The sequence below is a fragment of the Hetaerina americana genome, unplaced genomic scaffold, assembly GCF_022747635.1.
Source record: "Hetaerina americana unplaced genomic scaffold, ioHetAmer1.1.p SCAF_7, whole genome shotgun sequence".
NCBI classification, from domain to species: Eukaryota; Metazoa; Arthropoda; class Insecta; order Odonata; family Calopterygidae; genus Hetaerina; species Hetaerina americana.
The window spans coordinates 1,214,209-1,790,924 of record NW_027287316.1 but is presented as its reverse complement, the minus strand read 5'-3'; the positions used below and the strand labels follow the sequence as shown (position 1 = coordinate 1,790,924).

Here is a 576,716-nt window from a genome sequence, read left to right as displayed (position 1 = left end):
GTGGGTGAAAACCTTTATCGACGAAATTTGAAAAATAATAAGAAAACTGTTTACACAACAATGGCGTCAAAGGCTATGCCTCGCCAAGATGCAAATTATTAGGATTGATATTTCTTGCAGGATAAGGGATGAGATCTAATATGGCTATAACATATCTAGGGTGAATGTCAAGAAAGAATTTCGGAAGGCATTGAGCAAATACAAAAGAAAAGGATTAGGAGCGAATTTGAAAGAGAATCCGAAATCATTTTGGTCGTGCGTCAGAGAGGTTCAGTGAAATCAGTCAAAAGTTGATTCACTCAAGAGTGATAAAGGCAAATGAGAGACCAGGAGTTTGGAAAAATGTATGATATTCCTTCTCTCCTAAAGTCTCTCTCACCTGTGTCCCACCGAATGTCTCCGTTGGCGCACCCAATGCCCAATTCACCAACGGATGCCAAAAATTGTAATCCAATCCAATGGAATGAAACCTTTGCTAAAAATATTAAGCCTAATAAATCCCCCGGGATCGATCAAATTCCCGATGGTATTCAAGCATATTTAATATTTTTAAGACATTAAATATCTAAGGAACTATCGTCGGACATTGCACCGTACCTAAAAATAATATTTAATAAGTCGCTGGTAGATCACAAAGTTCCTAGAGATTGGAAAACGGCTCATGCAACACCAATATTCAAAAACGGAGACAAGGAGGAACCGAGTAATTGCAGACCTATTTCCCTCAAATCCATTTCATGCAATTTTATGCAACATATATTTGCTAGTTCAACCGTGACATACCTCGTCAAACGGGAGATATTAATGAAAAATCAGCACAATCTCCGAAAGGGTAGATCCTGCGAGAAACAACTTGCGCTTTTTGTTCATGATATTCTTACTTCGGGAGAGAGCAATGTTGCGGTGGACGCGATTTTTCTAAACTTTAAGAAAGCCTTCGACAAAATACCTCATATTAAACTACTCGCAAAGCTAGATGCATATGGCATAGATAAAAATATCCGGGGTTGGATTGAAGACTTTTTGAATGCTTGGGTACAAAGGGTAGTGATAGATGGAGTTCGCTCAAACGAAGGAGAAGTTACTTCAGGTGTTTCCCAGGGAAGAGTTATGGAGCCTTTTATTCCTACTTAACGTTAACAACATTGATTTGGTAGTCACTATTAAAATACGTTTGCTTACAAACAATGCAGTGGTTTACAGAGGAATCCGTGAACCTGAGGACACAGCAGTTTTATTAAATGACCTTAATACTACACAACGCTGGCGCGACTGTTTTCAGTTAGAATTCAACTTGATAAAGTGCGTAGTGATGATTTTTAGGAAAAAGAGCAATTTCCTTCCGAATGCCTAATTCATCGGGAACACCGAAATGGAATGTGAAGACTCGATTGAATTCTTTGGCATTAACCTCACTCACGACCTCTCCTGGGTGAAACATATATGGGGAATATGTGGACAAGCTAAATCAAGCCAATAAAGCAAAAATATCAGGATTTATTAGAAGAGCACTGGGTAGATGTGATGGAAAGGTCATAGAGAAACGTTTTCTTTCGCTGGTTGCGACTCATTTAGGATATGCTGCAGGTATATAGGATCCTCACGAAGTTGGATTGATTGCCGAATCGGATCGCGTGCTGCGTAGAGGGAATAGATGTAAAACGTTGTTGTGATAAACTTAGTAGCGAATAAAATATTAGAGCAGCTAGGTTGAGATTCACTCACGGAGCGAATGTTAAATTGCAGATTGAAGCTCTTGCATTAACAAGGAGGTCTCTTTAGGAGTGATGTTGATTACACCCATCGTACTATGGTACGAGAGATCATGTTAATTAAATTAGATAGATTAGCTGTAGAACAGATAGATATAAGATGTCAATTTTTCCACTCACGATAAGGGATCAGAATAAAGCGTTTGTTCGACATAGTCTGGTGTGTAATCACCTCCTGCCGCGCACCCTAGCGTTGGCTTAGAGGTTCCTACAAAACTTAACTAAGTCACGAGGCTCTTTGTGCTATATATCACTTTTCTCCCATGTATCGAATAATGTTTGATATAAATTTATTAATATGAGAGTGTATCCCATTCAAGATAATAAGATCTATCTTCAAGATAAAAACTGAAACAAATACCATCGACAGAAAGTCAGTGTGTTGGCACAACATTTATTTATTTGTATTTCATTGGTTCAAAAGCTAAGAGTATCATGTCCTTGTGACGAAATGAACTCGGCATAAGAATGAAATTCTAATTGAACGGAGAGATATGAGTGGAATATTCCTTTCGCTGAGAACTTCTCCATTATACGTCGCAGCCATCTAAAATGAGCTTGGGTTCCTGAAATAACTGAAAATGTTACTTGTGGGATTGCATTTTTTCTTAATCACTCCATGTACCACTCTTCCCCTTTCTTTCTTCCCTTCCTTACCGTGAGTTGATTGTTTTCATAGCCGGGAGACGCGCGCTTACGCAACCGCGGTGGATTAAATTAATTAAGGCCGATTAATTAATCCGCATCCATGGATCCACGAGCGGATCCGCTTCCCCTTCGACTATATTCCCGGATCCCTCATTGCTGCCTTATTCATGCCATTTGGTTTCCATTCCGGCGTGTGTTTTTAAATATTCCCTTTTTTCTTACTTCCCACATCGGCAAGGATCGAGGCCGACTGCAGCAAACGACGCCTCTCTGCTTCATTAAAAATTGCGGGGGCTCTAATCACACCCACAAAAACCTCCTCGGTCTGGATGCGGGAACTGTGGCGACCTCCTCATTCGATGGAATCCCTCCCGCCCTTCCTTCTTCCCTCCCTCCCTCCCCCCTCCAACCCTCCCCCTGCCCTCGCCGCGACCTGTCAGCAGTAATCCACATGCGCCCCCACCCTCCGCCATCCTCTCGTCTTTTGTTCTCAAGCCTAGAGGACCGCTGCCGTTTAGACATGATGGCGTCCTGCGCTATCGAGCATTTTTCTCCCTCCGGTTCGAAAAACCGTCCCGGCTTGTCTGTGTGCTGCCTCTCTTCGCTTGGGCATGCCTGGCCTATTGCCCAGGAAATGACGACCTTGGTTTCAATGAAATGACACATTAAAATATACGTTGCGATTTTGAAAGCAAGAAGGGCAATATTTTTCTCGAGGGGATGTATATTTTCTACTTGTTTCCGACCCTGCCATTTGATGGCAGGATTGGATGGTAATCAAACGGAACTTCAGCTTTTTATATTGATAGTTGCAGACGATTTTAAAGACGCTCCGTCCCATATCTCAAAATCAGGATATTAATTTCTATAATTTATTTATAGGTATGTCCAAAAATCCCATTAATGTATTTCTAAATCAGGGTTTTCTATGAATTTCACCGTAGTTATTAATGTTCACGGACTGAGAGGGCGAATCATGATTCAGCGATATCGGTCGATACGTTCTGCACCGACGGAATTTGAATGGCTGTGTCGTTCAATCAGGCAAAAATAAATGTTCCTTCAGCCATGTGACCCATTTACATGGTACTCATTCGCGCAGGGTTAAAAAAATTACGTCAATTTTTGGCTACATGCTCGATGCTTATCGCCAATCTAATAAACGTAGCCCTGTAGCATAAGGTACGATCTGTTTCAATACTCACCGGCCATTTTAATGCTTATGAGTGATCTTAAACAGTCAGCATCATTTTACTTTGGGGCAGTTCTAGTGCTTGTTAGTTATGATTGCTATTTTTGCTATCACGAATCTTCTTTCACTTATTGCTGTGGTCTCTCCAACCAATGAAACGTGGGGCCAGAATACTTCCCATGTGCCAACAATAAATCCTCGCGAATTGTGTTTACCCAGTGGAAAACCCAAGATTTCCAATAGCTGTGCGAAGTTTTACATTCGCGCGTGATCATATTTAAATAAAACGGCAAGCTTCTCTCTCGATCTCGCTAAATTCGGAAAATCATTGGCAATGTGCATGGCCCCAAGGGATTTCAAGGTGGAATCTCGTCTGTGCATGACAGGGGATCTCTTTCCCAAATTGAGCATGACTACGCACGTTTTTGGACTTAACTGGAGACTTCATTGGTGAACTCATGCGGATGAGATTGTAGAAAGAAAGGCGGAGAAAGTTTTCCCGCATATCTTTTCCGACGATAAAGGACCCTCTCCATGATCGCACACATCCCATTATGGCCGCTATTGAACCAGGAAATTTCCAGCGAACAAAAGAAAAGGGTTTATAGTTCTTAACGGAAATCGGATGGCGTTGACGTAGTAAAAAAAGTGTGCCTTCACAAGAAGATTAAGAAGTGGAAAAGTACAAGCCAGGAGCTTGAACTTTGTGGTTTTAGTTGTTCGTCAGAAAACAATTCGAAAATCTTAAGAGTTGAATTCGCTTGGACACTGATGGAGAATAAGTATTGGAGGGATGCTCAGGGGCGGTGGCCACGAAGGCAACACGCGCCGAAAGCGGGGAGCAACCCTGATTGTATCCGAATTGTTTCACTGCTTTGTGACGCGAGATTCCATCTCAGTCGGTGGCTCCGGTATTGTATGTCCGGCCACTCGCGGGGAGCTTCGCAAATTCATGGAACACCGACTCAGCGAGGTGGGCTGGCCATTCGGTTTTGCTCGGACCGAAAAGTACGTATCACACATTGCGCCCGGGCGGGCAACTGGAACCAAGTGTGAGAACTGCGGGGAGAAGAGTCACCCAGAAGGAAGAGATTGAGTCACGTCTTAGATGCCGAGGCAGTGGACCACGTTATGCATCCAAACGGTTTTCACAGGGTTGTCTTCAAAATAATCCATCCAAATGGGGAACTCAAAACCATTTCTTATCACATTAAGTAATTAAATCCTTCCGTGAAATGTCGCTATTATTGCAGAGCAAGTGATATGTGATGCCAGTTCGGTTTACTTATTCTGGCTGGGTGGTTCGCCAACGTGGCTCCTCGTTCTAATGCTGCTCCAGATCTTGGTTGAACGGCTGCCCTTCCGACAACTCGTCCTGTGATTTATTTTATCATGTTCGATTCTGCAGGCTTTAGTGCGTTGATTTGTAAATACACAAGTACAATTTTGTCTTTCCTAGGTTACCAATTTTATACTTGTTTCAATAAGGGCCGACGCCGGATTTCATTTCGGACACTTCATCCTTTCCAATCCTTCCCTAATGGCGCAAATGAACTCAGCTGTCGGTCGCCTTTCCATAACACTACTACTACTTAAAGAACTGTTTCATACTTTATACGAAAATGACGCGACCTCATCCTTACTACCCCAATACACCTCTCTCACATACAGACGATCCACCAATCTCAAAAACCTTCTGACATCCACCGACACTTGGCACCCCCCCCCCCCCCGACAATTTCCTCATATCTCCCCGACTTTCAACCGCACCAGATGTAAAAGACGTCCACTTATCAGATCTGCTCCCATCTCTCCACATCCCCTGATTGCCCCCTCACCTCGTTCCCACGCTAATAGCCTCTCAAAAAACATTTATCTTTTGTCATGCAAACATTGCACTTCCTTTTACATAGGCGAATGCATTACCCCCTTATCCATCCGAATGAATAATCACCGGTATTCCTGCAATTCTGCCTCACTCTCTTCTCTTCCTATCCCTTCACACGCCAATTCCCACAACCTTTCATTCGACCAGTGTTTTGCTCTTAGCATCCTAGAATCCCTACCCGATTCAGCCACCAATATAGAGGTGAGAACTCGAGAATCCGCGTACATATTAGCTTTCCGATATTTCAAAATTCCCACCCTTAACCGCCATCTTTAATTCCCCTCCCAGCATTCTCTGCACCTTCCTAATCCCCCGCACCAGACTTCTAACTTCTCTTACCACCAGTCTTACTTGAAGAAGGCCTCAGAGAAGGCCGAAAGCTCAAACAATCTACAATGTCAGTGTCCTTTTAAGTGTTATCTATTTCATTGGATTTTACTAAGCCGTCCAAATTTGAAATGGCTCTTGGGAGTGCTTCAAGATTATTAATGTATATAATTGTATATATAGATATTATTAAGTAATCTACCGGTTAAGGATCCACCGGTTGCATGGATACAACTACCAAATATATATTTTTGTTGACACCTAACAAAACTCAATTCAGCAACCTATTCTACATCAAGTCCTTCTCGATCTCTGTACACTTCCTTCCTACCTTCATCCCCTCCAATATCCCTGTCCTGTTTCTGCCCTTTCCTCGCTTACCTAACTTTCTCCTTTCGATTACAGTCTTTAAAATCCCACTGCCGATCAATATGCCCTTCATCCATAGTTACTGCCTCCTAGATATTTCACCCAACGAACCCCCCTCTTCGCCCACCATACCAAATACTTCCTCATTTGTTTTCTTCTCTGTCCATTTCACCTTCTCCATTCTTCTCCACACCCACATTTCAAAAGCCTCCAATCTACGTCTATCCTCCTGCTTCAATGACCACGTTTCCGCACCGTACATAGCTACGCTCCATATCACAATTTTTACAAACCTTTGCTTGAAATCCTTACTCAACGCCCCTGTCATCAACTTACTCATCCTTGTGAAAGCCTCTTAGCGTAGCGCAAGTCTTCTCCTTACGTCCCCACCACCATTTGGATTTAAAGCACTTCCAAGATAGGCAAAATATTCCACTTGATCTAGTTTTTTCCCTTCTTCTTTAATGCTTGGTTTAGCTTCTCTCTTCATGGAAAGCCGCAAAACCGTTATTTTAAATATATTGATTCTCATCCCATACATGTCGCACTGAATTTCCAATCCACTCAGCAATTCTTGAAACCCCTTGATTGCCTGACAAATTAGAGTTAGGTCCTCAGAAAACGTAACTGATTTCACGAATTCCCCGCCCACTTACATTCCTACCTCAAGTTCTTCCCATGCCTCTTTAATCATTTCCTCTGCATACGGGTTGAACAGAAACGGTGACAATGGGCAACCCTGCCTTACACCTCTTCCTAACACTGCCCAACCGGACTCCCCGTTCCCCACTCGCACCTGAACCGTCTTAGACATGTACAGGTTGCGGATTAGCCTCCTTTCCCTCCAATCTATTCCTATTTTCTGCAATATACTCGGTTTTCCCAATTCACTCTATCAAACGCTTTTTCGCGATCTACGAAACAGGCAAATACCTCCTGGTTGTGTTCTATATTCCTCTCGATTAATAATCTCATTACTGCAATGGCATCACGCTTACCTCTCCCCTTCCTAAACCCAAACTGATCATCCCCTAAGTGATCATTTTCGCTGCTCTCTATTCTTTTGTTTATGATCCTGAGAACAACTTTGGCTGCGTTGGATATCAAACTATTTGTCCTGTAGTCCTCACATGATGTAGCCTTTACCTTTTTCGGATTAGGAACTAACACTGATCTCACAAAGTCTTCCGGCCAGATTCCTTCCTCATAGATGCTACTAATCAGTCCATATACCCTTTCCCTCCCACATTTTCCTAAACCTTTTAGGAATTCCGTTGTTGTCCACCCCCACGGCCTAATTTTATTTCATCTCCCTTAAAGTTTTCTGTCTTATCATCGTGTTCGCCTGGACCTCAGCTATCTTCATCTATGTCATGTTTTCCTTCTATATCTAAGCTTGTTGGCCTACGTTATTTACCGTAAATTTCTGCTATATATTTCTCTCCTATACTTTGCTTAATTTGTTGCCCGCCTCAACTTATTATTTACCTTTATGTACTTCCTTCTGCCTAGCTCTAAATTCTACTTCACATTCTCTACTAGCTCTATCTATATATTCTTCCATTTTCTTCTATCATCTCTCTTTGTAATCATCTCATCCATGATCGATGGTTTCCTAGTCCTTTTCCCATTAAGGGTTCCAATAGTGTCTTTTGCGGCTTTAGACAACCCTTCCTTGATACATTCCAATTTTTCTTCAATAGTACTCAGCTCCTAACTGTTATCTATGACTTTCTCTATAGCCTGCTGATACTTCTTCCTTGTCAATCCATTCAAGGCTTCTACATTCCATTTTCTAACCCGCCGCCTATACCTTATCTTTTTGAAACGGACGTTACACTTCATAACAACCAAATTATGGTCGGAGTCCGCATCCGCTCTCGGGAATTGTGCAAATATATCACACTGCTCCTAAACCTGTTTCTAACCAAAATATAATCTAGCTGATACCTGATAAGATGTCTCGCCAGTTTTCAAGTCAACAAAACCAGCTGCGCATACCCCCGTCTCTCCCCGGCCCCTATCCGCACCATGCAACCGCCCACGCAGCAAATGCCGACATCTTTTAAGACCCTCCCCCTCACTTAGTACCAATTTCCAACTGGTTGCCACCTGCACCCCAGAAAACATTATATATTGCCTCTCCTGTAACGTCTGCTCTGCCTTCTACGTGGGCGAATGCACGACCACACTTCCCTTCCGCATGAATAACCACCGTTATTCCACCAAATCTCCCACCTTCCTTAATTATCCCATCCCTACTCACACTGCTTCCCGCAACCAATCTTTTGATGACTGCTTCTCCGTGTCGGTGATTGAAATCCTTCCCAAATATGATAGTATAATAGAGGTGAGAACTCGCGAGATGGCGCATATCTGGGTGGCCCAGTCATTTAAACCCCCCGGACTGAACCAAGCCCACTGAATGCATCATATGGCTGCCTACACATCCCCTCCCACCCCCTTGTTCATGTCTATCGGTACCTTACGTATCCTTCTCTCACCTCTCCCCCGCACAAGTCCTCTCCGCTCTTCTCCGAGAACGCCATTCTGATAACGACGGCCGTACCGTCGAAACGTCAGAACAACATGTGTGAGTGTCCTTTCTTTGTGTTTCTATGGTTTAAAAATCTACATCTGTGTTCACACACACATTTAAACACGAAATACCGCCATATAGCGGACAAATATTTATTCACATGAAAATGGATATTAGGAAAAAGGATAGGAACACATATGAAGGATGAATACAGGTAAGGTGAGGAAGGCGGAATTGAGCAAATCACATGGGCAAAAATATTTCCTTGACCGGGACTTGAACACCGAATCTTTCCGCTTACCGGGCGGATGCTCTACCCTCGTGATCTGTTCCATTTCGCCTTACCCACCTCTCCTGTGTTTTTCCTTTAAATGAGTTCTATTTCCATGTGAGTATATGTATATGAATATGGTATATAAATATAGATAGTGAACACACACATACACGATGTGTGTATATATATATATATATATATATATATATATATATATATATATATATATATATATATATATATATATATATATATATACAGGGTCGCACAAAGTGGTAGGACTGATTTTTTTACAAGAATTTTATTGACGATATACCTACATCGACTTAATAATCTTAAAAGTATGCTCCTTGAGCTGCTACACACTTAGTATAACGTTGCTCCCATTCCCCGTACGCCCGCTGGAAATTTTCTTTGGGGATGCCGTTGATGGCCCTCGTCGAAGCCTCTTGAACGGCCTTTATCGAGTCAAAACGTCGTCCCTTGAGCTGTCTTTTCATCAGGGGGAAGAAGAAGAAGTCCGGTGGTGCCAGATCGGGAGAATAGGGCGGGTGCGGCAACGTGGCAACGCCGTATTTGGCCAGGAGCTGTCGGTCGACGAGCGCGCCATGGCAGAATTTTCGGCACCATCTTTGCGCACACCTTGCGCATGGCCAAATCCTTTGAAATAATGCGTTGGACGTTGGATGCAGACAGACCCAACTGGTCTGCAATTTATTCACTGGTTAAGCGTCGGTCTGTGTTCAGCATTGTCCTCACTCTGTCCACATTCGTGTCGGTTCTTGCCGTCGACGGCCGTCCGGAGCGATGGTCGTCTTCAACGAGCTCCCTACCCTCTTTAACCAACTTGTGCCACTCAAATACTGTGGAACGGCTTAAGGCAGTGTCCCCATAAGCCTGCTTGATCATATCGAGGGTCTCAGTTGCCGTCTTCCCGAGTTTCGCACAAAACTTCTCGGAATAACGTTGCTCTAAATTCAGATTCATTTTGTTTTTCGACGCGGACAAAAAACTTGCGCGGACAAAAATTTATTTCATAAACGTTGCACTACAAAGTTTCCTAACTAAGTAACGAAATTGTTCTGAAACCATACTGATTTGTCAACTTTTTTAGTTCGTTACATGTTTTCAAGCTGCCTTTTAACCGTTCTTTTCATAGGTAAGTTTCTGTTGCTATTTTCAAAAATATTAAGAACAATCGTAAAGTGGTGTATGAATAAAAACAAAAAACGCAAAAAGTTCCGAAAAAGATAAATAAGTAATATAGAATGGAGCGAAAAATTTGTCAGTAAGATTTTTTCACCTCATCACCAAAGCTCAAAATATGTCAGCTGTCAAGAAATTCTTGATGCGAAAATTGATGAAGTGTTCATATCAATTAGATGTGATTGGAATCAAGTCTGCCGTCGCTCGGAATACACGTTGGTGAGTTTCACGGTAACGCTTGTCGGTCGAAAGACCACAAACCACATTTCAAGCAGCTCGTAACGGCTAGATTTGTCAGGCTCTCCTCTGTCTCTGCTAAATAAAATAAAGCAAGAGAAAAATATCGAATTTATAAAAGAGAAAAGCCCGCATGAATGACCCAAAAGAGGAGGACTTTCTCCTCCTCCATAAGATCGGTGTTATGTAACGCACGCATTCCGAAAACGAAGAAGCTAAAGAAAGTAGATGGAGAAGGAATTATGAAGCACTCACGTAGAACACAAGGCAAATAACTACTTTACTGAATGTGCCTTAGTCACCACTAGCGCTAGGACTGGCCACCATTAAGTTCGAGTCTAAACTTTCTACTTTGGTATTCCTCAAGTAGTTGGTGTTCGGGAAGAAACGACTCTGCCCCAAAAAAGTCATCGCTATATACTTTTTAAAGATAATTTTCATTTCCAAGTATCGCACCAAACTTTAACAGATACTTTAAATAATGTCATTTAATAAGCAACTTTATCCTCAGGACTACGGATATCTCTGTTAACCATTGCGTTGTCGGCGAATAAACGTATCTTATTATTAATCATGGAGTTCATTTCGTTCACGTAAAGAAGAGAAAAGTCACGTAAAGAAGTCCAATTATACTTCCCTGGAAAACACCCGAAGTAACTACTACTGCATTTGAACCAACACCATCTACTTATACTACCCTTTGTGCCCGACGATTGAAAAAGGCTTGAATCCAACCAACGATATTTTATCTATGCCATACGCTTCTAGGTTTGTGGGCAGTGGACCATGGTGGCCATAACTAAGGTGGCCTTTTCCAAACTGCTGGTGACTTTTTCGTTTCTACCGTTTTTTAGTGAATGTACTGCAGACTTTTTTCACCGAACCTCTCTCATATACGGCGGAAAGTCTTTTGGATTCTCATTTAAATATTCTGCAAATCTCTTCCTTTTGAAATCGGTAATAGCTTTCCGAAATTCATTCTTGGCTTTCGTCGTGGATATTTTGTAATCATAAAAGACCTCATTTCATGGGAACTAGAGATATCGTTTCTTATATTTTCTATATTGGCATAACATGACTTTAGAATTCTCAACGTTTTTGTAACTTCCGCATTGAATCTTCTAGGTTCCGCGCCACCTTCTATAAATTTACTTGGAATGAACCCGTTGAAGTCTGAGAGCGTTACGCTAAGGAAGTGATTTCACTTGCCCTCAGGTTTCCGGTGTAAACTGTCCCTCTTAAAATTTGCAAATAAACTCTGTATCATGCATTCAAAATCTTTTTAGTCCCCGTTTTTAAACAGGAATATTTTTCTACTGAGCTTTTTATTTCTAACCCGATATAGGGAAAACTTAGCAATTACTGCTCGTTGGTACCTTATTCCATTCTTTTAGGATAACGCAACTAACCGAGAATTGGATATCTGAGTCGCACATGTCAAAGTCAAGCATGTTAAATAACCGTTCATTTCACATATTTTAACATCTGCTCGAATCTAAAACAATACTGAATCACACGAGCCGCGGTAAAGGGATAGAGATGGATTTCTCACCTTTTTGAAGAAATAGTTAAAAATTTAAACTATACCCAAATTACTATATCATTTAATACACTCTGTTTAACATTATATTCCTCTTGGCCATGAATTTTTTTAACTTTTAGTAGTAGTAGTAGTTTAAGGGGAAAGGAGCGACTGGCAGCTGAGGTCATTTGCGCCATTAGGGATGAATTAGAAAGGATGAAGGGTGGAGAGAAACCCGGCGTCGGCATTAGCTCACTCTAATAACGTAAAACGCCAAGGGGTCCGCAGCTTAACGTCCCATCCGACGGGCGGCGTACTCACTCAAAGTACTCTCCACAAAGCACCTCAAGTAGGGATCCGGATATCACTGAAAAATATCTGGCATCTCCAGGATTCGAACCTGAGCTATCTGAGCGGGAAGCCAGTACGATAGCCACCGTATTAAATGTACCATAAAATTCTTCGAAATTCATAAAATAAAAGTGTGCACAGGAAAGATGAGTAGCTCTACGCATTTATCCAGTTGGTTTCAACCTCAAAATACCGTTTGTTCCAAAGTTGCTTAAAAATTTTCCGTTTATCATTTTCCCAATCCCACGCATAACTTGGACGTACGCCTCTTTACCGATGACCTTGAAAATGTATTATTAGCCCCATCGTACTACAGTAGGAGAGGTCATGTCAATAAGATTAGAGAGATTAATTGTAGAACAGATAAATTTAAGATGTCTTTTCTTGCACGAACGATAAGGGATCAGAATTACGCCGGCCAAACGGGGTCAGGGTGTTGGGGAAGAGGGTTAATTTGGGTCAAAGAAGGAATGATGTGCATGGCCCCCTGCCATACACCGAAGCGGTGGCTTGAGGGGTACTTCGTGATTTAAATTAAATGTAAACTGCATTATAGGCCAGGCATCATGTTCAGCGAAGAGCATAAATTAGTTTCAAAACATCGCAACGAAGGCCGAAAACAGTCAAAGAGAGGCTTCAGACGTGAATATTATAATTACACCAACTTCCCAAACTCAGAGACTGCTTTGCTGTCATGTTTTACTTGCACACTCGACTGTAAATAAAGAACACGCCATGGATAATTCCCCGAGGCCATGTCAAGCGAAAAAGGAGCATTTCGTAGCATAAGGTTGGATGATGCACCAAGAAAATGAAACGCGCGAAATCCTAAATGTCTCGCTTAAATGAATGCGAAGTGTGACCTCTCTCTCTGTCTCTCTACCTCCTCCATGGAGTCTTTTTCCCAATGGGAAGGTTAACCTACCTGTGAAGCGCTCTTCGACATCATAAGCGTACCTAATAGAACTGAACATGACTCAACCTTCAATGACTGCTCGTAATGCTTCACTCAAATTAAAAATACGAGATAAATCTTAGTTGAACAACCCTCGTACATATTATATTTCCACAGCCGACAATTTATAATGAAAATTTTCCTACAAATTTGATAAAATCTAAGCTTCTTAATTAAAATTAAATTCTTATGATAAATACATAAAACAATTTGATACTGAGTTTATCCTTCTTAATATTTAATTATAATGTCATATTATGATGGGACATGAGGAACAGATATTACGAGATAGTACGAGATACTACGAGATATACCTCGTAGATAAGGTTATGTAATTGAAGCTAATACATTGCTGGAAGGCTTCCTCAAAACATTTGGTGGTTAGAGCTAGTTTTCATAGGGTTGCTAAATTTGGAGTGAATTGAACACTTTCGCAAACGAAATCCATCTCAGAAATCATTCCGAAACTGGTTTAATTGAAACGGAGAGAGTTTGGTGACGAACATCCGGCGGAAAGGCTCCCACGAAGGTTCTTTCAAAAGAATATTGGTACTCACAGTATGTCTAGAGATTAGCGTGTCAACATTTACGGTAAATATTAAGAGAAAAGATTTCATTTTGCTCCTTTGAACCCTTTTCAAATTAAGACAGCATTTATTTCCGGGATTGAATCCGCAAACAATATTCACGACAACACGAGTTTTGCCAGCGCCGCCTCAATTGTCAAGTGAATGTGAAAATTATAATTATTTATTGCCCTGTGGTCTGCCGTTTAATGTAAGTTTTGAATAGAAACAAACAGAACACGACTAAATTTCTCAGCCTGGCCAAACAGGACTCAACCTGACACAAAACATAGCAATAAACGATTCCTCAACTCCGCATACTCCCTTCCTCCTATCCTTTCGTATAACATGCCAATCCTTTTCATTCCCCACCCTTGGACTACCCAACGTTCTCCCCGACAGCACCATTGCCCTCCTTGTTTGTAGGCCTAAATATATTCATATACATAATATTTACATTGCATAGCACCTCGCTAGCCGCAGCCATAGTGTGTGGCAATGGATAATGCATTTCACCTTCCAAGGTTGATATTGAATTATATGAATATTGAAGTCCCTATTGAATTGAGTGCGTCATTTTGTGCTGCAAATTCGATCGACGATTCCTGAATTCCAACTGCCTCTGGTGGTCTCCATGGTAGCAAGAGAGCGGGGAGACCGGCTCGCAAAAGGCCGAGAGTAGATGAGGAAGGTAAGCCAGCCACTGGCGAACCAGCACTGGCACAGTAGACGGAGAGGACCGACCCATGTCGTCCATGGACATACTTAAAGAGGGGCTGTGAAAGGATGGGCTGTGAAAGGATGGGCTGGCTCTTGGACGACTTCGTCCTCAACATTTCACCTTTGCCAGTTCAAGAGCCTCCTTAAGCCACCATTCGACGCAGCCGTTATATATATATATATATATATATATATATATATATATATATATATATATATATATATATATATATATATATATGCTTTCGTAGACGTAACACGGAAGTGCCGAATAGTACAATACACAGTAACACACGATATAGAAACACAAAAAAAGAACACACACGTATTTTCTTGATACTTCGACGGAAACAATCCGTCTTCCTCTGAAGATATAGAAGTAATGATTACTTCTATATCTTCAGAGGAAGACGGATTGTTTCCGTCGAAGTATCAAGAAAATACGTGTGAGTGTTCTTGTTTTGTGTTTCTATATTGTGTGTTACTGTGTATTGTACTATATATATATATATATATATATATTTACATGGTACCCTGAGGGCCACCGATGGAGTGTGAGGCTGGGAGTGATGCAACTCCATTTATGTATCAAAACTTGCTTTATATTGATTTCTATTGGTCACCATTATTTCGTGAAATAATCCTAACATTGTAAATCATGATTACTTCAAACACAGAAACTACTTTGTCTCAGCGGAATATACTTCTCTAAGCATTCGAGAGGAGTTGTTAATAACAAAACGGCAATTTTTAATGAAAGATCAGAAAAAGTCAGGAACAAGCCTGCTGAGAATGAAAAAAGAAATATATTTTTCACCCTCGAGCGGGGTCGGAGTTCTCCATATGGTCCTCTCCTCTTCTCCTCTTCTATACACTTCCTCGTACCTCACTTTGTCTGTCCATTTCATCTTCAGCATTCTCCTCCAGCACCATGTTTCGAAGGCTGCTATTTTCATTCGTCCATTTTTCCAATATTCCAAGTCTCGGAACCATAGAGCGCCATGCTCCACACGAAAGTCTTGACGAATTGCTTCCTTGTTTCCAGCCTTAGGTTCTTTGAACACAGCAATTGCCTCTTCTTAATTAATGCATTCTTAGCTCGGGCTATTATTCGCTTGATGTCGGTCGAACTTCTTTCATCCCATGTTATGCCGCTGCCCAGTTAGATGAAGGATTCCACTTGCTCTAGTTTCACCCCTCGAATGGGGATATCTGCATTCAGCTTCTCTCTTCCGCACACAAGGATTTCAGTTTTCTTCTTGTTGATGTTCATTCTGTATTCCCCCAGCACTTGGTCCATAGCACTTAAGAGTTGCTTGCGGGTCCTCTCGCGTTTCCGCCACTACTGCGATGTCATCTGCCAACCGGAGCAAGTTGATTTCTTCTCCATTTACCTTGACTCTTTTGATACCGAATTCTTGTGTTTCTTTTATTGCCTCTTCCAGGTATACATTGAATATTGCTAGCGAGAGGTTGCATCCTTGTCTTATTCCTTTATTTATTTTGGCTTCTATTTTTCTTCCATTTTTCGTTTGAATTGTTGTAACCTGATTCTTGTAGAGTATGAATAATTCTTCTGTCGTTGTAGTCCATTCCAAATGCTTCTAGTATATTCAACGATGTCGAAGGCCTTCTCAAAGTCCACGAATGGCACATATAATGGCTTATTTACGTGTATGATTTCTTTCGGCCAGAACTCTCAAGATAAGAACCTCCTCTCTTGCCCCTCGGTTTTTTTCTAAATCCGAATTGGTTTTCTGAGAAGTTTCCTTCTATCTTTCCTTCTATTCTCAGGCAAATTATCCGAGTAAGGACTTCCATAAACCATATTTAAAGTAATCAACCCGAAGGTCGGTTTGGTAGGTGATGGTAGAGTTCACCAAGTACTTAAGCCCCATACGTTTTGTGGAATTCACACAGCAGGGAAGGGGGGCCAGTTCCATTCCCTGTGCCGGTTATGGTTTCCTAGTAAGACTTGGTATCCAAAAAATCACATTGCTTGGGTGGAGCTGCAAGAGCCGAGAGTGCCTTGCCCGGGAATCGAACCCGGGCCCCTCCGGTCAGTAATATAACAAATAATAGTAGTTTTTAGGGGAGGGAGGCGACCGACAGATAAGGTAATTTGCATCATTAGGGATGGAAAGGAAAGGATAAAGGGTGGATAAAAAACCGGCTTCGGCATCAGCCTACTCTTAACAAAGGGCGGCCAGGGGTCCGCAGCTTAACGTCCCAACCGAGGGGCCGGGTACTCACTCAAAGTGACCTCCACAAAACAACTAGTGTAGGAATTAGGATACCTGAACAATGTTGTCCAGCCACCGAGATTCGAACCTGGGCCCTCTAGCTGGGAGGAAAGTACATACACCATCGCATCATCCCGATCCAAATAAAATATATACATATTATATATATATAATCAAATAAAGCAAAAGAAGCATGGTGGAAGACGCAGTGCGAGGATATGGAAATTCTGCAGAAGAAGGGTGAAATCGGTGCGCTGTACAGCAAAGTTAAATCGTTATCGGGAAGTAAGAAAGGGAGATCTATGCTAACAGTTAGAGATAAGGCGGGTAAGATAATAGTTGACACAGGAAAGATCCAGGAGAGATGGAAGGAATACATAGAAGAACTGTATAGTAAAGAACTTAGACCAACAAAGATAGACATGGAAAAGAGATATTACGTGCTAAGATCGTGCGTTTTGCAGGAAAGACCAACAAAGTTAGACACAGAAAAGGAACATGACGTAGAGGAAGATAGCTTAGGTCCAGGCATTCTAGACGATGAAATAGAAAGGGCATTAAGGGATATGAAACTAAATAAGGCCGTGGGGGTGGATAACATACCCTTGGAACTATTGAAATGTGTAGGAAAATGTGGGAGGAAGAGGCTATATGGGCTGATTCGCAGTATCTATGAGGAAGGAATCTGGCCGGAAGACTTGATGAGATCAGTTTTAGTTCCTATTCCGAAAAAGGTAAAGGCTACATAATGTGAGGACTACAAGACGATAGGTTTTATATCCAAAGGCGTTTATCGCAAATCCAGCCACACTGATCTCTATCTCAACGGTAACAGCCACCACCATCCTGCTCAGCACGATGCCGTCCCGTCTTCGCTGATCCACAGGGCTGAGGCGGTAGCCAACAAGGAGAGATTACCGGCCGAAATCAAACATCTAAAGAAGACGTTCCTTCAGAACGGATACGGTGAGCGGCCAATCCTCCTGGTCCTCAGAAGGGCCGAGGAGGAAGGCAGAAGACGAGGAGAGGGGACGGACGAGAAACCGGTCGCCAAAGCCTGCCTGCTATATGTCTCCACCGTCTCTGGAAAAATATCCAGAATACTCAGGAGATTCAACATCGCCACTATTCACGTACCACCAGCCAAAATAAGGCACCAGCTGGTCAACCTGAAGGACCCGATTGGTCTTAAGACTCCCGGGGTTCACCAAATTCCGTGTTAGTGCGGCTAGGTCTATGTTGAAGAAACAGGCCTCAGGATTGAAACCCGCATGAAGGAACATAAAAGACAACTGAGACTGGAACAGCTGGAAAAATCGGCCATCGCCGAACACAGCGTCGGCCGAGACCACGCCATCAACTAGGACGAGGCGAAGTTACTTTGCCGCGCGCGTGGCTACTGGGATCGGCTGGTAAAGGAGGCCATCGAAATCCGCCTTCAAAAGAAAAATGTCAATGGGGATTCAGGTTTTCATCTGAGCAACACCTGGAAACCTATTCTGAAATGCATCAGGGAAACTAGACAGAACGCTCGGCCAATCACGAGGAGCCCTAATGATGGTGGGTCTGGGGACCAATCAGATGACACCTGAGACGGGGAGGCGGGTATATTTATGGGACATTTTTTGGCGAAACGGCAATCAGAAGCCCTGATGACGATGACCGAGTCGGGAATCGAAACGTCGGCAGCTATGGAGACATTGACCCGGTGGAAGGCCCGAGAAGAATTCACCCAACTCATACGCCAGGAAGCACCAGATCTTTCATTTGGTGGTTCTGCTTATATCTCTACTAGTAGTATTCCATCCGTTACCTTTTCTATGTTGGCTACGCGTTTTCCTACCCCTTCATCCCCTCATTGACTCTCGTCTCCGCCGCTCCATATTATTCTATAATTATCACTCCAATAATCCCCGCTATCCTTCCATCTCACCTCGCATAGATCTAAAATATCTATGTTATCTATTTTTCCCTTTTCTTTTTCTCGCTTAATATTCTCGAGTTTCCCTTTCCTCATCATTGTCCTAACATTCCACGTTCCTAATTTAACTATTGTGGCCTTCTTCTTCTGCGTCTTCTGTCCAACTGCTACCGGTTTTCCCTTGCGCAGGTTTCGTGGGATGACAACCGCGGAAGCCTTATCTTCCCCGCTGCCGGGCACGACACACCGCCGATTGGGCTGAGCCCCTTATTTGCCAGGAATCAAAATCTCTGTAGTAACTATCATATTTATCTTGGGAATGACAATTGAGGTGGTTTCCCGTTGCCTTCCTCCTGTGTTTTTAACGTGACACCATTACTTACTGGCAGCCCCACTGTGGTCAGACGCCATTGCAGCCGCCTCACTGAGGAACAGACGCTGCGTGGACTACCTTTCATCCGACTCCTAACGTTCGACCTATCTGGTACGGGCGTCAGCAAAGCTCTAGGGGTCATCGGAAAGCACCAGGCCTTCCACCACGTCAAGGTTGGTGTGCGGGAAGGGATATATATATATATATATATATATATATATATATATATATATATATATATATATAAGCCATAAACACAGTAATCTACCCGAAGGTCGGTTTGTTAGGTGATTGTAGAGTTCACCCAGTACTAAGCTCGACGGCGTGTGAAATTCACAGATCAGGGTAGGGCCCCAGTTCCTTTATATATATATATATATATATATATATATATATATATATATATATATTGCCAGGACTCAAAATATCTCTATTGTCCATCACATTGTTCTTGGGAATGATAATTGAGGTGGTTTCCCGTTGCCTTCCTCAATAGTGTTTTTAACGTGACACCATCACTTACCGGCCGCCCCACTGGGGTCAGATGCCATTGCAGCCGCCTCACTGAGGAACAGACGCTGCGTGGACTACCTTTCGTCTGGCTCCTAACCTTCGACCTATCTGGCATGGGTGACCCTACCAGGAGCAATTTTTATTACTCCCGCCAGCACAGCTCTAGGGGTCATTGGAACGCACATGCCCTTCCACCACGTCAAGGTTGTAGTCCGGATGGGCTGATCAGTAGTATTTATGAGGAGGGAACCTGGCCGGAAGACTTTGTGAGATCAGTTTTAGTTCCTATTCCGAAAAAGGTAAAGGCCACGTCATGTGAGGACTATAGGACAATTAGTTTGATATCCCACGCAGCTAAAGTTGTTCTCAGGATCATAAACAAAAGGATAGAGAGTACGGCAAATTATTACTTAGGGGATGATCAGTTTGGGTTTAGGAAGGGGAGAGGTACTCGTGATGCCATTGCAGTAATGAGATTATTAATCGAGAGGAATATAGAACACAACCAGGAGGTATTTGCCTGTTTCGTAGATTTCGAAAAAGCGTTTGATAGAGTGAATTGGGAAAAACTGATGAGTATATTGCAGAAAATAGCAATAGATTGGAGGGAAAGGAGGCTAATCCGCAACCTGTACATGTCTCAGACTGCTCAGGTGCGGGTGGGAAACGGGGAGTCAGGATGGGCAGTGTTAGGAAGGGGTGTAAGGCAGGGTTGCCCATTATCACCGTTTCTGTTCAACCTTTATTCAGAGGAAATGATCAAAGAGGCATGGGAAGAACTCGAGGTAGGAATGAAAGTGGGCGGGGAATTCGTAAAATCAGTTAGGTTTGCTGATGACCAAGCTTTAGTTTGTCAGTCAGCCAAGGGGCTGCAAGCATTGCTGAGTGAATTGGAAATTCAGTGCGACAGGTATGGGATGAGAATCAACATTAATAAAACAAAGGCTATGCGATTTTCTAGAAAGAAAAAGGCCAAGCTAAACATTAAAATAGGAGGGCAAAAACTAGAGCAGGTAGAACAGTTTACGTATCTCGGTAGTTTTTTGGACCAACACGGTCAAAGTAGTAGGGACGTAAGGAGAAGAATTGCGCTAGGCAAAGAGGCTTTCACAAGGAGGAGGGAGTTGATGAGAGGGGCGTTAAGGATATTAAGAAAAGACTCGTAAGAACTTTGATATGGAGCGTAGCTATGTACGGTGTGGAAACGTGGTCATTGAAGGAGGAGGATAGACGTAGATTGGAGGCTTTTGAAATGTGGGTGTGGAGAAGAATGGAGAAGGTGAATGGACAGAGAAGAAAACAAATGAGGAAGTACTTGGTATGGTGGGCGAAGAGAGGGGTTTGTTGGGAGCAATCCTATGGAGGCAGGAAAAGTGGATGAAGGGGGTGTTGACCGGCAGTGGGATCTTGAAGACTGTGATAGAGGGTAGAATGTTGGGCAAAAGAGGAAAGGGAAGGAACAGGATAGGGATGTTGGACGGGATGAAGGGAAGAAGAAAGTACTCAGAGATGAAGAGGGACCTGATATAGAGTAGGATGATGGATTTTGTGTTTCGTTAGGAGTAATAAAATATTTGTTTGGTAGTTGTGTTCATTCATATATATATATATATATATATATACACACACACGAGGGTCATCCGGAAAGTAGTACCCGTTCGTGCCGCATGAAGTGCTGACGACGCGAGTAGCCGCTGGACGAGGTCAGATAGCTTCAGTGGCTTGTCTGCCTTCTCTGAGCCAAGTTGCGTGACGCTAGCATTGCCTGTGTTGTTTCTGTGATTGTTTACAATGTTTAAAAAAATTGAGAACGCCGCCAGTTGTGAAGTGAGGGCAGTGATTAAATTCCTCAATGCAAGAAACGTTCGCCCATGTGATATTCATCGCCAATTAAAGGAGGTGTATGGAGACAATGTAATGGACGAGTCGTCTGTTCGGCGGTGGTGTCGCAACTTCAACATGGGGAGGGGGAACACACACGACGATGAGCGTTCGGGGAGACCGTCTGTCATTACAGACCAACTGGTGAGCTCAGTTGACGAATTCGTGAGGAACGATCGGCGCGTCACAATTGATGACATCTGTGAGCATTTTCCCAATGTTTCTCGAACAATTGTTCATGAAATTGTTAAACACCATCTGCATTATGCAAAAATTTGTGCAAGATGGGTCCCTCGCGTATCTCAATGAGCTGGCGGCGAAGGACTATGCAGCAGGAATACAGAAACTTGTCACACGTTATGACAAATGCCTTAATTTGCTTGGAGATTATGTTGAGAAGTAGTTTAAAGTATCCTCTTTCAAATAAAATTTTTTATGTTTGTTAATATTTACTTTTGTGTCTTTATTTCACGAACGGGTACTACTTTCCGGATGACCCTCGTGTATATATATATATATATATATGAACACACATAAAGGACGAACACAATAGAGGTGGGGAAGGCGGAATCGAACGGATCACAAGAGTAAAAATATTTCCTTGACCGGGGTTCGAACACCGGATCTTTCCACTTGCCGGGCAGATGCTCTTAACCCCCCAAACAGCCCCCTGACGCCATCTCTTTGCTAAAGAATCGGGGCGCTTGGCGACATATTAGACCCACGGATCTCAGGGTAATTTACGTTTCCTCGATAGCTCAAGTGGTTAAGAGCATCCGCCCGGCAAGTGGAAAGATCCGGTGTTCGAGCCCCGGTCAAGGAAATATTTTTACTCTTGTGATCCATTCGATTCCGCCATCCCCACCTCTATTGTGTTCGTCCTTTATGTGTGTTCCTATCCCTTTTCCTTATATCTGTTTCTGTATATATGAGTATTTATTCGCCGTTTGGCGGGATTACGTGTTTGAATGTGTATATATATATATATACATATACACACACATATAAACCCTGATGTAGATTTTTAATAGATAGAAACACAAAAAAAGGCAGTCATAGATGTAGTTTTCACGTTTCGATGGCAGGGCCGACATCATCAGAATGACCTTCTCGTGGAAAGAGCATAAGAGTGTTCCCGTGGAAGGATATCTGTGGGGGAAGGGTTAGGAGGGGAGGAGAGGTAAGGGACCAATAGGAAACAGACAAGGGGGTGGGAGGGTATGCGTAGGCGGCTATTGGATGCATTCAGTGGGCTTGATTCATTCCGGGAGGTATCAATGACTGGAGCACCCAGTTATACGCCATCTCGCGGGTTCTCACCTCTATACTACTTGCAGATTTTGAAAGGGTTTCAATCGCCGAAACAGAGAAGCAGTCATCTCTTCTCCACCCCTGTCCACTGCTATAGCTATTTTTGCAATGGAAAAAATGAACTCTGATGCCACCAATGAAATATTCAAATAGAAATAAAAAATACCGCTAAAGCATTTCGGAAGAATTTTTAATGAGTTATAAAAAATTCTGGAATCTAAAAGTTAATGTCATTAGCTGCAGTCATTTCTGGCACGGTAAACTTTCCACTCCATAATTTCTTATCTCAACCTTGAGATTAATGTTTCCGTTAACTCTTAGGTGGGTACAAGAAATTGGAATGTGCATGGTAAAAATTCGTCGATGGGTGAGAATGCTTGAAAAAGTAGGTACTTTTAACAATTTGGAAACAATTCTAATGAAAGTTTGCCATTACCTCCCTCCCTGTCTCTCTCTCTCTCTCTCTCTCTCTCTCGCCCAACTCGGCCTCCTTTAAATAGAGGCGAGGCCAGCGCGGAATCCTTGACCTCCTTCCACAAAGGATTCCGAAACTTCTCCAATATTTAGGGAATTCGACGCTCTACGTATGACCAAAGAGACGGGTATCCCGAAAAGGTAGACGTCTATTGAAGAGGCAAGGCCAGCAAGAATGCGGCGAAAGGAGCGGTCATATCGAGGTTTTCCTTAAGCTATCGCATACACCTCATTTAGCTCATATATTAAGTGAACATTTAAATTTAAAGGGTCCCAGTGAAGCAGATAATACAAACATCACTATAGAGTAACAATTAATCCGAGCAGGTGAAACAATCACTTAAACTCTAAATAGAGTTGACCAATAATTGAGTTGACTGGAATAATTGGCGTCATTTGCCGAAGATGAAATTAGACGAGCTGACGATATAACATTTATTATAACTTAAAATGGGTTTTTATTCTGTAAAATATTTATCACCCATTAACGCCTCGGATATTTATTAATTAAAACATATAAATAAAATTGTTGATTGTCGTTTGTTCAAAATCTTAAATCTCCGAAAGTTCTTCACAGATTGCTTTGACATTTTGGCACAACGTTGCATTCCATAACGCACGCTTTTATTATACACCTTCTATATATTACATAAACGTCAAATCTGTGCCAGGCAGCGCCATCTGTTGGCGCGTGAAGGCAACACATGCTACACTATATATAGGAAGAGATACCGTGTCAGCAAATGGTGGCCTCGGTAGCGAAGGATACCATGGAAGAGGAAGACATACAGCTAAGACGGATAGTGAAGACGTAAAGAAGTCGATGATATGAGTTTTTAAATTTTTTTCTTAATTTTCAATGCAAATGGCTGTTAAATTGAACTTTGACTATTGATCTGCGTTGAATTGAAATTTTTAGTTAGTTTTTATATTCTTTTTACTATTTCTGCGTTTATTAGCTCTCTTTCTTCTTTTTAACGCTATAAGTCGTAAAGATAATGCCCCGCAGAAGATCAAATAGGTGGACGTACTGGCGGAACGGAATCAGTCATTCCAAATGAAACCGAGGAAGAGCGGGCAGCAGCAAACGAGCGAAACAAAGAAAGACTAAAATGCGTGCCGAGCAGAGCGACTGCGCGGTGGCGAGCGCACGGCGATCGCTTGATGCAGCATCCGATCTCCTTCGTTCTCAACGGAATGGACGCGACAGGCTGAAAGACCAAGTCAGCGAGAAACAACAGAGGAGCTTCCATCCACTCGATCCACCAGAGATGCCCTCGCACGTGATGCATTTGAACAGCTGCCTGCCAATTATCATGCGGCGAAACATCAACCTGCCAAAGCTTAGCAACGGCAGGCGGAGTCCAGTAAGAAATTGATGTTCAGCGTCATAGAAGAAACAATCTGGACAGGATCTTTCACAAGCGAAGATGTCCTATTCCTCGCAATCTTATGATTTCAACGAACATGCCATTTTTCAATTTAAGAGATCGCAATTCCCAAATCGGTGGGCGTTTGCAATCGCCACCTACAAAGCTCAGGGCCAGTCTTTAGAATAGTGTGGTTTAGATGTCGACACAGATTGCTCCTCAATATGCCGCGTGTTCTAGAGTGGGCCGACCATTAAATCTTTACATCTTCACAGACAATCGAGCAAAAAAATATTGTGTACCCACAAACACTGTGAAATCAAACATATTAGAAGCGTGCGCTTTCACTTTTATTTATTTTCCATTTGAGCAGATAAGCCACATCAACGCGTGTCCGGCTACAGCTGGCATCAGATGAAACTCGAGGAAGAGTCGTGGAGGGAGGGACTATATGCAAACGCGTAGGAGTGAGAAGGCTAAAACATCTTCAACACGTGGAGCGGAAGAGCAAAGGAAATAATTGGGAAAGCGTAAAGGATTGTTAATGTGTAGGAAAGAGGAAAAAGGGAAAGCCTAAATGAAGGTGGAAGGGAGAGAGAGATGGAAGAGGATCTGCGGGAGGAGGAGAAGAGAAGAAATCCAAGAGAAGAGAAATAGAAGGAAAGATGAACGACGATGGGATCGCCGATCGCGTGGACTTGGGATTTAGTCGGAGAGTACATGAAAATGCGAGATATATTAACTTTATTGCATTTAATCCATTAATCAGGATATATACCCCACCCTATATATACTGCTACATATATTTTTATCGGCCAACCATTCAAATACGAATAATTAGTTTATAAACTATACATTACAATTGTGAGAGATGCGAGGGCGCGAGCGGTTTTGACAGATTTCGAACCCTGCATGCCGCAGACACGTCCACTGCATTCAGCATTCCTTTTCTCAAAAAATTACATTTCATTGGCCTCCAGTTTATTTTCTTCCCCTCGCAATGACCAAGGGACAGATGCCCCATGTCCAGCCTGCAGTGTTCCTCTCTGCCCAACCTACCATCGCCATTCTTCCCCACGTCCAGTGCCCTCAAAGTCCCCCATCTATCATCGCCCGGCACACTCTCCCGAAGGCCATTTGGGCGCTCGTCCTCGGCTGAGTGAAAGCCGCTCAATGATACGCAGGAGTACTCAAAGGTGCCCGCTGGACACCGTCATCAATTATCCGTCAAATAACCTGAAGGAAAAGGACAGAGGAAAGTGACAGAGAGGACTTTCGAAAGATTCACGTGACTACAGGTTTGTTCACTGCTACTTAGATGACAGCAGTGACGTGATTTGGCGGCCAATAAGAAGTTAGCCCATTATTTTTCCTAAGAATTGAAGATGGGTTCTATTATAAGGGATGCACGCGTTTGGAGACTATTCTCCTGAAGGGTATCGGAAAGCGCGTCAACGAGGAGCAAGTTGCCATGGCCATGATGCCAGTGTTGACACAATGGGACAGCGGTCCGTGGTGCCGACGGGTTACGGAGATGAAGAAGCAGCAGGTAGCGGTGAAACTGATCTGTCAGTGGAAGTGATGAAACTGTTTGAGGTAAAACTCATCGACGCGGAAGGCCATTGACGGAGAATATTAGGACGGATAAACGATCGCGAAAAAGAAGCGAAAAAGGAGAAAGACAAATAGAATTCCCTTATCAATAACAATTAGTGACTAAAATATTTTTCGCTAGTCTAAAGTCCAAGTTATGCTTCGCATTAACTCGGATTCAGCACCCCGACACTGCATAAAAAGATGACCTGATACTATGCAATGCAATAAAACCTTCCTCGTTTCCAGGAAGAAATAATTGAGAGTAAGTTTTTATTATCGGTTGCATTTCGAAATATTCCTTTTGAAATTATCCTCTGAGGAAGAGATGATGGAAAAAGTCAAGGAACAGAGGAAGAATTTGTGTTCTTATGAAGCAGTTACGTCTAGAAAAGAAATTACATGCACTCCCTGGGCAAAGATAACAGGACAAGGTGATGACCATGTGCTAATTAAAATTTAATGACTGAGGAAAACAATGAAATACTAAACATATGTTGAAATGAAATGAAATTATTGGCTTTGTAATTCCACACACTATATTAGGAACCAGACCCAGGAACACGATCAGGTCTCATGATGGCGTTCAACGTCGAAACCTGCGTCGTGTTTCTAAATAAAGTTTGCGGAATTACGAAATCATTTCATTTCAATATGCTTTGTAATTTTCCATCAAGCTAAGCCGGAGACGACAAATTTTAAATGCTACATAGTTTGCGCAAACAAGGTATTTTGAATTTACTACGCGAAGAGGTTCGAAACACATAATTTGAAGAATGGCTAAATATAGTAAATCTAAAGATAGAGGGGTATCATGTAAAGATGGGTGCAAGTAATTTTCAACAACGGAGGTAGTTGTAACTACCCCAGAGTGATATTTCTTAATTGACATGAGGTATTTATAAAACAGGTTGTCATGGGGATACCTGCCAAACGCTCACCTCTCTTTTGAGTTTTTAAGTTAGCTAGACACACTGTGCATTTACAAGAACAATCATTTCAGGATGCTCAGTAAACAAGTCTTCGAGCGTAATCGAGGGTATCCTTCTTGGTCGAATATAAAGAGCAGGACGAAGAATGCTCTGGTGTATCGAAAACATCTGTCGCTTGCGCATCACCATCGTCATCACTTCGATTCGAAGATCGGTCCACTGCAGCCCTCCAGCAAAGCAACGGCATGGGTGGCCTGTCACGATGTCCCACGACCGCGCGCTACAAATGTCGCCGTTGACTATCTCAAGAAAATCGCTGTTAAGTACGTGCTCCTCATTCTTCCCATGGTCCAGACTCGTCCTTTGGGGCTTTTCCTGCCTCTCAGTCTGAAAAAATACCATCAGGGAAAGTGTTTTTCACCACCAGCAAGTGAAGTTCATTGCTAAACATGTTTCAAATTGCGACTACTGCTGCAAACACAATACAGTCGAGTTGAATCTATGAAAATTAAACCTCACACACACAAAATGCAGCGTGCAATTTTATGTATCATAATAAATTATGCGAATAAAATATACGTCCGTCGGATGGCACGTTAAGCTGCTTCGGCGCCCTTGGCGCCTTTCGTAAAGAGTAGGCTAATGCCGACGCCGGGTTTCTCTCTGCCCTCCATCCTTTCCTGTCTGGCGCAAATGACCTCAGCTATCGGTCGCCCCCCCCCCTCAAAACTACAACTACTTGAACACGCCTCGCACTTCCTTGGTCTAACATTTATCCATCTAATGTTTGCCATTCACCTCCAGCGCCGTTTCAAAAGCTTTTTGCTTCTATTTTCGAATCTCCGGTGCCTTAGAGTGAATTTTACTAAAATTTTCACATTATTATATAAAACGTAACCTGGGAAAATAAGAATCAAAAACCCAACCTATCGATTTCCAACACATCCAAAAGTAAAGATCTTTCAGACCATTTCAAGCACCAGTCGCGGCTCAGAATGGGTATGCCCCTCAAAATGATTGTTCTGCAAAGCAGAGAAAGCTCTTCACGAGGATCCGATTGGGTTTAGGAAAAGGAGAATCACTCAGGAAGCTGATTTTTCCTTTAGACTAACTATTGAAACCATAATATAAAAAGGATATAGAGATATCTGCTACTGCGGATTAGTTTGACTGATGTCTACAGACATAAACGGTTTTTTGTTCTACGAGACTTTAGAAAGTCTCACCGTGAAAAAAAGGCGATCCACGGCCACCACAAACATAGCTGGCTGTAAAAGTCTAGCCTCTCAGTAGCGAAGAGGTATGTTTAAATGAGTAAATGACAATATAAACACTCTCACTCGTCACCAGCAACCTTCAAATAGAGAAGGAAGTGAAATGAAATTATAGGGTGTACGAAGTGTTGGACGACTGAAATCCATAAATAAATAAATAAATACAAAAATATTATGGTATATGGCGACAGAGCAGGAGAAAAATAAGAAGAAAGTTTGGGAAATCTTTAGGTGGCAGAATTTAAATAGTTTATTTCTTTTGGAAATGAAAGCAGTAGATTAGAGAATACGTATACGAAGGGGATGTGAGGTGGGGGGTCACCTAGCAGCGCCATCCTGGGAGTAGCCATTCGAATAAACTTGCATAAAATATACTTTTCTGATACAGTCAGAAATAGACAAGCACCAGAGCAGATATGTAAGTTAAAAAGGTTCCTGCATGAATGAATACGTCTCTATGGGTATAGGTTTGAATAAATGTATTGATTTTGCATGTGGTTTTGTCATCTCTTACGGGTGGTGACCTAACACCACCCGCCACACGCCCTCGCGGCGGCTTTCGCGGTATATTTGTAGATCAGATGAACACTAGAAGCATGGAGTCAGAAGAATGAGCCAAATATGAAACGGTTGAATAAAAAATCCACTTGGATTTAGAGTGTATGAAAGCGGAGAAGAAAGAAATTTCAAGAAAACTCTGAAATGAAGAAGCGACAACTCGAAAATATTTGGTGACATAAAGTAATTAGTACATTTGCGGTAGAATGGAGTGGCATTAGAAATGACAACTGTAAAAGAACAGAAACCTACGAATGTGAGGAGTGTAAGCGATGGGGAATTGAGTGGATGTCTGCTATGGTGGATGGCGTAACTAGGCGGGCCTCCTCCATGATGCGCGGGAAACACTCTGCTTTTCCACAAAATATAACTTTTCTGCAGTAGGGTTGTAATTTGTGGAATAGCAGAGTGCCTTCTTTTCCCGCGCGCATTGAGAGGAGATCTAGCAAATTTAAGGAGTTTCGACTCAAGATGGAAGGGATGTGACCGTGACTCCTCGATCGACGAATGCCTTCGGTTGACCCCAGGCCCCTGGATTGGGTGGGGCCTGGAGAAGCCTTTGTTTAACATTCTCGAACACACACGAACTGTATCAGTTCCCCGTCAAATTTCACTCTTGCCTTCTTCATCATTACACCAATACAGTGGAGCTCCTCAAGTAAGATTACTTGAACTACTCCCGCGTAAAATTAGGCCGGGCACCAATTATTACCGATAAAAATGACAAATGGCAGCCTTACCCCATGAGCCTCGGTTGTAAGCTTTCAGGGTGAAAATGTATTTAATCGTGAATTAATTGAACTGTCAACGTCGATACCGTACACATCCGTCTTCTGCCCCTGCATACCACTGTGCAGACACCCCCCATCTGCACCCCACACCTTACTCGTCCAATTCAGACAGTTTTGTCGTCCATTCTTCGAGTTCATTCCAATAACCGGCAATAAATGTTGAATGATCAAAGTGTCAAAATCATTCGCCTCGACCGAGGTTCCAGTCCAGGCGAATGATGATTGTCACACTTCGGAATTTCAGCATTTTAATGCATATTAGTGGATGATTCCGTTAAAAGTTACCGTCGCGGAATCTCCAACATGTCTTTGAACCGTCAATTAAGGCATTACCTTGGCCCATCCTGACCTTATTACGAATTCCGCGAAGGCTTCCCTTTTAAGCTTGGCATTTCTCCCGAATGTCGCCCTCAGTACAGTGACGGGATCATGTATGTGTTTCCTTATCTCTTCTAAGTCTCGAGTTATCTTCGCCTTGGCGAGGCCTTTTGCAGTTTTGCTTCTTTCAAAATTATGAGCAATTAGGGCGGCTTCACCCATATCCTTTTTAAGAAATTCTTCATTGAAATTAAAGTGCCTTTACTATTTTTTTCTGACTGCACTGCTTCCTTTTATGCTTCCCGTGAGTGAAGATGCATTCAACTATCTTGTCAATATTTGTTTCCCACTGCGCCATATCTAAAGTTTTAGTCTGGCAAGGGAAGTCCCCAAAGCACCCTCATCCACGTCTCACAGCTTTCTTATATTTTACCTAATTGCCTTTTATTTTTTAGAATATATTCTTCGGCGGATCTTTTCACCACTCCTGAACTTTCGTTAAATACATTATATACCATTTTTCATAATGACCCTACAATAACCAACGTCTTCTGAGTGTTTTAATGGCTACAGTTCATAATTTTTTATCTAAAAGTTGTTTGTCATTCCATGTTTAAAACTTTTCGCAAATTTTTTAAGTTTCACATAATCATTACCTAAGGCTATATTAATTGCTCATTTTCATAATCTCCATTTCATTCATATATTCGGAGACATTTTATGTGCATTAAGTCAAATAATAATGTTTGATTATTCGACACAAAAATATCGATTCCATTATTTGACACAAAAATATCCATACATATCTCCTCAACTTTATAGCTGTGGTCATCCATATTTCAGACGACATTTTTAAATTAATGGGCACCGAACGTTAGATTTACATAATCACCACATCCACTTGTCATACGAACTACGTATCGTAACTACGAGGTATGAAATAATACTATACAATAGCAATATCATAAGACCCCAAGCCAGTCATAATGCTATTAAGGAATGATTATCTCAACTATCGTGTTTTTCCATCCAAAAGTGAGAAATACCAATGGTTATAAAGGAATGATTCTTCTTATCATTCTTCTTCTTCTAATAATTCTGGAAAACTCTTCATTGTAGGGAAATATAATATTTCCATTGTCCCTTCATGCATATACCTTCCTATTCAAGGCAAAAAATATATATAGCTCCCCTCTTTGCGTTATGTTTATTCTACTAGCTTCTTGCAATTATGAAAAGCAGGAAGGAGAGTGAGCGTGTTGTGTGTTTCTGGTTCGGAGTAGGGCCCAGCGGTTAAATCGTTTTCAAAGCTAAATCTCTTGACTAGAATAAATTTACTCCCCGGCAACTGTGGTGAATCCAAATTCCCCAGGCTGTTGGGCCTTAGTCTCCAATTCTCAGTAAAGTTGGAGTCGTCCTGAGCAAGATGGTCGAGCAGTTCTTCTGATCTCTTGGCGAGAGGGACTCACGAAAAGTGAAAAAATCTACAAGCGCGGGGGAGGGAAGGGAGGGTGAGAGGGTTGCTGGTAAAGTAATACCGGAGAGAAAAAATAGCATCCCTAACTTTAATCCGCAGTACTATGAAGAGAAAGTGACCTTAAAAATGCTTATGCGTGTTTACAGGGTGGGTTCCGAAAGCAATGCAATTTATTTTTCTAGTAATTTATAGAACAGATTTGCACAAACTCTTGAAATTCTTCAAAACACTGTCCTTTGGCCTCTACACATTTTTTCCAGCGACTCTACCGTGACCGGTACGTTCCCTGTAAGGCGTCTTCTGGGACCTCTCGCAAGGTCTTCGCTGCTGATTCTGCGCGCTGCGACACAGCTGATTGGATCTCTTCTATGGACAAAAAACGGGTTACTTTCAGGGCTGCCTTAATCCGAGGGGACAAAAGAAATCTGCTGCTGGGACATCAGTACTATGGGAAGGGTTGGGCATGGTTAGCCGATAGTGTTTGGCCAGAAACTCGCGGACTCGTTGTGCGTAGTGGCCATAAGCGTTGTCGTGATGGAGTTTCCAGGTAGCGGAGATGTCTTTTCTCTTCCTGAAGGACCTTTTTCGGCGTCTTTCCAGCAAATTCACATAGTAGGCAGCGTTAAATGTCTGTCCTTGATGAACAAACTCCTTATGGACCACTCCTTCACTTTCAAAGAAGACAATGAGTAATATTTTCACTTTTGATTTGGTCATTCTTGCCTTTTTGGGTTGGGGGCACTTGCCGGTCTAGCTTTGGCGTTTTTTTTCTGGGTCGCATTAAAAACCCATATTTCATCACCAGTAATTATGTTGTTCAAATAATCAGATTGGTTTTCAATGTTGCAAAAGTTCAACTGAAATTTCCGCTCGCTTGGTATTCTGATCGTCTGACATCACCTTGGGCAAGAGCTTGGCGCACACTTTCCTCATCGCTAAATCTTTAGCAACAATACGAAACTCAACTGTAGACGACAAGTTCAGTTCATTGGCAACCATTTTGATACTCAATCGACGGTCAGAGTCCAACAATTGTCAATCACGAGCCACATTGTTGTTGGTTTGGCTGGTTGACGGCCGCCCGGAGCGTTGTTCGTCGTGAACCTCTTCCCGGTCCTCCTTAAAGGACTTTAACCACCTCAAAAGTTGTGAGTATTACAGAGCAGAGTCCCCGTCCCCGAATCATTTTGTTGGTATCCTCAAGAATTTGTTTTCAGTTTAACACAAAACCTTATCCCGTAACATAGGTCGATCGTCGATTCCACTTTTACGAGATACGGTCGGCACGCAGAGGTTTACCATAACTGACATCCTGTCGCTTTCACAGCTTGGAGAGCACTGAGCCCTGTTTCGTGGAAAAGTTTAGCCCCCCCACCTACTTCAAGTAAATTGATTTCACTCAAATCAACAGGAGCAGGGCGGATAATTTAATTGCAGTACTTTCGAAATGCACCCTGCAGATGCGTACTCGTGTGGGGGTGGTAAAATTTATGACTATTTTCTTACGAATACACAAAATACGTTAAGTCCAGTCATACAATTTTGAGATATGCTATGAGCAGTGCTGTGAGAGATACAACAGCGGACACTTATTAGTGCTCCCCTATTTGTTGTTTATTATGCACTCCATGCTTCAGAGCACCCAGTGCTAGATGGAAAAAATGGATGCGGATGAATTATTTAAAACCAGGTTTAAATGTGGTACCCATATATTCATGAACATTAAAAATCAATCGTAAGAATTCCATTATCCCACATTCAAGGCGATCTCTCAGAAGTTGAGCTAGCCGTATCCAAATGAAAACCATTTCCATTAATTTCCATTTGCAGAGTTTTTTAACTTCAAAAGCATTGCATTGTCCATTTCTACAGTTTAAGGAAAGATAAAAATATTTGAAAGCATGCATCGATTCTTGGCTGATGAAGGGATCGCGTGGTAAAAGAATCCGTTGAAATCCGACTGGACACCAACACTTATAACAGAGAAAAAGGCTTCCACATCAGTAACACTTGGAAGCTAGTGCTAAAGAAAATAAAAAATGCACAGGAACGTACCCGATTGGCTATAGCGGAGCACACCAACGCTTCCGACCGATCAGGGCACACCTGAGCCTCGGCAGAGTATAAATACCAGGCCTTTTTTTATGATCTACTTGCTGCGGAACAGCGGCTCGCCTCGCGGACTACAACGTGGAGCTGCTCACAATCATCATGGGCAACATGGGAGGTCTGCTGCGTCGCCGGCCCGTAATAAAGCTGCAGTCGCCGGCACGGGACATCCACCCCATCTGCCCGAGATATTACCCTGAGGTCACCCTACCCGCCTACCGAGTCCGAACAGAGCTAGCTGCCCGCCCCCACGTGTCTGCTCCCGGAACCCGACCTGCCGCTCTTCCGTCCCCCCCCGCCGAAGAACGAAGACACAACGCAACGAAAGTGAAAGTGAAGTGCAGGGAAAATAAATCTGTGATTTTTCCAGTGAACTTTTAACAAGAACTATCTTTATTGTTACTACTTTTTTGCATTACTTCCATTGCCTATATATTCTAAAATACTGTTGGTGTCCCTGTTATCCTTCTACCCTTTAATTTTCAATCTCTCTTCTCCGGTGGTCTGGCGGAGGTTTTACGGGTTTCCCTCCGCCCTTGGGTGAATGCCGGGCCAATACCGCTCCCGCTGAAAAGAAATGAAAGGTTTATTCCGCAAACGCTACCATATTTGTAGCCTTTCCATGTTTAATTTTTCCACCCCGAAGAGGATTCTATCCTAAAACGGGGTTTCCGTATTGTTTTATTATGTTTCCACCATGTATTTTATATATTTCTTGTGCGTTGTTCTTACGGAAATAAAAAGCTATAAAACTGAAACTATGATCTACTTGGCTAACGGCCATGGCGTCTCCGAGGGATGCGCTGTTCTCCTATACAAAACCTTTGTCAGGCCTGTCATGGAGTATGCCGCGCTCGCGGTTTCACCCTTACATAAAAACATGGAGCGCCACGCATCATTTGAGCGCCGGGTTTTGAGACGGTCGCTTCTCCTACCTGCCTATGCCCCGAGGGAGTACGTCTATGACCGGGCTAATATTGAGCCAATCCTTCACAGGTTGTGCCGTGCCCGCAGCAGGACAGCAGCACGATGGGCTGACTACAACGAGGACCTTCTTACCACCGTACTAGGACATATGGGCAGCCTGCTACGCCCTCGCCCCGTTGTGAAATTACAGTCACCAGCACGAGTCATTACCACCCTCTTCTCTTCCTACTACCCCGGAGTGGACCTGCCACCCCACCGAGTCCGCACTATTCTGCCACTCCCACCATGTCTACAGCCAGATCCAGACCTGCCGCTATCTCGCACGCCCCGCAGAAGAAAAGGGCGCACCGAACCACAGTGACTAGTGACTTAACACATACAGTGAAGTGACTAAAGTGAAGTGCCTTTAAAAGCATTTATTATGCATCTTTATCCTTATGTTGTTACCATATATAGTTTCTTTTATTGCTGTTATCATTTGTATCATTGTTATTATTGTATCATTGTTGCTACTGTTATCACCGTTACACTTACGTTTGTTTCACTATCCATTGTTATAGCTGTTACCTGTAAATTTGTTATTCTTGTGAACCTCTTCTTCGGTGGATTTGCGGAGGTTTTACGGGTTTCCCTCCGCCCATGGGTGAATGCCGGGCTGATACCGCTCCCGTAGAAAAGATATCACAGGTTTTTCCGCAGCCGCTACCATCTTGTAGCCTTTCCATATTTAATTTTTCCACTCCGAAGAGGAGTTTATCCTAAAACGGGGTTTCCGTATTGTTTTGTTATGTTTCCACCATGTATTTTATATATTTCTTGTACGCTGTTCTTACGGAAATAAAAACCTATAAAACTGAACTGAACTATGACCGACCAAGGCGTCACTCTTGACAAGCGCCTTAACATGCTGCAGCATGCCAAGAGAACTTCGGGTATTGCAGGAAACCAACGTCATCTCCTAGCACCTATTCTTGGGAACCAAAACCTTCCCCTCCGCAGACGACTACATCTTTTCTCCGCCGTCCTCCGCCCGATCATCGCATACACGGCTCCCGCATGGTGCGGCTTGATGGGTGCAGCAGCGAGATGTCTTCTGAACGCCACCGTCAGGAAGAACCTGCGTACAGTTTTGACACTAGGATGGACTCCAGGGAACGCAGTTCTTTGGGAGATCGCGAACATTCCGCCGCTCGATGACGTTCTTCGGGAGAGGACCATCCGATTCCGAAGATGTGCCGCATCCTCATCCCACGACGAAATCCGCGGCATCACCGATGTCGTGGTTTTCCCGTGGGACAAGCACCCCCGCCCTCGCGCAGATACAGGAGACGAAGACGACCAACAGCCGCTGAAGCGTCGGAGAGGAGTCGGCCTTTTCGGAGCCATGTGCTTCGAAATGGTGCGACAGCGACGGGGGCCCTCGGGAAACTCGTCTGATCGCCGAGCGAGGATCATATGTCTCCCGAAGACGTCGAGGACGGAGGTGGGACCCGGAGACTTCCGGCCCATTTCTCTACTCGACGGATTCGGGAAGATGTACGAGAGACTTCTGCTGGAGCCGATAGTAGGTTTCGTCCGAGAGGCTGACATCCTCCCGGATGAGCAGTTCGGCTTCCGCGAGCGGCATTCCACGGTCCATCAGCTGGTGAGAACCACGGACTTCATCACGGACGCCTTCAACAGGAAGATGTCGGTGGCAGGCGCATTTTTCGACGTCAGCAAGGCGTTTGACCGCGTCTGGCACCAGGCACTGCTGTTGAAGATGCGGAGACTCCACTTCCCGACGTGGATCATCGAGGTGATCCGCTCCTACCTAAGAGACAGGACCTTCGTCGTTTCCTGGTCTGACTCGTTCTCTGGGGTGCACCGGATCTCCGCTGGTGTCCCCCAGGGTTCGGTTCTCGGGCCAGTATTATTCAACATCTTCTCCCATGACATTCCCAGGAGTCATGGGAGGCACGAGGTCCTGTCACTATACGCGGACGACGCGGCGCTCCTGTGCAGCTCCCGGCGAATATCTTTCGCCGTGGAGAGGCTGCAGATCGTCGTCGACGAGCTACTTTCGTGGTATCGTCGCTGGCGGTTTGCAGTCAATGCCGGGAAAACGAAGGCAATCGTCTTCCATACCAGCAGAGGAGCGCCGACAGAAGAGGAGCTGTCGGTGAATGGAGTCACCCTTCCGTGGGAATCCGAGGTTCTCTACCTCGGAGTGCTGATGGACCGGAAACTCCTTTGGAACGCCCAAGCGCGACGTGTCCGAGGGAAGGCCTTCGCGGCGCTTAACCGGCTTCGGCCGATTATTCGTCCGGGGGTCCTGAGCTCGGAAACGAAGCGTCGACTGTACCGAGCGTGCGTGTTGCCTGTCATCACGTACGCAGCGCCGGTATGGTCAGGAGTGCCGAAGTCTACCCTCGCTCTCATCCAAGTGGTGCAGAACTCTGCGCTACGGTGCATCTTGGGATGCGGGCGCTACGCCCGCGTGGAAGAGATGCACCAGGACGGGAACATGGAACCTCTGAACGTCCTTCTTCCGGAGCTGTCTCGAAGATTCTTCGAGAGGGCTGCGGATTCAGACGTCGCCACCATCCGACGCCTCGGAGAGATCCAGGTTTCAACGTGGGACCGCTATAAGCGCCCCATTGCGAGCATGGATCGCCAAGATGCCCTCCCAGCGAAGAAGAGGCCCAGGCTTCAGTAGCAGGGATCGCCAGAACGCCGTGACAACGCAGAAGACGACGCCCTGCCTTAGAAGCCTAGGCGGCTGGAAAGGCAACACAGTGGAGCCCCGACCGGAGTAACGGGGGTCCGTCCACGAGAATTGATCGCCGAACCAGCTTGGAGACGTCCTTGACACTGCAATCTCACGAGGTGTCCGGACGTCTCTCAGCATGCACTCGTGTGTTGAACTGTCTTCGGATAATAACCCGACCATCCTGTTGCTGGAGACCAGAGTGCCAGTGATTCCAGCCAGATCTCAACTTGACCTTCATGTCAGGGCTCATCGCCGGTAAACTGCCGAAGGAACCGACTCCACCATCATCGGAGGAGATGGCAGACCAAATGGTCGGTCATCTCACTGCTACCGTCACCGCTGCCATTGAGGCTACGATTCCGCGGAGTGAGAGGCGCTCGTACTAATTGCGTGTGCCGCTTCCTCCCCCGGTTCGCGGACTCATCACGCGCCGGAATAACATCCACAGGCGCTGGCAGTGGTACAGGACCGATGACCTTCGGCAGCAGCTACATACGCTTGACCGGGAAGTCCGCTGCGCCCTGCAGGAAGTCCGCTCGGACCATTGGGAGACGCACCTACGGGAAGATATCCTACGGGAGGATGGCGCGGAGGACATGGAAGAGATCTGGAAGATTTGCAGGAAGCTGCAAGGAAGCCAGCGACTGGACCCCATCGTCGTCTGCGGTGATGAGGTGGCGACATCTCCCGGGGCGAAGGCAGAAATGCTTGCGACTTATCTCGAGGGAACCTTCAGTCCTAACCCCGGGAACGCGTATTCGGCGGCCATCGAAGAGGAGATCGCGGTGTCGGAGGAAGCTGTGAATGCCGCTCCTGAAGATGACGAGGCTGCTCCCCAGTTCCGGAAGGAGGACGTTCAGGGTACGATACGCTGCCTACGCAAGAGGAAAGCCCCGGGAAATGACGATAGACCCAATATCGTCATCCGGGAACTTCCAAATGCAGTGGTGGCGCACCTGACCAGCATCTACAACGGCTGCGTCAGGATTTCCTATTTCCCGACCACTTGGAAGAGAGCGAGGACCGTATGTCTCCCGAAAACGTCGAGGATGGAAGTGGGACCCGGAGACTTCCGGCCCATTTCTTTACTTGACGGATTTGGGAAGATGTACGAGAGACTTCTGCAGGAGCCGATAGTAGGTTTCGTCCGAGAGGCTGACATCCTCCCGGATGAGCAGTTCGGCTTCCGAGAGCGGCATTCCACGGTCCATCAGCTGGTGAGAACCACGGACTTCATCACGGACGCCTTCAACAGGAAGATGTCGGTGGCAGGCGCATTTTTCGACGTCAGTAAGGCGTTCGATTGCGTCTGGCACCAGGCACTGCTGTTGAAGATGCGGAGACTCCACTTCCCGACGTGGATCATCGAGATGATCCGCTCCAACCTAAGAGACAGGACCTCCGTCGTTTCCTGGTCTGACTCGTTCTCTGGGGTGCACCGGATCTCCGCTGGTGTCCCCCAGGGTTCGGTTCCCGGGCCAGTATTATTCAACATCTTCTCCCATGACATTCCCGGGAGTCATGGGAGGCACGAGGTCCTGTCACTATACGCGGACGACGCGGCGCTCCTGTGCAGCTCCCAGCGAAAACCCTTCGCTGTGGAGAGGCTGCAGATCGTCGTCGACGAACTACTTTCCTGGTATCGTCGCTGGCGGTTTGCATTCAATGCCGGGAAAACGAAGGCAATCGTCTTCCATACCGGCAGAGGAGCGCCGACAGAAGAGGAGCTGTCGGTGAATGGAGTCACCCTTCCGTGGGAATCCGAGGTTCTCTACCTCGGGGTGCTGATGGACCGGAAACTCCTTTGGAACGCCCAAGCGCGACGTGTCCGTGGGAAGGCCTTCGCGGCGCTTCACCGGCTTCGGCTGATTATTCGTCCGGAGGTCCTGAGCTCGGAAACGAAGCGTCGACTGTACCGAGCGTGCGTGTTGCCTGTCATCACGTACGCAGCGCCGGTATGGTCAGGAGTGCCGAAGCCTACCCTCGCTCTCATCCAAATGGTGCAGAACTCTGCGCTACGGTGCATCTTGGGATGCAGGCGCTACGCCCGCGAGGAAGAGATGCACCAGGACGGGAGCATGGAACCTCTAAACGTCCTTCTTCCGGAGCTGTCTCGAAGATTCTTCGAGAGGGCTGCGGAATCAGACGTCGCCACCATCCAACGCCTCGGATAGATCCAGGTTTCAACGTGGGACCGCTATAAGCGCCCCATTGCGAGCCTGGATCGCCAAGATGCCCTCCCAGCGAAGAAGAGGCCTAGGCTTCAGTAGCAGGGATGGCCAGAACGCCGTGACAACGCAGAAGACGACGCCCTGCCTTAGAAGCCTAGGCGGCTTGGAAGGCAACACAGTCGAGCCCCGACCGGAGTAACGGGGGTCCGTCTACGAGACTGATCGCCGAAAAGAGAGCAACGTCCTCGTTGCCACCTACGCTGATGACTCAGCTATCCTGGCGCGATCGTCGCGACAGGATTTAGCAGCTCGCTACCTTCAGAGGGCAGTAGACTCCCTAATTGATTTGTTTTCCCGTTGGCGTTTCGGCGTGAACGAGAAGAAGACCCAGGCCATCGTCTTTTCCAAGGCACCTAAGGAGCCCGGCGAGATCCTTGTCGGAGTCACCGAAATCCCTTGGAAAAACTCGGTTCTGTACTTAGGCGTTGTCCTAGAAAAGCGCCTATCGATGCACCTCCACGTCCGACGTGCTTCTGGCATCACGACTACGAGGAGAAACCTCCTGGCATCCATACTAGGCAACTCTTGTCTCCCGCTGAAGAAATGCCTTCGCCAGTTCTCGGCGGTACTCAGACCATCGCTGCTCTACGCAGCACCAGCATGGAGCGGAGTCATGGGAGGCGCAGAAAGAAGGGCTCTCTACGTCGAGCACCGGAAAAACCTCAGAGCAACGTTACCACTGGGATGGACTCCTGGAAACGAGGTGCTCTGGGAAATAGCGGACACTCCTCCCCTAGAAGACGTTCTCCGAGATCGCTCTATTTCATTCCTGGATAGAGCTGCACCATCCATCCACGAAGACATACAAGGATTAAACTCCGTGGTGATCTGTCCATGGGACAAACATCCTCGTACACGCGCAGGGACCGGCCTCGCTGAAGACCAGCCGCCCGCCGGAACTCGACCGTCGGCGTCTTCTTTGACGTCAGCAAGGCGTTCGATCGGGTGTGGCACAAGGGATTGCTGTGGAAGCTGGATTGCTTTGGATTTCCTCGATGGTGGACGGAGTTGGCGGCATCCTGGTTGCGAGGGCAATCATTCCGGGTCAGCTGGGGATATGCTGTATCAGAGAAGCGGCGAATTAGAGCGGGCGTTCCTCAAGAAAGTTTGCTCTCCCCGCTTCTTTTTAACATCTACTCTGTAGATATCCCGGCAGACTTCGGAAGCAACGCCCTCGTAGCAACGTATGCGGACGACATGGCAATCCTGGCGAGATCAGCGAGGCAACACCAGGTGGCGCAATACTTGCAGAGGGCGGTCGACGAACTCATCTCATGGTTATCCCGCTGGAGATTCGGAGTCAATGAGGACAAAACCCAGGCGATCGTCTTCTCCAAGGGACCGAAGGAGCCCGGCGAAATCCTCGTCGGTGCGACGGAGGTCCACTGGGCGGAGACGGTGCTGTACTTGGCGTCGTGCTCGACAAGCGTCTCTCCATGCGGCACCATGTGATGAGGGCATCAGGCATCGCGGCATCCCGGCGGCAACAACACGCCCTGATCCTCTTCAATCCTTGCCTTTCGCTGCAGAGGAGACTCCATCTGTTCGCGGGGGTGCTACGCCCAACCCTTGCGTACGCCGCACCCGCGCGGTGCGGTATCATGTGCGATGGCGCAAAGAATAAGCTGCACGTTGCGGACAGGAGAAACCTCCGAGCGGCACTCCAGCTTGGTTGGACTCCAGGGAACGAGGCGCTTCGGTCGTTGTCCGGCGTGGAAACTCTGGAAAGCGCGCTTCGGGAGCGGTCACGAAACTTCCGAAGGAAAGCGACATCCTTCTCCCACGGGGAACTCCGCGACATCACCGACGTCGTGGTCTTCCCGTGGGACAAGCATCCACGCCCGTGTGCAGCGACGGGGGACAGAGAACATCAGCTGCCGGCGAAGCGGCGGAAGTGTAACGGCCATTTCGGGGCCATTTACGGGTGAGGTCTTCACCACCCTGTAAGGGAGAGAAAACCTCTTCCAGGTGGGCTGCCATCCCTTCGGCTCTCTCCTCCGGTGTTCGCAGATCTCCTGACGGCAAGCGCAGCGTGGCTTCCTCCAGCGACTCTCCGCGAATTTGCCTTGCCAGTTTCCACGGCTCCCTGTGGAAACACCTGGTGGCTCCCTGTGTGGGTGGTGAAGACCTCCAGGATCCCCTGACCTCGCCTGTTCCATCGCCGAGACCTCCACGCTTCACGCGAGTTCGTGACGAATCGCCTCCGACCATCGGTGAAAAGGACCTTAGAGAGGCCATAAAGCGTTTGAAGCCTTGCAAGGCCCCGGGACCAGATAGCATCACAAACGCTCTCCCAGATTCCGGTCGCCTTCGCCACGATTCTGCTTTGCATTCTAAATGCGTGCCTCTCGTTAGGGTACTTCCCTATGCGATGGAAAGAGGCACGCGTGATTTGCATCCCCAAAGCGGGGAAGTAACCGGGACAGGCGAACTACCGACCCATCTCGTTACTCGACGGCTTGGGGAAGCTCTTTGAGCGCAATCTCCTCGGGCAGCTTGTCTCCATCACGGGAGAGCTCAAGATCATCCCGGACCACAAATTCGGCTTCCGTAGTGAACATTCTACCATGCACCAGATCGCACGCTTGCTGAATTTCGTCACCGAGGGATTAAACCGTGGCCACTCCACCGTCGGCGCCTTTTTCGATATCAGCAAGGCGTTCGATCGCGTCTGGTATGAGGGCCTGCTGTGGAAGCTGAATTGATTCGGTTTCCCCGATTGGTGGAACTGGATCATGGAATCCTGACTTTTTGACCGGACCTTCCGTGTTATCTGGGGCCGATCAACATCTGCAAGGCGAAGCATTCGAGCTGGCGTTCCGCAAGGAAGTCTGCTCTTTCCTCTCCTTTTTACCATCTACACGACGGACTTACCCGGGGACTTCGGGAGCAACGTCATAATTGCCACCTATGCTGACGACTCAGCTATTCTAGCGAGATCGTCGCGTCAACAGCTAGCGGCTCGTTACCTGCAGAGGGCAGTGGGCTCCGTGACTGAGTGGTTTTCCCGTTTGCGTTTCGGCGTAAACGAAAAGAAGACCCAGGCCATCGTCTTTTCAAGGGACCGAAGGAGCCCGGCGAGATTCTTGTCGGTGCCACTAAAATCCCTTGGAAAAAATCGATTCTGAACCTAGGCGTTGTCCTAGACAAACGCCTTACAATGAACGCCCATTTCCGCCGATCTGCTGGCATAACCTCTACAAGGAGAAACCTTCGGGGCCATATGCTCCGAAATGGTACGATAGCGGCGGGCTGCCTCCAGCACTCAGCGCTACTCGCCAAAGGCAAATGTTCTCAATTTTTTTTCAATTTTCTGGCTGTGCGCTTATCCAGCCTTTCGTCGATCCTGATTCGCGAGTCATCGTTAATTGTTGACAATTGTTGTCAATTGTTTTAATTGATTAAAGTATTAACCATCTCCTGTACGCTCCTTCAAGTACATCTGAAGTGGACCGAAACCCGACCCTTCCTACCTGGCCCTGCGCCATGGCGGCTGTCCCATCGCCTGGTGTCTCCCGTCCTGGATCCCCGGTTGACCAAGATGGATTTATAACGCCCAAGAGGACCGTTAAAATTCTGGCAACATTGTTTAAGGAGACGACGGCAAGATCCTCTCGGTCCGGCGTGCGCCGGCCTTTTACGCCATTAAGCGACGCGACTATGAAACGAGCGCGTACCTCGTCTGATTCATTCATGCCGATTAAAACGAGTAATTCCTTCTCCGTGCTCGCTCCTGCGAGTGAAAATCTTGCAGCAAACCAAAACCAAATGGATACGGAAGCCGATTCCGAACAGAATCCAAGCGATGCGTCACAACCTACGCAAACCAGTCGTGGACCGCGTCCTCCTCCCCTGGTCATCTATGACGCCGAAGACGTCCGTTGTCTTAGAGATTTGATCAGAACAACGGTCAAAGACCAATCTTTCACCGTGGCATACGACGATACATCGGCCCGAGTGCAGACGTGCACAATGGATGACTTCAAGTCCCTGCGAACAGCGCTCTCCAAGACAGATGCTCAAATGTCCACTTGGGGTGTCGGCGAAGAAAAGACAACGTCCTTCACCTTTCGAGGTTTGTCGTCGCGACATCAACTGGACGATTTGCTTGATGACCTGAAAGCACTAGGAATTGATGCCCGCAGAGGTCGACAACTCACTGCAGACGGGAAGCCAATCGGCGTCTTCTTGGTTGCCATTGCTCCTTCTGAATCCTGGCCGATCTCCGCTGAGAAGGCTCTCCGCAGCGTCGGAAATTGCGTGGTTTCGGTGCGACTGTATGTCTACCGAAATCCCTAGCCGTGCCATCGCTGCTCCCGTTTCGGGCACGGCAGTTTTTTCTGTTCAGCCTCTCCCAGATGTCCCTTCTGCTCTGGAGGCCATTGCCTTCAAGATTGCCCCCGTTCAGGCGCCGAGAAGTGTCCTAACTGTGACGGCAATCATGCAGCATACTCTTCCTCATGCGAAAAATGGCGTGCTGAGAAGGAACGCCGTGATGAAAAACCATTAAAGAAACGCCGTGGACGCCGCGTAAAAGGCTCACAAGCTTCTGCCTTTCCATATACAGTAGCCCAAAACAACCAAACCAAGCCATCACCATCAACCAATACCACAGCAAAGCAGCCTGCTATGCTCAGCTCAAGAAACGCCTGGCGAGGAAGCGACGCATCCCAAGGCCCTGCTTTACAACGCCCTACGCCGCGACAACGACTTGGAATTAATTTCCCAGCGCTTCCTCATCCAGCTGTCTTCCGATGAAACAGTTGCATCCATTCTCGTCCCCTTGCGGGAACGACGTCGTCTCCGGAGAGCGCCGACGCATCAGCCGACGGCCCTTTTAAGGACCACATCCGAATCGACCGCCGACAGCCCGGTCAAAGACGCCGGAAGTGAAGCACTCCTGAGCGTACTTGGTACGCTGGTTACCATCGCAACAACCCTTCAGTCGCAACTTCAAGTGCTTTCTGCAACGCTTCAGCGGCTGCCGACTCTTCTGTCCACCCATCATGGCTAAGCCTTCTCCAAGACGCCGCAACATCGTGATCGTGTCTTGGAATGCTGGTGGCGCGGTGGCGAGAAAAAAACCAGAGCTTCTTAAATTCCTAGCACGTCAAAGGTGCGAATTGGCTCTGATTCAGGAAACACACCTCAAACAGAAGGATCGATGGACTTTTCCGGGATTCCAAGTTTTTCGGGATGACAGGACAAGTCGAGGAGGAGGAACGGCAATCCTGGTGGAGAAATATCTTCGAGCACAGCGTCTCCCGTTACCGGCCTTCACTACCACTGAAACAACGGCAGTGGAGCTAGAATGCGACAAGGGCTTCCTTCGCCTCGCCTCTATCTACATCGCTCCCCAGGAGGCACTTCGCACGACAGAGCTGGCGGCAATCTTTGAAGGGAACATCCCTACGATTGTGGCAGGCGATCTGAACGCGAAACACTCTTCTTGGCACTCCCTGGTCTTCGCCTTCGACAGTGGATTTCCCAAAGCCGTCTCAATGTCATTGGTCCTCGTACGCCGTCTCATTTCGCTCCATGTGGAAAGAGCGACGTATTTGACATTGCAATCCACGCGGCATTGCCATCGTCGCTCTCGGCAAGAGCAATCCATGCCCTGGACAGCGACCATCTGCCTGTCCTTCTCCAAATTGCCGATCGCCCGCTGGAGAATCCACCGAAGACGGTGCGGAAATACGACGACGCGGATTGGACTCTCTCCCGTCACCAAATCACGGATCGAATCGCCGCCTTGCCGCTACCTCCGGCCGTCGGCTCTACTGAAGAGATCGACATCCAGGTCGATTTCCTGACGGAAACCGTGCAGTCGGCGGTAGCAGCCTCCATTCCCGAACGTCCGGACCGAGAATGGAATCACCTGGTTCTTATCAAATCTATCAGGGACCAGATCAAGGAGAAAAACAGGATCAGAAGGCGTTTCCAGCGCTTCCGCTGTCCATCGGACAAGAATCTGCTGGGCAGCGAAAAGGCCGACCGTATTAAGCGGTCCGGCTATTACCATGATAGTCGCCGAAGGTAACATCGCTGAAGAGCAGCTATGCTGGGCAGCGATTTAGCCGGCGAATGTCGCCGGTCGTACAGATAGGCTGCCAAATGTGCCATCGCTGAGGAGCAGAGGATGCTGGGCAGCGAAAAGGCCGACGAGGAGCCCGTCGCTCACCAAGAAGCCACCGTAGGAAACATCGCCGAAGAGCAGCAATGCTGGGCAACGAAATAGCCGGCGATGGTCAGCCGTACGTACAGATAGATCGCCGAAAAGATCATCGCTGAAGAGCCAAGCGCTGGGCAGCGAAAAGGCCGACCGTATAAAGCGGTCCGGCTGTCCCCAAGATGGTCTGAACTTCACCCTGAAGACGATGGCAGAGTCAGCCATCGAAACGTCGGTGTACTTCTCCTGGGTATTTTTACTGAGCTCCAAACACTTTTTATACAGTTATCAGGAAATAACTCATCTCTACTGACGCTAGAGTTTTAACCGCGTTTAACCGTTTAACCGCGATAAACACTCCTCCTCCGGCTCTATTCTGCCTGTTGTTTCTATCTACTGTGAAGGAGTAGGGAAATATTTCACTGTCTGCGATATCATCCGTTTCACAACTTTCAGTTCCTATAATTATATCTGATTCTGTGCTATGAATGAGGTGGTGAAATTCCGGTATCTTATTTTTTAAACTTCGGAAGTTAACTACTACTATGGAAATTATTTCTTCGTCTAGAACCTCCCTAGCAATAAGATTCCCCCCTCACAGCAGGACTACCCCTAGGGATGAAGGACGTCGAGGATCGGGGTGCACTCTCGGCCGCGAAAACAGGCGTCTCGACGCCGTCCTCGGACAGCGCCGCGAAGCCGTTGCTGACAGGGATGGGGGCGAAAAGGAAATTTTTCCCTTCCTTCGCGAGCGAGTTGGGCGAGGGCCTTTTAAAACCGGCTTTTCATCACCGGGCACCCGACTCGTCGCGCTCTTTGTCTCTTTCACTTCTTTCCATTTCGTTCCAAAGCTCAGATTTTATTTTCGGAAACTGTAATGATCCTTCCGTAGGTTCACCAACGGAAAACTTGTTACGCCTTTTACTTCCTATAAATGATCAAGTTTGGTCATCTCTCGAGCAGCATCGGCGCCGCCGGTGAAGAGGCGGTGAGCACCGCGCACCAGTCCGAAGGGCTCACTAAATCAATCCATCGGTAGTAGCGACTTGCATGTTGCCAGGTTACCATGCGGAAAATCAAAGTTTTAACATGGTAAATCAGAACTTCCTCAAAGGGTGCAGAAATAAGATATGAAAATCATTTTGATCAATTCATTCACATATGCGCCCTCTGCCCAGTTCAACGGTGATGGTCATTTTTCCAGCATTAATAAAAGAGATTGAGGATGATTTAAGGGGTAGCATTCGGAATAGGAGCCTTGAAGTAATTACTAAAATGAACAATAACAAAGAAAAAGGAGTCCCTAAATCTCCAAGACTTAGTACACTACTATATTGTTTTAATATCATGGTATCCGAAAAATGAATACAGATTTGATTATAAATCATTGTTTGAACTTAGAATATAAGCCCAGCCCAACATTTTTCAATCATTTCAATGTCTAATCAAATCTTTCGCTATATCCTCATGATTCTCAAAGAAAGTATACAAGATTCTTGGTGCCGCTCAACCATGCACTCGTATTAAAACAGTTCACGGATCGAACGGCCCCGCTGTCTTCGAGTTTATAAATGAATCTTTTTTCGACTGAATCAGAAGCACTGGATTCCTTTAATCACTTTGAATGAGAACCATTACCTAGAGAGTTGATACTCTTTAGCAAAAACTAACTTTTACCATCAATTCACCTCGAACAACATCACGGAATAGCTCCACGCAAAATTCTATCTCAGCTAAGAAACCATATTTTAAGATGAGACCAAATCAACTGATAGCAAACGTAATTTAGCTTGGGGAAAGGAAAGATATTGTCACGGTAGACGTTCGTTAAGTTACAGCCTGCGGACAGTTATCTCAATAAAGCAATGGAATCGATACTTTGCAGCTACGTGTTAATATCACGCAAATAATACGCTGCAGTCTTTTTTTGATAATCCTGACCGCGAATCGAAGGCCGATATGCTTTTTTAATCGCGTCCATAACGCTCAGCGCCGATACAAATTGAAGAACTAAGTAAGTTTCAAAATTGTCTCAAAGCCATGGCACTCACTCGGCGGAAGGATAACATGAAAGAGGCAAAAGGCCGAAGCTCTGCCACAGTAATTATCCCCCATTCAGCTTATGCGGGACATCGATGAAACGGGCACATCGCGGCGTTGTGTGTCAGCGGATCGCCCCGCTGTTTAAGAGCGTCTAGCGCAACCCCCTCCCCCTAGAGCGCATCGATCAACCGCCCCCTGGCGCTGGAGAACGGCCGGGAGGGCGGATTCGTTACCTCCAGAGGCGAGTCACGGTTAAGCGGGAAGAGGAGGCGGTTCGACGGGGAGAGGGAATTAAGGGAGGGGCACAATACTTTTTAACTGTGCGGGCAAACGGGAGGCCGACATATTTCCGCATTTTTAGTACCTTGCAAGCCACCGCTAGGGTGTGTGCAGGTTGAGAGGGCGTGCCGCCTTCGGTGGGGAGGGGGGAGTCCGCCGAAAAGCATTTAATTCCCGAAACAAGCTGGAGTGACGCGAGTCGCTCAAGCGGGCGAGGGCATGGTCGCTGGAATTTGGGAGGGATAGCCTATTGGAGGGATCCATCACTAGGAGGGTGCGCGGCTGAAAGTCAACGCTGCAAAAGGAATTGAATTAATCTAGAAACAATTGGTGAAAAAAATAGAAAGGAACCGTCGTGCGAAATAGGTTCGGGTTCATGATTCCGTGATGGCGCTGAGATTCAAAGTCCGTCGGCTCTATGAACTTGGTTCGGAGCCCACTGCCGCGGTGAGGGAAAGGCTGCCTCTGGACCAGGATCGAGCGGCGCTAGGAGTGGTTTACAATCGATCGGATGAATGCCACGTGAGGGAAGAGGCGTTTCAGCACGTGCGATTACTAAAGGAAAATGCTCTCACATATTGCACAAATGAGCGCGGCATATCATCGTGAACAAAGGCTGCGTTCGCATCCTAGCCTAATGATAATCCACTTCAATGATATGGTTTCAATTTGGAAAATCTAAAGATCTGTAAATTTGGGAAGTAGTGTTTGAAATTTGAGCCAAAAGTGTTGAGGCGTCACAGCGCTTTCGCCGTGTGTATATCGTTCCATGGCGCCAGTCTATGGGTCGGCGCGTAGTTTTGGTGGTCGTAGACTGCAGTTGATACCGCGCCGCAGCGCCGCTAAAAATAAATAAACAATGGCGATGAACCGCTGCAAGGAAGCTCCGTTGCACGACTACTAAGGCATACGCGGGTTTTTGGTGAGAGCTCCTTGAATCGAAGGGAATGACATTTTTGCCATTCCGTGCCGTGTTTTCTTTGTTTCCTTTGATTGGAAGCGATATTACGGTGTTAGTTAGCTTTCAACCACTTTTTCAGCCAACGTCTATTCATAGGATAATTTCATTCCCAAAACTGAAGAAACTAGGCTGAAGGCAATCTTCGCGTGCATCTTGAAACAGTAGATTAAGAGTTCATTTCTGACGTTGATTAATTGCACCACGGAATCAGCAATACTTAGAGGCGTGTGCCAAATAAAAAGCTTTTCTTTTATACTTAAAAAAGCACATATTCGCGAGGCACTGCTGGTCAAAGTTTCTGAATTTCCAAGGGCCCCTCATTTTCTTCTAAACAAGCAGAACAAGAAAGATGGGCGAGGCAGTATTCGCAGGCAGCCAATACTTCCGTCCAAAATTAATCCCAAACGATTTCTAAAAAAGAATGTTAGACACATCCCATGCCTCGCATCTTTCAGTGTTCAAAACACAAACGGGTCCGTTTTCTGACGAGCGGAATCAAAGTCGGCACTGGTCCAACGGTGGCGCCCAAGAGAGTCGAAGAAAGTGAAAGAAAAGAGAAACGTGAAGGGAGAGCGGAGAAGAGCAAATGGATCGAATGACTAAAGAAGAGGCTTTGGTGGAAGTCGGGGAAAGTCTGGTGGCAGCTCTGAAAACAAGAAGGGAATCGGATTCTTTATTATGGGGGCCGCTGGCCGAGGGAAAGTGGAGGGGAATGATTGCAGAAAGACTTTGGAAGAGGTTCACGGAGCAAATAAAGTCAAAATGAAGAGAGACACGGCACAGTCGGAGACGTGGGACGAGAGCTCCCGTCGCAGGTGGCGATGATTAAGAGATTGTTCCTCACCCGAGTACTTATGGTGAACTCATTTTGAAACGGAAGGACCGAAGGCCGCTCCGCACATTGAGCCGCCAATCCAGGCCCCGCCCACAAGTCACCGGAACCGTCCGCAGGCCGGAGTGCGCCTTAAACACGCACCAGGATCATATTATAGCCGTGAGAGAACGTAAAACAGAAAACATGAAAGGCTGGTTTTTCTAAGTTTTACTTTGTAGAAATCTCAATCCTGCACTTGGTAAAGACGCGATGCTCTAGTGTTGGGCTCGGTATTTATAATCACACACCAAGTCTCTTAATCTACTGAAGTAAATACCTAGGATTATTGAATATGGATGAAGGCTATGATAGTCTACTTGAAAAGAACACGTGGGTTTCTATTGTTCCCGTTTGGCTGGATAGCGGCTAGATAGGCATGGAAAAGTATCACAAGCCATGAAATCCCTAAAACGTAATTATATGAAAAGAAAATCTCGGGTCGATGATGCAAACGCTGGCGAAAGATCTGCGCTGAGAATAAATACATTCCAGGTCGGGCAAGGATTAGTGACGCGAATTCGATTACGTTTGTTGATAAGCAATAAAATGTGTTAAAAGATTTTTATTACACGTACATGATTATATGTGCCATTCACGTAATCTCAATACTTATGAGCTTCCAGAAGAACGTAGCAATCAGTAGAAAATATTTATGGATGAATGTATAGACGTCGTAACCTGAAACCTGAAAGCCTTTGCGCCAAAGAACGGCTTAGGGTTGAATGGAGCCTAAAACGGTTAAATTTGAAGATACATTAATGTAGATTAGTTTGTAAATGAATAAGAAGGCTCAGAAGAATTAATTCTGACCCACCTGCACGATACCACCACAAACATTATACATAATCTCGTGGCAGGTCTACAAGGAGGCAGAGAGAGGAGGAGATGGGAATGGAGCTCCCGGGAACTGCGTAGAAGGTTGTGAAAAGGTGCCACACCAAGAAAATCAAAGTAGGAATACGAGATGCCGTATCGTCTCGTGTACACACCTAGCGGCAAAGGAAGTTGAGAGCAAAGGAAGATGTGTAAATGGGCCAGCAAATTCTGGAGAAAGGAATAGCTTCGACATGGATGCAAGGATTCAGTCGCGAGTCATCAGAGAAGGGAGTCATAAATGGAGATCAGGGCAGCGAAAGCCGAAAACGCATGCCGCATCAATTACAGGAATCCACAAACAGCAAAATACCAAACACTCGAAATTAAAATTAATACTTATGGAGCGGAATTCTCAAGGAGCATATGGGGTGTATCAATGAAGGTCACGGGCGGTAGCTGATAAAAGTAAACAGAAGTATATATTAGACCATTGAAAAGGAAAGGATAATCATAATATTATTATAATTATGATGTAATCTACCGGTTAAGGTAGGTGTTTTGGATGGACGTAATTACTAATTCAATAATTTGTGGGCCCTAGCAAAACACAAACTCCTACTCTACATCAGGTCCCTTTTCAGCTCTGAGTACTTTCTTTCCCCCTTCATCCCATCCAACATCCCTATCCTATTCCTTCCCTTTCCTCGCTTGCCTAACATTCTACCCTCTATTACAGTCTTCAACAACCCGCTGCCAGTCAATACCCCCTTCATCCATTTTCCCTGCCTCCATAGGATTTCTCCCAACAAACCCCTCTCTTCGCAAACCTTACCAAGTACTTCCTAGTTTGTTTTCTTCTCTGTCCATTTCGCCTTCTTCATTCTTCTCCACACCAGCGTTTCAAAATCCTCCAGTCTATGTCTATCTTCCTGCTTCAATGACCACGTTTCCGCGCCATGCACAGCTACGCTCCATATCAAAGTTTTCACGAGTCTTTTCTTAATTTCCTTACTCAATGTCCCTGTCATCAACTCCCTCCTCCTTGTGAAAGCCTCTTTGCCTACCGCATTTCTTCTCCTTACGTCCCTACTACTTTGACTGTGTTGGTCCAAAACACTACCGAGATATGTAAACTGTTCTACCTGCTCTAGTTTTTGCCCTCCTATTTTAATGTTTAGCTAAGTCTTTTTCTTTCTAGAAAATCGTATAACCTTTGTTTTATTAATATTGATTCTCATCCCATACCTGTGGCACTGAATTTCCATTCAACTAAGCAATGCTTACCACTCCTTGGCTGACTGACAAACTAAAGCTTGGTCATCAGCAAACCTAACTGATTTTACGAATTCCCCGCCCACTTTCATTCCTACCTCCAGTTCTTCCCATGCCTCTTTAATCATTTCCTCTGCACGCAGGTTGAACAGCAACGGTGATAATGGGCAACCCTGCCTTACACCTCTTCCTAACACTGCCCATCCGAACTCCCCGTTCCCCACTCGCATCTGTGCAGTCTGAGACATGTACAGGTTGCGGATTAGCCTCCTGTCCCTCCAATCTATTCCTATTTTCTGCAATATACTCATTAGTTTTTCCCAATTCACTCTATCAAACGCTTTTTCGAAATCTACGAAACAGGCAAATACCTCCTGGTTGTGTTCTATATTCCTATCGATTAATACTCTCATTACTGCAATGGCATCACGGGTACTTCTCCCCTTCCTAAACCGAAACTGATCAACCTCTAAGTAATCATTTGCCCTACTCTCTATCCCTTTGTTTATTATCCTAAGAACAACTTCAGCTGCGTGGGATATCAAACATATTGTCCTGTAGTCCTCACACGATGTAGCCTTTACCTTTTTCGGAATAGAAACTAAAACTTATCTCACAAAGTCTTCCGGCCAGATTCTTTCCTCATAAATACTAAGAATCAGCCCATATAGCCTCTCCCTCCCACATTTTCCTAAACATTTCAATAGCTCCGCGGGAATGTTATCCACCCCCAGGGCCTTATTTAGCTTCATCTCCCTTAATGTCCTTTCTATCTCATCGTCTAGTAGGCCTGGACCTTAGCTATCTTCCTCTACGTCATATTCTTTTTCAATGTCTAACTTTGTGGGTCGAAGTTCTTTACTATACATTTCTTATGTATATTCCTTCCATCTCTCTTGGATATTTCCTGTGTCAACTATTATGTTACCCGCCTTATCTCTACCTGTTAGCATAGATGTCCCTTTCCTACTTTCCGATAAAGATTTAACTTTGCTGTACAGCGCACCGATTTCACACTTCCTCTGCAGACTTTCCATATCCTCGCACTGCGTCTTCCACCAAGCTTCTTTTGCTTTATTTGTTGCCCACCTCAATTTATTGTTTAATTCTTTGTACTTTATTTTGCCTTACTCTGTACTTACATTCTTCCATTTTCTCCGCTCATCCATCTTTGTAATCATCTCATCCGAGATCCATGGTTTCCTAGTCCTTTTAGCGCTAACGGTTCCAATAGTGTCTTTTGCGACTTTAGACAACCCTTTCTTGATGCTTTCCCATTTTTCTTCGAGAGTACTTAGCTCTTTACCATCCTTCATGATTTCCTCTACCACCTGTTTGTATTCCTTCCTTTTCAAACCATTTAATGTTTCTACATTCCATTTTCTAACTCGCCGCCCCTGCCTTATCTTTTTGAAACGGACGCTAAATTTCATAAAAACTAAATTGTGGTCAGAGACCGCATCCGCCCACGGGAATCTGTGCGAATTTGTCACACTGTTCCTAAATCTGTGTCTAACCAGAATATAATCTAGCTGATACCTTTCTGAGTCACCTGGCAATTTCCATATATACCTGCATCTTTTGTGGTGTCTAAACCAAGTGTTGGTGATGACTAACCCCTGTCTCCTGCAGAACTCAATTGCTTTCTCCCTGCGGTCATTCCTCGTGCCTAAACCGTAGTCCCCGACCTCATCACCATCTCACCCTTCGCCTACCGTCACATTCCCATCCCCCATCACTATCAAATGTTCCCTGCAGGAACACACGCTATTATGTCCTCTAACTGGTCGTATATCCTAAAGACATCTTCTTCCTTATGGTTGCTCAGTGGCATGTATCCTTGAATAATAACCAAGTTCGTCGGTTCTGCTTTTATCTCTACTAGTAATAATCTATCCAATACCTGCTCTATGTTGACTACGCTTCTTCCTACCTCTTCATTTAATAATATTGCAACCCCTCGTTGGCTCTCATCCCCGCCACTGTAAATTATTCTATAATTATCACTCCAGTAATCCCCGCTATCCTTCCATCTCACCTCGCATAGACCTAAAATAGCTATGTTTCCCCTTTCCATTTCTCGCTTAATATTCTCCAGTTTCCCTGTCCTCATCATTGTCCTAACATCCCACGTTCCTATTATATCTAATATGGTCTTGTTCTCCTGCGTCTTCTGTCCTGCTGCTGCCGGTTTTCCCTTGCAAGGGTTTCGTGGGATGACGACCGCGGAAGCCTTGCCTCACTCACGGCCGATTAGGCCCATCCCCATAGTTGCCAGGACTCAAATCTCTGTATTGTCCATCATTTAAATGTTGGGAATGGTAATTGAGGTGGTTTCCCGTTGCCTTCCTCAATAGTGTTTTTAAGGTGACACCATCACTTACTGGCCGCCCCTCTGGGGTCAGACGCCATTGCAGCCGCCTCACTGAAGAAAAGACGCTGCGGGGACTACCTTTCATCTGGCTCCTAAACTTCGACCTATCTGGCATGGGTGACCCTACCAGGAGCAATTATTATTGTTCCCGCCAGCATAGCTCTAGGGGTCATCGGAACGCACAAGCCCTTCCACCACGTCAAGGTTGTAGTCCGGGGAGGGAATAATAATAGCTATGATCAAAACTCCAACGAAGAGAAGGTCTTTCTCTTATCATGGGAGACAGTTCTAAGAAGAAAACCAAGATTTATGAGACGCACAGTCATACATCCAGAGTCATATTGGCTTGCTCACGACAGTTACAGGAGGGGAAATGACTGAAGAAAATTAAGGGGGACATGTGACATTAATTTGATGGAGGGATTTCAACGGATGAAAGAAATTTTAAGAACAATGGCAGATCTGAAAGTGAATGACAATATACTAGCAATGAGCAGGTAGGTAGGCCGATGGGAGAAACGAGAGGAAATGAACAGGAAAGAAGATCAGCGGGAATGGGGGAAGGCAATGGGAGGGGTGGATGGAGGAAATAGGGAGGGGAGGGAGAGGTGTAGGAATTGGTGAGAAAGAGAGGAAGTCGTCGCTGCCCCGTGATAATTAAGTGATGGAGAGGAAGAAAAGAGGCGTTCAAGTCACATTAAAAAAGCACAACCCCAAATCTGCATGTGGGGGTGAAATATCATTTGTTGTCGGGGAAAAGGTACTTTGTGCTACGGGTTTTCTAGACACCTGGATGTATTTTAAAGCGCTGAAATACTTTTATTCCAAGGCAGTTTGCAGTGTACAACTTTCACTGATTTTTCATGCATTGGAATGACAAAAATAATGATAATGCTACTGCCATTCACACTTTCATTTTTTAATCTAAAGGGTTTTGATGACGTCTTAGGGTTTTCATTTTGAAAATTATTCTGGATATTGAGAACTTCGCCGATTATTCTTCTTTCGCCTCAGATTTTCTGATGGCTGAAAACGACATCTTTTCCACTTGATTCTTAATAACATATTCGTTCGTAAAATAGTCCAATGCTATCTGCCGTTGGCATCCACAATTTCCAATTCCTTTTACCAACCGTTTCAACGTAAATGTAATCAATTAGAAAAATTGGCTAAAAAGGAGTTTTATATTTTAATGTGTATCCCTAAAGTCTTGCATTTATAAATTAACAATTAAATATGCTCAATTAATTTATCACCTCCATAAATTGTTGAGCTATCATCATTTTTCGAACCGAGTTTTTATTCGACTCAAAACATGCATGTGGCATATGAAAGAAAGGAATAATCCCATAACTTCTCTTCATTCAAGAAAAAGGCACAATCTATTGATCTTTATTCTATGGGCTTAACGTTACCGACTTTACACTTCTCGCAGATTGCTCTGCACGGACGCTCATTCTAGTAGAGTTAAAGTTCTGCAGATTAAGAGAAAACAAGAATTATATTTTGGGCATTCCATGAGTATGAACAGTGAGTAGGCCATTTCGTTGGATAAAATGTCCACAATTAACGTAAAATTGGCAGTTCCCAATCACGTCGATAAATCACGTCCTGTTATCGTTCGACAATAAGGTATCTCAACTTAATCAGTGTGAACGACTGAAGTTAGTGCTCATTACGATCAATACAAAACGTTATTTAAAATTTGTATTTCATCATCGAATGGTATATGTTGGAATTTCAGAGAATTCAATACGTATACTGAAACATTATAATTAATAATGAAATAAAGGACAGAAAAATCTTTCGAGTCGTTGCTTTAATTTTTTGTCAATGTTTTACCCTCTCATTCACGCATTTTTCTCTAATCACGGTAAAAATTTCTGCACACTTTACTCTAATGATTGTTTACGTATTTCATGCATGTAAATGACGAGGATTTGGCGGAAGAAAGGACCATCTAGTCGCAATACCGCCCAAATAAATACGCTTTATTATAAGTTTTAATATGGCATACTATACTGTGCAATATGTATAATGTAGAATTTTACGCAAGAACCGGCATTTGGAGAATTTGCAGCTAGGTTGACTAAGCTAGTGTTATTTCAGAAGTCAGAGTAGCAAGACGGAGGGAGTTTATTCATTTGCTGCAACTGGATGTTTAAAAGTGATGACTGGGATGCACCTGGGGGGGGGCTGCTGACTGGGCAACGCAAGGTAAGAGGCACAGTTTCCTTCCCGCATGCTGAGCCGCCGTTCGCTCGCACTTTCCCCCCTCCTGCTCGGCCAAACCCCGTCTTCTTGCGCCCTCCGCGCCCCAACCCCTCGCCCCATCCAGAAGTTCCGCTCGCTCCGCGGCCCCTTGACCCCTCGACTCCCGACTGCGCTGTTCTTGGGTGATACCGCAATAGCTTTGTGTCTGAGTCATTTATTCAAAGTAACTTTAAATGATGAAGACTTGCCAAACGATAAAAAAAGCAAACATTACTCTCGTTTTCAAGAAAGCGGATAAAACAATTGCCATCAATTGCTTTGGAGAAACAATTCCGTGTAACCGTCATTACAAATATTTAGACGTTAACATATCTAGGGATCTTGGGTGGGAAGTCCAAATACATAACGTGACACGGTAGGCATTTAAGTACAAGTACTTCATTGGGTAACGAGAAATTTAAAAGGAAGTATCGCAGCCACAAAAGAAAAAGCACATAAGTTACTGGTTATCCCTATGCTGAAATACTCGTCCTTAGTATGGGATCCAAATGAGGTGGAACATATTAAAAAGATGGAAAACGTTCAAAGAAAGGCAGCAAGATATGTACTCGGAAGGTACAAAAGAACAGATAGTATCACGGAAATGTTGGATGTACTAAAATGGGAGAGTTTGAAAAATAAAAGAAAAAGGAGTAGGTTAGGCGCGATTCATAGAATTGTTAAAAAGGACGAAGCGTGGGAAAATTTATGGCAAGGGATAGAAAAGTCTAACTTTAAGGGAAAAAACGACCATAGTTTCAAAATAAAAATAAGAACGCAAAAAACAAATAAGAAAAACTACCCTTTTTTTAATCGGAGCTACTGTTGAATGGAACCAACTACCTGGAGGTTTGTTAGAGCCCCTTCCATCCAATTTTAGAAGTTTTAAAAATAAGTGTAAAGCACAATTGCCAGCCAGGACAATCGCCCAATTGCGGTAAGATTTATGTAATAATAATAAGGTACTTTCTTGCTAATCCCCAGGCCAAATATTCGCATTCCCCCTTGGACTTGGATATTTAATAACAATATAGAGATAAATTTGCATTAAATTAGATTAAATTAAATAATTTTCCCTTTCAAGGTTTCCATGCAAAAACGTGCATACTGATTGAATTTAACAAATACAAATGTTATCAGGAGATATTTTCACATAAAACTTCAACCCTATCATCATGCAGAACTGAAATTACTCTGGCATGTCAGCACTTATATTCCGAGAACCGGTGAGCCAAGTTTCGTCCTATCTGGCCCGTTGTTAAGTCCCTTGGCGAATGCTAGGATACCAGGGCCCACGGATTACAATGAGCGTAATTGATTAAAATAAATCAACCGCCCGACAAATGAGTACTCTATTAAATTATTCCAGCAGCGAAAGCATTAAAGTAATGGAAAATGAAGGAATCCCCAAAGATTAATTCAACCGAGATCGATCGTCGATTCAAAGCCAGGACTAACTGAGCAGTGATGCGGCTACTTCATCTGTTAAAATAACTCTGATGCCATGGAGCACTCAGATTTAAAATGCTCCATTTGCTCGTCTAATCACACGCCATTGATTAGGAAAACATTTGTGGAAAAGAAGTGAGATCCTTGTAAATATAATACTTCATTTGCAATCAATCACCTAATCTCCCTGAAATAGTTAAATCATGGTGCATTAATATATTTTTAATCAATCCGGAATTTGCATTTTCCATTCATTGAATATTAATTTGTTCAACACAAAAATACAAGGTCAGCAAACCTTGTCTTGGTTGTGAAATATAAAACAGTCAATTTACTGCCATTTATACTGCATTTCAACTTATGGCACGCCAATTAGGTTGTGAAACATTAATAAATTAGTTCCGACTCAAGGTCAGCAAGTTATCAGGTAGAAATTCAAACTGACAGAAAATAAATTATGATTTCATCTCTGCAATCATTTCACCGGAACACATTTTAATGTCAGGCGAATATTTTCTCAGAATAACTCCTTTGTCATACATGTGTCATGAAAACATGTTTTTGCATCGATTATACGATTATCCCTCGGGGATCCCCAAATTACGCAAACAAGCCATACCTATTCGGCCTGTCATCTCAGCTGTGTCCGCTCCTTCACACCTTCTGGCACGAAAATTAAACGTATGGTTCCGAGATCTCATAGGTTTTAAACCTAAATACGGAGTTAAAAACTCAATAGAGCTATCCCGAAAATTGAAAGATATTAATGTCCCGGAAAAAGCGAGACTAGTCTTCTTTGACATTAGCAATTTATTTACTTGCGTACCAATATCGGAAACCTTGCTTAGGGTGGAAGAACTACTCAAGGATTCCACCATTGCCCAAAATATCTCAGACGAATTGGTCTCCCTCATGAAAATGACAGTTAACCAGAATTATTTTAGTTTCAACCACACTCTTTACACGGATGGGTTAGCTATTGGTTCCCACTGTCCCCCTTCCTAGCCGAAGTCTTCCACAATTCTGTAGAAGAACATCTTTTTAAAGCTGACAATCAGCATAACAAAAACGTGGGCTATTGGTTTCGTTACGTGGACGATATACTATACCTATGGACCGGAACCAACCGACAGTTAGACTCCTTCCTTAATTTCCTAAACTCACTTCATCAGAACATCTCCTTCTCCATAGAAAAATACGTTAATGGCACCATCAACTTCCTCGACTTGACAATCACAATTAGGGATAATAGACACGAATTTGCAATTTATAGGAAACCCACTTACACAGACCACACAATTTCTAATGATTCCGCACGCCACTTTTCTCACAAACACGCAGCCGCCCACTCCATGATCCACCGCCTCCGACACATAAACCCCTTTCCCTCAAAAATTTCAAAATTGAACTCCTGACTATCACTAATGTAGCTACCAACAATGGCTACAACTCTAAACTAGTTGACACATTACTACGGAAAAAACAAAAAGCAATGGCCATAAAAAGTATTTTCGTATCACAGCCCGCAGTATCTAAAGATTTTAAGTGGTGCTCGATCCCATTTCTGGGAGATATTACATATAGGATTTCCAACTCCCTACCCACCTCACTCAAAGCAGCCTTCTACCCACCCGTAACCCTCTCCAAACTTCTAGCCAATGGAAAAGACACCCAGGATAGCCTTCTCAAATCAGGCATTTATAAACTGAAATGCGAGGATTGCAACAGCGTTTATGTCGGTCAGACCGGCAGGAATATCAAGTTACGAGTCAAGGAACACGCTAGGTGTCACAAAAATCGGAATAACAACTCTCTCTTTGCCAAGCATTTACTAGAATTCGACCACAGGAGTGACTTTGTCCCAGAGATATTACACACACTGCCAAAAGGATTAAAAATGGACGCTCTCGAGCAATTAGAGATTAGAAGGCACTTGGCGAACCCCAACACGACACTTTGTAATGAGCAATTGTTCCCATACCCCTCCCCACTCCTCTCCGAGAAATTAGCCTGGAAATGGTCAAAACAACCCATCAACGCACCCGAGAGCCCCCACCCCTCTCAGGCCCTTCCATACCTCCCCGCCCCCACTATGTCCTGAGGGTGTATACTGTATTCTTGCTCTGTCTGTTTTGCAAATTTGTACCTGATGATGCCGCAAGTCGGTGAAACGCGTTGTACCGTATAATAAAATCTGTGGAAAAGTACGAGTCTTTCTTTTTACTATGGATATTAAATACTTCCACGAAGTGAAGCCTGAAACGATAGAATATATCCCTCGGGGATTTGTTTCACTGGATCACTCCTCAAATTAAAAATAAACACGACATAAAGGTTTTCTTTTTTCTCACACAACACTGTTTCAATGGATAATTCCTAGCTCATCTCAATGCATAGGCTGTCTATTGACTCGGAGATATAAATTACAATTCAATGCAGAAACAAAAGAAGAAATGAACCGTGATTTAAAAGAGTCCTAAGTTCGAGGGTTTTTTGGAAAAGGACCTGATGTGCTGATTTGAAGGCTCTGCTTGAGTCAGCATTACAATGCAACAATGTCAGAGAGTATGACTCATCAAATTCGCCTTGACCGGAGTCCCTGTTAAAGCGAATTTGATGATTTTGAAGCTGCTGGAATGCAATGCACGCTTACGGTATGATTCCGTTGAAAGTTACTATGGCGGCATCTCCCGCAGGTTCTTTTACTCTACTTGAGGTTGTTACAACCCTTCGACGGGTCAAGCAAATATCAAAAACAAAATCAGTCGAAAAGAGCTAACTATTGAAATATGGCGAACGTCATTTTCATGAATTTTCAGGGAATGAGCAAGCAAACCGAATTGCTACGCTCCATAACGACTGAACAACTCATTGGATCTGAATAGGTTATGGTCAATAGGATAGGTACATGATATAGAGTCGATGGAAAAAACTACCAGAGGGGCCCCTACTCTTCACTCGGAAAAGACACAGAAGAGGGAGAGAGATATTTGTTGCTCGAAGATGGCCTACCACTTAGTAGATAAATAGAGGAAAGCTGTGGCAGGTCTTGAAAACACGAGTATAAACATGGTTTTTTACCTCGTATGTAGTGAGTCATTACGCGTCATACGTAAAAGCGATCTATGAATATAATATGGTAATTGTAATTGTAGGAAGAACCTTGAGGAATTGTTTTGTTATAATGATCAATCATGATATAAAATAAAGATGCGTGACGTCAGGGCTGTTTTTCAATTTTTTTAATGGATATACATATGTGCGGGGGATATGTACACGGGTGTTCATTTCCTCGCATGTACATAGAGGTAGGAGATGGAAGCGACCCAAAGGATCATGGGTCATGTTTGATGGCTGTGAACTCACAAGAACTCCAGGGTCCACTGGATACCTTGGAAAAGATGAAAGAGAGGAGGACTTTGAGGGCAAATGTGTCGAAATCGATATCTGTTGAGTTTGGTCGGAAGGCTGAGAAGTACGGATGAATGGAGACGACGCCGAACGATCGGACGATACCTTGACGGAATCTATCAAGTACAATAGAGCAGGTGAAGAGATTAATAGCTGGAATTGTTGGCAGTACGTGGAGTTAATACCAATAATTAAATTCATGCAATTTGCAGAAAAACTGGCAGAGTATTCTAGTGCACCCCTATTCACAATTTTATGCGAGAGTGCGCCAGGATTAGTGTAAATGTTCGCTAAATTACTTGAGGTCTGTTTGTGGCAAAAATAGGAGAGAGAGGCGCGAATCACGCTGCCTCTCCGTCGTCATGTTCATGCGCAGTGCGGATGAAGCGGAGTGCAAATGGGCAACAGGGAAGCGAGCGTGAGGGACCGAGGGAAAAGCAATGCCAGCGACTAAATCAGCCACCGGGAGCAATCGTCGAAGAATTAATAGAGATTAATTAGTTTTTTCGGGTATTCGCACACTACGAAAGGTTACGACGCGTGGAATCCTACGACCTATGACCTAAACGACATTTTATGGAGCCAAACATTTTCCATTTGGAATCTATAAAAGTGACCGATACGAAAATATATAACATTTTTTCATTTAATGACTTTTAAACGATATTAGAACATTTCATCGTTAAAATTTGATTATTCTCTCCCCGACGGCCTTCACAAGCAAGAAGAGTGACTTCAACTGAGTAGTTCACGGCTATAAAATAGTAAAATCTCTCGCAGGGCATGCTAAACACTGCAAAAATGCGACTGTCTGCGATCTGTTAAAAGGAAGTAAAGTAATCATTCAAATTGCAAATTGAAAAATCAAAAAACAAACTTCAAAAGATTTCACATGAAATTTTTACTCCATGTACATCCATTGATTTGGGAAAGAGATTCCTCCACGGTATGAAGAATGTGTAACAGAAAGGTCGAAGAAGGTAAATAGGGAAGAGGAAAATTGCGAATAGGTTTGGGAGGAGGGAGGGGTCCATCCAGGAGCAAGAGAGGCCAGGCAATCATAACTGGACGGAATGGGAGAGGCGGAAGGATACGCCCCCGCAGGAAGAGCAGGGAGGAGCGGGAGGGGCGTGGAATTCATACGTACCTGGAGAAGGCTCTGGAGTGCGGACAGCGGGTGGGTTGGGAAAGTGACCGCGCGGTGGAGAGGCTGGGTCAAGAGATCCCACTGTCAACGAACATCCCTTCAGGATTCCCCTCCGGGCCCATAATTGATGGAACTTCTTCGGTTACACATAATTTCTAAATTAGTTAAATTCGATCGGACGAAATATAATTTTTTCTCTTCAACAATAATACAAATTATTTGTAGGTGTCAAATGTTAGGTTGTTCCATTTATTATTGTATTACTCTAAATTATAAGATACTAGCGACTATTCCCAGCATCGCCGTAATAATTATCCACAATACTGTAGCTGGAACGAATTCGCATAATGCGTCTTCCCATGAGCGTGGACAGTTTCTTTGTGGCGGTGTAGTCTGTGACCACACGATTTTGCAAATGCTTTCAAAAACGGCGATTTGATTGCGGCTGAATCAATCCTTCCTGCCTACTTAGGATTTCTCCTCCCCCACCATAATATTAGCCCTTCCTCGTTTGTTTTCCTTCATATCCGCTTCGCCTTCTCCGTCCTTCTCTACACCCGCATTCCAAAACCCTCCCATCTGCGTCTGCCATCCTCATTCAACCACCATGCTCCGTTCAAAACAAAACTAGAAATTCTACAGGCATATAATATGACTAAATATTAATATGAACTCAACATTTGATGTCGCCTGCTTCGTGCGCAATCACTCCTGCCACTAACCCCAGCGGTGGTGGGCAGGGTGCTCAGTGGCGTCCCCTGGAATCAAACTCAAGCCCCCTGATCAGCAGCTCGGGGGTCTGCCTATCCAAGGGATTGCTTTTTAAGGTATTTAGTAATTACTTCAAAAGATATTATCGCTTATATAGTCTTACCAGCACCGAAGTTGATATAGCACTTATCCAGCAGTTATCTCTCCAGGAAATGGAATCTCAGTCACCAACATTATAAATTTGAACTCATTAGATCGATGATGTTAACAAATTACGAATTATAAATTTAAAAAACATTCAAACATAAGCAAAAGATTTTATAGTCGAAAAAACTTAAAAGTTTCAAACAAGAAGAGTTTTTCACTAATGGTTTCATTGTATTTTAAGTTTTGGAAAATCATGGAACCATTCAGACAATCTTAATCTTTTAAATGTGCCTTCTTTTAATTTGCGTTAACCTGACTTCAATTTAAACTTAAGAGGTTCCTCTTCGATTGAGGATATCATTAGATTGTTAATAATAAAACAAATTCGTTTGGGAGAGTAGGTAAAAGAAGTGCAAATTAGCAGGTTAAGTGACACAACCCCATCTGAATGCAGTGCAACCTTGGCACGGTAAAAGGGCTTGCGCGTCCCCATGACTCCTTAAGCTATAACTTTGACAGTGTTGTGAATTTTACCTCGAGTTACCATGATCTACATTATTTGAATTATTACTTTTAACCTATATTGTATCTAAAATTTAAGAAAATCTTAATATTTGATGTTTCATGCCTGGTGTCTAATCATCTCCTGCCACACACCTTTGCGATTACTTGCAGATACAAGGTAGACGGATCACTTTGCCAGAGATAGTGAACAGGGAATTCAAATAAAAGAAATTACGCACATTAAAAGTTATCTCTTAGTGAAATTATTTCAAGACATCCAAGTCCAATCCAGCGCTCTACCCCTGGATAATTGTAATGTGAACCCTTGGCATCAGCAACTATCGTGACCTTTACCCCCCCCCCCCCGATCAACGGGACAGTTTACGAGAACCAGGTGACATGGAAGTGGTTGCGGTCTTTGAATACCCGTGTCCCCAGTCCTCGCAGCAGTTAGTTACGCATCTGAGCCCCTCCCCCGCCTTCCTCCGCTCCCCCGCCTTCTCTAGGAGAGGGGGTCGCTGTTTCCCTTGCCTCGTCTGATGATGAGGCCCATCGTTCGGGCGACTTTGCTAATGCATTTTGTATATGTTTTCCATCAATCAATTAATTGCGATCCATTGCCACAAAATTCCAAGAAGCGACTTTCAATTATGCCCTAAGTAATCATCTACCCTCCCATGCGCCCACTTATCGAAGATCCTGAGAACTACTTCAGCTGCGTGCTTAATTTAAACGCGTTGCTCTTCCGTCCTCTCGCACGGCCACCTTCCACTTTTTTGAGATGGGAACTAAAACAGGACTGAACAAATATTCCGGCCTTATTCCTCCCACGGAAATGCAACGAATTAGTCCACGAAAACTCATCCCCCATCGATTTCACACACGTATACGTAGTTCAGGGAGAATATTTTCCACCACCGAGGTCTTAACTGAATTCAATCCCCTTTATGTCCTTTTTATCAAGGGATCAATTATTTGAGAAATTATCGATGAAAAACCGACACGCTTCCCGAGAGCATAAATCCTGCGAACTCAGGTTGCGCCATTTGTTCATCATATCTTTGGTTCGGGAGATTATTAGCTGTGTTCCTGTGGAAGCGGCTGTTCCAGATTTTAAAGAAGCTTTTGATAAGTTACCGCGTAGTGAACTTCCGACGTAGATAGATATGCCTATTGCATAGTTAAAAATATCCTAGGTTTGATGAAAGACTTCTTGAATAGTCGCGTACAAAGGGTAGACGTGGGTGGTGTTAGCTCTAATACGGTAAAGGTCACTTCAGGCGTTTCCTAGGTAAGTACTATCGGGTCACTTGAATGCCTTCTCTCATTTTATATCATTTAAAACCTAAGATACTTTTATTTGCCGACGACAAAGCGGTTTACAGATATATGCGTAGTCCTGAGGATAAAGTATATTTAGCATATGACCCAAATACGGTAGTATAACTTTGTTGCGACACTTTGCATATTGGAATTAAACTAAAAAACGTGTGCAGTGATGAATTTTTGTAAAAAGAGAATTTCCTCCCGGACGCCTCCGATGCATCAGGAACACCGAAACAGAAGATGTACGCTCAGATTTTAAAAAGCCGCGTGAGACCGTCCGGCAGTGACTCAGAACAGAGCCATCGGCCCATGAGCACTTCAATGTGACGATTTCAACGTGATGTGAAAATCATTCCCCTCACCGGGATTCCGGTCAGAGCCAATGGTTATTAAACCTTGAAATTGTTGCATTGTAGATTCGATTAAATACTTGGGCGTTACCCTCACTCACGACCTCCCCTGGGTGAAAAGCATAAAGGGAATATGTGGATAAGCTAACAAAAATTAGAATTTATTAAAAGAGTACTGGGTAAATGTGATGACAGGTCAAAGAGGGATATGTTATCTTTCGCTGGAAAGGCCTGATTTGGAATATGCTGCAAGTATATGGGATCCTCATGAAGTTGGATTGATTGCCGAATTGGATCGCGTGCAGCGCAGAGGAGCTAGATTTGTAAAACGTTGTCATGACAAACTTATCAGCGTATCAAAATCATTAGCGGATCTAGGCTGGAATCATTTAATGGAGCGAAGGTTAAATTTAAACAGTTTGAAGCTCTTGAATAAATTGGAAGGGCGTCACTTTCACAGTGAAGTTGAAAATGTATTATTATCGCCATCGCACTGCGGTAAGGGATATTATGAAAATGTAATCTAGAGACTCCGTGTAAAACAGACAGAGTTCAGATTTACTTTTCCCACGAACTATCAGGGATCAGAATAACTTTATCCGACCGCGCCAGGGGGGAGCATTTTGTGCCAGTACTATGATGCGTAAACACCCCCTGCTAGACACCCTAGCGGTGACTTTTAGGGTAACATGTACGAGTAAGCAAGTACCCTTCCTATGGACTACAATCTTGACGTGGTTGGAGGGCTTGTGCGTTCAGATGACCCCTGGAGCTGTGCTGGTCCGAGCAAAGAAAGTTGCTCCTACTATAATCCCTCATGCCAGCCAGATAGGGCAAAAGGCAGGAGCCAGACGAAAGGTAGTCTTCCTCAGTGAGGCGACTACTAAGGCATTCAACCCCAGAAAGGCAAGACATTTCAGTGAAGGTTTCATTTATCTCAGCACCTTGCAATCCGCCGCTAGAGTGTGTGGCAGGGGGTTAGTTAATACACATCAGACTAATGTTGAACCGAATATGACCCTACCGCGGTCGGGCAATATTATTCTGATCCTTTGTCGTTCGTAGAAAAAAATAACCCAATAAATCTATCTATTCTAAACTTAATCTCTCTAATTTTGCTAACGTGATCTCTGCTACCGCAGTGACGCATTTACAACAACACTGATAAAGAGACGTCCTTCCAATTTATGCAAGAGCTTCAATCTGTAATTTAACCTTCGCTCTATTGAGTGAATCCCAGCCTAGCTGCTCTAATATTTTGGATGCGCAACTAAGTTTATCATAGCAACGTTTTACAAATCTAGCTCTTCTACGCTGCACGCGATCCAATTCGGCAATTAATCCTACTTCCATTTATACTCGGAGCATATTCTATAAATGAGGCCTAACAACCTAAAGATAACGTTTTCTATGACCGTGTCATCACATTTACCAAGTACTCTTCTAATAAATCCTAATTTTTTGTTAGCTTGTCCATATATACCCCGTATGTGTTTCACCCAGGAGAGGTCGTGAGTGAGGGTAACGCCCAAGTATTCAATCGAGTCTACACATTCCATTTCGGTGTTTCCGATGCAGTAAGCGTTCGGTTGGGAGCTACTTTTTTTTCCAAAAATTCATCACAACGCACTTTTTTAAGTTTTATTCCAATATGCCAAGAGTCGAACGTGCGTTGCATAGCATTAAGTTAGAAACGATGGCGTTAGAAACACTACTGACGAAGGCATTGGCAAAGCACCTGAGTTATTTAATGAATGCCTCGTCTTCTCTCTTACCAATCCTCGCAACCGTCTCCGTGCACTCGTACGTCTATCGCCGAAGACACGCAGTCCCCTCTTACTCCCCCTCCGCGCATGAGTGGGCGCACATGATTTAAAATTCGGAATTCCAAGCGCGATATGAAGTGAGCCCCACGAGGCATGCGTCTTCCCTCCGGAGGGAACACACGAGGCAAACTCACACGGGGTCAATCAAAAGTCGAGCTCACGCCTCAGCACACAAGCTCAGGGGAAAATTCTTAGGGCGATGTCATCGATAAAAACTCTTTCTTTCCGGGACTCCCGAGACGACTTAATCTCTCCCTCCTTCGGTGCGAAGTGCACCCAATTGCAAGCAGGCAGTTCATTCGGATCCCCAGCTCGCCCCATTTTCGATCCCCGCGCCTTATACTCGTGACGGATTCAGGATTCTCCCAAAGCAAGCTGTGTCCTTCACTAAAAGCAGGCTACATAAAAAATTCAATTGTTGCGCCGTGTCTACGAGCGGGTTGTCTTCCGAAGAGATTCAGAAACAGTTGACTGTGCCAAAGGCAATACGCGTCGGGCGACATGAGAGTTATGTGCAAGCATATTGAATGAATTTCTACACATTTAGGCCCACTCGATTCCCAAATGCTTCCACGTGAACAAATCTCTCGAAGCTAAGAGATAAAAAGGCCATTTTTCGCAGAATTGAAAGAAAAAGTTGGGAGATATTTGTACCAATACACGCCATATCACTTTAAAGGACATATGAATGCAACGCGTTCTCTCCCCACACATTTTTAATGGTTTGTTTTTAGTAAAAGGCTAATGAATTGGATGTTGGTTTTTCGCATGAATATAAATCAATTCTTGATCCGATCAATAGGTTCTACCTTGGAAACATGGCAGCTTACGTCTGATAAAGGTAAACATTTAACAGTCAAGTAGTCACTCAATGTCGAGGAAGGATCCAAAATTTGGCTTGCGAGGGTCGGAGGGGAGAGACAAGACGACGGCCCTCGTTTCAATACTCGATGAACTAATTCTGTTCTTACCAATCAAGTATTGCGGAAAGGCTCATTCTCAAAGAAATCGCAATTTCATGGCATTTGATACGAAACTTTTCTTTAAGATCAAGTATTACTCTCGGAAAGGACATTCCTGAGCCTCACCGTGCTAAGCCCCGCCTCATCCAAGCCGTCGCCAATCTTGATAGGCATTTTTCCTGATGGTTTTTTATATAAGTAGGAATAAAACTTGAAGGATTTAAGAAACATGTCTGCTACAAATGCAAATGCGAACCTGAGGCGGACAGTAAGCAACTGCCGACGTCACTTCTTCACGGTTGGAAAATCTTTGACCACTGAGCCATTTTTTCAAGTTTGCGAACAGAAAATAATCAGAGGGGGCCTAAAATCTGGCAAATTGGGTGCACGAGGTAGCAATTCAAACTTTCATTCATGAATTTTGGCCATTGCAATAACGGATTTGTGAGCTGGTACCTTGTCTTGATGAAACGATATTTTATTCTCAGCCAAATGCGGCCGCTTTTGCTTGATTTCTTCGATCAAACGTTGCAATAAATTCGCATAATACTCGCCGTTGATAGTCTTTCCTTTTTCAAGATAGTCAATGAAAATTATCCCACACGCATCCCAAAAACTGACGCCTCGCCATCCAGAATCATTTTGTGGATTTTCTTCACCGATTCTGGAGTCATCACCTCATTTGGTCGCCCAATGCGATGCTCGTCTTGGCAGCTCGTACGGCCTCGTTTAAACTCTGCTAACCAATATTTTACTGTTGTAAACAAAAGAGCAGACTCACCCAGAGTAGAATCAACTTCAGCTTGTATATTGGTTGGGCTGAAGCCTTTCAAATAAAAGTGTTGCATCACATAACGATTACCAATTTTCTCCATTTTCACAATTTCACTGAAAAAGCTCACAAATAATGGTTGCCAAACAAATACTAACGAACGAGGCATCTTCAAACTTGAAATATATGCTTTATAGATTATCTACTTCCTAATACAGTGATATTATCCAAACAACTACTGCCATCTCTAGGCCAGACCGGGTACTTCTGTCTTCCGGATACTCGATCCGTCTTGGTCTTAGACTTGAGGAAGAAAATTTGAATTAATATCAGTTAAATTATCTGGCAACATCATAAACTATATTCGTACCTACTTTTTAACACTACGCAGAATAAACAGTTATTATCAAAGAATACTGCGAGAAATGCGCACACGAATGAAACAATGTTTTGCTCATCGCTGAGTTACGTAACGCCTTCCCCCTTCGCCCTCGGCTGCGCCCCACTTCCCCAATGCTGCCACGCGCCCTCCTCTCCACCATCAGGCACGGCTTCCAGCACACACATGTCCACATTGCCGCTTCCATTCCAACTTAGCCTCGGCACGATCGCGACGATTCTTCAACGTGCATGAAGTTCTACGTAATTCAAAGAACAGTGCATCTTCTCTGAGCGCGACATTTCGCAGCTAATGCAATAAAGATGCCAGGTTTTCTTCAGCGATGAGTCGACGCCCGTCGGCTGGCCCTCCCTCCCTCTTTCCCCCCCCCCTCCTCCCTCCCTCCCCCCACTTCGCTCCGGTCATTTCGGCTGGGCTTCCCTCAAGGGCCGCCACTGCGGTCACGCGCCTCGGAGCGGGCGAGGGCGAGAGTGGGGGGGGGGGGGGGCACGAAGGAATACGAAAATGAAAGGGAATTTCGCGCGAGGGTTTTCTATTCCCAATGAAGCTTATGCAATCCGCCGAGGTCGATTCCGAAACACTTCATATATCAATTCTCTCGAACGACCTGACTAATGATTCGTCTTCCTGAGGTGGAAGTAATGGAAGTAATATTATTGGTATCTTTCAAGGGCATAGCATGTCAGCTAGGCAAACGAGCGATTTCCGGGCATCCGATGCTCCCAAGTTGTGGCCGCGAGGACGATATTGATGGCACTGAGAACGGAACTGCGCAAAGGGCCCAGCCAAAGAGCAGTTGGTGTAAAAAGAGTGTGAAGGAAAACGAAAACTTTCTTTAAAAAACTCCATATTTTCAGCTATGAGACTTCATTGGTGCCGTATAGCGTGCCCAGCCCTCAAAATAAAAATAATAGAAATCATTTCGCCCGTCAAAAAATCAGGTGAGAGACTATTTCATCATTGCCATCTCATATTTATTTTTCAAATTTGCCATATATCATTTGACGGGTGCTTGATAAATATCAAATACTATTGTACTGGACTCTACCCAAATTGTGTTCATTATTAAAATCTACATAGGAAATTAAAGTCAAGTTTCGGACAAATCTACTCAGATTAAATCCCCAACTTCTCCAACTCCGCGGAAATAAACACTGGCCCGATGGAAAACCCGAGAGAAATTAACTCGGCAAATACGCCCTCAAAGCGCCAGACTTTTCAACTATTTTTTTACGTCACGTCCTACCCTGTAAGGATGTGTGGCCGGGAGTGAATACCTAACGGACTACTCCTCATGTAATTCAAACCCCCCCCCTCCCATCGTCGGTCAGCGTTATTTTGATCCCTTATCGTTCGTGGGAAAATGGCATATTTACAAAACTTCTCTCCACCGAGCCGTGGTGACGTCCTTTCAGCACGGTTTTGAAGGGGGGGAAGGGGAAGAAATCTGGCGGGCTTTTAGGTGGCCGAGGCATGGTCGAGAAGTTCTTGGCAGATCCGCGTGCGAGTCTCCTATTGTTCGTCCGAGAGCACTCGCGGTGCCTACTTCACGCACACCTTCCTCTTGCCAATTTTTTCAGTCACAAATCACTTTAGGAATGCCAAGTTCATCAAAAATCATGCCAATACTTAATCTACGATTCCTGTATAAGAAAGTCTTCCCTCTTGCAAGATTATCGTATTCGTTTGAGGTCGAAGGGCTTCCTGAACGTTCGGCGTCTTCAACATCTCCTCTAGCCTTCCGACACAACTTTTGCCACTCGAAAACACCCGAGCCACCAATGGCGTTATCACCGTAAGCTGCCTCGAGCATGTCACGATTCTCTTTCCCGATTTTTCTCAATTTCACTCATAGTTCGATGGCGTGGCGCCATTCCCATAACCGGATCATGACGGAGCGCAAGAAAGTCAAGTTATAGAGATTTCGCAAACGAGCGATCCGCGCTCCGCAAAGGCTGGGAGCCGTCTAGCACCGGCCTCCATTCTTTAATGGGACTCCCCTCCCTCGAACTCAGCCAGAGAAACCGCCGTCCGTCGATTCGGGGTAAAATACTTCATGTTACTCTTGAGACAGACCTTGAGCATTAGCCATCCCTGACCATGTACACGAATCAAGGGCGTCCAATCTGGCAGTTAATCCACCCGCGCGTCACAGCGGCCCTGAAAAATGGAGCGGTCGCGTTGATTCTCAGCGACGAGTGCAAATCTAGGTGGCACATAGATTTATAGGTGGGCGATGCTCGCAGTGGGCGTCTAAGTAGGGCCGGGATGACTAGGAGAGAGGTCCACCCATCCCATCCCATCCCACCCCATCCCATCCCACCCCCATTGTTGGCACGCGGCAATGGAGGGGGAGCGCGCGCACTCTCGGGAAGGCCACCGCGTGTGCATCCCGTCGAAGGTCGAGAAAGTTGGGGTCCTTCTTCATCGTGGCCCAGTTCGCGATCCCTCCTTCCATGTGAGCTCTGGACCCGAAAAGGGAAAATAGCACGCAGGGATACAGCGAAGAGGGAGAGAGAATTTGCAAAAATATGGAGTAAGATGACCAGACACCGTATTATGGAGATTTCTGAAGGGGGATTGAACTTTTACCAAGTCTCCACGAGTTATTGCGTGCAATACAACGACAAGATAACGCTTCGACAAAATAATTCCTCCTCTGAATTCCGTAAGCCGAAGGAGGAGGGACCTTTGGGCGCGAGGGAAACATTTTTCTTGCGGCAGCGGCTCTACTATTCACTCCCCTCAGAAAATTTGATCAGCTCTAACAGAGGAGGCACACGCGGATAAAGGTACGTGGCATATTAGGTACCGTGCGTCATCGTTGAAATGCAATGCATACAGAAGTAATGACGGTAAAATTCTTTCGATTCGAATTTTAAGTATGTTAGAAATCAACTCATTGCAATATTTCTGAAGCAATTACCGTGAGATATGACCAATTAGCTGGAAATACATCCGATTGAAAAACGTTGAATAATTTTATATGAGCACGAAGGAATCATATACTTTCGCATCGCAAAGGCTGGAGGCAAATAAAGCCTTCATTCGCTGGTTTTCCACCGGTGCCAGAAGCAAAAAAACCTTCATATCAAATCAGATCATCACCAAAGGATTTGACAAATGTCGAGTTCACATCGAGTCGACTCGCGTATTTGTGGTTCCCCCAAAACTTCCTCCGAGTTCTTCGAAACCACTCCCGACGCATATTACATCCCTTGGTTCCGAAACCAATCTGATACCACTCATTGCGGGAAATACCCTTGAGAAGAGTCATCTCGCATTGTTCAATCATCACGAAACCAAAAAGAATATCCACACGCACATCTAGTGAACACCCAGCTAAATGTTTACAAAAGGGTGCGCACTTCATTCAATGGCTCATAATTTGCCAGAGCACAATTTGAATTTTTCAAGGTCTTATGCCCTATTATTCTTCGTAATCTGTGCTAAATAGTTTCCGGTCCAACTTGGGTTGATGAATATTCATTTAGAGGTTATTTCACCGTCGGAATCCTGATTATACTTTATTAAAATGATTATTACCCTGTATTTACGAATACCTCCTCGCCCCTCACACCTTACCCACATGCAAATTAATACACATATGGAAGTGGACAGAAAAATGTGTAATTAATGAAAATTATTATTAATGTAAAATTTATTCTGGTCTAATTACGTAGTGTTTACGAAAACGTAAGCGGCCATGAAATCAATACGACAACTCTTATTTGTTTATTGGATGGATGGGCTCCTCCTGCTTCCGCAATCGCAGCTGAGGTAATTGTCACGCTCATGCGATGGTTGCGTAATGCTCGCCGAACTGAGTTAAACGAATTCATTGGCCGAAATCTTGTTACTCTGCTCATTCTGAATACTTATTTTATGCTGCATTAAAATAATTTAAATTGTACGCGAATAATTCCCTGCCTTAAAATTACTAGTACTTTCTTACTTGAATATTTGTTACTTCATCATTTCGAATTTAAATTCCCAAGATTTGCTACCACTGTATTAAGAAACTGAAGCCCAAAACTCAACCCACGTTATCTTCTCTGCGGTCTGTTACGTAAGATCGCCAACGGAATCAACGGGTAAAAAATCATTCGGGGAAATGTCGCCCTCACCTTTTGCGTCCCATCCGCCGTCTGCGACGTGCGGCCGGCGAGAAGCAGCGCAGTTTTCCACAGCGGTGACGCTGCCCCCGTTTCTTCCCTCGCGAGAGGGACGCGGGACTGCGCCACTTGAAATGCTTCTCGAGAGGCTCCGAGAGTGCGGGAAGGAGTCGCCGGTGCCAGAGAGAGCAGCAGCCAACCGACCGACCGAGTGAGACGAGGGCCGTCCGTCCCGAGCGAGTGAGGCGACGAGGGTATCAACTGCGAAAATGCCGCCGCCCGCTTCCACGGCGCGACACGAACTGAGTTTCCGTTGGACGTGGAGGGAGCTTAGATGGCGGGACGGCCGCCTCCCCCTCCACACTTGCGCAATCGCCGCCGCCCCCTCCCCTTAACCGAAACCCTAGTCTCCCCCCTCTCTCTCCCCACGAGGCTCATGCTAAGCACCCACGTCCCTCACCGACGTGCGCCAATTCCGCGCCTCCTCCGCGACCCCTCCTCCATCCTCCGGTGCCTTCTTCGGCGTTCCGAACCGATGAGAGCGGCCAGGGCCAGTCGCAGAAACCTCCCAGCCGCAGAAGTGCGAGAGTTTTTTATTTGAACGGGAACGGCAAAAAAAAGGACTTTTCTGAGACATAATCCTGCCATTAAGGGAGAGGGACGTATTAATTATGAGGGAGGAGTTTGGCCGTAATGTTTCCTCAGATGAAATGCTTGAGTTTCCCTATCGGGAAAAGGAATAGCAGCTCTGCGCGAGGATAACAGGACACAAATTTGATTTTACAATCAGCAAAAGCGGTACTTCGAATCACCAAGAGCGCGGAGGGCTAGTGATTACTCGGGGCCATTAGTGGGGGTGGGGGGTTCAAGAAGAGAAAAGAGCGAGAATCATGATGGACCATGCAATGAAGAGTGAGATAGGGCGGCTATTTATACCCATGCTTTTCCACGTACATGATTTGCATGAGTAGTAGCTTGAAAATGTAGTCGGGAAAAGTTTCGGAAAAATAGATTAATTTCAGATATTGCTATGATGGCTCAATATTCTTCAACGCCTTTCTTCACTTGCGCGTCGACACACTTTTGCCAGTAGTTTTTCTACGACTCGAAGGCTCCCGTGTAGGCGGATACCGGAAGGTCCTGAAGGGTACGCGCGCAAGCTTCTTTGACGGCACTTAGGGTTCCATGTTGGTACCCTTTGATGAACGGGAAACAGTTTGGCAATAGTAAATAGACTGCTGGTACCAAGTCGGGAATGTAAGGGGGTTGGGGAATCATCGCGATGTCGCTTGCAGGAGGTCTTCACAAGCAGGCACTCGACTCTGCTCTTGGTTGTCCGCCAACACCTTCGGGAAAAGTTTAGCGGAGGTTTTTGTATCGCCAAATTTTCAGTGATAATGGTGTGCGTTATTACTATTTCTACATCAATGATAAAGTTCGCTAGTTTGGTGAGTCCAATGATTTTTTTGGCGGAAGGTATTATTCATATTTAACCCAAAATTAATCGTTGGCTCTCGAGAATAAAGATCAAGTAGGAAAGTTATTAGAAAATTGATGAATAGAATGGTTTGAGGCGTCACTTTGTGGATGCGATTCATATCGAAAAAGAAAATACTTTGTTCTTCCACATATATTTTATTATACACAACCTAGGTTTCGACTTACGAAGTCGATGATGACTCTATGCTACAATGCCATAGTACTGCAGAATGATGGGAATTAAATGGATGAGTACCGAATGAAAAAGTACCATGAGAAGTGGGTGAAGAGAGAAACCTATGCAGGAAACTTAACAAGACGAATAAGTAAATTAACTGAGCAAGCCGAGGTACAATAGCCCACTGAGGAGAGCTCATTGAAGGAAACATGTAGGGTACAAATCACTGAGAAAAAATGCCAAGGTTATATCAACAAAATTAATCGGCGAAAGACGCCATCGTAACTTATTCTTCGACTGATACCCGAGGCGATTATCCCCGGGGCTCTTGTCCTCGGGTTTCCTTCTTAATTAGCGTCGATTCCTCCGAATGATTCCCACGCCTCCCCCAACATGCACCCTCGCTTGTTTTCCTCTCCATCCATTTCATATTTCAAATCCTCCTCCACACCAACATTTCAAAAGCTTCCAATATACACCGTTCATCTTGTATCAATCCCCTTGTTTCAGCGCCCTACAAAACCTCACTTCATATCAACGTTTTTACGAGTCTTATTTTAACATCCTAACGGTACTCTCTTGTTGATTCCCTCCTCCTTGTGAAAGCTGCTTTGCCCTACGCAATCCCTCCACTTGTGCCCCTACTACTTTGACCATTATTGTCCAAAACAATTCGAGATTGGTAAACATTCCTACCTGCCCTATTTATGAACTCCTATTTTAATATTTAACTTAGCTTTCCTCTTTCCTGGAAACATCACAACCTTTGCTTGGCTTGCATTGGTTCTCACACCATACCTTTCTCCGGCTCTTTCCATGCCTCTTTCACCATTTCTTCCACACATTCGTTGAACAACACGGGTGCTGATGTACACCCGTCTCGATCCTCTTCTGAACACTGCCCACCCGGACTCTCCATCCTTACCTTAGCAGTCTGAGAAGTTCCTATCCATCCTATCTATTCAAATTTTCTGCAACACATTCATTATTTTTCGCTATTTAACTCTAAAAAAACGCCTTCTTGAAATCTACGAAACTGACGAATAAAACCTGATTGTATTGTACACTCCTATCGTATTGGTGACCTCATGACTGCTATGACATCACTTCTGGCTCTCATCTACCTGATGACCAAAGCTGATCATCCCCTAAGTAATCATTTGCCGTGCTCCCCATCCTCTTATCGATGATCTTTAGAGTCACTTCAACTGCGTGCAAAATCAAACTCATTGCTCTGTAGTCGTCGCATATCCCTGCATTTCCCTTTTTTCGGAATGGGAACCAACACTTACCTGACGGATTCTCCCGGCCGGATTCCTTCCTTCTAAAGGCTACGAATCAATTCATAAAAACTCTTCCTCTCACTTGTTCGTGAACAATTAAGTAGTGCCGAAGAGACATTATCTACCCCTCTGCCTCATATGATTTCTACTTCCTTAATGCCATTTCTGTCTCGCAATCAAGTATGTCCAAACCTAAGCTGTTCTCATCTATATCATATTCTCTTTCTACTTTCAAAATTTGTGGCCGAACGTCTTTATCGTATAGTTCCCGAATATACTCCTCCCATCTCTCATGAATCTCTCCCGGGTTTAATTGATAATTGTCCTCACATCTTCTTGATAGCGTGCACGGATTTTCCCTTCTTACTTCTCGGCCACTCCATCAACTGTCCTGCACCGTTAGCACATTCATTCCATCCTTCCACGGTCAACTTTCCACATCCGAGCGCCGTGCCCCCCCCCCCCCCACCCGCCACGCTTAGACCCCAATGCGCTCGCAAAGTTCCCTTCCAATGCCATCCGTGCCATCATTCGGAACCAGAAACCGTGGTCGATGCAATCGAAGGCACCCCTCTGCTCCGTTCAGAAAACAGCAACGCTGCCCATGGTACTCCTCTTTGGCGCACAGCGTCCCTCATAGTTGCCATAGGCATACTAGTTGCCAGAACTGGCACTTTTTGCGCTGCGATGCCCTTGGTGAAGACTTAATAGTACACCGTGGTTATGGATAGGGGTCGTCGGTTTCTCAGGAGGCCCGTGCTGTCGCCTTTCTTATGCAAGAGGGTAAGGGCTCAGTCCGAAGTGGATGCCGATCCCTTGCCTGATCATCGCGCTCGGGAAGCGTGCGCGCAAGCGACGCCCTCGCCCGCCGGCAGCGATTCTCCCCCACGAGCCTTCTTATTTCGAATCGCATTGAGTGCCACATCGATACCTTCGACCACCGAAGGACTCACCGAAAATCTAAGAGCCTTCCCTTGGTGGGGTACTTATGGTCCACTCGACGTGACCCTTCCCTCCCATTTCCCACTCGTTTCTCCGGAACAAGCTTCGGGAGTATTTGCCACGCGTCAGTCATTTCAATTGCCCCGTCCAAAATACCCACGTCTTAGGTTCCGATAATGCTCACAGGCTCAGGGATCATGTCGTGCCATTCCCTTTCAGGAGGTTGGATCCTGACTGCACGAGTCAAACGAGTCACCTTAATTCGCGTATTTGTGACGAGCTATGAAAAATAATGTAGCACCCATTTATGCGTGCATCGCAAACGGATCAGATGAGAATGTACCATTTTTACGCAATTCGAGGATTTTATTCGTTTTTGAGATTCGCTCTAAAACTCATCTTGGACCTGAATATCTTAGGCTTCAATTTTTTTAACTATGCGATTTCGACTTTTTCCACACGAATAAACTGACATCGTTTCATCGAAGGCGAATGGGAGCTGTTCTTTGAACGCCATTGTAATCACTTGCAAGGGCGTTCTTCCATACAAGCACGCATCGCATAATGGCGCAAGTGACATCAGTTTTTCGCAGGAACGACATTTTTCTTCACCAACAATCAACGATTCTTCAAGTGCTAGTATAAAAAGTGGAAAATCTTGGATTTTCGAAATCGACACCTGCGAAAACCAACACGGAAAGAACATTTTCCATTAACTTCATTTGATGGAGTTCACTAGGACAAAAAGTGCCGAAAATGTGGTTGAAGTTACACGTGACGCCTCGATGCCCCAAGACGTCGGTGCCTGAGTCGGACGGCGAGGAACGCTTCACTCCTCCGGTGGTCCTCCGGGGATATTTCGTCCGCCGTCGCGACAGGAAACGCTCCCACGGTCCGTTCTTTTCTCTATTTAATCCGTCCCCGCACATTCTCCCCTCCAAGGCCAGTGTTTCCGAAGGAGGTTTGTTTGCTGACACGCAATATCCAGCTCTCAAGCCTCGACGGCGAAATATTTCTTACTTTAAGCTGGCGTGGCGAAGATTCAAGTCATCCACCGGATTGCGGGCGATCCTCGAAATGTGTACATAGAAGTCGTCTGCGAAACAATCGAGTCTCCCGGACGATAGGCGTCGCTTTTCGGTGGGCGCACAGGTTTTCAATGCCTAGAAGTCCCAGTGAAGTGTGGCACGGCTCCACCGGTCGAAATATGCGCGTCGACCACCCCCAGGCAGCGTGGAGGGAATGGGCTCTCAAATACGAAGGTGGTCTGAAAAGTTACCAACCTCAGAAAATTTAAAAAAATTCAAAAAATTTCAGAAAATTTCTTGTATCTTCGTTAGGTCGGAAACATTTCAGACCACCCTCGTACAATCCATGTTGGAAACCAACGTGATCAGCGTAAAAATGGTAATCATAGTTCAATGTGGGAAAAATAATTTGATTGCTGATATAAATGCGATGTGGAAACCAAAACATTACCAACAAACTTCTTAATTTTTTCTCTATTGGATTTTTGAGAGGATGGCCTCATCAATGGTCGAGGCGTTTACAGTAATTATCCGGGATGAACTAAAGAAATTAAGATGAAAGTAACTGAATGTGCGAGTGACGATTACCTAATTCTGATTTAGAATTGAAGAGAGCAATAAAATCTACTAATTCACTCAACTTTCAAACACCGAAAAGAGAAAAAACGGTGAAGACTAACCGAAATAACTTGGTTCAAAAAGAAGCAACCTCTGAAAACAAATGCCGAACGACGGAGTACCCATGAGAGCGTTGCTCATGGTTACGCAGAATCCGCTTCATCGAGGATACTATAACTGAGCGATTGAACCGTTAAGAGGATTAACTTCGAAGAATTTGTGGTGCTTCTCACATTAATATAAAATTAAAGTGCACAAATATACAATGATGTTAAAGTCTTCAAAAGAGTCAGTAAGGAGATGTCTATTAAAGATATTTACCAGAATAGAAAGAAAATAAATTCTACTCATCACTTACCATTTTCAATGCATTTAAATAGAGAGAGATAATAACTGCATCATGCATGTTATATTTGGCAAAATATTTATGAATATCGCTCATAATTTGCATAGTTTCTCGGGAGCAGATGCGGATTTGGATCAGAATCTAGTTCTCATTGAGTCCGAGGAGATTAAAGTGAAGAGCTCTAAGGTAGTGGAAAGCAGAGAATTTTATTGGAACGGAAAGGGCAGAGTACAATGAGAAGATTAATAAAATTCTAAGCTAGTGTTAGAGGAAAGGCAGGCTAGTATAAAAGATAAGTGAATTTCTTGAATAAGGGACTAAGAAAACCGCAAATGAAGCTGGGAATGGTGAATACGGAAAAGTAGTAATGGATTACCGAAAGTATGTTTAGAAAGACGAATGAGAGAAGTAAATGGTGGGAGGTAAACAAAGAACAATGGATAAATGAGTCAAAAGACGAGCTAGGCAATAAATAAATCGGGCGAAAGAGGTCTTTGGATTAGGGACAGTGGAAGATCTCGGGAGTAATCTTGGTCGAAAAGGCGAGGACGCCGTGCCGGTTGCCCCGGCAAAAGTGAACGCTTCATTATTTTACATAATGGTGGAGTTTCACAAATTAGAACCAGCCGCTATTGTAAGCAGGGGAAGGAGGGAAGCGATCATGGACACTCACTACTACCTTTCGATATTTCTCGACGCACTTCCTCTGCCTTTTTCGAATTCCCAAATAGTAACTTCGTCCCTTCACTCGCCAGATTTAAAACGTCAGCCCACTTTGATTTCCCCACTTTACAATCACAAACGGCAGCGAAAAACCCGCCAAGTAGCAATCATGGCAGAGCGAATAATAAAATAGTTTTGATAAATATAAGTCGATAATAAATTGAAAATTAATCAAAGGTAAAGGAGTTTTCCAGAATTAGAAATGCTAAGTTAAACATTAAAATAGGATGGCAAAAAGTAGAGCAGATGGAAAAATTTACGTATCTCGAAACTATTATCGACCGAAATGGTAAAATTAGTACGGATGTGAGTATAAGAATAGGCAAAGAAGCTTTCAAAAGGAGGAGAGAATTGATGGCAGAGATGTTGAGTAAGGACGTTAAGAAAAGGCTCGTGAAAACTTTGATATGGAGCGTGGTTAAGTGCGGCGCAGAAACGTGGCCACTGAAGCAGGATGATAGATGTAGATTGGACGCTCTCGAAATGTGGGTGTGAAGAAGAATGGAGAAGTTGAAGTGGACCAAAAGGAAAGCAAATGAGGAAGTGCTATGTATGGCGGGCGAGGAGAGGGGTTTGTTGGGAGAAATCCGAGGGAGACAGAAAAAATGGATAAAGGGCGTATTGATCTGCAGTGGGATGTTGGAGATAGTGATAGAGGGGGAAATGTTAGACAACCGAGAAAAGGGGAGGAAATGAATAGGTCGATTGAATTTATTGAAGGGAGATGGAATAAATGCGGAATTGAGGAACCGTTCATTGTTTTGTAAGGTGTTTAACTTTTTCCTGTTCGGCGATGCTAAGGCATATGAGAGTGTATAGTTTGTGTCCACCAATTTAAGACGGCAGGTTACCAAATGAAAAATAGCACAAAGGCATCCCAATCATCTTATTCGTTGTTCCTTTCCACTATTTTCTCATTGCTGCAATGGAGTCACGCGTTCCCTTTCCCATTTCCCAACCAAACTTTTCTTCGCCCGTGCAGTTCTCTGCCCTATTCTGTAACCTCCCACCGATGATTCTCAGAACCACCATTGCTGCGTGTGAAATGAACGTTATCGCCCACACTGTGTCAATTACTCTTTCACGGGATGAGGAACAAAACTAACCCAAAGAATCCTCCTGGCCAAATTCGTCCTCCAAATCCTTGCTTGCATTTTTCCGAAATATTATTTAATGATTCTGCAGGGACTGCTACTACCCCGTTTGATTGGGCGCTCTCCCCAGTTCACCATCTGCTATTCCTGGACCCTATTTATCCTCGTCAAGGTCAAACCCCCTCGGTAGGAATCTCCGACCGAGGTTGTTACTTTGACTCGTACACCAAGTGGTGGCCTGGTATTAGTAAAAACAATTTTCAGAGTACCGAAGAATGGAAAATCAGTGATACATTACACGGGGTTGATAAATGAAACTTGATTCTCACGGTGATCGTAATCAATTTTCAAAATAAGTTTTGGCGATATCAATAAAAATCGATCCGAAATTCGTACGATTGCGGAACATCGCACGCACCAATAACATCATGATCAATAATCTATACTGTTATCATGTACATAAACATTAGTAAAAATAACGAAACTTAGAATGTATGCGGCTATCAGTAACGTAACCCAAGCCTCAAACTGAAGTACAAAGATCAAGAGTGTCATAATAATTACACTTGTATCAGCAAATATTGATGTAATTACTTGGTGGGAAAAATCTTTTTAATAAGCGACCATCACAGAACGGGAAAATCTCCAAATTTGCTCAGAAGGTCGCTTCCTCTCTCAACGTACCAATCCGATTGTAGAAACGACATTACAACTTCAACTTGGCATTTTACTGTTTTTTTTTGTTTCATGAAACTTCTTTTTTCCAGTTGATCAAGTCAAAACTTTTGCTACAATTTTGTAGTATTCCAGTTAATCCTGTTTTTTCAGGAAAAAAGACGCATTTACTTTTTTAATACCATTGGTTTGAAGAATATGAATTTTCAAACCTTTATGAAATCATACCATTTTTCTGTTGGAAAACAGTTGGTAGAGTCGAATCAGAGGCGCGCCATAATAGCACACCTCCTGACTGCTTCACACCGGAAATCAACACGAAGCATATCGAGTGAGTACACCGCCCTGATTTCTGTCATAATTGCCGATTATTGAACCTACCCAAAGAGAAAAGTATCCAGGAAAATTTTCTGGAAATATCCTGGAAAATTTCAAGTGTACCTTTCCAGGTATCCCGGAAAATGAAAACAGTTTTCTGAAATGAAAAGTGATGCAGTGCTGAAATGGCTCTCCTGAAGAAGGAATCCGATTATGTTGGGAGTAATACCATTTTGGTCGCACCCAAAGCATAACAATCCAGTCGATCGACAGGAAGTCATGGAATCACTCAAGACGAATGAATGAGCCAGCACTTGACAAAGAGTGGGTCAGGGGGCAAAAGTAAGAATTTCCTGTGAGTGACAAATATCACAAATACGTACAAAAAGGTAGGTGTGACAGCAAAAATTAACACAATGCAACTCCTAAGAACACAAAAAGAGTATTAATTCAACAAAACGTTTAGGCCTGCGTCGAGAGAGTATGTTTAACGCGTGCCGTCAATTATTTACTCCTTGTACGCCTTCTTCATTTATTTAACGTACGAACTGTTGTCTCAGTCACTCAAAGCAAAACCCCGAGTTCTTCTTGCATGATTGAGGTGAGGGTCGCTCCCTTCGGCAAACTCGCGGTGGGAGAGTGAGCGATTGATATTTAGCTCCAATCTCTCTCTTTTTCGCATCCCCGCCCGCTATATATTACCGCCCAGAACATTTAGACGGCTCGTTCCTTCCCAGCCGTACGATTCGCATTTCATGCTCCTTCACTTGTCGTAGAAGGCCACCACGGCATCCGCCAAATTTCCCGAGTTTTACATACATTCCCGGATCTCCAGATGAGCTGATACTCACAATGCAATTTTCCCCTGATGATAAGATCAGCAACATTCTCCTTTGCGTACCATAATGCGGAAGTACAATCAAGGACCTTGCTCTCGCGAGCAGCACACTACAAATACATTAAGATAAAACAAATGGAAAATTCTTTCAATTAATGTTTTTGAACTTCAAGTCGAAAAAATCATATATTTCCTATCCCCAGGGAGGGTACCTAAGTGCTTCTTTCACCGAGAACTCGACTTTGAATATCATTTGTAAGGAACATTTCGCCAGCGTATTCAGATATTATCTTCGGACCTGCGATTGCTTCGAGGAAACTCCTGCTGCCGGGAGGGACGTTGGACACGAAGGCGCGGCAAGCTCCCACCCACTCTCCCCACCCTCCCGAGGCTCACGATGCGGCCTAATTTGACCGCCCACTCTCGGTAATGCACATCACCTCCACCATCCATTGCCTTCGCTCATTAGTGCCAATTGTGACGATTAATCAAATAATTACTCAATCTTCAACTAATTACCCTAATGAGCAACTCACTCTCAACGTCACTCCGAAGGAATAGGGGAAGAGATTAACGTTGTTTAGAAAATTAAATAAACACCTGTTTAGTCTAATCAAAAAACTGTTCACCGATATTTGGCCACAAAAATATTTATAAAAGATACATTGTTCGCTAACTCATTGCTCGTTATGAGCTCTAATAAGGAACTGTAAAGAGCCAGAGAAGAAATGGATACACTGATGATATTTTCCCCAAACCTGTTTAGACAGGACGGTAGGTAGATGGATAGACTGTCATCTTTATTTTGGGGCGAAATTGAGACTATGGAGTCTCTTCTGCCACCTAACCCCTCGTCACACATTTAGAAGATTGAACTTAAAGATGAATATCACAAATTATACATAATTAGCCATAAATTCAATTCAGCAACACAATACATTAATTGCCTAATTTCATTAATAACTATAACACAATGTATTAAACATACACACATACCATACATACTCACATACAATACATACACAAATACAATACATACTCACATACAATACATACACACATACAATACATACACATACCAATACATGCAAGCAATACTTGTTAAACAATATTCCTGGTCATATTTACAAACGCCAATACAAAGTATGATGCTCCAGCGAAAGAAAAAGGAAGGATCTCGAAGTAAGTTTACAGTTGGACTTTCACCGATGGATTTGCTGTGAAATTAGTGATTTATGGTGGGAGAGATGGTGCATTAGTTATATCGGATAATAGCTCATTTCACCAAAGACATGCTGTGACTACAAATGACTGGTTGTATGTAATTTTGGTGTGATTGGGGATATCGAGTTTATGATTACCTCTAGCATTTAGTATATGTATTCTATCAAGGCTATTGAAGTCAATGGTAAAATACTGAGGGGTTTTATTGTTTAGTATTTGATAGAGTAAGGATAGCACGCGGAATTTCCTGTGAGATTCCAGAAATAGGTAGTTTAGTTAGTTAAATTATTCTGTAATGCGATCGGCATTTTTTAAATTTTAAATGAAGCGTACGCAAGAATTAAATGCCCCTTGTAGTTTTACCGACAGCTCGTTTGAAAGGCCTTGTAACCCATAATCAAAGTGAGGAATAATGAGAAAAGAAACTATTTGCTTTTTCAATGTGATGGGCATATTTCCTTAGGGAGTGGAAGGACTGGAGAATCGTCCTCGGGGCAGATGAGTGAGTCCTCGTCTGCCCCGAGGAGGATGCTCGAGTCGAGCGTCGAAACGTCGGCCAACGTGGAACCCCTGACCCCGTGGAAGACCCGAGGAAAACTTCATCAGGCTGAATATCAGGTATTTTAAACTAAGGCATCAGGCATTAAAAAATGAAGAGCAAATTTATATAAATCTGAGTTTTTCCATGTCGCCAATTGAGCAATTCCATAGTTGCGATTTGCAGCACTTTACCCTTTCGGGATCATACGCTCACGCTAACTATCATAGAAATATCCCCTCTCTTCAGGAGAACATTCCCGTGCACAAATGTTTGTACCCTGTGCATCAAAAATTCAACTAGCCTCGCAGATTGAAAACCAAAGCAGGTACTAGAAAAAGGCGGTATAAAAACGTTACTTATTTATTTTCCCGTTGCCGATGAGGCAAAAGACGTCTTTCTTCGACTGATATTTAACTAACTGCGGCGGTTCAAGTAGTAGCACTCCGGGACATGCCGACGCCCTTATGCGCGCCACAACCGAGGTAGGCTACAAATACGAGAGTTAGAGAATCGAATTTGGTAGCGACTAAAGTCTCCCGACAGCCTCTTGAGAGGAAACAGACTAAATGTTGATTAATATATTCTACCGAAGGGAAATATTTCAGCTATTAATTAATATCCTTTACTCTCTCCAAAAGGAAAAATTTCAGAAAACATACACAAGTAGAGGAAATTCAAGAAAATAGTGCCTCTCCCCTAATGAGCGAATTCTACTCAATTGAACTCGCTGGCAATGAATTCACTAAAGTGATACAACATTTGACTTCACTAAGTATTGAGGGTGGGTTAGGCCATTTTCCCAATTCTACTTCAAACCTCTCGTAAATCGAAACAGAGAGCGTAGAAATCACGAGGCTCGTATAACCCCCACTTGTGCTTATCCCCAATTCATTCATTTAACATCTCAGCGACATCTGATGAGGATTTTACCTCTTTATGACTTTCGTGATGCTGGTAGGCTTCACATAGTAAAAAGGAAAATTTAGAACAAGGAGGAAACGAAGTATCAGAATCATTATAAGACTGAATTACATGAATTCCTTTGAAGCAAAACTTTTTTTAATATCATTTTATCCTTTCAAAAATCATTTGAGTCCCTCATCATATGAGTCCCAAGACGCTTTGAGCAATATGAGAGAAAAAAATGTAGTTCCATCTTATTTTTTGCGCCACTGGCTTCTTTATTTCCAGATAACCCCGCCCTCCTTAACCCAACCTACTCTAGTCGATCGGTTTCTTTCAATTACTCATTCCCCACAAACTTTTTCCTCCGGCCACTTCCTCAAGCGCACACTCGACTCCTTCCACCACATTCTTCGTGGTTTCCTTATTCCACCCGCAGCCATGTTTCGCTCCCTGTCACATCATCAAATTTCTCATTTGGACTTTTTCCTCGCCCCATTCAGTTTTTTGAGACTTTTCCGATCTTTCTCCAGTGAAAAATGAAACAAATCAAATCACTAGAAACATCCACGCCCTCGCCGTTCTGATCTCTCCCACTAGCGACTCGCCAAAATCAACACTTGAAATACCTCATGAGAAATATTCCGCGCCATCCTAAACAAATGAGAGTCTATTTCCACGCAACACTATGGGGTGTTGCTATCACTCCATAATTCCACTTCCATTGGCTACAACTTCGACTTAACGTGCGTATAATCTGTTTTTTTATAGTGTGAGCCGTTTTGAAGAAGCAAATGCATACTGGAAGCCTGCGTGCGTGCGTGTGTGCGTGTGTGTGCGTGTGTGTGCGCGGGTTTTTTTAAGAGGGTAGGGAATATGCTCTTTACGCACGCACTTACACCACACACAAATATAAGTACGACATTGGGCTCGGTCTGGTCTCGAAGTCACCCGAGGGTGAATAACCACGGGTTCCTGGATGTATCGGAACGCGGCAGGAGGCATACCCGTCGACCGATACCAAGTAAAAAAAATATAACCGGACAACAACCTAGACGTGGTGGAAGGGCTTGTGCGTTCCGGTGACCCCTAGAGCTGTGCTGGCGGGAGTAATAATAATAAATAACAGTGTGTTAAATTCCCACAGCTTCCCGGGAGCGGATGCGGACTCTGACCAAAATTTACTTGTTATGAAATGTAGCGTCCGTTTTTAAAAGATAAGTCAGGGGGCGGCGGGATAGAAAATGGAATGTAGAGGTATGAAATATCTTGAAAAGGAAGGAGTACCAACAGACTGTAGAAAAACTCATGGAGGATGGTAAAGAGGAAATGATATCGAAGAAAAATGGCTAAGTATCAAGGAAGGGTTGTCTAAAGCCGCAAAAGACACTATTGGAACCGTTAACGCTAAAAGGACTAGGAAACCATGGATCACGGATGAGATGATTACAAAGATGGATGAGAGGAGCAAATTGAAGAATGTAAATACAGAGTTAGGCAAAATGAAGTACAAAGAGTTAAACAATAAATTGAGGTGGGCAACAAATAAAGCAAAAGAAGCATGGTGGAAGACGCAGTGCGAGGATATGGAAAGTCTGCAGAGGAAGGGTGAAATCGGTGCGCTGTACAGCAAAGTTAAATCTTTATCGGGAAGTAAGAAACGGAGATCAACGATAGCAGTTAGAGATAAGGCGGGTAAGGTAATAGTTGACGCAGGAAAGATCCAAGAGAGATGGAAGGAATGTATAAAAGAACTGTATAGTAAAGAGCTTAGACCAACAAAGTTAGACATTGAAAAGGAACATGACGTAGAGGAAGAGAGCTTAGGTCCAGGCATAATAGACAATGAGATAGAAAGGGCATTAAGGGAGATGAATCTAAATAAGACCGTGGGGGTGGATAACATTCCTGCGGAACTATTGAAATGTTTAGGAAAATGTGGGAGGGAGAGGCTATATGGGCTGATTCGTAGGATTTATGAGCAAAGAATCTGGCCGGAAGACTGTGAGATCAGTTTTAGTTCCTATTCCGAAAACGGTAAAGGCTACTTCATGTGAGGACTACAGGACAATATGTTTGATACCCAACGCAGCTAAAGTGGTTCTCAGGATAACAAACAAAAGGATAGAGAGTAGGGCAAATGATTACTTAGGGGATGATCAGTTTGGGTTTAGGAAGGGGAGAGGTACGTGTGATGCCATAGCAGTAATGAGATTATTAATCGAGAGGAATATAGAACACAACCAGGAGGTATTTGCCTGTTTCGTAGATTTCGAAAAAGCGTTGGATAGAGTGCATTGGGGAAAACTAATGAGTATATTGCAGAAAATAGGCATAGATTGGAGGGAAAGGAGGCTAATCCGCAACCTGTACATGTCTCAGATTGCTCAGGTGCGGGTGGGAAAGGGGAGTCCGGATGGGAAGTGTTAGGAAGAGGTGTAAGGAAGGGTTGCCCATTATCACCGTTGCTGTTTAACCTGTATGCAGAGCAAATGATCAAAGACGCATTGGAAGAACTGGAGGTAGGAATGAAAGTGGGTGGGGAATTCGTAAAATCAGTTAGGTTTGCTGATGACCAAGCTTTAATTTGTCAGTCAGCCAAGGGGTGGCAAGCATTGCTTAGTTGATTGGAAATTCAGTGCCACAGGTATGGGATGAGAATAAATATTAATAAAACAAAGTTTATGCGATTTTCTAGAAAGAAAAAGACAGCTAAAAATGAAAAGAGGAGGGCAGGTAGAACAGTTTACATATCTCGGAAGTGTTTTGGACCAACGCAGTCAAAGTAGTAGGGACGTAAGGAGAATAATTGCGGTAGGCAAAGAGGCTTTCACAAGGAGGAGGGAGTTGATGAGAGGGGCGTTAAGGATATTAAGAAAAGACTCGTAAAAACTTTGATATGGAGCGTAGCTATGTACGGCGCGGAAACGTGGTCACTGAAGCAGGAGGATAGACGTAGACTGGAGGCTTTTGAAATGTGGGTGTGGAGAAGAATGGAACAGGTGAAATGGACAGAGAAGAAAACAAATGAGGAAGAACTTGGTATGGTGGGCAAAGAGAGGGGTTTGTTGGGAGAAATCCTATGCAGGCAGGAAAAGTGGATGAAGGAGGTATTGACCGGCAGTGGGATGTTGAACACTGTATTTGAGGGGAGAATGTTAGGCAAATGAGGAAAGGGAAGGAGCAGGATAGGGATGTTGGACGGGATGAAGTGAGGAAGTAAGTACTCAGAGATGAAGAGGGACCTGATATAGAGTAGGATGCTGGATTTCGTGTTTTGTTAGGAGTCACAAAATGTTTTTTTTATTAGCTCTGTCCATCCAAAAACCTACCTTAACTGGTAGATTACCTTATTATATAAATATATTACATACATATATATATATATATATATATGCTTTCATAGACGTAACACGGAAGTGCCGAATAGTACAATACACAGTAACACATAATATAGAAACACAAAAAAAGAGAACACTCACACGTATTTTCTTGATATTTCGACGGAAACAATCCGTCTTCCTCTGAAGATATAGAAGTAATCATTACTTCTATATCTTCAGAGGAAGACGGATTGTTTCCGTCGAAATATCAAGAAAATACGTGTGAGTGTTCTCTTTTTATTTATATATATATATATATATATATATATATATATATATATATATATATATATATATATATATTACATATATATATATTTATATATGGCCTGGATATAGAATTCTAAATAAAAACTAAAAGAGAAAACGAGGCGAAAATTTCTAAATGGAAGGGAAGAAAGGCGACCTTTCTAGGGTGGAGTGGCAAACCAATTATTGCAAGTGTTCCAGAATGCCAAGCCACAGTTTCGCTCACCTAGCACAGCAATAAATTTTAGTAAAGCTGCCCTTAGTTCCGATTTCATCATTTAATACATCAAGCATGACATGGTTTCAATCAAAAAAAATAAAGCTAAATAATTTCAATCACATCCATAAATTTTCACATGCATTAATATTTAGTACGTTTGCGCCACGGCATTAATTATTGGAAAATATTTCAAGACTATAAATAATTCAATTCACAACTCAATTGTGCGACACTCGTATTTCTTCAACTCAACAATAATATATCAACTATTAAAACTAGTAATCTTTTATTTATCATCATATTTCTGGAACAATGGGATTTTTATTACTAATTCAGTTAAACTTTCAACTTTAAATATGCAACATTCTGAAATTAAGGTGGCCGCCATTAATACCAAACTAAAAGATAAAAATCAGAGTTGAAATTTATTTTGCCCTGACCGCCTCCCAGATTGTCATCTCACCCGTACGCGACACGACGGCCACTCTTGAAACTCGATAGGAGACCGAGGCAAAGACAAAAAAAGCAAGACATCCGTTTTAGACAGTCGAGACGGCCAACTACGCGTCTCTCTCGCCATGATGAAGCCGTGTGGGTAACGGAAAAAATTGCTCGCCGAAGGGCGGGAGAGGCAGGCCTCGTCACTTCGGAGACTACCCATCGCAGCCCATATGACATACCCAACCGAGGCAGCCCCTTGAACGTATCGAACAGCATCGCGCCTCACTCCAATCATCATCGCCTCGGCGAGACATCAACCAGCTGCCAAGAACTTTCAAATCCACTCATCTCCCAAAGGAAATCACTTGGGTGTTCTCCACTTGCCGCGGAATCCAGGAATAGCTTTCTAATAAGAACTGTGGCAAATCCTTAAGTTAGGACTGATAGTTTATTTCACGTAGGTCCACCAATAGTACGAATAACTAACTGCGGATGAATTGGTTAAAACCAAGAGCCCCAGAAAGATCGAGTAAGGTGGTCCCATCCTGCGCTTCCGCCGTCATGCTCAATTGCGAGTGGTGAAGAGGGAATTTTAACGCAAAGCATTTGAAGACTGACAGCGCGCCGACTGGCTCTTCCACACACCTACCAAGTTTTAAGGGTTCGTCGTAAGTAGATTTCATGCAAGTTTTATCGGGCTTTACATAGAAAAGACTTGTTGTTTTAATTGTTTCAAGTTTTTTAACCCGAATTCTATAATTTCAACTGATGAGTACAACTTAGATTAATGTCCTCAGTAACTTCATTGTTGATATCAACATTTCTCTCGGCAATCTTTTCAAGATTTGCTTTCGATTTGATGGGGACTATCATAACTCCCTCTGCAGTTCATTCTGCCTCCCATTCATGACCTTGATGATTTGTGTGATTCCTGGACGGCGGTTTTTCTTTTTCGCCTATTTATTGGCGCATTTCAGCTCATCAGAATAAACGTGACAGGAATTAATTCCATCTCTTGATTTTATAAGAAATATTTCCTACCATTAAAGTAGTCATCACTCAAGAACTGCCACCAGGCCAATAAAAAATACGAAAACCAGGAGAATTGTGGGAAATTTGCATCAGACCATTTTGAAATGGATGAAGGATTTCGAATCTTTTTTGTATAAATGTACTCAATGAATTAATACAACCAGGATACCGTACTTTTTGGTGAGACTCTGTAGGCATAGATATCATTATTTCATCCTCGAGGGCAGAGGTCAATTTGTTAAGAGAACAATGAAAACAAACACGACTCGGAGCCCGACATACCGATGCCCGCCGGCTGCCTTCGCCGATTCACCCAGAAAGCGAGTAGCATTCAATTATCGAGCGAAGTGAATCCTAGGTGCCTTCCCATTACACGCGCGTTCAGTTAACTCACTCCGGTACCGAGTCAGGATATTAGCCCACGTCTATCTGGAATGATCGCAAATTCTCTTCCGACGTTCCCGTGGCTTAAATAGGATCTGATACAGATGAAACGTCGTAGATAGTAATAGTATACGAAAAGGCATGTAGCAGACCTTAACGACATATGTAAATAATATGGAGCGCTAATAAGCAAGAAAGAGACGAAAGGTGAGATGATAGGAGATAAGGTTGAAAGGATCAGCATATCAAATTGGAAGGTGAAGTGATCGAAAAAGTGGAGAACTTTATGTATTTGGGAAGTGTCATCGCTGAATACATGTCCTTCCCCAAGGAAATCAAGTCAAGAATAGCTGTGGAAAAAGAGAGATTAAATAAGAATAAGGAACTACTGTGCAGACCTTAGAAAGAGGCACTGTGAAAGAGATTGATAAGATATCACAAATGGAGTGTGATTGAGGTACGGAGCAGATACATGGAATTTGCGGAAAGATGAAGTAAGAAGCAAAGAGGCCTTCGAAGTGTGGACCTGGAGGAGGATGGTGGGAATTTGAGGGCGGGAGGAAACGAGTGAAGAATGAATGGGGAGGTGCTACGAAGGAGTGAAATGGAGAGAAGAGAGAATTAATAACGCCCAAAGATGCTACGCTGTCACGAAACCTAGGTCGTAATAAAAATATTCTAAGTGGAAAAGCAGAGTCTTCTTTCATCGAGAGAGAATCGGTCATGATAATGGAGGGAGGAAAGGTTAATTGATTAGGGCATCATAATAATATATGAGTGGCTGTTGAAGAGAGAGTGTTGGTGGGACTAATGATAGAGGGGGAGAAAGGGCGAGGGAGGAAGAGATATGTAGTACGCATGTGGTGTTGGACATGATTAGGATTGGGAGAGCGTGTCTCAGGACAGGAAGAAAGAGAAGACATTGGTCAGCCATGGGTGAACCTGCCACGAGGCAGGACGATCTAATACGATATGATCCATACGAAAACGTTTGAGACATATTTTCAAATGCGGTGAAGTGTTCGCGGGGTTTTCCAGCTGGTCAGAGATTCATTTGCGGATGTCTAGATGGAGTTGGCCACTGAAGTGTCCGCAGCTGGCCTTGGTCCGCAGGGCACCCTGACTTGGTGGGAAATTCCTCGACGACTTCTTTGCAATCATGCGCCGGAAAAAAAACCAAATCTTACAAATTTGCAGGTAAATATTTATAGATCGCGGTCACAGCACGGGTTATTAACGACTCACAGCACCACCATAACTACACCACAACTTGGCCTCTCGTTTTCATAACGCATCATCATTTTATTACTTAGAGTAACATAATTCAATTCTGGGATTGACAAATATTTTCGTAGTTCCTTACAATACACTGTTACTCGATGCTACTGCTATTTATATTTCAGCCTCATAATGAAAATACAGCAATTTATTGTTGAAAATCGCTTTATTGTTTGTCGAAGTATTCTCCATGATAATCAATACACTTTTGCATGCGGTCGAACCAATTTTCTTAACACGTTTTTCCACTCCGATTGAGGTACCTCCAAAACATGGTTTTTGAATGCATCAACGGCATCTTCAGGCGCCGAAAAACGTAGGCCACACAATTTTCTCTTGATTAACGGGATTAAAAAAGAAGTCATTTGGTGCCAAATCAGGGCTTTGCGGAGGATGACCCATTAATTCGACGTTTTGGCCTGTCAAATAGGTAGTTGTTTCAGCCGATCAGTGAGAGCTTGTATTATCACGATTAAGAATGATCCTTCGTTGCCGCTTCTTTTTTCATACTTCACCAAGCACTTCTGGCAAACAAATTCTCGTGTAAAATTCATAATTCACGGTTTTAAGTTGCTCTGACGGTACGGTTGCCACATGTCCAGTAATTTCGAAGAAATAGGCGATCATTTGCTTCGATGTGCTCCTTGCACGAATCACTTTTGTCGGATATGACTCGTCTTGGAAGACCCATACAGTGGATTACTGTTTTGTTTCGGGTTCATACGAATAGGCCCAAGATTCGTCACCTGTGAAGATGTTATACAAAACTTTTAACGCACCGCGATTGTATTTATTGAGCATTCCTTTGCACCAATTGACACGAGCATCTTTTAGAGCTTTTTTCAAATCATGTGGGATCCAACGCGAACAAATTTGTTTCACAGCTAAATGATTATGCAATATATTATTGATGCTCGTCATACTAATCTCCAAGGATGTCTTAATCTCACGATAAGTCACATGATGATCTTCCTCCACTAGTGCTTGCACAGCCTCAATGTTTTCTGGCACAGAAACGTGTTTTGAACGACCTTCACGACTTTCGTCACTGAGCGAACAGTGGCCATGATGAAATCCGTTATACCAGCGTTTTACATTGGACTAGGATGGGGCTTCTTCGCCAAAAGTGGAAGTAAGTTGATCGACGCACTCTTATATTGATAATCCTCGTCGAAAGTCGTAAATAATCATCGCAAGAAAGTGTTCACGAGTTGGACTCTATTTTTTCGCTGAGACAAAATTTTTGAGTCACTGTAAACAACATGAGTTATGATCAAACGACAAAATGTCCTGAAAAATGTTGCGTTAAAAGGGTAAAACTTTCAGATGAAAACGTCAGATGACGCCTATAGAACTTAGTGTTCTCCAGGCTCAAAATATAAATAGCAACCAACACTCGTACTTAGATCCTTTCTAAGTGTTTAGACATTTGGGCTGCCTTTTTCGCGAAAAAATTAGGATTACACTTCCTTCCTAGAGGCGTTAGCGATAATGAACATATTGTACAATACAACATATTGTAAAATACAAAATATTTATCAAAGGCTTATTAATATAGTTTAATTCTTAGGATATTAACATGCAGATTTTATATTGATTACAGCAGCAATAACAATAGTTTTAAGTCAAAGAAAGTGATTCTCAGGAACATCAAAAAGAGGATGGGGAGCAGGGAAAATGTATACTTAGGAAATGATCACTCAGGGCTCAGAAAGATAAGAGGCGTGTGCGATGCCATCGCATTAAAGAGGCCCCTGATGGGGAGGAGTATGGAAATAAAATGAGGAGGTGTTTGCCTTCTCCGTAGATTTCGACTGTGCATTCGAAACAATAAGAAGTGATTACTTGATCAAAGTTTAGGTGAAAATGTTTATCAATTTAAGCATATGTTATCGATTGAATGTCACACCGCATAGTGAACTAGCAAGAAAGAGTTAATATTATGAAGTGCGCGTAATTCCAGGTAAATCATTGGCTGGTTTCATGGTTGTACTTTAACGCCAATGAAAAAAGGAAAAGCCTTTTACGGGTGATATGGTTTCGAGAGTAAAAACTCAGCGTAGCAACTTATCATCAAAGACTTCATTTGCCAATAATTCAAAGAAACTTACATCTAGTTTCATTTTACTTTTTTAATTCATTAAAATTCTTCATAAATAGGTTTATTTATTAGGATTAGGTTCCAAATAACCGTGCTCCTATTTGAAAGAAAGATTAATGAAGGAGTTCTCATTTTGAAAGGCAATAAAAGCAAGTATAGTAACGCAATAGCTTACTTCGACAATAAAAATGTATGATATTAATTACGAAATCAGATACTACTTAACTCATTTATAAATTAATGCATAAATTTCATTTTCAAAATTTATTACCGTTCAATGTAATAAAGCTACAGGCGAATGTACGACTTTCCACGATGTGTGTGTGCCTCCTGAAGAAGAGACAATCTTACTAATATATATAACCAACAACCATTATCAGTTCACTCAAAAGCTTATTGAGGTAATTTCGTAGACCAGCAGTACATGACCAATTATGTACTTTTCATGCGTCTACACATTCATAGAGGAATTAGACTTTGATATTGGCATGGAGTGCAGAGGAGAAAACATAAAATCCACCTAAAATGTACTAATGCCAAGGTGAGTTGCAACTTTTTTCATATCAACTATCTAAATGCATTCCCAAGCCAGGATAAGAATGTAAGATGGCGATGAATCACAACCTCGATGAAAATACAGGATTCCGTTGGTCCGGATGATAGCACCCTGGGAGGGAAAGCCGAAGCCACTGCCTTTTAGTTAGACGCTGGAGCATCAAAGGTAGCGAAAGGCAGCCTTAGATTTACTAATTAACGGCATGGTCATAAATCGATGAAAATGGCAGCCCCATCGCCTGACTTACCCAGCTGTATGGTGGGATTCCCCATTGAGTGCATATCAATTACACATAGTATACACGAATAAATAAGCCGGAAAACTGATAGAATACAACTTATTATGGAAAAGGACGCACGATTTGAAATTACGAACTAAAAAAATTCAACCAGATTCAGTTCTTGAGGTTTAAAAAAGAAAGGGCCAGGCCCTGTAGATAAATAAGACCAGAAGAGCTAATACGGCTGTTATAGCAAAATCTCGAAAGAAACTGAATCAAACCCAAAATGATGTCAAACAGGGACGAGAACAAAAGAGCTACGAGCCGCGTAACATTATTATTTATTCCCTACAAACGGATATCAATGGTAGCAGTTCCAAATGCAGGAAGGAGAGAGCTATGACAGGTTCGAACTTGCTGGAGGTCTTCTAACAAAAATCCTAATCCTCGGATAGGTAACATAATGAAGCAAATACTATGGGACAAAGTGAATAATCAAAAATAATACCGCGTACAGTTTTGATACATTTTGCTACCAACAGTAACATGAAAATAAATGATTTTTAGAACAAAAGATATTCACAATTACTTGGTTCAAGGAGGGAACAATGACAACACGAGCACTATATACTTACTACCAACCAAATGTGAAAGTAGATACAACATTATTATAATTCTTAGGTAATCTACCGGTTAAGGCAGGTTTTTGGATGGACAAAATTACTAATTCAACAATTTATGTCCCCCAGCAAAACACATCCCCCCTACATCAGGTCCCTCTTCAGGTCTGAGTACTTTCTTCCTCCCGTCATCCGGTCCAACATCCCTATCCTGTTCCTTCCCTTTCCTCACTTGCCTAACATTCTCCCCTCAATCACGGTCTTCAACATCCCATGCCGGTCAATACCCCCTTCATCCACTTTTCCAGCCTCCATAGGATTTCTCCCAACAAACCCCTCTCTTCGCCCACCATACGAGTTCTTTCTCATTTGTTTTCTTCTCTGTCCATTTCACCTTCTCCTTTCTTCTCCGCTCCCACATTTCAAAAGCATCCAGTGTACGTCTATCCTCCTGCTTCAATGACCACGTTTCCGCGCCCTACATAGCTACGCTCCATATCAAAGTTCTTACGAGTCTTTTCTTAATTTCCTCACTCAACGTCCCTCTCATCAACTCCCTCCTCCTTGTAAAAGCCTCCTTGCCTAGCGCAATTCTTTTCCTTACGTCCCTACTACTTTGACAGTGTAGGTCCAAAACACTTCCGAGATTCGTAAACTGTTCTACCTGCTCTAGTTTTTGCCCTTTTATTGTAATGTTTAGCTTAACCTTTTTCTTTTTAGAAAATCGCATGACCTTTGTTTTATTAATATTGATTCTCATCCCATACCTGTCGCACTGAATTTCCAATCAACTAAGCAATGCTTCTAACCCCTTGGCTGACTGACAAACTAAAGCTTGGTCATCAGCAACCCTAACTGATTTTACGAATTCCCCAACCACTTTCATTCCTACCTCCAGTTCTTCCAATGCCTCTTTGACCATTTCCTCTGCATACAGGTTGAACAGCATCGGTGATAATGGGTAACCCTGCCTTACACCTTTTCCTAACACTGCCCAACCGGACTCCCCGTTCCCCACTCGCACCTGAGCAGTCTGAGACATGTACAGGTTGCGGATTAGCCTCCTTTCCCTCCAATCTATTGCTATATTCTGCAATATACCCATTAGTTTTCCCCAATTCACTCCATCAAACGCTTTTTCGAAATCTACGAAACAGGCAAATACCTCCTGGTGTGTTCTATATTCATTTTGATTAATAATCTCATTACTGCAATGGCATCACGCGTACCTCTCCCCTTCCTAAACCCAAACTGATCATCCCCTAAGTAATCATTTGCCCTACTCTCTATCCTTTTGTTTATGATCCTGAGAACAACTTTAGCTGCGTGGGATTTCAAACTATTTGTCCTGTAGTCCTCAAATGACGTGGCCTTCACCTTTTTCGGAATAGGAACTAAAACTGATCTAAAAAAGTCTTCCGGCCAGATTCCCTCCACATAAATACTACCGATCAGCCCATATAGTCTCTTCCTCCCACATTTTACTAAGCCTTTTAAAAGTTCCACGGGAATGTTATCCACCCCCACGGCCTTATTTAGTTTCATCTACCTTAATGCCCTTTCTATCTCATTGTCTAGTATGCCTGGACCTAAGCTATCTTCCTCTACGTCATGTTCCTTTTCAATGTCTAACTTTGTTGGTCTAAGCTCTTTACTATACAGTTCTTTTATACATTCCTTCCATCTCTCTTGGATCTTTCCTGCGTCAACTATTACCTTACCCGCCTTATCTCTAACTGCTATCGTTGATCTCCGTTTCTTACTTCCCGATAAAGATTTAACTTTGCTGTACAGCGCACCGATTTCACCCTTCCTCTGCAGACTTTCCATATCCTCGCACTGCGTCTTCCACCATGCTTCTTTTGCTTTATTTGTTGTCCGCCTCAATTTATTGTTTAATTCTTAGTACTTCATTTTGCCTCATTCTGTATTTACATTCTTCCATTTTCGCCGCTCATCCATCTTTGTAATCATTTCGTCCGTGATCCATGGTTTCCTAGTCCTTTTAGCGTTAACGGTTCCAATAGTGTCTTTTGCGGCTTTAGACAACCCTCTCTTAATACATTCCCATTTTTCTTCGATAGTACTTAGCTCTTCACCATCCTCCATGATTTCCTCTACCGCCTGTTTGTATTCCTTCCTTTTCAAACCATTTAATGCTTCTACATTCCATTTTCTAACTCGCCGCCCCTGCCTTATCTTTTTGAAACGGACGCTACATTTCATAACAACTAAATTGTGGTCTGAGTCCACATCCGCTCCCGGGAAGCTGTGCGAATTTATCACACCGTTCCTAAACCTGTGTCTAACCAGGATATAATCTAGCTGATACCTTTCTGAGTCACCTGGCATTTTCCATGCATACCTGCATCTTTTGTGGTGTCTAAACCAAGTGTTGGTGATGACTAACCCCTGTCTCCTACAGAATTCAACGGCTTTCTCCCTGCGGTCATTCCTCGTGCCTAAACCGTAGTCCCCCACCTCATCACTATCTCTTCCTTCGCCTACCGACGCATTCCAATGCCCCATCACTATCTAATGTTTCCCTGCAGGAACAAACGCGATAATGTCTTCAAACTGATCGTATATCCTATCCTAGTTACCTGTTCTATGTTGACTACGCTTCCTCCTACCTCTTCATTTAATACTATGGCAAACCCCTCGTTGGCTCTCGTCCCCGCCGCTGTATATTATTCTATACTTATCACTCCAGTAATCCCCGCTATCTTTCTATCTCACCTCGCATAGACCTAAAATATCTATATTTCCCCTTTCCATCTCTCGCTTAACATTCTCCAATTTCCCTGTCCTCATCATTGTCCTAACATTCCACGTTCCTATTCTACGTAACTAATGTGGTCTTCTTCTCCTGCATCTTGAGTCCTGCTGCTGCTGGTTTTCCCTTGCAAGGGTTTCGTGGGATGACGACCGCGGAAGCCTTACCTCCTCCGCTGCCGGGCACGACACACGGCCGATTGGGCCGAGCCCCGTAGTTGCCAGGACTCAAAATCTCTCTATTGTCCATCATTTTAATCTTGGGAATGATAATTGAGGTGGTTTCCCGTTGCCTTCCTCAATAGTGTTTTTAACGTGACACCATTACTTACTGGCCGCCCCACTGGGGTCAGACGCCATTGCAGCCGCCTCACTGAGGAACAGACGCTGCGTGGACTACCTTTCGTCTGGCTCCTAACCTTCGACCTATCTGGCATGGGTGACCCTACCAGGAGCAATTTTTATTACTCCCGCCAGCACAGCTCTAGGGGTCATCGGAACGCACAAGCCGTTGCACCACGTCAAGGTTGTAGTCCGGGGAGGGAGATACAACATATGTAAGTACAAATGAACAGTGAATCTATTCAGACCGCTACCTTGGGAGAGCAAAAATAAATTTCCTCGTAGGATGAAAAAATTTAAAATGAGGCATGACGAATGAAAAAGTTAATTAAGTATTTCCGCTGCATGATGAAGCAAAATACGAAAATTACACCACGGAGGGCTGCACATAATTCATATCTAATGTGAGGAGAAATATGTGGGAACTTCATGGGAAATTGTACTTTCTACGGAAAAAGAACACACCTAACCTGTCCTCTTATCTTGGACGTTTAACCTGCGATCCACATAATGTTAATTGTATTTATTGTTACAACTTTTTAAAGAACATAGCATAAAAGTAATTCACAATGCATCTATTAAATGTCCCAAGGGATATCCACAATATACACACACCACATACCCAATCCACGAGCGTACACTCCATGGATAAAGATAAATTGTACTCCCATGATGGATATCCACCAACACTACACCACCTACGCAATGTTAAATATCCACATTAATGGATATCTACATAGTGTAAAGACATATGACCTTTGATAATAAAACTACAAAATACATATTTTAATATACACATGTATAAGGTCTGTCCCAAAAGTAGTCAGACTTATTTTTACCCAATTAAATGGATGGAACGGTGGCAGTTTCTCTGGCTGGGTTCTAGACAGGGGAGTTTCAGGAAAGGCTGGAGGCCGGTGGAATGTGGCTCCCAGCATTTGAAGTGTGGATCATTCTTTAGCGAAACCTCTATAACGTGACCTAATTACATCCTGTCATGAACCAGTTATTGGAAAAGCGCTACACCATCAAATTTGGCGTGAAACTGGGCAAAACCGGCCCAGTTTCACGCTACTCTCATGACATGCTCGGGGCAGCTTACAGTGACAGCGCTATGGGTTAAGCGGGTGTTATTGGGTGGCACAAGTTGTTTTGGGAGGGTAGAGAAGATGTTGAAGGAGGTGCCAAAACTTTAGCACGCCTTCCGACCTCAGAAGACGAAAATCTTTCCAAGGTGAAGGCTTATTTGGGCAGGGATTACAGATTAAGTGTTCGCATGGTTCTCAAGAACTTGATATCCCTATAAGTGATGCGTCACCTTAGGGGAGCTTAGCAGCATTCCGGACGCCGCCATGCAGGAGGCGCGCAAAACCCTCTAACAACGTTGGGTTGATGAGCAAGGGTGCTACACTTCGAAGACTTTCGAGTGAATGTATCAATTCTGGCATTGAATTTTTTTAATCAACTCAGTCCTACGATTTTTGGGACAAACCTTGTATTATAGGCTAAATCCTAATTATTTTGCCTTTATTAAATGACTATAGACACTGGTTAATAAGCCTCAAACCATTCCGCTAACAGATGAAATGTGTAATTTTTAGAACACAATATTAAATGAACCGTAGCATCTGCAGGAAAACATGTTGGGGAACTGTGAATGTTGAGGGGCCTACAAGACATAGAGGAGGGCACAAAGATTCCCCAGACTTGTTTCAAGCGACAATTGGGGCCCATCTCTCCAACCTCCATACAACCTCGTAGACCTAAGAGATCTGCCGATGGAAATAAATTGTGAAGTACAAGACATTACAAATTGGGAAGAAATTTTAGTTTTATTTAAAATTCAAGCCCTCCCCATGGACTACAACCTTGAGATGGTTGAAGGGCTTCTGCATTCCGATGACCCCTAGAGCTGTGCTGGCGGGAGAAATGATAATTGCTTCTGGTAGGGTCACCCATGCCAGATAGGTCGAAGGTTAGGAGCCAGACGAAAGGTAGTCCATGCAGCGTCTGTCCCTCACCGAGGTGACTGCAAAGGAGTCTAACCCCAGTAGGGCAGCCATTGAGTGACAGTGTCACAATGAAAACACTATTGAGGAAGGTAACGGGAAACCCACTCAATCATTAATCCCAAGACTTTAAGGATGGACACCATTATGCAATTGAGTCAGGGCAACTACAGGACTCGGCCCAATTGACCGAGTGCTGTGCCCAACAGCAGGGGAGGCAAGGCTGCTGTAGTCATCATCTCACGAAACCCTTGCAAAGCAGAAGTAACAGCACAGAACACACTGAAGAGCAGCGAAATGGATAAGGCCTTGGAATGTTAAGATAATGCAGAGGACAAGAAAATTAGAGAATATAAAACAAGAGATGGAGAGGAAATATGGTTGTTTTAGGTCTATGTAAAAAGGGATGGAAGGATACTGGAAATTATTAAAGTAATAGTTATAGAGTGATACACATGGTCTGTTCAAAAAAAGATGAGACTTTAAAAAAATACTTGATTTTATTATTTACCCTTTAATCATGCAAATCACCTTCAAAATACAGCCCTTGCCTACTTCTTAGCAATCTGCTAGATGTCCTTGTATGTGATGGACCTGGCTTGGTGGACTAATGTGTTCAGCACTTCTCGCCCCTCAGTGGTGGCTGGCCCGTGTGCATTGGCTTTCAATGCACCCCATACACGAGTGCGCCATACTCTTTTGCTGGATTAAGATGTTTTAGAAAGGGATTTTCCATCGATTTCCAATTCCATTGAGAAGGAAAAGTGCGGAAGTTGGCCATTCATCTGCAGTAGGAATTGGTTGAGTGTATTCCTTCCATGTGACCAAACCAGAAAGGTGTCATCTACATTCTAGGGGAAATGCTTTGGGTGGCTTGGGGCCAAGTTGAGCACCTTTCCTCAAAATCTTCCATTAAGAAGTTGGCAATGGCAGGGGTCAGTGGAGATCCTATGGCCACTCCATCAGCAGCCAACATCAGGAGAAGCCAATATCCAGGGCATGTTTGCTGTATGTATCCCCTGTATCGAGGAAAATATCCAGGATATTGGCGACGCACAAAATCAAGGCCATCTACAAATCACCAGAAAAAATCAGAGATTTCCTCGTCAGAGCCAAGGATTCAATTGGCTTGAAGACTCCAGGCATACACGAGGTCCCTTGTGTATGCCGAGATGCCTATACAGGCAGACCATTGAGAGCAGAGTGTAGGAACACCAATGACGCCTACTGCTGGGGCAGATGGAGAAATCAGCCATCACTGAACATGGCATAAGTATGGACCACCTCATTAAATTTGACGAAACAAAGTTACTTGCCTGCTCTGTTGGTTACTCGGACTAAGTAATCAAAGAAGTTACTGAAATGCAGATGAGTCAGAATTTCCATACAGACTCTGACTCTCTTCCCTCAGCAAGACGTGGAAACCAGGGCTGTGGAATGTTAAAGAAGGAAGGAAAAGCACACAGCACCACAGTGACCAAAGAGGCTTCCACCACTTCTCCTCTACCACAGAACAATCATGAGTCACCTGACCCTTACCAATATACGGTAATGATGGCCAAAACGCAGAGCTTCCACTCATCTGTCCGGAGGACGATGCTCGAGTTGAGCATCAAAATGTTGGCCAAGATAAAACCCCTGACCCGGTGGAAGACCCGAGAAAACTTCATAAAGCTGATATGCAGGTGAAGCACCAGATCATACTTCAACCGTTTTATAAATATATTACCTTTTGCCAAGACACTTCATTTTAAGTAGAATTAATTTACATTGCTTAAAACTAGAATATAATTAATAGATAGAATGCAATTATTATGCAATCCCCATAAAATAGTGTGGCTATAATTGTATTTGATATTATTACTGGTATCCCACCATTGAAATACATTTCATTTCTTCTTTGCACTGCCCGTCCAAACTCTCCATCTCCAACTCACTCACACCTAAGCAGTCTGAGAAGTGTACAGGTTGCAGATAAAGTAATCTCTGATCCCTCCAATCTATTCCTAATTTCTGCAGTACAATCATTAATGCAACCCATTCCACATGATCAAATGCCTCCTTGATATCAATGAAACTGGGTGTATATGCATACTTAAGGTTTTATAATGGCAAAAGGACATTGATTCACAGCTCCACAGGAGTTGGAGGAAAGGTTTTCATTTTTTAGAGCAAGCGCACACTTTGGAGATGAGGCGGACTACATGATGGTTTTGGGACCATGTCTATGCATGCACTAACTAATTAGAGTTAAAGCGTGAAAAATAACAGCACCCACATTATGACAGAAAAATATAATGACTCTGAAGTCCATTTTGAACTTAATTAAAAACTCCCATGTCAAACCGCTCGTCAGGTAAAAAGTTGAAACTTGGAATGACTGTCTGACAGAGAGCAGGTGTCAAAGGAACTGCTGAATTGCTCATAGAGATTATCTCTTTTTCATGTTTATCCACTTCGTTAAAGCTGGCAGGAAGGAAAAAAGATTTTACCTTAATTATCCAGACCTATTCTCAACTAAAAACTTCCTGAGCTTCCACGGCGACTTGGCCCTCAAATGGGTGAAAATACAAGTGTTAAATACATTTGGTAAGGTAAATAACATATCCGTGAATGGAGTTACTCTTGCCAATATAGTTGACTACCATGAAACAAACAACAGAAGCCTCAAATAGAGGGTGCATATCAAACAGCATCAACCGACTACTTCAAAGAACATCATATCTTCTTCACAACATGTCACTTCACCTTCACTTCATTTAAGAGCTCATTACCAATTCATTAAAGCTCAAAGGATAAGGGCGTTTGAGATCCAATAATTGTGGTGAAGGAACTCAAAGAAACAGTTGTTGACATTGTGCGAAAGCTACTAATAGGAAAGAAATTGCTATGAAATAGGAACATTCTATTTTACAAACATTATTCACAGGCCTCTTTATGTCAGGCATTCTGCTGCAAATGATTTCAGACAGAATATTTTTATTCTGGCACAATGAATCAGGTGATGAAGTTAACAAGGTACTGCAGACATGTCTCAAAAGGGTATTGTAGAGGCTATTTAACATCAAAAAACCTGGAACAAGCTATCAGTTCATTTGGCTATACCCAGTTGACGCACCAGAAGTACTTTGAGCTTTTACAGATTTTTGTATCATAGTATAAGAAAAGTCCTCCAGCAGGAATGTCAGCGTAAAGCAATCCTAAAGCATTATTTCATGGATAAAGTTGATACTACAATTAGCCTGCGTGGTACACATGCAAATAATCAACGACTTCCACACGTGCATCAAAGACCAGGTTTATGTCCTTCCTCCACTAACTTAAAAGGTTTAAAGTTTTTAAGACAAACTGGCTCTTGCAAAAGAATAGAGTTGATATGTCATTTTATCCACAATATTACATGTGCTGACTGATGACAAAAATGATAATTTCTGAAGATTCCATTGCAAATAAATGATTTAATAGTTTGGCGGAATAGAATGGAATAGGTAACACACAACTCTTTCTCAATTATTCTGCCTACGCCTTCACCTTTACCTGTGAAATGATCCACTCCCAGTAGTACTCTAATTTCTTATATTTTATTTATGTGTTAAGCTAGAAAATTACTGTAACAGTTAACATTTCAGCTTAACAAACCCCTAATACATAATCATTTCAGCCTGATACACAATTTATTTTAATGGGCATTTGAATAATCAAATGCTAAATGATAGTTAACTTAGCATGGAAATATACCAGAAATATATTTCAACACTTTTGGCACTTCAAAGAACCAATTAATATAGATAACATTCTAGTTACAGGTGAAGTTTGTATGCATTGACCAAATGATAAAACAAATGCATACAAAATAGCTACCGTTTTATCCTGATTAATATGCAGTTTTTTCTCCAATATATACCTTTGAAAGTTACATTCATGCTATATTCATATACTTGTAGCTCTAAAACTATGTGTGCATTGCACATCTAGGCATGCATTTTAGAAAATTATTTATAATTAAAATCTTGTAACTGAATTGGGTATTCACGTTACAATGCTATATTGTACAAATATACTGGTAAAACATATTGAGGAGAAAACTGAAAATAGATACACACTAGATCGTAGCAACTTAAATGCATTGTCTTGCTGGAATTGTCTTTTACATACATGATGTCTTGCATTCCCAGGAGCTCTTATGCCACTGTTTCTGTATTTATAACTCATAAACATTTACCCTTCATTACTTTTACTATGGATAGAGAAAAAACTATTGATAATGCTGAGAAAAAGGCTTCTTCTTCCAAATCCCAAGTAAACAAAGGAATCCAATTAAGTTATGATGTCCACTCTAAAATACTCATGGCTCAAGGGGCAGGAAAAACTAACAATGTTCTAGCTTCAAAGAAGTATTGTGTTCCAGAATCAACTATAAATTTACGGCAAGGGCATTTCATTCTGCTAATTCCACCATGAAGGCATTTGGAGGCCCTTCCAAGAGAAGATTTGAAGACCTTGAAAATGTAGTTCATGATTTGGAGATGGAAAAATGAACTGAAGGCTTTCTCGTCCAGCTAGAAGGTAAAATGATGAAATCTTGGTAACTGCCAAGGGAATTTTTGATTACAGCTAATTACTTCAAGGCAGCAAATAGTTGGTGCAGAAGGATGATGCCAAGAGAAGACCTCTCTCGCCAACACCACATTTCCCAAGCTCAACGCCTTCCCAGTGATTATGCATGGATCTAATTGGATACCCAAGTTATTCACATACATAGAATGGATGGAATTGTACATATGTAAAAAGCATTGCTAGCTACATGGACAGCGGGGAAAGCTGACCAAACTTCAGATTATTTTAACATGCCTTCAAATGCCACAGTTAATACTAAAAAAAACTGACTCCTAACATAATTCTAAGTCATTAAACAATACCATAACAAAAGGTAGCATCAAGAGTTACTTGTAAATGCGCAGTATAAGGGATGAATGAAGAACTTGTTAGATTCATTGAATGTCATCTGGAGTAAGTGCGGTACTACGACAGAGAAGAATTCTTTCATGTGATATATTCGACGGATACCTGACAGAAAACATGAAGAAGATGATGGCTGAAATGCACGCAGACAAACTTAGTTATTATTCACAGAGGATTGGCATCTCAATGGCAGGTGTTAGATGCTGCAATTATTAAGTCTTTCAAAGATTTCTTGAGCAAGGAAGGTATTGAGTGGCTACTGGCCGGAAACCATTGATTGACTCCGTTAAAAAAAATAAAGAAACTTGGTCATCATACGAGGAAAATGGATCAAAACATCATGGGACAAAATCACCAACGGGTCCATTTTGCAGGGATTGAAGAAATGTCCTCTACCCAGCTGAACAGATGGTGGTGGTGTTTCGTGGGATCAAGAGAGAGACAGGGACCGTTTTCAGAACCATGAAAATACTTTGAATATTTAGTGCCTGCATTAATCACAAGTTTACAGAAAATTACAATTTAAAAAAGAGAAAATTAAATGAGTTTTTCCTCTTCCTGAGTTTCCCTTTGAAATACTTGGGATTCCACTATATTCATGGAGGTATTATATTTAGGTAAAATGGTAAATCTCTTCAGTTCTTGCGTGCAAAGAAATTTGCTGTGGCCAAAAGAAATGATTGCAGCAACAATATATTCTAATATTCCTGTCACTATATAAGAAAAAAAACTAATAGCATATGCTGAGCTTTCAATTACAACCATTATACCGTAAAAAAACCTTTCATTTCAATTTGGAAATAATTTATACGCCTAAAAATTCCTGTCGCTAGCTCTGTAATAGCAGCACAGGCATATCACTCATCTGCCTGGAGTGTCAAAGTAGAAAAACTAAATTAAACATTTTATATAGAGTTAATGATTTCTTACAGCCTGCAATGGCACCATTCAGTCACACATATTTCAATGGATGTTATTTATGACTATAAATATCAAAACAAAATTCCCTTAGATTGCATAGATGCAGTGGTTAAACTAGTAGTTGAATTGTATGAAGAGTAATCATGCAACCGACTATCATTTCTCTAAAATAGAATAATTTGGCCAAAACATATCATGAGGTTCATATAAGCCAGGGCTAGGCTTGGGGTATTTCAGCCTGAGCTGCTGCATGGGGCTCCCTCCAAATGTAAGGGGTCTCAATCTTTTGCATCCAAGGCAGCATAAAAATTGCTCAGCACCTCATCATATTCAAGATTACAAAAAAACAATTATTAATTTTTAATGTCAGGGTAATACATATTTGAGTAGAAAAGAAATATAAAAATCACAAAGGTTTGGTCAAAAACATGTTTCAACTAAAATGAGTTATTTAAAATAATAATTTTATGTTTAATGAAATTTTTTGCAATTTTTAGGAAATGGAAAATTCAACGAGGAGAAACAAAATTCAATGTTCTCAGGGGCTCCCAGGCCCCCTACAAAGAAAGCCAGCCCTGTAAAAATTGCAGTCATTGCAAGTCTTGCATGCATCATTCCATGTTAACAAATTCTCAGACAGCACTCTCCCACAGTTTGGCCAATAAATGTCCGTCCAAAGCCGAGTCCTGCCACATAGGGTGCAGCAACAGAGCTTCCCTTTTTGAAAGCACTTTGCGCTTGATAAAAGGATGTTATGCTGCCACACCCTGTACTTTTCTTAACAAGCAATTTTTGCCCATTTTATGATCAATTGAAAAGTTAGTCAATATAACTAAAAGTGCCCAATATATCAGCTCATATTTGTACCTCCATCATTTTGTATCTTAAATAATGAAAAATCTATCACAAACAGAAATGCCAAGTACATTACAAAAATAAAGTCAATAAAATTTACATTTGTGTACATGTTTAAACATTAATAAAAATTTTCAAATATATTTTCTCAAATACTCACAACTGACTTGTTCTCTAAAATTTTCAAATGGTACACCAAAGACTCATCTTTGACCTGTTGAAATTTTGGAGGAGTGCTTTTAAGTAAATTTCAAAATTCCTGCCATCTTTGAGTCTTCATGCTCAACACTCATTGTTGGGCAGGCTGACTCGTCCATCTTGCTAAGAAAGCTCAACACTCATTGTTGGGCAGGCTGACTCGTCCATCTTGCTAAGAAAGCTCAACACTCATTGTTGGGCAGGCTGACTCGTCCATCTTGCTAAGAAAGCTCAACACTCATTGTTGGGCAGGCTGACTCGTCCATCTTGCTAAGAAAGCTCAACACTCATTGTTGGGCAGGCTGACTCGTCCATCTTGCTAAGAAAGCTCAACACTCATTGTTGGGCAGGCTGACTCGTCCATCTTGCTAAGAAAGCTCAACACTCATTGTTGGGCAGGCTGACTCGTCCATCTTGCTAAGAAAGCTCAACACTCATTGTTGGGCAGGCTGACTCGTCCATCTTGCTAAGAAAGCTCAACACTCATTGTTGGGCAGGCTGACTCGTCCATCTTGCTAAGAAAGCTCAACACTCATTGTTGGGCAGGCTGACTCGTCCATCTTGCTAAGAAAGCTCAACACTCATTGTTGGGCAGGCTGACTCGTCCATCTTGCTAGGAAAGCTCAACACTCATTGTTGGGCAGGCTGACTCGTCCATCTTGCTAAGAAAGCTCAACACTCATTGTTGGGCAGGCTGACTCGTCCATCTTGCTAAGAAAGCTCAACACTCATTGTTGGGCAGGCTGACTCGTCCATCTTGCTAGGAAAGCTCAACACTCATTGTTGGGCAGGCTGACTCGTCCATCTTGCTAGGAAAGCTCAACACTCATTGTTGGGCAGGCTGACTCGTCCATCTTGCTAAGAAAGCTGGGGGTACTCAACACTATTTCCATGATTACCGAATACTTTAACAAGATGCTTGATCAACGATTTCTTATCAGATTAAATGCAATTTTTTTTTGTTGTTGACAATTGCATTTCTTATTGAGCATTCCAGCATGGGCAAAAGTATTTGGAGTCAATACTGAATTTGTTTACAAATCACTTACAATGTGATGATTATGAAACACTTTCTCATTTAGGGCCAATACTTCCATTGTGTATTGATTGAGGAATGTGTGGCATGTCGGCGAGTGCCTTCATTTTCAACAGACGATCCACTGCCCTTGCATTACAATATTCGGTTGGGGTCAGGTCGTACGACCTAGCTTTGCTCCAAGGAGGAGTGGATTTATTTTAGGGCTATTCATGCAAACAGCACTGATTCCTCAAAAATCCTTGCTATTCCAAATTAAGCTAAAATTGGTAATTACAGAAAAGGATAAAACAGCCATCAAGTCCATGACCACGAATTCATCCCCATCCTGCCACAGAAGTTCTTCCACCAAAGAAAAGGTGTTTTGATTATTTTACTGTACCCAACACATTTCCCTTCAAGTAAGTTTCAATCAACATATTTTTGTGTATAATGCCCCTCTATCAGTTGTAAATAGGGTTTTCATTAATTTTATCGCATATAATAAAGGAGAAATATTGATGAACTTTTCAAACATTCATTAAACGTGCAAAAATTGATTATTAACAAAACTAATTTGGAAGGCTGAGTTTTGGATAGGTATCAATTGGTATAATAAGTTAGAACAAAATCTGAGAGAGTGCTGTCAGAAATGGCACTATTAATTGTTGAATTGACGTGGAATAAAAGGTAGAAGAGCCGGCAAATAAAGGGAAAACATCATGTTGAGCATACAGGTGACCTCTAACTCTCCTCCTTCACCTGCCGACCCAAAGACTACCCATTAGATTGCAGAGCAGGTACTTCAATGCACTAGATATAAAGCCAAAGAGAGAAAATTCTATACCATCAGAGAAAAATAATTCCATTAATCCCTACAAAAGAATGGTGCACAATTGGGAAATGCAATTTCAAGAATTAAACTATATGCACTTAACATTAGCATGCACTTAACATTAAATGTGAGGCTGCAAGCCAATGAGAGAGGTGAACTTCAAATTACCATGGAAACTAATGTGCAAAATAAACTTACATTCACAACACTCATATCCTGTGAACATAATAATTGAATCGATCAATATCTCAGGCCAAAATTAATGAAATCACAATAAATAAAAAATAATGACCTTCATTGAGTAAATATCACAAACATATCTTTCAGCATAGTACCATGCCTTTTACGACCTTGAACATTTAATTTTGCAGAAAATAAAGTTTCAGACATCACAAGAAGAAAGACTTGTATACAGTCACAATAACAAAATACCATTTTTCCAAAGGCTGGTCTTGCTATTGCATCTAAAAGACGCTTTTTAATTGCACTGAATTTATCACAGAATTGGGCTGCGGAGCCACACTTAAATTACACTATATTTAACATCGAATAAACTCAAAGCTAACACAGAGAGGACACTAATGGCATAGCGAACCCATTACAATGGTTTAAGGTGACACAACTTTCGTAGAAAGACATAAGTATAGAGTTTGAAGGATGGAATTTTTGAAAAGGCCACAAAAATGTTTGGCCCATCCTTCAGGTGCCAATATTGATGGATAGATAGCAAAAATTATGTGTGTTAAACATCAAACAGAACAATAACTTTCTAAGATACCATTGCCAAGGCGCTAAACACAACCAAGGAAAATGATTCAGAAGTCTACTTGTTACATTTCATTACTACTTAATCTCGATAAATGAAGTAAACAGTTACAGAGTATCAGTGATTTTCAATCAGGAATATTCAATTCATAACTCAACCAGAGGAACACTTAACAAAGAGAAACTTGTAAACCTTTTAAAATATTCACATCTGATGTTACTACACAGACCTATACTTTCCTTACTTTATACATAAAGGCTTCGTACAAAGGAGAAACAATGTCATTAATGAAATCTAGTCAAATCAGCAAAATATTTCATATTTTGTGAGCATGACTGTAAATACAATCCCGAATTAATTGGGCAAATGCCAATTGTCTTTGCCCAGCGTGATTATTGAAAACCTAGCATGGCAATTGACACGTCATGGCACACAATGAGTGGCAGCGACTTGGCCCATTGGTGAGGTCGATAGAGAGGCAAACGTGCATACAGATGAGAACATAATTTTGTATGCTTCGGTGGATTTCCCAAACTGGTGATAGTGAAATAATAATAAATATTTACAAATAAAGATAGATGGCTCATTTGAAACCAGTTATTGATAGATATAGTTGTACTTCTCCATTCACGGAACTTGTTTTTTGATATAATACATGTAAGAACACTGCACTTAGGCACCAGTAGTTTCACATTATTAGATTTCAGCTGTTAAAAAAATGTGTTCACTTAATAAATACTCAATGATTGAAGAAGGAATCCACCTTGGACTTTGGAATTAGAATGTACTCATCAAGAAATACACCTAACTCTCACCGTAAATGGAAGTGGTCTCCATTAACGACCAATCTTGAACATTAAATTAGCTATTGAGCATGAGAACTGATCAAATAAATTCCATTCACGAAGAAGGTATCAAGGGGAAATGAAAGAAACAACTGTCATTAAGTTACATTGGTACACCAATATTAAATCAAACAACTATCAAAGAGTTAGTGAATACTCACTTGCTTCATTTCTAACCCACCAGAATATCGCCTTACTAGCTGCAACGATATCCACTAAAGGAAGTTGAACCATTAATTAATGACCACATTTTACTGGATCCGCTAATATTAGTAGATTTCATAGTGTACACATATCTCAAGAGAATATTTCTGTGGACTTTCACCCATTGGATACCCTTGATCGTTTAGTACTCAGTTCATTACTGCCTCCATATTTACTTCTTGAGCAACAATAAAATAAAAAATTTAATTTCACATTAACATAGAACCTTAAGTAGAAATTTGACTGGCCTAATCAAAAGGGAACCTCCCAATTCTGCCAGTCTCGTCACAGCAATGCCATCTGTTATCCATGGCTCCAAGTGGCTCAACTTAAGTTTTATGGTCTACATAGTAACAAAATTACAAAAGAACAAAAGCAAATAATAAAAGTAATAAAAATAATTAGTTCAGAAGTAATGGTGTAAGGATTTAAGGAACTACGCAAAAAAGAACCCCAATTCATATATTAGCTAGGTATAATGATTCAGATCTCTATTTAAGTAATTTGACCATCACTTATTTACTTTCAGATTTACAGTTAAACACTTGTTCACAAACAGTTTACTTCCAAGTTCTTAGAGCTTACATTCTTTTCGTTAAATATGAAACATTGCGATTTTCAACACTTTTCTGGTTACGTTAGTGAGTACACTATTTGCTCGACTCTTCTTCGCCAGTTAGTCGGAATTACCTCAAATGATCACAATATGGCTACGACGGATAAAAACTGCATAGTCAAACCTGTCACTTCAAGCCACTTGCGGACTTTTGATGGCCATTTAGTCCTCCTTCTTGGACAAATTCTCTCGCTTCCAACTCACTAGAAGAAGACCGAAGAGTACCATGAATGTCCCACTCCACCACAAGAATGACGTGGTTTCGCCAAATACCAGGGCACCAAATACTGCCTGAAAACAAAATGTTAAATGAGATATACTGTCGCAATTTCTTACATTGCCATATTAAATTTTCAAACTAATTTTCTTCCTTTTCGAAGAATGTACTCTCAATTAAGATTTCTGTAACTTAAAAGCGCGACAACAAAATGAGAAATAGGATTTGTTTACGAAATTAGCCGGTCGATGAAGAAACTATTATAAAAATAATCGGTTTCGTAGTTCGTTACTAGTCAAATTCCAAAAAGAATAACAACCGGTTATAGTAAAATAAACGCATTACACGGCCAATTCTTAAGTCAGCGGGTGTGCGCAGTAAAAAGTCATTCATTGAGGTATACAATCTAAACTGTTACATTATTTACATGTTTTAATTTTCAATAAGACTAAGCTTATTACTGAAACGCAATCAACAATTGCTCGTTAATGTGAAGAGACAAAAGCAAAAAAAATATGAAGTCGCCTCACCGCTAATATGAAACTTGTGGCAGTACTAATCAGAGTTGCAGGTAATGACGACTTCGAGGCCTGCAAAGCCTTCACAAAAAAAGTCCACACAGCCGTATTGCTCAAAATCATACACGCCACCAACACAGCCTTCACCAGCCAAAACTCCTGAAATATTGACAACATATTTAGACATAAGAGCTACTTAGACTGTTTTTATTGCCACTTTAAAAATAGATGCATACAATATCCCCCACGCATATCTTAGCCCTTTCCTCGATATGGTCTAAGAGTCTACACTTCAGCGAATGAAGTGCACCACAAACATAATCAATATGCTCGCGGGTGCCAGCAAGTTTCCCAAACAAGCTCCCAGCAAATGCACACAATCCTGCGACCGCAGCATATGAAATACGGTAGTTCAAATTAGTTGCATTTCTCATGGTCTACCCCTTCACCAGAAATTACAAATAATCACGCAGTAATTGAATAATGTCAATAATCTGACGTTCAGCCGTATCTCGCAACAGTACTGACGCTTCCGCTTCTTCTCTGTCATCCGAAAGTGCTACGATCTATTTTTGCGACCGGAGTCGTTACCGCTACCTTCAAACCTGCGCTTTAAGTCCGTTTGTGCGGATCGCAAACAAGTTTTCCGTACATTAACGTGGTTCTGCTAAACCTCGTGCGGAACTACGATTATATAAGGAACAATCATAATAGTATCAGAAACACCTTTTGCTATGTATCACCCTTTGTTTCAAGCATATAAAATATTTGAAAGGTTTGGTATAATAATATTATTTTATCAAGGTACAGTTCAAACAACACCTATGATATAGGTAAATAATCGATTCGCTGCTCACTTTTCAAAATAGTACAACCCTACCTTTTGCATCAAACCTTCATCGCCAGATTTACCCTAATAATCTCCTTTAACATCTTGACGAAGTGAATTAGTGTTTAAACTTATGCAGCTGTGCGCGTGTATATATGAGAGCAAGAAAGGTTAGAGCAAAAATTTGTCTCGTGATCATGCCACACTGCTTGACTCATGTAGTCTAAGGATTAAAAAAGGTTTTAAAAAACGTCTAAGGAAGCTTGGGATAGCCTTAAAGCAGCTTATGAGGACTAGGGGCTGACTGGATGGCTTGGCCCGCTGTTGAGACTGCTCAGGGTGAAATTGGGTCAGTATGATAGCTTGGAATCCTATGTAATGGTGATAAGGTCACTATCACAACAGTTGGCTGATATTAGTGCTCCCATAGATGATGAATTCGTTGGGGTAATCATGCTGAGTGTACTACTATCAGATTATGACTTGATGGTAATGGCTTTGGAGAGTTGCGGGGCACAGTTAAGCAGTGACTTCGTGAAATGGAAATTATACCAGGAGGGCGTCAAGCGGTCGTCATCCGAGGATAAACAACTCTCCGGAGATGCAGTATTCTTGTCTAGTACTAAAGGCAAGAAAGCACCTGGCACAATCAGTTCAAGAAGAGCCAATAAAAGTGTCGTTTTAAGTGTGGTGAGGTTGGTCAGAAGGCTGAGGACTCTCCAAGGAAACAGTCTAAAACTAATTCCAACGGAAAAGGTGGGCCGTTGTTTACAGCATTGTCAGCTAATGTGAACACTGGTAGTTGATATTTGGACTCTGGTGCGACCAATCACATGACCAATTGCATGGGTTGTCTGGAGAACTATGACTGCATGAGCAAAGAAATTTTGTGCACAAACGGTGAAAACCTGCATAGTAATGATGTTGGTAATGTTAAGATTAGCGTAAATCATAAGGATGTTGAAAGGCTGATTAAGAATGTTGTTCATGTCCACAATTTATCAATAAACTTGTTATGTGTAAGTGTTGTGGTCATAAAGAGGATGGTTTTTTTTAACGCATCGGGTTGTCAGATTTATCACAACAGTGACTGTACACTTCAGGGTAATGTAAAAGTAACGGCAACAGAGGTCGGAGGCATTTGGAGGCTTGATGTCATGACGAAGACAGCCAGCATGGCATTTATGAAGGAGAGCTAGGAATCATGGCACAGAAGGTTGGGTCGCTTAAGCAGATATTACATGAGGTTGTTGCAAAATAGTATGGCTGCATGTATTTCTGTTGTTGGGAGATGAAAAATCTTGTATTTCTTGTGTAAAAAGAATGCATACAAGGCACCTCTAGTAAAATGAAGGCTAAGCGAGTACAAGAAAAAATAGGGCTTGTCCAGTCTGATTTGTGTGGGCCCATGAGTGAAACTTTATGGATTGGTGCTTGGTATCTCTTGACCTTCATTGATGATTAGACAAGAAAGACTACTTGGCTTGAATCGAAAAGTGAGGTTGTGTTCAAGTTTAAGGAATTCAAGATAATGGTTAAGAAAGAAACTGATGTGAAAATTAAAATCTTGCATTCTCACAAGAGGAAAGAATATGTAAATGGTGGTATTCAAGATATTCTCAGGGTACAAGGCATCTGGCATCAGCTAATTGTTGAATACACTCCGAAACAAAATAGGGTGGCTGAATGAGCAAATAGGACCATCATAGAGAAGGCAAGAACTATACTTCAAGAAGCTGGATTAAGTAAAAGGTACTGGGCTGAAGCATTGAATACAGCTATCTATTTGGAGGACTGTTTGCCAACTAATGCTGCAGTGGATATTACTCCCAAGGAAGCCTGGGCAGGTGAGGGGACTTAAGTCTTTTGCTGCAAGGCCCTTATGCATTTACCTAAAGAATGTTGAAGAATATTGGATTCAAAGAGCAAATGATATTTGTGGATATTGTGAAAATACCAAGGGATGCAGGCTCATTGATCCTAAAATTCCCACAAGAATTCGTAAAGCCAGAGATGTTGTGTTCTTTGAGGACAAAAATGAAGGAGAAGAAAATTGAGAAGTAGGCTGTCCACAAGATGATGAGGTAGTTTCTTAAAGGCAGGTAGTGGTTCACAAACAAGTAGGCTACCCTCTAGTGTTGACCGTTGAAATCCGGAAGGAAGCCGAGGTGCAGCTAGAGATGGTATCCTCATCAGAGGGAATGAATGAGGAAACAGACCAGGAAGCATCCGAAGACCAGTCGTGTGTGGTTGATCACAGATACCCCCTGAGAGAGAGGCCCAGGAAAGGAGGCCCAAGAATTTCCCAGATAAGGTTACCTTTCTCACAGTAAGTGCTAACATACTGGAACCAAATAGTATGAAGGATGCACTTTCTTGTGATGATGGGGTAAACTGGAGACAAGCCATGGAAGAAGAATATTGTTCTTTCCTGGAAAACAAGGCATGGGTATTGGTTGAACATCCTAGGGATTGAAAAGTTGACAAGAACAAGTGGGTTTTGAAAACTAAGCGTGTGGCTAGGGGCAAGGTGTCTCATTTTAAGGCTCGACTTGTTGCCAAAGGTTTCAGCCCAGAGTAGGGAATTGACTGTGATGAAACCTTTTCCCCTGTTGTAAGGCATTCAACATTCACATCACTGTTAGCTTCGTTAGCTGAATTAAATCTTGACCTTGACCATATATAGTAGATGTAAAGGCTGCCTTTTTGAATGGATCTGGAAGACATCTATATGGAGCAACCCGAAGGCTTTGTGAAATGGATAGATAAAGTGTATTTGCTTAAGAAAGCAATTTATGGACCCAAGCAGACATCCAGAGTTTGGAACAAGAAATTGCATGATGCACCGATTGAGATTGGCTATGATAAATCAAACTATGAACCCTGGGCCTGTATGAAAGTTAGTCAGGGTAGCTTAATTGTGATATGTGTATGAAGATGATATTTTAATCTTTTCCAACGATAAATTGGAGAAAGATAGACTTAAGGTTGAACTTATGACTAAGTTTAAGTGTAGAGACTTCGGTAAAGTAAAGCATTGTCTAGGACTATGAATTTCATAAGGTAAAGGGAAGGGAGAGATTTATGTTGAACAATTGTTCTCCAAATTTGGAATAAGTGAGGGCAAACCTGAGAGTACTCCATGGATGTGAGTTGCATGCAAATGATCTGAATCATGATTACGTTAGTTAATTTTCTCATTTGCCATGTTATTATTATTAAAACTTGCAAGTCCAGATAGGCAATGTCAGGTGACGCACAAGTGCCAAGTATTGTAATTAAACTTGCCTTGGGAAAAATAACAGCATCTCATGATATTAATCCCAGCCTTGACACATCCCAGCCTCGTGGAAAAATCTAAGTCTGTCACGCTTGCAATGAACAAGTGGTGTACAGACAACCTTCTAGACTTAAATGTAAATAAAAGTAAAATAGCACACTTCACACGCAATAAGAACGTGCCAGATGATCTGCGGGTAAAAATCAATGACCAATCAATTGAGCATACGACAGAATGCAAATTTCTAGGTATTTCTCTATGCGCAAATATTTCTTGGGATACTCATGTAAAAGCCCTTCAACACAAGCTCAGTTCAACTTGCTACTTATTAAGACACCTGTATGAAAATACATATAAAACTGTACTACTCAATTTGTACTATGGGGAAATTTATTCAAATATAACCTACAGTATAATATTACGGGGATCAGCTGCTATTTCTCAAACCATCTTTAAAATGCAAAAGAAAGCTATTAGAAGCATCACCAGGAAACCTCACAATGCTCCATCAAGGCCTATTTTCCGTGAATTAAATTTGCTACCACTCCCGAGCATCTAAACTGTTTTTAATTCTATATATAAAAAATAACATTGGCAACTATTCTCTTAACTCTGCCTATCATCATGATTACACCAGAGGCAGGAATGACATCCATTATGGGAATATAAGAACTAAAGCATTGAAATTCGGACCCAATGAAATGGGCATCAGATTATATAACAAACCACCCAAAGGTATCAAGGATACAAAGGGAACTGCTGCATTCAGACATAAATTAAAAAGATATCTGCAGCGTAATATGTTCTACTCGGTTGACTAATATCTCAACAACATTCCCGACCAGTAAGTTCATACTTTTAGTTTCTAGCACTGGTCACAGTCTGATTCATGTTAATGATCGATGATTTTTCTGAATTTGATATTGCATGTGTATGTTACAGCCAATGTTCATGGGTTTCTGCCAAACATTTATGTAACTATGAGCATCAATTCCTTATATGTATCTTAATTGAGCCTGTGTCTTTGCTCCTCTTTGACGTGCCTTGTATCATGTTCATACACACCCACCTGGTTTTTTGTATTGTGATCTATGGTCAAATAAAAAGTAATAATAATAATAATAATCAATATTACAAAAGATAATAAATAAAATTGGTCAGTAAAAAAAATACACTTAAAGGAAGGGTATCAGTGTCTAGTGGGCTCATTAATGTACTTAGCTCCGGGGGGTAGGCCTGACATATCACATGCTGTCAGTGTGGTAGGTAAGTTCAATTCCAACTACAGTGAGCATCACTGGTAAAGTGCCAAAAGGGAACTAAGATACCTAAAGGGTGTTGTTGATCACTCTTATATTTCAAAGGAGTGGTATGGAAAGGTGCAGGGTTTTGTTGACAATGACTGGGGAAATTACATGAAAGACAAGAGGTTGGTCATATACTGGATTTGTTTTCAAGTTAGCAGGTTCTGCTGTACCATGGGAGTCCAAGGAGCAGAGAACTGTGGCTATGTAGAGCACAGAGGCTGAGTACATAGCAATGGAAGAGGTGGCAAAGGAGGCCGTTCATATCCAAGGCTTCCTGTCAGAGTTGTTCACAATGGAAAAACCTAATGTTCCGTACAACGACAATCAGGGTATTCAGAAGCTAGCATGTAACCCTGTCTATCATGGTTGGTCTAAGCACATAGACATTCACCATTTCAGCCACCATTTTATCGGGGACCTTGGGGAATATAATCAGATAAAGCTTTTGTATCAACCTACAGATTCCACGCCTGCCGATATACTAACTGAGGGACTCGGTGTGTCAAAGCACAACATGTGTGTGAGAGGTTTGGGGATGGAGCCAAATCATTCAGGGAAAGTGCTGTTTATTATTAATTCTAAAGCTCCATGAGCAAGCGGGATCTGACGACCAGATGTTTTTTTGCGTTGTGGTAAATGTGGCACCACCTGTTCGCCGGCACTTCCTGAGGCCTTACTGAAAAAAAGTTGTTATTATCAGATCCAAGCATTATCCTTCTCATCCTCCATAAATAATAATTAACAACACATTTCAGCCCATATGTACTGAGCAAGCTCAGTAATTCGAATTGCTGAGGAGAGTTGGACTAAAAATCACTGTTAGAATTACCTATTCACAATAGCATGTAGTTTTTACTATAAGATGCACAAGTTTATTAAAGAAGAGTTCTACTTTACAGGAATATTCAGGAATCCCCAGTGGGCAAGTGACACGAAGCAATGAGAAGTACTGATTCCACAGGAAATTTATAGAAGTGGGTTGAACATTAAAAAAAATTTCTGTAGTAGTTTATTTATGGGACTTAATACTGTGTAGTCTAGCCTGTGCAAAAATACTCACACTCCCATATTTTAGTTATCATGGCAAAATGATGAAATCAATACCTAATTAGAAAGAGGTGTAATGTTCATTAGAAATCAGATAATGCTTACGCATACATGCAAAATACCACATTTAAAATCACAAATAGACACTTCCAATGGACCAACCTTAAGCATCAACTTGGATAACCAAAGATGATTTATTATTCATATCAATCCATCAAGTAATCAGCTCAAGTTCACCATGGAATTTTGTACTCCAGTTTTTGCCAAAATGCTTCAAATGTGCCCTGTGTAATCTCCAAATGGGTGTAAGCCATGGAGGAATCGTTTGAAGCAGCAACCATAGCCACCAATTTGGTAACTATTATTATTATTATTAAAATTTACATGGGCAGATGGATAGTGTCAGGTGGCACACAAGTTCCAAGTCATTAAAAAAAAGTACACTTAAAGGGAACTTTCAAACACAAATCTCTTTCACAAAACAAGAAAATCCCCATCTCATTGACATCAATCAATCAGCAAGAAAAAAAAGATAAAATAAAAAGTGAAGCTGTTGCATATAATTATACACCACACATCAATCAAATTATTACATAAATTCCTTACATCTTTTCTTAAAAGTATACACTCTGTTAGGAAAGGGCTCGATTAGTTTTGCAAGTAAGGTGTCCCAATCAACAATCGTTTTATTTAGAAAAGAAAATTTTTTTTGTTTTTTCAGAATTATTTTCATTGGTTTATTTCATTCCACAAAGTTGCATATTTTTCTTCTACTTTGTAAAAGTTCCCAGCCCAGCGTTTTTAACATATCAGACACACTCTCCATCCTCCTATGCTTCCCCAGTACATATCGGGCAGCCTTTATTTGTACCTTTTCTTGTTTTAAGATATGTCCTTCTTCATGAGGGTCCCATATGAGTGATGATACTCTAAAACTGGTCTTACCAGGGCCTTATATGCATTTTCCTCAGTTGCTCTAATGCTCCCTTTGAGGTTTCTCATCACCCAATGCAGAGTTTTGAAAGTTTTCTCAACAATTTATTCCAAGTTTAGCCCCCACCCTAAATCCTTGGTTAAATATACGACGTACACCTCGTAACATCCAAAATCGTACACCCAAGTATTAACAGCTATCACTTCTAGGAATGACATTTTCTGAGAATTTATAGTCCCTATTGTTTCCATTTACCTTTTTACCAACAGTGATGGATTTGCATTTGCTAACATTAATATCCATCCCATTATTTGTCACCCAATCCCCCATTTTATTAACGCCCCTTTGCGGTATATCACAGTCGCTGTCATTTTCGCCTTTCCTGTAGATGATGCAGTCGTCTTCAAAAAGTCTTATCTGAGAATTAATATTTACTGGGAGATCATTTATATAGATTAAAAACAAGAGCGGGCCAAGAATGCTTCCTTGTGGGACTCCCAATGTTACCCTCATTTTTTCATAATACACTTCTAATTTGACCCTTAGTGTTCAACATTCCATAAAATTTTTGACCCAAGAGATTACTCTTCCATCTGTTTGTAGTGGCAATCGGCCCATCTGAAGCATCAAGCAATCATGGTCAACTTTGTCTAAGACAGGTCGACTATTACAGGTCAACTTCTATTCCCGCATCCATAGAGTCGAACATTACATGACAGAACTAAAAAAGCTGAGTTTCACAAGAGTGCCCTTTTCTGAAACCATTTTGGCAACTGTACAACCAATTGTCACTATCCTACAAATCCCAGGGATAATCAGCAATTATCTTTACTAATAGCTTGCATACAACTGACGTCAAGCTTACCGGTCTATCATTATTAACTAGTGCCTTTTCTCCTCCTTTGAAAATTGGTGTAACATACGCCTCCTTCCAAGCATTTGGGAGGGCATTATTGTTTAAGGTAGCATTGTATAAATGATTTATATAATTTGAAACTACATTACCACCCAATTTAAGCAAGTCAATCGGAATACCATCTGGCCCTTTTGATTCATTTACCCTCATTATCATATTTTTTTAAATACATTTCTGTGCTCGTCATTTCAATACTTTTGGTATATAATATTTTTCACCTCCTTGTCACCTCAGAGATGTATCTACAGAATCCATTTTGTTTACCATCCCCTTTACTACACTTGCTTACCAGTTATTGAATGCATTAGCCTTTTCCTTATCGTCCACGATTAGTGTTCCATTCTCTTTTTTTAAAGATTTTATATTTTCCCTGTTGTCTTTCCTTCTCCAGAGGTACTTATAAAATTTATTTCCATTATCTTTCCCAATCATGTTCTTTAAGAAAGTTTCTTTGGCTATTTTCTTTTCTCTATTTAATTCACAAACTAATATTTTGTAAATTATGAGCCATTCCGAGCTCTCATTCCATTTTTTATGAATCACTCATAGTTTTTTCTTCAAGGATCTGATTTTGCTGTTGTAGAACTCTGGGTCAGTATTTTCTTTAAGAATTTTTTTCGGGACAAAGTTATTTAATCCCTCTTCCATTATCCCCTCAAATTGTTTCCATATTTCTTCAACATTCTGCCCACCACTTACCCATTCCAAATACTTTTCTCTTAAAAAGGTCTGAGGCCCTTCCCTAACACCACGTTTATATTGCCACTGTATTGCCGTTTATACTGTCTTTTTGTTTGCTAGCCCCTTATACTGAGCCCTCGCCCAGTTTAGATACATATGCTCAGCTGAATGGTCACTTATCCCGGAAGGACCTGGACTTTCCCCACCCACTTTTTTGGTCTCATAAGAATGACGTCGAGGATGTTTCCCCCACGCATCGGTTATTCCACCACAAGACCACTTCCTCCTTGTTTCAGTGAAACTATTGTAGACTTCATTGACATTAAATTCTTTCACATCACTATATTTAGGGGTAAGAGTAAAACTGAGGAAAACCACTGGTCAAGCAATTACAGAGCTCAAGCGGCATCAATGTCAATTATCAACATCATGTTCCTGAGAAAGGAAATCCTTAGCAATTATCTATTTCATGGAGTCAACAAAAGTGACAAATTTAGCAGACTTTTGAGCATTAGGTTGAGAATATGAGGACTGATGTGGGTTGATATACAATGGAGTATCATAAAATTTAATTCTCACTGAAAATAATTTGGATAGAAACTTAATTTTTATTTGTTATTCTTAAGATTTCTCTACAATTCTTCTAGAGTTTTACATTCATTCCAACGTTTGTTGACCTTTCGAAGGCTGTCATTGTCAAACTCAGCAGATAGCATCAAAAACCATTAATCCACCTCTTCAATGACATACTTTTACAATTTGTGATGTCACATCTCTGGCCTGGCAATGGTTTTTTGAGTTCCTGGAATAAGCAAAAGTCACTTGGGTGAAATTGGGTTAACAGGATGGATTTGGAAAAATTTCAAAGCCCCATCAGTTTGATTCCTCAACCACACCTCAAGGTAAGTGAGCAAGAGCATTGTCCTCAAGATGACGATGTCTTTGGTGATCATACTGTAACATTTCTTTTCCAGAGTATCATGCAATTCATTCAGCAGTGTGTAGTATTAGGCACCAGTGATATTTGGGTCCTTCTCCTGGTAGTTTGTTAAGATGAATCCACAAAAATCCTATGGGGAATGAGAGGGTGCCCTGGCTAGTGTACCGGCTTCGCGCCCAGAGGGTTCGAATCCCGGAGACTGCAGTTATTTTTCAGTGGTATCATGATCCCTACTAGAGGTGCATTGTGGTATTCGGATCCTTCTCAAGGTAGTCTGTTAAGCCGATACCATGACAGCCTCAAAAACTGACAACATGAACTTCTCTGCACCTTAGCCTTCTTGGGGGCACGTGAGTTGCTGTGCTTTCACTCCTTGCTCATCTCTTGGGTCTCTGAACCATATCAGTTGATTGTCAATTCACCTATTGTTACCAGGTGAACAAAAACATCCTTTTTGTCAAGCTGCAAAAGATTCCACAACTCCCTGACTGGTCGCACCATATTTGCTTATGAAAAGGAGTCAGTAGTCATGGAGCCCAGTGAGCTGACACCTTTGACATGTCTAGTTCTTCGTGAATAATGTTCCACACACTGTTGTACCAAGTAAGATCAGTCTCATTCATGATCATGTGGAAGGTTGCTCTTTGGTCAAATAGGGTAACGTCCCCATGCATGCATATGCATGTACACATGCGCATGCACACATACACACACATGTACATGAATGTGTATAACTTGATGCTTGATTTGTTTAACAATTCAGCAATGAGGGAAATTAAACATATGGCATATTGAAGAAAGCTGGCATTTATAAGGAATGGGCTATTTTTTAAACTACCTGACTTGTGGTCTTGGTTCAATCATGGTACAAATGCTGGTACAAGGAAAGAAATCTAGTTCCATAAAAGGTATGGACCTTGCTGTTAAAGAGTTCAAAATGTTGCGGTAATGCTGTTATTCTATGATGATCAGTCAGAACAAAAGATTGCCAGTGACTTTATGTATCTAAAAAAATCATACAGATTCCTGTTATGCATCATATGGTTCAAGAAAAGTTACACTGCATGAAAACTGATGCCTAATATGTGTGAATGAAATACAAGGTCTAAGTCTATTCACAAAAGGTTCATGTAAAATATATGAATAATATGTTTTCGGAAGTACAAATTTCCATTGTGAATACTTACAATACTTATGCAAGAAAGTAATAAGATTTAGGAAGTATGTTGGAAGTGTAATTAAATATTTTCATAATGCTCACTGATCTTATCTTAGTTTTTTGTCTATACATTTCTAATTTTTTCCCTGCCATAGATTATATGAATTAAGTGGCAAACTGGATAATTAACTTCCCACTTAATTTGCTTCAATTGTCATTTTCCAGTGCCCTTATAATATATGATAGCCACTTGGACAGAAATGAATAGGGTAAATAAATAAAGCATTGTGAGACAAAGTGATATGTTCATAACTTGAGCACATTCATTTATTTATTATAAAAAGAATCACAGAACTAGGGTAAGAGATATTAGTAAGAACAATTTGATTTGTTCCAATAATATTCCAGACTAATATGCTCAATAAAGTTGGAGCCCCATCCATTCAAAAATTGACACATTTCTTCAAAAGCAGTGCAAAAAATATAACTGGAGCAGCATTTACTCTCATTGATATCTTGACCTTAAAGAGCAGAGATAATTAAACTTCAAGGATATTCATTCACAAACTTATTCATAATAAAATATTATAAACATTGATAGAACCAATGATTATTGGTACCAAAAATATTAGTAATAATTGATTCACAGTATTTGAATTCCTTGATTTTGTGTAATATTAACTTAAACACATACAATTATGCATATCACTCTTAATGTATATCAATTAATTCAATTCTAATTTATAAATTTAATGCTCTATTGGATATCATTACAATTCATTTTGCTGAAGTATAGTTCAAGGCACACAATTTGTTAAATAAGACATTTGTACAATACACTGAAAAGTAATCAATGATTGGTAAAGCAACACTTACACCTCGAAAAGGGTTTTTTCAAATGCTTAAGGATGTAAAAACAGTATAAACCACTGCCAATGAAAACAATCCTAATCCTATGCTAAAAATTCTTGTCACTACCTCTGATTTCTATAGGAGTTAACATGTTATTCAACTGCAATGTCTGTAATTTTACATTCATAATAACCCATAATTAGAAAGGCCTCTTTGGATAGAGAACAAGACTTCATTGGTCAAGGAATGATGCCTTTTTTAATAATATGCTTGAAATTCTGAGTAAATTTAATAGCTTTGAAGCCATGTTTTAAAATACAATAAAATATTTCGATTATAGAAAATTTTGGATGCTATTAGGTATGTGAACATGTTAAAGTATTTATTGCTCAGCATTGTTTTATTATGTGACCCTATTCTGGAATCTTAATTACCATGAAAAATTATAGGGCAAAAAAGAATTTTTGGGATTTTTTGTAGTTAAATGGCTCCTTTGACAGCCTAGTTAACTTAAAAATATTTTTAATTTATCAATGACTTTCAACAACATTATTAAGAAACAGCTCCACCAATAACAATAATGCAGTAACAAGTGGGATAAAATTTACATCACATGAAGGATGGAGAGGGTGACCCTTGGGAAAAGTTTCCAATGACTGGACACTTCCCATTTTTAAAACATCTTGGCCTGAGATTTGTATTCATAGACCTTGTCACATTTCAAGACTTTTTACAGTTATAATAATAAAAAATAATTAAAAATTATTTTAGAAATTTATCATTGATAAAATAATTGCACAGCTCATTAGTATTGCTGATAGAGATTAGAGCCTTCTGGCACAGCACCTTCCATGGTGATGTTAAGGGTGGGTCGGTCAACATCAAGTGGGATTCCTGGAAATAAGTTTTCCTAAATGGATTATAAGCCTAGAGGCATTTTTGTTTCTCTCATTCTAATCTGCATCTTGATTAAAATTGTGTGCAATAATCAATGATGATAGCATACTACAGGTTGAGAAGGGAAGCTAATTTCATTTCAGAACAACTGAGGAACAGGACTATCTATTAATGGCACCAATATTCTTTGATGTGTTAATCTATTTTTGCACAAAATTAACTTTTCATAGCCCTTCATGCACCTTTTATGATAATGAATAGGTTTTTATATCACTTTAATGCAGATAAATTGGCTTTATTTAATAGGTACCCTTATGCTCCTGGCTCATCCCATGACCACGGAGCATATGTAGCTTTCCATTAGAGCTAATACTCCAATCTGGGGTGTAAAATCACTACCACTTACCAACTTGTGCTGCTATATCACAGACTGCTTTTAAGGTGACCATCATCACTTTAAAGTAGAAAATTAAAACATAAGTAGCATAAATGGTCTATTTGGATTGTCTTTCAGCTCAATCAACCATAGTTCATGTCTATCATTTTCGTATGGTATCGCTGGTCACAAATCGTCCCATTTCATCAATGTGCAAAATAGTAAGTACATTTTATAATAGTAACATGTATGTAGTTGATAGAAAACAGCCAAAACATGTGCTGATATCATTTCCATTAACAAGATAATTCAATAACATACACTCACACACACATCCACTCACACCTGTGTGTGTGTATCCTTATGTGTGTAGGTCGGTTTAATAGGTGATGATAGAGATCACCTAGTACTAAGCCCTATACAGCGTGTGAAAATTCACACATTAGGGTAGAGGGGCCTGTTCCTTTCCCTGTGCCGGTTATGGTTTCCCAGGAAGACCTGGTAGCCAAAAAATGACTTTAGCTTGGGTGGAGCTGAAGGTGCCCAGAGTGCCTTGCCCAGGATTCGACGCCAGGACCCTCTGGTCAGCAGTCAGTTCTACCCACTGGACTACCGCGACCCTTTTATATATATATATATATATATATATATATATATATATATATATATATATATATATATATATATATATATAATATATACACACATACATACACACACATATATAGACACACACACAGCCTCTCCTTTGTAGCAGAACTGTAACTTTTGTATAGTGGATGGCAGCAGTAGCAGCCAAGATCTAGAGTACCCGTAGTTATTTTATGATAAAATGAGAAACTATTATTCCAAATGAGTTAGTTTTTGTAGTTGTAAAGAATCTTATACCACAATGACTGAAGGATTTATCTACAATTAAATTCATTATGCCCAGTCTAAGTTCACGGCACAAGATTTTTTCTTACATTTACAAAAGTAACTTTAAATATTCCAAAAGCAATAACAGTGCAATAAACTAATTGTATGATAAGACAAAAAACAAATGGAGGAAATGGTTCATTTGATAATTTTTACTGAGAAAGTGCATATTTATAATTTCATTAACTGCCAAATTCAGCAGAAAAATTCTTTTTAATTCTTATTTTACGAGAAAAAAAATGCTCATTCCAATAACACATGCTAATTAATTGAATTAATTTTTTTTAGGAAAAAATATTGTAGTTTGAGTTTTCATTCTGTAGATACGAATTTTTACAGCATCTTTTGACTGCTCCTTTATAATAATTAAATATTGCTCATTCCTCTGGCATGTGAATGAAAGGATGGCAAAATTATAAACAGTATGTGTGCGCATAATTATTTGAAATATATTCTCTCAATATTTAATCAGTCTTGATTAAAGTTCTTGCCTCTTAATTTGATTGCTTCAATCCTTAGCAGTTGAAAAATATAAGCATCCTTGAAATCCTGTTTCAGACTGTAGTAGTCACATCAAAATCATTGATTTTGCATTGAACAAGTTTAAGGATGATAATGAATGGAAGTCAGAGGTGTGTTTATTGCAAATTTAAAACCTTATAGGGGTTTACAGAGCTAAAAGCTCTCATTTATGGGTACTCAAGCCTTAAGCCATAAGCAACCTATGCCACCTGCTAAGCCTTCCAAGAGAATCGTGTGAAAATGATTTAACTCCAGCTTGCTTCTCATACAATACTAGGAGGAAGAATTCGGAATCACTGCCAGAGAGAGAAATATGTCATTTTGTACCCTCCCACAAATTTCAAATAGCAACAATATTTTATCTATTTATATTTGGTGCAGTGGTAACACTAAGAGTAGCAGAACTTGGCAGAGTTGTGGGGAGATTCGTGTGTTTTTGCCTGAATGGAGATGTCCGGCAGATGGACTTCTCTCCTTCATCTTCCGAGGATGAGCTGACATGCATTTGGTGAAGGAGTGGTTCCAGAACTGGTGCAGTGGACTTGCTCCCAATCCGACCAGCACGGTCATAAGACCTCCGCTGTCTTCGAAGAGAAGAGCGATATCTGCCTTCTTTCAGGTTTCTTGCTTGTGTCATCGGGAGAAGAGGAACTTTAGTGGCCTCAGATGATGACTGAGATGAATCTTCCTTTCTGTCACAGTCATCTTCTTCATCCATTCTTTGTGGTCCATCATCACTATCAGATGGGCTTGCCTGAGAGAAAATAGTATAAAATTATTTGTGTATCTAAGGGACAGGAAGTATATATACCTAAATAGGAAACATATAGGTGTGTAATTCTACCAAAAAGATGGAAGAAAAAGTGAAAGTTTTAAGGACAGAATTGCAAAAGCATAGGGAATGAGGGAACACAGCTGTTATTCTTCAATCAATTATCACTGATTAATTACTCATTACTCCATGTAAAACTATTTTCTTTAAACAATTAAGTCTTTAGAAATTATGTATTCTTTTTATTGATTTTCCTTGGATACATTGTAAACTTGGATAGTTAATATTATCCAAACTATGGTATTCCCCATTAAGTCATATTTGGTGAGACAAATGCTATGAAATAATCTATACGTAGTACCAATTTGATATGCTCTTGGTTGATGGCATGCTCAGGTATTGATTGATTTCATGCTTAGATCTTCTGGTGAAGAGAAAATTCTCGTTTGCTTATGAAGTATTCTATCTCACTTCATGTGGTGATCAAGAGGAATTAAGAAGACTAAATAATCACTAGACTAAGCAGCTTGTGACATTTCCCATAGGAGAATATTTGAGGGGTAAATGGAAGCTGTACACATTGAGTCACAATCAAGTCACAGTCAAAATTGAGGAGTGTTATAGCCTTTTGAAGTGAAAATAGATACCATGATACAGACATTGAAAGCAGTGTTAGATGTCACATTAATAGTTGTCCAGTAACTGGGGAGCAATGAAGAATAAAGTTATTCAGTTTTCTCCTTGTATTTTACTTTCAATTAAGGAATTGTTTTCAACTTTTAAATGTATTAGTATCTTTCAGATTTTATACCTATTAGAAACTACCTACAACTCAAACTCTATCACGATGCCCTGTATATTTAATATGCAAGGGTTCATTCCCCATGGATATCCTTCAGTAATAATATCAGGCAAGGGCTAATTTAAATGTAGCAATAGCAAAGAAAGTTTAAAAAAATAAAATACATAAATGTGGAGCATCACCAAAAAATTCACTCATAATTTTAGCCAATGGAAAAAACTTTCATATGAATATTTCCATCAATACTCTTGTTGTGTATATTTTGACCATCAATGCCTAACTGTATACAACCAACCACAGTAATCGCTGAATATGTTAATATGATATGTGAGGGCAGATCTCAAATCAGATGAAGTATTACAGCTTGTGAAAGTCACACACCAGGATCAAGGCATCAGTAATTTTTCCTTTGTCCCTTGCAGTTACCGAGACAGACCTGCTATACAAACAATTATACAGCTTGGTTGAAGCCGATGAGATTCGAAATTCTCTGTATTTGAACCTGATGATACTTATAGCTGACTATGGGTTTCTATAGATGAACACTACTTACCGGGCTACCACTATTCCACCCATAATAATATCTTAGTCTGAAGTACTAAAAATGATCTAATGAAGATCATTATTAAAAATGCTCATGCATTACTCATATTTGCACGAGAACCAACTTACTAGCCAAAAAAAATTATGATTCATTTAGCTTATGTCAGTTTCTTGTTTCATAACAATTTAAAATGGATTCTGTTTAGATTTTGTAAAACTTTTATTTAAAAACAAGATAGCATAAATGAATAGCCTGTAAATGGTTATACTGAACTAGCAAGGTAGTTTTACATCGATCTTCAGAAGCTGATTTACAGACTATTCTGAAAGCTATCTTTTGTAAAAGAAGGGTGGACACCAGAATCAAAGCTGCTGTAAACATGAGCTTGCAGCAGCTTAGTTTAGAGTCAACGATTAAGCTTGTAGTTTAACAGGTTGGCTTTTTGCGACTATTTTGTTGAAAATCATGCATATACAGTGTATAGAATTAAAAAAGTATCTGTAATTTTAAAACTTTTTCATGCACATACGAATTATGATTAAAATAGAGAAATCATTTAGAAATACCAGGTGTGTCCCTAAAGTATCCAACCTGTATTCATAACTCTGTGCCATAATATTCAAGCAATCTCTATAGGGTACGAGCGTAACCAGTGACCCCTCATGCACTTGCAGGCTACATCAGTTGCCAACAAGGCATTTTAATTCCTGTTTATTTTGCTTGTATTTGTTTACAGTGCCTTTTTTGTATTTTTTGGATTTTTCAATAATGGCAATGGTGGGAGAGATGTGACCAATGATTTTGCATCAAGTTTTGCTTTCAAATTGAAAAGATTTGTGCAGAAACCACTTAAATGATACTGGAGGCCTTTGGGATGAGAGTATGCGCAAATTACAGATAAGTGAGAGGCACAAGGGGTTTAAAGATAGCCACACATTTGTTGATAGTGACCTGCATTCTGGCCTTGAACACAATAACACCAGAAAATAAGAAGCAATTGAAACTTGTAATTGAAAAAGATTATCATTTGACTGCACACAAATTAGAAAGGGATCTTGGAATCCCGAAAACTTGTGTTTCAAGAATTATAATTGAGAATTTGGGAATTACTCGTAGGCGAGCATTGACTGGCTTCTTCACCACCATAATGTGCCAGCACATTGATTGAACCTTGTGCCACAGTTTTTGACAAAACACAAGATTACACAGCTTTGCCAGCCTCTGTATTGTCCCACCTTAGATCCCTGCGATGTTTACCTCTTCCCAAGATTGAAAATTCTACTCAAAGGACACCAGTTCAATGACATAGAGACGATTCAAATGAATGTGACGTGTGCACTGAAGGCAGAAGTGCTTCTTCATGATGTGGCAGCACCGATGGGAGCGTGTTGTTCAGTTGAATGGGGATTTCTTCCAAGGATGTCGAAGAATAATATCAGCATGGAGTTATGAATGCAGAGCACATACTTTTGGAGCACACCTCATGTATGCATCCATATACTTCCTTCTATTATTTACTTAAACTATCAAGAGCCCAAAGAATGACTTACCAATCGTTCTCTCTTTTTCAATGTTAGCTCCAATCTCCGTAAAAACCTGCAAAGATGAAAATTTATATTAATCAGGTGTAATTGAAAAAATATATATAATGCTACTAAAGATCAATTCATTATCCTAAAGATGTATCTATTCTATTTGTATGAATGGAAAAAGAATTTCTCCTTAAAATCATCTTAAAGAACACAACTTAAGTACAACTACATTATATGCAAAAGGAAGCTAATACTTGTATTGCATACACAAAAGGCATAATGTTTGTCAATGAATATTTTCTCCCATACAACAAGAATATGACTTCAACCAAATTGGACAAATTTATCAGGTTGCTAATTGCACTAAAATTGGACATAAATTTTTGGTAATTGGAATGAATGAATGGGGTTGTAATGTCACTCGAAATGCATAAATTATTATCTAGATACATATGGTTTAGTATGTGACATTAAATGTTAAAGCATTGAACTCTTGGCTTTCCAGTATTCAAGTATTGCATTATTCAGACCTTTTCAAATTCCTGAAATCTGGCTTAATTTTATCCAAACCATTTGTGAAACAAATTATTAATTTTAAATATGAGAATCAGCAATGCATTAATGAGTCTAACTTTAAATGATGTTCAGACACATAAAAATACGGACCAATTAAGAATATTGAAAACAATTATTAGCAAATTAGAAATGTTGGCATGAATAGAAACTTTATTAATATATTTGTTTAGCAGATAGTCAAAACAGTTTGGTAAAATATTCAAACAGTTTCTATTTATGTTCCAGCAATAAGTGAAAGGAAAAAAATTGATTTAAATTTTAGTATAGATCAATAATCTAGATGGAAAATAAACCCACCAACAATCTGGCATGAAAACTTCTTAGAATGCTGTTAACTCTTGAAGAAAGGACAATGCAATGTGTTATGGTGATTGCAAAAGTTTCAGTCCTTTTAGTGTAACTAACATACATATTTGATCAGCATTTTTCAACTGTGTCTATTAATAATTCTGAGATTGTTAAGCATCATCTATTTAATTGATCAAGAGAATTTTTTTTCAAAGTGTAACTGGATATCATGTACCAATGTCAATGTCTTTCCTGTCTGAGAAGTTTATAGCACCGTCAGGTGTTCCACAAGGTTCCAATATAAGACCCTTGTAGCTCATAATATTCGCTTATTGCACAGTTTTCAACTATGTGACTTTCTACAGTTTGCTGATAATATTAAAACTTATGAATGTATTTTTGATTACATGATTAGCAATGAATTGCAATGTAGTACAGATGAACTGCAAACCTATTTTTCTTTGAATAAAATTTTCATTAATACTAAAAAAGTATCCTTTATTAATTTTAAATTGGAAAGACACTTTGTACTGTAAAATATACAATCAATGGTGAAGTGGTTCCAATGCCTGAAACTGTCAGCAACCTAAGGGTAGACTCTCGACTCACTTTGCCTTCCCATATCACTAATAAGCCCCTACAAATGTTAGACTTAATTAATTGAAACAAAAAAAATCAGCAACATTTGGGTATATATTTATATTTTTCTATGGCGAATTAATGAGGTGTCATTTGAATTTTTTCTCAAGTCATACGTTCTCCCATCAATAATATTGAAGTCTATGGTTTCACAACTATTCAGATTTCCTTCAACTTAAGGGAATGATAATGCTAAAACTACTCTTATTTGGTAACACACTGTAATTTAGTGCTTTCACAGTGTGATTTCTCAAATTTACTAAGTACGATTGACCTCCATGTTCTCCCATTCTTCTCTCAGAACAATACATATGCTTTTTTGTTAATTATTGTAGGACTAATTTTAGCCTTTACTCAACTGTGGATAAAGTCAAGCACACAGGCAACAAGTAAAGAGATGAGAATATTTTTAACATGGAAATTTATGATATTAAAATTTCCTCATTTTAGAATAAACATGTAATTACGGACTTGTATATAAATCCAAATTTATATTCTTTATTACTCATATAACACTCAATTTTATTGGTTTTTTTAACAAATCTAATAATAATTTTTAAATTTATTTCTTAAATAACTTAAGTCTGCATTCATCATACACATGTTTGAATTCTAATTTTATGAAAATTTTAAAGTATATTATTGTAATATTCTGTAATTTGGTTCAGAAGTTCCCATCTTTACTTGAATAGGGAAATAAATAAAACAATGGAAATCGTAATTTTGGCCTTACCTTATCTGATGACCAATAGTTTTCATTCGGCATATTTTCCTTGTCTGTGGCAATGATTCTTGGCCATCAAGAGGTAACAAATATGCTTCACGCAGGCCTATCTTCTCAGGCCCATAAATCCATTTAGACTCCTTTCCAATTATCTTAAAAAAAAGATAGGGATATTGTCGCAAATCATGTAAACGTTGTCAAAATCTAACTTGTACCATATATGCATTAACAGTTATTTGAACAAATGTCTGTGGACACATGTTTCTTTTCCTGAACTAGCATTATATGAATGTCCAAGAAATGAGTAACACTGGCTCTAAAAATTAGATATAATATATATATTATAATTATTTCCATTTATTTTTTAATCATTGTAATAATAATAATACTTTATTCATTTTGAAAAATGGTACAATCATATTTAATGTCGTCAATATAAATATTACTCAATAAATAAACATAATTTCTTAAATGCGATGAAAATTGTCACCAAAGAATTCATCCAATGAGTAAAGTGGGTAAGCAAGTAACCAGGTATATACCCTATTCGTGAAACTCTGGATACCGTCAGATTTCAAATGAGTAGTCAGATAGTTATACAGTTGTATATTCATAGTATGAAATGTGTTGTAAGTTGATGACAATACAATCTACAATAAGTAGTATTTAGATTTGATTTACCTCTTGTGGAGTAGTTATGGATATTAGATCTTAATTGGGAAGTTTCTATATTGACTTTCATATGAATAAGAGCCTTAAAGATATATAAACTAAATACAGTCATGATACCGTAACTAATAAAAAAAGGTTTGCAGGAATCATGTGGTGGTATATTAGCAAGAGAGCGAATAGCTCTCTTTTTTAGTAGTAAAATTTGTTTAACATGTGGGGAATGACCCCATCACTCAATACCATAATTCAAATGACATTGAAAGAAGGCATGGTAAAGTGTTAAACGATACTCATTGGAAATGAGAAAGTTGAACTTTCTTAACATGTAAACAGCTTTACTCAGTTTATTACAGGTCTGACTGATGTGAGTTAAGTTTTATATCAATATAAATTCCTAATATTTTAACAGTTTCAACATCAGTTTTTTTTTATTTAAGACTGCACACAATATGCTGAGTTTTGCTGGTACTTAAATGTAAATGATTAACATCAAACGATTCCTTGGCCTGTCTTTGCGTAGCGCTAAATTGTACCTTTGCATCTTCTAGATGTTGACATTTTTCCACAAAAGTAGTGTCATCAGCATATAAAACAGATGTAGGTTTCATGTAACAGGGCAAATCATTAATCATGATAATGAAAAGTATTGGGCCAAGCACAGAGCCCTGTGGTACACCACATTTTACTTTAAGAGCTGTAGATCGACAGCCATCAAGTTCAACCAATTGGCAATGATCATCCAAATATGGCCTCATTAGTTTCAGTGCAATTCCCTTAATACCATAATATTCTAGCTTTGTTAGTAATATTGAATGATTAACAAAGTCGAAAGCCTTACTAAGATCACATAGTGTTACAGAGACTGACTCCTCTTAAAATGTATTAATGATATAATTAACTATGGGCTCTACTGCCAAAATTGTAGATTTCCCAGATCGAAAGCCATACTGTGATTTGGAAAAGAAATTATTTGACTCAAAAAAATTACAAATTTGATCTTTCATAATAGCTTCAAAAATTTTACCAAAAACTGGGACTATTGAAATAAGGTGATAGTTCGCTAAATCATCTTTATCACCTTTCTTATAAGCAGGTTCTGTTATGGAATATTTTTGAGGCTATTGGAAAATCTCCTGTCTCAAAACATAAGTTGACTAACATACCTAATGGTTCTGCAGTGAACACAATAATGCCCTTTGTTAGGGAATTAGAAAGACCATAAATATCCTTAAAGTTAGATTTTTTAAATTTTTTAACAGTTGATATAATATCAAATGGAGTAACAAAATTCCATTTAAAATTTAAATTATTCGAAGGAAGATTTTGCAGCAAACTGCCAATATTGGCAGCATCAACGTTTCCATAGAACAAATTGTTTTCAACACTTTTAAGAAAAAATTATTTATAGCATCTGGAGTGAAAGGATGATTTTCTTTTCCATTACCATGACCAACTTCTTCATTGATTACTCTCCATGCTGCCTTTTGTTTATTTTTTGCATTCAATATAAAATCCTTATTAGCTTTACGTTTTGCACATCTAACTGAATTATAATATTTTCTTTTGTATTTCATATTTTGAATTAAATCTATCTTACTGCACTTCATCTCTTAAATTTCCCACCTTATCTCTGCCTGTTAGCATAGATCTCCCTTTCTTACTTCCCGATAACAATTTAACTTTGCTGTAGAGCGCACCAATTTCACCTTTCCTCTGCAGACTTTCCATATCCTCGCACTGCACTTTCCACCATGCTTCTTTTGCTTTATTTGTTGTCCACCTCAATTTATTGTTTAATTCTTTGTACTTCATTTTTCCTAATTCTGTATTTACATTCTTCCATTTTCTCCGTCATTCATCTTTGTAATCAATCATCTCATCCGTGATCCTTGGTTTCCTAGTCCTATTAGCATTAACAGTTCCAATAGTGTCTTTTGCGGCTTTAGACAACACTTTCTTGAAACTTTCCCATTTTTCTTCAATAGTACTTAGCTCTTTACCATCCTCCATGATTTCCTCTACCACCTGTTTGTATTCCTTCCTTTTCAAACCATTTAATGCTTCTACATTCCATTTTCTAACTCGCCACCCCTGCCTTATCTTTTTGAAACGGACGCTACATTTCATAACAACTAAATTGTGATCTGAGTCCGCATCCGCTCCTAGGAAGCTGTGCGAATTTATCACACTGATCCTAAACCTGTGTCTAACCAGGATATAATCTAGCTGATACCTTTCTGAGTCACCTGGCATTTTCCATGCATACCTGCATCTTTTGTGATGTCTAAACCAAGTGTTGGTGATGACTAACCCCTGTTTCCTGCAGAACACAACTGTTTTCTCCCCACGGTCATTCCTCGTGTCTAAACCGTAGTCTCCCACCTCATCACCATCTCTTCCTTCACCTACCGTCGCATTCCAATCCCCCATCACTATCAAATGTTTCCCTGCAGGAACACATGCGATAATGTCCTCTAACTGATCGTATATCCTATCGACCTTTTCTTCCATATGGTTGCTCGGTGGCATGTATACCTGAATAATAATCAACTGATTGTATATCATATCCTAGTTACCTGTTCTATGTCGACTACGCTTCTTCCTACCTCTTCATTTAATACTATGGCAAAACCTTGTTGGCTCTCGTCCCCGCCACTGTATTCAATACTGATCACTCCAGTAATCCCCGCTATCCTTCCATCTCACCTCGCATAGACCTAAAATATCTATATTTCCCCTTTCCATCTCTCGCTTAACATTCTCCAATTTCCATGTCCTCATCATTGTCCTAACATTCCACGTTCCTATTCTAACTAATGTGGTCTTCGTCTCCTGCGTCTTCTCTCCTGCTGCTGCTGGTTTTCCCTTGCAAGGGTTTTGTGGGATTACTACCGTGGAAGCCTTGCCTCTCCCGCTGCCAGGCATGACACGTGGCGTAATGGGCCGAGCCCCGTAGTTGCCAGGACTCAAAATCTCTGTATAGTCCATCATTTAAATCTTGGTAGTTATAATTGAGGTGGTTTCCCGTTGCCTTCCTCAATAGTGTTTTTAAAGTGACACCATCACTTACTGACCGCCCCGCTGGGGTCAGACGCCATTGCAGCCGCCTCACTGAGGAACAGACGCTGCGTGGACTACCTTTCGTCTGGCTCCTAACCTTCGACCTATCTGGCATGGGTGACCCTACTACGAGCAATTATTATTACTCCCACCAGCACAGCTCTAGGGGTCATTGGAACGCACAAGCCCTTCCACCACGTCAAGGTTGTAGTCCGGGGAGGGATATATATATATATATATGTGTATATATATAAACCATAAACACAGTAATCAACCCGAAGGTCGGTTTAGTAGGTGATGGTAACGATCACCCAGTACTAAGCCCTATAGGACGTGTGAAAATTCACACATCAGGGTAGGGGTGCCAGTTCCTTTCCCTGTGCCGGTTATGGTTTCCCAGGAAGACCTGGTACCGAAAAAATCACACAGCTTGGGTGGAGCTCCAGGTGCCCAGAGTGCCTTACCTGGGAATCGAACCCGAGACCCCCCGGTCAGCAGTCCAACGCTCTACCCCCTGGACTACCCCGACCCATATATATATATATATATATATATATATATATATATATATATATACTACCTTGATCAAAAAGTTCCCGGAATAACCACCGTGTGGCGCTCCCATCGTTCCGATTTGAGTTCTGTTTTTTTTGTTAAATTGGTACATCTGTTGTTGATATTCCCTTTAAATCTTAGTGTCATAACTTGACATTTGCAAAAGTTACGTAGCCAAGAGTACATCTATCTCTGTGTGTGTTGGCGGTTTTTTACAATTGCAGAAATGGATTTAAATTTGCAACAACGAACTTGTATTAAATTTTGCGTAAAAAACGGATTTAGTGGCGCACGGACGTTGGAAATGTTGGAAAAGTGTTTCGGCAACGATTCTCTAAAAAAAACGGTCGTTTACCAGTGGCACGAGCGGTTCAGAAGTGGTCGTGAGTCAATCGAAGATGATGAACGCAGTGGCAGACCATCGACATCGAAAGTCGGTGAAAAAATTGATAAAGTAAAAGAAATGTTGGTCAATAACCGCAAATTAACCATCAGAGAAATAGCGGAGGACTTGAACATTGCCTATGGATCCGCCCAAGACCTTGTGGTTAATGATTTGGGTTTCCGTCGTGTAGCAGCAAAGTTGGTTCCAAAAGACCTCAATTTCATGCAAAAAAGAGACCGTGTTGACGTCGCAAAAGACATGATTTGCGAGGCTGAATCCGATCCCACATTCATCAAAAGGATCATTACTGGAGACGAGACGTGGGTTTATGAGTACGACACGCAATCCAGACATCAGGCAAGTGAATGGCGTTCACCAAATGAACCGAGACCAAAAAAACCACGTCGTTTTCAGTCAAAAAAGAAGGCAATGCTGACGGTTTTCATGGATTACAACGGTGTAGTGCATCATGAATTTTTGCCAGAAGGCCAGACAGTAAACAAAGAGTATTATTTGGGCGTTATGAGACGTTTGCGTGAAGCAATTCGCCGAAAGAGACCAGAAATGTGGGCAGAAAACTCGTGGATTTTGCACCATGATAACGCACCGTCGCACAGTGCTATCATTATTCGTAATTTTTTGACGAAAAATGCAACAAATACCATCCAACAGCCACCGAATTCACCTGATTTGGCTCCCTGTGACTTCTTTCTGTTCAATCGAGTTAAAAAACCATTACGGGGAACGCGTTTTAGCAGCCGAGAGGAAGTAATGGAAAAATCGCAGGAAGCACTGATGGACATACCGAAAACCGAATATAAAAAATGTTTCGAGGATTGGATCAAGCGCTGGCATAAGTGTGTTGCAGTCGATGGGGATTACTTTGAAGGGGACAATATAGATTTAGATGAATAAACTTGTATTTTTAATTTTCTGAATAAATTCCGGGAAATTTTTGATCAAGGTAGTATATATATATATATATATATATATATATATATATATATATATATATATATATATATATATATATATATATACACACACGCACACACACACACACAATCATCATTGTTAAGTGCAACATTCAATACTGAAGTAACAATGAAAGCTATTATCCTTGCAGTACCAGGACCTCAAAAAACCTACCTTAACCAAACATTTGTGTGAACTAGAAATGCTGCACTTAGGACTAAATATATGAGCCACATTCTTTTTAATAAATTACTTGGCAATTGGAGAAATCTCAACGAGATGTCCTGATTTAAGAACAAACTTTGTGGATATCTAAAATGCACATTTTACTCTGCTAATGAATATTTTCCACTCTAAGTTTCAACTGTATTATATTTTGATATGCCATATGTTTGTATGTGTATACAAATCCTTGAGACAAAATAAATTATTGATATTTTGATCATTGCACAATGCTTAGAAGTTTAGAAAAATTGATAAAAACCATAGACAATATATTGGCTACATTTATTCAGAGGGTGTTTTGATTTTTTAATCTAATGCAAATTTTTACATTAATCATGTAGATTATTGCTACAGACTTGAATAAATATTTTCAGCAACACTTTTATATGACCTAAGTACCTGCATCTAGCAACAGTTTTAATTTCCTTTTCAAAGTCTACATTCAAATTGAAATATGCCCAGAGATGAGTATTCTCAAGCAATAACTACCTAAACACGTGCATGAATTCAGCCACCACATGATTAATAACGTAAATTAACTATTTTCCACCCTCTAACTATAAATTAGATACCATATACTGATATTTGGGCACCATGTTGATTTCTAAATGCCCAAATACTAATGGTACCCTTTTAATTGGCAAAAACATGATATTTCAGAAATATTGTCTTTATACCAAGCAACAACAACCTCAAAATGGATATCTATATCATTATTATTTCTTTTAAATGTTAGTCAAAATGTCATTATTAAATAGGTACCTATGTATTTTGCACTTTTCCACCATAGGACATAATTAAATTTATTACACATGAGTACACAAGCACCTTATACACATATAAAGACCTCAAAACTGTACCAAAAACATTTATAAGCATTTTTTATCACTATACATGCATTCTAGCACATCATTTTCAGCTTCAGAATTTACCAGGAAATGCTCTTGGCATTAAAATTTTTCTAATATTAAATAAAGCATGTACTAAGGAACAGGGTGAATGCATTTACATATATATTAATGAATATAGGTATTCTTCACTTCAACCAAGTCATTCCTAACAATAAACAATGTTTTACTTACAATGAAGGGAAGAGGTGTGTCTCATAGAATAATTAATTTCAATATATATTAATACTAATAGTCATTGGTAAATTAATAACAAGAAATTATTGCAAATATTTATTGTATTTTAAAGTGCCAACAACCTACTGTTGCACATCTGATAAAATCATTAGAAAAAAAGGCTGTTTTTAAATACATTTCCTAAACAAATTACTGGAAATACACTGTGAGTAAACATGGCTATTACAAAAAATATTGGTGCATACTTAGATTTAAACTAGCACGAAACAACTAGTGCCTAATGATTAGCAACATGAACTACAAAACTGTGACTTTTCTGGTCTAGCATGGGAGATACTGCTGGCAAAATAATGCAGAAGTTCTAAGTATGTTCAACTGAATTCTCTGCAAATAGCATTAAAATTAGTGTACTTGATTAAGGCAACTTGGACTATTGGTAACAATAATAATCTGATGAAATCTATGGAAAGAGAAGCAAGATAATTAATCACTACTGGGTGTCTCCTGTAAGTAAAGCAAACTAACAGTCAATGAAGTAATTCCTTACTCGATCAGAACTCCTTGAATCAAGCAACTTTTCATTCTTCAGGAATCTTATCCCCACACGAGAACTGGTATCTATAACCAAAAAATCCTCTTTCTCTTAATAGATTAATAATATTATTGAAGAAAACATTATAACACATTAAATCATAATCAACATAATTGAATCCGATTAAGTACCTGTAATGATTAAGCATAATAAATATCTTCTGGAAAAAATAGCAATTACTGCTCTTATAATTCAATTCTCTACATACTATAATGCTCTTGTAAATGCTTAGTAGAATTTCAAACTTTTAATGCTTTTACAGTCCCAGGTCATATAATTTTCAAGATAAATTTTCTCTCATGTAGGAAATGTACATTATCTTTCTTTTTCTAAAATTCTTCTTCCAAGACTGTGCTGTAAATTTTTGAGGAAAAAATACTATGTTGAAGTGCCCTGAGGGACTACCATGGCAACCAAAGTAAGTATTGGTAAATTTTTGCCTCATCGGTGCCTGCGGAGGTCCACACTCAGTTTCACTCTACTTTTTTGTGTTGACTTCCATTCAATAGAACTTTCAATGAACACTTTTTTTGATTATCTTTTTATTCTGACCCTCTCATCTTTATGCATTAATTCAAAAGTTATTCTTCCCCTCTCCCACCCACTTCTCTCCCCTTCCAGCAACAAACCCTCATTCAGGTCCCTTCACTGCGCTGTTACTTTCCCCTTGTCATAATTCACTTCAATGCCACAACTTTACTATGCAGTCAAAATATAAGCATATAAGTAACATCATTTCTATCAATTATTAGCTTTGCAGGAGATTTCAGTATTATTTTGAATGAACTGTGGGGACTGCTTCTTCAAAGTAACAGCAGTCAGAGGCTCTTATTGCATTTATTTCAGCTTCACTTTAATTTGGTCAATGTTTTCTCAGTGAACAAATACTTGGATTAGAAATTATCTGCACTCTTTTAGCATATCGCATAAGGATATAGTCAATTGTGTTGATTTTCACTGCTATGGGAAAGCAGGCAAGAAGATTTCCAGAACTAATCAAGAAAGCTTACCAGGGCTTTGGAAGTACAGGAGATTTTGTAGTTGTTTTGCATTTGACAGATGGAGATATAAATTTAAAATTTGAATCCGTACTGCTCTATTTTTATGAATGCATTATCTTCTGTCTTTAGGCACAGTTTTTAGAATGTGCCAAATAACCCTGCTACAAATGACAATTCTCTTCAAGACCCAAATTTAAAAAACTCCAATCAAGAAGGAAGCGAAGATGAGATTGAATTTTCTGCTCCCAAATCTAAGAGTTCTGAATTTGAAACTTCAATGGGAAACCCTCCTACAACACCAAGTGAGGGAATTCTGGACCAGTCGCAAAAACCATAAAGGTCAAAATGATTCTCCTGATGATGCCGAAGGCAGTAGTATTGAATGGAGTGCTCTTACAAGTAACCAACAAACTATATAATTTTCAAAGCATAAAAATCATTCATCTTGACTGGAATATGAACACAGATCCCTGACTGAGTCAGTTCAGCTACTGAGACAATAATTTACAACTTTGGAAATTTGGCATTTTAAAAGTTACTGAGACAGCATCGGTCACAATTCTTTGAAATTATCAACAAAGCATTTAAATTTGAGGGAGGACATAGGATTCCCTCATAAATAGCTGCAAATTTGGTTGATAGATCTTGATTTTTCCAGAATTTTTAGGAGGAAAATGGTAGTGCAAACACACCTTTTTGTATTGCAAGTTTTAATTTGGACAGAAGATGGCCACAACAATCAAGATTACACTTGTGGAAGTCTTGTGCAAAATAAAACAAATGAAAAGAGTTATTGGGATAAAGGAGATAACTTCAGGCGTCACTTTGTGGAAACTATACATATTGCAAAAGACCCACTTGGTTTTTCCACATAAAATATTTATTCACGACCTAGGTTTCGACGCTCAGCGTCATCTTCAGGTGAAGATGACGCTGAGCGTCGAAACCTAGGTCGTGAATAAATATTTTATGTGGAAAAACCAAGTGTTTCTTTTGCAAGTTATTGGGATGATTGGCTAAATGGGAATTATTCAAATGCCAACAACTTGGCACAATTGGTGCAAATGGACTTTTGAGTGTCAGCATCCTTTCAAAAACAATGAGTCACAATAGATTTAAATGATTGTTAAGAATGTGACACTTGGGTAGTAATGAATAGATCTGGATGGGGAGAAAGGGTTAAAAATAGAGCTTCTATAGATGATATAACCAGAAAATGGCAGCAATACCTCACTCCTGGAACAACATTGTATGTTGATAATGCATTAGTACCTTTCAGGGATCATCTAATAACCATGCAATCTGTTTCTCAGAAGACCCATAAATACAGAATTAAAATATTCAAGTTGTGTTCAGAAAAAGGATACACATGAAACACAAATGTGTACTCTGAGGAAAGATCAAAAAGAGCTATGCTTGGAGGCCTGAGTGCTGGCATCCAGCACTGCAAGCTGTCCCTCAAATCCCATGGGAGGAGAGGAGGGCAGCCATGCAATTGAGTCCTTGGACTCAACCCTTATCATGGCATCTAAGTCTGGTTCTCCCTCTAAAGGGGGAGCATCAGAGTCCAATGCCTCCCACTCCACTCCCGGGCAGTTGCACCACGGATGCAGGCTCCCACCTCAAAGGTAATCGGGGGCTGCCAGGAAGAGGGAGGCATGGAGGCTGAATGTAAGAGTGCGCCTCAACCCATAGCATATGGGAAAACACAAGGAATTGTAGCTGCCTGAAACCTCCAGGGTTGGAGAGGCAAGGGCCAGTCAATCATTTGCTGGGACAGCCAAGGGGTTGAAGGGTGTAGCCATCATCTCAATTGCTACCCCGATGCCACAATGAATCCAGCGTGGCATGCCATGGTGCAACTCAAAGCAGAGAAACTATTAAATACGACCAGGAACTGCCCTCCTTCAAGGGGAAAATTTATTAATGGGGTCCAGGAGGTTGTTTGTGGGGATGACTCTTCAGTATTCTGGATCACTGATATAGCAGGACCCATTTTAGGAACCAAGGGTCAGGCTGTAGATGACCAGCCTTTGATCAAAAGGTTTCTACCAACTTGGTTCAAGGCCAAGTCTCATTGAGATATTACCAAGTCACATCCTAGGCAAAGCCAGGATTGGAACACAAGCCAAGGGGACCTCTCCAGAAATTGGGGAATCAGGGGCATGTACAAATGAAAGGAAACCATAGTCTAGGAAGAGATTCTACTCTTCCAAACCAACCTGCAATGCAGTCATGCAGCTCTGTAGTTCTTTAGAAGATTCTGACAGAAGGTTGAATCAAGAGCCCTGATTCAGGAACCCTGGTGTAATTGGTTGAGTCAGGGGATTAGGCATGACAGGAAGTAAACTTATCTACAGTATTACTGTCAAAAGACCTAGGACTGTGAATATTTGTGAATGGAATAGCAGCCATGCATTTACCTTGGTTAACCTCCAGGGACTTGATAGCAGCTTGTGACTACCCTTCAAGGACTTTGAGAAAAGGAAGAGGGTGACTGTCTGCTCATCCAACCTGCCCTATGATGCTCCAGACCCCCCACCTAACGCTCAAATGGAATATCTGGCAAGTGACTGTTAAACTAAGAAATGGGACCTCCTATTTGTTAGGGATATGATATCCATTGTTTACCTTTGTGTGGGAGAGTTTGATATCAACTCAAGAGGTTAGGCTCTCTTAAAATATTTAATGGCTATCAAATGGCACCCACTCAATAAAGGCTCCCAACCTTCCCTCAGGAATAATACAAGGGAAGAGGTGACTAGTACAACACTTGGCACTGGCAGCCTAGTACACAAGATTATAGGATGGAGAGTTTCTGGGCAGATATTTTTATCAAATCACCAACTATTGTTTACCTTGCAAGGATCTGCAAAGATTAAGAAAATGCATAAGAATCCTAGATCTTCTGAAAGGAAACTATACCAGCAAGAATTGGAGTTGGCTGCAGGAAAAGCTCCTCTGAATAAATTTGAAATTGAGGAAAATCATCTGCATTTTAACATAATCTCAACCTTTGAGATGAGCCGCCATAGAAAAACCACTGTGGAGGCCAGAGCTTGAGAGACTTTGAAGAAGAAAACTCCACGGGGAGGCCAAAAGGACAGGAATAACAAAGCAGCCAGATGTAGTTATAAAACAGCAATTAAAGCTTTAAAAGGGAGTTCTGGAGGAACCACTGCAACAGCGTCGAGAGACTTCCAGAGAGAGTAAGACTCCATGAAACATTATCTGAGGGACCAGATGCAGAAGGGGGGAGGGGGGCTCCTTTTGCTTCCTTTGGGACACTAAACGTCTTCCAATGAAGCAGAGACACACTTTCCGGGTTGCACTGGAAAGATCAGATACAACAGATGAGGTCTCCCCTCTTTCCTCCAGGAATGGAATGGCAATAGTCCTCCAGCATTCAAAATTGCACAATGGGCAACCAATAGTGCGAGCCCATCCAAACCTGATGGAGGTGGGATGTTTCAAGCACTCCTTAGGGGGAGACAATTGCGACTGTCTTTGGTGAGAGTATTTCTTGCTCTTGTCTAGCATTCAGGTAGGTATACTTCCAATGCCTAGTGGATTATGAAGATGGTATTCATACCTAAACCAGGGAAGACAGACTAAACTAGAGCCACCTCATTGGGAGGAATTAGTTTGATGCCATTTCAGATAAAGACCCTTGGAAACGGTGCATGTGATAGACATCCCCATGAAAGAACATTCCTTACATTTAAATCATTATGCGTACCTGATAGAAAAGAGGGTGGAAACAGCCCCCCACTACCTGGTCAGCAGAGTGGAAGGAGTGCTGGACCAAGGACTGAGCAGGCGAGAGCATTCTTGATATTGAGGGCGCCTTTATCATCACAACCTTGGATCAAATATGCTTTACAGCACAGAGGCATTTGTAAAATGGGTGAGAGGTCTGTTAGAACACTAATGGCCAATCTGGGGAATGATACAATGAAGGTTTTGCTGTGATAGAGGTTGTCTACAAGAGGATTGCTATTGCCACACCTTTGGAACTTGGTCAATGATTTGAATTCTAGACTAAAGAAGACTGGTGCATATGCACAAGGGTAATTAGATGTCATTGCAATACCTGCCACCAGCAGCTACCAATGCACTGTTCCCTTGTATATTATGGTCAAAGTGCAGTGCATTTCAATACCACAAAGAAATGTAGTGATGCAGTCTTATGTCCATCTAACTTAACTGGCAGAATACCAATAATAATAATAATAGTAGTATTGTCACTTTAAATTATGCAAAAACAACTGCTCTTACTAGAAATACAAAGCATATTTTAGGGGTGATCTGAAACCTTTCCGATCTCAAAATGAGCATTATTTATTACCATATTTACATTGAAGCACACTTACAAAGAGTTTCATATGACATAGTCAAGAAAAGTTACGTATTTTCAGCTACTTTATAATAATTTTGAAAAGAAAATTTGGAATATTTTACAAACTTCATTTGCAAATTGCAAGACCCTCTCTTTGCTTCTATATCATTGATCATGGGTCAGGCCAAATTGACTAATGGGATGTCAGCTGGCAGAAGAGTTTCTGAGAGTTGGAAAGTTTTGTTTGTTTGAGTGCATCATGAATGTGCTCATATGGGTGTTTCTGGTTTCTGTGTGTACCTAAATATACATGGATGAGGTGGGTTTCCATTGACAGAAGAATGAAGTACCTATATCAGTTCTTCAAGAGCATTGTTGTCATCAATCTACTAAGGGAGGTCAATGATATTGAAATTTGCTATTGTTATTTATTCTAAATATTCAAGGCAAAATTTTAATTTTTAAGCATTTTTAATAATGCAGGAATTTAACAGATTAAAAATCATTCACCTTGATTTATCAATGTCTGGGGCATCTGGGTTTGAGTAATGATCAAGGCGAGTGATTTTAACAGCCTTTGAAATTCCTGCATTTCAGTGCACATCAGCAAATGACTCCGTTAAAGCAATTATTGCAGTACCTCCTGCTGTTCTTTGAAGAACTTATGCTAACCTGGCTATTTTAATGAGAAATTCAGAAGTTATGAAAAATATCTGTGAAAAATATACGTTACAATAATATGCTGAAAATTTTAAAGTTATAGAACATATTATTATTTTGTAAGCATTGTGTTTTGAAGCATTTAAACAAAATAACTCATTATTGTAAAACTACTTTGCTGCTCTAAAGCAGAGAGAGAGAGACTAACTTTTGTTGTGTTTAAAGTCCACCAGGGGTATACCCAGAGAGCATACCCAAGCAGCACTCAGCATTTCCTTAGTAAACAATTTCCCAATTATTCTGAAAGTTTGACTCATTGTCAGAGGATATCAGGGGCTTATCTCTCCAAATGAGGAGGTCAAGTATTTCAAGGACACTCCATGATTCAGTTGATCAGAACATGAGACCTAAGATGCAAAACATTGAATTTCAGGAGTTAACAAGTTCCCTAATGGGAAAGACTGACTCATTGTATGATGATACAAGGTTCCCACTCAATATTATACCATGATAGGTTTCTGTCTCCCCTAATGTTTACCTCATTTTTAAGGTCATTAATATCAGTGCCTATTAGATAAGTGTGCATAGTGCCCAACTTTCTAAAGAATGCCTTTCCAACTTGCACATGTTGGAATTCAGTTCCCACATACACATCTACATGCTTAACAGGACTAAAGAAGCTAAGTTTAAAAATGAACTCAATTTAAGTATAGCTCCCATATTAAATTGTTTGACTAGCTCAACTCACTCTTCAAAGGATGAGATGTTGGGCCCAGTAAAAAGTTTTAGAGTGGTTCAAATTCCAATGAACTTAAGTAGCTATATGTTATCTTTGACATAATTTTGGTAAAATACAAATTACAAGATATTTGTGTTCAAGAAAATTTTAAAAATGTAACTATCAAAGCATAATTGAGATTATTTCAGTGGTAATAACTTGCCTATTTTAAACAAAATGAACACAAAAATGTTCACTTAAAAAGAAATGTTAAGTCGCATGGCTAGGCCATTAGTCTTAGCTAGGCCACTAAAGTAACAAACCTGGAGGGTGTGTATGTTTATGAGAATATTCTCAGATGAGTTGACTCAGCACCACTGCTCATATATTGTTTGACAGAATCTGGTTTAATTGCGCACCTTTTAGGTTGACCTGGGTAAACATTCAGCAAAGTAATGTCTACTTAGCATTCATTAACCCTCCTAGTGCGGTGGGGATTCCAGGGGTACGAGTGAGAAGTGCGAAGGGTAATTTAAGAAAATGTATCACCTTAGGAAAAAAAACATTATGAAGTTACGAGGGCCATCCGGAAAGTAGTACCCGTTCGTGCTGCATGAAGTGCTGACGACGCGAGTAGCCGCTGGACGAGGTCAGATAGCTTCAGTGGCTTGTCTGCCTTCTCTGAGCCAAGTTGCGTGACGCTAGCATTGCCTGTGTTGTTTCTGTGATTGTTTACAATGTTTAAAAAAATTGAGAACGCCGCCAGTTGTTAAGTGAGGGCAGTGATTAAATTCCTCAATGCAAGAAACGTTCGCCCATGTGATATTCATCGCCAATTAAAGGAGGTGTATGGAGACAATGTAATGGACGAGTCGTCTGTTCGGCGGTGGTGTCGCAACTTCAACATGGGGAGGGGGAACACACACGACGATGAGCGTTCGGGGAGATCGTCTGTCATTACAGACCAACTGGTGAGCTCAGTTGACGAATTCGTGAGGAACGATCGGCGCGTCACAATTGATGACATCTGTGAGCATTTTCCCAATGTTTCTCGAACAATTGTTCATGAAATTGTTAAACACCATCTGCATTATGCAAAAATTTGTGCAAGATGGGTCCCTCGCGTATCTCAATGAGCTGGCGGCGAAGGACTATGCAGCAGGAATACAGAAACTTGTCACACGTTATGACAAATGCCTTAATTTGCTTGGAGATTATGTTGAGAAGTAGTTTAAAGTATCCTCTTTCAAATAAAATTTTTTATGTTTGTTAATATTTACTTTTGTGTCTTTATTTCACGAACGGGTACTACTTTCCGGATGACCCTCGTATTTGTTTAGATATCCATATGAAGTTTTTTATTTTAAAATAAAACATTGTAGTTAATAATGATGTTTCACATTTACATCATCTGAAAAATAAATGTAATTATTACAGTATTATAAATTTGAAGAATATTTTTTTAGCAATAATATTTCGATTTTTAGACACAATACTAATATTATTTTAAAACATTTTTCAATAAAACTACCACATTTAAATATAAGAAAGAATCAAAAAGAAATGTAGAAAAAATTATAAAAAAATAAAGAAAAACCAGTCAATTGCAAATTTTTTTGTCAGCCTCTGCATAGTTCGATTTTGTTGAAAAGGCTGATCTCACTGAGTCAAATTGGGACTTTTCCCCTTTTCTTGAGACTGCGGCAATGCGCTTACAATCTAAAGGCAGAAAAAAATGAAATTCTAACTCACAGAGAACTGCTGACAATGTAATCCAATATACAGGGCGCAGATGATTAGATAGGATGGATGGCAAGAGAAACCAAAATGATTACAAAGCAGGGCTCTCATTTCCATCGTATCAACAAAGTCTGAATAAGCAGTTATATATCAACACCACTACACCATAACACATTCAAGAGATTATAGATGAAAACAGATTAGTAGCCTTTCAGTGGCTTTTCATAGTGGAAAGACCACTCAGAAAAAAAAACTAGCAGACAATTAGGCTGAGCTTCCCGACATGTACAAAACTGAACGTAAAATTATAGTAAGAATTATACTTTTTGAAAAGCATTTAAAATTGCTAATAAAAAATTAAAAAATGTGTTATATATTTGTATGGAATTCACCCTATCGATAGCACAAAAACCATAAATTATTAAAGAAAAAACCATAAGTTACAGCGATTTAAACAATAGCCTACGCAAGAGCCGATTTATCGGCCCGCCGCACTTTTCGCCAGGGATACAAAAGCCGATATATCAGCCCGCCGCACTAAGAGGGTTAAATATTCCAACTGAGCATTTTGAATAATCAATTCAAATATGCAGGGATAATAAATTTTTAAAGTTTTACAAAGATATTCAACAATGATCAATTGGAACAATTAAATGTATTATGCTACATAAATTTATTTTAAACTTTCAGGGCTGGAGAATAGAATCCTCCCATCTCCCAATTTCTATCAATACATGTAACATTACAAATTATATGAGTACTTTGAATTTATGTATAAAGTTTATAATCCTAGAGGGTAAACATTTAGTTATTATAAATAATTGATAATTTATAAACAAAGTTATAAATGTTAGGCCATATGAAATTCAAGGCATGCCATCTGTTACACTAATTGTTGTACCCTTCCCACTCTCCTCTGCCTACACTTAGCCTGCCATGCTCCCCTTCCCCCTTGCCAGGCTAAGTACAGGGTCAGGATAAGCCATATCTTATCTCTTAACCTCCCCCTCTCCTTCCCTGCCCTCACCACCCACACACATCTCATTGCCCACTGCCTCGTAACTCTGCCTTCCCTCTTCACACTCTTTCCCAAGAAGTCACAAGTACACACAGAGCTTACAACCAATGGATATGTTCACCTGATGACGCTGCCTTGTGGTAAAACCATGGCCATGGAGAAGAAATTATGACTGAAGTGGATGTTGTGAATATGCTATTTGCATCTGATGAAATTTCTGTGGATAATATTTTTATGTATCTTCAGGAGCAAGGGTTAGTGACAAAAGTAATTCTGATGAAGTGAGCCCCTAAGTTACTACCTTGCCTTCCAGTACTTGGTCAAATGGCTAGATATTCACTCTACATGTTTTCTTGGCATCCATTTGGACTCAAACTTGATATGGAAGATCCATATAAACTGCCTTTCAGGGAAATTAAGTGTGGTATGTTTCTACCAAAATACTTTGAAGAAAAGAGTGAGCCAAGATTTGCTACTAATACTTCACTAATCTACTCCCATATTACATATGGTATCATTCTTTGGGGCTCATCTCATCTCCTCTGAGTCATGTTTTAACTGCAGAGGAAGACAATTTGTAGCATTGCATCTTAGCCTCCAATTTTATCTATCTCTCCAGTATTCCAAGAAATTGGGTTCCTACCATTTCCATACATTGTTTTCCTAGTTACATAAGGATGTGAAACAAAATACATGAGATTTCCATGCAAATTCTCACTACCACCCTCACCATACCAGATCCCAGTTAACACTGTTTATTCTGTACAGGGTGCCGCAACATAACTTTATTTTTTTATAGGGATTTTGCCATATGAGACAGGAAGTTATGTTGCCTCACCCTGTACAATCAAACCAAAGCTGCAAGCCTAGGACCAAATTCAATGGGAATAAACCTATACAATACATTTACACAGAAATAAAAAGTCACAAGAGACATTACTTGGCTTAAAAGACAAATATAAACATTTCTACCTGAGAAAAATAATCAGTGTGTGTCTGAATTTATTTATGATAACATGAGAGTAGCTTGAAAGGTTCTCAGAATCACCAACAGATGTCAGTGCTAGTGCAATGAGTTTCCCACATAGTAATAGGTAATCCTTTATGAGTAAACACGTAACATGTCATTGCTCTGGGAAGAGATCTGTGGTGAGAATGTTTCTCAGTCGTTGCTCCCATGTAGCGATTTGTGAAGATGGAAAATATTGAGATTCCAGTAATGATTGCATACTTCATAAAGATAGGTATGAAAGCCAAGGAAATTCATGACGACTTTCAGAACAATCTGGGGGACTCTACTTCTTCATATTCAACTGTTGCCAAGTGGACAAACGGGTTTAAGTTTGGTTGGGTCAGCTTACATGATGATGGTGTACAGGGAGACTACATTGAAAAATTTCAGGACTATATAAAAATTTTCACTAAGGTAAGTCCTTTATTTCTGTTCCCTTCGAAGAACTTTTCAAATTTATGATCGTACATGACATGTACGTTCAAAATACAACCTATCTAAATATGATCGATATGTATGCAAATATGATAAAAATGTGCATTTTTTCCCCATGCACGAACACTTCTCTGAATTTCTATTTTTTATGATATGGTTTTATTACTATTACACACCAATTCCTTGTGCAAATAAAATTATTACTATTATTTTCCACTTTGACTTATCCACCTCTGGTATGCAGGGCAACAGTGGTATTATCAAGAATTGTTATGAAAGTTACTACTTTGAACTATAATTTCATGGATACTTCATGGATTACATTTTGATAGAAACCTATAATTGCCACATTTGTACTGTCAATGCATCTCTTATATAATCAAAATTCAAAGATATGGTAAGCAAATATTACCATACTTTGAAATTTTATTAAAATTTATGTTTTTCTGAAATGAATCAATGAAACTTTTCTGAAAGTTGAAATAGTAAATATAGAATAATTTATCCCTATTTATGTCCATTTGAAATCAGACAAGGTAAAGACTATGGAAACAACATACCCTCACTTATTACCATATTTGATGACCACTTTTACAAGTAAGCCACAGCCAAATGGTTGAACTGCAAACGGTTTATTATAAAATTAGAATTGGATGTGTAGTGAGTCAAACACAAGCTGTGAAATGATCTCTATTGCTGTTGCATCAAAATAAATAAATAAAATAAAAGGGAAGCGTATTACAGTTTAAATTGTTCACATAATCTCTTTTAGGTAGGAGTGAAAGTCACTGCCTAAGTACTGGGATGTGGAAGGCAATGGGAAACCAACACGTTAATTTCCCTAGAAGATACAGGCTAGAATAAAAATCTGACATGATGGCATCCTGAAGTAAAATAGTCCCTTGACTGAATTTCCTGGCAAGGACTACAGGGAGGGGAACATTAGTCCACTTAGACCAATGGAGGATAGGGATATAAAATAGCAGGTCATTAGAAGTGAGAAGGAAGCTGGAAGAGGCAGAGATGGCGGCAGTGAGGATAGACATCCCTGGAGTAAGTGAGATTGAGCAGTGAATTGGGGGCAAACAACTTCGGGAGCAATGGATGCAGGATGGCATAACCAGTAAATGATAAGAAGACAATTGAACAATAAACCATTGCCTCTACAATAATCAGGTAGCAGCCAAGCAAAAGAAAAACTGAAGGAAAATTGAAGAAGTTAGAAAAGGATGCAGCCTCTCTCTGGGACTATTCAACGTATCTGTCTGGAAGAGGCAATAAAAGAAGCATAAGAACGGGGCATTGGAGGAGTCAAGGTGAATGTTGGAGAAATTATGATGCTCCGATTCACACATGACATGACAGTATTGGCAGAAACATGAGAGGACCTGCGAGCAACTCTGAAGAAGCATTTCAGGGATATAATATTAGCATCAGCAAGAAGAAAACTTTTACAAGTATTTATCATTGTGTGCAGAAGAGAGGACCTGAGGGAAGATATCACAATTCAAAATTTGGAACCAAAGGAAGTGGAATCCTTCTTCTTCCTGTGCAGTGGTATAACTTGGGATGGAAGACATTTGACTGACATTAGGCGAAGAATAGCTTGTGCTAACAAGGAATTCATGAAGAAGGTTACTACTGCATACAAAAAACCTGAGGTCACAATGAAGGATGCAGTCCTTTAAAACAATTTGCAAAGAGAATGGCACTCCATGGATCAGATACATGGAGTATTGGAAAAGTTAACCAGCAAAGAATGGCAGCCTTTGAAACAGGGTGTTGAAAAGGAGAATGCTGAAGATAAAATGGACCAATACAGTGAGAAAAAAGGAAGTATATAGAATAGTAGAAGAGGAAAAGACAATATTTGGAAATTGAAGGGAAGATCCTAGGAGGAAGACCAAGAGGCCAGTACTCAGGACTGATAAAGAAGAACATAAAACAGAGAAACTTTGGAGGAAGAATTGGGAGCTGCAAAAACCAAGTTTGAAAATTGATGATGATCTCTTTTCAATGTTTGTTAATGTGGTTTTACTTAAAAACAATGAATCATACCAAAGAGGACAGAGAGCATCATTATTAGTATTTCATTCCTTAGTAGATAGTAAGAATACACAAAAAAAGTGCCAAATATATATTTTGTAGGGCATAGTTATTAATATTATCCTCTACTTCTTTCCTCTTGTCAGGGCCATGGCATACTCTACCTGGTTAAGTGTATGACAAGACCTTAATTACTTTGCTTCTTTTCTCATTTGAAATATTTAGGAAATAAATCAGGTAAGAATTATAGAGCAAATAATATTAATATTCTCACCTCAGGAGCAGTATCAGCAGTCACACCCACATCATCGTTTGGCAGAGGTGTGGTGGCTGTTGATGAGGATGATGGATTGGAGGAATGGGGAACACTGGAGAGTCCATGGGATGAAAGGGTGACTTCAAAGCACTTCTTTTGATCCATAGCCTCCATAGCTCCAGGAGATATCCACCCTCGCAGATGCTTGTATTTTCTTGGCTGATAGTGATGCAGTTTGTGGGGTGACTGCAGGTTAGCCGAGTAAGGGACTTCAATGCTCTTGCTTGCCGTTCTATCAGAAGATGATGAACATTTACTTGATTGCTGAACATATGAGGTGGATGTACTATGTCTATAAGAAATGTGCAAACAAAAAAAATTACATTTTTTCCACTTAATTAAATTGTTGTGAAATGAAATGGAACCACCAAATTTTATAAAACAAACATTATCCCAAACATTATAAAAGTATGAATACAAATTATTTCCAAATAACTATAAAGTTATAAACTCCCCAATAGGATATTGAAATGTAATGAAATAATTGACTTAGTAATTCCACACACTTTATTTAAAAACACACGACCCAGGTTTCGACGTTGAACGTCATCATCAGGTGTGCCATAACTGCGTTACTGGCGCACTTAATAAATCCCCAATAGGATGTTACATAACAACTATAGAGATATTATATTTCATTTTAGGGCCCCATTACATATGCATGGTATGTAACTGTGCTATTGCACAATATGCAGAATTCAACTTTTACTTGACATTGAGTACCAAACCTTAGTTTGCTCTATAATTAACTCAATTTCTGTCAAAAACACCATCATTGACCATTGCCAAATACATTATTGTGATAAAATTGTATCCTGAAATGTAATTTTCATGGCACAATGCCAAGTGGAACCAGGTGATCTTACGAATATAACCCATTCTAAATAAGCCATTATAACACCCATGGTGCCGGCAGAGGCTGGACAATGCAACTGTATTTTAATGGTCTTAAATATTTATTGCTGAAGCCAGGGAAAACTTTCCAACACATTGTTCATAGGATCAGAAAAAAGCTAGCTCCAGCAAGATTAAGAGAAGAAAATATCATGCTACCAAGAGCATTTTGCCTTGCATACATTAAATGGAAGGCAATATATAAAGTTACAAAGTCCAGGACTGATGCTTTTTGGTTACATATTCAGGGACAGTTGGTACCATAAAAAATATGTAGTTATGCTGCGACAACTCTGAGCAACTTCAGCTTCAGGGTGATTTGTTTGGGTACCTTCCTGGAAAGCCAAATCTGGCACAAAGAAAGAAACTGGCCTTTGAAGGAATAATGCAGATTTTATAAACTATAATCCATAGTAGTTAATACTTGTTTACAATATGCTGTCTTCCCTAAAGCCATGAAATACTCTCGAGTTGTTCCCATCTACCAAAGGGTGAAAATGTAACCCTCAGAGCAATCCCTATCTCTACCACACCTAATTTTGGTAAAATTTTAAAAATTATGATGCCACAGTTATACAATTCCCTAGAAAGTAGTCAACTGTTCAGGTTTTACATGAGGAAAATACAACTCAGGCTTTACATCATGTTACCAGTGCCATACTTAATGCTTTTGATGAGCTGGTCAACCTTTCATTAACACTATGTTACTTAATTAAGACTTTTAATAGTGTTTACCATCCTGTTCTTTTAGACAAACTGAAGTACTATGAAATTAATAGAGCAGAACTTGCCTTATTTCAATCTTACCTGTTAGGACACTCACACCGTGTTGAACTGAATGGTATGAAGTCTTCTATGTTCCCTATTCAATATTGTGCCTCTCAGTGCTCAGTTCTTAGTCCTATTCTATTTTTGCTAATGATTAATGACCATCCTTCTCATATTGCAACCACTTCTACCCTGTATGCAGATGATGCAACCCTTATACATGAATATCTCGATCAATAGGAACTAACATATGAATATATTCTATTGTTTCAGGCTTCACTTCGTGGAAGTAATTGATATCCATTATTGAAACAGAAAGAAAGACTCGTACTTTTCCACAGATTTTATTATACGGCACGACGCGTTTCACCGACTTGCGGCATCATCAGGTACAAATTTGCAAAACAGACAGAGCAAGCATATATACCCTCAGGACAGAGTGGGGGCGGGGAGGGTTGGAAGGATTTGAGGGGGGTGGGGGCTCGTTAAGTGGTGCTCGATCCCGTTTCTGGGAGATCTTTCATATAGGATTTCCAACTGCCTACCCACCTCACTCAAAGCAGCCTTCTACCCACCCATAACCCTCTCCAAACTTCTAGCCAATGGAAAAGACACCCAGGATAGCCTTCTCAAATCAGGCATTTATAAACTGAAATGCCAGGATTGCAACAGCGTTTATATCGGTCAGACCGGCAGGAATATCAAGTTACGAGTCAAGGAACACGCTAGGTGTCACAAAAATCGGAATAACAACTCTCTCTTTGCCAAGCATTTACTAGAATTCGACCACAGCAGTGACTTTGTCCCAGAGATATTACACACACTGCCAAAAGGATTAAAAATGGACGCTCTCGAGCAATTAGAGATTAGAAGGCACTTGGCGAACCCCAACACGACACTTTGTAATGAGCAATTGTTCCCATACCCCTCCCCACTCCTCTCCGAGAAATTAGCCTGGAAATGGTCAAAACAATCCATCAACGCACCTGCGAGCCCCCACCCCCCTCAAATCCTTCCAACCCTCCCCGCCCCCACTCTGTCCTGAGGGTATATATGCTTGCTCTGTCTGTTTTGCAAATTTGTACCTGATAATGCCGCAAGTCGGTGAAACGCGTCGTGCCGTATAATAAAATCTGTGGAAAAATACGAGTCTTTCTTTCTATTTCAATAATGGACTAACATATGAAGTTTATACCTCCACAATTTCTGGCACTGAGTAATTTAAAGTAAACGGTGTCACATTGCATTTAGAGAAAATGCAAACTATAACCATAAAAAAATCCCTAAAAAAGAGAGACAGGTAAATACTACCTTAGTATTCAATCTTGACTATAAGCTATGCTGGAGTTTACATATTAATGTTATTAGCAGAAAATTATCAAAGGTAATTAGATATCTACTGAGAAAAGTGAGTATGTTGATCCCTGCACGTCACCTAGCGGCAAGATAACTGTGATGTATGAACCTATTTTATCTTGTCTCCACACAGCAGTGATTCTTGCCCATGCTTGCTGTACAAAATCTCGTGTTGGTGAGAATAAAGGTGCTAGAGAAGCAGCGCGTGTGCATTTAATGGTTTGACCTTGGGAAAAGTACGGCTGAACGTTATGCAATTATTCAAGAGACATATGGAAATGAATCTGTGAATGGGGCCAGTGTTTTTGTTGGTACAACCACTTACCATCTGGAGAATCCTTGACTGTTAAAGAACCGAGAAGTAGATGACCATCAAAATCTACAAACTATGCCCACATCAACAGTGTAAATGATTTATTGGATGCAAAGCATAAGTTAACTGTCATGGAGATTGCCAATGAAGTTGATATTAAAGTTTGATTGTGTTTCACCATTATTACAAAAATTTTGGGTATTCAGCAGATTGTGTCCAAATTTGTGCCATGATTATTAATGGTTAAAAAGAGGCAAAAAACCTCTGGACATCAGTCAGGAACTGCTCAATCATTCCAATGATGACCAAAACTTCTTAAAAACAATCATCACAGGTAACAAACCTTGGGTTTTCGGTTATGATATAGAAACCAGAGCCCAGTCTTCACAGTGGAAGGAGCCATCTTCCCCATGACACATGTGGCGGCTCAACACTTGAATCATCATTGAGCGCCATTGCGAACGCGCCTTCGCCGGCAAGTGTTTTGGCTTCCGGCGTTCGCCACCAGGGTCCGCCGCCAGGGCGCAACCACGCCGCCAGACCCACTCTCACTCTCTCTCTGACTGGCTCTGGACCGTCACGCGCGCCGCCATCGTGGTCAACCCAAGGACGCTGCTTCCTGGTGAAGGATTCTCTCCTGGCTTCGCCACCGCACGGCCGAATATTTACTGAATAATTACTGTTCAATCGCCTCATCAAGGTTTTAATTTTCCGAGCACAATAAACTTTGTTAATTGTTAGGAGGTGTCATTATTTCCACCACGATACCTCCTTCAATAGTGGTGACCCCGACGTGATTCATTTCGCCCTACGTGCTTAGCCATGCCCTGACCACGCCGTTTTGGTCGAGCCCGAATATCTGTACATCTGCCTCGCTATGTGATTAGGCGACTCCTTGAGCGAGAAGAGATGGGCGACAGGAAGCCATCCCAAGTTCTCCGCCATCTTAAGGACTTGGCAGGCTCGTCGATGCCTGACGAGTTCATGCGGTCGCTGTGGCTCACCCGGCTACCCACGCCTCTCCACGCCATCTTAGCAGCTCAAGATGGCGTCGACCTAGACGCCGTGGCTTCCCTCGCCGACAGAATTAGTGAGGTGATACCCCGGGAACGAGTGCCCGCTCCTACCCACGCTCAGGTAAGCGAGGTGAGTTCCGACCCGCCATCTTGTTCCGGTGGATGCTCGGGCATGTTGGCCTCCCTCCTGAACCGAATGGACGACCTCACCCGGCAAGTTGCGGCTCTTTCGGTGGCGCGGCACCCTCGAGAGGAACGCTCCCGTTTCCGAGGCAATTCCCGTTCCCGCAGCCAATCTCGCGGCTCTGAAGACGGACCATCAGGACGCCGTACGACGCCACAACTCTGCTGGTATCACCGGAAGTTTGGTGCCGACGCGCGGCACTGCACCCAGCCGTGCTCATTCCAGGTGCCGGAAAACACCGCGGGCGCTCGGTAGACGCGGCCGCCGACCTTAGCCCTACAGCAAGCCGCCTCTTCGTTACGGACACGACCACAAAGGTACAGTTTCTTGTTGACACTGGTGCTGACCTTTCTGTGTTTCCCCTATCGCTCGTCAAAAGTCCTAGACAGCGGACCGACTACCAACTTTTTGCTGCCAACAATTCCGTAATAAATACGTACGGTTGGGAAGTATTAAACCTAAATTTCGGTCTGCGCCGCGACTTCACGTGGAGGTTTGTTGTGGCAGACGTTGCACAGCCTATTATCGGAGTGGACTTTTTAACACATTTCAGTCTTTTGGTGGACGTTAAGAATTCTCGTCTTACAGACAGTTCGACGACAATTTCCGTCGCCGGAAATATTGTACGCCTCCCGGCAACGCAGATAAAGGCGGTAGTCGGAGAAACCCGTTTTCAGGTTCTTCTCTCGCGCTTTCCCGAAATTACGCGTCCAGCAGGGACACCCGGTCATGCGTCCCACTCCACAGTGCATTTCATTCGCACGACCGCAGGTCAGCCGGTGTCATGTAAACCACGCAGGCTTGCTCCCGACAAACTTGCCGCAGCCAAACGGGAATTTGAATTAATGGTGCGATTAGGGACAGCCCGCCGCTCGGATAGCTGTTGGTCCTCCGCCCTCCACCTTGTGCCCAAGAAGGGAGACGAGTGGCGCCCCTGCGGAGATTATCGCGCGTTAAACACTAGGACCATCCCCGATCGCTATCCTGTCCCCCATATCGAGGATTTCGCTGCATCCCTCAATGGTGCTCGTGTTTTCTCCACCATTGACCTCGTGAGGGCATATAACCAAATACCTGTGAACCCGGAAGACATACCGAAGACTGCAATCACGACCCCCTTTGGGTTGTTTGAATTCCCCTTTATGTCATATGGACTGCGAAACGCCGCACAGACTTTCCAACGTTTCCTCGACGAGGCACTCAGAGGTCTCTCCTTCTGCTACGTCTAATTAGACGATATTTTGGTCGCCTCCCAAAATGAGGACGAAGATGAGCATCATCTGCGTGAGCTTTTTGGCAGATTAAAATCATACGGTGTGCTCATTAATCCTGCAAAGTGTGTTTTTGGTGTTCCCAATGTCAAGTTTTTAGGATATAGTGTAAGTGCCGAGGGTACAACGCCTTTAAGTGACAAAGTGAGTGCTATCGCCGACTTCCCACTCCCTGTGACGGTGAAACAGCTCCGCCAATTCTTGGGGATGCTGAATTTTTATAGAAGATTCCTTCCCCATGCCGCCGACTTACAGGCCCCCCTCAGTGAAGTGCTACGCGGTGGTGTACACGGCCGCGACAAAGTGGATTGGACGCCCGAACTGCGCCTTTCTTTTCAGCGGTGTAAAGACGCTCTTTCGAACTTTGTGCTTCTCGCCCATCCGGCCCCCTCCCTTCCCCTCGGCCTGTTTACCGACGCCTCAGACTTCACCCTGGGAGCTGTGCTCCAGCAGCGCACTGAAGCGGGTTGGCAACCGCTTGGTTTCTTCTCCAAAAAACTAAGCTCGGCCGAGAGAAACTACAGCCCTTACGACAGGGAGCTCCTGGCGATTTATCGGGCGGTCCGGTATTTTCGCCACATGGTGGAGGGTCGGAATTTTACAATTTTTACAGACCACAAGCCGATAGTGTACGCGTTCCGGCAAAAACCTGACAGATGTTCGCCCCGTCAATTCCGCTACCTCGACCTGATCGGCCAATACTCGACAGACATTCGTCACGTAGCCGGCGCGGATAATGTCGTGGCGGACGCTTTATCGCGCATCGATTCCTTGTCCTCCGCGGTGAATTTTGAGGAGTTAGGCCGTGCACAGGAGGCAGACGCTGAACTTGCTGCGCTCCTTAAGAACGAAGAGTCTTCCCTCAAGCTCAGAAGACTTCCTGTTCCCGGTTGTGCTGTGCACTTGTTTTGTGACACATCCACCCCTTGTGCTCGCCCATACGTCACTCCCACATTCCGGCGTCAGGCGTTTGATTCGCTTCATAACCTGGCGCATCCCGGAGCGAAAGCGACGATAAAACTCGTGACATCGCGTTTCGTGTGGCCCTCTATTAGGAAAGACTGCCGCGAATGGGCACGCGCGTGCATCCCGTGCGAACAGGCAAAAGTGACTCGTCATGTTGCCTCCCCTGTGCGCAATTTCCCGTCTCCCGGGCGGAGATTCGAGCACGTCCACATTGATTTGGTCGGACCTCTCCCAAGTTCACGTGGATTTCGATATTGCCTTACGTGCGTGGACCGTTTCACCCGATGGCCCGAGGCAATACCGATTGGTGACATTTCGGCCGAGACAGTGGCATTCGCTTTCTTTAGCGGATGGATGTCGCGTTTCGGCTCACCCCAACGCATCACTACCGACCAAGGACGGCAGTTTGAAAGCAACCTCTTCCGCCAGCTCTCCCTCATGGCCGGCGCGGAGCATTTCAGGACGACAGCATACCATCCTGAGGCGAACGGGATGGTAGAACGGTTCCATCGACAGCTGAAGGCCGCCATCCGTTGCCACGGGACCACTCAGTGGGTGGACGTACTTCCTGCCATCCTCCTGGGATTCCGCGCCTCCTGGAAGGAAGACCTAGATGCCTCCACTGCAGAGCTAGTGTATGGGGAGCCTCTCCGCCTTCCCGGAGAATTCCTCTCACCAACCTCTCCATCGCAGCCAGCTGACACCACCTTCATGTCCCAGTTGCGCGAGCATTTCCGGGAGTTGAGCCCTCGCCCCGCTGCCCGCCACGGTTCCCGTCAGGTCTTCATCTTCAAAGACTTGCCGACGGCGTCCCACGTCTTCGTCCGGCACGGCCCCCCGCGGGGTTCCCTTCAGCTGCCGTATGACGGGCCGTTTAAAGTTTTAGAACGGAATGATAAGGCGTACAAAGTCCGCTTACCAAACCGTGATGTGTTCATTTCTCTCGACAGACTCAAACCTGCCTTTACGGTATCCAACCTACCAATTTATAACCACCAGGCAGCCGTACCACTTCACCACACCGCGCCACAGCTGGAGGCAGCAGAATCGGACGAAAGATGGCCTGCCGCCTTTACATCGCGCCCAGCTACGCTTCCTGCACCGCCAGACCCTCAGCCCCCAGGTGCTGCACCGCGCACACAGCGCGGCGAACGGACAACCCGATCTGGGAGACGCGTGCGCTTTCCGTCGCATCTTGAAGAATTTCAACTATAATTTTCTCTTTTTTTCTCTTTTTCTTTTGTTGTCTTCACTTCATTACCTAACCTGTCATGCTTCCACCACCCCTACACCCTCCTTCCTTGCCCGCTCACCCGTTATCACCTCCTGTTTCCACAATTTTTCCAATGTCTACTAACCACCAGGGACTATAAAACAACCAAGGGGGTGGTGTGGCGGCTCAACACTTGAATCATCATTGAGCGCCATTGCGAACGCGCCTTCGCCGGCAAGTGTTTTGGCTTCCGGCGTTTGCCACCAGGGTCCGCCGCCAGGGCGCAACCACGCCGCCAGACCCACTCTCACTCTCTCTCTGACTGGCTCTGGACCGTCACGCGCGCCGCCATCGTGGTCAACCCAAGGACGCTGCTTCCTGGTGAAGGATTCTCTCCTGGCTTCGCCACCGCACGGCCGAATATTTACTGAATAATTACTGTTCAATCGCCTCATCAAGGTTTTAATTTTCCGAGCACAATAAACTTTGTTAATTGTTAGGAGGTGTCATTATTTCCACCACGATACCTCCTTCAACACAAAAAAGCTCAGATATCGTGATCAAGGTGATGTTGATCGTTTTCTCATTTAGATTTCTCCCTTCAACATTCTCTCCTCCCCCACTATGCCAAGCACTTCAAAGTTGGTTTTCCTTTCTCTCCACTTCACGTTTTCCACTCTTATCCACATATACATTACAAGAGCCTCAAATCTATGACTATCGTCCTTTTTTAATGATCATGTTTCTACACTGTACAATACCATGCTCAACATTAAGGTTTTTTCAAACTTTTTCTTAGAATTCTCACTCAAACTTCCAATCATTAACTCCATCTTTCTTGTAAAGCTACTTAGCCTAATGCAATTCTTCTTCTTTTACCATTTCAATCCAAAACACTTCTGAGACAAGTAAACTGTTTTAACTACTCTAGTTTTTGCCCTCCTCGCCTAACACTTAGCTTAACCGTTTTTGTTCTGGAAATTCGTATAGCATTTGTTTTATTTACATATATTCTCACCTAATACCTAGAGCAGAGCAGTGAAATTCGAATGCATTCACCATTTCTTGCAACTCCTTGGCTGACTGACAAGCTGAAGCTTCATCATCAGGAAACCTAACTGATTTTATGATTTGTCCACCAGCTGTCATTCCTATCACCAGCACATCCCATGCCTCTTTAATCATTTCCTCCACATACATTATGCGTTGAACAGCACCGGTGACAATGGACAATCCTGCCTTACACCTCTTCCTAACACTGGCCATCCGGACTCTCCGTTCCCCACCTGCACCTGAGCAGTCTGATGTACAGGTTAAGGATTAGCCTCCTTTCCTTCCAATCTATTCCTATTTGTTGCAAAACATTCACTAGTTTTTACCAATTCACTCAAACAAATGACTTTTCAAAATCTAAAAACCGGGCAAATATATCCTGATTGTTTTTTTTGCTCCTCTGTATTACTGATCTCATTACTGCGATGGCATCACGAATGCCTCTCCCCTTCCTAAACCCAAACTGATCATCCCCTAAGTAATCATTTACCCTGCTCTCCATCCACTTATTGATGATCCAGAGAACCACTTTGACTCCCTGCAAAATCAAACTCAAACAACACTGATCTGAAGAAGTCTTCTGGCCAGATTCCTTGATCATTATTGCTATGAATTAGTCCATGAAAACTCTTCCTCTTACCTTCTCCCACACCTTTAAGTGGTTCTGTGGGAATATTGTCCACCCCCATGGCCTTATTTGATTTCAATTCCTTCACTGCCCTTTCATCGCCGAGTATGCTGGGGCCTAAGCTATCTTCATCTATGCCATATTCTCTTTCTATGTCTAATCTAGTTTGCCAAAGTTCAATTATGTTCTTTCTCCTATTCATTAAGTTAGTTGGGTAAAAGTTTCCTTAAGCACACAATTTAGCCAAAATTGAGCCTTTTTAATGTCAACCCCAAACGGGAACAGCTAAAAGTGTATGTATTCATGTAAGCATTACAGATAATTTTACTAGAGTAATGGAATAGTTCCAAAATGAACAAAGGCAAGTTTCTTGAATGGCAAAATGTTTTCTAATAAACCTGAAACCAATTGGAATTAGTAACGGAATGAGAAAAGGAAAGTTACTCGGGTTTGGTAAATGCAATAAAACTTCTGAGCATATAAATTACCTTTTTGAATGAATTCCCTCAAGAGAGGATGAAGATGAAGATGATGAGCAAACAGGTATGGGTGCTCTAACTCTTCTTTTTGGGCTGACCTTTCGCTGCATCCCACCTTGTCGGTGTGGTACTTCCAACAAATTTGAAGCCTTGCTGGTGCTTGTTATTGAGTGAGTTGACTGAAGACCAATGCCAAAAGATAAATCTTTTGAATGTGTTGCATGGCCTCCTGTTGATGAATCATCTCCTCCAAGAACCTGCAAAATGGTCATTTTTTATTTACCTTGTTTGCCGTCCATTTGGCAAATTTTTTGCTTCAAAAACATGCCCTAAGATCAGCCTATCTCATCTGCTGAGGGTGTACAAGTATAATTTTGTCCAAAAGACGCATGCTGATTTGCCAGGAAAAATACTTTTATAATTAAGTATTTTTTTAGCAACAGGCACAGAGAAGGTTTTTAATGAGCCAGTAGTAAGAAATAGAGCATTATTATTTCCTTGACAGAACTTCCTGAAAAAGTTCCAAAATAAATCACATATGTAGACAATGCAGCACAGTAAGTTTTATCTTACAAGTACTGCTACTGTAAAACATATGTGCACTGGACTGATGGGGATTTTGGGAAAATGTATAGCTCTGTGGATGCATTAAAAATATATTGTTTGTCTGTGTAAAATTTCTTTTGGTTGAGGTGCTTTTATAGGCAAGGTTGCTTATAATCACCCTTGGTATTTAATATGATATTGAGACGGCAATTACTGAGTTTAAGGAAAAAAATAGGTGAATGCACAAAGAAAAGCATATATTCTGAGAAATATGATAAATATAGCTGTACTTTCGTAAAAGATAGAAAAGCTGTTCAGAGTTTTAGCGACCATGGAGAAGGAGATGAAAGAGTAATATTACTTAAAGATAAGTGAGGTAAAGGTTGGCAGTTGGCAGAAGTATAGAAAGTGATCTCCAAGTAAGATTTAGGAAAAAAGCATGCTGAAACAGTGGAAAAATTTTGCTATTTTGACAGCAGGATCACTATTGATGGAAGAAACAAAGAGGGAGTAAGCAGTATAGTAATGGAAAAAACAGCTTTCTTAAAAAAGAATCAAACACTATCGGCAAATAATACTAGAATAGACATATGGAAGTGATTCATTGGGAGATATATATACGAGGGTCATCCGGAAAGTAGTACCCGTTCGTGCCGCATGAAGTGCTGACGACGCGAGTAGCCGCTGGACGAGGTCAGATAGCTTCAGTGGCTTGTCTGCCTTCTCTGAGCCAAGTTGCGTGACGCTAGCATTGCCTGTGTTGTTTCTGTGATTGTTTACAATGTTTAAAAAATTGAGAACGCCGCCAGTTGTGAAGTGAGGGCAGTGATTAAATTCCTCAATGCAAGAAACGTTCGCCCATGTGATATTCATCGCCAATTAAAGGAGGTGTATGGAGACAATGTAATGGACGAGTCGTCTGTTCGGCGGTGGTGTCGCAACTTCAACATGGGGAGGGGGAACACACACGACGATGAGCGTTCGGGGAGACCGTCTGTCATTACAGACCAACTGGTGAGCTCAGTTGACGAATTCGTGAGGAACGATCGGCGCGTCACAATTGATGACATCTGTGAGCATTTTCCCAATGTTTCTCGAACAATTGTTCATGAAATTGTTAAACACCATCTGCATTATGCAAAAATTTGTGCAAGATGGGTCCCTCGCGTATCTCAATGAGCTGGCGGCGAAGGACTATGCAGCAGGAATACAGAAACTTGTCACACGTTATGACAAATGCCTTAATTTGCTTGGAGATTATGTTGAGAAGTAGTTTAAAGTATCCTCTTTCAAATAAAATTTTTTATGTTTGTTAATATTTACTTTTGTGTCTTTATTTCACGAACGGGTACTACTTTCCGGATGACCCTCGTATGTAGTATCCTTTTCTAAGGATGTGAGATGTGGTACTAGATGAGAAAATCATAGCAAAAAAGATGGGAGATGATGGAAGTGTGATGTCATGAAATAACACTGAAAATAAAATTGATAAAGTAGCAAATGAAGAGGTACTCTGATGAGTGCATGCAGAGAGAGAAGGTTGTGAAGGACAGTTATAGGAAGAAGAGGAAGGTTTGATATATTTTGTGGTATGGCAGCTTTCTCAAGTTCATGACTGAAGGAAAAATGGAGGGGAAAATTAGAGAGGAGGACTTGAAATGAACTATGAGAAGCTGTTCTGGAAAATGCCAGTGCAAGGAGCTGCAAGGGAACGAAAAGATTGTCAGATTGGAATAGAACATAAATTGGAGAGATGCTACAAACCAATCCTCAGATTGACAACCTATGATGATGTCAAGTAAACAAGTCTAGCAAGATTAAATCACTTACCTCAGAGCTTGGGCAATCATAGAGGGCATCAGAATCTGTGAGTGGCAACGGTGGCCCTTTCCCAAAGAATAGGGCTGAGAAGGGTCTGGGGGAGGAGTTGTGTCCGAATGGAGATGAAGAGGGGAGTGAAACTCGATCACTTAGAGGGCTTTCACTCCTTGAGCTCACAGGGCTGAGTTTGGATGCTGGCCCAGGTTCAGCCTCAACTGGTGGTGGTGACGCACCTCTGACTGCAACTACAATGGATGGAAGCTGAAGAGTCTTCTGCATTGTGGAAGTGGATTTTCCAGTCTCTCCTTCAGTGCCTTGAATTGAATGAAGAATATTTGATGGGATAACTTTGAGCTAATAAAATAAAAATCACCTCAAGAGAGCACTATTATTAAGAGGAAGCAAAAATTTCAAGCCGAATAAAAACTGAACCTTACTATTCTCCTTTTCCCTGAGCTTCAATTTGGTACTGTGAATTATGATAGGGAAATTGAAATCCATTCATGCACTTATCCTTCATTTGAAATCCACTTATGCATAGCAGTTTTGTAGCACACATGCACATCTTGCTAGTGTGCAAATGCAATGTGGGTCAATGGAACACAACTATGCTTTGTATTTCAAACGAGAGGGATTGATTTGATCACTACTCACGTGTTCTTCCTGAATAGAGATTTTGGTTTTGGGTGTAGCAGAGAAGTAGACATGGATTGTCCACTATATGCACGTGAATCCTATGTCTATTTGGTACTTCTTAGTAAATTAGATTTAAGTTATTTTTAAAATAATGTATCAATATGTTGAGCTAGTTTTAAATGTTGATGTATTTTGAAAAATTTTATCATTCGCTGATTTGAATACTATTTCACCTTTATGAATAATAATGAACCACATCTAAGCAATGTTACCATACCTCTGAGTTACAGAAAATAAAATTTATATTCTTTTATGTTAACCTCCACAAATACATTCAATGCATATTGTATTTATCCTAATGATATCATCAAAGAATTTTGGCATTTCAGAAAAGAGTTTAATAGCTCCTTCTTATGAGTTGAAAGGAATTCGACTATTGTGAGATTAGGAATAATTAGAATTAAAAAACATCAATGACATAATAAAGCCTTAAGTCTTTAAATATTCAGTATGTATCACACAAAATGTTCAGTATACATATTCCAAAAAAGGTAAAGGCTACATCATGTGTGGACTACAGAATAATAAGTTTGATTTCCCAAGCAGCTAAAGTGGTTTTCAGGATCATCAACAAAAGGAGTAGGTCAAATGATTACTTAGGGGATGATCAGTTCGAATTTAGGAAGGGGAGAGGTATGCTTGATGCCATTGCAGTAATGAGATCACTGATAGAGAGGAATATAGAATACAATCAGGACATATTTGTTTTGTAGATTTGGTTTGTAAATTTGCTTTGTAGATTTCAAAAAGGTGTTTGATAAAGTGAATTGAGGATAACTAATGGGTATATTGCAAAAAATAGGAATAGATTGGAGGGAAAGGAGGCTAATCTGCAACCTGTACATGTCTCAGACTGCACAGGTGCGAGTGGGGAACGGGGGAGGGGAGTCCGGATGGGCAGTGTTAGGAAGGGGTGTAAGGCAGGGTTGCCCATTATCACCATTGCTGTTCAACCTGTATGCAGATGAAATGGTTAAGGAGGCATGGGAAGAACTGGAGGTAGGAATGAAAGTGGGCGGGGAATTCATAAAATCAGTTAGGTTTGCTGATGAACAAGTTCTAGTTTTTAATCAGCAAAGGGGTTGCAAGTATTGCTGAGTAAACTGGAAACTCAGTGCGATAGATATAAGATGAGAATCAATATTAATTAAACAAAGGTTATGCAATTTTCCTGAAAGAAAAAGGCCAATGTTAACATTAAAATAGGAGGGCAACAACTAGAGCAGGTGCTACAGTTTACGGAGTTGTTGGAGCATGGTGGAGGTGTTTTGAAGCAAAATGGTCAAAGTAGTAGGGACATAGGGAAAGAATTGCACTTGGCAAAGAGGCTTTCACAAGTAGGTGGCAATTGATGACAAGGATGATGAGTAAGAACATTAAGGAAAGGTAATTTAATACTTTTTATGGAGCATGGCTATGTACGATGCAGAAAATGGTCGCTGAAGTAGGTTGATAATCGTAGATTGGAGGCTTTTGAAATGTGGGTGTGGAGAAGGATGGAGATGGTGAAATGGACCAAAAGGAAAGCAAATGAGGAAGTGGAATTTATGTTTGGGGAGGATGAGGGATTCCTGGAAGTAATCATAAGGAGGCAGGAAAAATGGATGAAGGGCGTGTTGATCAGCAGTAGGATGTTGACGACTGTTATAGAGGGGAGAATGTTGGGCAAACGAGGAAAGGTCAAGGATAACATAGGGATATTGGACAGAATGAAGAGAGGGAAGAAGTGTGTAGAGATGAAGAGACGATTATTGTAGAGTAGGACTTAGGGTTGTGTTTTGTTAGGAGAAACAAGGTATTTATTAATTCGGTAGTTGTGCCCATCCAAAACATACCCCAACTGGTAAATTACCAATAATTATTATAATGTGACAAATGATGAAACATGGATTATCTAAAATCAATATAATGGATGGAGGCTTGTCCTTCAGCTTTGAAAAAGGTCAAGACAGTGGGAAAGGTCATCAGAACAATAAACCTGCCCACTTGGTGATTGGTCTTGGTGATGGGAAAATTGAGGGATTTGCATAATTAAGTGCACTATGAACATCCACAGTATTCCCAGGATTTAATTCCTTTGGACTTGCACTTCTTCCAAAATTCAAAAGCTTCCTTGCTGGATAATGTTTTTTGTCCAATCAAGAAGCAATTGAGGCTGCAGACAAGTACTTTGAAGTACCTCTGGAAGAACAACACTGAGTCAGGATAATGGCACTGGAGTACTGCTGGATGAAATGTATGAATACCAAAGGTGATTACGTTGAAAAATAAAACTTTTTGAAAATAAATTGTCATTTTCATCGTATGGCTGAGGACTTGTCAGATCGCCGTGTTCCTTCATATCCAAGTATTACTCGTCTGTTCATTTGTATATTAAGTGCCCTTTAAAAGCATATGAAATGCCATATCTCATTATATACCACTAACAGTAGCATTCACAATCATTATACGAGGACCTGCAGTCATCTACATGTGAACTTCATCAGAACTTGCAAGTCTACTTTTCCCCCCATAACATGGGACTCTTATTATATAATAACCTTCCTCTGGTTATCAAGAGCATAGAAAAAATGTCCACCTTTAAATTCAAAGTGAGGGACTTTTTCATGCTACACTTATTCTACACTATTGATGAGTTTCTGAATATGTAACAATGTATTGTATTTTATGTTAAGATCTTTGACGTGCCGTATATCTTGGAACATGAATGTACCCAGATCCTCATGCAAATAAATAAATAACACTAGTCAAACTGTTAAAAGGCATACCTTTCATATTTGGTGTTTTACCAACCTAGTTTTACCATTTTTTTGAGTATTTAATTACTCATTACATTGGCTCTGTACTGTTCTCGGTAATGATTACAATCCGTTGTGTGACTAGCTAACAGAAGATATATCATCTGCAAATCCAACTGACCTCATCAGGTCCCTGCCTACTTTCATTTCTGCATCTAGCTTCCTCTCTCCCCGTCTTCTTCTATATTCAGGTATGCCAAAGAGAAAATGTGATGCATTCTACCTATTCCAATTACTTAATCTTTGGATTAAGGCTTCAAAAAGCAATAATGATCACTGGACCTATCTTACTAATGATTATTTGTAAAACTGCAATTGTACAGTAATCAGGTAAATACCTTGTACTTAAAATAAATTTTTTACATAGTTTTAAAACAATTTAATGTTTTTTCCAATTTATTTTATAAACAACCTGAAACCAAATGCCTCAGAAGATGCAAATGTCAATGTTAACATTAGATCAAATGTTCTATTTTCAGCCACTAATATTAAAGATAAGGTGATATGCATGTTCAAGATACATATAATTATGTATCTCAATGGATCATCATTAACAATTGCAAGAGCTATTTGTTAACACAAAGGTATTAATATGTATTATAGTTACGATATAGTCGAAAATAAGCATATCAATAACAGAAAAAGAGATTTAGTGCAAAAAATTAAAGTGTGGTGGGTAAAATTATTAAAATATTTAAATAGTTTATTTCATTGATTTTCTTCTTTCTATGCAGGAGAAACATCGTTAACAGCCATAAACTTTAGTGCCTCATCCACTATCTGAAACTTGGGCCAGAGTCATCCTAATATGAATATGAATTGAACCTAATCATTGAAACATAAAACAATACACTAGAATCTTTTGTTTCAGAAACGTAACCTAAACCATCAAGTTTTATGTGGAAAAATGTGGAAATAAATATTTTGTGACGCAATAATGGAAGAGCTCATGAGTTGACTGAATGTATCTGATTAGAGGGCAGTAATAAATAATATAAATAATCAGTGGCTTTCATAAATAAATAATCCTTGGCTAACTGAAGAACTTTAAAATGAAAGTTGTACACTTTCAATGCCTGATGCGTGGACATTACCCCATTAAGCATTCAGCACAAGCAGGCATCAACATGTGGAAGGCATCCCGTTCAAATCTCTCGTACTTACCGATTCCTTCATCATTGGAATCTGGTGTCGTGCTAGAGTTGTGTCTTTCCACTCTTCTTCTTCCCCAAGCCCTCCCCTCCTCTCCACCCCCTTTTACGCCTTCTTCCTCCCCCCCAGAACTCCTTCCGAACTCCTCTACCGCCTCACAACTAGACCCTCCCGAGTTCTGTGGCTTCCTCAAGGACACTGATAGGGACTTCGGCAATGGGGGACTCCCAGGGGGCCTCTCCACCACTCCTGCATCCTCCACATTTGGAGCCTGCAGCAGTGGTGACGGGCGACGCGTCCACGAGTGACAGGACGGCACTGGAAGGTGAGGCATACCTGAGCCATCGTGGTCTGAACACGTTGGTGAACTCTGACCATTCCCTCCCACTCCACTCAGGGGAAGGTTCAAGTAATGCTGATGGTGGCTCTGAATGGATGGGTGCGGTGGAATGGCGCCAGTGCTGCCTGCTCCAGCATTGACATGAGGGTGGAGGAAGTGTCCCGTCCTGTGATGTGGGAGGAGGAGGTGGGGGCCATGGTGCGGGTGATTGCCACTGGGGTGCTGGTGTGGATCCTCTGCATCCGTTGCATCTGACGGGCAGAGGGGGTTATTGGACCCTGCCCTCGAGGGCCCGGGGCTAGCCATGGATGAATATCCCGAAGAGCTTAAATTAGACTCGGAAGCTGTTCTTTCACCTCTGGAGCACATTGAAAAGGGGGACAGGTAGGTCATTCCACTTTGGCCAGAACACTTTGTGCCGTCATCACCTAGCCTTCTTCCACTTGGTCCTAGAGTATTGGTTCCAGATGATCGATAGGAAGAAGTATTACACCTTCCACCATTGTTATCGACGCAACCATCGTCCATCTCATCGGATTCACTCATGGTGGCAGTAATTGTTATTACTGGGGGGCAAATTGGCAGGTCTAAGGAGGTGGGCTTATCGGGGCCATGAAGGAGCAGTCTTTTGTTGCCTGGCTGCGAAACTTGGGGAGAGAGAGGGGGCTGAAAAAATATTGGAGGGGGGTAAGAGTGATGCTCTGAAAGTCTTCTCCGTGGAGGAGGAGAACCAATCGGCAGCATCATTAGGGGGCGGTTGGCCATTGTTGTCCGTGTGGGGGAGGGCTGTTGAACCGTTATGGTTGGTATAACTAAAGGAGGCGTGGGAGAGAGGGACGACTGCGGCTTGGCACTCTTGGGCAATGAGCAGTTCCCCGATGAGTGAGTCTCCTCAGACATGGTGTCCACGCCCTCAGGGGAGTCTTCCTCGAGACCTTCATCTCCTACGTCATCGTCTGTGGCCTCTAGGCATGCAGCATCGATGGAGAGTGCCCTCTGCTCCTCTCCTGCCTTTCCTCCTCCCTCCTCCTCCTCACGGTCGCCCTCCTCCGTCTCCCCCTCCTCCGTCTCGTCCCCATCGTCCCCCTCGTCCCCCTCTTCCCCCTCCTCCTCTTCCCCCCCCTCCTCCTGCCCCTCCCCACCCTCCCCGCCCCCGCCGTCCCCTCCCTCCTCCTCGGGACTCTGACTCGCAATGCACACCCTCGCCGGCTCCTCCTCCTCTTCCTCCTCCTCCTCCTCACCCTCCTCATCCCCCTCCCTCCCCCCATGCGCTTGCCCTCCAGTTCCAGTGGTGGGCACGCTGGAAGAGCCCTTGCCCAATGGCAGTAGGCCACGCTTTGTGGGGGAGGGGGAGGGTATCTCATGGATTGGCGACAGAGGAGGGTGGTCCGCGGTGCCCATGCTCGACGATGGTGGCTCTAAAAATATGGATGGGCCTCTGGTGGAGGATATCCCTTCCTTGTTGCCCAAAAGGGCATCAACCACAGTCACTTGGATTTTGCTTCGGCTAGACTTCTTTGCGGCAGCTGGGGCGGCACCTGTGGTGGATGCTTGAAGCGATGAGGACGAAGGCGAGGACGACACTGAGGATGACTCATCAGAGGCTGGACTTGAAGGATGTTGAGGGCACGGGGAGTCTTGGATGGGCGGCACTGTTTCCGGTACCGGTTTTGATGCTGGAGTTGCTTCACTGCCACTGCCTGAAGCAGATGATGACCCCATTTCGGCAGAGACACGGCTGAGAAGACGGGCAAAAGTAACCTGGGTGGAAGGAATATTAATATTGAACCAAGAGGAATAAATGTTTAGCTTTTATACTTATAGATGTAATCATTCTGAGGGTGTACTTTTAAGTTTAGACATACCAAAATATTGGTAAAATGGCATGCAAAATTTGAAATAAAGAACACATTGGTCACCATGGAATCACGGCCACATTCCTCACAGCGGAATTGTTTCACTGTGCATTATGGCCATGGAAGTAGCATATTAAATCTTAAGCCATTGCAATGCCTTGGCATAGAGTGATTAGCCATAAGATGTCGGCGTGTTTGCAAAGCAATTATAGTAGGGATAAAAAATATGCATTGATATATATTCTGCTGCCTGAAAGGAAGAATCTATTTCCTCTCAGTCATGAGGCAACAAGTAATGCCATCATCTCTGATACATAGTACTCATCTCATAAACTACCTTTGAATTTGCAGACATTAACATAATATTGAATTAATAATTTGATTTTTATTACCAATGCTTGAAAAACTATCAGCTTAACCTTACTTTGGAGAAAAAAGTTCAAAAGAAATAAAAGCACAAATTTTTATAATAAAGTTTCAGCTAGCCATTTACTTCAACAAAAATGTTATTAATCTTGCCTCACTTGAAATCAAAGTCTGCTTTTTCACTCGAAAACAAGATATTACATATTATTATGATCCATGTTCCAAACCTTCTTATCCAGCCGGCTGGCAGTAGGAGGAACTGGTGGCATTAATGGTGGTCCAGGCAAGGGCTCATCCAATACAATGTCATCTCCCAAGCATGCTTCTCCCCCTCTCTCCCCCATGAACTTTGTCTCTGATGTGTTGGCAAGGTTTGCTTGAGAATTCGGTGGGCACTCCCCAAGTGACAGTGATTCTGAAGGAGGCAGTGAGATGGACAGCCGTGCTCCAGTTGCCACTGGTGCTTTGGGGGCGGATGAAACTAGGCTCTGGAGAATCTTCTTCTTCTCTGCCTCTGCCATGGCTGCGGCCGCTGCTGCAGCTGCACCCAATGGAGTTGCGGAATGCTTTCTCGTTGGACTTGAGTTGTTCCTTTTTTTTCGGCTCGATGGTGAACCTGAAATTGAAATACATTAAGACATTTGGTGGGGAACATCTGGACAGTCACCACATTCAAAATTAAATGTTGACTATTTACACTATGAATTCCCATTTAGTTTTAATGTTTCCTGACATATATACCAGTAATAAATGTTTTATATACTTTAATATTTCACCATATAGCAGGTAGCTACCATACAAATATGTACTATCATGGTCACATTTGTATGCTCTTCAAATATTTCAGTAGTTGTAGAGAAGTAAATATGAGTAAGATTACAATAAAAAGTTTTTATTATTTGATCTTGTAATGAGATTATTAATTTAATGATTTATGCTAAGCAAGAGTCGAATTCCATGGGTGAATGTTTGTAGTTTCCATTAAAAAGTAAATGGAATTACAAAGTAATAATCTCAAGAAAATTTAAGGCCAACCATCTACCCTAGAGGTTATAGCAGATTTCACAAAAACTGCTATTAAAAACCAGCAAATGTTGATCACACATATTAGTCCAAAATATCAAAAATAAAACATTAATATAGTATTTTTACAAAGAACTTAGGAACTCGTACAATTTTGTACTCACAGCATAAATGCTATTATGGAATGATTTTGGAAATTTACTGAAAGAGTTTAAGTACTCTTTTAAAACATTTAGTTTGAAAAATCCTGACATACATTGAGAGAAATCAAACACACATAAATGTGTTGGCAAACACAATCAGGATTTTTTTTCATTTTATCATTCATGCTAGTTAAATTTTGCATAGGTGTATATACATTTTTTAACTAACCAATATACTCTAGCACTATAAATGGAGTCACTAAGGAAGCATCTAGCAGCATCTTTCTGCTGGGTTAGTATTTACATCAAGAATTTTAGTGACTAATAATTTACGCTGTATTCAACACCATTTATTGGCTACCAAAGTAAGTAATATATTTCACACCAAAACTACATCTATGATTCTCAGATTGGATGCCATTACTTAATTTTTCTATATTACACCAACTACCATGAATGATTACATTACTGCAAAAGCTAGTGGAAATGAAGAGAGAGTAACAGTTAACTCAGCTGAAGACGGTGCAAATGCAACGTATAACCAAAGAACAGCGTGCAACCAGCCTTGAAGCCACTAAAGCTGGGACAGAGGTGAGAGAGATAGAGAGAAGAGTAGAGAGAGCAGGGTGGACATGTGTTTTGGGTGACGGACAAAGCCTTACGTCTGGGTGGCAGCTTAAGCAAATCATCCAGACTGGATGTTCTGGCGGCGGAGGAAGAGGAAGAGGATTGCTGTTGGGAGCCAGCTCCCCCTAGGAGCTGGGATGAGGAGGCCTGGCGATGGGGAATCATTGGGGCATTGGGTTTTCGGTCTGGAATGGCAGGCGTGTTAGGGCAGGGTGGGGACTGAGCCGGCTGCGCGAGCTGAGGCCGTTGCATCTGCGCCGAGGTCCCGCTGCCTCCTGTCAGGCTCAGGAGAGATGGTTTTCGGATACCCAGGCGTCCAAAGAGAGACCGCGGAGGCTGCTGGCCACCAGGGTGTGCTTGGTGGTGGTGGGACCCTTCCACTGCGATGCCATACCCCTGGGCTCCCCCTAGGGACTGCAGGTTGTCCCGTGCAGAAGAGGATGCCGTGACTCCTGTGGAGAGAGATAAAGCGGGAGCTCTGCAAGGGATGCTGCCACTGGTATGAAGACGTGTACTTTGTGAGTTTACCAGGAGCTACTATACTCAAACCTTAGAAAAGATGAAGGCACCACATATAAAGGACTTCATCAGTCAGTAGAGATATACAGATGACCTAAGATGAAGAGGCATTGCTTACTACCTTCAATAATGGCAAAAGTTTCAAGGACTAAATATTGTAGAATTGACTCATAAACCATTGATAGGACAACAGCTGCAACAGAAAAAAATCAACTTCATTCATAAATACATTACGGCTACATCTAGCTTCATTAAGCTATTACATCTCCACCACCCTAAGGTAAAGAAAATATTTTTAGTCATCATTTGGGTTGGGTATTGTATTCAATGTAAATTTGGAATGATCCAAAGAAATAAAAAAAACACTTTTTTTCATGAGGAAACAATATAATTTACATATTTCAATTCACCTGGCAGACTAAGGTTATCATTTGCTGTTTTTATACATACCAAGTAGAAGTTTGAACTATTCCCTCACTAGAGGAAATTTCCAAGCTGCCAATATTTTGAGCTTTGGTGATAGTTGTTTTCAACAAAATATAGAACAACCACCACATACCCTGATGGTGGACATCTCTCATAATTTTCAAATCTTTCCCTGTTTATAGAATGTATTTCCCTTCCAGCTGATGAAGATTTAATTGCATGAGGAAGGATTGTTTCCTATTTAAAGTTTAAACTGGTAAGAATCCACTTCTCATTTAGACACAGGGAAACTTGTATTGCCTGAAACTCACCTTGTTAAGTCACTAACAAGATATTCGTATGAAGCATACATTCATGGATATCATCTCCATACATGTAATAGTTGCTTTTAGCTTTGCGTAAAGTTATTAGAAAAACAGGGCTATAGAATCCAGTCAAACCATTATGATTTCAGGTGAAGCATGACCTCCAATTCCCCTCCATTACACACTTGGCCAATCAAGAGCTTATTGCAAGGAATGCAAATCTTTTAGCAATTGAGTCCTAACGTTTATATACATAATAAGAGTATACTCTTTACTTGCATTGACCCCTTGAGTGACTACCTTGGGATCGCCCGCAGCACCCTACCAGCTGTGCGTAAAACTTTGGGCACACATGCCTAGGGTTTGCCACCCCAGGCCTAGTATGTCCCCATAGCTTCCAACAAATGTGGTCCCATTCCACTACATAAATGTTAAATCCAAGAACTTCAAGCAACCAGTTTGACATCCTTAATAGTACTATAAGTTGTGTTATATGATGTCCTCATAGATGAGCAAATTATACCAATGAGCAAAGACTGTTCCAGAATTGATATATTGAAAAATTATTTATGAGAACGTCATAAGGAGTTAAGAATTTTTTTTCACATTGCATTCATTTTTATTTTTAACAACTACCTAACTGTTTTTATTTCTTAATGTCTGTTGTAATAGAAGCTTGCGTGTATATAATTTTTTGGTAGCCTATCTTACTCCAGAAAAACAATTATTTAACTCAAACACTCAGCTCATTAAATATGTAAACTATTGGCTTAGGTATGTGGATGGTATTCTTTGCTTTTGGAGTGGAACCAACCCACAGTTAAATTCCCTCCTTAAACTTCTAAATAGCTTGCACCCAAGCATTTCTTTTCTATGGAGAAAGATCAACAATCCACTGTTTACTTTTTAAATTTAAGAATCTCATTAATTAAACAAAAACATTTATTTGGTATTTTTAGAAAATCTACCCACACTGATCATATAATCCTGAATGACTCCTCTTACCGCTTTTGCCATCAATACACCACCCTCCTGTCATTGTTCCATCATTTTCTAAAAGTTCCACTCATCCCAAATAATTGCATCATTGAACTAGAAATCATAAAAGCCACAGCTTCAAATAAAGGCTATGAACACAGTTTGGTTGGTAATTTATTAAAGAAAAATTTATAAAAAGTATAATATAAATCAAAGTGTAACCACTGTACATAGCACAATATACTTGTGTACTCATTTAGACAGATAGAAACATCCAAAAATGGACTCAGGAGCATTTTGGTGCATTTAAATATTCTGGCTCAACCTCCCTCTTGGCCAAGAACTTAAAAGAACAGAATCACAATGGCGACTTTGTTCCAGAAGTGTCAAATAATGTGCCCAAAGGTCTTCAGTTGGATGCCCTCAAATAGATGGAAATTGGAAGAGCTTCACTTAACTCAACAGTAATTAGGACCCAATGAAATGGGCATCAGATTATTTAACAAACTACCCAAAAGTATCAAGGATACACAGGGAACTGCCGTATTCAGGCATAAACTAAAAAGATATCTACAACGCAATTTGTTTTACTCGGTTGATGAATATCTCAACAATATTCCCGACCAGTAAGTTCATACTTTTAGTTTCTAGCAATGGTAATGGTCTGATTCATATTTGTGATCAATGATTTTTCTGAATTTGATATTGTATGTGCATGTTACAGCCGATGTTCATGGGTTTGTACCAAACACTTATGTAACTATGAGCATCTATTCTTTTATGTATCTTAACTGAGCCTGTGTCTTTGCTCCTCATTGACGTGCCTTATATCATGTACATACTTCACCCACCTGGTATTTTTGTATTGTGATCTCTGGGCAAATAAAAAGTAATAATAATAATAAAACACTCTGTAATGAACAAATTTTTCTCGACCCCTTCTCATTAAAAATAACAGTTTCAGGTTTAACTTTGTGGAATTCCTTCCTGAAAACTTTGCACTTCCAAATAAAGATGTGGAAGTGCAAAGTTTCTTTTTTTACCCTCACCCTTCCCATTATCCTCTACACATTTGAATCTACTACCCCTACCCACCCATTACCCCTCCTGTGCAAACCTCTCATTATCCCACCACTCCCTGCCCTACATCCTTTACCATCCTGCTGATTTCTTATCGTTCTGCTGATTGCTCACCCCTCGCTCAGAAATACTAAAATTTTACTCCCAATTGATCCCTGGTTCCCTAGAAATAACCAATGCCATTTAAGTTCCAACTCACTCCCACCCATTGCACTTGGTGTATCTTTATTTCCCACTTATGCATTTATTTACAATATTGTACCTGATGAAGCTTTATCACAGTGAAATGTATTGCGCCAAACTAAATAAATTCTGTGGGAAAAATGAATTCTCTCTTTCATTTGAGGGATTCCATGAATGCATTGAAAAGCAGGGTAGAATCTGATATTTTTTAATACTACTGTGATTTATTTTGTAAATGAAAATTTTATTTATTTTTATTACCTAGTTTTTCCTTGAGTCAGGTTTTTAGTGATATTGTACGTCAACAAATACCCTTAAATTTATTTTTAAATGTCTAATGCCTGAAATGTAAAGCAATGCCTAATTTACTCGCAATTAGAATGTTAATTTTCATATGAGAGTTGGCTTAGGTTAGTACTCACCATGCCGTGTCCTATCAGCCTCTTCAGCAAGAAGTTTTTCCAGTTTCTCAGGAAAGTGCCGCTTTGCACACCATATGAGTCCAATTATTCCCAGAACCACAGTAACGGTAATTAGGCCCAACCAAAATGGCTCGTGTAACATCCTCTCAGATAATGGCTTATATGGAATTCGTAACATACGTCTCTCACATTTTTGGCCTGGTAAAAGACAGTATTATCAATGGGCAACACTGCTATATCATCACCTTATCCCATAAATTATGACTGATTTTTTATTGAAAAAGACAAGGATATCTTCAACCATAAGTTTATTAAGCCATTGCTCATTTTTATTCAACTTGACACAGACATGTAGCAGCCATCGCTGCACACATCAGTTTAAAGAAGAATCATGTTGGCCGTGGGTCATGAACAGATTTGGGTTATATTTAGTTTGATAGAGTAAAATGAGGATGTGATGTTCAATGACTAGTGGGAAAGAGAAATAAAAAGGAAATTACTTATAAAAAAATGCAAGCAAGGTTTTCATAGCTGAGGACTGACTTTTATCCAATAAGTTAAAATTTTTATTTTACTAATATTACCCAATTTCATTTTCAATATTGATAATGAGGCCAGTTATTGAAGTAAATTTTATTTTAAATATTTCTGAATTCAGGAGCGGATTCAAATTTGAAATAATTTTTCATTGTACGATCAATGCTCATCATCAGAAATAGATTCAGTGAAAATATGGGAAAGGAAAAGAAATTGAAAGAGTGTAAAATAGGTGTGGAAATTTCCCCAGGTTCAAGTAGAGTGATAGCCTGGTCAAAGAATAAAGTGAGTGAGGGCTTATAATTAGGTCTTACTAATAGGGTATATAAATTGAAAATTGTGTCTATTGATGAAAATTTAAATTTCACCAAACATTTCACAGTTATAAAAAATTCCTGATTTTTCCTATCAAATGAGACTCGGAAGAATAGTTGAACAAATTACTCGATTGATTGTTGAGGGAATGATAGATTTAGACAAAAGAGGGCAGCAAAATAGTTTTTGATGGATGAGTACAATGAAGTATAAGGATCCCTTTCTATTTACCTTCCCACCATGCATGGCAGCGGCAAACAAAAGAATGAGGCCCTTTCTCTAAGCAGTCTCCTCTCCCTTCACAAGGGTTATCAGCACAGGGCCTTGGTCTTTCATCGCACGTGACCCCTGTATATCCAGGATAGCAGCTGCAAGTGAATCCGGGCCCCCCTGTCTCTGCGTCACCACTCAGAACACAGAGCCCAAACACACACGGCTCAAGATCACAAACAGTAAGGGCACAGAAGAGACCTGAAACATGGATGATTGTCATATATTAGATATTTTATTTGTCATGGAAATAAGCCGTATAGAGACTCATCAAGCGAATTGAATGTTATTAAATTTGAATTTTCCATGTGTGAGTGTGTGTATCTATTAAAGATTCCCAAGTGTGTTCACACCCATACACCACACATGCCTGAGCCAGGAATGAGCCCAACAGGTATGTGGCCATGCTCACATGGCATGAGAAACAAGATGAGTGCTTTACGGTGGTATCTGCCTGAGCGTACACATCTCACTGCCTTTTTGTAGTCAATGACATCTCTTGCACAATGCCCCTCGTGGGCAAAGGGGCAGATGCTTGTGTTTTTCTTGTGTCATGCCATCAGGAGTGGCAAACAAAAACTGATATCTAGCTTTTCATAGCCAACAATTTTCCCATTGCCACATATGGGTGCATCACCTTATCCCTTTCCTTGGGTCTCACGCACGAGTTTTCTGGAAACCTGCAGTTGCCTACATGGCCTGTCCCAAAAGTAGTAGGATTGAGTGGATTAAAAAAATGTATTGCCAGAATTGATACATTCAGTCAAATTATCTGGGAAGTAGCACTCTTGTGCATCCAACAAGTTTTCCACGCCTTCTGTAAGGCGGTGCCCTTAATGCTGCTAAGCTCCCTCATCATGGCCTGTTGTAATACTTTCACTGAGCTGTGGTGAAATCCTTTCGGCATGGATTTGAGGAGGGGGAAGAGGAAGAAGTCTGGTGGGGCAGCATCAGGGCTGAAGGGTGGCTGAGGCAGGGTTGCCATATTGTGCTGGGGCATATACAGAGTAGCACCCAAAAGTGGTAGGACTGATTTTTTTAAAGGAATTTTATTGACGATATACTTACATCGACTTAATAATCTTCAAATAATGCTCCTTGAGCTGCTACACACTTAGTATAACGTTGCTCCCATTCCCCGTACGCCCGCTGGAAATTTTCTTTGGGGATGCCGTTGATGACCCTCATCGAAGCCTCTTGAACGGCCTTTATCGAGTCAAAACGTAGTCCCTTGAGCTGTCTTTTCATCAGGGGAAGAAGAAGAAGTCCGGTGGTGCCAGATCGGGAGAATAGGGCGGGTGCAGCAACGTGGCAATGCCGTATTTGGCCAGGAGCTGTCTGACGACGAGCGTGCCATGGCACGATTTTCAGCACCATCTTTGCGCACACCTTGGGCATGGCCAAATCCTGTGAAATAATGCGTTGGACGTTGGATGTAGACAGACCCAGCTGGTCTGCAATTTCTTCGCTGGTTAAGCGTCGGTCTGTGTTCAGCAGTGTCCTCACTCTGTCCACATTCGTGTCGGTTCTTGCCGTCGACGGCCATCCGGAGCGATGGTCTTCTTCAACGAGCTCCCTACCCTCTTTAAACAACTTGTGCCACTCAAATACTGTGGAACGGCTTAAGGCAGTGTCCCCATAAGCCTGCTTGATCATATCGAGGGTCTCAGTTGCCGTCTTCCCGAGTTTCGCACAAAACTTCACGGAATAACGTTGCTCTAAATTCAGATTCATTTTGTTTTTCGACGCGGACAAAAAACTTGCTTCACTAAAAATGGTGTCCTCACTCAACAACAGCCCGCAGGCAACTGAAGTTGGTGTCGGTCTGTTGCTAAGAGCCCCCTCCACCATACCCTGCCAGGCAGACCCCCGTCCACCTCTCCGTTCGCGCCAGAGAAAATCAGTCCTACCACTTTTGGGTGCAACCCTGTAGTCCATTACTCAGAGGGCACTTGCAGAACCAACTTCACACACACCTTTCTCATGCCTTGCATGTGCCTCAGGCAATAATTAGTGCAGAGTTTCTCCACCATTAACATTTTTAGAGACATAGAGGGTGAATGGCTAGTAGATAGTGCTAAAATGCTTTCCATTTTTGGGACTATAACCTATCATGCCCACAGCCAAGTATGATTAATTAGGGATTCCTCCCTATATCATTGACTCCTGTTGGAATTTCCTAAGATAATCAACCCATCATGAACTCCTCAGCAAATGAAACACACAATGGATCATTATTTATGTAGCATTCTTGGCCTACCAGTATCATTCATATCATACTATCTTGGTGGTGATTCACTCTCCATTCCCAGTGGATTTTAGGGAGATAACCGACAGCTGAGGTCATTTCCAACCTCTCCATTCCTAAACAGGAGTACAAGCTGATGGGAAAGATGGGAACTGCACAGTTGCAGGTCATTTTCCCTTCACTTAGTCCCAGGAGGGGTACAGAGTGGTGCCTGTATGGTGACTATCCAACTCTGAATACCAGAACTGTGCCCAACCTTTTACACTCGATTGAAAACCCAAGGCATGGATTGTCTTGGAAAACTGACTTCAAAAATAGAGTTGGCTTGCAATTTCCACCAAATCAGTGTCCACCCTACCCATATACCCAAACGTCATAATTCATTTGAATTGTTTGATTTTCCAATTATGACATTTGGCCTCCAAAACATGATGCCAACCTTTCTAAAAGATTAATATATGATGTGCTTATAGGTCTTTTGTTTACATAGGCCTACATTACAAAGAGGAAAACATTAATCATTTAAGAGAGCTTATGGCCACCTGAAGGAGTACTTGACTGTCAAAAATTGAGTCAAGTATGGTTTTGGTGTTGAGGAAGTTCAATGGCAGCTTCAAAGGAGAATGACAGAGAGTTGGGGATCAACAGAAATTCTTTCTCAACCTTAAAAAACACTGCATTTCCAGAGTGGCTGTAGCGGCGGTGATTTGATTTGCCCACCTTGATTGCCCAGCCATATGAGACAGAGCCTTTCCAGAAATAAGTGCTGACTTCCATACACAATCTGTCAAACCCTAGGATCCAGCAAAGAGCCTCCTAGGTGTCAGCGCACATTGTTGGGCCATCCATGAGGAAGAACTGCCACAAGTGGTCCTGCTCCAGCATCCAGTGCATGAGATATAAGGTGACCCAACATGTATATATCATCACCTGCTGGAAATTAACCTTGGAATGATGACAAATTTAGCCCTATCCACTCTGCTCTTGTTGAACCACTACCTAGCAGCCACAGTAATCGCTATATATTGATCTAAGTACATAATATTCACTATTCGCTAGGTTTTTTCTTGCTTTTACAAATTCAGTTGCCTTACTGTTTAATGAATATTTTTGCAACAGTTGCTAAATATCTTTTTTATTTAATTTTACAAGATGCCGTGACTATTTTAAGAGATATTTAGGAAGTATTTGTGATTCTTTTGTGTGTTTTTATTTATTCTTGTAATATACCAACGGTACTTTTGCCTATACATTAGTGCACTTCAATATTTAGTTTGTATGCACTTGGCCGTTTTTTGATTCAAGGCACTTTATGCTTCAGCCATGAGGGTGATGTAGCAGTCATCAGATTTTAATTACTTTGTGCATTCCTACTAGCCTTCATATGTTGCAGATGGCCATGCCGCAATGAGGCCAGCGGTAGCTGGTAACAGAGACCAGCACTCACCTCTCACATCTTTTGTGTAATAATGCAATTGGTGAATAAATGCATGCTATTTGTAAATTACAATCTTTCTCTGGTGAGCCAACCCAAGGTATGATACTGGAATGGAAGAAGCTATGGGACACTGCTTCAATAAGTTTCTGGAAAGATCTTGCCTTAGTGGACTCCGTCATATGAAAGGGTGGAGAGAGAAGGATCAAAGTGAGTAAAAGATTTCTTATACCCACTTTTCAACTCAACTGATTGAACTCTGGGAGAAACAGTAGCAAACCAACACAGGCCATTAAAACATTTACCAGTGTAGTATCCTTTGCATTGACAAGTTCTTCTTCCATGCATCCCTGGCCCTCCTACGCACTTCCCTCCATGGAGACATGGGTTTGGGTGACATGACTCCACGCTAGGTATTTTGCGCTCTCCCAAAGCCGATGAAGACAATTCATTTTCATCCCCATTTTCCTTTGATTTTGGTCCATACTTTGAGCAATGCAAAAGCTTCATTTTGTAATTTGGATCTGGAGAGTAAAATGTTATAGTTAGCATTCAATATTTACAATCAAATAAAACAATAATAATATTGACAGATCTTACTCGTGCTCATCTTATTAAAGAAGTTGAATGACGCACAAACCATGTTTTTGTTCCTGAAAGGTGAACTTTTACCATTGTCATTTCTATTATCTACAGTGGAAGGCTCCTTCATTCCTGACTTAGGGTAACCCAAAAGGCATACAATATGAAGTGTATGCAACCCTCATTAAAAAGAAATAATTCATGAATACTTCCTCATATAATGTGTTTAAATGTTATGGTAAATGCTTTGGAAACGTATTTATTTGGTATTTTTTATTGTTTTCCTGCCTCAGGATACAGAATTATTAGGGTTATACAAAAATTTGATATGAAGCAATTGCTAGTAGTGAAGAAAATGCTTATTTGATCATCAAGCATAAAAACTGTATGGTTTACTCTCTTAAAGTCATTTATGTAAGTAAATACAAATAAACTAAAATTTAACTCTTTGCAGAGAATGACCCAATATCTTTTAGATTAAAGCTGACATCCCTGGAAATTTTCTTGGAGCAAAAAGTATATTTCAAATAATATCTTCACAAATTCCAGAATTGTGAAAAAATACATCATTAAAAATTAGTGGAAAAATAATTTACTTTTGAATGATACCAATTACGTTGTTGAACCATCAATAATGCATGAAAAATGTCTAATAAATAAAGATTAATCCTGATTGGGCTAGGGCGTAAACGTTGCAAGAATCCTCTTCAATCCAGCATGGTAATACCCCTCGAACGCCCCTCTAATCAACTATTCTCCCAATGCCTAGCTTCCTCACACTCCTTACACCACCTCTGTCCTTCCCTAATTCCTTCAAAGTAAATAAAATGCCCTCTGATTGCAAGGGAATTAGGAATGGAGCATTTGGTATGGCGGGAATGGCAACTACTAGTACCCCACCTCATCACCATCTCTTCATTTACCTACCACCGCATTCCGATTCCCCATCACTATCAAATGTTTCCCTGCAGGAACACACGCGATTATGTCCTCTAACTGATCGTATATCCTATCAACCTCTTCTTCCATATGGTTGCTCGGTGGCATGTATACCTGAATAATAACCAAGTTCATCGGTTCTGCTTTTATCTCTATTAGTAATAATCCATCCCCTACCTGCTCTATGTTGACTAAGCTTCTTCCCACCACTTTATTCAATATTATGGTAATCCCTCCTTGGCTCTCGCCCCTGCTGCTGTATATTATTCTATAATTATCAATCCAGTAATCCCCGCAGTCCTTCCATCTCACCTTGTACAAACCTAAAATATCTAAATTTCCTCTATCCATCTCTTGCTTAATAATCAGTGATTTTCCTGTCGTCAACATTGTCCTAATATTCCAAGTTTATATTCAAACTGAATTGGTCTTTTTTGCGTCTTCTGTCCTGCTGCTGTTGGTTTTCCCTTGTAGGGGTTTCGTGGGACGACGACCGCGGAAGCCTTGCCTCCCCCGCTGCCGGGCACGACATATGGCCGATTGGGCCGAGCCCCGTAGTTGCCAGGACTCAAAATTTCCTTATAGTCCATCATGTAAATCTTGGGAATGATAATTGAGGTGGTTTCCCGTTGTATTCCTCAATAGTGTTTTTAACATGACACCATTACTTACTGGCCGCCCCACTGGGGTCAGACGCCATTGCTCCGCCTCACTGAGGAACAGACTCTGTGTGGAATACCTTTCGTCTTGCTCCTAACCTTCGACCTATCTGGCATGGGTGACCCTACCAGGAGCAATTATTATTACTCCCGCCAGCACAGCTCTAGGGGTCATCGGAACGCTCAAGCCCTTCCACCACGTCAAGGTTGTAGTCCGGGGACGGGAGATATATATATATATATATATATAAATATATATATATATATATATATATATATATATATATTTATTTATTTATTTATTTATTTATACCCCACCCGTCGCAGTCACGGGACAAACGACACATGTTGTCACTGACCAGCCTCCACTCTCACGATGGCGTTCAGCCGCAGCGTGGCCCCGACCTCTGCCCTCTGCACCACCGTGATGGAGTTGAGGTAGGAGGTGAGCGAGAGCACGGAGCCGGGCGAGGGGCAGAGCACCCACGTGGAACCGCCGCCACGGCCCGAGTATCGGTCGCGCACCTCGAGGTGGGGGGGCTGGCGGCACGACCCCTCCACGGCCAGCGGCGGGGCGCTGGCGTTCGCCGCCACGGCCCCGTCCTCCGACGAAGCGACGGCCACGTCCACGAGGCGAATGCGGACGACGTGGCCGTGAGGGGCCAGGAGGCGCTGGGCGAAGCGCACGCCGGCGGGGGGCTCGTCCGGGTAGTTCAGGTGCAGCAGAGGCCCCCGGGTGTTGTTGCCCAGGACTATAACGTGCTCATCCGAGTTCCCGCCGTCCACTGTGGAAACGCAACGAGCGACAGCAAGAAAATACACGCCATGGAGGAGAGTCACAGCGATAAAAAAACATCTTCATGCACGAGTACCGACATATTGAAATGAAATAAGTAACTCCTACTCACACTCTATTTGTAACACGACTTATGTTTCGAAGTTGGTCTTCATCATCGGGTGCTCCCCACAGAAGACAACTTTGAAAACTATATAGCTTCAGAGCAGGGAAGGGGGTGTTGTTCATAGTGCGCGGTTTGGAGGGGTTAAGAGAAGTTTAAAATGTAGATGGGAGGGAAAGGGAAGTACAACTTTCGGTGTCAATCGTTGGCTGCAATGGGGGTTTGTTTGGAAGAGTTTTAGATCTAGAAAGGGCGAGTTTAATTAGAAAGTTGATCCTTGAAACGGCAACATTTTAAAATTTCTAATTGATCTAATGCCTCGAGTAAATGCAATATGACCTTTATTGTCACTTTCCAGTCACTTTTTTGTCACATTCGATAGGGCGCTTTGCAAGTAGGGATGCCCCTTCATTCTTTCTCTGAATTCCCGTCCCGTTTGCCAAGTGGAACATAAAATTACGCCGGAGACAACAGATTTCACGAGTGGCAGGTTGTATCCTACAGCTGCACACGCGGTAGTGCCAGGGATGCAATTGGTGAGACTATTTCAAAGGTAAATCGCTGTAAAAGCAGTAAATCTTGTTTTGTTCATGATCGCTAATTGTTAGAGAGAAATCGAGTAATTGAGGTTTTAGACAATTCGATACCTACTGTATACGTCTCTAATTATTCGGATGCATTGAGTGTCGTCGGATTAATAAAAATACCTGGGCCAAAAGTGAACTCAAGTACCACTTACCTCGCCAAAGGGTTTAGCTTAACCGATGGAAATCGAGACCGTTCCCTTCTAGACTCACAACTTAGACATTCAAGTGAGATATGAATGGAGAAGCAATACACACGCTATATAATGCTAAATCGGAAAAATTAAATTTAAGATGTATAGAAGAAAGAGCAAAGAACTGAATATGGCAAGGATTTGCACTTTACGCGAACATTACACAATATTTTGTATTATTGAGTACCCTGAAAGCTCCCGTTATGGTGTGTGGCCGGGGGGGGGGGGTGTGAATAGACACCGGACTAATTTTGACCTAAATATGACCCTACCGATACCGACAATGATATTCTGATCCCTTGTCTTTCGTGGAAAAAACGAAATCTTAAACCTATCAGTTCTGCACCTGATCTCTCTAATGGTATTGACATGATCTCTCATGCCGTAGTACGATGGGTGTAATAATAAATTTTCCACACCATCACTGCTAAAGACGCCCTTCCAATGTATGCCAAAGACTTAATCTGCAATTCAACCTTCTCTCCGTGAGTAATTCCCAGCCTAGCTGGTCCGATATTTTGAGTGGAAGGATTCGACGTTCGAAGGAGTCTCATTCGAATAAATATCAGGAAGAGTAAATAGACTCCTCAACAGCATTGGTTTGGCACCAAGTGGCATGTTAATATGGCAATTGAATAAAATACCTTTCAGATATATTATTTTTATCATTTGATCCAAATCTTTACAATATCATCAACTCGCCGTTACTATACTAATCGATTACGGAGTCTCTCAAAGCGAAACGGTCCTTCTGAAGTTGAATGCTCTGCTCAACCTGTCAAAAGAGATCCATTTTACCCTCGCCGCTATGCAGATTCCAAATTCTATTAATATGGGACTATACACTCCCAGGAAATCAATGCTGCAAAAATTTACATGCATATAGGAATATTTAATTATGCTCCTTAACTTTGTATTCAACACACATATATTACACTTACATACACAGCATAGAATTGTATCTAAAGCAGGAAGATAAAATTACGAAAACATAAGTTTCGGAGACGCAAAAAGGTGCTCATACCATACAGCACGAAATACATCTCATTTGAAAAGTTACAATAATTGGCTCGATAGCAATATTTTAAGCAGCAAAAACACGATAATCATATGAGAAAGAGTGCCGATGCATTTGCTCCATCATGATTACAATGAAGGGACGCCGGTCAAACTATCAGTTATCAATTGAAGTAATTTACCGCCCGTTTCATAGTTTTAGGCACGCATGCCGTGCGACTGTCGACGCGAGTAAGAGGCGAGATGTGGAGGCACACTGACCTGCCCTGAAAGTGGCCTTGAATCCTTTTCCCCGGGGCTTATCCCCGGTCCACAGCCTGACCATGAGCCGGTCGCCATCAGAAAGGAAGACACCGCCGCCGAGGTGGCGTAGAGTGAGGGGCGGCGGCTGGTTGAGGGCCCAGGCGGGCTCGGCGGGACCCTCCTCCTGCCCCCCTTGGTCCCCGGCCGTGGGGGTGGCGAAGGGCCGAAAGGGCCGCCGCCCCGCGGCCCCCAGCCACAGTTCCACTCCGCCCCCTTCCAGCACCTCGCCCTCCGAGAACTCCAGCCAGACGTGTCTGCCGGCTGCGGAGGACAAATGGAAGCGTAGGTTCAATGGTGCCGTTGACCCGCATATACTATGTACTACTAGCATGTATTTCATGTCAATTAAAGAACGCCTCGGTCGATTATCCCGATTCAAATCTCACCGCAGCAACAGCCAACAAGTGTGGCTATCATTGATTTATCTTTTTTATACGACTATCAACGGTTCATAAAAAAGTATTTCGACTAAAGAGAAGCGCATTGTTTTCATAAACCTTTGAGGAGAGTACTCCTTACCAGTTCTCCCCGCCTTAGGGCCATTCTCATCCACTCACCGGGTGCCAGGAGTGTCGTGGTGCAGTCGAGGCGTGGGATGAGAGCCATCGGGTGATTGGGACTGGTGAGCACACCGTTCGCCTCCCCGGCGGTGCCCTGGCTCGCCGTGAGCGTCTGCGATGGACAGCCGGACACGTCCACGGCATGCCAGACAGCAGAGAAGCCGGCGCCGGAGACGGAGTAATCGGACCGGAAGAACACCTCGGCGGAGTTGGTGTCGGAGACGAAATCAAACCTGGAACATTAGAGGCGCACTTTGTGTAGGGATGCCATCGCGAGGTTGCTGCTACGCACGAGGGACACACCGCTGAAGGTGAACGCCTACATTGTGATAAAAAAGGTTCGTTCGACCGAGCGACCGTTTTAGTGCTAACATCCGCCAGCGGGACAAGTGAAAAATGCGTGGGGTAATGAAGTTAAATGTATCCCCTTAGGAAAAATAACACTATGAAGTTATTGTTTTACATATAAATATGTGGTTCTTTTAAATCGTATTTAAATTGAATTATTTATATAAATGCTATTTATTTACATCATCTGAAAAATATATGAATTTATTTCCAAACTATACAAACAATTCCACGTTAATATTACAGTAATATTCATAATTTATGCAAAATAATAAATTAGAAAATAAAAATTTAAAATACATCATACAAAGTAGAGATTTCATATATTTTTAAGAGGAACAATACAATACACACAACATTTTTAAAATAAATTATATCGTTTCAAAAAATATCCTATGTTTAAGCCGACATATTGGCCCGCCACACTTTTCGCCCGGGAGGTAAAAGCCGATGTACATTATCCCGCCGCCTCACTAAAGGGGAATAAAATAAACACTAGAAATAAAAAAATAATAAGCCTTATGTTTTGAATTAGACTGCCACCCTCCAATGCAAGGTTTGTGAATGTATCGCCAACCACTTTTCTCTGACGTGTGCTTGAAGTGCTGAATTCCGACCGTCGGTTAGTGTACGCCTGATCGCGGGTCGCATTAATATATTTTAGTTTATTTATTTGCTTCAGTACCCTACAACCTACCGCTAGGGTGTGTGGCAAGAGATGAATCATGAAACACATCAGACTAATTTTAGCCCGAATATGACCCTACCGCGGTCGGACAATGCTATTCTGATCCTTTATATTTCGTGGAATAAATGACATCTTAAATCAATCTGTTCTACATTTGATCACTCTAATTTTATTGACTTGTTCTCTCATGCCGTAGTACAATGGGTGTAATAATAAATTTTCAACATCACTGCTCAAGAGACGTCCTTCCAATTCATGCAAGAGCTTCAATCTGTAATTTAACCTTCGCTGCGCTCCATATTGGCATTGATTAGATTGAAACAGTGCACACCATTACTAATGAAAATTAGGCGATGCGGAAGATGTACGCTCTACTCGTACCGAAGGTCTTGACGGGCCACCAAAGGCAGAACCAATTGTCTGCTTGCAAAAACCTCCGGCAACGGCATCGCGACGATTACCCAACCCCCTTGCAGTCCCGATTCGACACCAGCCAACTATTTCATATTCCCATTAGTGAAATCATCCATCCACCATGGGACCTTAAGTGTCGTCAAAGGAGTCTGCACACGTACCCTCATGGACCTTCCGGAAACCGACTAGCAGGGAGCATTCGAGTCGTGGAATGGCCGCTGGCAAAAGTGTACCGACGCTCATTAGGGATGTACTTCGAGGAACTTTGAGGTATTGTAACAATATCTGAAACACATCTATTTTTGCGAAACTCTTTCCGATACTAATTAAACAAAAAATGCACAAATGTAGGCTCATCCAGCGTCAAGTACATATAATCTGCACGCCATTGATTGCCATGAAAAATATCATATACGTTGAGAGTGGAATGATATTAGCTGCTTCAGGGTTTTCGAGCGATCAATGATTAAATACCCGAAGTGAGAAAAACAAGAAGGGAACATGAAATACGAAGAGATACATAACTTGCATATGCATCTACATAATCCCCTACAGTTATTTTTATCTATGCCACATATTTCTAGCTTTGCGAGTAGTTTATTATGAGGTACTTTGTCGATAGTTGTCTTAATATCTAGAAAAATCGCGTCCACTGGAAAATTACTCTCTCCAGAAATAAGAATATCATGAACAAAAAGCGAAAGTTGTGTTTCGCAGGATCTACCTTTTCGGAAACCGTACTGATTTTTCATTAATAACTCCTGACTATCGAGGTGTCTTATAATCGAACTAGCGACTAATTGTTCCATAACCATGCACGAAATGGATTTGAGGGGAATAGGTCTGCAATTACTCGGTTCCTCCTTGTCTCCGTTTTTAAATATTGGTGTTACGTTAGCCGTTTTCCAATCTCTGGGAACCTTGTGGTCTACCAGCGACTTCTTAAATATGATTTATAGATACGTCGCGATTTCCAAAGCTAGATCCTTAAATGTACGAGCGGGTATTTCATCGGGTCCGGAGGATTTATTAGGATGGACATTTTTCAGCAAACGTCCTTTTCCATTTCATGAGATTACAATTTTGGGCATCGGTTGGCCGGCTCGATTTGGTAAGCGATCGGAGTTATTCGGTGAGATATTGCTGAAAACGCTTTGAAAGAAGAACTTTAACAAGTCAGCCTTTTCTATAATGTTGATATCTCTTTCGCTTTTATCATTTTTGAGTGAATTAACAGTTGACGTATTTTCCTGAATCTCTCTGACGTACGACCAAAATATTTCCTGATTCCCTTTCAAATTTTCCACTAATCTTTTCATTTTGAATTCGCGTAACGATTTCCGAAAAATATTCTGGGCATATCCCTGGATATCTTATAATCATCAGCGATCTCATTATTTTTGTAACGAGAGATATCAACCCAAATAGTTTTTATTACGGCGTGACATTGCCTTCGACGTCGCAATGCCTGTCTAACATCCGCGTTTTACCATCTGGGTTCAATGTTATCTTCTATAAATTTACTGGGAATTAACTTGTTGACTGTTGAGTGCGTGATGTCAAGGAAGTGATTCCGCGTATTCTTAGTATTGCGGTGATTACTGTTTATCTAAAAACTTGCAAATTGATTCTGTAGCACACACTTTTGGCCAGTAAATTTTCCTTTTAGGCTCCATATTTCGGACCCCATCTAGCGGAATCTTAGCATTTATTGCCCTGAGGTCACCACTTTTCTTTTATATTTTCTATAGCTAAGACTTTTTCGGGAATATTTTTTGCTGATAAATCAAGATTATCATCGCCCCTATTTGATGAAGTGACACGTTGATGCAAGTTCAACGTCAAAGAATTCAATGGCGATTCGCAGATATATTCGTCTTTACCGCCCGTTTTAAAACTACATGTGCTCCAGCCAATAGATGGGACATTGAAATCTCCACCGATTATAACGCCGTGATCGTCGTGTTGGGATTAGAAACCTTTGATTGTCTGATCTAATTCTAGCAATGAATTGTCTCTGCCAACTAGCGGTCTATAAAATGCGCATGCATATATTCTTTTATTTGATGACTTTTAATTGAGCTCTAAACGCTTTCCAAACAATTACCTGGAATTACCTCGGTCCTGCTGACGCAAGAATTTTTAACAACAATGAAGACATCGCCCCCGATTACATTTACCCGGTCGTTTCCGCGACCGGAAAAGGATTTTGGGAAAATTTCACCATCGGCAATATCAGAGGAAGACCAGCTTTCTGTCCCAATAATTATATATACACCTGTGCTATGATATACGAATAAGGCGATGAGTTTCTGCGGCTTTGTCATTTAAACTTCGGCAATTAGAAATGAATAAATCTACATCTACAAAATGCTCCGTACTCCTTAAGGGCGTGTGGCGTGGGGCGTTAGTTCACCATCCGGAAAAGAGAACAAAACCACATGCAAAACCAGCACGTCCATGCAAACCCATACCCACAGTGGCGCATACATCAATACAAAAATCCATTCAACTTACGTGCATGAAAATACATATACTATTAACTTACAAATAATTGCACCTTAGGATGCAGTTAAAAATTTATCCAGTAAAGTGCAAGCAGATAATGTGTATTTGAAAATAATAACATAGAAAGTGCACCTTACTGCGATCTAATGAACCCAACATCAACTTATGTTCTTCCTATATACTTCCAGACTCAGATTTTACAACATTTCTTGCCATCGATGAACAAATATACAAATTTACACGCAAAAATAATAACAGAGTCAAAATAATTGGCGGTGACTTTAACTTGTTTGGTAATCGGTTGGGACAGCAATAGCGTTAAATCTCGGATCAGCGATCGCGAATCTTGTAATTTTCTAATTAAAATTGATTCAAAGAAACCCCCTCCGCCAAGCAGTACGCATGCCCTCTTGTGGAGAGAACGCATTTGACTTATTATTAGGGGCAATAAGTGCTCTTGGCTGCAGGTCGTGGCCCATGTTGGCACCAACAACGTCCCGGACCGTGGATCTGAGGAGGTCCTCCGTTCCCTCAGGGAACTGAGCTCCGAGGTGAAGTGCGTCCAGGGTTTTCGGCTGCGACTAACGGTCTGCAGCATCGTTCCGAGGGAGGATCGCGGGTCTCTGGTTTGGAGCCGAGTGGAAGGCATAAACCAGAGACTATCGAGATTCTGCTCGGACATAGGAGCCTCCTTCGTCGACCTGAGACCAACCCTCCGATCTTGCAGGACTCCCCTTAACCGATCTGGGGTCCATTACACGGCGGAAGCGGCGAGTAAGGTAGCGGATAGGATACTCGACCACTGTAGGCCTTTTTCAAAAAAAACTTCGGGCAAATAATGAAGCAACATAAAAAGAGATGGGGATGGGGTATTCCTCCGATTTGAGCATTCAGCAACTGACCAGGTGGCCTGGGTTCGATTCTAGTGGATTTCTCCGAGCACTCTCAGCTTCCCCCAACCTGCAAGACTTTTCGGTTACCAGGGCTTTCTGAGAAGTACAAGGAAAGGGAAGTCTGCCAATTCTATTGATGAGTGGATTTCACACACCGTGCTGCGTTTAGTGCCAGCTGAACTTTACCCTCCAGTCTGCCTTAGGATTGATTGATGGCACAACTGAAGAAACTTGGAACATAATGGATGAACCTCATTGGATGGATCAACACAATATTCTAAAAAACGTTTGGCAGATAATGTCAGGTTTTAAGATATTGTAAATGTGCATACATGCCAGGGTGGAAATTGTGAATGTACCCTGGCATGAAGAGGACTATAATGACAGTTTAGAAGGGTCAGGGAGAAAGAAAGGGAATAAGGGAAGGTAATAAGGGAGCATATGTATTCATCTATTTAGCTATTGTACTTTAATTTCCACATAACTGGGTATAGTTGCAAGTGACACAATCCAGGGGCCCAAGTCTGTAACTTGTTTCTGCTGAGAAATGTGCTTCTAAAACCCTCAAAACGGGAGTTAGCCAGAAAGATTAGACATGCAAACAGAATATACGTAAATGGAAATAGCTTAGGTCCAGGGATATATGATTGCGAAAATAGAAAAGGCATTAAAGGATTTGAAATCTAATGAGTCTGTAGGAATAGATAACTTTCTAGTGGAACTATTCAAAGGTCAAGGAAATGGTCTGAGGCATCCATTTGATAGCACTATAGAACTATAATTGTGATTTGGGACGCAGCTAGAGTGGTTCTCAGGAACATCAACAAAAGGATGGAGAGTAGGGCAAATGATTACTTAGGGGATGATAAGTGTGGGTTTAGGAAGGGGAGAGGTACGCGTGATGCCATTGCAGCAAAGAGTTCACTAATTGAGAGGAATATTGAATACCATGAGAACACATTTGCCTGTTTCATAGATAGGGAAAATGTATTTGATAGAGTAGATTGAGAAAAACTAATCGATATATTGTCGAAAATAGGAGTAGATTGGAGGAATAGGAGGCTAATTCGCAAACTGTATATGTCTCACACTACCCAGGTGCGAGTTGGGGATCTATTATAGTCTGAATGGGCAGTGTTAGGGAAGAGGGATCTCATTTTCACTGGTGACTTTTAATGTGTCTGTCGAGGAAATAGTAAACGCGGCAGAGGAAGAACTAAATATAGAAATGAAAGTTTTTGGGGTCGGTTAGGTTTACTGACGATCGAGCCTTATTTTGCCAGTAAGCAAGCATTGCTGAGTGAATTAGAAATTCTGTGCAATAGGTAGGGGATGGGAACCAATATAAATAAAACAAAGGTTATATGGTTTTTGAGAAAGATGAAATGTAAGTTGTATATGAAAATAGGTGCTCATATACTTGAGCAAGTGAAACAGTTCGAGCACCTTGGAAATACATTGGGCCAAGATGATCCAAGTAGTTGTTAAAAGAAGGACTGTATTCGAAAAAGAAGCATTAATGTGGAGGAGAGAATTAATGACAGGGACTTCGAGTAAGGATATTAAGAAGATGCTGGTTACAACTTTGATCAGGAGCGTAGTTTTGTACGTTGCAGAAACATGGTAATTGAAGCAGGATGATTGGAGGCTTTTGAAATGTGGGTGTGGAGAAGGATGGAGACGGTGAAGTGAACCGAGAAGAAAACAAATGATTCTTCAAAGTTCTAGCATGGTATTGGGCGAGGAGAGGGGTTTGTTGGGAGAAATCCTAAGGAGGCAGGAAAAAAGGATGAAGGGCGTATTGATCGGCAGTGTGATGTGAAAGGCTGTAATAGAGGGGGAGAATGTAAGGCAAACGAGGAAGGGCAGGAATAAAATAAAGATGTTTGACAGAATGAAAGGAGGAAGGAAGTAAATGCAGGGTATTCATATGTGTGTGTGTGCTAGGGACCAATGTAAAATCCAAAACCCCACCATTAATTTGTCAATATCGTGCATTTTCCCATTATCCCAAATGGCTTTCAAGACATTCCTCCAAAAACTTACATAACTTCGATACAAGTGCTGAGCAATAACTCTGAGTATCTTGTTGTTGCCCCGAGATTAGCCTCTGCCATGCATCATAATTGATGTCTCATGGAGCTCATAGAATTCATTTATGAAGACTTAATACCTCTCCAGATCCGTTGTGTGCGAGCCACACCACCGCTCGGCACGTCCCGGTCCCGCCGACTTGGTCACCTCCCTGACCTCCACGTAGTCGTACAGACAGTCCGGCTGGTCCTCCAGGTCCAGCGTCGTGAAGCGAATAAATAGGCGGTTCTTGAGGGGGCACACGATGATGATCCTCGCCCTCACTTCCGGGGGATAGCGTTCAGGATACCCGGGCGAGGTGACCACGCCCGAATCGCCCTCCAGGACGAGGTCCTTCATGACCAGGGGCGGCGACCAAGACTCCTGGTCACCGCCCCTGGAGGTGGGCACGAGGGCGGGAGGAAAAGAGGCAGGGTAGGCATTGGCCTTGAGGTCGATCATCTCTGTGCTGCGACCCGCTCCACCTATGGCGGAATTCAGAGAGGAGATATTAGGAAAACAGGTGGCAGGTCATTCCACAAGAATTTGGAACCATTTGGCTTATCAGTAAGTACATCGACAGTTGATTCGCACCCAAATGGACCCAGTTACAATGCACAGTTGATGCACGCAACTTAAAATCGTCCGAGCACACTCAAACTCGCAGCCTTTTCATCAGCTGACGATCGAAGTCCTACTACCACCGTGCAGGGGCGTAGCGAAAGAGATAAACATTCATGGCGATTTACCGGATCCCAGTTATTTTCACTCCTCCAAGTACATAAATCGTTTTCATGCTGATTCCTCTTTAGAATTTTCAGAGACAACAAATATCTGGCTTTTGTTTAGCCGAGGAAGCGTACTCTCTTTGATTTATTCGTTCCGTGCCGTACATTACTCGCACACTTCTATTGACCCCGCTCCTTTGGTGTCAAACATGCTACTCTGTCTCAGAGGCGACTGATTTTATCCCTGGCCAGGATTATCTCTTCAACCAGATTCATTCACGACTTCCTCGCCCACTGATTTATTTCAAACCATTCACCCTCTTTTTCTCGTTTATTACATTCATGATTTTCACTCTTATTCATTTTCTCTCCCTCTGTCAAGATAACAAAACCAGCGATTAGCACTTGTCTTTTGTACTTGCCTGTCGAGAGCTGAATTCATTCCACATTAATTCATTACCCCCATATCACCCCCCTCCTCTCTCTCTCACCCTCCTCTGTTTACTGCTCGAACACTCCTCAAATACCTCCAAATACATCAAACACATTCCCACAGTATTTAGTTGGCATTTATGCTTACCCTGAAATACCCGAGTTTCATTTTCATGCAATAATGTGGAAATTTCACTTTTAAATTTTGTCATTTTGCTTCCTTATACCAATATTGATGTTTAACACATTCCACATACTACCAGTTACCATTCTGCTGGCTGTCACACGTCATTATTTTTATTTACAAATGCTTGGCATTAAAAATCTTCAAGGACTCGCCAAATCATGAAATTATTCATCGTTTAATCACCGCTTTATCGTCTACTTAGTCATTTCCACTCAATCTCTCCCCATTCTCATACTTATCAAGCACTACTAATTTCGCCTCGAGGGGATTCACTATAGATGTAATTCTCTCTATCACCCGAAACGAAGTCCTCAGGGTTCTGTCACGGATCTTAATCTACATCCACATCATATCCTGAAAGCCGTCCCGGAGGCATGTGGCAGGGGGTGTCGACAGACTTCAGTAGTTAAGTGGGCAAGTGTACGAGGTTAGTGTTATTCATCAGCCAGAGTGTCATCCTTTTTTGGATGTATACACGTAGTGATCATAAAATCCAAGAGAAAGGAATGAGTCCCTGAATCTGAATTGGTGCTGCAGCCCGTGTCTATCTCCCTCATCTTATCCGAATGGTCCAATGCTGGAATAGAGAAGGATTATTTATTTAGAGCCGCGAGTCAAATCGAGAGTCCCCCTGCACCTTTCTAAGGCCTTCTCCTCACCTTCTCAATTTCTGATTGGCTTGCTCCTTGCCTTCCAGCCGAATTTTTGTACTGACTGCGTTGCAATCACCCAAAGGTCGCGGGTTCGATTCCCGCCAAGGTGGATTTCCCTCCACCTAGGGCTTGGTTGTATGTGATTGTCTTCAATATAATGTCTGTAATGTAGGGTTAGGTGGAAGAAGGGACTATTAGTCTCAACGTCGCCCAATTAAGTCGATAAATAAATACGAGACATTTTTCGCAAACCTGGTGGCCTCTTGTGGCACCTTGCCCATCTCCTAAATGCCTATAGTTTTCCAACTCCCTCTCTGACGGGTTCCATACAATCGCCGCACTTAAGCCTTTCGCTCCCTTCAGAGAATGTACACCGTATCACCTCCCCTGAATCTCTTTAATGTAGGACCGAAATTAATTTCGGTTTTCATCCAAATATCTGCCTAAATATTTAATGGAGGATATTATGTACGTTGGGCTTCGTGCATCATCTTCCTTTTCAGCCTAAAATTTCTCAGAGTTTGTCCCTAGAAATATTCTGCTGGTCAGGGCCTCCGATTTTCATACTATTTCTAAATTTAGAATACAATATTTTTTGCTAACTTTTACTACCCATTTCATCTTCCGTTGTGCCATCTCGGCATTTGAATATGGTTTGTGGCCTCTCTTCCAGCGACGCTGTATCCCCACACATCCACCCGCATCGCTTTAATCCTGCTCATTCACAGCGCAACTGTTAAAAAGCATTAAGAGCTTCCCTCAATTTACACCGCCTTCTGCAAATCGACAAATGAATAATGTACTTCCCTATGCAACATCAATGTAGAAAAGGGGCAATAGAACAAACCTTAAAAGTAGAGAGGAAGGGAATCGAATGATGTGCAAAGTGCAATGAGTGTGATATTAGACTTCAAAAGAGCATATAAAACTGTAAATGGTGGCGTTTTGGCGAAAAACAACATTAATATGGATTACGAGGCATTTTCAGAGAATGGTTTAGAGATTACATTCATGAAAAAGTTCACGTAATAAGTACTAAATAAAAGTAAATTACAAAAGTTAAGAAACAATATAGATGTCCATCAAGGAATAGTAGTTTCAGAACTTTTATTTATAATATGCTAAAGAATGAAATGAGGTAAGCAAATCATCCCAGAGAAAGAAATTGACACTGTATGCTTTTAAGTCTGTGACTAATATGGGAATATAAGCTTTTCATCTCATTCTAAGAAGCATCTGATCAATGTTAAATTAGCAGTAAATTTATAAGTGCATTGCGGTGCCATTATTTGTACCATATACAATGCTCCCACTCACATATCAAATGACTGCGAGTTACAGACTATTTCATCCCAACGGTAGGTTCAAAACTCCGGGACGAGGGCATGGGAATGATAGCTCTCTCGCTGACCTCTCCGGTAACGCGCTCGTGTACCTGTGCTTCCGGGGCCCCCGCCCTGGGCCCTGGTGGGCGCTTCCTCGGCGTCGACGCCGCTCCAGCCCTTCCGCCGCTTGCACACGTAACCGCCGACGGAGGAGCACGCCTCGGGGCTCCAGTGGAGGCCGCTGGGGTGGAGGCGCGGAGACGGGGACTGCCTCCAGCGGACTCCGAGGCAGAGGGGGGCGCGGCGACCCTCGGACCCCCGGCCGTCGGGCAGCCACGCTGCGGGAGGAGAGAGTGCGTGTGTCAAGGGAGGACGCCGTCACTCAGGAGGTCACGAAAAGCAATCACGAGTCATCAATCTCTAGACCTCCACTCGGCCATTGAGTAAAATATTCCAGAAAAGCAATCGTACCGGGCGCACCCGGTAAATACCTGCTTGCAAATGGTATGGAACCTCAATGAAACGCACAAGACAAATAGGTAAGCGGTGAACATGCGCGAGGCCAATGGCAGATGACGACTCTCAATGTGTATACTATATGCTACGGTCATTCATTCCACGGACTGCTCGTCATATCTTTCTGGTTGGCCGCCGGACGAACTTATCGGGTCCTAGAGGTGGTTAGGGTTTTTCAAATGGGGAAAGGTGATGGAACCTACAAAAAAAATTCATATATCTATACGAGGGCGATTCGAATAGTAAGGTCTCCTATTTTTTTCATGAAAAATCAAATGTATCCTCAACTTTGTGTGCATTGTAGGAAAGGCTGAGCGTTAAGCTATTTTTATATGTAGTCGCCTTGACGATCAATCACTTTTTACATCCTTGTAACCAGCTTTTTAATACCGGCGTCGTACCTTTCTCCCGCCGCGTCACGAATCCAACTGACGACAGCTTCTTGCACTTCCTCGTCTGACTAGAATTTCTGTCCTCCGAGGTGTGTTTTAGAGCGGGAAACAAGTGGTAGTTGCTGGGAACAGTGTTCGGGCTGTAAGGAGGGTGGTCGATGATATCCCAGCCGAATTCGTTGAATAGGGTGGTCGTTTGATGTGACACATGTGGACGTGCATTTTCATGATGCAAACGCACTCCTTTGGTCAGGCACCTTGTTGTAACCGAGGACCTCCGAAACAATAACCTGCACGGAGAAGAGGCCACTCTCTCCATTAAGGCCTTCCTCTATCTCATGAAGGGTAATTCTCCGGTTATTGCGCACCATCTCGTCCATTGGAGCCACCGTTGAGTCCGGCAAACTCGCCCGCCCCGACCACTGCTCATCGTGGACATTTACCCGGCCATCAAAAAATTCCCTGCACCACTTCCGCACGTTTTTCATGTCCATACAATTCTCACCGTACACATCCACTAAATAGCAATGAATTAATATCGGAGAAGCAGTCGTCAGTTGGCTTCACGACGCGGCAAGAGAAAGGTACGACGCCGGTATTAAAAAGCTGCTTACAAAGATGCAAAAAGTGATATATATATATATGTATATATATGTATAAATATGTATATATATATATATATATATATATATATAGTACAATACACTGTAACACACAATATAGAAACACAAAAAAAGAAGAACACTCACACGTATTTCTTGATATTTCGACGGAAACAATCCGTCTTCATCTGAAGATATAGAAGTAATGACTGCTGGAATTGTAGAGGTGAGGGGTGCGAGAGAAAGGGAAGGGGGCCAGGGGAAGGGGAGAACGGGAGGCGAAGGAGTGGTGAGAGGAATGGTTGGGGAGAGGAAAGGGAGAGGCTGGGCTAGAGGGGAGCGGAGATAGGCAAGGAGGGAGAGGGAGGAGGTGGAATTGACACAAAATCGGAAAATAGAACAACATGCTCACCACAACTATTGCAACATACGAGACCCAGGTTTCAACCTACAAAGTATTGATCAAGACTTCGCAAGTCGAAACAAAGGCCACGTACACCAAAACTCATGCGGAAAAACACAGTGTCCACCCTCCGATATGCATCGCTTCCACAAAGTAACAATTCTAGGCCACTCCCATCAGTGAACGACATTGAGGCCCGGATGCTGATAGGCCATACAGATGTAAATGAATGCCATTTCAAGAGTTTTTAATGCTATAGGGTTATCGGATGTGGGAAAGGACGCTAGGACGGAAACATTGTAACAATGGTTGAAAGGGGTACTATGATGGGAAGCATGTTTAGGGATGGGGAGACCCGCGGACGGGGAGGAGGGATTGCACGAGGCGCGGTGGTTATTAATGCTAATGTTAAGTGGTGTGGAACATTGGCCTATGTAAAAGGACGGGCAGAGTTTACAGGTTAGAAGATAAACAACATACTTGGAAGTGCGAGAGGAATAGGGGAAGGGCGGGAGAGAGTTAAATGGTGGGATGGAGTGGGGTGGAGTGGTGAAAATAGGGCAGGTTTTGCATCTTGCTCGATGACATGGAGTGGGTATGGCTCTGGGGGTGTGAGGGGATTTTGAGAGCGGCCTGGTGGATTTGAGGATATCTGCTAGGTTGGCGGGACGTTTGAAGGTGACAGAGGGGCATTTGGGAAGAAGGTTGGAGGAAGTGTTGTGATTTTTGAGGATGGGGAATAGGTCTTTGAGGATGAATTTGAGAGACTGAATGCCTGGGAAGTAGGTAGTACAGATTGAGAGAGGCTGGGAGTCTGTGGTTGAGGCAGGCTTGGGGATGTAGAAATGTTTAAGTATTTTTTTATAGAGGAGAGAATCAGGGTATCCTCTTAGGAGGAGGGAGTGGTGAAGGTTGTTAAGGTATTTGTTAAGGGATTCGGGATGGTTGCAAATGTGGTGACCGCGGATAGAGAGGGAGTAAGGGAGGGAGCGCTTGGTATGGAAGGGGTGATAACTGCTGTAATGAAGGTATTGCTGCTTATTAGTAGGTTTAGTGTGAACAGAGGTAAGGAATTTGTTGTTACTGAGGGATATATTAACATCGAGGAAGGTAATCTGAGAGGATGAAATGGTCGAGGTGAAAGACAGAGATGAGGAATCATTGAGTTGGGAGATGAAGGAATGAAGGGAATCTATGCTGTGTGGCCATAGTAGAAAGATGTCGTCAATGTATAGGAGGCACAGGAGGGGTTGCAGAGGATAATTGGAAAGGGTATTCTCTTCCAGGAAACCATGGATCACGGATGAGATGATCACAAAGATGGGTGACCGGCGAAAATGGAAGAATGTAAATACAGACTTAGGTAAAATGAAGTACAAAGAATTAAACAATAAATTGAGGCGGGCAACAAATAAAGCAGAAGAAGCATGGTGGAAGACGCAGTGCGAGGATATGGAAAGTTTGCAGAGGAAGGGGGAAATTGGTGCGCTGTACAGGAAAGTTAAATCTTTATCGGGAAGAAAGAAAGGAAGATCTATGCTAAGAGTTAGAGATAAGGCGGGTAAAATAGTAGTTGACGAAGGAAATATCCAAGAGAGATGGAAGGAATAAACATAAGAAATGTATAGTAAAGAACTTAGACCAACAAAGTTAGACATAGAAAAGGAACATGACGTAGAGCAAGATAGCTTAGGTCCAGACATACTCGACGATTAGATAGAAAGGGCATTAAGGGAGATGAAGCTAAATAAGGCCGTGGGGGTGGATGACATTCCCGCGGAACTAGTGAAATGCATAGGAAAATGTGGGAGGAAGAGGCTAAATGGGCTGATTCGTAGTATTTATGAGGAATGAATCTGGTCGGAAGACTTTGGGAGATCAATTTTAGTTCCTATTCCGAAAAAGGTAAAGGCTACGTCATGTGAGGACTACAGGACAAATAGTTTGATATCCCACGCAGCTAAAGTTGTTCTCAGGATCATAAAAAAGGATAAAGAGTAGGGCAAATGATTACCTATGGGATGATCGGTTTGGGTTTAGGAAGGGGAGAGGTACGCGTGATGCCATTGCAGTAATGAGATTATTAATCGAGAGGAATAGAGAATACAAGCAGGAGGTATTTGCCTGTTTCGTACATTACGAAAAAGCGTTTGATAGAGTGAATTGGGGAAATCTAATTAGTATACTGAAGAAAATAGGAATAGATTGGAGGGAAAGGAGGCTAATCCGCAACCTGTACATATCTCAGACTGCTCAGATGCGAGTGGGGAACGGGGAGTCCGGATGGGAAGTGTTAGGAAGAGGTGTAAGGCAGGGTTGCCCATTATCACCGTCGCTGTTCAACCTGTATGTAGAGGAAATGATTAAAGAGGCGTGGGAAAAACTGAAGTTAGGAATGAAAGTGGGCGGGGAATTCGTAAAATCAGTTAGGTTTGCTGATGACGAAGCTTTAGTTTGTCAATCAGCCAAGGGGATGCAAGCATTGCTGAGTGAATTGGAAATTCAGTGCGACAGGTATGGGATGAAAATAAATGTTATTAAAACAAAGATTATGCGATTCTATAGAAAGAAAAAGACTGAGCTAAACATTAAAATAGGAGGGCAAAAACCAGAGCAGGTAGAACAGTTCACGTATCTCGGTAGTGTTTTGGACCAACACCGTCAAAGTAGTAGGGACGTAAGGAGAAGAATTCGCTGGGCAAAGAGGCTTTCACAAGGAGGAGGGATTTGATGAGAGGGACGTTGAGTAAGGATGTTAAGAAAGACTCTAAACTAAAAAGACTAAAAACTGAGATACGATATGTAGCTATGTGCGGCGCGGAAACGTGGTCATTGAAGCAGGAGGATAGACGTAGACTGGAGGCTTTTGAAATGTTGGTGTAGAGAAGAATGGAAAAGGTGAAATGGATCGAAAGGAAAACAAATGAGGAAGTACTTGGTATGGTGGGCGAAGAGAGGGGTTTGTTGGGAGAAATCCTATGGAGGCAGGAAAAATGGATGAAGGGCGTATTGATCGGTAAAAGGATGTGTAAGACTGTGATAGAGGGTAGGATGTTAGGCAAACGAGGAAAGGGAAGGAACAGGATAGGGATGTTGGACGGGATGAAGGGAGGAAGGAAGTACGTGCTCTTACTCAGAAATGAAGAGGGACCTGATGTAGAGTAGGTCGGCGGGATTTAGGGTTTTGTTAGGAGTAATAAAATATTTATTTGGAGTTATGTCCATCCAAAAACCTACCTTAACCGGTATATTACCTTAAAATATATGTCCAATATATATCTTGTATAAGTATCCAAAATATTATAGTAGCTTGGCTGGGAATCACTCAAGTAGCGAAGGTTAAATTATAGATTGAAGCTTAGATATTCGGAGGACAAATCGAACACATCGGCCTGCTTTACGCCGCTTCTAAGAGTAATTCGAAGATGCTCATCGGCGCCAAGATTAGTAACCGATCGTCACACGAGATTGGCCATCGAATCAGCGGGCCACAAACACACAACGAGGCATAAACCGAAGCTTTCATTACACTCACCTTGAAAGTCCATCGGAGAGCCGTCGACCCATTGCCACCCGGGGTCTGGAGCTTCCTCCCCCGCCCCCTCAGCCGCACCAGCCTCGACCCCCACCACCTCCTCCTTGACCACTCCACCATCCGCTGACCGCTGGTCGCTCATCCTCCCTCCCAGCCAGTAGATGGCACTGTTGCTGTATTGGTCAGATCCCCGGATGCTCGACGTCACGAATCGGTACTCCGAAGCAGACAAAACACTGGCGAGCTCCGCCTGAAAAGAATTTCTGATTAATATGATCGATAAACGGTGTCTTGATGGATTTAAATAAATCTCACACCTTGGTGAGCTTCAAACGCGAGTTGATTTCGCCGTTTTTATTTTAACTATATTTCACCGAATGAAGTGATTATGTAATCTAAGTCATTGCTCCAAAATGCAGGGAACGGGGATACCTCAGGGAAGTGTAGTCGGGCCGTTGCTTTTCTTGATTTTTGCGAACGACTAGGACAGCGGAGAGAAAAGTAAGATTAAGTTGTTTGCGGATGACCCGGTGATTCATCGGGAGATATCTGGGGATGAGGATCGTTTTATTCTAGCACAGGATCTAGACTTTATTACTACATGGTGTTCAAAATGGGGATTATCATTAAACCAAAATAAATGTTCGGCGGCAAATTTCTTTAAAAGATCAACGGTATTTGTTTACAAATTAGCTACAGTTGACCTAAAAGTAGTTGATACGGTAAAATACAGGTACCTGTACCTATGGTTACATTCACTAAAACTTAACTTGGGGGACCCACGTGCGTTAAGTCTGCGGGCAAGCATGTAAAAAATTGGTAATTATTAGACGCATTGTCGGCAGAAATGACTCCAAGGTCAAGGTACGTCGTTACCACGCTCTTGTAAGACCTCATTTAGAATATGAATGTAGCGTATGGGATTCGACTGAAAAAGGCCTCATTCGGGAAATTGAGAAGGTTCAACGCCGAGCAGGCCGTTTCGTTAAAAACTCTTACGATAAAACGAAAAGCGTCCCCGAAATGCTCATGGATTTGGGGTGGGAATCATTGGAAGAGAGACGATTCAATGCAAGATTGAAATTATTAAATAAATTCAGATCCGCGTGCTTCAGCATCGAGGTCTCGCAAATTATTCGCACTCCTACATACACATTGGTCGCTTGGATCATGCATATAAAATTCGGGAAATAGAAGCCAGAACTAGCAGATCCAAGGACTCCTTCCCACGGACAATACGAAATAGAAACTGTAGTGTTAGAGATAGCAAAAATTCCACTTGCCACCCTCAGCGTCCAGGGAATAATTAGGCCTACTCAATTGCATGCACTGTACTCAATTGCATGTACTTTCACTAACCTCGTGTGTTCAGCTGCCAAAACCCTTTCTTTCCGCCGCATTAGAATGCCATTGAATAATGTAGAACTCTATACAGTATTGCTTGCTCTGCCTTTTTTGTTCTTAACCTTCCCCTTCCATCCCTCGCCCCTCTCCGTGGCGGGACCCTCCCGCTACCTGCAGCGTTGGGTCACATTCCCTTCCCGTGTTCTTGAGGGAGGAGACCGTTGTATTTTGCATGTTCATGTGGTAGTGGAATTTCGTATTTGCATGCGTGTAAGTTGAAAGGATTTTTGCATGAATGAATGCGCCACTCTGGGTACAGGTGTATGTATGTGTTGATTTTGCATGTGGTTTTTTTCCTTTTTACAGGTGGTGACCTAACACCCCACGCCATACGTCCTTGCGGCGGCTTGCGGGTTATTATGCAGATGTAGAAGGGAATAGCGGTACAGCTCGATGCCTAAGATTATCATTGAATCAAAAACTCAATTTTTAATACTTTTGAATCCATAAATTCCCCAATTATGTTGAATTTAAACAGTCTTATGTCCAAGGTCTCGTGTTCTATGCTACAGGAGGCTTGCTAACGGTTTATTTTCTCCATAGCAGGGTTAAAAGATACTTGAAATGTTTGAGGAAGGGAAGCAATCGATGACGCGGAGCTCCAGTCACCGATCGCACGGAAGTAAGAGCGGCGTATGTAAGTAAGGGTTGGGAAGAGGGTCAGATGCATGATGGGAATTTATGATTCGGGGGAAGAGCTAGAGAGAGTGTGTACGTAAGACCGAAGACGGAGACATTAGACCTTATGGGTTGGAAAGAAAATGTCGTTGCGACGGGTTCCAGTTCAAATCAATAACTGTAGCCAGCGGTTCTCGGCGATACTCAGATGGTCGGACTAAACATGAGGTTGGCCCCTCCCCCTCCCTTGCCAACTGCTTCATTGTTTATACTTTATCACTATTTTTTTACCCTTTGCTCATTTAATTTCCCTGTTCATAATATCGACCGTCATTCATGTCACTATTCGAATAGTTAAGGTCCTCGTCTGAATATTAACCAATGAGATTGACTCGGTTGTGCAATGAATTCGTCCCATGACAATCTCAGGAATATTTCTCTCTCGATTGCCGGACGCCACACCCGTCCGTGAAAAGTCACACTTTCTCTCACGTGTCTTCACTGCTTTCATCATTTTACCAAATGGAGATAACCAAGGAGGAAGTTTCCCGTTGCGATAGCTGATAGTGGTCCTTACGCAGGATCATTTCTTTTCGTGGACCCTTCAATTGAGTACAAATGTCTTTCCAGGAGCCTCTCTCTTCTGGAGATGCAAAGACATTCCGTCTTTCTTTCCTTCTTAAACCCATCTCCCTGGAATCGATTAACCTACTGGGGGCACTCATCAGTGCTCCCATTAGTGCAGTTCTGCACGTCACGTGGTTGATGCCGTAAGACCACGTCAAAGTGTTGGCCTACAGGGAAGGAATTATGCACAATCATTTATTTAAACAAACATTACGGAAGCTCACTAAAAATGCTAAGCAGTTAACAGTGCATATTTTATTTTTCGATATTTTAGTACCCTGCAAGCCACCGCCAGGGTGCGTGGCAGGGGATGAATACACACCGGAATAATTTCGACCCGAATATGACCCTACGGCGGTCAAAAAATGTTATTCTTATCCCTTATCGTTCGTGGAAAAAAGGCATCTTAAACCTATATTTTCTACACTATATTTTTCTAATTTTATTGACATGATCTCTCCCACCGTACTACGATGAGAGTGATAATATGCTTCCAACATCACTGGAAAAGAGATGTCCTTCTAATTTACGCAAGAGATATACCTTTAGTACTTTAACCTTCGCTCCATGAGAGATTCCCACCCTAGCTGCTCTAATATTTTGGATACGATACTCTGTTTATCATAACAACGTTTTGCAAATCTAGCTCCTCTACGCTGCACGCGATCCAATTCGGTAATTAATCCAACTTTATGTGAGGATCCCATGTATATACTAGAAGCATATTCTAAATAAGGCCAAACCAGTAAAAGATACGATTTCTCTTTTAATAATTCATGACATTTATCAACCATTTCCCTAATTGCCAAGTGTCGCACCAGCGTTGTATAGCATTAATGTTAACTAATAAAGCTGCTGCGTCCTCATGAGTCCCAAACCTTGGTTCATCCACTTGAGATTTCTTAATGAAAACTTCGTTGCAATTTTCCACAGTTAAAACTTTATTGCCGACCATGGTTTCGATACACTGTATCATCTTCACCTGAAGATGATACAGTGTATCGAAACCATGGTCGGCAATAAAGTTTTAACTGTGGAAAATTGCAACGAAGTTTTCATTATGTCTCGATTCCACAATACCACGCCTGACTCTTCACTTTTCGTGAGATTTCTTCTTGCTCGACACCCGCGAAAAATATCCTGTTTGACCAAATTGATAAAATTCCATCAAGAAAATCATTCGTCTTGAACGGAATTCGAACCCGGATTCCTCTTTCGTATCTCCAAACTTGTGCTTTCAAAAATCAAGCTCCGGAGGCGTCCTCAAAAACGAAGGGGGTCCAGGTTCGAATCCCGGTCAAGGCGAATGATTTCTACGCTGCGTGAAGTGCCCGCATTTTTAATGCACATCGGCGGGCGACTCCGTCAGTGAATGAATGATTCACGTGCATCTGCCGCAGTTCATTCAATTTTTCTATTGCGCAATCGAGGTCACCCCTCTTCCGATTGAAACATTCATTCTTACTTTTAGCTTGCAATCATAAGCTTAATCAAAGATCATAGTGGTCAAGTAATTGAATTTTTAAGCATTTCATTCCTTTCAGTAACATACAGAAAGTTTTCAATTCCTGCAAACAACCAAGTCCTAGGTTCATTGTTATAACGATAATAGAGCTTATTGATATATATATATATATATATATTTCTTGGGAATGAAGGCTCACATTCCACGTTAATGCAGCAAGGCATTTTGCCAGGTCTTAGGATTCGACCAGAGAATCGGTATACATTCCCTTGAAAACTCCCGGAGGCAATTAAGTCATAAATAAATGACTTTTTTCCCGTCGGAAAGAAGGCAGCCTCGCCTTTACCTGAGACTCTGGCCAAAAAGGATATTGCCGAGCGTGTGTCGAGCGAGGAGAAGTTCCCCGGGAGAAAACCCAATGCAAATTCCCCCGGGAGAAAGTGTCGGCCGGGCCGAGAGCATCCCCCTCCTTTCATCCCCCCTCCCGCGGGCGCTGCAATGTTTGCACGCTTCTCTCCTGCTTCCTTCGCGTCTCGACGCCGAGGGAAAACACTCCAGAACAGAATTAAACGACCTCTGGGAGCATTCCCACTCGTCGCAGGCTCTTTTGATCACAGCGTCGTGACGAGCTCCCCTGATAACACTCAAAGCCATCAAACCCTTCCTCTTTCGCCCGCATATCTTTTCCCGACTTGTGCATATTTTACGAACGGGCTTCTTGAAGAACGACGGTGCATCGCAGAGCGTGGATTTCCAAGGTCGCGGCTGGAATCCCTCCACCCCAGGGAAGCGCAGGGGAGATGTTGCAGGAGGGCCGGGGGCAAGAAAGCAAGGGATGGGGAGAGGGTTCGCATGAAGAGGGGAGCCCACCCACCCCAAAGGGAGGCGGCTGCATCATGTGTGCCCTCTGCTGCTACCCGCAGGGCGGTGAGGGGCAAGTCATGCGTCCTCGGGGTCGCCTCTCCTCATTGCTCGATGGCTCCTTGCGTCCTTCGTAAGTTAGAGCAAGGGCTTCCACAATCAGCCGGGGGCGCATCCGGCATCTCGGTTGATACCACACTCTTCAGATCGTATGCCCGCGGAGATCTCGGGGGGAGTGGCGGCTAGCGTAGAGGGATCCCATTCTGAGGGACCAGGTTCGAATCCTGTGGATTCGAACCTGGTCCCTCAGAATTCCTTTTTCAGCGGTATCCCGAACCCTACGATGAGGGTACTTTGTGGAGAGCACTTTGAGTAAGTATACCGTCCGTCGGATGACCCCTCGGCACCTCTCGTTATTAGATTACGCTAATTCCGACGCCGGTTTCTCTCCACCCTCCCTCCTTTCCTGTCCATCCCTAATGGCGCAAATGACCTCAGCTGTCGGTCGCCACCCCTAATAATAACTACCACTATCATCCGCGTGTCCGTTTCCACGACGCATGCTGCTCAACTTAGACCAGAATGAGAGAGCACACGAGTTGCTGGAGGCTCAGCCACGGCCGCGTGGCTCACTTCGACATGACAACTCCCGTGTCGCGCCAACGAATACTGGGATAGAATGATCAAGGAGGCAATTGAAATACATCTGGATTGGAATAGTATCAAACGGGATCCCCTTGGACATCTAGGAAGCCTAACTCTAACTGACCTAAGCCAAACTCTAACTTACGAAGAACGCGGAGGGAAGTTTGCTATCGACCGATCACGAGGAGGCCGTCCCCGAACGCGAGGATACGCGAACGCGACCATTCTTGACCCACGGAAACGTCGACAACGAAAAACATTTGTTGCCTGGTGGAGAACCCGGGAAGAATTTACTTAGAATAATTTTAAAATTGAAGCCAATTAGGAAATTGAAGCATAAGTATACCCATGTACACTTTAGATCCATTTGAATGACGGAGGAGAAGAGGAGGAGGCAGACGAGTGGAATGAGAGGGAGGTAAATGGGAACGGCGAGGGAGATTGGAAACGCGAGTGGCGTTGGAGCGAACGCCCCTTCAGGCCCGCCCTCTCAGGGTGGCGCTCACTTCAGCGCGCCTGCATCACGCTGCGGAGGATGTGAACTGCGCTGTATGAATAAGGAAAGCCTCCACATGGTGCGCTCGCCTCCTTTCAAGGGAAAGACAAACACCTTTCCTTCGTAAGAGGGAAGTCGGAGATGCCCCGGATCCATTTCCCACGGAGGATTCAGGAAGGGGGGGGGGTGCAGCTGTGCGCACTCGAGCAGGGGCGCGGGGAAGAATAGAGGTACGTTTCCCCGCATCCGCTTTTGCGGCAGAGGGCGCGACCAGTCAGGGCGACGATTGGCAGCGAACGCCCGTCCCTCAAGTGGTGCGGCGACGGTGAAGGGTCCCCCAATTAGGCAGGGCCTCTCCGAGAGAGTGCACCAGCAGAGCACGTCAATCCACTCGTGATGCCGAACTTGGATTGTGTGGGGGGGACTCCTGGCATGTGGGGGGAGGTCAGAGACTGTAAAGGTGTCGATGGGTAGAATGGGGTTCGACTTCTTCGGCGTAACTGAAGTGGAATGCCCAGAGAGGGGAGAGTGTTGGACAAGCAGCTTCGAGACCACGACTGCAATGCCGGAGTGAGCATCACATAATACGCAAAAGTGCTCCAAAGAGAGTTGAGAGCTTCTGAGATACATCCATTGAAATTATCACTATGGTGATCGTGATAAGGAGACCCACAGATGTGACAGTGGTGTATATGAATGGCAAAAACGAGACTAGAATGGTGATGAAGTGGAGGTGGCATACGAAGATGATAGATGGATAGATAGAGGTCTTTATTTGGGCGAAATTAAGACCAAATGGTCCTTTATTCCATTTAACCCATCGTCGTTTACATATTATATTAGGCATTAAACTTATAGTTACATTCATATGTACACATAAATACATATAGACAGACATCAAGTCATTTAGCACAGATTTGCACATCGAAAAGAAAAAAGTATATATATGTATATATATACATATATATACATATGTATATGCATACATATACATATATATATATATATATATATATATATATATACACACACACATATACACACTCACACACACTGAAGCAATGATGATGACACTGAAGCAATGATAAATGCAAAGGGAGAGGACATATTGGCTGGTGTCGATCTTCTGCAGCCATGCGGTCCTTGTAGTGGTGCTGAATCTCGCGATGGCCCCATTTCCGACCCTTTCGACCGATTGACCGATTGCTGGCTCCAACCGACCCCACGCCTCGGGACCAAAGAGAATTCGACCATTTGCAGAGAACTTCAAACTTGAGAAACCACATCAACGATTCGTCTTCGCCGTCCTGTCCCAGATCCACAGCTGATTACGAGCGCCTTTAGAACGACCATCTTCGAGGAAAAATCATCTTTCATTCGATAAATGTCGCTGCGGAGGCGTGCCAGCACAGCAGTTCAAAGAGTCGCATTTGTCCGTGCCGAGGGGAGGGTGTAAGTAAGACAGTGACGCAGTGTGATAGGTATGAAGGTAGAGTCTGCAACCAAAAAATCTTCCAGTCACTCAGGCGTACATATCAACGGGCAACAACATATTGACGAGGAAGTAGAGAAAGCGTATGGGAGAAAACGAGATGGGACGAAGGATGATGCGACATCGTAGTGGGTGAGTGGAATGCGAGTGTGGGGGGGGGACGGAGTGGTGAGAGGAGTGAATGGGCAGCATGGGCGTTGGAGAAAGGCGATAAACTAGTAGAATTCAGCGGAGGATATACATGAATAGCTAGAAATGCTGCGTTTTTAAAACTGAAGAGAATATTGTGCACCTGAAAAGCACCGGGTGATAGGTGTGGAAATCAGAGAGAGTTTACATTGGTAGAAAATAGATACAGAAAGGAGTGAAGCGAGTTTGTGATCTCCCTGGTGCGGCGACCATATACGTACTTCTTAGTGCCGAAATCGAGATGAGAGTGAAATGGATAAAAAGAGCTGCGGTAGCCGATACTGGGATCTAGATAAACGAAAGGAACAGGATAAAGAGGTCATCGGTGTAAAGATGTTTGAGGAGAGGAAAATAATGGATTAAACAACTGAGGAGATAGTAGAGGATGAGTGGGAGAGAATAAAGAAAGTATCGAAGAGATCAAGCAAAGATTTGGTGGGCCACAGGAAATTTAAGGGGACAAAGAAGCCATGGGTGATGATTAATAAAATGGAGGAGAGAAGAAAGTACAGGAGTCGAAAGGGAAGTGGAGAGAAAAGAGTAGAATAGAAAACGGAATGGTGAAATAAGAAGAGAGACAGATGGAGCAAGGGAAGAAAGGCTAAACAAAGAATGTGCAGGCATAGAAGAGCGGGAACACGTGGGAAGGCATGAATTGGTGTGATGCAAAGTGAAGGGTATTACGTGGGATGGCACCAGGACATCGGGGGCACGTGCAGCAGGCATGGAGGTAGAGAGAGCAGGGAAGGAACTACTATAATAAAGGAAGGAAAAGAAGGCGCGGGAAATGACATCCCGGTGCAGCAGAGCTTACTGCAGTGCACAGTCGCCGCTGGAAGTGATGAGAACAGACATGGTGCCAATATCGAAGAAGAAAGGAACGATGCAATAGGAGTATTGCGGACCATTGGAGAGCACTGTATGGAGAAAGGGAAAGGATTTAGTGGATGCTTTGTTGATTTGATGAAGGCTGAGTGCGATGACAAAGGCTAATGAAAAAGAGAAAGGTGTGAATTGGAGAGAGAGATCAGGCTCATAGGAAAATCGCACTTAAAGGAGGAGGTGTGTATTAGAAATGATGAGAAGAGGAAGGGTTGGTTCGCTAATGGGAGGTGGTGGGTGAGGCAGGGGTGCAGAGAATCTCCCTCTCCACGTGGAAGGCGTGGTCAGGACGTGCTGCAGGGGAGATGCAGGAGTGTCAGCTGGAGGGAGAAGGATGGCGCACATGGGATTTGCTCATGACATGATCATTTTTGCCGAGGAAGAGGAACAATGGAATGGAATGTTGTAACACCTAAATGGCATGAAGGAGGGGTATGGCTCGATTATGGTTAAATAAGAGCTAGACCAAAGCAATGAATGCTGGTAGAGAAATAGACAACGAGATGGAAGGAGAACGGCTGAAACAAGTGGAGAAGTGCAAATATCTCATATATGGAGGTGTGCAAAGTATATTAAAATAAAGATAGCAATGGTCAAGGAAGCATTCAGCAGGGAAATGGTTATGTAGGCGTAGAAAGAGACCGGGTGAGTGTTATCGTCTCTGGATGTGAACCATGGACTGCATTAAAAAGGCCGGAGGTGTTCGAGGTGTGAGTGTGGAGAAGAAAGCTGGCCGGACGGCCCGGGTGAGGAATGAGAAGGCGGAGAGGAGGGGAGGGGGAGAAGAGGAGGAGACTCCTGGATTCAATCGAAAAAAGAGAAGGAAATCCGCTCGTAGGCGTGCTGAGAAGGGAGTGCCAATGGAAGGCAGGGGGGGCCGGCAAGAGGGGGCCAAATGACGGCCACGGTGGAAGAGGAGGGTGATGGGCAAGAGGAAGTTGAGAGGATGAAAGGACAACGAGGCGGGGAAGAGGTCTCTGTGGACCTGCCAACCACGGCAGATGACCCATGATGATGAATGGATGCTGGAAGATGAAAATTTTGAATGCCTCTTCCCAGAAAGAAAGCAAGTTTCATCGCATATATTGGGAATGTGAGCCTAATTTTGGTGCGTTAGCTTCCTGCGCTGTTTGGTTCTCCCCTCTCTGAGCATCGCCACCCGCTTCGCAGGACGAGCTTCTGTTCACCGGACGGTCTCCGTAAAAAGGGATCATCATTTCAAGGATTTACAAGTTTGTCTGAATCACTTTCACGGCGAATTCCATCTCAACTCGCTTCTCTTCAAAATATCGGCAGATTTCCATCGGCAAAGCAGCGTGAACCAAAACTGAAATACACTCAAAATGACATTCCGAGAGACCTTAAAAAATGGCGTGACTGGCGAAAGCGCCAGCGATTGTTGCTGTCACGCTCTGTGTGCTGCTGTCACGCTCACTCGCTACATGAATCCTCAAATCTCATTGCCATAAGGCAAGGTTTCTCATTAAGGCCATCGAGGTTTAATGCGTGTATATTGAGCGTGAAATAGAGATGGTTATGAATTCCATAAGAGAGCAGACAGGCAACATAGAAATACAAAATAAAAGTAACGGCATTCTGCTTTGATTTTCGGTGCATTCGCAGTCGCCTTTTACAGGAGGAAGATTAAAAATTTTCCTGCCATGGGTAGGTAGCTGTTGAGTCACGAAAACCTCAAACCTATTGTGACTGTTACTCCTTCACTTCTTTGCTGCGCAAGAATAGTGCTCAGAAGAGCTATGAAGACGTGGAACACACTAAACATGAAAAGGCAGCCGGGGTCGAACGGTTCCGGCGACGGCCTTCGCCGAAAGGAGGATGGTTTCATTTGTTCAGCTATGTTTAAAAATGATATAAACCGGTGCATTCATTTGTGAAATAGACGTCACACCACTGAGTAAACATTCATGCGACTCAATTTCCGTCACCGAAATTTCACCTTCTCCAATTTGACCATCAGTAGTCTCCCCAGTAAGTCCCCACTCTTCCCTCACTCTCTCTGCTGATTTTCCCAGAGGGAAGTCCACTCACCTTCATTTCGCGACATATTTGCTGCGCCGTCGTCCAAGTCACTTCTGGGTAGCCCACGAAGAGATAGCACGAATTGTTGAATGGTTGCAGCCTTTGGTCGACGCACTCGATGGAAGCGGCTGTTTGGAGAGAGAGTGGAAATGGGCTTAGCTCAGAAGAGAACGGCAGGTGGTCGAAATCTAGAAGGCAATACTCCAGAGCAAATTAGTCAGCTAACAATAGAAAAGGATTACACGTTACACTACCATTACAAATATAAATTAAGAGCAATAAAGCAGGTGAAAAGCATTAACCCAACGCTGGATTTTCAGGGTATTTCATGCCACGATTTACCTGTAAATTCTAGAGTTACCATTTCTTTTCCATATATTATATATATATATATATATATATATATATATATATATATATATATATATATGCATATACATATATATATGTATAAATATATATATATATATATATATATATATACACATTCAAACACGAAATCCCGCCAAACGGCGAATAAATACTCATATATACAGAAACAGATATAAGGAAAAGGGATAGGAACACATATAAAGGACGAACACAATAGAGGTGGGGAAGGCGGAATCGAACGGATCACAAGAGTAAAATATATATATATATATATATATATATATATATATATATATATATATATATATATATATATATATATATATATATATATCCCTCCCTGGACTATAAGCTTGACGTGGTGGAAGGGCTTGTGCGTTCCGATGACCCCTAGAGCTGTGCTGGCGGAAGTAAAAAAAATTGCTCCTGTTAGGGTCACCCATGCCAGATAGGTTGAAGGTTAGGAGCCAGACGAAAGGTAGTCCACGCAGCGTCTGTTCCTCAGTGAGGCGGCTGCAATGGCGTCTGACCCCAGTGGGGCGGCCAGTAAGTAATGGTGTCACGTTAAAAACACTATTGAGGAAGGCAACGGGAAACCACCTCAAATATCATTCCAAAGAAAAATATGATGGACTATAGAGATATTTTGAGTCCTGGCAACCACGGGGCTCGGCCCAATCGGCCGTGTGTCGTTTTAACTTTGCTGTAGAGCGCACCAATTTCACCTTTCCTCTGCAAACTTTCTATATCCTCGCACTGCGCTTTCCACCATGCTTCTTTTGCTTTATTTGTTGTCCGCCTCAATTTATTGTTTAATTCTTTGTACTTCATTTTTCCTAATTCTGTATTTACATTCTTCCATTTTCGCCGCTCATTCACCTTTGTAATCATCTCATCTGTGATCCATGGTTTCCTAGTCCTTTTAGCGTTAACGGTTCCAATAGCGTCTTTTGCGGCTTTAGACAACATTTTCTTGATACTTTCCCATTTATCTTCGATAGTACTGGGCCCTTTACCATCCTCCATGATTTCCTCTACCACCTGTTTGTATTCATTCCTTTTCAAACCATTTAATGCTTCTACATTCAATTTTCTAACTCGCTGCCCCTGCCTTATCTTTTTGAAACGTACACTACATTTCATAACAACTAAATTGTGGTCTGAGTCCGCATCCGCTCCCAGGAAGCTGAGCGAATTTATCACACTGATCCTAAACCTGTGTCTAACCAGAATATAATCTAGCTGATACCTTTCTGAGTCACCTGGCATTTTCCATGCATACCTGAATCTTTTGTGGTGTCTAAACCATGTGTTGGTGATGACTAACCCCTGTCTCCTGCAGAACACAACTGTTTTCTCCCCGCGGTCATTCCTCGTGTCTAAACCGTAGTCTCCCACCTCATCAGCATCTTTTCCTTCACCTACCGTCGCATTCAAATCCCCCATCGCTATCCAATGTTTCCCTGCAGGAACACACGCGATGTCTTCTAACTGATCGTATATCCTATGCTAGTTACCTGTTCTATGTTGACTACGCTGCTTCCTACCTCTTCATTTAATACTATGGCCAAACCTCGTTGGCTCTCGTCCCGGAAGCTGTATATTATTCTATAATTATCACTCCAGTAATCCCCGCTATCCTTCCATCTCACCCCGCATAGACCTAAAATATCTATTTTTCCCCTTTTCATCTCTCGTTTAATATTCTCCAATTTCCCTGTCCTCATCATTGTCCTAACATTCCACGTTCCTATTCTAACTAATGTGGTCTTCTTCTCCTGCATCTTGAGTCCTGCTGCTGCTGGTTTTTCCTTGCAAGGGTTTCTGGGGATGACGACCGCGGAAGCCTTGCCTCCCCCGCTGCCGGGCACGACACACGGCCGATTGGGCCGAGCTTCGTAGTTGCCAGGACTCAAAATCTCTGTATAGTTTATCATGTTAATCTTGATAATAATAATTGAGGTGGTTTCCCGTTGCCTTCCTCAATAGTGTTTTTAACGTGACACTATCAATTATTGGCCGCCCCACTGGGATCAGACGCCATTGCAGCCGCCTCACTGGGGAACAGACTCTGCGTGGACTACCTTTCGTCTGGCTCCTAACCTTCGACCTATCTGGCATGGGTGACCCTACCAGGAGCAATTATTATTACTCCCCCCAGCACAGCTCTAGGGGTCATCGGAACGCGCAAGCCCTTCCACCAAGTCAAGGTTGTAGTCCGAGGAGGGATATATATATATAAATATATAAATAAATAAATAAATATATATATATATATATATATATATATATATACATAGCTGGCTGATTTTATCAACTGCAATTTTCTTCTGTTAAGTTTATTTAAAAACACTGAACCAAAAACAGGGATGCGAAAAATATTGGCAAGTCACCTTGCCTTATATGTTAATGACTTAAATTAACTGAAGAGTCTGTAAGTACCACAGTTAAATAATCTGCAGTAGCAAAGGATTGGCTATTAAAAGTTGAAATTTAATACTTGATAACTGTAAAAAGATCAAAAGTTTTTTGCACTGCCATTAGTTTTCTGTTTGTGTAAGATTGAAATTCGGAAAATTAAATTAGAGTCTCTTTTTAACGAAATTATAATTAAATATTCGCACCATTCATATGTTTTCTTTTGTTGCCGAGTTTATGTACCTAAAGCTATTAAAGGAATGGGGAAGAGAGAGCGAAAGAGAGAGAGCTGTAGGATTTGGGAGAGAAGGTGAGCCACGAAGCAAGCAAGCACACGCTCGAGGCTGAGAGGTGAAGAGGCGGGAAGCTAAGTAAGGAAACGAGAGGAAAAAATAAAGCTTCATTCTTACATGCTGGAATTTTTAATTGAAAAAGAGAGAACACTATATGCACACGTATTTCAGAAACGCAAGTAATGTTTCGCTGTTTTGTACTTGGTGCGTAGACATAGCGGGCAAATCAGCCAGAAGAGCCAAATTTGGCCAGCTATTATTAGGAAAGGACGTGCGACGGACACTATAAAAATACAAATATTAAGTAAGGCGAGCAAGAAGAGGTATGCGATCGCATCAGAGATGCATTTAGAAGAATAGAAGGAGGTGGGAAGAGAGGGTCAAAGTGGGTAAGAGTCGGAGGATCCGAAAGACGGAGTGGGGCGGAGTGTGGAGTACGCGAGCGAGGAAATTATTCCGATCTTTAGAGCTAAACTCATCAGAAAGTCATGAAGGGAGAGATAATTACGCCCGACGCCACTCCACTTAAACTTTCTTTTCAGGTATAAATCCCATCATTATAATATAAAGAGCTTATTTTAAACTTAAAAAAATATGCGTGGCGGTTCACGGGAATTAAATGATTGCTTAGGGGATGATCAGTTTGGGTTTAGGAAGGGGAGAGGTACGCGTGATGCCATTGCAGTAATGAGATCACTAATCGAGAGTATTATAGAATACAACACGGACGTATTTGCCTGTTTCGTAGATTTCGAAAAGGCGTTTGATAGAGTGAATTGGGAAATACTAATGAGTATATTGCAGAAAATAGGAATAGATTGGAGGGATAGGAGGCTAATCCGCAACCTGTACATGTCTCAGACTGCTCAGGTGCAGGTGGAGAACGGGGAGTCCGGATGGGCAGTATTAGGAAAAGGTGTAAGGCAGGGTTGCCCATTATCACTGTTGCTGTTCAACCTGTATGCAGAGGAAATGATTAAAGAGGCATGGGAAGAACTGGAGGTAGGAATGAAAGTGGGCGGGGAATTCGTAAAATCAGTTAGGTTTGCTGATGACCAAGCTTTAGTTTGTCAGTCAGCCAAGGGGCTGCAAGCTTTGCTGAGTGAATTGGAGATTCAGTGCGACAGGTATGGGATGAAAATCAATATTAATAAAACAAAGGTTATGCGATTTTCTAGAAAAGAAAAAGGCTAAGCTTAACGTTAACATGGGAGGATGAAAACTATAGCTAATGGAACTGTTTACATATCTAGGAACTGTTTTGGACCAACTCGCTCAAAGTAGTAGGAACGTAAGGACAATTGCGCTAGGCAAAGAGGCTTTCACAAGGAGGAGGGAGTTGATGATGGGGACGTTGAGTAAGGATGTTAAGAAAAGAATTCGTCAAAACTTTTGATATAGAGCGTAGCTATGTACGGCGCGGAAACGTGGTCATTGAAGCAGGATGATTGGCGTAGATCGAAGGCTTTTGAAATGTGGGTGTGGAGAAGAATGGAGAAAGTGAAATGGACAGAGAAGAAAACAAACGAAGGTGTGCTGGGTATGGTGGGGAAGGAGAGTGGATTACTTGCTGTAGGATGGCTTGCATTAGAGAAGGATTATAGGCGTAGATCGCAGGGATAGTGGTTGCTATTCTGTTGGGAGAGAGAATTACTCGAGCAAAATGTGTAAATTTTGAATGGTATTGAAATATTTTGTTGTTCAATTCCTTTTTTAAAGCAGCTTCTGAAATTCTTAGCCATATGATTAATGATTAATCAGTAATCGCTTTTCTTTCTGCATTTAGAAATATATTTTTGCTATAAGGAAATTATCTCTCTGTAATCTTTCACATGTAATTTTCAACTAAAGCAGTGCAAAGTTGTCAAAGATTTTTAAATTCAAACTGTCTTACGGAAATTATAAGCAAAATCAACACACACACCTCGAGAACAACGTCTTTCAACCTCGTAAGTGACATCATTGTAAAATCCTATAAATTAGCGTGCGGTAAAATCTTCCTGGATGCCATTGGCCTCCCTATTGCCTTGACCATTGTTTTCTTATACAGTTTTTTCCCTCTGTTTTAGTCACAGGCGAACTAATTAGTCTCAATGTGCACAAAGGTCAAATAAATACCATAAATGCACTTTGCACTGCTGCAAAAGGGAGAAAATTTCCACGCGGGCACACTTTCTCATTTATGTCATTTTTTGAAAGGCCCCTTCTTACATTCCGTCTCTCCTTCTCATCTTATGTAAGGGCAACAAAGGTCGCTGTTCTCTTCCTTCGTTAGCATTTGCATTTTCACACGCTCTTCGCTTCTTTCATCTATATGACTGTATTTCATTAAGCGATGAGTAAATGTTATTTCTCTCATTAATCTTAATTTTAAAAATAGTCTTGCCGTGAAATAGGGTTTCCGATGGGACCCGGCTCTGAGGACTGCTACATTTATTGGCCCACCCTACAAGGCACCGGCCGAAAGCCTGCATGGCAATAGAGGTCGTCTACAAGCCACCGCAAGGGCACGTGGCAGAAGATGATTCTACCCCGGCCACGCTACATCAAATCTTAAGTTTTTCTTTATCGTGAGTTACCAATAAATATGTAAAATATTTCAGATAATCAAGACGTATGATACATGGCAGGTGCATACAGTGTGGTATTCGCGGTCGAAACACATTGGCCCACATATTCATGTTTTTGCACCAAGAAAAACAATGAAATAAAGATCCGATTAAATTATGACCGAGCGAGGTTATTTAGAAGTTTCGCAGGAACATCCACTTTCTTTTTTCATTTCTCTGTCATTTCTTTGGCTGCCTTCATACTGTCTACAAAGCGTCCTCCCTTCCAGTTCTCCGGTAACCCTTCTATCACGACCTGCGGCCCACACCACCTTCAAATATTTCTCTCACTTTCTCTGCTTTTACTTCGGTTTTCTCCCCGTAACATCCTCTCTTCGCCCCCACTTTTAAAACCTCGGTGCTCGACTTCATCTCGGCCCAGCATATTCCCTCCGTCACACCCACATCTCAAGGGGCCTCTCTTCTAGTCCCCTCGCCCCCAAGACCAGTTCTATCGTCGAGGAAGCACTTCGCTCCACATTCAAGTCCGTACTCAATATTTCTTCACATATTCACTCAGCATTAGCGTCATCAGTTCTCACCTCTTTCAAATTCCTTTTCCGCCAACGCGATTCTTCTCCTAATATCCCCATTACTGCTGCTAAGTGGATCCATCCGCTCTGGTTTATTCAATACAACTTAAACATTTAACTTAGTTGTCCTAGTCACCGAAAATCTCATTACTTTTATTTTATTGTGGTTCATCCTCGACCCGTGCTTCTCGCATCACTCCTGCAAATGCACTCAGCGAAGCACTCAATAATAATTGCAATCCCTTGACTCTCTGAATTAATTACGTAATTACGCTGAGATATTATCCGTTCTTAGTGCCTGGCTCGACCTCCTCTCCACTATCCACCCTTTTCCTAACGTATTTCTGGGCCCCCTCGTCTACGAAAAAATCCCTTTCCATTTCTAAAACAATCTTTAGTTACCATGCAGCTCTTTTACGTATTCCAACCACCATCCACGAATCATTTCAGTCCCTGTTGATAACTTCTATGTCTCGTCTTTTATGGTGTGTACATTCAAATATGCTCCCTTCTCATTTAATGCGTCTAACTTCCCTCGATACTGAAATTCCTCCACATCCTCGCACTAATCTTTCCTCCTCTTTTCCTTGGCCCTGTTGGTTTCTCTCTTAAGTTTTTTGTTTAGGTCCTTGCACTACATTCCGCTCCTCATATCCGTTTTTACGTTCTCACATTTCCTTCTTCTCTCATCCATCCCCTGAAGCTCCTCTCCCATGGCTCGCTCTTCTCAAAGGTCTCCTTCTCTGTCTATCTCTTTGTTTCCTCTCTCTCTCTAACCCGCTCACTACGGGTTCTCCCCCTTCCAATTCAGAGGTCGTGGGTTCACGACAAGATGGTCTCTTAACTTCGGCAACGGATGTTTGTCATCGCCTTCGAGGTTCAAAACATTTTGGGGTCAGGCGGAAGAGGGGATTATAACCATCTCAATTTCGCCTCAATGAAGACGTTGAAGAGATAAATTCTTATACTCCACCCGCCTTCCCCAAACGTTTTTATTCCTTCGTACATTTCTTATTCATGCTTATTGCGTTAGTCTTCATATCCTTTTATATTCGCTTCGATCAAACTTTCAAGATTCCACTTCGATTCTCTCCTTCCCTTCTAATCATTCTGAACTTTAAATTATATTTCAATATGACTATATTTTGGTCTGAGTATGCATCCGGGAAGCTGTGTGAATTTATGGCCTTGTTTCTAAATCTATGTCAAACCACAATCTAACTGTAATCGTCCTATTTCTCCGGGCATCTTCCATGTGCACCCGAGTGGCCGTCCATCACCTCCACCGTGGCGATGTTTCAATCAGGTCTTATTTATTGCGCGGGCCGTTTAATGAGTCCTTAAGGAAGCATAGAAAAACAAATAATTTCGGTGGAATTATTTAATTTTCCAAAATGATATCTTTTCAGTTTGATACACTTTTCCCAAGGGGGGGGGGTCGCAGAGGGAGGAGGGCGTGGAAGGGGGGAGTTGGCATTCGCCTCGCTTCCCCGTTGTCAGCTCTGCGCGGCCCACCCGGTGGGCGGCCCGCGCGCGGCCGGGGGAGGGAGTGAGTCCTGGGCGGAGGGGGAGGGGCTGCCCTTGGCACGCTCCCAGGGAATAAGAAATCCACAAGGCTTGAACTTCACGCGCTGATTTAGATGATGCAACTACACTGCGTAAGAATCGGAAAGGGCATGTGGCGGGGGATGACAAGGCACCAGCCCTGCAGGCACAACTATTAATTTGAATATATATTTGCTTACATAAAGACTCCCTCGAGTACGCACTTATGCATTCATTTTTGAAGAATCGATTGAATTATTAAATGCTTGTCTTTTAGTAAAGATATTCGGCTTCATGGGCACGATATTGCAATGACGGACGTATCGTGCGACGTAAGAACGAGTAATTTAATCTGTGGATAACGGAATCCATCTCTATTATTTCATCTCGTTGGTGGATTTGGTTTAGATTTAGTAGAATAATAGTGAGTACATGATAAAAGTGTCGCAAGACAATTCAGGCGCTCCGTATTTCTGTAGTCAAAGTATTTTCTGGTCTCTTCGTCATTCAAGAAGCTCCGAACTTAGTTCTTTCGACATTCCCGCCACGAATTCTCTCTTTTTCAAGCACTTCTCAACATCTCTGGATCATTCATTATCCCTGAACCTTTTCCAAACCCTTCATTGACGTTTTTCTTCAATGAACCCAAAATATCTGCCACGTATTGACAAGGTTGGCTAAATAAATTGAAATAACACCACTCTCTTACTTTTTCATTACATTTTCCCACAACCTGGCCAATGACGCCTTAATTCTTCGATGTTAATATTCTTTTACTGCGTGTATCCCTTGAAATATTTGATGCCAGCCTAATACTCAAGTAAGTATTTTCCCATTTCTAAAATGCTTGACACGATTCCATCTATTTCATATTATATGTATTATTTCACTTTCCTTTGATTCCAAAATTTTGGTGGTTTGCTTTTACGGATTTGATAATGCTACGTAACATCCGATCCTTACAGCACGGCGATGTAATCGCCAGTGAGCTGGCCGTAATCTGATTGGAATCCTTATTTAGCTGTAAATCACTGTGTCGAGTTCAAATGATGTAAAGTTGCTTATAATATGGAAATTTAGGTCGTTGATGTGTATCAAGAAAGGTAGGGGCCCTGTAATACTGCAGCGTGGCAAGTTACGTATTCCTCCATTGAACTCAGCCCATCGGCGACTAATTTTGTTTTTGGCCTAATAAAAATTGCGTAATCCATTTTGTCCTTTCTCATTTATGCAATAATATTAAGCTGGTTCGTTTATTTCTCGTGAGGATCCTTGTCGAAGGCTTCCTTGAAATCTATGACGACAGCATCTACTTATAAATCTCTTTCGCTCGGATTCAAGTGATTAAATTATTCAAGAATTCGAGATATCTTTTCTCTCTCCCCGTATTCACACGGGAAGAGAGAAGTACGTATGAGCGAACACACTAATTGTTTCGCGTCAAACTACAGTTTTTGTAAATTATTAAAAATTAGCGGGTAATCACATAAAAGCATAGACCCTCGGATATACAGAGCATAGAGTAGACGATGGATTGCATATGAATCTCTTTGTGCTCGACAGAGAGATAGAGAGGGGGCAGTCAGACACAGGAGTACACTAATTTCCAATTGGATCTACACCAATCTCAAAATGAGAGAGTAACAAACATAAAATATCATTAAATACGCGGATGGAAATCAATGAGGTGAGATAGAACTCAATTTTCAAATTTTAAGATTGACCTGCACTCTCTGATTTTATGGATTTAGTTTTTCAATAGTCGTGTCACCTCACCGAGTCATTCGGCGAATTGAAATTTCAGATAAATACTGAATGCCAAAATATGAAATTGCAACAAGATTCAATATTTACTTTACGAAAATAATAATAATGATGCTAGCTACTTTCCTACCCATGATACCATTAATATTCCAGAGTTTGACTAATTTGGAGACACAACTTACTCGGACAATGGTTAAAGAGGATACACGCCGAGTTAAAAATTATATCGCATTTTGATTTGTCTACATTCCTCCTCGTCTACATTTCCTAATTTGTCATAATTCAATAAGTATTCTAAAGGAAATTGAACGAGAGAGTGGGAGTACCAGGTAACTAGTTTGCCTTCGAGAAAGAGGAGCATTGATGGGCGGTCTTTCAACTATAGGAAAGAGTTGGATGTGATGTTGATGGTTAAGGAAGGCGAACAAGTGAGCGACAGGCTAAGAACGAGGAAACTTCTCTGTGAAAGTCCGAAAGAAGTGCGGAAATTGGATTGAGAGGATAGACGAGGATGGTATAAAAAGTATCGGCAACAATTTTTCCCTGACTTGTGCGTTAAGTGCTTAATTCAGACCGTGTTGCTAAAGTGTGCGCATGATCGCAGATCGTATTTAAATTGATTGAGATGGCATTCCACACCATTATCACTGAAAATTTGACGATACGAAAGATCTGCGCTAAACTCGTCCCGATTGTCTTTGGACGGACGACCAAAAGAGTCGAGTGTCTGCTTGCGATGACCTTCTGCAACGACATCGCGACGATTCCCCAACTTTTTGGGGAATCAACCCCACACCCCATCTCTCATTCTTTACATCTTTGTATCTTTTAAGTATAACCTAACTAAACCAAAGGCAAAATATGGAAATATTTGCACTCTAGTAACAATCATTTTTCCATCGAAGTATTAGAGATTACAGCGAAATGAAGATCAAATACCATAAATATTTAATGAATAAACATTCATCTTCTTCCGTTTCATTTAGGGTCGGGTGGAAGAAGGGACCATGAAGTCTCGATCTCGCCCCTATAAAGTCATTGAATAAATTAATAAATTTACGAGGCTTCGGAATCGCCAAAGCCAACAAGACAAGAGCCACACCCTCTGCCACTGCTCGCACGGGGGGTGACGGAAGTGGAGACGTTCCAATGTCCACGCTATGTAGTCTTTAAGGAGCAAAAGACGGACATTAATCTAAAAACGCGGCATCGTGTTTTCCTGCGATTTCAATTTCTGAAACGCCTTCCGAATCCCATTTTCAGATTTCTGGTTCTCGCTGCTCCCAAGGCCAGTGCTTGAGCGAGGCCATCAAGAATGAAGGCCGTCGAGATGAGCAGCGGAGATATTTCCCGGCGCGTAAGTGAAAGAATAAATGCACCGGCCGGCGTCAAGTGGCGCGAGCGGGGACGACGAGTGTGGGGGGTGCAACGGGGGCAGTTCACGGCGAGCCGAAAGAGTTTGCCCTCGGGTGCTGGGAGTTGGGAAAATGAAAGAGAAGAGAGGGGGTGGGGTGGAGCGGGAAAGAGAGGGGCGTGGCGAATAGATTGCGGGAAGGTGGAGTGGGTTCGGGGAGGGGTGGGGAAAGTTTCAGGGGATGGGTGGAAGAGACCCAGGGTGGAGGTCACGCCACTCAAGCGGAGAGAACGAAACGAAGGGAATCGGGCATCATGCCATCGGCCATCGTGGGTCGCACTCAGCCCCAGTGAGGAGAAGAAGAGCTGGGCAAAAAGGTGCGCCAAAGGGAGGAACCGGGGCCGCAAAGGGCCCCTCCGGGCATTTGGTACGTCTGAAACGTACATAGTACGAGTTTTGAGGGAAGGCGACTGACAGCTAAGGTCATTTGCGCCATAGGGGATGGACAGGAAAGGATGAAGGGTGGAGAGAAACCCGGCGTCAGCATTAGCCTACTCTTAACGAAAGGCGCCAAGAGGTCCGCAGCTAAACGTCCCATCCGACGGACGGCGTGCTCACTCAAAGTGCCCTCCACAAACCACCTCAGGTAGGGATCGAGATACCTCTGAAAAATATTCAACACCGCCGGGATTTGAACCCGCGCCCTAAGGGTGGGACGCCAGTACGTTAGCCCCCGCACCATCTCGATCCCCTCAAACGCACATGTACGACTGTTGCTAGATGGAGAAACATAAACGAGGAACGTGATATACAAGAGAAATGTGTGATAGGACGGACAAATAACCAAGGTTTATTAAATCTCATTTGATGCAAACAGAGGCATAGCGAAAAGAGCATTCTGAAGGTTGGAAAAATATATGCTGGAAGATAGATAACTGAGAAAACAGTGTTTCACTAGTAGAAACATTAAAATTACGCCGGCAAGGAGACATGAAATTACGATTTCTGGCAAGATAAGAGATAGATGTTTAATCGGGCGAGATTGAGAGCGAATAGTTCCCAACAGGCACGTTAATTCATGTAAATGGCATCATGTGCGATTCAGGAGAAAATGGTGACTTGGATTTGCACTTTTCATTTTGAACGTGGAGAAAAATAAATAATTGATGGAATAAGCTCTAATGTCGTGAGGATGCCTCTGGTATACCGCAGGGAAACATGCTCCGTTCCTCCCATTTTCTCCTTTGCCCCAATGCACTGAATTTGCTCATATCAATTGAAAAGTAAGGCTTTCTAACAGCTGCTAACACTTATTAAATATGAGATTCTTGCTTACAACTTGGTGCTGGTTTCCGTGATAGAATCATATTAGGACCTACTATTTTATAATCTAGCTTGCCTCTTCTTGCTCTCGAAAACCGCATTACATTTGATTCGTTTATATCTATTCTCATCCCATATCCATCGCACTGTCCTTCCCAAGCGCTCAGCAATGCTTGCAACTCCTTGGATGCATGACAAATTTAAGATTGATCGTGTGCAAATTTATGATTTTATGACTTCCCCACTGCATTTCATACATTTTCCCATCTCTTTCCATATCTCTTTCGCCATTTCATCCACAAATACGTTGAAAATCACAGGTCATAATGGACACCTCTGCATTGCCCCCCTTCTTAGCACTGTCCATTCAATCTCTCCATCAGCAGCCGTCTGAGACATGCGAAGATTGCTGATAAGCCTTTTATCCCTCCACTCTACTCCTATTTTCTACAAAACATAGATTAATTCTACCCGATTTACTCTATTAAACGCTTCCTCGAAATCTACAAAACATGCAAACTAACACATGAATGTATTCGACGATGTTCCCTTATATCCTACCGGCATATATTAGTGACCTCATAACTGCTATGGCATCACGCATGTCTCTTTCCCCATTCCTGATCCAAAATTCATCAGCCACAAAGTAATCATTTGCTGTGCTTTCCTCCGTCTTATTGATAATCATTAGACCACTTCAGCTGCGAGCGATACCACACTTATTTTTCAATAGTCCTCACACGACTGCCTTTTCCTTTGATTGGAATAGTAATTAACACTCGTCTGACGAAGTCTTCCAGCCAAATTCATCCCTCATTAATTCTTAAACTAATTAGTCCGCAAAAACTTTTCCTATTATCTTTTCCCAAAACTTTAAGTGATTCCTCTAGTGTGTTGTCCACTCTCACGGTCTCAATTGATTTCATTTCCTTCAATGCCCTCAATAAGAGTAGGCCTGGACCTAAGCTATTTTCATCTTCGTCATATTCTCTTTCTATGTCTAAGATTGCTGGTCTAATCTCTTTACCATACAATTCTTCTATATACTCCATCTATCTCTCTTGCATCTTCTCTTGTTCAACTAATATTTTTCCGGACTTATCATTGATTGTCACCACAGATTTTTCTTGCTTACTTCCTCGCTAACTTCCTGTACGTGGGAATATCGTTTTAAATAATGATTATTAAGAAATTACTTGAATACCCGAAAAAAGTTTATTTTGAATATTTATTGATCCTAATGAACATGATGCTTTAACAAATTCCAAAGAAACTGCGGGAGATGCCGCAACATTAACTTTTAACGGAGTCATCCGCTAATGTGCATTTTAATGCAACAATTTCAGAGTGTAAAAATCATTCGCCTTGACTGGGATTCGACCCCAGATCCCTCAATATCCGGTCGAGTGCTTTAGCCACTTAAGCTACCGAGGCGTCCTCTTAAACTCTGAAATTTTGGGGCTTTTAAAGGAACAAGATGTTGTGACGAAATACCGTGTGTTCGGTATTTCGTCACAACATCTTGTTCCTTAAAAGCCCCAAAATTTCAGAGTTTAAGAGGACGCCTCGGTAGCTTAAGTGGCTAAAGCACTCGACCGGATATTGAGGGATCTGGGGTCGAATCCCAGTCAAGGCGAATGATTTTAACACTCTGAAATTGTTGCATTATGATGCTTTAAATTACAGATATTAATTTTTATTTGTTTTGCTCCTGAAAGCTGTAGATTGGAGTAACTGGCCGAATAGGGAAGATAGAGGCTCGCAGTGTGATTAAGTTTCTTCACTTGAAAGATTACGTTAGCCGGAAAATCCACAGTGAAATGACGGCTTTTTATGGAAATGGTAGCCCGGTGTTATGGACACAATTGTGAGGTGGTATAGGATTTTTCAAACTGTCCCTTACACACCGTCCAAGAAGTGGAAGATGCTCCAACACTGAAAAAAGTGGAGGACTCTATCCTATTAGAACGAAGAGCAGCCATCGAAATGATCACGAATGTGATCGTAGTTAGTACGGCAGTGTGTGGAAAATGATTCACAAAGATCTGCACACGTCGAAGGAATCAGCAGACTGGATTCCACAAATACCGACTCCTTTTCAGAAGTAAACAGCTGCTATTGGGGCCACGGCGCGATGAGACGTGAATCAATGCGAAGTGCCTTTGAAATTTTGCCACATCAGCCATATTCTCTCGATCTCGCCCCAAGCGACGTTGTCTTAACTCTAGAACCCATTGTGGGGTCGGAGATTTGGGAGCACAAATGACCTCATGCAAGAGGTGGAACAAAGGTTTTCGACGCAATCTGCTGAGTTCTTCAATGACGGCCTTCGAAAGGTCAAGAAACACTGGAAGAAATTTCGTACAGCTCTTGATGGCCACTATGCAGAGTAGTCTTAGGAATAACAAATAAAAATTAAGCTTCTGTCTCGATTATTTATTAGTAATAATTAAAAGTTTACGGCCCCCCCACGTAGAGCGAACCAATTTCACCCTTCCTCCGCGAACCTTCCATATCGTCGCACTGCGTCTTCCACCATGCTTCTTTTGCTTTATTTGTTGCCCACCTCAATTTTTTATTTGACTCTTCCTACTTACTTCCACCTATATTTTACTAACTATTTACATTACTTTTCAATTCCTTTTCTCATCTATATCTATAATAATCTCGTCCCTAATCCATTATTTCCTTGTACTTTTCCTAGCTGCTGTTCATATCGTTTCGCTTGCGACTTTCGATTTCCCTTGTTTTGATGTAGTCATGTTCAAAGTCATGTCATGTAGTCATGTTCTACAAAGTTCTCAGCTCTCTGTCCTCACTCATCATCTTCTCCATGGCCTACTCATACTCCTTTCTAGCCGTTCCTGTCAATGGCTCCAAATTTTATTTTCGAAACCGTCTTCACTGTCTTTGAATTCCCATGATTTTGAATCTGACGCTACATTTCATGATCACTAAACTGTGATCAGAGTCCGCATCCGCTCCCTGGAAACTGCGCGAATTAATCACGATATTGTTAAATCTGTGCCTAGCCATAATATATTTTAACTGATATCTTCCTTAATACCCCGCCATTTTTCATGCATCCCAACATCTTTTGTGGTGTCTAAACCAAGAGTTCGCTTTGATTAACCCAAGTCTTCTGCAGAACTATACGTATTGCTTTCTCCCCACGGTCATTTCTTGTGCCTAAACCGTAGTCCCTCAACTCAATACCACCTCTTCCTCTACCTGCCGTCGTATTCCAATTACCATTCCAGGAACATTCATGCAAATACCCTATTACTGATACCAATCGACTTCTGCCTCATATACTATCACTCTTGCTTGCGTTGACTACACTTCTTCTTGCCTCTTTATTCAATTTGATCGCAACCCCTCGTTGCCTCTCCGCTCTCTGTTTATCTATATCTATAACTATCACTCCAGTTATCCCCGCTTTCCAACTCACCTCGCATAGACCTAAAATACCTATCTTTCCTATTTCCATTTCATGCTCGTACATGTATGTATATTGGGTTGCGGTAGTCCAGGGGGTAGAACGTTGGACTACTGACCGGAGGGTTCCGTGTTCGATTCCCGGGAAAACCTCTCTGGGCACCTGCAGCTCCACCAAAGCTACGTGATTTTTCGGGTACAAGGTCTTCCTGGGAAACCATAATCGGCACAGGGAAAGGAGCTGCCCCCCATACCCTGATGGGTGAATTTGACACGCCGTCGGGCTTAGAACGGGGTGAACTCTACCATCACCTACTAATCTGATCTTAGGGTTGATTACTGTGTTTATTGTGCGTATGTGTGTGTGTATATATATATATATATATATATATATATATACATGTATGTTTAAAAAATATTTCTTTTATTGCGTCAAGTGGCGCAAGGAAGAAAAGAGATTTAATCGCTGACACGAAGAAGTTCGTCTCTTACGCCACACTCCACTTGGAGCGCCGAACATCTGTTCAAATGCCATTGAAGGCGGACACATAATACGAAACAGAAGTTGTTCTTCTGAATCGTCTGAAAGAGGGAAAAATGAGCTCTCTAATTGGACCTCGCCGAGAAGTGAATTAATTACCTGCCTAAACCCCTCTAAGGTACGCATCAGGAGACGGGGGAGCGTAGGAACCCGTGCCCCTCATCGCCTCCGTTGACCCCGCGCCACTCCGCGAACCACTTCACTCACACTCGGGGTGGGAGCCCTCCCCTCCCCGCCCCTCCCTCCTGCTCGGAACGGGAGCGCGTCCCTCCGCCCGCCTCGCCCCACTGCTTTTATTCCTCACGAGGGTGCAAGTGGTGCCTCCCCCCTTCCACTTCTCCCACCGCGGCCAATTCATCGCAGATTGGATGGGCGTGCGAGGCAACGCGAGACTGAAACAGGACGCGGCAGAAAATAACGTCGACCGAAAGAGAAACGGCTACTCTTTCATCAAGTGAACACAAAAACTATTCAGTTGGGTGCTAATAACTGTTAGTTGCGTTCTCTTCCAATGAGATCCGGGAGAAAATGTGAATGTGCCAATGTGGCTGGGGTCATTGGGTGTGCTTCACTGAAATGCACGTTTAGGTCAAGTGCACGTTGTGTGCTTACTTGCCATGATGCAAGACCTGGTCACGTGCATTAGATCTTAATAGCCTCATTCAACAGATTCAATGGCGGTCTAATTAACTGGCTGCATGGCGAAAATGGAACGACTGACTGATTCCACCCGTACGAAGCGGGTCAACATTCTCGGGCATCCAGTGCGAAAAACTCATTCAACCTGCGCAGTATGTACGTACAAGTGCCACTCGAGTGCGCCCTGTGACAGGACTCTGTTTCCCCTGACCCTTTGTTTCCCTTTCCTGAAGCTCTTCACGTTCTTCAGTCTGATCTTCCCAAATTCAACATTCCCGGAGTCCTCGCGCAGGAATTCAGCCAAACGTAGCAAGGGCGTGTTCGCCTTACTGCTTCATATTCAACGTCTTCAAACGCTTTCAATGGGGGCCGAGTGTGGCCGTTGGACCTCTCTTGTCTCAACTCATCTCGTCAAGAATGGCTTTGATGGGAACGAGTCAAATCGCTTCGAACGATGATTGGAAATACGTGGGTGGAACAGAATGGACTTACTAGTTTATGACAATCATTGAAGAAGGCACAAATAAAGTAGAGGCGTGAAAGTAGCGACATTAGCTGGAAAAATAACGCCATTGCTATTAATTACCATGCAGTGGTCCGGTGAGCATCGATGCTTTGTCGTAGAAATGTTCTTCAAGAACAATGACGGTGTGGTGGCGACGCAGAGGGCGCCGTGGTCTAGCGATGAAACGCATTTTCACCTCTCCGGCTCGGATAAACAAGCAAAGGTTTCGTGACTGCCAACCCTCGCGAACTTCATCAAAGACCTCTTCAGAGTCCTAAAGGGACAGTTTAGTGCGATGTGTCCTCCACAGGCATTATTGGGCCTTACTTTCTTGAATTTCGAGGTTAAACTGTTACTGTGAACTCTGTACGCTATTGTGAGATGCTGGAGAACTTTTTACCCCCCAAAATGGAAGAGCATGGTGAAGAATATGAAAACAGAAGCCTTTTGGTTTCAACAGGATGGTCCCACGGCTTATACCGCCCATCGTTCACGCCAAATCCTGCAAGAACAATTTCACGGCCGCCTGATCTCCTCACGAGGGGATGTTCCATGGCCCCCTCGCTCGTTCCCCGGATATGAGCCAATGTGATTTTTTTCTTACGGGATATCTCAAAGCTAAGATTTACAAAGTTCGACCAAGGACGTTGGAAGGACCGCTTAAGGAGACAATTAAAGATGGCATCGCATCGGGATGACGCATGATGTGCTGAGAACAGTTGTCGAAAACGTTTTTGAACGACTCAACATGTGCATCGCTCTCCAAGGTCGTCACTTGGATGGAATAATTTTTAAAACCTAAAAAATGGCATTAAATGTAGTTTTCAGGAACAAAATCCTTTGTTAATTATCTCGGTTGAGTTTTTTTTACAATTTACACGTCAAATCAGGGAGCTCATTCTGCTTCGCCCTGTATTTCCAGTGTTGACCGCTACGCAGACGATATTTTCTTTCTATGTACGGGAACAGAAAGACAATTTTATACATTTTTGAGGTCGCTGAAATCCCAAAATTCTGTTACTCTTACAAAGCGGTATGAGTATGTCACTAAATTATTTATATGTGGTCCAATTTTCATTGCGGAAAATTTTTTTCTTTTAAAAGCAGAAGTTTTGAATCCATATCCAGGAAGCCGACATTCACCGACCATGTCATTCGCAACTTTTCGCGGTATCCTATCTCTCAAAAACCGCAAATTTGGCACTGGATCTGCAAATTTGGCACTGGATTTAACCGACTCCCAGGCATTCCTATTCGTAACAAGTGGATGGCCAAGTTCATGGATGATCGTTTTCCCTTACAAGTGGCACTTAAATCGTCCTTAACTTCTTAAACCCAACGCTCCAACGATGGGCAGGCGCCCTTTCCTCTTCTGCTCCATGACCTCTAACCTGTAGCATCATCATGTTGGCTGAGAAGATTAAGTATAACTACAATGTTTGTGCACGGCACAAACGCACATGTGCACAGATATGGTGTCTCCCGAATAGAGAGATAGAGATAGATAGATAGATAGAGAGAGAGAGCGTTTGCAGAAAGAATTATGCTCTCCTATGACTTCTCCTTTCCTCCGTAAACATTCCGAATCGTACTCGCCATGGATTCGTTCACCATTGCTTGTTTCACCGCGACAGTCTCCCACTGCAGTTACTTGTTTTTCTCTTTGAACGTGCTTTCTCCTTCCTCATTCCATGTTTACTTCTTCCATTTTCTTTAATATATCTCCTTCATTAATATTTCATTTCTTTTTGTTCAATACTGTAGCCATCCCTTGCTCTTTGTCTTTTCTCCAAGTAAATGACTTTATAGTCGTCACTCCGATGACCTCCGCTATCCTTAATCCCACCCCGCACGGTCCTCATACATCGTATATCACCTTCCTCCATCGCCCGCCCAAAATGTTCTTATTTCCCTGTCCTTAATATCGTCCCATCACTTCAAATCCTTTTTTCCACTGGTTCGACACTCTTCCGTTAACTCTTCGCTGCTGATATCGATTCCGCTCCGTTAGAATTTCGGGAGATGACCGCGTGTGCCGTTCGAGGCTCAGCGGGACGAGTTCTTCGGTCGCACTCGGACTCACTCGTATTTTTGCCCATCGTAAGCTGGCGGGGTAAATTATTGAAGCAGCTTCCTTCCTCGATGTGCGCACTAACGTGAACATCTTTTCAAGGATTTTAAGTGAATGTTTCTTTCTTTTTCCGAACCTTCTAAACAAAAGTTTCTCTCCCTTACCCTTTCCACCAGGTGCTGTCTCTCCTGCCACACACCTTTTTTGCGAATCGCGGGGGATTAATGTAGATGTAGAATTGAGTTTCAATGCTGTAAACGCATGTACTATGGTGAGGGATCCATTCCTAATCATCTATTATGATTATTATGTACAATAATTTAAAGACATGAATTTAAGCTTATTTTCCCGTACGCCTTCAGATTTATTCAATTCAAATAGGAAATGAAGTCTTGACCGAAATAATTATAAAATGGTTACACCTATAAAATTGAAAACTGGAGAATTTCAAAGAAATAAACACGTTTTGTCTGAATATATTTCTATAGTCGACTACTAATAGGCTCCCGATTAATGAATATATCATTCATGAAATTAATTCTTTGGCGGCGTCATCAAAATGAATCGTCTTACAATTTGAAACGGCTTTGAAAAGTGAAAGACGTCCGTATTTCTCTTCAGAAGATACGCACTCATCAGTAATTAAACATAACTGAAACTATTCGGTCATCTTGATCGTAAAACAGAAGAAGATATCGGAAAAATGTGCATATGTCCATACTCAATAATACTCTCTCTCTCTCTGCAAGGCAGAATCGCGCCGACAATATAATATAATACTTAAAGATGGCACAAATATGCATTGCCTCCTCACCCGGCCCTGACACGACTATTGGAACTGGATTTCGGCAATATCATCTCAGGGAATGGCTTTGTATCCCATTCACCATTTTCTAAACTGGATTATGTATAGGTCATACTGTGCTCCATCTCTTAACTGTCACAATCAGCTCACGATTCTTATGCGATAGACCTCCTAGTTACAGGGCAGAGTTCTCTGCAAACATGGGAAACTATAGAAAAAGAATATAAATTTCAGAGTAACGCTACGTATCATTCTAACAATATTTTGATGCACATCTTGAGAGATTATATGAGGACAAGGACCCGCAATATTAATTGCGTATCCCTCGCAAAAATTCAAGTATCAGTCCAACAAAACTTTATTATATGAACATAATACCAAATCTTCACTAAAACACGCATTACAAACATTTGTCCAATTTTACACACTTAAAGCAACTAAAATTTATTTTCCTTCTCATACTTTGGGCACCTGGCGCTGCCCATTTCCTAAAAACTCCCTCAAACTCACCATCCGTCATTTTCTGCTCGGTATTTCCCTCTTCTCACCCTTTCAATGAAATTCCCTATGGTATCTTATCCAGTGAAAACCACTTCTCTTCCACTACTGCCAAATCTTTCCATCCATTCGTTGGAGTCTTGCAAAAATTACTCTTTGCGTCAAGTCACTCCACCTTTGGATGTTTTAAATAGGAGTGACATCGTTCTCCGTTGAACTATGCATCAGCCTCTTCGTTCATCAATGTCATGAAACCAATGGTGGATAATTATTCCCGCGAAAATTTATAAGAGCGAGGTTATTAAAACTAATATTGCAAAATGTATCCGATGGAAGACATTACACAATATTTTTGACCCTATTCGAGGCTAGGGAGATGTAGTATTACGAATACAGCTGACGAAAATTGATTATTCACAATGTCTGACAGTGGAACAATGTTTGTCTTGTGTAAAAAAACTCAATTTTCTTTCTAGAAATATAGAGATTTAAAAGTATTTAAATATCAGCCTCGCAATTGGATCAAACGCGAAACAAAATTAACGCGTCCGATTTAGGCGAAATTATACTTTAAACGTTTGTCAATAGTCACATTCAGTAGGATTCTGCATTATCGGGTTTCACCGCGTCGTTGTTTGATGCTAACAACAGTTTCGCCGAAGTTGCATTCGGCGTCTTCAGGTCGAAGATGAGGGACTCCAGCATACTTGACTGCAAGGCTTTTGTGTGGTCCTTGCTCTGCGCCTTTCCAGCCGTCAAGGCTACTAAGGCGACGGGAATTCAACTGCGTTGTCAGGCGTTTGTTTTTTCCCCTTCCCGCTTAAAAGAGCCTTGGCTTCTTCTTCACAGGAAGGCTGTCCACCGTATTTAGGGAGGCTATGGGACGCTTAAAGCGGTCCCATGGACTGACCTTAATTTCATTGACCCTATGAATAAGGTTTGCTTCTGCCGCTTTCTCATAGAATTTTCCCGAGATTCTAGGCAGAAGGACGTCTAGGGGTTCCAGCTTTCCGTCCTCGTTCATTTCGGTGACGCTGGCGTAACGACCGCGTCCCAATATGTCACGAAGAGCAGAGTTCTGCACCACTTGGATTTGAGCGAGACTCGTTCGCGACACTCCTGACCATACCGCTGCAGCGTAGGTGATGACTGGCAGCACGCACGCTTGATATAGTCTTCGCTTCGTGGCCATACTCAGGACAAGCGGGCGAATAATCGGCCGTAGTCGATTAAGCGCCGCGTATGCCTTTTTACGAACCCGAAGCGCTTGGGCGTTCCAAAGGAGTTTCCGGTCCATCACCACTCCGAGGTAAGTAACTTTAGATTCCCACGGTAGGACGACTCCGTTCACCGATATGTTCAATCCTGGTGGCCCACAATTTCCAGGTTGGAAGATGATCGCCTCCGTCTTTTGTGCGTTAATCACAAACGCCATCGGCAGTACCATTCAAGGAGCTCTGCCACTGCGTTCTGCAGCCTTTGCACCGCAGTCACCTTCTGCCAGGAACGGCATAGGAGGGCCACATCGTCAGCATAAAGAGACAGGATTTCAAGATTCCCTCCACGAGTTGGAATATCGTGGGAGTAAATATTATAGAGCAGTGGCCCAAGGACGGAGCCTTGAGGCACGCCGGCGGAGATCCGACGCACCCCCAAACCCGACCCTAGCCACTGTACTGTGAATGTCCTGTCTCTCAAGTAGGAGTGAACCATCCTGATTGCCCAAGGTGGGAAATGGAGTCGCCTCATCTTCAACAGGAGAGCCGGATACCAGACGCGATCGAACGCCTTACTGACGTCGAAAAAGGCTCCGGCTACCACCGTATCCCTGTTGAAGCTGTCGGTGATGAAATCTGTCGTTCTCACCAGCTGATGGACTGTGGAATGCTGCGCACGGAAGCCAAACTGCTCCTCCGGAAGGATATCATTCTCCCGGACGAAGTCAGTCAGCGGCCATTGCAGCAGTCGCTCGAATATCTTGCCGAAGCCGTCGAGCAAGTAGATAGGCCGGAATTCTCCAGAATCCACCTCCAACTTTTGTGACTTCGGCAGACAGACGATTTTCGCTCTTCTCCAAGTGGTCGGAAAGTAGGAAATCCTGACACAGCCATTGAAGATCGCTGTCAGGCACCTCACTGCTGCCTTCGGAAGCCTTCGGATGACAACATTTGGAATGTTGTCACGTCCAGGGGACTTCCTCACGCGGAGGCGACGTATTGCCCCTATTACGTCTTCAGCTCCCTCTGACGCCTCTATTTGCCTCTCTATTTCGGCAGAGGCGGAGTTCCCAGGATTGGGTGAAAAGCTCCTGGCTAGGTAGTCAGCGATCATTTCCGCCTTTTCTTTGGGGGTTCGTGCCACGCTGTCTCCGTCTATGATTAATGGGTCTGCCCTTTGGGGTGCCCGCAGCTTCCTGCACATCTCCAACACCGCCCCGATGTCGTCATTGCCGTCTTCTGAAAGGAGTTCGTCTCGCAGGTGTGCCTCCCACTAGTCTGATCGGACTTTCTGGAGGGCGTCCCGCACCGCAACGTTAAGCTCAGAGAGCTGCGTCCGCACATCTGCTGTGCGGTATTTCTGCCATTGGCGCCGCACGCTGTTCCGTCGCGCGATGAGGCCGCGAACCGCCGCTGGAAGCGGAACCCGAAGATACGAGTTCCGATGCTCTTTAAGCGGTATCGATGCTTCCATCGCGCCATCTACTGTGCGATTAAGGTAACTGACCAAACGGTCGGCCATCTCTGGTGAGGTCGGTTCCAATGGCTCTCGTGGCAGCTCCCCAGCGATGACGTTGCGGGAACACTTCCAATCAGCCGACGACAAGTCTAGTCGGCGAGTCGAAGGGAACACAGGAATACGTTTCCCCACTGCGAGGATGGTGGGGTTATGGTTCGAGGACAGTTCAACGCATGCGCACATGCTAAGAGACGTCCTTACATTTCGAGTCGCAATGTCGAGAACGTCCCCTCTTTCGTGCGTTGGTGTCGCTGGGCCTATGACCGTCAGGCCTTCGTCATTTGCTAGCCTACGCAGGTTTTCTCCCCTCGGGTTGAAGGATCGTGAATTCCAAGATGCATGCTTTGCAGTCAGGTCCCCCAGGATGATCGATGGGCCGCTGTTTCTCGTGCAGGTTTCTCGGGTGTCTCCTTCCCTACTGCTTGTCTGGGAGCTTTCGAATTTTGCCGCCTCTCCGCCTCTTGGAAGGCGGGACATCGACGTGAGACAGCCGCATGTTGTCCCCCACAATTGGCGCAGATTGCCTCATCACCCCTTCCTCTGGAGCATTCTTCGGCCGCGTGTGCCCCCGCACAGCGCATGCAGCGTTTCGCACACCAGCAAGCAATGCCTATGTGGCCGAACCGCATGCAGTTGCTGCACTGAAGAGGGCCCCTATCTCCTCGGAATCGCTCTACCTTTACAAAGCAGTGGCAGAGGTGGCGGATGTCACCCGGGGCGATGGCGGACGGCGTTTTCATGACGTTCGCCATATGACGGTCTATGGGGACCGGTTTCCCATCCTTCATGATTGTCAGACGACGGACGCTCCGTATTTCGTATCCTAGGGGCCTAAGTCCTTCGGATACCTTGTCTACTGAAATCCAACGGGATATGCCCTTGATAAAAAGCTTCATCCCGGGCACTCGGTCGATGGGTTGCGAGGGATGCTGAATGTTCCTGCTTTTCAGCAAGCAGAGGGTTTTTTCATGTCCTTCCCTGGTGGTTGTTATAATGCGTATGGAAGCCCTTCGGACTTCGAGTCCGAAGTCATCTCCCAAGGCATCAGACAGTTGGTCAATTAGACCCGGCACGTCCGTCACTCCATAGATTACTATGAGTGGCGGTCGAGACATCTGTGTCACCGTCACCGGTTGGGTTTTTTTCCGGTACGGGTGCGTATGCGTTAGGTGATTTCCTCTTCTTCTTTTTAGAAGAAACCAATGTAAATCCCTCGTCGTCTCCCTCCTCTTCCTCAGCACTCAGTGCTCGCTCCGCCCCTTCGTTGTCTCTAACCTGCTGCATTGGTGACTGCGCCTCCAATACTCCAGATGGCAGTGGCTTCCTGCCAGGTGCCATCTTCCGCTTCACTCCGCAAGCAGTCTCCTTCATCACCACTTGGCCCTCTAAAGGGCCGAGATCCGCCACTTCGGAAGGATACTGGCCTATGGCCTCCGTCACCCCCGAGCCCTTTAAAGGGCTGAGTGTAAAGACTTTTTCTCCCAATGATCCCTTCGCCGCAGGCTTAGAGCCTCCCGGCAAGATTGCCGGTGAATCCTTGCCTTTTTGATGAAGGTTCCCTCGCTGAATTATTTCCTTTGTCGACACGAAGTCTCCACGGGAATTTACTCGTCGGTGCGTTTTCCTCGTCACCTGGACCTCCGGAAAAGCAGAGTTACTTGTAGACATCCGGAGATAGTCCCGTTCGCTCCTCAATCAATAATGATGAGGGACTCCAGCATACTGGACTGCAAGGCTTTTGTGTGGTCCATGCTCTGCGCCTTTCCAGCCATCAAGGCTACTAAGGCGACGGGAATTCAACTGCGTCGTCAGGCGTTTGTTTTTTCCCTTCCCGCTTAAAAAAAAGCCTTGGCTTCTTCTTCACAGGAAGTCTGTCCTCCGTGTTAAGGGAAGCTATGGGGCGTTTAAAGCGGTCCCATGACCTTACCTTAATTTCACCGACCCTACAAATAAGGTTAGCATCTGCTGCTGCCGCTTTCTCAAAGAATTTCCCTGAGATTCTAGGCAGAAGGACGTCTAGGGGTTCCAGCTTTCCGTCCTCGTGCATTTAGCGGCAGTACCATTGAAGGAGCTCTGCCACTGCGTTCTGCAGCCTTTGCACCGCAGTCACCTTCCGCCAAGGGACTGAGACTTTTGAGGGACTCAGATTTTTGCCACCCTTATATAGGTGGTCCCGTCTAGAGGCTGCTTGCTGATTGGTCCGTTTCCGGAGAACTCTTTTCCACGCGTTGTGGAGATGGTCGCCTTCATCTCTGTTAATGTTCTCCGGGTTTTTTGCGATCTCAATTGCTTCTCTAATTAATCGTGGGTAGCATCTACTCTCCTTTGCTATTATGTTTGCTTTTCGGAATAAGATCTCGTGACCGGATTCACTCCATTGGTGTTCTGAAATGGCCGATAGGTGAAACTGCTTATTTGTTGTTGCCCGAAGGTGTTCCTTCATCCGAACTTTCATTGATCGGCATGATTCCACGATGAAGGCTTTCCCACATGAGCAGGGTACTTGGTAGACCCCTTCGTATAGGTCTAACGGAATTTTGTCCTTCGGTCCAGGGAGAGGGTCCGCTATTTTCTTGGTGCAGATAAATCTTGTCACCACGTCATGCTTTTTCAGGACTCTGGCGACCTCATACGCAGCCATATGGTCACATTCAGTAATCTAAAGGATAATTTTTGGATTTCATTTGAGACAATTTATTATTAGGTAATCTACCGGTTCAGGTAGGTTTTTGGATGGACATAATTACTAATTCAACAATTTGTGACCCCCAGCAAAACACAACATCCCACTCTACATCAGGTCCCTCTTCATCTCTGAGTACTTTCTTCCTCCCTTCATCCCGTCCAACATCCCTATTCTGTTCCTTCCCTTTACTCGTTTGCCTTACATTCTCCCCTCAAACGCAGTATTCAATATCTCACTGCCGGTCAATACCCCCTTCATCCAATTTTCCTGCCTCCATAGAATTGCTCCCAACAAACCCCTCTCTTCGCCCACCATACCAAGTACTTCCTCATTTGTTTTCTTCTCTGTCCATTTCACCTTCTCCCTTCGTCTCAACACCCACATTTCAAAAGCCTCCAGTCTACGTCTATCCTCCTGCTTCAATGACCACATTTCCGCGCCGTACATAGCTACGCTCCATATAACAGTTTTTATGAGTCTTCTCTTAACATCCTTACTCAACGTCCCTCTCATCAACTCCCTCCTCCTTGTGAAAGCCTCTTTGCCTAGCGCAATTCTTCTCCTTACGCCCCAACTACTTTGACCGTGTTAGTCCAAAACACTGCCGAGATACGTAAACTGTTCTACCTGCTCTAGTTTTTGCCCTCCTATTTTAATATTTAGCTTAGCCTTTTTATTTATAGAAAATCGCATGACCTTTGTTTTATTAATATAGATTTTCATCCCATGCCTGTCGCACTGAATTTCCAATTCACTCAGCAAAGCTTGCAACCCCTTGGCTGACTGACAAACTAAAGCTTGGTCATCAGCAAACCTAACTGATTTTACGAATTCCCCCCCAGTTTCATTCCTACCTCCAGTTCTTCCCATGTCTCTTTAATCATTTCCTCTGCATACAGGTTGAACAGTAACGGTGATAATGGGCAACTCTGCCTTACACCTCTTCCTAATACTGCCCATCCGGACCCCCCGTTTCCCACCCGCACCTGAGCAATCTGAGACATGTACAGGTTGCGGATAAGCCTCCTTTCCCTCCAATCTATTCCTATTTTCTGCAATATACTTATTAGTTTTTCCCAATTCACTCTATCAAAGGCTTTTTCGAAATCTACGAAACAGGCAAATACCTGCTGGTTGTGTTCTATATTCCTCTCGATTAATAATCTCATTACTGCCATGGCATCACGCAATAAACTGCTAATAATTGTATACATAAGACTCTCTTTAGAAATCTTTTAGAAATGGAATGAGGGTATTCCGAAAATGCAGTTTCTTTTCCGAAATGACATTTTAAAGGATGTGATATAAAATGCCTCAGTCTTAAAATATGACTCCTATTAATTTTTATTTTAATAAAATACGCACGAAGAAAATGAATAAGATTCAAGGAAAAGATTATGCAACCAATCGAGACGACGGCTTCCAAAGTAAAACTGGAGAAGAAGAAAAGAAATGGACGGACAATTCAAACATTTCCCTGCAATGGAAGGCATTGAAATGGCAATCGGAACGACAACTATCGATTACAATGCGTAACTTATTGAGTGTACCTCACCGCTGAAGCCTTCTCGACGACTGAATATCCGCAAACGAAAAAATTCATCATTCGCTATAATCTCGACTTGAATTTGGCGAAAATGCTTGCTCGCTTGACCTCCCTCGTGGAATTCAAACTCCTCCGGTTCCTCCGACTGATTCACCCGCTCGTGCTCGTCAGCAAAATGTAGGACTTCCACCGCATAAAACTCGATCCCGGTCAAAAGGGGAATGATTTTTGCGCTGCGAAACGGCCGCATTTTTTCCCCATGGATTTTCAAGGCAGTAGCTCAAGGCTCTCTCGGATCCGCTCCGGCGCGTCTTAATCGAGAATACTCAAGGAGATGAGAGGATTGATAGGGGGCTTCAGATTTTAAAGAATCTCTTTAAAGGAAAGGGGGCGTTGAGAGCGATGCGGAGGGCAGAGAGCCATCCATTATAGCGGATGGCGGCGAGGCGAATCGCCTCCTCCTCCTCGCGAATAACCGGAGTGTGCAAGGGGGGCGTGGGGGAGGGGCGGAGGGGGAGTGGGGAGGGGAGGCAACAAGAAGAGCACTGTCGACACTCCTTTTGACCAATGGTTTACATGTTTACAATTCCAGGGGAGGAATTCAAAGGAGGCGAGGGGAACCATCTTCTAGGTGGCTCTCGGTTTGGAGGGAAGGGCCTCGGGTCAAGGGGGCGGGGAGCGGGTGCGGGCGCTCCAAGAGGTGGGGCGAGGGCAGAGAGAGTGCGAGAGTCTGAAGCATCAGGGTCAGGGGAAACCTGATTCTCTTGCACACCATTCACCCGATATTTGCCGGCTGATTTCCGTGTTATTCGACTCTCAGTCAGATTTCAGTACTTATGCTATTAGAACTATATCATATTATCGATCTGGGTGGTGTTAGGTGAAATCTCCTGTCAACGAACAAATGAACCCGGCATTGCTACAACACTCGTCAACTTCCTGCACGGCAACCAAGGGGAATCCGAGAGAAAATGTTAGCTTAAGAAATGAATAACGTTTTTTCATAAATTTATTGCAGAGGAAAATTATAGAGGTCAGGTTTCCACCGCTGTTAGAACTACTTTATGATCGAAATGAATAAAAATTGATCGCATATGGCTGTGAAAGTGGTACGACATGAGCTTTAGACGTTTCGATTTATTTTTTAAGGTAACGACATAGGTAAAAATGAAGAATATCTGGCAAATTAAAGTCTCGGGTGAACTCGATTGAGGGAGGCGGTGACGAGGGGCGAGGGTCACGTGACAAGGAACACGCACGCGCGCACGTTTGTGACCAGAGGGGTGATGAGGAGGTGTTCGGGATGGTCAATCACGTCGCGTGGCCGAAGTCCAAGAATAATGGCGATATCTCGGGAATTTTCCTGTCCACTGTTCGGATTGTCTTCCTCACTCATCCTTATGCAATATCTATGAGCGCAAAATATTTGCTCTACATAATGGACGAAAGCAAGTTCACGCATGCGTAAAGATGCAAATGAAAGGGACTTAAAATGAGATAACTGCCTACTCAAAGAATATTCACCGCAGCGACAAAGCTCTCCTCCATTGGACGAATAAAAGTGGCGAGGTGTACATTTCTGAGGGCTCGTCTGTGCCGGGCGATTAGATGACAGGCATTTGCCACAGTCGACTCCACTTCCAATTAAAGTGAGTAGATTACTTTATTTCGAAGACTTTAATCTTTTGCGAACAGTATTTCAATCAACCAGCTATATAAACCAAAAAAGCATGCAATATTCATCCATCCCATTCTTGACAGAATGGTTAATAATGTTGACATGAAATTCGTCCTCGAAAGTTTCGCTTTAAAAAAACATTTACAACTACGTTTCTGAGCACATCGAATACTCATTCCCTTCCCTATCGCGACTGAAATTTCAATTTGGAGCACATAATATAATAAAATTGTATTAAATAAATATTGGATATATTATTTCGCGGTAAATGAAAGTACTCTGAAGAATGTTTAATTATATAAGGAATTATAGAAAAGACAATTGTAATGGCAAGCATTCAACTCTACGGTAAAGTCTACTGTGAATGCATATTCCAATGTGCATTAAAGCTAATTAAAAATTGGAATAAAAAGAATTTTAACGAGGCTTAATATTAATTTTGTTTACGCTAGGCTTAGGTTATAACTGGCATTTGACAAAACACACTTCTCTACACGTAGCCATGACTACGTAACTGGACACTAAATAAACTGAAACTCCATATTAGATATGAAATCAACTGAATACATACAATCCTTTCATAGTCTCTACCTCATTTTGTTGGTATATTGGCCAGAATATCATAGAAAGCATAAATAGAACCATGGGAACTACCGGTGGCACAGGGACAAGATCTGCCTCCCCACTTCATCCGGATGCGTGAATTTTACATTCCGTTGGGCTTAGCATTGGGTGAGATTTGCCTTCACCTATCAAACCGGCCTTCGGGTTGTTGACTGTGGTTACCTATCATTCCTGTAATGGTGTCACGCCAAAAATGTATTGGAGAAGGCAACGGGAAACCACGTTCATTATTTTTTTATACATTCATTATCTCTTTGGATGATAAAACTGCGGCTAAGAGCCATGGCAGCAACAAAATTCAACTTTCTGAACCTTGTGTCGTGCCCAGCAACGGGAGATTCAAGGCTTTCGCGATATTTTATACTATATACGCGATATATTTATATCCCGCGGTATATATATCTTACACGATATATTTATATTACGCGGTATTTGCATAAAATCCTTGCAAAGCGAAATCGACAGTAGCAGCACAGAAGAGAAAGGACCAGAAGAGTTATAATAGTACTTAGAATGTTACATCCAGTGCAAGTTTCCTGTTGGAGACAGGTAAATTAGAAAATATAAAGCGAGTTATGGAGAGAGTTCATAAACACATTGATTATAGCGCTGTGTGGAGTAGGGTGGAAGGATAGCGGGGAATATTGGAGCGATAATTATAGGTTATAACCGGATGAACAGGTAGGTAGCACATCAACTTCTCGGGGGGTCCACATCTAATGATTCCTGGAAGTCAAAATTCACAGCATCCGCTTGCATATTCCCATATCTCGATTTCAGGATGTCGTGAATGAGAAGACCAATTGAGTTTCACGTGTTCCCCGTTTCCTCAACACGTACTGTTTTGAGATATTTAATATTTGAATACCCTGCAAGGCACCGCCTGGATGTGTGGCAGGGGGAAGGGGTTGTTGAGGCAGGATATGTTCCTCTTCGCGAGAAAGCCATTTTACAGCTGAAAATGATATTCACTGCGATTTCGTATGAAATCAATGTATAAATAATCAGTCCCTAAATCGCTTGTGTCCTCTCTATCGCAGTCTCTCCCTAGCTTTTCCCACAAACCTCATTCTTTGCTTGGACTTTCCTCATTTTATTGTTCTCTACCTTCACTGTCATTTAATTTGAGTATGTGTAGGTGTATTCTTAATTAATATATGTATGTATGTAAGGGTGTATATGTGCGTAATTATGTATGTATTTATGTATGTGTATGCATGCTTGTACGTATGTTCATGCGTGTATGTGTGTATGTATGTGTGTGTGGATATGTTTGTATATGTGTAGGTATGTGTATGCATATATGTATGTATGTGTGTATGTGTGTGTATATATATATATATATATATATATATATATATATATATATACATATATACTTTTTTCTTTTCGATGTGCAAATCTGTGCTAAATGAATTGATGTCTGTCTATATGTATTTATGTGTACATATGAATGTAACTATAAGTTTAATGCCTAATGTAATATGTATACGACGATGGGTTAAATGGAAGAAGGGATCATTTGGTCTCAATTTCGCTCAAATAAAGACCTCTATCTCTCTATCTATAAAGGAATATAATTTGTGCTAGCTTCCAGTGGCAAGGTATTGAACGTTCTATTGACTTTCAAGAGGCTTCTTTTTAAATTTCTAGGTGCGATATTAACAACATTACATTTAACTATTGCATCAGGGTTTACTTTCTGACGTGGAATTTTGGCGATTTCTTTTCTTCACTGGGTCTATAATATGTCGCTCTTGACATGTACGTGGGACTTCGTTCATTTCATAAATATTTTATTGTAAATGTTCAGAAAGAAATTGCTTAACGTATTGGTGATTTTTCGCTGCCTGCAACAACATCAAATCTTGCGTCCGTGCTTGTACGAGATGAACTTTTCCATCCATCCAACCGTGCATAATATGTTGCCAAAAACATTTCCCAAGTCGGTTCTTTGTTTTTGCGGCGAGGTTCTAATATGAATTAGTGCAGCTCGTATTTTAATATCACCCGAAGCCAATTGATGTCACTTTTATTGAATAGACATGTATACTTTACGATTTTCGCTAATCACTATCACGAATGTAGTTTTCATTTCGCCATATAAAGTTTTATGTGACCGCTAGGACCCTAGCCCTAGTCCATTGCCCATTTTTTTCAAAATATTGTGTTGTGTTTCTACGAACAAATGCGAGGAATACTAATCAAGTACAGAGAGACTTATACATTTTCCACCTGAATATTATTTTTTGCCAAATGATAAAAAGCGACAAATGTTTGCTGCACAAGATCGGCGTTCGAGTTCAGTCAAGGAATAAGTACACTCTGATGTAGGAGTCAATGCAAATTACGCCCCTTTGGATCAAAAGTATTGAAACAACGTTAATTTGGTGATGTTCACATGTGCGTAGGTATACAGGGACACAATTTCTGAAATCCAAATATGTTTCGTATGCTGAATGAAGATGGTATGATATTCTACAAATTTGAAATTTAATACATAATCAAAAGAAAATATGACATATCCTTATCGTTGTTGGTGGTCATTCTTAGGATTATGAAACAGTAACTCCTCAATCGGCTATCCTATTTGTAAGTACTTGAATCTCCTATACTTCTTCAACTCCAAGCATTCCATTACCGGGTTGAAGCTTCTCACTCGGGTCTCCGTCCGAGTTCTTCCCGTCGGCATCTCCCAGCCGGCCCTGTCGAGCGTCCGCCCACATGCACTCCGCTCGCCTCTCTTCCACCCAGCACGCCTTCGACTTTCCCTCATCGGCTCGACCCCAGCCTCCCGGCAATTGCGCCACTTCCAATCCTGGCTTCTCTGCTATCGTGGCAGTCATCTGTTGGGGAGGACACTGAGTTCCTCAATCTCTGCGATAACTTTTTTTACAAAACAATGCTTAAAGGACATCTCTCTATGCTGACGCTAGGAGAATCACCGTAAATTAAAATGGTCTTACACCAAGGAATGTCAAGGACAACGTAGAAGTTTACATTCTCTAAAGGCAGATAGTGGCAGAGCTCTTACAGAAAGCCCAAGGCAATGTCTCTCTCCGAGCATATTCAAAAAGAGATATCTCAAGCACCGGAAGAGATAATGGCTGACACACAAATGTCCCGGGCAGGTATGGGAAAGCAGCCTGGAAATATGAAAACCAAGTAAAAACCCAGATCCGGAACAATATCCTCGCCAGGATGCTGATGGAGCTTGAAGGAATGAAGAAAGAAAGAAGGGTTCTTATTTTAAAAACTGTCTTGACATTAGATCGAAAGAAGTTCAGCCAGCAGATGTCGGGCCACCTTGTTGCAATTTAGACCTTGACATTGAGGCGATGTAAGAAATGGAGATTGAAATTGAATTGCAGGAAAAGTTGAACCAATAAAATGTTACATTAATATAAAAGAGCAAAAGATATAAATCATAAAGCCGAACGGATTGGATTGATCATCTCCGAGCAGGGCGAAAATTCGCTGTTTCACCAAAAACAAACCTTTGGCACCTCAGCGGAATATGTATATATATGTCGGTCTCGAAGATGTTATATGGCATAAGACGGCAACAGTTTCATCGCTGCTTCACATTAACAAATGCAAAGACTTCATCAATGCCAAATTCGTAGTGCTCCTAAGGACCCGGACACCAAAATCAGATCCAAATCTATTCCTTCATGCGAGGCCTTGATACCACAACCCCGGGAAGCCCTCGTCGCCAGTGAAAATGCATCCCAAGTCGCAACAATGGGTCGGCCTTCCGAAAATCCATAAAAGTGTGATTCCCATAGGCTGCATTGTTTCCAGTGGGTCCCCAAATTCCACAGATAAGAGTGACAGCCATTCCAAAATGATATTTATTGACGACCTTGGTTTCACCAACGTCTGTGGCATTATCAAGTGAGCATCGGGCATCAAGAAATATCAGGAGTGGAATTGCAGTGTTTCTGCTATCTGCACAGCGAAGAAAGTCCACCGATTACGTAACGGTTAAATCAGTATCGTATTTCAGGGAAATGCAATGAAAAGGCAGAGCAGAGCGAGGCGTTATTCATGGTTAGTTAGGCCACAATTGGAACACATGGCACATATTTAGAAAATGAAGCGGGTGAAGAGGTTAATTGAGAAACTGAAAACGTTTCAGCGGAAGTCCGTATCAGTTGATCAAAGTGGCAGCTAAGGAGGAGCAAGCGGGAGTGGTTAGTCGGAGAAATAGGTTGGCACCCCTGGATCCGGGAAGAGAGCGAACTAGGCGTACATAAAGGCGGAGGCGCCCTCCCTTTGCTCGTGCCACCCAAGGTAATTATAATGGATCGATTATATTATTAGAGTCGACCACCGCGATGAAATAATGGAGGCTCCGTCGTCGACTGGTTCACGTGTTCGTTCTACTCTCGCAAGATATGTAATCGTTCATGAATAGAAGATATATAGAATGTACTCAAAGAAAAAATTAATTAATTTTTAAAATCCCATTATTTGAAAATATACACCGGTGGCATTTGTAACCGAGCGTTTTCCAGCATTAGGCAATGTTATATTTAATTATATGTAAGTGATAATAGTTATGCATGAATGGCTGGCATCCTAATAATCCCCGCCATGCACCTTTGCGGTGATACGTCTCTCCTTTCTGCATCCATTTCGATTGCTGGTTGCAAGGTTGCGAGAGTCGAGAAACAACATTCCTTTGCAGACATTTATACTTTCTAGGATATTACAGGAGAGAGATGTTAAGAAATTGGTTGGTAACTGCTGGGGTCTTTTTCATTTCCACGTTTAAAGATAGGTGAAGCGTCGGCTATTTTCTAGTCGAGCCGGTCTATTTCCACTTTATCTATTTTCCACATAATATTGAACAGGTTTGCCTAATCTTTATTGCCTTTTTCTTATCTTGATCTTAATTCGTTTTAATTGATAACATGGTTAAAACCTCGGTAAATATCAATTCATATTACGGCGCCCAGTTAAATTCATGTACATTTGGAACCTTTGATGGCATTCTTATAGAATCGCGGTACTACTTTTGAGTTTTAAAATACTAAATTGCCAGGACATGTAGTTTACATGTAGTCTTGTAGTTTAATCCTCGCGAAACTCCAATGCTGAACAATTCTCCAATAAATAAGGATGTCACTCCTAAATGGAACATTTATGATCGGAGTAATCAGTTATTTTCCATTTTGAGGGTTACATTCCAGAAGGATGTAACCATAGCGCTGTAACTATTGTTTTAATTCTAGTGCCAGAAGTCTCGCTTCTCATTCTGATTTTAACGTTTATTTAGACTTGAATCCCACATAATTTGTTATTCCCGAATGATCGTCGCTTGATTTTAGTGTGCCATTTCCACCGCCGGCCATGGCGACGCACTCCTCCGCCATCTTCTCTCCTCCTCCTCCTTCCCATGGGCCCCCCTCCTTCCCATGGGCCCTCCTCCACCCCATGGGCCCTCCTCCACCCAATGGGCCCTCCTCCTTCCCATGGGCCCTCCTCCTTCCCATGGGCCCTCCTCCTTCCCATGGGCCCTCCTCCTTCCCATGGGCCCTCCTCCTCACACCTGGCAATGCTTCCACTGCACTGCACCGCTCCCCTCGAGGCAGCTCCATTCCCTCCGCGCTCCATCCTCACCGCGCCTCCTGCTTCTCGCTTGCTCTCCCTTCCTCTGATTCGCTGTTTCGCAGTGAGAGTGTCCTCGTCATCCCTCCATTGCGACCCGGACCCTTCGAAGCCTTTGCCGGTATTCGAGGTCGCACCCACGGCTCACCGCCATCTTCCCTCTAAGTGACGTGCGTCCATGTTGACGTTAAATATTAATTTGGAGAGTAATCATTTGTGCCATCGCAAAGATGTTTCCATAATTTTCACATTTAACGCTTTACTGTAAAAAAAATTCCATTAAAGTGCAATGATGACCATAAAATTTGCTGAGAAAGGACGAGAGAGAGAGAGCGAGACGTCTAATAGTCAACAACTACATCCAATGGGACATATTTTTAAACGATGGCTCAGTAGAAATGCATTATCAAAGGCAGCTATCATTTTCGCAAACAACGCATTACAGTCCGCATTGAGGTCGATCGTGGTTTAATGAACACCAGTGAGGAGGGACGAAAGAGGAAAGGTCTGGAGAAGGGTAGGATGGGTGAGGGAGAGAGAGAGGGGAGTGTGGAAGTTTCTGAAGGGAAAACGCAGCGAGAGTGGGAACAACAGGTCCCTAACGAGCTGTCAAGCTCGGAGCGCACTTGTCGGACGAAAAAAAAACAAATGATGAGTTTGGTATGCGCCCAGAGATGACGGACGTGGGGAGCAGTCGAGGGGTGGGTTGATGGGTGGGAGGGAGGGGGAGGGTTAGAAAGGGGAACAACGCTAACACTTCTTCTCGCCTGAAATTCGTCTGATATTGCCGAGCGAATGCGGGAACATCTCCAGCATAGGAAAGGAAAAGTTGGAAACAACAAAAGCCATGCATCCTGAGTCACAGGAATAAGCCCGAGAAGTGACGGGCTCAACGGATGAGCCAAGATATTGCAGAGTCATGCTCATAGAAGTAGAGACATAATTCTGCAGTTTTATCGGCGCAGTATGTAAATTTCATTTTTAAGTGAATATTCACTTTTTTATTATATATGTTATATTAATCAACTGTTGGATTAGCAGTATTATAGACAAGGAAATTAAGTTAACACAAATGGCGTCGACGTTGGGGTAGCAAGAAAGGAAAAGCGATTTGTGGGCCTCAAAATGGCGACGAAAGTAATAGAGCTGCGTCCAGACTCATTCGGCATTTGGGCGGGCGTGCATGCATTCTTCAAGGTGGGCGCCTAGATGTAAGCAAGGCGCCCGATGAAGAAAGAGGCAGCTTGAGTTTGGACACTCTACCCAGTAGTACTGCCATCTGCTAAAAGTTAGGAATAATAAGATGATGTCTGAAAGTAAATATTTTGATATTTGAAATAGATTGTGCAAACATTTCTGTGCGGTTGCAAAACCGCGTAATGGCTTTTGCGTAATTCAGAGTTCACTTTACAAATTAATGTCCCAGTCTTTTTTTTCCAAGTTTTTCATTTCTTTCTTTAAATTTAGTACCTTGATTGGTTTTGGCACTGATTTCGTATTCATTTCCTCTTTTCGGACTATATTTAGTTAGACGAACTCTATAAAAAGTTTTCTATCTTTGGCTTTAATTACTAGGCCAGATAATATTGCATTTCAATAAATGTAAACTTTTTAACGTTACGTAGTATTTTACTCCAGGGTAATTTTTCGGTCAAAAATCCTCGTCAGTAATTGTTTTAAGATGTGTTTTGTGTCGTGATTAGTTCATTCATATTTATACGGTGACTCCTTCTGCAAAGGTTTGACCAAGGAATTATGATTACCCAGTTGCACGGATATACTAGATATTATATTCTTAATAGGGCATTTCTAAATACTTACACCCTCCAAACAACATTACGATTGAAGATTATTTTCCGTAATGTTCACACAGCAAAATAAGATTTAACAAACACACAAACGAGGCATGGATACAAAGACGATGCTCTTAGTCATTATATGAATCACCAAACAAATAAATACGTTGTTACCTCTTCATTTCAAATATCTGAATCCAATAACTTGATAAAATTAAGTTATTACAAAAATTGAACTACATTCATGGGGAAGACGCCAAATTTCTCTTGCCTTTGGAAAGCTCCACCTTTTCCCACCTCGCGTACATAAAGCCTTCATTTTTTCAGCCAGTGAATGAGTGCCCTCTTAAAGAAATAACCAATGTTATTTTGACAAACATAGATGAAGCACTCCCACAAATGCGATTACTCTTATGCTAGTTGTCTCGCTTATAGCAGCATTTGGCATGATGAAGTTGCAATATTCCGTGTTTAGGATACAGTTCCTGTGTCCTACATGCGGAAGCCGAAATAGGCGCCTAAATTTGCACCCCCTCGCTGTCCAACGAGTTTGGACACCCTTTCTAATGACGCCCACACTAAATTGAGAGATTTAGGCGCCAAAATGGTGAGTCCGGACGCAGCTTTAGAATATTCACATTCATACGGCGCCAACACAAGCATCTCCATGCGAAATAAAATAATAGGGATATTGGACCTACATTACTTACAGGGTTTATAGCTTTAAAATCCATGACGGAAGCTGATTAAAGTACGCAGAATTTGAAAGAAATATTGATCAAACACATTTTTTAATTAATATCTAAAAAATCAAAACAGATTCTATTCAAATTATGTAAACTCTGATTTTTCGAAACATTCCGAGGGTAATTACTTATTGCTAAAGGACACTATGTCAGCAGTAAAAGCTTCATAAACCGCTACATCTAACTAAAAGGAAACCTCTATTGAGGTTGTAAGATCTAAGCTATTTTAATGACTACGTAAAACTGCATCAAATTCGAAGCCTACTAATTTAAAAACAAAATGGTAATTTGAAGCGTTCATTGGATTAGAAAAGAATAAACTATTTCTGAGTCATACTTACCTCTGTGTCTATTGCGAGCTAGACAAAAAGACGAATGCAGAGTAAGAAAGGGAAAAAAAGGAAACCTATTCTTTTCATTTGGAAACATAAGAGGCTGTAATGACAAGGAATTAGTCGAAAGATTCGGTAAACTGTTTACGGACGCCAATTAAATACTTTATCTGTCAAAAATTGATAAAATTTAATGGAGTACAGAGATGAAACAAGAACACTCTGCAAGATATTAAATGGCAGTGATGGAGAAACACCAGACAGCTAAAGCCATGCGAAAAGAGACACCGAATAAATAGTTTATCTAAAAATATAAACTTACAGACAAATTACATTTTTATGATAAACATACCTAACATCAATTAAATGCAAATATCAAGATTGAAAACACACATGTTTGTACGAGGGCGGTTCAATATGTATCCGTGTTTGACGACAAAGGGCGTTCCTGAGGGAAGTTTATGTTATTATCGTGTGCTGCCATCGATCAAACGACGGTGAAACAAATTTCAGAGTGATTTAATGGTTAGTTTGGATTTGGTGGCCATTCGAGAAAGACGTGTTTCGTGATTTTCGCTAAGATGTCAAAAGAGCAGTATCGTTCGCTAATTCGCTTTTTGTTTTTGTTTGGAAGAAATGCGAGGAGAGAAAAGCAAAGTTGGACGCTGTTTATGGGGACACTTCACGCCATCTATGACCACAGTTAGATATTGTTTCAACGAATTTAAACGCGGGCGAACATCTGTTTTTGATGATGAGCGACCAGGACGCCCGGCAGACGTGGTTACCGAGGAAATCATTCAAAACAGTCCACGCCACGATTCTCGCTGATCGACGAACGAAAGTGCGCGAAGTAGCAGAGGCCGTGGGTGTGTCGACCGGAACGGCAATTAGTATTTTACATGATAAGTTGGCGATGAAAAAATTGTCGGCCCGATGGGTGCCGCGATTGCTCACGGTGGACGACAACCTGATCCGGCTGCCAACTTCGAACCGGCCGGCAAACTGCACGAACCACGTTATGAATTGCTGCCGCGTCCCCCGTATTCGCCCAATCTAGCTCCCTGCGACTTTTTCTTATTGCCTCACATTAAGAAAGGGCTCGCGGGAAAAAAGTAGCTCAAACGAGGAAGTTATCGCCGAGACAGAGGCATATTTAGGAGAGTTCGAAAAATCCTATTTTTTGGATGGGTTTAAAAACATGGCCGGAACGTTGGGGGAAGTGTATCTGTCTAAACTATGTTGAAAAAAATGTTTTTGAAAAAATGGTTTCTTCATTTCTAACACGGGTACTTATTGAACCGCCCTCATGCACACATATTTCGTCGGGATCAGTGCAAAACATCGAATGTTACATGAAAAATAAATACGGCCACTCAATTAAAAGGAGCGGAATACCCAAAGAAATATCACACACATAAAAAATGGGCGCTCTTTGAATTTTTTGGAATTTGAAATCATCAGAGTCGCCAAAGATGTAACCAACAATTGGTACAGGCTGATTAAAAAGGATGCTGAGGAGGTTGTGCATTTAAAACAACAGAAGTATGCAATAGGAGCCGTTGAGTAAAGTTATGAAGTTCTACATTTAGATTGATACTATACACACATGCACTAATAAATAGAAATACTCTAAAAGACAAATGAATAACAATAAACGTAGGAGATTATAATCACATAGAATATCTGAAAGTGTTGGAATGAGAACTGTTACTCGGGAAAACTGACCGAGGAGTTATCCTCTTGCCGAAATAGACAAAGACGAAAACAATATCGCGTGTAGCAAGGAAACTAGATGCCTCATCGTGACGCTATTTACTTTTTCAGGATGTCTGTACGTAACAAAACACCACCGTCTTAAGCAATTTTTCAAATAATTATGCCCATGTATTAAATATGTAGTACTCATTATTTTCAAAGGTATTACTACAAAGTTATTGCCAGCAGTCGTTATGAGAGTTAATTCCCTTTTGAGATCAGAAATCCTTCCAGAGAGTAAGTAAATCGTTCGCCCAGAATACAGCTAATCTGCAATACATCACATTAGAGATAAATGCAGCACGATAGAGCACAAACGAATTGACTTTGACGGAGGCCGGCAAACTCACTCGGTGATAGCATAGCATCGCGAAAGCAGCGCCGACTCACAATGCCTCGCGGTCGGTTGGTGGGGCGGCAATCCCCCCTTCCCCCGCCCCGCTCCACCCCCACCTCCTCTCCCTCCCGATGACATCCGATCCCTTCTCGGCTCCACACTGGCTTCTTCATCTTCCCGCTTCCCTCTCTTCAAGTTGCCTTCATCATGGTGTGAATGCCATTCATTTGCTCTATCAGTATAAGGATATCGCCTTGTGTTCCAGCTATTGCTTCTTCAATGAATCATTCTCAATCAAGTTGATGGTCATCAATTGATTGTGTCAGTGCAGCCATACTAATTGCTCAAAACGAGTCTTAGCACACGCATTAGACTCTGTTCATTACAGATTTAAGCCAATAACCGCACTTCCTACTGACAGCGCATTACTGACTTTGAATTTCGATTTTTTTATCGCTTGTTTTGTCAAGTGTAAACAACCATCATAATGCAACAATTTCAGAGTGTAAAAATGATTCGCCTTGACCGGGATTCGAACCAGGATCCCTCAATATCCGGGCGAGTACTTTAACCAGTTGAGATATCGAGGCGTCCTCTTAAACTCTAAAATTTTGGGGCTTTTAAAGGAATAAGATGTTGTGACGAAATACCGTACATGCAATGTCACCGGCATTCGATGTCGTGCGCGACGCGCCACTCTCCACGAGGTTAAAGCCAACTTTTAAACTCTTCTGTTGCTGTTTACACCTTGACAAATTCCAAAGAAACTTCGGGAGATGCCGCAACCGTAACTTTTAACGAAGTCATCTGCTAATGTGCATTTCAATGCAACAATTTCAGAGTGTAAAAATCATTCGCCTTGCCCGGGATTCGAAACCGGATCCCTCGGCGGCGAGCTGGTACGGCATGGAAGTACAAAAAGTATTCGAGAGATAACGAAAATACATTGATCGGGATATCAATTGTAAACGGCATTAGACAAAAAATGTTTAATCTTTAAAGTGATGCATGAAATATTGGAGAAAACATTTTGATTTCTAAAGATAGGAGATTTTAACTGTGGAACTACCCTCGTTACATGCGCTTGAAAAATGAAAATTTAAATCTCTGATTGATATATTGATTATTCAATAATTTGAGGAAAGCCCTGAATAATATTTTAGAAATTGCTTCCAAAAGTTTTAAGGCAAGTCTAAAGAACATTGAAAATATTCAAAGAGACGCCTGGAGAAGAAGCACCAGGTGCGGAATTTGAAACTTCAACCATAGATGGAAACGTTATTACCTGCAGTCAATAATGGTAAATGGATTCAATTCGTTGTGTCATTAATGTTTGTGCATCAACTAAATCTATGGCAAAATGTACGTAAATGCGAAACTAGTAAATTCGTGTCCTTGCAAAAGTAGATATGAATTACTTTCTTTGTAGCTATTCTACCTCAAGTAATAATAACATTGGTAGAATTCCATAGTGGTCTCCTATCAGAGGCATAGAAATACATTACAGGTTGCCGTTGAAGGCATGGCACCTCCATTGACGCAGTCTAAGTACCAATGCTGGTGATTTCCCGACAATACTGAGAAAGGCCATCGCTATGATACTGAATTGATAAAGAGGGTTATTGTGGTCTGACTGAGATCTATCGACCCTTTTCCTTTTGGCCATTATTATGCAAAGTCCAAGAAATCTCTATTTACTAATGACCAATTTTCTTCCTCAAACTCGTTGGTTTTTATTATTTTCAACCATTATGGGTTTCGATGCAGGAGAGGAACAGAACATGCTTTAACTCATTTCGGGTCTAAAATATACAATGGATTAAATGTTAATAATGTACGAGTGGCTTATTCATTGATGCCAAAAAGACATTTGATACCTTGGCACCCGACAGTTTACTTGAGAAAGTGCGAAATACCGGGATAAGAGGAGTGCCCTGATTTGGTTCCAAGGTTCGCTCAGAAGCAATACCTTCCCGACACGTCGGGGGGGGGGGGGGGGGGGTTGCAATCGTGCGAAGTGCATTTCAACCAGTTGGGACTGGAGTACCTCAGGTTTTGCTTCAGGGGAAATGCCATTTCTCATCTATATTAATTAAATGTGTCCCTTAATATGCATGCCACAGTCTCGTAACAGTCCATTCAGGTGATGTGACCGTAAGCCTCAGTGGATCGCGCCTAAAACGTGTATCATATGAAATTCAAAGAGAGATTTGTCCTGCGCAAGCGGTTTGATACCGTTGAGTTAAGTGACAAAAGAAGTTAATACATGCTTCTCCTAGTAATTCTTAATCATCACAACACTGCAGCCTGTCCGATGCATACAAAGCTTCGAGTGCCCAGTATTTTAGCGGGTCGGATATAAGAAAAAATTATGAGTGACACTTGATGAATAATTTAATTGGAAACATCTACTGAATAATGTAGCAGAAGTTTTCAAATAATGTACTTCAAATTTGTACTTTATTCGTAATAAGTGTCCCGTCTCCTTACAAAAAATTCCATATAATGCATTAGTAGACTATTGTCTAGATTATGGTAATATGTGCTGGGTGGAAACACACAAAAATCCTTATTAGAGATCAATTTGAAATATTTAGCACGTGAAAATTTATCTTTTAAAAAAAAAATAAACATGAGATATTATTGAGGATAGAAATCAAGGGATTATAATTAGGTTCCATATTTTAATCGGCGATAAGAAATTTCTGGACAAAACGACGGCTGTTCAATTTAATTCTATCATTGCACCTTGATACGCACCCCGCTGAAATTACTCAAACCACTCGATAACATCCTGCTTTCACTTTGTTCATTGCAATGAAAGCATTAAAATTCATATTTAACTAATTTCAGTCTTCGTGTAATTTTATTTTGCATATATTTACAAAATCCGTGGCGGTGTATTTTTTCAGTGTTTCTTCCAAAGCATCGGAGTTAGTGCTGCGGTCCCGAACTTTCATTTTGAGGTGCTTCTCAGCCGAATGCCGAACTCATCCAGCATTTCCGATTGGGTCTTCGCTCTTTACTCCCAGGGGCTCCCACCTTTTCGTATCTCTTTATCATATCCTAATGAGGGCTAATAAAGGTAATAAGGCTTGGTTTCGCATGAAGTTGGTTCGAGTACTTATGACCGGGTAGGAATGGTCACATCGCTTCCACAATGCCTAGCCCTGCAATGCGTTTGAGGAGAGGTGACTCTGAAGGCCGCTCCACCGCGCCTCGGCCGATGCATCTGTCGTGTTTCCGAAGCAACGAAGAAGAAGCTGATTTCCCCTTCAATCCTTCAGTGTCAATGCATCAAGGGTAAATGGCCTAAGAGCCATCGAAGATATGTAGACAATGGGTTACTATCACAGAGATAATAAATTTTGAATCAGCGGCATGTACCTAAATTTTTATTTATTGATGATATTATTTATGGGAAGTTATTGAAAAAGAAAAATACCATCCCGAAATTTGCGAGTACCTGTACATGATATATTCATAACGAATTTCTACGCGAGGCAAACGAAACAGCCCCTTAACCGACCTGCCATGAAGGCTGGCGTCTTCTTTGAAAGCCTAGACACAAAGATTTACGCTTCAATTATTTTGATATTTAGCGTCAAAATTAGAATCACAAATCTTTCAATAGCAATTTCATTCAGTGAAGCGAAATATTATCAATCTATTTAAGCTGGCCAAAACCTTCTCATGCAATTCTAAAACCTTCCCTTCTTACTTGACCATAAATATGCAGAATACTTTAAGTGCTTGATTGCAATGGGTTCTAAATGTATCTAAATGTATCTTCTGTCTCTTGGGGACGCACGTTGAAACAAATTCTGGCCAAACTGGGAAATAGTTGTCCGTTGGCTACCGTGATAATTCATTTTCAAAATATCTCTGGATTTACCAATTGCATAATTTTTCAAAATCTCTTTCTTTTCCGAAGGAGCAATCGCTGGAAAGCTGTTTGCGGTAAGGCGGCGGTATTTTTGTATTCCCACCCTCCGACTGGGTATTGGGGAGAGGGGGTGTTAATTTCCTCTCCATCATTATTAAAAAAATAAACAAATGTCACATTTTTTAGCGAAAAGAAGTCAAAAATGGGTAATCATGTTATTTTCAGTGCCTGCCAGCGTCACCCGAGAGCGGTGCTTCTCCCGAGAGCAGATGCCGCCCCATGAAATGCAGGCGAACACGTCGCGAAGCAATTCCGGGTAGAAAGCGTGTGCATGTGTGCGCCCTGAGAGAGGCCGCCAAGAGGCAAAAGTCGAAAGAGGAAGAAGGCGAGTGAGAGGGAGGAGCGTTGGAAAAGGGCCGAGGGGAGGTGATGGGAGCCCTTACCCCCCCGCTCCCCCCAAATCACACGCCCCCGCCCCCACTCACCTGAGAGCGTCGAGACCCTGGCCCGGAACCCTCCGAAGCGGTGCGAGTAGTCCGACACGAAGCGGAGCGTCAGGGAGCTCCCGGAAGTCACGTGACGGAGGAGTTTGAGCCTGGAACTCCAGTCGCCGCAGAGGCGTCGTCCAGGCCGCACGCCGCCCCCCTGCTCCTCCGCCTCCCCCGCCGGGGGCCCCCCTTCGCCCGGGTGCAAGGGCCCCCCGCCCTCCTTCCCCTTCGGCCCGTCTGATATCTCCAGGTAGTCGTAACTGCACCTGCAATCGAGAATTACAGGAACTCAACTTCCATCGACATCTGGAACGGTTGGCTATTCACGCATCCGCATGGCCATGTTGAAGTGCCGGCCTAATGGCATGCTGACTTGAGTTGAGCCTGGTCCATCCAAGTGGCCGAAAATAAAAACATATTAAAATACGACGTACCAATCTTAATTTTGAATATGCGTTAGTACAAAATATAATGTACAATAAAAAAGAAAATATTTTCAAAATTGAAACACTTGACTTTGGGGCATCTTGTGCCGAGCGATTTAAACGCGGACTTCACCCCATATTTATTTTGGTATTTTTTCGCTTACTCTGTACTATTTTTCACAAAAAATTACTAACTTACGCGATTAAATTTTTGAGACTATAAGCTGAAAATTATCTTAGTAGATTCAGGAGTAACTTCGTGGAAGTAATGTGAACTCAAAGCACTAAAATACATGAGACTTCTCCAAACTGTTAATTTAAATAAATAAATTGGGAAAGTGCAATGCATGTTATTACTTTGACTATAATTTGAACAATTTTCCCATTAATCAAGAAATTAATAAGGGAACAAAACCGGAGAACAAAAGGTATTACTCGCGTTGCGTATAACGGGCATTGCAGCAGGTCCAAAAACCCAACTAATTGGGTAGAATACTTTGAATGGATCGAATTATATTTTTCTTTTATAGAATGCCCATTTTGTTGATTTTAAAATTATACGCGAAAGTAAGGGAACTTATTTATATTTAAATTAGAATCCATATTCATATCAAAAGAAGCCTAAGAAGCCAAAAGAGATATAAGAATGCTGCATTAATTTATTTCGTATCTTTAAATTAGTTTTAGACGGAACGAGGCGTGATTTTTGCCAGCGGTTGTTTTCAAACTTTTTGTTTATTTTTTACGGTTTCAGAGTAACTATTGTTTATATATTTTTTTAATAGTAGCCCCACGTATCCTTTACGTGTTGTTGGTTATTTCATATTGGTGTTGCATATTGGCGGCATCATCCATGCACATGCTCGCATAAATCACTTCGTGAGGCATATCAGTAATCGGTTAAATACCACATTCGTCGAGTACCAACGCTCTCTCATAGAAAAAAATGTTTTCGTGACTTGTAAGTATTGTATTCCATTGTTACGGTCTATTCCGTCGGTACCTCACTTTTGATAGGACTTGGAATTCTGGGGTGTCAATATGGCGTCGGTTTTGGGATACACTCCGTGCACCCTGAATCCAGCAGCCGATTTCGGTGCTCCACTGGTGGATGCCCTCTCGCTTCCCAACGAGTTTGGAATTCGCTCAAGTTGGGGCCCACCCTTAATTTTAAGGATTAGGGTAACGGACGAGTTTGAACGACGCCCATGGTGATTATTCTTTCATAAGTTATGATATTACGTAAATAATTTTCGCTGTGTTAATTATTTTAGCATTGGTACGCTGTGATATTAAATATTGTTAACATAACGAAAAATTGTTCACAGTATTATTATTATTATTGGTGGTAGTAATAGTATTTAGGGGAAGGAGGCGACCGACAGCTGAGGTCATTTGCGCCATAGGGGATGGACAGGAAAGGATGAAGGGTGGAGAGAAACCCGGCGTCGGCATTAGCCTACTCTTTACGAAAGGCGCCAAGGGGTCCGCAGCTTAACGTCCCATCCGACGGACGGCGTACTCACTCAAAGTGCCCTCCACAAAGCACCTCAAGTAGGGATCGAGATACCTCTGAAAAATATTCAACACCGCCGGGATTTGAACACGCGCCCTAAGGGTGGGACGCCAGTACGTTAGCCCCCGCACCATCTCAATCCCCGTATTATTATTATTATTAATCAAATATAAAGCAATTTCATTGTCTTCACGCTTTCACCTAATAGTTATTCTAGTGTGTCTATAAATTAGGACGGAGACATGGCGTAGGAATCGTGCGACGAATACACCGACAACTTTCCTCGCACTGGACTCCATTTGTAAGTTACATGACGGAGCACTTTATGCAGGGCACCGTTTATACAGGCTTGGTAGTCATACAGTTCCTGGTTCATTTATTTTAAATAGACTCGTAGCATGCTTTGTCAGTTATCGCCTTTTACCCCCTAAGTTCTCCTAAAGTTCGACGCATTTTCAAAAAGTAATTACCGCTTAATTATATTTGAATATTGGCGAGCCAAAACATACTTATACGTATGTAGTGCCATCTCTCGAACATTTTCAAAGTCAATGAACTTTTTGTTTTGCTTAAGTAGTCGTTTGTCTGTCGGTGAATGCAAGTAACAGTGTCCGTGAAAACTGTTGCTCCCAACCACTTACGAAGTACGTACTGTCATTAGATATTTGTGAGCAAAGGAGCAATGAAGCTACCCAAATGCATTGGAAGTTGTGCCTGGTTCAAGGGCTTACAGTAGAAATGAGTGTAGGTAGTAAGGTTGGGCAATGGTGTCGAGACTTCACAAATGGCCGCATAAACGTGCATGATGAAGGGCGGAGTGACAGGCCAACCAGCATCCAGACAAATGAAATCGTAGTTCAACAAGTGGACCAAGAATTGCAATCTGATCGAAAATTGAAGCTTAGTGGTCTGGCTGATGAATTTCCTCTTTTTGGAAACACCACTCTGTGTACAAAAAATTACAGAAACCACAAATTGTGGGCGACAGAGTGTGTACCGAGAATGCTTACCGATCAACAAAAAGAGCAAAGACTGTCGAGTGGACGAGCGTTTAGAGACCCAACCCCACAGTGCCAACCCTGAACCTAGCGACCGTTTTTACTTCAAGCCCTTGAAGCAGCAACTTGGTGGACAACTGTTTGAAGACCGCCGTCGTCAACTGGTTCTATTCCCAAGCGGCGAACTTCTATGCTGAGCGGGATCGAAGAAGCTGGAGTAGTGGTGGGAAAAGTGTTTAGAAATGAACGGCGATTTTGTAGAAAATTGATGTACGTAGGTAGGTTTGAACGTGATTTGGTAGGCAAACAAAAGCGTCAATAAAAAATTTTCTAACAAATAGGTTCTTTAAAACCAAACGCACCTAACTTAACTCTCGAACGACATAATCATCACATTTCCCTGAATTACACAAATTACTACGGAAATGACGCATATCTTAAATTCCCCGCTAATGCTGATTAAGATTTGGATGTCAGATGAGAGTGTTGGGTATTTAAAGAGCATGAGGCTCCTAGAAGGAGGTGGGTCTATATTTTCTAAATCTTGATCCCCATATATCGCAGTTACATGAAACTGGAGATGACAATGGTGACAAATGATTCTCGTGTTACACTCGTGGTAATCGTGTGATCACAAGCGTGGTGGGAAGGCGGTACTTTATTTTCAAATCTTAGCAATTTTACTTTCTGTTTCTCTCAATAATAAGATGCAATGATTAAATCATAGAAATCAACGCAATTGATTGAAAAGTTGATTTGTCTGGTTCGTCAATCACGATCACCGAAGTGTGAGACGTGTGAAGACGTGAGAAGTGTGGCCAGGACATCGCCAAGAGCTATCAGGACAAAACAAAATGACGGTTAAAATACATTTCCGCCAAAATAAATCTCTATTTTCATAATAAATAATTTATGACGCATTCATCTTGAACATGACCACCACCGCGTTTGCCTCCACCCACGAACACGCTCGAAGCGTCCACGCAATAATGAAACGCCTTTTTCGACTCCACCCACTGCAAGTAGGTGCGGCACGAAGACAAATTTTTCCAGATATCACTAACATCGGAAGCGGTTCAAAAGAAATTATTAATTTGAAATCCCACGAAGCAATCGACAAAACTTTGCTTCGGAGACTATAAAAGAAGTTGAAAATTGCGTTCATGGCGATGGATGCCGGTGATAGAGGCAATTCTGCGAGAAAGGAGGACTTTTTCGTTCGGGATATTCTGCGTCTCTTGGAAGAGGCGAGGTGTCCGGGTGAAGTGGCGAGGAGGTGGGCTTGATTTGAGGGGAGGGATTGAGTGGAGCGGTCGGGCGGGGAGGGGGAGAAAGTGCGGCGGGCGATGGGGAAGGAGGGGGAAGTGCTGCGGCGGGAAATCGATTGGCTCCCTCCGCCAACCCTCTCGCCCTTCGAGTCGCTAAATGCCACTCGAGAGGTCATTTTCGGCCGTTAAAAGAAGAAAGTCAAAATTCAGGTCATTCCATCCGGCATCAAGACACAGATGACAAACAAAGTACAGTGAAGTGAGAGGATCTTCTTAAGATCCATCAGTACCCTCTAAAATAGACGCCTTCAATAATGGATGGCATGGCCCTGATTTCCAATCGTCCTGGTTCTTTTCTTTTGTTGGATTTGAAAGCGAGCATTGGGCAGAAGATGGCTTCTATTCATAAACACTTTTATACATTATCGTGAACAATAACTATAACCTGATGACAACATACCGACTTTTTGAGATTTGAATGAGCTCCAGAATGAACACAGAGCATTTTTTCTTAATGTGTCATTTGAAATTATTTATCAGATGCTACCTTTTACTATAGTGATTTTATCGACGCGTATTGAGCAGATCTTCTAACTGAGTCTCGTTAAGGACGACCTCTTTCTTAGCTGCCCTAAGGGATGATGATGGGCCTCAGCCACGAGTCAGCGCAAGTGATTTTCCTCGTAAAATCCACCGCGGAAACGAGCGAGGTGAGGAAGGAAGTTCGCGGTGGGTGTGAGAGTTTTATTTCAAACTGGCGTTTGCACTTCCAAAATATAGTATAAATAGGGATGACATGAAATCATTCGCACCTAAGTCATCAACGAGCATTGACAGAAGTGACAATTTAATTGTAATAAAAAATTAAAACGAAAATTAAATAGTCAGTAAAACTGTTCACATTTTTCGCCTGAGAGAAATTGCTCAAATAAATAAGATTTTGTAGCACAAACAAATTAGCAGGCATTGCATAAGCAACATGGAATGAAAATGAAAATGTCTGCAATGATCGTGCCGAAACTGCTAACTTTGGGTCAAATGAAAATCAAATGCATTTTTGGGCCGGCAATCTCATAAAAATCGAATTTTCAAACTGATTGGACGATTCAGTCACATGCGATGCTTCTGAAATCCGCGGTGATTGGTGAGGAGGGGGGCGCGGGGAGGGAGCGAGTCCAGGCAATCATTCCGTTCCTGTCGAAGGCCGACCGCACCCGCCATCGGTGGATTCTCTTTCACTCCCCGTAATCAAATCGAGTCGACGCTAAAAGAGATCCCTTTCAAGCAGCTTTAGAGCCATGCAACCCGCACACATTTTGAACAAATGAAAATTCAGTGGAATTGGTAGAAGGGATTATGCATTCCATGGTGCAGTAAATGTATTCCATGAGATGAAGAAAATTGAATTCGGAAGTAACTTTCGGTAACATAGATAAACATGAGTGAGATGAGTCCATAGTAAAATATATTACTCATCAAATACGGTTCGCAGTGCTTTTGGCCACTCTAATACAATTTACAAATATTTGAAGTCGGAGGATAGGAGAGACTTGGATCGCAGTTTTTTAATAACTTTGCCGGTACGGAAATGAGAGAGCGATTTTAGAAATGTAGTCACGGGTCCTTCCTCGAGGGATGAAGTGCGAGGCCGCGGTAAACCACGGATTGTGGCGCGAGAATATTGCAGGACATGCAGTCATCGAAGAAGGTAAATGATGCTGGATATGCACCATGAGTGGAGTGAAGGGCCAATTGAGAGAGTGAAATCCCTCTCACCCTGCGCGTGAATATCTGGAGGAAGCTCAAATATTGGAGCACCGCACACTCAGAAAGAAGCACATCAGACTCGGTGAAGTGCTTCCATTGACCACTCGCTGTCAACACAACTGATACGGAATTTTCCCGCAGTGGCCGAAGATTTTTCTCTCAATGAAAAGAGTCTTTTACGTTCCAACATGATGTTCCCCATGCATAACGGCGTTTCTCTTACTTTATAAAGGGCATACTATGGAGTCAATCAAAGACGAGGAAACTGCATATTTTTATTGCGAAATTAAATCAATACGCGGAAAAGGCCTGAAGCGAATTGTAGAATGATATGCTCAGCAAACGCATGAAGCAACTTCAACTAAATGCCGAATTTATTACATGGACACAAGGACTCCCAAGGGTGTTTAGCGAGAGTATGCACACAAGCGGATATGCCCAGCATCGCTGGACCAATGTATCCGCACAGCTGTAACTTGATTTAATTCGTACCATAGGCCTTATAATATGTACTTGAGCAGTCTCTTTGCCACGGTGTCATCCATGAGCACGCGGTTTTGCAGATGATTTGGACAAATGCGATTTCATTGCGAAGACCTCTCTCTCCTGCCTCCTTTGGGTTTCTTCCAACTCTCATCTCTCTCCTTCCCCACCACGTCCAGGGCTTCCTCGTTTGTTTTCCATGCAACATCTAACATAACATTTTTCCAACCTTTTAGCAATAATATAGTTTTGACAAATGATTTAAATAATGCAGATCAAGTTAACTAGAGGCGCATTCACTACACTATTTAAGTTAGATCTCAAGGATTCATGAGAACACACAAGCCGTTTTACCGTGCCAGTGTTGCACTCTATTCAGATGGGGTTGCGTCATTTAACTTGCTAATTTGTACTTCTGTTGCATACTCTCCCTGATAAATTTATTTTATTATCAATAATCTCAACGGATTAGAATATTAAAAGAAGGCAGATAAAAAAGATCAAGATTGTCTGAATGGCTCTAAGAATTTCCAAAACTTCATATAAAATTGGCGTAAAATGCTTCCCGGATGGAGTTTTCTTTTGATTTTTTAGGTTTAAAGAGTATCAAGATTCTGCCCTATGTTCGCATTGGGTTTTAATTTATATGTTATTAGCATCATCAAAGAGTTCAAATGTTTAAAGTTTGTGACTAAGATTCAATGTTCTGGAGAGATAATTGCTGGATAACATTTTCTGTCCTGATAAGACTGTATAAGCAATAATTTCTAAATTCCAGAAAGCAGTATCCCCATAGATATACCTCTGAGTCACTACCAGGGGCCCTGGGTTCGGTTCCAGGTGATACCTCTTGGCACCCTAATCTCCTATCTATCCACATTGTAACTACCCACCACCGCTAGGGTGTGTGGCTTGGTTGATCATACAATAAGAATTCGACATCAAAAATTAAGCCTTTCTTAATTTATAGTTCCACCATATTCCCGTAGAGTTTCTGGTTATGTTTTTCCGACGCGGAATCACTGAAGTGAGATTAAAGGCGTAGATTGGGGTCTTCTGAAATGTGGGAGTGGAGAAGGATGGAGAAGGCGAAGTGGACAGAAAGGACAGCAACCGAGGAAGTGCATGGTGGGGGGGAGGAGAGGGGGTTGCCAAGAGAAATCCAAAGGAGACATGGATTCCATAGACGTGAGGCAATGGAGCAGAAACGCCCTTGAAGTACCATCGGCCCTTCGACCCTCAACTCTTCAATGGACATCGAGAAGACAAGTGTCGAAGAATGGACGTTTTGGAGCAACTTTAAATAAGAAAAACTGAGTCAATGTACTCTTGGTGGGTTTATTTACATTCCCTTATTCATTATGTCCATTACACCCAGTAATTCCAAAATGACCACCCCCCCTTCCCATCATTCCCTGATGTATTTTATTGGAAAAAATGTAATCTTAAATCTATCTGTTCTACACAATTATTGTAACTGTCAGCACTCAAATATGCATAAAGAGACATGATGCATGTAAAAGTGTTATATATCCATAAAAGAATTAGAAATCTAAATGGTCAATTAGAACATGCTTAATGCCGTTATATTTGCGCTACTCACAATCGGATTTCTCTTTTCACATACACTGTATGAGCACTCCAGTGGCCGGCCCACCGAACTCAATAATTAGCCTGAAAGTCATTCATTACGTTAGAATTCTAACCTGACTTTGATTTTTGCGGCAAATAAATATTAGTATTTGAGGACTCCACGTTCTAAATACAGCTTCATACTAGCTTCCAGGTCCTGTACGTGAGCATCAGAAGTGTAACCGAAACACGCAAATGTGAGCTACTCCAGGAGGAAATAAAGTCTCTACTCTCAGGCCATTAATCATACCCGACAGTGACACCTCTGATACTTCACATATAACACTCCACCGGCGCATGATGCTAAATTAGGATACACAAAATTTTCGCTGATAAACTTCACTCATGTCGTCGCCAGCGAACTTAAGTGGTAGCATCGCGACCATATTGCGGTAAAGGTGACTGCGAGCGGAGCTAAACTCTTTCGGCGTTTGGTGAGCGACTTTGTATTCGCGTAAAATATATTGCAACCAGAAGCGGCCAAAGAGGAGAGAACGGGCGAAAGGGTGGCAAAGGCAAAGGGGGGTGGCGAGAGCCAATAGGCACTTGGGAAATGGACGGGTTGGAGTTATGACAATGGAGGCGAGGGGATGGGAGAGGAGGAGGTGGAACCGTTTGGTGTTGGCGAAGGAGTGGGCGCGGGGGGGGGGGGGAAGCAGGGGGGGGAGTAGCAGGGGGGGGGGGAGAAGGGGTGTGTTTGGGAGGCGGTGAAGAAAGCAGCGAGGCGGAAGTTGGGGCGAGGCCGAAATTATAGTTTGCCGGGGTTAACTGAGAGCCCTCTTGAAACTTTTCGTATCCTCCTAGCCACGCATGCAAAGGATCCCGCGATCCGAATTCCTCTGGGGGCTCGATCAAGCCCCCCCCCCCCCCCCGAAGCGAGCCGCCTCCCAACTGTCCCTCAATCACACGATGCTATTTGGTTAATTGCCAATGGACGTGAGAGATGGACTCTGGAATGGATCCACGGGGATTATTCAAATTCAGGCGCCCTCTTCGGTCGGAGGCGGGCGACAAAATTTGCAGATACCGGAGTCGCAATGGCGGGAGAAGGCAGTTGACGAAAGGCTCGCTTATTTCAATCATTTTCATAACTCGATTACAAGATTCTGTATGCATTATTCATTCTTATTATACCAATTTATTTGGTATGATAATCGCAAGAATCCGATTCGCCGCTTAGAAGATCAGCCGTAGAAATTATTTGGCTTCAGCTCGCTGCCTCTCAGGGAAGCCTTAAAATCCGGAAGCGATGTCATTTATCGCGAATGAACTAATGTATTCCCACCCACCGTTCGAATGGAGAAAAGATTACCTCATTTGGATGATGGAGAATGGTTGAGTCACACTGCATTTCACCCCTTTTAATGCAAATGCGGTCGGCAGTAACATTGCTCTCGTTTTTAGAACACAGAATGTAATAAATCTGGAATGGTTTAAAATACTCTGAATGCCTTACTCCCCTACTTTAGTTTTATTCGCTTTCCTCCCTACGCAATAATAGAGGGTGAATTTTTGGCTTTCGTGACGCTATAGGCTGGATGAAACATTTTTGTCTCAGGCGTAACTTCATGGAATTTGCATAATATATTGAAATGAAATGAAAATATTGCTTTGTAATTCCACACACTTTACTTAAAAAACACGACCAAGGTTTCGACGATGAACGTAGAAACCTGGGTCGTGTTTATTTAAGTAAGGTGTGGGGAATTACAACGTCAATCATTTCATTTCATTTCAAAATGGATGGAACGTGTTAGGAAAATCACATTTATACCATGCAGCTGAGCGATGCGCATAGTACCTGCAGCCTATGATCTTATTTAAAAACGCAGATAGAAAAGGTTTAAAATTTGTTGAGAATAGTCTATAGATTGCGCTACAATACATCTTACAAACCATGTGTAGCCATCTCTACCGTTCTGTTGATGCAGGATCATCCAGCATGCGAAGAGGTTGGTCGACGCATCAATTGTATTTTAAGGCTGCAATCCGAAATAGAGAACTGTGAATTACGTTTCAATGCTAAAACAATCAGCATTTCGCAATAGGTACTGATTGCGATAATGCTCTTAAGCGCATTTAAGAACATTTAAAAGTTTTCCTCCACTGCTGCCGAAAGAAAAGTTTAAACTATTCAGGAAATAGACTGGTCGATTCTTATCTACCGATTGAAATGTGTTGTGTATCGAAATATAGTATAATCGGCACAGGATGCCGAGGCACGTGAGCCAACATTTACGCTCTTGTTCTCAGACCCTTTCTCCCTCGAATATATCATTTCTTCGCCTCTCCCTATTCCCCCGCTGATAACCACATGAATAATTTTATTTTCAAGGATTGGGAAGAATGGATGGTACACCAATCAATTCAAAAAAATTATAAATGCACCCTTTCAAACCAACGTAATGAAGCCTCAACAAAAAAATCACTTGAAAATTAGCAAACTTTGAATTCCAAAGAAACTGCGGGAGATGCCGCAACAGTAACTTTAAACGGAGTCATCCGCTAATGTGCAATTCAATGCAACAATTTCAGAGTGTAAAAAACATTCGCCTTGACCGGGATTCAAACCCGTATCCCTCAATGTCCGGTCGAGTGCTTTAGCCGGTTAATCTATCGAGTCGTCAGCTATCGAGGCGTAAGCTATCGAGATTTCAGATTTTCAACCTTTTAAACGTCCTCCGAAATTTCAGAGTTTAAGAGGATGCCTCGATAGCCCTGCTCCTTCTCCAACGCCCCGGGTACGAATCCCGGTCAAGGCGAATGATTTTTACCCTCTGAAATTGTTGCGTTGAAACTTTGAATGTTTCAACTTATTTATCTATGCGCGTCTTTCTTTCGCATTATTTCGGCACGCTTTAGAAATCTTTTTCGTCATGTGTGGGTTCCTTGCATCAGATCCATCGGAATATTTGCCGTTGCTAGATCTCAAAGGAGAGACTAACGCTAAATCCCCTCTTCCCAGGGTGAACTCATGGGCTTGAAAGATAAGTCGCGGACTGGTTACGTTCCCTGACACAACCAACATTGGCACCTTGTTGTGAATTGACATCAGAAGCGTGGGAGGAGTATCGGGAATTCATGGCATGGTAACTAACATTAGGGTGCCCTCCGAATAATTTGCCTGGTAACCACACCACGAAATAGTGCCTCTCTCCAACAGCCCTCCCTACATTCCGCCTCCAAACTCCCAGTTTCGAAGGATACGATAAGGAACCAGACACTTTTAACTTACGTATTAAACTCTGGTTACATGTGACTGAAGAAACTCAATATCCCGTGATCCCATTTATACCTATCGTTTGCATTCAGAATTCCACCGTGTGCTTATTGTGATTCGAGTTTTCCCAAGCCTCCAGATGGCGCGACCGCGAGAATGACGGAAACTTGAGAGCTGCGGGAGTGCCCGACTCGGAAAGCTCAAAACGTGCCGGACTGTGGCCGAAGGTACCAAATACTCATGGCACACATGGCTCAGTATCAATTTTACTCATGAGTAATGGTATCCTCCGAACACTTTGGTAATGGTAACTATTAACAATGAAACCATAAATGGACGATATGCAGAGTGAGTAGAGTCTGATGAGAGGAGCGCATTAAATTTAATTATCCATCCGCGAGTCACGGCCTCGGCCACGAAGGGTGCGCACCACATCAATACCGCTGATCTGCACGCACATCGAACCGTGCCGAGGAATTCACACCAACTCTCGCTTGAACTGTGCAAACTATGCGATCGACGTGTTTTGAGCATTGCGTCTTTTTGTGTGACGGGCGTGGGCAGGGCGGGAAACCGACTTTTGTGGTGAGGGGATGTGGAGAGAGGTCCCATGCACCAGGACCACAATAAACGGCGGGGGGGGGCAAATGGGAGGGAAGACCCCCGGCGGAAGAAAGGGAGATGCGGTGGTGACCAGCGTCTCAGAGGCGGAGGGATGATGGATTGTATTATCAGGGGGAGGGGGGATGAGAGTGGAGGCGGGGGGGGGGGGCAGCATCCTATCGCGGCGGCCAAATGGTATAATTTATCACTGCTCAGGTTTTTTCCCATGAAACAGGCCGTGGTGCCACCCGAAACACCTCCCTCGCAGCACACGACGGTGACATCGCCGCCCCTCGGGCTTTTTCTTATTCCGGCCGCACATTCGCGGGGTACGCCCTCCACGGCAAGACGGACGGAGTCTCCTCGAGAGTCACCTGCTTTTCTCTCCCCGTCTCTGGGGTGGATATTCAAGGGCTCGCAGCCAAATCAAGGGGAATGTCGTAAATGGTAAATTTAGAGCGTCGTCATCCTTAAGCAAAGAAATGCGCGCTCAAATCTCGTGGCGAACCGTTGGGGAAAACATCCATGCATATCACGCATTCACGAGCGCATTCACGCGCGAGGCCGCTCGTGACTTTTTTGTCTGGATCAGAGGATATTCGAAGATCATTCATAAAAAAGCTGGATCTCATGCACGCGGGCGCTTTTCGAAAAAAAATGCATTTACCCTGATACTCAATTTGAATAATGCGAAACGGAGCCGGACATGATCTGGAATTTCAATGAGTATATTATCAATAGTTGAGACTATTACGTAAGAGTGGTTCATTATTATGAAATATTATCCCATTAATAACCCAAATAAAAGTTTGATATCCCACTCTGCTAAAATTGTTCTCAGGATCATAAACAAAAGGATAGAGAGTAGGGCAAATGCTACTTAGGGGATGATCAGTTTGAGTTTAGAAAGGGGAGAGGTACGCGTGATGCCATTGCAGTAATGAGATTATTAATCGAGAGGAATATAGAATACCACCAGCAGGTATTTGCCTGTTTCGTAGATTTCGAAAAAGCCTTTGATAGAGTGAATTGGGGAAAAATAATGCGTATATTGCAGTAAATAGGAATGGATTGGAGGGACAGGAGACTAATCCGCAACCTGTACATGTCTCAGACTGCTCAGGTGCGAGTGGGGAACGGGGAGTGCGGATGGACAGTGTTAGGAAGAGGTGTAAGGCAGGGTTGCCCATTATCGCCGCTGCTGTTCAACCTGTATGCAGAGGAAATGATCAAAGAGGCATGGGAAGAACTGGAGGTAGGAATGAAAGTGGGCTGGGAATTCGTAAAATCAGTTGGGTTTGCTGATGACCAAGCTTTAGTTTGTCAGTCAGCCAAGGGGTTTGTTAGGATTGTTGAGTGAATTGGAAATTCAATTCGACAGGTATGGGATGAGAATAAATATTAATAAAACAAAGGTTATGCGATTTTCTAGAAAGAAAAAGGCCAAGCTTAACATTAAAATAGGAGGGCGAAAACCAGAGCAGGTAGAACAGTTCATGTATCTCGAAAGTGTTTTGGACCAACACGGTCAAAGTAGTAGGGCCGTAAGGAGAAGAATTGCGCTAAGCAAAGAGGCTTTCCAAAGGAGGAGGGAGTTGATGAGAGGGAAGTTGAGTAAGGATATTAAGAAAAAAATCGTAAAAACTTTGATATTAGGCGCAGTTCTGTACGGCGCGGAAATGTGCTCATTGAAGTAGGAGGATAGACGTAGATTGGAGGCTTTTGAAATGTGGGTGTGGAGGAGAATGGAGAAGGTGAAATGGACAGAGAAGAAAACAAATGAGGAAGTACTTGGTATGGTGGGCGAAGAGAGGGGTTTGTTGGGAGAAATCCTATGGAGGCAGGAAAAGTGGATGAAAGGTGTATTGACCGGCAGTGGGACGTTATTTTATTTTATTTATTTATTTTATTTTTATTTATTTATTCAGTATAAGTCCGAAAACAGCACATTTAGGCCTTTACATCGAACTATTAACAACGATAACAATGTCACATTTACAAACACCCAAGCCCTAGATGGAGGGAAACTCACCCAGGCGGGAATCGAACCCGCGACCCTTGGAATGGCAGACGAGGACGTTACCCCGCCGCCACCGGGGCCGGCCAAGACTGAAGTTGAAGACTGTAATAGAGGGGAGAATGATAGACAAATGAGGAAAGGGAAGGAACGGGATAGGCATATTGGACGGGATGAGGGGAGGAAGGAAGTACTCAGATATGAAGAGGGACCTGATGTAGAGTAGAATGCGGGATGTTGCGTTTTGTTAGGAGTAATAAAATATTTATTTGATAGTTGTGTCCATCCAAAAACCTACCTCAGCCGGTAGATTATCTTAAAAAAATCCAAATAAATCAGTTCTTAGTAGAATGAAATGCAGTGTCATGAGAGGTAGACATTGGCCTTTAATAGAGCATTTTCAAAATTATTCGAACTTGTCGGGCACCAATTCTACGGAGAAAGTAATTTGAAGTGCAGTAATTTAGAACATAAAAGTCGTAGAGGTTGGTCTCTGATTTTACATCCATGAAATGCACCAAATGGAAACGCTTCGCTGCTACTACATCAATTATACTTCCCATAATTAAGCACTAGCATTTTATGCTTTCTTAGGTCAACAGAGCCTCATGTGAAAGCTAAGAAGAGCTGTAAATAATATGATTAACCATTTGAGGGAATTTTGTCACAAAAATTAAATAATAATTGATGGTGATATCCAAAAGCATAAGTGCACCGCATGAGGAGGAATCATGTCCCACGAAATGCGTGCAAAAAAAACCCTTTGCCGAAATGCTTATAATATCTAGGACCACCTAGAGTTGTGACATTCCATTATTTGAGAGTATTGAAACCCGAGCAAAGCGTAAGTGTGAAGGTGGGTAAAATATTCTTATGAGCAACGAGGGTATTCCGTCTGAGGGGCTGGAGGAATTAAGACGGTATGCAAATGAATCAACTGGGAAATTGAAAGTTCAGAGTGCCCATTTTTCACTGACACCGACAGCCAATGAACATTTGACACAAATAATCCATGCTGACGACGATGTGATTCATAAATATGATATCACCTTGAACGTTATTGTTGGTGCTCATAAAGGGGTGTGGCAGCCGCCAATAATTAGCCCCGACGATGTGATTAATGTATTTAAGAAGGAGCAGGCAAATTTACACAAAAGACTATACCTTCCTTTTCCCCCCAGTGGTGTGTTTACACCAATTCCACGGCGAAATTGTTCAAATTAGATGTGTTTTTATCGAAGGAATTGTTGGGGTATATGCTACATGTGCAACTTCGTAATTGCATTAGATTTAATGTGTATCATGCTCTCCCCTTACCCACTCTTGTGGGAAGAACTCAAAATATGTTCATTTTCATTCAGCCTAGTCAACCCTATGTGTTTGTAGATAGAATGGAAAGATATGTTTAGAAGCCATCCCAGGTATAATGTAATGATTGTAAAGAGGTAGCTAACAACAGAAGAATTTGTAAACAATCATACCCATTGTAGATCTATTGCAGATCCACAAGGATTGCGAAGCTGGCATGTTACAGCCAATTAATGCAGTCCCTTCATCTTGCGAACGTAAATTGTTGAATTAAACCAAATCGTGTGGGTACCTACTGGTTCAAGTGAATGGTAATACGTATGTTGCGCCCAAGCCCGAAAGTATAAATCTTCCACGTATAAATCCGAAAAAATCCCTCTGATATTGTTGTGCGTGGGACGGGAAAGTTAACCTTTTTAACTTGATGCAAGGGGTACGGTCTAGGAATGGTCTCTCAAGGTGAAATGGTTGCGATGTCTAATTACACGAATAAGGATTTCATTCCTCCTTCAGCTTGAATTGTATTGCAGAGGGACAGGGGCCTACCTGGGTGCAACGACCAATGAGAACTCTGGGCCGATACGCGGCGGATTTCCATGCGGCAGGTGTAAAAGTAAATGATATTGAAAAGGCATAAAGCAGGAGAACACACATTTTAAGTACTCATTCGCATTTATCTGCGCTGGGTCATCTATGTTTTTGCCCAGGTATCTGATTTCTTTTGTATTTTTATTTATGTGAATGTCGTTATATAGGGGCTGCAAACGTAAAAGGAACGGGAGTGGGAACGACTGCAGGGAAATATGCCTCATTTTCAAGGCTAAGGTTATAAGCCAACTTCATGTTTCCAAAGAACAATTACTTTATTTCGGCAGTACGACCGAAGCAGGGTCAAATGCCGATGTCGTGGAACTATCCTCCCCCACTCATCCCACCTGAAATACACAACCACGATTACCTCCAGCCGACTCTGGTAATGCCAGCAGTAGAAGTTAACTAACTGGAAGGCCTGTGCCCTCTATATTGTGATTCTAAGGCTATGATGTTTTATGTATGCATTTCAATGTTGGCATGCAATTGCATGTAATTGTATCTAGATGACATTTTGAGCGGGATTGGTATCCACCAGAGGCTAGTGGTGCACCATTGATGCTGAGAGAAACTATCTTTCCCCCATGTTTCTCTCCAGTGGTGGAAGAAGAGTTGCGCACGATGGAGTGAGTCCCTTGACTGAGGCCGCTGTGGCCGCCGCGGACCATTGACTGACCGAGTCAGTGATTGAGTCACTTTCCACATCACCGCGCATCAAGATGTCGTCACGTGACGGTGCAAGTGGAGCGAGTGGTCGCCCATGATAGTGAAGACGGAGCTTGGTGACCCCTATGGAATACTTGAGGCCCAAACCCGCTCCCGCGACGTCAAGATAATGATTAAGGAATGACTAAAACTCCCAGAGTTGAAGAAGGCAGTCGCAAACGACCGACACAGTTGGGCTGGGTCCCTCCGGTGGTAGCGCTAGTGCTTGCGTGGTTGCCACATTTGTTCATTCCTTAATTAAAGTCTGGGCTTAAATCAGAGTGGCGTTGGACTCCATATTTTCCGATTCTTTCCGATGCCCACCCACATCAAGCTCCCAGTTACCCCTGACGCAGCCACTCGACTCGCTGGGAAGCTTCAAATTGCCGTCCATATCATCATGTGTCGCATGCCTGCGTCCTCGCAGGGATACGACAAATGGCTTTCAATCCAAAATAGAACTCATCCCACCCCAAAACGCATCGCCAAGACAGATATCGTCGCGAAATAAGATAAATATGTAGACTCCCTTAAACACTACCACTGCAAATACACTCCGCAAATCACGAATGGTATTTTAAAAAGTCGTGTTGAACCACACTTGTAGAATTCGTTCAATAGCCCCCTCTCCAAATCGGATACACTGCCACCACGCTGGAATTATTAGGAAATTATTAGGCTAAGGTCACACTGCTTGGCGTTTAAACTCCTCTTTTTTCACAGGAAGTGTCTCCAGACAACGTGATAGCTCGCCCTTATTGCTCGTTGCGCCGCAATGAAAATTACGTAGATATGGAAAGCACGTGAAGACGCCAACTTTCAATTGATTTGACCAATTATATCTAAAAGACAATTATTATCGCAACGGAAAAATAGCGATGAGGAATGAATAAGGGTAAATACTCACAGATAAAAGCACTAAGTCGAAGCAGTATCTTCCATGGTATTTCTTTTCTTGCGCTAGCAAAAGTGTAAGAAAATCTTAATATCTCTGATAAATTATAAAGCACTGAATCCTTTTATTTTATAAACTGGAGAAACAGTAGAGATGGAAACAATTGTAAGAAATAGAAAGATCAGCGATAAATGTAGATATTGAAATGGAGCCTTAATTTGCAGTACAATTGAGAGCGTGCCAGTAGAAGTGGGGCGCCGCAGCGACAGAGGGAGCGGAGAGAGTGCGAGGGGTGGAGGGGGCGTCGGCCATCCATCCCGTGCTTCCTCCCATCGGCGAAATGAAACGAGGAGTGGGCGGAGGGGATGCGGATTGGGATTCGCAATGCGGAGCGAATACTAAAGGTTTCACTTCCCCGCAAGATCGCCTCTTCCTCGGGGAAAAATGCTGTCTTCCATCCGCGGAGAAAATAAACGGTGGCCGTGCTGAGGGCGTTGTCGACTCCTCTCGCATGAAATGCTTTCTTATTTTCCTAAAAGGACTTACGGCTGGGAGAAAAAAGATTTTGCGACACAGTTGAAGGGATTAGGTGATGCTTCTCATTCGGATGGGTTACAAAAAAGGAGATTAGAATAATGGAATTTGGTTTGCCACGTAATAATGTAAAGGCATCAAGGAATCGCCCTTTTTGTCTGGAATGGAGAAGAGACGGAAAACAGAATAATCATGAATTTTAGGCTTGGATGAGATATTTTGCTGAGCGACTGCGAAGAAAAATGTAATATTGAAGCCAATAAAAAATACAAATCTAGCACACAATGTATACTGCGGACATAAAAAACTGACACCATTAGTCTAGTCGATTTTACATGGAATATTGTGGTTTATTAACCATCAACGATTCCCAACAAAGTTTCAATAAAATCAAAATGATGAATGAATTGACTATTTCAAATTAATATGAAAGGTAAATACTTCTAAAATATTTGAGTTCAACAGTTTTGAGGATATTCGATAGCTAATATGAAATAATTTTAGTAAAAATGAACATTTAGAGCATGATTTCATCGATTAAACGCATAATTTGAACATTTCTCGACTGGAGGAAAGTTTTATGAGTATATAATTGCAAAAAAGTACAAAATTCAATTATTAATGTTTCTTAGGGCAAGATTTTGAAATATATTAATTTGTATCTATCCTAATTGCACGTTTTTTAAAAAAAATGTGCAACGATGTGAATCATTAAAAACTCCCCTAAATTTTACTTAAGTGCCATATTATTTCATTATCCGTAACATGGTCAACTATGACCAATAATTTTTCCAGGCTTACAATTCTTCTGGAATTTCACACCGAAAAATAAAACAGAGAAAGCAACCTTACTTCATCCAAACACATAGGAAACAAGAGGAAGACTTGAAGGCTTAAACGAGAAGTGAAAACATCAAAATGTTGCTTATTCCACGCGCCTCGTTGCACTGCTTCTGTTGCGTTGCCGGAATGACAAATGTGGCGCTTCGAATATCCAGTCTGCGTGCGTATAACCGAGGCACCGAGGGAATAGCATTTCTTTCGCAGCGCTTTGCCCGAATGCAAAATGAAAGGAACGACAGACTATCGTCGGAAGTTTCAAAAATAGTCGGTCCGAGTGCATCGAAGAACAGCTGGCGCCCCCCCCCTTGCGCAGGAGAGGGGCGAAGCCGGCGGCGCACGAAAGTGGGGCAGACGGGGGGACGGGGGGAAGGGGGGGGGCGCCTGGCGGCGGTGCCACTCCTCCGGGGAAGAGGGAATGAGTCGGGGAGGGGCGGTGGGGCCTCGAACCCCCCCCACAGGTTGCAAAGCAGTCCCGAGGGAATGACCGCCGGAAAGATTCACAACCGGGAATGAAATAAGAAGGAGCTGGTGGTTGCCTTCTTTCTCACCCGGCCATTTTGCAACGTGGTCCAATACGTTTCGCCAAAGCGCCGGAAGGTATTTTAAACGCACGCGTGAATATGTATCGGCGCCTCTTTTTGTGCGCCCAATTCCGTTTCCTGAGAAGGACTGGTTATAGGGTTGAATACATAAAATTTTTTTATTAACTATTTTCTTTCATATCACAGAATACAGCTTAACTTTTTACGCATCCTCAGCTGTTGAGATAATGAATCAATCGCTCCAAGAATCTTGGCATTAAATTTACCATCGCATTGATTACTCGCTTCTGAATGATAAAAAACAGTTGATCCAGATCAGAGCGGGACTCTTTTCTCGTAGGTGGCACACCCATAGTGTTAGTAAGGCACGAAGGAAGACATAACGACACGCAAACTTCAAAACTGCAATAAATACGAGATGATTCTCCCAAGTAGAAGATTGCTCAAAATCAGCAGCCGTGCCTCGTGCCTTGGTGATAGACGCATCTCTGACAAAGATTATTATTTGCGCAGAAAACTATTCCCATAGTCAAACAAGGTTGTCGCAAGGGAGCGATGTTTCATGAACCGATATCTATTGAAAACGCAAATCAACGGAGAGAGCACCTTTGGGCCAAGAGGAACTCCATCAGTCGCTCGCACTCTGTGTGCTCTCTGCACGTTTTCACCACAATCGGGCATCGAACCAGTTTGAGCGATTGGACGGCGGAAGGTCTTCCGCCTTAGTTAAGGAGTGTTTTAAGCTGCACGTACCTCACACTTCGGTGGTTAATAAGACTTTCGTGGAGAATGACAAAATTGAATTCATTAAACGGACTTGATTTTGGAAAAATGCAATATGTGCAGGATGCCCGTATTGTCTACGATGTCTATGTTATTTCATTTTAGGCAAAGAAATAAGTTTATATATTTCTCCTGACATTGCGTTAAATTTCGTTTCATAAATGTCCCCAGAAGGCAAATACGGGGCTAAAAAAGGTAAACATTTTTCAAGTATAATGAACTGGGTCATATTTAATTCACAGTAACAAGTTGCCAGCAGACATGAAAACTGTATTTCCATGCTTGAAAAAATTTATTGTTGTCTCGAAAAAATTTTTATTTAAATAAACTACGTAATTTCTTAAAGTGCTCCGTTCTATTCTATTCATTAAGACACGGAAGTGCAGATTGGTGGATTTATTGCGTGAGTACCCACAAGAGATTATATTTGAGAAGCGTCAGCAAAAGTTAGGGTTCCCAGAATAAATATTGATCGAGATATCACATGAAAGGGAAGTTCATTAGATTTGGTATTTCCATATTTAAAGATTCACGCCATGTTTGCACGTAAAACTGGTTTATAATGATCACGACGAAAATAACCGGTATCATATTCACGGGATCATCAAAGATCTCCTCTCTCCCTTAGCAACGGCTGATATTAGGCCTGCAAATGGCCCTGCAGGTGCACTAACACTACAATTGCATGCAGTGCGTTGCATTCAATTTGATTGATTTTTATTTTGAAAATGATAAAAAGCTGAAGCACATCAAGACTCCATATTAATTAGAGAGAAATTGGAATTTTGTTAAAATATTTTTAAAGACATACGTTACTCTTTTTATAGGGCAAATACTAAAATATTTCCAGAATTTTTGCAATAGAGTAAATAATCCGGTCAAATCGGCCGCCAATCTTTTTCTTTCATTCCTGTAGGTCTTCCCACGCCTCTTTAATCATTTCCTCTCCATACAGGTTGAACAGCAACAATAGTGATAATGGGCAACCCTGCCTTACACCTCTTCCTAACACTGCCCATCCGCACTCCCCGTTCCCCACCCGAACCTGAGCAATCTGAGACATGTACAGGTTGCGGATTAGCCTCCTGTCCCTCCAATCCATTCCTATTTTCTGCAATATACGCATTATTTTTCCCCAATTCACTCTATCAAACGCTTTTTCGAAATCTACGAAACAGGCAAATACCTACTGGTTGTGTTCTATATTCCTCTCAATTAATAATCTCATTACTGCAATGGCATCACGCGTACCTCTCCCCTTTCTAAACTCAAACTGATCATCCCCTAAGCAATCATTTGCCCTACTCTCAATCCTTTTGTTTATGATCCTAAGAACAAATTTAGCTGCGTGGGGTATCAAAATTATTGTCCTATAGTCCTCACATGATGAAGCCTATACCTTTTTCGGAATAGGAACTAAAACTGATATTACAAAGTCCTCCGGCCAGATTCCCTCCTCATAAATACTACGAATCAGCCCATAGTGCCTCTTCCTTCCACATTTTCCTGAACATTTTAATAGTTCCGCGGGAATGTTATCCACCCCCACAGCCTTATTTAGTTTCATCTCCCTTAATGCCCTTTCTCATCGTCTGGTATGCCTGGACCTAAGCTATCTTCCTCTACGTCATATTCTTTCTCAATGTCTAACTTTGTTGGTCGAAGTTCTTTACTATACAGTTCTTCTACATACTTCTTCCATCTCTCTTGGATCTTATCTGTATCAAATATTATTTTATCTCTTACTGCTAGCACAGATCTTTACTTCTTCAAAAATACTACTGGGCTTTAATGAAAAAAGTTATTTTGTGTGGAAGTCATTGCTTCCTCTGGTTGCCGATCCCTTTATGCTTTTCATCTTTTCTGACGCCGTGAGATGGCGACCTCGCCACATGCCACGCGCGCGGCTGGAATGGCGGGGGGGGGGGTGGTTTGGGAGAGGTCAAGGAGGGGTCAAAACTCACGTGGGCTCGTCCTCCAGCACCAGCTCCTCGAACTCCAGCAGGAGGCGGTATCCAGGCGGCGCCGTGACCACAGTTTCGCAGCGGACGTCATCGGGGTAGGGCGCCGGGAAATTGGGGCTGGTGACGACTGCGGAAGAGATGCCGGCCCCGGGCAGCAGGACGCCCGCCGACGCCCCCTCGCCCCCCCCTTCCTCCCGCGCCCCCCCGTCGCCCCCCTCGGGCGACGCCCCCCCCTCCCGCGGGTCCACCAGCCTCACCTCCCGGTTGCACTCCACCCGGCCGCCCCTCGCCGGCCCCCCGGGGGCCCGCCCGCCCCCGGACCCTCCCGCCTCGACCGCCGCCGACCCTGCGGATGAGAGGACGACCGATGAGCACTTCCTCGCTCCCTATTCCATTCATGCGAGAATATGGCATCCACTCAATCGAACTCTTTATCTATGCAATGCAGCGAATCAAGTCGATCAACCGTGAAAGGTTTAGACAACGTGTATTTTTCGATGCTTAATAATATCTTCCTGCTGTTGGAAAAATTTCGGCAATAACATAGGATGATGAATTGGACTCCTCTTTAATTAATGCGTCATGAGCGAGAGTAAAATTAATTTCACGGGTGCCAAGATATTCACGTTCCATCGGGCAACTCCTTTTTCTATGCACTGGTAATATAAATTTAATATTATAATGATAAATGCCGGGTCCGGTGGAAGACCCGAGAAAACTTAATCGATGAAACAGATGGCTGAAACGTAGAGTGCACGGGGTTCGCTTGGCTATTGCTGACGAGAGAACAGTGAGCGTAATTTAGGAGACCATTAAACTCTAACGCACTTCGTGTGTAAATCGGATGATCGCCGTTTAAACACCAAATTGTATCCATTAAAATCAATTTTTAAGAAGTTTAAAATAATTAATAATAATGTCATCAGGTTAAACCGGATGAAAGCTGGGATTTTTTGCGCTCCATCTCTCCCTGTAAAAAGAATTATATTAAAACGCCGTTTTTGCAAAATTGGGTATTTTAAGACAATCAGGGGATCATCCACATTAAATAGATAAACTTCATGTTCCACAGTTACAAAATAGGATCAATATTAGTTATGTTCAAAATAAGCACAAAATTATATTAATATTTTTTTCTACAGCTACACGAGTTCCTCCCTTGTACCCACGTTAGGACAGAGTTACATGTCGAGCTTGCTGGTACTAGCGATTGCATTTTGAGCTAATGCTCGAATGGTGAGCGAGAGTTGGATATCTATCGAAAAGGAAATGAAGATTTCTATCTGACGATAGAAATAAGTCGGAGGGCAATTGCATGAATACCCAAATACTTTACCACATCAATTTGAGCATTAGTCGCGATCGAAATCTATATACTTGCAATAAACCTATGGGAACATTTTAAATCACTTGAGAGGAAACAAAATCAAAACTGCTTTTAATGCAACAACTTCCTACGGATAATTACACTGAATAATTTCAACAACTAATCATGTCGTGGATTATATAGCGTGAGGCCGATTCAAAAAAATGTAACACTTGCCTGGACCAGAATAATGTAAATGAAAGAGAGGAAAGGCTGAAGGACTGCGGAAACTGTTTACCAGACCGAAAGCAAGGATGCAACTTTCATCGACCGACGCACAATGGGCAAATGAGTGGACTCCATGCAGAATCCCAGGGTCTTCGGTGTGACGAGGGACGGGCCCGGATCCACCTCACGCGAGCGGGGGCGGGGTACCCTAGCACGCACCTGCCTCCGCGGGGGCGGTCACGCCCTCTCCCTCGATGGCCTCCCTCTCGCACACGTAGTAGTTGGCGGCCGAGCAGTCGCGGTCGTTCCACGCGTACGTCGCCGAGAGGCGGTGCGGGGGCGGCGGCTCGCGGTGTGCGGTGGCGGTCGGCGGCCAGGGGCGAGGGGCTGCTGTCTTGGCGAGGCGGTGGACGGAGGGCGCCGAGGGCAGGTGGTACGCCCGCCGCAACTCCACGCAGTCCTGCCCCGAGAGGCCGTCGTCGTTGGGCTGCCGGTTGTAGTGGCCGTGGGCGGCCCAGCCCGGGAACCAGTCTGCGGCAGAGGGCAGAGGACCTATCAGTCGGGAGCGCCCCGCGGGCGGAAGTGGCCGCTCGTGCGTGGTCAAGGCCCAACGTCCAAGCCCCACCCGATCAGTCAGGTCACTTCTCATTGAGGTGAAATAACTTCCGCACTCACGTTTGCAGTTTAAAGCACCGCAGAATATTTAGACAATTAGAATTTTATGCCAGAAAAATTAGATATAGATGTGTACCATTTCATCGTCACAGGGCATTATTTACTTATTCCGGGGACATTATATAAATTAACAATTAAAATTTAGCCATCCAGCCTAAATTACCCATCGACGCACCGGGTATGTCGATGAACAATCAGTATAAATAAATATGGGAGCATCTCTCCATCAAAAACGCAACTGACCCTACGAGTTGAGTTCCATTTGTACAAGTTTCTATACCTCTCGAAGGCCGTCAAAAGCTGTAGGTCTGTGGGGCCGAAAGTGACGATGAAATGTGTCGGCAAATGGAAAGGAGATTCAGTTAGGAGTAAGGAAAGTTCGAAAATTTTTAATCAAAAAGATACCATAAAGCTTTTCCTGCAGTAATAATATTTCTTCCCGCATCGAGGCCTTTGACGGTATAATCGAAGTCCTGTAAACAACGAATATCAGCTTGGCTATCGGTTACTGGCTGCAACACGTGAACGAGGAAACTTAATTATTTGGTGGTATGAAGCGAATGCTAAATCTTCTTCCCTCTGATAAATTTAAATCCCAAAGCCGCAGAGTGACAAATTTTTCATTCCATTCAAATGCGAGGAATCATGCTATCACACGAAGGTCTTATTACACGAGCAAGTGGCTGGAGTTGAAGTTGCAGCGAAGGCGGTCTCAAGGAGGGCCGCGGGGAGGGGCAGCGGGGCGAAGGGAATGAGGGGAGGGGGGCACAACAGGTGGCTCACAAAGGGAAGTGCCGCTCCCTCCACTGATCCTGAGCAGATCCGATCCCGCATTACGACCCCTGGTCCGAAACTGCGAGGAGAGGAAATCGAAAAATTCTGCCGAACATTAAGCATACGGCCACGAACATCATTTTGCAGGGTTAAAGGTTTCATAGGCTGCGTTACGAGGGAGAAATCCGCAACCCATAATCAGTTTTGTGACTCTTCTTTGAGGGAATCTGACACGCCGTTTTATTAAAGCAACTAACTTTCCTGATTTACACTTGAGTTAAATGGTCACTATAATACTGCGCATAAGGACTTGGGATTCTAAACGTTACCCTTTGAATAATGCTAACTGAAAAAATACTGCTCCGTATACATTCAAATCGACATTACAAATTTTTTACCTAAAGCGTTTGCTATTGATATAATTGCCTTCTTAACTTTGGTCACTCAATTTTGTGAGCATTAGATTTATAACCCATTATGGTGTTTTTGGGGGAAAAATACAATTGTAATCAAAAAACATCAAATTATGGTTTTGTGCCTCTCTCGATTTAGTAATATTTATGAGTATTTAAAAAAATCTTCTCGTTCAAAGGAGGGTGATCGAGATGGTGCGGTGGCTATCGCACTATCTTCCCAACCAAACAGGCCGGGTTTGAATCCAAGAGGCATCGAATATTTTTCAGGGGTAACTCGATCCCTACTAGAGGTTCTTTGTGGAGGGCACTTTGAGAGAGTTCGCCAAATGGAACATTAAGCTGCGGAACCCTTGGCGCCTTTCGTTAAGAGTAGGCTTATGCCGACGCCGAGTTTCTCTTCATCCTTCATGCTTTCCTGCCCATCCCTATTGGCGCTAATGACCTTAGTTGTCCGTCGCCTCCCCTAAATAATTCTGCTACTCGGTTAAAGGAGACATCCTTTACCTAACAACTACATACTAAAGAAGGAGACTCGGAAGAATCGCTTATGGTTTTGGACAGAATAAAGTAACTGCGTGACTGAACATATTGGGCTATACTATTTTATTATTTATTTATTATTTTATTTATTATTTACTATCGTTTATTTATTTATTTTTATATTTTTTTCATAATTTTTATTGATTTACTGCCTATATCTTCTCTAATTTCCCACACCCATCTTTTGCCCATTTATAAGAATACGGCTGGGGTTGACTCTTCCCACTATATAGTATATTAAAAAAAGGCTTCATTGCACAATCACTGTTAAATGGGAATCCAGTTTAGTAATAATTTGTTCTCAAGTGCTTTCGGAACAAGAGTAGTAGATAACGGGCCCAGACAAGGGCTGGCCCGTTAAAGTCCCTTCCCTTTTCGGCAGCCTAACGGACTGTGTAATACCGCAAGCCCCTTCATCAAGGCTGATAAAGGCGAGAAAAAGCAGCGAGAGCCTTGGGAAATGGAGCGGGCAGAGTGGCGAGGGGCGACGGCGGTGCAGGAAGGGGCGGATTTCAGGGTGGGCGAGGGTGATAAATGGCGCAGGGAAGGGCAATGGCGGAAGGGAATGAAATACGAGCGACAAAAGGGATAAGGACATTGGGAAAACAGTGCAGGGGAAGGCCAGCAGGACGACATGAAGTGGAAATCCTCTAGGAAAGTGTCCGTGCATAGTGAAAGAAGGCGGGGCAAGAAATAAGACTAAAATTAGATCGGATTCCTTGTAACTCGGTCCAAAAGAACCCTCTGTCATTTCCGTTGCGTAAATATTCCTAGAGCGGTTTTAGAACTGGTGAAAGCTTTGGTCAAATTACAAGTACGTAATGCGAAGGATACTGAAGGAAACAAATAGGATTATAATCGCAGAAGATCTGTATCGCTTCTTGCAATCAGACAGAATTAACAAATTTCAAAAGAGTCGATAGACTTGCAGGTTTGGCTTTCAATCACCCTCGCCCCCTCAATGCCACAAGCAGCAAAAATGTGAGAACGCGCGAGCTGGTTAACATATGGGTGTTTCAATCGTTCAGACCTCCCGGATTGAACTCAGCCCACTAAAATCATCCAACAGCCACCATACCCTCTCACCCCATAGTTCATTCGCCCCTAATCCCATCCCCACACATACTGCGTCCAGACTTATCAGGTGCCTAAATTGCTCAAATTTAGGAGGGGCGCCATCATGAAGGGTGTCCAAACTCATCAACAGTTAAGAGAGCGCGAATCTAAGCACCTATTTCGGCCCATATTTTAGCAGGCAATACCATACTAAAAAACCATATTTAAGTAAAATTTTAAATTTTTACCTCTGAATATACCAAAGGTGTTGAAAGCGACAGCAAAAGCGTAGGGATGAATGGAAGTTAAAGTATAATTCATTGGCATCATAGCATTATTTTCCAAAAATATATGGAACCCAAATGAAAAATGATCGTATAATTGTACGAGTACTCTCATGCAGGGAGTCGTACTCGACGAGAGTTTTCTTAAAAACAATATGTATATTAAGTGTTATTTTGTCATTTTATGTGTTATAAAAATTTATACATATATATATTTGACTCTAAGAATTACATAAACGTATTGCATACTGGAAAGTTAGCTTAAGCCTGAAGGTAATGCACCGGCTGCGATGTGGGGAAGTTGGCATATTACTTACTCGAGAAAGAAAACTCGGCGCCATCTGTCCACCTGAAGTCTCCTTCACGGACCACATCCGAAGCCCCCACCCAGTATGAGTTGTGCTCCGAATAGCCCGGGCTGACATCCGACCGTAGGAAAAGAATGAGTCCAAAACAGGGAAAAAGGAATGGGATTAACAAAGGCAAACCATTGATAGACTCATAAATGTAGAAATTACATGCATAATCAAATCATAGACTTCAGCAACATCAATGAACCTTCTATTGAAAGGTTTTTGAGTGCACAAGGAAAAATCAAGGTGCAAATAAATGAAATTAAACACTATTCTGGTCAGCGAGTGCGTGTTTGAACTTTTCAATCCTTGTCAGTCCGGCAGACGCCGACAGCATGATGTTATTACAAAGACAAAACGTACTGATATTTTGGGTAATCGCACACACATACAAGAGAGCTAAGTAAAATAAACAAACAAACAAATAAATAAATATATATATATATATGTATATACGCATAAAACTGATAAATGTATTACGATTCATTAATCCTATGAATTAATTAATAAGCTGTTCATTCTTTTTCATTGATGAACTTCCATCTGAAATGTACATTCGCTGTAGAGACTAGATATCGTCTGATATTTTGATTATTGGTAATGGTAAACTGAATTGGAAGCAAATTAATTGATATTAATATCAGTATTGCTTATGTATCATTCTTAATACAAAGTCAAATAGAAACAGTTAAGGGCAAAATGGCACATGCACATTTGAAAACAATTGGGTAACATTAATTGCCTCTTAGAAAATAGAGGATACCTCCTCAACCTACACCAGGCGGTATACCGTGAGTAAAAGGGATGAATATCGAAGGTATAATAAAATGCACACTTTTCCACTCAAACAGAAAGTTCAATTTCAAGGTCTTGAATGCATATATATATATATATAACACTTAGCACTAGTGGACACAGACAAACACACACAGAAACACACAAAAAAGAGACTCACTATTTTTCGAATTTTCTGTGGTCGTGACCACCTTTATCAAAGAAGAGAGGGACAGAACTGAAGGGAATACGAGGGCTAGAGCGATGGATGGAAGGGGAAAGTGGGGAGAGAATTACGAAGGGACGGATTTGGAGGGGCAGCTTTAGAAGGGTGGGGAAAATGTAGAAGGTGATGGGGGTGGAAGGGGGATGAAAATATAATTAGAGCAGGGTAATTAATGCCTAATATTGATTCCTGGCCAATTCCAAGACTCCAAGAGCCAGATGAAGGATTGCTCTAATGTTTTCAGTTTCAGAGGAGGATCAGAGGGTGGGAGGGATACTATGATGGATACACTATAGCATTTATCAAAGGGAGTGTTGTGTTCGGAGGCGTGTTTCGGGATAGGGAGCATATCAATTAGGGAGGAATTTTTGCATGAGGCGCGATGATTGTTAATTTTGATATTGAGGGGTATGGTGCACTGCCCAATATAATAGGCAGGGCAAAGTAGGCACTTCAGAAGGTACACTATATTGCTAGATGTACAAGTAGAGAAGGGAATTAGTGGGAGAGAGTTAAAAAGCGGGTGGGAGAGGGATGGATGGATGGACTATACAGTTCTTCTATATGTTCCTTCCATCTCTCTTGGATCTTTCCTTCGTCAATTATTATCTTACCCGCCTTATCTATAACTGTTATCATAGATTTCCCTTTGTTACTTCCCGATAGAGATTTAACTTTGCAATACAGCGCACCAATATCACCCTTCCTCCGCAGACTTTCCATATCCTCGCACTGCGTCTTCAAACATGCTTCTTTTGCTTTATTTGTTGCCCGCCTCAATTTATTAATGCGCTGTATTGCAAAGTTAAATCTTTATCGGGAGGTAACAAAGGGAAATCTATGATAACAGTTAGAGATAAGGCGGGTAAGATAATAATTGACGAAGGAAAGATCCAAGAGAGATGGAAGGAATATATAGAAGAACTGTATAGTAAAGAACTTAGACCAATAAAATAAGACATAGAAAAGGAACATGACGTAGAGAAAGATAGCTTAGGTCCAGACATACTCGACAAGGAGTTAGAAAGGGTATTAAGGGAGATGAAACTAAATAAGGCCGTGGGGGTGGATAACATTCCCGCGGAACTATTGAAATATTTGGGAAAATGTGGGAGGAAGAGGTTATATGGGCTGATTCGTAGTATCTATGAGGAAGGAATCTGACCGGAAGACTTTGTGAGATCAGTGTTAGTTCCTATTGTGAAAAAGGTTCAGGCTACATCATGTGAGGACTACAGGACAATAGGTTTGATATCCCACGTAGCTAAAGTTATTCTCAAGATAATAAACAAAAGGATAGAGAGTAGGGCAAATGCTACTTAGGGGATGATCAGTTTGAGTTTAGAAAGGGGAGAGGTACGCGTGATGCCATTGCAGTAATGAGATTATTAATCGAGAGGAATATAGAATACCACCAGCAGGTATTTGCCTGTTTCGTAGATTTCGAAAAAGCCTTTGATAGAGTGAACTGGGAAAAAATAATGAGTATATTGCAGAAAATAGGAATAAATTGGAGAGAAAGGAGGCTAATCCGCAACCTGTACATGTCTCAGACTGCTCAGGTTTGGGTTGGGAACGGAGAGTCCGGATGGGCAGTGTTTGGAAGAGGTGTAAGGCAGGGTTGCCCATTATCGCCGCTGCTGTTCCAACCTGTATGCAGAGGAAATGATCAAAGAGGCTAGAACTGGAGGTAGGAATGAAAGTGGGCGGGGAATCCGTACAATCAGTTGGGTTTGCTGATGACCAAGCTTTAGTTTGTCAGTCAGCCAAGGGTTTGCAAGCATTGCTGAGTGAATTGGAAATTCAGTGCGACAGGTATGGGATGAAAATCAATATTAATAAAACAATGGTTATGCGATTTCCTAGAATGAAAAGGGCTAAGTTAAACATTAAAATAGGAGGGCAAAAACTAGAGCAGGTAGAACAGTTTACGTTTCTCGGTAGTGTTTTGGACCAACACGGTCAAAGTAGTAGGGATGTAAGGAGAAGAATTGCGCTGGGCAAAGAGGCTTTCACAGGGAGGAGGGAGTTGATGAGAGGGACGTTGAGTAAGGATGTTAAGAAAAGACTCGTAAAAACTTTGATATGGTGCGTACCTATGTACGGTTCGGAAATGTGGTCATTGAAGCCGGAGGATAGACTTAGATTGTTAAGCTTTTGAAATGTGGGTGTGGAGAAGAATGGAGAAGGTGAAATGGACAGAGAAGAAAAAAAAATGAGGAAGTACTTGGTATGGTGGGCGAAGGTTTGTTGGGAGCAATCCTATGGAGGCAGGAGAAGTGGATGAAAGGGGTATTGACCGGCAGTGGGATGTTGAAGACTGTTATAGAGGGGAGAATGTTGGGCAAACGAGGAAAGGGAAGGAACAGGATAGGGATGTTGGACGGGATGAAGGGAGGAAGAAAGTACTCAGAGATGAAGAGGGACCTGATATAGAGTAGGATGCTGTATTTTTTGTTTTGCTAGGAGCCCCAAATTATTTATTTAGTAGCTGTGTCCATCCAAAAACCTACCTTAACCGGTAGATTACCTAATAATAATAAAAAAGTAAACAATTTTATTGCTCTGGAAGTAAGGTCCCTTGGAGAAGAATACATGGTTACATGAGGTTACCAATTGAGTGAAACAGGTTTACATAATGCATTGAATATGGTAATGAAACCAGTCACAAAATACAATTTAACATCAGTTGAAGGAAACATAGAGTACAATACATACATATAAATAATATACATATATATACACATATAACAATAGTTATAATTACCATAGCGTAAATATTTAGCCTGACAGAACAGTAATAAGGTCGTTTTGGTAGACAGATATTCAAACATGTTTCTGTTGAATTGGGATGTGTTCCTTGATACTTTTACTTTATTAGGCAAAGAGTTCCATAGTTTATAGGATGAAATACTGAATTAGTTTTCATATATAGCCGTGTGGTATTTGGGAAGATGGAATGTTTTTGTAATGCGGGTTGATCTCTTTGTCGTAAGTGAATTGAATATAATATTTTCATACAAATATGAAGGGGTTTTAGAATTCATAACTTTAAATAATAGTGAGTTCTCTTGATGCATTCTCCTCTGTTCGAGTTTTAGGCAATTCCACATTTAATAGTAAGGAGTTACACGTTCATTATAACTTACGTCAAGGATGAATCTTAGACAAGAATTTCATGCATGGGAATGATTACTTTAAATCGTTACAATTATGCGATGAATCAAAAAGAAATCGGTAAATTTTTATGCGATCTGGTCAAACAAAAAGAGCGAATCCTTCGATATTTGCTAATCGCACTTCATCACCGAAGATGGTGCAAACCAGGGGTCGACGCGGGTCCCCCTCCGCGAGGAACCGCCCCCCGACGGACCCAACCCGGTGGCCGCCCTCCGCCGGCCCGGCCAGTGGTCGGTCGCCACACCTCAAATCGCCTCCCTCTCGCGTGCATTGCTGGCGTCCTCCAGACAAGTTCCTCCAGCCGGGCCCAAGCGAGTGGCCCTTCGCCTTCAACACCTATCCTTCAAAACAAATACTCAGCCGGAACGCCCCGGAAAAAATGGATGAGCCCACAGACGAGGAAGTCCAGTACAGTGATATCATATGGTGAAAGACGACCGATCCAATCTCCTGCTTGCACGTTCGGACGCGAATCCCTGTCGTTGGTTTCGCACTGCCCCGAACATCCCGTTTGGCATTTCAAAAACCCCCTCCACGTCCCTGCCACTGTGAAGGCGCATGGCCGGGAAGCAAACAGCACTGCCCGAGTCAGGAAACGAATCATCACGGCTTACACCGAGCGGGCAACCGGCATGGTTTAAGCGACAGCATTAGGCATGCTTCCAAGCGGGCAGGGGTCGGCGGCCCAATCGATTGTGGTCCGGAGGCGGCGCCAGGGGAGGCGCCAGCGCGTGATACTGGCCCGTGCCCATGACAGCCCCCTCCGAATCGGTGGCGACGGCAGAAGGGGAGCTGTGTGGATCGGGCATTCATGTCCGCCACCAATCACGACCGGCTAATGCGTCATATTACAACGAGGATGCATTACTTAAGGGGTTGATTGTAATCGCCCTTTGTTGATCGTCAAATGAAAAATAATTATCCAGAATTTTCCCTCTTTAGCGCATTCAAAAGTACGTAAGAATTTCTATGACGGTGACGTAGAACTGACGAATGTTTGGAAACTTTATTTGCTGACTTTTACTGCGTTGTCATGTTATGCCTTGGAAAAAAATATGGATTCATGACATAAAAAATCCAGTTAATTAATCGTATCAACACGCAAGAGCCATATTCATATTATTATTACCACAAAATCCATTGCAGCCCTTTACTAACGTAAGCGATTCTAAAACGGATATTCACATTTATGCTTATCCAGCCATAAACTCGTTTATTGTACAAATTCATAGCTCCGAACATATATCTCCCACGCAACATTTTCAGTCAATTCATAGGGTTTCTTCATGATATCTATAACTTTTGAATCTAATAAATTTACAATTAATACTTTCCTGTTAGAGAAATACACCCCGGTTCTATTTTCACAAAAGGTCCATTAAATGGATAGAGTTGGTGCTGAGGAAAGTGAGCGTGTGAAAAGTCGCTGATTCAAATCCCCAATTGATAAGAATAAAGACGATCAAGAATTTGCGCAGCACATTCAAACAGGGGCAAATATAATGGAATTAAAGAAATGACTGACCCTATAAGAGTACGGCTGGGGTGGACTCTTCCCATTATATGGAATTGAATGCTTTGGAATTATTGAGGCTCACGTTTTCGCATACATAGAAAGGCTTTCTCTTATATTCACCCGCTCGAAAACGCAGACATATTTTTTAACACTACATGTACAAGCAATTGCGCATTGCTTTTACAAATAGCACTTTTTCTGAACTTCAAATCTGTTATTATTACCTATGGAAAGAGGTGTGAGCTCAACATTTCGAAGAAGGATCGATGCTAAGGTGTGGTTGATTGAAATACATGTCGTCGATATGAACATCCATATCAATGCCAGACGAGTGTATAACATGAAAAATAAATATCAAGAGTATTTACAAGAGAGCCCCACGAACGCCCAATCGACCATTTCCTGCATATTTCACGCTCTGCATCAGAAGCCCTCAAACAGAAAATTAAGATTTTCCAACGAATTCGATTTCAAGCATTTAGCGGGTGCACATACGCATCGGAAATACTTGTCACATCTGCGTACTACGTGCGGTGATTTGTCTGATTTCAACAGGCGAACGTAAGTAGCTGTGGCATATGTAGACTTCATGCCAAGGAAGAAGGTGGTAGAAACTGTAAGGGGCCGGGTGTCTGTGGTTGGAGGAAGGTTTGGGAGTTTTTGAATTCTTTTGCTCAGGAAGTTCCAGGGTCTCCTCGTTGGAGGAGAGAATGCAGTAGGTTAGAGAGAATCCATCGAGGGAGTTAGCATGATTGCAGGGTCGGGGTCCCCGTGTGGAAAGAGGGTATTAGATGGAGCGTTTTGGGTAATAAGGGCAGGAAACTATAATTTTTTTAGGCATTATTATTTGTCAGTGATTTTATATGTTTGGTAGTTTGGAATTGTTTGCCTATTATTCACATTTTAACATCTCGGAAGGTGATTTGGGTGGAGAAAATGATAGAGGTGAAGGAAGCGGAGGATGAAGCGTTGAGGTCAGAAATGAAGGTTTTCAGGAATTCATGTGGCCAGAGGACGAAAATATCATCTACGTAACTGAGCCACAATAGCTTCAGAGGTTGTTTTGAAAGGAGTTCTTTTTCTGCGAGACCAAGAAAAAGGTCGGAATAGGAAGGGGTGAATCTCTTTTCCATGGCTTAATCCTTGATCTGTTGGTAGAATTCATTATTAAAGAAGAAGGAAGTACGGGTGAGGATGAAAACAAAAGCCAACGAGAAATTCCGTGCTGGGTATGCGTGGCTTAGGGCGTCGGGAGAGGTTAAATTAGAGAGCGGAGATTCCTTCTGAGTGCGGAATGGATGTATTATTGGATGTGGTATCAATGGTGGCCATGGTAATCTCGGTATTTGGAGGGAGGACGGGAGGTTGGTTTTAGCCTTTCCAGGTAATGCTATGCATCTTTAAAGAATGACGGTAGTGAGTGGGCCATCGGTCGAAGGTAGCGGTCCACAAATGCAGATATTCTCTCCGTCAAGGGCCTCTTTCTCTCTCGGAAAAATCGGACGACCAGGATTGACAGGTTGATGGATCTTCGGCAGGGCAAAGAAACGAGGACTGCGTGGGAGGGGAGGGGAGAGGAGGGCTGAAGGAGATAGACCTTCAGTTAGTTGGTTGAATGACATGAATTGAGTTACTTCGTCCCGAAGAGCGTGATTAGGATCTTGAGGTATTTGAAAATAGGAAAAGGTAACAAAAAGCTGTTTCCTTAATTTCGGCAGTCCATCGTATCTCATCTACCACCGTTGAGTATTTGTCGGCCGAGGTATTCGGATTAGCCTTTGATTTTTTATAACTCATTAATTGGTATGGGAGAGGTTGGGTTTAGGATTCAGGGAAAGGTTGGACATTCTGGAAAGGAGAAGGTTCATAAGAACTCCACTCAACGATTTGAGGGGCATTGGGGTCTTGGCGTGAGACAGGCAAAGATCTCCGCAGAGCATCGTGAATGGTTTTGGAAACTTGCTGGGGTGGATGTTGAGATCTCCAGAATACCATCCACCGAGGATCCCTGCAGAAATGCTGTGCGTCCATGGGGGTGGATGAGAGGCCCTTGTCCTGGAGATAAATTTGCCGAGGGTCAAAAGGAGTGGAGGAAAGGATGAGCGCACGAAAGGTCGGATGAGTCCGTGGCCTGCCCGGAGTGGGGGTGAGAGGGGAGGCAATCCGGAAACGCTCGCGGAGGGGGTGGCGGAGGGAAAAGCGACGCCAGATCGGGTGTGAAGGGGTGGGGTAGGGGTGGAATGGGGGGGGGGTAAGGCAGGGGTGGTCAGGCGAAGCGTTGAATGGACTCCTCAAGAGCGAGGCATACAAAGGGAAGACAACTGAGATATTTTTCATCTATGATAAAGCGAGCATAGGGACACTATGAGACTTTGGTCAATGATGTGTAGCGGATGTTGGGCGGTGAAGTAAATTATCTTAATCAAGGAATGCCTGTAGTTTTGATAAACGGCAATCATTATTTACTAATTAATTATTATTGTATTTATTGTGGATGAAGTGACATGCGGAAGGTGAGTATAGACACTTCAGTATGCACAAGGAAGGATTAAAGAGGAAATGTGGGCCTAAAATGGTCCGTGCGGCACACAAGTGGACCTCTTGACGCCTTTGCTTTCCCGGGAATAAATAACAGGCATTAAACAGCGCACCCTTAGCAATTTCCCCTCCTCTCCCCCTCAAATGATTCCCCCTCAAAGCGTGAAGGAGCGAGTGGTGGGAGGGACGCAGGCGTTACCTCCTGGTGAGCAGCAGGTCCAGCAGGGCTTGCTCCTCCTCGCTCCTCACGCTGGCCAGGTGCCCCCCGAGCCGGGCGCACTCCGCCTCCGCCGCCCCCCAAGGCAACGGCTGCCCCTCCATCGCCCCCACGCACGTCCACCGCCGCCCCGCGCCCGCCTCCACCCTCCTCCGCTTCCTCCGGTCCAGCGGCCAGCCGCCGCCCCCGACCGGGCCCCGCCTCTCGAGGGACGCCCACCCGAAGCCGCAGCCCCCCACGATGGCCTCCACGCCCACGGCGGCGAACTCCAGCAGCAGGTGGGGCGGGGTCGAGGGCAGCTCGTTGACCTCCTCCGCGCCGCCCCAGTACACCCGCAGCACGAGGCGGTTGCCCTGCGAGGACTCCTCGGTGACGGCACCCGGGGCGACGCACTTGGTCCAGCGCGGGGCGTCCTCCCACGCGCCCACCAGCACGCCCCGGGCGCACGCCCCCTCGCCCCCCGCCACGCCCCACCGCCCCCCCGCCTCCACCGAGGCGCCGGTGACGGGAGTCGCGGCGGCCCCCGCGAGCCTCAGCCTGACCCTGACCCTGTAGCCGTAGGGCAGGTGGAGCGTGAGGGTGCACCTGACCCTCTCGAAGCGGGGCCGGAAGGGCGGGGGCAGGGATGGGAATGAGGGGGGAGGGGGCGGGATGGACAAGGAGCCGTTGCTCTCGGTGAGGGTGAGGTTGAAGCACGGCTCGACGGGGTGGTAGCGCATGGAGAAGGACACCCTCGGGGGCGGCGGCTCGGGGGAGAGGCCCGGCCGCCGCTCCCCCGCGCCGCTCGTCGCCACCACCACCAGCCGGAGGTACGCCCGGCCCCCCCTTAGGTGGACCTGCCGCTCCGAGGGCCTGTACTCCTCGAGCTTGCCGCAGAAGACGCGCCTCGAGGAAGGGCCGAACTGCAGGTGGCCTTGGGAGCAGGCCACGTTGAGCCGCGTCAGATCCACGAGCAGTCCCATCGGCTCCCGCAGCTCTGCGGGCGTGGATGCGGACGGAGGCGGCGAGGGGAGGAGCGAGGGGGGGAAGTGGACGGTGCAGTCGCCACCCCCGAAGGCCGCGGACGCGTGCTCGATGTCCTTCCACGACAACGCTCCCCACTGATGGGACAAGGCGAGCTGGCACGCTGCCGAGAGGCGAAGAAACCACATGCCAACATCAAAACCACGCCGCTCGCTCTGGTCTCTCCTCATTTACATTTCATTAGCACTCTAAGCAAGCGCCTGAAATTCTCAGATAGAAGGCGGAACAGTGCTGTCCAACATTAAACCTTCGGCCCTCATAAAGAGTCTTTCTGGTATCAGACATTAAATTTTCATTAAAAAATATCCGCACATCCAACATAAGCCACGAAAGGGAAAGCAGGAAAAAGGTTAATAATTCCGACCGTGAAATTGAAACAACAATTGGACAAACCATCATTAAAAATGAGTGAAATGAAAGCCCGAGCAAAATCAACTATTACCAATACATTTTTTAGCTCCGAATTGATATGTAATTATCATCATGTGGAATTCATTGGTTTTAACAAAATATTTCTATCGGAAAACATATTATAATTATATATTACTCACACATTTGCAAAAATCGTAAATTTCCAATTTTATTTGGTCAAACTGCAAATAATTTTAGAATTTCTATTGTTACTGCGTTCTTAATTATTTAAAATTAATCCGCAAATAGCATTTTTGGCCTTCACATCGGATGTATAAAGCGAACGGTAACTGCGGCCGAATGAATACTACCTTGATCAAAAATTTCCCGGAATTTATTCAGAAAATTAAAAATACAAGTTTATTCATCTAAATCTATATTGTCCCCTTCAAAGTAATCCCCATCGACTGCAACACACTTATGCCAGCGCTTGATCCAATCCTCGAAACATTTTTTATATTCGGTTTTCGGTATGTCCATCAGTGCTTCCTGCGATTTTTCCATTACTTCCTCTCGGCTGCTAAAACGCGTTCCCCGTAATGGTTTTTGAACTCGATTGAACAGAAAGAAGTCACAGGGAGCCAAATCAGGTGAATTCGGTGGCTGTTGGATGGTATTTGTTGCATTTTTCGTCAAAAAATTACGAATAATGATAGCACTGTGCGACGGTGCGTTATCATGGTGCAAAATCCACGAGTTTTCTGCCCACATTTCTGGTCTCTTTCGGCGAATTGCTTCACGCAAACGTCTCATAACGCCCAAATAATACTCTTTGTTTACTGTCTGGCCTTCTGGCAAAAATTCATGATGCACTACACCGTTGTAATCCATGAAAACCGTCAGCATTGCCTTCTTTTTTGACTGAAAACGACGTGGTTTTTTTGGTCTCGGCTCATTTGGTGAACGCCATTCACTTGCCTGATGTCTGGATTGCGTGTCGTACTCATAAACCCACGTCTCGTCTCCAGTAATGATCCTTTTGATGAATGTGGGATCGGATTCAGCCTCGCAAATCATGTCTTTTGCGACGTCAACACGGTCTCTTTTTTGCATGAAATTGAGGTCTTTTTGCTGCTACACGACGGAAACCCAAATCATTAACCACAATGTCTTGGGCGGATCCATAGGCAATGTTCAAGTCCTCCGCTATTTCTCTGATGGTTAATTTGCGGTTATTGACCAACATTTCTTTTACTTTATCAATTTTTTCACCGACTTTCGATGTCGATGGTCTGCCACTGCGTTCATCATCTTCGATTGACTCACGACCACTTCTGAACCGCTCGTGCCACTGGTAAACGACCGTTTTTTTAGAGAATCGTTGCCGAAACACTTTTCCAACATTTCCAACGTCCGTGCGCCACTAAATCCGTTTTTTACGCAAAATTTAATACAAGTTCGTTGTTGCAAATTTAAATCCATTTCTGAAAATGCAAAAAATCGCCAACACACACAGAGATAGATGTACTCTTGGCTACGTAACTTTTGCAAATGTCAAGTTATGACACTAAGATTTAAAGGGAATATCAACAACAGATGTACCAATTTAACAAAAAAACAGAACTCAAATCGGAACGATGGGAGCGCCACACGGTGGTTATTCCGGGAACTTTTTGATCAAGGTAGTATATATATATATATATATATATATATATATATATATATATATATTATGAATATTATTATTATTAGGTAATCTACCGGTTGAGGTAGGTTTTTGGATGGACATAATTACCAATTAAATAATTTGTTACCCCTAGCAAAACACAATATCCTACTCTACATCAGGTCCCATTTCATCTCTGAGTACTTTCTTCCTCCCTTCATCCCGTCCAACATCCCTATCCTGTTCCTTCCCTTTCCTCGTTTGCCTAACATTCTCCCCACTATTACATTCTTTAACATCCCGCTGCCGGTCAACACCCCCTTCATCCACTTTTCCTGCCTCCATAGGATTTCTCCCAACAAACCCCTCTCTTCGCCCACCATACCAAGCACTTCCTCATTTGTTTTCTTCTCTGTCCATTTCACCTTCTCCATTCTTCTCCACGCCAACATCTCAAAAGCCTCCAATCTACGTCTATCCTCCCGCTTCAATGACCACGTTTCCGCGCCGTACATAACTACGCTCCATATCAAAGTTTTTACGAGTCTTTTCTTAACATCCTTACTCAACGTCCCTGTCATTAACTACCTCCTTGTGAAAGCATTTTTGCCTATTGCAATTCTTCTCCTTACGCCCCAACTACTTTGACCGTGTTAGTCCAAAACACTGCCGAGATACGTAAACTGTTCTACCTGCTCTGGTTTTTGCCCTCCTATTTTAATATTTAGCTTAGCCTTTTTATTTCTAAAAAATCGCATAACCTTTATTTTATTAATATTGATTCTCATCCCATACCTGTCAAACTGAATTTCCAATTCACTAAGCAATGCTAGCAACCCCTTGGCTGACTGACATACTAAAGCTTGGTGATCAGCAAACCTAAAATATCTATCATTCCCCTTTCCATATCTCGCTTAACATTCTCCAATTTGCCTGTTCTCATCATCGTCCTAACGTTCCAAGTTCCTATTCGAAATATTTGGTCTTCTTCTTCTGCGTCTTCTGTTACGTTGCTGCTGGTTTGCCCCCGCAAGGGTTCGTGGGATGACGACCGCGGAAGCCTTGCCTTCCCCGCTGCCGGGCACGACAAACGGCCGATTGGGCCGAGCCTCGTAGTTGCCAGGACTCAAAATCTCTCTATTGTCCATCATCATTTAAATCTTTGGAATGATAATTGAGGTGGTTTCCGGCTGCCTTCCTCAATAGTGTTTTTAACGTGACACCATCACTTACTGGCCGCCCCACTGGGGTCAGACGCCATTGCAGCCGCCTCACAGAGGAACAGACGCTGCGTGGACTACCTTTCGTCTGGCTCCTAACCTTCGACCTATCTGGCATGGGTGACCCTACCAGGAGCAATTATTATTACTCCCGCCAGCACAGCTCTAGGGGTCATCGGAACGCGCAAGCCCTTCCATCACGTCAAGGTTATAGCTAGGGGAGGGGATATATATATATATATATATATATATATATATATATATATATATATACCCTATACCCTTTTAAACACCCAAGCATACTCCAGGAGAAGAAAATCCAACCAGGCGGGAATCCAACCCGCGACCTCTGATTTGGCCGGCGAGGACGTCACACCACCGCCAACATGACCGGTAAACTAAATATTAAAATAACGACTTACAAAAAATAGTTCTCAAATGAAGGTTCAATCCCAAAAATAGATTGGCAATCTGAGCCTGTTCTATACTGTTACTTTTAAAATTTAAAATATTTGAAAACATTATTTTGACTATATGGCTGCTGTGGTTTGAAGTATTCTGCATTGTCGGGTTTCAAACAACGACGCGGTGAAACCCGACAATGCAGAATATTATTTCGACTCTTCCAAGTAACTTGGTTAGATGCCGCGACAGTAACTTTTTACTGAGCGATCTACTAAATGTAGCACGATACAACGATTTCAATGCGCGAATGAATTTTACACTCTGAAATTGCAGCAGATTTCTTTTTATATGTTTTGAAGCAAATGAAAATAAGTCTCCATTCAATTCAAAATCACTCCATTTTAAATTTATCACGCTATTTATAGATCAGTCTGTTGGACGTAACGGAGCCCCACTCGGTTTGCCAGGGTTCCGAGGGGCGGTGCAGGATCGGTCGGAGGCGGGTGATTCCTTCTGTCCCCGCGGGGGGCGCAAGTGGGGCGTCGGCGGCGGAACTCACCCGAGAGCAGCCGGAAAGACAGCGTCACGACGCCGATGGAAAGGTCAGATGTCGCCGTTGCTGTCTCGGTCGTGATTGGCTGCAGCGGGCCCACTGGAAGGTAGCTCACTCTGCGAACGGCCACAGGAAAGGCAACATGAAAGCAAAACACACTCTAGAAATCTCAAACATTTGCAGCACTACCCATACCAGCATTACAGATCGCAGTGGGCAGTGGAGGCAATCCGATTCATAAAAGCCGCCATGCCCATTAGAATGTTCTTCGCTAAATATTACGCATTATTTCTCTAAGCATATTTATTAATACTAAATAAAATCACTGAATGTGGTTACTTTTAACAAGATTACCCATTGTGCAAAAGAAACACTTGGTTTTTCCACATAAAATATTTATTCACGACCTAGGTTTCGACGCTCAGCGTCATCTTCAGGTGAAGATGACGCTGACGCTCTACCTGAAGATGACGCTGAGCGTCGAAACCTAGGTCGTGAATAAATATTTTATGTGGAAAAACCAAGTGTTTCTTTTGCAATATGTATCGTTTCCACAAAGTGACGCCTGAAGTTATCTCCTTTAAGATTACCCATAATTATCAAATACACATAGGTGTATAATCCTGAAGGACCGGCTTATTTTTACGTAGAACCGTTTACTTATTATCAATTGACCTGCCCATGGTGGAAACCCTGCCATGGTACTAACCATTTTAAATTATGTACATCTATATTTAACATTGTACTTTATCGGTTAATTTTTTTAAGATTTAAAGTACAACTTTTGAAATTAGAGTCAAAGGGAAAGTTATAAATTTCAGCATTATATAGCGTTGTGCAAGTTTTTTCAGAAACATAATAACTACCTGTATGATCGAATCGGTGACTCTTAACTTTTTATCATTTATCGCATAATTACATAAAGCATATAATTAAAACTTTTGAATATGAGAATGGTTTTTAATATTCACAAAAAATATACGCTGCATTCAGAGTTCCCGACTACAGAGTTTTAAAATGGCTCGATAGTATTTTATTTCCCATGTCTAAAACATCACGACTTTTTTATACCGAACGCCAATTTGGTGATTCTGGGAGTTTGACAGGATGAAGCTTATGAACGTAAGTGTTAATTAAGTTAAGTACTTAAGGAATCTGTTTATTTCGATTTTTTATTAAAATATTCATGCTTGGTTTTACGCGAGTATCTAATGATTTGGCGCCGCAGTGAACCCTCGGTGGCATCGTTAATGTTTATTTTATACATTTGGATTTACAAAGTTTTAGTTTGAAATAATTTATCATGGAACAATTCCACAAGGTTACGCCTTAAACCATCAATTATATCTAAACCTTCCTCCCATTTTGCGAAGCACCGACAGCTGGACAATAACCACACAAGTGGCTCTGATCCTGAGATCGTACGTTTGGAGAAGAAGGGTTTTAGATTAGATGCCTTGGAACAATTGGGCAATTCCAGGTAACACTCATTGTAAGAGTATATTGGCTGTTGACTTGATGTATTCCTCCCACTCCCTTCCCTTTCCTCCCCCTCCCCATGCCCAACCACCTCTCTTCCCCCTCCCCATACACACACACACACCACTACATCCCCTTCTCTTTGTTTAGTACCTAAAGCAACGTGTCTTCTGTGCTGCACCTGAAGATGACTCTCCAAGTCGAAACCTACTCGTGCGGAAGAACAAAGTACTTTCTTTTCCAGTATCAATCCCTTCCACAAAATGACGCCGCCAACCATCCTATTCAGCGAGTATCTCTCCTACCCGAAGCAATTGCGCAACATTTGTTCGTAACATGATTCGAAAGTGTCTCTGTATTGCCTAAATTCTACGTTTTTTCTAAGATGATACAATGCGCAGTTTTAGTAATATCAAATATTTTCAAATATATCGATACAGGGCAAGTGGATCTTTGGAGGTTTTTCCGCTTGTAACTGCAAGGCTACATGATCCATACTACAGGAGGATGATCACCTATTCATGGAAATGGCAGATTTGAGACCTCCTTTTCGGTGAAGTGCCTCACGCCCATTGAGCATAATAATAATCAGCCCCTCTTGCCCAAATTGCTATCAATCCCCGACCACCAATCGAAATTTTACTTCTATAACTTCAATAAATTTAGCAACCGATTTGATAATTTAGCCCTGAACATTCTCAATTAATTCATAGCGCTTATACTGTAAAATACAAATTTATTGGCAATTATAATATTTATAAATAATTAAAAAGTGATAGCGATTGGAAATCATTGATTGAAAAGGTCCATTCCTCACGCCCTCTTTTCTGTTGGTGTACGCAAAATTCGTGAATGGATTAAATTGAATTTTCGTTACCCAATAATGAAAATACTTGGAAAAAGAAAGTACGTGTACGGAAATAAACCGAGTTTTCATTTCACATATTTGAAACTTAATAAGGATTTTGAACGCATTGATTACGATGATAATGCATCAGAATACTTCTTCAGCATTGTGGCAACATGGTGAATCGAGGTGAGTCTACTCTCTGATCAATGGCTATTCCTGGATCCAAATGAAAATGCAGGTGGCGCTTAAGGGAGCCAAGACTTTCATTACAATACAGTTAGAGGGATAATATATCCGTTTTTATTGAAACTGATCGATGCTGCCTCTGAGCTTGGCATCGAATGAAGAATTGCACAACTACAGTTTAGCTGTCTTCTGCGGAATGATTGCAATAAACGTGTTTCTTTTCCCCGGAATCCGTTCCCAGAAGAAGGCGACTGGAAATTTTGTGAGCATTCCATTTTACGTGAACACCATCCGCGGGTAACACCCGAAAATGAAATGTATTAAATCCCACGATGGACCATCGCGGCATGAGTGAAAGGGGAAAATATTTTAGAGGTTTCTCGTCCCTTCTCCAATATATTATTTTGACGCGACAGCTTAATTTGAATGACTCGGCTGATGCAATCCGACGCCATCGGAACCGCTACCCTGAGTACCAAAGGCAGAGTGGATTACTTTTTGCAGGCCTCAAATACTTTAAGCCAATGGGATATATGTGACCCTGCCAGTAAGAATTATTTATTCATAATTCGCGATCCCCTAATGTGCCAGTACTGTTGATATCGCGAAAGCCCCTCCACCGCCACTCCGGGTTGCAACTTGAAGAGAGGCCTAGTAAAGATGCGATTTATATGATCGATAGAGGGATTCATGACCATTATAATAAGTCCTTCGGCTGCAGACTGCGGATCCATGCCCTCCGAACTGAGCTGCAACGGGACATATTTGAATGTGCACACGTCATTCTACCCTGCATAAATAGCCTGGGAACAGGCTAGCAGAACGAAGAAAGGAACCGACCGGCCCATCGCCCTCGAATATCACCCCCCACCTAACTCACTGAAGAGCTCTTTAAGAGACAGTTGAGTGCATTCCACTTCTCCTTTCCCCGATTTCTTCCATCCTCATCTTGCGTTTACTGCCTCGCGCTCTCCATGCGCCTAGTCATAGCAGTTCCTAACGTTCGTGGCTGAGAAATACGTACAATTCAACAATATTTGCTTTTGAATTAAGAGAATTGAAAAATGATATTAATTTGTCTTTTTTATTATATACGGGTATAACTTCCAGCGTCCAACGTCGGATTGGATGAAGGGAGGAAGGAAATATACAGAGATTAGGATGGGCATTCTGTAGACTCGGACGCTTGGTCGTACTTCGTTAGGAGAGACATTTTTGCTTGGTAGTTGTGTCCACCCAAACGTTGTGTCTTACCTTAACCGGTAGATCACTTAATAATTGTACTATACATAGGAAAAAACCGTAAACATATTAATCAATCCGAAGTTCAGTTTGGTAGGTGATGTTAGAGTTCACCCAGTACTAAGCCCTACACAGCGTGTAAAAGTCAACCAACAGGGCTGTGCTTTTCCCTGTGCCGGCTATGGTTTCCCAGGAAGACCTGGTACCCGAAAGATGACATAGCTATGGTGGAGGTGAGGGTGCCCGGAGATGCTTGCCCGGGAATCGAACCCGGGGAGAGGCACCGGCCCTGATGTCTGAATTTCACACGCCTTACAGGGCTTAGCGTTGGTTGAAGCCCATCATACTACCAAACCGACCGTATGGGTGATTATTTCATTTAGAGACAATAAATATTACCACGTTTATGTACATAAGCCAATTATTTTTGGAATATTTTATGTCTTATATTGTGAAATGAATTATATTGATAATTAAAGTCTTCTGAGATTTATTTCTTTTGATAAATTTATTAAATTAAAAACAAGAGAAAAAACCTCAAGGTTTCCTACAGCAATCTTATTTATGAAATAATGTGCGTTTTATTATCTCCAGCTAAGATATCATTTTTGGATGCAAATGATTATTGAAAAATTAGGGCAATGGAATTAGGACAAATATTGATGCACATTAATCTGAGGAAGAAAATCCGACTGTAAGGTGTTCCCAGAGCAATTACGTGGACTTCTCATGTCTAAAACTTTCCTTTTTGAGAAGCCATGGAATATGCTCTGAAGCCATTTATTCCTTAATTGAAAAACTTCACCACTTTCGACGCAGACAGAGATTTATTCACGTACTTATCTAGAGGCCGTTTCCGTACCTTTCCGCGCGGAGAGAGAGAGGCAATGGCGAAGGAAAATCGGTTAACGAATGGCGAAGTCGAGACAAAGGGAACATTAAACAAATAATACGTTTAAGGGTTCTCTGCAGAACGCACTATAAGTAAACGATCCCCTACTCTCTTTGTCCTCAGCTCTTTTCCAATGTCGCGTTTAATTTAAAGGAAAAATTGTTTATTGAGTAATAATTGGTCGAACAGGGCGTTATGGAATAATACAATCGATAGCATTTTCGCCGCTGGGGCCATCTAATGTTAGCCCCAGTTTCGACCGACGTTGAATGATGAATGGACGAGTGGCGTGTATTTAAAGGGAGTTGGGAGGCTAGCTTAACTTCACTACGGCACTTCAAGGACCGACGCACTTTTGCGGAGGCAATCCCACAGCTCCGCAGTAATGTATCACCTTCGGGGTGAACGAATATTGATTTTTGAAAGGTTTTTATTCGTTTCAATCGATAAAGGGAATAGCTGAGGTGCTTCCATGCATTCATGTTATCAATGCCATCACCCCTCTAACTAAAGGCATTGCTTTGTTGCTGTCATTCTAACCATTTTGTTTTATCCCTCGCCTTCAGTTGATGGATTGATCCGGCGCGTAACATTTCGCAACGAGGCTACTCCGATCCGACCTCAAATTATTTCACTTGATTAAAACCTTTCATCAAAAATGTTGCTTTTTAGCTTATTGTGTCTTATTGATTGCCAAGAATCCTTACTTATCCAAGAATGCTTTTTTCTTCTTTTTGACTGTATCTACTGGGTTTCAGCCTTCTTTTATTCCTTCAATTTATTTTTGTTTGATTTTCTTTGGGTTTGACTGTTTTTTGTGATTTTTCCCCAAATTCGCATTTCATCATTTAATACTTCATCTTCTTCTTGCTTATTATAATACCATTAATTATGCCACCGCTCATTATACAGGGTTCGTCCGGAAAATAAGTGTACTGAGCTCAGGAAAAAAAATTTATTACACTTTTACATATCTTAAGCTAATATTCCTCAAAATAGGACCCTTGTGAGTCGATTCACTTGTTCCAGCGGCGTTCCCATTCCTGGAATGCTCCCGCGAAGACATCATCGGGAACCTCTCGAAGACACGTCGTCACGGCCTCTTTGACGGCGTCCAAAGTTCCGTATCGCGTTCCTTTCAAACTCCTCTTTATCTTCGGGAACAGAACAGTTCTCTAAAAAATGTGGATCATTTTTGCAGTGATCCGCAAGTTGTGTCGCGATTTCCAAACGATTGAGTCTTTGATCATCACTGAGCACTTTCGGCACCAACTTTGCACAAATTTTTCGCATCTGTAATTGCTCCCTAATAATCTCGTGCACTATTGTTTTTGGCACATTACACTGCTCTGCTATCATCCGAACACTAAGACGACGATCAGAGTTCAGTACATCGCGAACTTTTCGCACATTTTCGTCGGTGAGTGTCGTTGATGGGCGTCCAGGCCGTGGTTCGTCATCGACCTCTTCTCTGCCCTCCACGAACATCTTGTGCCACCGAAAGATCATGTTTCTGGACATGGCTGACTCCCCGTAAGCCTGGTTAATCATACCGACAGTTTCGGTAGACGATTTCCCAAGCTTTACCGCAAATTTGATGGAATAACGCTGCTCCAAAAACTTCGGCATCGCGTTCCGTGACGTGGGTGGAGCGTGGAGGTTCGCGTCAACAGAGCTCCTCACTACACCACAGCTCAGAGCCGACTGCCTTTTTCAGCGTCGCTTGCCAACATACCCCCCTCCAATCGCAGCCCGTCAGAGCGGTGCTGGGCGCGCCTGGAGCGGCGGGAAAAAATCAGTACACTTATTTTCCGGACGAACCCTGTATGCGCACGATATATCTCTTTTTTAACCATATGATATGTTTTTGATGCATGGGCATTCCTATCGACTTCCCTTGCGACGTCTACCGTTTCGACCGGGAACATGGCGTCTGCAATTCGACGGCTCACACAAATATGTCCCGTAGTTGCAGTACGCCACAATCGTCCATGCAAAACAAAGGATAAGAGTTGAAGGAAAGAGAGCGCTCGGGCATTAACGATGCGTGGACGAATAGCCGACGAAGGGTTCTTTCGAAAGCAGAAAACGAACCTTGAATAGCCTCCGAAGAATCCAAGAAGAAAATATCAACGGAGGGAGGAATGCAGGAAGTATGGGGGGTCGGAATGCGGAGAGGGAGTAGGACGGAACTGCGACGCATTCACAAAGAATAAGGAGTGCATCGGAAATTAAAATGCAATGGCTCAAGAGGCTAATGGCGGCGAACGCAGAGACGAAATCGACCAGAGAAAATCACTCAAAAAGAAGCAATAAAGAATAACTCAGTAATTTGAACTATACGACACTTATTGTACATACATTTGACATGTATTTCAGACGGCCGAAGCTTGTTACCGCCCAGTAAATTATGAAGTGTCACTGGATATATTATCTTTCTGCCGGAGGGTAAGTTACCTGAGACCCAAATACCACTCCTCGTTTATGAGACTGTGTATTCAGATAGAAATGATGTCCTTAAAGAGGCAAGGGAGCAGTTTGAAATAGACAAAATATTTTATGTTTATGTAAAAAATTATGTTTTATAATTATATAAAGAGCGTATTACAGCACTATGATAAAAAAATCATGCATATAAAATATAGAGATACATTTTCTAATTGGCTAGTGTAAATCGTCACTTTTTTGACAAACTTGAGCAATGTCACCACTGTCATAGAAATCTTTCATGATAATGCGCTAGTCGCTTATATAGTCGCTTACTTTGTAGATCTTATTCCATCTAACTAATATAGCTTCACAACCTCTGCTGGCGGCTGGTCTCGGCAACACTTAAAAACTTGAGACTCTAATGCTTCGAGTCTCTAGTTCTGAGGGTTTATTTTTATAACTCTAGTTACATGCATCGTACATAACTAATAACTACTACAAGTACTCCCTGAATTTTTTCAATATGTAAAGTTCCGGATGCCTCCTCTTCAGTTTACAATAGCGTGGGCTTGAAGAAGTGATGAAGACGAAGTTATGAAGAGGAAAAGTAGAGCATGTTGAAACGAAAATGAAACGAATTATCGTTTCTTTAATGGCCATCATTGGCTCCCGGCAAACCACCCGCGGACGATGATCAGAAAAGAGACAACCCACAGCAACGCCCTAAACCTGCGGAATGCCTCTGTAGAAACAAACTGTAGGAAATCAATTTTTTAAATCTCCCAAAGATATTTAATGTGGATTATTGAGTCGTCATGTCACCTTCTTTGCTTTTAAGTACCGAGAGATGAGCTTAAAAGAGGTCTCTCGAACAGATTATCGTTTTTAAATTGAGTTCCTAAAGCAATGGTATTCCGAAGATGGATATTAAGTGTTTGCAGACCAGAGGACGCCAAGCAGGATTGACCCGCGGGCTAAGTGCCGTCTCATAAACTGATCCGGAGATTGAGGACTGAAATTTGTTCTAAATTATTCACTGCGCTGGAATGTTTATCGTTTGGCCATGCGGAGGCTGATGACCTCGGTCCTATGAACACGCAGCGACTGGAACTAAGCGGAACTAAGGAAGAAAACTCACGGTAGGGAATGAGAAGGTATTCTAACTTTTATTTGACCATACATTTCCAATTGGAAGTGCATTAGCGCACCAGATTGTGCCGAAGAAGTGGATAAGATGGTATGCGGAGCGGGGAAAGCCATACCAAAACAACTTACCGCACGCGAGCTAGGCGCACAGCTGGCGCTCGATCGGGTAAACTGATCCCAGAAGCCCTGAGTGGTTAATAGTGTCTGACGAACACAAAAATACGCCAGAAGACCCTTCAGTGCTCCTCGGTCCTGGTAACTTCCTGGGAAATGGGGCAAGAAGGAGCGCGGGGCAAGGAAGATAGGTGACGCAAGACAATGGCACCATTAATGCCAGAAAAAATCCCCCGTAATACCACAGTGTAAATAAAATAAAAACAAACCCTTGATTTGAGCAGGTAGCAAACAGGTAACCTTATGACTAAAAGTTTCCTACAAAAGATGGTAGAATATTAATAAATATAAGATTTAAAAAAATAACACGTAAGAGAACGGATTTAGAATTACTAGAGTATTTTGATTGCATGAATAACTTGAATTTAGATTTATTAATTGCATATGCTTTTGCCAAAGTAAGGAATAAATTTCATGCTCTGAATTTCGTACTCATTGAGTTTATCTTAGTTTTTTAACTTCCTATTATTGAAAAAACAACAGCACCTCAAGTAGTCATTTCATACCCTAAATAACAGAGTACATTAAAACGGTATTTTAGGTGCAGAGATTATTAGTACCTAAATCCTAGGACGTGTGAAGGGTGTGAAGTTGCCACTGCAGAACGATGAAATAAGTCCTTCAATGGAAAATACCAACTTTGTTTTTAACATAAAGGAAAGCTTTCATCGATTCATTGGATGTATAAAATAATAATTTTAACTGACCGTTCCTAAAATTTTGAATATCATTTAATTAATAATTAGCCCTACAATTTAAGTCATATATCAGGGAACATAGAAGGAACGCGTTTCGACCATGTCAGATTACACATTTGGCTGACATGCTGAACATTTTGAGACATGCTTCTTTCGATCAAAATTTATTTGATTAGAAAAGTTTGTTAAAAACCTCCTTCAACTGAACAAAGACCAGCTGGAAAAAAAAACAAAAAATTAGCTGTTGACTCGAAGACGCGGCATGGCTCCGGTTCATTTTGCAGACAAAATTAGTTAATTATTCAAGTCGGGTCAAACGTAGTTCTTAGATTACGTGAAAAGAGGACAAAGAAAATCAACTGTGGAACCATTCCGAGTCAAATAGATGATTTGCTTCAATGGCAGTACTAACAACAACCGGGATTCAATTTTCATCACAGACGAAATAAAATGAATGAATGCAATGAAGAAAAGAGAAAATGACAGGATAAAATCAAAAAATTCAATGCATCCCATTCGAAAGCCAACGTACTAGTCCCATTGTAACGATTGTATTTGTTGCAATAATGGATATTTTTCTATATTTGCAATGTTTTTTGCCTTATTCGGAGGACGCAGTAATCTAGTGAGTTCAGCGTTGGACCACAGAGTGGGTTTAATTCCTGGACACCCTCAGCTTCACCTGAGCTGCGCCGTTATCCGAGCGTCAGATCTTTGTGGGAAACCGTAGCCGGCATAGGGGAATGAACTGGACCTTTTATTACCCCGTGGATGTGTGAATTTCACACGCCGCATTCGGGCTTAGCATTGGGTGAACTCCACCATCACCAAGCAAACCAATCTTAGGATTGATAAATGTGGTTGGTTACATCTCATTCAATGTATTTTAAGTACTATTTAAGTCAGGTTTTGGACACTCCTTAACGACCAATATATTCAATGCATCGCGAAAACTCCCTTTGGCTTGCCCTACATCATCGGCGTCTCCTTATTCACCCAGTTGATACAGTCATGCCTCCCGAAAATCATGTCCTTCCTCTTCCCCGCTCACCTAACATTCTCCCTTCCAGGGTTCACTGCCATTAACATCCATCTGCCTCTAAATATTTCATCCGTCCCCTTCTTATCCCTTACCCTCTTTGCCCACTATATCTTATACTTCGTTATCCCTTTCATCCCATCGGTCTCATTTATTTTTCCAGGGTGCTTAAAGACCACATCTCAAAAGTCTCTTATCTAATCTCATTCTCTTGCCTAAAAGACTAGGTTTTAGGTCTACACAGCGCTCTCCATGTCAAAGCTCTTATTTATATTTATCTTTAAATATTTACTCAGCAAACTTTTCATCCATTTTCTCCATCTTCCGCCTAGATGCTCCTTTCGCCAACGCAACTCTTCCACTAACTCCCAAGCCCTAATTCCCCTCAACCTCCACACAAAAACACGTTAACTACGCCTCCTGATTAACCACCCTTCCTGAATTTTTGATTTAGCTTAACCTTCGCCATGAGGACCTCGTGCCTTTCATTTGTTCTTGATATTCTTTCCGTTCTTCTCGCGCTCCTCTCATAAAACAATCAACAAGGACTCCTTTCACTGCTCGAATAATCACAGCAATCTCGCTGACTTCAGCACCACCTCGCCACCCATATTTCATTGCCAATTACCCAAGCGTCTTCCCAATATCACCAGTTCCGTTTTTAATTCGCCGTCGGAACTGATTCTACTTCAGCCTGCTATTCTATTTGTTCTGTCCGATTCAGGTACAGGATTACAGGGCACAGCAACCCTATAATCCCCAATATCCCTGACCAAATCAACTTTGTCGAATCTACTCTGTCAAACGCCTTCTCACGATTCACGAAGCACGCGAATACACTCCGATTACATTCCATTTTCCCTTCTGCTGGATGATGCCATCATTACTGCGATGGCGTCACCAGTTCATCTTTCCTAAGTAAACCCAAACTGGTCTGAAACTAAGCTTTTTACTTGCGTTAGAAAAACTAATTACAAATAATAAAATAAATGTACTACCACTATAAAAATAATTGGTTTACAGAGTAAACTAATATAAACGTCATTAATAGCGCACATTAGAAAAATTAGTTGACTTCATTTAAATAATTACTCTTTTCGTACCCTTAAGAACTTTCTTTTGATGATTCCCAGAATTATCTTCTCAGAACAGACAAAATTAAGGAACTTGAGGGCATGTGGAGGCTGCATGTTTCGGAGGAGACGATGCATTACTCATTGGAAAAACATCTCGTATTTTTGCTGCATAGCGTGAGTGCATGCATGAGTGAATCTGAATTGTCGAACCAAATATGAATCCAACAAAAGAAAGTTGAAGCAGAGAACGCGGCAATATTTGGTTGATCCTGCAAATGGATTTAATTTCAGCGCTGGTTTTCTTATCCATGCCCTCCGAATTACTTTTCAATGGCCTTATGTCACGGTAAAAGTATTTTTAAGCACTTAAAAAATACTCTCTCGCGATTAAGTTAATGGAGCACGATTATCGAAACCTCCGCATCTTCACGACCAAGACGCCAAATGGAGCCGCGAATGACATGGCACCATAATTACATTTTATGTAATATTCGTGAGTCCTTTAAATAAATTCAATTCCTAACAGTATTTCTTCGGTGAAACTGTTTTAGTGGGTAATTTTAATCTTGGTTCATCTGTCACTTATTTTGCTATTACATGCATCATGCGTAGAGCATAGCGTCCATTTTAAAACCACCGCACTACCGAAGAACAAACGTCGTGCCGACGGGAGAAGTACTGTATCTTACACAATATACAAAGAGCAATACAACGGCATCAGTCCAGCAACGAAATGTGGTGGCATAACAATTCCCGCTGTGTCACCGGAAAACTCCGGTGCCCTGCTCCTCTCTAAATGTCTGGTTCTTGGCTTCTCTCTCCGGAGCATCGAAAGGCTCCCGACCTGATTCCTCCAGTAGCCATTGCCATTAGCATGGAAATCCGTCGAATATGTCTATGATTTAGACTGATGATCATACTTTTCTGGAGGGCGGCTCCTTTAGGGAAAAACTGGCTGGGAACTACACAAGTTAAGTTTCGAATGTTTTTCCAAATCCCTTCATCTACGCGAGCCAAGATGCATGAAATTCCTGCCAAAAAATGCTTAATTCCAGTGAGTGGAAGGAAGAGAAACTATAAACGGCTACTTCAGAATCAATTTTAGAAGAGACACAATTACTTTTTTTGACTGCGTTTGCTTGCAAAAAGTACCGCATAAAAAAGGAGACTAGAAAAATTATCTGAAAACGAACTTCTACATACAAAACAGGCTAAAAGCGACGACCATTATTTACTCCAATGCCTGCAAAACACTAATTTTGGGTGGTTAAAAACGTTGCGAAAAAATAGGGTTTTTACATTAATCAAGGGCTTGTTGATTGAATCATCCTTGCTGAAAGCCATATTGATAAACGTGGAATGCATGTATATGAGACACAAAGCTGTAAAATATTTGCAGGAGTATTATAGTTCACCCCAGTTGAGACTGCCGGCCTCGTCTCTTCGGGCAGTGCAAATACTCGCGGCCCCTGGCAGTGCGACCTGCGCATCCGAGCGATATGCAACATCTTCAGATGCTGACATCTATTGCTGGGAAGGTATGTGACGTCAATTGCTCTCTTTTCAAGCGATAATAAAACGCTCTTTCCACACCTCCGATGATAAGACATCGGCCTTCTTACATCTAACCATCTTCCATTCGATTAAAGCACTCAAACATCCTCCCAATCCCTCAATTCACTCCCTCCTCGGAGTCTTCCTCCCTCTCTCTCTCTATCGGGAGAGCGGGAGAGGTCAGAAGTGCGCCCCTTAACGAGAAGTTAACCCACACCCATGGTCTTCATTTGCTTCGGGATGGGAAAATTACGTTTTACCACTTTCTCAATATCGAGGCACGTGGAAATAAATGATCATTTAAGTTTGGCTGGACCAGGTCAACTCCTCGGCCAGATCGATTGCCATTCCAAATCCCACATTTTTTGTCACACAATCGGAATGTTCGACAGAGTAAAAGCAAAAGATATATAGTACCGGAGGTGAATAACTATTGAAATTTTAATGAATTTTAAAAGTATTATCAATCTAATCCAAGTAACTAGATAGAGTCATTATTTTGCAAAGTAGGACGAATAACGCAAGGTGGAGTACAAGGGCATAATAATATATTTCTATACTTATGATACATATACGTACTTATTCAAATATATTCACGAGCCACATGAAAAATCTGGAATGCAATAATACACTTATGAAGTAAAGTTATGAGCCCTATCAACGTATCTTTCAAATAACACCATCTGAAAGTCCATTCTCTGCTCTGTCCAGGGAACTATTCCATGAAGACCTAAAAATTATGTAATTAAATTTTTTAATTAATGAACACTCCCATTTGGACGCTGTTTACGCCGATCCTGGGGCATGCTTCCATTATTTTTGTGATGCAATTGGCCCTCACGGCCTTTTCAATTCTCCCCCACTCGTAAACTCTCAGCTTTAATTTCTTGTTCTGAAAATGAGCTCCAACTTTCTTTCCCTAACCCCTTGCTTAGGGTCTACATCGCTCCCTTCCATGCCAACCCTCCGCAAATCTCTGCCATCTCATCTTCCACCACCTCAATCATCAACGCTAAAACTTTTGCAATTTCTTCTCTTTATATTCAAAGGTTATTTTTAAGGGAAAAGTTAAAAGCAAGTAAGCAGTTAAGGCATTTAGTAAAAGCAAAGCTTGTATGAAGTAGATGATTTCATTGCCATGCAAATTAATTCAGGTGTTAAAATCCTAAAAGCTAACTAAGATAATTACAAGACGATTTCAATTATTAGCGAATACAATTTCGGCTATTAGCGTCACGCGTGAAGAAACTTTCACGTGATCCGAAAGCAACCCCTGACACTCCCGTCTCATCATTTACGCTACTATTTCTTTATGCTTATGAAATTTGGTGCTGTCAGATATAATAAATATCTGTGCCTATGTGAATTATCAGACCAAGGCTGTAGTATAGCTACTGATTTATCAAACACGTCCTATGCAATTGATTGAATCATCAAATACATAAAAAAAATCTCCAGTGACAGATACGAAAGAGAATTGTGAAGTCAATGTCTCTAAATTGAATTTTCCTTACAGATATTTCTGCACCAAGTTCGCCTCGAGGTTTCCGTGACGTGGATTTGATGAGCTCTGCGCGTTTATCGGATTTTCACTGCATGGCTGGGCAGCAGTATTATTCCCAGTATGCTAGAGGACATCTTCGGGTCGAGGGCAGTCTATCGCAGCCAACAAATGCGATGAAATCCCGAGGAACAATCCAGAGCTTACTTTTTAGCGAGTATATTGAGTTAAAAAAATGACTCAAATTTGATTTCAACGTATCCAGAAGAATGCAATTCTCCTTTAAGCTCATTAAAAATCATAGTTAGAGATAATTTTAAAACGCCAAAAAATTATGACTACGGTATTTCTTATTTTGCATCCAATGGCCAAGGTATCGCAGACAACAACAAATTCAGTTAGACCATATATTCCTCAATTTCATGTTGCTCTTTCCATAGTATTGTTTTAAATGCTGTATAGTATTATGTTCAAAATCCGCTTGCTCCTAAGTATAAAACTTCACTAACGACCCTATCAATTCCGATCTTTCGGGTTCCAATTGACCTCACCAATCTAAACAATATCTCCGTTTTCAAATACACGGCTGTAAAATGGTCCTTATCTTAATTTATGGTTTTAAAATGTCTAAATAAAGAATAATTAATAAGCACTTACGGAACTCAGTAAATAAGCAAAATGTTCCCACGCTTCATCACCTTCCCATTTCAGAATAGTTTTCGCTCGGATTTATACATTAACAAATATCATGAAATACGTATTTCAAAAACAACGACATTTTACAAATATATATGTTATTCAAATGTAAATGCCACTATAACGCTTAGCAGTTGACAATGGCACTGTTTTCTGAATCATGAGTCCAGTATTTTGGGAGTCGAGGCACTTCCGACGAAAAAATAATAAACCTTTAAGGGAGATACTTGAAATAAGATGGTACTTTTTCTTAAATTTAGTAAGATGACCAGATAACTTGACCCAGAAACATGAATTAAAATGCAGATATAATTAGAGAAATTAATCGAGCAACAAACATTGACCAAGGTTGAAATGCAGTGGTGACCATAAACTGCAATGTAAAACGTGGATGTATTTCTCACATTCGTTGGAGTTCATGGATCTACGACTGAGACACCGTTTTCTTGGGGGAGTGTCAGAGGTTAAGTCGCTTATTTGCAATGGGCGAGGTGTTTCATTCTTCCAGTGCGTGGTCCCATGTGGGCCGCTCCATCCTCTGCATCTGGCGTCAATCGTCTTCCCTTCGGGCCCCTTCGCTCGGTCAATCCCTTTCCCGAGCCGGCCCTTCCTTATTTCCGCCCTTTCGCGCGCGCACCGCGGCCGTCCGCCCGCCCGACCCCCGCCGGACCGACGGCGAGTAAGAGATCTCACCTCCGCGCCTTAAGTGACACGGGACGTTCGGACACTCCGACATCTCCCCCCCCTCCCCACCCCCACCTCCTCTTTCGGGCCGGATATCGATCACGGTGCCACGACGGAATCTCGCAGGAGCAGGTCAAATTCCTCCCTCCTCCACTTTCCCTTCCTCAATCCATTGCCATCCGCCAAGGCTCTAGAGACGAGTTAATTCGAGAAAGAGTTTATTTTTTGATAATGTAAAATCTTTTATCCGGCCATAATTCAAGGAATAATTTATCAAGGCATACGTTGTTTTTCACTTTTTAGGAACTTCCTCACGACAATTGAACCTAATCCTCTTGCCCTAAATTGCGTGCATACTGAGTTGCAAATATAATAAATAAATTAGCATTAATCACATGTAAAAATTTGAAATGGGCGTGCCCACGGTCGTGAAGCAATGGAAAACGAAAATGCCGAGACCGTAAACTCTTTTTTTACATCTACAGTCTCGGCTATTTCATTTTCCATTGATAACAAAGACTAGTTTTAAAAGATAACATTGACAGGAATGCGACATTGGCGGGGAGGAAGGAGGACACAGCCCCTCAAAAGCGGAGGGTTAACCGTAAAAGTGATACTTTTTATTGATTATTGTTTCGCATATGGACCAATGCTAATTACAGCTTTATTGCGTTCCCTATGGCGCTAGTAGGGCTTTCAGAATTAAACATTTAATTACATAAGTAATAAAATTCCATGGTTAATATTTACTGCCGGCCAAGGTTTCGCCACTGCGCGGCATCGTTCACCTGATGATGCCGCCAAGTGTGGAAACCACGCGCCCGATGACGCCACCCATGATACAAAGCCATGGTCGCCGATGAATATTTACTCTGGAATTTCTGTGTTTCTATGACGATGGAGAACTTCCACTGAGTGGCGGCATAAAAAGTGTCATATAGTTACGACTTCATGAGAATAAAGTCATTTGAAAGCTGCTAACAATCATTATCTCAATCACAAGTATTTAGGGTTCTAGAAATATTTATTCATGCTAAAATTATTAAGTGTAATTTGATGATTTATATTGAAAGTAAAATTAAACTAATTGCCATGTTAGCTAAATTTCGTGGAAATTATAAATTATTTGAGCATACTAAACATTTTTAAATTTAGTCAACCATTTTGAAAATATTAAGGTGATGGAAAACCATTGATGTGAATATGCAATTACACTTTTATGTAAATTCTGAAGCTTTAACTCATACTACATGTAATGTAATGCCTCAGATAATAGATTAAGTACACCGACCAACAAACGAATCTCTTCTTTCCCTCCATTTAAATAGGAGCAGGGACTAATTCCAAAGAAACTGTGGGAGATGCCGCAACAGTAACTTTTAACGGAGTCATCTGCTAATGTGCATTTCAATGCAACAATTTCAGAGTGCGAATGATTTTTACACTGTGAAATTGTTGCATTGAGGAGCAGGGAGGTCTAATGTGGCACTGGCTCGAGAGGACACACTGTACCGGAAATGGACCGCTGCAATCGAATTCTGAGGGGGGTGGATTAGAGAGCCGTGGCTCTACAATTAAAGCCCAAGTAATGACATGCCTAAACATCTCCATGATCTTCGGCAAATGCCAAATTTGTGGGAAGTATGTTGCGAATCATACCTGTTAGCGGCCAAATAATCCGCTGTTTACGCCGGCTAAATTGGTGAATACAGCACATGGACATATGACTCGTTTAGGAAAAACTGGACAATCGATTGCCAAAACGAACTTGTAAATACCCATGCATAGATCATGCAATTGCGGAAGTAGTATCACAGATTCATCTGCTGATCGGGGAAGAGATTAAATGCGCTCCCATTCTAGTCTGAAACCGGCGATATGACTCGAAATTTTTCCAAAGGTGTTCCTTAATCACATAATTAAAAAGTAAACTGCACACTTCCAAGTCCACTTGGACACTCTTTTTCCCACCACTGTCTGGCTTGGCTCATCTTAATCTGGCCACGCCACAACTTCCCCCTAGTCTTCCCCTCTTAGTTGCGACCTGACCGCTGGCGACTGGATCATTTCCGATCACCTTCTCATTTTACTTCACCTTCCAGTGCATATGACATGAATTAGTCATGCTCCCGCATCCTATTTGTATATGAAGACTGAATGGAACCGCTAAAACGCGACTGCCCATATAAGGGTGAAAACACACCAGGTGAAACCTGGCATCTGTCTTTATTTAGGTAACTCGTCACAGAGGGAAAATCAGAAAAACAGCAGGAACGGAAGATTTATATGAAATATTTGGTTATTTTCAATTGAAAAACGCATCTCTCTATCAGGCGGTCAATGCCTTTTTTTCATGCTTCTAAGGAGGAATCTTCTAATTTAATTGTGTGCTACACGTGTACATATAGACATTATCCTTATTTATAAGGGTCGAAGTCAATGTTAAAAGGTAGATAATCCTCTATTTCAAAATATATCTTTAGTAGTATAGCGAGAATGTATTACTGTAGGAAAAGCAGTTATGTTGGCATTAAATGCAACAAAAAGATATGAATATTAAAATAATATCAAACCTCGTCTAAGACTGGAACATACGAAGCAATTCGTTTATTGACGACAAGAATTAATAACATAGTTTACAGAGTACAGCGATTATGATAAGTCGGAGACTACATAAGATTAGTGCACCAAAGCCTTAAAACGGTACTAAACACGAACGAGAATGGGCTTGTAAAAGGTTTCTCCTGATTTTTGAAGGGGGAAAATGGAAATGGGAAGAGGAATGACTGCGACAGGAGATACGAATGGGTTAGGAAAATAGACGCTACGGAAGAGAAAAGACAAAAGAGAATTCTTATCTTGAATTCCTTCCATTGAAAGAATGATCAAAATAATTAAAAATTGGAGATTAATGTATGAATTTTAAAATTATTGTTCAGAAATTATGCAAAGTATTTAAGGAAAAACAGCAATTCTATTAAAAGTAAAATAGGGATAAGCGTTTTCGATGTTACATACGAATCAATTAATGAGCAGTGGTAGTAGCTGTGATGGGAGGCGACCAACAGCTGAGGCAATTTGCGGCATTAGGGATGGACAGGAAAGGATTGGCATTAGCCAACTCTGGGACTACGATCCCGGAGAGAAACAAACTTATACACTGCCTAAAGATTTTACTCGCCTATGAGTCTTTTCTATGTCTTTTAATTTTAAATTTTCTTCATAGTATTAAGCCGCTTCACGGCCGGACGGATCTCTTCCTCCGTCCTCAGTAAGTTATTTCAGTATCATTTTATCCGCTTCACGGCCTTGCTGTCACCCGCTTCCTCTTGCCCAAGGGTAATTTCACGCTGTGGGGAATGAGCGGCCCTCGCCTCCGCTTCCTTTTTTTACCGCTCTATGCTCAGAGTGCGCCGGTGGGCAGTTAGTGCTGTTAGTGACGTACTTTTTTTTTCTTTTTTGTAAAAAGCCGTTCCCTGACGGCTTGCCTTTCTTGTTAGATTATGAATTCATATTTTATTCCTAGTTTTAACTTTCACTCTCTTGCAAACCACACTTCCACCTCAGCCATGTTTCTTTCTTCAATGCCATGCGTTTCTTATGTACAATGACCGGTGAAGGTGGGACTTCACTCGCCGGGACGGTTTAAACTGGCCCGCTTGGCCAGTCAATGAACATTTGTGCATTAGCCTACTCTTAACGAAAGGCGGCTAGGGGTCCGCAGGTTAACGTCCCATCCGACGGACGGCGTACTCACTGAAAGCGCTCTCCACAAAGCACCTCAAGATACCACTGAAAAGTATTTGATGTCTCAAAGATTCGAACCCGGGTCCTCTGGGTATAAACCCAATAGGCTAGCCTACTATTAATAAACCTAAGGCAAACTTAAATTAAATTAACCTAAGCTGTATTAACTTTCATATAGGTATGCGTGACCTTTTTTCTTGCTTAGCCAGTTTTGCTTGAATGGAATATCGTAAAATAGGACTAAACGAGGAATTTTAACAGAATTATTCCTCGCCGCCCATTTTTACTGTGCAGAATAATGAATTGCATTTAATTTCAGTAACTTGTTAAAAGGACGAGTAATCATCGTATATAATGCAACAACATACCATGGTATGGCAGAGACGGGGAATTGAAATCCCAACCCCAAAATTTGGATTGCGAGTACAGTTAATGGTGAGCATCATTTTTTGTGAATCGCCTCCATTGCAAGTGAATAGCACCATGAATAATTTTTAATATTACGGATACTGACAATTTTAAAGAGTAAATCTATAAACCAGGAAAATACTCAGTTCTAACCTAATATAATGCCTTAGCCTTTGCTTTCGTGTGCATGTTTCTCCTGATCTATGGATCTAATGTCAGGCCTCTCAGATATTTATTGTTATTATAAATAGCAACTTTGAATACAGGTTAGTTGAAATAATGAAGTTTTCGACTAATTGCCATATTTCCCCGTGCAGTAGGTAAAATTATAGAGTAACTCATTCCGATTTTAGGTAAATTGAAAATGTTCAAACTGCACACTTTAAAAGTGGTTAAATAGACTAATTAGAACAAGCGTTGGAACGAACGAACAGGCGTGGCAGGAACGTGACTTCTTAGCGAGAGAGCTCCATCCTCGGATGCCGCTCCTTTTTAATTTTTTCCATTTTCAAGGGTCACATTATTTTAACTCTCGGCATTCCACACTCTATTTCATGGACGTCGCCGACATCTCCAAAGGGCACAGCTCCACGGAGGGAGCGCGCGGAAACGAGATTTGGGGGCTTCAGTTTCCCTTCAATTAAGTAATTTCATTCACGCGACTTGCATGGAAGTATTTCAGCAAATATCGTGCAAAAGAGACTCTAAAACCATTATGAAAAACCTTCTCTTTCCATTAAATCCAATTAAATTCAGGTTAAGGGTCATAGAGGCTAATAAAAATGAAAATATTGAAAGGCAACTGAAAAGCAGTGGCACCATTTATAAACCAAATTTCATACTTGATTGCATGGTGAGGGAATAATATTTTTAATTCTCTTTTAAATTACCACTCGAAGTATTTTTCAATGGATTGATCGATCGAGCCTTTCCAAAGAGAGCGGATTCAAAACCTTTGAGCGGAATGGAAACACACACACGTATCAGTGATTCTAGACGAGCCATTTCAACTGCGTACTTTCACAGACGACGACATTTCCCACGCGGAAAGCAAGGGAGCCATATAACGCCCTCACGGCATCGCACTCATCCAAAGAAATACCCATTTGTGTGTTTGCCTTTACGATTCGTTTTCTTTGGTTGAAAAAGTAGCAAAATAGTTCCGTTATTCCAATCAACAGAGATTGGAAATCAGCCAACTGCCCTGCCTCCCGCTGACATAGCCCCACTGCTGGATGACACCCTGGTCAGTGTGCCGTCTGCACCCTTCTCCATCTACGAATTATGAAATTCGGATTCCGGATTAACGGACCCGACTTCAAGTTTCTCCCGTGATTTTCTCAAGAGTGCTACGTTCCTCTCGGGTCCCGAAAGTGCGCTGGTCTATGTATTTCATTTATTTCTTAAAGCCATCGCAGAGTTTATCAAAGACTATCTTGGCATTCCATAATGCCATTTGGTGTGATTTGTGATGGTATAGCAAAAATAATCAAGTTCTCCCAGAAATCTTTTTGAAGCCAATAACACAGTTTAAAAGTTACTCACTAGGTTTTTATATATCAGTTCTCAAAATAAGTTTTACCAACGTTGCCATTCAATTTAACAAATTCCGCGTCCTATTCTGGTATTGCCGTAATTGATTGGATGAGCCCATTCATTTCCCGGACATGCTTTTTGCAACCATGGGCCGGGTATAAATTGCACAGATTTTATCTGAAATGGATCAGGAAACATTTCGAACATAAATTTCTAAATAAATCTATTCACTTTTAGTAGGCATTTATTCCACATGAAAAAATATATTTCCATGCGGAAATAAAAGCAGACCCCGGTGGTTGATATTATATTGGGGATATTTGATGGTTGAGTGCATATTTAAGCCCCTAAAGACAGTTTCTATAGACATGTAAACATTTTTTGTGTTATTAAATGCATTATTATTATTACTATTGCTAAGTGATTCAATTTTAAGTGAAAATGATAGCTGAGGAAAGAGTTTGGAAACAATCTATTGCGTTTTAGAGTATAAACTCTTCAAATGCCTCCTTATTGATAGAGATGCATAAACCTTTTTATCGCCCAGTTCTCCATTAGGAAAAGTTCCACTTCTATCGCCTTCATTTCATTTAGATGTTGCAATACCTTGTTTAGAGTCTTTCACTTCCTTAATTTTCTTCGTAAAATACATCTGCTGAAGTAGTGTCAAGTGAGCCAAAATTTGAAATGAAGGGATGAAACGGGAAAGTTTTTTAACCGATGGCAAATAAACATCTCCGAATGGCTGGTTTCAGTTTCCAAAGGGTGGAGGAATCCTGCTTCCATTGCAAAATAAGAAATGCAACGAAATAAGAGAGGGCAACAATGAAACCGATCCTCATTAGAAATGGGCGAAAGCGGGAAGGACGTCGATATTGCGCAGGCCTCGTGTCAACTGAAGAAAATGACGAGAGAAAAGGAGGTAAAATATCACCCAAGCTTTTCGGTGAGATAGTAGAAGTAGGGCCCAAAAGGGAGCAGTCAGCGATCAACACAAGAAAAGAATCTTCGTTAACAAAAATGGAATTTACAAAACAGAACGGAGATTAAGATTAGGGTCGGCGATTTAGACTACGTAGATCATTCCATGATTCCTTAGAAAATCCAAGACATGGCGTTCGGAGTATCGGAATAGGTCTTCTTTTACAATGCCTCATCTCTTACCGGGACGGTTTTTTTATATTTTAGCTGTATCAATTACGTGGCTTCATTTTTATATTAGATAGAAATAATAACCTTTTATATATTAAACACTTCTATTTAAAATACTTAACACAGAAAGATATCAAAACCAAGTTTGCAGAAGTTCATGACCCATCTACTCCTGAGATTGCGACTATTTGCCGCTGAGGAGATAGTTTAATGAGGTGAGCGTATGTCCACAAATGAAGAGCATCGCTCGTGACGTCCAGAGGAAATGGCTTCCTCAGAAATGAGACGACCCAGCGGGTCAACCAAACGAGCGACCTCAACCACCCGGAAAACACTTAAATGACTAATAACACTGTACTAGTGAGGAAAGGCAATCGTTTTTTAGCTACAACGCCAAAAAGGCACCAGGTCCAGATGAAATATCTGATAAGAATTCGACTGGAAATTAGCTCAAATAACTTCCATCTATTGAAATGTAATGAAATAATTGACTTTGTAATTCCACACACTTTATTTAAAAACACACGACCCAGGTTTCGACGTTGAACGTCATCATCAGGTGGTCCTCATAGAAGCACGCTGGCTATATATACCTTCTGATCATAGGAGGGGGGGGTTGGTCAGAGAGGGAGGTCGGAGGGGTAAAAAAGGTTACAATGTAGCTGGGAAGAAAAGAGAATTACATTTTTGATTTAGAAGAGTGGTAGGTCTAGGAGTGGGGAGTGGGAGGGATACAAAATTTCGTTGGCAAGATCATCTTTCCAACGGACACATTTCAAAATTTCTAACTGCTCCAAAGCATCGTGAAATGTGTCCGTTGGAAAGATGATCTTGCCAACGAAATTTTGTATCCCTCCCACTCCCCACTCCTAGACCTACCACTCTTCTAAATCAAAAATGTAATTCTCTTTTCTTCCCAGCTACATTGTAACCTTTTTTACCCCTCCGACCTCCCTCTCTGACCAACCCCCCCCTCCTATGATCAGAAGGTATATATAGCCAGCGTGCTTCTATGAGGACCACCTGACCTGACCTGCACCAACCTGACCTGACCTCACCTGACCTGGTTGGAGACAGACCAGACCTGGATTCGGAACGTTGGAGACGGAGGATAGACCATCAGACCTGGATATACCTACAGAAATTTCGACGTACGCCTCCCTTGGAATATTCTACTGGATACTTCTAACCCTGGTTGCTGACATCATTAAATAATCGAGGGACAGCGAAGCAAGGCGCCGGTGGCGCCCAATATGGACATCGTGCCGCTGCCAGCGGACACTATAAGGACTCCTCTCGACCAGCAGCTGGAAAATACTTCTTCAAACCCTGTTCATACTGCCGGCGCTCTAAATATGGACGTTTCCATGCATCAGAACGGGCCGTCTGCCCCTGCCGCGAAATTCAACGACGACTGGCGACACGTCAAGGATCCCAGAGGAGCCGGGAAGCGTAGCGCACCATTCCTTTCCATTGAAGAAGCAACTAATAAGCGCCCGGTAAGTACGAGTAATAAATTCTCACCGCTCGTCACGGATCCGGACACGGACAACTCTTCTGCTCCCGTGGCGATGGAGGCTGAAAATTCATCTGCACCATCTGGATCCCCGGCAAGCCGAAAAAAGGAACCACGCCCCCCGGCACTCATCATATACGATGTAGTAGACCACGCGGCCTTGCTGAAACTTGTCCGATCCAAGGCAACGGACAAGTCCTTTACTGCAATCCATACAACCGACTCGACGAGACTTCAACTAAAGACTGCGGCTGATTATGCGGCCATAAAGCAGCTGTTGGTGCAGTCAAATGCACAATTCTCGACCTGGGGCCCGAAATCCCTACGAGCCAATTTCTACGCGGTTCGTGGACTTCCGTGCACCTACCCAGTTGAGCTACTGAAAGAAGATATGGACGCCATGGGGATTCCGGTGGAACGAGTGCATCTGGTGCGGCAGGGAACCTTCTTCCTTGTCGTTGTCAAGGAAAACCCTGAATGGCAAACAAAAGAAATGCTTGCCATAAGATACATCGGCAATTCCCGTGTCAGGGTGGCAAAATATCAGCACAGGGAGCCACAAATGTGTTACCGGTGCACCCGATTCGGACACGCATCTTCCAACTGCACGGCAGCCCCGCGATGCTACAAGTGTGCTGGTGCACATGAAGGCATCCAATGTCCGGATACGGAAAGGAAGAAGACTTGTTGCTGTAACTGCGGAGGAAACCATCCTGCATTTTTCAGGACCTGCCCTGTCTACGCCAAACAGAAGGAGATGAAGATGGCTAGCCTCCGGAGGAAAGGCGCACCAACCCAGGGGGCGAAGAACACCGCCGCTGAAACAGAGCTGCCTTCTCCTCAACAGAAGACGCTTGGTACCTTCAACGCGTCGAAGCCGGGAGACCCAACCAACGCAACCCAACGTCCGACCATGTGCAAGCATCTTGACTTTCCTCCACTCTCGACGCCGGCTCCGGTCGCCAGGGAGACAGCAGAAGAAATAAAAATTCCTCTTCTCCAGAAGAGGCGGGCTGCAGACTCGCAGATGCCGACTCCAACTTTGGCTACATCCCTCTCTTCCATCCTGGAAGCATTGACGTCCTCTGCTGCGCTATTGCAACAACAGCTGCAAGCTTTAACTATCGCCCTTACCACTATTTTCCCAAACCAAAATGGACCATAGGCGAGAATTAAATAAATCTATCATCCTAGCCACATGGAATGTCGGCGGCGCATTGAAGCGAAAGACCCCTGAATTGCTTGCCTTTCTACGGAAGGCAAGAATCTCAATCGTCTGTCTGCAAGAGACTCATCTCCGTCCTGGAACTTCATACGGCGTTCCAGGCTATGCAGTTTACCGGGATGACCGGCAAACAAGAGGAGGGGGCACGGCGGTCCTCGTTTCGCTTGACCTGGCTGCGAGAAAAATTGACCTACCAGCTCGACTGCATCTAGAGGCGACAGCCATTGAAGTAGATACTTCGATCGGCTCTCTCACAGTGGGGTCACTCTATCTCCCCCCAAAACGACCTCTAGCCACACAGGATTTCGAAGTCATCTTCTCCGGGTCACGGCCGTCGCTTTTTCTCGGGGATCTAAATGCAAAGAATGCTGCATGGCATTCAATTACACCGAACCCTCGGGGTGAAGCGCTGCTCACATGGGCTCAGAACAACGGAGTACGCGTCGCGGGTCCACATGGGCCAACGCATCAGCATCACGGCAGGAGCGAAGACGTCTTAGATATTGCGCTGCACCGTAGGCTCACGAGTTCGCTTTCTCTCGTGGCGACACCGACGTTGGACAGCGACCACTACCCAGTCTGCGCCTATCTGGGATGCTGCCCAACGTTACTTCCCCCACGGCCGGTGCGATGCCTGGATAAAACAGACTGGACAGGGTACAGGCAGATCCTGTCCGACATTTTACCGGAACAGCCGCCATCACTGACGTCACAAGCTATGCTGGACGAATATGCTTCTGTCATAACAGCTGGCGTGGACCAAGCATTACAGAACACCGTGCCAATAAAACTGATCCGCCCTTCTGGACATCTGACGCTGCCTCATTCCATCCTTCGCCGCATCCGCGAAAGAAATCGGCTTCGACGACGATTTCAAAGAACCAAATGTCCCGCGGATGGGGCACGGTTTAGAAGAAAACGAGCCGAAGTGAGGCAGCTCATCCAGGACCACAGGCAGACGACGTGGGAAAGGAAGGTTGCTTCCCTCCGAACCGAAGATGGGAGCATCTGGAGAATGGCAGCTTCTCTTCGCCACAGCATTCGGATCGACCCACCGATCGACTCACCTGGTGGCCCTCTTATCACGGAAGACGAAAAGGCTGAATTTGCAGCAACTACGCTAGAGGCCACTTTCACGTCGACTCCGGATCCACTGGTACCGGATGATCCTAGCGACTTTCCTGAAGAGGATGAAACAACGGAGGAGGGCACCATGACGGTAACGAAGGTTACCGAAAACGACCTGAGAGCAGCCCTTGGACGACTACGCTGCAAGAAAGCACCAGGAGAGGACAACATCCCGAACGAGGCCCTTAGACAGATGCCTGTCTCGCTCGCAACTCACCTGATTACGCTCTTTACGGCCTGCTTCTCCATGGGACATTTTCCGGCCATCTGGAAATCGGCAAAAGTCATCCTATTGCCGAAGCCGCCGAAGTCCGCTAGGAACGTAGAGAACTACCGCCCTATCGCCCTGCTAGCGACCCTGGGAAAGCTGCTTGAGAGGGTACTGCTGCCACATCTCCTGAAGCACATCGCGGCCTACTCAATCTTGCCGGCATCACAGTACGGTTTTCGAGAGGAACACTCCACCACACACCAGCTCGTCCGTCTCGTGGAACAGGTGACGGCCGGATTCAATCGGCGATGCTGCTCAACGGCGGCGTTCTTTGACATCAGGAAAGCCTTCGACCGGGTATGGCACGCTGGTCTCAGGCGAAAACTTGCAATACAGCGGTTTCCAAATTGGCAGCGCCGCTTGCTAACATCATACCTGACAGGAAGGACTTTCCGTGTCGCCTGGGGACGCGCGCTGTCACAGCCGAAACAGGTCCACGCAGGCGTGCCGCAAGGATCGGTGCTCGGACCGATACTTTTTAATCTATATACGGCGGACCTCCCGGTAGACCTTGGACGACATACCATGGTTGCCCTGTATGCGGATGACGCAGCAATAGTGACCACTTCGCGGAGAGCACACATGGCGGCAACATACCTACAGCGAGCAGTAGACAAACTGCTGGAGTGGTACGCCCTGTGGCGAATCAGCGTCAACAGCGCAAAGACACAGACGATTCTTTTTTCACCTGGAGGACTGCGAGAACCAGGAGAAATCCTCGTGGGCACCGAGGAGGCGCCATGGATGGAAGAGGTGACCTATCTAGGCGTGATACTGGATAAAAGACTGACATTCAAAAGTCACGCCCTCGCTGCCACCAGGAAGGCAAGAGGAAGACGACTACAACTCTCGCCGCTGCTGCGTTCACCGTCCCTCTCTATCAAGACAAAGACGTATCTGTACGTGGCGGCAATTCGCCCAATCTTGATGTACGCTTCACCGGCATGGAGTGGCAGAATGACTCAGACGGCCTTCCACCACTTGGAGGTAACGGAAAGAGGGGCACTCAACAGTGTACTTGGGCTTGGCTGGAACTATGCCGCAGAAATTCTCCACGCCTTAACTGAAACTGCGCCCATTGGAGATGTCATCAAGACTCGCGCGACGGCCTTTTACGAGGAGCTTGAAGGCAAAAAAGAAGAGCACTTGCGGTCGATCGGCGGCTTAAAACCTGTCTCCTGGGAAAGGCACAAACGCCCAAGAGCAGCAACGGGACGGGACGACGACCAACCACCATTGAAAAGGAAAAGGAGTTGATTGGACCTTCCTTCATCGACGGGCTAAGAAGCCGCAAACACAGCAGCTGAATGATTAAATCATCGGGCAGCTGCAAGCCAAGCGTCAAGAGGGAACGTTTTGGCAAAAAAGAAGACGAGGAGGACCACCTGATGATGACGTTCAACGTCGAAACCTGGGTCGTGTGTTTTTAAATAAAGTGTGTGGAATTACAAAGTCAATTATTTCATTACATTTCAATATGTTATGCAAATTCCACAAAGTTACGCCTGAGACAACAAACTTCCATCTACATATAAGAGCAGCGATAAGGAGAATAAAAACACTAATTAGCGGCCCATATCGTAAATATCGATATTATGCAAAATATTTTAGCACATTATTGATAACAACGCTATAAGCTTTCTCGTCAGTAGAAATACAGTAAGCCACAGCCAGTGCGAATTTATGAAGAGCAGATATTGCGAAAGCCGAGAGGTTTAATCTTAACCACGATATCTTGAAATTGGGAGGGAACAATAAACAAATGGGAGCAGTATTTTCGAAACTCTCACAGCAAATTGTTGTACATACTTAAACGCTGTAGTATCAATGAGAAAGTAATAAATTGCATAAGATATATTTTTTTCATACTGCGAAGAAGCAGAAGTCATCGATGGGTCGTCCTAAACGGAAGTAGATGTAATTTCGGGCGTCCCCCAGGGAAGTGGAATAGGGCCACTTCCATGCTTAATATACTTTAATGACTTGTGTTATGAATAACGCCTACGCGTTGTTAGTAACCTTGGATTATTTTTAGACCAAAAGGTGGTATACAGAGAAATACGGACCCCAGCAGATTGCGGGCTACTCTCCAGAGACTTATAAACAATATCGAATTAGCGTTAGAAATGGGATTAGTTCGTAGATAGACAAACACGCAGTTTTGAAATTTTGGAACAATGAAAGAGATGAGTAGGACATAACTTATGAAATATAAGTTTCAGTGCTAACTACGGCAGATCAAGTTAAATATTTGGGGGTAGTTCTAACAACACGCTTTTCATGGGGAGCACATATCAAGACAATATGCGGATCAGCTTTAAAGAAACTCGGCTTCATTAAATGGGTCGTGGGGAAATGTGATGTGAAAGTTAAAGAGATGTGTTATTTCACTTTAGTTGGGTCTCATTTGGAATAGGAATCCTTGGGAAAAATTATGGCTTAAACATTAAATAAAGCTCCGAAAAAAGTTCAATAGAAGTTTACGGTGACCGGCTCCGAAGAAGGCGGAGACGGTGAAAGCGGACAACAAGGTGATGGCTACGGTTTTTTAGGATGCTAGTTTTCCGTTAGGTATGAATTTCCTCGGCATGGCTGACACTCACCATTCTCTATTCGCCTCCTAGACTCCGTTTCTGCGGCTCAGAAGGCGAACAGTTGTGGCCGCGAACACACACCCAATGGTGCCAACGGTAGGAAACCAAGCACCCGCTGCCAGGCAATTTTCCATTCCCGCACCCCTAGTCAAAGGTTTAACTTCACGTGTTCCTCGATCAAATGCCTTCCCCTTCCCTCCCTTTTTCCCGCTGCAACCACCAAGGTCCCACCATCTGCTCCAGCAAACCCTTCCGGTCAATACAGACGCACACAGAAGACGCCACTTGCACTCATTACGTGCCTCTAGGTCATGTAGTACATCCAAACCAGATCGATAGTGAAAACATTTGACCCGCTGATCATCATTTGGTCATTATGTAACAACTGCATCTTGTGGAGCCTGATTATACGAACTTCGTTTACCTCTTTAGAATTATATCTCACGTTAAGTATTATAGTCCAATACTTAAAAAAATTGATTAAGTGACAAAAACAAATAAATGCCTTGATATCTACTTCTTAGTTAGTATTACGATCAATACAAGAGGAAAACAATTGAGAAAAAAGGTGCCTCGTGCCTCAGCATGCATATATGCATATGACGTGTCGCATTTCGGCTCGCGAGCACTCAGCGGCGGAATTCGCACCTAGTATTACCTCGCTCATTGCTCGAGGGACGCCACGAGATGCTCATGAATATCATTTATATATTGTCTCAATCACAAATATAAAGGCATAATAAATGTCAACAATAAGAAACAGCTCGCTGTGATTACGCAATAGAGATTGTTAATGTGGGGTGCGAAGATCTGGCTGCAACTGAATGCGCTCGATATATATATTATTATAAATAAAAAAAGCAGCACAGAGGCAGGCAATTCAGGCAGAAAGATATGATATGCAACATTTAATGTACTTTTGAGATACGGTCGATTGTATTTCATTTTTTTAGTTCTATTTTGTAGTGGTCGGGAGGAGGCCAAAGCGAGCACAATCAATGTGAGCGCTCGATCCAATCATGCAGGGAGGGCAACGGGACAGGAATCAAAGATCCGAATGCCCCAGGGCGAGGCACGGCAAGGCATTCGAGCAGAATAGCACATTCCGTCATTCCCCAAAGGAGAGCTCAAAGCGATTTGCTGGGGAGGGGGATGGCCCCGGCGGTGGGGGGGGCGGAGGAATTGCCCAGCAGGGGGGGAGGGGGGGCGAAGCTTCGGAATGGGCGGCCGTCGGGAGGAGGGCCGGAGGAGAAATGATTGGGGGAGTGCTCCGGATGCTGTGTGCGGCCGAATGAGGATGATTCGCGGAGAAATGAGAGAACCGGCAAGTGGCGAAGTACTCTCCCATTTCATTTATACCGGGATATCGGAATGGGGCAAAGGTTGACAACTAAATGCCAGTGCATCTCAATGAGCACTGACGTCCTGGAATAAAATAAAAGGTAATCAATTCGCGGACGCAGATGGATATGGAGAGAAGTGGTTCAGAATGGGTCACACTCGTGAGTGTTGAAGCGAAATTTCTCATGAGATGCACACAATAAAAGAGCAAGTGAGCCTTAAAGAAACGAGGTGGCCTTAGAAGGGGTGAGGGGAAGTGTAAAGAAAGAGGGAGATGCTGCTTCAGGTTAGACAGGCCACGCACAGAATGTGAAGAGTGTATCCCGGGGCACGAGGCGAGAAGGCATTAATTAAGGAATTGGATTAGGCAGAGTGAAAATGCACCACATACATTTGTTTTCTGACGAGAGATTAAGTGTGACGACGCGTAGATTGGAGGGATCAGGCTACGAGTCTCTTAATTGCTGAAGAGAGCAGGAGTGACCGGCGTGAAAGGAACAGAGCACCTGGGTTCACTTGCGACACCGAGAGAATTAATTTGGCGCCGCATACTATTATTGCTAGATTAGAACATCGGGATGAAATAGGATAGAGAGATTAACCATTGAGGAAATAGATTCAATGACTCGTTCCTTCCTCGCGCGAAACATGATGATAACAAGATCGAAACCAAGGGCCCAAAAAAATTAAATTAATAATTAATTAGCCCAACAAAACCATTTGGTCGATGTGTATCTACATCTAAATAAAGCCCCGGAGACCGCCGCTAGGGCGTGTGGCGGGGGGTGTTAGATCACCAGCAATGAATGCACCAGCACAATCATTACTTCTCTACGCAAATATAAGTTCGATCATGCACTGGACCAAGTTAATCTCGGGAAAGAAGGTGCTTACATGCAACAATCCAACTATTATTATTATCATTACAAATCTCGTTGTAATTAGGCAATTGTCCTGGTGGCAACGGTCAAGTCTGGTCAAAGGTCACTCTTGCAATGCACGTACGTACATACACAAGAAGAACATATATGAGACAAAATGGCCTCATATAATACAATGGCACTTTCAGATTACCAACCGCACCTTTGCCATCACCCACGGGCTACGGGTTCACACCATGCACGCACACAACGCGCCGTCCATCGCCGCCGCACTCCCTCCATAATCGCGCACTCTTCCATTTCATGTATTCCGTTCAAAACCACGCTCCGTTAACCTGATGATGATGTGGTAACATTGAAACCGGTCGCATTCAAATTTATTTTTGTGGAAAATTGCTATTTTTAATTAGTCATTTACATGCTCTACCCGTCTGTATGTAATGCAATCATCAGCAAAGATTTTTCCTTGGGAATGTAAATTATTTGGTGGATCGTTTACGTAAATTAGGAATAGTAATGGCCCTAGAACACTGCCTTGTGGAACTCATGCTATAAAGTTCATCTCTTTTGAAAATGCATCCCCTATTTTTACTTTTTGAATTCTGCCTGTTAGAAATTTTTTATCCATTGTTTTACCCTTAAGTCCAAATGGTAACGACTTCAACTTTAACAATAATATATCGTGAGGCACTCGGGCGAAAGCGGCCAAAAAATCAACGATGAATGCATCAACATCCTTTCCTTCATCTATTGCGTCACCGATATATCGGCTTAATCCCAAAAGCTGCGTTTCACACGAGTATCCTTTTCTACACCCATGTTGGTGTTTGAATGGCCATCTATCTCTGGTCCGCCATTCCCGAATGTAGCAAGCGATTCTTTTTTCTATTATTTCGCCGACAACTGATGCAAGGCTTACCGGTCTATAAATCTTGGCGATTTCATGAAAATTGGTGCATTGTTTACTTTTCCCAAACATTAAGCAGGACATCGTTATTTAAAGCTACTTTGACTCAGGTACAAAGCTATTGAGGTATCACCCAGTTTTAGAATATCAATTGATATATTGTCCAGTCCCACTGACTTATTCTTCCTCATCTTACTTATTTTTTTTCATAAAATACGAGTCCTCCACGATAATACCGTTTCTCAAGGGAAGTGAGCAATACTCTATGACAGAATGTATTCAAATCATGGGGGAACAGTGTTATAAAGATGGGTTTATTGAAAATTCATGCAAGATATCGACAAAATACTATTACTACCAAAACTAATATACACAGCGGTCGTTTCTATTTTTATCTCTAATGGTACGAGGGAAACGCTACATTTTAAATCCATCCGTTCTACATCTACCTTCGTGATTCTACGTTGGGATATGATATACGATAGTAAGTGGGGGCCTGTCATATGTCTTTAACATCCGCAGAAGTAATCTACCACGAATTTATGCATTAAAGGCAGCCTGTATTGAAGCCTATGGCCAACTAGTGGCTCCCACCTTAATTCTTCCAATAGTGTTGTGGCGATACTGCTACCTTGTTCCTAACAACTTTTCACAAACCTAGCTGCTGCTGTACGTTGCACTCGTTCTAGTTCCAAAATTAAGCCCACTTCATGAGGATCCCACCGTACACTTGCAGCACACTCACGATAGAGCTCAACTAACGTGAAATGGCACCACTCCCCGACCCACTCGATGGAATTCCCAAATATCCTTTTTATGAACTCTTTATTTCCTATTCCGCAAATTTCACGAATGTGTTTTCCCCAGGACATATCCTCAGTTATCGTAACACCCAAGTGTTCTATCGATTCCAAGTGTGCAATGTTGGTTCCCTGGATTGTGTGTTTTAGGGTGAAATACACATCCTCCCAAAATTTACACAAACACATTTATTCAAATTTAATTCTAGCTCCCATATCTCGCACCACTTTTGAATTACATTTAGGCCGTAGGATAATGATTCCCTGTCTTCACGACTGGATATTTCCCTTTACATTGCTGCATCATCGCAAGCAAATAGACGAAGTTCACTGGACACCTGAGACCCGCTATTATTTTTTTTCTTTGAATTCACTCGGTGTATCTTTGTCCATTGCAGCCGCCGACACGCCGTGAAAATCACTCCACAAACAAACTCTCCCTCTCTCCGTTGCTACTGCTTTACTCAAATGAGCCAAATGAGACTGCTGCACGCCCCACCTTTATCTTTCGTCACATGCCCGGTCAAATGAGTAAATCTTCCTTTTGGGTTTCTGATTTTTCTAAGCAATCAAATTAATTTTAACTGGCGCTATTCTGTGGTCACTAAATCCTTCAAATGTTTCGGTATTTAAGACGTCTTCGGATACATTTGCCGTCAATAGATGAAGTGTATATAATTTCCTCTGGTGGGTGTTAGTACTGACTGGTTTAACGAATGCTACATGCGGTAAAATGCGAAAACCCGCACTGAGGAGGATCAAGGCGGCAATAAAAAAGCGGGAATCCACGAACCAATCGGAGAGTACCCATCGGTACATAAACCGGTCATTACACAGTCTCGGTTCATTCGCCACCGCTTCCTCTGTTATATGTACTTTTCTGTAAGACAACCCCGAAGAGGAACTCTTCATAAAACGGGGTTTCCGTTCGCAGAGCACTCTTAAGAACAAATTGTTAAATCACCAACAAGGAATCAAAGCATATACTTGATATCTTCGCAACCTTTTCGTCCAAAATTATTACATACATGAAAATAGTGCACGACGTCAGTGACAATTTTTCTGGTAGAATTGAAAACTAAATTCGTTGAAATAAACCAATAAAAGCGTAAAATATATTTATTCAACGAGGCAAAATTTAGCGAGCAATGAGAATATGAATTACCAGAATACAAGACTAATACTCTGACAACCGATTCAGATAACACTTGGTAATATTTCTAAAATATTATAAATGTAGGAATGAACAGGCCTTTTAGGGGAATCATACTGGTAGCCTCTTGAGATGCCAAGACAACCAAAGAGGCTTAGACTTTCAGCCAGGTTAGGAACACACGCGTTTGACAATGACACAAAAAGAAAGATTACGGCCCATTACTACGTAGGTAGGTCAGACCACAAAGAGAAGACAAGGGAGATAGAGTCCAGTACAGATAGCCACAAGTATTCGTTCTTTCCTCCGACAATCATTATAGCAAGAAACCAAAGCCATTATGGAAATAGAAAAAAATATTCCATTCACAAGTCAGTAATAGTATGTTGAAGGCGGCTTAGACATAAGGTATATTCGTGGGCGCACGTGTATGTTAGTTGATGGCATTTGTATTTCCATGCATGGAAGTGAAAATGGTTTTTGCATGAATATGTGGCGGTAGATTGGCATGGTTTCTTTTGGGGGTGTAATCTGTTTTACGGGTGGTGACCAAGCACCCCCGCCGCACACCCTCGTGGCGGCTTTCGGGGTATAATGGAGATGCGCATGCGCGGCTGCATGCCACCATCCCGATCCCCAAGAAATAATATCGATCAGGGTACATATAATTGCCAGAATGCCTGTCGACATTTTGCCATTTTTGTAAGTGGGACGCTAGTTCGAATGGTCTTTTTTACGATTAAAATTTTCTAATTATTTTTCATAAAAAGATAATAACTGAAATATAAATTTTCATTCAATTTAGACCAAATACGCTTTTATGGCATAATGCAGAGCCGATTCGCGGTGGAGAAGTGCACCACCATCAGCAACGACATATTTCTAGTGCCCCCAAGATTCGCAGACCCCCAGCCGCACCATAACCCGCTGCACATCTCACTCATTAACGAAAGGGAGCATAGAACTTTCATCGAGAAATATAGCAATTTCCCATTTCAGAACTAGGCATGGAACAGGGTACTCCGAAACATGTCAGCCCAAGCATCAAATGGAGTCCACCGAAGCCGACAATCGCTAAGAGTAGCCGCCGATCAGACCAGCAGAGGCTCACGACCAAATAAATGCGGGTGTTTGCCCCACACCGTTTCAAGGGGCAGAAAAAGAGGTGGGGATACCCGGCAAGAAACCCCGTTGTTTATCGTATATCACATGAAACGAGCAGTTGGAGATTCCTCCATGATATAACCATGCCGTGCCTAATTGTCCGTTCGCATGCTAGGGCAGGCGCGAGACCGCACGCAGGAGTGTTCAGAGGACGCCAAATGGCGTCGCGTAGGGGGGCGCGCAAGCAGGCCGGGGAAGAAAGGGGGGAGGAACAGGAGGAGGAAGGAAGGACCGTTGGTTGACGGGGCGAAGGGGAGTTGCTTGCTTGCTTCCACGCATTTCCCTCCATTGCTTTTGTTATCGTTTGCAGGGAAGTTGCCTCCAAGGCGCAGGGGCGAAACGATGGCGCTCGTTGGCCACGGGGCACGCAAACTTTGTATAGGTTGCCCATCCAGCTCAGTGTTTTACTCAGTGACTGAACAAAATTTTAATTTGACTCTATATTCTTACAAGCAAAGGCACATGTTGGAGGAAAAAAGAAGGTTGTTGGGAAAAAATTGAAGGCGGAAGAACAAACTGGCGAGGGATTTCATTGGAAGGCAGTGGAATTCCAAAGAGTGCGAAATGGAGGGCAAATTGCTGGGAAAGCAAAGAAACTTGCCACGCACGTGCCACTACAAGAGATGTATTGTACTGCCAGGCATTGCAATGTCATGCCGGCATCTAATAAACATATAGACACGCTAGGTCGAGTGCTCATATTATTTCTTAATGCATCGTCAAGTTGGGATAGTAAGGAAGGTTGAATGAATGTGAAACTCCAATAGCCGTAAACAGTTTACCTTTCTAAACAAAGTACAAATGAAATTAGTTGGTTAGCGCCACAAGTCAAGAAGGGGTAAAAGAAAGGAGAGGATAAGAAGGGTGAATACGAATACGCGTATTTCGGCCACAAAGTAGCCCTCTTCAGCGTACTGAAGTGGTTGTGGGCGGCGGGGGAATATGACCGAAAGGTAGACTTGGGAATTCATCTGGAGTGAACGCAAGGTTAGTGGAAGTGTAGCCAGCAATTGCTCTCTTATCCCAGATATTATTTGGGGGAGAAGGAGGGAATGAGGTTTGGTTAGGGTCTGGGATAGGTTGGCCTAATTAGCGGGCTTTTGCTGCAAGGAATGCTGGGCATCCTTGGTAAGTCGCAGCCCGAGGACCGCCACAGTTACTGGGGGTGTCAGCAGAGAGAGGGCACTTAGATTTAATGTGGTTTTGGCCAAATTCCTACAACGGAGTGGGAGTCGGCAATAATTTCTGGTATGGCCGAACCGTTGGCATTTACCACATCAGGTAGGGTTTACAGGGGGAACAAATTCTTCAACTTTGATCTCCATTCCGCAGTAAGATTTAAGCTGGAGTAGATCACTCTCTCGGGATGGGTCTTCTGAGACAATTTTAAGGTGGGTGAAGGATGGGGGCTGATTAAGGTCTGGTTGTAATTTTACAGTGCCCCTTAAAGTGGAGCCTGCTTCGTCGTGGTCTTTGGCAACTAGTTCAGCAGGGGTAATGGGTGGCATGCCTTTGGTCGCAAACGCTCGTCGTCTTTGAGTAGGTATAGGATTGGTGAAATAGGGAAGGTGATTGGAGTCGAGAAAGGAACGTATTTCGTAATGGGATGGATTTCGACCCAGATCTTTATTTAGTAATATTTTGTGCCCTGGTCCAGATCACGCACGAGCGGATGCTGTGAGCGTTGGAGGGGCCGACATTCCCTCAGGGCGATTTTTCACCGCCGAGCGAACTTCGGCAGCGACGGAGAGGTGACTCGGATGCGGGCGATAGAGGTGACGTTACTCGCGGTCATTGATCGAATTCTTTTATTTCTGCATCTACATAATACCCTGCAAGAGCGTGTGGCGGGGGGAGTTTGGTCGACTCAAATGTGTCTAGCTAGTGTTTAATGAGCCGGTTTTCAAATATCCTCCTGAGTTTATGTATTACAGACTATTTTAACTTGAGAAATTAATTAAAGTTTTTGAACGAAGCGTGGGACTTGTTATTTTTCCACATTGAGAAAATTTCATTCCATGCACGGCGATTCTGGACTTAAATAGAAAATTCAAAATTGTATCTTTCATAACCTTACGGTTTTAAATAAGGAATTCAAAGATACTAAGAATTTAGTCGCAGAGGACGATGGCCAGTAGTGATGATATCGGGGAATGGGCACACGTCGACGATCAAAATTCCGGTAAGACTTCGAAAGTGTTAATTGTTAGACTTGCAACAATTAGAAATAGGTGTATGCGCAATATCATAAACTTGTAGATAACGCTGTAAAATAATAACGCGATTCTTAAATGAAATATATTTTGCAAAGTAATTTATTTGTGTTTGCACTTTAAACTGAAACTTGGAATGAATCATAGTCGTAACGTCATTTGCAATTTTTCAGTTTGGTTAACTGACCAAGAGGTAAAATATCGAGCCAAATTACCCCATAATTCAGCCGTTGGACCTTACTTGCTACCTGTAAGACCATTTGACCAACAATAAGCGTGTAAGGTCGAATTACTTCTGTGCTGCAGTGATTATACGTGTGATCTCTATCATAGATTACGAAAATTTGCCTTCTTTAAATGGCATGTTTTAGAGTGGACGCAAAGGAAATTGCCCCCAAGTCTTGTAAGAGGCATTTCTTTACCAATTTACTCTAAGTTTCTGTATTCGAAACTCACTTCTTAGTAACCCTTAATACCCTCACGCAATGCTTTTGTTTATATCTCAACTGATCAGCCCACCCTGCACCAGGGTTCTATTTAATTAAACATTACACTTCACGAGCGCCAAAATTTGAACCGAATCCGCATCTGCTTCCAAAAACTCGGCCACCGATATTCCTTAATTAAATGTCTATCTATCATATAATATAACTAATACTCCACTGTGTCACGCGGTATTTTCCATGTCTGCCCACGGTTACTATAGTGCTTAAACAATAGGCTGTTAACAAGCAATCTGCATCTCCTACAACGCTATAATTTTTTCTCCCCGATCATTTCTTTCTCTTAATCCGTAGCACCCCGATTCCCTCTCGTCTCCTTTCGCCTCTCACGCATTCCAATCTCTAATAAATATCAATTACTTTCTTCCGGGAACGTTCCCATTTCTTTCGTGTAACTGATCGTAAACACTAAGTACTTCTTGCTCTCAGTAAATGCTGCATCCCACACCTGGTATTAAACTATATACAGGGTGCGTTCTGGAGGTAATGCGATTAAATTTCCCGTGCCGCTCCTATTGGTGGGAATGGGATCGAACCAAATGGAGTAGATTGCGGGAGGGACACTACGCTTTGCCGCGAAACCCGTCTCAGTGCTCTCCAAGCTGTGGAAGTGAGGCTGGGCGTCAGTTATTTTAAACCTCTGCGCGCCGACCGTGTCACGGCAAAAATGGAATCGACGATCGAGCAACGCCACACGATGTCTAAGTTTTGAAAAAATCTCTTATGAAGACTATCAAAATGATTCGTGAGGCTTATGGGGATTCTCCTCTGTCCTACCCACAAGTTTTGAGGTGGTTAAAGGCCTTTAAGGAGAGCCGGGAAGAGGTTCACGACGAACAACGCTCTGTGCGGCCGTCAACCAGCACAACCGACAACAATGTGGCTCGTGTTCGACAATTGTTGTACTCTGACCGTCGATTGAGTATCATCTACATCTACATAATACCCCGCAAGCCGCCGCAAGGGCGTGTGGCGGGGGGTGTTAGGTCACCAACCGTAAAAAGGAAAAATACCACATGCAAAAAAACAACACGGAAAATTACACCCACAGCAGCGCACACACTCATGCATAAATCCCTTCATCCAACACTCATGCAAACACATATACCGAAAACCAACTAAAAAACTGCACCCCATGATGCAGCACGAAAGCCATCCTACAACACGGAAGCCAGGACACAACAAGCAAGAAATTGAAACATCACTACCACATGAAAATGCACCACGAAACACTCTATCCCCCAAGAGTCTGTAAAAGGCAGGGAATGCGACCCAACGTTGCAGGTAGCAGGAATTTGCCCCCGCGGGGAGGGACGAGGGATTGAAAGGGAAACTTAAAAACAGATGAACGGAACACGAATGAGGTCATTCGGAAAGAATGGGTTATTATAACAAAACACATAAGGTTAGGGGAAGAGCATGCATTTAAGTAGAACTAATTATTTTTTAGACGCTGTGGGTGGCAAGTGGAATTTTTGCTATCTATAACCCTGCAGTTGCTATCCCGTCTTGTCCGTGGGAATAAAGGAGCCCTTGAGTCGGCTAGTTCTGGCATCTATTTCCCGAATTTTATATGCATGATCCAAGCGACCAATGTATGTAGGAGTACGAATAATTTGCGAGACCTCGGTGCTGAAACATGCGGATCTAAATTTATTTAATAATTTCAATCTCGCATTGAATCGTCTCTCAGCCAATGATTCCCACACCAAATCAGTGTCAAGTAAGAGTATCAAGATGGAATGGCGATGAGCTGAACTTGTCGTCTACTGTTGGGATTCGCATTATTACTGAATATTTAGCGATGAGGAAAGTGCGCACCGAGCTCATGCCCAAGGTGATGTCTAAGGACCAAAAGACCAAGCGAGCGGACATTTCAAGTGAACTTTTGCAACGTATTAAAAATGATCCTGATTATTTGGACAAGGTCCTCACTGGGGATGAAACCTAGGTTTTTTAACACGACTCAGAAACAAAACGCCAAAGCTTTGAGTGGCATACCGACCAGTCCCCCCAAGCCCAAAAAGGCACGAATGAGCAAATCAAAAGTTAAAACAATGCTCATTGTCTTTTTCGATAGTAAAGAAGTGGTCCATAAGGAATTGATTCCTCAAGTACGGACAATTAACGCTGCCTACCACGTGGATGTGCTGGAAAGACTCCAAAATAGGGTCATCAGGACGGGAAAAGACATCTCCGCTACCTGGCAACTCCATTACTACAACGCGTCTTGCCACAACGCGCTAGGAGTCCGCGAGTTCTCGGCCAAACACCAGGTGCCAACGCTGCCCCACGCCCTCTATAGTCCAGATTTTTTGTCCATAGAAGAGATCCAATCAGCCGTGACCTAGACCTTGCGAGAGGTCCCAGAAGACGCTTTCCAGGGCGCGTTCTGTTCATGGCAGAGTCGCTGGAAAAAATGTGTAGAGGCCCAAGGACAGTACTTTGAAGAATTTCAAGTGCATGTGCAAATCTGTTCAATAAATTAATTTTTTTTAAATAATTGCAATTCTTTCGGAACGCACCTTGTAGACTGGACCTACTCCTATTTAACTTATAATATTCTTTTATTCACCTGTTCCACCTGCAGTGCCCTTCTATTCAGTTTCATATTCAGTACTATGGTTAAAAAATGTTAACCATCCACTCCGTAACAATCGCTCAAATAGTCCCCAACAACTTTCTCCATTTCATCTCGCTCAGATACAATACGTATGTCCTCAGTTTCTCCTCGTATCTCTCACTTGATCTTTTCCGACTTCCCTGCCTTAAACATATGATTCCGAGTCCACTTTTTCCTGGTGGCATCCTTGGCTTCGTGGTTGTCTTCCATAGATGCCAGAACTCATATTCTACTTGGTTCCATCATATTTTCCTCGCATCAGCAAATGGTTTCCCGATGTCTTCCTTAATATTGATTTTAACCTCTCCGACATTATTTCCAAAATGACCACCCCGCTGGAGTCAGAGTCCTTCGCCTCACAGAGAAACAGACCCTGCCCTGACTTCCTCTCGTCTGGCTCCCGCACACCCTTAGACGTGACCCTATCAGGAACCATTAATTTTGCTCCCGCCAGCAAAGCTCAAAGGGCTATAAACACACGCGAGCGCCTCCACCACGTTGGATTGATGGCCCATGGAAACGAGGTAACAGGTACTTCAGAATCTCCAAACTCTGGGATAATATCAGGGTCCGCTTTCGTGAAAATTTCCCATGATTTCAGTCCTGAGTCGTGCGAGGGAAGAAGAGGTGAATCGAGATGATAAAAGGGATTGCAATTGAAAAGAATCAAGACAAGAAATTGAAAATGTCGCTAGGGGCGAAGAACAGTCGTTAGTTTTAAAAATGATTGCATCAGTGAGACTTTTAATGAACTCATAATAAGAATTACAGTAAGACTTATTCTGTACTATGGTAATTGGACATAACTTGAGAAAGTTCCTGTTTTAAAAGTAAAGTTTTTTAAGAGAAGGGAATTAAGGTTTGGAATATACCGGGTGATAGTATAAAGTATTTCGTCGAAACAATCTAACCACACCAACGTCCTTTATACACTCCTGTGATATATGGTTTCCACGAAAATTAAGTGTTCCACATGAAAAACGCATTTCGTGTTTGGAAATGTGTTCCGTATTCGTTAGTTACAATAAAATTAACGAGTACAGCGTGAAAGCATTTACTTTTTTATATAGACAACATTAAAACATATTACAACGATGAATGAAATGCAAATCTCTACAAACTTATTTAATCAGAGAATATCATGCGCGACGCTGAAGAATTTCCGAGCATTGGCTGCGCAAACGCTCATTAGTATCAATCTCCGAGTTTCTCGAAATTCTCATTTCAACATATATGAAAGACGCCATTTGAGTTCGTTAACCGAATTACGTCTGCCATTTAAGAGATAAGAAAAAGGCAGAGAAGAAATCCCTCGTGGAACATTCTAGAATCTACCTCTACATAGTTTTTGCATCGAGGGGTATTATTTTTTTTTAAACGCAGGGCATCATAAAGTATGCTTCCAAATCATTTCAATTTAAACTTTAATATTTATAAGGTGAGGGACTTTGCTGTTTCGTTCCCTCTGTCGCAAACTTCTCAAAGCACCTAATGACGACAATCCTCTCCTTTCAAAAAGTCCGCTCTCTAACAAAGCTTCACGTTGTCATATTGAATTTGACGACTTTATCATCTACATCTACTTAATACCCTGCAAGCCGCCGCAAGGGCGTGTGGCGGGGGGTGTTAGGACACCACCCGTAATTTAGAAAAGAAAAAAAACCGCATGCAAAAACCACAAAATCATGCATCCACAAAAAAACATGGCATACATTCATGCATGAACACTTACACCCCACACACATGCAAACACTCAATCTACATCTTACATACACATGCACCTTAAAGTATATCTAACAGCTTTGCAGTGATTAACTTTGCTCCGACTTGTAAATTCAATGTTTTTCATATTTCTAAAGTGACTTCGGTTTCTTACTATTATGATTTCCGATTGTTCGGGGAAAGAATGAGTATTTGTATCTATCTGTCCTGGAATCTATCTCCCTTAGTTTATCTTTGTGGTCTGATCTACCTAAGTAGTGTGGGGCCATTATAATTCCTTCAGTGTCATAGTTAAACTCGTTTGTTTTGAACCTTTCTAAAAGTCTGAGCCTCGCTTGTTCTCTCCGCACTTCAAGTGGTTCCCAGCCTAAATCCCCTAAGAGATCTGTCACACTTGTGTTCTTATCATAATAATTTTTAACGAATCTAGCGGATTTTCTCTGGACTTTATCTAGTTCTTAATATCTAATTCTTTATCTATATCTTAATCTACGTCGCATTCATATCGTTGGCTACTAAGATGTGTATTTACTGCAATGAATACTCCCCCACCCAACCTATTTGGTCTGTCCCTTCTGTAAATTGTGAAACCGTTTGGAAAAACCTCATTGTTTGCTATATCTCCCGTAAGCCAACTTTCCGTTCCAACTACTATGTGAGCGTTTGTACTGACAAAAATATGTTCAACATCCGATATTTTGTTTCTAATGCTACGGCAGTTTAATGTTATAATTTTAATATGGCTAATAACTTCTTGTTTTTCGGTTTTATGTACGCTAACAAAACTGTTTTGAGACGATTCGTGGTGAACAGAGACAAAAGAATTACATTCACTTGCATTGCTATCTGTTATGTATTTAGAGGCACCAATTTTATTAAATTTACGTGGGTTATATGTTGTTTTAACACAAGTGTTTTTATGAGTCCCCTAGTATTACAAGACGGTTGAATCGGAGGCAAGGGAATAGAAAAAAGAGGAGGGCCCCCATTTGACGCCGCCGCTGCACAGCACGCCTCCACTTCCCGAGCCTTGGTAACCACCTGGCTGACAACACAAATATTCGGGACAAAGCGATCAAATTTTAATGAAGCGTCGGTATTTATATTTTAACAATTCACGAGAATTCAATAATGGATTAAAACCGTTCCATCCGAGTAGACCGGAAAACGACGAAAAATACTCGCATTGAAATATAAAATTTCCAGAATATATTTCGCGAAGCTCTCTCTTCCCTTCAACTTACGGCGGACCCACATTCACACGTATGTCCTGGGGTGCGGTCGGCTCCGCACGCGAGTATTTCATCCGCTACGCTTCCGCGCGGGGCACGCACCGGACGTGAGCCGCTGATGGGTGAGGAGGGAGGGAGGGGGTGTTGGACAGGATTCTAAGCGGCCAATGAACGGCGTCACGAGCCATAGAAACTGGAATACGCGGATGCAGGCAATCACTTGTTTTTGGCAATTGGGGGTCTCCAAAATGAGTTTGCACCGCGCCATTCACAAAACAGACCCTTGCAAAAACACGACTCAAAACACGGGAGTCGTGCCTTCATTATTATCATTATTACATTTTTTTCGCCGATTCATTCGATGAATTATGGTGCGCCAAGGCACGAACTCTGTTTTATCAATGTATTGTAAAGGCTAGGGTCTGTATTTATTTCCTAATGTGCTGTGCTATTAAGTTTTTCTTGCAATATCATAAAAATAAAATGCTGGATATTATGTCAAACACAGTGCTCTTTTCCGTTCTATATATTTGAAAGTTCAAGTCGGTAACATCTGGGGCTAGCGCGTATAATATTATTAATAAAAATATAAAAGTCACCGACAACACTGGCATTGATTTAGAAAGACATGTGACACGCACTTCCCCACAAAGGCGTCCTAAATTACGGTCAGTCACAAATGAGGACGTTATTCAACATCAAAATAATTTAACTGTACTTGTTATAAATTGCAGAAGCCTCAAAAACAAATCAGCGGATCTCGAACACATAATCCAAACTCATTCCGCTGATATAGTATTGGGCACAGAGAGTTGGCTGCGTAATGACATAAACGACCAAGACATTTTCCAGATAGATTTCAAAGTTTACCGACACGATAGAGATACAAGACCCGGAGGAAGGGTTTTCGTGGCAGTGAAAAGTCATTTTGAAAGCTGGCAAGTATCATTTGAAAATAATAACATAGAAAGTGTTTGGTGCACCTTACTACGAACGAATCAACCCAACATAAAATTAGGCTCTTTCTACAGACCTCCAGACTCAGATATGAAAACACTTCATTCCCTCAACGATCAAATTTACAATTTCACAGTTAAATATAATAACAGAACAAACATAATTGGTGGCGACATTAACTTCCCTAGTATCGATTGGGACAGCATTAGCGTTAAATCTGGGACCCGCCATCGCAATTCTTGCAAATCCTTGAAACTTGGTTCAAATAAACTCTGCCCATCAAGCAGTACGTATGCCCACCCGTGGAAAGAACATATTGTACCCTATATCTTACAAACACGCCTGAACGTATTATCAGTGTATCAACTGACGAGGGCTTGAGTAACCAAAAAGCAGTTAAAGAAAGAGATTGTTAAACCAAATAAAAAAGATTGTTAAACCAAAAAGAAAAAATTATAATTACCATAAAGCAGACTTTGAAACTTTTGCCACTCAATTCAACTCTTCACCACCCGAGTTCGAAACTCGCTTAAGTCATGCCAACGTGGAAGAAATTTGGACAGAATTTGTCAATATTATGCAAAAAGGCATCACAGATTTCATCCCTATAAAATACGTTAAAGCACATCGCGACCCCAGGTGGTAAAATAAATACGTTATAAAGCCCTTCGAAAGCAGAGAATGCTACACTCTAGGGTAAAGAGGGCAGGCGTGAACACATCATCCCCCGAGAATAAACAATTATGGGACAAATATAGATCCTCTAAAATTGAAACCAAAACACAATTACGAGGCGCTTTACTGGACTTTAAACGCAAAGCACTTTGAGAGCATTTGGACACTGACCCCAAAGCTTTCTGGTCATATGTTAGGTAAGTAAATGGGAGTAAACCAACCGTGGCTTGCTTAAGGGACTGTAGCAGAACAGTCTCCTCGAGGGGTAGAGTGTTTTGTGGTGCATGTTCATGTGTTAGTGGTGTTTCACATTCTTGCTTCTTGTGTCCTGGCTTGCGTGTTGTTGAATAGCTTTCATGCTGCACCCTGGGGTGCAGTTGTTTGTTGATTTATGGCATATGTGTTTGCAGGAGTATTGGATGAAGGGATTCTAGCATGAGTGTGTGCGCCGCTGTGGGTGTAGTTTTCCATGTTGTTGTTTTATGGTGGTGTTGTCCTTTTTACGGTTGGTGACCTAACACCCCCCGCCACAAGCCCTTGCGGCGGCTTGCGGGGTATTATGTAGATGTAGATGAAAGTTCAATGCTCTTGTGCGTAGAAGGTAGTGTGGGCAGATATGGAGAGCCCATGGGATGCCGGATGGGGGACTAGAGGAGAGGGTGCTGAGGAGACGAAGGAAGAATGGAATGCGAATCCGGATAAAAGCGAAGGAGGTAGGAATTGTGCATATCGAAGGAATTAGTTATTGTCTGTGATATGATGCAGGGATTTTAAGATGATGAGTAGTTTCACGTGAGTTTAGACTTAGGAGTAGAGTTGTATGAAGATCCTTTAAAAACTTAGCCTAACCTGAAATAATAACGATTATAATCATGCCTAATGGCCTGAAAAGAATCCCAGTAAGGAACCTAGATGGTACAACGGGGAAGTTAGATCGGCATTAAGAAGGTAAAGAAAGTTACAGTGAAATTTCAAAACGAGTTTAAAGTGACGATATAGTTTATATGAATACATCCAAACAGCAACTAAAAGAATGTCGTAGTAAGACGAATAGTATTATGCGCACAGCACTACACTCTTTTAAATCTAAAATGCTAAGCGAATATCTTGAGGAAAATCCAAAGTCATTCTGGTTCTATGTTAGGGAAATACAGGTTAAACGTCCAACTGTTCATTCTGTGAAGACGAAAAATGGAGAAATCATTACAAATAGCTTGACAAAGGCAAATATTGTAAACCATTTTTTCCATAGCGTCAACAATAAAAACACAAACGCACCAAACGATCCTCCACACCCACCCAAGGAACACATGAGCGAGCTTACACGGACCAAGCAGGGAATAGTACATCTACTCCGTAGTATCAAAGCACACAAGACCCCTGGTCCGGAAGAAATACCTGCTAGAATATTGAAGGAATTAGCTGAAGATATTGCCCCGTTTTTACATATTGTTTTTCTAAAATCGATAGAAGAAGGCTCAGTGCCTCGCGACTGGAAGCTAGCCCATATAACTCCCATCTATAAAGGCGGCGATAGGGATAAACCAACCAATTACCGACCCATTTCCTTAACATCGATCTCTTGTAAAATATTGGAATACATTTTTTTCACTAAAATTATGAGACTTTTTGATAGTAGGAAAATACTAATCCACAACCAGCACGGATTTAGGAAAAGCAGATCTTGCGAAACACAACTTGGTGTCTTCATCCACGATATACTTAGATCGGGAGAAAACAACACACAAGTCGATGCAGTATTCCTGGATTTCAAAAAAGCCTTCGACACAGTCCCAAACAAACTTTTATATCAACTTAAATTCTATGGAATCAATGAGAAAATAATTAATTGGATTAGAGACTTATTGTCAAATTGCAAACAAATAGTAGTCATAGATGGGTTGTGCTCAACGGATAGAGATGTAACTTCGGGCGTCCCCCAGGGAAGTGCAATAGGGCCTCTTCTGTTCTTAATATACATTAATGACTTAAGCACACACGTTGGTAGCAATCTAAGGTTATTTGCTGACGACACGGTGGTATACAGGGTAATAAGGTGCCAACTAGATCGCGAGCTACTCTCTAGAGACTTAGACAATATCTCGGAAAGGTGCAATAAATGGGGATTAACACAATATAGATAAATGCACAGTTTTGAAATTTTGGAACAAAGGAAGCGAGGAACAGGATATAAACTACGAAATAGAGGGTTTAGTACTGACTACGGCCGATCAAGTTAAATATTTGGGGGTTGTTCTAACACCACGCCTTTCATGGGGAGCACATATCAGGACAATATGCGGATCAGCTTTAAAGAAACTTGGCTTCATAAAACGGGTGGTGGGGAAATGTAATGAAAAAGTTAAAGAGCGGTGTTATTTTGCTCTAGTTAGACCTCATTTGGAATATGCCGCAAGTATTTGGGATCCGTGGGAGAAAATTTGGCAAAAAGAATTAGATAAAGTCCAGAGAAAATCCGCTAGATTCGTTAAAAATTGTTATGATAAAAACACAAGTGTGACAGGTCTCTTAGGGGATTTAGGCTGGGAACCATTTGAAGTACGGAGAGAACAAGGGAGGCTTAGACTTTTATAAAGGTTCAGAATAAACGAGTTTAACTATGACAGCGAAGGAATTATAATGGCCCCACACTACTAGGTAGATCAGACCATAAAGATAAAATAAGGGAAATAGATTCCAGGACAGATAGGTACAAATACTCATTCTTTCCCCGAACAATCAGAAACCATAATAGTAAGAAACGAAAGTCACATTAGAAATATTAAAAACATTGAATTTACAAGTCGGAGCAAAGTTAAAGACTGCAAAGCTGTTAGGTGTACTTTCAGGTGAATGTGTATGTAAGTTGTAGCTTGAGTGTTTGCATGTGTGTGGGGTGTAAGTGATCATGCATGAATGTATGCCATGTTTTTTTTTGTGGATATATGATGTAGTGGTTATGGCATGCGGTTTTTTTTCTTTTTCTTTTCTAAATTACGGGTGGTGTCCTAACACCCCCCGCCACACGCCCTTGCGGGGTATTAAGTAGATGTAGATGTGATGTCTCGAGGAGAGGTCACGTGGCAGGAAGAGTAGGGCTCATAGTGTCGACTGTCACAATGAGCCCTCCCGCACCGGCGATATCCACCCCCAAAGCAGCTTACTCCTAACTTCATTTCTCTATCCCCGATGTCTCCTCAGCTCGCTTTCGTCACCCCGCCTCCCCTCCGACCCCCGCCCCCCCTCTCGCTCCAACGCCTCACTAATCCCCCCCTTAACCCCCCCTCCCGTCTGACTTTCGATCCGTTTCCCCTCCCTCCCCTTGTCCCTTCCTTTGTCCTTCGACACTCATGGCTTTCCTACCACCTCGCCATTCCCACCTTCGGTTTTGGCCTCACCTCGGCAGAAAGGGGATCGTGATGGTGCGGGGGCTAACGTACTGGCTTCCCACCCTGAGGGCCCGGGTTCAAATCCTGGCGGTGTTGAATATTTTTCAGAGGTATCTCGATTCCTACTAGAGGTGTTTTGTGGAGGGCACTTTGAGTTGGTACGCCAACCGTCGGATGGGACGTTAAGCTGCGGACCCCTTGGCGCCTTTCGTAAACAGTAGGCTAATGCCGACGCCGGGTTTCTCTCCACCCTTTATCCTTTCCTGTCCATCCCCTATAGCGCAAATGACCTCAGCTGTCGGTCGCCTCCCCTAAATACTACTACTACTACTTGAATTGTTCAAGAATAGAACTATCTTCGTGATGGCAATAAACTGCCGAAGTTTGAGAAACGAAATAGCCGAATATTTCCTTCATCTATATCTACATCTACACAATACCCCGCAAGCCGCCCCAAGGGCGTGTGGCGGGGGGTGTTAGGTCACCAACCGTAAAAAGGACAACACCACCATAAAACAACAACATGGAAAATTACACCCACAGCGGCGCACACACTCATGCAAAAATCCCTTCATCCAATACTCATGCAAACACATATACCGCAAAACAACTAAAAAACTGCACCCCATGATGCAGCACGAAAGCCATCCTACAACACGGAAGCCAGGACACAATAAGCAAGAATGTGAAACACCACCACCACATGAACATGCACCACAAAACACTCTACCCCCCGAGGAGACTGTAAAAGGCAGGGAATGCGACCCAACGTTACAGGTAGCAGGAATTTCCCTCCGCGGACAGGGACGAGGGTTTGAAAGGGAAACTTAAAAACAGATGAACAGAACACTAATGATATCATTCGGATAGAATGGGTTATGATAACAAAACACATAAGGTTAGTGGAAGAGCATGCATTTAAATACAACTAATTATTTTTTACACGCTGAGGGTGGCAAGTGGAATTTTTGCTATCTATAACCCTGCAGTTGCTATCGCGTCTTTTCCGTGGGAATAAAGGAGCCCTTGAGGCGGCTAGTTCTGGCATCTAATTCCCGAATTTTATATGCATGATCCAAGCGACCAATGTATGTAGGAGTACGAATAATTTGCGAGACCTCGGTGCTGAAACATGCGGATCTAAATTCATTTAATAATTTCAATCTCGCATTGAATCGTCTCTCTTCCAATGATTCCCACCCCAAATCCATGAGCATTTCGGTGACGCTTTCCGATTTATCGTAAGAATGTTTTACAAAACGGGCTGCCCGGCATTTAGCCTTCTCAATTTCCCGAATGAGGCCTTTTTCACTCGGATGCTACACGCTGCATGCGTATTCTAAATGAGGCCTTACAAGAGCGTGGTAACAACGTTCCTTGACCTTCGAGTCACTTTTGCCGACAATGCGTCTAATGAATCCCAATTTTTTATATGCTTGACCGCAGAAAGTCTTCCTTAAGTGAAGAAGTACCGAAGCCGATATAATTATAGGAACTAAGAGATGGTTCTCGCAAGGCATTGTAGATGAAGAGATTTTCCTAAAGGCTTTTGAATTTACACAAAGGACGGAGAAAATAGGATTGAAGGAGGAGTACCCATAGCCGAAAGAAGAAGTGAGGCTTCCTCTGATAGTGACCTAGAAAGCGTTTTGTGTTCCGTAGAAAGCCTTTAGATCGAGTAGTCTCCATTTCTACATCTACATACATCTGTGCATACCATAGACCTATAGATTACGGGGAAAGATCAGTCGTAGAAGTAGAAAGGGAGGTCGCTAGTTTGAATTCCCATTTACACTGTAGGAGTATTGTAATCAAAGGGGATTTAAATCTTCCGTCCATAGACTGGAAAACTATAGTTTCATAGAAGGAGGTAAGGGCAAAGAGTAATGCGAGTAATTGCTTCGTGTTTTCACATCACATTCATCAAACCAATTACTACCGACACCCACCAGAGAAACAATTTACTTGATCTATTAGGTCATTCATTTGAATTTCTATTTTTACAAAAATTTATTCTAAGAATTCATAAAAATAGCAACACTTGGAGGACTTGGAGACCGCAGAATAATGCTAGTTTAAGTTGATTTGAAGAGTAAGAGAAATGAGAAACCCAAAAGTAAGATTTACTGGCTGGATTACGAGGGAATGAGGGGTGGGCAGGAGCAGCAGTATTATGGTTAATTTAAGGGAATTATCAAAGGGCAACACCCACCATAACAGGCAGTCCGCGCAAAGGGTTGAAACACTGTTATTACGCATGGATACTGCCATCGCTGAGATACGAGAACTGCATAGTGACAACCCACCTTTGGAGTGCACGGACCGGTCTTGCGCGCTCGCCCGTTAGATTTCATTTGAGTACCCTAGCAGAAGAGACAGTGGGAGTTTGTGGAGTGCTTTTTCTCGACACCACATGGTAATAGACGGTAATAGAAACACATGTACCGAGTTAATAGCAAAGTGACTGGACGGAACCTCGATGGCACAACTGAAGTGCGTAAATCATTGAAACAGTAAATAACATTTTGGTCATATTTTTGGGAGTTTCAGCGTTATGAGTCGACAGTCACATTCCTAAATAACAACGGGCCAACGGGCTTACCAGCAGTTTAGAAAAAGCTAAAAAATTAAACCGCTATTTTCTTGGCGTTTTTAATAATCGTTCACAGGAGCAAGCCACTCAATTACTCCGATGACCCAATGTCAGGAGTGGTAATATTTTCTCTTGGAATCGAACGTCAACTTAAAGACTTCAGTCCAAGCCAATCTCCAGGCCCTGACCAAATCCCGACTCGCGAATACTAAACGATGACCTCAGAAATAGTTACAAATCTGGAAATAATATTTAATAAATCCATAAATGATCGCGCCGTACCAAAAGACTGGAAAGTAGTCAATGAAACGCCCATTTAAAAATAAGGTGACAGAGAAGATCCGAGTGACCACCGACCCATATCTCTCACATACATCTCATGGAAAATTTTATAGCGAATAATTGTTAGTTTAATCATTTAATAACTCGATACTTAGAGTTTTCTTAGAAAAAACCAAAGCGCCTTCCGAAAGGGTGGATCTTGCAAGACCCAACTGGCATTTTCGTTCATGATAATTTGTTATCGAGTTAAAATAATATTAAACGTGATGCTACATTTCTATCTTTTAAAAAGAAATTCAACCAAGTCCCTCGTGGGAGGTTTTGAAGCTGTGGGATTGATAATTGTGTGATAGATTGGATAAATCAATTCTTGACTGTCCGCGAGGAAAGGGTCGTAATAGACGGAGTATCGCCCGACACAGTAGGCGTCACAATGGGTGACCCACAAGGAAGTGTTTTTCATCATTCCACTATTGTTCCCTATATACATTGATGGCATTGAGCTTCAGGTTTCCAGTAAAATTCGTCTATTTGTTAATTTTTTTCAAATACACCCATCTCTTTAACAGTTTTCTCGCATGATTTGAATAAAGTTATCTTGCTGTTGAATATTGTTGCCTGTATCTTCCTTCGCGTAGTAAACTTTGCTCCAGGGTATGAAGCAACTAATATTTCTGCAGAGGTGATTGTGCATGCATGACTGGTGATCTAACACCCCCCGCGGCTTATTAATGTAAATGTAGACATCACTGAATAGCACCAGACTACAAATGCTTCGAAATCGGTTCTCAAAGATGAGTAGCCATGGGGCGCAACACAAAACTGAAACGCAGTGGATTCTTTTTACCTTCCGATGAAGCCGTACCCTGAGGAAATCTCCTCGCTCCTTTCCTCGCGCACACCATTCGATCTCGACAAGGTCGGTGGGAGGGGGGAGGAAGGGTGGGGGAGGAAACGGGGGAAAGGTTGCGGGAAGAAGGGCACGAGAGAGGGGTCAAAATTGTCCGCTTGAACTTTGAACTTTTAGCTGCATTCTGACGGCTCCCCCATTCCCCGCACCCCTTCTCCCTTTCCCCCCGCCCCGCGACTTTCCGGGGTGGCCCTTCCCCCTTCAGCCTGCCCGCGCGACCCCCAGCCTCGCGCGCCCAGACAACACGGCAGTGCCCTCGCCGCGACAGCGACCCAAAGGCAACAACATCCTGGCCGCCCGCTGACCCCCCGGCCCGACACACTACGACCAGAGTCTCCTAACCCCACCCTCACCGAACCATTCCCCGTGACCATTGACCCCGCCTCCTCCCCAGAGTGCCCCCGCCCCTTCCAGTGGCCGCCCCCATCGCACCGCTAACAACTGCCTACGTTCCAGGGCCTCCCTCAGCCCCTCCCTCCAAACGAGCATTTCGGATCGTTCCTCCGCTTTATCGAGCCATCGCGGCCCGCCATAAACGCCGCCGCAGAATATTATTAATAATAACTTAAGCGGTAGTACATGACATTTTCTCGCAATTAAAATTGCATACACAATAACTCTCAAAATTCATCTCCAACACGCTCTGACCTTCCAGTTATTTAAGATTCAATGGCTACTGTCATCAAAACGATAGTCAATTTTATGATATTATAAAATATATTAACGGGGTTTCAAGTGGACATATATTCAACAATATGCCTAACAACAAGAGAATAGCGGGCATATTCTGGTAAACATACTTCACTATTTCAGTGGTGGAAAATACTTGGTAGGCATTAAATATTCTATTAAATTAAATACTATAAACCTTTGTTTGAAATACCTTAAAGTTTTATTACCGATAGCTAAAAAAGTAAATAAACCTTAGATGTTTGCTGAAATTTTTTCCAACTTCCTGTCCCTGGCAGATGTTTCAATTCTTCCAAAATTTGGTTGCACTGGAAGGAGACTACGCATGTACTTAAAGGGAATGTTCAGACTTTTCCCATTATCAGTTAGCATATTACTAAGCTAAATAATGCCAGTCAAGTGGTTCCCATCTGCTTTTAATCAATGTAAGTAAAAATCTTATAGTTAAAGGTGTAGGCAATACTCAATATTAGAATGGGCCATATATATATATATATATATATATATATATATATATATATAAAATGTACACATATATATATACATACATATAACTTATTATAACGTTATCTGCCGGTTAAGGTAGGTTTTTGGAAAGACACAGCTACTATACTATATAAATATTTTGTGACTCCTAAAAAAACACAGAATCCAGCATCCAACTCTACATCAGGTCCCACTTCATCTCTGAGCACTTTCTTCCTCCCTTCATCCCGTTAAACATTCCTATCCTGTCCCTTCCCTTTCCTCGTTTGCCTAAAATTCTCCCCTCTTTTACAGTCTTCAACATCCCATTCCCGGTCTATAACCCCTCCATCCACTTTTCCTGCTTCCATAGGATTTCTCCCAACAAACCCCTGTCCTCGCCCACCATACCAAGTACTTCCTCATTTGTTTTCTTCTCTATCCATTTCGCCTTCTCTATTCATCAACACACCCACATTTCAAAAGCCTCCAGTCTACGTTTATCCTCCTGCTTCAATGACCACATTTCCGCTCCGTCCATAGCTAAGCTCCATAACGACGTTTTAACGAGTCTTTTCTTAATATCCTTACTCAACGTCCCTCTCATCAACTCCCTCCTCCTTGTAAAAGTCTCTTTGCCTTGTGCAATTCTTCTCCTTACGTCCCTACTACTTTAACCGTGTTGGTCCAAAACACTAACGAGATACGTAAACTGTTCAACCTGCTCTAGTTTTTGCCCCCCTATTTTAATGTTTAGTTTAGCCTTTTTCTTTCTAGAAAATCACATAACCTTTGTTTTATTAATATTGATTCTCATCCCATACCTGTCGCACTGAATTTCCAATTCACTCAGCAATGCTTGCAACCCCTTGGCTGACTGAAAAACTATAGCTTGGTCATCAGCGAACCTAACTGATTTTACGAATTCCCCGCCCACTTTCATTCCTACCTCCAGTTCCTCCCATGCCTCTTTAATCATTTCCTCTGCATACAGGTTGAACAGCGACGGTGATAATGGGCAACCCTGCCTTACACCTCTTCCTAACACTGCCCATCCGGACTCCCCGTTCCCCACTCGCATCTGAGCAGTCTGAGATATGTACAGGTTGCGGATTAGCCTCCTTACCCTCAAATCTATTCCTCTTTCCTTTTTATACTAATTAGATTTCCCCAATTCACTCTATCAAACGCTTTTTCGAAATCTACGAAACAGGCAAATACCTACTGGTTGTGTTCTATATTCCTCTCAATTAATAATCTCATTACTGCAATGGCATCACGCGTACCTCTCCCCTTTCTAAACTCAAACTGATCATCCCCTAAGCAATCATTTGCCCTACTCTCAATCCTTTTGTTTATGATCCTAAGAACAAATTTAGCTGCGTGGGGTATCAAAATTATTGTCCTATAGTCCTCACATGATGAAGCCTATACCTTTTTCGGAATAGGAACTAAAACTGATATTACAAAGTCCTCCGGCCAGATTCCCTCCTCATAAATACTACGAATCAGCCCATAGTGCCTCTTCCTTCCACATTTTCCTGAACATTTTAATAGTTCCGCGGGAATGTTATCCACCCCCACAGCCTTATTTAGTTTCATCTCCCTTAATGCCCTTTCTCATCGTCTGGTATGCCTGGACCTAAGCTATCTTCCTCTACGTCATATTCTTTCTCAATGTCTAACTTTGTTGGTCGAAGTTCTTTACTATACAGTTCTTCTACATACTTCTTCCATCTCTCTTGGATCTTATCTGTATCAAATATTATTTTATCTCTTACTGCTAGCACAGATCTTTACTTCTTCAAAAATACTACTGGGCTTTAATGAAAAAAGTTATTTTGTGTGGAAGTCATTGCTTCCTCTGGTTGCCGATCCCTTTATGCTTTTCATCTTTTCTGACGCCGTGAGAATCTAACGCTTTTTCGTAATGTACGAAACAACCTCCTGCTTGTATTCTATATTCCTCTCGATTAATAATCTCATTACTGCAATGGCATCACGCGTACCTCTCCCCTTCCTAAACCCAAACTGATCATCCCCTGAGTAATCATTTGCCCTACTCTCTATCCTTTTGTTTATGATCCTAAGAACCACTTTAGCTGCGTGGGATATCAAACTTATTGTCCTGTAGTCCTCACATGATCTAGCCTTTACCCTTTTCGGAATAGGAAGTAAAACTGATCTCACAGGTCTTCCGGCCAGATTCTTTCCTCATAAATACTACGAATCAGCTCATATAGCCTCTTCCTCCCACATTTTCCTAAACATTTCAGTAGTTCCGCAGGAATGTTATCCACCCCCACGGCCTTATTTAGTTTCATCTCCCTTAATGCCCTTTCTATCTCATCGTCGAGTATGCCTGGACCTAAGCTATCTTCCCCTACGTCATTTTCCTTTTCTCTATCTAACTTTGCTGGTCTAAGGTCTTTACTAAACAGTTGTTCTATATTTTCCTTCCACCTCTCTTGGATTTTTCCTGCATTAACTATTATCTTACCCGCCTTATCTCTAACTCTTAGCATAGATCTCACTTTCTTACTTCCTGATAAAGATTAATCTTTGCTGTACAGCGCACCAATTTCACCCATCCTCTGCAAACTTTCTATATCTTCGCACTGCGTCTTCCACCATGCTTCTTTTGCTCTATAAGTTGCCCGCCTCAATTTATTGTTTAACTCTCTCTACTTCATTTTTCCTAACTCTGTGTTTACATTCTTCCATTTTCTCCTCTCATGCATCTTGGGAATCATCTCATTCGTGGTTCCCTAGTCCTCTTCGCGTTAACGGTTCCACCAATGCTGTGTTTTACGGCTTTCGATAACCCTTTCTTAAAACTCTCATTTGTCTCAGATAGTACTTGCCATTTTGCCATCCTCCATGATTTCCTCTACAGACAAGGGGTACTTCTTCCTATTCAATCCATTTTAAGCTTCTATCTTCCATTTTCTAAACCGCCGCTGCCCCTGCCTCATCTTTTTGAAACAGACTCCACATTTCATAACAACTAAATTGGGGTCAGAGTCCGCATCCGCTCCCGGGAAGCTGTGCGAATATATCACGCTGTTCCTAAACATGTGTCTAATCAGAATATAACCTATTTGATACCTCTCTTAGTCACCTCGCATTTTCCATGTGTACCTTCGTCTTTTGTGGTGTCTAAACCAAGTGTTGGTGATGACTAATCCCCTCTCTTCTGCAGAACTCAATTGCTTTCTCCCCGCGGTCATTCCTCGTGCCTAAACCGTAGTCCCCCACCTCATCACCATTTCGTCCTGCGCCTACCGGCGCATTCCAATCCCCCATCACTATCAAATATTTCCCTGCAGGAACACACGCCATTATATCCTCTAATTGATCGTATATCCTATCGACCTCTTTCTCCGTATGGCTGCTGGGTGCAATGTCATTCTTTTCTGCTCACACTCCGCCGCGTGTTGCACCGGTTCCATCTCATGCATCCACTCAACTAATCTCCCTCATCAGCCGACCCCTGCCCCCGCAAGGCCCCCAGTCGTCGCCGGAGCTAAGAATTCCGAAACTAGCATCGACCGCGTCGGCATTGGTTCGGAAGTGTATTCGCCGGGGATAGGGCGGGGGGTGGGGGTGGGAGATCACGCAACGGACGCCTCAGGACTGGACAATCGAAATGTGGAAACCTGAGGGAGTCGACCTCTTCGACCATTACAGCACTAGTGCCCTCTCCACAACTGCACCATGGTGCCTTGAGCCGCGAGCGCACTCGAGTCATCGTTGCGTCATGCTTGCAAGCCGTACAACCCAAACAAAGCATCCGTCGATACGCCTACCAACATGAGTAATTGCCTTCGACCTTTCACCATCGCAGCGATTATTTCAGCAAAACATAATTCTACATCTACATCTACTTAATACCCCGCAAGGGCATATGGCGGGGGGTGTTGGGACAGCACTCGTAATTTAGAAAAGAGAAAAAAAACCGTATGCAAAAACCACAAATTCATACATCCACAAAAAACATGGCATGCATTCATGCAAGAACACTTACACCCCACACACATGCAAACACTCTAACTACCAACTAACATACACATGCACCTGAAAGTATACCTAACAGCTTTGCAGTGTTTAACTTTGCTCCGACTTGTAAATTCAATGTTTTTAATATTTCTAATGTGACTTTCGTTTCTTACTATTATGATTTCTGATTTTTCGGGGAAAGAATGAGTATTAGAACCTAATTCCTGCCTGACGACGCGCAACGAATGGACAATCACACTATCATAGACCACAATTCCAAAATCATCAATTTCATAATGGGGTTAATATACCACAATAATTTACTACTTTCATTTTACCTGGATGAAAATGCTGGAAGAGCAACCGAAAGAAAAAAAGTGAGGCATTAGTACGCGCTAGGAATGGATGGGAGAGTGGAAAATTAAGAGGGAAGGTGACTCAACAAGCAACAATTATGTAGGCACCCATATTCATAGTCAATTGGAGTCTGCTTCTCCCTCCCGGGCAAACAAATGAAGAAGAGATGCGCCCTCATCCAAGTGCATCCCTCAACTAAAGTATGAAAAGATGGAATTGAGCGAAGCAACATCGAACGGGTCATTTGGGTATTAGGCCGACATCAAACCTTTCATTCGGCGCAAAAAAGAGAGTCAGAGAAAATAACCTTCATTAAACCACCCCAATAATCATATTCACTATGAATATGGACCGAAGCAAAGAGATGATAAATTATAGAAATTACGGGAATCGGGAAACTGAGGCGGGTTTCGAGCCCGGAAGCGGGGCAGACGAGTTCTCTGGGGTTGTCACCCCGCCGACTCCTCGCACGTCAGAGCTGATGGCAGAGGAAGAAAGGTCAAGGAGATGACCGCGATGGGTGCATGGAAAGATATGATGGTGATGAGGGCAGGGAGAAAGGGAGTTTAGTTGGAGTGGAGCTGAGAGTGGGTTTAGTGGGACGAATGTACAAAGTCTTGAACAATACCATTAGGAGATAAAATAACTGGGAAAAGGTTTTGTGGTAGGATGATCCGTGGGAGGATATGGAAAAATTATAAGATAGAAGGAAAAGCAAGCAGAAGCACCAATGAGATGATGGGAGACAGAGAGATAAAGCCAGAAGATTTTCTGGGATTGAGACAAAAATACAGAAAAGATCTTTACAGTAAAGACATTAGGCTAATTAGTTTATAAATAAAAATCGAATGCGATAAAGACGAGAATAGTCTGGGCCCAGAAATGAAAGATACCATCGAACACTAAAGCCAGTGCCTTGTCTCAATAGCCACCCTCGCTTATCTCTATTCGCTGCTGCTGCTTCCTTCAGGCTAGCATATGATCTGAAGTCTCGTGCCTCATGCTCCATGTCCTTGAAGAAAGCCACTCTGGTTTCTTCCCTGCAAAGTTTCCTCAAATAAATTCTTAAGGAATTGGTTATGCCTTAGTAAATGTCTTATTGCTCTTCTTTGCCCAGTTGTTCTTAAGAGTAGTATCTTTTCTTTCACTCCTGCTAACATCTTTTCATTACTTTTTCTTTCTACCCGGCTTTTTTTTGTTAACTTCCTTCAAGTCCAGATTACCATTGCCTCAAGCTTTTATCTTTCAGCTTTCCTGATTGTCCATGTGTCTCACATCCATATAAAAACACCCTCCAAACGAATGTTGTGTTGAAATTTTCCCTAGAGTTGGTCGATTTTTCCCCTGCCTTACATGGTCATTTATATTAGTAAATTCTTCCTGATTTGAAGCGCTTGTTTTGCCAAGGCTATTCATCTCTTAATCTCCATCTCATATGCATTTTAGCTGTTAATAATATTCCCCAGGGGGCTAAAATTTCCAACCTGATCTCTTATTTCCGCCGGTACTCATCAATATTATTTGCAGAGGGAACGTTGGTCGTAGCATGATAAGGCTGGATGTGGGAATAAAATGCGTGAGGAGTTATGAAAGATCTGGTGCTTTCCCGGCGTATTAGTTGGGTGAATTCTTCTCGGGTCTTCCACCGGGTCAATGGCTCTTGCGTGAGGAGTTGATTAGCCATGAAGCTGGTCACGTGAAAGCGAGTCGGAGAGCCGAAGTATCGCAGTTATTAGTAAGTGCTTCAAAGCAGCAATGAGAGACGTACGGTTTAAGGATTAACCACGAGGAAACAAAATAAATTATATTTTTTAATCATTAGAAAAGCTAAGGTGATAAATTAAAGATATATTAAATTAAGAGGTAAGACAATAGAGCAGGTGAAGCGGTATTTAGACTGTATTTTTGAGGAAAAGAAGTATGGTAGTGGGGGCAATGGGAGAAGAATGTCGTCAGCAAAGAAATAGTTTTCAAGAAGGGAATTGACGTAAAATTCACTGAGTAAAGGTGTAAAGAAAATATATGGGGCAGCTCTAATTTGGAGCGTAGCGATTAGTGAACTTGAGAGGTAGACTTTGAGGCAAGAAGATGAGTGTAGCATTGGAGGCTTTTGGGCGTGGCGAGGGAGCAGTACATGAATTGAACGCAGGGAAAACTAACGCAGAGGGCTTGAATAGCGAGGGAGAAGAGAAGAAACTACTGAGGAAAGATTTCAAAGAAATTAGATGGATTACATACTGAAAGGTAGTGGCACGTTAAAAGCTCTGACGTAAGGGAAAACGCAGGGTAAATGATACGATGGTGTGAGTTTAAGACACATTGAAGGCAGTCAGAAATTACGTAGAACTAAAGAAGGAAGTAGGATGGGTTACTTATAAATAAATAGTTGTTAGGGACTTTCCATAACCAACTTTTATTTGAAACTGAGGAATTGGATTCCAACTGAAGAATTGAATCATAAAGCCTCCAGTCTACCTTCCATAATACGGGATGGAGGGCATGAATGAGGAGGATAGACGTGGGGAAACGAAAGTATATCGTAAAAAGAGGATGGAAGACGCAGCGGGAAATCATGTGGAGTTTTATAGCACAATGAATGTGGAACAAGAAGGAAAGGGGAAGTTAAATAGCCATTGATAAAGGCATTAAAGAGGCATGAAACAGAGAGTCAGTAGGGGTATTAGAATGACACTTAAAAATGTGTGTGGAGATGAATTTATGAAAAAATAGCGATTCCCTCCAGAAGCCCTCCTGCATCGGGAACACCGAAATGGATTGCGTAGGCTCGATTACACACCTCGATTCGGCCAACTTGACAGAATTTGTACTTTCCATGTTCTCACCCCCGTAAATTAATGAGCCTCATGAGAATATACCCTGCTACTTGAATTTCCACAAAGTACTAATAACGAAGTGTACTTGCAGTAAAAATTCACAGAATAATGCTTAACACCGTTTTAGCTCTATTATAAACCGTCAAAGTTGAAGGAAAATCCTTCCAGCAGGAGTTAATAGGAGTTAAGCTTATGAGCATTTACTCTCGCGATTGATATCAAAATAGAACACGAGATTAGAAATGAGTGCCCTTTGGCTGAGTGGAATGGAGACACGTGTTCGCCCGTACTCACCGAAGAATGACCTCACTCCCTGCTGCGGGCAGCGACCAGTTGAGGGCGTACGACTTTCTGCCGGAGAGTTCGTCAGCCCAGACGACGGCCGCACCATCGCACAGACGGAGACTGGGGGTCGGGGTGCCGGCGAAGAGGCCATGGGGGACCGCGTCCACGAGCGACGTCACCACCAACCTCCGCATCTCCACCTCCGAAGACCACTCCGCGGACACTGCGAAAGGAATCAGAGCTTCAAGAATATTGCGGGTAGAACGGTGTCATCAATGGTCAAGGAACATTACAGCCCATGACGAACCATCGGCTCTTCTCGCAACTGAATGCAAGTCAAGGTCGAGCACAAATCATAGATGGGGAAACGGACCAGACATATCGTTTGCCCCCTTCAGGGTTGTTTCGGCAGAGTCAGAGGGCGGTAATTAAAATTCCCGGAAAGTACACCAGATAGCCGTATTTATTTTAAAATTACGCAACCAAAAAAAGGGGAGAGTAAAGACAAAAACTGTGCAAATAGCATGTAAATATTGCTCCGAAACGGCATGATATGCATCAAGAGAGGAGAGGCTGAGCCCCCCACTTACGAGCTTGCCTGGCCAATCACTTTCTTCGGAAAAGGGTTGGCGGAAAATGAAAGTAATTTCTGTTTATTTAATACGAATATTTCCTTGCCAATAAAATAACTGGAGTGAATTAATTTAATGGCGATGACTTAGTGAAAAAATACTAATTCATCAATACTCGTATACAGTCACTTTCCACTTATTCTTCATCACACACACAAAAATATGAATATATAAATAAATAAATAAATATATGTATATGTATGTGTGTGTATATATATATATATATAATTTTTGTGTATGTGTACATAGAAGACCATTGGGTTAATAACTTTGTTTATGGGTTTATATATCTACATCTACATCTACATCAATACCCTGCAAGGCACCAAAAAGGTGAGTGGCAGGGGGTGCAGCACCAGAAGGAAAGGGTAAGGGATGAGGGGGTTAGGGTTTTTCAAATGGATGGGTAAAGGTAAGGGGAACCTGCAAAAAAGAATCAATTTTTTTTTCAAAAATTGTCTAATCCAGCATATAATACTCCCGTGTATTCAATAAGCTTTTTTAAGATCTAGGAATATCGCATCAACTGGAATATTACTTTCACCGGAATGCATTATATCATGAACAAAGAGTGCGAGTTGAGTTTCGCAGGATCTACCTTTACGGAACCTGTGTTGGTTGTTAATCAATAAATCTTGGCTATCGAGGTACCTCATTATTGAACTAACAATTATGTGCTCAAAAGTCTTACAGGAGATGGAGGTGAGCGATATTGGCCTATAATTACTGGGGTCCTCCCGGTTTCATTTTTAAATATGGGTGTTACAGAAGCTCTTCTTCTACAGAAAATCTTCCAGCCGCTTGGCACGCTTTCTTCTGCTAATGATTTCGTTAATATTATATTAAGATAAGGAGCAATTTCAGACGACAGTTCTTTATACACATGAGCCGGTATCTCATCAGGTCCCGGAGATTTTTTCGGGTCGATGTTTTTCAGGAGTAACTCTATTCTGTGGGTGGAAAAGTCAATTGCTTGCAATGGCTGCAGTAATGTTTTTGGAAGGCTCTCTGGTATATTCGGGGAGCATTTGTTGAAAACACTGTGGAAGAATTAGTTTAACATGTTGGCTTTATCTAAACTACTTGTAACTTTATCCCCCTTTTTGTTGTTCAATGAGTTTACGGTGGACTTTTTTACCTGCACTTCCCTGAGGTAGGACCAAAATATCTTTGGGTTATCGTTTAAATGCTCACCTAATTTTTTCCTTTTGAATTCCGCTAGCGCCTTCCGGAAGGCCTCCTTGGCAGTGGACCTAGATGCTTTGTAATTCTGGTTGGTTTTGTTGATTTTATCAGGGGAGGAATCTTAAATCGTGTTTTTGTTTTGAAATGGCACGCCCTTTGCTGCCTTAGTGATTTACAAACTTCAGAGTTGTACCGACGGGGTTCCTTATTCTCTCTTATATATTTACTAGGTATGAATCTCTGTATTGCTGAACGTGTTATTGCAAGAAAATTATTCCAGGTATCCTCGACACTCCTAGTTTTGCTTAATTCGTCAAATATAAGAAAGGAACAGTTCAACTCACGTTTTAAGCCATCATAGTAAGCTTTATTGAATAAATGAGTTTTTCTCTTAGGTTTGTTAACTTAGTCTACGCTTAGGGAAAATTTAGCGTTTACAGCCCTGTGATCAATGATTCCATCAATAACTCCTACATTTAAGACCCTTTCGGGTATATTAGTAGCTAATAGATCAAGAATGTTCTTTCCCCTTTTTGGTGAAGTGACTAGTTAATGTAAGGAATTTGAGGTGAACGTCAATAAGAGGGACTCGCATAAATCCTTGTCTTTACCTCCATTTATAAAACTGTACGAATCCCAACCTACTGTGGGAACATTAAAATCGCCACCGATTATTAATCTATGCTCATTGTTGTGGGATGAAAAAGCTTTTTAACTGCCTTTCTAGATATAGTATTGAGTTAACGCCAGCATGGGGTGGTCTATAATACGCACAGACATATATTCTTTTCGAACGGGGTATTTTTACTGAGCACCAGGCACTTTATATACAGGTATCAGGAAATAACTCAGCTCTACTGACGCTAGAGTTTTTAACCGCGATTAACACTCCTCCTCCGGCTCTATTCTGACTGCCGTTTCTATAAACTGTGAAGGATTTGAGAAATATTTCGGTGTCTGCGATATCATTTCTCAACCAACTTTCAGTTCCTATAATGATATATCTGACTATGTGCTATGAATGAGGTGGTGAAATTCCGGTATCTTATTTTTTAAACTTCGGCAGTTAACTACTACCACGGAAATTATTTCTTCGTCTAGAACCTTCTTTGTGTTTGTTGCGAACTGCTTATATATATATATATATATATATATATATATATATATATATATATAAACACAGATGTAGATTTTTAGAATATAGAGACACAAAGAAAGGACACTCACAATTTGTTATTTTACGTTTCGACAGCACGGCTGTCGTCTTCGGACGACATCCGTGCTTCCTCTTTTGACGACTGCTTCTCTGTTTCGGTGATTGAAATCCTTCCCAAATCTTCGAGTATAATAGAGGTGAGAAGCCGCGAGATGGCGCATATCTGGGTGGCCCAATCATTCAAACCGCCCGGGCTGAACCAAGCCCACTGAATGCATCAATTGGCTGCCTACATATCCCCCCCACCCACTTGCTCATTTCCTATTGGTCCCTTTACCTCTCCTTCCCCCACCTCTCCCCCGCACATCCTCTCCGCTCTTCCCCGAGAACGCCATTCTGAAGACGACAGCCGTGCTGTCGAAACGTCAAATAACAAATTGTGAGTTTCCTTTCTTTGTGTTTCTATATTCTAAAAATCTAAATCTGTGTTTTTACATATATATATATATATAAATATATATATATATATATATATATATATATATATATAATATATATATATATATATACATTATAAAGAGAGAGAGAGAAACAGATATAAGGAAAAGGGATAGGAACACACATAAAGGACAAACACAGGAGAAGTGGGGAAGGCAGAATAAGGGAGATCACGAGTGTGAAAGTATTTCCTTGACCGGGACTTGAACTTCGGATCTTTCCACTTGCCGGGTGGAGGCTCTTAACCACTTGAGCTCCCTAACGCCATCTCTTGGACAAAGAATCGGGGCACTTGGTTGCAAAATGCATCGCAGATCTTGCAGTTAAGAGCCTCCGCCCGGCAAGTTGAAAGATCCGGAGTTCAAATCCCGGTCTAGGAAATGTTTTTACACTCTTAATCTGCCTGATTCCGCCTTCCCCAACTCTCCTATGTTCGTCCTTTATGTGTGTTCCTATCCCCTTTCCTTATTTATTTATTTAGCTTTTTGTACGAGTTTATTTCACATAATTTCCAAGACAAGAGATCGCGGATGATTTGCTTCGAGTTCTGAACATGCGCATCATTTCATTTACACACAGCAGACCTGGTAAAAAGATTGCGCAAATGTAACAGCAGATGAGTAAACAAATCTTAGGAAAATGTCTCTTTTCATTCGCACTGAATTAAGTTTGCGCTGGCAAAGGTAGACAGATTTATTCTTGAGAAAAACTTCACTGACGCCTGATCAAAGAAGTCTTTTTCGAAGCGGCACTTAGCTCTTCGGTGATTTTGACTTTAAAGTTATCTTTATCAGTGGTGCTATACATATCCAAAAAAGGAAAATCTAATAATGGAGCACAAAATTCACGTAGTATACGACAGATCACTAAGAGCGAATTCTAATCGCCGTGTTTGATGTTGCAATGCAATTATGAGACTTCATATGTTGTCATTAAAATCATATATTTTTTAAATACGACTGAAATTACTCAGCACTTGGTCCTTTGTTTCCTGTCTGAAAGATGAAACGGATAATTAGTCCACCGGAAATTCATTATAAATCGCAAAAATGACGCATCCTAATAATGAGAACAAAAATATCATTATCAGAAGAATATATCTAGAGAAAAATATTAAATGCTTGAATAAAAAGCTAGAAAAATTAAAGCTTTAAATAAACTAGAGTGTACGTATGACACCTAGTAGAAATACATTAAACGTTTGAAAAAAACTACGGATTATATATGCCGTAGGTATTTGTCCAATCCTTACTGAATATTGCCCATTTTACCAGCAATGAAAAAACCCGTAATTTAAAGTTTAGTACAGTCTTCTTCTTCCCCCTGATGAAAAGACAGCTCAAGGGACGACGTTTTGACTCGATAAAGGCCCTTCAAGAGGCTTCGACGAGGGCCATCAACGGTATCCCCAAAGAAAATTTCCAGCGGGCGTACGGGGAATGGAAGCAACGTTATACTATGTGTGTAGCAGCTCAAGGAGCATACTTTTAAGATTATTAAGTCGATGTAAGTATATCGTCAGTAAAATTCTTGTAGAAAATCACTCCTACCACTTTTGGGTGCGACCCTGTATGTTCGAAAAAGTCAAAGTTCAAGATCCAAATAATGATTCTAAAATGGGCGTCGAGAATCTGGGGTAGCTTTGCGAGGAGCTGGATTAAATCAGTTAAGCCTATGTTTTCCAATCCATATGGAATCAAAATATCGGAACGAGGAGAGTCGGAGGAGAACTGGACGATGGGTTGGACCGTGGGAGGGCGACAGAGGGGCGACCGGGATGATCAATGGGATGCAGAGGCAGGGCCCGATTGCGGGAAAGAGATTTCGTGGGGAGGATAGAGGCGCGCAGGAGAAAGGAAGGGGAAAGATGGAAAAGGACGAGAGGCATGGAGGGCTGTGGGAAAAGTGGAGGGCGTATGAATCCATATTGCTTGCGTGGGACTCAAACATATATATACGAGGGTCATCCGGAAAGTAGTACCCGTTCGTGCCGCATGAAGTGCTGACGACGCGAGTAGCCGCTGGACGAGGTCAGATAGCTTCAGTGGCTTGTCTGCCTTCTCTGAGCCAAGTTGCGTGACGCTAGCATTGCCTGTGTTGTTTCTGTGATTGTTTACAATGTTTAAAAAAATTGAGAACGCCGCCAGTTGTGAAGTGAGGGCAGTGATTAAATTCCTCAATGCAAGAAACGTTCGCCCATGTGATATTCATCGCCAATTAAAGGAGGTGTATGGAGACAATGTAATGGACGAGTCGTCTGTTCGGCGGTGGTGTCGCAACTTCAACATGGGGAGGGGGAACACACACGACGATGAGCGTTCGGGGAGACCGTCTGTCATTACAGACCAACTGGTGAGCTCAGTTGACGAATTCGTGAGGAACGATCGGCGCGTCACAATTGATGACATCTGTGAGCATTTTCCCAATGTTTCTCGAACAATTGTTCATGAAATTGTTAAACACCATCTGCATTATGCAAAAATTTGTGCAAGATGGGTCCCTCGCGTATCTCAATGAGCTGGCGGCGAAGGACTATGCAGCAGGAATACAGAAACTTGTCACACGTTATGACAAATGCCTTAATTTGCTTGGAGATTATGTTGAGAAGTAGTTTAAAGTATCCTCTTTCAAATAAAATTTTTTATGTTTGTTAATATTTACTTTTGTGTCTTTATTTCACGAACGGGTACTACTTTCCGGATGACCCTCGTAGTATTCCTCTAGAATTTTAAATATGTCTAACGTGCGAATGGAAATGAAATATAATACTGACTTAATTTAAAAAAAATGAAGTTGGGATTGCGATAAATTCCATGGCCATCGACCGTAAAACAAGCATTCAAAAAACTCCTAACAAAATCAATCGTCGTGGAGATTACGGCTAGCTCCTTCGCTCACTATTAATTAATTAGCACGTGGCATCCCATCCCACCCACGTTCGTCCGGAGGGTTATAGCGATAAGAATTAGGCTTAAGGGTTGTAAATGGCGCTGATGAACACGGTACAGTTCCCATTGCTGTAAAACAAAAATCCCATACTCTAAGGAGACTTTCACATATGGAATCTATTGTCACGAGCCGTACGTTAGCACAAAGTGTGGTGGGACTTGGAATAACAGTTTTCAGGTGGACAGATCTTCCCATTCCTAGTCTGTGCAGAAAAAATCAAGGTTTCCTCTGCGACATGCAAATGGACCGACAGCTGTGGCTGTTTGCGCCGTTAGGGATAGATGGGGTAATTTGGTAGGGGCAGGGTGTCCAGGGAACGGAGGAAGGGTGAATGCAAGCCGGCATCGGCATCAGCCCACTCTTAACAAGGGAAGGCACCAAGGGGTTGGCTATTCTAACGTCCCATACAGCGGACGGCGTATTCAACTTGAAATGCTGTTCACGTTTCACTCACCAATGACAACACCCTACCGCACCAACCCGATCTCCTTCGTTGGAATATTAAAATGAATGCTTCCACAGAGGGTTTCAATCAAACCCGAAGCGAAATTCCATTTTCCTTGTAAAATATCATTCAGGTGTCGAGAAACAGCTGAGGCAAAAGAACGAAAATCGAATGGAAGGAAGAAATCTAAACATTTAAAACATTCATCTGATTCAAATTTTCCTCGAGTGTTGTACTAATGAGTATTTAAAATCGTTTTGCAATTCAAAATTATGATATCAGTTATATATTTTTGGATCTTATTTGAAAACTACAATAAAAAAATTTCACTTGATGAACACGTGACGTTCTTATGGGGCGGTAGGTAACTCGGCGCGCTCTTGAAATTGACGTCAGATCACAATTCCGTGTCCCCAAAAAAGGTTATTAATGCTATTTTCACCCAGGGTTCAGTGTTTGGTACATGAAAATCTAAATAGCGAATGACCTACAGTGAGTATTTTAGAACACTGCGTTGTATTCCAAAGAGAATAGGCTGAAAAAATTGACGTTAGCCAAGAGTGGAAAGGAAACCTTACACACAAAAATGTACTGTGTATATCTTAACGCGAGACGTCTTTAGGTAATTTATCATATGAGAACTAAATTTCATTTGAAGGCGTTTGTATCAAGTGTCTACATGAATTGTAATAAAAACCATTAGAATATGACCATATCTTCACGATACAGCGACTTCTAATTTGTCAATTGAAAGAGATACCATTTTCATCATGGTGTCCCTTTTATTTTATTTGTAGCAAGTTGATAATGAGATAATAGCTTGCATATATACAATATTATTATATAAAGTTCGGAACCAATAGCCGACTGTAATTTAGAAAATCCGAAGATTAATTATGGACCTTCTCAGATGAAGTTTATGTTAACAAAGCTTTATTGTTAGCAAATAAATATACATTTATTCTTGCCCATAGTTTTACTTTCAACTTGGTTGCAGTCATCCCTGTTTTCCTTTACAATGAATGTGCTCCCAAAATGCAGAGAAATATGCTTTTTAGAGAAATGAGATACTTGGCGCGGTACGAGGAAGGCCTTGGCATTGCCACTCGTGACTCGTGATGGAAAATATATCCTCCCACCATTTGTACGCTTTATCTTACGAAACGGCATGGTGCCAAGATATTCCGCATCGCATTGCCATATTGATTCTACATTTATCGATTGAATTATGCGAGCAAGGGAACTTCCAAGATGATTGAAGAGCTCTTTAACTTCGACAAATACCCAAAATTCAGCTTCAGTTTGCCCATCAATAATATCAGTTCATAGTTTTCTCACATATATTATGCATTTAGTAATTCATAGCCTAGCAAAAATTGATCAATCTATTACGCATTACAAGACAATGAAAACATTGCCATTGCCAATAGAAAATGTCTCCGTTATTCAAAAACAGCAATTTTTGGCAATGCAAAACTTGCAGATAGTACTATCAATCAGTTCAAGAAAAACTCCTCGAAAGATAGGAAAATTTAAATCCCAGTAACAATGAAATCCAGCGCACCAGTGCAAGTAAATTTCAAAAAACATCTTAACGACACATTCTTTTCGTAAATAGTGCAACATCGAATCGAAAATCGGAATCTTAGCCGTGCTAGTAGCACGATAGCGTGTGCCCGTTGCGAGGCTCTGCTGCGGAGGCATGGGCAGGAAGCATGTCTCGGTGAGGGGAGCGATGTTCACTTACCCAATTTCGCCCTGCGTTAACTGTCACCACAAAGCGAACGATTTCCTTCCTGCAGAACTCGATTCGTGGGCGGAAGGCAGGCATTGGCCGCAGCGCCGTAATAATTAACAGCCGCGTATTGCTCGGGGGAAGAGGAGGTCATACACGCCCTTGCCCTCTTTACCCACTCCAGTGGCCTGGGAGGGTTCGCTAAATCGGAAGTTTCATTCCGGCGGGACGCTTTTAAAGCAGGAGTTGTTTGCTCTTCGCTATCAAATGACCGGAAAACCCATAATTGTGTGAATAATTCTTTTTGGCGGAGATCAGTCATAATTCGATTGTCAAAAGGAAAGAAAGGTGGCTCGCCTGCAATCCCTGATGCTAATCCGAAGTGGACGGTGCAGAAATTACAATGAAGTGTGCAAAGGACCAATGAGTTCCTTAGTTTGAATTTTTGATACACAATATCGACATTGGAAAGAGGTAGCAAATAAATAAAGACGTAGATTTAAGAATAATTTTAAATCCAATATTTTACATAAATACATTCCGATAGCTCTTCTACGAGGGTCATCCGGAAAGTAGTACCCGTTCGTGCCGCATGAAGTGCTGACGACGCGAGTAGCCGCTGGACGAGGTCAGATAGCTTCAGTGGCTTGTCTGCCTTCTCTGAGCCAAGTTGCGTGACGCTAGCATTGCCTGTGTTGTTTCTGTGATTGTTTACAATGTTTAAAAAAATTGAGAACGCCGCCAGTTGTGAAGTGAGGGCAGTGATTAAATTCCTCAATGCAAGAAACGTTCGCCCATTTGATATTCATCGCCAATTAAAGGAGGTGTATGGAGACAATGTAATGCCAATGACAAATGCCTTAATTTGCTTGGAGATTATGTTGAGAAGTAGTTTAAAGTATCCTCTTTCAAATAAAATTTTTTATGTTTGTTAATATTTACTTTTGTGTCTTTATTTCACGAACGGGTACTACTTTCCGGATGACCCTCGTAAAAATGAAGCAAGGTCTAGGCTAAACTATAAGTGAGGTAAGAAATTTATGATAAAAATTTTCAGCTCTTATTAATGTTTACTTAGTTGAGGTAACCGGAAGTTGTGGTAGAAGGAATCGATTTGTCGGTTGGTGTTTGCGTTCGAGGGCGTGATGGTCTAAGGATTCGGATGCCGGAGTGGAAAGGTAAGAACAGGGGGACATTTTTGTGACCCAAAGGCGGGAGAGGAGGGATCTGCGATGTCCGGTGGAGGAGCGGGGACCTCCTCGGCCGCGAATCCCCGTCGGGAAAGAGAAGTGCATCCCGAAGGCGCTCGGAGCCAAATGCGTGTACATTTCCGACACGAAGTAAACCGCGTATTCATCTCGAACGTGCCAACCAAGTGCGGCGAAAATCATGCGTCAGGCAGAATCCTGGGGTGGAGCATCTGAATGCAATCACACCTACATCCTCTGGCTTACATGTAAGCACTCCGTCACCTCTATGAATCTTACAAGTATATCAATTATGTAGATTTATGATTCTTGAGTAGTGTAAACTTTAAGGTGAATCGATGATGGGCACGGAACGAGCACGCCTACATTTCTCAGCCTCGACCGGCAACACAGCTAGGCATACTCGCATACCAAACTACACTGTGCCTGTTCCTCCCTCACTTGCCTCGCGTTCTCCCCTCCAGCGCAGTCACCCAATCCAACGCTCTGCATCCATCTTTCCCGCGCCATTTGGATTATATCCCAAAACCCCTCTCGCCTTCGCACCTCTGTCCCAACAAACAAGTTGCCGTGCCGTAAAACCACTCTCACTACCGAAGTGTTTACTATTCTCCTCATAATATTTCTTATTCAATGTCCCCATCATCAATTATCACCTTCGAGTGATTTTTTTGCATAATACAATTCATCTTCCTATATCCTCGCTATTTTCATCATTCCAGTCCAAAACACCGCTTAAATATATCAAGAGATACACCTGCTTTCTTCACCCTCCTAATTCAACGACTGACTAACATACTCGATGCTTTGAGGTTTAACTTTGTGGAAGTCCATTATCACTTCAGTAAAAAAAAAATGAATCCCTCCGCCATATTTTTGCATTAATAGGCACGACTAGTTTCATCGCATCGGCGTCATCCCCGGGTCAACCTGAGTTGCACCGCCCAAACTTCGTGAAAGTAGTCGCACCTAATAATTTAAAAAAATGAGGGGAGAGATACGTTGTTTTTTTACTTCATTGGCTAACTTAACTTTCTGCTTTCTAAAAACATCTCATGATATTTGTTTTTTATGTTGCATTTCATCCCAAACCGAGTCCCTTCCAAATATTTATATATATATATATATATATATATATATATATTACCTGGGAAAAAATATGTTGCAGGTCAAAGTATAAATTATTAAAAATCTTCAAAATAGCACTCTTATGCATCGGGACATTGACAAGCCAGCGCCTCTACAATTCGCGGTACGCTTACTTCCTGGAAAGCGTCGACTGGAACCTCATGTGGAAGCACCTGGTCACGGCCGCTTTGGCGTTACTCAACGTTTCAAAATGGTTGCCTTTGAAGCTCCTTTTTATTCTTGGGAACAAAAAAAGGGCCGATGGCGCCACATTGGGGTCATAGGTCGGCTTGGGCAGCGTTGCCCCCTTGTGCTTGGGTGGGTACTCGCTACTTGACGAGAAAGGCATTGTGGGGATAGGGCGCGTTGTCATGGTCACGCAGCCTCCAGTGGGCAAAAATCTCCTCCCTGACGCGTTGCTGCACTCTTTAAAAGGATGTTAATCCTTGCATTTGTAATGCATATGACTATGAAATAATTAAAATGAGATTTTGCACATAATACATGTACATATTTTGTTTTATGCTGCTGCGATGAATTAGTTATTACTTTCGGGAAAAATTATTACAGCAGTAGAGGAAGAATTTCAATCGAGACCAGTCATGTAGCGGCAAAGGTAATGAATTTTTCTAAATAGAGCTTGAACCAACTTGTGATACTGTGAATCGAAAAATGTGATACTATGTATTGTAGAAATTAATGAAGTATATTTTTGTTCGTCATTGCGTAGCGTATTTAGGGATTTTGTCCACTTCTTTTCATTATTTTCAGATTAATCACGGAGTAATTACTATGTTAGGCAAATGTTTTTTTTCTCGAGTTTTGTTTGAATGGTTTTCAATTAAAATATGGAATTAGAATTTTTTTCGATCTGTGAAACAAAGATTTTGGATAGCGTGCATCTGGTTCCTTCATGGTATTATGAGTTTCCATTTAAGTATAAAGCCAAATATATGATTATATTGGAAGAACTGAAGATTTACATTACTATTAAAAAACTACATTAGTTCTTACAATCCGAATTGGTAATTACTTCAGGTTTTACTTCCTTAAAAATGGCAAAAAAACGCAAACTACGAAACAGTCCAGAAAGTAACTTACGTTTTGAAATACAATGTGAACCTAGTGACAGCACGAAGTTTAATTCTATACATTTGAGGGGCACATTTTAAAATTATGTTTTTACATAAACGCTATTCAAATTGAGGCATTTATCATAACTATACACAAACTTTTCACACATGTCTGTTAAGAAACCTGTCACCATAAGGCTAGGCCGACCATTGCGGTCCTCGTCGTGAGTATTGGTGCTGAGGCCATTTTTAAATGAATGCCCCACTGCCTCACTCCGTCTTCACGCATCATTCCGCATGAGTACACTCCGTACTAAGTTCCCAATGAATTTTATTTGGCTCGTGGCTTTTTGTCAGGAAAATCCTAATAATAACTCGTGGAATTTTACATTACAGCGCGCATTCGAACAGTTCGCAATGTGAGCAAAGTAGAGGAAGAACCACGCACTGTCTGCACACGCAACATGCGCACTGAGGGTATAGGGATGTTTAGACACGCTAATATGGTGGCTCTAGCTCCACCCACCGCCACGCTAGGTCAAAACGTAAGTTACTTCCTGGACAGATGTCGTACTTGTTAGAATATATCTGTCGATTCCAGCACGCTCCAAAGACGGAGAGATACCAAAAATTGGAGCAATTCGATCAAAACTCTAGGAGCAACTGTTGAATTGCAATACGCACCTCTCTCTCATCATCGGACGCAAAATTATCAATTCCCTGGAAAACTTCCACTGCTGCTCCCGGGTAAATTCGATTAACATCATTGCTTTCCCTCCGTAAACCTTTGTGAAGCTGCGCTCCTTCCCCTCTCTCGAATCCCTTGCTGTCCCTCCACAATCCCCCTCCCCTTCCCCTTCTTGACCCTTTATTCTCCCCGACCCTAATATAGGGACATTTCATTCCTATTTCATTTTTGGCCTTTCCGCTGGCTAAATTCGAAGCCCAGGGCGGCGCCGAAGAGAATTCCACAGCTCAAGCCTTTCTAATATCCACAGATGTTATTTTCTCGTCCTACGATACACTGTGATATAATTAAGGATCGTAATCGACTGAACAGGTAGGACTGTTTCCAAGATAAGCAATAAGCGATGAATTTCAATTTTCTTTCAAATAGGTCGATGGGAGAACCAAATTTATAAATGAAACATTTCGGCCGAGAAATAATGCCATCACTCCTATGGACAAGTAGCGGTCAACAAGAAATGGTTCTCAATAATTTCATAAGCTCACCTTTTACAATTTCTCTTAGATATTTCTCAAAAGCTAACCCCCATAAGTTCAAATAAATATAAGCGCGGAATTTGTTAGCAATGTAATATAGTCATGGGCGCATAGAGATATCTTGCTTTAATGTTCTAACTTTCCTGTCCTCAACATCGTCCTAAGTCCCTGTTCCCGCTGGTTTGGTCATCGCGCGCGCGTTCCTAGTCTTCTGCTGTTGCCGATTCCGAGGGTTTCGTGCGATGACGACAGAGGAAGCCTTATCTCTACCGCCGCCATTACACGTCACGGCAAGCCAGTTCCTGTAGTTGACGGGACTCATATTCACTATTATTCTCACATTATTCCTTGGGATATAGGTGACTTCATAATTCAGTAGTATTTTTAACTTAGCAGCATCACTGGAATAGCCGCCACATAAGGGGTCAGACTCCTTTGCAGTCACCTCGGTGAGGGACAGACGCTGCATGGACTACCTTTTGTCTGGCTCCTAACCTTCGACCTATCTGGCATGGGTGACCCTACCAGAAGCAATTATCATTTCTCCCGCCAGCACAGCTCTAGGGGTCATCGGAATGCAGAAGCCCTTCAACCACCTCAAGGTTGTAGTCCATGGGGAGGGCTTGAATTTTAAATAAAACTAAAATTTCCTCCCAATTTGTAATGTAGGGAAGTGTCTTGTACTTCACAATTTATTTCCATCGGCAGATCTCTTAGGCCTACGAGGTTGTATGGAGGTTGGAGAGATGGGCCCCAATTGTCGCTTGAAACAAGTCTGGGGAATCTTTGTGCCCTCCTCTATGTCTTGTAGGCCCCTCAACATTCACAGTTCCCCAACATGTTTTCCTGCAGATGCTACGGTTCATTTAATATTGTATTCTAAAAATTACACATTTCATCTGTTGGCAGAAAATTAAAATAAATTTAAAATATTTCTTTCTTAAACATTGGACAACACTTTTTACCAAACCAAAATAAATACCGTTCATTGCCCGTCATCGACTTAATTTCCATAAATGAGCACTCTGAAAGTCGTTTTTATTCGAAATTATCACATTCCCCACATTTTTCTGTAATCGCAGAGCTATTTATTCTACAATAAAACCTTTCTTGAATTCCAAGTATATATAGCACGGCTATGATGCGACGTTGCTGCCTCGATAGAGATGCTCTCCCGCCTCCTTCTACGAACGGCTCCAGAAATTAAATTAAAATGCTTAACAAAAAAGGCATCCATTGATTTGAGAAAGAGAGAAAATTTTATTTGGATAAAATCAAATTCTATAATCACACGCCAGCTGAAATCCATCAAATTAAATAGCATCATAGCATCTCATCAGATGGAGATGCACTTACAATCAAATCCTTGAATGGATGGAAGTCAGCAGGTCCCTCAAAAAGAATAAAACAGTAAAATGGCGCAAACGTGTGTAAAGGAATGAAATAGAGGCGAAACATTCCCATTTCTTTGAAGCACTACGCACAAGAGTGTACAAGTGCGTTTCTCCAACATGACTCCTCAAAATATGTACATCAACTTAAAAAGCGGATATTTTCTTGTGTTGGCTCATTTTTCATTTTTTGTTGTTTCGTGATTGGCTGGCGTGAGCATACTGTGGATTTATGTGCATGGATACGTATGTACATATGCACACACACGCACACACACACGTACATACATATTATACATATATATGAATGTGTGTATATATATATATATATATATATATATATATATATATATATATATATATATATATATATATATATAACGATTGTACGGAAAAACTCACAAACTCACACGAGCGGCACAATAATGAGCTGACACAATATAATATAAATAAAATAGAATAGCAACATTTAAAAGGACACTCACACGGTAAATTGTTCGAGCTTTCGGCCCTCTAGAGGCCTTCTTCTAGTAACCTTTACCTTATTCTTTACCTACTTTACTTTCTTCAAGTACGTCTTCACTTAAAGAAGGCCAAAAACTCAATGTGAGTGTCCTTTTAAGTTATACTATTTTATTTGTGTTCTATTGTGCCATCCAAGTATTACCCTGCTCGTGTGAGTGTTTCTATATAATCGATATATATATTTATTTATATATATACATGTTTACTAATATATAGATATGTTTATTTATATATATAAGTCTGTATAAGTATGTGTGTATATATATATATATATATATATATATATATAAACATATATATATAGTTTGCAAACGAAAGATCCAAGAGAGATGGAAGAAATATAGAGAAGAACTGTATAGTAAAGAACTTAGACCAAAAAAGTTAAGCACAGAAAAGGAACATGACGTGGAGAAAGATACTTAGGTCCAGGCATACTCGACGATGAGATGGAAAAGGCATTAAGGGAGATGAAGCTAAATAAGACCGTGGGGGTGGATAACATTCCCGCGGAACTATTGAAGTGCTTAGGAAAATGTGGGAAGAAGAGGCTAAATGGGCTGATTCGTAGTATTTATGAGGAATAAATCTGGTCGGAAGACTTTGTGAGATCAGTTTTAGTTCCTATTCCGAAAAAGGTAAAGGCTACGTCATGTGAGGACTATTGGACAATTAGTTTGATATCCCACGCAGCTAAAGTTGTTCTCAGGATCATAAACAAAAGGATAGAGAGAAGGGCAAATGATTACTTAGGGGATGATCAGTTTGGGTTTAAGAAGGGGAGAGATACGCGTGATGCCATAGCAGTAATGAGGTTATTAATCGAGAGGAATATAGAATACAACCAGGAGATATTTGCCTGTTTCGTAGATTTCGAAAAAGCGTTTGATAGAGTGAATTGGGAAAAACTAATGATTATATTGAAGAAAATAGGAATAGATTAGAGGGAAAGGAGGCTAATCCTCAACCTGTACATGTCTCAGACTGCTCAGGTGCGAGTCGGGAACGGGGAGTCCGGACGGGCAGTGTTAGGAAGAGGTGTAAGGCAGGGTTGCCCATTATCACCGTTGCTGTTCAACCTGTATGCAGAGGAAATGATTAAAGAGGCATGGGAAGAACTGGAGGTAGGAATGAAGGTGGGCGGGGAATTCGTTAAATCAGTTAGGTTTGCTGATGACCAAGCTTTAGTTTGTCAGTCAGCCAAGGGGCTGCAAGCATTGATGATTGAATTGGAAATTCAGTCCGACAGGTATGGGATGAGAATCAATGTTAATAAAACAAAAGTTATGCGATTTTCCAGAAAGAAAAAGGCTAAGCTAAACATTAAAATAGGAGGGCAAAAACTAGAGCAGGTAGAACAGTTTACGTATCTCGGTAGTGTTTTGGACCAACACGGTCAAAGTAGTAGGGACGTTAGTTCAAAGGAGAGGAATTGCGCTAGGCAAAGAGGCTTTTACAAGCAGGAGGGAGTTGATGACAAGGACGTTGAGTAAGGATATTAATAATAGACTCGTAAAACCTTTGATATGGAGCGTAGCTATATACCGCGCGGAAACGTTTCAAACTGGAGGCGTTTGAAATGTGGGTGTGGAGAAGAATGGAGAAGTGGAAATGCACCGAGAAGAAAACATATGAGGAAGTTTGTTCGAAGGTTTCCGCGGCGATGAGTAGGTGATTTCCACATTTTTCGGGCTGCGTCCGCGTATGTCGTTTAAAAGTACAACAGTTTCGCCAGCTATCCTGCTGGCGTCCTCAGGTCAAGGATGAAAAGAAGCTTGTTGTCCCGTCTTATATAGGAAAAATCCGGCGCCAATACCGGGAAATTTCTTGGCCAATCACCGTTAATATCAGAAGGCGTGTACCAAGTGCCATGCTCCTGTGGCAAATGGTACATCGGTGAAACGTGCAGAGCGCTGAAAACACGCATGAGTGAACACCAGAGGGCAACCAAGGCCAAACAGTTTAGAGCATCGGCCATCGCTGAGCACGCCTGGAGTGAACCTGGACACTCTATTCTCTTCGACGACGCTAAAATAATAGCGAAAGAAGGAAAATACTTCCAGAGAATAATCAGAGAGGCCATTGAAATCGTTAAAAGGCCAAAAAATTTTAACAGAGAGGATGGATATCCACTCCACAGTGCGTGGAAACGAATAATCCCGCGCAAATATGAGGACGTTCCCTGATTGGCCAAGAAATTTCCCGGTATTGGCGCCGGATTTTTCCTATATAAGACGGGACAACAAGCTTCTTTTCATCCTTGACCTGAGGACGCCAGCAGGATAGCTGGCGAAACTGTTGTACTTTTAAACGACATACGCGGACGCAGCCCGAAAAATGTGGAAATCATATGAGGAAGTTCTTGTTTTTGTGGGCGAAGAGAGGGATTTTGTTAGGATATATTCTTTTGAGGCTGGAAAAATGGGTGAAGGGCGTATTAACCGGCAGTGGGACGTTGAAGACTATAATGGAAGGGAGAATGTTGGGCAAACGAGGAAAGGGAAGGAACAGGATAGGGATGTTGGACGGGATGAAGGGAGGAAGAAAGTACTCAGAGATGAAGAGGAACGTGATATAGAGTAGGATGCTGGATTTTGTGTTTTGCTAGGGGCCACAAATTATTTAATTCATAATCCCGTCCATCCAAAAACCTACCTTAACAATTAGATTACCTAATAATAATATAATAATATAATTATATATATATATATATATATATATATATATAATGGGCTGACACAACATAACACAAATAGAAAAGAATAGACACATATAAAAGAACACTTACACGGTAAATTGTTCGAGCTTTCGGCCCTCTTAGGGGCCTTCTTCAAGAGAGATTGTATATATATATATATATATATATATATATATATATATATATATATATATATATATATATATATATATATATATATATATATATTTCTATATATATTAACATATAACTTATGTGAAAGTCTCACGGATGAAAGTAATAATGTATATGAATTTAGCGAGGAAAGTCATAAACATTTCCAATTGAGAAAAAAGATTTCTAATTGAGTTTCTTTTCTTTTTTGTAAGTTTCTGTGTGCCTCTCTTTGCTCCCTAGTGCTAACTGCATGTATACTTATACATAAAGTTAGCACTATTGAGCCATAAACTATAAGCCATAAACAGTACTCAACCCGAAGCTCGGTACAGTAGATGATGGCAGAGTTCACCCATTACTAAGCCCGACGGCGTGTGAAATTCCAGTTCCTTTCCCTGTGCCGGTTAAGGAAGCTCTGGTACCCGATAAATCACACAGCTTGAGTGGAGCTGCAGGTGCTTAGAGTGTCTTGCCCGGGAATCGAACTCGGCATCCACCGGTCAATAGTACAACGCTCTACCCCCTGGGCTACCGCGACCCTGTGTATATATATATATATATATATATATATATATATATATATATATATATATATATTATATATATATATATATATATTATTAGGTAATCTAACGGTTAAGGTAGGTTTTTGGATGGACGTGATTATGAATTAAATAATTTGTGGCCCCTAGCAAAACACAACATCCTACCCTACATCAGGTCCCTCTCCAGCTCTGAGTACTTTCTTCCTCCCTTCATCCCGTCCAACATCCCTATCCTGTTCCTTCCCTTTCCTCGTTTGCCCAACATTCTCCCCTCTATCACAGTCTTCAACATCCCGCTGTCGGTCAATACCCCCCTTAGCCACTTTTCCTGCCTCCCTAGGATTGCTCCCAACAAACCCCTCTCCTCGCCCACCATACCAAGTACTTCCTCGTTTGTTTTCTTCTCTGTGTGTATATAAATATATATATATATTTATTTATTTATTTATGCATATAATGTGTGTGTGGCATGAAAAAAAATGTTTACAACAGTTTTATATGATCCGTCCCAAAAGTGGCGATTATATTATAAATAAAACTTAGAAACACTTAACGTATTTGAATATATCCGTGGCCCTACCACCTTTCTCAACGAAAGGAAGGAAAGGGATGCATTATGCATTCCGGAGCCAGATGCACTCTTGACTCGAGGGTTTTGAGTTTGAGCGGTGCGTCCAAAGGGCAGGGAGACATTGGAGCGATGGTTGGATTGATAACAATGGACGGAGAATGACGCGGGAGGAGGTTCGAAATGAGGCGCGGTGATTGCTGACGCGGATGTTGATGCGGGATGTGGTGATCTCTATCATGTCAACGCCGCAAATTACCGATAGATTAAAATAAAGCATTGATAACTCCACCAATTTTAGTTCTCTAATTGCACACCTACAAAGTTAATAGGTGGCGTAAAGGGGAAGGGGGGAGAGGTGCAAGAGGCCAAAGTGACCATCTAAACCGTTGAAATTTATAACAATATTATAATCGTATTTTACAAGCACCATCAGGGCTTACATTAGAATAGGGATATTGTAAAAACATTATCTAAAGTTAGTTCATGGTAATACAGTTGTAAATTATTTCTTCTTTATATATTTGCATTGTTTGGTGAGATATGAGGTTATTTAGCTTGCATTGATTTATGAAAAACAACACTCGAAACCAATGACGCCAAATGTGGTCTTTTTCGCCCATACATGCGCAAACACATGGGCCAGCACATATCTTATACCATGAACATAAATTTGGCCTCAGTCAGTTAACTGAATTACATTATTGAAAACAAGGTAGTAAATAGTAGCAACAACTTTGGGTCGTAGAAAGGCAACGAGTAATCAAAGACAAGATTGGAATGATTTTCCCACTCAAAACACTTAAAATTAAATGTGTATTTTATTTTTCCTTTCCCAAAAAACGAAAGCTTCCTATTTTTACCCGTGAACTGCCAGGCTATGCAATTAGCCGTGCGCGCGTCGGTGTATAAACTGTGCTTTAAACGAATTCGCGAATTAATTGACGGGCGGATCCAAAATCGCCGAGAAATGTATCCCAATTAGGCACAAATACCGCTTCCTGAAAACCGTATATTTGCGTAACCAGGGCGTGTGCAATGTAGCAGGGGCCACTCTTGATAATGAAATGGAGTGGGGGTGGCGGGGGCGGAGGGGGAAGTAGGGCGGGAGGAGAGGGAAGGGGAGTCAGAGACGGAAAGGGGAGAGCCAGCCGCCCACAGTTTCGGAGGCGCTATTATTCCCTCCCTCGGGAATTGATAGAAAAACTAACGAGCGAAGGAAATGGCGCGGGAAAAAAGATCACAAGGCCCCAGAAAAAACACGCGAATGCGTCGCGCTGGTGTGTGTGCGTGTGAGTGTGTGTGAGTGTGTGTGCGTGCGTGTGTTGCTGGGGGTTGTCCATGGGAGCGAGCGTACGGCGTGAATTCGTAAAGCCCAGAAATGAATTGCATCAACACTCCAACCCCTCGCCCCCGGGCGAAACCCGCGCGCCCCCCCGCCCGGCCCTCAAACCTTCCAGCTCCAGCGGCGGCGTTCCTCCTTCCCCTCTTCCACACCCCTCCCCACTCTCTCTCACCAATTAAGGGACGACCCACCCTCCCTCTCGCCCCTCCCCCTCCTCACAGCAATACTCGCACGTCCGTCCCTGCCAATTTGACGATGCCGTCCCCGTTTGTATTTTTCCCGAGGCCTAAGGGCACGGCCAGATTAGGCTCAGCCAAGATAATCCGCCCCCCATCTGCTAGAACACGACTACCGGGAATGTTGTCGAGGTATACATTCATTAATCAGTCGCATAATACCATAAAAAATTGCAAAGAAATCCAAACGCCTCCAACATTAACATTCGCGAATTAAATTGCGCAGAAACATAATTTTTCACCTCAAATACACTGGTATTCTCAAAAGCAATGTAAACAGGTGTTTATGATACATTCATAAGTTGTCATTTACGTTGAGTGCAATAGCCGCGTTTTCACGTAATCTTGAAGTGAAACAAAATTTAAAAAACATTTCAACTTTTTCTTGGACTATCAACTCGTATTTTAGGAAATGGTAATGACAATTTTTCAAAAAGTATCGACGACTGAATTTAGGAAAGTGTGTTTGATTATGAGCTATTGCCAAATATATAATATAATTGCCGGCCTCGGTGGCGGCGGGGTAACGTCCTCGCCTACCAACCCAGAGGTCGTGGGTTCGATTCCCACCTAGGTGGATTTCCCTCCACCTAGGGCTTGGTTGTATGTGATTGTCGTCAAATGTCTGTAATGTAGGGTTAGGTGGAAGAAGGGACTATTAGTCCCAACCTCGCCCAATTAAGTCGATAAATAAATAAATATGAAATATGTGAGGATTTCTATCCGTGTCTTCACTATTTCTAGTCAGTAATCGAGTTCGCGCAGTTGTAATTGAAATGAGGTTGAAAACTGTTCGGAAGAGTGCACGCCTTTTTACAATGGTGGACAACGCACACGCATAGAACTCTTCATACTTGCAGAGAGTTCTTACAAGGCGTCAAACAGCTCCAAGGCAATGCTTGAAGTTGATAATAAGATAGTGGAGAGTCCCATCTCCATGCCCTGACGCCGGAGACTTCACAAACTGTTGACACTGAGTCAACCCCTGCCAATTACTCCGTAATGAATTGTACGAAGCTTTAGAACCATGGATTATGTTAAAGCCAGTTTTCTTCAGTGGGTCCATCCCCGCAAAATGCCAATTTAGAACTGCTTAATGCAGCATGGAGGGACTCAAAGGGATCATGCGGAGAAAAAGATATGAAAAAGAAAAGATTTATTAGCAAAGAAACAAATTCTCGTGATTCTTCATTAATTATTACACAATAAAACAAATTTATTTGATACTTAATGTACAAAATTATAGGTAGATAAATATTATTTATACATATAATCATATTAGAAACCTCCCCCAAAAGAGGATTTACAGATGTATTATATTATTAATTGCCTGGTATGATTCAATTAACTAAGTCATATAATTGCTTATCATAAGAGACCATGTAGTTCAAATATATCCTCTTGGAAATTTAATTTCTAAGATCGGCGTACTTTAGGATAAATATGTAATCGATAAACCAGGGTTGAGTAATACTATAATTCAGCAATTTGAATAGAACGTAAACTTTTCAAGCTACGTTTTCTCTTCAGTTTGGTGAGAGAAAATATGCACTTCAGCGTAGACGGCCTTTTCCATTAAGAAGCAGAAACGACAGTGGAAACATGCAGCTCCATCACTCATGTGAATGACGGTGAAAAATGCTCATTCCATTAAAATAAAAATGAATGGAATTTTATGGTGACAGTAAAAGTGTAATACAGAACCAAATACAGCAAAATTGTACTCATACACTGGAAATTTTTTGGTTTTGATAATGGTGAATGACTAAAAATTCAATTGCAATAAAATATTCAAAAACTCGAAAGAAACGATGCCTCGTAATTTCTCTACGGTCTGTCTGAAAAGGCACTAGTTCGGCTTTATCTCTCCTCGCCATATTGACAAAGAGTCTATGGGCATTAGAGTCTATGTTTATTTCGAACCGCGGATATGCGTATACACCTGTCCCACGTGGGAAGTTGCGAACGAAGTTCAACCTTCTGTCAATAGAGATTAAACAGTCAAAAATTTGGTTACCCGCTATTTATGTACATGTCTGATCAATAGGATATCAGCACTCGTACCATGAGGTTGGGGCGTCGGAACATCAGCTTGGATGCGATCAATTAGTTCGCTAAGTTATCAGAAGGTGCTGATTACGCATCTCCTACTCCATCAATTTATCCGTGCATGAAAATAGAACTCCATGGAGCCGAAAACAAATGAGGATGAGTTGGATTGAGCGGCGGAGGAGGAAGATGCAGAGAGTTAATCGAAGGCAGCCAAACGATGGAGGAAGACATATTGCGCGGCAATGCCGCGTCAAACGCTGCGACACCGCGGACGAGCAAAGATGGAACGAAATTACATGTAAAAAACAGAGAAGTGCAGGAGCCTAGGCATTTCAAATAAAACTTTGACTGTGTAAACGCCATTAACTCTAGGGTCCGATGAGTTTATGTTTTTGATGGACCCTGGGACCACACTACACTCTACTCGTAAGCTCTAATTCGGACAACACAAACTTTCCTTAAACCCTATCCTGCACAGTGCAGTACCAGATTCTTGAGTACTGCGTGTTTTCAGCCTCCCACAAATCTATGAAAAGTGGCCATTGTTTCCCCCCACTCCCGCCCACTTTCCCACTCCCCCTCTGCTGCCGTCTCCCATCGCCTTCCTGCATCCTCTCGCCTTGCCGCTTCTCCCGATTCCGGTCCCTCTTCCACACCCACGACATCACTCTTTCTTTTTCTTTCCGCACAGGTTTATTTTCTCGCACTAATAATAATAATCATTTAAAATACAAAAGGCCATCAGGTTCCCTGTTGAGTCTACATTCTGCTTTTCGACTTTCATACACAACTGGCTACAATGAATATCATACCTAATCCACTTGGTGATTCCACGTAAGCGCGTGCCTTGATCGCACGACACAGGTTCCTTGTCCGTCCGTGCTTCGGGTGAGGTTCTGGAACTATCCAAGGGTAATACCTTGAGACTCGGTTTTCGGGGGTTGGGGAGGTATGAAGTTGGTTGGTGAAGAGGGTAGTGGGGGTAGGGTTGGGGCAGCGGGGGAAGTGCGACTCGAGGGTGCATTTTCAGGGCTCGTTGTGGAGTCTCCGATTGGCGGCCTCCTCGGGAGGGATGCCGTGGCATGCGGCCTTGGGGGGGGGGGGGGGGCACTTTGGTATGGAGACTCAATCGAACTGTAAGTGTACTCACTAATAAAGTTGAAATTACTCAAAGCTTGACACATTATAACGTTATGGCACCATGAAAAGACAGAGAAGACACACGTAATAGCCAAGATGGAGGAGCATCCATCGTAATCAAATCACGAAACAACAGTCATTGTTACGGACAACGGTGTAGAAAGTGTTAGGTATTACGTCACGGGTTGTAATCTCAGGAGCTCATTAGTGTGTTAACTAATTAAACGGAGTTTTTAGCATAGCTTCGTCATGGCAGTACAGAAAGCGTCGAACTCTGTCGAAATCCGAAATTCAGAGTTACCGCGGCGATCGGACTGAATCTGGTGCATGAAGGAGTGGCCGGCCCCATTTCGGGGGGCGCCATCCGCCATTCCGCGAAACTTCTCGGCTCTTTCTCGGCAGTCTTTCTCGGCTCAAAAGGAAGAACGTTCCCGCGGCTCATGCAACTATTAGTCTTTAGGGAGCAGTGAGGAATGACTGATGATGCCCCAACGTTCAGTCCCACCTTAACTATGCAATATACACTATATATCATCAATTAATTTTGAACATGAATGCCTCGTGGCTCTCCTCTTCTGGTTTCCGTGCCTAAATGAACCGTAGCCAATGTTTCCGAGGTTGGTTTGTGATCGTCCCTTCAGCATTGGCTGTGCAATGACCACTCTATGCATTTAGGCATTCAAATTGCCTAAAAAATTCAGTTTTTTATATTGCAATTCACATAGTAAAAAGTTTCTCAACAGGAAATTATATGATAGAAACTAAATTGGAATAAAAGTGAAAATATTCAATTAGGCTTATTTGAAAAATATTATGGAAAGTGAAATGCTGGTTTGAATTATTCTCGTGGAGTGGAAGTACTGAAATTCTCGCAAGATGGAAATCGGTTTAATTAAATAACTAGATTAGTTGGCTGGATATTATACAAACACCAAAGCCTGTGAATTATAAAGGCGTGTACAGCTACGCGCTTTCTAGCAAAGTGAAGTTCTTTTTTTGTTAAACATTTTCCATCATTTCTTTCAAGCGGACATCTATGGAGGAGGGACATGGCTGGATGACGTGCAAGGTGATGATCGCAGAGAAATAAACGTGAAAATATAGAAAACGGCATTTTAAGTCCAAGTAATAGATGACAAAAGTTTCAATGTGGTGAATGGATTAAATAAAACTGGAGTACATTTTGCTGGAGGTAATTTCACCGAAACTGAGGAAATCTTTGTTTTCATAATTTAATAAATGAATAATTTCTCATGGATGTAGCGATGTTGGCCGGGCAATTCCCGGCGGGAGAAGGGGGAGGGTTCGCCCCGGTCCCTCCGCCGCTGCATCTCAATTAACTCCCATCCCCTTCCCTCCCGCCCCCACCGCCACGTCCCCACCTGGTGGCCTCATCTCGAATTCATATCCCACAGCCACCCATTTTTGCGCCCCCCCCCCTGTCTGCCCCTTCATTTCCTCTCCCTCGCTCTCCTCCGGCGATGTCTCGCGGCGGAGGCCTTCTCATTAACCCAAGGAGCTCCAACTGCCGGAACAGTCGCCTCGAACGGGGACGCGCTCGAGTGGGCACGCCTGCTCGGAGAGGAGCGCTCGAGGATTGCGAAAACGATGCAAATCAGCGCGACGATCAGAGACGACGTCTAGCACTGAACCAGATTAGGAAACACTGCTCACGGAATCGCATGGCTGTACACACGTCCTTCATGTTCACTGCCAGCCGTGCAATAAATCATCTTTTAATCGACTCCAGTGGCCAAGTCACGTCGTACCGTAAGCTGCGGTTCATTCAAATCAGCAGGTAACGATGGCAACGGATGTGCTTCATAATACAATTGGCCAGCTTACAAATCTAGCCGTTAAAGATGACTCAAGAATACTGGACCATTTCTGCGACATGTATATGTGTATTATAAATGTCTATATTAATTATTATTTAAGCGCGAAAACCCCCCGAATGACTAAGACGTATTCATTCACACGGATATAGATTTCGGGAAAAGGGATAAATAAATATGTGCCCGCTTTATGGCGGGTTTTCTGTATTTGAATATTTTTATGGCCAACGTAGCTCGTCTCTTTCTTCTGGCTATGTGTGCCACGAAACGCACTCTTCCTATGCTTTGTGTCGTTCTATGATTGCTTTACTTACTATCTTTTCCTCTAGTGTCCTCATCCAATTAGCCTTTGGTGGGTGAAAGAGCCCCCCCCAAGATGTCTACACAGATTTCGCTTACTCGATAGTTAAGTAGTTAGAGCACCAGCCCGGATATTTCAAGAGTCCGTGGTTCAAGTTTCGGTCAAGGAAAATTTTAGCACTTGTGATCTGCTCACTTCAGCATTACCCAGCATTCCCGTTTTCGCCTGTGTGTTCCTATCCCTTTTCCTTATATCTATTCCGACGTGAATGAATGTTTATTAGTATGTATATATATATATATATATATATATATATATATATATATATATATATATATACATATGCATATATATACATGGCATTGATATTCATAATTGATATTCATAATTTCACTCCCCGGACTACAACCTTGACGTGATAAGAGGACTTGCGCGTTCCGATGACCCCTTGAGCTGTGCTGGCGGGAATAATAATAATTGCTCCCGGTAGGGTCACCCATGCCAGATAGGTCGAAGGTTAGGAGCCAGACGAAAGGTAGTCCACGCAGCGTCTGTTCCTCAGTGAGGCGGCTGCAATGACGTCTGACCCCTGTGGGGCGGCCAGTAAGTGATGGTGTAATTACATGGTGTCAGTCAGCCAAGGGGCTGCAAGCATTGCTTAGTGCATTGGAAATTCAGTGCGACAGGTATGGGATGAGAATCAATATTAATAAAACAAAGTTTATGCGATTTTCTGGAAAGAAAAAGACTAAGCTAAACATTAAAATAAGAGGGCAAAAACTAGAGCAGGTAGAACAGTTTACGTATCTCGGTAGTGTTTTGGACCAAAACGGTCAAAGCAGTAGGGACGTAAGGAGAAGAATTGCGCTAAGCAAAGAGGCTTTCACAAGGAGGAGGGAGTTGATGACAGGGACTTTGAGTAAGGATGTTAAGAAAAGACTCGTAAAAACTTTGATATGGAGCATAGCTATGTACGGCGCGGAAACGTGGTCATTGAAGCAGGAGGATAGACATAGATTGGAGGCTTTTGAAATGTGGGTGTGGAGAAGAATGGAGAAGGTGAAATGGACAGAGAAGAAAACAAATGAGGAAGTACTTGGTATGGTGGGCGAAGAGAGGGGTTTGTTGGGAGCAATCCTATGGAGGCAGGAAAAGTGGATGAAGGGGGTGTTGACCGGCAGTGGGATGTTGAAGACTGTGATTGAGGGTTGAATGTTGGGCAAAAGAGGAAAGGGAAGGAACAGAATAGGGATGTTGGACGGGATGAAGGGAGGAAGAAAGTACTCAGAGATGAAGAGGGACCTGATATAGAGTAGGATGCTGGATTTTGTGTTTTGTTCGGATTCACAAAATGTTTTATTTAGTAGCTGTATCCATTCAAAAACCTACCTTAACAGGTAGATTACATAATAATATATAGATATGCACACATTCATAAACATGCGAGAGTTATTCGAAAAGTAAGGTTCCCTATTTTTTTCACGAAAAATCAAATTTATGCTCAACTTTGTGCATCGTAGGAAAGGCTGAGCATTTAGCCATTTTATTTTAAACTTTAGCGCACAAGTAACGATGTGTAAGCAGGGCGTTGTCATTGTGGAAAAGCCAATGTTTGTTCTTCCTTCTTGCCCATAACTTGCAGGTATTATTCCTTATTTACCGTTCTACCCTCTGGCAAGAACTCATGATGTATTGCGCCCCTGGAATCGAAGAAAACTGTAAGAAAAACGTTCATATTCGACCAAACTTGGCGCACTTTTGGCGGTCTTGGCTCGTGCTGCAGCTTTCTTCGGGATGATTGGGAGTTTCCACGCCATAACCATAAACCCATGATTCGTCACCAGTTATGACCCTCTGGAGCAAATTTGGGTCGTCGCGGACCTCATTAGCAATGTTAATGCGTTGCTGTTTTTGGTCGAAATTGAGCAATTTTGGTACCAATATCGCGGCGACTCGTGTCATACGAAATCATTGGTAATGGCACGTGCCAATCGATTAGTTTAGGTCCTAAGCAACTTCTCTAACGCTGATCGACGATTGGCCAAAATTCCATTTTCTCCACTTCATCAATGTTTTCGTCTTGTTCACGTGCTCGGGCGCCCGGCACGCTCTTCGTCGTTCACATCTTCTCGGCCCGCTGAGAACATTTTTTACCACCCATAAACGTTGCTTCAGTCGATGGCAGCTTCTCCATATACCACAGTCAAAATTTTGAATAGACGCGCGCTCTTAATTTCTTAATAATCAGTTTTTCACACAAAATTGGATACAGATTCTTTGATCCATTTTTTTGGGACAGGCAAAAATCGAAGACAAGCGAAAACATATCCAAGCGAAATAGCTGCCAGCAATCAACTAAACATTCAAAATAGCCAAACTTTTCGGCATAAGTGCCGGCACAACGTCAGAAAAAAATTGAAAATACATTGTACCTAACCCGCGAAAATTCAAAATTTGCGATACCTTTTGAACAGACCTCGTATATGGACTGATCTGTAACTTCTATAAGGAAGGAATCTGGCCGGAAGATTTAGATCTGGGTATGCCCCTATCTCGGAAAAGGAAAGGCTATATCATGTTAGGATTACCGAATAATGAGTTTGAATTCGTAGTAGTTTTAGGGGATGGGGATTACTTAGGGAATTATCAGTTAAGATTTAAGAAGGGGAGAGGGACGCGCGATGCCATTGCAGTAATGAGATCACTTATCGAGAGGAATATAGAGTACAATCAGAATGTATTTGCCTGTTGAAAAAATATACACACATACATTTTTATATGCGTACTCATTTACATGTAAAAGCATATAAGGAAAAGGTATAGGAACACATATAGAGGCCATACAAAGGAGATGTGGGGAGGGCGTAATCTAGCAGATCACAAGTGCAAAATTATTTCCTTGAGTGGGATTTTAACCACGGATCTTTCGACTTGTCAATGCTCTCACAGAGCATCGGTAAGACGAAAGATCCGCGGTTTTGCTCACGCACGTCCTACCTCCCTATATTCAATGTCTGCGGAAATAAGAGTTCGTGTCTTAGGGACAGAGAGTGAACAGTTGGCATTACGTGGAAGTCCTCGAAAGGCGGCGGAAAAGAGAGTACCACCGCGTCAGGGAGGACATCTTATCCTACTGAAGGCTGCGTGGCCACGAGGATGCACTCTAATCGTACGTTGTCTGACCCCGCCTTCCTCGTCAAGTGCCCGGCCGAGTGCAAGGCGGCAACGGTGCCTCGGCCAACCGACAACCCCAATGTGACACCGCCGGATTTCTTTTTATTCCCAAGAAAAAAAATGGAGTTTTAAAGGCATTTTGGAACGCTGATTAACGCCAAAGAGGCCGTAACGAGGTGCTTCGACACGAGGTTCCAGTCGACGCCTTCCAGGAAGCAGGCGCACCGCGCCTTACAGACCAGGCGCTGGCTTGTCGGTGTGCCGATGCACAAGAGCGCTTTCTCGAAGATTTTGATTAACTTATGCTTTGACCTGCAATAATATTTTCCCAGATTTATCCTTCTTATTCCTGGGATATGTATATATTGGAATATTTATTTGTATTATTCCTCATAAACACTAGATTTTAGTCCAAAGAACCTTTCCGTCACGTTTTTCTAAGAGAAGTAGATGTGTGGGAATGTTGTCCATTCCTCTGGCCTAAGTTGATTTACATTTCCTTGATGCCCTTTCCATCATGCAATCGAATGTGCCCGCTCCTAATCCACCCCATTCATCTACGTCATATTCTTTTTCCATGATCCAACTTACGATATCTATTATTTCCATTCTCTACGTATTTTTCACATCTCCTTCGAATCATTCCCGGTCGAGTCAATAATTTTCCTGCTTTATCTTTGTTAAGGTTCAAAATTTAACGAATTTTTTCGTGGTCCAACGAACGTCGCGAGGGGGTCAGCATTGTGGCGATGTCCTCAGGAGACGAGCAGTGCACCTGAGTAATGTGGTTTGGTGACCGGCGGGAGGGAGTGAAGGGGAGAGCGATTGTCGCGTTTGCGGGATCCGTCGCTCCGGATATCGAACGGGCGAGAGAAGCCGACCCTCTCTCTCTCTCGCTTATTCTTCCGCCCGTCCACTCCCCCCCCCCGCCCCCCCCCCTGCACCCGGGAGTGAAAACGCGCTCATTGGGTGCGGTCGAAAGTGTTGCCACACGAAAGCACGCAGTCGCACGACCGCCCCGAGCCCACCCACTTCCCCCGCCTCCTCCCACACCCCGCACAGAGGTGTGCTTTCAAAAGAGCGCCTTCTGGCGGCAGGAAGCACGAGGGCCGAACACGCAAGGAAAGGGCCCCCTTTGGCCCTTCAAGCACGCGAGGGCACTCCTGTAGGACAATTACTTTTCTGCTTCCGTCGAGACGAAATCTCAACACTCGGTTCGTGCATCCGAGGTGAACAATTGGATGAAAAAGACGAGTGCTCTGCGATTGGCCCGAACAGATGATTTGCATCGCGTGTTGTACGGGAATAGCTCCATCTAACTATGGAATAGTCATACATTTGACGTTTCCATTAAACTTCCTTTCCCGAAAACATTCTTTGAAATTTGCGGCAGGAAAACATTGTTTCATTAAAAGTTGAATTGGAGGAAGTAATGTGAATTTATGAACCTTTCGGGTTTTTTGTTCCAACAAATTGGATAATGCCTCTGATGAAATAACGCGGACCCAAGTATTATATACTAAACGCAATGCCGCCCCTTAAGTGCACTAAATACTTAGGTAGCAGCAGTTTGCGGCAAAATGGTCAAGAGGCAGAGGCACCACGACACGACTCGACTTCGAAATAGTCACGAGGGCCATGGATGGCTTCATGAGAAACATGGAAGTGGAGGCGAAGTGGAGGCGCGGATGTCCATGGGGAAAAACAATCCACCCTTCCTCCAGGTTTTCCAGGGTGACTTATATCAAGGTTCAATTAACCTGAGAAACAAACTATTTCGCTCCTTTTGTAACTATTTTTGAGAAAATTATTTTGGGCCGTCAAAAATATGCCAAATTGTGATGGAAAGTAAAGAAGCCGGTGAGAATCCTAATGATTTGAGAAAGGGGTGTCAGGATAAATATTTGGCCATTGCATCTGGTTTGGAAAGGGGAGAGCGATTTGAAAGTTTGCAAATATGATCCGCCTGCTTACCACACCCCGCCAAAACAACAATACCCACGCCGTTGAGCTACACACTTGTCTTTATTAAGCATCTAGCAAAAGAAACACAATTTAATTACAAATTACGGAAAATAAGTAACTCTCTTTTATTATTACTAACTTATAAACCATCATTGCGTAGAGTTTCAGCCTTCTTTTTTAGATTGAAAAAACTGATTTATAGAACCCTTTTTGGAAGTAAAACTAACAATTGAATCCCATGATGGGCCCTGAAATTTACATCTCCTTTCGTGAAATTTCAAGTTTTCTGAGTTGATAGGGGTTTTAGAAGAAAAAATGTGCACTGAGTCCGTTTAAATGAATAACATTATGCATATTTTAATGGAAACTTTTTCTGAAACTCGTAAGAATAATTAAATACTTCAGATGTCCTGTTCTACTGGCCACATGGAATATAAAATACGCATGCCTCGTAGAGAAAGTTGAAGGTTACATTTTTGATGGAAATATGGCAAAATAGTTGGTCAAACTGAAATCCACTCCAGCAATTTGAAAAAAAATAATTATACAATCGATTAGCAACTTTCGCTCAAAAGTCAAGGCCGTGATTTGGAAATTACGAGCAGATGGAGAAATCAGTTTTCAAAGCAAGCAATATATATTTTTGGCGATTAATAATGCCCACACATATATTTCAATGCCATGACGGTTACAACAGTCATTTCGTATTATTATGACATGTTAAGACCGCGACATCCTTGCACAAGTGAGACGAAAACAGAGCACACACATGACGCGCAGACGACAAAGGAGAAAATCAAAACGGCTAGCAAGGGACACTGAATGAACGGACAGGGATAAGGAGGACAGCAGGGAAGATTATAGAGAGAGACGTGAAGGAAGGGACGCAGTGGTAGGAGAAGGGAGGGATGGGAGAGAGATAGATAGATAGATAGAGGTCTTTATTTGGCCGAACTTAAGACAAAATAGTCCCTTCTTCCATTTTACCCATCGTCGTATATATATTATATTAGGCATTAAACTTATAGTTGCATTCATATGTACACATAAATACATATAGTATAGACACACATGAATTCATTTAGCACAGATTTGCACATCGAAAAGAAAAAAGTATATATATATATATATATATATATATATATATATATATATATATATATATATATATATATACACACACATACATGCATATACATATATACAATATATATATATATATATATATATATACATTCAAACACGAAATCCCGCCAAACGGCGAATAAATACTCATATATACAGAAACAGATATAAGGAAAAGGGATAGGAACACACATAAAGGACGAACACAATAGAGGTGGGGAAGGCGGAATCGAACGGATCACAAGAGTAAAAATATTTCCTTGACCGGGACTCGAACCTCGGATCTTTCCACTTGCCGGGCGGATGCTCTCCTTTGGTGGTAGAAACAGCCTCCTGACGCCATCTCTTGGCTAAAGAATCGGGGCGCTTGGCGACATATTAGACCCACGGATCTCAGGGTAAATTACGTTTCCTCGATAGCTGCCTTGATAGCAGGACGTGCCTGTGTTCACCGAGTGTCTAAAATCGCCGGCGTCCGAGGCTTCGGTCGCCGGGGTTTGGAGAGCGGCACTGCCGGACTCTCTCGGAAATCGAGGTTCCGATCGTGTTTTGTTTCGAGCGGCGGTTGACCGCCTAGTTCATCAAGAAGCGCGCAGTTTGACTCTCGACTTCTTCCGCCGGAAAGGCCGTACTTTTGTTTTGTTTAGTGGATCAAGACTGACCTTGACGCCTGGTGTAGAGCTTAGGCTCCTTTTGTTTGCTACCGCCGGGTGCGTGTGGCGGGGAGGGAGCGTTCGTGAGTGTTTTATTTCCCTTTAAAGTGCTCGTTTTTTTTTTGTTGCGCTTTCCTTCTTCATGCTAGTGTGCTGAATTTGATTTCTTCAAATGGCTGTGCGCCGTTTAAACACGCTCGCCTTGCAAGTTGACGAGAAGGCGAAGCCCCCTACCCCGTTGGAGGTCCACCTCTTCACGTTAGAGTCGCTGGGCCTCACACCCGAAGAGATAGTGGCGATCCAATTTGGATACAATCGCCATTTGATATTCCTGAAGTTGGCAACCGAAGCTACAATGACTAGGATTTTAGACAATACTCCGCGGAAACTACCGTTTCCGTCTTTAAGTGACCAGAGGACGACAATAACAATTGACGAGACTTCCGGCAGCCCGTGTAATGTCAGGGTTCTTTGTCTCCCCGTGGAGACCCCATTGGAAGACATAACAGGCGAGCTCCAACGCTTTGGTAAAATACATCGCTCGTGGGAGAACAGGTGGGAGGGAGAAAATATGGCGCGGGTGCTTACTGGCACCAGGGTTGTGCGGATGACGGTCGAGAGAAATATCCCCTCGTACCTCCACATCGGCGGCAACCGGGCCATCATCATCTATGAGGGTCAGCGCCGCACTTGCGCCCGCTGTAATCAAGAAGGCCACGAGCGCAAGACCTGCCCTCGGAACCAGGGAGGTAAGAGCTATGTGGAGGCAATGATGATGCCCTCCAACCCTAACGCCGCCGTGGAGATGGATCAGCCCGAAGTGGCTGTGGAGGAGAGAGCGCGGTCGCTTCTACTCATCGAGGGTGCGGTCCCGGCTGCTCCCGTTGGTCCCCCGCATCTCCCTTCAATTGGAGGGAAATGTCAGCGGGAGCGAAAATCGTCAACGGAGGAAAGGGAACCGAAAAAGAAGAGGACAGACAAACCCAAACTCCTGGTCTCGAATACCGTTCTACAAATGGTTCACATACCTACCACCTCGCCTAATATCACACGACCTCCAGCCCCCGTCTCCGTGAGCTCGTCAAATGAGGAGGGATGGTCTTTCGCCCACCCTCCCCCCGCTCTCGCCATCGACGCCCTCGCTACGCAATCCTTGCATCACGGGTTTCAAACACCCCAAGAACCTCTGGTGACAGGTGAGGAGGATGCATCTGATTGCGATGTTTTCCAGTCCCCAACAGCTCATCCCTCGACCCCTTTATCATTGACTGTAAAGGAAGCGTCACCGACCCCGGAAGTCGACCCGCATACAAGTTTCCCAAAGTCAAAAATCCCACATACCCCATCTTCTTTCCCCATTAAGGACAGTCAATGTGTCGACGATCTTCCCAGCGCGTCTCAAGATACGGACCACAAGCAACTATCTCCCCTGATTTTTCCCGACCACAACCCTTCCGCAGATGAGCCCCAGTCCGCCACTCCGACCCTCCCCGAGGGTGCGTCCTGCCCCTTGGCGGCCCCCAGCGGTGCTCCTTCGAAGAAGGCCCCCTGTGGAACGCTGCCGAGTTGCCCTACCCGCTCTACGTGGAGACCACGGCTGGCTCTTCCTCTTCGGACGAGGCCGGGGGGGAGGGATGCGGCGAAATGCCGCGTCCTCGCTCGTCGACCCGTTGGACGAGGCGTCCCGGGAAACGGCGAAGCACTCGTCGCCCGGGGTCGAGTCGCGACCGGAGCGACGCTAGCCACGATCAGAACTCTGGGAAGTGATGTCCGGTAGCCACCCGGTGCCGGACACACTTCGTCCATCGTTGAAGAGTTTTTTTTTGCTGAATGACTGATTGAATCGATAATTTCAACCCTGCCGTTGATAATTTCTTACAATACATAATTTTCCATTGCTAGCTAAAATCTCCCTCCTAATATCTGTGAACCTTGTCTTCCTTTCTTTTTTTTCTTTCTAAATGTTAATGGTCAAATTCACGAGTATGCGTCTGTATGCATATGCTTATGTATGTGCGTGTGGATATGCATGTGTGCGTATGTATGTACAAGTGGATATGTATGTGGTATATGTATCATATATGTATCCATGTATACACTTATACTAAAGAAAAACATGATGTACCCATAATCTGTGACCTGATATTATGCATAATGCTAACAAACTCTGTAATATTCTGAACCGAATAAAATAATTTATATCATAGCTCAAGTGGTTAAGAGCATCCGACCGGCAAGTGGAAAGATCCGAGGTTCGAGTCCCGGTCAAGGAAATATTTTTACTCTTGTGATCCGTTCGATTCCGCCTTCCCCACCTCTATTGTGTTCGTCCTTTATGTGTGTTCCTATCCCTTTTCCTTATATCTGTTTCTGTATATATGAGTATATATATATATATATATATATATATATATATATATATATATATATATATATATATATATATATATATATTTATATATATGTATATATATACACACATACACAATCATACATAAATACATATACACATGCATATACATACATATATATACATACACCCAGTGGGGCGGCCAGTATGTGATGGTGTCACGTTAAAAACACTATTGAGGAAGGCAACGGGAAACCACCTCAATTATCATTCCCAAGAAAAATATGATGGACAATACAGAGATTTTGAGTCGTGGCAACCACGGGGCTCGGCCCAATCGGCCGTGTGTCGTGCCCGACAGCGGGGGAGGCAAGGCTTCCACGGTCGTCATTCCACGAAACCCTTGCAAGGGAAAAACCAGCAGCAGCAGGACAGAAGACGCAGGAGAAGAAGACCAAATTAGTTAGAATAGGAACGTGGAATGTTAGAACAATGATGAGGACAGGGAAATTGGAGACCGCCCTAACATATGACCAGAAAGCTTTGGGGTCAGTGTCCAAGTGCTCGCAAAGTACTTAGCGTTTAAAGTCCAGTAAAGCGCTACGTAATTGTGTTTTGGTTTCAATTTTAGAGGATCTATATGTGTCCCATAATTGTTTATTCTCAGGGGATGATGTGTTCACGTCTGCCCTCTTTACCCTAGAGTGTAGCATTCTCTGCTTTCGAAGGGCTTTTCTAACGTCTTTATTTTACCACCTGGGGTCGCGATGTGCTTTAACGTATTTTATAGGGATGAAATCTGTGATGCCTTTTTGCATAATATTGACAAATTCTGTCCAAATTTCTTCCACGTTGGCATGACTTCAGCGGGTTTTGAACTCGGTTGGTGAAGAGTTTAATTGATTGGCAAAAGTTTCAAAGTCTGCTTTATGGTCATTATAAATTTTTCTTTTTGGTTTAACGATCTTTTTTATTTCTATGTCCAAGTGGACATTAACTGCTTTATGGTCACTCAAGCCCTCATCAGTTGATACACTAATAATACGTTCAGGCGTGTTTGTAAGAAATAGGTCCAATATGTTCTTTCCACGGGTGGGCATGCGTACTGCTTGATGGAGGGAGTTTCTTTGAACCAATTTTATCATGGAATTGCCAGATTCGCGATCGCGGGTCCCAGATTTAACGATATTGTTGTCCCAATCTATACCAGGGAGGTTAAAGTCGCCACCAATTATGTTTATGCTGTTATTATATTTACGTGTAAAATTGTAAATTTGATCGTTGAGGGTATGAAGTGTTTTCAAATCTGAGTCTGGAGGTCTGTATAAAGAGCATAAATTTGTATTGGGTTGATTCCTTCGTAGTAAGGTGCACAAAACACTTTCTATGTTATTATTTTCAAATGATACTTGCCTGCTTTAAAAATGACTTTCCACTGCCACGAATACTCCTTCTCCGGGTCTGGTATCTCTATCGTGTCGGTAAACTTTGAAATCTATTGGGAAAATTTCTTGGTCGTTTATGTCATTACACAGCCAACTCTCTGTGCCCAATACTATATCAGCGGAATGAGTTTGGATTATGTGTTCGAGATCCGCTGATTTGTTTTTGAGGCTTCTGCAATTTATAACAAGTACAGTTAAATTATTTTCATTTTGAATAATGTCCTCATTTGTGACTGACCTTAATTTAGGACGCCTTTGTGGGGAAGTGCGTGTCACATGTCTTTCTAAATCAATGCCAGTGTTGTCGGTGACTTTTGTATTTTTATTAATAATAATGTTATACGCGCTATCCCCAGATGTTACCGACCCACTAAGTGACCAGCCCTCTATCCTAAAAAAGGCCTACAGTGGTCGAGTATCCTATCCGATACCTTACCCGCCGCTTCCGCCGTGTAATGGACCCCAGAACGGTTAAGGGGAGTCCTGCATGATCGGAGGGTTGGCCTAAGGTTGACGAAGGAGGCTCCTATGTCCGAGCAGAATCTCGAAAGTCTCTGTTTTAAACCTTCCACTCGGCTCCAAACCAAAGACCCGCGATCCTCCCTTGGAACGATGCTGCAGACCGTTAGTCGCAGCCGAACCCCCTCGACGCGCTTCACCTCGGAGCTCACTTCCCTATGGGCACAGAGGACCTCCTCCGATCCACGGTCCGTGACGTCGTTGGTGCCCACATGGGCAACGACCTGCAGCCTAGAACACTTCATGCCTTTGACCGCCGCCTCGATCGCCCTCGTCACCTGAGGGACTCCGCCTGGTATGCACCAGACGGTCACCCCTCGATCTACTCCTACGCGGCGCGCCCTTTCCCTCAATGGGACCATTACACGGCGGACATTCGAGCAACCCATTCCCTCCCTTCCCGTTCGCTGATGCCTTACCCTAGGCAGTGCCCTCGGAGTAGGGGTAGGGGCTGCAGGTACGGTGGTGCTGTCATCCGACAGCACCTGGTACCTGTTGGAGACGGGGATGGTATCTGCCTCCGCAGAGTCCAATCCTCGCCGCAACGTTACCTTCCCCTTGCCCCGAGAGACGACCCTCCAATCGTCCGACCTACGGACGTGAGACACTCCCTCGTTGATGGATGGGACACGGGGTAGGTCTCTAATCGTCCAGCCATGTGTAGCATTCGGATGAATCCGTGCGTCCCTATGGGCGTGGCGTGTTTTCGTATTCCCACCCCGAGCACCATCTCTCCCGAGGGGAGCCCTCCGGCCGGCGATCTCCGATCGAAGTTCCCGCACCATTCTCTCCAACATGGTGATACGGGCCCTTAAAGCCGCGCATTCGCCAGTGCCTTCGAGCATGGCAACAGGGGACCTAGATGAAGCCATCCTAATTTAACTACCGAGTTCCCAACAAAAGCTAAGCTGTATACGCTACGCTAAAATTTCTTAGAGGGGTTAGTTAAATTTAGCTCAATCAATAAGTTATGCTTTTGAAGATAGTAAAGAAAGTAAAGAAAATAAAGCACTCACCGATAACAAATAAGATTCGAAGGACAAAAACCACCGCAAGCCACTAAGAGTACCCACTAGGAATACCACCAAACTATTAAAAACTAATAACAAGCAACCCAAAATCTAAATAAACTAAACTATTTCACAAAATTACGCAAATACGCAGTTTTGAAATTTTGAAGTCAAAGAAGTGATAAGCAGGACATGCATTACACAGTGAGGGGTTGATTTTTAACTATGGAATATCAGTTTAAATAATTGAGGGAAGTCATAACACCTCGCTTTTCATAGTTTCGACACCAAGAGAATATGTAGATTCGCCTGAAAGAAACTCAGCACCATTAAACGGGTGGAAGAGAAACGTTTCACGAAAGTTACAGAGAGGTGTTATTTAGCGTTAGTTAAGCTGCATTTGGGATCCTTTTGAGCAATTTTCAATAAAAGAATTAGATTAAGTCCAGAGGAAGTGAGCCAGGTTCTTAAAAAATTGGTACGATTAAAAGGCGAGTGTGGCGGACCTTTTAGAGGAGTTAGATTGGAAACCGCATTGAGATGCGAAGAGATCAGGCGAGACTTTTAGCAAGGTAACATCCACACTCTTTGGTTAAGTGAGACCATAAAGATAAGATTGGGGAGATAGACTCCAGTGCAAATAGATACAAATCGTTCTTTCCTCGGAAATCTGGAATCATAATAGCAACAAGATCGAAGTCAGTGTTCTTCCAAATTAGAACCCAATTAAACGCTATGGAGATATCTAGTTCATTTGTTGGTTCATGTGCCTGCGTATATTAGTTGATAGTATATGTAATTGTATGTTTGGAAGTAAAAATAATTTTTGCATAAATGTATACGCCTGTGCGGCATGCTTTTTACCGGCATTGTGTGAGGTTGCACTCCATTCTTACGAGTGATGCCCTGGAACTCCCCGCCATGCGCCATCGCGGCGGTTCGCGGGGCGTTGTGTTCATGAACCTCTCTTCTCTTTCAAATGGCGAGCTATGGGGTTCATCCGCTTCACTCTTTACAAATACGTCAGCACAAAAAGCCTTACGTGCACCAACACGCAGCATGCATGGAGCAGTCATTCGAGCCGAAAGCGCGCTCGAGCACCTCTCGTTTCCCACGTGCAGACACGGCGCCGGGAAAACCCACCGCGATGTCGTGTGATTTAATGCGAGGAACTCATGCTTCCACGAGCACATTAGCCACTCGCGACGGTCATAGCAGTCCGTCTCACTCAGGGTCCTCTTGCTCTCAGAACTGTGTTCGTCGGCCGCCGCCTCCCCATTTCAGAACACTGTGCACAATTCGGTCCACTTCCCGTCCCTCATCCTTAGAGCCACCCAGCGGTCCCGCTGATTCCTCCACACCGCCATCGCATCCGCTCTCTCGGAAATCAAACCCGCGAATCCACTTCACCCTCCCTTGGAATTCCTCTGCTCTCCCAACGCCGCGGCCTCTCCGATATGAAGTTCTTACGCCGCATCACGAGCGGATCTCTCCGCTCCAACGAACTCCTTCCTCTTCGCTCTTTGGGATCCGCGTTTTCCCGAAACCCAACAACAGCCTCGCCAAAATTCTCTCATTCCGCATCCCAGCGTTCCATTTCCCACCGTATCCAACGCCACGCAGCTGCCTTCCCTCCCTTCTTGCTGTCAAGTGCCGCCTTTCAGTTGTATCCTCATTATGTCATCAATTTGTGTTTTCATTCATTGTTTTGTCATTGGTTATTGTGCCAGTCAATGCAAACTATTTTTGTGTCGCTTTTGGAGCCCTTGAACAAATAAAGGCATGCATCCCCGTGTCCTTCCCTCGGCACTTCCCTTTCCTTCCTCATCGACAGAGAAGATCACAAAAATGGAAAAAGCCGGAAACCCTGTGGTGGAGAGTGTGAACGGCGTTCGTGTGAGTAAAATAACTAAGGCAACCCGAAACCTCTCCTCAGCACAAGTCTCTCTGGACTGTGCAACAGCGGCGAGTCACCGTGAACGCCAAGTTATGGAATTCTCCCTCTCAATTCTCATGCATGCGTCTGGATAGGGCAACTGGGAGTTTGGACATTCTACACGCGTTTGAAAAATGCAGTGGCCTGCATTACTTTTGAGGCATCAGCCACGAAAAAAATGAGAATGATTTCCCCCTCCAGAGTCCATTCGGAATATGTGCTACATGCTTATTCTTTCTGCATAGCTGAGTGTTCTTCTGAGGTCATTTAAATGGCCACCCCATTGCATTAATCCTGGCATGAACAGAACGATCTCGGTTGTTAATGTCTAAACCAAAAAGGGTTCAACAAAATCTTTCATTTTATAATCGGATGAGATCCCTACAGTAAAAATCAAAAGGGTAGCAATCAAATTCATTCGTGTCTCCTTGATGGTCCCCGTAGCCGTTTGGCAATGAAAAGCGGCACAGGAAGAAACGGCCCCTCCACGGAATGAAGCCTGGGGGGGGGGGGGGCAAGATGTGTCGTCGACCGGAGAGGGAGGGCGTGTTGTCGTACCTCGTAGCCTCGGGGCATGCGCAGAATCGGCAGCATAACAACACCCCTTCGGAGGCACCAAGGGAGCCAAACACACACACATCTATTCCCATTCCTCCGACTTCAGCTCCTCAGCACCCCTGAAGGCCATCCTCGCCCTCTCCTTCTTCATCTCACCCCTGGTTTTATCACGGAGTTAATGAACTCGTACAATAAGTTTATTTCATGCACATTTAAATATAATAGTGTATAATATAACAACTTTGAAAACATAAAATAGCACTCGCCACGGAGTGTATTCTCTTAAAAGGGGGTGGTGGGTTCATGGGACGTGTGGAAATTAAAAAATGGCACGTGTTCGCAAGCAATCGCTGAGTCGCACCCCCCCTCCCCTCCCCCCCACGGGAAGACCCTCGGCAATCGAGTGTGGAGGATTGAAGGAAGCGCATAGAAGAGAATTACTGAGCGGCAGGCATCTTTCTTTGGACTCAAAATTCTTGTCCAACTACTCTAAGTAAGATTAATAGGTTTGATAAATTCGCAATCCAGGGAGGATCACAGTTCAAGGACCACCAGTCATGGTTACAGGTGCTGCAATCGCCAAATTTCACACTCTGTCAGCAGAACTGTGAGTGCTATCAAATCATTATATGACTTCCTAATTATCATCGAAAGTGTAGGAATTTTACCCATAATCCAACTTACAGCCCATTTCTGTGATAAGTGACTATTTCTTTCATTTATTTATCAATTGATCTATTTAACGACTTTTTAACAAGGGCGATAAATGAGACTCCGTAGTCCCTTCCTCCCCCCGACCCCCGTGTATCACAATAAACTCAACCACAAACATCCACACCGGCCCTGGCAGGAGGAAAACCCAACCAGGGCTGGCTAATAACCATCGGATAATCTAGTGTTTACTCTTGTGAACGAAATACCAACTGCTTTAATTAATCTCCATATTATTAAACTAATGCGAGGACGACATTTTACGAAATCCATATTTATGCATCGCCAGGCTCATTTAGGAGGCGAGGTCATGAATATTTGAAGCGTCGCGGAGGGCACTCGCGCCGACCTTGAGTTCAGAGAGGAAGAAACGCAACGCGGCAGGTACTTTCATTTCTTTAAGTTTTTTCGCCTTCGCTGAACCCACCCCCCCGTTTCCTCCAAAAGTACGCAAATCCATCCACTGAACACGTTCTTCAGGGTTTTCCTCCTCGGCCCTGCGTGTGCCATCTGAGCATTCCCTAATCTCGGCTCCAAGCCGCACCTCCCGCGAATAAAGGCAGAAGGAGCGACTGGGCCATCCGAGACGGTGCTTCCCTTAGAGGTGCTCCCGGCTACTCCTCCCGAGACGAGGCGAAACTCGAGAAGGTCCCTCCCCGGGACGCAGCATCCATTCTCCCCATCACTCGCCCCTCCCTCCCCCTTCCAAAGCCCGTCCATTCTGGGCCTATTTCCAATTTAGATAACTTCAGCAGCAAATTTAAATGCTTACATCGCCAAGAATACTCTCCAGCAACCGAACGCGAAGGGGTACTAATACTAGTTTACATAGAGATACAATTTTTAATGCCTCGTGTAGTTAAATCATAAAAACTGTTGCTGATGTCATACATGAGGACAAAACAATAGACGGCCGAATCATCGCCTAAAGCGAGAGGGGCATTTTAATACGAATAAAAAAACACCTATTCGCACGAAGTTCGATGCATTGTGGGAATTGAAGTTCACCGTTACAGGTCTTCAACTGATTAGTTTTGAGTGCCGGGAGCAATAACGCGGGCAATACTTCCAAACATAAATACCTTGTTTCAATGAGAAATGTATTGAGTCGATGAAAATCGGGACGAAAGATAATACCACTGGTTTTCACAACTGACGAGATAATTACATTCCACATAGACAAAATGAACTATTTATCAGGTAATACATTTTCTCGTACTAGATCGACGCTTCATTTGCACAAATACAGGCACATTTGTCACGCCCTATGGTTGATAACGCTTATTTAGTTGTATCAATGAAAGAAAATAATTAAGTCAACGAATAATTAAGTATCAACAAGTAAGTAAGAATAAGTATCAATTCTCATCGTGTTGAGCAGCCATTTGGCTAATTTTTTGAAAACCTTAATTCGACAATATTTTTGGAAGTTTCACAGAAATTTTCCATTTTAAGCAGCCTACCTAATGGAAGTATTATTTCTAACACTGAATTTGGAGGCATTTTTAAGTGTAGTTTTGGTATCTACATCAAACAAAAGAGTTTATAATAAGCAGAGAACAATATGTATAAATCAAATTTTGAAGCGAGCAATGACGCCTATTCGACCAATTGGAGAGATAGGCATTAAGAGGAGAAGCAATTCATTATATTACTTTCAATTTTGCTTAGCTAACTTTGATTTTTATGCCGGATTCATCTTTTTAGAATAATAAACAAGAATATTTTCCTCATTATGTCCCTCCAACTGATCGTACATCCGGTCGACGTTTTCCACCCTGTAATTGCATGGAGGCAGATATAAGGTCTGCCTCAAAAGTAGCGTGTCTTCTTTTTTCCCGGATAGACAGACAGACGGACGGGTGGCGATCTCTGCTCGAAGGAGGGGAGTCTCAGGAAAGGCTGGAGGCAGGTGGTAGTTGGCACCCAGCCATTATGGAGTGCGGATCGTTCGTTTACGAAACCTCTATAACGTGACCTCGCTACGCTTCCTCATGAATGGGTTATTTGAGCAGCGCTACGTCACCAAATTTTGCGTGAAATTGGACAAACCTGGCAAATAGAATCGTGACATGCCCAAGGCAGTTTATGGTGATAAGGCAATGGGAGCTCGGGTGTTTTTGGGTGGCTTTAGTTTTTTCGAGTGGGTAGAGAAGATGTCAAAGACGGCGAACGTTCAAGGCGACCTTCGACCTCGAAAAGGGACGAAAATCTTGCGAGAGTGAAGCTTTTGTTGGATAAGAATCGCAGATTAAGTGTTCGCAAGGTTCCTGAATTTGGCATTCCTAAAGAAGATGTGTTGACCGAAAACATGGGCATGAAAGAGGAGTGTCCGATGTTGGCGCCGCGAGTGCTCTCGGACGAACAAGTATATGTATATAATGGGAAGGTTGTGGGAATTGGCGTGTGAAGGGATAGGAAGAGAAGAGAGTGAGGCAGAATTGGAGGAGTACCGGTGATTGTTCATTCGAATGGATAAGGGGGTAATGCATTCGCCCATGTAAAAGGAAGTGCAATGTTTGCATGATAAAAGATAAATAATGTTTTTTGAGAGGCATTTTGCGTGAGAACGAGGTGAGGGGGCAATGAGGGGATGTAGGGAGAGGAGAGTAGGCATAATAAGAAGACAGGTTTTACATCGGGGGCGGTTGCAAGTAGGGGAAATATTAGGAAATTTGTCACGGGGGGGCGCCAAAGGGTTGGTGGATCTCAGAAGGTTTTTGAGATTGGCGGGTCGTCTGTATGCGATAGATGGGCATTGGGGTAGTAAGGATGAGGTCGCGTCATTGTCATGTAAAATTGGAAACAGTTCTTTAAGGAAGGTTTTCAGTCTGTGTGATCCGGGGAAATAGGTGGTGCAAAGGTTGAGGCCTGCGTCAGATGTGGGCTTCTTATTGTGTGGTGTGTGTGGTCGGGTGGAGCGGTGGATTTTATTTTGTAGTAACTTTTCTGGGTAACCGCGTTTGAAGAGTGCAAGATGTAGATTGCCAAGGTATTTGTTTAGAGTGGCTATGGTGTTGCAAATTCGGTGTCCGTGGATAGAGAGAGAGTTAGGAATCGAGCGTTTCGTGCGTTGAGGATGACAGCTTGTGTGGTGTAGGTATTGCTGATGGTTAGTGGCTTTGATGTGTACTGAAGTAGTGAATTTGTTGTTTTGAAGTGTGATGTCTGTGTCAAGAAAGGTGATGGTGGAGTCTGAAATGGAAAAGGTGAATTTAACAGTGAAAGATGAATTTAAGGCGGATAAGAAATTTTTGAGAGAATCAGAGCCATGTGTCCAGAGAATAAAAATATCGTCTATGTAGCGGACCCAGAAAAGAGGTTGAAAGGGTCGCTGTGATAGGAAAGTCTCTTCGAGATGGCCCATGAAGAGGCCATTGACGTATGATGGTGCCATCCTCGTTCCCATCGCTGTACCTTTTGTCTGTAGGTAAAAACAATTTTGGAAAGTGAATGCATTTTTAGTTAGGACGAAAGTGGCAAGATTGAGGAGAAATTCCGTTGAGTAGGTAGGGGGCGTAGAGAGAGATAATGCCGGAGGGAGGATAAACCTTCTGCATGGGAAATAGAAGTGTAAAGTGAGGTAACGTCGATGGTGGCCATAAGTAGGTTGGGTGTGGAGGGAATGGAGACGGAATTTAGACGGTCGAGGAAGTGGTACGTGTCTTTCGTGAAGGAGGGCAAGGAGAGTACAAGTGGTTGTAGGTGGTGGTCAAGGAATGCGGAGATTCTTTCGGTGGGAGAATTGTAACTGGAAACTATAGGACGACAGGGGGTGTTGGGTTTGTGTATTTTTTGGAGGAGATAAAACTGGGGTGTTCTGGGGTTTGGGGTTGGAAGTAGGGATATGTCTTGGGAGGTGAGGCCTTCTTCTGGTCCGGAGTGGAGGGGAAAAGACCAAATTTCGGTTTGGAAAGTTTGTGTTGGGTTTTTGGTTAGAGTGGTATAGGTGGATGTATCGTTCAGGTGAGCGAGGGCTTAGGAAATATAATCATTGGTGTGTAGAATTACAACAGAGGAGCCTTTATCGGCGGAGGTAACAACGATGTTAGGATTGGACAGTAGGGTTTTTAGGGCATGACGTTCGTTCATGAAGAGGTTATTTTTCGGTCTGAGATGTTTTCTGAAGGATTGATTGGAAACGTTTTCGATAAGGAGACGTATAAAAATTTCGACAGGATGGTTACTAGGAAGGGGTTTTGGCTCATGAGTATGAACATGAGTATTCCTTTTACATGGGCGAATGCATTACCCCCTTATCCATTCGAATGAACAATCACCGGTACTCCTGCAATTCTGCCTCACTCTCTTCTCTTCCTATCCCTTCACACGCCAATTTCCACAACCTTTCATTCGACCAGTGTTTTGCTCTCAGCATCCTAGAATCCCTACCCGATTCATCCACCAATATAGAGGTGAGAACTCGTGAATCCGCCTACATACTAGATTTCCGTTCTTTCAAAATTCCCACCCTTAACCGCCACCTTTAATTTCCCTCCCAGCATTCCCTCCACACCTCCCCTCCACGCCCACCCCTCTTTCCCCTCTCTATAGCAACAGCATATTTTCAGTCTCTCTTGAAGAAGGCCTCTGAGAGGGCCGAAAGCTCTAACAATTTCCCGTGTGAGTGTCCTTTTAAATATTGCTATTCTATTCTATTTGTGTTATATTGTGTCAGCCCATTATATACATATATATATATATATATATATATATATATATATATATATATATATATATATATATATACATATGTATATATATATACATATACATATATATATAGTATATATATATATATATGTATACATATATATACATATATATATATATATATATAATATGTACTTGGTAGTCCTTTGAGTGAATGTATCAATCCGGTAAAATATTTCTTTTAACTGACTCAGTCCTAATAATGATGGGACAGACGTTTTAGACCTCAAAAATGACCACGTTTCTTGTTACAGCTTTTACTTCTCCTAATTATATTCTACCAGTCGCTTGTTCTAAGTTCACTAGACTTGTTTTTGCCTTTTTGTTTAATTTTGTTGCCTCTCTTCCCCTCCGCTGTACATCACTCTATAACTGTCACTCCAGTAATCCCCGCTTTCCTCTACTCCACACACTTTTCCTAGTAATCCAAGTCCCTGTTTTGACTAGTTTGGTCCTATTCTGTCTTTTGTGCCACCACTGTCGCTTTCGCTTTGCAAGGATTTCATGGGAGGAAAACCAAGGAAGCCTCGCCTCACCTACTGCAGAGCACGACACATGGCCGGCTATCCAGCAAAGAATTATCATTCACTTCTAATTTGCTTTATTTTTCCCATAGATATTAAATTTGTTGTCATATTATTATGTCAACCCCTGATTTATATGTGGTGTCATTCATTTGATTCCCGAATTGCGTCAGCGGAAGTCGTTAAGTCACGTTCAGTTCACCTACGGCAACAATCATGGTGATTAATGAGGACATTACGCTGCATTTAAATTTTGTTCTCGCTTGAACAAATCCTCAGCCTACGCCCTTGTCTTCAAATAATATTGAGAGCACTCTCGAAAATATTGAAAAGTTTATTTGGTGCAACTCACACGTTTGCAATAGAAAGGTTGTGCATGGAACGTGTTTAGGCGCGATTGGTTTCTCGGAAACCAACTGAAAACCATGACTAAGGTGCGGAAATCAATGTAAACACTTCTTTTGATCTTCCATATAGTTCTGACCCCCATATTGTTCTTGTCCTCCATTGCGAATAGTCACCTTCCTCGAATGCTCTTTTTTAATCAAAATATCCAGGCGAAGGCGAACTGAGCGTGATTCAACTTCTAAATCAATGAAATCTGTCCCGAGATATGCACCACAAGTTAAACTAAAAACATGGCACGAAACTAAATTATGCCAATAAAAACCTATGAATAAATATCATGCGACGGCTCCTTTTTGAACAGCCATCTTAGATCAAAATATACTGGAAAATAAAAGTTATCTTTTTTTGAGAGAGGAAATGATGAAGCGACCACCCCTTTGACTATTGAAGAGAAAAAATCTTTGAATTAATTTTTATGGGGGATATTTTTCAAGGAATTGAACGCCAATGAATGCTAAATGTGTGCGCACTGTCGATCTTCGGTCGTTTGCCGTTACAAGCATCCCCGCTCGACAGTTTCCCCTTCTTGATCGACTTCTCTCGTATCTTGTATCAAAATCCACGTTCCCAGCTGGCGACACTTCGCGCGCCTCGACTATCTCACCCTTCTCATCGCCGCGTCCTCCCTCCGATACAATACTAAGATTCCCTCTCTATCCAGCCCCCCCTGCCTCCCCCTAGTCGCTCCAATCAGCTTTTGTCCATCTCAGGGTCAAGACTTACTTCGGCATCTTTCCTCTCGCCTTCCTCCCGACCTTAGCTTAATGCTTTCAGCACTCTGAACAACTTAAACTTTCTTCGCCCGAGTTCCTCGTATTCTCTGACCCATTTCCTCCTCTCTTTCTCCCTTCAATACTTTACTTTAACTGAATACGAAGCACACGAATTCACAAGGGTCGGTATGGACTTGCCTCTCCTGCAGTAGTAGTTTTTGAGGGGAGGCGACCGACAGCTAAGGTCATTTGCGCCATAGGGGATGGACAGGAAAGGATGAAGGGTGGAGAGAAACCCGGCGTCGGCATTAGCCTACTCTTTACGAAAGGCGCCAAGGGGTCCGCAGTTTAACGTCCCATCCGACGGACGGCGTACTCACTCAAAGTGCCCTCCACAAAGCACCTCAAGTAGGGATCGAGATACCTCTGAAAATTATTCAACACCGCCGGGATTTGAACCCGCGCCCTCACGGTGGGAAGCCAGTACGTTAGCCCCCGCACCATCTCGATCCCCTGCCTCTCCTGCTCCTCTCTCGGAATGCAGAGACCGCAAGAGATGCATGGCACATAAAATGTTTGCGACAAATAAAATTAGTTTCGAAGCAGCGAAAGCCCTTTCTCCGATGGAGTCCGAGTTCAACCGGCGGAAACTTTTGCTCTTCCAATGAATTGTGTACCGCCGTAAATTCGCACACGCTGGTTGGACTACGAGTGGAGTAAATGACACCGGTGTTCGAATAGAACTCCTACAACCCTGTGCGTCGAGGTGTGCTCTCTCGTCATTTGGAGTTCTGGACGTGTCGAAAACGGGGCGAAGAGAGGGAAATGGATCGGTCAACTCGGCGGAAGGCGCAGCAGCGGACAGCGCAGCCCGTCTTTCCCTAACGAGTGGCCGCTATCGCTGAGAATTCGTTGACTACTCACTACACTATTCACTACATCAAGCTACTACGTCTGACAGGAAATGGAACACTTTCCTCCACTGCCCCTATCTTACCCTATTTCTTTCCGCTCCCAACATTTCGCGTTCGTATATCGCCCTCCATTTCTCAAACCCAGCAAGCTTCGTTTCGCCAAATCGAGACGGGACAGCGGCCTCTCACGTCCCTCCTTCCCTCCATATCCACCCTTCTTCGATTTTTGCCGAATGAGGTCGTTAGACCGATGTTCTCCTTCCCACTTGCCCTTTCCCGGTACCCGGAGGCGAATCGCTCCCTCGGCGATAAAGGTCCGCGGCGGCCGAAGGGCCTCGCGCTCCGGGCGGGAGGGAAAGGTTGCCTTCGGTGGGGATGGCCGAGATGAAAGGGACAGAATGGTACGGTGAACTCGAGCTCGATGTTTGCATTTTGCGGATGAAGCCACCCACGGAGGAAACCATAACCGGCACAGGGAAAGGAACTGACCCCCTTACCCTGATGTTTGAATTTCACACGCCGTCGGGCTTAGTACTGGGTGGACTCTACCATCACCTACTAAACCGACCTTCGGCTTGATTACTGTGGTTATGGTTCATATATATATGCTGCCGATGATGAAGAAAGTAACACAGAAATTCACACAGAATTTAAGTTACTGGAATAAAAGTAAGGAAGTCGAAATTTCGCGGCGACCAACGACAGCAGGATAAAAGGATTATAAGAGGCTATTATTAAAGAAGTATAAACAAAGGCGCAATAAATTGGGTTAAAGATTTTCTTTCTGAGCGGGAGGAGAGGGTAGTCCTTCTTGGAGCTAGTTCCGACAGCGTTCGAGTCACGTCGGGGGTACCTCAGGGAAGTGTAATCGGGCCGTTGCTTTTCTTGATTTTTGTAAACGATTTGAACCGCGAAGTGAAAAGTAAAATTAGGATGTTCGCGGATGACACGGTGATCTATCGGGAGATATCTGGGGATGAGGATCCTTTTATTCTAGCGCAGGATTTAGATTGCATTACTAAATGGTGTTCTAACTGGGGATTGACTCTAAATTATAATAAATGTTCAGTGGTAAATTTCTTTAAAAGATCAACGGGATTTGCTTACAAATTAGCTGGATTTAAATTTAACAAATCCCTCAATGAGTGGAAAGTACCTAAGATTTGGAAAACCGCGCAAATAACGCCTATTTTTAAAAGTGGTGACAGGGAGGATCCCAGTAATTACAGACCTACAGGTATATCTCTCACTTCTATCTGTTGCAAAATCTTAGAGCACATCATTGTCAGTTCAATAATGAGACACCTTGACAATATTAACTTTTTAAGTGACAATCCACACGGATTCAGGAAAACCCGCTCCTGCGAAACCCAATTAGGATTATTTACACATGATTTACTTTTATCTGGTGAGAGAGGTAGGCAAGTGGATGCCATCTTCTTAGATTTTCAAAAGGCATTTGATAAGGTCCCACATGGTAAACTCATTCATAAATTAAAGGTCGCGGGTATAAACAAGGGCGCCATAAGTTGGGTTAAAGATTTTCTTGCGTGTTGTAGGATGGCTTTCGTGCTGCATCCTGGGGTGCAGTTTTTTAGTTGTTTTGCGGTATATGTGTTTGCATGAGTGTCGGATGAAGGGATTTTTGCATGAGAGTGTGCGCTGCTGTGGGTGTAATTTTCCGTGTTGTTGTTCTGCATGTGGTATTTTTCCTTTTTACGGTTGGTGACCTAACACCCCCCGCCAAACGCCCTTGTGACGGCTTGCTGGGTATTATGTAGATGTAGATGAAGTATGGAAGAAAATGAAGAATATTATAAACAAATTAGAAGATTAGTCACTCGGGAGTAAGGCAGCGAATCATGCGCGGCCATGGATAACAGTTCAAATAGGACTCTAGTTGCGGGCAAAAAGAAAAAAACAGGAATTAAAGAAACGGAGCCGAGACAAGCTCTAAAAACAAAGTCTTTGGGCCCACCAAGTAATAGCAGAGTGAACGGAAGCCAAGGAAGAGTGGGAAGAAACAAGTGGGAGTGAAAGAGCGATACGGCTTATATGAATACAGGGAAAGAGTCAAATCGGAAAGAGGAAAACAAAATTCCCTGGATTCCGGGATTCTATTGGAAATGCAACAATAGAAGTTCATTCGGCATTCGGAAGAGATGGAAGGAATGCATTCTATTCGTTGTATTTCATTCCTCCCATTTTCACTTAATGTTTCTTCACACCGACATCTCATAAGATTCCATCCAATGTACACTTCCCGTCTTGCATCGGCGCGCATTTATAATCCACGCGCCGCCAAAGCCTTCGGCCAACCAACCCGGAAGCCATGCAGCCTTCATCGACCCTGACTCCGCCGCAGAAAACAAGGCTCCAGATATAAGTCATTACGCATTTTCTTACCATCCCTACTCAACTGTCCCATCATAAATATTCCTTCAAATGTGAAAGTCCCAATGCACACTGAAATACTCCTTAAATCTCTACTCCTTTGACCATTTTGGTCCAGAGCTCTTTTGGGATACGTAAACTGGTCCAATTTACGGACAACTGTAATAATTGACAAAATAAATAGACAAAAACCAAAGATTTCTCATAATTTTGACGGGGTTTTATAATACTTATTTAATACGTTCTTAAGAAAAGCACACTTAAACTCAACAAAAAAGCAGTTTTAATTATAATACTAACAAGAGCTTAGAATATAATGTTTTCTATTGGCTTATAAATGAATGCATACGATACTGTGTGCCAGGGGGCGAGGGCGAAAGAGTCAATGTAAGTTTCTTTGTGAATTAAAGTCTTCGTATTGCATGGCCTGACTCCCTCGGCACTGCAACGGAAAAGATCACTCTCTCCTCTCTCGAGTCTTCTAAAATGTCAGAAGGGCGCGTGAGTGGCCGTGGCATTCGAAAGAGCGCGAATGCAGGGGGGGTGAGAGGGGGCGAGAAGGGTGGGGCGAGAGGGGGAGGGGCTAGGAGGCGTTTAGGCGCTCGAGGGACGTGGAGAGAGGGTGTGGAGGTCGCTATTTTCTCGGAAAACAAACCGTGCGCGAGGCCCGTTTGAAACTCCCGTTTGTCAGTTTATTGACCGCGGTGGTGTTCACTGAATTCAAGACGTGTAGACGCCCTTGACTCTCTCTTTCAATTTCAAAGCATCCCAAGAACGATGCTGAATACACCAACAACAATGCAAAAACCTTCACTTTTAGATTTCTCATTACGATTCCTTCACATTCGCCATAATTTACACTTAAGGTGTACATATTATCCTAACATCCCATGCCAAACGCTCGGGTGATGGGTGGCTGACCCGGTGTGACAGAGATGACGATGATGCGCAGCTTTGAAACCATGGTCGTGCAATTTTAAATCTTTTTGTGTGGGATGGCAACGTTTTTTTTTCCTACCCTCATCACGAAGGCATTACACCTAGTTCAGCCTGAAACTGTTAAGTTAAGATGCATTAGATTTGTTCTTCTTTGTGTAAATTATTTTTCGTAAAAATTGTAATTATCAGAAAGACAATTCTAATCGACTGGTCGTCTTAGTTCCTTATTCATTTCATTGACGACACTGCGGGCAAGTCACGGCCATTCGTGATATGATCACAAATCATCAATTCTTCATTCGATTGCCCTACTCAGATCGACGGATTGATTGCCCATGATGCCTATGCAGCAGTGGAGCGTGGAATACGACCCGTCCAACAATCACACCCCGGATTTATTTACTGCCATAAGTATTGCCTAAGTCGAAGAAATAAGTTTAAGTAGCTGCCATTCACGACGGTTTGTCGCCCACGAGTTGAAATGATGGAAGGCCTTATTCAATTTGAATAATTTAAAAAAACCATTTCCATTATGAAAAACCGAGCAATTATTGAGTTTTGTGGAAACAGAAGTATAACATCCGACAACATTTATTTCGCCAGATTCATTTCATTTCAGATCAATTTCATCATCTGGAAATATCTGAATTTGAAGTGGCTCATTTGAGTAAAGCAGTAGCAACGGAGAGAGGGAGAGTTTGTTTGTGGAGTGATTTTCACGGCGTGTCGGCGGCTGCAATGGACAAAGATACACCAAGTGAATTCAAAGAAAAAAAATAATAGCGGGTCTCAGGTGTCCAGTGAACTTCGTCTATTTGCTTGCAGTAGTAGTAGTAGTTTTGAGGGGAGGCGACCGACAGCTAAGGTCATTTGCGCCATAGGGGATGGATAGGAAAGGATGAAGGGTGGAGAGAAACCCGGCGTCGGCATTAGCCTACTCTTTACGAAAGGCGCCAAGGGGTCCACAGTTTAACGTCCCATCCGACGGACGGCGTACTCACTCAAAGTGCCCTCCACAAAGCACCTCAAGTAGGGATCGAGATACCTCTGAAAAATTTCAACACCGCCGGGATTTGAACCCGCGCCCTCAGGGTGGGAAGCCAGTACGTTAGCCCCCGCACCATCTCGATCCCCCTATTTGCTTGCGATGATGCAGCAATGTAAAGGGAAATATCCAGTCGTGAAGACAGGGAATCATTATCCTACGGCCTAAATGTAATTCAAAAGTGGTGCGAGATATGGGAGCTAGAATTAAATTTGAATAAATGTGTTTGTATAAATTTTGGGAGGATGTGTATTTTACCCTAAAACACACAATCCTGGGAACCAACATTGCACACTTGGAATCGATAGAACACTTGGGTGTTACGATAACTGAGGATATGTCCTGGGGAAAACACATTCGTGAAATTTGCGGAATAGGAAATAAAGAGTTCATAAAAAGGATGTTTGGGAATTCCATCGAGTGGGTCGGGGAGTGGTGCCATTTCACGTTAGTTGGGCTCTATCGTGAGTGTGCTGCAAGTGTACGGTGGGATCCTCATGAAGTGGGCTTAATTTTGGAACTAGAACGAGTGCAACGTACAGCAGCAGCTAGGTTTGTGAAAAGTTGTTAGGAACAAGGTAGCAGTATCGCCACAACACTATTGGAAGAATTAAGGTGGGAGCCACTAGTTGGCCATAGGCTTCAATACAGGCTGCCTTTAATGCATACATTCGTGGTAGATTACTTCCGCGGATGTTAAAGACATATGACAGGCCCCCACTTACTATCGTATATCACATCCCAACGTAGAATCACGAAGGTAGATGTAGAACGGATGGATTTAAAATGTAGCGTTTTTCCCTCGAACCATTAGAAATCATAATAGTTATGGCAGCAATCACGTAGAAGATAATTAGAATTGGTAGCGTATATATTTGTCTTTTTTTGATCACACTTTGTATAATAAAACATTGAATTAGAGAGGTGTACGTGTATTAATCAACGATTTAAAATATTTTAAGTATAAGTTTCTAATCACTAATCGGAGAGATGAATCCGCGATAAACGCGTTTCCGCCCGAAGATGAACAATCTGAGAGAATGAATCTCAATCCAATCAATCAAAAACCAATCAATTGCTGAGAAAGAAAATCAATTCTCTTATTAGGTGAACTAATGAGAGAAGAGAGGCAAATGAAAAGAGAACGTTAATCGAATGGCAATAGAGTGACGGGTGCGCAGATTCCGAGGGATTCCTGCGGGTGGATGAAGATGGTCCAGGGCCGGCCGGCAATGACAGAGCTGTCGAGTGCCATAAATGAACTTACATTATGCGTCTAAAGTCTGTGACTGAATCTAATTACACAATTATGACTGAATTTCCGTGCGCTTACTTACTTTAGAGGTGTAATGGATTCTGCATTACGGCGTGCGATATATTGAGAGCTAAATCCTTGAGTTGGGCCAGAAGCAATTTAGTAGCTAAATCCTGCGCAATGGATGAACAAAAGTATTGAATAAAATTCCCGTTGGACTGAGTACCAAACCGTCATGCCTTCCCTGAAATCATGGGACAACAGCACCCGAAATTAATATAAAACACTTTCAGAAGCCATTGCGTATATTTATTTGTTCTGCGTACATTTGCAAACCAAGGACTGTGTGAAACAAACTGTCGATTCAAAATAATGAAAGTAGGTATCATTTGTTTACACCTCCAGCCTCAGAAAAACAACCCTCATTTGCGTTATGAACCCAAGGTTGAGATGTTTCCATTGCCTCGCATTTTTGAGGCTCATTAAAAAAAATCGCATGGCCAGCAGCGCGATTCCGAATTGAAGTGTCGAGTAAGACCTTCTCCCGAGGTCCCTGCTTCCCCTGCCCACCCTCTCATCATTCCCTCGCCTCTCCCATGGCGTTGCGTCGTCAGCCGGCCCTGTTTCCGCCCCTCGCCCCGTCCGGCCACGCGTGCCCATCCCCACCACCGATCGCCCCCTCCCCCTCGTGCCCTGCGATGCACTTCGCTCGCCCCGCGTAAACCGCGGGGCAAATCGAACAGAGGTCAAGGTCAAGCGTGCTACGGCTCGAAAAACCCGGCTCTGAAATGGGGCAACAGCCATCAACACTCGGCGTGCTCGGTGCGTACTCATCTCTAATCTGTCCAACAACCGCTCCTTGGCGACAGCCCTTCTGAGCAGGGGCGGGCCACCCACCAGGGCCCGGCAATAATCCACTGGGACGCCCTCGCGACTTAGCATAATGAGGTTATATAATAATAAGGCCATCAACTTCGTTATCATATCACAAGCACCTGCTTTTTATTTTCACGAAGGAGTTCACAATGGTTTCAACATTTACCTCATCCATATTCCCCCGAGAACTCGCCTAGGGAACTCCGTTGTCAATGTCATCATTTCATGTGAGCAATTATTAAATGGAGGACCCATAGAAAAATGAGATGGAATTAAATCTTAGTACTCTCATAATGATGGTAAATTTTTAAGAAATCCAACTTAGCAATACCAAGAAAAAATATAAGTCAAATATAAAAATGAGTCGTGGCAATTGCGAGTGGCGCCGAGTGCCGTGTCTGAGCGGAGGTCGTTCCCGGCGCGAAATCCTTGAGCAGGAGGCATCAGGTGGGAGGAGGCAGAGTGAGAGAATGAGGGACGTGGATAGTCAGGACGATGCTGAGTGGGTGGAGAATTAAAAGAGAAGAGGTGGAGAGAGGATATATGATAGTCCCATCCGAGGCGATGTTGGAGCGGCAGTTACAACGGCGGAGAGTGGTGCGATGCAACCGGAAGGCCATCTGCAAGCCACCGCCGGAGTTGATAGGTGGTTGGGGCTAATGCCTTGTGGAAATCCATTTGCAAAGCACGAAGGAAGAGTCAAAGAGACTTAGCGCTCCCGCAGGAAAGAATTGATTACTCTCGACTAGTTTCGTGACACTGTAGCATCGTCATCTGGGTTTTGCTACAGATGATGCTGTAGTGGAGCGAAGCTAGTCGAGAGTAATCAATTCTCTCCTGTCTCTTCGATTCTTTCTTCGTGCTTCCCGCCGCTCAAGTGTGGAAGGGGATGACTGCAATCAAGAGCATGGGTCACTAAAGAAGCTGCATTTAACTTTGAGTACAATAAATGTGTACACTAAATAAAAGAAAGCCGAAAGCACCTGCCCTGATCGGATGGGTCTTTCCTTTGTATGTATTTCATTAACTTCCTGAACTTTCACCTGCGCTAAACTCTCATCCGGTGTGTTCGTGTACTCTGCTGAAAAATAAACCGTTGTTTCAATTTTTTTAATTTTTTACTTAGGTATTTTAAAGTTAAGCTGTTCCCTTAAGCTGCACATTTGAATTTTTTGAGTTCAGTGAACCAGCGCTAATTTACGGTAAAAATATGGAAAAAAATATTTAGGATGGCATTTCAATCCACATAACAGAGAAAATAACAATCAATATGAATTGTATCACAGTGTTTTATTTCATTTTCGCTAATCAAATGAAAATTATTATGGCTCTCACGTCCAAAAGTGTAAAAGGAAAAATAAAGAAAAATCCATTAAACAGCCTCGACCTATGGTGGTCTTAACACTGGAATGACACGGTTAGATAGGTTTCCACGTAAAGAAAGATTTGGATAGGAATGGTAACTATGGGGTAGGAACCATGGAAACTCAGCCAAGGAGAGCATTTGAAGGCGTTTGAGCGGTGGATGTGATGACAATGGAAAGAAAATACCCTTTGACCCAGGGTCCGTATTCACCGCACTCGGCGGTGTCCATCCCACTTGGCCCCATTTGGCAGTCCCATTCAATCATCCAGCTTGGCTTGAGCAAAGCAAAGCCGAACGAGAAACGCTGATCTGTTGTTTCCCATCGCCTCGGGTTTCCGGCAATCAGGGCCGCCGCGGCGAGAGGGAGGGTTGGGGGCGGGGTCAGGGGGGGCTGGTTGGAAAGGCGTGGGTGTGGAACGGAAAGCCGAAAGGAAAGGAGGGAGGACTTCAGAAAAGAAAGCAGAGGACGCTGTTGTTTTAATGAGCAAGGGAAAACCCTGCATTACTGCAATGATCTTTGAGTGGTCCAAAGGTTAAACACCGCGGGGGCTACCATTCGTTTCAATCAATTTCGTTGCATATATATATATATATATATATATATATATATATATATATAACGTCTATATTTTTACTCTTGTGATCCGTTCGATTCTGCCTTCCCCACCTCTATTGTGTTCGTCCTTTATGTGTGTGTTCCTATCCCTTTTCCTTATATCTGTTTCTGTATATATGAGTATTTATTCGCCGTTTGGCGGGATTTCGTGTTTGAATATATATATATATATATATATATATATATATATATATATATATATATATATATATATGCTTTGGTAGAGGTAACGGAAGTGCCGAATAGTACAATACACAGTAACACAAAATATAGAAACACAAAAAAAGAACACTCACAAGTTATTTCTTGATATTTCGACGGAAACAATCCGTCTTCATCTGAAGATATAGAAGTAATGACTCAAAAGAACACTCACAAGTTATTTCTTGATATTTCGACGGAAATAGAAGTAATGACTCAGTCATTACTTCTATATCTTCAGATGAAGACGGATTGTTTCCGTCGAAATATCAAGAAATAACTTGTGAGTGTTCTTTTTTTGTGTTTCTATATTTTGTGTTACTGTGTATTGTACTATATATATATATATATATATATATATATATATATATATATATATATATATATATATATACGTATAAATAGTTAACAAGCTGTCAATATTATAGAAGTTGGTCTGTAATGACTGGGATCCTCCTTATATCGGAGCTTTATAATTAAATTTATCACTTGTATCCTTTCAGAATTGATGTTATCCAGAAATCATTTGGTTGCACTTGCAAAATTGGTCTGATTTTACCGCGGAGGAACGAGAGATGAATGAAGCGCATGGGCGCCAATATAAGAACGAGCGAGCTCAGACATTGAAAAAATAGGTATCAAACGAAGATTCTAAATGCCTCGGACGCAATCCATCATTCGGCAGGTTAGATGATCTACGTAGGACATGAAGCTAAGGAAGACAAGTAGAGCACCTTATGCATACCATGGTGGACTTGATTTGGCGAGCGAGACCACGTCGGCGTAACCGAACGCCACGTGAAGAAGGGAGCGGTGGAGAGGAGAGGGCTGAGCCCCCGGAAGCGAAGGGGAGAACCAATGTTGGCGAAGGGGAGAAGGAGCGAACATGGGACGAGTGCGATGAATGGGGTGGGGGGAGAGAATGGCGGCCCCCGAGACGGGCAACCTACTTACGTAGGAAGGGGAGGGGGTGGGCGTGGAGAGGTGCCATTTCGATATCCTGCTTCATTCCGAGATACGCCAATCGTCGGACGAGCATCTCGCAGGAATCAACAACGGATAGCGAGAACTCGGCTTTCGACTGCTCGCCTCGAAGCAGCCTTCAGAAAGAGTCCTGAGAATTCATTTATTTATCAGCCATATGCTATTTGGCATTTAATATGCAATAATAAAGTCAGGCAAAAATTTATAAATTGCTATATATGTACATTTTCATGAAAATATTGATGAATTGATTTATCTAATGATGAAAAACGTATTAATAAACCTTTCTTACGAGTTATATGTCAGGTTATGCAGAGAAATACATTGACTAATAAAAAAGAATTTGTTTAAATGTATATTAACTCGTACATATTTGAAATGGTATCCTTAAATACATGTAAAGAGAAATATTCGCAGTAAATACAGCAGTAAGTGTTTTTATTCCAAATATGCAATCAAATGCGAATAATGCATATCCCACGGGAAAGGTCATGCCGCTCGACGGAGAAAGGGGCAGAAATCGCTAAGAGAAACAGAAATTCAAAAATTTACAATGAATAACGGAGTTTTAAAAAGGAGCACCAATAGCCGGTGCTATATAAATGACCTCTAATTTATTTGCCTAGAGCAGAAAACATACCCTCTGATTTCAGAATCGAGCGAGCGTATTCTTATGGAAAAAAATAATTGACAAATTCGGTTGAGCAAAATGTTTCTCGCAATAGGAAGATGCAGCAAGGCTAGGTCAATAGAGATATTAATAACAATGGCGTAGAGGACGTGCACATTTTTTAAGTATGAAGAAATGAATTATGCGCAAAAAATGTGAACTCTGCGCAGTGTGGCAAACGTCAGACGTATATCCAGAAAACGTATAATCTTTGGCTAATCAAGTGTGTACTGATGCCTAATGTTTTTCCTCTCTTAAATTGTTACATTAGGAAAGTATATCCGATAACCTTGCTAACCGTGAGTTAAAGCTGCCTCTCGGGGGAGAAAAACGTCGCCATAGCGAGGTGGAGAGATGCAGGTCATCTGTAAAGAATCGGGATGGCGATGAGGAAAGGACCAGGGAAGGGTTCGGTGTGTCGCAAAGCGGGAATGGAGAGAGGGGGGGAAGGGGGAGAGGGGAGGGAGGGGTAGGCGTGGCAGCATGCAGGGGGCCCAGCCCCCCCGGAATGTCAACCGATAGAGGTGGATGAGTTAGGCAAGTATATTCTGAATGTTCAAGGAGGGCGAAGAGCCGATTGCCAACGAGAGGATTCGCAAGAGAGCGGCCATCCCACACTTCTTCGGATGAATCAACGTGAAGTGGTGGGCGATGCGGAAAGGAAATATTTAATCGCTCGTGTGCTCATGGGGATGCTGCCGCCATTTGAGTGATTGCTCGTGAACTCGTGACCCCATTCCATCACCGTTTTAAGCCAAGTCATGAAGTACGCATTAGCGTTGTATTTTGGAGTTCTGGGAGGCCTCATAATTTAATTAGTCGTTCTTGATTACAACTCAGTCACTGAGGCACCAACAGCATCTATGAACATAAATTAATTTGCTTTCTACTGCGCAGGGATTGAATACTCTCCCGGCCGGCAGGGCTTCCAGAGGCGATCATTGCAACGGGACACGCGACTCACCCTGAGGACGGGAACATTCGCGGTGAGGAGAAAATAGCGTCGCCATCCGAGAGTATGCCAACATTGAAGGTTTAATGAATGGAAAATGAATCCTGTTTTAGGTAATATTTGGAATGCTGCTCTAAAAATTGGTAGCATTAAGGTTTAGATTCTCTGTAAGGATTACTGGTACTTTTGAATTCAAAAATATGCATGCACTGCCATAGAATGGGAGTAGTTGTGAACGGAAAGGCCAATGAACAACGGAAATGTACGATTTGATATTCGTTCAAATTAATTTCAATCTACAGCGTTAAATCTAAGAGTGGTCTCGATTTGGTGTGATCGCTGAAAGCATTCTCACCTTCAGTTCGCCTCTCAAAATGTGTCCTTCGTCACACCCGCAGGGTAGAATAAATTGCGCCTCTTCCCCCTCAAATGAAAATTAAAATGAAAGGCAAAGCAAAGTATTACAATTTGGATAGCTCTGTTATGCGACAATTCAATAGAGCTTTCATTTTATGCTGAAATCACGGATATTTTAGAAGAATGTTACTTCTGGTAAAAAACACCAAATGAATCATACATTTTGTGCTAATGGCGCTGAGCAGTTGTCTCGGTTTCTTTCCCAGAGTCGAATTCAAGGATTCATTTTTATGCGGTCATCCCTTCGATGCCGTGACCTTAATTTTGAACTTTCCCTTTTCACCCTGGAATATAAATATTTGGGCCCCGAGGTAATAATTGAAAAATCAAATGATGATGGGGGATCGGGATGGTGAGGTGGCTGACGTTCTGGCTTCCCACAGAGAGGGCCCGGATTCGTGGAGATGGCAGATCGTTTTCAATGGTATCCGGATCCCTGCTTGAGGTGCTTCGCGGAGAGCACTTTGAGGAAGCTCGTCGCCATCCGTCGGATGGGACGTTAAACTGCCGACCCCTTGGCTCCTTTCCATAAGAGAGGGCTAATGCCGACGCCGGGTTTCTCTCCATCATTTCTCTTCCTCGTCCATCAATCCCTAATGGTGCATCAGTTGTCGGTTGCCTCCCCTTAAACTACTGCTACCACTTAAATGATACCGAAGATAATTTGCAAACGCTCAACTTCACTGTTTTGGTATTTCATGATTTTGGATTTTAAAAGATTCTTTTATAAATATCTCCAAAAAACATCCATCAGCAAATTAAAAATTAACGAAGTGAATTATTTTCAATGATATCAATACAAAAGTGGAGGTATCAACAGAATTAGCCAGAGTTTCCCGTTCAAAATGCTGAAGGAGGCGTTAAAAGAGGCGAGTGCGCCCTCGGGGCATTTCAAATGTCAAGGCGTGGACATCTCTCGAGCTTCCCGCAGAACTTTCGATCGATGTGATGGATTCGCGGTCACAGTCACGCTCGCCTTGCAGTGCGAAGCGAAGGGAAGAAAGGATCCAGCCATTAATCAAAGGCTTAGAGGGAGATTTCCATGAGAAAAGAAAAGCGACTTGGAGACGTTGTCAAGGTGCGGTGGTTAAATGGTGCACTTGCCGTGTCCCCCCGAGTCGTGCTGCGAATGCCCGATGAGGGAATCCCGGCGCAGAGGGTAGGGGGCAGAGGAAAAGAACTTTTATCGTTTGGGAAAGTCCGAAGTGCTTTCTTTATAATCCCTCGCCAGCTAAATGATTGATTATTCTCGAAAACTCTTCATTGCCCCCAAGACGGGATGTTCTTCCGACCAGCCGCCTCGTTTTGCTCTTAGGTGGCCCCTCAAAATCAAAGAGGAGAGAATTTAAATGACGTCAAAGAGGGAATGAGAGAGAACATCCGCTTTTGAGGTCACACATTCCGCAAAGGTCACTTCCTCTATTCCCGACTCTACTCTTGTCAAGCCCTCCGACGCCATTTTCCGTCCACATACCCTCGAGGGAAAGCACAACAGGGTAAGGTTCTTCACTCTCTCAGGTTATCAGTGGCCTGACAAAGTGGCGTAAAATAGATAGAGAAAATAGAAGTATGTTGCTCAAGTACAAATGTTTGCTCAAGTGTAATCATTCCATTGTTTAGGGACATGGAAAGTGGACGCGTTTGAGTTGCAAACTATACAATTTACTTTATTTCATCTTTCTAAGAAACTGCGGGAGATGCCGCAACAGTCGTTACGGAGTCATCCGCTATGCAACAATTTCAAAATGTAAAAATCATTCGCCTTGACCGGGATTCGAACGCGGATTCCTCAATGTCCGGTTGAGTGCTTTAGCCACTTAAGCTATGGTTCAATTTAGTTTTATTCGGTCGAGTATGTTACACTGCTAGTGTTTACATTGTGCACACTGTCAGCTTACAGATTATGGTTACAGAATATTTTTTTTCGCATTATGGTTACACACTTACATAGACATACATTCATATACATTGCATAAAACAATTGTGACCATGAACAATACTGTGGAAGGAAATAATGAAGGCAGGGGTCACAAAATATAGAAGGAAATATTTGGATTAGCAACGGAACATTAGATTTGGTTCGAATTATTGATAGCTCTGAAGCACAGGTATTCAGAAAAACAACTTTTTAACCACGGACGAAGTGTGTCCGGTACCGGGGGCAGCCACATCCGTTCCACCAATGCTTGCATGCCTTTAGCGGAATGTTTATTCGCGGTTCTCAACTGTGTGAATTCCACGATTAGGGTGGTCATTATGACGGATTTGAGGCTCGGAAAGAGCCGAAAGTTCAAGGTGATCAGATTCATGTCGGTAATGGCACCACCACCGAACACGTCCCAGGTTTTATAGATCTTTTTTAGAGCTTCCCATTCTCTGATTTGATCGTTGCATCCAAGGATGAGATGCGCGACGTTGTCTATTCAACCGCATGACGGGCGAATTGGCTAGCTGTAGGTGATGCCTCACTTCCCTCGCCATGACTGTGTTCGCGATTAGGTTAAACATTCCACTATGTGGAAATATTCCACTTTCCAAGAAATCGTTCTTTTTGATGTATTTTGTTGCTGCTCGGTAAGCGCTCTGACATACAGGGTCTTGACCCGAATTGCTTCTCCATCTCGCAGGAGAGAAGCGACTTTTTTCGTTTCATCAAATGCTCTCCGGTGGCATTCGTCGCGCGCGAGTGCCTTGCGCCACGCGTCGTCACCGCCGAAGATGCGCAGGCTAAGCTTCGCGTAGACCACCTTCGCCTTTAGAGCTGTATCGGTTAAATTGAGACCACCCTGCTCAAACGGGCCATAGCGCTGGTTTCGGGACACTTGCTTTACGTAGCCATTCCAGATCATTTGGTTGGGCACTCATATAAAGTATGCATTGTATTTAGCGGGTAAGGGCCATAGATGGGCCACATACCATATCCTTGGGAAGACAATCGGGTCGAGGAGGCGGACGCGGGTCACGATCGGGAGGGAAGGGAGTGAAAGCTTTCTAACTCTCCATTTTACATGATGGTCAATAATTCCCGTTTCGCTCAATCGTGGGAGCCAACTCCCTCTCCCACCAGATCCCCAAGATTTTGAGCGAGGGCGCTTCTGACCAACCGATGGAGGTCGAGGGCCGGTCGCCCTTCAGCAGCAAAAACCCTGATTTCCGGTTATTGAGGAAGATACCACCCTGCTCATATGACGTTAATATGTCGTGGGCTACAGCCATGTGGGACGGGTCGTCTACGAAGAGCGTTATGCCGTCAGCGTATGCGACGCCCAGGCAGACGGCGCCGTGACGGCGTACCCCGATTCCACTGTTCTGTTGTCGTCTGAGTATGGGGTCTAAGGCAAGGGCGAACAGCAGCACTGACAGTGGGCAGCCCTGCAGATTGGAGTTACTGACGGGGATGGGCGGCGGGGTGGCATTGTTTATCCTAATTATAGAGTATGTTCCGTTATATATCGTTGATACGGCACGAATGAAGTACTCGGGGAAGGCTATCGTCTTAACACGGTGAGAATCCATTTGATCCGGACCAGGTCAAATGCTTTCTCAAGATCGATAGCCAGCAGTGATAAAAAATGATCGCCATACAAGGGCGCGGAAAAAATAATGTCGTGAATTAAAAGTGCTGCATCGAAAATGTTTCGCGTTTTCGACACGGCGTACTGGGATGGAGAGAGGACGATGTCGGCAGCAGCCGTCATTCTATATCGTAGGACGTGCGCCAATATTTTATAATCTGCGTTTAAAAGGGCGATTGGCCTGAAGTCGTTGAACGACTTTGGCCGCGTCTTCTTTGGTATAAGCGTTATCACGGCGGTCCTCTGACTTGCAGTCAGAGAGCCGCTAGCTAAAATTCAGTTAAAAAGGTGGTTGAAAATAGGTTTTAAAACATCCCAGTACGCTAAATAAAATTCAAAGGGTAGGCCGGCGCCACATCCTTACGCAGGAGCTCTTCCAGCGCTCGGCGGTAGAAGGAGATGGTGTAATTTTTTTCCCTACGCCACTCAAAAGTTTGCCTTTTGATGTGGGTGGCAATGCGGTGTTTGAAAACCTCATCCCACCATACAGCGAGGTCTGCACCGGGACGGAGTGCCGCGATCAGTTCACACACCCGGGTGCGGATAGAATCACGACGAGTCGCGTCCTCCAACACGCGGAGGTCCATGCGCCACACGGAGCCACAGCTGGGATTGTTGACGTCGACAAGGTTTTACTCGTACCTGTGTCAACTTCCGCGGCCGGTGATACTTTCTTGAGTTTCCGTGATACCGTAATCGCCTTTGATGAAGGGGGACAGTCGCAATCGGATACTTCCTCCCCCGCTGTCACCCGTGATTCTCGGGGAGTTGGAAGCCCGTGAAGCAAAGATTGCGGGGAGAGCGCGTCGTTGGCGTGGCCAGAGAAAGGAAGGACGCAGGATGATGCGTCCTTTTTGACGGGGTCACGGAGATAGGGGCGGATACACACACAGGACCACCCTAGGGGTGGTCCTGAGTGTGTATCCGAGCTGGTAGTGACCGCAGCTTGATCGATGTTCGAAATCAGCACTGCAGTGTCGTCCGTCCTCTTCTTCTTCGGATCCCTTTCTTCCGTTGACGACTTTCGCTCCCTCTGAAATTTCTCTCCAAGTGGAGGGGGATGCGGGGGTTTGGCGGGAACAGCTGGGGGCGCACCCTCGATGAGTATCAGGGACCGCGCCCTCTCCTCCACAGCCATCTCGGGCTCATCTATCTCCTCGGCGGTGTTCGGGTTGGAGGCCAAAAACATCGCCTCCACATAGCTCTTCCCTCCCTGGTTCCGAGGGCAGGTCTTGCGCTCGTGGCCTTCTTGGTTGCAACGGGCGCAGGTGCGGCGCTGACCCTCGTAGATGATGATGGCCAGGTTGCCGCCGATGTGGAGATACGAGGGGATATTTCTTTCGACCGTCATCCGCACCACTATCGTACCTGTCAACACGCGCGCCATTTTGTCGCCCTCCCACCTGTTCTCCCACGAGCGATGGATTTTTCCAAAACGTTGAAGCTCGCCTGTTATATCTTCCAATGGGGTCTCCACGGGGAGACATAGAACCCTGACATTACAAGGGCTACCGGAGGTCTCGTCAATGGTAATCGTCGTCCTCGGATCATTTTGGGATGGAAACGGTAGTTTTCGTGGGATATTATCTAGAATCCTCTTCATAGTAGCTTCAGTTGCCAACTTCAGGAATACCAAATGGCGGTTATATCCAAATTGGATCGCCACAATCTCTTCGGGTGTGAGGCCCAGCGACTGTAGTGTAAAGAGGTGGACCTCCAACGGAGCAGGGGCCTTCGCCTTCTCATCAACTTGCAAGGCGAGCGTGTTCACGCGACGTACGACCATTTTGAGACAAATCAAATGGAGCACGCCAGCGCGGAAAAAAAAGAGCGCACCGAAAGCACACCAAGAAAGAAAAAAAACTCCCCGCTACACGCACCCGGCGGTAGCAAATAGAAAAAGAGCCCAAGCTCTACACCAGGAGTCAAGGTTAGTCTTGATCCAGTAAACAAAACGAAAGCACGGCCTTCCCGGCGGAAGAAGTCGAGAGTCAAACTGCACGCTTCTTGATGAACTAGGCGGTCAACCGCCGCTCGAAACAAAACACGATCGGAGCCTCGATTTCCGAGAGAGTCCGGCAGTGCCGCTCTCCAAACCCCGGCGGCCGAAGCCTCGGACGCCGGCGAATTTTAGACACTCGGTGAACACAGGCACGTCCTGCTATCAAGGCGTCCTTTTAAACTCTGAAATTTAGGGGGGTTTAAAGGAACAAGATGTTCTGACGAAATACCGTACATGCAATGTCGCAGGCATTCGTAGTCGTGCGCGGCGCGTCACAGTCCAAAAGGTTAAAGCCAACTTTTAACCACTTGGACTTTTTATACCTCGACAAATTCCAAAGAAACTGTGCGCGAGATGTCGCATCTCCCGCAGTCTCCTGCGACTATTTCACCTTTATTGAACACCATGTCATTAGGATGTTTCTCTTGCCTATGAACTTCTTTATGTCAAATACCAAGATACGTAATACCTTACGTTCACCTGATATTTCAAGAATGGCACATTTTTCACGCGGCAGCATTGAATTAGATACCTAATACACACTTTGTAATCCACCATTTGAAAAAGTTTAATTTCATCGACTTACAAGCGAGTTGTGAGCCATAATGCCATTGAATAATTTCATGACCCAGTGATTCAAGTAGCACAGCATATATTTATAGAGAATAGAATTTTGTAAGCGCCCCTAAATTATTAGTCGAAGGGAGAACTAGTAAAAGAATTCGATATACATTTTCAAAGATTGAGCATGGCTATTAGTGTTTGCATATGTTTAACTCTTAACCGTTATCAACTAGAATATATTTCTCATACATATCAAGCCTGGGAATGCATCTGAGCGTATGAAATCCCAGCAACAAATCGTTAAGAGATATAATTTTCGGCCTAAAATTTACTCTAAAGCAAAATAATATCACGACAATATAATGGAAGAGTATTTATTGTAATTTATTATTTTTTTATATTTCAGTTCAGAGAAACACCATTGGTTTATCTGGATTTATATAAAAATGTCTTTCGCTGCCATGGATACAGCTGGAATAAACCGCAACCAACTCAAAGCAGTTGTAATTTTCAGGTGTTCGCTTTTATTTATGAATAAATAGATCTATAAAAATCACGGAAACAATAGAGACCCTTGATTGAGCCCCGCACATACTCAGAAAGTGGTCTGCTATTCTACTGTTCCGCTTCTTTTTCGCTTCTGTTTGCATGGAACGGTTATATACATGTCGTACAGTTGTAATTTTCAGGTGTTCGCTTTTATTTATGAATAAATAGATCTATAAAAATCACGGAAACAATAGAGACCCTTGATTGAGCCCCGCACATACTCAGAAAGTGGTCTGCTATTCTACTGTTCCGCTTCTTTTTCGCTTCTGTTTGCATGGAACGGTTATATACATGTCCGAGCCCCAGCCCCAATGCCCTCATGGTCGGAAAGATCTCGACTATTGCATCTTCCTCCCAACCCTGCACTGGCTAAGTGCCATTCTACCACCCGGACATGCGCCAGCATCCCTTCTCATATTACTCCCTCGCCTCCGCTCATTTTTACGCTTTTTCACCAATATCGCTCAATTGAACTTATTTTCCATACCCACACCGTAACACTTCATACCGTGAATCAATATTGCCGCGTTTTCAAACAATGATGTTTGCAAACGGGAAAATTGGTTTTTCCAGTCAGAATTTTTTTACAACGCTTCAGGCCACAAAACATCCCGGTAGGGCGTTGAAGGAGTGAAGGAATATGCAGCGATGAATAAATTACTGAGACAGCATTGCATTGTGTAAAATACATTTAAAGTTGTAACTTTGACGTCAAATACATGATTTTTCAAATCCACCTGCTTAAACTAAATATGTTTATTAGTGCATAGTTTGTTATGATCCCCGTAGCGTACGCAGGGAGCTGCAATTTTCCCCGCCGCAATTCCGCATTAATTGGCTTACGATGGAGCACCAAGTCAGAGCAATTTCATCGAAGCCATTCTACAAAGCTTGTTCTAGAAGTCTCAAAGTTTCTTCTACGAATATGCCTTCAGTTATGATTCAGGAAGTCAAATCTTCGATTGCAATCGACAACGGCATAAGCCTTCAGTGCATTCAGTGTAAAAACAGCAATGGCGACTTAAAACTTAGGCCACTATATCCGGCTCATTTCTGAATATTTTACGCTCATCGTGGCCTCCTGCCGTTTCTCTCGGCATCTCTAGAACGCATTGTATGTCTGTCATATACCTGTATGTACAGTGGATGTATCCATGGCACAATTTGGCATGTGTGCGTTTCCGTAAGTAGATGCTCCTTTTCCGGGAAATACGGCGACGAACATATTTATGATAGAAGTATTGCCATAGAGGGAAATAATTCTACACTTCAATAAACTAGAAGTGAACCACAAATATTTTATTTAATTATTTCAAAATTCTCGTGTTAATAACCGTAAGAGTAGGTCTTTTCCATGTTTAATAATGCCTTCATTTGAAAACCTTATAAAATCCAACCTTTTATAGTTGATGGAATGTTTTGGCATCGGCCTCAATATTGTTGCATTATGAATGTTACCTTTAATACGCCACTACTTTTAGCTAAAAAATTAAAGCATGGCATAATGGATAAAACGATACTAATAATTATTTCACAACTCCACTGCTCTTAGTTCGTATATTCGTAACTACCACGAATCCAAATACGTAATTACCGGTATATCTTTCCTGTAAATAGCATAATTTCACATCAAACATTCAAAGCCTAAGAAGACTATACATAAATTATATTTTATCAGTGGAATGAATGCGATCTGCAGGGCGCAAAGGGCTCCCGAGGGAACTAACTCCAGCTCTTCTCTCTTACTAAACTCGCTCCCTGCCGCCACAGAATATTTTTTAGTGTTACCTTCCCGGGGATGGTTGCACAATTTCGACAACGCAAGACATTTCCATGCATGTTTAATGAATGACTCCTCCGTGAACAGTGATGAATTCACGAAAATGCCATCGTTAGATATGCATTGAATATTTAAGGTCTCCGGGGTGAATGCACATCTAGCCTGAAGAGTAAGGGACGAGTTCTTGGCAACAAACACAATCTTCGTGAATTTCAAGTTATTTTGAACAGAAGCTCATTTCGACTCCTTTACCCGAAATTCTTGATTTGGGATAACTTTCCGTCACACAGAGGTTCGTCCTAAATGGCTTTCATTTCACCAAGAAGAAAAATACGGTCATTACAATGCAGCAAATTCGGAGCGTAAGAATCATTCACCTCGACCAGGATTCGAACCCGGATCCCTTGATATCCAGCCGATTGCTGGGGCCAGTTAAGCTATCGAGGCGTCGTCGCACACCTAGAGATTTTGGGAGCCTTAGAGTGACAAGATGTTGCGACGAAGCACCGTCCATGTAATGTCACTGGCATCCGCAGTCGTGCGCGATGCGCCACAGCCCACGAGGTTAAAGCCAACTGTTTAACTATAGTGCTGTTTTACCTTTGACAAATTCAATGCAACTGCGGGGAATGCCGTGACATTAACTTTCAATGGAGTCATCCGCTAAATGTGCATTACAATGCAACTATTTCAGAGTGCAAAAATCCTATTTTTTTATACTCCGTAATTGCTGCATCGCGTTCTCCCGCAGTTTCTTGGAAAAAAATGTTTCCCCAAATGAAGCAACCCGGTAGTGCCAACTCGCTGCACGCCTCGTCGCCGTCCGCATCCATTCCCACACCCGCACTCCACCCCCTCCCTCCCCCCGTTGCGCAGCCACACCCCCCTCCCCCAACCGCACCCAAAGAGTCTCCGTCGGCGGCACCCCTTCACATGCTCTTGCGGCGGAAAGTCAACCGCGGGGGCAAAACCCCTCCCCCTCGCCCCTCCACGCCCCCCCCGGCCAGTCCCGGCGGCGCCCCCTTCTTGACAGTGCGGGCCTCCCCCAAGGGGTGCTCCTCCGTCGGGGGCATCGATTCTAGGAAGAATCACACCCCCTCCCTCCCCTCGTCCAAATATAGTGGGGCAGGATTTGGGGGAGGGAGGTCGGCTCTCGGGCGAGAGAGACGGCGCTGGAGGCGGCCTGGAACAGTGGACTAATGCGATCCAACGGTCCCTCCAGGTGAACATCTCGCCCGATAGCGGGCAAGGATAAAGTCAAACGGAGAAATTGCGGTCAGTGTCGAGGGTCTAAAGGAGGAGACGGAAGCCCTGCATTGAAATGTCCCTCCGCCCCGCCCCCTGTGGCCACGGCGAAAACATTTGCGACACAATGGAAAGGCACTCTCAACCTCCCGCTTTCAAAGAGGTCACTCATCATTCATTCATCTCCACACGAAAGCGCACTCTCGGATCAGGTATGGTGGCCCAGAGCCTGCATCGAATAGGCCCCTCGCTGAGGGCCCCGCATCGAATACGCCCTTCGCTGAGGGCCCGTCGCTCGCCGTGCTCCACTTCCAGTGAATGACCTCCGACGGACGAGAAACATGCCGCTCGTTCTTATAATGAATACCATTTTGCTTCTATGGTAGTTGAACTCAATTTTATGGGGAATTAACTTGGATCATAATTCCAATAGTTTTTAAGTTCCATGAGGGAAATGTCAGGGAGGAGTATGGGAGATGGCGCGGGAGCAGGAGGGGTCGGGGACGGAGGAGGGCGCCTGTGGTTATCGGCGGTGCGGTTATGTGGTATTCTCCCTCGCGCGCACGCTTGATTCCATGTCTCCAGCTATTCTCGTTAAATGAAGGAAAAGGGTACAAAAAACTTTTCAGCCGATGGAGTATTCTAGGATTCTCAATGATTTTAATTTCATCACTTAATGAAATCAATTGTCGGAGCCTTGCGCCTCCATGTTGGATGGATGGACGTTTGGCAAATAATTTCTTGGTATTGTAGTAGCAAGTATACACGCTGAGCAAGTATTTAATATGCTTGAAACATATTAAATTACTCAAATTTCGGAAATGCAGTTCTTGCATGTATTGCAACTGGAAGCTAATTTACTTCCACAAGTGTAGTAATTTTCGCAGAAGAGGATATTTCATTGAAAATTCTTTCCTTCCTGAAATACAGCTGGAAAATTCTCTGATTGGCGAACCACAAATATTATTTCTCGTAATGCGAAAGAAAATTTAAAAATACACTTTCTGTGAGTGCATTCATATTAAATTCCTTTCTTATATAAACGACATATGTAAATGTATTAATTCCGAAAAAATATCTGATATTTATAACAATTTACCGTAGAACAGCCAGAAGCTTTAGGTATCATCCGAGAAAAAGCTACATTGAGATAAACTGCTCACAAAAAGTTCACACAACGCTGTTTAAAAATAAGTAGACTACTACATGTGCAAAAATATACAAATTCTTTGCACGTAAGAATCAAATTAAGTTTAACTCTATTGGCTAAACAAATAACTAATCTTTGATAAACTGCAAAAGTTTTTCCTTGGAGTGAGCTTGTTCTCCAAACTCAATGCTAATAAATTATACAGTTGTTGACCAAATGCGAAAATATATTTTAAAGAAAGTTGTTCTCGTTTTAAAAAGTATAAATGTCTCAGTGGAAGCAGTTTCTTTTCATTTCTCATATAAGGGAGGATATGAGCGCTCATATTGATTATATTCATCAATAACTCTTATTAATCCTTTATGGAAAGTATTGACAGGCTTAATTGCATAGATGATTCGTATAAAAAGTATCGGGAAAAGTTTCATAAAAATACATTTATTTCAGGGAATACAAGACTGTCTCAAAATTCTTCAAAGTACATCCCTTCGAAACCCTTTTTTGCCAGTGGCTTTTTTTACGACTCGAAAGCTCCCTGGTAGGAGAATTCCGGAAGGTCATTAAGGGTACGCGTGCAATCTTCTTTTATGGCACTTAGGGTCTCATGGTGGTGTTCTTTGAGGGAGGATTTCGCTTTTATAGGGAATAGATGGTGGTACCAATTTGAGTTGGGGTTGGGGAATCGTCACGATGCCATTTTTCGTGAGGTTGTCAGTTATCTTAGAGTAGGTGTGGTTGGGTGCCTTCGGGACGTGTTTAGCGCAGTGCACACCATTATCACTGAAAATCTGGCGATGCAAAAGATATGCGCTCAACTCGTCCCTAACTAAGGCCTTGACGGATAACCCAGAGCAGATTCAACCGCCTGCTCGCAAAGACCTTCTGCAGCGGCATCACGTCGATTCGCTAACCCCATTAATGTCCCGAATCGGCATCATAAGACCAAATATTAATGTAATTGAATAAATCCATATTAAAAAATTTACACCTATTTCCAAAGCATTTTTAAAGACTGACAGCAACAAAGTTGCTCTTTAATTTTAAATGTTTAAGTGAATGCTTCTTTGCACGGGGTTAATAACACTATCTTTTATGTGAAACGAAAGCTCTCTATCTATCTTAAAAGCAAACTATCTTTTATCTAAATGTGAAAGTGAACTCACAATTCGAGAGATTAAAATGGCAAAAGTGAGTTGGAATGGGAACGATGATGTTAGAAATGAATTTAAAATAAGTAGAATCCCATGTGCACGAGAGAATTTACGAACTGGAAGTTTATCAAATAAGAAAATCATGTCCTTCAGAATCACTGGTTCGCAATAAAAGGATACAGTTTTAGTTGTGGCGGTGTAGGGGTTGCTAAAAAATCAGAATTGCGCGCGCCATGCTTCATGCTTGCAGAACCAAAAGCTTCAAAAGAATAAGCATTGAATTCACCGGCGAAGAATACAAAGCCATTTCTTATTTCGTCGTCCACTTTAAATTGCAAATCTTCAATTCCATTTGATTTCTCTCAAACCTAGCTCTTTAAATACCTTCCATTGTCTTTTTCAATTAAAATTACGAAGCTGATTAAGAAATCAACCGTTTGCGGATTCTCTCAAATGTCTTTATCTACGTTCATCCTATGAGTGCATGCAACTGCAAGAAGCAAATTCCTTTGCTGGCGCCTAGACGAGTATTTTGTGATCAAATATTGTTTTTCCTTTTCTCTGTTCCTCAGTAATTTATCATTCATATTTTCGAAACTACCAATTGGTTTCTAACGGCATTCATGTATTTAGACATTTTCCGACTATTTTTGATGAATTGAGTGGCTATGCCGAATTCATTTAAAATACATCTTCGTAAACTGATGCCTACTGAATATCTTCCTCGCATTCCTTTAATTTATCACAACTAGTTTTAGTTTGGAACGCAGCATGTTATTTCCTCATTTTTCTGAATTCATTTAATCGTGTTCACTCTGGAAAAAAAAATAGCAGATGGTGCAAATTTATCGTTGACTTTATAAAATCGTTTCCTCGATTATTATTATTCCGTTTAAAATACAATTCATAATGAGAAACATTTCAGAAATCAGTTTCATTTAAATGGATCACAATTTTTCATAACTCAATAATCGTAGGCTAAAAATATAAAGACCTTGAATTCAAAAAAAATAATTCAAAGATAATTCTTAAAAAGTAAACATTTTGCTAACCTATGATTACTGTATTTGTAAACTTTAACAAAATATCATCGAAAATATTTTTAATCGCAGCCAAAACTAAAAACTTTACAGCTTCGGTGTGTCGTTCGCCCAAGTCAAGGCTGTGACAGCCTCCTTTCATGACTTTCGCACGAACATTTTTCCCGCAAGTAACAAGACAAGCGGGTGGTTGGTTTCGGAGAATGGGGGTGGAGAGGGGTGAGTTGAAGAGATAGAGATCGCATTGCATAAAATTGAGCAGGAGAGGGGGCGAGGGGGTGAAAGTGGGGGGGGGGGGGGGTGAGACCGGTTTTAATGCTGGGGAAATGGCGCCGCGATGTTTGAATTCACAGAGTGGACGAGGTCATGTTCACTGGGCGCCGATGAATCACCGTTGTGAGGCTGATTAAAGCCGAAGAGATCACGCACCACAGGGGGACGACACCCCCGTAGAGCGCGAGGGAATGAGATGGGCATGAGAGCGAAAGCGGAAGGAGTGGCACTCCTCAAACGACGGAGACAAAACTTCATGTCTGGTGTGACGGACTCTCGAAGGCAGAAATGGCGATTCGAAACACTCTTCCAATACGAAGCCGCGTCAGAGGAAAGAACACTTTCCCTCGGCCATTACACGCGGGTCGCAGCCAAGCGGAACCAAGTGTGGTGGCATGGCCCAGAGTCATTAGGATCGTATAAAATATCTGATTATACGATTTACTCGTATTTTGGACTAGCGTCACTAATTCAGAACAGGGGGGGGGGAGATGCTGTGTGAGAAAGGAGCCGCCTCCTCTCGGGGATGCCTTCGAAGACACTGAGCGCAGGTATGCCACCAGCGACAAAATTAGCAAAGAGATTAATACGTGGACTATACACATCATCAGCCAAGCCAGCTGGTTGTTTAATCATTTTCCAAAGTGTTGTTGGGATGCGAATGAGCACGATGACTGCAATCGAGTGTTGCCATTTGAATGGAAGAGGTAACCTCTGCTTGCATCGATGAATCGCCGTCAGGAAACTGACCGTGGCTACAACGTCGAATGGCACAAAATATTCGGAGCAACACTAAACCAAGTCATATCGAAGCATACCTGTAGACAATGAGAAATGATTGCTTTTCCGCGAAATGTCCGTAAACATGCATACATATTCACTAATGCATCCACCTCCCTGCTGCACCTCTGAGTACTCTTCGTTCAATGAACGATTAAACTCCTTCCCCATTCACCGTACAAAAAGCATTCTAGAATGTTTATGGATTCATTTAACGCTGGGGTCAACTCTATATTTAACCTATTTAACCTGGACTAAGTTTTCAGAATGCAAATGGCATGTGAAACGGAAGGACTATTGTCCAACAGCATTTGTATGTATATATATATATATATATATATATATATATATATATATATATATATATATATATATATATATATATATATATATAATGTATAACACTTAGCACTAGTGGACACAGACAAAAACAGGCAGTTCTGTCCCTCTCTTCCTTGATAAAGGTGGCAACGACCACCGAAAATTCGAAAAATAGTGAGTCTCTTTTTTGTGTGTTTCTGTGTTTTTGTCTGTGTCCACTAGTGCTAAGTGTTATACATTATTATTCACGTCCGTGAGACTTTATATATATATATATATATATATATATATATATATATATATATATATATATACATGTATAATGGAATCCCCAGGGAAAGACAGGGAGATTGAGATTGAGTGACATACAATTGTAAATGTGCGGCGGATGTTTTCAACTGTGGGGAGAGGCCAAAGTTGTTCCGAGCGTTCCTCATTGGTTGGGAGGGCTAAATTAGAGAGAGAGAGAGAGAGAGAGAGGGAGGGAGGGAGGGAGGGAGAGGGGGGTGGAGGGAGCGTGTGTTTCCCGGGCTCTGGAGACCCGACCGACACGAGGCCGCGTCGTCATTACTGAGGGCGGCGATATGCCTTCGGGACCAGACATACAACTCTCACCCGCTCATTTTGAAAACGAGTCGCACAAAGTCACTGAAATAATGAAACATTCATTATTGCTCTTCATACATGAATTATTTGCCAAAACCTTCACAAAGGGAACTATTTTTTCCCGCGCTAAGCGTAGGGCGTAGAGCACACAAGTTTCATGCTATCATCAAACAGGACAAGACTTCTATGGATCCTTGCTCGCTAACACTCAAAACGCTTCTTAATAAGGATCAAAAATAAATCTTTGCCGCGTTAATAGATACAAAATGAGCTCGATGTGCAAGCATTACTATACTCCAAATATTCAATTGTTCCAGGGTCAACTTTGTGGCAATTCATGTTTATTAAATGAAGAATATCTTTCCATAAAGGACAGTGGGAAGATAAATGGCATTCTTCATTTAATTAACTATTCCACTTTAGTGCAAATAATGCCCATTCACTTCCATTTCGTTGTCTCACTTCCTCTGCACATTCTGCCCTTCCAACGAATGGACCGCGTGCGCTCCATCTCTGCGGTGCCGTCCCTAACGTATCCATGACTCTCAACTGCGGGAAATTCCAAATCCCGCAGGAATTTGGAATTTCTGGTAGGTGGAGCTGCAGGTGCCCAGAGTGCCTTGCCCGGGAATCGAACCCGGGACCCTCCGGTCAGCAGTCCAACGCTCTACCCACTGGACTACCGCGACCCGCTATATATATATATATATATATATATATATATATATATATATATAGATATAGATATATATTCACACACAAACATATGTGGTTCGCGGTAGTCCATAGGGTAGAGCGTTGACCTATTGATCAGAGGTTCGATTCCCAGGCAAGGCACTCTGGACACAGCTCCACCCAAGCAATGTGATTTTGTCGGGTATCACACGCCGTATAGGGCTTAGTACTGGGTGAACTCTTGGTTCATCTTTTTCATCATTCACGAAGAAAATTTATAAATATTGTGTCTGCTATAACTAAAAGCAAGTTGATGTTATTAAGTTTAAGTGCATATAATGTCATGAATACAATTTTCAAACGATATCACCGCCCTTTTCGTAACACTTGGCAGTTTCGAAAATATAGAAGTTGAAAAAGGCATCAAGGAAGCCACTGTCAACATTAGCAGATTAAGCATTATGTGCACGGGGCAGCAATGCGGCGACATAAAGTGCCCTTTCACGCGCCTCCATACATCGCCAAAGTTGATTGGGAGCCTCGATTAGGCGGGGCCCAGAGGATTGATTCACTCCTCTTCTTCATTGGGCCAACGTTTTCGGAGAGACTCATTTCTTGGAAGTCCTCGTGGCGAGTCAACAGCAACTAGCGCCAGCAGAGATTCGTGAGGCAGCTTTGCGTGGGGGAGAAGAAGAGGGAGGCGACGGAGGGGGGGTTGGGGGGCTTGGGAGTCAGGGATGGCATGGACGTTTGCCAACGGAGGAGGTACAAAATCAGAAAGGGTGGTGATAAGAAAGCCCCCCTGCCACCGCCGGGGGGGGGCAAGGAACGGGGGCATGGGGTCAAGGCGGATGGGGTCGAAAGTGCCGGGAGGAATGGAATCGATCGACCGTGCCATTCCTATCCCCGGCCCCTATTGGCGGATACCGCGCCTCGACACATGCACGGCCCTGTCTCAAAAGGGGCAATTCCCAAGAGTCATCAGCTAATCGGACGCGCGAAGCGTCTCCTTTGCTTTTTTGCCACGAAATCTGCAGGCAGGTATCGCAATCAGTCCTTTTTCTTGTGAATTTTGAAGGCATCTTATTTAAAAAAGACTTGGCAAATTGTTATAGCATGCTGTTCATCTGTGAAGCAACCATCTATTTTAGAGATATTTTTCTCATCTATTTCACAAGGAGAACGCTTTTCCTCGGATGAAAAAATCGCCTGTGTTTTCTTCAAATTTCCGCCACATTAAAAGTAATAACACATGCGGATTGTATATTTCCTTTTGTTGAATCGTCCTTATTAAATAGCTCCATAGAACTGGCACCTAATGTCAACGGCATGAGTCAGCCATGGCATTCAATTTGTTAAATATCCCGGTATCATATTCATAATATAAACTGAGTGTTATTTTGATAATAAGATGAATATCATATTCAATATTCAAACCATAATCCACTCGATTTAGAAATATTACGCCGCAAATGATGGAGCATGGTTAATAGCATTTTGTTATTGTTTTTTGGTCGTCTGACGTTTAAGGTTGGACAACTACATACGTGCCTAGCGAAAAAAGCCTGATATTTGATACTACAGACACATCAATCCCGCCACCCAACGTCCCTGCTATCCATTCCCTACTCTTCAGGAACGCTTCTTCACAGTATGACCCTAATATTTTGACCATTTTGCTATAAAACCCTTGGGGGTACATACGCTATTCTACCTACTCTAGGGTTTTCTCTCCTATTTCAACATTAACCTTAGCCTTTTCCTTCCTCTAAAACCGCATAACCTCTGTTTAATTAGCATTTATTCGTATTATATATCTATCGCATTAAAATAACAATGCATTCAGCAATGATTACAAGGCCGCGGGTGACTAACAAAAAAAGAATTAGTAATCAGCAAACATAACTGTTTTCAAGAATTTCCATGCAACTTTTCATTCCTACCTCCAGTTCTTCCCATGCCTCTTTAATCATTTCCTCTACATACAGGTTGAATAGCAACGGTGACAATGGGCAACCCTGCCTCAAACCTCTTCCTAACACTGCCCATCCGGACTCCCCATTCCCCACTCGCACCTGAGCAGTCTGAGACATGCACAGGTTGCGGATTAGCCTCCTATCCCTCCAATCTAATCCTATTTTCTACAGAATACTCATTAGTTTTTCCCAATTCACTCTATCAAACGCTTTATCGAAATCTACGAAACGGGCAAATACACCCATGGTTGTGTTATATATTCCTCTCGATTAGTGATCTCATTACTGCAATGGCATCACGCGTACCTTACCCATTCCTCAACTCAAACTGGTCATCCCCTGAGTAATCATTTGCCCTACTCTCTATACTTTAGTTTATGATCCTGAGAACAACTTTAGCTGCGTGGGATATCAAACTTTTTGTCCTGTAGTCCTCACATGATTTAGCCTTCACCTTTTTCGGAATAAGAATTAAAACTGATCTCACAAAGTCTTCCGGCCAGATTCCTTTTTCATATATTCTACGAATTAGTCCATAGAAACTATTCGTAAGCCTTTAAATGGTTCTGAGGGAATTTTATCTACCCCAGCTGATAGCACCCGAATAAAGGCTATCACTCCTCAGAAACCATCACATTGGTAAACTATGAAAAATAATCTTATCCTTTCAATAAGTTGTTAATGTTTGCTTTGCGTAAATATTTCTAAGGAAAGAGATGATGTGCCTTGAGCCACGAAAATTCTTTGGGTAGTATTTGCAAAGCATTTTGCTGGTAAGAGTGCCGATTTGATTAAATGAAAACTATGGTTTGACTCTGTTAATTCGTCGCCAAAAGTTGGCGCGGCTTTGATGCTCGCGAAGCAGACGAATGGAATGATGAAACTCAATCGATACATCTTTCCTTGATTGAATTGTTTAGTTAAGTAGTTAAATGTGGGCTTTAATCCATCTGCCCCGCAATTTCCTGCCAACTACTGATCCTCGTGTCCTTTTTCACGTTATTGCTCTGATTTTTTAGCTCACGAAGAAATAAGTGACAATTTTCAGTTTGACGGAATTGCGAAATACTCAAAATTTTAAAAGAAAAAGCGAGACAAAAGAATCGCCGAGAGCCGAAACCAACTAGGTTGGCATGCGAAATATTTTCGTTGATGTTAAATCTTTTCAAACAATTTACAGCTGGCTTTTCAATGCGCGAGGCTCCAAGATTAAATGCAATGTAGGGATGAGGACAAGGAAATCAGAAAATATAATGGTTTTATGAAGATATCAATAAAGATATTTGACGGCAGTGACGAGGGGGTGGAAAGTACTCGGTCGAAGTCGGAAATGGGAGAAAGGAGCAACAATCAAGCATTATTACACTCAACGTTTAACCTCTACGAATATTTTCTTTGCATCTTTCCACGGTGTAATTTCTCTCCTCTTTCAGCTGTTGGTTACACTGATTAGACCCCTTCTTCTGCAGGTATCAACTGCTCCCTCTTCCTCCGCTCTATCATTTATCATCCCCCCGCCCTCCTGCCCCCCATTCTCTCTCCATCTCCCATCCCTCCCTTCTCCTACCACTGCGTCCATCTCCACCATGGCTCATCCCATGCCTCCTTTTCCTGCAGCATTCATTTCTTCTCTTATATCATTCAAGCTGTACGTCGATCGCCTGTCTGCATCTACGTACGCTTGGAACTCCACTAGATGGGTCGGACTGCTTCCGTCTCGACCGATTCAGTATCCTGCCCTGTATTAGCTAGGATGTTGTAAAACGTGGTTAGTGTAAAACTTAGTAGCGTGTCCAAAATAGTAGAGGAGCTAGGCTGGGAATCACTCACGGAGCGAAGGTTACATTTCAGATCACTTGCATTCATTGGAAGGACGTCTCTTTAGCAGTGATGATGTTGAAAATGTATTATTACCGCCATCGTTCTACGGTGGGAGAGATTATGCCAATAAAATTAGAGAGATCAAGTGTAGGATAGATAGATTTAAGGGGCCATTTTTTCCACGAACGATAGGGGATCAGAATAACATTGTCCGACCGTGGTATATACGGTTCAAAATTAGTCTGGTCTGCGTTAACCCCCAGCCACACGCCCCAGTTTGCTTGCAGGGTGCTAAAATATCCCAAAATAAATCACTGCCCTCCTCCCCAGTCCCCTATTTGGTATAATGGTCACTCCACTTTGGCCTCCGCCCCCTCTAACTATAAATTATTCAGTAACCACCATCAAGTTCTCTCTAACGACCGCCCTAGTTATGCTCCTTTCTTCCCTATGTCGTATCCCACACAAATCAGACAAATAACCCTGTTCTCCATCAATCTCTCAATGCTCGCCAGCTTCCCTGGTCTCGCTATTTTCCTAACATTCCGTGCACTCTACGTAACCGCCGTGGCCCTCTCCTGGATCGCCTTTTCCTCAACGCTTCGCTCAGCTGACAGGAGGTGTTGCTGGAAACGTGTGAATACACGAATGGAAACTGTTACCGCGATAAAAAAATACCCCCTATTTCATGATGAGAAAATTAAATCTGTATCATTTGAAAAATTATACGTGCGCGCGGATCAATTGACTTTCAGACGCCCAATTCCAATATTAATTAATTGTGTAATCTATTCCATCTGAGTCACTGCGTTAAAACTTTTGCGGGGCGGCGGACGCGATTCTGTATCCATTAATTCTAACAGCATGTCATTTCGTAACGTGCACACGGCTCGGATTCCAAAATATTACAATAGTCAGAAAGCGGGCAGAGCAAGCACTAAAATTCAATCGCTGTGAACGAGTCGACACGTGACCCGAGGAGTCGAGCCTCAGTGTGCAGCCCTCCTGCGAGTGGCGGAGGAAGTTCGGGGCGAAGTTCCTGCGACGGCAGAAGGTCGATTCATGAGAGGGGCCCGCGGCTGTGATAAGGGGAAAGATGTAGGGGGGTGCAAAGGTGGGGGAGGAATGGTGTGCCACTCGCGAGGGGTGAAATGGAAAGACGACTAATTGGAACAACGCTGATGAGTACGTGGCCCACGGCGGGAAACTTGACAAGTTCTCCGGGGCAAACCTTTCGACAAACGGGCATCTGAACGTGACATCCCTATAGAAGGGGAGGTTTCCACGCGATTGGTGTAAGGAAACGCTGAAATAAAATCAGAGCACAAAACATTCCACAACATGCGATCTTTGCTTTGCTTGGTGAGCTGCTTAAAGTCATCGGGAGTTGTGTCTGGTTCATGGACCTACCGTGGATGTGAGTCAAGGAAAGATTAGCCGATAGGGCCGAGACTTCAAAAATGGCCGAAAAATGCGCATTCCAGTATTCAATCCGATGAAATCATTCAACAAGTGGACAGCGAAGTGATCGACGATTGAAAATAATTGCTCTAGCTGATAAATTTCCTTTTTACAAGAAACTGCGGCAGGTGGCGCGACAGTAACTTTTTGACGGAGTCTTCCGCTAATATGCATTACAATGCAACAACTTTAGAGTGTAAAAATCATTCGCTTTGACCGAGAATCGAACCCGGATCCCTGAATGTCCGGTCGAGCGAGTATTTCAGCCACTTAAGCTATGAAGGCGTCCTCTCACACACAGAGGTTTTAGGAGCTTTAAAGTAACAAGATGTTGTAACGAAACAGTGCATACAATGTCACAGGCATTCGTAGTCGTGCGCGACGCGCCACAGTCCACGAGGTTAAAGCCAACTTTTAAACTAGAGTGGTGTTTTACCTTTGACAAATTCCATGAAACTGCGAGAGATGCCGCAGAAGTAACTTTTAACGGAGTCATCCGCTAAATGGGAATTACACGACTCTCGTACCCCCTGCCTTGCACCTTGCGACCGTTTCTACTTCAAGCTCTTGAAGCAGCGACTTGGTGGACAACTGTTTGAAGACCGCCGTCGTCAACTGGTTCTATTCCCGAGCGGCGAACTTCTATGCTGAGCGGGATCGAAGAAGCTGGAGTAGTGGTGAGAAAAGTGCTTAGGAAAGAACGGCGATTTTGAAGAAAAATGTTAGGAGTAAGTTTCTAAGAAACTAAAACCATCACCAAAAACGTTTACCGACGGATGAATTTTTTGGGACTCAACAGGCGAAACTTAAAACGTAAAGTATTAGAGACCAGTCAAGTTTTTAATTAGTGATGACTATTAATTAATGATAGGACAAATACATCGAATTGACGGCTTTATCTGAGATTAGAAAAGAGGCCTAAATATTCTCTTTAGTGAGGTTTTTACGTAAACCGTTGAGAATATACCTTTCCAAGATTAAAAAGTGCCTGGATGGAACATTAAAAAATTGAAGAAGGGTATCCCGATGGCGAATGAGGTAACATGAAATGAGATCAAATGGGAAGATTGTCATAATTACGAACGAGAAGAAATTAATGACGATGCGAAATGTGTAGATGAGTGAGAGGACGGAAGATAATTATGAGCGGAAGCATGACGGCGCGTAGCTCAGGACCGTTCATTTCGTCCTCTTCGGAGCCCCCGACCCTCACGCTACAGCCTCTTGAGGAGAGCCAGCATTGCGGGACCCCGACAGTTTAAGGTTTAATTAAGAGATTCGCTCAATCCTCGTAGCTTGGGCCGTGCTGGAATGGAAGAGGGGAGAGAAAAGGCAAAAAAGCAGGGAAAAGTGACTAGGGGGAAAGAAGAGAGACGGAGGGAGGGGAAGGGCCTAAATGAAACTGCCAGGCGTGGCGTTCTCCTGGCAATATCAAAGCCGTTCTTGAGTCTGCTTGTTAGCGGTGCTCCGCCTTTCCATCTTCAATAGTTAAAGCAAACTTTGCTGCTATTTCAGGATGAGATTGGCATTCGGAATTAACGTCCTGTAATGAACACCGAATAAACTGCACCGGTAGCGGGCTATGAATATGGGGGTTAACGAGGCTATTGGCCCGCCACCATGGCATGGTATGTGTTGTCCGTCGATCTGCCATCTTCTGCTTTAAACAAATAATTTTGTGGAAAGAAATAACTTATAATACGAAGATATATAAGAAATAATTTGTATTCTCAGTATGTTTGATGCCAAAAATATGGCTCTGTATGCTGTTAGGCCGAGCGTCATACAGTGAGCCATCGATAAGTAGAATTAGTTGACATTTTTACTGTAAATACATTTACCTTTAGTATTAACGTGGTATAATGCGGCATCAAATTTTTATGACTAAAAAAAAGTATAAAATCTCTCAAGAGGCGCCGAAAATTCAAAGTAATCCATGTTTTCCCAGGAAGCACATTACTGCGCACTGCAATGAAGTGCAGCGAGAGAAGAGCATTAAACAGAGATCCCCTATAGATCTGCCCACTGCCACGATAGGCCGAGACGTAAGTTACCTGCTTGACATCCCCCAATGTCGATGATTCAAGAGGCATGGGAAGAACTGGAGGTAGGAATGACAGTTGGTGGGGAATTCCTAAAATCAGTTAGGTTTACTGATGGTCAAGCTCTAATTTGCTAGTCAGCCAAGGGGTTGCGAGCATTGCTGAGTGAATTGGAAACTCAGTGTGATAAATATATAATGAGAACAAATATTGATAAAACAAAGGCTATGCGATTTTCCAGGAAGAAAAAGCCTAGCTAAATATTAAAATAAGAGGGCGAAATATAGAGTAGGTAGAACAGTTCACGTATCTCGGAAGTGTTTTGGACCAACACGGCCAAAGTAGTAAGGACGTAAGGAGAAGAATTGCGCTAGGCAAAGAGACTTTCACAAGGAGGAGGGAGTTGATGACGGGGACGTTGAGTAAGGATGTTAAGAAAAGACTCGTCAAAACTTTAATTTGGAGCGTAGCTATGTACGGCGCGGAAACGTGGTCATTGAACCGGGAGGATAGACGTAGACTGGAGGCTTTTGAAATGCGGGTGTGGAGAAGAATGGAGAAGGTGAAATAGACAGAGAAAAAAACAAACGAGGAAGTATAAGGAAATGGTGGGCGAAGAAAGGGGTTTGTTGGGAGAAATACTATGGACAAATACTACGTCTGGTCACCCTACGAAGCACTGACCTTAATACCCCGTTGAAAAACCGGGAAAAACATCTCAAATGTCAGCAACACAGCCCAAACCCTCTCCGTCCACGCGGTGCACCCAAGGCCCCGGGGACACACGTGTCCCCTCGGAACGGGCTATGGGGTGGGGGTGCGGTGGGAGTGGGAATGGAGGTCGCCAGGGGAGGGTTGGGTAACGGAGGCCGATCGAATGAGGGGGGGAGGCGGGCCTGGCGGGAATGTGTAAGCACATCTAATGCGCCTTTTTCCATCTCTCGGAATACAGGAAGCCCTGGCATCACGCTTCGAATTATATTTTCGCGATCCCAAGCACAACCTTGGAAAAATTATTCTAGTCCTCGTCTGCGGCCGGAAATATATATACTCTAATATTTAATCCCCAAGGTCCATTCTCCACCTAAACTCCATTTGAGCGAATCGATGTCGGTACAGTTAAGCTATTCCGCGATAGAACACGTCTATTTCCAGTGAGAAATATGCAACGAAGTGTACATATTTTAAGGTCGTATTTGACCTTGAGGTCATGCACAATTAGCCGTCCATATTTATGCACGGTCCAACACCGTGGGCATCGTCGGCCTCACCATTTCCTCCTCTTCCTCCCCTCGATAGCCCTCCAACGGCGACCAAATTGGACGACACGCTCAAGAATGCCCCCATCAAATATTCCTGATATATCACAGACACGACGCATTGTAATCGTCTCCAAAATTTCCGAATAGTGCCGCAAGTTGCCTTAAATATTTGTACGCTTGCCGCCGCTAATGCCCGAGTGCCATCGTGAGGGTTAACCAAATTCATGGAGTCATAGGCAAGGAGAACGAGGAGTCAAATTTGGTCTCGGACAAAAGGTCAAGTCACTTCACAGCATTGTCTTAAAACAGCATTCATGTAATGAAATAGTCACCGCTCTTTTCCGTGATGCATGAGGCAAGCATTTTATTCTAAATCGACCTCCCCCAAGGCTTTCAAAGGGACCAATTACGCTTCGAAAACTAGAAAAGCATTGTACAATTCAGAACCGACAGGGTTCCATCCACCTGTTTTCCACACCATTAGGCATGAGCACAAACGCCAAAATGTTAGATTGCAGGAATCATTCTCAGGCACCTGAGCCCAGATCCCCTTGAATCTCGGCGGGAAGGATTTCTGCCGCGTGAAGTGCTCTTCAGAATCGTGTTCGCCAGCGGCTGACTCCGCCATTGTAATTCTTTCCGAATTTGCTGCAATGTTTTGGGACGCCTGAGTAAGCCAGCCCCAAGGAAAGTCGTGGAAATTTAGGGAAACTTGAAGGAAATGGGACGAGATGCATGGAAAAGTTATGCAACAGATTAATCTAACGGAAAGGTGTCGTTTAAAGAATCAAAATAAAAACAGAAAGTAGACGGAGCCGCTAGGTTTACAAAGGAGAATGTTCGGCGAAGGTCGATTCCTCCCACAAATGCGTTTCTCGCATCTCGTGTATACCATGGATTCGACGCGCGAAACACGAGAGCTTCCCGATCTTGAGATACCTTTCAAGCGATATCATCAAAAAGCACATTTCATTGAACTTCATAAATCACATTCGCTGGAAATTCGAAAAAATAAATATGTATAATGAAAAGATTTTCATTTTACCGCTAATTTTCACCCAATGGTGGATCATGGCGCGCTTTGCATAGCAACTTTCTACAACTAAATCCATAACCTCATTTTCTGTGATTAAAGTCTTCTAATGCTTCTTGTATCTTATATACGTTTATTATTGAATAATTGTATGTCGTGAGGGAGAGAGATGACTGGGAAAGAGAGAGTGGAGAAGACAAGCTTTAATCTGATTTATTTTAGAGTTAAAAAGCCCACACTATGTTTATTCTATCTTCAGTAAATCCCAGGAAGAGCAATTATTTGGCTTCATATCTGCCTAACGCTCTTCTAAACTTTACCAAGATTTAAATCGCGTCACCTTAAAGTGACTTAGTCACTTTTTAGTAACGATGGCACTTTGCAATTCCGTGGCTTACTGTCACCATTCCTTCAATTCGTCACTTTTTCTCCTTCCTCCAGCCTTTCTCTGCTCCCTCAAGCCGTTCTGCCGTGACGGCTGGTATCGGGACGCCACTTCAGAGTCGCGGGTCGAGCCCGTGCTCGTGTCGTCACCAATCGCGCCCTCAGCCTCCCCTAAGATAACGTTTTGTTTCCGGTGCGCATTGCTTTCATATTTATTCACGTTTTCCCACCACCGCTCGCATCAGTTTCTGCATAAACTGGAATAGGTGTCAGCTCATATACAGCAAAGGTGCTCTTAAGGGGTAGCCTACGCACATAATGCAGTAATTGCTGCGCTTGACGAAAAGTAAGTATTTGAATGTTTGTGATAATTTCCATCTCTCCCATTTTATCCCTGCGATTGAATCTATTCTTGCACATATTTTGGTGCCATAACAATTCCCTCAGAGCTGCAAGAAAACTCGAATATCCTCCGACTTTCCAACAGCCCAAGTCGTGCCTTTCCTCTTCAACAACCAAGAAGGAAGTTATGCTGCCGCAACCTGTACTTGCCGCGTGAAATAAATGTGGTCTAACTAAATCTTAGTAATTCATTCACTCAGCCATTACATTTCCCTGCAACTCGTCTTCAAAAACCTAGGTTTTGCAAGACTATAACCCGCGTGTTCTTCTAACGCGTGTTTACCACAAGAAAGGTTTAATATTAATGTAGCACCCAAATATTTCACCTGCTATGAAATGCTTAACTTGATTTTATCTAATTTATAATTTATGCATTGTTTATCTTTTATTTCATCACAAAGACCTCTGTGTGCTGCGCACGTTCACTCTAATTTCACCCCGCTCCTCGCATCGCCCCGATGTCTCCGCCGCTTGAGTAGCACGCAATCCTGCGGTCCCCTTATTTCTCTGATAATCACTCCGTCGTCTGAAAAACATCTAAGCATTCTTCAGCTTAGGTTGTTAATATTTGTCGAGAAGAGAACGGGCACCGAAAACACTTCTCTCTGGCATTCTGCAAGTTTTTTTTCTGCTTATGACGAACTGAACAAGTCGACGACTATTTTTTGTTTCTGGTTAGATAAAAAGTCACTGATTCGGTGAAGTCAATATTTCGTTTGAACTATTACGTCGTATTTTGCGTCGGCATTTTTCGTGAGGCTTACTCAAAATTTTTTATTAAGCATCTACTTGGGTATTTTCTTCCTCTGATTTCAGGATATCAGTAATGAAAAGACTCACTGAATTTCAAAAGCTGTGTTTTTCCTAAAATAATGCTGATTACAGCTTAAAACTTTCCTACTGTCGTAAAGAGCCGTAATATTGCTAACAATGATGCGTTACAGGGTATCATGTTAAACGTTTCGATCTTTAGTCGTCTGGATCCTGCCAATCGCCTCACGGGGTTTGCACCCACGAGGCATTCAACCTTCTCCTTTCTTCACTGACACAATTCATTTTCGGCAGATTAAATTCGTCCACGAACTCAAAATCACTATAGCTATGCTTAATGTGGTTATTTTGCCGTCGACTTTCTTAGAGAGCATCATTGTTGGAGCCAGCTGGTCCGCAGAATGGGCATACTAATAAACTCCGCCTCTTGCAATCCTTGGCGTAAGACGAAATTCTTTCTATACCGTTGTCGTCGAATTTATGACTAGTACAACTAAGTTGTAAGTTGACTGTGATCAATACTCCTCCACCAATTATTCTCTTAGGTCCGTCTTTTATATTCAGCATGGAAGCTTTTGGAATCACCTCGCTCTCAGCATCATCTTCCGCGCCACTTGGCCATTCCAGATGGTCATTCAAACATGCCTACTTTTAAAGATTTGTTGCATATCCGATTTTTTAATTTTTTATGGTTTAGTAATTGAATGCGATTATATATGCTATGTTCAACATTACTTGTTCGTAGGGCGGTGAAATGAAATTGCGCACATCACGGACATCGTATATATTTTCTCTTTGAAAGCTGTATCTATTTTGAATGGTGCAATGTGATTTTCGTTACTTAAAATTTCCCCCCAAGAGGGCTCTCGCTCTGAATTACCAACTGCGCTTAGCTCGTTCGTGTATCCCGGGCGCTACATGCGGTGGCCACGCTTCTTCCGTATTATATAAACCTCGCGAACGATTTACTGGCTCTTGACACGATGAAAGAACAAACCGAAGGTCAATAAATTCCACTCCAAATACGTCTGAAAAAAAATCAAATCCATTCTGGAACCCTCTCATCTCAACGGCTCCAAATCATGCAAGCACGGTCGTCTTCTGGCGAACCGTCGCATAAAAGCTTCCCTGGCAAAGACATGAATAATCGCGGGAGTCCTCTCCAGGAAATTAAAATGGGAATAAGGCAAGCGAAAATCAGAAGCAGGTCCTACTTCTACAAAATGTCGATAGCAAGAGAGAGATAAATTATATAAAGATCATATAAATTACAAAATAAAAAACTTACAAAATCAGGAAATCCAGACGATATTGTGTGGAAACGAAACACTTCTATGAAATCACGATGAAAATTCCACAAATAATCATTTTTAGTATTACTAAAAATGAAAGTTATTTGGGAATTCGCCCATTTTTTGCGATGTCTTAGTAAGAGATGAAATTGTTGGCTGCCTCTAAAAGGAGGCAAAATGCTAATCGATTTCCTGACAAAAACTGAAGTGTACATATTATTTTTATAATGCAGGTATTTTATTGGCATTCATCTACGAAAGATGTAAATAGTACTAAATTTTTATTTGTCCTCTCAATGACTATGCCCTGCCATAGTTCATCCTATATCATTTACTTCTACTACTAGGGATACTCGTCTGATTGTTGTTCTTCTTTTTGTGTAGCCCGAGGACTCTATTTTACGGAAGTACACTGAGAAGAACTACTGGATATGTGAATGATGGATTTTTTCTACTCATGAGGTTCAATTTCTATGCAAATGAAGTTTATAGTAAAAATTCATTGATTCAAGTTGCAAACGCGCGTCATTCATGTTCAGCAAAAAGCTTTAAAAAATAAGTATTTTGGTAAAAAATTACTATTCTTCTTGCTCGTAAAACTTCTGATTGATAAAACTACATTGTAAGCGACCTTTATTTCTTCGCTTTCTAGACACGATACCTCTCTCTTGAGATGATCTATCAATATTTCACATATCGAATGAAAAGCAACCAAGGAACACTAGTTATTTGTACAACGGTGGTTTGATCGTACTTCTTATTTATGTCAGCTACAAATCATAAACTCGGTGAAAAAGGTTCACATTCGTTCCCTTTTCTCTGGATTTTTCCGCAGTCCCTAGAATTGAGATATCCAGTGAGTGGCATGCGTGTTTCACAGTGTTCTATAGACTCTCATGCTTTAACTCAAAGTTGGTGGCATAGTAGTGCCAATAAATCCAACCACCATGTTCATTAGCTTTCCGTAGTGGACTAAAACCTCCATACTCCATGTTATATTTTGATGACACGAAATTGGACACTGTTTGAGGTGAAAATGACACCGTATAGCCACTTTTTCTTAATTAGGGTGGCCTAGTCACCATTTTGACAATTCAATCTCCTTTGAATTTAATGAACTTCAGAACAAAAAAACGATCAACTTCGAACAGTCGAGAAGGTGCGCTGAGTGTTACAACAATTGGAAACAGCTCAGTAGTGGGGACGATATGCACTTTGAGGGGTTTCATTAAAAGATGACTGAAAATCAACGCAGTGAGGTAAACAGCGTGGATAAAATGCAGATTAAACAAACGAGAAAGGCACTAGATATGATTGTGTATCCCCATGAAAGTCACTGAATAGAAAAATTCAGTTTTTCATGCTTCATCTTGGCATGAACAGTTGGAATCCCAGGAACACTTCGGTAAAATGTGTTCCCATGATAAAATCCACTTTTGAGAAAAAGAAAGAGAAACGGAGGAAAGGGAAGAGGAAGGGCAAAATGAAGAGAAAAGAGAAAGGAAGGAGTCACCTCAATAAAGAGCTCCAAAAGGAAAATAATGTCTTTACGGCATAATTTCTTTAATTCAATTTGGAGATTGTGTGTCGCACACCGAGTAGACTAAACCAGACTACCGCGAGTTGAACTTGAGGACGACATCGCAACCTAACATCCACTTGATCTTTATCATTAATTATAGGTACTGTTTGGCTTGAGTACGTGGGCATTGATTAAAATTTGATGTCAATGATGAGGGAGCGTATTTTTTTAAGAAATACATCATCCTTATTGTAATAGCAATTTCGCTTTTTATTATAAATGCATTCCTCATAATAAATCATCTGAATCGCCCATGCAAAGTCCGAGTTACTGTTTTCTCGTCATAACAATGAGAAGATACGCTCTCATTTTAATATTTTAGTAGAGCAAGTAATAATCTTTCTTGCGAATACAATGATCAAATTATTTATCCAAGAAAGAGTTTTGAGATAGGATCTAGAATAGATACTTCATTGCCTGCAGAGCGGCACTTTTGGGCGTTAAAATTAAATGATTACGATGAATGAAAAATTATCACTATAATGATAAATGAAGTACAATACAATACAGACCCAATTACTATTTAATCGTTCAGCTTATTTGGCGCCTTCCACAGTTCGAGAAACAGAGGAGTCTTAAAGAAGAAAGTCTCTTCAGTTCATAAAGGCAGTGAATGAAAGCCAATGCGTATTCCGAACAGTGCGACTATTTCCATGAGTGAGGCGGGGAGATTATTTTGAACACGATGACACAAAACTAACTCCCCTGCAGTCGATCAGTAGCCATGAAGGACTGTAGCCGTTGAACTATTTGAAAGCTAAACCTTTTCTCTTGCCTTTAAAGTCCGATGTTCAGACAGAATTTTGATCCACAATAAGTAGGTCGGAGGGAATTTATGCTCCGTTTATTACCTTCGTCGAATTCTTTGCTTTTTTTCTTTGATATCAAACCCTTCTTCGTAATTAGAGGCGCTTTTCAGTGCCTAATATGTATATTGGCAGAGGCTATTGAAAATCGTTGCTTTAAAGAAAAGAATAATAATAATTATTATTATTATTATTAGGTAATCTACCGGTCAAGGTAGGTTTTTGGATGGACACAGCCACTAAATAAATAAAAAGAATAATATTTAAAAACATATTCTCATATTCCGATTCATTAGTACAACCTAAAACATGGGGGGCTACGAGTCTACTTCACTTCAGCGTGTAATCGCGGGCACCCAGTGCATTTCCGGTGCATTGTTGGTGCATCCTCCTCTTTGGGGAAGAAGCACGCACCACCAGCTATAGACCGGTGCGGAATACGGCAGACCTAGTGCATATGATAATTTAAATGGTAATATTCCATAAAGATATTTTTTCGCCTCCAATTACATGAGCATGCAATCATATGGGAGATAATACTAACATTTGTGTTAAAGATGAGGATGAAAATGGTACTAAGGCAAGGTGAATAACTGCTATCAACAAATCTATTCGGCATTGGTGATGATACTATCAATTATAGTGTCCATTTAAGATGAGTGACGATCAGGTCTAGACTACATTCAATCTTAAAATTCTAATGATGAATGCAAAAATTATATTAATGAAATATAATTAAATACAGCTCAAATATTACGTCGCATCAGGGGGGAGGGAAGTTAAGAAAGGATATGTTGCGTGGAATCGATGTTCTCTGTACTAGAAACATTTATTACGGCCCCAAGTTTGGCATAAAGAGGTAACTCATTGTACTCGGTATCCTAATAGGTCCAGTATTCATTCCCATGCAATCATTCTTTCCAAAGGATCTCGTAAGATCATTCAAATTGGAAAAAGTTTACTTAAAAATCCCGTCAATCCACAAGACCCCACTCCGACGATAACATTTTCGAGTGTTTGCTTATATTATGTGTGCAGGTGCTCCTTGCATTCATTTAATTATTAATAATGCCATTTAAACATGAAAATATGCATGGGTAAGCATGTTAAAAGTTGTGTAAAAGAGCCTGATTTATTTCATTTGATAATTCACGACTTTGGAAGAATCAGCAGTATTTTTGAGAAAGCAGAAAAAATGCTGGCGTCTGGGTTCCAAAGATACTAGTCCATATTTTCCCTGCCTTCGTTCGATAGGAAAGAGGTTGAATCATTTTATTAATGTTTTCCCTTTCCTAAGGCTACGTCCGATTTCATTTACTCAGTTAAATGGATCGTCGAATTTTAAATTTCCGCTCAATCCATCCACGTGAAATGAATGAGAAAACAAACTCAAGCACGACGCTGAGGTCACCCTGGAGTGAAGGATCGGCATTCTGCCTTTTCCTTTCTTTCTACACGTATATTCCTGCCCATATCGCAAATGTATCGTACAGGAGCAATATGCTTCCAGCGAATATATTACAGATTCCAATTCGCTGCATAAGATTCTGAGGGATATTATGAGGTCATTATTTGGGGGTTCTATTATTTGGAGTTAATTGAAAAAAACTTATATTCCTTGTTAGTTGAAATCAGTGGCAAGTGAAAACACGATAAGAGTATAATATTAACGTATTTGCTCTCTCAGGTGCCCACCAGAATAAATAAGTTAAAAATATAAGCAACTAAGGCTGCTAACTGCTGTAGTGGTGCCATGCGAGTACTTTGTTCGCACCGATCCTCGCGGAAAGAGAGCCGTTCCAATACGCTTGAGTTGCATGAATTTCCTAAGTCGAGTCTTTTTAAGAAGGTTCTCATCACGTTCGTCACTGTTTTCGAGGCCTTGTAAACTGGCTGTTGGCTTTGGGAATAGGTCGTCCATTTCAGTCACTCACAGGTGGAAATGGCTGCTCATATTTTAAAACTAATCATTACAATTCGAAAAACATTTCCTCATTTAGAACTTACGAAATGCAGCCATGTATATCAAAACGACAGAGGCAGATGAGGATTGTACATTGATTTTGGCAACGAATATAATTTGAAGTATTGCTATAAGAAATTACGTTAAATATTATATTTACAATTCAAATACTTTAAGAATTACTACGAATATTGAAATCAAGTCGATTACCGGAAGAAACGGCTTGACAAAAATGAATGAATGCTTGTTTACTTGAGAATATATTTTGATAGTGCTGAAATCGCTGTAATTTCTTCTGAATTTTTATCAAAGTACGTTTAAGTATTTATGTAAGTTTTACGGACGATCATCTTTCTTTCTAGATTTATCTTACACTTTTAATGTGAAACAATTATAAAAGTATCACACATGCAAGGTATTCCATATTTTGTGAAATAAATAAAAGTAGACATAAAATGTTGCGCACGACGCACTTGGTTGAAGCAAAGGCAGTGCGCGTAGCATATGATCGTGCGTGGAGTTTGCTCGCACGCATCGTCACTGCACATGCAACCTGAGATCAGGTTCACGCTGGAGCCCGCGCGCGCGAATACTATTGGGCTCCCACCATGAGGACAATTGGCTGTGGCGCCACTCGCGTTCCTCCGCCTCCCCCGCATCACCATCACTGCTCCACTTCCCGCATTCATATCGACGGCGTGTCGATAAATGTTTCTCGACGCGTTGAGCCTTTCGCAATTTCTTAAATGCTAAGAATCTCGCGGGAGACGAGAACACTTGCGCCACCATATATCTTTCCAACAATGCCTCACGTGGCCGATAATGTGTTCCGTTGCCGGCGACACCGCATGATTCAAGGCCGCGTTGACACATCCAAAGCTAAATTTATCTCCCCCAGGAGGATCAAACTGGATGCGAGGGCAACGCCGGGGAATCTGGTTCAGCGCTGGAGAGCTCCACCAGGTATTCGCTCATTTACTGCATTCGAGTTTTGACAATCGGAAATTCGATTCTTTTTTCAATGCGTGAGTCAATGAAACAAGTCAAGAATGTTTTTAGTTGAACGTTCGATTCTAACGGTCATCTATTACCGCAGATATAATCAATAATAATATATAATAATGGAAAATGCACCAGAAAATTCTTTCAGAGTGCATTTATAAAATGTGGCCACCTTAACCAAATATCTGTAGGTGGTTTATTTCCAGAAAGTTCCCAGTGACCGTTAGTCAATTGCTGTACAAATAAATACGCAGAAAAGAGCTCGTTAACTTGGACTGAACATCGGCATCTCACTAATCAATGATGGCCAAAGGATAAATATATCAAATATTTCACCCGATAGGTACTCTTGACGGATAAGCTCACCTCATCATTAACATCACAGATTTTGGAGTTTACTCACTCCTGGAATTGTATGTGCATGGATCAGATTAAAATTAAAAACCTAAGCCTCAATACAATAACATATTTGATAGACAAAATGCGATATTTTACACGGCTCTTCAGTTTCGCCTATTTTGGAAGTAGATCCAATAGATTTAAAGTAATCAAATCTGCAGAGGATTTTTAAATTGATTTTACACTATCGCTTATATACAGCCACCAGATACTGCTAAATATAAACTCTACTAAAATAACATATCTAGCTGAAACTTCTATTTGGGTCCAATCGAAGAAAAAATCGCACTTTTCATTGAGAAAATTAAAGGAAGGGCTTTTTGTGGGCGCAGGGAGGCAAGTCAAAGTATCCCAGGTGCGAGGCGGGAGCTCAGTCTCGCATTTCGCCGAACCATTGAGCAGGAGAGGCACAAGGGGGGAGGGGAAAGGGGGGGGTTTAGGCGGGAGGGCACCTCTGCCTTCCAGTTGAAACACGCCCAACCAATCCCTCTTTTGGTCCCACTGCTAATATTTTCAGGGGATATTCAAAGACCGTAGAGGTATGCAAAAATTCAAATCAAGATATGCAAAAATTCTATTGCGCCCGTCTTATTATAATTTCTTGAGAAAAACGCATTAAAATATCCAGCCAAAGGCATTGGAGGCTGTAGCAACCATTTGTCCAATGCTCACTCAAAGCATTTAAATGAATGTACGCAGAAATGGTTCCACGCATTGCCACCTACCTTAAGTAACGGCACAGTACGGCTTGCAAGACTTAGTTAGTGGGGAATTTTTGAAGGGGAATTTTTACTTACTTATTTTTTATTTCATTACAATTCACCCACCAATATGGTGTGCGGCAGAGTGTGAATGAATACACACAAACAAATTTTTACCCCAGCACTTTTTCTAACTACCCGGGTCGGAATAAAATATTCTGATCCCTTATCGTTCGTGGAAAAAAGACATCTTAATCCATCTGTTCTACAATTAATATCCATAACTTTATTAACATGATCGCAGTACGATGGGGGTAGTGGCACATTTTCAAAATCACTGCTAAAGAGACTCCCTTCCAATTTTAGCATGTGATTTAATCTGCAGTCATTTAACCTCCCGTTCACCTCTTCGTTGCACGCGATCCAATTCGGCAATCAATTCAATTTCGTGAGGATCCCATGTACTCGAAGTATATTCTAAATGAAGCCTAACTAGCGAAAAATACAAAGCATGCCCTTTAACCTTTTCGGCACATTTTCCCAACACTCATCTAATTAATTTATAAATTAAATAATCACCTGATTGTGAAAACAATTAAGTGTATTGCAACTCGGCGGTAAACTTTGTGTTAAATTACCCACAAAAACATTCTCACAATCGTGGTAAAGAAACAGATAAAAAACTAAAAAATGAAGATGCAAAATAGGAACAGCGGTCAAATGAATTTGATCGTAGGAGGTTTTCCATGCAGACTTGGTGAATTCTACTACTCGACAATATGTAAATTGATTTCAAAAACTGACAAAATAAGAGCGAACTCGACCCAGAGATAAAAAATTAGCAGTGTCAAGTCAGTGTATTTGTACCCTTGTTAACAGACTAGCAAAAACTTTTCGCTTGGTATTGTGCATGCTAATTTGGCGTTGTATGTTGATATTCTAGCCTGAATGCTGCTAACATATTTCTTTATTATTTTCCTTAAACTCCCCAAAATAAACAATATTTTACCTATCGTCTTATCTATTCTTTATGCCAAAAACTTTGCACATTTTTACGTTTCATCCGACGGCATAATGGACCCTGAAGCAAGGGAAGGGATTGGTGACGCAGTGGGACGATTTGCTAAGCTCAAGTTAACATTGCCTGGTCCATTTTCCCGGCACAAACCCCAAACTCTTCAAACGAAACGCTCCATAAGCTGCAAACGATCCCTCCGTGGTCGCTGCGCGGCACTATGCGATGAATAGTTGTAGTGTATGCGATGAATAGTAGTTAGGTGTAGCCATCTCCTCAAAATAAACGATGGAAACATATAAATTAGAGCTTGGCTGTCTGGTGGGCAGTAGGGAAGGGCAAAAATAGGCAGCCAAGTAAAGGAAGTGAGGAATGTATTTAAAGTAAAATGATACCACCACCTGGATATCGGAACATGGAGGAAATTTGGAATGCAAGATGCGGCCAGCCCAACGCTACAAAGTCCTCGATTGAAATTATTTCTGGAATGAATGAGGAGAAGAGGGAACCGCCGATGTTGCCTGTCAACACCTACAGCAAAGGGAGCGTTATCCTTAGACAAGGGACCACGGTACAGAGAGAGTACTTATGATTTCTTCCTCCAGAGGAAACGACCCGAGGGGTGCCCGGCAGCGGGGGAGGCAAGGCTTCCGCGGTCGTCATCCCACGAAACCCTTGCAAGGGAAAACCAGCAGCAGCAGGACAGAAGACGCAGGAGAAGAAAACCAAATTAGTTAGAATAGGAACGTGGAATGTTAGGACAATGATGAGGACAGGGAAATTGGAGAATGTTAAGCGAGAGATGGAAAGGGGAAATATAGATATTTTAGGTCTATGCGAGGTGAGATGGAAAGATAGCGGGGATTACTGGAGTGATAAGTTTAGAATAATATACAGCGGTGGGGACGAGAGCCAACGAGGGGTTGCCATAGTATTAAATGAAGAGGTAGGAAGAAGCGTAGTCAACATAGAGCAGGTAACGGATAGAATACTACTAGTGGAGATAAAAGCAGAACCGACGAACTTAGTTATTATTCAGGTATACATGCCACCGAGCAACCATAAGGAAGAAGAGGTCGATAGGATATACGATCAGTTAGAGGACATGATCGCGTGTGTTCCTGCAGGGAAACATTTGATAGTGATGGGGTATTGGAATGCGACGGTAGGCGAAGGAAGAGATGGTGATGAGGTGGGCGACTACGGTTTCGGCACGAGGAATGACCGCGGGGAGAAAGCAGTTGAGTTCTGCAGGAGACAGGGGTTAGTCATCACCAACACTTGGTTTAGACACCACAAAAGACGCAGGTATACATGGAAAATGCCAGGTGACTCAGGAAGATATCAGCTAGATTATATCCTGGTTAGACACAGGTTTAGGAATAGTGTGATAAATTCCCACAGCTTTCCGGGAGCGGATGCGGACTCAGACCACAATTTAGTTGTTATGAAATGTAGCGTACGTTTCAAAAAGATAAGGCAGGGGCGGCGAGTTAGAAAATGGAATGTAGAAGCATTAAATGGGTTGAAAAGGAAGGAATACAAACAGGCGGTAGAGAAAATAATGGAGGATGGTAAAGGGCTTATAACTATCGAAGAAAAATGGGAAAGTATCAAGAAAGGGTTGTCTAGAGCCGCAAAATACACTATTGGAGCCGTTAAAGCGAAAAGGACCAGGAAACCATGGGTCACGGATGAGATGATTATAAAGATTGATGAGAGGAGAAAATGGAATCATGTAAAATCAGAGTTAAGCAAAATTAAATACAAAGAATTAAACAATAAATTGAGGTGGGAAACTAATAAAGCAAAAGAAACATGTTGGGAGACGCAGTCTAAGGATATGGAAAGTTTGTAGAGGAAGGGTGAAATTGGTGCGCTGTACAGAAGAGTTAAATCTTTATCGGGAAGTAAGAAAGGGAGATCTATGCTAACAGTTAGAGATAATGCGGGTAAGATGATAGTTGATACTGGAAAGATCCAAAAGAGAGAGGAATATATAGAAGATCTGTAAAGTAAAGAACTTAGACCAATAAAGTTAGACATAGAAAAGGAACAAGACATAGAGGAAGATAGCTTCGGTCCAGGCATACTAGACGATGAGATAGAAAGGGCATTAAGGGAGATGAAACTAAATAAGGCCGTGAGGAGGATAAAATTCCTGCGGAACTGCTGAAATGTTTGGGAAAATGTGGGAGGAAGAGGCTGTATGTGCTGATTCGTAGTATTTATGAGGAGGGAATCTGGCCGGAAGACTTTTTGAGATCAGTTTTAGTTCCTATTCCGAAAACGGTTAAGGCTACATGAAGTGAGGACTAAAGGACTATAAGTTTGATATCCCACGCAGCTAAAGTTGTTCTAAGGATCATAAACAAAAGGATAGAGAGTAGGGCAAATGATTACTTAGGGGATGATCAGTTTGGGTTTAGGAAGGGGAGAGGTACGCGTGATGCCGTTGCAGTATTGAGATTATTAATCGAGAGGAATATAGAACAAAACCAGGAGGTATTTGCCTGTTTCGTATATTTCGAAAAAACGTATGAAAGAGACAAATTGGGGAAAACTAATGAGTATATTGCAGAAAATAAGAATAGATTGGAGGGATAGGAGGCTAATCCGAAACCGGTAAACGTCTCAGACTGCTCAGGTGCGAGTCGCGAACGGGGCGTACGGATGGGCAGTGTTAGGAAGGGGTGTAAGGATGGGTTGCCCATTATCACCGTTGCTGTTCAACCTGTATGTAGAGGAAATGATTAAAGAGGCATGGGAAGAACTGGAGGCGGGAATGAAAGTGGGAGGGGAATTCGTTAAATTGGTTAGGTTTGCTGATGGCCAATCTTTAGTTTGTTAATCAGCCAAGGGGTTGCAAGTATTGCTTAGTGAATTTGAAATTCAGTGCGACAGGTATGGGATGAGAATCAATATTAATAAAACAAAGGTTATGCGATTTTCTAGAAAGAAAAAGACTAAGCTAAACATTAAAATAGGAGGGCAAAAACTAGAGCAGGTAGAACAGTTTACGTATCTCGGTAGTGTTTTGGACCAACACGGTCAAAGTAGTAGGGACGTAAGGAGAAGAATTGCGCTAGGCAAAGAGGCTTTCACAAGGAGGAGGGAGTTGATGACAGGGACGTTGAGTAAGGATGTTAAGAAAAGACTCTTTGAGAAAAGAAAGATATAGAGAAAAGACTTTGATATGGAGCGTAGCTATGTACGGTGCGGAAACGTGGTCATTGAAGCAGGAGGATAGACGTAGATTGGAGGCTTTTGAAATTTGGGTGTGGAGAAGGTGAAATGGACAGAGAAATAAACAAACGAGGAAGTACTTGGTATGGATGGCGAAGAGAGGGATTTGTTGGGAGAAATACTATGGAGGCAGGAGAAGTGGATGAAAGGGGTATTGACCGGCAGTGGGATGTTAAAGACTGCAATAGAGGGGAGAATGTTAGGCAAACGAGGATAGGGCAGGAACATGATAGGAATGTTGAACGGGATGAAGGGAGGAGGGAAGTACTCGGAGCTGAAGTGGTATTTGATGTAGAGTAGGATACTGGATTTTGTGTTTTGTTGGGAGTCACAAAGTATTTATTTATTGACTGTGTCCATCCAAAAACCTACCTTAACCGGTAGATTACCTAATAATAATTATTATTAAAATCATTTAAAAGAGTATGTTTCTTGTCTTCTACGATATAGTAAGCGAGCGCCCTCGTCCGGCCATTTCATGATTTTGTCACAGACGACCTAAGAAAAATGTAATTTGATTAATGTCACCGCGTCTGGATAACCTTGAACCTTCGTTTTCCATCTTACTTAAACGTACTTTTTGGTAAAGTTCTTCGGGAAAATATATCCAACTCAGAAGGACTTGTTTTTTTATTTTTTCGCTGTTATTGTCAAAGGTAAGAACGGAAACTTTTAGTACGTAGAGTAGTATTAACGGTGAAGCGTCACCTCATATAATTTCATTTTCCATTCCTTCGTCGAGGACGCGCCGAGGAAAAGAATTCCAAAGTTATCGGCGCTTCCTTTCGAGCGGTCGGATCAATCTTGTTCTCCGAATCAATGGGCGAGGAGCGGGCGGAAGGGGGGCGGAGGAAGGGCGGGGGGCGAGTCCGCCTCTCATGCCACCGAGTATCGATTGAGACTTGGCCCAGAGGAAACCATGTTTTGAGAGCCGAAGGATTCCATCCATTAACAATATTAACGATATTTTCATATTAAATGTAAGAATATGTTCCTATACTTAAGTTATTGAATTTCACTACTTTTTATGAATGCCCATAAATTGAAACTTTCTATCGTCACCAAAGTATTATTCTTGCAAGAACCTGCTTGCATGAACCATTCAAAACATAAGAAGCTTTCCATGTATTTCTAATAATTCAAGTGAACGTTTGGATCACAGCTGAAAATGTAAAACTTCGGATATTGACATATATATATATATATATATATATATATATATATATATATATATATATATATATATATATATATATATATATATATATATATTATATATATATATACATATATATAGCACAAAGTCTCACGGACGTGAATAATAATGTATATGAAGTTAGCACTAGTGGCCAAAGACAAAAACATGCAAACACAAAAAAAGAAAAGAAACTCAGTAGGTTTCGAATTTTCGGTAGTCCATGTTACATTTCTCAAGAAAGAGAAGGGCGGAACTGAGGAAAAGGAAAAGCTGGAAACGCTGGATGGAAGGGGAGGGTGGGGAAAGGTTTGCGAGGGGAAGAGTTAGGAGGGGATTTTTAGAAGTATGGGGCTACCATGGAAGGTGTTGGGGGCGGAGGGGGGATGTAAATATATGAAGACCGGGATAATTGATGTCTAATATTGACACCTGGGAAATTCCAGGAATCCAAGAGCCAGATGAACGCTTGCTCTATTGAGTTGACTTTCAGTGGAGGATGAGAGGGTGGGAGGGATGCTAAGATTTATCTACTACACTACACTACAGCATTTATCGAAGGGATTCTTATGATCGGAGGCGTGTTAGGGGAGTAAGAGCATACCAATCAGGGAAGAACTCTTGTATGAGACCCGGTTGTTAATTTTAATATTAAGGGGAATGGTAAACTGTCCGATATAAAAGGCAGGGCAAAGGTGGCACTTCAGAGGGTAAACTACGTTGCTGGAGGTGCAAGTAGAATGGGGAATCGGTGAGAGAGAGATAAAACGTGGGTCGGAGAGGGATGGGATTCTGGTTTTGAAAATAGGGCATATATTGCATCTAGGTTTATCGCAGGGCATGGGAGTGGTTTTGCGTTGGGGAAGATTATTTAAGCAGTGGATTGATTGATTTGAGAAGACCTGATGAGTTGGCGGGGCGTAGGGAGAAAACCGTCGATAGGATAAACGAACACGAACAATCAGAGAACATAATCGCGTGTGTGCCTGCAGGAAAATATTTGATAGTGATTGGGGATTGGAATGAGACGGTAAGCGAAAGAAGAGATAATGATGAAGTGGGGGACAACGGTTTAGACACGAAGAATGACCGCGGGGAGAAATCAATTGAGTTCTGCAGAAGATAGAGGTTAGTCATCAACAACACTTGGTTTAGACACCACAAACGACGCAGGTATGCATGGAAAATGCCAGGTGACTCAGAGAGGTATCAAATGGATTATATTCTAAAACTGATCTCACAAAGTCTTCCGGCCAGATTCCTTCCTCATAGATATTGCGAATGAGCCCATTTAGCCTCTTCCTCCCAAATTTTCCTAAACATTTTAATAGTTCACCGGGAATGTTATCCACCCCACGGCCTTATTTAGTTTCATCTCCCTTAATGCCCTGTCTATGTCATTGTCTAGTATGCCTGGACCTAAGGTGTCTTCTTGTACGTCATATTCTTTTTCAATGTCTAACCTTGCTGGTCTAAGTTCTTTACTATACAGTTCTTCTATATACTCCTTCCATCTCTCTTGGATCTTTCCTGCGTCAACTATTACCTTACCCGCCTTATCTCTAAATGTTAGCATAGATCTTCCTTTCTTACTTCCCGATAATGATTTAACTTTGCAGTACAGCGCACCGATTTCACCCTTGCAATAACATATATATATATATATATATATATATATATATATATATATATATAATAATTTATGTATTCCCTGTGAAATCCTAGAAAGTAACTAGTGTTTCGCATGTTGATGTATTTTCGGGAAATTGGTTAATAATGAATGCATTTACGAATTATTCTTCAACGTCCGCCGATTTACAATTCACGCCCCGAAAAATCCCTGATCGATGGATTCACTTAATTGCGCACACAAGTGGCTCACCAAATATTTGCACCGTAGCATTAACGATCAAATTTCCTGCAAAAACTGTGCCCGGGATGGAGACGGCGCCCCAGAAAAGGAATTGTTTTAATCCCGCCAAATGGCATATGTAGATATTTATAGTAAATGGCGCTTAGAAGTTCCTTCCGTCAATGCTCTTTTGAAGTAGACAAAATGCCTAATCGCAGGCTGATCGCTCCACAAGCTTGGTTCTTACGAATGATTTTCTGACTTCCACTGGGCTATTCATTCTTTCACCCCCAAGGTAATATTGTCAGCCAAGTGTCTGGCGGGTATTCGGAGAGAGTAACAGTCGCAATGTCGCGGCCTGCTGGTGGTCAATCAACGAGAAAGAACACTTGCTCGCAAAGAACATCTACATTTATTTATCATTTCATGAAAATTACATTTATTTATTGATTTTGGTCATATCTGGAACAGATTCTACAGAGAAACATTGATATGCATATAAATCTCATACACATTTACCTATATGTACTTCACTACAGTGTATTCATTTTAAATTTTACTGAATTTCCCATGCAATATTTACGAGCATTTGTACTTGGCGTAATATATATTTCATGTTCATTAAATCGTGCCACTCAAGCAATGTTGTTGGTTCTATAGAGTTATACGCGTGGCGATATTTGGTATTGGTAAATCAAAGATAAATTGAATATTCTCCTCTTTAGAATAATATTTACAACATTCTTCTTGTAAATTAACTAATCCTCTCAATTATACCTTTTATCCCAGGATAAAAACAAATTCATCTTCCGGTGCATTCAAATTGAGTGTTACACTGTTTTAACCGTTAATCGATGGACTTTCTGTATTGTAAAGATAATAGCAATTCTGTAATTAATCTTTATTAACGACCATGATTTCGCAACTTTGTGGCATCATCATTCCCATTCCCATGATGGTTCCACACAGTGGCGAAACCATGGTATTAAATGAATTAAATTGCGAAATTGCTGTGTTTCTTTTATCTATATATCGGCCGGAGTAATTTTGCTTTTAGTTTTTCCGTACCTTGCAAGCCCCCGTTATGGTATGTGGCAGGGGTTAATCACACACCAGACTAATTTTGACCCGAACATGACCCCTACCGCGATCGGGCAATGTTATTCTGATGCCTTATCGTTCGCGGAAAAACCACATCTTAAACCTATCTATTCCACACTTAATCTCTGATTGTATTTACATGATTTCTCCTACTGTAGTACTACGATGGCGGTATGAATGCATTTTCAACATCACTGCTGAAGAGACATCCTTCCAATTTATGCAAGAGCTTCAATCTGTAATTTAACCTTCGCTACCTGAGTGATTCCCACCCTAGCTGCTCTAATATTTTGGATACGCTAATAATTTTATCAAAACAACGTTTTCCAAATCTAGTTCCCCTCCACGCTGCACGCGATCCAATTCGGCAATCAGTCCAACTTCAGGAGGATCCCATTTATAATTGCAACATACTCTAAATGAGGCCTAACCAGCGAAAGATAACGTTTCTCTGTGACCTCTCAATAACACTTACCAAGTATTCTTCTAATAAATCCAATTTTTTGTTAGCTTGTCCACTTATTCCCCGGATGTGTTTTACCCAGGAGAGATCGTGAGCAGAGTAACTCCTAGGTGTCTAACTGAGTCTACACATTCTATTTCGGTGTTCCCAATGTAGTCGGCGTTCGGGTGGGAATTGCTCTTTTTCCAATAATTTATGCCTACGCAATTTATGAATAATAAACGCCTCAAGTTTTGATTGATTTAGATAAAGTATCTAATAATTAAATATATCAAATTTATTTTTCATCATAATAATATATTTGAGCCCATTATCATTCATTTTTGAAGGCGAGGTAAACCGCAAAGAGAACTAACGCATGTTTTCCAATACGAAGGCCTAAACATAATTAATGTATTTAAATTTCGTGATGCAACGTGAAAATTAGCCAAAAATTTTCTGCAAAAATTTCCGGTGACCATTTTACCTAGTCACATTAGTCGCCGCAAACATGTCGGTACTGTGCATCGTATGAGTTGATGGGCGAGCAAAGACACACTCGATGAGTTATAAACCTTCTGAAGTCAATTGATGATTATATCTTTGTTGAAAGCGATTTTAGAGCTTTCTAAACACCTAGTAAATACCGCAAAATGGCCTCGTTTCTTAGACTTGGTTTGAGGAATAAACTCCTGCAAAGTGACCGACGCATGTTCGCGTCCGTCTCAGTCTTCCCCCGTGCGTACGGCGAATGCCTCCCCCCTCCCAGCGACATCCAACATTCTTACGGCAGACGGCGAGTTGCCTGAAAAAAGCTCGCCTTCGAGAGAGAGGAGGGATCCGTGCAGGCGTGATGGAAGGGGAGGTCATAAAACGATCGATAGGACCCTCCTCCATCCCTTCCCGGTCCTCCACTCGTCCCTTTGTCCGTCCCCACCACCTCGCATCCGCCCCCCCCCCCACCCTCCATCCCCACTCTACCGTTCGAAACCATTCCTGCGCTGCCTCGAAGTCCCCTCCCACCCACCTAACCTCCCTTCATCGCCTCTCTTTATTTGCATTTGAATATCTTATGGTTCTCCGCAACTGAAATGAATACCCTGGTGTTTTTCCCTCATCAGTAGGCTGTGAGGAGGGGTTTATTCCGAAGGAATGTTGCCAACCGTCATAAACGTTGTTTCGTTCTCCTGCGATCCCCTCCGGGTTTCTGAGGCAAGGAGGGCTGTTTGAAAGACGGCAAGAGGGCAATCGAGTCGCGGGATGATGGTCAATGGACGTCCAGTTCCAGAGCAATCGCATCCGGGCGCACCGGATCGGATCCTGGCTGCCGTGACCCTCCGGCGGTCAACTCCACCTCCAGGAGTCGAGCCTCCCGCCAATCGGACATTTATTGTGGAACAGTGCTACTTCATTGGATAATGACAAATCCCAGAATCCTGAAAAACCAAAACGGGGAATTTCTATCTTCTCAGCGGTAATTACCTGGTCCAAGGCATCTTCAAAATGGAAACTTTACTCGGATGTTTGCCTGCTGCATTTCTGTCTACTTAGTTTTATTGTCCAATGCACGGAGATGTTGCCATGCCTCCGATAACGAGGAAGTTTCCCCGCCGGCCTGTTCAGCACATTCCTGGCCTCCTTCAGCACTCTCCGGAAACGGGAAATGAGTCTGTGTACTCCCAGTTAAACCCGTTTCAGGTAGTTTCGGTCCCTTAAGAGAGCCATTCAGCATTCATGCCATTCCAAGTGTCCTCACCTCTCAGAGCACCGGCACTGAGAATGCGTCTCAACAATTCGGTGGGAGAGCAGCCGTCGCCCGCGCCCCCCCTTCCCTCCGACCGACCGCCTCTTCGGCACGACAAAGAATGCCATTGGGAATGGGGGGAGGGGGGTCCTCGGGGGAATGGGAGTGGGGGGGAATGGATTTCCCACCCATTCTCCTTCTTCTTTGTGGAGAGAGTTTCTTTTCTTCGCCCGTCCCTCCACTCTCCCTCTCGCAATTCTCTCTTGCACCCCGCTCCCTCCTCCCTAATCCGAATGTGTTTCTTTTTATTTCGGCTTCCGATGTCCTCCCTCTCCTTTCTTTTTCATTCCCTCTTGCTTCTTATTTGTGCAACGTGCCCTCAAGTCCATATCGTCCGATTTATTACAGTTTTAGATTGTACTTATATTTGTTTGATTTTTCCCTTCCTATTCTCTAGATTTCTCTCCCTCTTGACTGTGTTTTGCATCCCAATGCCTTCTTTCCAACTCGGTTCAAGTCGTTCTTCTATTTCATGATCAACCTCTCACTCTTCACATTCCACTACCGTGAGCCAGCAAGGCGCCTTTTCCTTTCTCTTGCTCTTTGAGGACTTTGAGTCTTTCCATTGTTTTACTGCTCGTTTCCGAATGAATATCATTTTTGCAAATACGATCATTTCGTATCATAAATTTCTCACTCTTTCACCTTGCATACATTATAGAAGAGCATTAAGAGGTTACTAAAGCATTCAGAGTTTCCCAAACACTTTTGGCCCAGAGGACTGTGCTCCCTTCACATTATTCGTGATGGGGACTTCTAGGCCGTGGAATAACTCTTGCTATTTCTTTTCACGTGGCCTTCCAATCGCTGTACCTGTAGTATGACTAGATTCAAGGTTTTTCATCTCTCATAATCATTCCTATGAATCAATGATTGCTTTCAATACTATATCTAAACGGCTCCCGACACGAGGGCATTTGTGGAGAAGTTAACTTCGTCGGATGCTGGCCGAGAAAGCTTCACTTGCGCGGAGCTAGAAGAGGATTTAAATGCGTCAAATATTGCTTAGTGCCTATCCGAAAACACTCAGGTTTTGGCCTTTAACATTGTATTATAAACATTAACAAACAATAAAAACGAAAACCTCACATATCTAAGCCCGAGATGGAAGAAAACCACGCAGACGGGAATCGAGCCCGCGACCTCTCGGTTGTCGGGCGAGGCCGCTGACCCATTGCCACTGAGATCGGTACATTAGCAAGCTTCCTCAGCATATCTTCCTAAAACTTCCTTCTACGTCGTTCGCCCCGCTTTCGTGGCCATGGAACTTCCCGTTTTCCTTTAAGGAAGCATAATTAGCATGCATTGAGCAGTGTGTGTGGCCTGACTAATTTAGCATAAGAAAAATCATTCATTTCTTTAATTAACAGCGACATGTTAGAGTGCACTACAGTATTTCGCAGCGAGAGCCCACATGAAGACGCTTCTTAATTTAAAATCGATCACTCGCGCCCCGAGCGAATTAGGGGCCATTCAGTCGCGCTCGTCCTCCCCGTCGACCCCTCCCATCGCCCCACATCAACCCAGATATTCGCTCCGGCTCCCCCATCAATTCTCTCGCCCCGTCCGGCCTTCCCTTCCACCGAAGCCCTGGCATACCTTCCCGTCCATTTCTTATTGATATACGGCCGTTATGAGACTATTTTTCTGACGCAAGGAACGTGAACGGGAATGGTGGACGTTTCCCTGAGGGGAGGGAGCTGCCTCCTCAATCGCCAGTTGGTCGTGCTCCGGGAGGGGAGATTCTCCGCCATTGCGCAATGAGCCACATGCCTCGCCGTCGATTCCAACTGTTGTGTTTTGCTTCGCAGAGTATGAATGCTCTTCAGCTTTAATTCGGATCAAAAATAATTCAATCATTCCTTAATTACTAAAAACAACTTAAGGTGAGACGCTGTTTCAAAGCAAGAAGGGACGTTAGATTTCTGACATGTCTACGGCGGATGTGAAACCAGCCAGCGTCATTCCGTTAGCCTATTAAAAACAGACGTCTTTCGAAATGAGTACTTCTCTCATTTATTTTGATGGCGTGACTTACCCCGCGGCATCAGGAGTGCAATCCAGGTCCCACGCTATTGGCAGTTTATCGACGAAATGACAGAAAAGTTTTAGGATTATTTGCTCCCGCATTTTAAGACCGCAGCCGACTAACGGAACGTTAGAGAGTTTCATAAAGTAATACAATAATATGAATAAATTTTAAAAAATTATTTGCCTTTACCATGTTTCTGCAGTGCACAATATATTAACGGATGGCTCCGTTAAAAGCCAATGTCGCGGATCCTCATGCAAATTTCTCTATGGTTAGCTAAAATACAATTTTCGAGGATTTTTCTGCAATATATAAGTTGTCCTAATGCCAGTCAGTCGCACTTGAAGAAAAACTGGAGTGCATTATATATATATATATATATATATATATATATATATATATATATATATACATATATATATACATATAAATATAAACTAAGCAAAACCTTTGGCATACATATCATAATCAAGCTTCTATTTTTAGTAAAATGAAATATTGTTTCCTAGAATATAACCTAGAAATATCATTTCTCCTCAACTTGCTTCCTGTAACATTCACCTGAATTAATTCATGTTAATGTAACAATGAAATTGGTAGAAAACAGTATTAATTCTTCCTTTTTTCAAAAGTCGGAGGGCGTCCTGGTCGGACCAGCGCCTTTCCGCAACACGCAAACAAACCCTCTCCGTCTCTCCTTCCTATCGCTTCAACTTTTCTCCGTATATTCCAATCCCTCATCACTATCAAATGTTTCCCTGCAGGAACACACGCGATAATGTCCTCTAACTGATCGTATATCCTTTCGACCTTTTCTTCCTTATGGTTACTCGGTGGCACGTATACCTGAATAATAACTAAGTTCGTCGGTTCTGCTTTTATCTCCACTAGTAGTATTCTATCCGTATACCTGCTCTATGTGGACTACGCTTCTTCCTACCTCTTTATTTAATACTATGGAAACCCCTCGTTGGCTCTCGTCCCCACCGCTGTATATTATTCTATACTTATCACTCCAGTAATCCCCGCTATCTTTCCATCTAACCTCGTATAGACCTAAAATATATATATTTCCCCTTTCCAGCTCTCGCTTAACATTCTCCAATTTCCCTGCCCTCATCACTGTCCTAATATTCCACGTTCCTATTCTAACTAATTTGGTCTTCTTCTCCTGCGTGTTCTGTCCTGCTGCTGCTGGTTTTCCCTTGCAAGGGTTTCGTGGGATGACGACCGCGGAAGCCTTGCCTCCCCCGCTGCCGGGCACGACACACGGCCGATTGGGCCGAGCCCCGTAGTTGCCAGGACTTAAAATCTCTCTTATGACCATCATGTTAATCTTGGGAATGAAAATTGGGGTGGTTTCCCGTTGCCTTCCTCAATAGTGTTTTTAACGTGACACCATCACTTACTGGCCGCCCCACTGGGGTCAGACGCCATTGCAGCTGCCTCACTGAGGAACAGACCCTGCGTGGACTACCTTTCGTCTGGCTCCTAACCTTCGACCTATCTGGCATGGGTGACCCTACCAGGAGCATTTATTATTACTCCCGCCATTACAGCTCTAGGGGTCAGCGGAACGCACAAGCCCTTCCACCACGTCAAGGTTGTAGTCCGGGGAGGGTTATCCGTATATATGTATATATATATATATATATATATATATATATATATATATATATATATATATATATATATGTATATATATATATACATATATAAACACAGATGTAGATTTTTAGAATATAGAGACACAAAGAAAGGACACTCACAATTTTTAATTTGACGATTCGACAGCTCGGCTGTCGTCTTCAGAATGTATTTTCTATATATATATATATATATATATATATATATATATATATATATATATATATATATATATATATATATATATGTATATATATATATATAGAAAACAAATGAGGAAGTCCTTCGTATGGTGGGCGAAGAGAGGGGTTTGTTAGGAGAAATCCTATGGAGGCAGGAAAAATGGATGAGGGGCGTATTGATCGGCAGTGGGATGTTGAAGATTGTAATTGAGGGGAGAATTTTGGGCAGACGTGGAAAGGGAAGGAACAGGATAGAGATAAGGACGGGATGAAGGGAGGAAGAAAGTACTCAAGAGATTAAGAGGGACTGATACAGAGTAGGATGCTGGATTTTGTGTTTTGCTAGGAGTTGCAAGTTATTTATTTATTTAGTAGCTGTGTCCATCCAAAAACCTACCTTAACCGGTAGAGTACTTAATAATAATTTTTTTTTTGCCTGTGTCCACTAGAGCTAATTTTTTTATATTATATATATATAAATCCCTCCCCGGACTACAATCTTGACGTGGTGGAAGGGCTTGTGCGTTCCGCTGACCCCTAGAGCTGTAATGGCGGGAGTAATAATAAATGCTCCTGGTAGGGTCACCCATGCCATATAGGTCGAAGGTTAGGAGCCAGACGAAAGGTAGTCCACGCAGGGTCTGTTCCTCAGTGAGGCAGCTGCAATGGCGTCTGACCCCAGTGGGGCGGCCAGTAAGTGATGGTGTCACGTTAAAAACACTATTGAGGAAGGCAACGGGAGACCACCTCAATTATCATTCCCAAGATTAACATGTTGGACTATACAGATATTTAACTCCTGGCAACTATGGGGCTCGGCCCAATCGGCCGTGTGTCGTGCCCGGCAGCGGGGGAGGCAAGGCTTCCGCGGTCGTCATCCCACGAAACCCTTGCAAGGGAAAACCGGTAGGAGCAGGACAGAACACGCAGGAGAAGAAGACCAAATTAGTTAGAATAGGAACGTGGAATATTAGGACAATGATGAGGGCAGGGAAATTGGAGAATGTTAAGCGAGAGCTGGAAAGGGGAAATATATATATTTTAGGTCTATGCGAGGTTAGATGGAAAGATAGCGGGGATTACTGGAGTGATAAGTATAGAATAATATACAGCGGTGGGGACGAGAGCCAACGAGGGGTTTCCATAGTATTAAATAAAGAGGTAGGAAGCAGGTAACGGATATATTATTACTATTAGAGATAAAAGCAGAACTGACGAACTTGGTTATTATTCAGGTATACATGCCACCGAGCAACCATAAGGAAGAAGAAGTCGATAGGATATACGATCAGTTAGAGGACATAATCGCGTGTTTTCCTGCAGGGAAAAATTTGATAGTGATGGGGGATTGGAATGCGACGGTAGGGGAAGGAAGAGATGGTGATGAGGTCGGGGACTACGGTTTAGGCAGGAGGAATGACCGCGGGGAAAAAGCAGTTGAGTTATGTGGGAGACAGGGGTTAGTCATCACCAACACTTGTCACCCACAGCAAATACGCTGGAACACATGGAAAATGCCCGGTGACTCAGAAAGGTATCAGCTAGATAATATCCTGGTTAGACACAGGTTTAGGAACAAGTGTGATGAATTCACACAGCTTCCCGGGAGCGGATGCGGACTCTGACCACAATTTAGTTGTTATGAAATGTAGCGTCCGTTTCAAAAGGATAAGGCAGGGGCGGCGGGTTAGAAAATGGAATGTAGAAACATTACATGGTTTGAAATGGAAGGAGTACAAACAGGCGGTAGAGGAAATCATGGAGGATGGTAAAGAGCTAAGTACTATCGAAGAAAGATAGGAAAGTATCAAGAAAGAGTTATCGAAAGCCGCGAAAGACACTTTTGGAATCATTAACGCTTAAAGGACCAGGAAACCATGGATCACGAATGAGATTATTACAAAGATGGATGAGAGGAGAAAATAGAGGATTGTAAATACAGAGGTAGTCAAAATTAGGTACAAAGAATTAAACAATAAATTGAGGCGGGCAACAAAGAAAGCAAAAGAAGGATGGTGGAAGACCCAGTGTGAGGATATGGAAAGTTCGCAGAGGAAAGGTGAAATTGGTGCGCTGTACAGCAGAGTTAAATCTTTAGGGGGAAGTAAGAAAGGAAGGTCGATGATAGCAGTTAGAGATAAGGCGGGTAAGGTAATAGTTGACACAGGAAAGATCCAAAAGAGATGGAAGGAATATATAGAAGAACTGTAAAGTAAAGAACTTAGACCAATATAGTTAGACATAGAAAAGGAATATCACGTAGAGGAAGACAGCTTAGTACCAGGCATACTCGACGAGGACATAGAAAAGGGATTAAGGGATATGAAACAAAATAAGCCCGTAGGGGTGGATAACATTCCCGTGGAACTATTAAAATGTTTAGGAAAATTTGGGAGGAAGAGGCTATATGGGCTCATTCGCACTATCTATGAGGAAGGAATCTGGCCGGAAGACTTTGTGAGATCAGTTTCAGTTCCTATTCCGAGAAAGGTAAAGGCGTTTTCCGAGAAGAAAACAAATGAGGAAGTACTTGGTATGGTGGGCTAAGAGAGGGTTTTGGTGGGAGAAATCCTATGGAGGCAGGAAAAGTGGATGAAGGAGGTGTTGACCGGCAGTGGGATGTTGAAGACTGTGATAGAGGGTAGAATGTTTGGCAAAAGAGGAAAGGGAAGGAACAGGATAGGGATGTTGGACGGGATGAAGGGAGGAAGAAAGTACTCAGTGATGAAATCAATGCTCGCGTTCAGGACTACTAATTTCGAGTTTATGGGAGCAAGAAATGAATTGAGTTCCAGAAGTCCATTCTTTTGTCTCTTGTATTTAAAACTATGAGCTCGCACCTCCTATTGCATTACATATTGATACTACATTTTTTATTAATTTCATATTTATATTGAAGGATATTCATTCGATTCGTGATTTTTAAATTTTTTTGGGAATTCCATTGATGGGAAATCAAAAAGTCGTTCATTTGTCAGGGTGTCCTTTAAATTGCAAACAAATGGAATAATTGGTGCCAAATGTTGGCCACGTGATGCAATTGTAATTTATTCTTTCGCTTCCACGCCTGTTTTAGGCGCATAAATATGGCCGATGCTCACCAAATAATTCCCTCGCCGCCGTTCGGGACGTGTGGCGGCGCTCGTGCGGTCTCGTGTTCACTGCCGTTGCCGATATTTGAATTTTCCATTCCATTTATTCGTCACCGTTGATCACAAATGTAAATTGCTACGTCTCAGTTTGCGAGTGCACTTTCAATCCGATACAGTTTTTAGGCTTCCCATGAGTAATCCAGGGCTTAATTGGCTGCCAACGACAAGATGTTCGCACTAGAGTCAAAGGCCGAGGGAGAAAGCGAGGGCATCATCGTCTCCAAGGCAGTCCTCGGCGGGCGAGTCAGGAAGGCCGATGTTGTCTCCAGTCACTCTTTCCAGTTCTCATGATTGATTATTTGCCATATTTCTTCTTTGCCATCAATGAGTAGTTTAATTACGAAAATGAAATATAAAGGCATTAATCATACGAGAAAGAGTATCAGAACCTCTTCTTTTGTTTACTTTATCCTTGCTGAATAACATAATACCAAATTATATATACTTATAACTACATATACTTAGTTAAGATTACTGCTGATATTACTTTTCCGTATTCACTTATTCCCAAATATCAACAGGTTAACTCGGCAGATAATGAAATAGCTATAATTCACCGTGATATTTCTGAGGTTGTAGTATTTAAAAAAAATAATTTACTATCTATGCATCTGCGAGAAATAAACGTGAATTTGTTGGTTGGCATTGATCTTTTAAATATAAATTTGAACCTTCGGCGCATTTTGGTCAGTCTAAATTAAATTCCAGAGGAAATATTCTCGCTGTTGCTTCCACCACTAAAGGCTACGAAATATCATCTTCGAGCGAATCCCTTCCAAGCGTCGAAACGTTGAAGAGTCCAAAATGGTTCGCGTCGCGTCAATATTAGCTCCGTCATTATGACCCTCATTACAGATTGGATTCCGCGGGGCTGGCAACATTTGAGGAGGAGATTACCTGTCCGATTGCGACGCGAGAAACCATATTCATGGGATATAAACAAACTCAGTCAAGTTATACACGTGTCTCCGTCGACCAGAATCAAATGCCCGAGCGACCCAATTCTACTGAGAGTCAAAGTTAAATCCGGGGCGAAGCGCGTACGTGTGGTGTTATTTTTTGGGGAGGGGTCTTCTTGTGGCAAGGGGATGGCGGGCAAGAGGACGTCGCTAACTGAATTAGTCATCTGCGGGTCAAGGGGGTGTCTCGGGGGAGGGGGGGACAAAGCTCTGGCGCTCTCCCTTAATCCAGCCACGTGTCGACCAGTATCTCAAAGTTCTCCCGCCGCCCCCCGTCACCCCCTGCCAACCCCGACGGCAATCGCCATGCCCTGACCGCTTTTGCTTTTCCTATTCCACTCCTATTCTCGATACTAAGTCGTAGTTGCGGTATTCCAATAGTTTGGGAGTCGATAACTACAAATGAAATAGGTGACCTCAGTGAAGCCATAATATCACTCAGACATCCCCAAACTCGAATGGAAGACTCGAATCCGCGGATAGGGACGTATTGCGTCCTATTGAGCATTCACATACATGCATGCATTTAGGGCTTCTGGGTAAATTTTAGGGAGAAATAAATATATGCCTGAGAAGACTGCATTAGCAAAGGTAGAATTATTCCTAAAAAATGACATGTGAGATTGAAAATGAGGCAAGCGTTCGCCTTGTTTTCAATCTTATTCTCGCGGCAATACGATAAACTGCGAGGTGTGGAAGGTGTGAACCGCGTGGTTGTATATTGGCGCAAATGCCTCACGCGAGCTATTTTAAGCGATAATTTAATGGCATAGTAGAAGCGTCCTGAGCGATGCATTCATTTGCGACTGCGACTATTTTCTATTTCTGTGTATTCCTCGACGTACTCTCAATGACTACTTCATATGACAACGTGCGAGGGCTGCCCAGAAAGTAACCTCCCCTACGCTATGAAAAATACACTTTGGAACAGACGTTCGAGTCGAAGTGAAGAGTCGTCCCTTTTTGCCAAGTGGAAAGGGAAAGGGAACTATATCACGCATGCGATGCTTTCAGGCAGACAAATTCGCGTATACGGACTGTTATTACAATTAAAACGTGATATCACTGAATATCACTTTGCAGTCATCACTTCTTATAGATTTGTCGAATAGCATGAACCAGGATTTAAAAAATACACTTGCATACCGCGGTTTTAGACGCTCATGACCCCAGCGGATGTCAGCGTAATTGATTTATATGTGATTGAACAGATAGTTGTTTGAGGTTTGATCTATTTGAAAAATATTTCAAATTTAAAATACACTACATACTATACTTCCGTGCGTTATTTGTATTTTTCACTTCCATTACCACAAAAAGAGCATTGGCTTGAGATGTTTCGTTGGAATGGGAATAGTCCTTTTATCTCATTATTGAAATGAAGCTCTGAGTTTACTTTAAAAGCCTCAGTACTATAAAATTTACTTCTTGCTAACTAATTTTAATGCGGAAATAGATTAAATATCAGGCTAATATTTCAAGAATTAACTTAAAATTTGACATTCCACTCTTTTGTAGTAGTAGTGGTATTTAGGGGAGGCGACCGACAGCTGAGGTCATTTGCGCCATATGGGGTGGGCAGGAAAGGATGGCGGGAGGAGAGAAACCCGGCGTCGGCATTAGCCTACTCTTTACGAAAGGCACCAAGGGGTCCGCAGCTTAACGTCCCATCCGACGGACGGCGTACTCACTCAAAGTGCCCTCCACAAAGCACCTCAAGTAGGGATCGAGATACCTCTGAAAAATATTCAACACCGCCGGGATTGGAACCCGGGCCCTCTGGGTGGGAAGCCAGTAAAATAGCCACCTCACCATCTCGATCCCCCTCAACTCTTTCATTTCTTACCACATTATAATGGAATCTAAAAAATTAAGGTTTTTCTAGACAACCTCGACAAATTTCACTCCTTCTGAGAGTGAGGGTACCTCCGACCCTGAAGCTCATAAGTTAATTGCTCTGAAATGGTACCTTGATACAATTGAATTAATTAAACACGACATTCCACCATATCACGCCTGAAACGTCTCCTTTTATTTGTTGTATTCCTATTGAGGACATTTTTCTGTAAATAATTATTACAACGATGTAATAAGTAATCCTAACTCTAGACCGGTATTTTGGTTAATTTACATCAAGTCAGCCATCTGGTCACATCTGGTTACATCAGTCAGCTTTTGGTCATTAGTCTTCCATATTTTTCGGCGTTCTTAATGATTGTTATTTATTCGATTAATATAAACCCAGCATGATGCTCACAAATTACTTTTCAGGCTCTAATCATGCCATGTTCAAAGGAGGAAATTGCTTCCTTCCGGTTGCCACTAGTTTAACGGCAATCAGAAAATTAAAACTCTAGATTCTGGTCAATGGATTATTGATGAATTGAGGATACCTGCAATGTCCTATATTTACCAGTAACCGTAATCTGACACAATGTACGTGTATCACTCTCCGGAACCTTCGTCGAAACCGTTGAGTTTAATTGCGAATATACGAATTATTCGTTTATTTTTTGTACATGCATGGGTCAGAAGCTGTCGCTTACACGTTAAACGCGAATGCATTTACGTTGGATGATGGAAGAATATTTTTTTTTCAATTTCCATTACAGCTCACAGAAAACCTCAGTATTGATGGCATGTCACAGAAATGCCACAATAATTATGTCGCTACTTTCCAAGGGAAAAATAACAGTGTCATCTGTAGGTTAAATGAAAGTTTAAATTATTGATATTTATTGTAAGGTACTATAATTTTACCTCAATAAGGTAATTAATAATTATTTTTTTAATATCGATCTAATATAGTTGGATGCATGCTGAGGAACAGTTTTTTCAACGTGGAAATTGATGCAATTCTCAATTGCTAAAAGGAAAAAATAATTTCTTTATTCAACTCTTGAGTGTAGAAGTTCGTTCAACGTTCAACAAAACTTCGTTCAACGGATCTGGAATTGATATTCACTTGAATAACGTAGTTTTAGACTATTTAATTAAATTATTTTTAATTTTTTCATAAAAATATTTTCCGTTACGATATAGAAATGAATTGATACTTTTTTTCTGCGAATAAACTGCTCACATGATTTCTTTTGTACTGTTACTTTCACAGTTTATATAAATTCTCTACCGAACGAAAGTTGACAAGTGATTGAATGCCAGTGCTTCAAACTAATACTCACAGAAACAATTTAATATCTTACAGAAACTTTCGAAATCACTCCTTCATAGCCTAACTCCAGCGTCAAACGAGCGTTATTTACGAGATTCGCCAGAGGTCACTGGGTGGTTTGCCATAACAGCAAACTTTTGCCATAACATCTCAATAACTGGGAATAAAAAAACAACATGTAGCGATACATTTTTTCACCCAATCAAGTCATCATGTAGACTTAATCAACTTATAATTGTGTACGTAATTGGCTTGATGTCTTCACCATCGAAAAACTTGATTTTGAAGGTCTTGAATCTTCGGTTGATACTGAAGGGCCCTTGTATCTCTTAGGCTGCAATTCATGTAAATGCTCTCTAAAAGAGGAAGCGTCGCGTGAAATTTGCCGTTCCTACCAATCCCAGAAAGCTGTTGACCAAGTCCTGGTTTCACTCACTCAAAATAGCTTCTCAAGACGAACCAAGTGCCCAAGGCTTAGGCTTCCTCTGCCCCACCTTAGTGCCGCCCCCCTCCCTCCATTGGTCCAGCGTTCTCTTCCATCCCCCCCACATTTCTCTGCCACCCCCTCCCCTTTCCCATTCCACAGTGCTCCTCCCGCACACCCCTCTCTCGCCTCTCCAACCCCTCCCTCCCACTTGCCTTCATCCCTTCGGACCCCCCCGCCTTCCCCCCGCGTTCCCATCGCTAAGACGGTCGAGCACCGCGAGAGAATTAAAAGGGTCCTCGACGCGAAGTGGTCTTCCCTTGACGTGGCCTTCGTCCTTTTCACCCAAGGACCGCGACGCACCTTCTTACCTCTTCCCAGTTCCCCTCCTCCCGGTGCCTTCCGCTGACGGAGGACCGACTGGACGCCCGTGGCTGATGGGAACGGGACGGTGGAACTGGGGGAAGGCATGCGCAGATGTCCATTAAAAGCCACCTTTCGATGGCAGGAGATTTCTTCTAGACCACTCTTCGCTTTGGAGCAAAGGCCAATTTCTTCTGCAATGCCCGTTGTCCTCGGTGTCCCTCTCATTAAATATCCGTAGAAGAAATATTCAATTCCTGTGAACCACATGCGTTTGTGCGACGTATTTACAATAATAAGAGGCTGCTTGGGGAAATTTTAGAAAATTCACTTTAGATGCACACAGTTACCTCTTAAAACAAATCTACCGCACAACTTGAGCGACAAAATTTGTGAAAGAAAAATGCCAAACGTGCGTTTTAAGGAATAGATGAGATAAAAGTGAATAGATCATTTAAAATTAATGCAAAGGGTATTTGAACCTTTGCCTTTAAAAACACCTCCTTCAAGGACACAGCGTCAGACTTCATTTGCGATGTTCCTTCTTGAACTTAGCAACAGAAACAACAATTGCACAGAAAGGTTTGTATCGACTTAAGACCATGGTTCGATTCTGAGCGTCATCGTTAAGCGTCGCTCATAAGTCAATATAAACCATCCTGAGGGTCATCATTTCTGAAATTAAGGTTCAAATACCTCCAATTTAAACTCTGTAAACCAAAATTTTAGTTGACCAACTTCAAATGATAAATTTCCTTACCTTGCAATCTTCATTATTTCATAAATGTCACTTCAAAGGAGCACGAAAAGGTTTAGTATTACTCCCTTGAAGATGCTCAAATCTAAAACATCCCATGTTTTAAATTTGCAAAAATATTTATGAGCCTCATTTAGCAATAAGCGGCAAATGCTAAAATCAATCCACCAATTACTTGAACGCACTGTTTGCGAAGACGCTTTTGAAACCCGTTTGCACATTCCTCAGCCCATATTTTCAGAATGCAATGCCTGTTTAAGCAATTAAGAGACGTGATTTTTCGTAATCTGAGTATTCACAGGACTCTCTGGTGAACACACGTTCATCGGACCAGCTGGCTGAATACGATGAATAGAGAGGGGTGCGAGAGAGGGAAGGGATGACGAAGAGCTCACGAGTCGGAGGGTGGCTGGAGGGTTCAATAGGGTGTAGAGGCGGGAGCGAAACTTCGGCGAGGATTGAAATGTGAGCAGAGATGTGAGGGGGGGGGGAACTTATCATAAGTAATCCAGAAATGATAATTTCAAGGAAACCCAAAAGGTTCAAAGGGAAAGGAATGAATGTTAAGCTGAGGGGGCAGGCGTATGTTTCCTCCGGATCCAATTATAAAAACGAAGGTTCAAAGCCGGAGGCAGTTGTGGTTGCTTTTCGTCTAACACTTTTAATTTCAAACGCTGAGAAGAGCTTTAAGTTATGTGCTAAACTCGTAAAAAATGTACCATCCCCTTTTTAGTTGACTTGTACCTTTATCATCACGTGTCAAGTACCATTCTCCTGCATCCAATTATTGTATTCTCTGGCAATATATATCATATATGCACACAGTAAGGATACTGTAATTTCGACTTGTAAACATTTGGAAAAATTTAGTTTTTGTTAAATGCCTTGGCACATTTTTTTAATAAAGAGAAATTAAGCATAGCAGTTTCAGGTTTAACTCAACTACCCCCTCTCCCTTACTCCCCCTACCTTCCTCCCCTCTTGGACCCACACTGTATAAGATGAAATCTTTTTTATGCATGTCACCTCCTGATGATGATAAGCAGCATCGAAACCATGGTCGTGAAATATTAAACCTTTATTGTGAAAGTGAAAAGTTCTTTTTTTTATCCTTGAAGAGAAATTAACCCTAAAATAAGCAAATATTTTGCGTCATGTCAAATTTTTCCAGAACAAAAGACCTAAAATGCAATTTTAATTATTTGTCCTTGACCCGTCTATCGGTAGGCTGAGCCCAATGCGATAAAATCTGACCTAATATCTATCTATCTTGTGCTTCAAGGGGTATCGAATTGAGTCGCTAGCCACTTCTTATTGAGAGACTAGGTTAACCAATCGACTATACAAATTTTGACACTTAAAAATACTTTCATTTATTTTTCCCATAATATCTATTGTTCTGATTTGTGCCTTCTGTTCGTACGTACTACCTTTTGAGAGGCGGACAACCATGTTCCATTTACCCTTTCAGCGGAGTTGTGCGTTTATTGTATCCTCCTCAGAGTACGCTGGAATCGTGAACAAGTTTAAAAAGAATTCAGCTTTGGGAGGTTTAGTTGTTGAACACTGATTGTGATGATAATTTAAACTATTCTAAGCCTTTTTAACGTCAGCAATTCATGCATACTATTATTTAGACCCTCTTCGGAGATATGGCTTAAGGTAAGTGAAAGAGTGTGCTAAGACAGAGGAAGCTGTCGGGTGATGGTTCAACGGATACATGGATGTAATTTGCTACAGGTCAAAGTTTTCAAAGCAGTGATACGATCTTTCGCATTTAATAAGGAATATTTTTTTCTAGGGAAAATGTATTCTGAAGGCTGAAATCTTTTTTTGTGAAATACCGTTAAATAATTAAAATGATTCGTGCTACACACATTACAGGAAACGTCTCTATTTTGAAAAAACTATCAGTACTTAAAAATGAATTTGTATAATTTACCGTAGCATGCGAATGGTGATGTCAAGAAAAGTCACTTGTTTTACATTTATTAACAGTCATCAAAACATTTTCGCTAGAAAAATTTTTAGCATCAGTTTGAGGTTCCTTAAAGACTGCTTCACTTTCCTGCATAATCGCCGTTCACTTCCAAGTACTTTTCGCAACGCAGCACCAGCTTCATCAATCCCTCGGCACATGGACGTTCGCCGCCAGGGTATTGACCCAGTTAACAATGCAGTTCCTAGTCGCCTTTAAACCGTTGTCCACCAAGGTAATGTTTCTTGTGTAGCAAGAGGATATATAAATACTCGCCACATGCAAGGTCAAGTCATCTCCATATTGTCAGTAGCGATCCAAACACGCCCGTCCACTCAAATATTTTTGCTCTTTGTGTTGGCGGTCGGTAAGGATATTCAATGCCCATCGCGCATACAATTTGTGATATCCGAGCATATCCAACTTTCATCGAGAGGAAATCCATCACCCATGGGTTCACTGATGGTCGATCAGATCGCAGTCCTTGGTGCTCTTTGCTGGACGATGATTTCATTTGTCTGAATTCTGGTTGTTGCAGAAAATAGGCACCACTGTCGACGAAATCGAGCAGCTGACGATCGATCCTTTTGCGCGCAACATTCGAATCACAACACGTGCTTCGCAAATGGCGGGAGCAACGGTTTTCGCGGACATTGTTACGTATCTGCATTCGCCGACAGTCAAGAGATGGCACTGCATGCGTGCCCTTTGTTCTGACCTGCAAATCTAATAATATGAGGAAACAGCCCTTATTTTTCGAATAGGCCTCATACTAATGAGAAATGATTACTCATTTCTGCATAATCAATATTCCTGTGCACGGAATGAAGACTTGCATTACTTACGTAGGATCGTTGAAAATAATGCAGGGGACCGTCGGTTAATTGACTCGTAGTGGCCATTTACAATATCAGCTCTACTCCTTTGGAACGCCCAAGCGCGACGTGTCCGAGGGAAGGCCTTCGCGGCGCTTAACCGGCTTCGGCCGATTATTCGTCCGGGGGTCCTGAGCTCGGAAACGAAGCGTCGACTGTACCGAGCGTGCGTGTTGCCTGTCATCACGTACGCAGCGCCGGTATGGTCAGGAGTGCCGAAGTCTACCCTCGCTCTCATCCAAGTGGTGCAGAACTCTGCGCTACGGTGCATCTTGGGATGCGGGCGCTACGCCCGCGTGGAAGAGATGCACCAGGACGGGAACATGGAACCTCTGAACGTCCTTCTTCCGGAGCTGTCTCGAAGATTCTTCGAGAGGGCTGCGGATTCAGACGTCGCCACCATCCGACGCCTCGGAGAGATCCAGGTTTCAACGTGGGACCGCTATAAGCGCCCCATTGCGAGCATGGATCGCCAAGATGCCCTCCCAGCGAAGAAGAGGCCCAGGCTTCAGTAGCAGGGATCGCCAGAACGCCGTGACAACGCAGAAGACGACGCCCTGCCTTAGAAGCCTAGGCGGCTGGAAAGGCAACACAGTGGAGCCCCGACCGGAGTAACGGGGGTCCGTCCACGAGAATTGGCGCATCAAAAGCTGTTAATCCGAATCACAACTCAGTTCAATCCTCAGGGACATATCACAATGCTGCTTCGAATGGTGAAAAACAATTAGCTAGATCATGAGTGCGAAACGCGCATTTTCTGAGTTAAGGACTCTACTTATGTTTGGTCATTTGAATAATCTTGGCGTTCAATAAGGAACACTTTTGTAATTCATACTCAATGCGCATAAACACCTGATCAACGGTGCGATATAACATTAGTAAGTGCTAGATTTTTAGTTTCCAAAGAAACTTCCCAAAATTTCAGAGTTTAAGAGGACGCCTCGATAGCAGGACGTGCTTGTGTTTACCGAGTGTCTGATTCCGCCGGCGTCCGAGACGTAGGTCGCCGAGTTTTGGAGAGCGGCACTGCCGGACTCCGATCGTGTTTTGTTTCGAGCGGCGTTTGACCGCCTAGTTCTTCAAGAAGAGTTCTTTTTCCGCCGGGAAGGCTGTGCTTTCGTTTTGTTTATTGGTTCAAGACTGACCTTGACTCCTGATGTAGACCTTAGGCTCCTTTTGTTTGCTACCGCCGGGTGCGTGTGGCGGGGAGGGAGCGTTCGTGAGTGTTTTATTTCCCTTTAAGAGATCGTTCTTTTGTTGCGCTTTCCTTCTTCATGCTAGTGTGCTGAATTTGATTTCTTTAAATGGCTGTGCGCCGCTTAAACACGCTCGCCTTACAAGTTGACGAGAAGGCGAAGCCCCCTACCCCGTTGGAGGTCCACCTCTTCACGTTAGAGTCGCTGGGCCTCACACCCGAAGAGACAGTGGCGATCCAATTTGGATACAATCGCCATTTGATATTCCTGAAGTTGGCAACCGAAGCTACAATGACTAGGATTTTAGACAATACTCCGCGGAAACTACCGTTTCCGTCTTTAAGTGACCAGAGGACGACAATAACAATTGACGAGACTTCTGGCAGCCCGTGTAATGTCAGGGTTCTTTGTCTCCCCGTGGAGACCCCATTGGAAGACATAATAGGCGATTTCCCGTTTGGCGATTGGTAATAGGCGACTTGGTAAAATCCATCGCTCGTGGGAGAACAGGTGGGAGGGAGACAAGATTACTGGCAACAAGGTTGTGCGGATGACGGTCGAGAGAAATATCCTCTCGTACCTCCACATCGGCGGCAACCGGGCCATCATCATCTATGAGAGTCAGCGCCGTACTTGCGCCCGCTGTAACTAAGAAGGCCACGAGCGCAAGACCTAGCCTCGGAACCCTGGAGGTAAGACCTATGTGGAGGCAATGACGATGCCCTCCAACCCTAACGCCGCCGTGGAGATGGACGAGCCCGAAGTGGCTGTGGAGGAGAGAGCGCGGTCGCTTCTACGCATCGAGGGTGCGGCCCCGGCTGCTCCCGTCGGTCCCCCGCATCTCCCTTCAATTGGAGGGAAATGTCAGCGGGAGCGAAAATCGTCAACGGAGGAAAGGGAACCGAAAAAGAAGAGGACAGACAAACCCAAGCTCCTGGTCTCGAATACCGATCTACAAATGGCTCACGTACCTACCACCTCGCCTAATATCACACGACCTCCAGCCCCCGTCTCCGTGAACTCGTCAAATGAGGAGGGATGGTCTTTCATCCTCCCTCCTCCCGCTCACGCCATCGACGCCCTCGCTTCGCAATCCTTGCATCACGGGTTTAAAACACCCCGAGAACCTCTGGTGACAGGTGAGGAGGATGCATCTGATCGCGATGTTTTCCCGTCCCCAACAGCTCATCCCTCGACCCGCTCTTCGTGGAGACCATGGTTGGCTCTTCCTCTTCGGACGAGGCCGGGGGGGAGGGATGCGGCGAAATGCCGCGTCCTCGCTCGTCGACCCGTTGGACGAGGCGTCCCGGGAAACGGCGAAGCACTCGTCGCCCAGGGTCGAGTCGCGACCGGAGCGACGCTAGCCACGATCAGAACACTGGGAAGTGATGTCCGGTAGCCACCCGGTGCCGGACACACTTTGTCCATCGTTGAAGAGTTTTTTTTTATGAATGACTGATTGCATCGATAATTTCAACCCTGCCATTGATAATTTCTTACAATACATAATTTTCCATTGCTAGCTAAAATCTTCCTTCTAATATCTGTTGACCTTGCCTTCCTTTCTATTTTCTTTCTAAATGTCAATGGTCAAATGTACGAGTATGCGTCGGTATGCATATGTTTATATGTATGTGTGTGCGTGCGCATGTGCATGTGTGCGTATGTATGTGCAAGTGTGTATGTATGTGGTATATGTATCATGTCTGCATCCATGTATACACTTATATTAAAGAAAAACATGATGTACCCATAATCTGTGACCTGATATTATGCATGATGCAAACAAACTCTGTAATATTTTGAACCGAATAAAATAATTTATATCATAGCTTAACTGGCTAAAGCACTCGGCTGGATATTGAGGGATCTGGGTTCGAATCCCAGTCAAGGCGGATGATTTTTACACTCTGAAATTGTTTCATTCAAATTTTTAATATTACCAAGGACCACAATTGCAGTTTTTATTGTTAGACGTGTTTTTATTACTGAATAACATATCTTACTACACAACAATATTTCAACAACGATATTTTAGAAATTCAAGAGAGATGGGATATTTTAATTGCAAGAAACAATAAGCAAATGCGTTCCCCTAGCGTGACACTGCAATTATACAGATATACATATGCACATGACCATGGCTAAACATGTAAAACCTTTTTCTTTTTCCCGTGCACAGGTAGTTTACTCCCATTTGTGGTAGGTCAGTCAGATTAGCTCGAAGGTAATTGAAATTAACTGGGCAAAAATATTAGCAGTCCATTTTCTATTACCTGAATACGTAAACAAAATAGTTTCAAGCTTAACTTTATAACATTCCTGCATGATGAGGATGATGCACGGCATCGAAACCATGGACGTGTGAAGTAATACATCTTTATGTGAAAGTGCAAAGTTTATTTTCTACCCTCAAGTGTTCCTGATCATTAATCTCATTGCAAAGTACTTATACGTTACAAATGGCGTATGTGTGTTCGTTTTCTGGTATAGGCCGAAGGAGATGGAAACAAAGGTTAAACTTTCCCTTTACATATTAGCCTGGTTCATAAAAACGTATATTTCATATTATACTTTAAGTTAATCGCAGTGACTCTTCCTTTTTTATCAAAAATCCGAACTCATTTTTATATCCCTTCTCGGACTACACACTTGACGTGGTGGAAGGGCTTGTGCGTTCCGATGACCCCTAGAGCTGTGCTGGCGGGAGTAATATTAATTGCTCCTGGTAGGGTCACCCATGGCAGATAGGTCGAAGGTTAGGAGCCAGACGAAAGGTAGTCCACGCCGAGTCTGTTCCTCAGTGAGGCGACTGCAATGGCGTCTGACTCCAGTGGGGAGGCCAGTAATTGATGGTGTCACGTTAAAAACACAATTGAAAAAGGCAATGGCAAACCACCTCAATTATCATTCCCAAGATTTAAATGATGGCCAAAACAGAGATTTTGAGTCCTGGCAACTACGGGGCTCGGCCCAATCGGCCGGGTGTCGTGCCCAGCAGCGGGGGGGGGGGCAAGGCTTCCGCGGTCGTCATCCCACGAAACCCTTGCAAGGGAAAACTAGCAGCAGCAAGACAGAAGACGTAGGAGAAGGAGACCACATTAGTTAGAATAGGAATGTGGAATGTTTAGACAATGATGAGGACAGGGAAATTGGAAAATGTTAAGCGAGAGATGGAGATGTGAGATGGAAAGATAGCGGGGATTACTGAAGTGATAAATATGCAGCGGCGGGGACGAGAGCCAACGAGGGGTTGCCATAGTATTAAATTAAGAGGTAGGAAGAAGCGTAGTCAACATAGAGCAGGTAACGGACAGAATACTAATAGTAGAGATAAAAGCAGAACCGACGAACTTGGTTATTTTTCAGGTATACATGCCACCGAGCAACCATAAGGAAGAAGAGGTCGATAGGATGTACGATCAGTTAGAGGACATAATCGCGTGTGTTCCTGCAGGGAAAAATTTGATAGTGATTGGGGTTTGGAATGCGACGGTAGGGGAAGGAAGAGATGGTGACGAGGTCGGGGACTACGGTTTAGGCAGGAGGAATGACCGCGGGGAGAAAGCAATTGAGTTATGCAGGAGACAGGGGTTAGTCATCACCAACACATGGTTTAGACACCACAAAAGACGCCGGTATACATGGAAAATGGCAGGTGACACAAAAAGGTATCAACAGGATTATATCCTGGTTAGACACAGGTTTAGGAACAGTGTGATAAATTTGCACAGCTTCCCGGGAGCGGATGCGGACTCTGACCACAATTTAGTTGTTATAAAATGTAGCGTCCGTTTCAAAAAGATAAGGCAGGGCGGCGAGTAATAAAATGGAATGTAGAAGCATTAAATGGTTTGAAAAGGAAGAAATACAAACAGGTGGTAGAGGAAATCATGGAGGATGGTAAAGATCGAAGAAAAATGGAATAGTTTCAGGAAAGGGTTGTCTAAAGCCGCAAAAGACGCTATTGGAACCGTTAACGCTAAAAGGACTAGGAAACCATGGATCAGATGATTACAAAGATGGATGAGCGGCAAAAATGGAATGTAAATACAGAATTAGACAAAATGTAGTACAAAGAATAAAGCAATAAGAATAAAGCAAAATAAGCATGGTGGAAGACGCAGTGCGAGGATATGGAAAGTCTGCAGAGGAAAGGTGAAAACGGTGCGCTGTACAGCAAAGTTAAATCTTTATCGGGAAGTAAGAAAGGAAGAACTATGCTAACAGTTAGAGATAAGGCGGGTAAGGTAATAGTTGACGCAGGAAAGATCCAAGAGAGATGGAAGGAGTATATTGAAGAATTGTATAGTAAAGACCTCAGACCAACAAAGTTAGACATTGAAAAAGAAAATGACTTAGAGGAAGATAGCTTAGGTCCAGGCATAATCGAAGATGACATAGAAAGGGCATTAAGGGAGATGAAACTAAATAAGGCCGTGGGGGTTGATAACATTCCCGCAGAACTTTTAAAAGGCTTAGGAAAATGTGGGAGGATGAGGCTATATGGGCTGATCCGTAGTATTTACGAGGAAGGAATCTGGCCGGACGACTTTGTGAGATCAGTTTTAGTTCCTATTCCGAAAAAGGTAAATACGACATCATGTGAGGACTACAGGACAATAAATTTGATATCCCACGCAGCTAAAGTTGTTCTCAGCATCATAAACAAAAGGATAGAGAGTAGGGCAAATGATTACTTAGGGGATGGCCAGGTTGGGTTTAGGAAGGGGAGAGGTACGCGTGATGCCGTTGCAGTAATGAGATTATTAATCGAGAGGATTCTAGAATGCAACCAGGAGATTTTTACCTGTTTCGTAGATTTTGAAAAAGCTTTTGATAGAGTGAACTAGGAAAAACTAATGAGTATATTGCAGAAAAAAGGAATAGATTGGAGAGAAAGAAGGCTAATCCGCAACCTGTACATGTCTCAGACAGCTCAGGTGCGGGTGGGGAACGGGGAGTCCGGATAGGCAGTGTTAGGAAGAGGTGTAAGGCAGGGTTGCCCATTATCGCTGCTGCTGTTCAACCTGTATGCAGAGGAAATGATCAAAGGGGCGTGGGAAGAACTGGAGGTAGGAATGAAAGTGGGCGGGGAATTCGTAAAATCAGGTAGGTTTGCTAATGACAAAGCTTTAGTTTGTCAGTCAGCCAAGGGGCTGCAAGCATTGCTTAGTGAATTGGAAATTCAGTGCGACAGGTATGGGATGAAAATCAATATTAATATAACAAAGGTTATGCGATTTTCTAGAAAGAAAAGACTAAGCTAAATATTAAAATAGGAGGGCAAAAACTAGAGCAGGTAGAACAGTTTACGTATCTCGGTAGTGTTTTGGACCAACACGGTCAAAGTAGTAGGGACGTAAGGAGGAGAATTGCGCTAGGCAAAGAGGCTTTCACAAGGAGGAGGGAGTTGATGACAGGGACGTCGAGAAAGGATATTAGGAAAAGACTCGTAAAAACTATTATATGGAGCGTAGCCTTGTACGGCGCGGAAACGTGGCCATTGAATCAGGAGGATAGACGTACACTTAAGGCTTTTGAAATGTGGCTGTGGAGAAGAATGGGGAAGGTGAAATGGACAGAGAAGGAAAGAAACGAGGAAGTACTTGGAATGGTGGGCGAAAAGAGGGGTTTGTTGGGAGAAATCCTATGGAGGCAGGAAAAGTGGATGAAGGGGGTGTTGACCGGCAGCGGGATGTTTAAGACTTTAATTGAGGGGAGAATGTTGGGCAAACGAGGAAAGGGAAGGAACAGGAGAGGGATGTTGGACGGGATGAAGGGAGGAATAAAGTACTCAGAGATGAAGAGGGACCTGATGTAGATTAGGATGCTGTGTTTAGCTAGGGCCCACAAATTATTTAATTAGTAATTAAGTCCATCCAAAAACCTATCTTAACCGGTAGATTACCTAATAATAATATACATATATATATATTTATTTATTTATTTATTTATATATAGATATTATATAACCATATATATTATATATAAACATATATATATAATATATATATTATATATATAAACGTATTAAATGTAAATTATCGGAACATCCAACGCATCCACAACATCTTCTTAATCCCGATGGTTTATAGTTTAGGAATGTAGGAAAAACGAGTCTCAACAAATATTTTTTTTGGTCTAAGGAATGTTTCAGGGCGGTTTTGGGGAAAATAATGCGTTCAATCAGCCAGTGGGACTTGTCATTCGATAAACTAAATTTATTTTAAAAAGACGCGCTGATGAGGTAATGAGTCTCATTAGCCTATTTTTAAAAGGACCACTTAACGCTTGATGCTCGGCCAAGGAATTCCAACAGTGCTTAACCTGTGACTTCATTTTTGAAGGATTATAACATCTGAAATGAAACAATGGCCACAATTTTCACGTGAAGACGGACCGAAAGAATCCCAGTACTATGTACGCCAGCATCCTTATAAAAATTAGACGTTAACCGGCGACCTTTCTTGCCGCGTCTTTTCATTCGAATGGGTTGAACTCCAATCGCTGGAAATTTGAGTTCCCTGTGAATGGTCTTAGCTGTTTATGCTAAAAATCACGACATGCACTGCGGCAGAAAAAGTTGCTTTCCAAGCTATTGGCATGAGGAAACTCTTCATGATTTATTTCTGTTGTCTTCTTCTAATAGCACGGAACATAATAAACTTCTTCATCTCCTTTTATAACTGCCGATTGCACCCCAAAAGATATGCATGTACCTACTTAAGCGTCATTGAGGGGTTGGAAATTGTCAGAACACCTTTGACGTGTTAGCCTGGAATGTCAATCGCAGAGGTGCTAGGAAGTCCTACGTCAGTTGCGCGGGAGCCACTGCGGAATCGATTAAGTTGTATCTCATTGACTCGATCCGCTGCGTCGTTGGGAAACGACGTCAGCCAATGCCATGTTCGGACTGCGAGCGCTGAGGGGAGCGCTGAGAGGCTATTGCGAGGGGCAGGCCCGGCTACGGCGGTCGCTTCGTGGGGGGTCGCTCCGGGGGGGGCCGGGGGGGGGACGCAAGGGCTTCACCTGCGAGGCTTCCGATATCGCTTTGTGTATCGAGGAAGAGATCGGGGGGTGGAGCAAGGAAAGTGGGCCACGGAGGCCTTCGGCTCTTTACAGCAAGGTGTCCCTGCGGCTATGCCATCCCCTTGCCTCGTAACAATAATGTCTTTCTGGTTTGACCACGTCAGCCTGTGCCACACGCCTCTCAAACACAGAACACGTTTGACCAAAGCATTACCTGGTCGGCGATTGGATTGTAATTCTTTCGATCAAGTAGTAATGGCTCACTCAGGCGATGCTATGTTGTGCACGGACAGATTTTCTACTTTGTGCCGAAGAATGAGGTTGAACCAATATTTCAAATTCCGCCCGCCACCCTCCGCCATTCTTCAACTTTCTTTCTATGCTAAGTCAGCCCATGCTCATACATCTCCGAGTCCAACCCATATGTTCGTGCTAATGATCGATTGATTAATAGAAGGTAAATATAGTCCACCTCCTGTTCGCAGTTTTGGAACATTTAGAATAAAAAGCTATTGATAGTTATTGAGTTTTTTGCGTTTTCTGTTCTAATTGTTTGTTAAAATTAATTAAATATCTACGCATTTTAACTTTCGAATCTATCAAACAATAATTAATAAACGGAATTAGTTTACCGTAAGCTCTGCGTATTTTTTTATTTGACAACAGTCCCTATTGAGTAGATTCAGGCGTGACGTGGTGGAAGTCGAATATAATGAATAACTGATTGAAACACTTTTCCACTCGATAAAATTTTTATTTTACGACTGGGTTTCATCTACATCTGCATCTACATCTACATCAATACCCTGCAAGCCAACAAAAAGGTGTGTGGCAGGGGGTGCGGCACCAGGAGGAAAGGGTAAGGGATGAGGAGGTTAGGGTTTTTCAAATGGATGGGTAAAGGTAAGGGGAACCTGCAAAAAAAATATATAAATATAATCGTATAACCATGCGTAGTCGTTACCTTGTAGGTTAATACTTATTATGTCGAGCCGACTCCTGGGGGATTTCGATTACAAGAATTCTGGTCTCCTATTGTTCTCGGAAAAAATGACCATTTAAATCTGTCTGTCCTGCAGTCTATCTCTCTAATCTTATATTCGTGATCCCTCCGCCCGTACAACGTTGGGGTTCGTATTATATTCTTGATGTCATCGGAAAAGGACCCATCTTTAAATTTTTTTAATAAGCTTAATCTATATTGTAAACGCCGCTGTTTAAGGGAATCCCAGCCTAAATTTTCTAGCAAAGTAGTTACGCTACTGCGTTGGTCATAACAATTTTGGACAAATCTAGCCCCCCCTCCGCTGAACTCGATCCAATTCCGAAATTAAATTTATCTCTTGAGGATCCCATATACCTGCAGCATACTCTAGGTGGGGCCTGACTAGGGCAAGAAAACATCGTTCCTTCACTTTTTCGTCACATTTACCCAGAACTCTTTTTACAAATCCCAATTTTTTTATTAGCACGACCACATATTTCCCGTATGTGCTTTCCCCAGGACAGATCGTGAGTAATTGTTACACCTAAGTATTTAAAGAAATCTACCCTCGCGATTTCTGTTTGTTTCACTTTATAACTAAATGGGGGGTGTTACTCTTTTCCCAAAAATGTATTACTACGCATTTTTTCAAATTTAATGCCAATTGCCATGTATCGCACCAGGTCTGGATTGCATTTAGGTAGTTAGCTAACGTGACTCTGTCATCGCGACTTCGAATGTCCCCATAAATCACCGCATCGTCAGCAAAAAGACGGAGCCTGCTATTACCCACGGCGCTGAGGTCATTTATGTAAATAAGAAACAAGAGGGGGCCTATGACACTTCCCTGTGGTACACCCAACGTGACCTTAACAGTATCGGATGATACACCGTCCAGGACGACTGTTTGAACACGATTTTTTAAAAATTGTCTAATCCATCATATAACACTCCCGTGTATTCTATAAGTTTCCAACTTCGCGAGTAACTTACGATGCGGGACTTTATCAAAAGCTTTTTTAAAATCTAGAAATATCGCATCAACTGGAATATTACTTTCACCGGAATGCATTATATCATGAACAAAGAGTGCGCGTTGAGTTTCGCAGGATCTACCTTTACGGAACCCGTGTTGGTTATTAATCAATAAATCTTGGCTATCGAGGTACCTCATTATGGAACTAACAATGATGTGCTCAAAAGTCTTACAGGAGATGGAGGTGAGCGATATTGGCCTATAATTACTGGGGTCCTCCCGGTCTCCAATTTTACATATGGGTGTCACAGAAGCTATCTTCCAGCCGCTTGGCACGCTTTCTTCTGCTAATGATTTCTGATATATTATATTAAGATAAGGAGCAATTTCAGATGATAGTTCTTTATACACGCGAGCCGGTATCTCATTAGGTGCCGGAGATTTTCACGATGTTTTTAAGGAGTAACTCCATTCCCCGGGTGGAAAAGTCGATTGCATGCATTGGCTATAGAAATGTTTTCGGAAGGTTCTCTGGTATACTTATTCCGGGAGCATTTGTTGAAAACACTGTGGAAGAATGAGTTTAATATGTTGGCTTTATCTAAACTACTTTTTACTTTATCCCGCTTGTCGTTGTTCAATGAGTTTGCGGTGGACTTTTTTCCCTGCACTTCCCTGACGTAGGACCAAAACATCTTTGGGTTATCCTTTAAATGCCCACCTAATTTTTTTCCTTTTGAATGCCGCTAGCGCCTTCCGGAAGGCCTTCTTGACAGTGGACCTAGATGCTTTGTAATTCTGTAAGGTTTCGTTGATTTTATCAGGGGAGTAATCTTTAACCGCGTTTTTCATTCTGGCATGGCACGCCCTTTGCCGTCTTAGTGATTTCCGAACTTCAGAGTTGTACCGACGGGGTTCCTTATTCTCTCTTTTATATTTACTAGGTATGAATCTCAGTATTGCTGAACATGTTATCTCAAGAAAATTATTCCAGGTATCCTCGACACTCCTAGTTTTGCTTAATTCGTCAAATCTAATAAAGGAACAGTTTGACTCACGTTTTAAGCTATCATAGTCAGCTTTATTGAATAAATAAGTTTTTCTCTTAGGTTTGTTAACTTTGTCAACGCTTAGGGAAAATTTAGCGTTTACAGCCCTGTGATTACTGACTCCTGTCCTGATGATGATATAATACATCGACTGACATGAATACATGACTTAATGAATACATGACTGAGTCCTGATGATGATGTAATACATCGAAACCTGGTCGTAAAATAAAAATTTTATCAAGGGGAAAAGTGCTTCAATAAGGTAATCAACAGTCCCTATGTTTATTTTCCATTTAACTTTCAGTATTGGGAAAAGGACTTTAAGACATATTTCAAAATACAGTTTAGAGAAAGATAATGATAAGTCGGAGCTACAAGATCAGACAATATTTGCAATCATTACGAAATATGCTAAAATTAAAATCCAAACACAATTACTTTTTGTCTTAGTTATTTGGGAAATACGTTGGTCTTTTTTAAAATGGTAACATGGCGTCGGCTGCCTCCTACGAGTTTCAATCATTTTGACATGACATCAGTGAGTGAACTTAGCTTTCTCTTCTGCTCAACCAGGTACAATAATTTTGTAACATTTTTGGCTTAATCGTGAAAAACAACCGTTATCATTTAAACCACTGACTGTAGTCTATCTACCAACTCCCAAAGCATTTCGCTTCTGTAAATTCCCTCTCAATTTCTCGAGGGATCATTCTTCTCAGCACTCGGAATTCAGAGCCATACAAATGCTGCCTTCCTAGAAGAAAACAATGCCCATTGTTTTCACGGCTGGCTTCTATTTCCCTCTCAACCCCATTTCCTTCCAATGGAACTCAAAATTATTTTTTCTCGTGACTTAAATGCATTTCGTCCAAACAAACTCAATTTTTTGAAGGCGTCCTGCGCTTCTCACAAGAAGTAACTATAACACAAAGAAGATCCCTGTAATTTAAATGCGAATGAAAAATCGATTACGTTGCTAGTTTTATTATTGATCTAAATGATGAGTACATATTTCGTACCCCTGCAAAATTAATGATTTTATTTCAAAAGTTACAAAGTTCGTTGACTTTTTGTCTTGGCCATGGTGAGTTGACCAGATCAGATTGGTATGAGTAAACCCATAAATTATGACAAGATAAATAGAGAGTGCATCCATTAAGACACATCCAGATCCCACCACAACTCTCGATATCCCTCGGCACATTTTTTATCCAAAATTATCCGACAAACTCCTCCCTAACCCCACCGTACTTCTTCGCTCGCCTTATTCATTACCCAACTTAGTACCTCAATTCTCTTTCCAGCTGGCGCGTCGACATCCTTACCACAAACTCTCCTTCATCAAACAACGAGTTTCGAAACTGTACCGAGACACCACCATATAAATTTAAACACCGACAATAAATTTAAACGTTAGTGAATACATATATTAATTCACTGACGGTTTAATGTCTATATGTATATATATATATATATATATATATATATATATATATATATATATATATGTGTGTGTGTGTGTGTGCGTGTGTGTATATATATATAATATACATATACACTTACTTACATACAACTCCATATATATATATATATATATTATATAATATATATAATATATATTAGGTAATATATATAATATATATATATATATATATATATTATATAATATATATAATATATATTAGGTAATATATATAATATATATATATATATATATATATATATATATATATATATATATATATATATATATTATAGGTTAAGGTAGGTTTTTGAATGGACATAATTACTAATTAAATAATTTGTGAAACCTAGGGAAAAACAACATCCAGCATCCTACTCTACATCAGGTCCCTTTTCATCTCTGAGTTCTTTCATCCTCCGTTCCTCCCGTCCAACATCCCTATCCTGTTCCTTCCTTTTCCTCGTTTGCCTAACATTTTCCCCTCAATTAAAGTCTTCAACATGCCGCTGCCGGTCAATACCCCCTTCATCCACTTATCCTGCCTCCATAGGATTTCTCCCAACAAACCCCTCTCTTTACCCACCATACCAAGTACTTCCTCATATGCTTTCTTCTATGTCCATTTCACCTTCTCAATTCTTCTCCACACCCACATTTCAAAAGCCTCAAGTGTACGTCTATCCTCCTGCTTCAATGGCCACGTTTCCGCGCCGTACATAGCTACGCTCCATATAATAGTTTTTACGAGTCTTTTCTTAATATCCTTTCTCGACGTCCCTGTCATCAACTCCCTCCTCCTTGTGAAAGCCTCTTTGCCTAGCGCAGTTCTTCTCCTTACATCCCTACTACTTTGACCGTGTTGGTCCAAAACACTACCGGGATACGTAAACTGTTCTACCTGCTCTAGTTTTTGCCCTCCTATTTTAATGTTTAGCTTAGCCTTTTTCTTTCTGGAAAATCGCATAACTTTTGTTTTATTAACATTGATTCTCATCCCATACCTGTCGCACTGAATTTCCAATTTACTCAGCAATGCTTGCAACCCCTTGGCTGACTGACAAACTAAAGCTTTGTCATCAGCAAACATAACTGATTTTACGGATTCCCCGCCCACTTTCATTCCTACCTTCAGTTCCTCCCATAGCTCTTTGATCATTTCCTCTGCATACAGGTTGACCAGCAACGGTGATAAGGGGCAACCCTGCCTTACACCCCTTCCTAACACTGCCCAACCGGACTCCCCGTTTCCAACCCGCACCTTAGCAGTCTGAGACATGTACAGGTTGCAGATTAGCCTCCTTTCCCTCCAATCTATTCCTATTTCCTTCAATATACTCATTAGTTTTCCCCAATTCACTCTATCAAACGCTTTTTCGAAATCTACGAAACATGCAAATACCTCCTGGTTGTGTTCTATATTCCTCTCGATTAATAATCTCATTACTGCAATGGAATCATGCGTACCTCTCCCCTTCATAAACCCAAACTGATCATCCCCTAAGTAATCATTTGCCCTACTCTCTATCGTTTTGTTTATGATCCTGAGAACAACTTTAGCTGCGTGGGATATGAAACTTATCGTCCTATAGTCCTCACATGATGTCGTATTTACCTTTTTCGGAATAGGAACTAAAACTGATCTCACAAAGTCTTCCGGCCAGATTCCTTCCTCATAGATCCTGCGAATGAGCCACCATAGCCTCTTCCTCCAAAATCTTTTCTCAAACATTTCAATAGTTCAGCAGGAATGTTATCAACCCCTACGCCTTATTTAGTTTCATCTCCCTTAATGACCTTTCTATCTCATCTTCGATTATGCCTGGACCTAAGCTATCTTCCTGTACGTCATATTCTTTTTCAATGTCTAACTTTGTTGGTCGACGTTCTTTACTATAGTTCTTCTATGTACTCCTTCCATCTCTCTTGGATCTTTCCTGCGTCAACTATTACCTTACCCGCCTTATCTCTAACTGTTAGAATAGACCTCCCTTTCTTACTTCATATAAACACATATACTTCATATACTGATAAACATTTATCTTTGCTGTACAGCGCACCGATTTCACCCTTCCTCTGCAGACCTTCCACATCCTCGCACTGCGTCTTCCACCGTGCTTCTTTTGCTTCATTTGTTGCCCGCTTCAATTTATTGTTTAATTCTTTGTACTGCATTTTGCCTAACGATGTATTTACATTCCTCCATTTTCGCCGCTCAGCCATCTTTTTAATCATCTCCTCCGAGATCCATGGTTTCCTTATCCTTTTAGCGTTTACGGTTCCAATAGTGCCTTTTGCGGCTTTAGACAAACCTTCCTTGATACTTTCCCATTTTATTTCGATGGTACTTAGCTTTTTACCATCCTCCATGATTTCCTCTACAGCCTGTTGGTACTCCTTCCTTTACAAACCATTTAATGCTTCTACGATCCATTTTCTAACCCGCCACCCCTGCATTATGGTTTTGAAACGGACGCTACATTGTCGCAGCGCCCCAATTCCGCGACAACTAGGGTTGAGGGTATTAATTAAATAACAAGAGCGGTCGTCGGTACGGGTATTTTTATGTGCGTAATAGAAGGTTTGACAGTATGGCGGTATACACCTCATGAGACAATGCCGCGAGAGAGTAGGAAAGTGAAGGGAAGACTTAGGTAGGTATTTACAGGAGGACAAGAGGATTGAAGGGGCTGAAGGGTGACCAGAGGCATCGTTGGCGTCGAGTCGTCGGAAGGAATCGGCCGGGGGATGGGATGTAGACCGGTAACTCGAGCGAGTTGGTCTGGAGGTATCGGTGAGGAAGGGACCGAACCCAAACGTAGCGAGGCTGGTTCGGGGAAGCGGGGATAAGGAGCGGGCGTGGACCGAATTCCGAGCGGAGCACGGCTGGTCCGAGGTTATGGGCTATCAGTATCACACTGGCGGGACACCCGTCTGCCGAGGATGGTCACCATTTTATTGGAGCTCAGGGTACAAAGGGTAGTCTCTCTTGTGACGCACGGCAGGGCACTCCGCTCCTGACTCACAACGTTCTCCCGGTATCAGCCCCCGGACTGATTAGCCGGTGGTCGCGGTGGTGGTTTCCAAGAGTTTAATTGTGCTGACCCATAACCCTTGCAACAACATTTCATAACAACTTAATTGTGGTCAGAGTCCGCATCCGCTCCCGGGAAGCTGTGCGAATTTATCACACCGTTCCTAAACCTGTGTCTAACCAGGATATAATCTAGCTGATACCTTTCTGAGTCACCTGGCATTTTCCATGTATACCTGCGTCTTTTGTGGTGTCTAAACCAAGTGTTGGTGATGACTAACCCCTGTCTCCTGCAGAACTCAACTGCTTTCTCCCCGCGGTCATTCCTCGTGCCTAAACCGTAGTCGCCCACCTCGTCACCATCTCTTCCTTCACCTACCATAGCATTCCAATCCCCTTTCACTATCAAGTGTTTCCCTGCAGGAAAACACGTGCTTATGTCCTCTAACTGATCGTATATCCTATCGACCTCTTCTTCATTATAGTTGCTCGGTGGCATGTATAGTATACCTGAATAATAACTAAGTTCGTTGGTTCTGCTTTTATCTCTACTAGTAATAATCTATCTGTTACCTGCTTCCTTCCTCCTCGTTTAATATTATAGCAACCCCTCGTTGGCTCTCGTCCCCGCCGCTGTATATTATTCTATAATTTTCACTCCATTAATCCCCGCTATCCTTCCATCTCACCTCGCATAGACCTAAAATATCTATTTTTCCCCTTTCCATCTCTCGCTTAACATTTTCCAATTTCCCTGTCCTCATCATTGTCTAAACATTCCACATTCCTATTCTAACTAATGTGGTCTCCTTCTCCTACGTCTTCTGTCTTGCTGCTGCTAGTTTTCCCTTGCAAGGGTTTCGTGGGATGACGACCGCGGAAGCCTTGCCCCCCCCCCCGCTGCTGGGCACGACACCCGGCCGATTGGGCCGAGCCCCGTAGTTGCCAGGACTCAAAATCTCTGTTTTGGCCATCATTTAAATCTTGGGAATGATAATTGAGGTGGTTTCCCGTTGCCTTCCTCAATAGTGTTTTTAACGTGGCACCATCACTTACTGGCCGCCCCTCTGGGGTCAGACGCCATTGCTCCGCCTCACTGAGGAACAGACTCTGCGTGGACTACCTTTCGTCTGGCTCCCAACCTTCGACCTATCTGGCATGGGTGACCCTACCAGGAGCAATTAATATTACTCCCGCCAGTACAGCTCTATGGGTCATTGGAACGCACAAGCCCTTCCACCACTTCAAGGTTGTAGTCCGGGGAGTGGAATTATGAATATCAATGGCAAAATTTCAGAGTTCAAAAATCATTTGTCTTGATCAAGGCGAATGATTTTTACACCCTTAACCTCCAAACCATCTGCCGCCTTTAGAGCAGCAACAGGCTCACTATTTCTTAAGTCGATATTAATATTCGGCAGAGGTTGGTTCTTCGGACACATCCCGGTCAAAAGAAAAACTAGTTTTGTACACAACGGACGTGGCTCCCAGAAAAACATGATCACTGCTAGCTGAACACCCAGTAGGCAAGGTGAGGCTTCCTTGACCGAAGATGGCTATTCGCGAAATTTTCATTGTGCAAGCAAGAACCAATGTAATATTTTTACTGACACTATAATGCCAGATCCCCGGATACTGACTTTTCAAGAATACTGGGTAATTAGATTTAGTAAGGAGGATCTCGCAATTCTCCCTTATTAGCTTACTTTGATTCCGAAATATCGCAATGTTGCACGAGCTGGATAAACTGGTGTGAATAGGATAGGAATATGGACAGATTTCTATGCCATTCCGGAAAATTTGTCGCCAGTACTCATCTGGGAGCAATACGTATTCCTTGCCATTGGCAGAGACCCCGAGGTAATTCGAGTCGGGTCGAAGGATGACCGCTCGCTTATGGTTCGAGTCAACCGAAGGGAAGGCGTGCGCCTTATACACCTGGAAAACCGATCCTCGCCGATATAACGGAAATGCCACCAATAATGTGAGGCTCCTCCCTTGTCTTACGATGCTTACGTGGGCGGATTTGTAGACCGAGAGAAGGTCGCTCCCGTACTGGGCGAATTCCGTATCTGGCCGCAGCTTAGAGCGAGCATTTTTAATGATCTCTCTGAGTTGGTCAAGGGGTAGGGTGGAAGGAGTCAGTTTATTAAGCTCGGCCAACATTACTGTATTGCGTATGTAATTGAGATCGCTTAAGAGCCCCGATATGTGACGCGAAATAGCTGAAAAAACTAGATGAAGGATATGAAATAAATTATCTTGATAGCGGCTCTCGGAGAGAGAGTGGGTAACCGAAGCGCTTGTTGCGTACATTTTATTTTGCAGAGGGCGTAGGATTTTCTCAGTTTGGGATAGCATTACGTCGTGCCTCTTTAAAGCGCTACTTACATTTGCCAAAAAGGTGAATCTAGCATTGTTTAAATTTTGGGTGTTTTCTGCGACTCGAGATATTTGTTTCTGGAGCTCAACTATTTGATCGTCCGTGGCCGTTCCCGCTAAATAGTGCAGACCATATCCCAACAGATTTAGCATGCCTCTTGTCGCTTTTTTGGAATCCCTATTGGTAGTAAGAGTGTGATAACCGTTTAGTGCTATGGAAAGACTATTATTTAGGCTGTTTGCATATTCCTGTGAAAGTTTTTTCATCCAAAGAGAAGAGTTTTTCCCAACATTCGTATTAATTTTAGAACAGATGGCAAGGAATGTTTCATATTGCTCCCTAACTTCACCTAAGGCTACTTCTAATTTGTCCGTATGGAGTTGGATATGGACCAGCCACTCTCCGTCACTAAAGATGAGACGATTTTCGGGGACAAAAAGCAGCCCCTCAGCAGTTGGGAGTGATGAACTCAGCGACAGAATTATCGGGAGCACGAGGTTTAGGTGCACCGTCCTGGCTGCAAAGAAACACACCTATTTATTATCGGCATCTTAGGTAAAATGCATGGCCATGGCCCTCGGGTGGAAATGGGAGCCTTGGGAGTGTGGTAACGGAAGGACAGTTGCTGCACCCTGGCGGCCTCTTTTCTCGAAGTATTAGCTGCTCTCCGCTTCCGATTGTGTTTTTTCCTACTCTGAGAGATCGTCCCGCGAGCCCCCTTATCCTTGGATGGCGGACGGGTTAGGGATGGGGGTGGTTTACAGCTGCGGGGAAAATTTTCCCGTGGGCCGGACTCGGGAATTATAGTTGAAGCATTCGCTAAGCCAGTGGTCGGACGGGAATCCGGGAGTACCGGATCGGAATCAAATTTCCGCAGCAGCCTCGGGTCAATATTCCGCCCCGGGGTTGGCGGCCGCTCCATCTCCTCGGAGTCGATTTCTCTCGTGTAGATATATGCCTCGTCTTGGCTCCCTCTGCATGGCACTGGTTGAGGCGCACTCCGGGATGTCCCTAGGTTTATCTCGTGGCCCGGAGTCGTTTGGGCCCGGCCCGGTCGTTTGGGAGTCTTGGAAACGTCCCAGTCGAACTTGGAAGTCGGGATAGACGACCGCTCGGATAGTATTGTGGTCTGGTGACGGTTCAAGTTGCCGGGAGTGGTAAACTATAGTGGCTCCAGGGACGGTGACTGGTGGTGTGGGTGCCGTCCTCTTGCTGCCATTCTGGAATATTCTTTGGTTATAACCGTGGTACTCTTCCGGGAAGGGCTCGTAAGTTATAATCATGGGTTTTGGGGATAGTTAGGGGTGGACTTGCGTTGGAAGGGTGAGAGGGTGGTTTTTCCAGGGAAGGCTCCGTTGGTATCGTTTTTTCGGTCGGGTTGGGTGAACCTCCGGCATCGTTGTTTAGAAGCACTGGGGGTAAGGGGAACTGCTCTTCGCCGACGAAAAAGTCTGGCGGGAAATTAGGTTCGGGGTCGGGTGGTAAGGGTAGTAGGTTCCTGAGATGAGCTGTGACCAGGCGGTTATTTTGGGTATTCTGAAGGTCGAAGGTAACCGGACTTCTAATTTTGATTACTTTATAGGGTCCTATCCAGCGGGACACTAGTTTCCGCGCCTGACCTTGTCGGAGATTCGTGTTACGCAAGAGGACTAATTGCCCGGTGGCAATGGTAGGGAGTGTTAAGCCTCGATTGTATTTTATGTGTTCCCTTCTTGTATTCTCTCTGTTAAATTCAGCCGCCTGTGCGTGCGCTAATTGCAATCTATGTTGAATAACATTCTCACAAGGATGATCTTCGGCATATGATTTTTAACAGGCGTTAAAATCGAGTCCCATGGCATCTCTAACTCTCGCCCGTGCATGAGGTATGCGGGAGTGAATCCCGTATTCTATGCTGTTTCGGTATACAAATAAAGCAAAGCCAAGCTGCTCGTCCAAATCTGATTGGTCCTGTGACACATAATACGAGATAACATTAGCAAATGATTGATGGGCACGTCCAGGCGTCCGTTGGCCCCAGGATTATGAGGAGAGGTGAAAATAGATTTGATTTGAAGTCTTTTGCATATGTTTTTCATGAGTTCAGATGTAAAGTTAGCTCCCCTGTCCGTTAATATTTGTTTAGGCACTCCATGTCGGCAAATAAACTTTTCTACAAAAATTTCTGCGATCGTCTGAGCCGACTGATTGGGTATCGCGAAAGCTTCAGGGTATCGCGTAAAGAAATCTTGACAAGTTAGAATGTATCTGTTGCCTCGAGCTGACGTAGTTAGAGGCCCCACTATGTCCAAGGCAACCTTCTCTAATGGGTTAGAGGCTCCCGTCACTGGTTGAATGGGGATTTTTTGCGGTTGCATCTTTCGTTTTTTACATGCCAGACATTGCTTTATATACTTTACTACATCCGTATATCATCCATCCCAATTGAAGTATCGCTGCACGATTTCTAAGGTTTTATCGATTCCGAGGTGCCCGCCGAGCGGATTGTCGTGGCATCGTTTTAAAATATAAGCTCGCATGCTCCTGGGAGCACAAATGGTAAATCGGGTTCCCGGTTCCTCCGTGCGAACTTTGTAAAGAACGTCATTCTCATCATAAAACAAATTCGGATAGTGCTCCCTCGCCTGCTCGTGCAAGAGTTTCAGATCTGGGCAAATTAACTGTTCCCTTGAAATTTTATCCTTATCCCACGCGGGTTGATGGGATTCTTCCAACGTATTTACTGCACTGTTACTAGGTGTTAACCTAGACATGGCATCTACATGGGTTATGCTCTTGCCTGCCTTGTGGATAATTTCAAACGCGTACTCACTCAGTTCCATTGTCCATCTTGCCATTCTCGGCTTCGGTTCTGAGAGAGTTAACAGCCATTTTAGAGGCTTATGATCGGTGTGAAGGATGAATTGTCTCCCTAGCAAATAAATGCGAAACTTCTTCACCATCTCTACTACGGCTAAACATTCAAGTTCTGTGGCAGAATAAGATTTTTCGGCTTTATGCAACTGTCTACTTGCACATGCAATAGGATGTTCGCCATCCCCAAAGATTTGGGAGAGTATCCCACCGATGGCTTGTTGGGAAGCGTCCGTCGCGAGGAGGAAAGGTTTGGAAAATTCGGGAAATTTAAGAATTAGGTTAGGTCGTAAGACACAACCTCAAGTGTTCGAATGCGTGTTGTTGATCCTCGCCCCAGATAAACACTGCATCCTTTTTCAATAATGGAGTGAGAGCACTGGACTTTTTTGCGAAATTTGGAATGAATTTCCTGTAACATCCGACTAATCCTAGAAAGGATTGTAATGCTGGCACGCTCGTTGGGGGCGAAAAATTTACTTTATGACTCCTACTTTGTCTTCATTGGGCTGTAATCCATCTGCGGTAATTAAATGGCCCAAAAATTTGAATTTTTCTTAAAATAATTGGCATTTCTGGGGTTTGAGTCTTAGGTTTGCGGTACTTAGCCGACGAAATACTTCCCGAAGACCTGCCACATGTCCTTCAGGAGTGGAATCATAATGGAGAATGTCATCTAGATAGCATACGCAACCACGGTATATCAATCCGTCCAGAATTGTGGTCATTAACCGCATGAAAGTAGATGGGGCGTTCGTCAACCCAAAGCTCATTCTATTACATTCAAAATGTCCATCTTGTGTGCTAAATACTGTGTATTCCTTGCTCTTATCGTCCACCTCGAACTGCCAATACCCGCTGCAAAGATCCATGGTAGAAAAATATTTCGCGCCCCCCAGCTGGTCAAACGTTTTTTCTATACTTGGCATCGGAAATACTTCCTTTTTTGTGACATTGTTCAATGCGCGGTAATCTATGCACGGGCGGTATTGTGTCGGGATTCCGTCTCCGCCTTTTTTTAACCAAAATAATTGGTGCCGACCAGGGGCTCGTCGAAGGTGATATAACTCCTTGCTGTAACATGTCTTTAATTGCATTGTCTAATACGGATCTCTGTGAATGAGGGACACGATATGGTCGCTTATTGATTGGCGTGGAAAGGCCGATGTCTATGGTGTGTTTCACTACGCTGGTGCAGTCCAGGGGAACGTCGCCGTGCACAAAAATATCTCTGAATTCTTCTAATAGGTCACTTAACGGCTCTCGGGCGTCTTCTGGTACCTGATTTAGGCTAAATTAAAGCATGAATTCCCCTTTTTCTATATCGTTCGGCCATATTTCTGCCTCCTCTGCGACAATTATTTCGTTCACGTAGGAGGCCTTTTCTACGAGCACCCCGGCTGTCGAAAATTCCAAACCCTTCGGAAAGATTTTCTCGCTTTTGTGCATGTTACCCAGTAATATCGGAAGTGTTCCATCGTCCATTACTTTTGCCACTACCGGAAGTACGATTACGTCTATTATGTCCGGTACTTGAAAATTATCTAAGAAAACCTCCTTTCCGGCAAAATTAGTATTCCTTGCTGTGGTTAGAGCGTACGATAACGGAGGAATCTTTAATTTTTCTTCTTTGCGAACCACTTCTGTTCTCCTTTCCTCTTGGGTCAAAAAGTAAACAGGCTCCACAATTAACGGTACTGTGCAGTCTTTGCCTATCTCCTCATCGCTCGTTCTCCCAAAGCTAATCTCCCTTGAACCAAAATCGGGCCTAGAATTATTTTTATCATTGAAAGAGATTACGTTCTGCCCCAACTCATCGTCATTGCCCGAAAATTCAAAACGTTTCGCAGCTGAGCGCACGGCCCAATCATCGCCTGCCACTCTCTCGTCGCATTTTCCCTCTAAGCGAGTCCCCTCTGAGCCTAATCCGGACTCAGAATGTTTTTCTGTAGGAAGAGAGACTACGGTCTGCCCCAAGTCATCGTCATTGCCCAAAAATTCAAAACGTTTCGCAACTGACGGCACGGCCCAATCATCGCCTGTCTCTCTCTCGTCGCATTTTCCCTCTACTCTTCTTGAGGTGTGAGATTCTCCTGAAGAATATGTTGATCTCGTATTTAACTGGTCATTTCCAGGCTCATTGTCACCAAAGGAGATAAGATCTATGTCGGCTGCCGCGGAAGGTCTGGATTCTAATTTTACTTTGTGGTTTTCATTCACCTTCATGGTCTCGTGCGTTAAGGATATGCTACTACCATATTTTTTCATAAAATCTAGCCCGATGATTCCCTCGTACGGAGTTACTCCGAGATCTGCTATTAATGTGTCGTGAGGATACTGGATTCTGTCCATAAATTTCACGCAACTTTGGCCGATTATTGGTAGTGCGTGACTGGAAGCACTCCTTACTGGGCGATCGTAGGGTGATATTTCCAACTCGCCAAACGGGAATACCTTCTGATGAATTAATTATTATGACGGCAGCACCGGTGTCCACGAGGAACCAATAGCTTTTGTCCAGTACCTCCACTCGAACCATGATCCCGCTCGCGGGAGAAATGGCCAAAATTACTTCGTCCCCGACCCCTGGGTCGGGGCCGATCCATTTCCCTGACTGTAATTATTGGATTTAGTAGGGCATTCTAGGGGGTGGTGACCCGATTGCTTGCAAAGACCGCGACATAACAGAGGACAATTCCTGGAGGAATGGCCAGTTTCTCCACAGTTGAAGCAATTTCTTTAGTTTGATCTACAATAACGAGCTATGTGGCCCACTCGTCCACAGGAGTAACATTTTCTGTCCGCGTTTGTGGCATCGCTACCGCGAGACCATCCTGTGCTGGGAGCGGTGATCGGAGCAGGAGGCTTTCTGGTAGCGGAGCACCCTAGGGAAATATTAAATGAACCCGGCGAACCGCAGACATTCCATAGCCTAAACGGATCCTCTAACATCGACTTAACTCTGATCAGCGCATCATTACTAGGAAAAGTCAGAACATGGAAGGTCATAGAAGACCAGATCACTAGTGACCACAGACTAATCACCTTTAATATTAGAAACAATAAAAACACACCACTTCCACAAATGAGACTCAACTTTGGAAGCACAAATTGGGAAAAATTCAATGGAAAATTCCCAAATAAATTAACCATCATCGATAGAGAATTACTATGAACCCCAACAACTGAGCATATTGACCTCCGCATAGACAGGTCAACTACAGCAATAAAACAATCCATGAAAGAAGGCATACCAAAATACACTAAAAACCAACCAACCTGAAAACCAACACCCCTGGTGGACCGTGAAGCCGGAACACTTGAAAGCGAAGGTCAATAAACTTCGTTCCGAATACTAGAAAGGTATAATGGAAGACAAAAATATCCTAAGAAGTAGATACAATGCCAAACTAAAGGAATATAAACTTAAAGTGAAAGAGTCTAAAAACAAATCATGGGAGAAGTTTAGCTCGCGAAACCTCGAAGAAAATGCCTGGGGATTCATTTATAAATTGTTCTCGGAAAAAATGAAGCTACCAACCATCCAAGGGACTACCCTCAGGGACGACGGAAGCATCCTTTTGTTGGAGGAAAAAATCAAGCTATCCCTTGACACTCTGCTTCCGGACGACACATTCGACAACAAGGAGCATGAGCAAATCAGGAAGGAATCTAAAATAATCCCCGCGTCTGAAAAACTTGATCCATTCACGGATGAAGAAGTTCTCCATGCAATTGGTCAGATTAAACCGAAAAAAGCGCCTGGACATGACCAAATCCACGGCCTTGTTATCAAAAAACTTGTCAACAACATAACAAGTTTTCTAGCAAATATTTACAACGACTGTCTGCTGCTATCATACTTCCCCGACACTTGGAAATCAGGGGCCCTACATGCAATTTTAAAATCAAAAGAAAAAGACCACGCAGATTCCAGCTCTTTTAGTCCTATCACATTCCTCCCCGATCTAGGGAAAATATTTGAAATATTAATTAAAGAGAGAATACAAATAATTCGCGAGGACACACTATATCATCCTAATCAATAAGGCTTCAGGAAAAACCGAAGTACATCGGACGCAATTAAGGCCCTCTTAAATAACTTAAATAATCAAAGTAAATATACATTAGTGGTTTTCATTGACATAAAAGGTGCATTTGACTCTGTTTGGTGGCCTTCTGTCCTTCAGGAGCTGTAAACACTAAAAATTCCTTCGAACCTAACTAGACTCTTTTCAAATTACTTTACAAATAGACAGGTCGTATACAAAATGAAAACTATTTCAACAAAGAAAATCCTCACCACGGGCTGCCCGTAAGGATCTGTTTTGGGCCCGTTAATGTGGAACCTTATTACTAACTAGGTCTTAAGGAAAGAATTCCCCATAGGGTGTAGATGAATAGCTTTTGCCGATGATATGGCTTTGTCTATTGAAGCTAACTCAAGAGCTAAAATGGAGCAGCTGACAGAAAGATATGCTGGACAAATAGAACAATGGGCAATGGTTAATAAATTGGTAATTTCCACAACCAAGACAGAATACATGGTCTTTGGAAATAAAATGTCTAGGAACCCCACTGTTAAAATCTACAATAGCAATATCCGACGCACATCATCATTTAAGTATTTGGGTATCGTTTTAGATGAAAAATTAACTTATCAGGCCCACATTAATTACATAGTCAGCAAAGCCAAAAAAACTTTCAAGCTTGCTTTTAAGTAGGTATTGCAAAACTAAACTTGGAACAGACTCCCTTCAATTGATATGTAAAGCTGTAGCAATACCCATTGTTACCTACGGCTGCTCCATTTGGGGTCATAAGGTTAACTACAGCAGAATCGAAAGAAAACTTAGAGAAGCACAAAGACCCTGCCTCTTAGCAATTAGCAAAGGTTACTCGACAATCTATGTTTAATCGCACTATGTTTAATCACCGGACAACCACCTCTAAAATAAGAGGTTATGGCGAGAATTAGCATAATCGAAGTCGAATCGGGCCAAAGCACAAAGTATTTTAACTCCGTAATCGAACACAGTCTAAGCAAAAAACAAAAGAAATACTCAGTGAACAATCAATTCGTCAGTGGAATAAAGACTGGCTGAATTCCGATAAGGGTATTCACTCTAAAGAAATATTCCCCGACGTCATTGAAAGGCTAAATATGAAATTCAAGCTAACTAAGAAAGCGACGCAACTCCTATTAGGGCATGGAAATTTTGGACACCACCTCAATAGAATAGGAAAATCAAGGACTAATCTATGTAGTACCTGCCTAACAGAAGACACCGCTAAGCATAGAATAGAGGAGTGCCTACAGTATGAAAAACCCAGACATGAAATTTGGCACAGCATGACTTATGAGAAAACCAAGATGCGTGAGATTGTGCTATTTTGCCTTAAGCATAACAACGACCAATTATTTAAAATGGTGCAATGAAATTTGATAATTGTAGTGACATTTGAAGTTGGTAAATTAAAAGCTTGATAAAACTAGTAATTGTATTTCTCGTTTATTGTGTAAATAAAATTGTATGTAATTGCTATTTTAAGTTAACGTGTACTATTTTGCCTCGTGTACGATCAAAGGAAAAAAAATCTTGTATGACTCTGTAAACTGAAGTGTTATCATAAAATAATATATTTATTTCTTATAATAATTATTAACTCTAATTGTACTAAATTTGGGTTGTACATTACTTCTGTAATTTAATGCTACTGTGTTATCTTCTTTGATATTTCTTTTTCTCAAGTTGTGTAATTGATGTTAATTATATCAGAACACTAGAGGGGGATTAAGCGAGAGCAGGAACCCCCTCAACATATCATGCTATTTTTCTATATGCTATTTTTTTGTATTTGTATCCGCAATAAAAAAGGAAAGGTGTGATTGAGGAAACTCCTTCACCACCTTTCCTTATTATTATTATTTATTAGGTCAGGTGGATTGCATGGGAAGCATGTCGTAAGGATGTTAGCAAATAATGTGCGTATCTGACTTGGAGATGCAGAAATAGTTGCTGCAGCCATTGCCGTGTCCCAAATGACAGGAAGAGCGTCACTTTTCTTCCGACGTTAAAATTTCCTCGATGCGGCGATTAGATTAGATATTTTACGATTCGATGTTACGATATGATACGATATTGTACAATGGGATACTTCACCGATATTTAAATGGTACTTCTGTTATTCTGGGTTGAGAAAAATCCAAAAAACGAAATATCATTGAAATGGACGTTACGATATTATATATAATTATATATATAATATATTTTTTTTATATATGCATATATAAACAAATATTGCTTAGCAATCTCAGTTCCAAAATTAGCGAAACTCTTAGATAAATGGCAGAGTCAACAGTAATTTACAGATAAATAAGAAGACTGACAGAGACGGTGCTACTCTCTATTGATTCAAACCAGACATATTGGAGTGGTGCAAGGAATGGATTTGAAATTAAATATCAGGAAGTGCACAATAGCATAATTTATGCTAATTGAAAAGATAGACAATGCTTGAGTTATTCAATAGACGGGATCAATTAAAGAATTCCAGAATAGGTCGAGTACTTGGAACTCTGATATCAAACCTGTCATGGTGTCGTGTTCATTTGGAATAAGCGGTTCAGTATTTAAGTAGCTAGGTTTAATTAAATGAATTGTAGGAAAATGTAATGAAGACGAAAGAGAAAAGTGTTAGTACTATTTAGTGAGGCTTCATTTTGAACACGCAGAAAGTATTTGGTACCCATGAGAGAAAGTGTTCATAAAGGAATTGGATAAGATGTAGAGAGAATCTGCTAGGTTTCTTAGAAATTGCCACGCGTTGAGATTAAGCGTCACGTATATGCATTTATCACAGACATTCAGTGTCCACACATTAAACCACTGGGCAAACACATAAAAGATTGGGATTCATTAGACGCATTGTTTGGCCTTTCATTGTTTGAACGTTTCTACCATGCTCTCGTGAGACTCCATTTAGAATATGCATGTAGTGCCGGGGATCCAACTGGATAAGACCTCTTTCGAGAAATGGAGAAGGTTCGACGCAGGGCGGCCCTGATTCATTAAAAAATGCCACGATAAAACAGATAAAAGCGTGACTCTTTAAATGTTGGGCTGGGAATTATTAGAACGGAAACGATTCAATGCTAGGTTAAACGTATTAATTAAATGTAGAGCCACTTCTTTCAGCGGCTAGGTCTCGTCAATTATTTGCGCTGCAGCATACATTGGTCCCCTGGATCATCAATACAAAATTCAAGGAATAGACGCCTGAAGCATCGCACTCTAAGACTCCTTCCCAATGTCAGCACAGGATTGTAACTGCAGGGTTGGAGCCAACAAGAATGACGCTTGCGACGCCTGGAGCACAATTAGTTTTGCTTACATTCATGCAGTTTACCCTGATCTCGTTTTTTTGTATGCGAATCTCTTCTCGAATGCAAGAGTAAGACTGTAATAACATCTAACTGATAGACAATATTAAAACATCCATAAACATCCCTCGTTGCACTTACAACCTCCAGGCACCAGGAATGGAGATCTCAAGCTGAATGACTGTGGCTTTATCTATTTTTTCCCCTTCTCGGTTGCCAGTACTGCGTGACCTCTCTCATCATGGTAGCATTCTCTCGTATAAGTGGCCGATGCTCATTTTAATCCCCTCCAATTTAATTCACGAGAAATCATCTATAGGGTGCAAAATTAACGCTTATTACAACTAAAATTGACTTCAGCACGTATACATGGGTGTACATTGGTTTGAGTTTCCCACAGTTGACCCCGATCCATGCGCTTCTCGGGAATTCTATCGGCGTGTTATTCGCCTTCATTAACCCTACCCTTCCCTCCCTCATCACTTATCCTGGTTACCTGGTGCTTGCATCCCTTGCCACACACCCTCTTGCTGAACGGCGGAGTACTTTTATGATTTTGGAAGCATTAATCATGGCAAAAGTAAGAATGAGAGACTCCAAATGTCCGGATTCTGGAAGAGATCAGGCACGACTTAGACTATTAGGAAGATACAGGACACCTCGTGAGTTTTCTTGGGGCACCGATGGAATTTTTATGCCGCCAAAATAAGATTGGCAGTTTCGACCATCGGGATAAAATACAATCACGGACAGACTTAAGAGCCCTCCTTCTCTTGGATGATACGCAAATATGACAAAATTGAACCCAAGTGCCCGAAGTAATTAAATACTCAAATGCGTTTTGATGACTGCGGGAGCACAGCTAGAGGTCATGGAAGGAATCAGTAAAGTGTAATGGACTAAGAATTCGAACAGTGAAATAATTCCGGGTGTTCGGGGAAGGATATAACGCTATATATGGTAGTTGTCAACGAGTGAAATTCGGTGGTGGACCAGGAGAGAAATGGTAGAGAGTTATGTGATTACGGCTCAGGAAAGATTAATGGCGGCGAGAAGAGGGCAATTGAGGGATTTGAGGGAAGGAAATCATAACAAACTCGAGGACAACAGCAGCACATGAGACGCTAAGCAATATTGAACCAGTTACGTACAATCTTAGAATGTTATGCTGATGCTGAGGAGAGATTACTAGAGCGATAGGTGTACATAGAGTAATATTCAGTGGGAGTGGGAGGGCCAGCAAGAGTCGGCAATGATATTGAACGAATGATATTGATCAGTTAGAGAACAAAACCACGGGTGTTCCTAAGAGGAGTATCAGATAATGATTGGGGACTGGAAGGCGACGGTAAGCAAAGGGGGAGATAGTGACGAGGTCGGGGATTACGATTTAGGAACAAGGAATGACCACGGGGAGAAATCAACGGAGTTCTATATGAGACTGTTGTTGATCATAACGGACACATAGTTTAGACAACGAAAAAGGTGTAGATGGAGGCGAAAAGTGCCCGTAGACTCAAAAAGATATAAGTTACACCATATAGTGGTCAGGTACAGATTTAGGGACACAGTGATTTATTCGCAGATTCCCAGGAGCGGATGTAGATTCAAACTACAATTTAGTAGTTATGAAATGAGGCGTCCAATGCAAGGGAATACAACCCTTATGGGAAATGGATAAGGAAATTGATGGTAGAATATTAGCATGAAGAAAAAGGGAGTTTCTTTAGAGGGTAGAAAAAACTATGATTGAGAAGGGGGAAACAGACACAGAAGGGTAATAATAAAAATGTATCAAAAAACCAGTTTGAGACCACAACAAGAAAATCATGGGAAGAGTAAATGGATAAATATGCATACCATTTACGGAATAATTGATATTCAAGAGGATGAACTGAGGTAAGAAACTAAAGATGGCAAAAGAAGCATGGCGTTCGATGCAGTGAATGAAAAGCTTGCAAAGAAAAGATGAAATGGGTGTGCTGTATTTAAGATGGAAATATCTATAAGGAATTAATTAGAAAAAATCATTGCACTAATTTAAAGATTTGCCGGAAAATTATTTATTAATCCACGAAAGATTGAAAAGGGATGAAAACATTCGCAGGTGATAGTCCGTATGGCGAAGGAATAGGACAAGAAAATTAGAAATGAAAAGGTAGCATGACATTATTTGGGACAGCTTAGTTCGAGATGTGTTGAATTGCAAGAATCCTACGGACTTCTTAAGGGTTTGAAAATCGCGGGAGAAAGAGCTTTCAGGGAAAAAATAATGGCATTTATGGAGGAATAATTAGGCCGAATGACTTGGTCACACTATTTCTGATTCCCATTCTCAATACGGAAAGGAGTATAGGGACTATTAGAACAGCACATAGAACAATAAGGTTGATTCCTCACGCAGCAAATGTATCAAGAAATTAGGATTATCAAGAAATGTACACAGAAGATGGCAAATAAATATTTGAAAAAAAATAAATCAAACTGTGCTAGCGGGAGTAAAAAAAATGCTCCTGGTAGGGTCACCCATGCCAGATATCTCTCAGGTTAGGACCCAGACGAAAGTTAGTCCACGTAGCGTCTGTTCCTCAGTGAGGCGGCTGCAATGGCGTCGGGCCCAAGAGGGGCGGCCAATAAGTGATGGTGTCACGTTAAAAACACTAGTGAGGAAGGCAACGGGAAACCACCTCAATTATCATTCCCAAGATTTATATGATGGACTATACAGATATTTTGAGTCCTGGCAACTACGGGGCTCGGCCCAATCGGCCGTGTGTCGTGCCCGGCAGCGGGGGAGGCTAGGCTTCCGCGGTCATCATCCCACGAAACCCTTGCAAGGGAAAACCTACAGTAGCTGGACAGAAGACGATGGAGAAAAAGACCAAAATAGTTAAAATAGGAACGTGTAACGTTAACACAATGACGAGGACAGGGAAATTGGAGAATGTTGAGCGACAGGTGGAAAGGGGAAATATAGATATTTTAGGTCTATGCGAGGTGAGATGGAAGGATAGCAGGGATTACTGGAGTGATAATTATAGAATAATATACAGCGGCGGGGACGAGAGCCAACGAGGGGTTGCCATAGTATTAAACGAGGAGGTAGGAAGCAGGTAACGGATAGATTATTACTAGTAAATAAAAGCAGAACCGACGAACTTCATTAAGTTATTATTCAGGTATACATGTCACCGAGCAACAATAAGGAAGAAGAGGTGGATAGGATAAACGATCAGTTAGAGGACATAACCGCGTGTGTTCCTGCAGGGAAATATTTGATAGTGCTGAGGGATTGGAATGCGACGATACGCGAAGGAAGAGATAGTGATGAGATCGGGGACTACGGTTTAGGCACGAGGAATGATAGCGGGGAGAAAGCATTTGAGTTCTGCAGGAGACAGGGGTTAGTCATCACCAACACTTGGTTTAGACACCACAAAAGACGCAGGTATACATGGAAAATGCCTGGTGACTCAGAAAGGTATCAGATAGATTATATCCTGGTTAGACACAGGTTTAGGAACCGTGTGATAAATTCCCACAGCTTCCCAGAAGCAGATGCGGACTCTGACCACAATTTAGTTGTTATGAAATGTAGCGTCCGTTTCAAAAAGATAAGGCAGGGGCGGCGGGTTAGAAAATGGAACGTAGAAGCATTAAATGGTTTGAAAAGGAAGGAGTAAAAACAGGCGGTAGAGGAAATCATGGAGGATGGTAAAGTGCTAAGTACTATCGAAGAAAAATGGGAAAGGATCAAAAAAGGGTTATCGAAAGCCGCGAAAGACACTATTGGAACCGTTAAAGCTAAAAGGACTAGGAAGCCATGGATCACGGATGAGTTGATTACAAAGATGGATAGGAGGAGAAAATAGAAGAATGTACACACAGCGTTAGGCAAAATGAAGTACAAAGAGTTAATCAATGGAATTTAGGCTGGCAACAAATAGGGCAAGGGAAGCATGGTGGATGACACAGTGTGAGGATATGGAATGTTTGCAGAGGGAGGGTGAAATTGGTGCGCTTTACAGCAAAGTTAAATCTTTATCGGGAAGTAAGAAGGGAAGATCTATGCTAACAGTTAGAGATAAGGCGGGCAAGATAATAGCTTACGCACGAAAGATCCAAGAAAGATGGAAGGAATATATAGAAGACTGCATAGTTAAGAACTCATACCAACAAAGCTAGACACTGAAAAGGAACATGACGCAGAGAAAGATCGCTGAGGTCAAAGCATACTCGACGATGAGATAGAAAGGGCATTAAGGGAGATGAAGCTAAATAAGGCCGTGGGGGTGGATAACATTCCACATTTCGGTTTTAGTTCCTATACCGAAAAAGGTAAAGACTACACCAATAAGGACTATAAGACAATAAGTTTGATATCCCACGCAGCTAAAGTTGTTCTCAGAATCATAAACAAAATGATAGAGAGTAGGGCAAATGATTACTTAGGGGATGATAAGTTTGGGTTTAGGAAGGGGAGAGGTACGCGTGATGCCATTGCAGAAATGAGATTTTTAAACGCGAGGAATATAGAACACAACCATGGGTGTATTTGCCTGTTTCGAAGGTTTCGAAAATAGGAATAGATTGCAGGGATAGGAGGCTAATCCGTTACTTGTACATTTCTCAGAATGCTCAGGTGCAGGTGGGAAACGGGGAGTCCGAATGGGCAGTGTTAGGAAGAGGTGTAAGGCAGGGTTACCCATTATCACTATTGTTGCTGTTCAACCTGTATTCAGAGGAAATGATTAAATAGGCAAGGGAATAACTGGAATTAGGAATAAAAGTGGGTGGGGAATTCGTAAAATCAGTTAGGTTCGCTGATGACCAAGCTTTAGTTTGTCATTCAGCCAAGAGGTTGCAAGCATTGCTGAGTGAATTTGAAATTCAGTGGGACAGGTATGGGATGAGAATCAATATTAATAAAACAATGGTTTTGCGATTTTCTAGACAGAAAAAGACTAAGCTGAACATTAAAATAGGAGGGTAAAAACTAGAGCAGGTAGAACAGTTTATGTATCTCGGTAATGTTTTGGACCAGCACGCTCAAAGTAGTAGGGACGTAAGGAGAAGAATTGCGCTAGGCAAAGAGGCTTTCACAAGGAGGAGGGAGTTGATGACGGGGACTTTGAGTAAGGATGTTAAGAAAAGACTCGTAAAAACCTTTGATATGGAGCCTAGCTACGTGCGGCGCGGAAACGTGGTCATTGAAGCAGGAGGATAGACGTAGATTGGAGGCTTTTGAAATGTTGGTGTGGAGAAGAATGGAGAAGGTGAAATGGACAGAGAAGAAAACAAATGAGGAAGTACTTGGTATGGTGGGCGAAGAGAGGGGTTCGTTGGGAGAAATCCTATGGAGGCAGGAAAAGTGGATGAAGGGGGTGTTGACCGGGAGTGGGATGTTGAACACTGTGATAGAGGGGAGAATGTTGGGCAAAAGAGGAAAGGGAAGGAACAGGATAGGGATGTTGGACGTGATGAAGGGAGGAAGAAAGTACTCAGAGATGAAGAGGGATCTGATGTAGATTAGGATGCTGGATTTTGTGTTTTGATTAGAGACACAAAAGTTTTTATTGAGTAGTTGTGACCATTGTAAAACTTTTCTTAACCGGTAGATTACCTAATAATAACAATAAAGCCATCAACTTCAGTATAAGGAGAGGTACGTATGATGCTACAGCAGTAATGATTTTACGAGGAGAAAGAAATAACCATGTTTACACAGGTACATGTAATTTCCGCAATGCATGTTAATTAACGTGTTCATTTTGGCAAAGAGTTGCATAGAGCAAATTGGCTAGAACTAATTAACATGCTACAGAAAAACTTAGCATAGAAAAGGGAATTGAAGATTTATCTGTTAATTATGCATCTCAAGACTCCTCAGATACGCGGTGGAGATGAAGGTTTGTAATGGGAAGTGCTACAGATAGGGGCAAAACTAGGGTGTCCATTGCTATTTTCTGTGATTTTCAACGAACATGTGGCGAAACTAGTGAAAGTGGCATGGATAAAAATGAAGATAGGATTGAAATACTGCGGTGGGGAATTCATACAATGAGTTGGACTGTGCGGATGGTCAACCTTTAATCAGCCAATTGTTCAATCCCAAGCAATAATTCCTAAACGTATAAAAAATAAGCCTGACATGGGCTGGATGCGATCGTGAACTAAAAATAGTCTTTCGAGAATAGAGGGATTAAGTTAAACGCTAAAATGGAAGATCAAAAGCTGGAACGGGGTCGTTAAACCAATCTCGGAAGTGTTTTGCTACAACATGGCGAAAGCAGTTCTGAAGGATGAATTCTATTAAGAAAAGAATATTTCTACAAAGAGGTCAAAGTTTATTATAGGGATTTAGAAAGGGATCGAGATGGTGAGGCGGCTATTCTACTGACTTCCCACCCAGAGGGCCCGGGTTCCAATCCCGGCGGTGTTGAATATTTTTCAGTGGTATCTCGATCCCTACCTGAGGTGCTTTGTGGAGGGCACTTTGAGTGAGTACACCGTCCGTTGGATGGGACGTTAAGCTGCGGACCCCTTGGCGCCTTTCGTAAAGAGTAGGCTAATGCCGACGCCGGGTTTCTCTCCACCCTTCATCCTTTCCTGCCCACCCCATATGGCGCAAATGACCTCAGCTGTCGGTCGCCTCCCCTCAAAGCTACTACTACTAGGGATTTAGAGTAAGAGTGTTGAAAAATATTAGTAAAGCCATCAGAATTAGTCATTTTTATGCAGCGCGGAAACATGGTCGTTGAAACAAGATTATGGGCGTCGACTTGAGGCTCTTTAAATATGAATTTGAAAATGAATGTAAAATGGACGGCAAGAAAAACAAACGAGGTATTAGGCAAGGTGTTGGAGGAGAATGGATGTTTGGGAGAAATGTAAAGGAGCGAGTGGAATGGATAGAATTTGAATCGGAGATTAATTTTGAAGACTGTGGCGATGAAGCAGATGGGACGTTACATGGTCCATCCCAAAAATAATTAGAAAATTCCGAACAACATGATTGCTGATCAAAGTTACCATTACTCAAATTCTTCAAAATAAAGATGTTGTGCATTAACACATTGATGCCGGCGTCTCTGCCAATTGCGATATGCTTCATGGGAATCGTCGACGGAAACCTCGTGTTAAGACACTTCATGACAGCCTCTTTGGTGTTACTCAGTGTTCCAAAATGTTTGTCTTTGAAGCTCCTTCTTAGGAACTAATAACAGTCCGGTGGTGCCACATTGGGGTCGTAGGTCGGCTGGGGCGGCGTCGCCACCTTGTGCTCGGTACTCGGCCCGAGGAAGACCAGGGCGCGTTGTCCAGACAGCTCCAGTTATCAAAAATCTCCTCCTTGGCGCGTTCTTGCACTCTTCTTCTTTCCCACGGTCTTACGTGGACTTCCACAGACAACTGCTCACTCTCTGTCCCTGAGGCAGAAACTCTTGTTGCGACAGACACGAAGGCAGAATGTGTGTAAGCATATTTTGAGAAGTATAGGGGAAGGGTGTGAGGCTACGCCTTGTCGGGCGTGGCAATAAGATGTAGCCGTGTTAAGCCTGTATTTAGTCATCAGACAGCTCTCTGAAAACATTAAGATACTAAATAGCAGAATGATAATAATATCGTGAATCTTACGTTTCCGTGGATGAAAATAAAATATGCCGAATGCTCTCCAAGTTAGGCTTCAGCCACTGGTGCGAAATCATGAGCCAAATATTTCCTAGCAAGTTGGAAATATTTCGAAATAAAACGCAACCGGAAGCCTACAAAAAGTTTTGTCCCTTTTGTAGAAACATTTTTTTTACGGCAAGTTAAACCCTTTTAGGGTAAAAATCTTTTTTTCTTGATGGTTTATCACTACTGCAAACCTCTTCAACACTTTAATACGACCCATTACTGAAATAATGCATGGAAAGCATTACGCGAGTGTTTGTACTGGCAGCTGTTCACGTGTGCTGACGTCGCTAAAATGTTTTTACTTCTCTTTAACGACGCATCAATTTTGCGTTTCTTCTTTTCGCTAATCACTCTCACCTTCGGTCAGAACTGCAGGGCCTACGCGCGCGAGGCTCTTCCAGGCCACACCTCGATGGGAAGAGCCTCCGTATTTACTGCCCAACCCTTCCCTTTCCCTCCCGCCTTCCCAACTTGCCTCTCTTCTCACGACCCCGCCTCCCTCCCTTCGGCCGCGCATTATTCTCCCCGTATCCATTGCCAATGGGATTTTTCGAAGCCACACCTGTGCCTCCTCCTTGACGATGAGGGTCAATGGAAGAGAAGGGGCTTCCCGTTTATGGCCAGGCATAATCGGATTTTTTATTCGCAGGGACGTTATATACAGACAGCTTGGTGGCATACGATTACTCAAGGTTATATCGTAACTACTAATTACGCTTTTTCATTCTTTTGATACTCCATTTCTTCTTTTTCAGAAATAGAAATGCCTTAAACACTCTTTTTAGAAAATTAACAGTATCTTTTGAAACACGCCACCATCTTATTTTTTGTTAAATATTTCAAGTGGATCAATTAGCGCAGTTTTATCGATGTCTATCCACGTGGTGGTGGCGATTGTTCATAGAATTTCAGCTTTATGGTTAGGGGACGTGGATGTCTATTTTTTATGAATCCATTCGAGTAGTTAGCCTGAGGTGGGTGCAAACACTCACGCCCCAGGAATAATTCCATATCTTGAAACGACAGCCGTTGCGATCTGTTCGATTGTCCGAAGTATTTATCGGCCATTACTCCTACAATGCGAACGTTTTGAAATGAAAGTGACGTCTCCTTTTGCAGTTATTACGGCCGTCCGTACCTTGTAACGGCCTAACTCGGGCGAATGAGTGATTTCCTTCGACATATGCAACTCAGAAGACTGAATAGCGTGGTCGAAGTATACAACCCGCGCAATCCGACGTGCATTGCGTGTCGTTTCACTTCACGGCGTTTGGTTCTTTCAATCAGTGTTCCATTTCTGGGGAGCAACCGTTCAGAGGTGAAAAGGCACCGAAAGGTTAGGAAGAAGAAAGCAATCCAAATATTTTTTCACCAATTATTTTTAAATAAAAAAAGATTATTTCTTTAAATAATTTTCAATCACTTCAATTTTACGTGAAATATATATTTTCACGAAAACTTCGTTGGTATTATGAAGTGGAAAATATGCTAAATTTTGTATTTTATTGATCTATAAAAACTCAAAATGTAAAAAATACTTTAAAAAATAAGTGAAAATTTGCGTATTAATAAATTCATTCACAAAATCATTTCTTCGATTATTCCATGGCGATACCGTCATCAGTTTCGTTCCAATCGAAAACTTCTTCTGATTTAACTGATTTGGAATGTTAATAATAATGAGTTGGAATTTTTAGACATTAAATCGGATATAATTTAATTTACATTAGCTCTGTATTATTTTCTTCATTAAATTGATTACTTTCATGGTTGTATTTAACTTTATCATCACACATTGATGCATATTTATGTTTTCAATCATTATGTCATAACTTTTCAAAACAATACAATATTACAATTTTTAATGGAAAACGTCGGCATAAAAGTATGTATGATTATCTTATGTTCATTCAACGTCCATGCGAAACAGCATCTTTGGCACATGGAGGTAAAATAGCGTCCCATACACATGGCACCAGGTGCCCCTCAGGGGGGCAAGCAGGATATTTTCCACATTGTATTTTTGCACAACTGCAGAAATCGAATACAACTTGTCTTTTTGGAACCAAACCAGAAATTTTCATTCGCACCAAGCCAAGAGCGTAGAGAAAAAGGATTATGGCTCTAAAACTGAATTTATATGCTCTCAAATTGGTGTAAGTTTAAGACTAAAAAGAGAGCTTTATTCTATTTAACTATGGCCAGTTTCAAATATTATAAATACAATTTTTGGCGTCATAAGACCGAAATGTAATAATAAACATTCAATAAGCGATGCAAAAATATTCAAAAAATTTAGCGGGTTCCATAAATGGTGTCATAACTACTGACCTTGGTAGTGCTAACCACTAATGCGTCCCACAAGTTGGTGTACATGTCTAATATGGCAGATCCGCACAATAAGCAGTTGTGAGGAGTCATAGCGTGACGAGATATTCAAAATGATTTTTCCGGCTTCAGACGACTTTTGATGGCACTTTGGCACGAATCACCCGGCCTTCCCAGTCTTCCTCTTCGCCCACTGCCCCTTCACTACCCGCCTCCTCCTCCTCTCTCGCCCCCGCCCTCACGCCCTTGAGTCCTGGATTGGGTTCAACCTCGGCTTACTGGCATCTATTTACTAAACTTTCCTATTATTTCCTCTTATTATTTATCACCAATATATTCTATCTTTCGGAGCTAACTTTAATAACAATGCAAGGCATCCCTATATAATTTTTGGCTATTTTTGGCCAAAAAATCTGTAAAATCTGGGGGTCAATGTCTTCTTTTTATGCAAGATGAGCTCTAATAGCTTTAATGTTTATTTATTTTATACACAAAACAAAAGCGGCCCTCTCGCAATGACTGAGTGAAAGAGATTTTTTTCCCCATTAATACTCTTACTAATATGACAGGAGAGCTACACAAATGTTTATGAACTATTGCCAAGCAAATAGTAATACTACGACATCATTGGTTTGGAGAGTTTGAGCAGAAAGGGAGAGAGAAGGGAATCTAATGCGGTGTCTTCCCACTCCAAGGAGCCCCGGTTTGCATACCGGAGGTGGCAGATCTCTTTTAGTTATGTGTCCCGCCGTGTGTGGGGAATAAAAAATAAAAAAACAATGGAATAATAGTGGAAACAAAAAAATTATTTTTTGAAATAGCACATAACCCCCCATATCCGATGCTGTCACGAGGATTAACACAAGTATAGGATGCTTTTTGGAGTCTTTGAAGACCCTTCGCCGCCAAGGCTGTGGCGAGGAGGCTCCATTTTTCTCTGAAGATTTTTCAGATATACCATATAAGCTTGGTAAGGCGAGTATATCATCTTCTTGCAACGCAAATGGGCCATCGTGTAAGTAAAGTAAAATCATGATAGCTCGACTCTGGAGTGTGATATACTGAGAGTATGCCCGATCTCGTGAAGCAGAACCCTGTATAGGGTGTAAGAAGTCCGACACGACAAGCGCGGTGTGAGACGGCGCATTGTCGTGATGCAGCCGCCAGATGTTTTTCATCGCTGGCCGGACGCGGGCGACTCGTTTTCGAAGCCTGTCGAGCACTTGGATGTAAAATGCAGCATTTACAGTTTGTCGTTCAGGTACAAATTCGTAGTGGACGACTCCCCTTTTGTCAAAAAAGACAATGAGCATCGCCTTGATCCGAGATTTGCTCATGCGAGCTTTCTTTTGACGGGGTGATGATGGGGTGTGCCACTCCGCACTTTGTCTCTTCGACTCCGGGTCGTACTCAAAGATCCACGTCTCGCCACCCGAAACAACGTTCTCTAAAAAATGTGGATCATTTTTGCAGTGATCCGCAAGTTGTGTCGCGATTTCCAAACGATTGAGTCTTTGATCATCACTGAGCACTTTCGGCACCAACTTTGCACAAATTTTTCGCATCTGTAATTTCTCCCTAATAATCTCGTGCACTATTGTTTTTGGCACATTACACTGCTCTGCTATCATCGAAATACTAAGATGACGATCAGAGTTCAGTACATCGCGAACTTTTCGCACATTTTCGTCGGTGAGTGTCGTTGATGGGCGTCCAGGCCGTGGTTCGTCGTCGACCTCTTCTCTGCCCTCCACGAACATCTTGTGCCACCGAAAGATCATGTTTCTGGACATGGCTGACTCCCCGTAAGCCTGGTTAATCATACCGACAGTTTCGGTAGACGATTTCCCAAGCTTTACCGCAAATTTGATGGAATAACGCTGCTCCAAAAACTTCGGCATCGCGTTCCGTGACGTGGGTCGAGCGTGGAGGTTCGCGTTAACAGAGCTCCTCACTACACCACAGCTCAGAGCCGACTGCCTTTTTCAGCGTCGCTTGCCAACATACCCCCCTCCAATCGCAGCCCGTCAGAGCGGTGCTGGGCGCGCCTGGAGCGGCGGGAAAAAATCAGTACACTTATTTTCCGGACGAACCCTGTATATGATCGATTATCCAAGTTTGGCACCCATCAACGGATATCCTAAGAGGATCGAAGACGTTCATCTCCCTCACAAGGCAAATATTCAGTCAGTATTAGACACGTATTCTTGACGTATGTTTTCGTCGCTGAGATGGATGAATGAGGGTTCGAGGCGAAGGAACATAAAGATTTAGGTACCCAGTTTCCTCCCATTCCCGCAAATAATAATTCAGCTTTTAAGTACACAAATGGGCTAATATACTTCTTCAAAGGAGAAAACTACTATGAATATAGCGAATTCAAACACACTTATTAAGAGCTGGTCCGATGAGTCTGTCACTCTTCGGAATTCAGTGCTCAAATGCATCCATTCTATCGAATGTAGTAGATGAATTAAAAGGAGTAATTTCCAGGCTGGAGAATAAATAAGATACGTATAAACTCGGCTGAAAGTTGACTAAATATTTAACGAACCCTGCGCCATTGAAGTGGAAACATGAATTTACTTGCATTTGCGCAGGACCCTCCCGTTGCGGAAAAACGACTTTCGTTGTAAGAACATAAACGATTTAATGGATGGGAAAATGGATAGTGATTTTGCGTTGCAGTCCCCATAGTAGACCGAATGCGGAACTGGAAGGAGTAGTTTCAATATAAGGTTCCATCTTTCGAAAATCCTCGCAAGATACCCACTCTCTATGTGATAGACGATTTAAGGTACAACTGTTATAACAAAGGTGTCAGTGAGCTATACACGCGAGGATGGCACCATTCCAACATCTCCGTAATACTTATCACAGAACGTTTTCCAGCTGAGCCCTCAATCTCGAACATCTCCCTAAACGCAAAATGTTTTCAAAAATCCTCGATATCAGTCACAGTTCCGATATTTAGCCGCACAGGTCTGTCCGGAGAATTCTGGTGAACTCTGAGGGTTTTTAAATAGGTGAAATCAAAGCCTTTCGCTTATTTAGCTCTTGACCACAACAGACGGACGACAGACTAAGATTTAGAATGACATATTTCCAGCAGAAATAACGTCGGTGTTAACGCCATCGGATACGAAAAACTATGAGGAAAAAGAAAAGCAACAAGATTCACATCGGGTTATTAAAAACTTCAGGTCCAGAGTCGGGAAGATCGATCGTAGAATCTGCAAGCACGGATTGAATTATCACAATCGGCGAGTGCTCTCTAAAAACATTGAACGGGAACCATAAGATTTGCCCTTCTGTGAAGAGGAAGTAGCATCGCTATAAAAATACGCTAAGAAATTTGAGTTGCCCTAAAGTATCATTAAGAAAAAATGTCAAATACACTGAAGCAAAGGAGATTTCTACCGGGAGGTTTAGGATCTTTTTGAGCGGTTTAGTGGGTAGCCTGATAGGATGAGCCTCAAACGGATGTTGCTAATCGATCCTCAAACCTTGAAAAAGTAAAGACTGATGCGATACGTTGGCAGTTTAGAAGAGCAAATGAAGAATGTTTTGAAAACTAAAATAATGAGCGATTCTAAATAATGGTATCACTACCGAAGGTTACTAGATGCATATTTAAATACCGTCAATGACATTACCGAGCCCATTCCAGTATCGTACGAGGTAGAAGAAGAAAGGAAGAGAGAGGGGAATGAGTTAAAAACAGACTGAAGTCCTTTTGAGCGAAGGACGAAATATAGGGAAATCAGGGTCCAGAGCTCTAAAACGAAGACCAGAAACATGGAGAGAGTCGTGGAAGATTTCGCAGAAGAAATCAAGGAGAGCGATACAGCATCTCCCGCCAGATGAAGCAAAAAACAACGCGAAACAAACCAACTCAACCTCTCAAGGATCGTTTAAGAACAGTAAGGCCTGCCGGGAAACCTCTAAATTAAATTCCATATATTTCAACCCGGAGAATCGCAACTGCTCTTCCACTGTCGACCAACTATGGAAGAGAGTCGGAAAGAAAATCAGCATTAGACGTGTCAGAGAATGGCTGGAAGATCAGGAAACGTATACATTACCTAAGCCTACGCGGAAAAAATTTGCTAGGAATAGATATACCCCTATATATATATATATATATATATATATATATATATATATATATATATATATATATATATATATATATATATATATAGGGGTATATCTATTATATATATATATATATATATATATATATATCTATTATATATATATATATATTTTTTTTTTAAGGTAATCTACCGGTTAAGGTAGGTTTTTCGATGGACACAACTACCAAACAAATATTTTGTGACTACTAACAAAACACAACCCTAAATTCTACTCTACACCAGGTCCCTCTTCATCTCTGAGTACTTTCTTCCGCCCTTCATCCCGTCCAACATCCCTATCCTGTTCCTTCCCTTTCCTCCTTTGCCCAACATTCTACCCTCTATCACAGTCTTCAACATCCCACTGCCGGTCAACACCCCCTTCATCCACTTTTCCTGCCTCCTAGGGATTGCTCCCAACAAACCCGTCTCTTCGCCCACCATACCAAGTACTTCCTCATTTGTTTTCTTCTCTGTCCATTTCACCTTCTCCATTCTTCTCCACACCCACATTTCAAAAGCCTCCAGTCTACGTCTATCCTCCTGCTTCAATGACCACGTTTCCGCGCCGTACATAGCTACGCTCCATATCAAAGTTTTTACGAGTCTTTTCTTAACATCCTTACTCAAAGTCCCCGTCATCAACTCCCTCCTCCTCGTGAAAGCCTCTTTGCCTAGCGCAATTCTTCTCCTTACGTCCCTACTACTTTGACCGTGTTGGTCCAAAACACTACCGAGATACGTAAACTGTTCTACCTGCTCTAGTTTTTGCCCTCCTATTTTAATCTTAAGCTTGCCCTTTTTCTTTCTAGAAAATCGCATAACCTTTGTTTTATTAATGTTGATTCTCATCCCATACCTGTCGCACTGAATTTCCAATTCACTCAGCAATGCTTGCAGCCCCTTGGCTGACTGACAAACTAAAGCTTGGTCATCAACAAACCTAACTGATTTTACGAATTCCCCGCCCACTTTCATTCCTACCTCTAGTTCTTCCCATGCCTCTTTGATCATTTCCTCTGCATACAGGTTGAACAGCAACGGTGATAATGGGCAACCCTGCCTTACACCCCTTCCTAACACTGCCCATCCTGACTCCCCGTTTCCCACCCGCACCTGAGCAGTCTGAGACATGTACAGGTTGCGGATTAGCCTCCTTTCCCTCCAATCTATTCCTATTTTCTGCAATATACTCATTAGTTTTTCCCAATTCACCCTATCAAACGCTTTTTCGAAATCTACGAAACAGGCAAATACCTCCTGGTTGTGTTCTATATTCCTCTCGATTAATAATCTCATTACTGCAATGGCATCACGCGTACCTCTCCCCTTCCTAAACCCAAACTGGTCATCCCCTAAGTAATCATTGGCCCTATTCTCTATCCTTTTGTTTATGATCCTGAGAACAACTTTAGCTGCGTGGGATATCAAACTAATTGTCCTATAGTCCTCACATGACGTGGCCTTTACCTTTTTCGGAATCGGAACTAAAACTGCTCTCACAAAGTCTTCCGGCCAGATTCCCTCCTCATAAATGCTACGGATCAGCCCATATAGCCTCTTCCTCCCACATTTTCCTAAGCATTTTAAAAGTTCCACGGGAATGTTATCTACCCCCACGGCCTTATTTAGTTTCATCTCCCTTAATGCCCTTTCTATCTCATTGTCTAGTATGCCTGGACCTAAGCTGTCTTCCTCTACGTGATTTTCTTTTTCAATGTCTAACTGTGTTGGTCTGAGTTCTTTACTATACAGTTCTTCTATATACTCCTTCCATCTCTCTTGGATCTTTCCTGCGTCAACTATTACCTTACCCGCCTTATCTCTAACTATTAGCATAGCTCTTCCTTTCTTACTTCCCGATAACGATTTAACTTTGCTGTACAGCGCACCGATTTCACCCTTCCTCTGGAGACTTTCCATATCCTCGCACTGCGTCTTCCACCATGCGTCTTTTGCCTTATTTGTTGCCCGCCTCAATTTATTGTTCAATTCTTTGTACTTCATTTTGCCTAATTCTGTATTTATATTCTTCCATTTTCGCCGCTCATCCATCTTTGTAATCATCTCATCCGTGATCCATGGTTTCCTAGTCCTTTTAGCGTTAACGGTTCCAATAGTGTCTTTTGCGGCTTTAGACAACCCTTTTTTGATCATTTCCCATTTTTCATCGATAGTAATAAGCCCTTTACCATCCTCCATGATTTTCTCTACCGCCTGTTTGTATTCCTTCCTTTTCAACCCATTTAATGCTTCTACATTCCATTTTCTAACTCGCCGCCCCTGCCTTATCTTTTTGAAACGTACGCTACATTTCATAACAACTAAATTGTGGTCTGAGTCCGCATCCGCTCCCGGAAAGCTGTGGGAATTTATCACACTATTCCTAAACCTATGTCTAACCAGGATATAATCTAGCTGATATCTTCCTGAGTCACCTGGCATTTTCCATGTATACCTGCGTCTTTTGTGGTGTCTAAACCAAGTGTTGGTGATGACTAACCCCTGTCTCCTGCAGAACTCAACTGCTTTCTCCCCGCGGTCATTCCTCGTGCCTAAACCGTAGTCGCCCACCTCATCACCATCTCTTCCTTCGCCCACCGTCGCATTCCAATCCCCCATCACTATCAAATGTTTCCCTGCAGGAACACACGCGATCATGTCCTCTAACTGATCGTATATCTTATCGACCTCTTCTTCCTTATGGTTGCTCGGTGGCATGTATACCTGAATAATAACTAAGTTCGTCGGTTCTGCTTTTATCTCCACTAGTAGTATTCTATCCGTTACCTGCTCTATGTTGACTACGCTTCTTCCTACCTCTTCATTTAATACTATGGCAACCCCTCGTTGGCTCTCGTCCCCACCGCTGTATATTATTCTATACTTATCACTCCAGTAATCCCCGCTATCTTTCCATCTCACCTCGCATAGACCTAAAATATCTATATTTCCCCTTTCCATCTCTCGCTTAACATTCTCCAATTTCCCTGTCCTCATCATTGTCCTAACATTCCACGTTCCTATTCTAACTAATTTTGTCTTCTTCTCCTGCGTCTTCTGTCCTGCTGCTGCTGGTTTTCCCTTGCAAGGGTTTCGTGGGATGACGACCGCGGAAGCCTTGCCTCCCCCGCTGCCGGGCACGACACACGGCCGATTGGGCCGAGCCCCGTCGATGCCAGGACTCAAATTATCTCTATTGTCCATCATATTTTTCTAGGGAATGATAATTGAGGTGGTTTCCCGTTGCCTTCCTCAATAGTGTTTTTAACGTGACACCATCACTTACTGGCCGCCCCACTGGGGTCAGACGCCATTGCAGCCGCCTCACTGAGGAACAGACGCTGCGTGGACTACCTTTCGTCTGGCTCCTAACCTTCGACCTATCTGGCATGGGTGACCCTACCAGGAGCAATAATTATTACTCCCGCCAGCACAGCTCTAGGGGTCATCGGAACGCACAAGCCCTTCCACCACGTCAAGGTTGTAGTCCGGGGTGGGATATATATATATATATATATATATATATATAGATAGGGGTATATCTATTATATGTATATATATATATATATATATCTATTATATATATAGTATATATATATATATGTGTGTGTGTATGTATATATATATATATATATATTGATGAAACCTGGCAATGTCATCTTAACGATAAGCGAAAGTTAAAAATATACAATGAGCTTTATGCTCGTCTCCTCACGTCATTGACGTGTTTTCCAAATATGAATGGGCGGTTCCACTCAAGAACAGGTCCGCCAAAAACGTTATCAACGCATTTCGATTAATTCTAAGAAAAAGAAAACCTTAGAAAATTTAAAGCGATTAGGGGACTGAATTTTCAAACGAAAAGTTTAAACGCTTTATTGGTTATCATGGAATATAGTTTTTGCCACCAATAATCCCGACTGGAAAGCCGCTGTAGTAGAACGTTTCAATCGCACTCTAAATGGACGTATATGCAAATATTCCACAAAATTTAATACATTGAATTATGTAAGCGTGCTACAAAAATTGGTGCAAGGACAAAACGACCGTACACATTCCAGCACGGGCGTGGCTCCATCAGAAGTGAGTGAAAGGAACGCCTTCATGCTCGCGCGTCGTTTAACGCCGATTTAATTTTTTTTTAAATCCAAGTTTTTCGTTGAAGATTTCGATCAAATATCGAAGACTACCTTTCGCTTAAGGATACACGCAAAATGTTTCCAGAGAAGTTTTCAGAATTTGGAAAATAGATAATACGCCGATTCCCACATAACATTTAGAGGATTCCAACGGCGAACGCCTTGAAGGCTCGTTTTACGGAGAATAGCTTGTCAAAACTTAGCCTGTTGGTGAACACAGTTTCAGATTGAGAATATTTTACAACGCAGAGTAAAAGGTAGAATGCTTGAATATGTAGTTAAATGGAAGGGGCACGGCGATGATTTCAACCCCTGGGTCTCCGCATCAGATGTACGAAGGTGGAAATGAATGGCTTTTGCGTAACGTTGTTAAGCGATAGCCCAGGGAAGTTTTTCCCCACTAAATACAATTGCACACTTTCGAACAAATTTACCTCAATGTATATCTGCGGGAGATGACTGGAAGGTAGGCCTCGCTGAAATTTATTTACCGAAGCTTAATTTACCAATAGACCCCCCATCCGAGGAGACACCTGCTGAGACAGAAACCCCCTCCACACCGTCAACAGAGCCTCCCACAACGTCAGATTGTCCCGTCGTCGAGGTTCAAGTTTTAGGGGATGTAGTCATACGGTTGGAAGCTGAAAAGTATCATTTAAGGCTCTCGTTTAATGAAATTAAACAAGCAATACCGAGTGATTGAAGATGGGAATACATCGCCGCGGTAAACCTTTGGTTTCAAAGTTTCTATCACAAAAGACTAAAGCGAGACTAAACCTTTTGTTAAATGTCTCTCATTAGAATTCCCCTACACATATATAGGTATCGTATGGGTTGGTGATATACCGCTATCATTCACCAAATGCACGCTAATAAACTATTAACTACGCTTAGAGAATATACGGGCTACGAGTACAGTAAGGCTGAATTTGACACACAATTCATGAGGGCATTTACAGAAATGTCCGCTCCCAGCGCGGTGAGAAGGCAAACTTAGAATCGAAAATTGACGGATCCTGTTGAACCTGATGACGAGTCAACTTTGTGTACCTAGACGTGATATCACCACAATACCTCGGGGATGCGATGGGAAAATGTTTACAGGCTGTGATGGGTGATAAAGGAAATCATCAAATTTTCATTCACCCCCATTATGTCACTCGAAAAAAGCGACTTTGATACCATGGAAGTTAAATTGATGAATAAGATGGGTAACCTTTATCCATTTACGGAAAGTATTAACCCATCATCTGTCTTTTTGCATTTTATTAGGAGATCTCAATGATATATACATGGATAAACTGTACATGATTCATTCGTTAACAGGATGTCGAAGGATATAGATCGGCACCGCCGATATTTTAGTCAGGTTGGAGTCGGTGATCAAGTGTATAGAGGGAGTTATTTTAAACAGCAAGGTAAAGGTCTAGGGAATTTTTTAGAGGGTTTTGGAAATTTATAAAACTGGCTGCGCAAGGAATAAAAGCCGCAGGTAGGGAATTAGGTAAAGAAAAGGTAGAGAAAAAAGGTAGGTAGGAGAGATACGGGTATAAAAACTCTTGCAGATATAGTCGAAGGTAGATCAATAAAGGAAACTTTGCAAACGCGCTGCTTAGAGGCAGTTGATAATTTGAAAAGTGAAGCAGAGGATAAAATGAGAAGGATGGATGGAGCAAGTTTAAGTGCCTCAAAGCGAGCTAAAATCGGTCATGTTGAAACAAAAAGGAAAAAAGTCCGAAAAACAAGTAGGGGCAAAGCCAAAAAGTTCAGTAGGAAAAAGCGTAAGGTGACAGATATATTTCCGCATTGATATTTCGGTTGTAGTGTGTTTGGTTTATTAAAAGGTTTGTCTCCGAAATGTTAGCAAGAAAATGGAAGAATATATCCCAGAATCTTTGAACCTTTTCAGTGAACCACTACTGCAAGCGAGCATAGATAGTTGTACAGTAATAGACTATAAACCGACCACTTCTCTGAATCATTCCCGCGAGATACGTTTTTCGGTTAGGGATAGTGGTGATCAATAAAGAAATTTAGGTGGAATAACTCTAAATTTGAAAGTAAAGTAGTTCAAGGGCGATGGTACAGATTTTGGAGAAAGTGATAATAAACAGCCGGGTGTGGTTAATACAGGAGGGCACCAAAAAGTGGTAGGACTGTTTTTCTCTGGCTCGAACAGAACGGTGGAGAGGAGTCTTCCTGGCAGGGTAAGGCGGAGGGGGCTCTTAGAAATAGAACACCAACCTCAGTCGCCTGCGCGCTGTCGTTGAGTGAGGACACCGTTTTTAGTGAAGCAAGTTTTTTGTCCGCGTCGAAAAACAAAATGAATCTGAATTTGGAGCAACTTTATTCCGTGAAGGTTTGTGCGAAACTCGGGAAGACGGCAACTGAGACCCTCGATATGATCAAGAACGCTTATGGGGACACTGCCTTAAGCCGTTCCACAGTATTTGAGTGGCATAAGTTTTTTAAAGAGGGTAGGGAGCTCGTTGAAGACGACCATCGCTCCGGACGGCCGTCGACGGCAAGAACCGACACGAATGTGGACAGAGTGAGGACACTGCTGAACAAAGACCGACGCTTAACCAGTGAAGAAATTGCAGACTAGTTGGGTCTGTCTGCATCTAACGTCCAACGCATTATTTCACAGGATTTGGGCCATGCGCAAGGTGTGCGCGAAGATGGTGCCGAAAATTCTGCCATGGCGTGCTCGTCGTCAGACAGCTCCTGGCCAAATACGGCGTTGCCACGTTGCCGCACCCGCCCCATTCTCCCGATCTCGCACCACCGGACTTCTTCTTCCCCCTGATGAAAAGACGGCTAGGGGCCGACGTTTTGACTCGATAAAGACCGTTCAAGAGGCTTCGACGAGGGTCGTCAACGGCATCCCCAAAGAAAATTTCCAGCGGGCGTACGGGGAATGGGAGCAAAGTTATACTAAGTGTGTAGCAGCTCAAGGAGGATACTTTGAAGCTTATTAAGGCGATATAAGTATATCGTCAATAAAATTCTTGTAAAAAAAATCAGTCCTACCACTTTTGGGTGCGACCCTGTACCACCTACATTCAATATTCGATCATTGTCAAGTTTATTTCAATGGGGTTCGAATGACCTCCTCAGAAAATTATCCATATCGTTCATACTTAGAACACTGGTTAAATTACGGCGTTGATGCTTCGCGCACTCACCTCGAGTGCAATGGATGGGCTTTGGATACTGGTAAGGATTTAGACCTTCAGACCACTGTAAACAAAGGATTCGCCAAAAGAAAAGCGTGGTTCGCAAATAGCAATGTTGTAGAATTGGATGGAAGATTACACGTTGACATTTTCAATACTCCAAGAAAACTTCTAACTGGTGTTAACGTTGAGATTGTTCTGATTCGGAGTTTTACATCAAGGAAAGTGAAACCTCTTCAACTTAAGATTTTAGACGCTACGCTCTTTGTCCCGCATCACGACATCAATCCCTCAGATTCAATTATCTCATGAAGATCTATTAAAAAGACAACCAGCCATATATCCATATAAGCGAACGGAAGTTAAGACTTCCACCTACTCCAGCAATATTGATTCAATCAAAAATGAGAATTTATAGTCGGTCAAATTCCTTCCAGCCTATTAGTGTTAATAGTAGATGGTGATGCATTAAAGGAGCAAAAATAGAAAACCCCATTTAATCTAAGACATTATTGTATGACTGGGTTCAACTGATACGTAAACGGTACTCCCATACCGTTGAGTAGCGTGAAAATGAAATTCCACATCAAAAGGAAAGTTTTGCTACTCGCGCTTTCCTTCAACTCTATTCAGCCTTAGGTACGAACCATAGTGATAGGGGTAATCAGGTAACTATGGACATGTTCAAACACGGGTATACAGTACTAGCGTGGGATCTCACCCCGGATATAAGTAGTGAGGAAAGTCACGTGTGCAAACCGGTTTACGGTAATGTGAGATTTGAAGCTAACTTTGCAGTGAATCTTCCAAAATCCATCACTCACGTCAGCTATGCTGAATACAATGCGCAATTCAGGATTGATGAAAATAGACTATCCATCCTTTGATAAGTTGAGTAGTCATTCATCATGCAAACAGATGATATCGAAGACGTTTTTCCGGAGATCCTAGAACAAAACGCAAGTTAAGAGGTGTTTCCCCTTCGGATCGACTACCCGTCCGTTCAAAGCGTGGCATTTATATAGTTAATTTTGATCCTTCGCACAAACCGGGGGTCCTCTGGGTAACGGTAAGAGTGTTGAACAGAAATCGTGCGGAGTATTTTGACTCCTATGCTTTTCCTCCATCAGTCGCGGATATTATCACTTTTCTGAAACCATTCAAAGTCATATAAAATTCCGTTCGTCTGCAAAATTACCAATCAGATCTTTGCGGGGAGTTTTGCTGTCTGTATGCGCTTTTCAGATCGATCACTCACCAACCTATTTCCAAATTCACGTCCTTATTCCATCACCCCACACTCAATGCAACTGCATAACTGCCTAGATTTTTCGACGAGAGTTTAGACAACGCGGGCGTAAAGGAAGAAATGTCACCCATTATCGCAGAAGTGCTGTTCTCTAATGGAGAACAGCTCCACTATATAATCACGGTGAGAGTCAAATTAGCATCAGTTAATTATGCGGCAATCTCAAGTAAAGAAGAAGGGGAAATACTCATCTTCTAATTATTGGACTAACTGGATAACGGAGTTCATTGGCGCGGACACAATTGTATGCACCGGTCGGTGTACAGAGACGGGTACGCCGTACGCGGAAGTTTCCTTTTCGGGTAAATTCCTGAGACTAGACCCGAAAAAGAGGGCTAGGCTGAAAAAGTACTCCATTAAGGACTATTGTAAACAAGCGGTGATTCCTTTGAGACGTTTGAGGCGTAAGAAGAAGGTAGTATAGTATCAAAGCTCTAGCATAGCACCAGCTCTTCTATTTCATCAAGGTCATCAGTTGGTCTGTGGGTGGGTGTGGTATATAAGCATGGTGACAGTTCAAGAGCATCAGTCGAGAATGCAACAGCAGACCGTCAAGAGGAAGAGGTCTTCTTCAACCTCCGACAGCGTGAGTTTCCCGGCTTTGCTCCGGTCATCCCTGAAACTATCCAAGAATAAAAGTTTACACATCGGTTAGTTGACGAAGTCGGTTACACGGTGCGTGGAAATTTCCTCTTCGGGCAAAACTACGAGACTCGACCTGGTACAGTGGATGGGTCTAAAAAACTCCGTAGACTCCGTTACAGACTGTTGTGAAACCTCAGTGATTCCTCCATACGTGGATTCATCCGTCCAATTGGTAAAATATTTCGGCAAACCCCACGTAAATTTGTGGATTAAGAACACTCGCGTAGCTCTTAAAGCTGACGATTGGAAAGGGTTAGTAAATTCTTTCGAGCCAATTGACTCGGCTCTTGATGTAGCTATTTAATCGAATAATTTCGTAAACAGCCATTTGAACAATATTTCTCAGGCATTGAAAGTTTCGGGTATCGAGAACGTGTGCATCACCTTATGTAATGAACAATGCAACGTCTAGAGAGTGAGATTCCCAGTGGGGTAAAAATGCACCACTGTTTACCCAGTAGTTGCATTCATGATCGATGCATTGATATTGGATTTTCCAACTAGTGTGGAAGACTGATGGGTTGAATGAATTCATAGTTAGATAACTGGCCCTCGAGGATCTCGAACATGACCGAAATGAGTCGTGGGTGTTCCAGTTAACTATTAACTATGTTGAAGACTATGAAAATACGCGATGGGTGCGAGAGGATCACCTCCAGGGGGGATATCCTCTGGTGTGGTGGATATACCATACCATTAACTGCATCAAATGCTCGAAGGAAAAACTTTACCTTATAAATATCTCCTTGTAAAAGGCATTGAAAAATATAAATTCCTCTCTAAATCTTTATATCACGATGTGTTCGAAATTGAAAATCTATTAAATGTCTCCTCTTTAAAGTTCCTTAAACCATTAGGAGACTTGTGCTCATTGGCATGTCGTCAGACGGATAGATACGCGTACGCAGTGAAAAACTGTTTTAGATTGAAAAGATGGATTTGTTCTCATTTTTCATAGAGAAAAATATTGTTAAAAGTGGAAGCTGAAGAAAAAGAAAATGTATGTTTATTTTAAATTTTATCTTACTAATTATTATTTTATAATAAATTGTAATTGATTTACCTTTACCCTTTAAAGCAATAAAAAAAACAATTTGTTAAACAATTTTTTTAAACTTTACACCCATGCTTTACCCTATGTGCTCGCATTCTCATCTCCACTTCTGCTGCTATTCTTCTCTCCCCCCACATTTTCTGTTGATTTGTCATCTTCAGATTCTTCCGTCTCAACGTAGAGTGGCTCGTCATCTTCAGATTCGTCATCTTCATCGAGTTCGCAATTAGCGTGCTGAATAAAGCATACACCATCTGGAATAATACGCGAACACGTACTACAGTTGCGATCTGGTCTCCGAGTCGTAGGGACTTAACTGTAACACAGGACGCATACAGGAATTTGCGAATGGAGCACACTATTTCTCAGTCTCGTGTCCGCGACATACTCCAATGAAGACTATGTTTAACTTATTGTAATAACTGGGGCAGATGAGCATAACTCTCCAGTATGGTTTTCCATACATTTTTCTCAGAAATCTACCGTGCATTTGGTATACGGCGTATCGCACACAGGAGTACAGTGGTTGCTCTGTTGAATCCATGACAAAGTATGAAGGCGAGATAGGGATGGGGCGTGTAACAGGGAGAGTTTTATAACAATAGCCGGGAGTGAAAAGACGTAGATTGGTGTGAGCGCTATACATCCGGGCGAGCGTTATGTATCCGGTTCGGAAAGCGCTACTCTCCCGGGTGTGAAAAGACGCGGAGTGGGGTGTGTGCTATACATCCGGTTCGAAAAGCGTTATTCTCAGAACAAATTCGGTTGTGGATGGAGCTTTGCGTTCACTGCGGACAATGCAGCAGTAGCTTCCAGACTATTGTTTCGATTATTTATTCCCGCGAAATCGGATCGAGATACTCTTAGAAGAATAGAGAGCTGCTCGCAAAGGAAGCGAGTATAGAGGAAAGTGGTGACCTGTGGTGCCCCTGTGTTTTCATTCAACATTCTCGTCACCGCAGTTGGCCTAAAGTTTTGAACTGTTCAAATTGTAACTAATTCGTCATCTACAAAGGCTATGGGGTGGATTACCTTGTCCAGCCTGCTCGCCGCTCGCAAGTTTTTGAAGAATTGAAAATCATCAACAAAGTCCAAAGAGAACGTTTATGCAGTACACTTCTTTACGATTTTTTCTCGACTGTTACACCTAATGCATAACGACCTAAATAAACATTGATATTGAAATGACTTTTGATTCTTTACATTGCGGTGGTAGTGGTGAGCGTCGCGGTAAATATGGCATGTTTTCGCTTCATTTGTTTACATCATCTTGCATTGCGCATGACGTTCTTCCATTGTTTTGTTAAGGTCTAGAAAATACAAAATGACGTGTTTCAGGAACGGCATAAGTATCTGCTCCGACTTCATGCTGCATTGCGCATGACGATCTTCAATTTTTTGTTACGTTCTAGAAAATCCAAGATGGCATGACGGCATAAGCATCTGACCTGTGCATCACGTTCTTGTTAAGGTCTAAGATAGCGTCCGACTCTGCCGGCTGCATGGCGATTGCGCAAGGTTTCGCATGCGCACCCGATTCGAACCGATCGGAACCGATCCGACCCCGCCCCCCGACGCAACGCCACTTTCAACTGTTCCGTTTCCGGCCCACCAACACCAGGTGGCGACACGGCCGACGCCCACCTTCGACGAATTTCTTTAACAGGTGATGACCAACTCGCTGGCACCTCTAACACCAGATGGCGATTTCACTCAACTGGCAACAGCGACACTCATTTCGTTATTTAACTGTCAATTTTCAACTGGCTTTAGTTCACACCAGGTGGCGATACAACAATTGAATAACGCTATGCGCCTGGCCTTACAGGTGGCGACATTACGGAAAACAATTGAATAACGCTATGCGCCCACGTCTACCAATCAGACGACACTTGTTTCGTTATTCAACTGTCAATTTTCAACTTTCAACTGGCCTTAGTTCACCTTTTTAACACCAGGTGGTGCCGACAACAAACGCTTTACGCCTAGTGCGAGACAACAATTCAATAACGCTATGCGCCCAACCAATCGGAAAGCTTTACGTCATCTCACATTACCTTATTTGAAATATTCGACTTTCGACTGACCTGAGTTCACCATTTTAACACCAGGTGGCGACACATTTCGTTATTCAACCGTCAATTTCGTTAGTCAACTGTCAATCCAAGATGGCCGACAGTGGCGGCTGACGTAGGACCCGCATATATACATTACTCACTAATGAATTGTTTTCCCTTAAATCCTTCTGGTCCGCTCCTTCTCGTCAATACCTCGTTCCTCAGCACCCCACCATCTCCCACAGACTACACTTTGCGGCATTCTTCACAACCGGCGTCCTACGACACTACTCCTCTCTCTGGACCCTAGGGTTTTATCCCTTTCCCTGGCCAAATCGCTAAACGTGCCCTCTCGCCCACTCCGTTTCGCTATTACAAGAAAGAGTCCCAGCGCACTCTCAATTACGACATTGCATTGCTGCGCTTCGGAAAACGTCTTGTTCCAGCTTCAGGGCAATCGCTGTTCCTCGTTTTTCCTTAGGTTGCATTTCTACCCCCACCTCCCCCGCTTTTCATCTGGGTTAACAACAACTGAGCATCTTCTTCGCAGTTTCCGGTCCCAACATATTCCCTTACCACCACATTGGGACGAACATTGTTTTTCCGGTTCTACTCTCAACTGCCTCCGCTTGGTCGAGCGCACGGCTAAGAAATACTGACTCTTCAATAGTTTGCTTTTTAATTATTTTGTCCAACATGGCCTCAACAATGCCCACACATGACGGCCAACCTACAATCGGCGAGGGTCACCAGGGTGCGGGAAGGGGAGCCTCTGGCTCTCCTGCGCCCGGGAGGGTGAAGTTGTGTGTGAGGGAGGTGCGTGTGTGAAGGAGGTGTGGGGGTAGTGGGGGTGGCCGAGGCGAGGAATGAGAACGAAGAATTTGAGTGATCCATCTCCATCTGCCGATGGAAACCCAAACGGGCCCACGTTTGACCTCAATATTCAGGTTGCGGGCTCCGTCGGAGGGCGCGTGGGCCGGTAGGGACGGGATCATGGGAACGGTGAAAGCAGTCGCCGTAGAAATGGTCGCGATGGACATGGGGAGACGGGAGAGGGCCGGTGGCAGGGGATGACAGGGTGTGTGTCGCTGGAGGCTGGGGGTCGTGGACCGGGCACTGAAGCAGGGCTTCTTTTGCCATTCGCTCTCCCCGCGGGAGCCTCTGCGGCCGTGGAGGGGGGGAAATAGGGAAGCGGGTGCGGATGAGTGCCTTAGGGGGCGGGAAGGGGGGGCGTAACGCAAGGGCTGGCGGGAGGATTACCCGTTTACAAACTCTGCCTGTGCTCTCAAAAGGGGGAGAGTTCATTCCTGCAACACTGAGTTCACCTTTCGGAAGCAGCCAGGGGAGACTGTAGGGTGCGTATTGAGTTTATGTCGCCGGTGGTGCTGCTGTTGTGTCGTTGCAACGCATCGAGGACACCATCGACAGCACAACACCCACCGCGAGCCGACCTTTCCCGTCCCCAATTCAACCCCGCCCCGTCCAACGGCACCACCCCAATGTCTCGTGGAAATCGATAGCGCATAGTCTGAGGGACAGACGGCTAGTCGGAAGGTTTACGAGGGGAGGAGAAAGCGGAGAGAGAGAGGTTGAGAAGAGGGAGAGGGCCTTCCGACACGAAGCGAGACGACCCGACGGTGCGGGCGCATTCGGCCTTGGTCACCGACGGAAGTGGGCCCGTGGGATGGCTGCTGGATGGGACTAGTTGTTCCTGGTCCACAGTGGATGGGAAAAAGTACGACATTAAACCACCCAATCCTTATCATGAATACAAAATTAATCTCAAAAAGAAAGCGATTTTAGAATAGCTGCTGCGAATGCATCTTCCTACCGATACATAGGAGGTATTTATTTGTGTTGTGAAAATTTGCGTGGTTCAAACATATCGCAAAAGTACACGTAGTTTCACAAATGTTTATGAAATATATATTTCCCCAGCCGAGCCGTCATTCAAATAAAAGTGTTAAGGGGTCTAAGGGTGGCGTTGTTTGCGAAGGGCCCGTCTCCATCTCGGCTCGAGGTTACTCGTCTGGTCCACCTTCTCTTCGCGGCGTTCTCCGACGATTCAGCCGTCCACCCCCGCAATGATCCGCAATAAACGGAGGGCACCACCCGACAAGGAAGGGTCATCCTCGATCAAGGGGCAATAGGCCGGGATGAATCGCTCTCGCTCATTCCATCTGAACGCGCACGCGTCCGTTTAAACGTCTCGGCCGTTCGACAAGAGCACTTAGCAAAAGCAACAATTTCAGATTATAAAAATCATTCGCCCTGACCGCGATTCGCCCCATATCCCGGCCAAGATGAATGATTTTTATAATCTGAAATTGTTGCACTGCAATGCACACTTAGTGGATGACTCCGTTAAAAGTTATTCTCGTGGCATGTTGGAATTTCTAAAACTACTTAATTTTTTTAATTACGCAATTATAAGACTTTTCTTTAAATAACTTTTATATTAGGACCTATCGATGCCTCTGTCAATTAACATGCTAAATGAATTTCCCTAACTACGACGCGTCATCATGGTTACAAAATGTTATTTTGTTTCCAATGATGAATTTTTTTATTAAAGGGACTCGCGCTGCTCTATTCTATAAAAGGTTGAAGGAGTTCATGTTGAAATAACTCCAGCCCGACCCACTTATGCTCGCTCCTCTAACATCCGTTGCGTTACATGTTATTCTAATTGCTTGTGGCACTTAATCATGAATTTATAAATAAAGGCATTGCAAAGCCGATTCTCCAAAATCCCTCAATCTTCAACACTGCACCTTTTACACATTTAATTGTTCTCACACATAGAATGACAGCAATGTTTCCTTACTCTGCAGACATAATGCATTGTATTCAATTAGCAGCTAGTTAGTATTGAGAATTCTATATTGAATGAATTCATTAATTGGCAGTCCTATTGAAATAGTAGCAGAAGACAGTACTGTACTTCTTTAGAAAAGAAATTCCTCTTCAATGTCCCACAAGATGAAACGTAAATTATAACTATATTTGAATGATATATATATATATATATATATATATATATATATATATATATATATATATATATATATATATATATATATACATATATATATATATATATATATACACATTCAAACACGATTTCCCGCCTCGGATCTTTCCTCGGATTCTGTTCGTCCTTTATATGTGTTCCTATCCCTTTTCCTTATATCTGTTTCTGTATATATGAGTATTTATTCGCCGTTTGGCGGGATTTCGTGTTTGAATGTGTATTTGGCCAATGTGGCTCATCTCTCTCTTCTGGCTATGCGTGCCACGAAACGCACTGTTCCTTTCCTGTATGATGTTGTATGAATTCTAACCCACTGACCTTTCCTCTTGTGTATTGTCTATTTCTCCTTTGGTGGGTGAAACAGTCCCCTGACGCCATCTCTTGGCTAAAGAATCGGGGCGCTTGGCGACATATTAGACCCACGGATCTCAGGGTAAATTACGTTTCCTCGATAGCTCAAGTGGCTAAGAGCATCCGCCCGGCAAGTGGAAAGATCCGAGGTTCGATTCCCGGTCAAGGAAATATTTTTACTCTTGTGATCCGTTCGATTCCGCCTTCCCCACCTTTATTGTGTTCGTCCTTTATATGTGTTCCTATCCCTTTTCCTTATATCTGTTTCTGTATATATGAGTATATATATATATATATATATATATATATATATATATATACATATATATATATATATATATATATATATACTACCTTGATCAAAAATTTCCCGGAATTTATTCAGAAAATTAAAAATACAAGTTTATTCATCTAAATCTATATTGTCCCCTTCAAAGTAATCCCCATCGACTTCAACACACTTATGCCAGCGCTTGATCCAATCCTCGAAACATTTTTTATATTCGGTTTTCGGTATGCCCATCAGTGCTTCCTGCGATTTTTCCATTACTTCCTCTCGGCTGCTAAAACGCGTTCCCCGTAATGGTTTTTTAACTCGATTGAACAGAAAGAAGTCACAGGGAGCCAAATCAGGTGAATTCGGTGGCTGTTGGATGGTATTTGTTGCATTTTTCGTCAAAAAATTACGAATAATGATAGCACTGTGCGACGGTGCGTTATCATGGTGCAAAATCCACGAGTTTTCTGCCCACATTTCTGGTCTCTTTCGGCGAATTGCTTCACGCAAACGTCTCATAACGCCCAAATAATACTCTTTGTTTACTGTCTGGCCTTCTGGCAAATATTCATGATGCACTACACCGTTGTAATCCATGAAAACCGTCAGCATTGCCTTCTTTTTTGACTGAAAACGACGTGGTTTTTTTGGTCTCGGCTCATTTGGTGAACGCCATTCACTTGCCTGATGTCTGGATTGCGTGTCGTACTCATAAACCCACGTCTCGTCTCCAGTAATGATCCTTTTGATGAATGTGGGATCGGATTCAGCCTCGCAAATCATGTCTTTTGCGACGTCAACACGGTCTCTTTTTTGCATGAAATTGAGGTCTTTTGGCACCAACTTTGCTGCTACACGACGGAAACCCAAATCATTAACCACAATGTCTTGGGCGGATCCATAGGCAATGTTCAAGTCCTCCGCTATTTCTCTGATGGTTAATTTGCGGTTATTGACCAACATTTCTTTTACTTTATCAATTTTTTCACCGACTTTCGATGTCGATGGTCTGCCACTGCGTTCATCATCTTCGATTGACTCACGACCACTTCTGAACCGCTCGTGCCACTGGTAAACGATCGTTTTTTTTAGAGAATCGTTGCCGAAACACTTTTCCAACATTTCCAACGTCCGTGCGCCACTAAATCCGTTTTTTACGCAAAATTTAATACAAGTTCGTTGTTGCAAATTTAAATCCATTTCTGCAATTGTAAAAAATCGCCAACACACACAGAGATAGATGTACTCTTGGCTACGTAACTTTTGCAAATGTCAAGTTATGACACTAAGATTTAAAGGGAATATCAACAACAGATGTACCAATTTAACAAAAAAAACAGAACTCAAATCGGAACGATGGGAGCGCCACACGGTGGTTATTCCGGGAACTTTTTGATCAAGGTAGTATATACCAAGAAATGTTATTGATTTGACATGGAAGAATTTTTTCAGAATGATGGTTCGACACATTCCCACAGAGAATATTCGAAAAGTAAGGGCCCTTAGGTCATTAAGAATATACATTCGTCGGAAAAATTTTTATTGGCGGTTTTAGTTTCCCACAAATCTACTTCACTCTTCTTCACACAATCGCCGTTCACTTCCAAGCACTTTTCGTAGCATTATCAGCTTCCGAATGCGGCCATTTTTGTAGCCTCGACACAATCGTCCAACCTTTCCTTCGCTGCGTAGGCACAACTCCCGATGACTTAAAGCAGCTGATTACAACGCACACTGTGCATATGATGGTCTTTGTTACCAATAGCTTTCCCTTCTCGAGGTTTTCAATTCAGCAAAGATGTACTTCACCACAGACGAAATAAAATGCTCGGAGTGTGACTTTTGTTGCAGAAAATCCAACGAATATTTAGAGCATACCCCGAATGGATGCTCAAAATAGCTAACGAGGCAGCATCACCCTTAACGAGACGCCAGCCGCGAGACAATCGGGGATTCTGGGGCGCTGGATTGCATTTCTCCATCAGCTTTTGCATTTCGGAGAGGCACGCCGAGAATGGAGGGAGGGAGAATGGCGGCTGATTGGCTGGCGCGGATGTTTCGCGGGGAGGAGGGGCACTCGAACGAATCGGAGACGCACGGGCCACATCAAACGCCGGCGCCGTTCGATTCTCCGTACGAGGGATATGAATGTATGATCCCGGGTCTCGAAATATCGGCGATACACTCTTCGCGGGAGCTGGAGATGATACGAGAGGCGTCGGGCGTTAGTTCGGAAATCGACGGCCAACAAGTGCTTGTCCCTTCGTCCCCGTTCATTAGTAATTAAAAACTACCATGGTGGGGCGAAAGAAGGCTACGTGGGATCAACAAAACCTTTTCACAAGGCATGGAGGACCTTTTTCCATAAGGAGTTGTAAAGTGATATCGTGGGCAATGTGAGGGGACGTCGCGACGTTATTCGGGCTTCGTCGGATGCAATCAAAATGAATGCGGGCTGGCATTCGGCCGTTGGAATAGCAATCCGCCCGGGGAAAACGATTTTCACGACCACTCAAGAAGAGTAAAGCGGTCATTTCAGAGTATCACGGCTATTCCAGTCGCTGTGGACGCGTTCAACACATTTGTTTTCATAATCCCAGAAAAAGAGTCGACAAGAGGAGAGCCATCGTAGTCCTGAGGGATTTTGCACAATTTGGGATTCCAGGGAATATTATTTCGGAACATACTTACATCCCTCTGTGGTTCAATCGATAGAAGATGATCGTTTTTCGCCAGAAATTGAATACTTTCAGCTGCTCCCCGATCACCCACAGGTGTATAACTCTTAAAGGTTCAATAGAAATCTTTCATTCGTTCGCGACATTTTCCACCATCGCCATCAGGCTAAATGGGAGAATATTTATGAATCCGAGCGCAATATTCGACTAGGTGAGCCATGGGAAGTACAGACAGTGGGCAGTGAACTCGTAAGGAGGGAGGGTGGGTTGGTGGGCGGGAGGGTCGGATTCTAACCAACAGACAGTTTGGTAGTGGGTGAGGGGTCGCCCGCGAACCCCACCGCCCCCCCCCCCCCCCCCGCCAGGCCTTCTGCGGAGGAGAAGGAGGAGCACTCCGCCAAACTAACGACGCGGCGGTCGGGAATATAGTATGCAGCATCGCCACACATAACCCTCCCCCCTAATCGCCCAGTTGAGAGGCGCAAGGATGACCTCTTCACACCTCAGTATTTTGCCACAGTTCCTCCTCTATTTCTCTAAGTCCTTTCTACCTTTCTTATATCTTAAGTATCTTATATATATATATATATATATATATATATATATATATATATATATATATATATATATATATATATATATATATATATGTATGTATTTATATATTTATATATATACATGTACTGGTCGGAGAGTAAGGAGGCCCAGGGGCCTTTACTATTAGCACTGTAGACAGCAGCTAAAAAGCTAAAACTAATAGAATATGTTGCTAATTTACGGCCATTCTAACCTACCGTACCGGTGTTGATCACTTATGTCATGAGTCTTAATCTAAAATTTTAAGTATTTGGAATTTTTCATTTTACGTGTGTTGGTGCGTGTGTGTTGTATAATAATTGCTATCCATAGTTGGATAATATTTTATAGAAATGAAATGCAGAATTGATAAATATTGGAATATAAAAATGTGAGCACTTTTTTATTTCTCTGTCCTCATAGTGTGGTTAGCGATAGCTTGCGAAAACTTAAAAAAAAGCCCGTGAATTATTATTGTTGATGGCATTTACCATGTCATTACTGGTTATGTTTTTCGTCGTAAGCAGCAATTATCTGAAGCGAACGCTGCATTTCTTGAATGCCTTTGTCCTGATCCAAATTGGCGCTTGGAAAAAAGTCCTTCAGGTTGTAATAATAAATCGTATTTGTATTTTATCATAAAAAATGTGAATGGGTGTAATCCGTTCATTGGGTCTGGTTTCTTTGATTACCGTATTAATTAAAAGAAATGTTCCTTTCCCCGGTAGCCCGAGGCAGCGGTGGACAGCGTGATGAAAAAGAAATTCCTAAGACCGGGTTGGGTAAAGGAAATTCAGCCGAAGGCATCCAAGAAGAGACTCGAATATTCCCAAGGCACTGCATGATGGGCGAGTGAAAATAATTGGGGAAGGCAACACCTGGGAAAACAATAGCAGAGGGACTCTAAGGTTAGAGTGCATAAAATAGATTGAGGTAGGAAGGGATGAAATGAAGAGCCTGGAGAAAAATTCAACCGCGTGCACAGTGGCTTAATCAGAAAAGAAAAAGACAGGCTGCAGAGTGTATAAACAATGATAAAACTGAATCTCACGTATTGACATTTTTGGCCCCGCGGAGACTGAAACTATTATAAACTAAACTATCTGCCCAAGTATGCCATCAATATGCTTCCTATGGAAAATACAATATAATTGATATGCATTAGATAACAGCAAAAGAAAACATTTTATTTGTGTCATACCTCGATGAAACCTGACTTTCATTTACCTTGATGTGAGCGATTATTATTCCGTTAAGATGCATATGTTATGACATTTTGATGGTAAAGATATCTCTGTCCGTATATCATGCGTAACTGTGAGCATGAAAATCTAATTTTAAAAGAAGTAATCATCCATTTCAAATAAAACCCAGTGATAACTGTCTGCCGCGTCAATTTGAACTCGAGGACGATTTATGAAAAACGAGATCATAAAATATTCAGGGACGAAGCCGCCGCCGCGAAAGCGTTTCAGGCTTTTTTCCGCTCATCGAGATTATAAGCTGCTCCAGCCCTTTTGAATGACAGATAATTGATATATTGCTCAAAGACGATTACGATAATGGCAATATAACGTCCATCTATGATTACAGATCAGTCTCGCCGTTCTGATGGGTGACTCTGATTGGCGAAGCGTACGGGAGAAATGCTCTACACACACACACACACACACACACATGCCTCTTGCACACTTACACGGAGTGGAGAGAGAGTTCTCTTTCCACTCTCGTATATGGAGGAAAATCAATCCCAGGACAAAGTCACATACGAAAATTAATATCTCTGAATATTGTTTTCTGCAAAAATGTCCTCCTCCTGCTTAACAAGCGTCACATCATTGGAAGCCTTAACCATCGATTCGTGGCGATTCCCCCAAATAAACCTGCTCGATATATTCCTCGTTCGTGGCTCAAATGTTACGATCACCTCGGAAACTGGTTTGTGATGCCAATATCTCCCGAGTACATTCTCTCTTTATCGAAACAATTGAGACCGTTTTCTCAGATATGGACTTGGAATAATTTTTATCTCAATAAAGCTTCCGTGGTGTTCTTACAAGGTGAACACAAGCCCTCTCCCGTGACTTGAGGGCTTCAAAGTCTCCACTTCCGTTTGCACTGAAGACCTTATGCAGCCGTCCTTGAAAGAGCCATAATTTTAGCACCATAATGGAAAAACAGCATTTAAACTAACGCTAATGCAAAAATTGAAAGACTCACTTGCCTAACCGCTGTGCAAATAAATACATAGTAACCAGGACCAACTATTTCCTGAAAACAAAGCGGGCATGACTTTCCACGCCACAATTTCACTCTCACAAAAGTTGTGCTCGAATTTTCCTGCGATTAGAATAATTTGCCAAATTATTTATTTGCTCTTTAATGTGTAAATCTATCTTTGGGTAAACGACAGCTAACCTAGGTCAGGTGAACTATGGCATGAGTCGAATATAAGGACGTAATTAGGACTGTATGAAGGTCATATGGGTGGCCAAAGGTAATTCCACGTCGGTATGAGCCAGATCCCAACGAAAATCACAGTTTTCTACAAGTGTCTCACAACCGGCGCTCATATACAAAATTCATCAATTGCCACGGACTATCATATATTGAATTCAATTACCACTGCCTCTTAAGTTTATCTCTTATTCCTTACTTAATTTTTAGCCAGTAATTAAATTTTTCCTCCTAATACTTATATTTATTATACTTCTTTCGCTTCCGGTGGTCTGGCGTTTCCCCCTTCACCCGTGGGTGCTCTTCCCTCCATCGCTACACTCTTAGTGCCCCCAACTTTTTTCCTTTCCACCCACGGAGAGGACATTGTCGCTAAAACGGGGGTCCCGCACCGTAACTATTTTTTCTACTTTATTGTCGTTTCTGTTATTTCTTCTATTATAATTGCGGAATGAAAACCTTTAAACTTGGGATAGGATGGTGCGGTGGCTAGAGTTCTGGCTTGCCACCCAGAGGGTTCGAATCCTGGAGATGGATATTTTTCAGTGGCATTCCGATTCCTACATGAGGTGCTTTGTGAAGGGCACTTCGACCGAGTATGCCGTCCGTCGGATGGGACGTTAAGCTGCGGACTCCTTGACGCATTTCATTATGAGAGGAGGCTGATGCAGACGCCGGGTTTCTCTCCACCCTTCCTCCGTTCCCATCAATCCCCAATGGCGAAAATGACCTCAGCTGTCAGTCGCCTCCCTGCCCTAAAAATAATCCTACTTTCTTTAAAACTGAATCTGCACAGCCCGCTAAATCTTCTGAATTTTCAAAAAACTAGCCCATGAAGTCGTTCATCATATTGAAGAAGTAATATACAAGTACATGAACATCTCATTTCAAAGATTTGCCATTCTATTTATAATATTATTACTATTTGATAGTTCACCTTTTCATGTACAAGTAGATTAAGAATGGACAAAGTCAATCAGAATCTCAGACAGTCCATCGCCAATCAAAGTGCTCTGCATCCCATTTCCTCTCCCTTTTGGATTCCTGGAAACAATTTCCTCTCCTCTCCTTCGACCATGCCTTGTATTTCCTTTTTTATTGTCCTTTCGGTCCATTTTATTCTTTCCGTCCATCTTCACTCACTCACATCTCAAAAGCATCCAATCCACGTCTATCATCCTGTTTCACGGATGTTTCACGGATCACCATGTTTCCGCGCCGTTCATATCAAACCCTCCATATCAAAGTTTTGACGAGCCTTTTCTGAACATCCTTACTCAAAGCCCCTGTCATCAATTGCCTCCTCCTTGTGAAAGCTGCTAGGCCTAACGCAATCCTCTTATGCTCCCATTGACTCGGTTGTTTTGGTCGAAAAAACTTCCTTCGTAGAAGAACTGTTCCACCTGTTCCATTTTCTGCCCTCCTATTTTAGGGATTAACTTAACTTTTCTATTTCTTGAAAACATTATAACTTTTATTCTTGATTCAAATCAAAGTTATCAATTCAAAAACGTCTTTGCATCGATATTCTCGATTACCTTCTTCGTTGCCGTTGGAGATAAGTAAACCTTTCGGCAGCTGACGGAATTTTAATGTTAGAAATACTACATTATATAGCAACGTTTCGTAAAGGTGCATGTTTTTTTAGCACGATCGATTCGTCCGCGAAACACGAAATATAATACCTTCGTGGCGTTGAAGAATATGATACAAAAGATTACCATTGAGCCTGTTATTTCCGCGAAAAGTCTCCCAAATATCCCCTTACCCCACCCTCAACGGTCACCTCGTTAATAGATGGGGGCGGGATATCAAAGTAAAAGCATTCAACACGTCCCATCGGCTTCAGCGAGAACGATATAAAACCTTCAAATTTTAGTGTGGTACTTCACGCGAGACGCTTAACCGATTATGCACCTATTATGTGATTCAATGCCTTAATTAGAGTGGAAGAATGCATATTTTTCTCTTAAACTTCTTAATTTCTCAATTCAACGATTGAAAGGTCAATCGATTCATTATATATTAAGAACCGGTTTATCGCACAAATTGTCGAACGATCAATATGCCTCCATAAACGACGAATCTTCATCTTTTGCACACAAGTAATGAGAAGGGGCACTGCACTACTCCTCCGCCTTCAAATGACGAAATAAATGCACTGGATACCATAGAATCGATCCTCATGAGTGAAACAAGATTTTTACTTGCGATGATCTCACCCTTCATTACTTTCGTGCCCCTAAAAAACTAACTCATTGAAGATGGAAGTAAATTTAGCACGATGAGGTCACAAAACTATATGGTTGTGTCACGTACGCCATACTAAAATAAATTCCAATGAATTTCGCAAGTGGCGAGTCTTCGCTCTTTGCTTTGGGTGTTTTACTAACTGATTGCTCACTCTGACTCGTTTTCCGATGCACCTGGCTCAATTATGAGCCTTTTGATGATCTCAGGATAACTAAGCACTCAAAACTCTCATTAAGTACGGTGAACATGCAGTTAATGACAATTTTATGGCGATGGGAACACCGAACGACGAGTTGGATTCCATCAATGTCCTGGAACAAACTGCTATTGCTCTGCAATTTAGAAATATTACACGTAAGGATGAAGTACTTCATAGGTGCATAGGCCATTCTTTCTTTCGTGTAGTTTTAATAATCAAATTTAACTGAGCCGAGTCATAACTCTCATCTCTCTCTAAATACTTCACTGTTTCTTAAAATCGGTGCATCAATACGATCTAAGCAAAAATTGTCCCTTCCAATCGTCTAACACATTCTATCACTGCCATTCCCGATGGAGACGAGACATTGTAATGCAGAGGCACGATGCCCCCTCATTGCTGCCTCCCTCCCCCAATGGGCAGCGTGATTGGGGCGGACGGAGCAGAGAGCTTCCTCCTGCCCAACCCCTTCCAGAGACGCCTGCCCCCCCCCCCCCGCGTCGCTCTTCCCTCGAGGAACCGGTGGCAGCGGAGGATTGGAAAGCGACCGAAAGAGACGTAGGAGGAGTGATTCTCCGCCCGGAAAGAGAGAGAGTGGGGGCGAGAGAGACGCCCCCCGCTCAAGAGTATCGCATGATGTGACGTGCGAGGCAGGGGGATAAGGAGCGAGCGGGCGAGTGGAACCCCCTTGACTCTCAGAGAGAGAGGAAGGAAGCAAATGGAGGGTTGCAGCGGATGCAGCTGAGCCCCAGCTCACATGTGGGAGGGACTAGAATGGCCAATGAAGGCAGCCCTTGCACTCAACTCATTGCATTGCACGTGAGTTCACAAAAAAACCCCACTCTCTATCCACTGCTTGATGTTGAAGCAACTTCCAATTACGTTGGAGAGAATCATTATTGAGCGTGAACATGCGGTGGGCTCCAAATCAAAAGTCCCAAGTACAAATAAATCATACGCAGTCGCTCTTTGTTCGGAGATGAGTTCTTACGACGAGGGTATCGACTACACAAAGGCGTCTTTTCTTCAGTTGTAATGCATCACTGAAATGTCTATCGTCCATGAAATATAACATGGATGTTTGGAACATTCTAAGCAATAGAACACTTCGCCAAGAAACAGAAAGGAAAGATAAGGCGAGTGCTTTGAGCACTTTGGGTTTGTTCGTCGAGCGTGGCATAATGTTGAATCTTATCCAAGTGCTCTCGGGGGAGACCGTGGGGCCGCAGGGGGTCGCGTCACCTGGTACGCGGAGGTCAGCGGCGAGGAGCGTGGACACACGTCACACCCCCGGGTGCCGGGGGTTGCAGGGTTTAACGGGAGCGGCATGAACATCGGCCCAAAGGCATGCAATATGCGTGCGTCAAATCCGTCGATCCACATCTCTCAAAGAAGGCACACTTTCAAAAAAATAAATTGATGACCCACGCGGCTTCACGATGTCCCGCACTTCTACAAACTAGAAGCTACAGTCAAAAACAGATTTCTAAAATATTTTCAATAAAAACATAGCTCTGAGTTTGACAGAAAAAAGATAAATTGGTAATATAGTAATACTCCCTAGATTATCATCAAAATTTGCAATCACTTTTGAAATCCCATTCTACAGCGGAATTAGAAAGTAGTTATAAGAACTAAAAATATGAATAGCAAAGAAGGCTTCCGCGAAGGCTGGAAAATGAAGGTTCAAATATTCCAAGGTTTCTTCCGCGCGGAAGATTCACGCGGATCTTCCAAAAATGGATCCACGAATGGGAAATCCCGGAATATTTTAATCTGTATAGTGTGAAAACAGAAGTTGTAGTGGCTCATCGTTATAATGCACGGCCATTTAGTCATCTGGCGATTCAAATGAATTTCGCCGTATATTTACACAGCAAAGTTAAACAAATTTCCCAGATTCAAAGGAATCAAAGCACACATGTGCATCCATTGTGATTGTGAACATATATTTTCTTTCGCACGAAATTCCGAAAGGCATATTCTCGATTTATTACCAAGATAAAAGTTTATTTCTCTGTGTGTGTATATATATATATATATATATATATATATATATATATATATATAGAATAATATGGGGCATATTGCACCGCATATCAACAGCTCTTATTACGATTATGCGATCACGGTGAAGGGTGAAAGAAAATTAGATCTATTAACTATTCAGGCAGCTGTTCAAAAATTGTTGGCCCGCCTAGGATACGAAATTTAAAAATACAATTAAATCCATTCTTTGATTTTGCTTAATTTTTATTTTCTAAATCACATATTAATGAACAGCTACACAAATAAAGGCCGGAGCCGTTCTCAATCGTAACCGCGATCTAAAAAGTCAATACGGTGTTCCCTTAGGGATAGCGCCGCCGTCGCCAATAGGAGGCATGCGATGACCTCATTTCTCACTTTTCACCCGAGATATCACTCCGAACCTTTAAATTTTAAACTCAAGGCATTATCCCGAAATCACCAGAGGGTCATTTTATTTGGATTAAATGGCATTCAAAGATGAGTGGATAGACGTGTTCAGCCATCTAGTAGTTCTCCGCCTTTCTAGGTTGATAAGTAGACCTAGCATTTTCACAACTTTTAAGTAAGCCTATTAGATTGGGCGTACGACGCAAGCTGCCATAAATGCTTAAAAGCGATTAAGGTCCTTGACATGCCTCTGAAAATAGAGGAAAGTGTAAAGAAGTAGAGAAAGAAAACATAAGAAGGGTGCTGATGAAGCCTGAAACAGTGTTAAAGCAAGCCGCAACATAATACGTATCCCTTCCGCCGCCCGCTTCTGAATTATTCGTAATTTCTTTGCGGTTTGGCTTCCGCTCGGGTGGAAATGTTCAAAGTTACTGAGATCGGTTAAAGTCATGAGCGAAAGAAACTATTAGACTACAATAAATGTTTCGCCGAATCAGATCGATTTGGGGCATGAAATTAAGATTAGTGAAGTTTTATTGGCCCATCTTTATTGCGTATTAACTTCCAAAGAAATTACAAAGAAACTTTAAATTGATACTCGTGTATTAAAATAAATGAATTGCATCTTAAATGACCCATAATTTAAAAATATTCCATGCATTATTTGATTAAATGGAATTATTCGAGTAATATCTTATTTTCGACGTTGGGAAATAAAGTGATCTAGTAAAAGTATCAAAGCAAGTATAAAATTTCAAGATAAAATAGAGATCTATGACTTATGAAAATTAGCGCCATCAGTAGGTCAAAATTTGGAAATATTCCCGATGTGAAAAAGGGAAAAAGCAGAAATGTTAACGCAACATAAATTGCCTGCAGTCATGGATTAATTAGGTGCGAACATGTATACACTTCCGTTAGGGTACCTAAGAGTTAAAGAGTGATGAATATAACACAAGATCTGCTCTATGGTCATATTTGATTGATAAGCATTTAAACTTAATTACTATTCATTTCATTATCCAATATTGGCAAACTAACAACCAATAAATTATTTCTAAATGCATATCGAAGATTGCCAACGGTGGAAAAACGGAGAAAAATTCATGTTAAGTAATATGGACGACACTTAATTCAATTATTAGCTCCTCTGTAGTCATTTTTACTTCATTATTTTTCATTAATAACCGAAAAGAAACAAAATTGATCCATATGAATCATCTTGTAACATACCATATGAATTAGCGTTCTTCTTTTTTCTTATTGTAGGAAATGAATATTCATTAACAATGCAAATATGTTGACTCTCGCCGAATAAGCTATTTCTTTTTATATCGCATACCCATCGCAAATCTTTTCTAAGTAAACCAGGAATATTTCTGACTAATTCGTATGCTACTGCATCTTTAATTAAATTTCTCAACTTGAAACACTCTCATTAGATATTATACCAAGTCAGTTCCAAATGTACGGGGGCGACTCGAAAAGTAAGGTCTCCTATTTTTTTCATGAAAAATCAAATTTATTCTCCACTTTGCGTACATCGCTGGAAAGGTTGAACATTTAGCTATTTTTCTACATATTCACCTTGACGATCAATCACTTTTCGAATCCTTGTAAGCAGCTTTTTAATACCGGCGTCGTAGGATCGTAGTAGTAGGGCTCATTTTTCCCCGCATATGCGGTCGGACGGACCGCGGTTTCTCTGGCTAATTTCTTGGGAGTAGGTTCTCAGGATTGACTGGAGGCCGATGGTAGTTGGCTCCCAGGTTTTGCGGAGTGCGGATCGTTCGTTTGCGAAACCTCTATACCTCGTTACGCTCAAATTTTGCGTGAAACTGGGCAAAGCCGGGAAAGGGACTCATGACATGCTCGAGGCAGCTTATGGTGATAACGCCATGAGTAGATCGGCAGGGTGTTTATGAGTGGCACAAGTTGTTTCGGAGGAGGGTAGAGAAGATGACGACGCCAAACGGACGCCCTTCGACCTCAAAAAGCGACGAAAATCTTGCGAAAGTGAAGGCTTTGTTGGACAGGAATCGCAGATCAAGTGTTTGCATGGTTTCTGACCATCCATTGGAATCCCTAAAAGTAATGTGCGACCAAAAACTTGGGCATGAGGAAGGTGTGACCGAAGTTGGCACCGCGAGTGCTCTCGGACGAACAAAAGGAAACTCGCACGCGAATCTACCAAGAACCTCTCGACCAGGCATCAGCCACCCTACAGCCCTAACATTGCTCCACCGGACTTCTTTCTCTTCCCCCGCTTCAAATCCGTGCTGAAAGGACGTCACAATCGTGGAAGTGTTACACCGGACCGTGACGAGGGAGCTTAGCTTAATTCCGGGCGTTGCCTTCCATAAGGGCTCTTCCTCCCCCTCCTGAGGCGTGAAAACCCGCTAACAGCGGAGTGTGGACCTACAAGGGCGCTACTTCGCAGACTTCTGGGTGAATTTATCAATTTTGGCAATTCATTATTTTTATTGACGCAGTCCTACTACTTTTGGGCCAGGCCTCGTAAAATCATCGATTTTATCTCAACTAAGTATTTAGTAAGATAATTTAAAGCAAAGGTCTGCTTTACTAAAATAAAAGCTTCTACAACGCGTACAAACCTCGCCATTAATTTGAGGGAAACAGCGTAATTTTTCAAGCCCTTAATCCATAGTTTTCATCCTATAAATGTCAAGATTGTGCTGAACGTGCAATTGGCACAAGTAGCACGCAATTTTTAAAGAAGAATAATGAAAAAACGATCGCTGTATTATGCTAAGAACTTAAACAGAATATGGCTTTACACTAAGAGTCATTCAAATGTTGTTATTGAATTGGTGATGAGTAATCTGTGTGATATTTCGAGTATAAGATCTTCCCGGGAGAATGCTGGGGGCACGCAGGGGGAATAAGAAGGAAATGATCCCCTCTATTCCTCTCTTCTGAATGCATTCCATAAATCTTAGTTCAAAATCAGTTCTCTCTTCAAATCTGTTAAAATCAATCTTCGGATTCATTACTGTTTTTCACCCCCTCCTCTGTGTTAAGTAACTTGCCTGAAAAAGGGCCGACGCAACTCGATCGATAGCTCCATCAGATTTATTCATTTTTCATGGAAAATACGATATTGCATTTGGAAAATAAATCCGAGTGGATCGAGGGAAGCAAAGCATTCCCCTTCCGCCGAGAGAATGGCTCCGCTTCAACCAATCAAACGCCTAATATGAGAACGTCTCTCTCCTCCCTTCCATCCCTCCCCTCCTTCTCTCCACGCTCACGTCATTCAAAACACGCGGGACGCAAACTGAATATGGCGTTGCTCGAGGTTAATTTGGGTATCGATTGCTTTTGTTTACCTTCCGCTGTTACACATTGCCATTCGTTTCCCTGGATATCCTCGAAAGAAAGGGCGCACTTGGAAACAAAACCAGATTCATGACCAGGGGCATCGATTTTTCTCCCTCTGCCGTCTCCTCCTCCCCCTGCCTCCGCGCGCGGGCCGCACTCTCCCATCCCTCCCGCGGCCCTCCTCCCTCTCCTCCACGGCTTCGCCCCAAACAAAACGCGCGCCGCCCCAGATGCGAGACATCGGGGCAGCAAGTGGACGCCCCCGGCCCCCACCCCGTCACTCCCCGGGGCCGGGAATGCGTCCCCGAAACGGTTGGGCGATGTTTTTATTTGTGCGCAACCCAATTAAACGGAGGCATGCCCGGCAGTCACGAAGCTCCGACGAATCGCTCGCGAATCTGCGCCAAAAACCTCTCCTCCCGTTTTTTAGCGGATTTGAAAGCGCTCCCGTGTGGCGGAAACCATGAATTTCCAATAATCGCTGTTTTTTCTTCGCGAGCAGCGTGCACTATAATTCATGGGGCCTCGGCGTCCATCAGCTACCAAATCCCATTTTAGTAATTTAACGATAAAACGCTCAGCTGCCCACCGATTCTTTGATGATCATCGCCAATTTGAAAAGGTGAGCACTTCCTTATGCTAAAAACAAATGAATAATTAGGAAAAAAGAGGCGAAATGGTTCACTGATTTATGATTCCAATAAACTCTATGCTGCATTTTGAATTTAAGAAATCTGCAATGAGGAAGAAGTAAATATTACTACACCTTGTTTCTGGAAATATTCCCCATTGTAATTACCAAACCACCTCGCTGAAATAACTTGACCTAAAAACGTCAAGGTATGACGATATAATGATGGTCGGTATGACACCGATGAAATTTAAGTAAAATGTCAAATAACTTGAAATTTTCAAATTCTCTGTTGATTTAATATTTCAAACTCGTTGGTTGCCCAAATACAGTCCAAGATGGATGCATGAAGTCGTGATGCTAAGACCAACAACGCAATTGCAGTGAGTACGTTGTCGATGCAATCATATGTCGCTTGAATGTTAGTTGACTCAGTTGGTACAAAGTGCTGCAACTAAAATAATACATTTGATAAGCAGAATTCAAAAAATATCCAATTGACGATATTTTTACGACAATTTTGCAAAATAAAATTTTATCGCCAAAAGTCAGAGACCGGAGATGGAGGGATATCTCACGCATAACTGGTCATCACATTGCATTTGTTTTTTCTTTCATAAGAGTGTAAAAGAATGGACCATATAAGTCTGGATAATGATAATTGAACGTGAAGATATGGGCTGAGTGCCCGTGATCCTTATTTAGACGACGGAGAAAAGAAAGGATAGGGAAGGAATTATAGAACTGAGATCCCAACATTTCCGTCGAAATTCAGTCATCCATAGGAGGCGACACCTTCAGCACAGAAAAGGGGCGTGCTACTGCAGTGGGAAGTAAGAGACCTCATGCTGACATCTCTATTCAACTTATTTTGGTAGTTTACGGTAGTTACAAATATATTTATTGTTTTCTTAGAAAGTAATTTCAACATTTATTACCATAAGACCAAATAAACCAAAATAACAAAAATATTTCCATGTTATTAAGTCCAAAAACCATTTTTTTCGAAAATTCTCGAGGCGTTACTAGATAATAACCAGCTGTATTCTGTTAGAAGAGCGATCACTCGTATCATTAAGTTCCCGATCAATTGCACATCTTTCTATCCCGGATAGATTAAGGACATAATATAATGAAGGACCCAACACTGAATGCCCGACAAGAGGCAAAACATTCGAAGTAAACATTTGTTATGTTGCAGAAATTTCATAGATGGATAAATTCCTTCGCCTTTACCGGGATTCGAACCCCGTTCCTTCGATTCTCCATCGGTTGAACCGAATAGGCGGGACGCTCCATTACGCACTATCAATTCTTCCTTAGTATTGTGGGATCTGGGTTCCGAGTTCCGGTCAAGGCGAATGATTTTTACAATATTGGCTGTATTGCGGTGTATATCCGCGGATGACTCAGTCAGAGTGGCTTCAGCGGCATTTTCCGAAATTCTATCAATGAGTCACATCGCTTGGTTTCTCTTCGCACTTCACTCGTCACGGAAATCTCACTGAGCGATGCCTTGCCCAGAAGTGCTTTAACTGTCAGACACATGGAACAATTAAATTTTCCCCTGAGATCAAAATCTTTGGAAATGCTTACAATCTGTATATCTTTATCTGGAAATCTTTACAATAGACCTCGGTGATTTCGCCCGACAAAAAACAGTTGCGAGATACCAATCTTTCGCGCTGCTTTCCAAGAGTAATCAGCATGTTAAAATATATATATATATATATATATATATATATATATATATATATATACATAGAGAGAGAGAAATATGGGGCAAATTGCACCGCATATCAACTGCTCTTATTACGATTATGCGACCACGGTGAAGGGTAAAAGAAAATTAGTTCTATTAACTATCCAGGAAGCTGTTCAAAAATTGTTGGCCCGCCTAGGATACGAAATTTAAAAATACAATTAAATCCATTCGTTATATATGTATATGTATATATATATACATTTATATGTACATTTATACATACATATATTTATAAAAACATATATACACACACATATATTCACACACACACAAAGGCAACTTGGTGGTGATGGTCGACAACGAATACCTAATTCGCATTCTGATTAAACCTAGTCAGCCCAATTAATGCTCATTCGTCGGAGTGATTCGTGTGCCATGCATGTTGGAGATGGCCTCGGAAGCGAAGGGGGAGGCTTCTCTCGAAGATCAGCCCCTCATTCGGAGAGTACAATAAAACACGAGCCATGCACTCACCCTTGTAGACAAGACCGGGAACCAGGGTGTCGGCCTCGAACAAGCCATGCGTCACATCCAGCGTCAGCCACGGCGCCATGGCGCCTCCAGTTAGGCGCCCTCTCGGTGGCGCCCCCTCGAGGGGCGAGTCGCCGCCACAGGGCTCGTCCTCCCACGGCAGGGGTGGGGGGTCCGCCGAGGGGGCCACAGGTGAGGATGACCCGGGGGTTGGCGATGGGGGGGGCGCGGAGGGCGAGAGGAGAGAACGGGGCGGGTCGGAGGGCGCGGGGAGGGAGGCGGCGCGGGCGAGGAAGAGGGACCACACCAGGAGACTCGCCCATCGCCCCGCCGGCCGAGAGAGGAGGCGCAGCGGGGGCCCGTCGCCAGCGTCCGTCCGACACTCCCCAGTCGATGGGCCCGGGGGGCCGACGGCACCGGGGTAGCTCTGGCGAGAGGGTCGTCCACCGGGAAGCAACGGCGCTCCCCCACTGCCCCCTTCCGCCCTCCGGAGCCGTCGCGACGGGCCTTCTCTGAGGAACCCCATGGCTCGAATCCCGTTCCTCCAGGTCACTCAAGAAATGGGTTTGGCTCCTCTCAGCCGAGGACATAAATCTCAAGCTACTGCGGAAACTTCTTCAGTAAAGTGAACACTCGATTTAGGCACGACCAATTGAGGATGCGAATAAGAAAGATGAAGAAGCACTTAATATCACCGAGTTTCCACACGAGCGTCAGATGCAACCCAAATATCATGCGAGCCTCAGAATTGAGGTAATGAAGAAACTTGATGAAAGTCGACTTGAGTATGAGCACTAAGTCCTAATTTGTCGGAGAGCCTATCGTGGAAGCACTAACACCAAAACCACAAGGAAAAAATAAAAGCTATTTATTTGAAATTTTTTCTGATATTCACATCCAAGTAAGCATAGAACGCAACTGACAGAGACGATTATGTCACCACAATTTGCCCCTAATGCCTATGTAACAAACGATATTTTTTGCAGTAATTTTTGCAAACACCCATCACTCGAACAAATAAAGTGAGAAAATTTATTAAAGATATTTAATATTCAGAGTTGGAGAAGTACAGAGAGTAATTTTAGAATCAGTCACACTTCTTGTCAAGAAGATAGTATTTCTCTGCTAATGAAAATTGTCTCGTCTTAGATCACTTTTCGGTCTTTTGCAACAACCCCTAGATCTACTACCGTCGACATTAAAATGCGGGAGATTTGACAGTTAGCCCATGTCACTCCTCGCATTCCCTTGCCTGCCCTCACGAACGCGGACAAGTGCTCTCCTCTGGGGCCGCGCATTGCTCCTATTTGCAGTGCAGCGCGTTTCCCTCGCACCCGTGCCGGGGGCAGCTGCTCCACCGCCTCCTCCTCCGCCTCATCACCATCGGCCCCTCTCCTCGGAACGCCCTCGGCCGGAATTAGTAACCCCGCCGCAATTACAACAACAGCGCGTGAATGGACAATTATGGAAGATAAACAGAACAAATAGCCTAAAATTGCGAAGAAAAGACTGCGTCCTTGTAAGCCTACTTAGGAAGAAAGCTGGACCAAAAGAGTGTCGCAATATTAATGTATCTTGCTCCTGGCAAAATCAACGCCTAATGGATTGACGCCAAAACGACGACCCGATGCAGGATTCGAAATCCGATCTTCAATGGAGAGGGTGCCCGATGAGACTGTCCCGAAAACTTATTTCGTTGAAATGCGAAACGGACCAATTCTTAAAGAGTAACAAATCGATAAATGGCGATGACAAGTCAAGTGCCTGAACCGAGGAACGTGTTCCCCTCCCAGACTACATGAAAGTCGTACGGATAACGAGAGCGTAGCGTACCTTCTGGCGAAAACGATTGTTCGATGTATTAATTGAAACGTTCGTTGTTTTAAAATATAGAATTTGAAAGACAAATTTCACAATTCCAAGAGCTTATAGTCAGCAGAGAAAGCGAAAATCCGCGTGAATTACAAGTCTCCTTCAACTGGACGGTGTATCGTCTAATTCTCAATTCTAGTTTCACGCAAAACAAAGAATTTTTATTTTTCATTCCTGGTATACATCTGACTTTTTCATATTTCCGTAACTCGCAAAAGAAAAACAGCATACCAGGCAATCTTGGATCATTGAACGGATTTCTCAAGACAATATGAAACTTCTCTCGAACTGAGTGAGTAATCAATGGAGTTTAGGATTGCCCCGAAATTATGTTTACTAATGCATCCCACAGTTGATCGGAAGAGGGAGTGAAACTATCGCCCGAATGACAACACCGCGGCCTCCCTCCAAATGCTCCGGGAATGCTTCGGTCGCGAGGAGTTCAGAGAAAAGAGCGGGGGTCGTCCCAAACCATGAGCCCTTGTCCCAATCACAGCGGAAAACACCTTCCAAAGAAACGAGAGTGTAAGTCGAGCGACTCCAAAACAGAGTGAAAGCAGCGGCCGAGAGAGAGAGAGGAGGAAATCGAGGCGTCCCTCGGAGCAATCGAACTGACCGAAACTACTTCCCTGGTCTCCCGCTACACTTGATGCGCTTGACACTTGATTTTTTTCCTTTTGAATTTAGGTCACATGGCCATGCCGGAGTGAAAAAACAAACTAGTGTCGATTGGCTGAATCTAGGGGCTGATGCACGAAGCTGTTGACGGGTGCGGAGATGCTCACAAAGAGCTGACGACGGTAAAAGTAATGCACGGCGAGAGAGGAGTTAGACTGTTCACAGGATGACAAACATGAGGCACGCCACGCGCACGCGCCAGTTCGGTTTTCTTCTCAAGCACACACATGAGGGGGCGAGAGCGCCGTTTTCCGGGGCTCACGGAGGGGTGCGCCGCGGAGGGAGGGCACCGTAGTAGGCGCGCGTAGGGTTTGGGCGTGCACCCAAGCAGCTGCGGAGGCGAGGGGACGCCACGGGGAGAGATTAGCGCCGTCTGCACGCTCCACCCCTTCCGCCGACGTAAACAACGGCCACAACACAGCACGGCGGTGGAGGGAGGGGGTGGATGATGGGGGGGGCTCCTCTCGATCGAATTTCCGGTCGATATTTACCGCCCCGCGGTGGAAAACCTGCGAGGGACCAAAACAAGCGAGGTGCGAACGGCGGCTCTGGACCCCCGGTGCCCTTTATCCCTGTATGCCTCGAGGCGCACTCGGGAAGTCCGCGGTCCCTCAGGGAGGGAGGGGGTCCGCGCCACAGGCCGCTCCCCCTATTCCGGCGGGGGACGACGGCACCTCGGGAGGCAGGAGGATGTGACCGCGGGCGGCAGTTGCAGGCGAGCCCCGTCCTCTGGACTCGGGACGCCCGGGAAACTTGGGCCGCCGATGAAAAACGCCCCGACCTTCCGCCGTGAGTACACCGGACGGAAGTGCCCACCGGGACTGGATGTATTGTTGGCGCGCTCTCGGCGAGGGCGGCAGAGGGGAATAAAGGCGCAACAAGGGGACCCGACTTGGCCGGGCGGGCGGGCTCGCTCCCTCCCTCCGTCGCGCGGTTCAGAGGCGCAGGCGTCGCCCCGAAGCGAACCGGTCGGACCGACCCTCTTGGCGCGTCTGCCGCTCGCGCCCGTGGCACATGGGGAGGAGAGGGGGGGGGGCTTTCCCCGATTCGATCTTGAGCCTTTCACGCTCAACTCCGAGTCCTCCCTCCCTCCAACCTTCCACGGCGCTAACTCGACCATCATCCCCCCTGTCCGCCACTTCCAACCCCCTCAAGCCCGTATCTGGGGGTGGGAGGGCGTCTGCATCGTTCGACTGCACCCCCGAAACCAGCTTCTCATGGTGGCGGGCAGGAAAGTAGGTTGTCTCGAACAGGAGTCCCGTGGCATTTCCCATTCCAGAACCATTCGTCTGCGTTTTAGATCCTCTCCAACCGACGCAAGATCCTCAAAAATTTGAGCTTATCAGCCGAGAGTGAGTGGAGCGGTAAATACACATGGGCGTGCTCTTTAGCACTTGTCTCTCTGTCACTGTGTGGTTTCGAGTTGGCAGTGTTCTCATCGGAGGAATACGGCTCGAGAGAACTCGACGACTCATCTCAGTTCAGATTGGACGGCGCCATGCTTTCAGCGGTCCTGCGGTCGATTTCGGTCACGCATTAACTTTTGTGGCAACAACAAAATTAATCGAATACCAAATGCATTCGAAATGTGTGTATTAAAATATATGCGAGCGATGAAAGCGAATTAAAACGGTAAATGGGGATCGAGATGGTGCGGTGTCTATCGTATTAGCTTCCCACCCAGAGGGCCCGGGTTCAAATCCTGGCGGTGTTGAATATTTTTCAGAGGTATCTCGATCCCTACTTGAGGTGCTTTGTGGAGGGCACTTTGAGTGAGTACGCCGTCCGTCGGATGGGACGTTAAGCTGCGGACCCCTTGGCGCCTTTCGTAAAGAGTAGGCTAATGCCGACGCCGGGTTTCTCTCCACCCTTCATCATTTCCTGTCCATCCCTAATGGCGCGAATGACCGCAGCTGTCGGTCGCCTCCCCTAAGTACTACTACTCCTAAAACGGTAAATGTACGCAGTTTATCGAGTGTGAATGGGACAACAAAGTTGAAATGTAATCAAAGGAGAGCAAAAATGTGATGTGGAGACGACAAAGAAATAGCTCAAAATTATTTAAAGTCGATTCTTCTTCACTCTACCTTGTTTAATACCCGAAATAATGATTTCATTTGGTCACTGGTCATCGTAATTCCAGGGCGAAGGGCGCATCGGGGATCCACGGTGTCGGCGGGGTGACTCAGGCGAACCCTCGATTGGCTCCCAAGCTTCTTTTAATGTAGTTTCCCAAAACACAGCCTTTGATTGGTTTATAGTATCCTATCTTTCGGCATTCGAAAGGCGTAGAGCGCGAGTGAGACGCGTATGTGTCGAGAACCAAATTAATGAAGTGGCACCGTTACAAGATAAAACCGCCGATGGACCGAATGATTTTTTAACGCTGCGAACAGCTTTCATTGGGCAGGTGATGTTAATCGAAGGAATAGGAGGCATATAGACAGAAAATCTTACTTTACGCTCAGGTATATAACAAATAGTAACAAAAAATTTGAAATTTAAGAATAGAGCATTTATGCCAAGAATCTGATCGTTAGGTATTCAATTGAATAAAAGGAGTTTCACTTTCACTACTGTTGTATAAAATTATAATGCAATTGAGATTTTTAAATTGGCTTCTTCTGTAAATACGCGTCTGAAATTTTCCTTGATTTAAACACGAGTATATTTTCTAGATAATGCATTCATTAACTCGAAGCTAGCCTCTTTAAGGACAGCGATGATAGAAATGATGATACATTTGAACCGCTGTGAAAACTTTGAAATACGTGACATGAAATACCCATCAGAGAAGCCTGCATTTATTATCGGATTCCCGTTCATTTTTCTTTTGAGGGGGGAGACTCGTAATCTCGGTGCCTCGGAGATATAGGACTCGGTAAATCTTTGTGCAAAAAGATGGAAGAAAAAAATCCAAAACCCCGCTTTATACTTATCTTCAACTCACATGTGGATAAGAGTAGAATTCATTCATGGCTCGAATTGGATACTATTTAATTTAAGATTTATCCTTGAAAAGTTAAACTTCAGCTACATTATCAGCAAATTAATGTTAGAAAGACATCATCAGTAGTTTACGCCGAGTTTCACCGAAATGGTATAGTATTAAAATGACATCGCAATTGATACTTGTGATGATATGGACAATAAGTCATTTACAAAAGTTTGATATCCTCGAACCTATTACAAGAGGGTTTCGGAGGGCGCATTCAAACGGACATCTACATGTTCAATATCACATATTAGTGGACGAAGTGGTATTCGTTATTTTTTATACATGATGGATATTCGTTATTTTGATACACATCGATGCAGATGAAGAGGTTAAACTGCCCCTTAAATTCATATGAATGTGCTACTTCCGATTTTTTGTGATCAATAATGAATCGACTGCATAGCAATTGATGCGCGTAACAACTGTGTGTGGTCGACGCCATTGCCGCGAATGGTCAAACGACCATTCCCTGAGCCCCCACTGCGCCATTCGATTAAACGTCCGTCCGCTCCCCTCCCGATTATCACCACGCCTCGCGACTCGTTGCCCCTTCGGTCCCCGCAAAAGCGCTTGGGAAGAGGCGTGCTCCTCCAAAGCGGTCACCCCTCTCCTTTACACTCTCGTGCATTTCATGTGCATACGTGCCGAACAGCATTTCCGCCAAGTGAATGAGTATTTTGAAGAATTATTTCAGTGCACGTACCCAAGAATCTGTGCGTCAAGTGTCTCACTCATCTTCAGAAATGAGTTATTTTCTCAGTAGCGAAAAGACGTTTTATTTCAAGGTGCGTGAGTCGAAGCAACCTTCCCCGATACTGATTAGCAGCAAACTGCGGACGACGAAAGATTCATTTTGATGAATGCCACGTGCGCATCCGCCCCGCGCTTAAACTCATCCCCTTCTAGCTCCCTACCCATGGGGAGACAAGCTGGGGCCGTCCTCCGAATGCCTGTCTTAATAAAAAAAGCATCAGCGTCTATCTTCAACTTCGCAAAAGAAATAATAGCGCTGGAAAAGCAACAAAAAATCGCTGTAAATCAAGAGGGGGAGTTTCGATCGCTCTCCACCGCATTCGACTTTAGTTACAACGGAGCTATTGAACTAAGCAGGAGCGCGCCACTTTTCCTTTCTTTCTCATCTTTCCCTCCAGCCGCTCACCCCTCGCTCTTACCAAAAGCCCTTTTCCCACCTCACACCACTTCTCCCCCCCCTGGCCGCGTGTGCGTGTGTGTCCGTCCATCCACGTGCGTGCATGCAGGCTCCCCCGTCCTATATCCAGCGACGGACGTGGAACCCCCTCCCCCCCGCTGGAACGGGGCGCCCGACGCCGCCCCCGACCATCCCCATTTGCCGCCCCGGCGATCGATCCCCACCCACCGAGCGCGGCTCCCTCCCGCTCCCCCTCGGCATTCCACTCGCTAATTTCTCCGTTTTCCCCTCACCCTCAACCCCCCACCCTCTCCTCCGCCGCCCATGTCACTCAGACTCCCCTGCCTGACTTTCTGCGTTATCGGCCAGGGGTCTTAGTGCCGCCCATCGCGAAGAAAGCCTCTGATCAAAGAACACTTCCAACGCTATTCCCGAGGTTTTTCCTTCATTCAAATAGCAAAACAGTCAGCAAGGTGACAAGGCCTATCGTGTGCAGCTGTTCACGTTGAAGGACGCAATTACCCGCTGATTCATTAGCCATTTTTTCCAATGCTTCCAGGTAAGGGCATTAAAGGAATCATATCACAAATTTCTGCGTAGGACAGCATTAGCGCCTGACACAAATAGGGCTGCTAGTAACTACCGCCGATGTTGACGGTCGGCGACTTATTCTAAATATAAACATGCATAGCTATAAACACAGTAATCAACCCTAAGGTCGGTTTGGTGTATATATGTATAAAAACCATAAACACAGTAATCAACCCGAAGGTCGGTATAGTAGGTGATGGTAGAGTTCACCCAGTACTAAGTACCCTATACGGCGTGTGAAACTCACAAATCAGGGTAGGGGGGCAAGTTCATTTCCCTGGGCCAGTTATGGTTTCCCAGGAAGACCTGCAACCCGAAAAATCACATAGTTTGAGTGGAGCTGCAGATGCCCAGAGTGCCTAGCCCGGGAATCGAACCCGGATCCCTCCGGTCAGCAGTCCACCGCTCTACCCCCTGGATTACCGCTACCCATATATATATATATATATATATATATATATATATATATATATACACAGGGTTCGTCCGGAAAATAAGTGTACTGAGCTGAGGAAAAAAAATTTATTACACTTTTACATATCTTAAGCTAATATTCCCCAAAATAGGACCCTTGTGAGTCAATACACTTGTTACAGCGGCGTTCCCATTCCTGGAACGCTCCCGCGAAGGCATCATCGGGAACCTCTCGAAGACACGTCGTCACGGCCTCTTTGCCGGCGTCCAAAGTCCCGTATCGCGTTCCTTTCAAACTCCTCTTTATCTTCGGGAACAGAAAGAAGTCCGGTGGTGCCAAGTCCGGGCTGTAGGGCGGGTGCGGCAGCGTTGCCACGCCGTGCTTGGCCAAGAAGTCCGACACGACAAGCGCGGTGTGAGACGGCGCATTGTCGTGATGCAACCGCCAGATGTTTTTGATCGCTGGCCGGACTCGTTTTCAAAGCCTGTCGAGCACTTGGACGTAAAATGCAGCATTTACAGTTTGTCGTTCAGGTACAAATTCGTAGTGGACGACTCCCCTTTTGTCAAAAAAGACAATGAGCATCGCCTTGATCCGAGATTTGCTCATGCGAGCTTTCTTTTGACGGGGTGATGATGGGGTGTGCCACTCCGCACTTTGTCTCTTCGACTCCGGGTCGTACTCAAAGATCCACGTCTCGTCACCCAAAACAACGTTCTCTAAAAATGTGGATAATTTTTGCAGTGATCCGCAAGTTGTGTCGCGATTTCCAAACGGTTGAGTCTTTGATCATCACTGAGCACTTTAGGCAGCAACTTTGCACAAATTTTTCACATCTGTAATTGCTCCCTAATAATCTCGTGCACTATTGTTTTTGGCACATTACACTGCTCTGCTATCATCGAAATACTAAGATGACGATTAGAGTTCAGTACATCGCGAACTTTTCGCACATTTTCGTCGGTGAGTGTCGTTGATGGGCGTCCAGGCCGTGGTTCGTCGTCGACCTCTTCTCTGCCCTCAACGAACATCTTGTGCCACCGAAAGATCATGTTTCTGGACATGACTGACTCCCCGTACGCCTGGTTAATCATACCGAAATTTCCGGTAGACAATTTCCCAAGCTTTACCGCAAATTTGATGGAATAACGCTGCTTCGGAATCGCGTTCCGTGACGTGGGTCGAGCGTGGAGGTTCGCGTTAACAGAGCTCCTCACTACACCACAGCTCAGAGCCGACTGCCTTTTTCAGCGTCGCTTGCCAACATACCCCCCTCCAATCGCAGCCAGTCAGAGCGGTGCTGGGCGCGCCTGGAGCGGCGGGAAAAAATAAGTACACTTATTTTCCGGAAGAACCCTGTATATATATTTTAAGGTAATCTACCGGTTAAGGTAGGTTTTTTGATGGACACAACTACCAAACAAACATTTTTTTTACTCCTAACAAAACAAAATCAATCATCCTACTCTATATCAGGTCCCTCTTCATCTCTGAGTACTTTCTTCCTCCCTTCATTCCGTCCAACATCCCTATCCTGTTCCTTCCCTTTCCTCTTTTGCCAAACATTCTACCCTCTATCACAGTCTTCAACATCCCGCTGCCGGACAATACCCCCTTCAGCCACTTTTCCTGCCTCCATAGGATTTCTCCCAACAAACCCCTCTATTCACCCACCATACCAAGTACCTCCTCCTTTGTTTTCTACTCTGTCCATTTCACCTTCTCCATTCTTCTCCACACCCACATTTCAAAAGCCTCCAGTCTACGTCTATCCTCCTGCTTCAATGACCACGTTTCCGCGCCGTACATAGCTACGCTCCATATCAAAGTTTTTACGAGTCTTTTCTTAACATCCTTACTCAACATAACATCCTGTCATTAACTCCCTCCTCCTTGTGAAAGCCCCTTTGCCTAGCGCAATTCTCCTCCTTACGTCCCTACTACTTTGACCGTGTTGGTCCAAAACACTACCGAGATACGTAAACTGTTCTACCTGCTCTAGTTTTTGCCCTCCTATTTTAATGTTTAGCTTAGCCTTTTTCTTTCTGGAAAATCGCATAACTTTTGTTTTATTAACATTGATTCTCATCCCATACCTGTCGCACTGAATTTCCAATTTACTCAGCAATGCTTGCAACCCCTTGGCTGACTGACAAACTAAAGCTTTGTCATCAGCAAACATAACTGATTTTACGGATTCCCCGCCCACTTTCATTCCTACCTTCAGTTCCTCCCATAGCTCTTTGATCATTTCCTCTGCATACAGGTTGACCAGCAACGGTGATAAGGGGCAACCCTGCCTTACACCCCTTCCTAACACTGCCCAATCGGACTCCCCGTTTCCAACCCGCACCTTAGCAGTCTGAGACATGTACAGGTTGCAGATTAGCCTCCTTTCCCTCCAATCTATTTCTATTTTCTGCAATATGCTCATCAGTTCTTCCCAATTCACTCTATCAAACGCTTTTTCGAAATCTACGAAACATGCAAATACCTCCTGGTTGTGTTCTATATTCCTCTCGATTAATAATCTCATTACTGCAATGGAATCATGCGTACCTCTCCCCTTCATAAACCCAAACTGATCATCCCCTAAGTAATCATTTGCTCTACTCTCTATCGTTTTGTTTATGATCCTGAGAACAACTTTAGCTGCGTGGGATATGAAACTTATCGTGCTATAGTCCTCACATGATGTAGCCTTTACCTATTTCGGAATAGGAACTAAAACTGATCTTACAAAGTCTTCCAGGCCAGATTCCTTCCTCATAAATACTACGAATCAGCACATATAGTATCTTCCTCCAACATTTTCCTAAACATTTCAATAGTTCCGCGGGAATGTTATCCACCCCCATGGCCTTATTTAGTTTCATCTTCCTTAATGCCCTTTCAATCTCATTGTCTAGTATGCCTGGACCTAAGCTGTCTTCCTCTACGTCATTTTCTTTTTCAATGTCTAACTTTGTTGGTCTGAGTTCTTTACTATACAGTTCTTCTATATACTCCTTCCATCTCTCTTGGATCTTTCCTGCGTCCACTATTAACTTACCCGCCTTATCTCTAACTGTTAGCATAGATCTTCCTTTCTTACCTCCCGATAAGGATTTAACTTAGCTGTACAACGCACCGATTTCACCCTTCCTCTGCAAACTTTCTTTTATATATATATATATATATATATATATATATATTTATTTATATTTATATACTATATATCCCTCCCCAGACTACAACCTTGACTTGGTGGAAGGGCTTGTGCGTTGCGATGATGCCTAGAGCTGTGCTGGCTGGAGCAATAATACTAGTTGCTCCTAGTAGAGTCACTCATGCCAGATAGGTCGAAGGTAAGGAGCCAGACGAAGGGTAGTCCACGCAGCGTCTGTTCCTCGGTGAGGCGGCTTCAATGGCGTCTGACCCCCAAGTGGGGAGGCCAGTAAGTGATGGTGTCACGTTAAAAACACTATTGAGGAAGGCAACGGAAAACCACCTCAATTATCATTCCCAAGATTAACGTGTTGGACTATAAAGATATTTTGAGTCCTGGCAACCACGGGGCTCGGCCAAATCGGCCATTTGTCGATCCCGGCAGCGGAGGAGGCAAGGCTTCCGCGGTCGTCAGCCACCGAAACCCTTGCAAGGGAAAACCAGCAGCAGCATGGCAGAAGACGCAGGAGAAGAAGACCACATTAGTTAGAATAGGAACGTGGAATGTTTAGGACAATCATGAGGACCGGGAAATTGGAGAATGTTAAGCCAGACATGGAAAGGGGAAATATAGATATTTTAGGTCTATGCGAGGTGACATGCAAAGATAGCAGGGATTACTGGAGTGATGAGTATAGAATAATATACAGCCGTGGGGACGAGAGCCAACGAGGAGTTGCCATAGTATTAAATGAAGAGGTAGGAAGAAGCGTAGACAATATAGGGCAGGTAATGGATAGAATACCACTGGTAGAGATAAAAGCAGAACCGACGAACTTAGTTATTATTCAGGTATACATTCCACAGAGTAACCATAAAGAAGAAGAGGTCGATAGGATATACGACCAGTTAGAGGACATGATCGCGTGCGTTCCCGCAGGGAAACATTTGATAGTGATGGGAGTTTGGAATGCGACAATAGGCGAAGGAAGAGATGTTGACGAGGTCGGGGACTACGGCTTAGGCGCGAGGAATGACCGCGGAGAGAAAGCAGTTGAGTTCTGCCGGAGACAGGGGTTAGTCATCACCAACACTTGGTATAGACACCACAAAAGACGCAGGTATACAGGGAAAATGCCAGGTGACTGAGAGAGGAATAGCTTAATTATATTCTGGTTAGACACAGGTTTAGGAACAGTGTGATAAATTCGCACAGCTTCCCGGGAGCGGATGCGGACTCTGACCACAATTTAGTGGTTATGAAATGTAGCGTCCGTTTCTAAAGATAAGGCAGAGGCGGCGAGTTAGAAAATGGAATGTAGAAGCATTAAATGGTTTGAAAAGGAAGGAATACAAACAGGCGGTAGAGGAAATCATGGAGGATGGTAAAGAGCTAAGTACTATCGAAGAAAAATGGGAAAGGATCAAGAAAGGGTTGTATAAATCCGCAAAAGACACTTTTGGAACCGTTAACACTAATAGGACTAGGAAACCATGGATCACGGATGAGATGATTACAAAGATGGATGAGCGGCGAAAATGGAAGAATGTAAATACAGAATTATGCAAAATGAAGTACAAAGAATTAAACAATGGATTGAGGCGGGCAACAAAAAAAGTAAAAGAAGCAGGATGGACGCAGTGCGAGGATATGGAAAGTCTGCGGAGGAAGGGTGAAATCGGTGCGCTGTACAGCAAAGTTAAATCTCTATCGGGAAGTAAGAAAGGGAGATCTATGCTAACGATAAAGTTAGAGATAAGGTGGGTAAGGTAATAGTTGACGCAAGAAAGATCCAAGAGAGATGGGAGGAATATATAGAAGAACTGTATACTAAAGAGCTTAGACCAACATTCCCTTGGAACATTAGATAACATTCCCGCGGAACTTTTAAAATGCTTAGGAAAATGTGGGAGGAGGAGGCTGTATGGGATGATCCGTAGTATTTATGAGGAGGGAATCTGGCTGGAAGACTTTGTGAGATCAGTTATAGTTCCTATTCCGAAAAATGTAAATACTAAATCATGGGAGGACTATAGGACAATAAGTTTGATATCCCACGCAGCTAAAGTTGTTCTCAGGATCATAAACAAAACGATAGAGAGTAGGGCAAATGATTACTTAGGGGATGATCAGTTTGGGTTTAGGAAGGGGAGAGGTACGCGTAATGCCATTGCAGTAATGAGATTATTAATGGAGAGGAATATAGAATCCAACCAGGAGGTATTTGCCTGCTTCGTAGATTTCGAAAAAGCGTTTGATAGAGTGAATTGGGGAAAACTAATGAGTATATTGAAGGAAATAGGAATAGATTGGAGGGAAAGGAGGCTAATCCGCAACCTGTACATGTCTCAGACTGCTCAGGTGCGGGTGGGAAACGGGGAGTCAGGATGGGCAGTGTTAGGAAGGGGTGTAAGGCAGGGTTGCCCATTATCACCGTTGCTGTTAAACCTGTATGCAGAGGAAATGATCAAAGAGGCATGGGAACAACTGGATGTAGGAATGAAGGTTGGCGGGGAATTCGTAAAATCAGTTAGGTTTGCTGATGACCAAGCTTTAGTTTGTCAGTCAGCCAAAGGTTTGCAAGCATTGCTGAGTGAATTGGAAATTTAGTGCGACAGGTATGGGATGAGAATCAATATTAATAAAACAAAGGTTATGCGATTTTCTAGAAAGAAAAAGGCCAAGCTTAACATTAAAATAGGAGGGAAAAAACTAGAGCAGGTAGAACAGTTTACGTATCTCGGTAGTGTTTTGGACCAACACGGTCAAAGTAGTAGGGACGTAAGAAGGAGAATTGCGCTAGGCAAAGGGGCTTTCACAAGGAGGAGGGAGTTAATGACAGGATGTTATGTTGAGTAAGGATGTTAAGAAAAGACTCGTAAAAACTTTGATATGGAGCGTAGCTATGTACGGCGCGGAAACGTGGTCATTGAAGCAGGAGGATAGACGTATACTGGAGGCTTTTTAAATGTGGGTGTGGAGAAGAATGGAGAAGGTGAAATGGACCGAGAAGAAAACAAAGGAGGAGGTACTTGGTATGGTGGGCGAAGAGAGGGGTTTGTTGGGAGAAATCCTATGGAGGCAGGAAAAGTGGCTGAAGGGGGTATTGTCCGGCAGCGGGATGTTGAAGACTGTGATAGAGGGTAGAATGTTGGGCAAAAGAGGAAAGGGAAGGAACAGGATAGGGATGTTGGACGGAATGAAGGGAGGAAGAAAGTACTCAGAGCTGAAGAGGGACCTGATGTTAAGTAGGATGTTGTGTTTTGCTAGGGGTCACAAATTATTTAATTAGTAATTATGTCCATCCAAAAACCTACCTTAACCGGTAGATTCCCTAATAAAATATATATATATATATATATATATATATATATATATATATATATATATATATATTAATATAAAGATAAAGATAACACGTTAGTGAAAGTCTCACGGACGTAAATAATGATATACCTGAAGTTAGCTCTAGTGGACAAAGACAAAAACACTGTACCACACAAAAAGAAATTATATCACTAGTTTTCGAATTTACGATGGTCCACGGCACCTTTCTCAAGGAAGAGAAGGAAAGAATCGAGGAAAAGACTGGGCCGGAAACGATGTATGGAAGGGGTGGGTGGGGAAAGGTTTTCGAAGGGAAGGATTGGGAGGAAAAGAGTTGGGAAGTGAATTTTAGAAGTGTGGGGATAATATGGCAGGTGCTGGGGGCGGAGGGCGGGTAAATATGTGAAGATCGGGGTAATTAATGCCTAATATAAATACCTGGGCAATTCCCTGAATCCAGGAGCCAGGTGAACGCCAGATCCGTTGTTTTGATTTTCAGTGGAGGGTCAGAGGGTGGGAGTGATGCTAACATGGATACACTATGGCATTTATCAAAGGGAGTGTTGTGTTCGGAGGCGTGTTTGGGGATTATGAGCAAATCAATCAGGGAATTCTACCCTGATTGGTAGGCTCTCAATTTTCAATTCTCTCATCCCCAATAATTTCATTCCCCCTCCGCCCCCAGCACCTTCCATATTATCCCTGCACTTCTACAAATCCCCTCCTAACTCTTTCCCTCCCAACTCTTCCTCTCACAAGCCATTCCCAACCTTCGCCTTCCATCCAGCGTTTCCAGCCCTTTCTATTCCTCAGTTCTCTCCTTATCTTCCTTCGGTGTTTTTTTTCTTTTTTGTGCTTCTGTGTTTTTGTTCCTTTCGCTAGTGTTTTCTTGATATACATTATTATTTACATCCAGAGGACCTTCACATACGTTATATAAATGTACATTTTGGCCTTTAAGTCATATAAGCACTTTTTGGTCTTTTCAACAAGCTATTTAGAGAGAAAACAATAGAGACGATTACACACCTCTCAGCCCTCGGTAGAGCCCGCCGCCAATGTGTAAAATTTGGAAGGAACAGCGTAGTTTCTTCTTTCCTCAGAGGAAGGTTCTCTTGCCCCTGAAAATTTC

General features: G+C 42.7%; 2 protein-coding genes across 2 annotated transcripts; both read right to left on the bottom strand.

The window, feature by feature from the left end:
* Positions 1-105,296: 105,296 nt before the first annotated feature.
* On the bottom strand, positions 105,297-114,077 carry LOC139696936 (uncharacterized). Its single transcript, XM_071595830.1, has 3 exons — positions 113,764-114,077; positions 113,540-113,686; positions 105,297-113,083 (listed from the first exon to the last, which is right to left on the bottom strand). The coding sequence occupies exons 1-3, from the start codon at positions 113,959-113,961 to the stop codon at positions 112,955-112,957; spliced, it is 474 nt and encodes a 157-aa protein (XP_071451931.1). The 5' UTR covers positions 113,962-114,077; the 3' UTR covers positions 105,297-112,954.
* A 13,375-nt stretch (positions 114,078-127,452) lies between these two features.
* Positions 127,453-561,931, bottom strand: LOC139696479 (uncharacterized). The gene is made up of 29 exons (XM_071595264.1): positions 561,409-561,931; positions 364,817-365,030; positions 303,615-303,724; positions 298,373-299,516; positions 289,904-290,004; positions 286,061-286,372; positions 284,308-284,653; positions 262,211-262,479; positions 217,286-217,404; positions 206,558-206,807; positions 201,220-201,447; positions 197,885-198,269; positions 190,858-191,093; positions 190,259-190,561; positions 187,663-188,088; positions 185,429-185,647; positions 181,402-181,641; positions 180,319-180,516; positions 176,288-176,857; positions 174,840-175,228; positions 173,582-174,151; positions 172,160-173,458; positions 172,063-172,117; positions 167,414-167,718; positions 165,047-165,294; positions 154,855-155,188; positions 134,072-134,214; positions 131,854-131,899; positions 127,453-128,939 (listed from the first exon to the last, which is right to left on the bottom strand). Exons 1-29 carry the CDS (start codon positions 561,929-561,931, stop codon positions 128,544-128,546), a joined length of 9,978 nt encoding a protein of 3,325 aa, XP_071451365.1. The 3' UTR covers positions 127,453-128,543.
* Between the last annotated feature and the right edge of the window lie 14,785 nt (positions 561,932-576,716).

Coding starts and splice junctions, on each gene's coding strand:
- LOC139696936 (XM_071595830.1), bottom strand. CDS start 113,961: ATGAGAAATGCAACTAATTTGAACTACCGTATTTCATATGCTGCGGTC. Junction 113,687..113,763: donor AGATATGCGTGGGGGATATT/GTATGCATCTAT, acceptor TCAATATTTCAG/GAGTTTTGGCTGGTGAAGGC. Junction 113,084..113,539: donor CCACAAGTTTCATATTAGCG/GTGAGGCGACTT, acceptor TTTTGTTTTCAG/GCAGTATTTGGTGCCCTGGT.
- LOC139696479 (XM_071595264.1), bottom strand. CDS start 561,931: ATGGGGTTCCTCAGAGAAGGCCCGTCGCGACGGCTCCGGAGGGCGGAA. Junction 365,031..561,408: donor TCCCGGTCTTGTCTACAAGG/GTGAGTGCATGG, acceptor TTCCTTTCGCAG/TGTCCGCGGAGTGGTCTTCG. Junction 284,654..286,060: donor GACCGCCCCCGCGGAGGCAG/GTGCGTGCTAGG, acceptor TCTCATCCGCAG/GGTCGGCGGCGGTCGAGGCG.